Source organism: Tachypleus tridentatus, chromosome 13, assembly GCF_004210375.1.
Source record: "Tachypleus tridentatus isolate NWPU-2018 chromosome 13, ASM421037v1, whole genome shotgun sequence".
Lineage (NCBI taxonomy): Eukaryota > Metazoa > Arthropoda > Merostomata > Xiphosura > Limulidae > Tachypleus > Tachypleus tridentatus.
In genome coordinates this window covers 189,784,229-190,360,944 of record NC_134837.1, presented here as the reverse complement: position 1 = coordinate 190,360,944, position 576,716 = coordinate 189,784,229, and the positions used below count along the sequence as shown (strand labels likewise).

At 33.8% G+C, this 576,716-nt stretch overlaps 3 protein-coding genes across 10 annotated transcripts; 2 read left to right on the top strand and 1 right to left on the bottom strand.

Moving 5' to 3' along the window:
- Positions 1–150,851: 150,851 nt before the first annotated feature.
- Positions 150,852–208,250, top strand: AcCoAS (acetyl coenzyme A synthase). Of its 2 annotated transcripts, none has more exons than XM_076480530.1 (16): positions 150,852–151,193; positions 169,750–169,841; positions 170,254–170,357; positions 171,801–171,873; positions 172,757–172,832; positions 174,106–174,220; positions 178,800–178,915; positions 180,018–180,210; positions 185,834–185,967; positions 189,189–189,321; positions 190,165–190,221; positions 191,296–191,376; positions 192,797–192,905; positions 194,810–195,009; positions 197,790–197,835; positions 205,339–208,250. In XM_076480530.1, the coding sequence occupies exons 1-16, from the start codon at positions 150,868–150,870 to the stop codon at positions 205,536–205,538; spliced, it is 2,055 nt and encodes a 684-aa protein (XP_076336645.1). In that variant the 5' UTR covers positions 150,852–150,867; the 3' UTR covers positions 205,539–208,250. The 2 variants fall into 2 exon arrangements, with proteins under 2 accessions (XP_076336645.1, XP_076336646.1); XM_076480531.1 differs by lacking the exon at positions 150,852–151,193 and adding an exon at positions 159,078–159,268.
- A 10,351-nt stretch (positions 208,251–218,601) lies between these two features.
- On the bottom strand, positions 218,602–342,410 carry LOC143239450 (uncharacterized). 3 transcript variants are annotated; one of them, XM_076480522.1, is made up of 42 exons: positions 341,474–342,410; positions 339,699–340,467; positions 301,589–301,665; positions 291,602–291,667; positions 289,788–289,926; positions 287,084–287,300; positions 273,316–273,489; positions 271,667–271,738; positions 271,138–271,227; positions 270,184–270,291; positions 269,715–269,768; positions 268,887–268,940; positions 267,860–267,913; positions 266,376–266,435; positions 264,874–264,924; positions 263,141–263,194; positions 260,282–260,335; positions 258,415–258,468; positions 257,172–257,231; positions 255,578–255,631; positions 253,839–253,892; positions 253,372–253,425; positions 250,494–250,547; positions 245,836–245,889; positions 243,257–243,310; positions 241,678–241,731; positions 241,315–241,377; positions 239,263–239,316; positions 238,263–238,307; positions 236,956–237,009; positions 236,079–236,132; positions 234,443–234,505; positions 231,768–231,839; positions 230,642–230,677; positions 229,501–229,560; positions 227,773–227,805; positions 227,242–227,388; positions 224,962–225,016; positions 223,845–223,946; positions 222,933–223,022; positions 221,103–221,180; positions 218,602–219,935 (listed from the first exon to the last, which is right to left on the bottom strand). In XM_076480522.1, exons 2-42 carry the CDS (start codon positions 339,716–339,718, stop codon positions 219,727–219,729), a joined length of 3,051 nt encoding a protein of 1,016 aa, XP_076336637.1. In that variant the 5' UTR covers positions 339,719–340,467; positions 341,474–342,410; the 3' UTR covers positions 218,602–219,726. The 3 variants fall into 3 exon arrangements, with proteins under 3 accessions (XP_076336637.1, XP_076336638.1, XP_076336639.1); XM_076480523.1 differs by lacking the exon at positions 341,474–342,410 and having other exon boundaries at positions 339,699–340,480; XM_076480524.1 differs by lacking the exons at positions 289,788–289,926; positions 291,602–291,667; positions 341,474–342,410 and having other exon boundaries at positions 339,699–340,386.
- Positions 310,119–526,054, top strand: LOC143239451 (uronyl 2-sulfotransferase-like). Of its 5 annotated transcripts, none has more exons than XM_076480526.1 (9): positions 310,119–310,247; positions 502,992–503,190; positions 504,239–504,333; positions 509,460–509,695; positions 510,894–510,973; positions 513,802–513,940; positions 518,991–519,100; positions 520,112–520,272; positions 525,130–525,543. In XM_076480526.1, the coding sequence occupies exons 2-9, from the start codon at positions 503,111–503,113 to the stop codon at positions 525,312–525,314; spliced, it is 1,086 nt and encodes a 361-aa protein (XP_076336641.1). In that variant the 5' UTR covers positions 310,119–310,247; positions 502,992–503,110; the 3' UTR covers positions 525,315–525,543. The 5 variants fall into 5 exon arrangements, with proteins under 5 accessions (XP_076336641.1, XP_076336642.1, XP_076336644.1 ...); XM_076480527.1 differs by lacking the exon at positions 310,119–310,247 and adding an exon at positions 497,775–497,898; XM_076480529.1 differs by lacking the exon at positions 310,119–310,247 and adding an exon at positions 497,853–497,998 and having other exon boundaries at positions 520,112–520,276; positions 525,130–526,054.
- The last annotated feature ends 50,662 nt before the right edge of the window (positions 526,055–576,716 follow it).

Sequence of the window (576,716 nt, the reverse complement as noted above, 5' to 3'; positions counted from 1 at the left end):
ATAGTTTTGTAAGTTATTTCTTGTGAAAGATAAAATGCTGAATTAAACATATATATATATATAAATGGCTCGTTTGGGTTGAGAAAATATTTTACGCAAAGGAGCGAACAACGTTTCGACCTTCTTCGGTCATCGTCAGGTTCACAACATCAGGTTCTCGACATCACTGAATTAAACATAGTTCTAAAGATGTCTGCTCTAATAATAAATCGTTCATCATATCCATGTGTATTGTGTCTCAATATAAAAATTACATATTTAGATGTTTAATATAATGCACATTTCTCAGTTTTACAGTTTTGTTACAAATTATGGATACATTTTGATAAAGACTGTACTTATTGGTTGGTTACCACTAAACGTAAGTAAGGTATGATTGGCAGACAAATGGAAGACTTAAGTAATTGTGATTGGTAAATAACTGCTATTGTTATTTTTAATTTCGCGCAAAGCTACTCGAGGGCTATCTGCGCTAGCTGTCCCTAATTTAGCAGTGTAAGACTAGAGGGAAGGCAGCTAGTCATCACCACCCACCGCCAACTCTTGGGCTACTCTTTTACCAACGAATAGGGGGATTAACAGTCACATTATAACGCCCCTACGGCTGAAAGGGCGAGCATGTTTGGCGCGACGGGGATGCGAACCTGCGACTCTCAGATTACGAGTCGCACGCCTTAACACGCTTGGCCATGCCGGGCCGGTAAACAACTGCAAAACTTAAAATGTGTTGGTAAGAAATTACCATATTAAATGTGCTGCAATTGGTAGGTAATTAGAAAATTTAAGCGTGACGTAATTTGTGAGGAATCATGAAAATAAATTTGGTTGTAATTAGCAACTAATCCTCATCAACATTACTATTTGTAAGGAAGGTTTAGTAGGTTAACACAAATTTACATTAATTAATATTTAATTATCAAACAACTGCGGAACAGAATCACTGGTATATTCGTTAATAGTTTTAATGACTATTGAAAATATATTTTTCAATAAAACTTTGTTCACTGTGCAATTTTGCTTTGAATTTTCGGTACACCCTGCTTCAGATAAATGAAAAATACTGTACCTTACGAAGATTACGCTTAACGTTTATGGGGTCAACTGTTTGTTAATAACGTTTTTTATTAATCATTTTTACTCACTTTGTTGAAGGAGTTAATTCTGCAGTATGTTTACGTTAATACTGTTTCTCTCTGAAATATAGTAAAAGCTCAAGTGATAAAGTATGCTTGTTAGAAACTCTACGATGAAGGGAACCTATGCCAAAATAATAAAAATTTGTTTTATAAAATTCGTCAGAAACTCTGAAATTTCCGCAAAACAATTCGTTGTTCTTATAAGTACTTTAACGACATTAATGTTATAAATCCCAAATATGCAAATTAAATGAAGCTACTTTGACGCAAATAGGTGACCTAAATTCCAAAACTAGCCTCAGTATTATTATTCTATATTCCATGTGCTTGTAACCTGTAGATGACCAATAACAAGAAGCGAATGATAAAAAACGTTCATTTAAATTCAGTCTTATTTAATATGGTAGAAATGAAAGTATGGAAAGACACTGAGTTTGTTAGTTTATAATATTTTCATATTATGGATGTGGTGTTTCTGATGTTAAACGTAATGTCTGTGGCTTTAGTTCGATTTCTAGAATGTTTTAATCTTTTCTAAAGGGTTGAGTGCCCCCAGTGAATTGTTTTAAGTTCACAGATGTGCATTTTTAAAATCTCGTAATTTAGGGCAATTCTCTAAATAAACGATGAAGTAACTTTTTCACGAAGAGACTTCGTTAAGAATTACGTCCAAAAAAAATTAGCCTGGCACGGCCTCGTGGTTAGGGCTCATGATTTGCAACTTGAGAATGGCGGTTTCGAAACTTCGTCACACCAAATATATTCGACCTTTCAGCCGTGGAGGCGTTTATAATGTTACAATCAATCCCACTATTTCTTGGTAAAAAAGCAGTCTAAGAGTTGACGGTGAGTGGTGATGACTAGCTGTTTTTCTTATATTCTTTCACTTCTATATTAGGGACAGCTAATGTAGATAGAAACGTATAGTCTTGCGGGAAATTGAAAACAAACCAAAATAGATTGCTCTAAAACAGATATTTAAGAAAAGTAATCTTCAATTTTAATTTTCAAATCTAGTAATTCAGAAACAAAAATAGAAATATATTTTCCAAGATAAAAGGTCTATTTGTTATGGTGTAGGAAAATACGTAAAGGAACGTGTCACACAAAGTATGTTCAGACTCAGGAAAAATAAATTTGACTTGTGAAAATGTTTGGAAACTATAGTGTTGGAAATAACGAACTAACCAACAGAATGACGTTTAGAAAATGATAATTTTGTCAGATAATTTTCGTTATCTAGCAGTCAATGATAATTTTAATAACCAGCTTTCGTTTATTTATCACAACAAAATCAATTTTATTATTACTCAGTATTATTTTTTTAATTAATTAATAGAGATGTCGTCATGTTACGATTCATAACTAGTTTTGGAAAAAAAAAACTTTCTATCGACGTTACTGTGATGAGGAACCAAAAATCCCACACACCACCAAACATGCACAGCTGTCTGTTTTACTAATTTTATTCCAATTACAGAATTTTGAGTTTTAATAGGGCGTGGCCTAGTGTTTAGTATAAATGTAACTAAATCCGATAAAACAAGAGTATCTTAAGAGTGATGATGGCTGTCATCTGGCTGCTATCCCTGTAATTTTCCAGTTCAAAATTAGGGACGGCTATGCATAGGTAAACCATTTGTAGCTTTGCACACAAAAAGTGTTTATCTTGTGCATAAGTTTTGGTGTTTATGTTCAATATGAAAATAATTTGGAGTTTTCCGTATAACATACAGTGTTAGCAACGCTGTTTGTAGCTTGGTGGTTCGTTATTTCGGGTTGCGGAAAGATAGTTCAATGTTCACTTTACGATAAAAAAAGCCATCTACGCTCTGCATTTTCAGCCGTGACAAGTCACAACTGTAAGTTATTCTTTCAGTTATTAATAGCCATTAAGATGGTGAACCTTGATTAGTGGTTATTTTTCCTGCTCTAAAATGCGAGATGGTCATACATAAATATTGGAGGTATCTCCCCTGGCTAGTTAGCCTGTGACATTTGTCTTATAAAGGGTCATTAAGGTTAATGATATCAAATATCAGATGAAGTTGAATCGTTACGGATAGCATAATTCATTGTTTTACATTTTCAACACATTACAAGATTATAAAAATTGGTACACTTAGAGTGCATGTACGTAACACAGAGACTTCTGTATTTCCATTTTTCATGAAACTCCACAGCTTTAAGTTCATGCTTTTATTGATGCAAGATATGTTCTTTAAAGATAATTCTTAGTCTTTAAAAGGTTTTTGCAAGTATTCATCATTTAATAAATAATTTTAGAATTTTTTTTTCTAAAAACACAGACACTTTCATAAAAAATGATTAAAATATATTATTTATATATCTCTAATTCGAAGCTGTTCTAGAAAAGCTTTTAATTTGTCTCAAAAAATATTCGCGGCTTTGTCAATGTTTTCCAAGATTTATACGAGACTTTTATTTACTTTTTCTGAAACTAGTTTTGTGCTTGATCAAATGCAAAACTTAGGACAGACGACGATAGAATTATTGCGTAATGTGCGCAATTTTAATCTCACCTCATAAATGATTCTACTAGCTAAACTAACATCGTGGTGGTTGTAGTAGAGAGAAATCAACACCATCATTAGCAGTAGTTTGATTATTGTAAGCTGAAATTTGAAACAAAATGTCATTTCTGATTAACCGACTTGCGATGCATCCAATTTGACAGCTGAATTATTCAAATAAGAGAAACACACACATATATATATATATACTTCACATAAGGCGAGAGACACAAGGGAAAATAATACAGTGACTTGAAAAGAGAGAGAGAGATCTGGTAATCTAGAAAAAAATAGAGATATGACGACTCAACCGGCACCGAAGTAAAGGTAATCTCTAAATCATAGGAAAGAAACATAAATAACTTTCTCTCTTCTATTTTTTTTCCAGCATTAAACAAACACCTTTCTAAAATCGCTATAAATGTTTCACACAGAAACGGTTTAACGCTCGGCTTAAATTAGGAAGAAAAAGGTCGACTATCAATGGGATAACTAAATCTTGCTCAGTAAAACATTTATGAATTATAGGAGTAATTGTGCATACATACATTAGAAATAACATTACTTATTGCCACCTACTGGAATATAATTGTATTTGAGCTTTAATCTAAGAATGTAAAAGTATAGAAAATGCACAGCCGTAAAAGCAACATATACAATAACCTCTGGAAACGCCGTCATACAGGGGGATCTTCAATCAGGAGTTTTGTGAACCGAACGGTGTGTTTCGCTTTCGTGAAATTACTCCTGGTTTCTTCTAACTGCATCTTGGCGACAAATTTCAGATGCTTATGTATTGCCGGTTTGTTCCTGGCTTCTTCCCACTGGATCTTGTTTCATAAGTAGGTGACTGAACCTATCTCATTCTTCCCACTGGATCTTGCTTCATAAGTTGGTAACTGAACCTTTCTCATTCTTCCCACTGGATCTTGTTTCATAAGTTGGTAACTGAACCTATCTCATTCTTCCCACTGGATCTTGTTTCATAAGTTGGTGACTGAACCTATCTCATTCTTCCCACTGGATCTTGTTTCATAAGTTGGTGACTGAACCTATCTCATTCTTCCCACTGGATATTGCTTCATAAGTTGGTGACTGAACCTATCTCATTCTTCCCACTGGATATTGCTTCATAAGTTGGTAACTGAATCTATCTCATTATTCCCACTGGATCTTGTTTCATAAGTTGGTGACTGAACCTATCTCATTCTTTCCACTGGATCTTGCTTCATAAGTTGGTGACTGAACCTATCTCGTTCTTTCCACTGGATCTTGCTTCATAAGTTGGTAACTGAACCTATCTCATTCTTTCCACTGGATCTTGTTTCATAAGTTGGTGACTGAACCTATCTCATTCTTTCCACTGGATCTTGCTTCATAAGTTGGTGACTGAACCTATCTCGTTCTTTCCACTGGATCTTGCTTCATAAGTTGGTGACTGAACCTATCTCATTCTTTCCACTGGATCTTGTTTCATAAGTTGGTGACTGAACCTATCTCATTCTTCCCACTGGATATTGCTTCATAACTTGGTAACTGAATCTATCTCATTCTTCCCACTGGATCTTGTTTCATAAGTTGGTGACTGAACCTATCTCATTCTTCCCACTGGATATTGCTTCATAAGTTGGTAACTGAATCTATCTCATTCTTTCCACTGGATCTTGTTTCATAAGTTGGTGACTGAACCTATCTCATTCTTTCCACTGGATCTTGCTTCATAAGTTGGTGACTGAACCTATCTCGTTCTTTCCACTGGATCTTGCTTCATAAGTTGGTGACTGAACCTATCTCGTTCTTTCCACTGGATCTTGTTTCATAAGTTGGTGACTGAACCTATCTCATTCTTTTCACTACATCTTGTTTCATAAGTTGGTGACTGAACCTATCTCGTTCTTTCTGTAACTTACATTATTACGTTTCATTCTCTTGCTCAAAGTTCCAGACTTTCTCTGTGATGAGTCACTTTTCCATTTGTCAATTTTGGGCATGGCAGTTTTCAATGTGTTTGATTACATTTTACACATACTGAAGTAACTTGCGAAGAACGAGTTACTAAGAAATTCCTACGAACTCCTAGAAAGGAATTGCGATTCCTTCTGTCACAAAACAATTTATTTCATATGCTGCGCTTGGATTATACAGGAAATAAAGTCATTTTGTATCTAAAATATCACAATGATTCTCCAGTAGGAAGATTCACTTTGAAATTCCGAATTAAATATACGTTTACTACAATTTTATGTCTCATTTGAACAAAACAACTTCGTTCGTAATAACAATCGTACGAAATGAATGTGCATTAATAAAGAAGAAAGAAATATTATTTGTACATTAATAAAGGGAAAATAAATGTTATTTGTACATTAATAAAGCGATTTATGGAAAAAATGTATTAAATAAGTGCCTATTTTTATTTTTTAAAATATAAAAGATAGTCTTTGTTATAATATTTTCCCTTTTGGTACGATATATAGCTGTTATTGACTTATTGCTATCAAAAAAAAGGTAAACACATGCACTAAATAAACTTTTTTTTACAAGAGACCCAATTGTAATGAACTTTCTTGGAAACTTCTCTTTATGAAGTTGAAAAATTACGCGAACTTTCATCCAAATTGGACTAAAGCCATGGGAGAAGTTTTGCGAGCAGACATCATTAACCTCATATCTATCTACCTATACGGCCAGGCATGGCCAGGTGGTTAAAGCAGTTCACTCCTATTCCGAGGGTCGGGGGTTCAAATCCCCGTCCCACTAAACATGCTCGCCCTTTCAGCCATGGGAGCATTATAATGTGACGGTCAATCTCACTATTCATTGGTAAAAGAGTAGCCCAATAGTTGGCAGTGGACGGCGATGACTAGCTGCCTTCCCTTTAGCTTTACACTGCTAAATTAGGAAGTGCTAGCGCAGATAGCCATCGTGTAGCCTTGCACAAAATTCAAAAAATCAAACAATCTACCTGTATAGAAACAGATATAGTAAGAATATGAAAATATTACTTACAAAACACTAAATTCCAAATTATTCGGATTATTCAACTACTTGTTTGTTTGATTTGAATTTAACACAGTGTAAGACTAGATACAAGGCAGCTAGTCATCACCACCCACCGCCAACTCTTGGGCTACTCTTTTACCAAGGAATAGTGGGATTGACCGTAACATTATAACACCCCCACGACTAAAAGGGCGAGCATGTTTAGTGCGACCGAGATTCGAACCCGCGATCCTCGGATTACGAGTCAAACGCCTTAACACACTTGGCCATGCCGAACCCGTTTGACGTCTTACTTTGTAAGTTTACTTCGCAATGCTGTGTGATTGTTTGGATGTAACAAGCTACAGTATTACTTCATCATTACAGATGATAAGGTTTTTAATATGAAAAAAAAAAACATATCAGTTGAAGCTGTTGTTACATTTATGAGTTATTTTTGGAACTAATGGTAGCGAGGATGAAATTATAATTAGTTGAACGTGCTTGTCAAATCATTAATTTAAAACTGCGGTCAACTATCGAAAGTGTTTTTCTTTAATGACGAAAAAAATATGAAGAACCGAAATATTCAGACGTTGATTCTTAAAATTATTTTCAATTCATTTGATAACAGATAGTGTTAGTTGCTCTGCCGTAAACAAATACACATTTGTCAGTGTGTTCGCATCTTGGTTTTGAGTCTACTAAGAAATTCAGAGTTTTAAGGCAGACGACATTTCAAATTTTGTTCTAAGAGCTGGAAGATATGTTGTTGAATTGCTAAGAACAAAGTTTCTTCTTTTGAATTTTCTCGCAAAGCTACACGAGGGCTATCTGCGTTAACCGTCCCTAATTTAGTAATGTAAGACTAGACGGAAGGCAGCTAGTTATCGCCACCCATCGCCAACTCTTGAGCTACTCGTTTACCAAGAAATAGTGGGATTGAGAGTCACATTATAACGTCTCTACGGCTGAAAGAGCGAGCATGTTTGATACAATCGGAATTCGAACCCGCCACCCTTAGGTTGCTAGTCAAGCGCCCTATCCACCTGGCCATGCCAAGCCCAGGTTTAATGCTCAAACAACATTTCGAAGTTCAAATCAAAGAAAGGCAGAAGAAATACGAAGCACCGTACGTCTTAACCTGAAAATACGGTGAGAAGTCCATAAGATACAGTAGAAAACATCTTAACCTCAGACCTCAACGTTGTAAACCCAAACAACACAGGAGAAGGTCAGAAAAAACAGTTTGGAAGAATATAACAACAATAAACAAAATAGGACATATCAAGAAAATTCATGTCATAAGCTCCTCAGCATCGAAGCAAAAGAAAAGTCCTGAAAGCACAGTGCACAAAGTTTTTCATACGAAAACCAAACAGGATAAGTACAGAAAATATGTTTTACGTCACACATTGCATCAAAACTTACTTTAAAAGTCGATATGCCGTCTTTACAAATTATTCTGGATTCATATCGTTTGTTGAGAATTTCTCAAAGTTATTCGACGATTAACTGAACTATTCATTCCTAATTTAGCAGTGATAAATTAGAATGAAGGCAGCTAGTCAACGTCACCTACCGACAACTCTTTTACCAATAAATAGTGGGATTGGACGTAACCTTATAATGTCTCCACGGCTGAAAAGGAGAGCGTGTTCGGTGACGGGGATTAGAGGTCGCGGCCCTCAGGTTGCGAATCGAGGGCTCTGACTACCAGGCCGTGGCAGACTAATTATTCTGGACGAAGCTGTGAACGAAACCTCTTCGTGAAAATTTTATTTCCTCGTTTATTTAGGGAATTACTATAGTGCCACTTTGGAATACACGTACGAGTACTGACCGAAATAAGCTACCACATCGTGAGTCATAAGATTTACAATTGATTAGCAATCAAATTATCAAAGAATCCTTTGTAAACCTAGATAGGAAGGTATCAGAGATCCCTGATGCTGCTCCCTGTACGGCCCGACAACAATCGCGGATCTTTCCAGACCGGTTAATGATTGTTCATTCGTGTCAGCGGTTGCTGGTTGTAGTGAGGATAAAATGTAACTGAGTAATATTGCTGAGAAAAGCTTTTCGGTAAAAGGAACTGAAAAGAGACAGGAAGATACTAATAGTTTTGAAAACGGTTTAAACTCCAGAATAAAACAGTTTATTACCGACGTTTCGGTTGACGCCTTTTTCTAGAAAACATAAAGCATTATACTTACAAAACAGGCGTAATACAAAACATTAATATTAAACAGTGTTTTTATTCTGAAATTTAAACCGTTTTATAAAATATTATGACTGTTGTCCCTCAGTCTTTACTACTGCATACAAAACTGATACTACAAGAAAAGTATCTTTCATTTAAATAGATAATCCGATTCTCTATAACTTATGAAATATTCATTCGAATGTTCTGCCAAGCATTTTATTGCGTTTTGAAGTGTTAAGTTTGTTCTTACAATAAATATTCTAATTCTTTTTAATACTACTTAACGCTCTACTATCCATGTTGTACTTTTGATGTTGTGTGTTTTATATTGTTTATCTTTGTGTCAGATATATTGATTTCTTATTGAATATTGTTCTGATAAAAACCTTTTTTCGCGCTGTTTTCATAATTATGTTTAAGGTCCTAGTTAGCGTTATCTTAATAATTTTTGTGCCATAATAAATACTTTTCAACGTTTCAATCTCACTGTACTGCTTGGTTTTTCTATTACATAACATTTAAACACTGCAGAATGCGTAATTTATTTGTTCAGGATTTCTATAATGAGAACATAGATTTTTGTAAACTAAACGACTTTTATTGTCACAAACTTCTGAGACCGGTATATATTTTGAACTACTCTAGATTATAATGTAACAGCAACGGATATTTCTATATCATGGGCACAATGTTCTGTTTTCATAAAACTAATCATTTTGATCGAACTACATAAAATAAATCATTCATACTCTGTCAGAGAGAGTGTACCAAACAATATAACCTTATTTAATGTATACACATTGTTTTTGCCACAGGATCTACTGTTTGTATATATTATTAACCACTATTAACCGCAATAAAATCGATGGAAATTTATCTGAAATAGAAACGTTTTTACAAACTCGACATTATATGAATTGTTTGTCTGTTTTAAATCAGCGATATAATCTGCTATGTCCATTGCGGAGAATGAGTCTTGGATTTTAATGTTGTCAGTCTCAGTTACCGCTATCCCCCAGGTGTACAAAGTATTATATATATATTTCACATATACTGTAATCTAAGTATAATGTTACCTGTATTACTAGTTAAGTTAGTCTTGGTTTTCGGTTAGAATAAGCTTGAAGATGTACTTTGTTTGTTTTTACAGCAGAGCCACATTGGTCTACCTACTACGTCCACCGTGGCTAATCAAACCCTAGATTACTCTTTGGAAGTCAGGGGACTATATTTACTAAAAAACAGCTTAAATAACGTACTAGCTTTGAGGAAAGAAAACTTATAGCGACTAAAGTACTTTAAATTTTTCAACTGATTTGAGATGCAGTAATTTTCCGAAATAATATATTAATAAATTATGTTGGTAAAAAGTGCTTTAGAGCTTAGAGTAGTATAAATTTACTAAAAATATTTTAGTTCAATACAACCTTCTGAAACAAAGTACACGTAAGAAAGTGTGTTACATTACTTACGACGCTTCACATGAGATGCTCATTTCACAGGTATATTCTTAAAGAGGGAATACGGTGAACATACACGTCACCACAGCCATGGCGCTTTGTCAGAAAATGTAATCAGCACAAAACTACTCTTAGAAATCAAAGAGAATCAATAACTTGTCATAAACGTTTTGCGCACCTTGTTTTAAATAATCATTCATATGTTTTTGCCAATTTTCAAATAAATCTACGTAACTGATCCTGGAAGTCTCTTCAAAATCCCTTATTTCTAAATAAACATCTCCATTTTTAATATCACATATTCCAAACTCACTTGTTTTAACATGTCACTTCCATGATGATGCAAATTTTCATCTAAATCTGCGAATCCAGTTCTAATAACTTCCCAAGCTCCTTTGATCTCATAAGGAGGTTCACATTTGAAAGCTTTGTTTGTTTGTAACTATCTGTGGCCCTCCCACCACGGGTATCAAAACTCGGTTTATAGAGAAGTAAGTCTGCAGACATAACTTTGTCCCACTGGAGAGCATTTGAAAACTTAAAAAATCTGATTTACATGGATAGAAAGGCTCTTTATATATTAATACCAGTTTTCAAGAAAATTATTTTAATCAGACTCGAGACGCGGAAAGTCCCTTATACTTCATTTTGGGGTCTATCTTCTTAATTTTTTCAAAAAATTATTTATTAATTTATGGAACAGCTGGAGCTGTGTGTGTGTTTCTTTCTTATAGCAAAACCATATCAGACTATCTGCTCAGTCCACCGTGGGGTTTCGAACCTCCTGAGTTTAGCTTTGTAGAGGGGAACATAGAAGAACTTAAAAGTTGCGTTGAAGTAATTGCTTTGGTAGGTACAATTAAGAATTAACCAATGGATTGACAGCAGTAAATACAACTCTAATTGAAATATTTATAATTATACTATCCAGTGAAAAACGTAGCCTTTAAGAACGGTAAGATACTCATGTTAAATTTTAAATTTACATTTGAGGGAAACTAAATGTTTCTTTTCTGCACACATCTGCAGATAAACGTACTTAAAATGACGCATATGTGCACGTGGACGATGATATACTTGTAGAATATATTTATCTGATGAAGATTTTGTACAACTTGAAACTTCTTTATTAACTGAGGATAAATATATTTGTTAAGAAATATTAGCATTGAATTTATAGTTGCTTATCTGGGACAGTGCCTTACGCAGCTTGATAATTTAAAAATCCTCAGGCATCTTTGATTTTACATATCGCGTATAAAGTACCTGTATTGTGTTTTGAAAAATACATAAACATTACACATAAGTAAGGTATAGATATTAATAACTACACTGCTTCCTTGTTCCAGTTGTATCTACAACGAACTGGTGTTTGATACATCTTTGAATTTACGATTCCAAACCCAAATGTTAAGAAATACAAAAGAACCCTCAAAACAACAACAACTACGGTCATACCGTTAAGCCATCGTAATCATACGCGAAGCACCGCCGGAAGGTAGCTTTTTATCAGTACACCATAGCTTAACAATGAAAACATTTCTACAGGCGCGCATGCCACTTGACAAATAAAGAACTGTGATGTTAGTTACTACAAATTATGTTACAATATATTGATCTGTTAGTCTCTCTATTCTTCTTTCTATGTATCTATGTTTTCAGTTAGTTATTCACTGAAATATTTTGTGAGGAAAGAACTTTACGCGGTTAATGCACTCTAAAAATACTGTTTATCGTTTCTTTCTTATAAACTATAAGACTATATATAAAATACTATTTAGCAAAATATAAGATGGTTTGGTTTTTCGAATTTCTAGTAAAGCTACGCCAGGGCTATCTGCGCTAACCGTCCCTAATTTAGCAGAGTAAGAGTAGAGGAAAGTCAGCTAGTCATCACCACCCACCGCCAAATCTTGGATTACTCTTTTGCTAACGAATAGTGGTATTGAGCATGTTTGGTGTGATGGGGATTCGAACCCGCAACCCTCAGATTACGAGTCGAGCGCCCTAACCATTTAGCATACTGGGCCACAAAATGTTAAGATATCTATAAACTACCTTATCCCAGTGATTCTCGAACACGTCTAAGGTTAGTTACGAAAGGTATTCATTACAGATAATGAGAAATTGACTAGCATGTTATATAAACACTGAGTAGATAAATCATCTCTCTAGCAATGTGATCAATAGAGCATGTAAGGCAGTTGTTCCCAACCTTTTTTATGCCCCGCACCCCTAAAAAATTTAATATGTTCTCGCACCCCTCACAGCAATTATTTATTTAAGAATAAAGGTGAAGGTGGCTAAAACAAATGTTGTGTCGCACCCTTTGGAACGCTCTCTCGCACCCATGGTTGGGAACCACTGATGTAAGGCTTAACTCTACACAACAGGAGAGGAATGGTAATTGATTGTAATTAAAATTACCAAAAGAAAACAGGTCACTAGGACAGAGAATCACGACTCACCATGTGACCTATTCTCCTGCAATAGACAGCACGTTGAAATACCGTATAACAAAATTTGTTTTCATGAATATCTCAGCCTCAAAAATCAAGATCCAGTGAACAGTAAAGAAGTTCATGAACAGTCAATAGGTACTAAAATACCTATAAATGACTTTCCACTTATGAGTTCGTATTTATACTTGTTTTGAAAATATGCTCATGCAGCAATTTTTAAAAAGAATAATTTAAACAGAGCTATAAAAGATAAGTCATGTTAGTGAGAATAGATTTATGTTAAAGTGTCACCAAAATGTTGCACTTTTTGTTCTTATTATGACGTGGTTCACTTTAAGTGTTTTCTTTCACGACTTCCAAGACTAGTTGCTGTTACAAGAATAATAGTGATTTTTAATTTTGAGTGAAACCTATTGAATGTTTAGCATCAGGAATTTCCTCTGAACGATGTGATGGTTGGTTATCAGGACAGATGTTATGGTTAAACGTAATTATTTAAAGTAGTGATTATTTAGAAAATAATACCAATATGTACTTACGTATGGTAGTACCTTCTAAAGAAAACGATACTAAAACAGTTTAGCGGCCGTGGTTCACGTTCGTTTACACAGATAGAGTATGAAGGCTGAAGGAAATGAAGTACCAAACTGCGCCTGCTTCTTAGATGTATACTGTCTATATACTGCACCTGGTTGACAAGGCCGGACCTCTGGTAGGCAACTGGATACTCAACAAACCTCGCGCTATGGCGTGAGTTCGCGTGGAACACGTGCTTATTCTTCCTTACATTCGGTCGGGTCTTCTACTTCAGATCAATAATCGACCAAACAGAACCACAGATACTAAGGCCTAAAGTAAGTATAACGAGAGGAAGCATTGTCATACATTCAAGTCACACGAAATAGGCCTGCACAGAGACTCTGGTGTCTTGCTACATGTTACAAAGCTCAGACAAAGTAAGTGGAAGACGAAGAATGTTTTCTATTTCGTGGATAAGTTTTGGAGGTTAAGAAAACTTTTTGTAAGTAGCGTTTCTTTATGCGTCGTTTTTACTGTGAAAGACAATTCAATATATGACGCTTTCAGGACTTCACAAACAAGATCTTCACAACAGTTATTCTTCAAAGCATGCTATGTGCTTAGGTTACGATAAAATGTGATCACACGAATTACTGGTCTTGAGTGATTTAAGCTGCAAATTGAATGTGCAAGTAATCAGAAAAAAATATAATAAAAAACAGCCTAAAATAGCTTAAGGAAGAGTGTAAAAAGTTAATCCATTTTCCTGAACACGTAAAGATGAATAACCCAGAGATGGATTATTCAAATGATTTTTCTTGACGGATGCTGTTTATAAAGTTGTTTGTTTATCTACAGGTTTCAAAGTCGTAAGTAATCGGAATGCTATAAGTTCAAGCTTGTTTTACTCGGATTGTTTTTTTTATGTTCTTTTTACCGAATACACCTGTCAGTAAGGTTTGTGTAGAAATATTAAGCACTTTTCTTGAAGCCATCGCTTGATTTTCACTTCTTATTTTAAACTGTTTATTTCGCCGAAGGATTACTTGCGATTTAAAAAACACATCTTTAAACCAGTTCAATGGAGTAAATCAAATGAAAGGAAAACTTGTATGCTAAACTAAACAAAAAGTTATAAAAGAAATGTTCGTTGTCTCTGATAACAAAACATGGCTAATGATGTTAACGCTTGGACAACAATCACTTTGTCGTGTATTTCTAATCCCATTGAACTGTAACTGTCTTTATCGTGGCTTAGGATAATTACACCCAGAATGGATTGAAGAAGAAACATGGAGAAGATCATTAAATCTAATAGTGAGCTATAATCAGACGTAACTAATGCTACTTACAGTGTTTGCCCTGAAACAGGATAAGTCCAAAAGAGCCTTAGAAGAAGAAAACAGTACCATGTTCTAGAATCAGTTGTCATTACCCCTTTAACAGGTATTACAAAAGGATGTATAAAAGTAGTATAGTGAAAACAAATTTTTCCATGTTATAAAAAGTTTTCTGTAGTACTTATCATTGTTAGTCTAAACCTGGAAACAAAGATACCATGTTCAGTAATCACTTGTATTACTTAATATATTTGTTTCAGAGAAGAAGGTAAGAAAGAAAACTACAGTATCAGCTGTCAGTATTATATAACTAGTTTATTTTAAAACAGATTATGCCAGAGATGTGTGGAAGAAACAAAACCTACAATCTTTTCGTATCAGTTGTTAGTATTACTTAACATGTTTCTTTCAAAACAGGTTATGTCGTGGGTGTATGAGGGAAAGAAATGTAATACGCTCTATAATCATTTATAAGGAATATTCGAAGCATTTCTTCCAAAACAGTGGAAAGAAATCCAATGTACTTCATCCTGTAACCAATTGTCACTAGTACTCTACCTGTTTGTTCCAAAGCAGGATATATCCAGTGGAAACAAAACAGATGCGCCTTGTCTTGTAATCGTTAGGTGGTCAGTATTCTAATCTTAAACATACATAAAGAGAATAATTTAAAGGGAATTCCAAGGACGCAAAGTATTATGTAAGACCGTTGCAAAGATATTAAAAGTAAGAAATGAAAACAATTTGAGCAAAATAATCTGTGACGAACACAGGAAATAAATGAGCAACGTTATTGTCCAATAAAAATTTATTTTGAAATGGAAAATAATTAACTCGTGAATAAAAATATATTGTAGTATTTAATAATAGTTGAGGTATAATATAGCATTAAGTTATAAAACAGGCATGTGTGACACGTGTGTGTTTTCCTACAACATGATGTACCGTGATTTAGGAATGTTTCTTGATTTTGAAACGTGGTAAGGAACAATGTTTCATAGACTAAACACTAGAGTTTGTCAATAATTTTGTTTTTAAATGTTGATATAGTAATAACAACGGTTTAACTGTAGAAGCTTTTAATTACAGTTTCTTCGTTTATAGTTTGTTCGCAGTGGGTTATCTGTGTTTTGCCTACTACGAGAAACCTGAAACCTGTCTCCTATTGCTGTAAACTCGCAGATATACCTCTGTGTCACTGAGGGACTTATTTATAGTTAAAAGAGAGTCAAATAAGCAATAGAATGACTTTTGAAGATATTATAAATGTTAATTGAGACCTAATTTTAAATTTGGAGCAATATTTTGACCAATGATTACAGGACACTACCGTTGTATATACCTATAATTGGAAAACCATCTCATCAAGAAAATATCAGTGAATATTTTGTTTTTGTTTACCACTAGTAAAACAAACTCACCTAGGCACATGCTAACTGATTGAACTGTCTTTATTAGAATATTTCCCAAGGTAAAACTCAAAATATGAAAGATTGTAATTCACGTCAAATCAAATCAACTAATGCTTATTTACTGTGGCATACAACAGAAATCTGCCTTGACTTTTTCACCATAACTACGATACAGAAGAGACGATCCTTGACATATTAATATTAATTCTTTATCTCTCTACCTTGCTTTTCACGGCTCTCAAGCATGTGAAGTAGTGGTTATCGTTTTACAATAATACATGCAAAATTCGCTCATGACTACGAAATCGAAACACCTGACTGTTAGAAGATGAAGCCTACGCTTCCTGCGTGAAACCTAACATGGCGACTATCTAAGTCTGGTCTTCAAGAAGTTTAATTATTTAAGACTAAGACAAAATTTATTTAATTTTATTTTCCTTTCTTGTTTGAAAGAAAATAATTTATTTCATTCTTAGTGTACAATTAAATGAATTATTAATTTTAGAGTTACACAGCATATGATGGTACGAGGATAAATGTAAAATATCACAACGTATAAATTCTGGGTTCGATCCCTGTGTTAGGCACAACATTTGCATCCAATGAATTTGCTTTATGTTTAACAACATAGTAAGCACGACTGCACAGCTAAGCATTGAAAAGCGAGATGTTGTTTTTAAATTAAGCACAAATCTACACAATGGGCTATCTGTGCTTTGTCCACCACGGGTATCGAAACCTAATTTTTAGCGTTGTAAGTCTGCATACATACCTCTGAGCTACTGGGGGGCAAAGCGAGATGAAATAGCGTGTTTGAAAAGTTCTCATAAAAATCAGTCACTTTAATACAGTGCTTTTAAAAGCTCTTGAAAAAAGTCTTAATGACACAACGTTTCCATGTCTACACTTTGATAATTCAATTATACAACGTTTAGGAAGCAATTTCATAATAAAGAGGTTATTTTTAAATTGCATCCTTAATATAATGCATACAGAAAACGTTTCTAGAGTAACTATTTCACTCGTTTTATGTAATAACAATATAAGTTTTTTTCATAACTGCCATTTAACTGCAATGAAGAATGCATCTAGATGGGTTAATAAGTTCCATCCAGCTATGTGCCATGTGTAGCTGGACAACTTTAATACGTTATATACAGCAGAATAAAATCTAGGAGTTACATGTAGGTGCAGAGAATTAGCATATTACATCCAGGTAAAGTGAGCTAATGCGAATTAGCTTTTTATTAACACATTACACCTACTCATTACTCATTTGGGGATTACACTCAAATGAAATGGATTAAATATAGCTAAAAAGACTTTAACTGAAATAACCTGGTGTATGCTGTTTAAAACTGAAATAACTAACGAAATACATGTAACATGTGAGGATCAAACACTTATATTTGGTTGAAGAACATTTATAAATCTATCTAATAGAAAATAGATTGCAATGTAACAGGTAGTATGAAAGAATTGAATACTTCCTTATACCTGAAACTTCGTTGTGCATTTCATGCAGCTAAATTAGTGGACCACATAGAGCTGTAGAATTCTGTAGGATAACCCGTAGGTATCTAATTATATACAACATAAAAGGATTAATGGATTATATGGAGCTGTAGGACACTAGAGGATTACATGTAGGTATATGATTATATGCAAAATAAAAGGATTAGTGGATTACTAGAATACTAGAGGATTAGATGTAGGTATCTGACTATATGTAACATAAAAGGATTAATGGACTACATGGAGCTGTAGAACACTAGAGGATTACATGTAGGTATATGATTATATGCAAAATAAAAGGATTAGTGGATTATTAGAATACTAGAGGATTACATGTAGGTATCTGATTATATGCAACATAACAGGATTAGTGGATTACATGTAGCTGTAGAAGACTAGTGACAGAAGAAATGAAACAGATTAGTTCACGGATATAACAAAAGTTATGAAAATGTTATATTCAGCAATATAATTCAAACTACATCTTTCTAGGATCGAAACCATGTCCCTCAGATCCGCATATAACAACCTGCTTCAGATATAAGAGAAGCATCTTCAGTATTTTTACAGTCATGTTCTTTGAATGAAATCTAGCAGGTGCATCGCATGAGTCACCCCACAAAGTTTATGTGTTAAAGCAACGAACCATTAACACAAATAGACTGTTTCGAAAACGCGATGCTCACGGCACATGCAATGATATAATATTAAGCAGTACTTACAGTTAGTAGTGTGTGGTATATTTGCCAGAAGCTCTTCTTACAGACTAAGTTACGTGAGCTCACAAATGAAATCATTATTAGGATACATTACAAGCTAAAATTATCACGTTCCATTTTAGTTTCCTTCATGTTAAACATTCCGCTAGAAAACGTACATATTTGATCCCTTTGATTTGTTTTTATTTCTAAAAGATACTGCGTTATAGAATAAAATGATACTATCTATCGAGAGTCACGGGTTCGAATCTTCGTCCCACCAAACATGCTTGCCCCTTCAGCCGTAAGAGCGTTATAATGTGTACTTGAACGGACACACACTATCAAAGCACCATAGGGGGCACCAAAGTCTTGAAAACACAGCTAACTTGCGAACCATGTTCAGGGGAAGGCTCAGATTAAAGCTTTTTAAGGAAAATGGAATGTGATTTTTTAAAGAATTTTCTTCCTTCAAGTCTGGTTTCAAGAACAGAAAATTAGTGGTGACACTTAAACACGAAATATTTCGTCAATTTCACCTGTAACTGTATTATGTAAACCGAATATATACAGTATTAAACATCGATTTGTATAAAAAAAATGACTAATTTACGTGGCATAAGTCTTTTCTTTATAATACCATAATTATAAATAAACAAATATGGTACGAAAACTAGAATTACTTCCTATCTCGTAATGAGACAATGACAGAGTTGGAGGTCACAGAGGGGCTAGGAGTTCTTTCATAGCTATAACGGTGACTAGCTTTAACTTTGGAGTCCATCAACCTATTGCAACTGTAATTACTTCACAGCTTCCATGATTCTTCATTAACCTGAAATGTCATATTGGAATACATATCTGTGTTAACCAAAGTGACGTGAAGATGGTGAAAAATAAAGATTTTTAACAAGAGTGTACAAAAAATATTGAGCGCATTCGTTATTTTGTAATCACGAAACAGTTACTATTTATATTTCTGGCTTATAATAATGGTATTGATAATGGAAATATAAATAACAGCAAGCTTATTGATAGACGATGTATACAATTTTATATACAATTATTTTCAATCTGCAGACTCCTCTATCAGCAACTGATAAAAGAAATCATTCGGTTTTTGAGATATCTAACAAAAGTATATCACATAAGATGACAGAAGACGTTCATGAAACCATCATTCAAGTGCCAGGGAATCCATTTTCAGGGAACTTTCTTGCACCATTAATGTTTGAATAATTTGTGGTTAAATATCATTCAGAATCAGCTATCTTAAGTCATTACGTTCTGAACTGAGAAAGCAAAAAGCTGATGATTGTCAAAGGAAGAGAAATGCCACTGATGACCAGTACCTTCTACTAATGTGAAACGGTATAAGGTATAGTTCGTGAATGTATCCAGTACACTTGCTGGGCAATTGTACAACTAAATAGCCGTAACTTGGGAACCAGGTTATAATATCTAAGTCGTAGATCATGATATTCAATGTAACATCAATTAAATCTTCACCATCGGCAAGATTTTAGATCAAATGTCAGAATGAGTTGAAAATGTTAGCCAGTGCTTCTGTTACATTTCTCCAATACAAGATTTGTCCAGTACCTTAGTCTCACATTTTCATACTTTTAGAAGATTATACAATAATTATTGGATCAAAAGAGAAGAGAATCAGAAAAGGAACAAAACTATACAGAGCAGGTTTTATGGAGGACATCATTACTCTCATATTTGTTTGAGTATTGTATGAATTGAATGACTTTTAAGTCTCTGTGTCCAAGAAGTATCGCACAGTCCAAACTATTGATATGATGTGATGGAACATTCCCGCATCAACAGTATTAGAATAGGAAGTGGCTACGCTCAAAACCACTGTTAACCAGTCTGTGATTCAGGTCAAAAGATAAATGCTGATAAATGGACATTTGTGGCCAATGTACTACCAACGTCTCAGCAGACTCTTGTTAAATAAATTTCAAGGAATCGATCTCTCATCTACCAAAGGAAAATAGATAAGGTTACTTGAAAATGTATGTCGAAATTACGCAAGTGTAATTAAGAATAGATCGTTGAAGAATGAAGAATACTACTACCTCAGCAACATATTAGTGGACATAAAAAGGTTTTCTTAATTTTCAACCACTTTTCAATCCGCCTATTTCGTGGTTAGACGATTTCGATATCACCTAGCTGCAAAATATCAAGGTGACGGTCCGATATCCTATTAAAATTCAGCCTATGAATCTAAGTTACTACTAAGAATTTAAGAAATTCTTTCTGCATGTTGTGAAAAGCAAGTCTAAAAATTATCTTTACAAGACACATTTATCTTAAAATTTAATATTCCATTTCAAGACAACAGTCAAAGCTCAGAACTGCTTGAAGCCAAACATTTTTAAAAAGATTATCACACCAGTTTCATCTGAGGAACTACGAGGTGTTGTCCATACTTTTTCCCCAAAAGCGTAGAAGCAGAGATTGTGCACAATTACAGAATATTTCACAATGGGAGAGAACTGGATATTCAAGAAGTCTGCAAGGACAGTTTGATACACTGGAACTGATCATCTATGGTCAAAGTTGACAGATTGACTGCGAACGTTCTGTCCGGAAGATTTGTAGGTGGAAGAAGCACGTAGTTTCTCACCCGGTATAGTAAGTCACGGCCTTTCTGTGTATCTAGACTGAAAAAAGACTCTTCAAGGGTTAACTGCTTTTAACATTGGTTAAATTTTCCGTGTAGTTGTTTGAAGTTTGTATAATGAATAATAACCTTCATCAAAACTTGCAAAATTTCTGGATATAACCGAGAAGTAAATCTAAGTAAACAAAATACATCTAATGTGACTTTTAAGAAAAGTTTTCATTCTTTCATCTTCAGTGCTCGATCTTCTTAAACGAATGTGAAATATTTTCGGATAGACAAAACAAATGTTTCTAATAAGTACACCTAAAACAACGTTTTCCGAATATTCCACAACACGTTTTATTTCCAGATAATATTTCAATGACGTTTTTAATACTCTCCAAATAGTACTTCAAATGATATTCGTTACTATTCTCTGAGTGATACTCTTAAAACAAACCCAAAGAGTTCTCCAGATGACTCTTTCAATCTGTCCATATAGTTTTCCAGATGATATTCATCACCGTACTTTAGTGTCTAGAACACAGTGTTAATTACACCAAGCACTGGCCTAGCTGATATTGTTCGGTATATTTCCAAAAATTACTTTTAGTGTAACTTTTCAATACATCTAAATGACATTTGTTATTACGCCCAATGAGACTGACAAAATTTCTAATGATAGCATGTAGTATACCTCAAGTACTAAAAAAAATAAATCATTGAAATACGTTATTCTCGAAAAGTATAATAATTGAAAGAGTTGCTAAACCTCTAATATCAATATAGAAACATAATGATATCAAGTAGAACTTGGTGATTAAAGGTCTCGATTTTAATTTTACTTATTTATTACTTAAAACGTTTTCAATATTACGATATCAAACTCTATCTGATTTTTTTCTTATTCGTTTTTTTTGTTTTTGAATTTCACGCGAAGCTACACAAGGGCTATCTGCGCCAGCCCTCTCTAATTTAGCAGTGTAAGACTAAAAGGAAAGCAGCTAGTCATCACTACCCACCGACAACTCTTTTACCAACGAATAGTGGAATTTATTATAACGTCCCCACGGCTGAAAGGGCGAGCATGTTTGGTGCGATAGGGCTTCGAACCCTCGATTCTCAGATTACGAGTCGAACGCCTTAATTCACCTGGCTATGCTGGGCCGGTTTCTTATTTGTTTAAATCTTTCATGTCCAGGATTTTACTCGATCGGTATCCCCAATTTGAAAGAAATGTTTAAACAATTACATATATTTCTATTCTCTGATTATCATGAAAGTAATAGTCGTAAGACGAAAGCATAATGCGTGTGTTCAAAATTAAAAATAAATCTGATTATATTATCATATCAGAAATTTACGTACATAACGATTATGAAGGATTACTTATTCGATCGCTCATGCGCAATTCCCGCATGTTTTTGCAGTTTAAGTTAATCAGAGATTATGGCTGTTGTATTTACTCTTATGTATAACATCGGATCTACTGAGACTCCAATATATAAAAAAGACCAAAATTCATTTCTGTAAAGCTCAGTAGCTTTAATTACGTATGGCCCAATTGGGGTCCAAAGGCTGTATGTCTGTCGAATGATTTAATCATATCATATTCAGTATACTTTCAAAATATGCTTTGAAGGTCTAGAGAGTTGATTTAATAAAAACTGATCTCGGTTTTAATTTTAACTATACCCTTTATTATACATTGTGGTTCATCTAAATCCACTGACATCTTTGTAAATTGTATTTTAGTGGCATTTTTTCCATGACCTTTAAAACAGAGTTTGGATGTTGCCACAAATAACAAGCTAGTTCTCGTCATAAATTATCAGAACGTTTTAGATAAAATAAAAAAAATATATTTCTCTTTGGCATAATATATGAGAGGTGCGTTATATGAAGTTCGGTTTGACTTTTAGTTTCAAATCTAAATTTCTTGAAGCAAAGCAATTACCACATCAAAAGAAAACTAATCTAAGTGTGATGAATGTATTTTTCCGAATATTGGAAAACTCAAAATAAAACATTTATTTTCAAAGCTATTTATGGAAACTAATTTCATTGATGAGAGTCAAAAGGTAAGAATACCTTCCTAACACGCCGTTAGAGCTCGACTGTACCAAGCTGATGTTCTTTTGAAATTTCAAATGAAGTCGAAAAATTATATTTTACATATATTCAATAACTTATGTTTGGTGTGTTAAATCAGTTCTCTGCTAAAGTTATGTATTAATAAAACAATAAGTCTTAAAGTGTGTTTCGAGTTCCTAAAATATCACCCGAAAATTATTCAGTATTAGATAAATATATTAAAAACACAATTATAAATAGAAAAACCATGACTGATAGTTTTGAGTTGTTTTCGATGCTAATCATGCCTTTGAAGAAACGCAAAAAAAAACGTCAATATAAACTGCAAAGTATAAGATACGAAAATGCAAATTTGTTAGTACCTCACCCTGTAATCCTCATGTCAAATTTGGTGAAGTTTTATTTACAGGAGATACATATATTTTATATATACTTATATACATCTTTCTATAGCCCGACTAATCAAATTTGGCGAAAATCCACCAACAGGAGGCGAAGTAGTGGTAAACATATCGCAAAATGCAAAACTGAAAATTCCTTTGCACCTCTGCATAGGCCTAACAAATCTCGATACAAATTTTGACGAAAATCCCGTAAATTTGTTTCACCTAAAGTACTGGCCCGGCATGGCCACGTGCTTAAGGTACTCGACTCGTAATCCGAGGGTCGCAGGTTCTAATCTCCGTCACACCAAACGTGCTCGCTCTTTTAGACGTGGGGGCGTTATAATGTGACGGTCAATCCTACTATTCGTCGGTAAAAGAGTAGTTTAAGAGTTGAGGTGGGTGGTGATGACTAGTTGCCTTCCCTCTAGTCTTACACTGCTAAATTAGGAATGGCTAGCGCAGATAGGTCTCGTGTAGCTTTGCGCGAAATTCAAAACAAAGAAATAAAATCTAAAGTGCTACTACCATTTTTATATAGATTTAGGATTAAGCTGACACTAATTTAAGTATGTTTTTTTGTTATAGCAAAGCTATATCGAGCTATCTGCTGAGTCTGTCGAAGGGAATCGAACCCCTTATTTTAGCCTTTTAAATCCGTAGACCAGCGAGTGACCACTAAGTTACGATGTAACTAATCACTGAAGTCGTGTTAGTAGCTTCGCTTGATAAACTGACGTTGGTTTAAGAAATATTTGTAGATATAAAGTTAATAATTATTTTTACATGAACAACTTCTAATTAACCGTGATAAAATAACAAAAATAAGGGATTCAATAACTGTTATGTGTACATTATATCCAACATATACAAATAACTTATTATTGTTAAATTATTCTCTCAAAAATTGATATAAACAAAACACTCAACTAATACTGCAAACAGGTCGAATTCTACGAATACCAGCCACTTTAATAAACCAATTACTTGGATGCTTCATTTCTTTTTAAAGAGAGAGAGACAAGTTTCATTACGAACTCAACGAAAATTTGTCAAAGAAAACAGTATTCTATTTTATGTCACTATTGTTTTACTTTTCCACCAGTAATGTACATATTACAAATTATTTTTTAAATTTATAATCATCAATGCAGATTGTTTTGTTCTTAACAGATTTTATCTTGCATTCTCTGCAGATTTTTAAGAGCTCCCAGCGTTTCATCAAACTCCTTCAAGTTGGTGCGTGTGTGTTTCTCTGTGCATTTCTCCACGGGATGCCTCGTGGTTGTGTCCCCACTTGTAGTTGTTTAATTGTATAGATGATTTCAATACAGAATACTGTCAGTAGCATGTATGTAGTGTAGTGCTCATGATGTTGATTTACTCGGTTTATAGGCCAGATAATCAATTTCTTGCTCGCAGACATAAAACTGTGTCTGTGGGAGAGCCTGAAGGTTGAATTCTTTGTTGACAGGAAGTCTTGTCTGTAGACTATATATAGATGTATCCGTGACATTTTTCAATTAAAATTTCATTGCTCAGTGGAGATTTCGTCTTTGAAGTGACATGTGTCTAAGACTAACTGCAAGGCTTGCGGCCCTAAAGTTTAGGGACTTCCATATGTTCTTAGAGTATAAATGCAGTCTGCCTAAAGCCAAGACGGAGATAGAAACGTTAGTCTATGCCGTGCTGTGAAAGCTGTTTTTTTTCATGTTTTATCTCGTACATATCACATGGACATAATGTTTTACAGCACGTTTTAGTGTCTGTATATGCGAGTAATTTAAATAGAGATAGAGAAATCAGCATGGTTTCTATTTTTGTCAATATCATTATGATTTGCTCAAATACACTAGAAATCGGCAACACGAGCTATTGGACGCCTATTAAGATTTTGAAAAACTATCTTTAGAATCACCTTATTAAACAACGTTTCATATTACCATACAAATGTATTTTGCCTTGAGTAAAAACAAAGCATTTTCCAAAGTTCAAACGTCAATATTTTAGCCTGCAGTAATTCTCCAGGTACAGAGTAAATAATGAGAATATACTTCATAAAATTGACGATTTTAATCGTCCTTTGCTGGTACCGATTTACAAGGCTAGAACCAGAGGTTCGATTCCCCTCATTGAACTCAGCAGACAGCCCGATGTGGCTTTATTATAAGGAAAACACACACACGATTTTAATTACAAAGACGTAGTGTGTCCAAAATACACATTTGATAAAAATTATAATAATTATATTATTTTCTAAAATTAGTTGAAGTTCTACCAACTAGATAACTTTTTATCTAGTTCTGTAAGGAGCAAAAATATTATTACTCCTATCAAAAAAGAGTGTCCTAAGACCATAAGTTAAATATTTGCCTCATCACATCCATACACCCCCAGTGAAAGAATGTTTGATGCCACTTTCTCCTCTATGAAAACCACGTTTCTTTTCGAGTAAAGCATGACATCATTTACAAACATATAAAAATATAGTCTTCAGATTTATAAAGTCGAGAGTGGAAAAGCATAAGATTATTACGACATAAAGTACAGTAAAGCATCATATAAAACTGCTTATAATTTTATCATCTCTAATTTAACTCACCTAATAAGGGTATAATGCAAACATTGAATTCATAGCATTTCAATTTCTTTATATTTCTGGTTAGGCCTAAAGTCCACTTCTGAAAAGCTTTTTGGAAACATAACTAATTATTTTAACCTTGAATTTTCTCTCTGGAAATCAATAACACTATATAACAAAAGTTTTACTTTTTCTTGTTCCTAGGTAGAAAGTGTTATTTCCCAATTGCTTATGCTTAAAGTAAATGGAAAAGACATATTTTTCTCTTCAAACTTTGCTTTTGTGACTTGGGTAATGAAATTTTCAAATTTATCCATTTTCCAGGACATTTCAGGTAGATTCAAGTGCTGAGTATCTGATAGAGAATTTTCAAGAACTTTCTAGAATGTTGCAGAACTTACGAAAATTTTCTAGAACTTTCCATAATAATATATATGCAGGAGCTCACCACTCACCACTTCAGTTTAGTTCTAGCTCCCTAAGTGAACACATAGACCTATCTGATTTTATCAGAAATGGCATCAAGAAGCTGCAAGCATTCTCTAGACGCATTCTACTATGTATGTGACCAATTTATCAAGACAAGAGCGGAAAAGTACTCTGTCACAGCATTTGCTAAAATGTATAAAGCCTACAAGGCATATTTTGGCATGCTTGTCGGGGATCAAGACAAACCCTGAACACCTCATTTTACCTGCAAGCATTGCAAAAAAAAAAAAAACTCTAGAAGGTAAGATGGACAATTTTTGCTTGCTTGAATAGTAAGATTTTATATTATACAAATTCTAGACTTTTTAAAATTTAAATACCTTTCGGTGCACTTCAAAGAGGAATACAACAGCGTCAAGACCTTGCTAGAAGCCTTGAAGTATGATGAGTATGGTTGGAAGGTTATCAGACACTTCAAAATGGTGGCATTCCTGATAAATCTCCGAGGAGGCTTTACCAAGTTTCCCTGTTATCTTTGCCTTTAGAACAGCAGGGACGCCGCAGCTCACTACAAGAGTAACCACTGGCCACAACGGACCGAGTTCTCTGTAGAGAGGCACAATGTCAAGTGTGAGCCACTAGCAGACCTCCAGAAGGTGTTGTTCCCACCATTGCACAAAAAATGGGTCTTATGAAACAATTTGTCACAGCTCTTGATAAGGAGTCTGCAGCCTTCAAGTACCTTCGAGACTTCTTCTCTAAGTTGTCTGAGGCAAAGGTCAAAGCTGGTGTCCTCGTTGGACCACAAATAAAGAAAATTCTGGAGTGCACAGAATTCTCCAAGAAGCTCAGTAGGAAGGAAAAAAGCTTGAAGCAGCTTTGTTGCAGTGGTTCGGGGCTTCTTGGGCAATCACAAGGCCGAATATTATGTGAAACTGGTTGAGACTCTGATGAAGAACTACGGCAAAATGGGCTGCAGGATCTCCCTGAAAGTCCATATCCTTAACGCTCATCTTGATACATTCAAGGAGAACATGGGAGCATACTCAGAGGAGCAAGGCGAGCGCTTCCACCAAGATATACTGGACTTTGAACGCCTCTACAAAGAAGCGTTTAACGAAAACATGACGGGAGACTATATTTGGGGCTGATACGTGAAAGTGATTTACATTACAGTCGCAAATCTCGAAAAACTACTCACTTCTAAACATTTTTGTGTAACTTTAGTATAAATACATGTAAATCTTAATTCATATGTTGTTTTATTCAGACCTTATGTAAATGAAAATGTGCAAATTTACCTGTTTTCACATAGAAAATAGGTTAATTTCTAAATTTCATTATCCAGGTTACAAATGCAAAGTTTAAAGGGAATAATGGCCATTTTCTGTACTTTTACAACATAAGCAATTAAGAAATAACACATACTATCCAGGAACAAAATTTGTGTTACATAGAATTACTTTCCATCACCTTATTCCATCGAAGAGGCTAAGAAACTGTACACATGACACGTATAGGGTAAAACGTCATCTTCGGTTTATGGTATTTATAACCATGGTATTAATAAAAGCAGGAGTAACGTGGTACTTTGATATAATCTTACTTCTGAAACGTCTGTTTTTTAATGCAACAATTTTCAAGGTTTATATATTGAATTAAACTGAAATGAATAAGGTGTTATAAGATTCATATATTTAGTTTCTTTAATCATTAAAAATATTATTGTTTGCAGTCCTTCGTGTATTCCATGTACGTTGTCGAAAATCAAAATTTTAAAAACACAGCAATGGTGGCACAATCGAGCTACTGACAGAATACTTCTACATTTTCTTGGAAACAAAACTGCTTAATGATTGTAGACCAATATGAGACCAGAAACTCTTATCGTACACTACAATACCATTGCCATACCACCTGCTTGTTCCCATACAACATCAAGTGAATATGCATTTACGTGGCACGCGGTGGGCGAGACGCTGCGTGTTATACATGCGCAGAAACGAAAATGAACTTTATATATATAGATTTCGACTGTGGATCAATGGTATTCTGTGCAAAGAATTACGTACATATATAAAACAAAAAAAACTATCCCATTAAAGTTGATTCGTTTTCACGGAATAAATAATTTCTTCAAACTACATACAATATTTATTTGATATAGTAAGGACAACCGTCTCTGTTATATTCATTGAGAATGTCAAACGTACATATACCATACGCTATGCGAGCACATTGAACTGTAAAATAGTACGAATGCCAAAAATATATTTTGTTTTTCTGTACATAATAACATACTAATAAAGATATTACAGCGATTTGTTTTATCTTTCTGACATTTTGAAATTATTAATGACTACACATTACACAGAACGTAGAGATAGACACTTTCAATGGGTACACTCTTATTTTATATGTTTTTCTGTCCATTGAAATTTGAGCTGTAAAAAAGAAACGTTCTCACTGATCTTGTACAAACTTACAAAATATACATCAAGGTTTCGTTACACCAAACGTAACTACATGAAGTTGTAGTTGATCTACGGATTTACAACACTACAATCAGGGGTTCGCTTCACCTCGGTGACTCGGTGGACAAACCGATGTGGCTGTGTTATAGAAAAACAAACACACGTAATAAGTGATAGGTCCTTCAAAGTGTTTTTATCACACATTATTTTTCAGAAGAACTTCATTCAGATAAAGTTATCAAATCTATGCATAACTACCAGACACAATCAGTCATCTGGAGGCACTTTCATGACGTAAACCTTCTAAAGTACTGAAGATATGTATATAAAAACCATTCTTAAAGCAAAGAATATCAAAAATAAATGTCATATTATAAAACTATTCTATGTACCTTAGTTTCTTATTTATTTTAACATCAACAACTTAGCATTTGGTTTTATTCTATCGTTTAATAATTATTGCAGCTCGTGTTAATACATTCTTCAATATTTCTAACCCGAATTTCACCATCATATATATGACCACAAAAACTTATATAATGGGACGAAAGTGCCTTTTATAAATAAAATTAATAGTTAATCTTATTACGATTAACAAAAGCTGTTCAGGTTCTAATAAAAAAACTTCAACAGAAACACCGATTGTATATCTTGAGCTGCTTAAGTTACACCTTTAAAGTTTATTCAAATTTATACCACCAGGGTTTCTCAAATTAATATCGTAACCAGTTCCAGAGGGACGTTTGTTTTTGAATTTCGCGCAAAGCTAAACGAGGGCTATCTGCGCTAGCCGTCCCTAATTTAGCAGTGTAAGACTAAAAGGAAGGCAGCTAATCATCACCACCCACCGCCAACTTTTGGACTATTGTTTTACCAACGAATATTGGGATTGACCATAACATTATGTTGTGACAGGGATTCGAACCCGTAACTATCAGGTTACGAATAGAGCGCCTTAGCCGTCTGGCCATGTCGGACCTAGAAGGACGTAAGTAATAACAATGGAGGTTTGTTCAATAACAGGTTTTGTACTTTACAGAAATCAAAAAAACATTCAACCAATATTAAGTATATATACATTGGTATATTTGAAATAATATGATATAAAAAATTGGTAAGAAAAGAAACTCTACAGGAAAATTTTCATAAAACGTGGATATTAAAGAATGGATCTTGATTTTGGATATTTGCGAAAAGCTAAATCATGAGTATATGCGCTATAAAAAGTAGTTTCTAATTTTAAGCTTATAAAATAGAGGAAATGGAGGTAATCAGCAATATTCGCAGCCAATTTAATTAATATTCTTAATTAATACAATAACTATGGGGATTTGATAATTATCTTTCTAATTCGCCCATGGACCCTAATTGCGGAGCGCGATCTTGCGGCAACAGGACGTAAATCATGACCATCTTATTCAGTGTGTTGTACGATTACAACTAGGCCACACTTGACCTAGGAGAAATCTAATTAATTTATTACAAATATCAAAGCTATATTTTCCGAGTATGAATGAAAACAGAGAAAAAATATCTGGGTCTTAGCATCACTGTAGGTTTATGAAAGTACAAAACATTTGAAAATTGTCGAAAAAACAACAATATCTTTAAGCCTTTTTTTTCTTCAATGACGTCCTTTACTAGAATACGGATGTATGAGGATCGAATATGATTTACATTATTTGATTTCTGACTATAATGTGTGTATTATATTTTTCATCAGCTCTGTAATGTGATAAAAGTCATGGTTTATTGCTAAAAAGCAACAAAGTTAATTTAATTATGAGAAACTACCTCAACTATGCTTACTTTTTAAGTATTTTACTCAGAAGATTTCGAAGTTCCTGATAAAACTTTCCTTTTGGTTAAATATTTAATATGAATATAGAATGTATATATTCCATTATCTTGTCATTTATTTAAGGTAGCCAAACGCTCCTTATAAGGTATTATTTGGAATACATCTAAAAATGTTACTAATATTAAAGAAGTTCCACACTGATGAATCAGTGCAATTTATTCACAATAACCCCAAGTGTAAAAAGAATCTGAAATGCACGTATTTATTGCAAGTCGCTTTTTCAAAGCTATATATATATATTATTTTTTACCTCATCTCGTTGTCTGTATATGACATCTTCAAACAACTTAGTTATAAATCTGAAAGCCAGAGTTATATAAATGTGTTATCATTTACTTTATATTGTTGTTTGTATGTGATACCTTCGTACCAGTCAGGTAAAACTATTGAATTGCAAGTCGTTGACACATATCAAATCTTACGGACCATCTTCGTTAAAATGAAAAAAATATTTGCTTCATAAACAAGTATATGAAAATGGGTAGTTCTATCTATTTTTTTTTCATTTATACAATAATAAGTATGAAGCATGTTCGTGAACAGGTACAGTTTATTCGAATCCTATAAAATTTCTGATTTTACGTCCCCTGAGTACAACAGCCTTGTTTAACTGTGCGAAACTGTAATTAAAAAAATTGCTGTCAAAATAAAATATAGCGTAATATTAACAATACATTTTATAATTTTCAAGCGCACAAATATAGATAAATCTTTGTGATTTACCGAGGCCCCCTTATAGTTCAGCATAGAATGTTTTAGTTATAAAAATTGCGTTGTCACGTTCGTGCTAGACAAAGAGTACTACATAAATATAAGAGTTGACAGTCAGCTATCGCTACAAAGTTCACGAATATTAAACATGTTGTTTCAAAAGAGGATCCATGAATAATTTCTCTTTCAACTTTGAGCTTACACTTGCCGGAAATATAAAACGAACTGTAATAATGACGAGCTTGTTTCTGTTTCGGTTTTTTTTTTTTTTTAATTTCGCGCAAAACTACACGAGGGTTATGTGCACTAGCCGTCCCTAATTTAGCAGTATAAGACTTGAGGAAGGCAGCTAGTCATCACCACCCACCGCCAACTCTTGGCTTACTCTTTTACCAAAGAATAGTGGGATTGGCCGTCACATTATAACGTCCCCACGGCTAAAAGGGCGATCATGTTTGGTGCGATGGGAATTCGAACCCGCGACCCTCAGGTTACGAATCGAGTGCTCTAACCACCTGTCCATGCCTGGCCTTCTTGTTTGTGTGATAGTTAGGATACAGCTGAAGGCATATTATTCTCTTGGAATATAGTAAGTGGGACACTTATTTATTTTAGTATATATTTGAAATTTATTTTACTCTGAACACGTCATTACTGGTAAGTTTATTCAATGTGTAGTGCATGCTCTGAAAACAGCATCGTGGTCAATACAAAGCTCTTATCAAAATAATAAAATGTATTTCTATAGAGGAAGTTATCAGTTTTATTTTCTTATCATAAGATCTGTTTTTCTACTGCCTTCAATTGTTTCTTCAGGCTGTTTTTTCTCTCTCATCAGTATCTTACCATCTAGTTCTGTTTTTTAACACACGAGCTTCAACATGTTTATCAGTTCTTGAGATTTTAGTAAGATAACACCCAGGAAGATCAAATTACGTGAGGTTTTTTGTGGTGATGACAGTCGATTATCACGTATGTACCAAAGAGGTATCGCTACGAGAAGAAGAAATGTACTCAAGTATTTTGTAGTCCTTAGGATTTTCTAGACGGAAAGTTGGTGTTATTGCATAGCTTGTAGAAGGATTACATGCTAAAGCTTTATCACATAAAACGTGATGTTGGTGTTTTATAGCGAATTTAAAACTGCACTTGAGTACATTTAATGGTTTCTATCACTTGCTATCCATCAAGATGGCATTGTATGTATTCTTCTAACCAGCATATTACAATATCTGGTTATTGTTTTCCATTGTTTGAGCAAGTGAGAATCGAAGATCAATAAAAATATAGCAACATCAATATATTTTTAAAGAAACACTCTCTGAGAGAAATTGACTATTTCCTTTGAACGTGCCAAAGACGGATCATTCTTCAAAGATTCTTGATTTCTTGAGTTGCTTTACCAACGGTTTTTAGACATTTTGTACCATTTCTAAATTTCTGTCTTACAAAAAGAAAAAAATATAATAAAATGATTTTACTAAACTGAGATTGTGATTTAATATTTTATTTGCTTTTTTCAGACATAAAAGTTTATTATAGTTTAAGATGTTGTAGTAGTATTACTAACTGGTGTTTGGTTTTGGTTTCATTTTCTGAATCAAAGACGCTTGGTTTTCATTAGCGTCCATTCATTTTTCTCTGTGTTTGCTATTTTGAAGTGTTCAATGTTTGGCTTTTTGCTACAGTTTTTGTTTAGATGTTTGTACATTCTAGAAATGTTGGAAGGGCTGTTTGACGTATACCTCTTAATTTTGTTAACCATTGAAGATTCTTACTTCAAAATAATATATTAAATCAAAGCTAAGCGAATAGTTAGCAACATCACTGCATCCCAAGTTATAAAACTTCTTCGGTTTGTTTATTAAATCGTATCTTGTATCCGTACTTTTTAACATTTCCATTCAAACATCATATTTAATGTTAGCAATATTTTTCTTTATTACTCGTTTTCCTTCTTATTGTTGTAAAACAATTTCATTGAAGTAAGTTATTGATATGAAGCTCAAAGCTACACAAATGCCTATTTGCCTCGAAGTACCACGAGTATTGAAACCCGGATTTTAGAGTCGTAAATCCGTAGGTAAACTGTTTTGCTACTGGAGGTGGAGGGGGTCAAGTTTACGTGTGTTTTATACACGCTATATGTTGCGTCCATCAATGGGAATCGAACCTCAGATTCTTGTGTTGTCAAACCAAAAGATTGCTGCTGTCCATCAGGAATCAAACAGGTTAATAAATGAACATTTGCTTTATTCTTACAATTCAGTGGTGAAATATATTGTTTATATCATACCAGTTTTGTGAGTTTCTTCATTTTACTTGTAGAATGACCTCAGATATTAATATCTTACCACAAAATTTGCTACAACCAATTATTAATTATCTCTGGTCATAATCTTGACATTTTATGTCTTAATGTTGAAAATCTATAGTAAGGAAATAACATATAAAAATATATAGCTGTATTATTCCAATATTTATGGTTGTATTTTCTTTTATACTGCCGAAGTTACGTCTTTTTACATTTATAAAATGTTTTTATTACTTGATTTGTGAAGTTTTTCCCTGCCTAAAAATTTGTGTATTTTATAAATTTGTGTCGTAGAGTTCAATATTATGTGTATTTGTCTTTTCAATCTTTCACTAGATGTATAATATAACGGTTGATTCCTTAAAGACACCAATTGCATTGAGTATTTTACATGTTACAGTCATCTAATGTTCAGCCATTATTGGCTGGTAATTGCTATTTCAATAACAACAACCACCATGGCAGGTATTTAGTTTTTGAGGAAAGGTTTTTCACTTTCCCAAACTGAGTTGTTCAGGGACAGGATTATCCCCCTACGCCCTTCACCCTGTATTTAAGCGTTTTAAAAGAAACACTAAATGTTTATGGGAAAGCTAAGTTAGAGGGGTAATGATAAAGTTGTTTACACGAATATGATAATAATTATTTCTTTCAGCTTTGACCCAACATGGCAAGATGGTTAGGGTGCTCGACCCATAATGTGAGGTTCACGGGTTCGAGTTCCTGTCCCACCAAATATGCTCGTCCTTTCAGTCGTGGGGTATGTAATGTGATAACAGTCAATCTCATTATTCGTTGGTAAAAAGAGTTGGCGGTGAGTGGTGATAACTAGTTTGCCTTCTATCTAGTCAGTCACCGCTCAATTATGGAGGGCTAGTGCAGATTACCTTCTTGTAGCTTTGCACAAAATTGAGAAGAAACCAACCAATCTTTAGCTTATTTCAAGCACTACCGAATTACCCTTAAAATACCTTTCAGCTAAACTCCATACATTTTGTTTTGCCTTGTGAGGGAAAATGAAAGATGAACACTTTGTCTTCTTAGCTAGTTTCCAGTTTCCCACTTTAGCAACACTTTTCAATGGTATTGGTAGTCGCACAAATTGTAAAACACGCTATAATGGAAATTAATTTTTTCAAATAAAGATATAACTCAGCTTTAGTAGATATTTGAGGCAGCCATTGTTTCTCGGTTCTTTAATACATGCTGCTCTCAGTGGCTCAGCGGTATGTCTGCGGACTTACAACGATAAAAACCTGGTTTCGATACCCGTGGTGGGCAGAGCACAGACAGCCCATTGTGCAGCTTTGTGTTTAATTCAAAACAACAACAACCCTACATGCTAAGTACAACCGTGCTTTGTAATGTGCGATTTATATTGTCAGTTGGACTTTTTTTAGCGCAAAGACGCACAAAGTACTTTGTTCACCGCAAAAGATCGAACCCTGGATTATAGCTCTACACGTCTATAAACTTCCCCCTGAACCAATTGAGGACGTTGACAAGGAAAGCCTGTCATATGAATGATTTCGAATTTCGCGCAAAGCTACACGAGATATATCTGCGCTAGCCGTCCCTAATTTAACAGTGTAAGACTAGAGGGAAGGCAGCTAGTCATCATCACCCATAGCCAACTCTTGGGCTACTCTTTACAAAGAATAGTGGGATTAGCCGTTACATTATAACGTCTCCGCGACTGAAAGGGCGAGCATGTTTGGTGTGATGGGGATTCGAATCCGCGATCCCCGGATTACGAGTTGAGTGTCTTAACCACCTGGCCATGCTAGGACCACATGAATGACGTGTATTTTTCTAGAACGAAACCCTTTCTACCGTAAATGTTACATACGATAATAGGAACAAACTATCAGAACAGATATGCGTTAACTTCAAATGCGTGTTTTAAAATATTTGTATATTTTATATAAATATTAATTCCTTAACTGGTATTAACCCTAAAATAAATGTGCACACACGTACTTTTTATATTTTCTTTGCTTTATAAGTTCAGCAACGTTATCTATGATGACAGTTTCTAATATCGGCTTTCATGGTATTCTGTCTTCCACTAGCTATCACTAATCATTAATACCGACTGTGTAAAGTATCCACAATTCATTGATGACGTTATAAATCTTCCAAACCATGGATATAATCTGTAATTAATGTTTTGAAGTCCTCAGTAATTATCCTAAGTAGCACGTAGCTACTTAGTACTGATTAGCAGAAAATCCATGAAAAGTTTCTGATTTAAATCCGTATTTATTGAGGTTATTCTCAGAAAACCAGTGTGAAGTTTAGTTTTGTACAATGGAGAAGTTTATGATTTTAATGTCACGATTCTTGTTCTCATGCATACCAATTATTTACCAACAATTATCTTATTATGAATAGTGTAGTGGAGAGTGGTAAAGACAGTGGTTCATTTATACCCACATTTCTACATTACTGATTCAATTACACATGATCCGGGATGGCCAGGTGGTTAAGGCACGCAACTCGTAATCCGAAGATCGAAACTTCATAAAAGTCGTTTCGGTATTATAAAAGAATTTTTCACAATATAGTTGCGAATATATAAAAAATAACATTCTTTTTTTTCTATGACTTTTAACAAATCTGAAAAAAGAAAAAACTATTACTTATATCACATTATTATTTTCTTCACCATAATGAACATTTTTATATTATTATGTTTCGAGTTCTAGAATGGTCGATAAAACGCTCAAGTCGCGATTGATCTAGAGAAATCTCTAGCTAGTGGTTGTTAATATTTTAAGAATAATCAAATATGACCCAATTTCAAAGAAAATTATTCACTAATGTAAAAGTGGTTGAGTAAAGTGGATATCGTTTTCAGATTCAGCGTACAGGAATTAGTGTAAAACACGTAAAAATATAAAAACAATAAAATCATCGCTGGTATGGGTAATACGTCCTTTTTATATGTTACCGTTTGTCTCAAACATTTTTTAAAACAACAACAACAATAACTAATTTAACTAATTCTTTATTCTGAGTAGACTTCTGTATATAACCTTTCTAAAAATACTAAAAGTTTTCTGGAATTACTTATCACTTATTTGTTAAGACACCTGGTGCTATAGCGCTGAAAAGGACGCGTCACATAACTTTAAAGTAGTTGACAATGTATTTTTTAAAAAATAAGTTAAAGAAATGGGAAATATTTTAGGAAATGAAGTAAACTTAATAATTATAGGTGGTCCAATTCATCCTGTTGCTAGGATCCGTGGAGCTTTAAGAAAGAAGATTTGATAGCAGTTTACAGCAGTGTATCTTAGATATACTTGTAAAGTCTCTAATTCTAAAGTTTTGTTTTTGGTTTTAATTTTGCGCAAAGCTACACGAGAGCTATCTGCTTCCAAAGTTATAGACTACAGGAAAAGCTCTTAGTAAAAAGGCTACTATTGTCCGACTGAATAACAAAATTACACTTTGATTTAGTCTTGCAGTTCATCCAAGACTTCCAGAGTGCAGAGCACGACTTTCGCAGTAATGGGACGCGAACTTGGATTGATAGGCCCAAGTTCACAATGGTCAAGTGTTTGGGAGTTGAAATAACATTAGTGCACTCATTTTACTGGATATTTTGTTAAGTTTACTCCCAGGGAAGGCTTAGACTCCTCACGTTGGTGAAGAGATAATAGTTCATCTTTGACCGCCAGAGGGACATCCTTCCTTGAACACCTGTCGTTGACAAACGAGCGACATCCCTAAATAAACTGTCATTTACACAGCATTATTCTCACCAACTCAGAAATATTAAACATTATATGTGACAGGATTACTACCCAAACAAAAGCCGATGTTTGTTTCATAGAAAGGTTGACTGTCGTTTTATAACGTTTCAGCTTGTTTTTTTAACAAAAATTAGGTTTCATTAACAACCATTACAGTAATTAAAACTGGTAACGAAGTATTAAAAGTTAGGATTCTGTGGTTATGTTATGTTACTTATATTTTATGTTTTGGTAACAATTAATAACGACATCATGAGCGCACTAGGCTTATTGATATGTTTTATACATATAGGGTCCGTAGATACGTAAATTGTCTACACTTGTGTTTCCACAACAGGCAGTTGCCGTCCGTTCTACAACGTTTCATATACTTGAATACAAACGTTTGTCTATCAGTTCCATTTTAGAACTCACTAAGCGTTATGCTTTTGCGAACGATTTTAACTATTCTAAAAACTTTACATAATGACAAAAACATTTTTTAAGGTCTATATTGTCGTGTTGTGATAACTGGAGGAATAAATTATGTGCACGTGAACTTCGAACACAGCCTGTACTAAACTCTCAGTACAACCAGTTTATCTAGATAATTCAAAACGATGTGTTACTGCCATCTTTTTGCAATATGAATTACTAATTATGTGTTAAGAAGAGCCTAAATAACTGTTCATCACAGTTAGTGCCTACATAATAATTAATTCACCTATAATCCCGCGAAAGGGTTACGTTGTTAAACTTCAGCTAGCTCGAATCGAGCTACGTTTTTCTACGTTTCAAAAGCTTCGTTTAGCTTAATATCAAAACCATTTTCACGTATCGAGAGGAAATACCAAAAGACCGAAACTATTCTCGTGCGGAAAAGCAGAACGAAGATTGGATAGTGCTCCAGTCACGTAGAGTCTCGTCAGCAGTTCACCCCCTCCACTTCCACCCCTCTCTTCTTTCTTCCAGCACCCCTCGGTCTCGGTCCGCATCATTAGTAGGCTTTTGTTCTGTTTCGACTCCAGGCTTATCGGGGAACGTGCTTGGTTAAGCCTCTCCCACATGACGAGTATCCTTCTGTCATGTTGCACGTGCTTCTAATCTGCTATACGGAAAAGTAGACTTGTTTGAATGGTCCGTCAAAACAAAGTTATCAGTGTTTAAATATCAAGCTATGATATCACGGTAATAACAGTACCCGTATCAAAGTACGGAAAAATTAGTAGGTATTTAGCACTAACTCTTAAAACATGGAAGTTCCTTAATCACTTAGTTTATTAATCCTACCAAATTAGTTCGACAAATTCAACTTCTCGGAGGTCGCTGTTTGATCATTATTTATGTAACAATTGTAAAGATATATTACTTGCTGCATTCTATTGTAAGGATATATTACTTGCTGCATTCTTTCGGGTACCATGCTGGTTATGTTTATAAGGAGAATATTTATGGCTATCCAATGACGCTAAATTATAACGTTACACTTACTAACAATGGGCTCAGCATGGCTAAGTGTTCAGGGCACTCGACTCGTAATCCGAGGGTCGCAAGTTCGCATACCCCTCACACCAAACACGCTCGCCCTATCGGCCGTGGGGGCATTATAATGTTACGATCAATCCCTTTATTTGTCGGTAAAAGAGTAGTCCAAGAGTTGGCGGTTGGTGGCCTGCCTTCCCTCTAGTCTTACACTGCTAAATTAGGGACGGCTAGCGCAGATAGCTCTCGTGTAGCTTAGCACGAAATTAAAACAAACAAACAAACAAACAAACAAACAAAAAAGGTATTGATATATATGTGTAAGAGGCAAAAATCTTCCTACGGTTTAACTCCGTTTGGATGAAACTTTACAGGAAGTTTTAACGTCATAAGAAAAAATACCAAACAACTTTTCAGTACATTTGAGCCTCTTATAAAAAAAAAACGTTTATTTGAAGTTTATGTCCACTTTTTATAAATAAATGAAGTAATAACACCTATATATCAAATCGTTATAAACAGATCTTTACTAAAATTTAGAAAGTAATAAGATTTTGTTTTATAACGTTTTTCCTACGTCACTTCCTTAATGTACAAATGATTCTGCTTCCCTTTTTAATAATGTACGTTGGTTTTGTATATATCTAATTATCATTGAAATTAGTTTTTAAATAAAATTTCCAAAAACGTGGTAAAGTTAGTTTTATGTGGATTTCAAAATGAATTTTCCAACAGAAGGATCAATGTGATATTTCTGAGAAAAGTGATTTTATTTCCTGTAGAATCCAAGTGTATGACATGAATCGAATATTTTTCGTTGCCCAAGGAATTGCAAGTCCTTCGTAGGAGTTCGTAGGAATTTTTAGTAACTTGATCTTCGTGAGTTATCTCCAGAATTATTATTTTAAAATCGTGAAAATCATGATGCCAGAAACTGTCAAACGAGAAAGTGACTTATTTCAAGATAAAGAAAGAAACGTAAGTTAGAGAAAGAAATAGCGCGAGAGAGAAATGTTTACTCACCAACTTATGAAGTAAGATACAACGGGAAGAGACCAGCAATAAAACCGAAATACGAATACAGTTTAAATTGCTCACAAAAATGCAATTAGAAGAAACCAAGAGTAATTTCACGAAAGCGAAGCACACCGTTCAGTTCAGTGAGAACCTTACCGAACAGCCGCCCGTATGACGGTTTCTTTGGTAGTTTTAGTTTCTGTGACAGTTTTACAATATACATTTATTGTATATTTTAAAGATGCATGCGTGCATGGTTACAAAAACGAAAACAAACCTAAGACTTCCTTTTCGCGATCTAAAATCTCAAATGTTTCAAGTTTTTACTGCACTTAGAAAAGTGCTTACATTATTTTGTTTTTAATGTACGTTTAAAATAAATATATGTTTAAAACGTCTGTTTAAAAAACAAATGAAATGTTATAAACATTAGACACTTTTCAAAACCCTAACATATTTCTACAAAATATTTTGAATGAAAAAATTCTAATTCTGTATTAATGTTTATGAAAGTTTCTCTGTTTGTAGAAAGGTCGTATCACATTTGTAAGAATATATGAATTTCAAAATAAAATTTGTAAAGATATGTTTCCCTTAACGGTTTTTGATTGTTAATTAGTGCCTGTACCATATTGGGGTCAAGAGTGCTAACTTCAAGAGGTAAGTTTAATCTTACTTCCCCTCAAATGGTAGCTCCCTACTTCCTTATGTTTTTTATTTTTATCTTTTTACGTTTATGTTTTTCTTATTCTTACTTTAACCTGGAAGACCAGTCACCTTCACACAGGCAGTGAAGGGTGATACAGATGTGGAACGTTGTGGGCTTCAGCACCCACACCTCGCTCTCTTAATTTCTAGTCTTATTCTGTCTATTTCATATGTGAGACTAGCGAATTGGAGGCTAAGACTGGTAGATGGTGTATCTCAACCGCAATGTGGGCCCCACTTCCGCAATCACCTCCAAAACCTAGGATACATTTTATAATCCCACGTTGTAGCATGTACCCTAGGATCTTTTTTAAAAAATCAGCGTATTTTGTTCAATTTTAGTGTGTTTTGTTTTTGTTTGACTTTTAATGTGTTTTGTTTTGGTTTAAAAATTATGGTCGTAATATAATTAATCAGAGGTTGGGATTGGCTGTTTCAAACACAGTCCTTCCTCACGATTTTGTTTACTTATTTAACTTCATTTAAATGTATTTATTTAATCTCACTAATATATATATATATTGTTACGGATTTACTGTTATATAATAAGTTTAATTTCTGCATTTGTTTCAGTTTAAACACTAGCAATTGTGTAAATATTATTGAACTTTCAAGAATGTCACCTCAGAGTTTATAAATCGACACGCCGAGAGCTAGTAATAGAACATTATTAGGTCGCTACAGTCAGTATACTATAAGCCTCAGAAGCTATAGTTGTGATTAACGCTTATTAATTGGAAAATTACAGATAATGACCAGGAAGTTTCATAGATTTCGATGGTTTCAAACTTCAACAAATTAATTTTGGACGTTAGTATTTCCACGAGGACGTTAGATATTGTGGTCAGAAAAAATTCACTTGTGAAGAATAGAGCTAGCTGGTATTGCTTTCAAGTGAGGTGTGTCGGTGTATCAACATAAAATTAATTTGCTCGTCGTGGACCTGGACCGTCGATAAAATATTCAGTTCCAAACCAGATGGAAAACTGAATATTGTTTGTTAGTTTGTAATCTTTTTGTATATAAATAATTATTTGTAATAACCAATATTACAAATGTTAATGTTTTCTTTTGTACATTAAAATATATTTGTGTTAAAAAGAAAATTGTTTGTATCACTCTTATTGGCAAATATCATACACTTTATACACAATAACATTTAATTAATTATTAAATTCAAAATTAAAATTTACGGATATTTAAAATCGTATTACATTAACATACGTAACAAAACAATTCGAGGCTTGCTCGAGATTGTTATAATACATAACATAATATTATAAATTGGGGACTCGTGTCCAAGATCTGAATCAGAGACAAAATTCGTTCAAAATTAAATTTCAAATCACTACCAATAACACTGGATTATGTCTGGTTATAAAGGTTTTCTTGAATCACCCTCCCTCAAACAACTAGAAAGTTATAACAAAAGTGAATAGCTTGAACCTGCCAAAATTTTAAAAATAGAAATCAAGAAATCAATGAGAAAAATGAACTAAAATGCGTATTCTTGAGATATTAGTCGGTGATGATTTGTTGTCTGAAGAAGCATTAAGGGAATACTATAGCATCTCCACTAGCACACGAGAATTGAATGATAAATATAACTTAGAAATTCATTTAAAACTCAAACAAATCGAGCTTGAGCAAACCCCCATCGAAGCCTAAAAAGAACAAGCCCGTATCGAAGCGAAAAGAGAAATTTATGATCATGAGAAACATACTTAAAGTAAAAATGTATTCTCAAGACGGCTGGTGTGAATATTAAAACATTAATTAAAATAAAGTACAGAACAACGTTTTGGCCTTCTTAGGTTATCTTCAGGTTAACGAATAAAGTTTTTCAGTAAAATTCTGTATCTGTTCAATCCACTAAAGATTAGGATTCTTCTAAAATCCCAGCTCCTCTTGTTCAAAATTTTCAGACAGTCAGGATGAAACTTCATCAAAATCATCAAGGTCTGCCTGCTATTTGTATGAGAAACCTAATCATGTTATAACTGATTGTTAGAGTTTGAAAAAAAGCCACACAATTTGGTATCTGTGGTCCGTCCAGCACGGATATCGAAATCCAGTTTCTACCGGTGTGAATCCGCCGACATTCCGCTGTACCTCTGGGGGAAAAGAAAAGGAAAAGGAAGAAATATCCAGTGTGTTCGTGTCCACATATGGACGTAGTTTCGCCAGGTCACCCTATGTTGTCAATTTGGCCACTGATAAAAAGGCCATTAAAGTTAGGGAGGAATTTAAACCTTTTGTGCCTGTTGGTTCTGTGTCTGATAAATGACATTGCTAATCCCATACTTATACGTAATCTACACGATACTGGGGCGACTCAGTCATTGTTGTTAGAAGGTATACTGCCTTTAGGTTCGAGTTCTGTCACTGGTGAGTCTGTTATTGACACGGTATTGAGCGTGGTTTTGTTAATGTTCCTCTTCATAACATTTATATAACATCAGACCTAGTTACGGGACTGGAAGTAGTTGGAGTAAGACCTACTGTGCCAGTTAAGGATGCATCATTATTTTTGGTAAGCAATATGGCTAAAGGACAAGTTGTTTTCAAACGTAAGGTGGCTAGCAAGTCGATAACTGTTTCATTTAAGGATGATATTGTTGTTGAGGAGAATTCAGAAGTGTTTTCCTTGTGTGCTGTGACTTGAGCTCAGGTGAAGAAATAAAGCCAAAACAAAATGATAGACATTTCTTCCGAGGACGATATTATATATTTGTCTCAGACCTTTCTTTTTGCATCCGACAGGGATCTTGGGAATAATTATCCTACTGACAATTCATCGGTGAGTGACAATGATGAACGTGAGATTCTGATTCAGCTGATGAAGTTTCGTTTGCTAGAAATAAACCTATCGCTGAACAATAAAAGGATCCACAGATTTCTTCACTATTTAAATATGCACTCCCAAATAATGAACTGAAGAAATTTCGAAATGGTTACTTTTTAAAAAATAGTGTACTCATTAAAAACGGAGACCATCAGATGTGAGAGCTTCAGAGTACTGAGATTTAGTGTATTATCAACTTGTTGTTCCAACAACATATCTCTTGAAAGTTGTCCGTGAACTTCCAATGGGAAGTCACCCACGTGTCAACAAGACATGTGCTAAAATTATGAGACATTTACTTTGGCTCCAAATCGGCAAGATGTTCCCACGTTTTAAAACTGTAATATCCGTCAATTGGTCGGAAAACCTAACCAGAAAATTATCGTTGCTTCTTTGAAACCTATCCCAGCTTTCAAAGAACTCTTCAGTCCCGTGATTATTAACTTTGTTAGGCATTTACCAAAAACTCAATCAGGCAACCAGTATTTGTCGACTATCATGTGTTCATACACTCAATTCCCTGAAGCTATCCCTTTAAGAAGCATTTCAGCCAAAAATTTATAAGGCTTTGATTCGTTTCTTTAAGGCCCGGCATGGCCAGGTGGATTAAAGCGTTCGGCTCGTAACCTGAGGATCGCGGGTTCGAATCCCCGTCGCACCAAATATGCTCGTCCTTTCAGCCGTGGGGGCGTTATAATGTTACGGTCAATCTCACTATTTGTTGGTAAAAGAGTAGCCTAAGAGTTGGCGGTAGGTAGTGATGACTAGTTTTACACTGCTAAATTAGGGACGACTAGTGTAGATAGCTTTCGTGTAGCTTTGCGCGAAATTCAAAAACAAACCATTGTTTCTTTACTTTTGTTGGCTTGACATAGAAATTCAGTCTCATCAGGAATCACGTTTAATGTTTGGATTCTTTCAACAGGTTGTTTACCACCTCGGTTCTAAACAGATTAAACATAGTGTGTACCATCCCGATTCACAAGGTGCTCTTGAGAGTTTCCATTCTACTTTGATAAATATTATTCGAATAACAAGAAGGATTGAACTGAATTATTTAATTTATTATTACATATTGTTCGTGAGTCGTTAGGGTTTACACCGTTCGGGTTTGTTTTTGGTCATTCAGTGTGCGGTTCTTTGAAGTTGCTGAAGAATCAATGGTTGGAAGGTGGCCCGAAAGAAATGTGCTTACTGGATTAGGTTTCCAAGTTTCGATCTAGACTGTTAGGTGATTGCGAATTGTCTCGAGAAAATTTGAAGTCATCCCAAGCTGGAATGAACAACATTGTCTGAAGAGTGTAAAGTCCATCCTGGTGACATGGTGTTAGTGTTGTTACCCACCATGACTTATCCACTCACATCCTGGTCGCATGGTCTTAATGTTGTTACCCATCATGACATATCCACTCAAGGCTAGGTACCATGATCCCCATGAGGTTGTTCGGAAGGTCAACGAGACAAACCATGTTGTAAAAACACGTGATTGTCGAAAGGCTACCCAACTATGTCATACAAATATATTGAAGTCTTTCACATTTGAGATCCATCTGAAAACATTTTAGCCGTTGACTATTCTTCTGATAGTGGTGACAATTTCTTTGACTCAAGCACTCGTAGATTTGAAAATACTGATAACTGACGCAACATCAAATAGTAATTTTGACATTCTGACCAATAGTAATGCAAAACTAGATCATTTGCCTTCTGAAAAGAAAAATCAACTTCCTAGTTTGTTGATTGAAAATGAGTGTATTTTTCTGGATTTTCCTGACCATGCTGTTCATGATGTTGAAGTAGGTGATACTTTTCTTATGAAACAAGATCTCTATCTTGTGAATCTAATCAAGGCTGATAAAATGTGTAAAGAAATATCTTATATGCTGGAAAATGGCATTACATAACTCAGTAGAAGTGATTGGTGTTCATTTTGTAAACTGGTTCCTAAATCTGATGGTTTGATTAGGCTCTGTACAGACTTTCGCAGTGTGAACGCTTTGAGAAAGATGAATCCTTATCCCATCCGAAGAAAGAACGATTGTGTTAATAAAATTGGAAAAGCCAGATATATCACAAAATGTGAATTACTGTAGAGATACTGCGTGTTCCTCTAATTGACAGGTATAAAGAATCCTGATGGATTATACCAGTACAATATAATGCCGTTTTGGATGAAAAATCCTCAGTTAACCTTTTAGAGAATGATGAATCAGTATCTCAACTACCTGTCAGATGTTGGAATTTATGTTGATGATATTGTGATTTACAGTAACACCAGGGAAGAACACTTATGTGTATTATGTGGAGGTTTTGAGAGGCTTAAGAAAGCCAATCTCACTGTAAATTTGGCAAAAAGTAACTTTTGTAAAGCCAAAGTTGTTCACTTAGGTCTTGTTGTAACTTACGGTCAAGATTATCAAATTCAAACCACAGTAGATTTTATTGTAAATTAACCAACCCCTACAAACAAGATAAGTTTAATGAGATTTTTGGGAGTGGCTGGTTATTACAGAAAGTTTTGTAAATATTTTGATACATTACTGTATCAATGACAAAGTTATTGAAGAAAAATCAAAAGTTCAAGTGGTCTGTAATATGCCAATCTGCTTTTGAAAAGGTCAAATCTTTATCGTACACTTACCCTGTATTAATGGCGCTTGAATTTGATAAACCTTTCACATTAGCTGTTAATGCCAGCGATTGTGGTGCTGGTGCAACTAGATTACAGTCAGACTATAGAGGTATTTAACACCATGTTTGCTGTTTTTCTAAATAGTTTAACTGTCGCCAAAAGAACTATTCAACAGTGGAAAAAGAAATATCGGTTTTAGTGTTAGATTCAGAACATTTCAATATTTATGTACCTGTATTATAAGAACCTATTGTCTTATATACTGATCACAACCCACTGCCTTTTTAAACCAAATAAAGGACAAAAACAAAAAAGCTGTGAAATTGGAGTTCAGCATTACAAGAGTATGATTTAAAAATAATCCATGTCAAAGGGTTGATAACATCTGTGGTTATGCGCTTTCACGTGATGTGTAATTTTTGTGGGCATAATGTTAGTTGTTTCGATTGTGTTACATACTATCGTGATTTTTGAAATTGTATAATTATTTGACAATGTACTTTATTTAATATATTGTTAACAATGTATATACTGTCTCAGTTAAAAAATTGCCAAATGCTAGTTTTTAATTCTCTAACGAAGGTGGTGTAACGGATTTACTGTTATACATTATTTTAATATCTACGTTTGTTTCAGTTCAATGCATGTAACGTATATCGTCAAATGTGTATCGTGCAAGTCTCGCCTGTCCTCTAAATTTATAGAAGATTCTCGAGAGTAAGAATCAACAGTATATGTTTTACGCAAGCATTAGCATATCTTCGAATATTGTTGCATTTTTGAGAATGTCACCTTAAAGTTTATAAATTGAAGCGCTGAGAGACAGTAATATGATATTGTTTGGCCGCTACAATCAGTATACTACAAGCCTAGGTGATAAATGTATTCATAAGACGGCTGTTGTAGGTATTAAAACTTTAAATAAAATAAAATATAGAACAACATTTCGGCCCCTTGTTTTGTTTCTTTGAATTTCGCGCAAAGCTATACAAGGGCTATCTGCGCTAGCCGTCCTTAATTTAGCAGTGCAAGACCAGAGGGAAGACTAGTCATCATCACCTATCGCCAACTCTTGGGCTACTTTTTATCAACGAATAGTGGGATTGATCGTCACATTATAACGCCACCACTGCTGAGAGGGCGAGCATGTATGGTGCGACCGAGATTTAAACCAGCAATCCTCAGATTACGAGTCGAGAGCCTTAACCACCTGGCCTTGCTGGTCCGTATCAAACTTCTTAGGTCATCTTCAAGTGGGTTTTTCGTAAGCATGAATGGTGACAAATGCTTATTAATTGGAAAACTACAGCTTTTTTACCAGATTTCGAACATCACAAACTTCAGTGAAATAAATCTGAACTTTCAGTATTTCTACGAGGACATCAGATACTGTCGTCGAAAAAAAAACTCAGGTGTGAAAAACAGAACTAACTAGCATTTCTATCATTTAAAGTGTATCGATGTACGAACGCCAAATTAATTTGCTCGTCGAGGACCTGGACCGTCGATAAAACAATTAATTCCAAAGCAGGTAAAAGATTGAATATTATTTATCAGTTAGTAAATTTTTTTATGTAAATAATTATTTGTAATAAACGTTATTACTAAATTTTAAATTTTATTCTTTCTTTTGTATATTAAAATATATTTCTGTAAAGAAAGAAAACTGTGTGTATCAATTTTATTAGCAAAAATCATTAATTTTATACATATTGATATTCAATTAACTTCTAAATTAAAATTAAAATTTCAAATGCCATCGGTAAAACATGATCTATCACCAAACTGCATAAGACAAGTAGCTTGAGTCAACCAAAACTTTCACAATAAGATATACTCTTTCTGTTCTCTCCTCTTCCATCCAACAATAATATAATTGAAATGTTATTATATGTTGTACTTAATAATATTTATGTATTTCCCCTTTAAATCACTCAGCTCAACAACAAACCTCTGTGCTTAAGTTGTTAAAATTCGGGTTTCTATATCTGTAATGGACACAGCATAAAAGGCCATTGTGTAATTTTTTATTCAACGACAGACAAATATCCCTTGAATTCAGTGCCTACATATGGATAGGCTGTATATATTTTCTCTCATATTATTTCTTAAAAGAAAACAAAACAATCGCAAAATTAAAGCCAGGTGTCATTCGTACGCCTCTGAATAGTTTGACTGATTTAATGAACTCAAAAGCTTTGCGAAAGCTCTGGTAACAGAAATGATTTCTTACAGTTAGGGACCACCATTGTAACGTTTGGTTAAAGCAGGACAAGAAAACACATTATGATCTGTGCTCAAACGTCTGACAGGTTTTAAAATTTAATAAATCATAGTTAAGAACACAATGCTTCATCTGTCGACTAACTTATGTAACATGATAATAAAACAACCAAATAGTGATCTTTGTACATTAAAGTTTAAGCTGTTTACATATTTGTACACAAAGGAAATAGGCTACCAATTTTATTTTCCAATTAGGTATTTTTTTTCTTTTTGTTCAGAAATAACAAAACCTTTTTATATAATACTCGACAAATAAATCCATAACATATGGTAAGAAAATATTATATACTTTTCAAAAAAAGAAACGCAAAAGGCAAAATATGAGACAAATTGTTAACAAGTTTATTCCGGATAGTTCTGAATGACACGTGTGAAACTTTGCACATTCACTGCTGAACGTCCAAAGTCTGCAAAGGCGAAGTCCACGCTCACTAGGTGAAGTTTAACGTCACTCAACGTCAATAACAAGTATGCAATAACAAGTATCAATAACTGCTTGGTATCTCCTGCCCATGGAAGCGATGAGATGACGAATCACATCCTGTGGAATGGCTGTCCACTCAGCCTGCAAAGCTGCTGCAAGCTGAGGTAGAGTTTGCGGTTGAGGTTGTCGCCGTCGCAGACGTCGGTCCAACTCGTCCCAAAGATGTTCGATGGGGTTTAAATCTGGTGATCTAGAGGGCCAGGGAAAAACGTTGATGTTGTGGTGTCTCAAGAAGACAGTGGTGAGTCGGGCTGTGTGAGGACGGGCGTTGTCATGTTGAAAAACGTCGTTGACGTCCACCATGATGGGTTGCACATGGGGCTTAAGAATCTCGTAGACGGTTGCGTACGGTCTGATCGGAAATCCTACGCAGCCCTGGTATGGTTGAGGCAATAGACGTCGCAGTGGTTGTTCTATCCCGAAGGTGACGTAACCGGATGTTGCGATCTTGTACGGGCGTGGTCACACGAGGTCTGCCAGATCGTGTACGGTCACGAGTTGATCCATGTTGTTGGTGACGATTCCATAGCCTTGTGATGGTGCTTGGGTGGACATTCACAGCTCTGGCAACATCTGATCGAGATTCGCCTGCTTCCAAGCGACCAATGGCGTTGTTGCGTTGTGCTTCTTTCAGTCTTGGCGTAACTGTATTGCATGTCGGTGGCTTAACACTGAGCTATAGAAACCGAGAACCCGTCACTTTTACAGGGATTTTGCACATGTTGCACTTGCAGAACATGCAGATCCCCAAACAAATTTATTTGACACGCATGCGTTTTGGCGAAAAATCCGATGTTTTCCTCCGTTTTCAAAGTGCACAACTTTTATTGTCATTTTGATTGTCAGACCATCAAACATCACATACTCTGAGCTTGTAACGTTATTACGTATATTTTTCTTTAAAATAAAAAAAATATCCCTTTTGCGTTTCTTGTTTTGAAGAGTATATTATTTTTTTCAAAGTGAGTTTAGATGCTGTATTAAACCATGCTGTAAGTTTGAAGACTTTTCTTGTTTGCTTTTAGCCTTAGACAATATTTAGGGCTCCATGGAGAATCGCTGCAAATTCAGCATAAAACCCGAAACGTTGTCTCAAGATCAAAGACAGTCCAACACAGAACCCAAAATTTTGTGTAAAGATTAAAGTCCAACACAGAATCCGAAAGATTGTATCAAGTCTAAACAAAAATAACAGTCCTTAAAACGTAGTTCTAGAGATAGTTTCAAATTTATGTATCGGATTATTAGTTCAAAGTTCATCATACACAACTGTATGTATAAGTTAAAGTCAAGCATATGTATTGGTGAATAAATACACCTAACATGTAGAGAACAATTCTAACCGAACATGCCATCATTATCGGTGTCCTCTCATGGTTGGAAATTAATAGCATTGATACTCGCAATGTGAGGGTCGAGAGTTCGAATCCCTGTCACGCAAGTCTGGGCATTATAATGTCACTATTCCTTGCTAAAAGAATAGCCCTAGATATTCGATGGGTGATGATGACTAGTTGCCTTGTATCTAGTCTTACGCTGCTAAATTAGGGACGGCTAGCGTAGATAGCCCTCGAGTAGATTTGCGCGAAATTCCAAAACAAACAAGCTTCTCAAACAAAAGTAATTAAGATGCTGCTTGGCTTTAAACAAAACGATAAACAGTAAAATTTCACGCACACACACAAAAAAGATAACCGTATTAAAACTTTAACTTTGAGATCTCTCCTCATGTTAAGTACAACAATAACAACAAAATCTTAAATTAATATTTGCAGTTTTGTTTTTGTTTCGTTATTTTACCTTTTTCAGTCTAAATACTGACTTGAGTTGCTAAACCAGAATAAATAAAAGCATTGTCGTTCTCTTTCTGTTAAAAACATTACTGGTCTGCGAACTTAGCATATTTTCCATACTCTCCCTTCTTCCATTGGATTTTCTGCCTACGTATTTTCCGTGTTTGTTGTAAGCATTTGAATGAAATTTTAGATTTTATGATGAATGCAGATCTTTTAAAGGCCAATAATTACTAATTTGCTTAGTAATTTTGCTCGAGCGCACGTAGCATTTATTGAATTTTATAGGCGTACAGTACATTCTGCGATTAAAAGTCGTAAGAGTTCTTTCTCAACGAAAACTTTGATTCAGATGTAACGTGTACGTATTTCTATATAGGATTCTGAAAACTGGTCGAATTGTATTAATTAAGCAACATAAATATAAGCAGCGCCATACAAATTAATTAGATGTTATAGCTAATGAAGGTAATTTTGTTTTGTATGCTTCAATGGAAAGATAATTAAATTGACCCACCATCATGCGCTAACCCACTTCGCTTTATTCAAACAGTTCCGAACACATTTAATTAGATTTGTTTAGTTGGTACTTTCTAGCTAATCGTGTGCCCTCTGTCAGTTTAAAAGGACAACAACCGGAGCTTAAGGTAAGCAAAATTAATATTATTATGTAAGAACATGCATGAAAAAAATCAATTATTTAACAACAAACACAAATTCGCAATTTATGGTAAATTATTTTAACAGCTGTGTAAATTTGAAACGAAAGACAAAATTGTTACTATTGCATGGAGTTCTCGCCTCGTCCATCTTTATACGTCTGAAGGAATTAGGCTAAAACGCATTCTTATTACCTGAAGTTAGCGCTGTATAAAATTAGGGGGTTGTAGCATAGAATATTAGACAAAATCCAGCGTAAATGGCTTAGCATCACGTACATTATCACACAGAAACTTTTAAACACTATTTTTTTACAGATAATATTACATTAAAAAATTGGGTTTCTTCGCAGCGTTTGTAAGTTTGAAGAGAGTTAAGATGGCTAGCTTATGTGGTTGGGGATCGCGACTCTTAATCCGAGGATCGAGAGTTCGAATCCCCATCACACCAAACATGCTCGTCCTTTCAGCCGTGGAGCGTTATAATGTGAATGTCAATCCTACTACTCGTTGGTAAAAGAGTAGCCCAAGAGTTTGCGGTGGGTGATTATGACTAGCTGTCTTCCCTCTTGTCTCACACTGCTAAATAAGGAACGGCTAGCGCAGATAGCCCTCGAGTAGCTTTTTCGCAAAAATTCAAAACAAACGAAATAAATTCAGACCTGAGAAGTAAATTAGTAAAGAGGGACTTTACGAGTTACTTTAAGGCTGAAGGCTCGTAGAATTAGTGAACTTGGTATATACTAAATTTAATAATAGTAAATATTAATTTAATTAGTTAGGTTTCTAATTATGGAGTTTGCAAAAAAGGCCTTGGCTACTTAAAATAAAATATGCAGATTAGATAAATATGAATTTTATTAAGTTCACAATTACTGATTTAATACTTACTTTTATAAGTATCCAGTTGGAGTAAAATACTGTCAGTGTGTTGTTCTTACAGCTTGTCAACTTACAAGATAGCACTAAGAGAAGGGTTAACAACTCCATCCTAAAAAACTTTCGACCGATACACCTATATCATTTTGCTTGTTTGTTTTTTAAATTTCGCGCAACGCTACACAAGGACTATCTGCGCTAGCCGTCCCTGATTTAGCAGTGTAAAACTAAAGGGAAAGTAGCTAGTTATCACCACCCACTGCCAACTATTGAGATACTCTTTTACCAACGGATAGTGGGATTGATTGTAACATTATAACGCCCCAACAGCTGAAAGGGCGACAATGTTTGGCGCGACGGGGATTCGAACCCGCGACCTTCAGATTACGAGTCGAACACCTTAACCCACCTGGCCATATGGGGTTCTATATCATATTAAGCAATCTGAAGCAGATACAAAAGTATAATTGTAATTTTACGTCGTCCACGTAATGTTTGTGTGCGTGTGTTTCTTATAATATTTGCCTCTAGTAATCCACTCTGAGAGTTTAGATTCTACATGAATACAGTAATATAAGAAAAAAAGGCCAATAAACAAAACTTCCAACATAGATGCTACGAAGCGTTCTGTACAGCAGATTTCTATTTTCTATGTATGTATCGTGGACTGTTTTCAATGGCCAGAAAACATTTAATAACGAAAGGTAAGCACACATCTGCCTTACATACATATATACGTTGACGAGGTATGTACAAGCTGACCAATGAAAGGAAGTTTCGATGTGTGTTCGTGAGTCTCCTGCAGCGCCTCATAACTTGTTGGAAAAAATCAGAGAAATAATAAGTTTAAAATTGTTTCTCTTTTTTGTTATTTTATAAAAACGAAATTTTAATTACATAGTTCAATTTTTTTATACTGAAACGTAGAGCTTTAAGTAAATGAAAAAAAAAAGGCTTGTGAAGTCTTATTTCACAAAAGTGATGATACAATTATATCATGAACTACGGTAGTGGTTCATAATAGGAATCGCTCATTTGTTTTTCTTTATTAATATTTTTTGCCAGCTCACAAAAAATGGCTGTGAATATTGTAACAAAACCTGGGCATTATTCCTAAATGCGTCATTGCGCGTTGTTTGGGTAATTTTTGAGCTTCTTTGACGACCTAGCAAACAAGAGCGGTTGCACAACCGTTGACACAAGTATTTAATGCAGTCTATCGTTTATGTGGAGCCTCATAATGTACAACATGCATACGTATAGAGCTACGTGCAGGCCATGGATCTAATTTGATGATTATATGACTGATATGACACATGTACCTTAACGATTATTAATTTATTGTTGCACCTTAATTGATGTCACGCATCATTTATTTATATATAAGGTTCTCGTCCTTTTGCACACGGTGCTGCTGACCGAATTACAGCTTTACTTTGTTTGTTTTTTTTACCACCGCATGATTGAATTTGGTCTAAAACGTTATAGAAACGTCTAGACTGTCTTCCACAACAGAAATCTTTAAGTCGTCATGTAAAAGACAGGCTGAAGCTCAGTTTCGAGCATCGGATCGGCTATTACGATAATAACTAATGATAAGAGTCGAATTAGAGTAAACATTGCATTTTTAAAAATTATAGATGCTGTTGTCAGAGCAGCCATCTTGACGCTGACTATATGGAGTGGCAAAAAAGCAGAAGTTGGCGATTCAAGCGAAAGTGACCAGTAATTCTGTAGCTATGTTTCATTTAGATGACATTTAGTTTCAGATAAAGCATGCAAGGCTTAGGAGGAGGATCGTAGAAGTGTTACGACCCAAACTCCATCAGAAGTGGTGGATGAAAAGTATCTTAATACAATAGATTGGTAATTTTTAATTAAAATGTTTTTCACTTTGTAGAACGTGCACAAAGGTAACCTAAGTGGACTTTTTATGGTCAGGGAAAGGAAGAGAAAGTAGTTATACAACAACCTTGAGAAATATTTGTTTGTTTGTTTTGAATTTCGCGAGGGTTATCTGCGCTAGCCGTCCCTAATTTAGCAGTGTAAGACTAGAGGAAAGGCAGCTAGTCATCACCACCCACTCTTGGACTACTCTTTTACCAACGAATAGTGGAATTGATCGTGACATTATAATGCCCCCCACGGCTGAAAGGGCAAGCATGTTTGGTGTGACGGAGATTCGAACCCACGACCTTTGCATTACCAGTCGAGTGCCTTAACCACCTGGCATGCCGGGCCTTAAGAAATATTTAGAAGGTTCATTTCTACACATATCCTATTATATTATGACACATTATAATATATTTGCAGTAGATATATATGCGTGCATCTATACAACTTAAAAAATGTATACATCAGCCACGTATTTATTAAAACTAAACTGTTTCAAACAGGGCACTGTTGATATTGTACAAAGGAACGACAGAAAACTAAAAAACCAAGAATATTAAAAATTACTACTTCAGTAAACTACAGAAGTGAGATAGGTAGTTTAAAGTAAAAATCATTTGCAAAAATATAAATAAAACAAGCTTAAAACTTGATATGTGTTGTTTCTACATTATTTTCTTCAGCTACAAATTATTATTTTCATCCCCAGAAACTGAAATATTTAAGAGATAAAATACGGATCTGTAGCTTGAAGTATTAAAGTAAAAACTGTCTCAAACATCAGATTGGTTTACTGTTTTTACTTTTCTTTCTGTAATTTATTTGCAGATATTTTTCCGCTCTCAATTAAATTTTCATACTCTTATAACACTGAAGTTTGTAGAGTTTCGTCGGTTTTGCTGAACTTGTGTAAACTGGTTTAAAGCCCCCCTCTTCCCTCATCTTTTCCTCATTCTCTCAATGGACGAAGAGGTTGGTGAAACATTTTTAGTACCTTAAGATTTGTAGTACCTGAAGCAGGATGTATTGGAAAAAAACAACAACTATGTTTACGGTCAAATGTTTAAGTGTTAATCTCTTTCAATATATAATTTAAGCCAGTATGAAGGAGCAAGATAAGAAGGAATAGAAGTGTTGGGTTGCCCTATGGAAAATAATCAAACGGAACGGACTTGAGCCCTTTTAATGTGTAATTGAATCAATATGAAAGGAACAAGATAGGGAGGAATGGAAGCGTTGGGTTGTCCAGTGCAAAAATGATCACGCGGAAAGGACTTGAGCCCTGTTAATGTGAATTTGGGTCAATGGGAGGGCAACAAATAGAGAGGAATTGAAGTGCTGAACTGCAAAATGTGTCAATAAATATACGGAGCAGACCTGAGCTCGACTCCTTTTGTAATGTGACTTTAAAAAGGAAAATTTGTTTTACTCACTTATAAACATTTTACAAACTTTCACATTCACGTGCTTTTTACATTGTTCGCAAAGTGTGATCGTTTACTTCTAATTGGCCTTGTTAGAAATTCTTTGACAACTTCTTCTTTCCGGTAACATTACTTTATATAAATAGTGTGACCAACCACGTGAAAAGCTCGTGCGAAAAATAAAATATGAATTGTTTTTTAATTTCGCGCAAAACTACACTAAGACTATCTGCTCTAGCCGTCCGTCAATTAAGGGTGTAAAACTAGAGGTAAAGCAGCTGGTGATCACCCCTACCGTCAACTACTGGGATACTCTTTTACCAAGGAATAATGGGATTCACCATAACATCATAATGTTCCCATGGCTGAAAGGGCAGGCATGTTTGGTGTGCTGGGGATTCGAACCGGAGATCTTCAAATTGTGGCCACCTGGCCATGATATGAAATAAGATTTGATTAATTTGAACTCTCATGAAAAATTGTATTTCAAATAGTTAATTCCTAGGCGCACTTACGATCAAATATTGAGAAGTTGCTTCGTTGATTATAAACATATGAACAAGTTCGTTCATTGAAAAGTCAAACTTTGTCATTAATATTATTTGATCTTATTTGGAGATTTAACCCATCGACAGTTTTGAGAAAATATTAGTTTTTTTTTTCTGTAAAGTATTTAAGAGCTATTGTACAATTATTCACGAAAACTAGTTTTATTGTGATGTTATTGAGGTTTTTAGAATTGTTTGTTTGTTAAAAATAAGCCCAAAGTTACATAATAGGCTATCTATGCTCTGCTCACAACAGGTATCGAAACCCGTTTTTTTAGCTGGGAGAGTAGGTAGGCATTCCGCTGTGCCACTGGTGGATGTTTTTTAAGAAAAAACTTCCGTCGACACAATAGAAATCAAATTCATTAAGTGTACAGTGTTAATTCTGGTTTTTATTCGCAGCTAATTTGTTTTAGTGTTTCATTCATCTTGCAACTAACTATTAATTTAAATAATTAATAATTTATTTTTTACTTATTAGTTGATTTAATGTTTGGCTTATTCCTTGTCTTCATGTTATTCGTCGATTTCAGTGTTTCACTTATTAATTATGTTTTTGATTTATTTGTCCTTTGAATTACTTGTTGTCGATTGTTTGGCTTACACTCTATTTCTAATAGTTCTTTCACTACGAAAACCTCCCCCCATAACATTAATGTATGCCTGCGGACTTACAGTGTTAGAATCTGGATTTCGATGCTTTTGATGTGTAGAACACAGACGCCCATTGTGTTGCTTTGTACCTAACTTCAAGCAAACTAACATGTGAATGCCCTCTGTCGAGATGGTTCTTGAAAGTGCTGTCATTTACTAAAGAATTAAAACATGGCTAGTGTTAAGCGTGTCTGGAGTGCGAATCCGATGATTCATGGTTAGATATCTTTATTCCACCCAAAACAATATAATAAAACGCGCGCTACACTTTGGAGCCGTGAGTGCGCTATGACAGAGGTTAAATCATACTATTTGTAAAGACAAAACCAGTTGTTTTCGCTCTAGTTTATCAATTGAAAATGGCGGGTCCTCAAGAGGCATTGTAGTACGTCTGGCGGCTTATAACGCTTAAACCCAGGTTTCGATACCCTTGGTGAGCACAGCACATATAGCTTATTGTGTAAATTTGAGCTTACTTGTAACGCAAATCAGAAAGAGAAATGACTATGTGCATATAGCCCTTTATGTGGCTTTCCACAAAGATTCTGAAACAAATAAACATTGTACTTACAAGCAGTAGGAAATTAGTTACATGAGTGCTGAACACATCGCTAGTGACGTCTCGATTTGCTTCTTCTATGACATTCCAATGCATTAACATACAGAAATTGTTTTTTATAACGTCTAACCACCTCGCTGTGCTTAATGAACAGTAAAACCTTGTGCTTCACTCCGTATTGTTTAAATCAGGTGTGATCTAACTTACGTTTATTTCTTTAAACATCAACAAGCACCCTGCTAGTACAGCGGTAAGTCTTCGGATTTACAACGCTAAAATTAGGGGTTCGATTCCCTTCGATGGGCTCAGCAGAGGGCCTCATGTGGCTTTGCTATAAGAAAAAAAAACACATTAAACATCTAAAATATGTAGCGATGTAGCTTATTTTTCCCATTTAAACATGAAAAACTTGCGTTATCTTTTAACGTTTAGATAGTAACTCTTGTTGTGCTTTGTTGTCTGCTTTAATTATTTTATCTTTAGAAACATAAAGCCTGGTATAGTTTAGGTTATTGTTGCTACTATCCCAAGTTAATGTTAAGCTAACATAATACTTTAATTTTTGTGTTTGCTTCAATAATGAAACATTTTTAAGAGTTATGTACATACTTGTCTAAGTGTATGAGCAGCACAAGATATAATATGTGCATGAGTCTATTCGTTGTTCTTTAAAGAGTGAATTAATTTGATCTCGAAGCATGTTGAGTTTGATAACAAGTACGTTTCCAAGTCCAAAGCTAAATCCCTGTCAAGCACAACAAATGGGAATGGCTTTAAAAGCTCCCCAGGGGATCTTGGAAGGGTTCCTAGGGGCAGGAGAACACGAAGGCCCCAACGCTGTTACAATCTCTACTGCTGATGAACAAGGTGTGATCTGATTACGACGGAATGACTCTGAAGGCCACGAACCGCCCATAAAAGTAAATTGGAAAATTTTATTTTACCAAATACTTTAGCAGTTAAAAAAGAATAGAAAACGTACAAGTCAAACAGTCTGCTCTTATTACGGTATCTTCGAGTGAAATCAATGTAATTTGTTAAAGAGTATACGTAATAACGTCTTCACAATCACTCATGAACCCTGGAAAATCTCTTTTGTTATAAAAATTAGTCATACTAGAAACTTAAGACTTTGGAGATGAGTAAAATACGAGGGTATAATTGTACAGGCTTAGGCCTAATATTACTGAAGTATAATATGTTTAAACCAACTTTTAACATCTTTCTGATTCACAATGATTAATTGTAGTGTACTAACAAGGTGGCACTATTGGTCAGTTAATACCAGCTTCAGTGGTCACGTATACACACAAACGTAAACAATGAAGGTGTGTATATATATGATGTCCGTGAACAAACCATTATTACTCAACATTTGACAATTTTTGATACTGTTGTATCGCTAAACTGGCGCGAGCTGTTAGTTCCAGTAATACGACTGTTTCCCAGATTAACGCAGTCCTGGAAATTTCACATAATTTCCTATATTTAGAAAGTTAGTGAGAGTAAAACAGAAATACACTCCTGTAGAGATAATTTCTAATAATGATTAAGGGAAGAAAAAAAAACAGAGTGGTAAGAGGGAAAGTTTCAGCATTGCTTCTTCGATAAATTATCAATGGCATAATGCAAATGGAATGGAAATGATTATTCCAGAAACATGAAATCATAGATGCCTCTGGCTGAACAGTAGATTGTCCTGACAAGTTGGTGGGAATAATCGTACCCTGGAGGGTTCTCTGATCACAATCGATTTGTCTTTGTGGACGTAGTTACCCAGAGGTGGGCGGAAAACCTGCTTACAGCACCTGCTGACTATTTCCATCAGCTGCTGCCTGCGTCACGAACAATGTTGTGTATACGTCATCGGGTCCTATCTCATAACTATAGTCAATTTGCTGACTCATTTAACCTCCAGTATGAACGTTACCCTTTGGGAGATACACCAGTATGCAACTATCGCGGTGTTAAGTAGTACCTAACAAGCATAGATAGAGAGATAAGTATATGTGATCATAGGGAAATGCAAGCGGATAGACAAATTTAAAGATATAAAGAATCTGATAGATAGAAAGAGAGGATGCTGTTGTTGGCTTTTGTTGTTTTTGAACTAAGCACAAAGCTACACAATGGGCTGTCGGTGCTCTGCTCACCGTGGGTATCGAAACTATGTTTATAGCAATGTGAGTCTGCAGACATACTACTGTGCCACTGGGGGGTAGAAAGAGAGGATAAAATAAACGTATACCGGTAGAGAAAAAGCGACAGATAGAGGGACAGATAAGCAGTAAAGCCTAGTTGAATAGACAAATAAAACGATAAGCAAAAAACAGATAGATATGGATTGTAAATTATGATCTCAGAGTTAAAATTACAAACCAAAAATAAGTCGTCTTTCACGAGACTACTTAACGTACAAAACAAGAAGATGCTTACGTCAGAGTTGTTTATATAATTGGTACCTTCAAAGTACCATTTCTTTTCTTCTTCAATGTATCGGGAACTATTGGAGTAAATGTGAAATTCCTCGTTCAATTAAGATCTGATAGTTCGCTTGTATTTTTAATTAGACTGTATAAAAATCATACCAACATTTTTCTGCTCGTCCTCGCTTTGATATTACTAGCTGAGAGCACCCAATAAGGGAGCGAAAATTGTATATAATACAGCTTTAGATAATCCCTCCATATCGTATTTCTTTTAATATTCAATCGCTAATGGTCTCATTAGATGCTAATTGCATACCCTGCTTTATGGAAAGTAATAATTTACTCGTATAACTGATTAACGTCTCGTGTCTTTAAAAAGGGTGTTTTTATCTCCTTTCTCTGGAGAATAAAAATTCTAAAACAAGATAGACTATGTAAACTTTCAGACAGTTTACCTTTACCATACAAAGAATTATGGTCATTGAGGTAGCCATCTCTAGGTGATGGATGCTAAAACACACAGATATTGAATCATCTTCATAGTAAAAACGCCATCATTAGAGACTTGAAATTTACTTGCATGCTATTGCATAATTTAGTTCTAGCAAGATGAAGTACATTATCAGTCAGATTTTCAATAAAAAAAGTTTTCTATTCATCGGAGAGTGCGTTTGTACTCTCTTTGTAGTGATGGCATGGTAGCCAGTATAAACCAAAACAAAAACAATTCTGTATTTTTTCCCTACAGATAATCAGAAGATATATATCAAGATATTCCTGGTATGGTTGCTCTAACTCCGATGTATCTGCCACTTTTCAGCTATCCAGAGCGTCTCAAATTCGAAAACCGTTAAATAACCAAAACCTAGATTTGTTATTTTTGTTCATTATCATCTTTCTTCAACAGGCCCAGCACCTACCTACTTCTAGTAGCACCTACTTACCTCTAGTATAATTTTATCATCATTCGATAGAGAAGAGTGCATTTCACGATCTCTGGCTATCTATTTTATCATTTTCATATGCAAAATTTATAAATTGTTAGAATACACTTTATAGCTTCATGACCTACGTAAGCAGCTGATGAAAAAAATCAACAAAGAAGCATAATAAGAAAACTTATCTTTAAATGAAAAAGCCTGTGTAAAGCTGGCTACTAAACTTCAAAAAGGAACCAAACAAGACAGGGATGGAAGTTTAAATATCACTTGATTGGTCAATGATCACATAGCAGACTAAGCCTATCGACTTCAATATATATAACTAATTTTTCTTTCTTAGGGTTTTCAATAACGCTAACTTATTTGTATAGTTTTATTGTTCTCCGTCCGCAAAGCATGATATTTCTAACATGACTCGGTAGTTGAAAGAAAATATTCTATACCAGTCAAAATATAAAATGGTTTAAATGTTATAAACAATGTTTTATTCTTTTTATTATAATTAGTGTAAAATGTTTTTGGTCCATTATGAGGTCCAAATGGCTCCTTCTTGATTCACAGAGGCCCCATTGTGCTGCCCCATGGTCCTCCATTGCTCCGGTTACTTTTATATGGATCTTGTCCCCAAAATAAATACTGCTTGTGATATCCATGCAGTGTCCTCAGGTAAACCGATTTCCTTAAAAGTGTTACATAGATAAACCCTCAAACAACGGCAGATTCATGCAGGAATTAGCAGGATGATTGGGTTTCTATGTTAAATAACAAGATCGGGTTACCTTTACGTTTAGAATAAAAAATATGGACAACTTTGAAAAAAGTGAAGAATATCTGTATTATGCAAATAAAATAGGAAACGAATCGTGTAAAACTGGACCTTTCTATGCCAGTGTTTATCCCAGAGGCCTTTTTTATCTCGAGATTGATTTTAAGAAACCAAATTCGCCTTCATGTTTAGCATACAAAAATGGCTTTATTTTTCCAGTGATAGGCGTCACCGTGACCTTCGTTCTGTGGTATCACTGGTCGGTTGTCACATTTAGTTTACTAAACAGTCAGCAGTAAACAACATCCCACCGTCAGTTTCTCTGACCTGGATGTTTCATAAATACTAATGTTTACGTGGGAAGTCAGTATACTGAAAAGAACAAAGAAACGAAGTAAAACAAGGTAATGCTAATAACATTCTTGATCACGTGTTACTACCATATTAGTTCAGAAACTAAGTGATAAAAAAAGAAGTTTGAAAAACTACTGTTTCACCATAAAAAGTACAAAACCCATAATATGCCAACATTGTACACTGGATACTTTCGTAACATTTGTTCCAATAGGTTTTGCTCCTGGATATGAACAAAAGTTTAAACATGATACCCTAGGGATTCATATGGTGACAAGAAACAGAAAATACTATGCTGCATTCGAGTTTGACACAACTGAAAACTCACTCGTGTATTCCATTGTGACTGGGTGACTTTCCGGGCTGTTCCTATACCACTCATATTAATTGTGTAGTAAATGTCTCTACAAATATTCTACAAGAAGGTTCGTACTCGAAAAAAATTACTCAGTACATCAGCTCGTGGTACCTGAGCACCTGAGAGAGAGAATATATAAATAGCTTAACATTGCACTCTTACAAAACGTTTTGACTGGAACCAGGAACAGTATCTGATACCAGATTCAAATTCAACACTCGTTCATAACCTGACCCCATTATGTCTTGGTAGCTTTCTGGGCTTGTTTTAACCCTTCTTAATACATGTGTCAAGTTTGGTCCAGTTAACTCCAAAACCTTTGAAAAATAGTGGAAAAAAATTCACCTCTGGAACCTATGGAAAAAATAGTGGAAAAAATTCACCTCTGGAACCTATGGAAAAAATAGTGGAAAAAATTCACCTCTGGAACCTATGGAAAAAATAGCGGAAAACATTCACCTCTGGAACCTATGTAAAAAATAGTGGAAAAAAATTTACAAACACATAACGGTAGTTAATCTAAAATTCATGCTGTAATTAGCTTCAACTTAACTTCGATGTAACAAAAACATTCTATGTTCAAACAAAACATTGAAGAACGATAAAACTTCGCATTTATAAATTATAAAGGGCAATTTGATTTGTGTGGTCAAGAGGTTATCATGCGGGACCGAGAGACCTCGAGGTGATGGATTGTTTGCACCTCTAACTATCGTACTATGGATGTGTTATAAGAGTTATAGTCAAATCCCACTATTAAAATACAATGTTTAAAGACTTGGTGGTAGATGTTGTTCACTAGCTGCCACGTCCCCTTTAAACTATCACTTCTAAATTAGAATGGCTACTGGAGATTGCTTTTATGTAGCTTTACGTATATAGAAGTTTTTAAATTCTAATCGTAGCTGTAAAGTAAATATTTTTTTATAAGCAATACTTACATAGAGTAAGTTTTGATTTTCGATTTAAAATAACTAATTACTACTTTTTCTCTCTTAGAAAACAAGATCATTGAAAGATGTAACGGTGGCAGAAAGAAATCTTTAATTATTTTCTATTGTAACATAACATAATATTTAGGGACAACAAGGGACATGATAGCCCATTTCGGCTGTTCCATCCTCTAAGCCAAAATAAAACTACTAAAAAAAGAAATTTTAAAGCTAGCACTTATTATTCATATATTTATAAAGCTTTTTTTTAAAAAAAAACTCATTTAAATTTACTGCTTCCACAACATTCAAAGACAACCCGTTCTATAAACCAACTACTCTATTTGAAAAATAAAATCGTCTAAGCTGAAGATAGCTTCTACCTTGTCTAAATCTACATTTACGTCTCCTAGTTGTATAATTCTCGCTATTAAGTATCATTTCATTTTACAATCTTAAACTCTTCAATCAGATCCCCTCTAATTCTAATTATTATATTAAAAACAAAATTTTCAAACGTTTCACATTTAGTATAAACTTCAGTACAATAAAAATAAAAATTTAAAGTATGTTCTTCTTGGCGCATTTCTCATTATAATCAATCTATCTATATAGATAAGTACATAATAAACAACTTCCATTTTTATATTCCCTGAAACCAATTACGTTTAACATCTGAAGTTATTTAGAAAAAGCATTTACTTTACCGTAAAAGAAAATTGAGGCAATACGTTTCTTATCTAAAATTCAACAAAAAGCGTTATTAAACACTTGAATGTAAACAAAACAAAAACTTTAGCTTTATAGTTCAGTATAATTAATGCATAATAAACTTATTTCGAAATTCTGTAGCAAACCATTTACTTTATAGTTGGGTCTATATATTTTAACATTCCATTTAAAACTAGCCTGAAAAGTTTATATGTAAAATGAATCAAAATAAAATTTGTTTTAAGGTTATGTAGAACTAATTTTGCTTTTTGTTTGAATATTAGTAACACAAAACATACTTTAAAATTCCTTAGAAAAAATATTAAAAGGAACATAAGCAACACAAAATCTTAACTAAAATTATTCATAAAAATATTTACTTTATGTATAAACATAACATAATTCACCTTGTGGATGAATTTGTTTGTTTGTCCAAACTTCGCAATTTAATACAGGGTGACTCAGGAGTGCCCTTATTTATATGATGTAATCCTCTATTCAGGGAAGACCAAGAGGGTTAAAACTGCACAGAAAGATTTATTAGATATGATGAGGTCTAGGAATAAATGTTTGAGCAGTTGAACACAAATGTGATATCCAATATCATATGTCTGTCACTCTTTCGAATATTGAGAGCACCATGTCTGAAACTGTGTTAATATTCTCACTAACAAGCTAGCAGAATTAAACTTGGCACAGGAGATCAGGTACCACTCTATGGATATGGACCCTCTTGCCTCCTGGAAGTAGCTATAGTAGCAATTGGGGATAATGGAGTGGTTCAAACGGTACATTGAGTCCTCAATCGATCATAAGAAAGTCTTTGAACCTTGCAGCAGAAAAAAAAAAATATTTATTCAACGTATGTGTTTGTGAATTTTTGGTTGCGAAATCATAGAACCAGAAGAGCCAAATTTGACTGGCCGATTCGGGGTGACAAAGTAAGGTCATTTAGAGTCGATGAAGTGGAGTCTGGTATCAAACGTGCGCTTCTGATGCCATTCCAGCGGCGCCATTAAAAAAAAACGTGTTCATAGCATCTCTCAGAAACTAGTCAGACAAAACGTGGTATGTTTGGTTAGGTATGTCTAAACGGGATTTGTTTTTCAGGTACCTCCCGCCCCCTTGATGTGGCTATGAGCATCTGAGCCTTCATGAAACGTAAGATGGCTTCTGAACCCTGTTATGGGCAGAGGGTGTTTTATGCTAGTAAATACAAAACTATAAATATGTGTTTACATAGTAGAGAAGGACTTTTGTCTAAAGGCTAGTATATTTGAACTGTAAATTTGTAGATAGATTTAAGAATTATAGACCTCTACCAAGTTCCGATCATGTAGCCACGGATTTATTGGTAGATGCTAATGACTAATTACTTTTTTACTACTCTATCAGCTTAAAATTATGGACGGACATGCGCAAATAGCTCTTCATGCAGCTTTATGCGAAAAGTATGTAAAAAATAAAACGTTCTACAGTTGAAGATAAAGAATACGAAAAGTTCTTTAATTATTGTTTCCTTAGAATCGAAAATAATCAATAAAAATTTCCACTAAAGTTCTATAAAAAACGTTTGTTTTAAAGAGGAATACAATTATTATAAAATTTCCTCTAAAACTGTACAAAAAAGTATTTCTTCGTAGCTGAATATAAGTAATATGAAACTTTCTTTATAGTTTTCTAGAAAAGTGTTTACTTCATAGTTGAAAGTAATTAATACAAATCTGTCTCTTAAAAATATCTAGACTAGTTAAACATATTTGATATAAAACATCTACCAAATTCCTTTCAAAAGGATTTATTTTCCAGTTGACATAATTAATACAAAACTTTCAGACAAACTGGTTTCTTAATCGTGACTGATAATTTGGTTTATCATCTTCTTTTTCAGAATTTCATTATAACTACCAAACATGCTCGTCCTTTCAACCGTGGGGTCGTTATAATGTCTCGGTACCCACTATTCGTTGGTAAAGGAGTAGCACAAGAGTTGTCGGTCGGTGTCGATGACTAGCTGCCTTGCCTATAGTATTACATTGCTAAATTAGGAACGGCTAGCGCAGACAGCCCTCGGGTAGCTTTGCGCGAAATTAAAAAGAGAAAAACAAACAAACATTATAGCTATGCATTATATAAACACGGCTGTTTCAGTTTAAGTTCAATGTGAGTGATAAGTTTAGTTATTTTTAGAAGCGATACGTTTTAGAACCACACGTTGTGTAGTTCAATAGTTATGAACTGGTTATTGTTATATTATTATGACATGTTAGTAAAACCTTCTGAGTTATTATCATTGTATAAAGTAAGTGTTATTGCATCATAACGTCTAGTAGTGTTTAGAACATTCTAAGTTTCTCTTAAGGTATAAATACATGTTAAAAATTTAGCTCGATATAGTTAGATCTAGACTGAGTTTAGCCATAAAATGTGTACTGTAGCGATTTTTAAAGTTAAATTATCACAGCTTGTATTGTTATCATAGAGTAAAGAAGAAGAATCCATCTTGTCAGTTTTATAACTTCTATATTCTGGTTTTGAACTTGTTAAGCCCGGCTGACGTCTCGTGGCACTTTCCATAACACGTTTGGTCAAAACGTTATCTTCTGTTCCATGGGATAGATATAGGAAATTTTGTGTTCTTTAATTGCTTGTTGTGTATCTTTCCATTGATCGCTATTCTTTTTAAAAAACAATAACAAACAATTATTCAATTCATTTATTCTTGATTATAATTTTATGTAAAGTGTTTTATTTTATTCATACTTCAGTTTTGTAACTCGTTTCGTTCAATCCACTAACAAGAAATTACTGCATCCATCCTTCCATATAATGAAATCTCGAACCTTTAGTTTTCGCGGACATCAAATGATTGATGGTGCTGGCCATAACTATGAGGATGTATGTATTTTCTTATAGAAAAGCCACATCGGGCTATCTGCTGAAACCGCCGAGGGGAATCGAATCCCTGATTTTAGTGTTGTAAGTCCGTAGACATACCGCTGTACTAGCGGGGGGCAACTATGTGATAAATAGATAAACAAACTGAATAACATCATTATTACCAGAGATTAAACTGTATTTTTGATCAAATCAAATACTGTTAAAATATATTTATTTTTCTAGCTATTAATTCAAAACTAATTAAAGGATAATAACTGGATTATTAATTTTTAAGTTTCATAACTTATTACAAGCGACATTTTTAAATGTCCCCATTGTATCACATTCAAAATGATCACCTTTTCAATTCCAAGCAAAACCCAAAATTACGTTTCTCAAAGTAAAACGTTTTTCTACAATGTTTATATTGAACTGGTAAATAAAAATGTAATCGTTTATTTATTTCGAATGTTAAGTAACCAATAATAGTTTGCATATTTAAAGTACTTATCACTTGTAGTACGTAACTTACACGAGTAGCAGAGTTTATTTGTTTTTCAGAAAATAAACAATGTTTTCAATTTTAGGATCGCAGATTAAAAAAAAAAACACATAAGGTTTCATTACGTTTTCTAACAGAGATAGATTAGGGAAAGTGAAACAGTTATATCAATGACAATTCTTGAAATGCAATGGTTGTTGTGTGCTGTTCTCAGCTTGAGTTGAAACCTGTTCTTTTTCTAAGCACGTGCACAATGAGACTTGTTTCTTGTTTGAAGTCCTATTACATCAGCACGAAGTCTGTGATATCGAAACCTACTCAGTAAACAACCTATTTGTTCATTCCAGCTCAATACAACAAGAAGCAGAACACTAACAAGGTCTATAATTGACTCTATATCCTTGGGCCCTTGTGGTTCCTACTAATTGGGTGCGTGGTCCTAACCTACGTGTATAACCACCTGCCTCATCCCACCCCTGTCTTGTAAAATACAAATATATGAAATGCTTAAAGATCAGACGATCAAATATATAGACACACAAATAAATTCAATAATGCCTCATTATTCACTAGCCGTTCGGCAACGAGATTGCATTAACCAAATTTTACAGTCATATTTATTTTCACATAATCTGGTTTCATTACATGCCTTAAATGTTTTATATTTTATGTCTTTAAAGTAATTAATGTTCAATATGGTTTTTTATTGATACACTAAAATTCTAAATAAACTAATAATGCCATTTTGTGAAGTAATTAAAGCTTTAGTTTAAAATATTGAGAATTCTCCTAAAACACGTTTCACAACGTTATTATTTGAAACTATTATTATATTAACTAAAGAATGTAAACACTAGAATTCCGTTTTACAGTTAATTTATCATTTTCTTGAAAATGTTTGAATGAATTCATTTTCAACAAATCTTTCATAACCTATTGAATTATAATCATTTTTCTACACAGGCTCAAAATTGTCAAATGGCGATATTTATTCTTTGCAACTTTGTTTGTTGTTAATCATATGGCTATATAAAGGTACTGTGGCCCCATGGGTATTGAAACCCAAGCTTTAGCTTTATAAGTAACAGACTTGCAATTTGGAGACTCACTTTCAGAAAGATTTTTAAAGGCGAAAAAGTTCTGTAAATTTATTTCTTATTTAATGTAGAACAAAGGATTAAGTATTTTATTATAAATTAATACTTGACAATCGATTTACTGCTCCAAGTCATTACTAAAATTTATTTGCATGTTGTTTTTGTAATTTCTATACTGTAATTAAGAATTAAAGATTATACAATGTTTTCTATTTCATGACAAAAATGAAGCAATTATTAAAGCAAGTTATTTTATGTGCCGAAAAGTTAGTTCGACGCAGTTAGGTCTAAATTGCGTGATTGTGAGTTTAGCCATAAAAAAACGTACAGTAACGATTTTTAAAGTAAAATTATCACAAATTGTATTGTTATAACAGAATAAAAACAGAATAATCAATTTTAAAATAGAAAAGTTATGATCTTCAGACTTTCCAGGGCTAGTCGATTTTCTTTTACCCAGATGTAGCTGAAATGTCCGAACAAAACAATTCCTGCTTGGAATCTGACCAATGTAACTCCTTCATGTGAAACAATTAGATTAAACCACAAAAATTTAGACTAACGAAAATCATAGTTAATTGTAATTCTCTAGAAGGTATGACAACAAAATAAATGATCCCCTTTCAAAATATTTTACACAAACTATCAAAGTTGAATTTGATAAGCCGGATCTTATCTTCAGTTTTAAAGCTTCAGAGCTTCTTGTTTCAATTTTATTGGAATTTACAAAAGTTTAACAGCAAAAGAAAAGTCCAAAAAATAAGAATCTGCACGATTCGTTATTTGTAGAATACAACCCTAAAACTTCGCGCACAAAATCGTTAGAGTACATCGTGTCTAACCAAATAATTCTTAGGAATTCTGCTTCGGGCATTTGGAACAAAAACTACCTAAGTTAACGAAGCAACGCTTCTCTCTGCTAGGTCATCAAAACTTTGAAATTGTTTTCATTCGAAAGCTATATATCGTAAGCTGAAAGGCTCGTTAATTTAACAAAAGACAAAGTAGGAGAAAAGCTAGAACAACTAAATTAGGGAAAAAACTGAATTGCTTGACGGTCACGTCGAAGTTCTTTAACACTGGGTACACAAATGTAGCTCGAAGAGTCAAGATGTTAAGCTTTTCGTCAGCTCAATAGTGGCACCGTCAGACATATGAATATGTCATTCCTAATTAAGAAGACATGTAAGCAAGCGATTTACTCACAGTCTAAAAAGTGGCTACCAATGAATTCATGAGTATAAGTTATGAACGTGTTAATACTATGGTTTTATTTTTTTTCCAAATGGTTACCAGATAAATACAATACGGGTCCTTAAAGCGCAACCCTGAAAAGTGCCCCTGAGATAATTTTCTCAACAGATCAGTAATCTATCAGAATTAGCAAAGATATGATCCGCCTGGATAGAATAACTGCATGCACTACTTAGTTCATTGATTTAGAATTTAAAAACTTGGCTCTTACAGAATGTGTGAAACAAATTCTCTTCTACATACATAATAGTTATTATGTACGCTCGGTTTAAATTTCGCTCAAAACTACACGAGGGCTATCTGTGCTAGCCGTCCCTAATTTAGCAGTGTAAAACGAGATGAAGGCAGCTAGTCATCACCAGCCACCGCCAACTCTTGGGCTACTCTTTTACCAACGAATAGTTGGATTGACCGTTCCATTATAACGCCACTACGTCTGAAAGGGCGAGCATGTTTGGTGTAACGGAGATTCGAACCCGCAACCTTAAATTACGAGTTGCGTGTCTTAATCACTTGACCATACCGGGCTATTGTGTAAGCAACCTCTTCTTAGTACTTTTTAAAAACTATATATGCCACTATTATCTCACATATTTATTGATAACGGGAAATCTTTGTTACTGTTTCTGTCAATTTAACACTTTATCATATATACAATTGTATCATAGTGTTGTTTCAAGCTTGTACTCCAAGTTCTGGATAACGCACACATTACCTTTCATAAATTCAAACATAAAGAATGTCTTTACGACTTATGATACTCCATTATCTCGAACTGCTATGAAATAGTTTGTTAGTTGTATTTAGAAACATCAATATAAGAACTCAATTTTTCTCTTCATAGTAAAAAGCCAAATACATCCTGGTGTCAGGATGGAAATAATTACGAAGAAAAGGAATTATTTGAAATAATTTATTCAGACATATTTTAAGATATTAATTTAAAACTACTTACGTAGTTTAATGGAAACTGATTTTATAAAACTTACTGTTTGTAAACAAAACCTAATAGCAACAAGAAGATTTATGAACAAAACTTATTTAATAAAAACCATTGAAAATATTTCGTGTAATATTTTTAACGCTTAACTTGATTGGTTAAGGTTTGTCATGCTTAACTTTAAGAGTTAAGTTGTGATAGCTTTCATCTGTAGGTTCTCTTCACAGTAATATCTTATTTTCTCGACAATGACACAATAATGTTTGAACTTTCTCCATAGAATTATACACTATCCGTCTTTCTTGTCACCCGCTGTTACAACGGTAAGTCTACGGATTTACAACTCTAAAATCAGCGGTTCGATACTTCTCGGTGAACTCAACTGATAGCCCAATGTGGCTTTGCAAAAAAAACACACACTCTGTACTTTCTATCTGCGGTTACTCAATATTTGTTTTTCATTTCGATATGATATATTATCTATATTTTTTCTTGCAATGATACAATAAACTCTGCGCTTTCTGTCGACAAAGACACCATGTAATGTCTGTAATTTATCTGTAATAAAACATTGCTTTTTTACACAAAACGGTCTCTACCTTCTTTCCAGCAACACGTAACACGTCAACTTTCTCTCGATAAAGGCCCGGCATGGCAAGGTGGGTTAAGGCGTTCGACTGGTAATCTGAGGTCGCGGGTTCGAATCCCCAAAGCACCAAACATGCTTGCCCTTTCAACCGTAGGGGCGTTATAACGTGACGGACGATCCCACTATTCGTTGGTAAAAGAGTAGCCCAAGAGTTAGCGGTAGATGGTGATGACTAGTTGCCTCCCATTCTAGTCTTACACTTGAGTAGCTTTGTGCGAAAAAACAAGAACATATCTTTCTCTGGATAAGGACATAACAATATCTGTACTTGTTTTCTCTACAATTATATCTCTTCTGTTAATAGACATCGACACATTAAGTACCAATTCTATTTTAAAGTCCAAAACTTTAAAAGAATGAAATATATTGATGAATAACATATAAAAATTATATTAACCTAAACTAATTTGATATTAGAAATGTACTGTAATTCGCCAATCCATTCTTTACACAAAATAAACAGCAATGAATTTTCTAATATGAATTTTATTTTCCTTCTTAATGGAAAATGTATATATTTTGTAGGTGTCGATATTCGTGAAGCCATATATATATTTAAGCCTTAATTTTGAGGTTCTTTGTGTGTGTTTTTAGACGGTAGATCTAACTAGCGTTCGTTACCAACACCAAAGGAAAAGAGGATTATATGCTCAACCTATCGACCCTTCTGGACCTGGGAAACATAAAACGTTCGAACGACGAGAAGAGTACAATAAGCAGGATCACTAGTATACAAGTTTCTGGAGCCTCCCCTAAAAGCTAGTGATTAGCAGGGGTCTGTTTGTGTGGTGCAGACACAGAAAGGAAAAGAGAACCGTATAGAGATAAAGCACATCGAATTAGCTTCAGAGAAAAAAAAAACTATGTGGGTGAGATCAAAGACCAAAGCTACTTTTGTGGCCGTGTCTTACAGCGTCTGAACCTAAGCCCTCCTCCGGCTATTTGATAATTTGGAATGACCACTCCTCATCTTTTGACGGAGAGGATACTCTAACCATATCTTGTAGCTAGTCAAGTTTCTTATACTTTCAGCAATTGGGTTTGTATGTCTGTTCACGAGTGCTTGAGTACATGTCGAGAAATAAGATTCCAGAAAATTCGACAAAGTCATAAAATGTCTACTCAATTATCCTACCTTGAAGATAAAAAGACATCAGACAGTAATCCGACGTCGTGGCCCTAGAGGTTATAGATACTAATTTTGTGAACATAGAATGTAAAGATAAAACGATTAATAGCAACAAAATATTGATACAAATAATAGTTTATTTTATAGATACTCAATTTATAAGGAATAGTAATAAAACGCTTGTTGTGTTTGTGGGAAAATTATTATGTTATAACATGCATGTTTCATCAACATATTTTTTTTATTTTCTACCTTCAATTCTCAGTGAGCTTACTTAGTATTAAGAGTATATTTATCAATACTTTTTCAAACAACTATATCTTATCGTTTATGTAATGCAACAAAAAGTTGGTTTGGTACTAGTTTCCTTTTGAATGTTGCCTTTAATAATATAATACTTAAATAAATACTTAAATATAATATATTAAATATTTAGATACTTGTAGTTTTGTCCATTTACTTTCGTTCCTAAGGGAATGTTTTTAGTTTGTTTCATAAATCACCTAAAATATTATTAATAATTCTACAATATAAACACCAGTTTGGTGACATTACTACTCCGAACTTATTGTATTTTTGTTGAAACAGCCCTTAAAGTCTTTAAGAGTTGAATTTTCGTCCATATGAAGAATAAAAAATGGAGTTGTAGATTCATGTTCAATACGTAAAAAAATATGTATTAACGAATTTAGTTTTGAAAAGCATCATTATTTTTTCCTCAACTGTATTAAGTTTGAACTTTTTGTTAATTCTTCAGACATAACTTGATTTATTTTTAGAAAACTATTTATTTTCTTCATATTTTTATAATAGAAAGAGTAAACGCTGAAAACTTAGACGCTATTTCTTTCTACAAATATTCTGTTGTCAAACTCAATTCATGGAATTTGTCGTCGTTTAAGGATTTTTTTTTCCAATTAGTCCTTTCTTGGAGTGAAATAACGAAATGAGTGCTCAAAGTCTTACAGAACTCCAATTCCCTGTTCCTATAGCAAAATGAGAAATGTGAAGACTGATCCATTCTTTGAAGATTAGAATTTCATGAATAAATTATGCTTATTCTCAGAAAAAAAAAGTATTTTGTTCTCAAAACCAGATAGAAAAGTGAAAGCTTCTCTTCTTAACGTTTCAGGACGTAACTATCAAATTTCTCATTCTTCCAACAAAATACCTTTTGTTCTCAAAACCAGATAGAAAAGTGAAAGCTTCTCTTTTAACGTTTGAGGACGTAATTAATAAATTCCTCATTCTTCCACCAGAAGACCTTGTTCTCAAAGCAAAACTGGAAAGTGGCATCTGTCTTTTATGGAACAATTTAAGACCTCGTGAATGAACTCTTTAACCATTCTTCTGTCATAATCATCTGTAATATTTCTTATAAAATCCAGAAAATTTGAACAAGAAAAAAAATTAAATGCATCCATAGTTTCTGAAACGAAACAAAAACCAACTTTTACTTGATTCCTGGACAAATAGATAACACTAGAGAAGCGATTTCCTTTCAATATAAAGACAGTCTAATGATTTCAAGAGATGGCATTAGGTCTTAATAAGCGTTGGCTTAGATTTACTTATTAAACTTATACCCTATTTTCAGCTGAAAATAAGTGTAAACATTGCAACTACTTCTAAAAGAGCTGTTAATGAGATATGTATATTTATTTACTTAAAATATGTGGAATTTCAGAAAAAAAAAAAAACTGCACGATTGTAGTGATGAAGAGACTTTGTCAATAAGCGGCTAAACACACCAGAAGGCTTTACATTCTATAAATCTTAACACTGTAACATTGTGAATTACTTCGATATTTAGGTATTAACAACAATTAAAATCAGGCACAGGAAATATATTATCCTCTAAACGAAGTTTTAGTAACATAAGCGAAAAATGTAAAATATTAGTACTACTGTTACATAGGGTGAGTTGGGTGAGTTACAACTTAAGCATACCGGACAAGTTTAAAAATATTTTCCCCGAACAGGAGAAAATCAACTACTGCTGTGAAGTTAATTGGACTGAACTCTGTAATCCCTGAGCGCGCCACCGTAGGGTACATGGTTCCTGTCTTTCTGCCAATCAAATTACCATTGATTTCAAAGTACCCGGCTTTGCAGTCAATGCTACGAGGCTTGCGAGATTCTTTCCCGTTACCTCTTGATAAATCAAAACATTCCAAATACAGTTGGTATTTCTACATATACGGTAGTAATGCAATTTTCTGATAATCTGAAATATTTTATTTATATATATATTTTTGTTAGCAAATATATGTGCATACTAACTGGTGTAGAAATATTCTGTATGGTTTTTTTTTATCCCAAGAATTGTCATTGTAATCTCCCTAGTTACTGAATATTTGATTGCAACACAATCTTGAGACACTGAAATCCTAGTGGGTTATCAAATATTAAGCAAAAATATATAAAATCACAAAAAATATGAATGAATAGTGGTTGAGAACTAAGATTTTTACAGAAGGTACAAAAAAACCAAAAAAAGTCAGAAAAGTGGTGTCAGGCGCATGCGTGAACAAAGATACAAAAGTTATACACAAAAAAATAAAATTTAAATTTTCTAGCTACATAATTAAAACTGTAAATAGTTTTGTTTTATATTCCAAACAACTTTAATAACAGAACACAAACGTGCTATGAGAAAAGGAAACAGTAAATGTGATAAATATCCATTTATTTATAGTTTAGGTGCTAATAATGTAGCCTGCTAAAACAACTATCAATTCATCATATGCCTTTATGTTATGAAACGTCTGAGTTAAAGTTTCAAATATATATTTGTTTATGTAAGAAAACGTATCGTGCAGAGGAAAATTCAATGTTGGCGAAGTGGGTTTACAGGAGATTTGGCGATCACACTGAAACTTTTCATTAAAGCCAAAAAGGGAAATATAAAATATATAAACGCTCGCATAAGTATAGTAACATTTTTATATCTATCGTATTATATCTTCTACACTAAACAAAATCTAAAAAAATAAAGTTTATAGGAAGTTGCTTTGACGTCACAACTGTTTTAGCAGCAATGCAGTGAAAACGTTTATATCTGTGTTGACACGCTCGTGGATTTTTAACACCTGATATTTATTGAATTCCATAAAATATTCAAGTATGGATGGCGATTGTAGTTTCATAGAACATTTTGATACGTCAAAAGTTATCGATAATGAATGCATTGATTATGGTCTTCATAAAGGATATTCATCCACGTTATAATCTCTCTTACAACAAGGAACTGTAAATAATAACTTACATATATTTTTGCATTACTTTGAAAATTGCTTCACTACCCATGTCATGTCAAATATCCTGTGCTAGTGCATAAACAGAAAGTTAACTTAGAAACTGCCTCGCTATTCAATCAAAGCTTATCTGTTAATTCAATAATTTGTTTATTTTGGGTTCTGAGAATACCTTTCTAAAACGTCTTATTTTGCACTTTAAAAAAAAAGAAAATATCTAACTCAGATGCAGAATTTAGGCTTAGAAAATCACTGAACAAAGTACATTGTTTCCCAGTAATAGACCTTGAATAGTTGGAACAAAATATAATTAAAAGGTTTTATAAACGACAAAGTATCATATATATATATATATATATATATATATATACGCATATATGTGAAATGAAATGAATCTTTTGAAATAACACGAGTAAGATATTGAATACTATAGAATGTACAAAATGTTCACATATACTTATCCAACATTCTAACATCTCTAAAATGTTTAGAAACATCAAATAAATGAAAGAAACAAACACTATATGGCTAAAAGTAAGTGGACACTCGACCATCACACCCATATGTGCTTGTTGAAAATTTCATTCCAAAACCATGGACATTTATATGGAGTTGGTCACCTCTTTGCTGCTATAATAGCCTCCACTCTTCTGGGAAGGCTGTTCACTAGATTTTGGAACATGGCTGCAGGGATTCGTTCCTGTTCAGCCACAAGAGCATTAGTGAGGTCGGGCGAGAAGGTCTGCACAGAACCCTGACCTCAAACCCATCGAACACCTTTGAGATGAATTGGAACGCCGACTGTGTGCCAGACCAAGCAGGTTCTACCACACCAACCTCGGCAAATCATGTCTTTATGAACCTCGTTCTGTGCATGGGCACATTGTCATGCTGAAACAAAAAAGGACCTTCTCCAAACTGTTGTCACATAGTTGGAAACACACAATTCTAGAGAATTGTGTGCTGTAGCATTAAGATTTCCTTTCACTGGAACTAAAAAGCCTAGTCCAAATCATAAAAAACAGTCCCAGACCATTATTTCTCCTCCACAAAATTCTACAGTTGGCACTATGCATTCAGGCAGGTAGCGTTCTTCTGGCATCCGCCAAACCCAGATTCATCCGTCAGACTGCCAGATAGTGAAGCGTAATTCATTACTCTAAAGAACGGATTTCCAATGCACCAGAGTACAATAGTGGTGTGCTTTACACCACTCCAGCTGACGCTTGGCATTGCGCATGGTAATTTTAGGCTTGTGTGCGTCTGCTCGACCATGGAAACCCATTTCATGAAGCTCCCACCAAACAATTATTGTGTTTATTGCTTCCAGAGGCAGTTTGGAACTCGGTAGTGAGTGTTGCAACTGTTGACAGGCACTTTTTACGCGCTACGCACTTCAGCACTCGGCGGTCCCGTTCTGTGAGCTTGTGTGGCCTCCCGCTTCGTGACTGAGCTGTTGCTGCTCCGAGACGTTTCCACTTCACAATAACAGTACTTACTGTTGACCGGAGCTATATGCTTGATTTTATGCATCTGTTAGCTATGGATGTGGCTGAAATACCTGAACCTATTAATTAAGAGGAGTGTACACACACTTTTGGTCATGAATGTAGTTTCAAAGTGTTTAAACGTAGTGGCAAATAGTAGAAAGATTGGTTTGAATTTTGTACAAAGTTACACAAGGGCTATCTGCGCTAACAGTCCCTAATTTTGCAGTGTAATACCAGAGGAAAACAGTTAGTCATCATCACCCACCGCCAACTCTTGGGCTACTCTTTTACCAACGAATAGTGGGATTGACCGTAACATTATAACGCCCCCACGGCTGAAAGGAAGAGCAAGTTTGGTGCGACGGAGATTCGAACTCGCGACCCTCAGATTACGAGTCGACTGCCTTAACCAACTGGCTATGCCGAGCCTAGAAAGTTTGTAGTAAATGATTAGAGTGAATAGCAAAGTGTTGAAGTACGCTAACAAATTGTTGAAAATATAAACAGTATTGAGAAGTGGTGATGAAGTATTAGAAAATAATGAAATAACGTCGAAAATTAGTGTTGAGAGGTTATAATAGCATTGATGACAACAAAGTATCAATTATAGTGACTAAGAATTAGGGAATACGTTGAAGGGTAGTACCAATGTTTTGAATGATAGTGTCGAAGTGTTGAAAGGTAGAACCAATGTTTTGAATGATAGTGTCAAAGTGTTGAAGGGTAGTACCGATGTTTTGAATGATAGTGTCAAAGTGTTGAAGAATAGTACCAATGTTTTGAATGATAGTGTCAAAGTGTTGAAGAATAGTACCAATGTTTTGAATGATAGTGTCCAAGTGTTGAAGGGTAGTATCAATGTTTTGAATGATAGTGTCGAAGTGTTGAAGGGTAGTACCGATGTTTTGAATGATAGTGTCGAAGTGTTGAAGGGTAGTATCAATGTTTTGAATGATAGTGTCGAAGTGTTGAAGGGTAGTACCGATGTTTTGAATGATAGTGTCGAAGTGTTGAAGGGTAGTACCGATGTTTTGAATGATAGTGTCGATGTGTTGAAGGGTAGTATCAATGTTTTGAATGATAGTGTCGAAGTGTTGAAGGGTAGTATCAATGTTTTGAATGATAGTGTCGAAGTGTTGAAGGGTAGTACCGATGTTTTGAATGATAGTGTCAAAGTGTTGAAAGGTAGTACCGATGTTTTAAATGATAGTGTCGAAGTGTTGAAGAATAGTACCAATGTTTTGAATGATAGTGTCAAAGTGTTGAAAGGTAGTACCGATGTTTTAAATGATAGTATCGAAGTGTTGAAGAGTAGTATCAATGTTTTGAATGATAGTATCGAAGTGTTGAAGGGTAGTACCGATGTTTTGAATGATAGTGTCGAAGTGTTGAAGGGTAGTATCAATGTTTTGAATGATAGTGTCGAAGTGTTGAAGGGTAGTACCGATGTTTTGAATGATAGTGTCGGTGTGTTGAAGGGTAGTATAAATGTTTTGAATGATAGTGTCGAAGTGTTGAAGGGTAGTACCGATGTTTTGAATGATAGTGTCAAAGTGTTGAAGGGTAGTACCAATGTTTTGAATGATAGTGTCAAAGTGTTGAAAGGTAGTACCGATGTTTTGAATGATAGTGTCAAACTGTTGAAAGATATTTGCAAACGACACGAGTTAACATTAGAATACTGAGTAATGAAATAAAGTGGGAGAATGTTAAATAATAGTAACACTGTTAATAAATACCGATAAAGTGTTGAATGAATGATTGTACCAAGGTAGTAAATCTGGAGATAGTATTGACGGCCACGTAATTTTGGAAGGAAGTGGCAACATGTTGAAATATGGTAACAATGTAAAAGGTAATGTGGAGATACAGCGTTGAAAAGTAGTTTGTTTGGTGTGGTTTGAATTTCACACAAAGCTACTACACGAGGGCTATCTGCTCTAGCCGTCCCTAATTTAGCAGTGTAAGATTAGAGGGAAGACAGCTAGTCATCATTACACACCGCCAACTCTTATGCTACTCGTTTAGCAATGCATAGTGGGATTGACCATCATATTATAACGTTTCCACGGCTAAAAGAGAGAGCATGTTTAGTGTGACGGGGATTCGAACCCGCGGATTACGAGTCGAGTGCCTTAACCACCTGGTCATGTTTTGAATGAGAGACTGTTGAAAGTATTTGGAAAATTGAAAGACAGTCATCATGTTTTCAAGAAAAAATATATTGTTAGTAAATCGTTGTGACTGGTCTACAAATCAAACAATTATTTTTAGTAATAAAATAACTTAACCTTTTTGTTTATAAATAATTCATTGAATCCACTTTCAATGTTTAAAATTAAAATTTAACTGTTAAAAGATATGTTAACAAATTCGTTTATAGATAAATAAACCACAACAATGTATTTTAAAAGTTAATATTTAAAGACATTATCAAACACAACATTTGTTTCAATGCAAAAGACTAGTGAAAAAATAACATATATAAGAAATAAAGATTTAGCTTTCAGAAATTATCTGAGAAAAAATAATTATAAAAAAAAGGTTGTATTTAAAATATTCTCAAGATTAAAACTCAACCCTGATATGAGCAACGAAACAAGACAACAAAACTGTAAGCGTGGAATACGAATGAATAATTTTTGTTACAGGGCTGGATTATTTGTTACAGTGGCTGGATTATTTGTAAAGCACAATAGGCACGATTATTAGGGCCAACGAAAATTTAAAAGCTTACGAACACTTTGGGTCCAGGAAAATCTTACTTCAAAGTTAAACCACAGATTAACACTTATTTCTAAGATGTGTTCTATCAATATTAATCTGTAACATTTAATTCAGATCAGCCAAAGCTACTCTGCCCAACGCAGGTCTCGAAACCTGATTTCTAGCGGTGTGAGTTAGCCTGACTTACCGCTGTACCACCGGTTTTTTATTGATACCAACTACAGAAAGTTCAAACTTGGTGATTATAACGTTCTATTATTGTTATTTCAACGAAAGAAGGCTTGAAACTGCCCGGAGAGGTCACCTATTTTGATCAATCGTACCACCACACAGTAGTGTGCTGCTTGTAAATCAGCCAGACGACACTAAAATAATGTCACATAGAGGACGCTTAAAGTAACAATTTGTAATGTCGTGACGTCAGCAAAACGTGCGCAGATCATGAATCACGAGAAGAATTGTGCACTCTCTAGCCTACGATACAGCATAACATACGAACTTCAGAATCAAAATTAAAAGTATTGACTACTCTTAATTTTGGTTTTATTTACTCTCAAAACTAAACACCTTCGGACACCCTGGAAAGTACAAGTATAATTTAACTTTATGTTAGTTACTCTTACAATCTCTTGTCCCCACTAGTACAGCGGTAAGTCTACGAAATTGCATCGCTAAAATCAGGGGTTCGATTCCCCTCAATAGGCTCAGCAGATAGCCCAATGTGGCTTTGCTGCAAGAAAAACACACAGTCTCTTCATTACTGTTTCTCTTATATACAAAAAGTATGAGGGCTCATAACATTAAAAGTCGGGATTCGATGCCTTCTGAGAGCACAGTACATCTAACGCACTGAGTTCCTTTTAGCTTAGCAACACACACAGCAAAAGAATTTTTTTTTACCGAATACAAACGGAAAGGATGAGAAAGAATAAAATTTCTCAGTTGCCAGTAAGGATCGCGTGTGCAACACAACAACATATACTTTGTGAAACTCTCAAGTAAATTCTACTCATGGGAAATAATAAGATGATTTAGTTAAACTTTAGTTCAGAAAATTAAGTGTATGATTACTTAGAGAAAACTTTAGTATCAACTACTATTTCAGCATTATTTTTAACTTTAATTGTTGTGTAAAACACGATAGCTGCTGTAATAGTCACTAGGGTTAATTACCAAGTTATTGTTATTTTATTAGTATAATGTTTCTCCTTACTCAAGTTGTTTATAAAATCATATGAGAGAAAACTATTTTTGTGTTAATAGTGGCCAGAGCACGATCCTGGATATTTTAATGGAAGTCTTAGGGTGCTATTTACTCGATTAATTACTAATTAGTCTTAGCTGATCGTAAAAGGCTACTAGTCATGTGAACGATCAAGATCCGACTGCCACAGAACTCAGACGGTCGTCCTGTGTTCCGTACATGTACAATCTCTCGAAATTATGCTTGAGAAACTAGTTAATTACAAAACTAATTATGCAAAACAGTCAACAGTAATCACTGTCATTGTTAGTAGCTTATACGATTACCTAAGTTTAGGTAAAAGTATCGCTCGACATATTTGATCATTTGTTGTTTCTTGAAAGAAAACAACAAGTGAAAAACAATACCGATATTGTTCATATATTAATACTTAAGATAGTTAGTGTAAGTAGTTATTTATAAACCCTGAAGAGCATTACGAATAGATGCAACTCTGAACGTATAGGCAACTTCCTGTTTAACAGACCAACTATCATTTAATATTTTTTGAAAAACAAAACAAATATTCAGTTAAAATAAACTCTTAAAAAAAACGCAAAAGGCAAAATTTGACATATATTGTTAACAAGTTTATTCCGGTTAGTTCTGTATGACATGTGTGAAACTTTGCACATTCATTGCTGAACATCCACAGTCTACAAAGGCGAAGTCCACGCTCACTAGTTGAAGTTTAACGTCACTCATCGTCAATAACGAGTATGCCCCCCCGTGAGCATCAATATCTGCTTGGTATCTCCTGCCCATGGAAGCGATGAGATGACAAATCACATCCTGTGGAATGGCTGTCCACTCAGCATGTAAAGCTGCTGCAAGCTGAGGTAGAGTCTGCGGTTGAGGTTGTCGCCGTCGCAAACGTCGGTCCAACTCGTCCCAAAGATGCTCGATAGGGTTTCAATCTGGTGATCTAGAGGGCCAGCGAAGAACGTTGATGTTGTGGTGTCTCAAGAAGACAGTGGTGAGTCGGGCTGTGTGAGGACGGGCATTGTCATGTTGAAAAACGTCGTTGACGTTCACCATGATGGGCTGCACATGGGGCCTAAGAATCTCGTAGACAGTTGCGTACGGTCTGATCGGAAATCCTACGCAGCCCTGGTATGGTTGAGGCAGTAGACGTCGCAGTGGTGGTTCTATCCCGAAGGTGACGTAACCGGATGTAGCGATCTTGTGCGGGCGTGGTCACACGAGGTCTGCCAGATCGTGGACGGTCACGAGTTGATCCATGTTGTTGGTGACGATTCCATAGCCTTGTGATGGTGCTTGGGTAAACATACACAGCTCTGGATACATTTGATCGAGATTTGCCTGCTTCCAAGCGATCAATGGCGTTGTTGCGTTGTGCTTCTTTCAGTCTTGGCGTAACTGTATTGCATGTCGGTGGCTTAACACTCAGCTATGGAAACCGAGAACCCGTCACTTTAATAGGGATTTTGCACATGTTGCACGTGCAGAACATGCAGATATCTCAAACAAATTTATTGGATACAAATGCGTTTTGGCGAAAAATCCGTTGTTTTCCTCCGTTTTCAAAGTGCACAACTATTATTGTCATTTTGGTCTGACAATCAGTGCCTTAACACGTGTAACATCACATACTCTGAGTTTGTAACGTTATTACATATATTTTTCTTTAAAATAAAAAAATATCCCTTTTGCGTTTCTTGTTTTGAAGAGTATATATAAAATAAAGTTCAAGCCCATTCTTGTGTTTGAATTTAGAATTTTGAGTAATGTTTGAGAGTCTAAGATGACTCTAATGTGAGTCTCTGAGTGTGAGTCAGCGAGATGCATTACAACCTTTCCTTTACTTTAGTTATAAAATTAATAATTAATTAATTAACGTGAATAGTACGATCACAAACGCTACTGACTGGTCACAGATTAAAAGTAGGAACGGCAGAAGGTGGTCTTTTTAGCTTTGCGATAGATACAAAAACTAAACGTTTGAACTAATTCTACATGTATTAGGAAGCAAAAGATAGATTGTAAGGTAAATTGCTCGGGGAAAGAGGCAGCTGAGATAATAGAAGTAGAATTAATACGTAACTTCTTTCAGTTTAACATAACATGCAAATACTCTTATGTGCTACGAAGAGCTAATTTGAAAAACCGTTGTTAGTTTGAAAATGTCAGGGGACCATTTTTCACTGACAAACTATTATTAAACATGGAGATTTTCAATTATACTGAAAGAAAAGTTTTAATTATGTTTCTTTTTCTGCCCCTATATGTAATGGAAGGATAATATATGTTGTTATGTTTCCATAGTAATCGAGCTAATCCTCTGAGTAGTTTCCAAACATAATAAGCTATATAGCTTTACATTAATTTCCACGTGAACTATGTCATGCACACCTTACACATGATATTACATCGATGGCCATTGAATTTATAAACATGCAACTAGAGCGACCGCGGTTAAACAGTTAGGGCACTAGACTGTAGAGCTTCGGTTCCGTGGTTCGCATCCCGTTACCTCTTAAACAAGTCATCTTTCGTTCTTTGATGCCGTGAATGCGTTATTAGACTTACAGTCAAATATGATTTTTCGGTCTGACCAGAATATGTTCTAAGAATTGACTGTGAATGGTGTTGACTATCTGCCTTTCTTCCTGACTATCTCTTGAAAATTAGGAACGGCTAGCGAAAAACAAACAACGTAACTAACAAACCGTTTCCATAAATACCAACCCTTGCAACTTTATGTTATATTGACGGAAAAATAAAATTACTTTTTTTTTTAATATAAAGATCGTTGAAAAACTTGTCTTAACCTCTCAGTTCCATGTGAAATGTGCACGTATCACTTCCTAGGTTTGCAGATTGAGGTTAAGAGAAGCTATGCAAAGAGAATAGTACGAACGCTCTCGAAGACCTACAATATCACACGTGCATATTAGAACTCGAAACAAATATCTTCAAAAGAAAGATGGTAGAAACGCTGTTTCTTTCGCACATATACTTAATTAGTAATCATTCAAGTTTATTAATTCTCCTTGTCTTACAGTTAAATACACAAAATAATGATGTAAATTGTGAATTATTATTTTCCGTTTGTAGTTGAGCACAAAGTCTATGCAACGGACTATCTGTATTGTGATAACTACGTGTATCGAAACCAAATTTTTAGCATCATATACCTTCAAACTTACCACTGTACCACCCTGAGTGGGTTGTGAATTAACAAATACGCAACAATATTAAAAAATTGTTTGGGAACTGGTAAGCTAATTATGCAACTAAAATGTATAAAAGAAAATCGTAACTACAAAGAAATAGTTAATATATATAATATTTGAGTTCTAATAATTATATTATGCAAATAACACAACTGTTTCGATGGTTGATTCAGTTAATTCTTTAACCCTTAAATAATTATAATTTACAATATCGTTTTGACTTAAACTTAAATTCTTGAATTTATTTGTGATAAAAATTCCCCAAATTATTCAGTGATAAGTCTGGATTTATGGTATTAAGAATCGTGATTCAATACCTGTTATGGGCACAGCATAATTAGCACATTGTGTAGCTTTGTGCTTAATAACAAAATAAATTAAAAAAACAATGATTAAAAAATAAATTAGGGTTAGCACATTGTACAATTGTATATCAATTAATATAACCTGCAAAATAAATCTGTATCATTCACATGCTAGTGAATTAACAGTAGTGTTTTTTTTTAATTGTGATTGGTAACTTTACCTACGGGTTCAGCTCATAAAATATGTACAGAACTTAGAGATGAACATGGATGCAGCTAACTATGAGTTCTGTATCATTCGCCATGGAAACAAAAGTTGGGTTCGTCATAGTTACACTTGAGGCTGAAATACACGAATGATAAAGATATTTGTAGTTTAGGACTTTTATAATAGACTTTATTTGGTTTCCTAAACTATGAAGTAGTTTTATTGAACCTGCCTGGATGATAAACTAACTAATGGAACAGTCAAACAGACCGTTTCGCTCGGAATGTTATCAGCCAGTCCGGACAATTGGATTAGTATCGATTAAAAAGTCCTGGAACGAGTTGAATGACTCGAATCTTCTTCTGGTTTTGGACAGAATGCAGATTGCTCTGTCAGATTTTGTAAAGGTAAGGTAAACAGAACATAAATGCCAAAAAGAATTGTGTATATATCTACAGTTAGGGTACGTGTAGTTCAGCATTAGAAAGATTGCTTCCTCAGTAACCAAGGTGAATGTTTTAGAGAAAATTATAGCTGGAGTCACAAGTTCTAGTTGTTAAAATAGAAAACACAACAAAAAGCATAACATAACAGATTTATCTTGGGTTTTGTCTTATTATTTTTATGCTTCAAATCTCTAAAATAATATATTATTAAACCGAACTATGGAAAGTCCCATCACGTTCGAATAGTTTTTCTTTAGATAACTCAGCTAATATTCATAAAAAACTCTGTTAATTAAAGATTCTATAAGAATAGATTATTTTTACCTCTTTGTTTTTCTTTATTTGTTGTATTTTAGCTTGTTCTGATATTTTTTATTAAGCTTTCCTTGTTTTGTGTGTTTTAATGTAATGATTATGGTTTAAAAGCAACTTGTATTTCCAAAATATACCATTTTAGTGTTTATTTTACATCAAATGGTGACTATCAAACTTGTGAAATAAGCGTTCTTAATCAAATATAATTATTTTATGCACCTGCAAATGGGAGATCTGGTTTTGGTATAACTTATTATACCTGTGACTTATGTAGAGTTACAGTTTCTAACCATTCTTTACTCCTTTAACATTATTAAATAATGAATTGTATTTATTGAACCAATATCTGAGTGTTACTTACATGTTAATTTAGTTAGAACATAAATAACTTACAAATATATACACATACATATTTAGAGTACACTGTGTAGATATAGTGAAACTAAAAATAAAACTGGCAATCAGTACAGCTAATTATTAAATACACCCTTCTTACTTTACAGTTTACACTTATAAAGATCTGACTGCACTGTTTCGTAAATTAGATAACCTCGCTGTTATCGACGTCTTTGGTCGTAATCCAAATAGCATCTTATCAATTACTAACAGCTTAAAAGATGTGAGCCAGTCCTAAATACATGCATTAAACAAACAATACAAAACAGTTTTTATAATAAAAACAAATATAATAAAAATGGTATTCCATGTACTAAAATATTATGATCAATACTACTAATGAAAGTAAATAAACAAACAAATAATATTACATACGTTACCACAGAAACACTGGCTACTAGCGAGAGTTACTGTCGTAATAGTAACTTTTGTTGAGAAACGTAACCTTTTCTTCCACTTATTCTTCTGAACACGTCTTTTGACCAAAAAAAAAAAAACAACGCTAGTTCACTCCTTCTGTCCAACGTAACAAGGAAATGGAATCTGTTACAATTTATAAGACAGGTTAGTAACAATATATTTTTCTATAGCACAATAAAAGTCTAATGCTTATAAACGTACAAAACAATGAATGAGGAAAAATCTAATACACAAACTGTCCATGCAAATATAACAATGTTGTATGTAAAAAAAAAAACGTTAATTTTAAAGTCTAAATGGATACACAATTATTCTAGAAAAATAAGATTTAGAAAGAAAATCTTATTAATATGTTGAAAAATTAACGTAACTGGAGTAATATTAACAATGTTATACTAAATACGGTACAGTTGTGTAAATAATGTTAACAATGTTATACTAAATACGGTACAGTTATGTAACTAATATTAACAATGTTATCTAAATACGGTACAGTTACGTAACTAATATTAACAATGTTATACTAAATACGGTACAGTTACGTAACCAATATTAACAATGTTATACTAAATACGGTACAGTTACGTAACTAATATTAACAATGTTTTACTAAATACGGTAAAGTTACGTAACCAATATTAACAATGTTATACTAAATACGGTACAGTTACGTAACTAATATTAACAATGTTATACTAAAACCGGTACAGTTATGTAACATATATAAACAATGTTATACTAAATACGGTACAGTTATGTAACTAATATTAACAATGTTATACTAAATACGGTACAGTTACGTAACTAATATTAACAATGTTATACTAAATACGGTACAGTTATGTTACTAATATTAAAAATGTTATACTAAATACGGTACAGTTATGTAACTAATATTAACAATGCTATACTAAATACGGTACAGTTATCTAACTAATATTAACAATGTTATACTAAATACGGTACAGTTACGTAACTAATATTAACAATGTTATACTAAATACGGTACAGTTACGTAACTAATATTAAAAATGTTATGCTAAATACGATACAGTTACGTAACCAACATTAACAATGTTATCTAAATACGGTACAGTTACGTAACTAATATTAACAATGTTATATTAAATACGGTACAGTTATGTAACTAATATTAACAATGTTATACTAAATACGGTACAGTTATCTAACTAATATTAAAAATGTTATACTAAATACGGTACAGTTACGTAACTAATATTAACAATGTTTTACTAAATACGGTACAGTTACGTAACTAATATTAACAATGTTTTACTAAATACGGTACAGTTACGTAACTATTAATAACAATGTTATACTAAATTCGGTACAGTTATGTAACTAATATTAACAATGTTATACTAAATTCGGTACAGTTATGTAACTAATATTAACAATGTTATACTAAATACGGTACGGTTATGTAACTAATATTAACAATGTTATACTAAATACGGGACAGTTATATAACTAATATTAACAATGTTATACTAAATACGGTACAGTTATGTAACATATATAAACAATGTTATACTAAATACGGTACAGTTATGTAACTAATATTAACAATGTTATACTAAATACGGTACAGTTATGTAACTAATATTAACAATGTTATCTAAATACGGTACAGTTACGTAACTAATATTAACAATGTTATATTAAATACAGTACAGTTAAGTAACTAATATTAACAATGTTATACTAAATACGGTACAGTTATGTAACTAATATTAACAATGTTATACTAAATACGGTAAAGTTATGTAACTAATATTAACAATGTTATACTAAATACGGAACAGTTACGTAACTAATATTAACAATGTTATATTAAATACGGTACAGTTAAGTAACTAATATTAACAATGTTATACTAAATACGGTACAGTTATGTAGCTAATATTAACAATGTTATACTAAATACGAAACAGTTATGTAACTAATATTAACAATGTTATACTAAATACGGAACAGTTACGTAACTAATATTAACAATACTATACTAAATACGAAACAGTTACGTAACTAATGTTAATTATATATACGATTTAAAGTGATAAGAAGTAAACTCAACGTGATCAATACACTTAAGCAATCCACTGTTATCCTAAATAATATTCTAAGAAATTATAACATAAAAGAATATAAGTAATATACAAACTTAATATATATTTAAGGGTGGAACCAGAAGGTCAACAACGTTAAAGAATGTTTAAAAAGGTTAAAAATTCCTAAATAAATAAAATAAAATTTATTGAAAATTAAATCCAGTATATATGTATAAATGTTTGTTTGAATTTCGGGCAAAGCTACTGAAGGGCTATCTGTGCTAGCTGTCCCTCATTTAGCAGTGTAAGACTAGAGGGAAGGCAGCTAGTCATCACCATCCACCGCCATATTTTGGGCTACTCTTTTACCAACGAAGAGTGGGATTTACCGTCACTTATAACCCCCCACGGCTGAAAGGGCGGATATGTTTGGTGCGACAGGGATTCGAACCCGCCACCTTCGGATTACGAGTAGAATTCCTTAATACGCTTGGCCATGCCGAGTTACGTATAAAAGTGCTTTGGTAGTTTGCCTGTTATAAACTTTCACCAGTCTAAACTAATTTTATTCTTATATATATATGTCCCACGCTAGTACAGCGGTAAGTCTATGGATTTACAACGCTAAAACCAGTGGGCTATAACAAAACACACACACACACATACACACACATATATATATATATCTGTATGTGTTTCTCTAATAGCAAAGCCACATCGGGTTATCTGCTGATTTCACCGAGGGGAGTCGAACCTCTGATTCATGCATATGAAATTTGATGTTAAACATATCAAAGATACTTAAGCTTCTTGTTGTGATTTTGTTCTATTTGTGGATAAAATAAACTCCATATGTTTTATTTATGTACAAAACAATATTTGTTATTGATATACAGTAAATTATATAAAATCAAAAATAGATGTGTCATTTTATTGTTTTTCTTTTTATTCTTCGTGTCTTGTGAATATTATTGTAACAAGTGTAGTAACTGTTTCAAAATACGCATGAAGTTTTGAACAGTAAGCTTTATACTACGAAATAAATGTGTTTCTTCCCAATCTGTAACTATTTTGTAATATAAATTGTTCAGAAAGTAAAGTTACGAGCTTTATTGTCTTCCTATGGTGATAAGAGGTAACTTGAATGGTTTTGTTATGTGTTATCTCTTGAAGTGGGACTTAACACGACAAGTTAAAATAAAAGGGAACAAACACTTCACGATCCTGAATTATTATAGAACAGAACAGTGGGGGTTTAAGCCCCATAACACCAGTACTTTATTAGTAGCAAATTGTTCGAACTGTTTTAAAGACCCAAGTGAGGGCAATGAATTTAAAATTTTCAACATTGCACGAAATCGCCTTGCACTCTGGATTACTAAATCGATTGTACAGATTCATACACGAAATAAAATAACCATTGACCACATATTTAGTAAATCAGTGAAAATCGAAACTCAGCAAAGGTGAACTATAATTAGTATAAGAGACTTGAAAACCGGAAAAAAAGGTGTTTATTCATTATATATTTTGTTTTTACAAGAACTGATTTCGATCATATGGTGTCTCTAGAAAGGAAACTACTTAACAAACCGGTAAGTCAATAAATGTGAATTTCTCTGACAAACAAGTGATCGTTTCTAGATTATCGTTGTCCTATATTTGGAGAAATGGAGTGTCAAAGCATACGTGAACATTTTTGGTGATAGCTCAGTAGCTTGTGGACTTAAATAATTTGGTTTGGAAATGTTTAGCTAATGAACATTAAAATTACTAGAAATTATAACTGAGAGAGTTTATTAATTTTTGAAGGAGATGTTTAGGGCTATGAGGTTTCTTCTATCAACCAAAATATTTATGCATTGTGGAGCTTATATATATTTATAAAGAACAAGAGCTATCACTTAACTTGAAATTTATAAACTTAAAAGATTTACAGAATTAAAGCAAATAGTTTAATTTGCTATTAAGTCACAGTGATGATGTTCTTGTTGTTGTTTTGAATTGAGCACAAAGCTACACAATGGGCTATCTGTGCTCTGCCCACTACAGGTATCGAACCCCGGTTTTTAGCGTTGTAAACCCGCATACATACCGCTGAGCCACTGGGGGGCCACATTGATGAAAAAATATCTCACGCGTTTTTTACTAGAGATAAATTATAATATAATGAACCTTAGTTTTTTCGGACTTGCTGGTTTTCTTGCTCAAGGTAAAAATAAATTAAAGTTATTTCACACAAAACAATCAATTTTCGAACGAGCTAATGCATTAGAAACTAAATTTATTAAGCAATCTTTAAATTAATACCCAATTTTCCTTCTTCGAAGTCATCTGCACGCTATGTAAATTAGTATATCAAACCATGTATTTGATCCGTTTGAAGAATCATCTTGGCTGTAAAAGAAATAAAAATAAATGCTTCGCCTCGCGTGCTTCTAAATCCGAGTGGCTAATTATAAATCCAGGCACGGAAAAAATCTTCCCACTACTATGTCAGGAGTTACTTTTCTTGTATAGATTATCTCTTTCGCTGTATAAAAAAATAATATTGGAAGTAAACAGAAAATATTACGAAGCACGTATTTTCTTCCCCACGTGTCTCCTGATACGCCATGATCGGCCTTAAACACACATCTCATCCCAAAATAAAAAATGTTTCTCAGTAATACTTTACGAGCATGTTCGAATCTTCCTGCATACTAAGCAACACAAATACTCTTCTGCTCAAATTTGGAAGTGAACGTGCCAAACCGCTCGAAGCAGGAATTGGATACGTATATTGCGAATCATGCGACCGAAATCTCGAGAGACAGTGCAAGGAATAGGACTATCCATTGAATAGTCTAAGCCAGTTTATTGGTTTACTACGTCTGGGAATGATATTTATAGCCTTAATGGAAGATTTGTCGTGAAGCCAAAACAATGATCTGTGTAGGTCGGTTGGAAAACTTTGAAGATAACTACAATTTACCATTAAACACAACATAGCGTTTCCACTCACAAAGAACATTTTTCATTGGAATGTTAAACGTTTTTGTGTGAATTCACTCAGAATTTCGTGTGAAACGTGTTCCGTATAATACAAGTGTTTATTTATAATCCAACCAATAAGATTTTGTTTTGTTTGTAGGCTAGACATTTCTAGCGATTCCATGAGAATAATATTGGAATCTCACACAAATCTTCCAGAATTCGATTTTATAAAAAAATGTTATTAAAGTCTACCTGTGTGTTGTTGTGTTTCGCCTTGATATAAAAAAAAAAAACACTGAAATATTACAATGGAGAATATTTAATTAACCAAGAATTACCGTATAAAAATTTAAAAAAATAAAATAAAATTCAAACAAAGTTTTCGTACTTTAACCAACCAACATTCAAATTTAAATAATTGGTTTGAATTTCGGGCAAAGCTATACTAGGGCTACCTGAATGCTAACTTATCCTTAAAAATATAGCCTTTGATATAGATTGAAGATATATATTTAAATAAACCTTTCGTTTAAAATATCAACCTAAATGATATATTTTATTGTAAAAAATTTCTTCATTCAATTTTATGAAAACGCCAACTTTTTGTTTTACTCTTTTAGTTTTTGTAAGATATCAACCTAAATAGTGTCTCCTGAGAAAACAAATTTTCATTGTCACTTTCTTAAGATATCAACCTAAATAGTGTCTACTGAGAAAACAACTTTTCTTTGTCACTCTCTCAAGATATCAACCTAAATAGTGTCTACTGAGGAAACAAATTTTCTTTGTCACTCTCAAGATATCAACAGATTTGCACATGCAGTCTGATTCATAGATAATGCACCCAGATGATTTAATGGTAATCTTGAAGGCTTATAATGCTAAAGTATGGTGTCAAATCCCTGAGTTGGGCAAAACATAAATAGTTATCACACAGCTTTGTATTTATGAACAACGAAACACTTCGTATGTAATTACTTTTTACATATTCTATTTAAATGATAGAAAGAAGAATAAACTGATCCAAAAAATTCATGTTTTTTCATGGTCTATTCTGACTGATGTTTAAATAGTAAAGTAAAAATAATACATTAACATCAAGAGAAACAAAAGTAAGTAACTACATTTCTCATGTGATTAGAAACTCCACGTGTTAATTTGAATTATACGTTTTACTTCTTATTTTCCTTTACAGATTTTATCATACAGACAAAATTATTACGGAAATTGTTTGTTTTGAATTTCGCGTAAAGCTTTTCGAGGGCTATCTGAGCTAGCCGTCCCTAATTTAGCAGTGTAAGACTAAAGAGAAGGCACCTACTTTTCTACCAACGAATAGTGGGATTGACTGTCACGTTAGAACGCCCCCACGGCTGAATGGACGAGCATGTTTGGTGCAACGGGGATTCAAACCCACGACCCTCAGATTACGAATCGAACGCCTGAACTCACCTGGCCTAATCGTTTACAGATCTCGATCAGGCATATATTTTGGGTTAATCTAATCGGATAATTACTCATGTAAAGTACTTACGGGTGATCTTTTTAAAGTTCATTTAGGCATTTGTACTTAAAATTGTCGCTTGTTATACGAAGACTGAAAAACATGTTACTGAACTTTGTGTCTAAGTTTGATGGTTAGAGCACAGCCGTTATTATGAAACAGCACGCATGAGAGTCACACCAAATTACAGTAAATATTACTGACGCACATAAGAATTACACTACAAAACAGCAGATTTACCGATACTTATGATAGTCACTCCAAACTATAGTAAATATATACACATAACATTCATACCAAAGTACAACAAATGTATTAACATACAGAACAATCACAACTAACTGCAGTGATGTTTTTTTTAATTTCGCACAAAGCTACTAGAGGGCTATCTGCGCTAGCCGTCCCTAATTTAGCAGTGTAAGACTAGAGGGAAGGCAGCTAGTCATCACCACCCACCGCCAACTTTTGGGCTACTCATTTACCAACGAATAGTGGGATTGACTGTCACATTATAACGCCACCACGGCTGAAAGGGCGAGCATGTTTGGCGCGATGGGGATGCGAACCCGCGACCCTCAGATTATGAGTCGAATGCCTTAACACGCTTGGCCATGCCGGGCCCTGCAGTAAATAAAGTGGCACACAAAACAATCACACCGAAGGACAGTAAATGTATCGACACATAAAATAGTAATACCAAACTACAATAAATGTATTAATAAAATACTTTAACACTGTAATTATGTTACAAAACAAAACAGCTACGAACTGTAGTACACTCTAAGGAGAAAGCATGATATTAACATGTTAGATTGTTCAAATCTCTTCATTTACGTGAGTTTAGAAGTTGGAGGGAAAACAATCAGTGCTTGTTAAAGATGCACTAAACCTCTGTCATCCATATTTACTCCTCAGCTAGCAAATGTCAGTTACTAATTAAGAAAAAAAAAACATTTCAAACAAAAATCCTGGTACATCATTTGCTACAGAAGTATATATATTCACCTAGCAGTCAAAATATAATTGCTTATAAATCTCTTCACAGACAAATAATGAGCTCGACCCATGTACTTCAACTCTGTGTCAAGTGTTTCAACGCGTAATCCTCCTAGGCTAGTGACATTCAAAATAAAGGTAGTTAAAGTTGTATTAAAACATCTCCAGTTTTCGTGACTCTAATAAACCTTTGTGAGTGTTTTCTGACTTTAAAGGCTCCAAAGTCAAGAGTTTAAAACGTGATCTACTTAAAAGTCAAAATCAAACGTCATGTTAAAGAAAGAAAAAGTTTCAATAGTAACTCTTTTAAGATCATATCATTTATTAAAATATCGAAATAAAAAAACTAAGCCTCAAAGTTATACTCTACCATTACGACTAGCTATTTTGTCTCATTACGCGTCTTTGTTTTTAAGAAAAAAAGATCCATTTCAGTAGTGTAATCCGATGCTATCCTAAAATATGTTTCTAAATCAGTTAATAAACGGCCTGGCATGGCCAAGCGTGTTAAGGCGTGCGATTCGTAATCCGAGGGTCGCGGGTTCGCGTCGCGCCAAATATGCTCGCCCTCCCAGCCGTGGGGGCGTTATAATGTATCGTTCAATCCCACTATTCGTTGGTGAAAGAGTAGCCCAAGAGTTGGCGGTGGGTGATGATGACTAGACTAGCTGCCTTCCCTTTAGTCTTACACTGCTAAATTAGGGACGGCTAGCACAGATAGCCCTCGAGTAGCTTTGTGCGAAATTCCAAAACAAACAAACAGTTAATAAACACACTTGTGATTTGAAAACTTCAATGTAAAATTAGTGTTTAAAATTTACGTTTTACAGCCCCATCTGTTGGTCTGCATTTTATATATTAAGAATAGTTAAAAATTGATTTCTCTTCTATTGAGTTTCCCTCTTTAAATGCCTGGCATGGTCAGGTGGTTAAGGCACTTGACACGTAATCTAAGGGTCGCGGGTTCGAATCCCCGTCGCACCAAACATGCTCGCCCTTTTAAGGGCGGGGGCATTATAATGTGACGGTCAATCCCACTATTCGTTGGTGGAAGAGTAGCCTAAGAGTTGGCGGTGGGTGGTGATGACTAACTGCCTTACCTTCAGTCTCACACTGTAAAATTAGGGACGGCTAGCGCAGATAGCTTCGTGGAGCTTTGCACGAAATTAATAAAACAAAACAACCGTCTTTAAATAAATAATTGCTTTATTTCCTGCACTGTATTTTAGATGTACTTGTGGTGTCCAAGTGAAAAGACTGAGCGAAGGATCTATATTGGATGGAATATGAGAAACTTAAAAATGTGGTGGCTCATTTTAATGAATAGGCAATACTACCTGATCTTTTGTATACATTACTCAAATAATTTAATTTGTTTTTCTTGTTGAATACAAGTCAATCATATACAGTGTGACTATTACTATTTGTTACTTACTTCACTATAATAATGGTAGAAAATGCAGTTTAGAATACGTAAGTTATCGAATACAATAGTATTATGATAATTAAGATGAATTACCAATATTCCAATTGATTTTAAAATTCCCTCATCAGGTGCGTTTTCGAAAGAATGGATAAATACTCATTTTACAGGAACATTGTCCTCAAAAGTTAAGTTGTCAGCCAGAAATCGTTTACCACGGCGTTTTCTGTTTTTAGGGTTATGGTTTTGTTTTATTTTCTAATTCATAAATATTAAGGCGTGCCCCTATAAGCATACAAAATAATTTATACATCAATAATTTTGATTTCTTTCATTTTAAAAACGACGTTTATGCCCCCTCTATGTATCCTCTCAATGAAAATGAAACGGAACGGAAAACATGAGCGAAAAGCTGGTTCTTGTGTTTTGCAAACAATGACCAATCATCGTTGTTATTAAATTTGGGCTCCAATGATGTTAACAGTTAAATTATTTTGTCAAGTTTATGAGATTGTTTAGCATTGTTATCTTAAACACAGCTGATGCCAGTTTAATGAAACTTAATGAAAATTCTTCCGCCTTTCGTATTCAGAAAACTTTCGAAACGTCGTCGTCTACACTTGTGTCTCCACAACAGGCAGTTTCCGTCCATCCTACAACGTTTCATCACGAATACTCTACCTAAACAATATACCAAAGAATGATCTCAGCTTGTTCAATGTGCACATTTCTTGACAAAACCAAACCTTTTATATGCATTACTATGAAAAGTGCTGACATTATTAAGTTACTTAATTAACAAAAAAGTTATTCTTAGAAAAAACAGTATAGACCATCCTTCCTTTTGTAATAATTATTTGTACAATTATATCATCCACACGAGGTAATATCGGTATATACAATGGTCGAAACTTTCTGATTTATTATCAGGATTCAATATCAGTCAAGATTTCCTAGGATGGCTGAATCTCATGAGATATTGTTAACATCCAATTAAGAATCCAACGGATTCTGATCAGTTTAATTTTTGATTGATTTTTTAATGCATTGATTTATGCAACTAGTATTTCTAGTCAGTTTGTTATATATATTTCGTTTAACCTGTTTATAAGTAGTATTTCATTTTTATCAACGTTTCTAGTTCGTTTTTAGTCAGAAGTTATTGGTAATATATTACACAGATTAACTGAGATTTTCTTCTTGAAATGTCTTAATAAACTAGTTAATCTATTTATTTTTCAGATAATCGTTGGCAATGTACAAACTAGATATAACAAATTTGAAAATTGAAAATTTTGAGCTATGTTTTTGTTGCTGAACTGTGGAAAGAAATACAGCAACACGTATAACTATGTGTTGTATCATGGGACAAAAGCTGTTATCAGAACAATGTGTGTCTCATAAAATCGGGTGTTTATTGGAACATGTAGCAGCGTGTAAACAACCTTACAGAGCTTGACTTACGGACCATTCTTGGAAACACCAGTAAAGAAATAAATAACTACTCGTACACCATGGGTTCAGAAATGGAAGAAGTCCACGGAAAGTAGTAAGTAAATTAAGAAATGTTCGTGACTTCTGATGACTTGAAATATAGAGATGTGCTTCAATGACTACTAAAAGACGTTCAATAAGATAAAGCACAAATAATTGATACAATGCCTAGAAATATGCCCAAATGGAAAAGAACTCAGACATTTAAAAGACCGCAGTAAGAATAGAGGGGTAACTAATGGAGCTAGCCAGTGGCACAACAGTATGTCTACGGACTCATACCTCTAGAAACGGGATGTCGATACTCATGGTGGGCGGAGCACAGACAGTCCATTCTGTAATCTTACGTTTAAGTCAAAACAAACAAAACACAAAGTGGAGAGTCAAAATTAGGATGTTTTCTGTCACCAGGAATGTTTGGGTTATTTTAATAATTCATCTTTGGGGCACCATATAAAGAAAATAACTTAAAGATTGAAAGAAGAATGGTGAATGGAGTATGATGTCATGCAACCAGCAATAAGAACTGAAAGCCTAAGGGTATCAGTGGATAGGGCCAGAAAAGAAGGGTAAGTTGTAGGGGCACGGTGAATCTGCAGAACAAGATGGTAAAGAATTTGTCAAAATTCCCAAAAGCAAGAAGAATAGGGAAGGAAAACATATTAGAAAAGAAGGATCAGTTTCTTTATCTTGGATATATACTTACAGATGGATGGTGTCAGAGGGATATTTCAGAAGAATTGCGATAACAACAATTACTTTCTTTGGTACGTAAAGAGTATTAATATCCGATAAGCTTCACAGAGAAAAAATAAGAATTTTGAAGTTTTTAAGACCCAGATAATTTGTCTGCTTCTGAAACAAAAATTATATTTTGGGATGTCATCTGGTTATATAATGTGCTGGGAAGATGATGCAATAAGCAAAAATGTAAACAGAAGTTGAAGACACCATCAAAGAAATAGAAAGAAAGCTCGGTAAGTTTTGACACATATTAAGATACGAACATATATAAAACATCTTCAGTGGGAAAAGTGACAGAGGGCATAGATTACGAATAGATGTCACCAACGGATAGACACAGTTGAGCCCCGAAATGCTTAAGCATAGCAAATGAAAGGAAACAGCGAAAAATTATAATCTCCAAATAACTGACTCATTAAAACAATATAAAAATATCATTTTTTAAATGAAATGATTACCTAACACAGTTAAGTCGTTATGATGATTTTTTTGAATAAAAAATAAAATATTATTATGTATTGTATATTTATCTTATTGTCAAAATAATCCATTAAAGGCCAGGTGATAAGGGCGCTCGACTCGTACAGTAGCCCAAGAGTTGGCGGTGAGTGGTGATGACTAGCTGCCTTCCCTCTAGTCTTACACTGCTGACTTGAGAACGGCTGGTGCAGAAAGCCCTCGTGTAGATTTGTGCGAAATTAAAAAAACACAAAATAAGCCATTAAGACATAAACTCATCACAAGCAGCTGGTAATTATTATACATATTAAAAAAAAGCTCGATATGGTACAGTGGTCCATGGTTAGTGATCAGAAAGTTATTTTCACTTACAATATTCAACTATCTCTTTATTAAAATAAATTATCTTTCTGTTGTTTAATAATGGCCAGGTGGTTAGGGCGCTCGGCTCGTAATGTGAGGGTCATGGGTTCGAATCCCTATCACACTAAACATGCTCGCCCTTTCAGCTGTAGGGACGTTATAATGTGCGGTCAATCCCATCATTTGTTGGTAAAAGTAGCCCAAGAGTGGGCTTTGGGTGGTGATAACTAGTTGCCTTCAACTCTAGTTTTATACTGCTAAATTAGGGACGGTTAGCGCAGACAACTCTCGTGTAGCTTTACGCGAAATTAAAAAAAAAACCAACAGTTGTTTAATATTCTATTTCCATTGTTGATTTTTCGTACAACTGGATAAAATACAGTTTTATTTTTACCAGAACGACTTGGAAATGAACTATTTTCCTATTTAACAAACTAGTATAAAAGACAAGTAATTAGCACCACAATGAAAGTTCTCTTTAAAACCATTGATGAAATTTTATATTGTTCGAAACACGTGTATATCCATCTGTTTCTATATTGTATGAATGGATATATGAGCCACATTTCAAGTAGTTTAAAGATAGTTTGATGAAAGAACTGTTTTGATAAATTCTGTTTCTAGAAGATAGTATATAACCACTTGATCATCAAAGTCCACCAGGGAATAATTTCATTTAACTCAAGTTTCTTAGGTGATGTCATGATGTCATTCAAACCTGGACCATTTTGTTTTATATTGGCACTAGTTTTACCGTTAGGATTAGCTTAGAGAACGTACAAAAATAAACTACATAACATCAAGAGTGGGTGGGCGGTGTAGGAATAAACATTAAACGTTATATCAGTGTTTTGTATCTGTAGAATCTATATGATAGATTTATAAAATAATCTATTACAGACTCCTGATGAACTGGATTTACCACAAAATGTATAATTTCTTCATTTTTTTCGCATGTTTGCAATAACGTAATTAGTAATGTAGTATTTTTTAAAATATTCACTTATTTAATGTTCTTACTTGTAATCAAGTAGATTTTAAAAAGTAGATATAATCGTTAGAAAGTAGTTAACTGTATTTCATCCTTAATGCGGTTTTTAGTTATACACATTAGTACTGGAAGCATAACTATCTAATACGACTTAAGAAGATCTTTTTCACACTTGTTTATTAAGCACAAAATTACAAAATCGATTATCTGTGCTTTGCCCACTGCAAGTATCGAAACTCAATTTTTTTAGTGTTATAAACTATTGGCTTACCTTTAACTTACCGGTGGTATCTTTTCTTGTCTGTTTTAAATTTTAAAAGATAAACCTTATTGAATTGCTGATGTTTTAACATCACGGTTTACGTATAAAATAATTAAGAGTAAAGTTGTGTGTAAACAGCAAATCTGTGGACCATAAGTGTGGTGTTTGAACAGCACATCTGTGTACCATATATGTGGTGTTTGAACAGAACATCTGTGGACAATAAGTGTGGTGTTTGAACAGCACATTTGTGTACCATAAGTGTGGTGTTTGAACAGCACATCTGTGTACCATAAGTGTGGTTTCTGAACAGCACATTTGTGGACCACAAGTGTGGTTTCTGAACAGCACGTCTGTGTACACAAGTGTGGTGTCTGAACGGCTGCAACACAAGTTCAACTGAAAAACAACACGATCATTGTGTGCTAACGAAACAGTACCCGAACTTGCTGTCAATTGCATAAAGATTGGGTTAAATACCATACAATATACAATGATATAATAAAAATATAACTTCATAGCAAAACAAGATAATTAAATAAAGACAACTTTGAGCTAAAAACCGTTGGTCGTGTGTGTTGTAAGAAAACGTGTAAAACATTTGTGTTTATATTGCCACAACTATCAACGACGCTACAGTTCACACAAACCCGTGCTATTATGAAATAACACAATAATTGTGTTAATGTACAACACAGCGTTTTCACAGTAGTGTAACACACGAACTTGTAGAAATTTAACGATATACTATTTCTTATTATTGACATTGAGTGAGAACTAATGGTGAGGGAAATGTGTGAAAACAAATATATCTCATCTGGATTTCAGTTAAAAATAAGAGAATTTGAGCTACATATATACTTCTTAATACAAATCACAACCATTTGTTGAACATGTTACCTTTAACCTTCTCGATTATTTAAACACGTAACTATAATTTGTAATATGTTTAGTCTTACAATTATAGGTTGAGTGCTCACAAATATAACCCATTTCAAAGCCTTAATGATGAATTGTATTATCATAACCTTCAACCCAGACGTTTGTCAACACTGAAAGCTTCCACTTTGAGATTAATACTTTTCAAAAATACATGGATACAATTAGTTTGGTGGGTTATCTCACATTTAAGCATCACATTAGAAACAGCATATAAGCTGAATAAAAGTGTTTTGACGCTTATGTAAATAACGTATAAACACATTGCTTTTCCAAATGATAACAGATTAATCTATTAAATATTTTAGACATATGGTGATATTTAATTAATAAAGATAACACACCATTTCAACTCACACTTGTTTATCATTGTAAAAACAAAGTCATTTTGCAATAATAAATAACTGTGGTTGAAATAGTCTATTACGTCTATCAGATAAATTGACTAAAAACTTTGAATTGGCCAAGCATGGCCAGGTTGTTAGGGCACTCGACTCGTAATCTAAGTTCATGGGTTCGAATCCCCATCACACAAAACATTCTCGCTCTTTCAGCCATGAGAGCGTTATAACATTACAATCAATCACACTATTCTTCGGTAAAAGAGTGGGCGGTGGGTGGTGTTAACTAGCTGCTTTCCCTCATATCTTACATTGCTAAATTAGGTAGGGCTAGCGCAAATAGCCCTCGTGTAGCATTGCGCGAAATTCAAAAAACAACAAACTAATTTACAATTTTAATCAGTTGTTTCTCTTAAAAAGGATTGTAACTTCAAAACAAACAAGCAACAAGGTTTATTAATTTACTATTTTAAGTAAATCAATACATATTTTATTTTTGAGGACATTTTGAGCAATATTTTCTTAGTGTTTGATTCGTTATTGTCTTTTCTTCTATCATTAACACTTCAGGCGTAAGATACATGTTAATATAATTATCGAAAGATATAACTTTGTAACTGTTCTTAATACACTTCAGTTATACTGTCACGTGGTAGATACACAAAACATCATTCCAGATCATTAACCTTTATTTTACTATGTCTTTCTATAACTAAACTCTCTGCATATAAATGGACTTCTTATCAAGATAGTATCCAAAACAGCATGTTAATACTGGAGTGGATAGAAGATAATAATTAATACAGCATGTTAATACTTTAGTGGATAGAAGATAATAACTAATACGATATGATAATACTGGAATGAATAGAAGTTAATAACCAATACAGCATTTTAATACTGGAGTGGATAGAAGATAATAACCAATACAGCATGTTAATACTGGAGTGGAAGAAGATAATAATTAACACAGCATCTTAATACTGAAGTGGAGAGAAAATAATAACCAATACAGCATGTTAATACTGGAGTGGAAGAAGATAATAACCAATACAGCATGTTAAAACTGGAGTGGATAAAAGGTAATAACCAACACAGCATGTTAATACTTTAGTGGATAGAAGATAATAACCAATACGACATGATAATACAGGAATGAATAGAAGTTAATAACCAATATATATATTAATAATGGAGCGGGTAGAAGATAATAACTAATACAGCATGTTAATACTGAAGTGGATAGAAAATAATAACCAATACAGCATGTTAATACTGGAGTGGATAGAAGATAATAACCAATACAGCATGTTAATACTGGAGTGGAATAAGATAATAACCAATACAGCATGTTAATACTGGAGTGGATAGAAGATAATAACCAATACAGCATGTTAATACTGGAGTGGAGAGAAGATAATAACCAATACAGCATGTTAATACTGGAGTGTATAGAAGATAATAACCAATACAGCATGTTAATACTGGAGTGGATAGAAGATAATAACCAATACAGAATGTTAATAGTGAAGTTGGTAGAAAATAATATCCAATACAGGGTGTTAATACTGAAGTGAATAGAAGATAATAACCAATACAGCATGTTAATACAGGAGAGGAGAGAAGATAATAATCAATATAGCATGTTTATACTGGAGTGGAAGAACATAATAACCGATACAACATTGTTAATACTGGAGTGGATAGAAGATAATAACCAATACAGAATGTTAATACTGGAGTGGATAGAAGATAATAACCAATACAATATTTTAATACTGAATTGGATAGAAGGTAATAGCCAATACAGCATGGTAATACTGGATTGGAGAGAAGATAATAACCAATACAGCATGATAATACTGGATTGGAGAGAAGATAATAACCAATACAGCATGTTAATACTGGAGTGGATAGAAGATAATAACCAATAAAGAATGTTAATAGTGAAGTTGGTAGAAAATAATATCCAATACAGGGTGTTAATACTGGAGTGGATAGAAGATAATAACCAATACAGAATGTTCATGCTGGAGTGGGTAGAAAATCATAACTAATACAACATGTTAATACTGGAGTTCATAGAAGATAATAACCAATAAAATTTGTAATACTAAATTGGATAGTAGGTAATAACCAATACAACATGTTAATACTTGAGTGGATAGAAGATAATAATCAGTACAGCAATGTAATACTGGAGTGGATAGAAGATAATAACCAGCACAGAATGTTAATACTTTAGTGGAAACAAGATAATAACCAATACAAGATGTTAATACTGAAGTGGATAGAAGATAATAACCAATACAGCATGTTAATACTGGAGTGGAGAGAAGATAATAACCAATACAGCATGTTAATACTGGAGTGGATAGAAGATAATAACCAATACAATATTTTAATACTGAAGTGGATAGAAGGTAATAACCAATACAGCATGGTAATACTGGAGTGGATAGAAGATAATAACCAATGCAATATGTTAACACTGAAGTAAAAAGAAGAAAATCACTAATACAGCATGTTAATACTGGATTGGAGAGAAGATAATAACCAATACAGCATGATAATACTGGAGTGGATAGAAGATAATAACCAATAAAGAATGTTAATAGTGAAGTTGGTAAAAAATAATAACCAATACAGCATGTTAATACTGAAGTGGATAGAAGATTATAATTAATACAGCATGTTAATACTAGAAAGGAGAGAAGATAATAACCAATACAGCATGTTTATACTGAAAGGAATAGAAGATAATAATCAATACAGCATGTTAATACTGGAGTGAAAAGAAGGTAATAACTAATTCAGAATGTTAATACTGGAGTGAAAAGAAGGTAATAACTAATTCAGAATGTTAATACTGGAGTGGATAGAATATAATAACTATTAAAGCGTGTTAGTACTGTAGTGGAAGAAGATAATAACCAATACAGCATGTTAATACTTGAGTGGATAGAAGATAATAATCAATACAGCATGTTAATACAAGAGAGGAGAGAAGATAATAATCAATATAGCATGTTTATACTGGAGTGGAAGAAGATAATAACCAATACAGCATGTTAATACTGGAGTGTATAGAAGGTAATAACCAATACAGCATGTTAATACTGAAGTGGATAGAAGATAATAACCAATACAGAATGTTAATACTGAACTGGATAGAAGATAATAACCAATACAGAATGTTAATACTGAAGTGGATAGAAGATAATAACCAATACAGAATGTTAATACTGAACTGGATAAAAGATAATAACCAATACAGAATGTTAATACTGAAGTTGATAGAAGATAATAACCATTACAGCATGGTAATACTGGATTGGAGAGAAGATAATAACCAATACAGCATGTTAATACTGGAGTGGATAGAAGATAATAACCAATAAAGAATGTTAATAGTGAAGTTGGTAGAAAATAATATCCAATACAGGGTGTTAATACTGGAGTGGATAGAAGATAATAACCAATACAGAATGTTAATGCTGGAGTGGGTAGAAAATCATAACTAATACAACATGTTAATACTGGAGTTCATAGAAGATAATAACCAATAAAATTTGTAATACTAAATTGGATAGTAGGTAATAACCAATACAACATGTTAATACTTGAGTGGATAGAAGATAATAATCAGTACAGCAATGTAATACTGGAGTGGATAGAAGATAATAACTAGCACAGAATGTTAATACTTTAGTGGATACAAGATAATAACCAATACAAGATGTATATACTGAAGTGGATAGAAGATAATAACCAATACAGCATGTTAATACTGGAGTGGAGAGAAGATAATAATTAATACAGCATGTTAATACTGGAGTGGATAGAAGATAATAACCAATACAATATTTTAATACTGAATTGGATAGAAGGTAATAGCCAATACAGCATGGTAATATTGGAGTGGATAGAAGATAATAACCAATGCAATATGTTAACACTGAACTCAAAAGAAGAAAATCACTAATATAGCATGTTAATACTGGATTGGAGAGAAGATAATAACCAATACAGCATGATAATACTGGATTGGAGAGAAGATAATAACCAATACAGCATGTTAATACTGGAGTGGATAGAAGATAATAACCAATAAAGAATGTTAATAGTGAAGTTGGTAGAAAATAATAATCAATACAGCATGTTAATACTGGAGTGGATAGAAGATAATAACCAATAAAGCATGTTAATACTTGAGTGGAAAAAGATAATAACCAACAAAGCATCGTAATACTGGAGTGGTTAGAAGATAATAACCAATACAGAATGTTAATACTGAAGTTAATAGAAGATAATAACCAGTACAGAATATTAATACTGAATTGGATAGAAGGTAATAACCAATACATCATGTTAATACTGGGGTGGAGAGAAAATAATAACCAATACAGCATGTTAATACTGAAGTGGATAGAAGATTATAATTAATACAGCATGTTAATACTAGAAAGGAGAGAAGATAATAACCAATACAGCATGTTTACACTGAAAGGAATAGAAGATAATAATCAATACAGCATGTTAATACTGGAGTGAAAAGAAGGTAATAACTAATTCAGAATGTTAATACTGGAGTGAAAAGAAGGTAATAACTAATTCAGAATGTTAATACTGGAGTGGATAGAATATAATAACTATTAAAGCGTGTTAGTACTGTAGTGGAAGAAGATAATAACCAATACAGCATGTTAATACTTGAGTGGATAGAAGATAATTATCAATACAGCATGTTAATACAAGAAAGGAGAGAAGATAATAACCAATATAGCATGTTTATACTGGAGTGGAAGAAGATAATAACCAATACAGCATGTTAATACTGGAGTGTATAGAAGGTAATAACCAATACAGCATGTTAATACTGAAGTGGATAGAAGATAATAACCAATACAGAATGTTAATACTGAACTGGATAGAAGATAATAACCAATACAGAATGTTAATACTGAAGTTGATAGAAGATAATAACCATTACAGAATGTTAATACTGAATTGCATAGAAGGTAATAACCAATACAGCATGTTAATACTGGGGTGGAGAGAAGATTATAACCAATACAGCATGTTAATACTGGAGTGGAGAGAAGATAATAACCAATACAGCATGTTTATACTGAAAGGAATAGAAGATAATAATCAATACAGCATGTTAATACTGGAGTGGATAGAAGGTAATAACCAATACAGAATGTTAATACTGGAGTGGATAGAAGATAATAACCAATAAAGCATGTTAATACTGGAGTGGATAGAAGATAATAATCAATACAGCATGTTAATACTGGAGAGGAGAGAAGATAATAACCAATACAGCATGTTTATACTGGAGTTGAAGAAGATAATAACCAATAAAGCATCGTAATGTGGAGTGGTTAGAAGATAATAACCAATACAGCATGTTTATACTGGAGTGGAAGAAGATAATAACCAATACAGAATGTTAATACTGAATTGGATAGAAGGTAATAACCAATACAGCATGTTAATACTGGAGTGGATAGAAGATAATAACCGGTACAGTATGTTAATGCTGAAGTTGATAGAAGATAATAACCAATACAGAATGTTAATACTGAAGTTGATAGAAGATAATAACCAATACAGAATGTTAATACTGAATTGGATAGAAGGTAATAACCAATACAGCATGTTAATACTGGGGTGGATAGAAGATTATAACCAACACAGCATATTAATACTGGAGTGTATTGAATATAATAACCAATACAGAATGTTAATACTGGAGTGTATAGAAGATAATGACCTATACAGCATGTTAATACTGGAGTGGATAGAAGATAATAACCAATACAGAATGTTAATACTGAAATGCATAGAAGATAATAACCAATACAACATGTTAATACTGGAGTGGATAGAAGATAATAACCAGTACAGTATGATAATACTGGCGTGGATAGAAGATAATAATCAATAAAGAATGTTAATACTGAAGTTGGTAGAAGATAATATCCAATACAGAATGTTAATACTTCAGTGAATAGAAGATAATATTTAATACAGAATGTTAATACTGGAGTGCATAGAAGATAATAACCAATACAGCATGTTTATACTTTAGTGCATAGAAGATAATAGCCAATACAGCATGTTAATATTGTGGTGGATAGAAGATAATAACCAATACAGCATGTTAATACTGGAGTGAATAGAAGATAATAACCAATACAGAATGTTAATACTGAATTGCATAGAAGGTAATAACCAATACAGCATGTTAATACTGGGGTGGAGAGAAGATAATAACCAATACAGCATGTTAATACTGGAGTGAATAGAAGATAATAACCAATACAGCATGTTAACACTGGAGTGGCTAGTTTATAATCGCATCAGCCAATAGAACATGTAATGTTGAAGTGGACGGTTGATAACCGTATCTAATAATATATCACGTTAGTGTTGAAGTGGATATTTCATAACCACATCAAGCATCACAATAGGTTTATTTTGAACTGGAAAACCACATCAAGCATCACAATAGGTTCATTTTGAACTGGAAAACCACATCAACCAATACAGATACAAATGTTGTACTTGATGGTTGGTTAAGGTACTAACTCACACAACATATAAATACTGTATTTGATGGTTGATAATGTACCATCCCACATAACATGTGAGTTTTATAGTTGATAGTTTATCAAGGTTTCTCAGAACAGCTGGTACGGGTTTTAACACTTTTACTAATGAAGCAAAGAACAACGTTTTGACCTTCCTAGGTCATCTTCGAGTTAACAAAGGTTATTCTTAGATACATTTTATTTTAGATGGGTTTCTTGTCATCAAGAGCTTATCAAGGCGTCAGTTGACAAACATTTGGATGTTAATATATTGTGTGGTCAATGTACCAACCACACAATATTTTAGTATGGTAGCTGATGGTTGATTAACGCACCAACCAAAATAACATGAGTGTACTATTTGTTTCTTCACTTTAACGGCATCGTATGGAAACATTGGTTATGTGAGCAGATCAGAGACCGAAATGATTCATAAATAATTATCCCTAATTTTAAATTACGAATTAGAAAACAGACAGCAGATGGCACCAATTAACGAGAAAATTAATTGACGGAATTAACTGTCGTTCATATAATGCAAATATGTTTCATATTATCACGTCTCGAACCCGAGATTCTGGGGTTCCCATAACCATTACACTAGCCATTCTCTATGTCATACTCAGACCAGTGTGAATTTTATAATGGTTGTTGGCTAATGCATCGGCTAATACAACATATGGTTTTATAGGTGACGATTGATTAATGCAAAATACAACCCAGCGGTAAATGTTGTAATTGATGAGTGATCAAGACATCATTCAACTACAACATGTATCAATAAGCATATCATTCAAATTTCACTGTAGGTTTAACTGACTTATACAACAACCGTATCTATAACCTTGGACATATGACATATGTCAAGAGCGCGTACAACATTGGCACATTCTTGATTTAGCACATAATAAACAGACTGTAAAGGTAAATGAAACAGATGAGATACTAATGAACATTTCCAGCACAGTATCACTATCTGAGAGAAGCTTCTAAACAAAGATAAGAAATCAAGAGTTAATGGATCAAGGTATTATGAGGTAATCTTGTAAGAGACGCAGAGCCAGTAAAAATAATGGAAAATCAATTATTAAAGGACTTCATGTTTTACTACACAGAGAGTAAGTGTTATCATTGTGAGCTAAAAAATTTTAAGGTGAAGGGAACGTTAATCTCAGACAGAGAACGAAACTGGTTAGGTTTATTCCCATTTAATAATTCTGGTGTACTTCAGATTTAAACACGGTATTAATTGCGAAATAATTTAAAAAATAATCTACATTTCTTTGTTTAAAATCTTATATCAAACTATTCTGTACACTTCACCACCAAGAGACCCTTCTGATTAACAGTGGTTAGCATGCTTAGACTGTCAATACAAAGATACATTGTTCTCAACACGTTGTTGCAAAAACCTACATGTTTCTGCGGTGATATGAGTGCGTTATAAGTGTGACGGTCAAATACTTTTATTCAGTTAGACAGGAATAGGCCAAGAACTGGCGGTGGATGCTGCTGACTAGCTGCATTTTCCCTAATCTATCAATTGAAACTATGTGCAGATAGTCCTTTTGTTGTTGTACACGAAATTACAAAACCTGTTTGCAGGTTATACTGGGGAGAATTAAAGTCAGTTAAAAAAGACTTGTCTTTCTAACCGTGGCGATAAACTATCTTTACAGTTGTTTTGTATGTCTTGTATTTATGAATATTTAAAATCTAATAATTTGTTGTTTTTTCTAAAATCGTAAACTACCACTGATAATATAAATATCCTAGGCTTTTATTTTATTATTAAACATATTCTCTTATTTGACCTTTACATCTATTATATACACATATTTATGACATTCTAACACAAATTCGTAAAAATAATCAGTGTTTTTTTATTGGTTTGTTATAACTATGTTCTCGCTTTTAAATAAAACGTTTATAGAAAACGTTGGAAAAATACAAAACACACGTGTGTTTTTTTCGAACCTCTTATATTAACATTATAAATCTGAACACTCACTGCTTTCTCAAAGAAGACAAATGGAAAACAGTAAAATGTATTAACTTTAAAAGATTCTACATAAAAGTTTACTAAAGATAAAAACGTTATTTGACTACACATTCAATATTGTAATGTCATTCAAATATTGCGCTTTGCATGTTGTGGTGATTTACTATTATATATTTAATTTTTATTTATTTATTATGTCAATGTTTGTTTTAGTTAAATATTTATTTAGTAATGCATGTAACTTATATTATTTAATGTTTATTGCGAAATCTTCAGTTATTCACTAAAATTGTAGAAAATTCTCTGGAGTAAGAATCAACAATATACTATGTGTGTTTGTAAATGTTAATGATTTACAGTACTGTTGCCAACTGAAATTTCGAGAATCTCGTTTGGCGATTATAAAAGATAGCCAAAGATCGAGAGATTATCTTTTGTTTTATTACGGTTGCTAATACTATAAACCTCGGAAGTTAAAACTGTGATAACATTTATTAATCGAGAAACTAGTTCAACACGAAAGTTGATAGATTTTGAACATTATAAATCGTTTAACTTCAGCAGATTAGCATGAGACTTTAGCGTTTTTACAATGAAATTGTATAATTTCAGCAGTGAAAAACTCGCGTATGATCAGCGAAGAGCTAGCTAGCTCCCCATTAAGTGCCTATATAAATTCAAAATTAATTCGTTCGTCGTGAATCCTCGATAAGATGTCATGGTAGTTCCGGATCAAATAGAAAACTTAATATAGTATGTCAATTTGTAAAAGTTTTGTATGTATATAACATGAAAGTATGGAACAAGTTCTGTTTTTATTATTTGCTACCATGAAAAATCAGATATTTACTGGTAGTGCAATGCAAACAATTATATTACAAAAGTAAAAACTTTAAACTGACAGATTTTTTTATTATATATACCAAGGTATTATGAGATAATTTTCGATTTGAAATGATTACACTTCCAAATATTAAAATAATGAAGAAATATATGTATGTGCAAACAAAGGTTTTTTTTGTTCCAATAACAATTGATTTTATGTATATAAGTTAAGAAATAGTCTTGGTAGGTTTTTTTTTGTTTTTTTTTATACACAAAACTACACAAAGTTAATCTGCTATCTCTGCTATCACGGGTATAGAAATCGGACTCTGGTAGCGCAAGTTCGCAGAAATACCACTGTGCCACTAGGGGTATTTTGGTAAGAAAGCATTGGGCACTTTGCCTCTTTCTTGAATTTTCATGATCTTATACAGACTTACAAGTCTTCTAAAGCACTTGTATTGGAATAGCCCAATTTTCTGACACAGAATTATTTATAAATCTTTGTCATACTATATCAAAAAGGTTAATATTAGAAAAATTCTAAAGTTTAAAAATGTTTTTTGTATTTCGTGCAAAGCTACGCGAGGGGTATCTCCGATAACCTTCCTTAATTTAGCAGTGTAAGATTAGAGGGAAAACAGCTAGTCATCCCGTCACATTATACCCCCACACGGCTGAAAGGGCGAGCATGTTTGAGTGACGGGGATTACGAGTGGAGTGCCTTAACCACCTGGCCATGCAGGGCCAGTTTTTTTTTAAGTTTTCCTCGAAATAAAAATAAGGTACTCAAGTTTTATTGCGCGAATAAAAAAGCTTTACGTGTGTGTTTACATTGCGGTATTTAGAATTCAAAATAAAATAATAAAAGAAATTATTAATATTTTATCTTTGCGTAGTCCCAAACAAGGTAAAATATATCACTGTTAGTGTTTGTTAAAAAATGTATATTTTTTCTATAGATAGGTAAAATAATAATTACAAAAAGACTTTTCAAAGAGAAGCAGCCAATGACTGTATATGATGCTATGAAGCTTAAGTCTGAAAACAAATAATTACCATTTAAATTGATTTCAGTGAACAGAGAATTCTCAATGGTACACTTTATTTTGTACGTCACTTCTAAACGACAAAGTTAGTTTGTTTTTTAAAAAATTAACATAAAAAGTAGTTTTCAATCTTAACTTGCAAAAGCATTTGTATTAACAATTACTTTCTGGTTTTATTTCTGGAATACGTTTTATGTTACTTAAAAAAACAACACTCCAAGCTAATGTAAGTACTTCAAAAACTAAATTATTTTTATTGGGATTTTTTATCATGCGTTACATTTATCCATCGGTAAACTTATCAGCAGTAAGTTCATCTACTTACATTGGTGAAAATCAGGATTCGATTTCTCAGAGTAGACAGAACACGAATAGTCAACTGGTAGTTTTGCGCCAAACAAAAATAACGTTAACAAACATCAACATTATATTTTTAACGCTTTTGCTTGCAGTTTAAGTCTAGGAACTGGTTCTTAGTAATTAATATTACTTGAACCAGAAAAATGTTAGTGTTAATTTTTTTATGCACAAGTGAACTTTAGAACACTAATGATTCACGAGAAGCTCGTAAAAAAACTTAAAAACCTCAAAATAATTCTCTTAAATGAATGTTTAAAATAATAAGAAATGTATAATAGTAAAACTGTTAGATTAAACTTGTGATTATGGCACAACAAAATATACAGCTGGTGACCTGGGGATTTCTTCTGGGTTTAGATATAAATTAGCATATAAGTTTAATTTAAAATGTTAGTTGTTAAAATATTCATTTTCTTAATTTTTAGTGTAGGTACGATTTGTTAATAAGTCTTCTTCATCAAAGAAGCCATCCATGCATTCAAATTTAAAAGTGAAAGAGTTTGAACATGAGTGTTTGTTTGTTTTTGGATTTTATGAATAGCTGTGCTAGCCATCCTTAATTTAGTAATGTAAGAGTAGAGAGAAGGTAGCTAGTCACCACCCACCGCCAGTTTTTGTGCTATTCTTTTTATCAATGAATAGTGGGATTGACCGTGACTTTATAATGTCTCCCCGGCTGAAAGGAAAAACATGTTTGATGTGACAAGGATTTGAACCCGTGATCTTTAGATTGCGATTCGAGTGTTCTAACCACCTGGCCATGCCAGGGCCCTAAACGTGAATGATTTTTCCTGATACAGTGCAATCGCCTGTAAATACAGATTTTCTCAATCATTACGGCGCAGACTGGCTCTGTGGTAAAGTTCTGGGTTTCGGAAAAGGTAATCTGTGTTCGAATCTTTACAATACCACAAGAAATATTCGTTGCCATTTTTACCAAAGATAAGTTATAGATGTAACAGTTACTTCCTTATGCTGCTGACCACCCGAGTTTCCTTCTAAGGAGTAAGTAGTAATTAGGCCTGGCATGGCCAAGTGTGTTAAGGCGTTCGACTCGTAATCCGATGGTCGTGGGTTCGAATCCCGGTCGCACCAAAAATGCTCGCCCTTTCAGCAGTGGGGGTGTTATAATGTGACGGTCAGTCCCACTATTCGTTGGTAAAAGAGTAGCCCAAGAGTTGGCGGTGGGTGGTGATGACTAGCTGCTTCCCTTTAGTCCTACACTGCTAAATTAGGAACGGCTAGCACAGATAGCCCTGGAGTAGCTTTGTGCGAAATTCAAAACAAACAAGTAGTAACTAGGAATGACGGTAGATATCTATACTGTATTTACTATAAATACAAATAAGACAAGATAATGAGTGTTGTGTTATTCTTGATGCCCAGTATATCCTATTCTGTAATTTTTTGTGAGTGTTTGTCTTAGATGACCAAATACACGTTTAGAATAATTCTTTTTAACAAATTTGAAAAAAAATATTCGCCAGAAATATAATTATGCGTAGGTTATTCGATAATTTTTATAATTATTCTTTTAAATACAATTGTGAAAAATATTTTTCGTATCACAAATCTTGCTAATATTGCACGTACTATTTCAATACTTTTTAAATATTGTTAATTTACTTGAGATCCATAAGTTCTGAAAACAAATATTTATTTTGATCCAGTTTTGATGCTCAACAGATTTTAAAACTGTAAAGTGTAAACAGATTTTTGTACCAAATATTTTTAATAAATAAAATCACATAACGGATTATTCTTTTAGCATAATATATATATATTGTTTGTTTTGAATTTTGCGCAAAACTACACGAGGGCTATCTGCGCTGGCCGTCCCTAATTTTGCAATATGAGACTGGAGGGAAGGTAGCTGGTCATCACTATCCACCGCCAACCCTTGGATTACTCTTTTACCAACGAATAGTGGGATTGACCGTCGCATTATAACACACCCATGACTGAAAGAACGAGCATGTTTGGTGCGAGGGGATTAGAACCCGCAATCCACGAATGACGAGTCGAGCACCTTAACCACCTGGCCGAAAATATATTTAAATATAACATTAATATCTGTGGTCCGTCATATGTACAAGTAACTAATTCGCAGGGTGTGTTTAGATCTTCACCAAAATTAATATGGATGTTAATTAGGTACATGGGAAGAAATGTGCAATTTTTTAGGTTTGCATTTTTCGGCTTGCTATTTTTATAGCTACTTCGTCCCCTGTTGATCGATCTTCACCAAATTTGGCATGAATGTTTGTTGGACGCATGTGGAAATATATGCAAGTTTGTGATTCGTATTTCGTGGCATGCAATTTCTGTGGGCGCATTTGGGGTTTTTACAGTTACATATAATGGAAGACAATTTTCGTTCCTGAGATAACTTTTCATTAATCGTGAATTTACATAACTTTTGTCCAGGAGACGCGGTACTTTAGCTAGTTACTAATACATTAATAAAAAGTACTGGTATTAGAAGATGAAATTTGATATATGAAGTTTACCATACAAAGTCATTGTTAGCAATCGACTGAGAAGCGTTCGGTGAAAAATAATACTAAAACATGTTCGGCAGAGAAAACATAATTAGAAAAAAAATAACTATAAATGCCAGTGTTATAACAAAACTATACTGCTTTGCGGAATTATTTTGCAAAATAAATTACTCAGGGTATGTTTGTATTAATTTCGTGCAAAGCTACTCAAGGGCTATCTGCGCTAGCCGTCTCTAAAAAACAAAACAAACAAGCGTAAAGGTATCGTAAGAAAATATTTCCCATGTATACGTCTGAGAAGTATTGTAAACAAAAACATCTTAAAACAGAAGACGTTTGACGATTCAGCACACTGAATAATGTGAAATTAATTAAAAGAGTTAATCTCAACAGTGAACCAGTCGCTATGGAAATGTAACAAAGTGGAAATAATGTGTTGTGTTATCTTACGTTTACTATTACTTAACGCAGTTTGTTGAAACCTGAGAGCATTTCTAACTTACCTTCCTTTTAGGATAGTTCTTAAGAGTTAAACTTCACCTACTCTATAGCTATTGCTCAGTGAGAAACTGCCAGATGTGACCATGGTGAATTCTAAATAAATGGAAAACTTAGCTGTCCTTAATAATCATTTTTCCTTCCTCTGAAACCATTTTTGCTAAGACTGAAAATGAAAATAAATATACTAAGGAAGAAATATTCTTAAAAAACGTGTACAGAAAAACTGGTGTAGAGGACGGTTGTGAAGAAGGAAGAGAGAAAATGAATTGAAAAGATAATTAATCTTTAGTTTTTATTTACTGGGTGATCTTTTTTGTATGATAACTACTCTATCTACATCGTTAAACTATTGATGAATAGCGTCTTTTTGATGTAGCCTACATTGTTGTAGTGACCCACGACACCTGGGCTTATTAGCCAGAATTCCCACATTTTTCTTGCTAGTGTGACAGCTCCACTTCAGGCGGGAATACTCATCATTTGTATAGTATCCGAGTGAATAAAACTAAAGAAAGATAGGGAAAAAAATACGATTCATTAGGAGGTCATTTTAATTGATTTATTTCTTGCTGGTTCGTCACAAATAGACAGAAAAACATCACGATAGACAGAATTTAAATTATACGCCTTTTAAGTTATCTTTGACATTAAGCTCATTCGCATCATGTGTTGATTTTGGTGTCATACCTTTCGTTTGGAAATGAATTACATTTATATTATATTTAATATATTTTCTGAAGCACGGTTTGTTTGTATGTTTTTGAATTTCGCGCAAAGCTACACGAGGGCTATCTGCGCTAGCCGTCCCTAATTTAGCAGCGTAAGCCTAGAGGGGTGGCAACTAGTCATCACCACCCACCGCCAACTCTTGGGCTACTCTTTTATCAACGAATAGTGGGATTAACCGTCACGTTATAATGCCGTCACGTCTGAAAGGGCGAGAATGTTTGGTGCGACCGGGGTTCGAACCCGCAACCCTTAGATTACCAGTCGAACGCCTTAACCCATTTGGCCATGCCGAGCCTCTGGAGCACTGTTTTAAGTTATATGAACAAAGCATCTATTTTCAAAAACTTAGAAGCTATTTCGTAACATTATGAATACTGTTCTCATCCCTTTAAGACACTCATACAACCGATTATTATATATCAATGCTACAATTTTAATAATCTCTTAATTACACAGAAAGTTTGTATATGAGAATATTAAGACAACGTTATGTTATATATCCATGTAAACATAATATAGCAAAGTTTAATCAGTTTACTGTTTTTGAAGCAATAGTATCGTTATTCGTAACAGTACATAACAATAAACAATATACTTTAGATAAATTAAAAACATGATTAAATAATAATAATTATTTACATAATTTAAGCAGAAATTGTTCATTAATTTTTCTCTTTCTATGTAACAATAATTACATTAAGTAAGTAATTACGTTAAGTAGCAAACATTAATTCATTTAGATAGTTGAATATAAAAAATATTTAAAATATTAATCAAGTATACATTAGAGTTTTTATTTGCAAATTAAACATAAGTTTTACAAAATTAAAAAATAGTAATTACATTTTTGTCGTTTGTGCTTCGATGAACGAATTAATATATAGTTAGAAATAATTTCATTTAATTACATCTGAGCAGAAATAGCAAGAGCTGGAGAAAAAGAGAAATTGTGTAAGATAAATAATGCGAACTAATAACTGTCTTACCTTTCACTTTCATGAAATTTGAGAACAAAAATTATATTTTAGAAGTCTAAAGAAAAGAGGCGTACAGTAAGATTAGCTTTGGAGCAAAAGCACTCTTTCGAATTACCCGGGAAATATATACGTGTGTGTGAGTTTTTGTATGATAGTACATTAATAAGAAATCTTTACCATGTATTGTTTGATTCATAAGAGGAATTATAATTTTTTTTCATAGTGAACTGTAACTCTTTTCGTCTTTCTCAAATTTTGAACTGTAACAAATATACTTTCATACCTTTATTTTAATAGCTACGTTTGTTTCAGTTTAATGAATGTAATTTATGTTCTTAAATGTATATTGCGCAATTTCCGCCTGTTCTCTAAATTTGTGGAAGATTCTCGAGCTTAAGAATCAACAATGTACAATGTATGTAAAATACTAGTGATTGCCATTACAGTTGCCAATTAAACTTTCTAGAATCTTTCCTGAAAGTTTATAAATTGACGCGCCAAGAGACATAGATTATTGTTGATCAGTAACAGTTTGTACACTATAACTCTCAAAAGCTATTATTATGATTAACGCTCATCAATCTGAAGACTACAGAGCTTAACCAGGATCGTTTATCGATTTCGAACATTACAAACCTTTCAACTTTAGCGACTTAAGTTTGAGCGTTAGTGTTTCTACGAGAACATTAAATATTTTCGTCAGTAAAAAGCTTGTAAGTAGTGTGAGGCCAGCCAAGAAAAGATAGTTAAATAGCTTAAGCGAGGTATAACAGTATCAACTCAGAATTAATTTATCGTCGTGGAACTGGACCGTGGATAAAATATTTAGTTCTAGATCAGAGAGAAGACTCAGCATAGTGCGTAAGTTAGTAAAACTCGTATATAAACCGATATTTGTAATAGTTATTTGTAATAAACGTTATTATAAACTGTATTATTCTTTCTATATTAAAATATATTTATGTCAATGAAAAAATTTTTTGTATCAATCTTATTTGAAAATATCATAAATTTGATACATATTGACATTAAAAAAATTACTTCCAGCTATTTGAAATCGTAGTACGTAACATCGGAGATTCGTCTAAGATAAATTATGATACGTAACATACTTAATCATATACTGATTTTGCACTCTATGAAAACACATAATGGAAAGATACCAATTTATTTTTTGCTTCTCACGTTTCAGATGAATGTAATTTCTGCAATTTAGTTCATATATAGACCAGTAACTATTAACTGCTACCAAGAGTACATGATTGGTTTGTTTTGAATTTCGCGCAAAGCTACTCGAGTGCTATCTGCGCTAGCCGTCCCTAATTTAGCAGTGTAATACCAGAGGGAAGGCAGCTAGTTTTCACCATCCACCTCCAACTCTTGTGCTACTCTTTTACCAACGAATACTGGGACTGACCGTCACATTACAACGCCCCCACTGCTGAATAGGCCAGCATGTTTGGTGCGACTGGGTTCGAACCCTCGACCCTCAGATTACGAGTCAAGCGCCCTGACCATGCCGGGCCAAGAATACATGAAAACTTTTAATTGTTCATATTAGTGAAAGAAAGAACACAGATAACGTATTTGATAAAATCAATAAAAATCAAATAAAAATATTTATTATTTTAATTATTTATTATTGTCAGTAGTTTGTTATTAATGTTGACCCACAAGAGCTTTACCTATATTTCCACGACATACAATGTATCAGTGAATACGCACATCAAGGACAAAAAAGTAAGGTAAACTTAGTGTGTCCAAATAATGATTCTTATTCTATTGTGTTTCATGCGAATTTTTTCACATGGATCTATTTACGCGATCATGTTTAGTTTATTTGAACATTGAAGTATTAGACTCATTAAAAGTTAACTCTCTGTGGGAGTCATTGTTTGTTTGTTTATTTTTTAATTTTGCGCAAAGTCTCGAGGGCTATCTGCGCTAGCCATCCCTAATTTAGCAGTGTAAGACTAGAGGGAAGGCAGCTAGTCATCACCACCCACCGCCAACTCTTGGGCTACTCTTTTACCAACGAATAGTGGGATTGACCGTCACATTATAACGCCACCACGGCTGAAAGGGCGAGCATGTTTAGCGCGACCGGGATGCGAACCCGCGACTCTCAGATTACGAGTCGCACGCCTTAACACGATTGGCCATGCCGGGCCTCTGTGGGGGGGGTCAATCAGTATGGTATTATGTATTTAGGGTTGCTCCCCAGTGGCTCAGCGATATGTCTGCGGACTTACAACGCTAAAAATCGGGTTTCGATACCCGTGGTGGGCAGAGCACAGATAGTCCATTGTGTAGCTTTGTGCTTAATTCAAAACAACAACAACATCTCAGGATTATCAAGTATTAACCTTTCATGCTGAATGTTCGTGACAAAGAAACAAACAAGACAAAGGGATACTGAAAAAACTGATTTCGGAAATTTGGGGTTATTCATATACAATATGCAAAGTGTACGGTGGGTAAAAGTACCTTCATTTTTAACGTAAGTACTACCTTTCACTCCGACTTATCGGAGCGAATCATTTTTATAACACAATTTATTTTATTTGTGTACAACGGACGTGCTCACGTTCCTCACAGTTTGCCACATTTCGTGTAAACACACACTTAGTCAGTTCGAAATTATTGTTAGTATGTTGTTGGACTAATAAATAGTTAGCATACATATTTGGATAGTCATAACGAAAGGTTTATAATATTATTTGTAGTTTCTTTTTTCTTTAATGATCCCATTATGCTAGAACCCATTTGAGATGGGGTTTGTGTTGTACTAGACACTATATTTAGCATAACAACACCAATAAATTTGATGTTTGTTTATTTTGAATTTCGCGCAAAGCCACACGAGGGGTATCTGCGCTAGCCGTCCCTATTGTAGAAGCGTAAGATTAGAAAGAGGCACCTAGTCATCACCACTCACCGCCAATTGTTGGGCCATTATTTTAATATAATACCCCTACAGCTGAAGGGGTTAGCATGTTTAGTGTCACAGGGATTCAAACCCAAGACCTTAGAATTATGAGTCAAGCACCCATAACCACCTGGTTATATCGGGCCAGATAAATGTTCATTTGGTATTTACAGTTCTAAGGCTAGACACTCAATTAATTTTAAAATGTGTGATTAAAATAATGTTATTTATTAAGTGTCTCACACTGGTACAGCGGTAAGTCTACAGATTTCGAACGCTAAAATCAGGGGCTCGATTACCCTCCGTGGACTCAACAAATAGCCCGATGAGGTTTTGCTTTGAGAAAAAAAACACACACACACTTTATTAAGTGAATCTGCATATTTAAAATCATTAATTTAGTTAAATTCAGTGCACAATTGTTTCATACTGAATCTATAAATATCTTCTTGTAATTACTTAGTTTCAATTAATAGTAGAAATTCATATCGACAATAAACTATTTTCTATGTAGCATGGAGATAATTTCCTATATATATATAATGCTCAAAAATCAAACATTTTTATTGAAATTGAGTACTTAGGTTTATGACCACGTATTACTTTACTGTCTTAACCTTAACTTGTTTGTTTATAAGTAAGCACAAAGCTACACAATGGGTTATTTGTGCTCTGTCCACCGCGGATATCGAAATCCGGATTTTAGCGTTGTAAGTCTGCAGACATGCCGCTGTGCCACTGGGAGGCGTCTTAACCTTATGAAGATCAGGGCTCACAAAAGTTTCGTCTTCAAGTTTTCGCGGTTTTTTGTTTTGGTTGACTCTAATATAAATAACATTTTCAACACAGATTTTACAACTCAAAGGAATCGTTAAATGTATATAAAAAAAACGTTTCAAAATAACTGTATAATTTTGAAATGAAGCTCCAATATTGACATACAAGAAGCATTTATAAAGTTCCAGGAAATTATTCTATGTTAAAAAATATATACTGTTAAAGATAATGTTTGTTCAGTTATTTTTCTTTTAATAAATGACATGACAAGGTTTCAAAATGACCAAGTACTTGTTTACCTAAATGTTAGACCTAAACACATACTTCACTCTACTGACCCTACAGTACAATTCTAAGAAAACAAATGAAACGTTTCTCAGTAAATGACAAGAACATTAGAAGGAACCAAGAGTTATACCAGTTCCTACACTTATAATCTATCGTAAAATTGTAGAAACTCACTATAAAACCCCTACTACTTCAAAGGACAATCACATGGAAGAAAATATCCTTTGATGAGAAAGAAGTTATAAGAAATAAACACGTTTAACATTTTTACATACAACTGAAACATTAGTTTAATTTTCCCGTTGTAGTAAATTAACTAGCAAAGAAAAATAGATGTCCCAAGGTATTCAATATAGAAGATAAAATGTTAAGCTGACATTTATATAACGTCTTTATGATTGTAGTAGAAGTATTAATAAGGAAGTAGTAAAGAAACTACATTTACTTTCACAATGTGTTTTGTTGTATTTCTCAATCATCATGTTGGTACGTTTTAATTAAAAGTTTATGTACGGCGTTGTTGCATGAGATAGTATACTGTGAATTGAGCTATTGAATTATCTGTCACATATTTATACTATTAAAAACTTTAAATGCGATTTTCTTTTGAAAAAAATGGATGGAATTAGAATGATCTAGAACTGGGGCAATACAATATATTAAAAATCCATATCACCATAACATTAAACAGAACACATCTGCGTTTGTCCAAAACAACATTACTTGTTACCATAGCGATAAAAGACGTATTCATGTGTGTTAAGTAAGACAAAAAAAAAACGTCTTTTCCATTAGAAATGTTGATAAGTACGTAAGCAAGCTACAAATAATCTCTTTAAACGGAGAAAGGGCCGACAATAAAATCGGTTCAACTATAATCTCGGACGCAGGTGGCCTCGTAATGGAGATACCAATCTCAAAACCTTATTCCTGATTGTGCACCTGCCACTACACGTGTTAATGCATACATGTGTATACAATCGATTGGTGAAATCAATGCCCACTGCTTTAGCTGCTACAGTATACGAGGCCTCGCCATATTCACCAAGTTTCAATACACTTTAAAATTCTCAGCATGTGAAGATCAGAGGAAACTTTAAACTAATGTGTTGAAGAGGAAAACGAACTTGAATGATATTCATTATTAAATTATTCGTTATAATCTTGGATCTTGTTATAAACATTAGGATATGTTGTTTAAATGTTCAAATTAATATTTCCTGATTGTTAACTTTGGTTTTTAGTTGAGAAAATGTTTATATAATACTGTCATATTTCTCCACCCAGTTTTTTATATTACTGTAATATCAGTTAATATGTAATAGCTCTGATTACTCCAATGCAGAAAATAGATTAATAGTGAACAGTGATTTAGTTACAGATGAACATTTAATGATCCGACTAGCCTTTGGAAAACGAATAGTGAATACATTATTCACTATTATCTGAACATACGAAAAATAACGCTGAACATTGTAAAGTGGTTCAAATTAAAATGTTTAGGTTGCAATTTCAATAAAAACGTTGGTTAATTTACCTTGATGTTAAATCTTTGAGTTGAATGCTATAAACGTTGAAGCATCTTTGGCAGCTTATATCTTATTAAGTTTGTATTATTAAGCACAAAGCTGCACAGTGTGCTCCATCCACAACAGGTATCAGAACCCGATTTTTAGTGTTGAAAGTACGCAGACATCCGCTGAACCACCTTGTTATGAAACGGAAACGAGACTTTTTCGAAAACTTAGCATTCGACTATTCTAAAATCTGTGATACATTCTTTTTATGACAGTGTAAGTGACAAGTTTTAACTTGCGATGGTAGAATGAAGACGCTCTGTTTATCAAATCTGAGTCGAATATCAGTTGCGGTTGTTGTTGGCATAGCAACTTAGTAATTAATAGATTTAACTATAACGGCACCTAATGTAACACATGAGCGAAACGCCTACGTCAGAGATGTCAGGGTTGAGGCGTAGCCGTATTTAATGCTAACTGAAAGGAGGACAGGACGGAGCAGCATCTATCGTCTACAATGCTAGTCTTAATCAAATGATATAGTCGACTATCATATTTATAACGCGACCTCAGCTTAATATAAGTATCACACTAAGCAGAACATAAAAGACTTGGTATTTATACCTCGACAAACTAACTACAAGGTCACGAAATGTTTTCTATAAATATTTATTAAATCTTGTAGTCGTATATTTTTTCTTAGCTATAGCAGCGACACGGGTGGTGATGCGATGTATTATGTCTTGTACATTACTTTAAGGAGAGTTCATAACCATTTCCTTTTCTTTTCTTTTTTTTTGTAAATTAAGGTATAAGGACTATTATAACCTATCCTTATGTAGCATGAGTTATATTTTTCAGGCAATTACATGTTTTCTAAAACAAAGTTCAACGAAATACAATAATCAGTAAAAGCTTGTTTGTTTTGAATTTCTTGCAAAGCTACACGAGGGCTATCTGCGCCACAGTAAAAGCTACTGATGAATACGTTGTCTTTAATACAACGACCAAGATTATGTTCGGACATTGTTTGTTTGTTTTTTTACACTAACGGTAAAGCATGCTTTCGAATTGTGAAGTAACAATTAATATTTCCAAAATAATTTCAAGTATAAGCAATAAACATATTAAAAGGGGGGGTTTGCAAGAGACACAGAAACTGGTTTCTGAGTTTAAACTGCACCAAGGCGATATTTAAGAGTAATGAACTTTGGGCCAACGTATGTGATTTAATATACTAAAGTGTACAACCGTATTTGTTTCCTTTCAATGCATTTAGTGCTAGTATCACTCAGAAATTAGAGTAATACTTCACTGTTGAAAAGTGTGAACCAAACCTTCGATTATTTACAGATAAATGTAAAATACGGCAAAAACAAACAAAAAACATCGCATCTTCAGCGATGACAAATTTTCTAACTTTCACGATTTCGTCTAGCAAAAGCACTAAACACATTGTGATAAATGTCCTTTAGAGAACCCTATCTATAAGAGTTTCGTCAGGCTAAAACACGACTCATTACTGATATTATTAAAAAATGTTCTTTAATAAAGTGTATCTGTAAGAGTTTCGTCAGGCTAAAACACAACTCATTATTGATATTATTAAAAATGTTCTTTAGTAAACTGTATTTATAAGAGTTTCGTCAGGCTAAAACACAACTCATTATTGATATTATTAAAAACGTCTTCTAGAGAACCGTATCTGTAAGGGTTTCGTAAAACTAAAACACAACTCATTAATGATATTATTAAAAATCTCCTTCTGTAAACCGTATGTGTAAAAGTTTCGTCAGGCTAAAACAACTTATTATTGATATTATTAAAAATGTTCTTTAATGAACTGTATCTGTAAGAGTTTCGTAAAACTAAAACACAACTCATTATTGATATTATTAAAAATTTCCTTCTGTAAATCGTATCTGTAAAAGTTTCGTCAGGCTAAAACAACTCATTATTGATATTATTAAAAACGTCTTTTAGAGAACCGTATCTGTAAGGGTTTCGTAAAACTAAAACACAACTCATTAATGATATTATTAAAAATCTCCTTCTGTAAACCGTATGTGTAAAAGTTTCGTCAGGCTAAAACAACTTATTATTGATATTATTAAAAATGTTCTTTAATGAACTGTATCTGTAAGAGTTTCGTCAGGCTAAAACACAACTCATTATTGATATTAACGTCTTATTATTGATATTATTAAAAATGTTTCTAGTCAACTGTATTTATAAGAGTTTCGTCAAAATAAAGCTTAACTCACTAATTATATTATTACAAATGTGAACTATAATTGTTTGATGTTTGTGAGACCGATGGTTAAACTCAGACGCAATATTGATTTCACATAAATAGTGTAAAAGTCGCATGGATTGAAGTTGTTATATCTGATGAAAGGAAATGGTTGATTGGATACACCAAAAAAAAGTTACTTATATTTCTATAACCGAAGTAAAACTTCTACCAGCATATTGCAGGGCTAAGCCTCGGTATAATCATGACCTTCAGTCTTAGTTCATAATCAACTCTTATCTAGTGTTATTCGTTACCTGAATTCTCGATCCATTCTTTCGTATCAATAACCTTTGTTTTTTACTGTTAAGAACTAGACAATTAGATTATTAAGTGTTTAGCTGGAGTTTCTATAGGGTTAACCACTTAATTCAGTTTGTTAACGAAGACATTCGATCTGTTTAATTGTTTATATGATCTTCAGTTATATAAACCTTGAAGCGTTTATTCGTTAATATCTGTCTTCGTTTCAAATAATTATTTTATGTATTAATTATATCAGTAACTAATAGTTAAAACACAATTTATAGAAGAATATAGAATAATAACACTATGAAACAAAATGTTTACTTTTTCTTGTTCCTGTGCAGAAAGTGTTATTTCCGAATTGCTTATGCCTAAAGTAAATGAAAAAGACCTATTTTTTTCTTCAAACTTTGTGTTTGTGACCTGGGAGCGTATAACGAAAACATGATGGGAGACTATATTTAGGGGCTGATAAGTGAAAGTGATTTACATTACAGACACAAATCTCGAAACACTACTCATTTCTAAACATTTTTTTGTATAACTTTAGTATAAATACATGTAAATCTTGATTCATATGTTGTTTTATTCAGTCCTTATGTAAATAAAAATCTGCAAATTTGTTCGTTTTTACATATAAAATAGATTAATTTATAAATTTCATTATCCAGGTCACAAAAGCAAAGTTTGAAGGGAATAATGGCCATTTTCTGTACTTTTACAACATAAGCAATTAAGAAATAACACATATTATCAACGAACAAAATTTGTGTTACATAGTGTAATAAAAACACTTAAATTTCTAATGATAAAATAGCTTTAATATTCAATATTTTACAAAAGATATTACTGTGAGTTGTTTGAGTGGCATGTTTTTATTATTTTGTATTTTTAGGCTAGTATATGATTAACCAAAATCTCCTGAAATGGTTGAACTTGCTTGAAATATTAATAGCGAAATTGTGTTACTAATGAATCAGTTCTAATCATTATAATATTTTACAGTTATTGGTGACGATACGTACCACTGATTACACTGTCATATAAAATTAGCTTCATTATTTGCTAAGTTAATTTTACTATCTGATCTGTGTGGGTAGTTAGATTTAGTCAGATGATATCGATAATAGTAACACATCATTTGGGATGAGACAGGAAATTAGTTCATATATACATCACTAGGGACTAACGTTTCCACATTAAGGAAAACTATCAAAAGTAATTGAAGCACGTGATCAGTTACTATTGTCTAAAAAGAGTAAAGGTGTTTCAAACATTAACACCACAGAACAGCATCTGCTTATTTTCTCGTATTTGTTTCTGAGTGTGTGACCAGATAGATAGATATAGATGAAAATTAACTAGGTTAAGCAATGATATACAAAAAATAAAACTGAAAAGTGTATTTTTTCTGCCTATATAAGGAAATAGAGCACGTTCTTTATATGTTTTAAGCACGTTCTTTATATGTTCTAAGGATGAAAGACAATCAGACACCTTTTCTTGGCAACATAAACTTACAGGATTTTTTTTTTCTCGTTTTTAAGATGAAACGATAATAAAACCTTGGAGTTTCGAGAAGTCTCACAAAATGAGTTTCTGCCTCTCGAAATGATTATGGTTTTTAGGTATGGAACGTCTTCAGTTCTCATGATTTCCCAGAGAACAGGAAATATTATCAGATGGCCTGAGCTGCAAAAGAAGTTGAAGGTGAACACTAAACATCAGATAGAAGGGTCTGACCAGACATTTCTATTACGGAGCGTAAGTTCGAAGTAACTATTAAACGTGAATCTCTGGAGGCAGACAGATACATGACCGACTTCTATTTATCTTCTTTTTTCGGTTTCTCTTTTAGACTTCTAAATTGTATATTTCTTCTGCTTGCTTCAAAAATCGCAACGGCCAGAGAAATAAAACTATAAAGTAATTCAAAGTTGGTGAGAGAGCGAACATGTTTCACGTCCGGATTTCAAGACGTAATTCAGAAAATCAAAAGTTGTTACTTACGTGACGACACCAAAAAAAAAAAAAAAAACCTAACGACTACAAGATACTTCATAATTACCTACTTAGATCAACAAATAAAATGATGTTTTACAGCATTTGATTGTTTTGAGGAATTGGTCTGATCATGTGTTTAATAAAAAATTAAATCGCTGATTTGTTCAGAGTTTTAATGAATCCTTGACCTATTGACGTGTTTAATGAATTGAGCGTCGTGCTTGCTAAGCGACTGAAAGATTTTCTTCGTTCCATAAAGGCTTACCGAAAATAAGGTTTGTTTGTTTGTTTTGAATTTCGTGCAAAGCTACTCAAGAGCTATCTGCGCTAGTCGTATCTAATTTAGCAGTGTAAGACTAGAGGAAAGTCAGCTAGTCATCACCACCTATAACCAGCTCTTGGGCTACTCTTTTACCAACGAATAGTGAGATTGAGCGTAACATTATAACACCCTCACGGCTGAAAGGGCGAACATGTTTGGTGCGACGGGGATTTAAACCCGCGACCCTCGGATTACAAGTCGAACGCCTTAACCCATCTGGCTATGATGGGCCCCGAGAATAAGGAACAATAAGTTTGTACTCATGGTGAAATATCCTTCTGTTGTATTATTCATTTCGAGTACTAGAAAATTGTTGGTATTGCTTTATTATAAAAAAAAAAAAGGTTTGTTTTATTGTTCAACTTTGATTTGATTTTATATCACATTAAAAAAACTAGCAACTTTTAAGAAGCAAAATAAGGATATTGATATTTACATGTAAATATGAATGATATTTCATCAGTACTTTTTTATAAGTATTATACAAAATATATTTAACTATATATATATATGTATACAACTATATATAGTCAAGAAGAATAGATTGTATAGAGTTCAGTAAAGCTTGTATTTGAACAAAGAGTATAATATAAAGAAAATTTTTAACAATAATTTACTGGCAAACATTCCCTTATTTTCAGATAAAATTTTGAGGAAACAAGGCTATATTCGAATACAGAAGAACCCATACAAATTAAATCATACGTTTAGAAAGGTTTAAGTCAATAAATGTTTTACTTCTGCGTGATTGAAGTGAACTTTTGATAAGAAAAATATTCAAATACACAAATAACATGGAATATTTAACCTTTTTGTAATAAACCTTGCTGTGTAGAACACTCACCAAAAGTGTCGTTTGTTTGTATCCTTTATATTCTAAACATTGAAGTGTGTTTACAACTACAAAACGTATCAAACATTGAAGTGTGTTTACAACTACAAAACGTATCTCCATTCGTACATTAGCATTTTATTTCTTGTTCAATGTTTCATAGTTTCAAAGTACTGCGTGCAATTCATTTTCACAAAATGTTGCTTTATTTTATCTCTGCCTGTTCACAACGGAAAACTATGTGAATTAAAAAGTACTGAAGGAAATATGTCCATACGTTTTTAATCAGAACCCATAAGAAACCAGAATAACATTAACATCCCAGACTTAGAGTTCTTACACAGCTAAAAATGGTGGCTCTAACATCAATATGTTATTTTTGTGTTTGTCCGTAATATTTCACTCTAACGTAATTTACTTCATGACAAACAATACAAAAAAAACATGAGCTTTGTATTTTATTACAGTTATGCCTAATTTGAAGGAACTTGCAAAATAGTATAAGCTTAATAAAACCCAATTATTTTCACATCCTTTATGCTATCGGTCACAACTTCTACGTCTTAATAGAAAACCTCCCTTATTGGATAATAGAATGATTCTGATAATGGGAAGCCTTTTTACAAGATAAAATAATATTACACTCCGATAACTAAGTTCTTAAAGTGGAAAAGAATGTTTTTTGAAGTCTTGCTTTCGTGTAATTGAAAGTAATGTTCGTCATTTAGGATGAGATGTTAATAATTACATTTATTGACGTTATTACGATTTGTTCACACCATCCTTGTGACAATATCTTCAAACAAATTTATATTTACAGTTCAACACAGGACTCATCTCCGCAATAACATCTGGAAGTATTCCATCAATCGAAATGAAAGCCTGTCTGGAAGACTTAACTAAATCTTCAAATGTGCTATTTCTATTATTGAATGCAGTGCTAATTTTAATTCTTCATGTTTAGAATGCCACAATTTTAGTGAGTCTTATTACTGTATTATATTTCTAGGTTATGTTTGCTTCAGGAACAGGTTTAACAGTATGAAACCACACCAGAAGACCAGCCTAGGACTAAACGAGCCCATTGAACAAAGTGTCTCACGAGAAGTTTGGCAGGATGAAATGAACCCAGAATGGCTCAATGAATTTATAGAACAGAAGTTATCTAGGAAAAGATAAAAACTAGTTCAGCTAAAGAACAATAATATGCCTTAGCATATAAAATATAAAACAACAATCGCTATAAGAAAATAACGTTATATACATGTAGAAAACACACACACATACTAAAGTTCGTGCTTTTATCAAATTTTATTGCTAACGGCACATTAACTGAACACATTTCAGAAGTCTATCTATTTTAAGTCCTACCTTGTTCAAGAAGCACGTAACACTTGTTAATTACCGATATATGCTCAGCCCCTGGAGAGTGCTCTTTCCTTCAGGCGTGAAATTACATTTGAGAGAGACCACATCCCACAGCTACTCTAGCACGAGGGAACGACTACTGTAAATAGAAGCTTATTCTGCCGATTTGAATTTCGCGAGCTTTTATTCGTGGCGGTGAATATTAATGAAGTGAAGCGAAACGTCTTTTGTTATGTTGTTATTCCTCTTATTATAGTGATTAATAAAGACCCCTAGTGTTCAGCGCTAGCATAAAAAAAGAGACGTCATGATTAAGTTGTTTGTAGATAGGATGAGGTATTTTTAAGTACACACTTCGTTTTATGGTGTCTTTACGTTTTTGTAGTTTGGTATTTAGATTTTCTGTTAAACAATATACCACACAAATCATTTGAACTATTAATTTCGATTTGTTTTATACATTTTTAACACCAGAAGTGTTCAGAAGTGTTGGTTAATGTATTTTATTAGGAAGACATCATTACATAAGCCACACATTCCAGTGCTAGTTTTCTCATATTTAGGTCTATGATGAACTAGAAACCCACTTAAGTAAAAATGTATTCTAAAGACGGCTGGTATGGACATTAAACTTCAATTAAACTATAGTTCACAACAACATTTTGACCTTCTTATGTCATCTTCAGGTTGACAAATATTTTTTTTTTTATTTTTGCGCAAAGCTACATGAGGGCTAATTGCGCTTGCCATCCTCAATTTAGAAGTATGAGACTAGAGGAAAGGCAGCTAGTCATCACCACCCACTACCAACTCTTGGGTTACTCTTTTACCAACAAATAGTGGAATTGACCGTCACATTATAACGTTCCTACGGCTAAAAGGACGAGCATCTTTGGTTTGACGGGGATTCGAACCCGCGACTCTCAGATTTCGAGTCGAACGCCTTAACCCACCTTGTCATGCAGGTCCATTTGACAAAGAAAGTCGAAACGTTGTTCTGAACTTTATTTTAACTAACATTGTAATAGCCATATCATCCAACTTTAGAACATATTAATATTTACATGGCTAATAAAATTCTGATTTAGATATCAAAATACTAAAACTTCTATTTTTCGTATTCTTTTGGTCTTTGACTACATTTTGAGAATTTTTATTTTGCATAAACCCATTACAAAGCAGCCTAGAATCCTCAAGTATTAAAAAGGTTGCCTTAAATAAATTCACTACATTATATAAAACGATTTTGAACCTTCACTCTAGCCATGTTTGGTCATGGTTTATATAATGACCGTACATTTTGACAATAGTCTTGCAGTGTAGTTTCAATTGCAAAAGGCTCGGAACTAAAACTGCCAAGTACTAAGCACACAATCCCTACCTGCATCCTTTTCATAATACGTCTAGATTATCAGGACGACGGTTTTCTAGTATCTGTTTCAGCAGTCCAATCTAAAAAAAACACCACAAGGGCTGTATCCGGTGACTTGGTGCGCATATACTCGTATAGAATAGCATGGATATTCATTTCCTTCTCCAGCTGCTTGTACATATACGACGGTTGAAAGGATACATCGTGGAAACAGCTTGTGTCCACGTATTTTGTGTCACTTTTCCGGATGGAGATCCTTCTTGATTGCAAATATGTGTTAACTTGAGGGTTTTGGCTAATGTGTCGCATATGGTGCATTAAGTTAAAAAATTTCAGATACTAACTTTAAAACACGTGTGGTATCTCACTGAAGACATACATGATGTACATTTCTCAGCTATTCCATTGCAGAATACAATGGGTTCACCCTTTTAAGTCGATTCATTTTACGTTTGCTTGCTTTATAAAACTTAATATGAGAACGTCTAAAGGAGCTAAACGAACAAGACTTGTTGCTCTTTTGTTTTTATAATAGCACAACGCTATCTGAGCATAGCCGTCTCTAATTTTAAACTGAGAGTCTTAAAGAACGGCACTTAAACAGTATCTTCCACCACAAGAATAAATTGTTCTTGTCTGACCAAATATTGATATTTGACCTCACGTTTTTAGCATATCTACCATAAAACAAAATGCAAAGAGCCTTTTTTTTAGCAACGGGTTGTGTATCATGAATTACTGTATCCACATTCTGGAAACGTTAACCAGTTAGGAAGGTTACCTTTAAACAATCCGTGTACAATAACCATCGCACAGAACTTCACTCAGTCTAACTCCTTATAGTTGGTTGACTATTATAGATCAAAACCACATTTGGCTATTTGTCGTGTCCACCATGTGGAATCGAACCCCGGATTTTAGCGTTGTGAGTTTGTAAACTGACAACTGCCCCATGAGGGGACTACTTTTTACAGGTATGCGTATTTGCGTGTTTTGAGTGTATTTTGATAATTCTAATTAACGATTTTAGTTTAGTGCAGAACTATAGAATGGGCTATCTCTGCTGTGTCCACCATAGGTATCAAAACCTGGATCTTAGCATTCTAATCCTACCTAATAACCGACGAGTAACTTATGACGTGAAGCATTAAAACACGAAAATTATTTTTTAAAAAATCATTATATCAAAATCTGATAGGCAAGTGCAGGTTCAGTACTGATTTACTTGAGACAAAAATATGTTTATAAAGTATCGAAAAAAAAAAAAAACTTGTTCTCCTTGGAATTATTTCGGAGCAGCAAAAAATTCAAAAGCCAGAACTTACAAACATAATTTACTCAGCATATTTCCAATTAGCCTTCCTTCTCCTGGGCACTTCACTACCAGAAGTAAACCTTTATTCCAGTGAGATCTGGAATATTAAATCATAAAAGAACGACTATCCCTTGGAGATTAATTAGTCTTTTGCTTAGCAGACGAATCAGAAACAAGAAAGCTGATTGTTTGGTTACCCCAGAATATTCTTGTCTCTCTGTTAATATAAATGTTGCCAGCTTGTTTAGTTGCTTTCAGTTGCTTAACTTACTAGAGCTTTCTCCCAAGAACTTAGTAAAACATTAGTAAAAGTGTACCAGTGGCGATTTGAAAAGGAGATTTTACGACTAGGTTTGATTGGTTTGTTTTTAATTTCGCGCAAATCAACACAAGGGCTATCTGAGTTAGCCGTCCCTAATTTAGCAGTGTAAGGCTAGAGGGAAGGCAGCTAGTCATCACTACCCACCGCCAACTCTTGGGTTACTCTTTTATAAACGAATAGTGAGATTGCCCGTCACATTATAACGTCCCCACGGCTGAAAGGGAGAACATAATTGGTGCAACGGGGATTCGAACCCGCGACCTTTAGATTACGAGTCGAACGCTTTAGCCTACCTGGCCATGCCGGGCCGTTTTACGACTAACACACGATAATTAGTTTTCTGCAAAGTAATATTTTTTTATCGTATATTAACATTTGCTTCTGTGAAAGTGTTTGATATGAGATAAAAAACAATCAGGTCCTACATAGCCTCAAGGATACAACTTTATACTCAAATTATACAGAGGTAATAACACCATTAAACAGAAATACTGAGCAATATGGAACTTTCCTGTATTTATCTAAATCCTGGAACATACGTATGTAACTGATTGTATGGAATTGTGTGGAATGGTACAGTGATAACTAGATGTAGTTTTTCGCACGTATAACAATGTACTAAACTGAGCACTTATCATTAATTCATTCGAAATTATCCGTCATGGCAGATGGTTAAGCCACTCGACTCATACGTAATATTAGGGTTGAGGATTCGAATCCTCGTCACACTAAAATGCTCACCCTCTCAGCCGTGGGAGAGTTATAATGGGACGGTCAATCCAACTATTCGTTGGCAAAAGAGTAGCCCAAGAATTGGCGGTGGGTGATGATAACTAGTTGTCTTCTCTCTAGTCTTACATTGTAAAATTAGTGACGGCTAGCGCAGATAGCCCTCATGCAGCTTTGCGCGAAATTCAAATCAAATAAAACAAATCATTCGAAATTGGCATAAGATAGTTATTTTACAAATGGTGCAGGATAGGTATCTTAAACTTCCAACGTTATCAGAAAAGGCAAGCAGTCATGGTCACAAAATGTATTATTTATAGTTTTAGTTACATTTTGTGTTGTATAGGCCTACTTACACATATAACAAGCCTCTTTCAGAAAATTATTTCCTATCTACAGATCTTTTTCATTTAGTATATTAACACAAAATGTATTTCAATCTAAAGTTTTTAAATTATTCTTTTTCGCCACTAGAGAAACAATATATGTTACCTTTAGCAGACTCATATGGCTGCTTTAGAAAATGTATTATGTCTTTGACCATTAGAAACCTGAACAAACCATTAGAGTAGCCTTGTACAACATTCAAATATCGTATGAATCTCGTGCCATCTAATCAACTAGTCGTAAATATTATTTTTTTTTCGCGAGAGAGAGAAACACTAATGTTTAGTTACTTATTATCAACAGTCTTGTCCTATATGCTATTTTTGTTGTTTTAAACCAAAGCTAAGCAATAGGATATCAGCGCCGTCTGTCGGAGAGAATCGAACTAAATATTATAATACTGAAAGTCTGCAAAATTCGCAATTCTTGTTGGTAGCTAAGTTAATAATTTTCGGCTTTTTAACTAACATTTCCCGACTGCGCTTTCTAAACGTTTTATTTCTTATTTATTTGAACTTCAAGCGTGTTAAAAAACGTTAAGCGTGTTCCAAACTTATACCTAAGTAAGAAACAAAAACCATTTAAAGTTGTGAGTAAGTTTATATTTGGAATTAGAAACAACTACTGAGTGTCGAAAACATATTTTGATGTTAAGCGGTATTAATATGTTTTTAAAAACACACTGTACACGTTTATAGTTTTACTTAACTGAGGAGTTAAGGGGCAGATAAATTAATGTGGTTATTATAAGGTTGCATTTAACATACAAGGTACATGACCTCGGTTACTGACCTATGAGTAGACAATGCTGTAGTTCTTTCTTTAGTTTTTCACTGTCCCTTTATCCTCAGATACATACCCACGGTACTTAGACATCAGACAAATGGTCATTCATGCAGAAGCTGGTTATCCATTCTCCAGTTCTATTTTTCCAACAAAGCACCTAGGAGTTATGAAACCCCAAAGGCGTAAGAAGGATAAATTGGGTGAATTAGTGATACATATAAATCTTTGTGGTTTTTCGAGTTTGAAAATGAGTGAAGAGAAACGAATGAACGTGAGGTTGCAGTCCTGGGAATTTGTTTAGATCGATATTCCCTTCTATGATCACACATCAAGAGAGGGTTAATGCAGGCGTATCTCTTAATCTATGTGAAACATCTCCAATCCAATTAGGACTACAACTATTTGCTTTACGCGGTCTAATTACGTAAATTCACAACTGATAACAGGAGTCTGGTAGTTCCCTGCACAGCTACTGGCGAATATTTTCAAGCTGCTCGTGTAGGAACGGCAAATATTTCATGATGGCGGTAACCCATGAAATAAATAAAGGGTGAAACTACTAATGAGGCTTAATTTAAACGTACAAACCATATTTGCATGTGAGAAATAATCTTAAAAGGTTATTATATATATATGCACTTGTTATAAGTAAGGAATTTACAGATAAACTTGAGTCATGCCTTACTTGTCATATCTCAAAAGGCAGTAAGTGTACCAGACCTTTCCTCCATTCGACTGCTAATCAGGTGTCAGCTGCTACAAAGAACTTAAAACTTACACCATCGAGAACGATATTGTTGCTTAAATTTCAAGGTATTGGATATTGTTGCTTATATTCCAATGTATCAGATATTGTTGGTTAAATACCAACGTACAGGATATTGTTGCTTATATTCCAAGGTATTAGATATTGTTGGTTAAACACCAACGTACAGGATATTGTTGCTTATAATCCAAGGTATCAGATATTGTTGGTTAAATTCCATGGTATCGCAGCAATTTGATGTCCAAAAACCTTAGTAAGTGCTGTGTTTTTACTGATTTGTCTGTATAATATTTTTCATGTTTGTTTACAATGCAAAGCTACACATTGTGTTACATCCACTGTGCCCACGTCGGTATCAAATTCCAATGTTTAGCGTTGTACACCCTCAAAGTCATGAGAGCATTGTTTTATGAACTATTAAGATCTTTTGATTGTTAAACGGGCATATTATGGTCAATGTTGATTATTTCAATTAAAACATGATAATATGTTTAAGCATGTAAAATAAATATATTTATGCGAGTATAATAACAAAAAATGGAGTTTGATAAAAGCAAGTAGGTATCAATTTATATACTTATATACGTAACCTAGCTAACTAACTACAATATTATAGAAAGTTTAATGCTACAAAAATACTGAAACAAAAAAGCCAAAACCACAAAAAACTGAGTTACTTTAACGAATCGCTATAACCATGTTAGCTTTGTTCAGCCAATACTGTGAAACCGGAAACCAAAGAAAAAAGAAAAGACTAATAACAAAAAAAATGGCTAATACGAAATAGATATTTTAATATTCACAATGTTTCAGGCTGGGAAGCTCTTCCATCGGTAATTTTAAATCTTTAAAACAATACTACGAAATAGTCATTGTCAATATTTAGTCAATGACGGTCATAAAAATCATTCATTTAAAACCATCTTTAAATGCACAAGTTTTATGACCGCCATTTTGTTTCATCGCGATCCGTATTATTAAATACTATTGTACTTAATAATTCGGGTCAAAGCTTTATTATTATTTTTTTTTTGTTTCATTATGATAAGAGTAATCTCACCTGTAACTATACGTTCTCGAAGAAAGGTAATACATAGAGCATATAGTAGTTAATTCTGTTTTATAGTTATATGTGACTCAAGAATGTAATATCCCCTTAAAAGTACCATAATATTTTAATAACACAATAAAATAAAAACTAGGTTAAACCCTCAGCATCCACAGTTACTGATAAGTTATAGTGACTGAGAAGAGACTGACTCTTCATATAAAATTTATGGATCGTTATTGTTTATTTGTTTATACGCATCACCTTTATAAAAGGCTTAACTGTCTTACTTGGGCTTCCTAAAGTGAAAACGATTTAACTGTATTTCTTTGATTTGCTGACCTAAGTTGTGCTGATGATTTCTGAATAGGTAAAACTGCAGTCCAGAGCAGAAGGTAGGCCCAATCAAAAGAAAGCATTACGCCTCTACTTCGCAGGATCTTTTTTTCTTACCTTTGGTAAAAAGTAAAAACCTACTATATTAAGACGAAAATCCGTCTATCTGTCACGCCAATAATTCGGCCGTTGCGATACCGGTGAACACGCAGTATGTGTGAAAAACGATTGCGTTTTCTGCCGCGACAAACAGGTTTGTCCTTTTAAAATTCTTCAAGTCATGTATTTATAAAACGGACAATGTGCTACTTTGGGCATATAATCAGATTTAAGGGTAGGATTGTAGATATCTTAAGAAGTAATAACATCGAAGTGGATTTACGCACCATCCGTACTTGGAATTGCTGGTGCACAAAAATCATAATCGTTGGCTGAAATTACCGTTATGTTTTCTTGGTTGTCAAGGCGATACAGTGGTGCAACATCACCAGTTGTTTTTGTCCAACAGGAATCTTCGGTTACAACTATATAATAAACGACATGTTCTAATCGCAGCACATTTCAATTTCGAAAATGTCCAGATTAAAGTGCACTTCAGTAAATTAACAAAGCCAAAAGCAGGAAGACAGTGCAAAAGAGAAAAACCACAAAATTCATAATACAACTCACTGCCTTTACCATCACAACTATTAATTTGCAGGGTGATACAGTTGACCAAACAGGAATACGTCTTTGAGAATCAGTTTCTGGCATGTTTCAATCTATTAGGATTTATCAAGAACATTTGAACATAGCCTAAAAATATAAAAAGTGTAAATTCTAATAAAGTAATATTTTGTTTTAGTATGGTCATTTTTCGCAGATATTGTTATCAGATTATAATTAACTGTTAAAAATATGTTCATAAAACATTTATTTTAATATAATTTTGAGAAAAAATGAATCGTTATTTCACATCATGTGATGGACATTCAGCTTGTTCAAACTGAAACTCTCAAACAAATAAATCATAAACTTTTGTTCTAATGCTGTTAAAACTCTAAGTGTTTAGATAGAGGAAAAGATTTTGATGGAATGTTTTTTTGCGCATCCTATTTCTAAAACAAAACAAATATGAAAAACTGGTTATTCATACCAATAATCTTAGATGGCTTTTTGTTTTTTTGGTTGTTTTTTTATAACGAGAAGCAGGAAAATGTCATAACACTATCTAATGTGATGATATTGGGAGACATTTTTGAATTTGAGCCAAAATAGTGAGTTTTCTCACTGAGCATAAAATTACACAATGAGGTATCTGTTGAGTGTTCACTGAGGTAATCGAACCTCGAACTTCAGTGTTATAAATCCTCAAGCTTATTGGGGAGTCACTGGCGTACAACTAAGTAACAATATCATAATTTGAATTAAATACAGTGAATTTAGTGGACGGTTATAGCTTCACCTCCAAATAAATTACAAATAATAATTTCATCAATGTTCGGATTTGGTTAGCGAGGTCTAGTACTTAGCGTACCCGGACTGTGAATTCGAGGATTAACTGTTCGCAACCCATTGCCGCTAAACGAGCTCTTTACTTGGTGTCTTGGGTACGCTAAGAGATCAATGGTAAAATCCCATTATTCGATCAGATTAAAACAACCAAAGAGTCGGTTACGGGTACTGTTAATTAGCTTACCAATCGACTGGTCTATGAGTTCAAACTAAGAGGAAGCTCTTCCACGGTCTTTAAGCAGATTTACTCGAAAATCCTGAATACAATACCAAATTTTAGGATTATAGATTGTTAAGTGGTTATAAAGAAACCTGTTTTGATAAAAATTGTAGTATTTTTAATGTAATTTAAGAACGTGAAAAGTTATTTTTCTCTCACCTGCCAGTGTTAGTGGTATGATTGTTGTGATTGTAATCAGGAAGTTATTTATACTTGACATGAACTTTAGTGGTATGATTGTTGTGATTGTAATCAGGAAGTTATTTATACTTGACATGAACTTTAGTGGTATGATTGTTGTTATTGTAATCAGGAAGTTATCTATATTTTACATGAATTTTAGTGGTGTGGTTGTTGTTATTGTAAAAAGATGTTATTAATACTTCGCATGAATTTAGTGGTATGGTTGTTGTTACTGTAAACAGGAAGTTATTTATACCTCACAAGAACTTTAGTTATATGGTTGTTGTTATTGTGATCAGGAAGTTACTTATACTTTACAGGAACTTTAGTGGTATAGATGTTGTTATTGTAATCAGGAAGTTATCTATATTTTACATGAATTTTAGTGGTGTGGTTGTTGTTATTGTAAAAAAGATGTTATTAATACTTCGCATGAATTTAGTGGTATGGTTGTTGTTACTGTAAACAGGAAGTTATTTATACCTCACAAGAACTTTAGTTATATGGTTGTTGTTATTGTGATCAGGAAGTTACTTATACTTTACAGGAACTTTAGTGGTATAGATGTTGTTATTATGATCAGAAAATTATTTATACTTCACATGAACTTTAGTGGTACAGATGTTGCTATTGTGATCAGGAAGTTATTTAAACTTCACATGAAATTTCGTATTTCCATATCAAACTTCTTATAAAAGAATTGTCAAATTTAACATTCCGGGATCTCTGTACAAGAGGAAACACACAAAACACTAATGTGTCTATTAATATCATTTGTGTTGAGGCAGTCTGCGCTATTGTCAAACATCAACAATAACACATTGGCTTTAATCTGAAGTGCTTTTGTTTTTGCTATTACGTACATAAAAGTAAAACACCAAATATTGTATTAAAATGAACAATGATCTGCATTTTCAACACATTTCATATTTATATATGACATGCCTTATGATAATATCTTTGTTGTGTTTTGTTCACAGAGGTCGAGAAAGTGACTTTATAAAAATGAAGCCTCAACTATGACTTTGTCTATTGACTGTGGATTTTGACAATAGGCATGCAGCATATTGTCCAAGCAAAGAAGCTCTGTGGTAAGGTTGTCACGTCCGAAACACAATATTTCTCCCTGCATGCTTTCCTTAATCCATGTAGTTTACAAGTACAACGGTTTTCTAGCGCCTGTTTCAACAATAAAGTGTATTGTATCGAACCCTGAATCTAGCGATATAAATTCGAAGACTTATCGCTGTCCTATCGGCGGAATTTTGCTGGCAGCACTATACCTACAAAGCACAAAAAATGCGAAAATATAGTTTTGACCACCGATACTTTCAATCTACTATGTTTTTCATGTGACATACTGACTTTTAATTTTAAAATTGTTTCACTATTACGTACTCAACCTTCGTAGAATCTCCCTAGTTCATAAATTAGTCCTACAACAGTAACTGTCCCTGGTTGTTTCTAAAGGAACTAAATTTTTTCTTTATTCAACCTTTTCACGTTAACCCTTAAATATGACTAAAAGTTTAATATTTGCCTATCGCTAGGAAAATTCACATAAGTGAAAGTATTAATTCAGGGTAAATACAAACCTCAAAATTAATCGCTTATTAAATATACAAAGTCATGACGCTTGATATTTAAGTTACTATAAACTTAAAATAAATAATTCATTTTGTATTTGTTCAGAAGTAAAATTAAATATGTTCATTAAATAACTTATTTTTTGATGTTGAAAATCTTTCTTTATTATTAAATACAACCATTTTTATTATGTCATTATTAATAGGGTTTCATTTATGTGATATTAGAAAGTTTTGATTTTCGGCCGGGGAATTCGTGATACTGAAAACATTGGTTCGAAAAAGCCACGAACATCAAAACTAACCGTTTATATTCCAAAGCCATAAACTATAACGACCCGGCATGGCCAGGTGGTTAAGGCGTTTGACTGGTAATCTGAGGGTTGCGGGTTCGAACCCCGGTCGCACCAAACATTCTCGCCCTTTCAGAGGTGACGGCATTATAACGTGACGGTTAATCCCACTATTCGTTGGTAAAAGAGTAGCCCAAGAGTTGGCGGTGGGTGGTGATGACAAGCTACCTTCCCTCTAGTCTTACACTGCTAAATTAGGGATAGCTAGCACAGATAGTCTCGTGTAGCTTTGCGCGAAATTCAAAAACCAAAACTATAACGTTATTAAATCTCGACACTCTCACTTCCAAATCAGGACGTGGCAAGGAGTTATTTAAAACAATTAAAAATATAAGTTTATATTTTTATATATAAAAATATATGTGTTTATCATATTATTATCTTATAGCAATATATATATTTACTTATCCTCTATACACAAAATATTAAAACCACTATCAATCCTCGAACAGACATTTTTTAAGCTACAAAGTTTGCATCACAGATAACACCATTATTGTACAAACACGTTGATAAAGATGGAATTTATTCTTTGAAATAAACATCGTTTATTATTAATTTACTATTTATCAAAAGTATTATCGCAGCAACAATCACACCAGAAATAAAGCTATGCATGTACGTCCTATTAAAAGGGTATTTTAATACGGCTATTACTGTTTAATAAAGACGTGGGATTACTTGAAATAAACAGTTTTATCAGTTGAGTTATCGTTATTTACTAAGCTTTGTGTTGATAGGACTATCAACAACCAACGAAAAATGTTTACCATATTACGCCCAAACCGAATGACTCAAAGAGGCGTATTATTATTTGTGTGGAACAAAGTCGAGACCCGACATGGCTAGGTGGTTAAAACACTCGACTCGTTATCAGAGAGTCGCGGGTTCGAATCCTCGTCACATGAAACATGCCTGCCCTCTCAATCGTGGGGGCGTTATAACGCGGGTTCATTGGTAAAGGAGTAGCCTAACAAAGGGCAATGACTAGCTGCCTTCCCTCTAGTCTTTGCTAATTTAGGGACGGCTGGCGCAGATAGCCCTCGTGTAGCTTTGCGCGAAATTCAAACCGAACCAAACAAAGTCGATCTACTGTATGAAACATGGGAAATAACAAACACTTTTTTACATTTAACACTTTGTTGCGCGAACAATCTTTGTGATCCTTGGTTTCATGAGTTGATTACCATTCACGGGACATAAAACAAGTCTATCCCTGTTTAACCTTAATGTTACCTCTGTTTGTTTGTTTTGAATTTCGCGTAAAGCTACTCGAGGGCTATCTGCGCTAGCCATCTCTAATTTAGCAGTGTAAGACTAGAGAGAAGGCAGCTAGTCATCACCACCCACCGCCAACTCATGGGGTACTTTTTTACCAACAAATAGTGGAACTGACCGTCACATTATAACACCTCCACTGCTGAAAGGGCGAGCATTTTTTATGCGACCGGGATTCGAACCCGCGACTCTCGGATTACGAGTCGAACGCTTAAACACGCTTGGCCATGCCGGGCCGTGTTACCTCTAAAATCTGTAGTGTTTACCGTTTAGTCTACAAACACGATGATTAGTGAATTATCTTCAATAATGGCGGATTATGCAACAAATTCAAAGCAGCACGTATAATACATTGTATCCGAAAACTTTTTTTAGTCAGAAGTTCTACAAATAAAATAAACTTGAATATAAAGTAATATTTTCCTAGCTCACTGGTATACACGATAAAATATTTTTATTATTGGATTGAAACTACACAATGGAATATTACTGTTGTTCTATATGCCTGATATATGTTTATTGCTTTTATACGTACGCCAAAAATTGATTATTGTTCTACCTGGTTCTAATTTGCTTATCGTTATTATTAATATGCAATAATATACATGTATAACCATTGTTTCACATGGCAAAATCATGGTCATTGTTGTTCATAAAATACCGTGAGGTATCATTATTTTTGTATTCGGCTCAAATATGTTAATAGTTATTGTCCACACATATCAAACTACTTTTTGTACGCGGTTGAAATATCTTTAATATTATTGTTCATACGTATCGAGACGTACTTTTGTTCTACCTAGCTGAAACATGTTATTGTTATTGTTAATATACAACGAAATATTAATATTGTTCAACCTGGCAGGAATGTGTTGACTTTTAGTTTCAGTACGTAATGATGTAGCATGCGCCTTTTCCAATTAAAGTAATATTTATTGACTCGTAACGTACCATGTAACACCCACGTTACCAATGTGTAAAATTCAGCCATTTGTGTGTAACTTCAAGCAAGAAGTGTTGAATTGGTTTTTAATCACCAACATATATTGTGGCAAATTGTTTCTCGTCATTGACCGACCATAATATTCCTGAAGGCTGTTATACAACAATGTTATTAAAAAGATTTACTTTTTATTCAGTTAAAGTTAAACATTGTGTTTCGTTTATGTTCCTACATCATTGCTATATCTACACTATTGTTATACTAATTAGGAGTGGTTGGTTTTGAATTTTGCGCATAGCTACACGAGAGCTATCTGCACTAGCCATTCCCTAATTTAGCAGTATCACCTACCGCCAACTTTTGGGCTACACTTTAACCAACGAATAGTGGAACTGACCGTCACTCTATGACGTTCCCACAGCTGAAAATGGCGAACATGTTTGGTGCTACGGAGATTCAAACCCGCGGATTACGAGTCGAGTGCCTTAACCCACGTGACCATGCCGGGCTACTAATTAGGAAAACAAGTAAAATGTAATGTTGAATGTTGCTTATATCGTCAAAAGAAATGAATGTATTTTGTGTTGTTTACCGAACCGCATTTTTTTTAACAATAACCTTCTGTGGATAACAGTTAATATTTGTTGTTTGCTTGTTTTAACACAAAGATCCGTGAGAGGATATATGCTATCTTTCCAACACGAGGAATTTAACCTCGTACGTTGTAGGTCCGAAAAATTATCCCTAACCTGTCAGGGGATTTTTTTATAGATAAGTTTATTATAAAAGTTATTATATGATCTAAAAAATGCAAGTTAGGGAAAAGCGTGGGTCTTTCTATATATAAACGTGTATGTGCCAAGGAAATAAAACTCGAAAATCAATATTTTTCAAACATCACATTACGGATCAAGTCAATGATAAATTTTCTGGAAAAACGGAACGTCATAGACAAAGAACTAAGAATACTTGCTCCATCAACTCCAATCTACACTGTTATTCTCAGAAATAACTTCACAACGAGTGTATTTGTTAGGAAGTTCAAGTACTCGGAGTGCCATTGAATATGTTACTTTTGCTTACGTTTATGTCGTTTTAATTTTTTGCTGTTGTTGTTTTGAATACCGCGCAAAGCTACATGAGGACTGTCTGTGCTACCCGTCCCTAATTTAGCAGTGTAAGACTAAAAGGAAAGCAGCTTGTCATTAGCACCCACCGAACCCCTGAATTTAGCGTTGTAAATCCGGAGACTTACAGCTGTACCAGCTGGGAAGAAGTAAAAAAAAAATCCAAATTATTTTAAAACATTTTTTTGGTGAAATACCAGTGCAATTTGGAATATATTGTGGAATTTTCTACAGAAATATATTGTGGAATTTTTTGGAGATGTAATAATTTCATTTAAAAGATCACATTATGGAAAGTTTCGATGGAATACCAGTACCATTTGGAAAACCTTACAGAAGATTGTAATGAAATATCAGACTTTTGGTAAAATACTAGTATCTTTCTTTTTGAATAACCACATGGAATGTTGTAGTAAGACATTAACGTAATTATTTTTGAAGTATTTTATAGCGTACTTTGATGAGGCACTAATCTATTTCAAAATATCTAATATAATTCATTTGGTGAGAAACTAGTGTTTTTTAGAATATTTCAATGTACATTTTGATGAGAAACCGATTTTTTTCAGCGAATTAAAGAATGCTTTGACGATGAGGTAGTGTCTTTTGTTCTATCTTATGGTATGTCGTGCTAAGACTACAATGTCTTACATTTTTCTAACCACTTTTCTCGTATATCAATATTATATCTTTGTAGCTTGAAAATGAAAATGGCAGTTCTTATAGGAATCATTGGTCTTTTATCTTTTTTTGGTTATAAGTGATATGAGCAGAACTTGGCGCAAAACAGAATATTAAAAACAAGTTCACAAAAAGAAATGCCGAGTTAAATAATAGTAGTATATAATTACCTATCCTTGTAAACTATTAAGTAGATGTTAATATATTCCTTGTAAACTATCTTTCACACTATTAAGTAGATGTTAATATCTTCCTTGTAAACTATCTTTCACCTTATTAAGTAGATGTTAATATCTTCCAAATAATTGTGTGTTTTCTTTCTAAATCTTACATTGCACATGTATGCATCTGTATTCAAAGATGTTTAATATATATATATATATATATACTACACAGCCAAAAGTATGTGGACACCTCTTTTAATTAGTGGGTTCGTCTATTTCAGCCACACCCATTGCTAACAGGTACATTAAGTCAAGCATACAGTCATGCAATCTCCACAGACAAACAATGGCAGTAGAATGGGTCATACTGAAGAACTCAGTGACTTTCAACGTGGCACTGTCATAGGATGCCACCTTTTCAACAAGTCAGTTCGTCAAATTTCTAGCCTCCTAGAACTGCTCCAGTAAAATGTAAGTGCTGTTATTGTGAAGTGGAAACGTCTAGGAGCAGCAACAGCTCAGCCACGAAGCGGTAGGCCACACAAGCTCACAGAACGGGACCGCCGAGTGCTGAAGCGCGTATCGCGTAAAAATCGTCTGTTCAATTCCGAGTTCCAAGCTGCCTCTGGAAGCAAAGTCAGCATAAGAGCTGTTTGTCGGGAGTTTCATGAAATGAGTTTCCATGGCCGAGCAGTCGCACACAAGCCTAAGATCATCATGAGCAATACCAAGCATGGGTTTGAGTGGTGTAAAGCACACCACCATTGGACTCTGGAGCAGTGGGAACGCGTTCTCTAGAGTAATGAATTACGCTTCACTATCTGGCAGTCTGATGGACGATTTGGGTTTAGCGGATGCCAGAAGAACGCTACCTGCCTGAATGCATAGTGCCAACTGTAAAATTTTGTGGAGGAGAAATAATGGTCTGGGATTGTTTTTCATGATTTGGACTAGGCTTTTTAGTTCCAGTGAAGGGAAATCTTAATGCTACAGCATACAATTCAAAATAATTCTGTGCTTTCAACTATGTGGCAACAGTTTGTAGAAGGTCATTTTTTGTTTCAGCATGACAATGTCCCCATGCACAAAGCGAGATTCATGAAGACATGGTTTGCCGAGGTTGGTGTGAAATAATTTGACTGGTCTGCACAGAACCCTGACCTCAACCCCATCGAACACCTTTGGGATGAATTGGAACGCCGACTGCGAGCCAGGCCTTCTCGCTCGACGTCAGTGCCAGACCTTACTAATGCTCTTTTGGCTGAATAGGAGCGAATCCCCGCAGCCATGCTCTAAAATTGTGAAAAACCTTCACAGCTAAGGGGGAAGAAACCAAGTCCGTATTTATGCCCATGGTTTTGGAATGAAATGTTCAACAAGCACATATTGGTGTGATAGTTGGGTGTCCACATACCTTTGGCCATGTAGTGAATATACAGGCTGTGTGTATTTTGTGTTATACTTTAACTGAAATCCAACAGCACAGGATCGTGTTCACATAAGAAACCTGTTTCATTGCTGTTTTCAATATGCCACGATAGACAAAACGCAACAAAAAATATGCACATAATATTGTGTTATATTTATTATCTTAATTGCTGACAAAACATACCATCAAATATTTATGATGTTCATGACTGCAGTAAGGTTGCGAGTTGCATAAAGGTTAGCTTACTGGACTGTGGTTGGGAAGGTCCACGAATTTTGCCACAATATAAACATTTAACACGTCATGCACTTTTAGTTCTGGAAGTCAATCCCACAATGCTGTTCGTACTAGCTATGAAGGTGATGGAGTGGTTAATTGCTTCCGGGTCTTCATGTCAGAAGTTCTAAATATTGATGACTAGATTTGAAAAATGGCGTTTCTGATCCCATATGTCACGTAAGGTGCTGTTTAGGTTGTAAATACCTATTAGCAGACTGACAGAAGCACAACAAAAACTTTTCATGATATTCACGATTCACAAAATTTAATAATAAATGTTATGATGTTTATTTGTTCGTATCGGATATTATAGCAAAGATACACAAGAGTTATCTGCCATAGCCATCCCAACTTTTAAACTGATACACTAGAGTAAAAGCAACTAATCAACACAACTTACGGTCAGCTCTTGTCGTAGCAATTAAATAGTGAAATTTGGCCACCCAGCTCATATTACAAAGCATACACAGCTTCTTAGAATACACTACGTTTTTCAGCAACGGAAGGCGAACCAGAGACCCTCAGATCCACAGTCCTGCACAGTAAACAACAGGCCACGCCCTGCTTTACTTACGGTATCAATGATTGACAACTTGGATTGATTGTCGTCAAGCGCAGAGATAAATAATGAACTGTTTGTGCTCCATCCATCACGGGTATCAAAACCAGATATTTAGCATTGTATGCTTACATACTTACAAAGGCGAGTCAATGGATGGGTGGGTGGCGGGACGAGGGAAGAGCAACATATATTTATGATGTTCATAACTGAAAAAATATAACAACAAATATTTATATTGTTCTAATCCTCTAATAGATGGAAATGTTCTCGTTAAAGAAAAAGTCTTCTAACATCTAAAACTGTTACCTTGAAAACGTTAATGAAGTCACAAAACAGAAGTGGTAAAGATAAGAAAGAAAAGTTTATTGTTGACTCTAAAGAGATTCTATATACTGATAACTTCTAAATCCCACATTTCTAATGAAAACGTATGCCATATTAATTTGATTTTTAGCCATCCTGGCTTAGCCTGAAATTCCTCGTTAATAAGCTCTCCCGTATGGCCATGACGACTGTCACGAGAGCCACGTTGGGTCAACAACATATTCCTGAACGTTCTATCAGATAAGCCAAGTTCTTAGCGAATTAGACAAGAAAACATGCATACACTACATGTAATTTACCGTGGTTTAATGCGTTTTTCGTTCTGTAAACCTGCTTGTTAGCATCCAAATGCTGTAAAATCCTCTAGCTTAACTAGATGAAACGCTTGTAAATTACCTTCTCAAGTATTTGGCCCTGCCTTCTTCTGATTCATCGTTGACATTCATTGGTTGCAATTCTAAGACAAACCCGCCCACTTTTCCGAGTACAACACTCCTTAAATTCAGACCTTATCGATCTCCAAAGTAGAATTTTCCAACTAACCTCGATTCCGTATCACGCCATAAGCAACGTCACAACCAACAAGGCAATTGAGGTAATATTGCTATGACGCTTTGTCTCAAAAAAAAATTACATTTTGATCTTTACAATGATTTCTCTTTTCCCATTTTATTGGGCTCAGAACCTTAAAATCGAAAGTTTTATTTTAAATTATTTGCAATCAATCAATTAATACTTTTAATGTGTTTGTGAATGAAACAATGAAAGGTAATTAATTCGATAAACGTACATGAAACATTGGGCACAGGAAGAGTCAAAGAACTTTACTTGTTTTGTAGTGAGGACATTTGACATTTTGGCAATGTTCATGCCATTAAAAAAGACATGGTTGTTTCCCAATACAAAGTCATCCAATAACCCAACAACAAGCATGTGGCTTATAATGTTAAGATTCGGGGTTCGACTTCCCGCAATGACATCAAGTCTTTATCACTTCAATAATGTATTCAGTACATGTATTCAGAGGAGCAATGTTCTAAGATTTGTTGACTTAATGGGCCTTACGATTCGACTCGCAATCTGCGAGTCACGGGATCGAAGTCTGTCACTAACAATGCTCGCCACTTCAGCCTCGGAAACGTTATAATGTGACCGTAACTTCCATAATTTTAATGTTACATATAGTTTGTGTTATACATATAAACTTGAAACACGTTTTATTAACATCTCTATTCTAGATCCGTAGACAAATTCGGGTTCCATTTCTATTTAAAAGATTGTGTTGTTCTATTAACTATATGCAACGTTCTTCGAAAACAGAACTAGCGTTCAGGTTAAGCACAAGGACGTTTGTAATCGGGTCCTTATCGAGCGACTGTATAATTATTCGAAAATGTATTCACATCAAAATGCAAAAGAACCAACTTTATACGTGTGTAGTTCATACACGAAAATCTGAAATATGTTATATAAAATAGGTGTAATTTACACGAGAGGACTTATTATATCATTGATGTGTGGGTGTGTTTAATAACAAAAGCTTCTCGAAATGTTGAAATTGTAATAAAGTGCCTCTCACCAACAGCTCAAGCTGTCTCCAAACCTTATGATATGTTAAGTTTGTTTAAGTAAATAAATAACTTAAGTAAGTTATTAAAGTATTTACTAAATCTAAAATAATGTCATTCATTGTTTAAAATACTTTATTTGACAGCATCATACTGCGCTTTGATTTCAGTCGTTTGTCCGTCACCACCACCTTAATATGTACGGTAGATTTTTGCTGCATTTTTTACGCTTATAAGATAAACTTAATTATTGAATGACGATCATTATGCCATCAAAAGACTGTTTAGAAATGTCTAAAAGCATACAAAAATTAAAACTGGCTTAATATTTCAAATCAAAAAGAAACTATTCAACCATTTTAATTTTTAAAAAACGCAGTTTCATTTATCCAAATTCAATCGCAAAATGAAAAATTATAGAAAGACCAGGCTGTGAATATGGATTTGTGACTCAACTATGTAAGAGAGCACACACAAACAACTGTTAATAATTATATAAATAGTTTAGCTTGCTGACTTATTTTTTAAAAGAAGAGAAGACCAGCTATTAATTTCAAACGTTTAAAATAAAATATTTTGACAAGTAAAACAAGCAATATCTTCTAAATATTTAATAATAACATAACTTAGCAATAACAAACTAGTTCTCTCTGTCAATAACCCTAATTTTATTACATTCCTTACTATAAAAAAAAAGAAAGAAGCAAAGTAACTAAATTAACAACTACAGGGTTTCCAAAAGGTCTGGTACCATTCGTGATTTGCAGATTTTCTTAATTTCAAATACGTGACTGATTGTGATGCTGTACATCATTACGCTGACAATCCTAGCCTGTTTCCAATTGCAAGGAAAGCATTAGGAACACATTCTGTAAAATTTGTTGAAGTTTCTATGGTTATGCACTTCTCGGACATCCTGTACAACACTTACAATTATAATATATATTTTGGGTCATTCCATTATTTAGTTTTCGCAATTCGCAAGTGTATGCCAGCTTCACACATCAAGTAATTTATCATTGTTGGAGCACAACAACTGGTTACATTTATGTCTCTTCACACAACCAAAGATAAGTTGAATTCTTTGTTCTACACTAATTATTCCCTCGTTCAAGCCTTAATAAGTATTATGTCGAGCATTTACCCCCAAAGTTTGCACTTGTATTATTCACATTTTTATGTTTCAAATTAAACAAAAATTAAAAAATATAAATAGTTACTGCTTATTCAAACTACTTCCACATCTTTAAAATCTTCTCTACTTAAGTCATTTTAATAAAAAATCATTAGTGTGGAGACTGTTTATACATACCTCTTTGATTTTGTCTATATGTTTGTTCTAAAACAAGAACCAAATTTTCACAAAACTCACTATAGTATACATTCCCATAATACACAATATTCAATACATGTTTTGATGCCGAATGTGCTTGATAGTAATAGGGTTTAATAATGAATAAGATGGCAACAGGTAATACAACCCATTCATATCATTCTTTAACTATATAGAGGAAAAACCTACTTAATTTCAGTACAACTTCAGAATAAGCTTAAAAAGAAAACATGCTATGAATAAGTTATTATATTCAAGCTCTTTTATATTCCATATGGTTAGGTGGTTATATCGCGGGTGTGAATCCCCATCACACCAAACAAGCTCGCCTTTTCAGCCGTGACGACGTTATAACATGGTGGTCAATCTCATTATTCGTTATTAAAGAGTAGCCCAAGAATTGGCTGTGGGTGATGATGACTGGCTGTCTTCCCTCTTGTTTTACACTGCTAAATTAGGGACGGCTAGCGTGGATAGCTACCGTGTAGTTTTGCGCGAAATTCAAAACAAGCAAACACAATTCTCCTTAACGTCTTGATTTTAAACTTCACCGTTTAATGTTAAGTTTCAACATTTTTTATGTCAAAATTGTCATAACTGTCGTCTAAAATGAGTTGCTGCTTGTGACGCTACTGTTTAGTTAGATAATTGCTGTTCTGTATTTTTCGCCGATATAATAATGAAATAACACAAATTCTAATTAATATATCTAAAGATATAAATAAATAACAAATAGCAAAATAAAAATCGAAATGCTCCGGCTTACATAATGTTACTTAAATCTTAAGTTTGTAGTTAACCACAAAGCTACGCAGTGGATTATCTGTGCTTTGTCCACCACGTTATCTAAAACTGATTCCTAGCGTCGTATGTCCGCAGGCATAAAGTGGGATTTAAATTAAGAAAATCATAATGATTGGAACTGAGTAAATCCTCCCAGCGGCATATCTGCGGACTCACACCGCTAGAAACCGGGGTCGATACCTTTGGTGGGCAGACCATAGCTAGCCTATTGTGTAGCTTTGTTTAATTTCAATCAATCAATCAAACTGAGTAAATAAAAGAATAATTTAGTTAATTATATAATTTACCAATAACTATAAATGAACGTACCTTATTTTCATAGGACGTTTTCATAATTTATTAACATTTCTTTCATATAGTGAAAATACTTAGAACGATCGGGAAGAATATGACATTATTCAGGAAGAAGATTTACACTTTTACAATAAAAAATAAAAAAAGTAAGGGAACATTTTTATCTGTTAGCCACTAGGGGACAGCACTTGTAAAAGCGCGAATGATTTGTTAAAATGGCGTCTGAACGAGGGAACGTAACGAAAGAGCTCTACTTGCCGAACAAAATCATTCAAGAAAATGCATTTGTCAAAAGTATGGACGAGTACAGAAAATTATATAAAAGGTCCATTGAAAGTCCCGAACAATTTTGGAAGGAAATTGCTGATGAATTCTACTGGAAATCAGAAAAGAAAGGAAAATTCTTCAGTTACAATTTTGATATCTCGAAAGGTTCAGTGTACGTCGAGTGGATGAAAGGATCTTCTACGAACATGTGTTACAACGTACTTGACCGTAACGTTATTGAAAAAGGATTTGGTGATAAGGTGGCCTATTACTGGTGAGTTTTTGAAGTTTTAAATTTACTACAGATAATTGTTTATTAAATAAGTGATTAAGGAAAAAAATGAAAGTTAAATTATACCTACTTAAACAATTTTGAAAATAAAAACTCATGTGAGGCACAAATTTATTTCGTGTAGTTATATCTTGAACCTAAATTGAATAGACGTACTTTTCAAAACGTCTTACGTTTTACAAATCTTGTAATATGGTAGCTTAGAATAAAACACTTTCTCAGTTTTCGTAGCTGTAAATTTATATTTTCACTTTTCAGCTGATTATTATTATTATTTCTTTAAAAATTACATACTGAAGTATCATAAACACAAGTAAAAAAAAATTCTAGGTTGACCAATAAAAGATATAGGTTGTTTTCGCTTAAATATCATCTGAACGTAACACATATAAATTCTAATCCTTAGTGTTTACTAAAGCGAGTGATATTTCCCATTTTCCCCAGAATTACCGATAAATTTGTGTTGTGTATTTACAACATGCCTGTCATTCCAACTTAAATCACATGTTTGAACAATATAAATGTATATGTTAATGTACATATTGGATTGATACGTAGTAATACATGTGTTATAACTGTGAAATTAGCCTATGCGAAATATAGACTATATAGTTCCAAAGTACTGTAAATTAAACTGTGTATTATCTTTGTAAAGATAAACCCAAATAGTGAGCTTTCGAGATCCATTTGATCAATAAACAGTCTTCATAAATCAGTATAAATTCAAATAAATCACTTTGTTTAAGAAACTTCATATTTAAAATAAACATTAACATTAAAAATATAACATAAATATCATTTTGAAACATGCTTTTAAAATTTTAAATCAACTTTTAATCAAGTAAATAAAAAATAAAGTTTGAAATGGAGGATAAACTTACTGAAAAAGCTTTCGTTTTATTCGTAGAGTATACATATGTTTAAGTTGAACTTTACTTTTAAGTACAAGTTTTATAAAATTATGCTATGTATATTTTGTAAGTAAGAACAAGGGGAGTTACATTTCGGGTTTTTATATTTTGGTATGTAGGACGATGAATTTTATAATAAGTGGGCTGTCTAATTTTCATTACGTTTGTTTTCTTTAATGACTAAAATTTATAATAGTGTAGGGGTTAATATTTATATTGTTGGCAGTAGAAAAAATTCAGTATTACAATATGAAATAATTTTTCCTCTTAGTTCTAAATTTTTTTTTTAAATAGGCTTCACCCAAACATTGTTCTCATCATCTTCACAACTGAATCTCAATTTAGCTCATAAACAGTAAAAAAAAAAAAACAACATACTTTCTTAGGTGCTGTATTTGTATGACCCGAATCCAAATAAGGATTGAAAACAACCTTACAACTGAAAGAGATAAAACAACATGTTTGCAAATCTCGGTCATGAGTAATAGAGTTCAGAGTTATTCCTTACATCTACCACAAGTGACATTAAAATCTTTGTTTACTTGACTCGTGGTGTTTGTGGAAGGTAAACTAACTTAGAAATAAGGTGTTTATTCTTATGTAACACCTGCAGAGTTGGGGTAACCCTCATTTGTCTGTTATGTTAACCATGTTTTGGTTGGTACATACACGAAGATTTATTTCATATATAGGCAAAACATTGTTTACATAATTAATTATAAAGTGTAAATTATAGTGTTATAGACATAATTATTAAAGATGTTGCACGAGAAGGTATGTTTTTAAGATCGTATGAGTCAGCTTGCTCAGGCGGCAATGGTTTGCTGCATGCCGTTTGTATAAACCGTAAACCAACCATGGATGTGATGGATACGTGCGGTTTTCCAAACATATGGTGTGTCGTAAGCTCGTCCGCTTCTGTAGGTGGCTTCGTAATTGAGTATTTATTCCTTTGAAATTACTTTGAAACTGTTAAGTCCTACAAATGAATCAAAAGTCCCGGTTAATATTTTAATTATCACTTACTCAGTTGTCAAAATAAAACAATAAAGATATATTCAACCAAAATAGTGCAGTAGAAAGTTTTGTTGGTAAGCTATAATTCGAACATATTTTAAAAGTAATCATATATTTTTTTTTTTTTTTTCCCAAAATGATGGCAAATGCTTATATCTTGGAGAGAAGTAATAAAAGAAATCTTCGAAACTTGAGTGACTAACTTTGCAACACTGTGGACTTCGTTCGTAAGAGTTTTAGACGTTCGGAAACTCGCTAAACTAACACATTGAAAATAAAATAAGGATTAGACCAAGTACTAACCATTTGTTTGTTACAGAGTTCAAGTTATTAGTTACTGTATTGTTGTCTGTGGTTAAATTATGATTTTAAAAGAAGTGGAAACTCGTTTCGTGATCCACTTTGACATTCCAATCACTGAACCAGTAACGCTAACAGCTTGAATCCTCAAAATGCGAAACGCCGTTCCAGACAGTTCCATGTAAAACGTATACATTCCAACAGAATATGGTCATATTTTCAGCTCTAAACATGACACCGATGACGGTAACTTAATCATAAAGCCTTAATGGCAAGTTTCGATGTTATATCCCTCTTTACAGAAGTTCCAACCACTGAAGCCTGCAAGATGGCCTTATAACTCTATATCCGAGACCCTAATCCAACTATAGAAATTCCCAGTAACCAGTTAGCAACCCTCATAGAATTCACCACGATAAAGACAAACTTCATGTTCAACAACCAAAACTATATACAAACAAATGGCCTAAGCATGGGCAACCCAGTATCACCAGTTCTAGCCAATATTTTTATGACACAAGTTGAAACACAAGCAATTAACACAGCATTACATCCACCACTATACTGGTACAGATATGTAGATGATACGGTTGCGGGATTCAAATCTACAGAACACATACTTAATTTTTTCAATCACATTAACTCTATACATACCAACATTAACTTCACATGTGAACAGGAAGAAAGCAATCAAATATCATTTCTTAACCTCAAAATTACAAGAACTGACACACAATTCAAAACAGAAATCCACCGAAAAATCACCCATACTGGACTATACATTCCTTAGGACTCAGCACATGAAACAAAACAAAAACTCAACTTACTAAGAAACCAAATAAACACAGCCATAAAACTATGCTCACCAGATAAAATTAACGATGAATTAGACAAAATAAAACAATACTTCATCAACATCAATAAGTTTCCTCCACAAACCGTAGAAAACATTATACACACACCTAGACAGAAAGCAAAATCAATCAACAAAAGTAAATATATCTCACGAATTAAAAAATCACGAAACCATATACTGCTGCATACCATATATTCCCGACATCAGCAGAAAAATAACCAACATTTGGCAAAAACTGGTAACAAAATATGACATTCCAGTTAATACCAAATTTATTCAAAAACCCGGCACAAAACTGAGGTCTATACTATGTAAAAACTACATTGACAAACACCACACCAACATTATTTATAAAATACAATGTGATAACTGCCACGACTTCTATATTGGAGAAAAAAGTAGAAAAATGGAAACCAGATTCAAAGAACATAAAAAGTCACCTTCACACGTTTTCGAACACTTCAAGTCAAATAATTACAACATAACCATAGAAAACACACAAATACTAAATAAAGAAACAAACATAAACAAACGCAAAATCAAAGAAGCCTTACTTATACAACAACTTAAACCCAAAATAAACCAATATAAAGGAACGCCTTTATACCTATATTAATATAATAAATAAATAAAATTATATATTCAAACATCTAATACCGCCCTCTACATTTCGACACACAGTTACACAACCCCTTTCAAACATGTGGTCAGCTTCCGGTCAGTTACCTCTTTCTTTGTGAACCTGACGATGACCGAAGAAGGTCGAAACGTTGTTCGCTCTTCTATGTAAAGTGTTTTCTCAGCCCAAACGAGCCGTTTTTGCATATAACTACTCTAACCGTCCAGAGTTATTTCGATTTGATAGATTATAGGGTAGACAACTAGTTAATAACCCCTCATCGCTAATTCTTGAGATAATCCTTACCAGCGAATAATGGGATTGAGGGTACATATAAGACCACATAGCAAAAGTGGTGAATATGTTGCGTAATGAGTTTTGTACCCCTAGACTGCGAGCTGAATGCCCCAACTACAAAGCGTGGTATGTAAATAGAGCTCTCTATCTCAGGATTTGGGTAATCATATGTACCCTGGAGGGTCAGGAGCGCTTTGACCTCTTCCTTCTTCGTTTACTTACTTGATCATGCAGCGTTAGTTGGAATGGCTACTCCTTTAGGGTCAGAGTGGTCAGGGCAATGTCCATGTACTAGTTTTGTACATTTATAGCTATTATTTGCCCTATCAGTAGGAAGTCTAGTTTCATGGTGTCTTTTTTGTTTGTCTCCCTTTTATATATATTTTAATTTATTTATTTTTGTGTTTAAAATATTTATTGATCGGGGAAAGGAATTATTATGTGAACTACACAGGTATTGCATGCATGACGAAGGTCGCAGGAAATGGTTATAAGTTTTCCTATGCTATGCCTATATACTCAAGAGCTTGCAAAAACACGTCTATCTGTTAGCTCACTCTTGCCAAAAGTCCACTGAAGATGTGAATGGCGTCGGTTTGGTTTGTTTTGAATTTCGCGCAAAACTACTCGAGGGCTATCTGCGCTAGCTGTTCCTAATTTAGCAGTGTAAGACTAGAAGGAAGGCAGCTGGTCATTATTACCCACCGCTAACTCTTGGGTTACTCTTTTATCAACGAATAGTGGGATTCACCGTCACATTATAACGCCCAAACGGCTGAATGGGCATGTTTGGTGCGACGGGGATTCGAACCCGCGACCCTCAGATTACGAGTCGAGTGCCTTAACTACCTGGTCATGCTGGGACGTATAGCGTCAGAACATGAAAGGAATTAATTTTTTTGTTTCTTTTAAGACAATCTCCAAAGCAATTAAACCATATAATAAGTTGTATATTCTGTGTGAATAAGCTTATTCATAATTTGAAATTGTTAATATTAACGAAAGCATTCAGATTTAAAATGTTATATTCTCTAGCATGTACACGTGTTGTCTAGATCGAAAATTATCAACGTTACCCAACAACAGCTTGTGCTATTGGAACTATAGAGCTGTGATTAATACAACACATATATGTTTTTGTAACTCTCAAGATTTTGACTAAAAGCAGTTGTTTTACTGGGGTTTTGTTTGTATAACACACGTGTTATTGTAACTATAGTGATGTGGTTATAACTTATTTTTATTTTTGAAGCTATAGTTATGACTGTACAACACATGTTATTGTAACACTGGAGCCATGGTTCTAACAAAGTGTGTTGTTGGAATGAGGCTTCTGGATATGTAATACATCGTTGGGTTATGACTGGAAAATACTCAAATGTTGCCTCCCAGTGGCATAGCAATATGTCTACGGACACACAATGCTAAAAATCGGGTTTCGATACCCATGGGGCAAAGCACAGATAGCTTATTGTGTATTTTTGTGCTTAATTCTTAATAAACAAACAAACATACTCAAATGTTATTAAATATGACATTAGGGCTGTGGTTCTGTAATCCAAGCGTGTTGTTGGAGCTAGTTTTCGGGTAGATAATATATCTGTGCTATTGGATTAGACTATAAAAAACTGAAATGTTATTGGAATACAAGGGCTATGGTTCTGCCCAAGCGTGTTGTTGGAGCTAGTTTCCGGGTAGATAATATATCTGTGCTATTGGATTAGACTATAAAAAACTGAAATGTTATTGGAATACAAGGGCTATGGTTCTGCCCAAGCGTGTTGTTGGAGCTAGTTTCCGGGTAGATAATATATCTGTGCTATTGGATTAGACTATAAAAAACTGAAATGTTATTGGAATACTAGGGCTATGGTTCTGCCCAAGCGTGTTATTGGAGCTAGTTTCTGGGTAGGTAATATATCTGTGCTATTGGATTAGACTATAAAAAACCGAAATGTTATTGGAATACTAGTGCAATGGTTCTGTAACCAAAGTGTGTTATTGGAGCTAGTTTTTGGGTAGGTAATATATCTGTGCTCTTGGATTAAACTATAAAAAAACCGAAATGTTATTGGAACACTAGGGCTATGGTTATGTAACCAAAGTATGTTGTTGGAGATAGATTTCTGTATACATAATGTTTTGTTACTATTGGGTTATGACTGAGTAAAACAAATGTTATTGGAACACTAGAGTTGTAGTTCTGTGACAGAAGTGTGTTTGTTATTGAAGCTATGTTTCTGGGTACGTAATGAATTTGTACTATCGGTTAGACTATAAAAAGCCAGTATTATTAGAACACTAAGACTATAGTTCTATAGTACAAATGTGTTGTTGTAGCTAGGTTTCTGGGTACTTAATGAATTTGTGCTATTGGGTTGGGATGATACGACACACAGGAAGTTACTGACAAATTTCAATGAACAATCCTAGACGGTTAGTTTCAACTATATTAATAGGAATTTTAAAGAGTTAGCTACGCTTGGGGCTAACGTGTACAGAAACATAATTCGAACTTAGACCTTAAACTAATCTGTTATGTCAAAATGATAAAGTACATAAATTCGTTAACATGCAATTACTAAAAAATCATAGATGACTGAAACCTCCAATAAAAGCGTATTTTGCATGTAAAATAATTCTGGGTTTAGATGTTGTGTAAAAAAGGGGACGATATGACAGTATAATTAATATCATTTTATATGAAAGTGACCCTAAATTTGTTGGACCTAAACTTCTGAAGATATTTTGCACTTACTAAACTTAGTTTTTTTTACGTTTATTTTTATGTTACGTTTCAAGGTTCTGTGATTATGATGTTATCATTCCCACATACTTAATACTACGTAACTTAGTATTTTAAGCTTTAGCACACTGTTAGACCAATATAGTAATTTATAATAATACGCCAAGTAATACCTCTTACTCATTTTATTTTTCTTTACTATTTCCTAATGTTTAGGCCCAGAATGGCCAAGTGTTTGAGGCATTTGAATCGTAATTTGAGGATCACGGGTTCATATCCCCGTTGCACCAAACATGCTTGCCCTTTCAGCTGTTGGGGTGTTATAATGTGATTGTGAATCACACTATTCGTTGATAAAAGAGTGGCCCAAGAGTTGGCGGTGGGTGATGATGACTAGCTGCCTTCTCTCTAGTCTTATACTGCTAAATTAAGGAAGCTAACGCAGATAGACCACGAGTAGCTTTGCGCGAAATTCAAACCAAAGCAAATCCCCATTGCACCAAACATGCTCGCCTTTTCAGGTGTCGGGGCGTTATAATGTGACTGTGAATCCCACTATTCGTTGATAAAAGAGTAGCCCAAGAGTTGGCGGTGGGTGGTGATGACTAGCTGCCTTCCCTTTAGTCTTACACTGCTAAATTAGGGACAACTAACGCAGATAGACCACGAGTAGCTTTGCGCGAAATTCAAACCAAAGCAAATCCTAATGTTAAACCACATGACACTGGCCAAATGTGCAATAGAATGCATTTGCTTGCGCTTTGCTCATAAACCAGGCCTCGATGAATGAAGTGCACGTAACCCGTTGTGTAGCTTTGCACTAAAAGAAACCAGCCAAACCTCATACATTATAGAAACAAAAATTGAAGACAAGAATTTTAGATAAATATACAAACACGTATAAAATGAAAATTGTGTAAAGCTGTGTTATCTGTTTGTGTAAATACACACCTGACAAGTGACATTATTTATTTATTTGGAACTCAAAAGATTTCTTAGAGATAATAGAAGTGTGTCAAGTTAATGTTTCAGTGGAACTCTAGTAGAGGATAGAAACTTATATAACGGACAGTTTTTTTGGTTTCTTAGAGCACACAGCCTTTTGGGATTGTTTATTGCTATCGAAATGGGACAAACCAAATAAACTTCTAGGCCTGTAGTATTAAATTTCATCTTGGAATAATTTGTAAACTAACGTACATAGTTGTAATAACGTTTAAAATATTCAGTATTCACTTGTTGATGAACTATAGATTTCTTTAGTAACGTGAATGGAGCCAAAATCCTGATAGACTTTGGAATGTCTTTCGGGTAAGCTAAGTGCACTTTTATAACCTAATGAGGGACAAAGTCAGTTTTTAATCACCCTAAATTAGATAATCCTTTTGTTTTTTTGACTGTCTGCGTTAATTATACATTTTGGGCTTTCTTGCTGTATTTTAAAATTCCATTGTTATGTGTCACATGTGACCGACTGATTTGATTGACAGTCCGGGTTGAGAATAAATTTTGAACTTTTTATCTCTATTTTATAAAACCCCTCCCCCCGTTAGTACAGCGGTAAATCCACGGATTTACAATGCTAAAATCAGGGGTTCGATTCCCTTCGGTGGGCTCAGCAGATAGTCCGATGTGGCTTTGGAATAAGAAAACACATATTTTATAAATCCACTGTAATGTACCATTTGCATTTTACCTTCAATCCACGTTCACTTTATTGTTTAGATTTTCTAACTACACACGTGTGTTGTGTTCATAAAAACACGAGCCCGTGAATTTAAATTTCGTTGAAGTTGTTTTGATTTTATTAACACATTTTCATAATTCAGATCGTAGGTTTCGAAATTAATGTTTTCTTTGTCTATCACGTAAGGATTTATTACAAATCTTGAAAGAAAAACTTATTTAAAACAATTTATTATGTCATTTACAACAATGAATATTTTTTATTATTATGTTTATTTAGTTTGGGTTCTATGAAGATCGACAGAACTCTCATGACGCGATTGGTCTAGAGATATTTATGGTCAGTGGTTGTCAACATTTTAAGGGTAATAAAACGCGGCCCGATTTGAATGAAAGTGATTCACTTATGTGAAAGTACATATGATGTTTCGTGATGGAAAAAAAATTGATATTTTCGGGTTCAGCGCACAGAAATTACTATAGCAAATGTAAAGACAGTAAAACCATCACAGGCTTGTATAACCATACAAAAAAAAAAAAAACGCATTTCTGAACCCAAATGACTTAGGTCAAATTTCAGGTTAAGTTCCATTTATTCATAAATGCCTCCCCTGACAGGTGAATCATAACCTTTCCTTGCGTTCTTTCAATTGTGTCAGTGATAAGAACAGTTAACTTTGAACATTCAGGGCAAGCCCTAACATTCGCACTGTTTTCATGTGATCTGTTAATATTTTTTTTTGCGCACTCGTTCAAAGTTCATCGATAACTTCCGAACAGCGTTCTGAATGTCACAACTTACGTTTCTAAAATATTCATTCACGTGCTTCACAATAGATGTCAGACTGTCTGTGAGCTTCAACGACAAAACATTCACATATACGGGTAAAAAAATATCTTCAGTTCTGCTAGCCTTCTGATCTAAAATTTATTTTTTCATGTTCATTGCTCGTACATTCAGTTACTATGTAGATTTTCATGAATTGTGTAAACCATTTTACCAACAGTTTTACTATTTAAACGAAATATGTGTATAGCTATGTGCTTATATCACTATGCAGTTGTTAATTTCTCTATACGAAGCTATCAAAACAAAATTTCATATTATGGTATCTGTGTGTAAGTGTGTAACGAATGTATTTGTTAGTAGATGGTTTACGTGTATTTTGAAGAGGAAAATAAACCTAATTTGTCTAATTTGCGACTTGTGTTCGTCCAAGCACATTCTCTTATCGTCATCATAATAAATAATTTTCAAAACCTATGATTGATAATGCTATAGTATTAGTTTTTATTTAAGCGTTAATTGTGTCTAAGGTACTAGTCCTGAAATAGTCAGTTGGTTATGGCACTTAACTCGTAATCTTAGAGTCGCCCTTTCAGCCGGGGGGGCGTTATAATATGCAGTTAACTCCATTCTTTGTTGGTAAAAGAGTAGCCCAAAAGTTAGTGGTGGGTGGTCTTTCAGTGCTGAATTATGAACGGCTAGGATAGATAACTCGTGTAGCTTCATGCGAAATTCAAATCAAATCAAATATATTATCAGTTATCTTTTACCATCCAAAGTAAATTGGCATCGTGTGTTTGTTTCTTTGTCCGTGAACTCTCACATCTTCGGAGTTAGTACAACAAAACTTGACATGAGGACCTACCAGTACAACATAATCTCCTTTGTCAACGCAGGGCTAAAGCATTTCCGAAAAGTTGCCCACACATGAAGGAAGACTAGGAATAGGTTTATAGTCACTTAACCCGTATCTAGCATCGAAAAGGAGATGACTTGTTTGAAATTCTCTGTACTCCTATTCACGAGGTAGCAGACCAAACTTAGCACTCGTGCTTAGCTACAACGTTTCTGTTTACAGGTATGGACGACCCAAGGGGTAGCTATAGAATTAATTCTGAATGGTAGTGAAGCTTAGTCGCTATAGTGGTTTGTTTGATCGTAGTCAAGCACAAAGCTACACAATAGACTGTATGTACTCTGCCTACCAGGAGTATCGAAACCCTGTTTGTAGCGTTGCAAGCCCGAAGCCATACTGCTGTGCCACTGGGGAACCTCTGTATTGGAATCTGTATAAATAATGAGAGGACCCTTGAATCCAGCAGTGTAACATGGGTATTTTATGTTAATTTCAACGAAAATCATTCCTAGACGGTGGAAGCTGAACGCATTTAATGAAATAATAATAATTTGTTGTTTGTTTGTTGTTTTTTGTGGTTAAGCACAAAACTACACAGTTTTGCCAATCACGAGTATCGAAACCTAATTTCTAGCGGTGTAAGTCCGCAGACATTTCGCTGTGCCAAATTATAGGCATATTGTTATGGTATAATGTTATTTTAGTTAACTCATAAGTTCTTACAACTAAACACGCGTAATTTTGGCCTTTTCCAACTGGATTACACACTTGTGTAATATTTCATTTTGTGAACCAGGAGTAACTTAGAAGTTAGCGTGCCGAGCTGCGGATCAGGTTCGAGACTACAACATGAAACTAAACGTGTTCCACACTTTTAGCTATGGGTACGTCATAAAAGGGACAGTCAATACCTCTATTCGGTTACAAGAAGCCACATAAATGGCTGGCGAGTAGTTTCTCTACTTCTTGACAACTATCATAAATTAGGAACAGCTAAGTCTAGACTTAAGAGTTTGACCTGGTCATTTCGACCATGTGCTGCCTAATGTGTGTGTAGATTTGTTCTACAAGTAATCTGTATTATATATTTCTAGGTTTCTCAGACGGAAGAACAAAAGTGGCAAAGAACCCAGATAAAATACGATCAATGTAATCACGCCATCATACGGCAAATAACTGGCATCCAGCCATATCTCGAACAGTCTTGAATTATTTAAAATAACACTAATCGATCAAATCAATATTATACCATTTGTAGACATGTATATGTTATCACACTGTGTAAGAAACAGGTGTTAACATTGAATAACCCTGTAGCCATGCTACACCTGCGGTATGGAGCGTTCTGAGGCGAAACTACAAGTGTTGTTAGGCTTAACCTAACCAAATGAGATTGGAAAGAACGTGAATTTGGTTTTTGGTGTGTTGAATTATTACATTAAGTATTTCCTGTCAGTTTATTGTACGGGACTGTGTTCATTAACTAAAAATACAAAAAAAACACACCATAAAAACATCTCTCTACATATAGTTACCTTACATTTAATAATATCTTGGTTTTTATTTTGAAGGGTCAGACTTAAACAAGCTGCTCTGAAAGTAACGTTTTAGGTAGTTAATAAAGGTCAGAGTTGAATCTAAACAAATTCAAAACCATGAGAATTTCCGACGGAAAAAAAGAAAATGTATTACATATTACTTTGGCAGTGAATTGTTTTAAGGGTAAGTATCTTGTAAAATTGATTTAGTTGTTAGTAGTTTAATACTTGTGTACTACTACAGGTAAAAACTTTGTTATTGAACCTGTACTCATAATCTTCGAAGCATAAAGATGATATTTGCATACTTAGATATTTCGTTTATATGCATATATAGAAAGCGATCATGTCTAAAAATTTAGAGGCACATTGAAAATCAAACGCTGTCACATAAAGTATTCAGGGTACATTCTGAAATTACACGTATAACCTTTTGTTGATAGTGTTGACTGGTCCTTATAATGTCCTACACACTAGTACAGGTCTTATTCAAATCACATATTTCGCACTGTTTACTAAAGGAAAATAAGAGAGGTGATGGTTTGTAAGAGAAGCGATTTATGTATACAGTAAAATCAAGTTTTTAAATACCCTGTACTAGTCCAAGTTTCATTTGCTGAATAAAACTCTTCTGAAATGTGTCCCATAACATAAAGAATTTCTTCGTAATCTGATAGTCGTGGGCTCGAATCTCCGTCACACTAAACATGCCCGTCTTTTTAGCAATGGGGGCGTCATAAATGTGTTTATGAGCTTTTTGCGTTTATGTGTCAAATAAGCTATGTTTTTGATAGCATCATGTTAAAGGAAAAATTTGTACAAGTATTTCTTGAGTTTTGTACATGTTTATACATGTTTGATACAACAAACTACCCGGAAATTTTTATTTTAATAGTATTCTTTTAACATTACAAATTCAACCTTTCAGATATTAAAATCTTTCAGGATTATTCCTCAGATATTTCTGGAATGATATAGCGAGGCTCGAGATAGAGGAAACGTGAATAAGTATTACATTAATGAGATTCTTGTCATAGAAACAGATATATTTTAATTTTTATATTCGATTTTTTTGTATACTTTATTTAAACTCCAGTCACCGTACTGGGTATGAATTTGTTAACGCTACGGCCACTCACGATTTTTGACCTTTTAGTTTGTTTGTTTCTTTTATTTATATATGTATATCCAGCTAATTCCGTTCACAGTTCTAGAGCTTGTTGCTTTTCTTCAATTTCGTGCAAAATTGCACGAGGGCTAACTGCGCTAGCCGCCCCTAATTAGTATTGTAAGAGTAGATGGAAGGCTGCTAGTTATCACGACCCACTATCATCTTTTCAGCTACTCTTTTACCAACGAATAGTAGGATTGGCCGTATTATTATAATGACCCCCCCGGTTGAAAAGGCGAGCTTGTTTGGTGTGACGAGGATTCGAATCCGTGATCCTCAGATTACGAGTTGAGCGCTCAAAACAAGTTTTGGAGTCAGCAGGATGAAACTGGGCTGGCGTACTTGAACTGATATGTTGGTGTCCTTATATATGTATGTCAAAGCCTTTATATCAAGATGAGGGGGGGTATAGCTTGTTTGGTAGGTCACCCAAGCATGCTGTCTGAAAGTAGTTTTTCAAGGTCGCTGAACTCGAATTGGGCAGCACATTTTGTGTCATACAACTCCCTTCCCCGTAAGGATTCCTGAGGACGCCATGTCTGAAACTATATTCATACTCCTACTAGGATCATGCAGAACTAAATTGGTCACATACTCAAGCACCAAGGACGGATATCCATTTTTTTTTTTTTTTCGGGTAGGGATCTTCGTTGGAGGAGCGTGACCGGTACATTGGACCTCTTTGAATCATGATGGGATTTTTGACTCCGCAGCGTAGCACGAATATTTCATGCTAGTGAGTTATAAAAAAAAAAAAAAAGCGATGTTTGGAAATACCTGAACGGCTAGAACAACTTTGTTTTTTCATATTTCAAGCTCATATTTGAATTAACAAGTACACTTCTATATAGTGTTCTGTATTATGATATATATTTTGAAGCTTAAATCAGAAATAACAAGCACACTTCCATATAATATTGTACATTGTGATAATGTTCATTGTTTTGGAAACAGAAACGTTTTATCTTCTTTTCCGAAACACGTGAAAGTTTCAAAGATTAAATAAATAATTAAAACTATGTAAGATGTACCTATAAAAAGAGAAGAAGCCCTTCATCCCTTAGGGCGCTCTTTTCTCTTTTGCGTTTAATGACAAGTAAACTGCAGTAGATGTGCTGGTAGTGTTCATACCGTGAAGAGTCAAGTTAGTTGAAGATTGCGTGTTGAATAATTTTCAAAGTAAGCACTGCATAACTTCAGAAAGATAAAGCTCGTAATTGGGTATACCATCATACTAAAATTGTGTACCAAAGATAAAATATTCATACTGACTACACAAGAAACTCTTCGTGTAGAGACGTACAAAGAGAGCTGTTTTTATTGTTATCCTCGCCCATTCTCCAGATCTGATGAACTGGGGTGGCCATAGGGGTTTGAACGTGTTCGTTCGTTGCTAGGCAACGTCAGTACCGTGAAAATCTGGGTAAAGTTGCTGGATTAGCCTTGAGCCTGTTTCGTGGATTAGCCAATATTCGACGTCTGCTGTTATAATAACTTTGAAATGAACTGGTATTACTGCGTTACTCGATATACTGTGGATCTTGGTTTTGTTTTTATTTGCAACATTCTCAACAGAAAAGAAAAGTGTTGAGGGAAAAAACACACAAAAAATCGAGTTCAGTGTTGTCTTGTTTGTCAGTTAAAGGAAAAGGAAACGTGATGTAGTAGGAGTAACCGATCAATAGTTAATTTGCGAAGCACAACCACGTGGTTTGTCCGTGTTTCAAGTACCTTGTTCCTGTCTCACCGCCATACTTTATCGGAAGCTATCTGTCTCCTTGCTTGCTTTTCCTGGCCAGCTTTGTGGCCTATTACCGGGTTCAGCCGGACTAATGAATCGAGCAAATCGGATCTAGCGTTACGTGCCGAATAAATTGGTCAGAAAATTGGAGGGTTCTTTGTTTGATGTAACAATGAATAATATTGATGGAACTTCTCAGGGATGCCAATCTCTTATGGAGGAAAATTTACAGAAAAGCAAGGAAACTGTTTATCGTAACAACAATTTAATTTACCTTTTAAGAAACTTTTATACACAAAATTTTCAGACCAGTTTGTCGAAAATAATTTTAACACTATATTAACGATATAATTCTATCTCGGTGTACTTAAAGTGAAAATATGTTAGTAGATTATATCAAAATATTGTACGGGTTGGAGTGTTCTAGACAGCTAATAAATCGAAAACAAATAACATGCAGTAATAATAATAATATTATCTGAACAATATGGAATGACATATGTGCATATATCCAACCGTATTTCAAAATTATATTGATAAAGCCAAAGAATGTACAGCAGCAACCAGTACTATTCCAGATAAACAACAATTTATTTCTATTAATAAATACACTGAAATGACATTTATGTATTTATTGAAACCTCATAACCCGAGCGCTTTCGAAAGATGGAACTTTCTTCTTTTGGAGCAAATTGGAAATAAAAATGTGTATATATCAACAAGAAAAACAAACTAAAGTTCTCGTACTAACGTACTTCACATACAAACTAAAACTATAGTGAACAGTGGCATAGTGTGGTGATAAGATTGCTTGACTTGCAGTGTGTGGGTGGAGAATCGAAACATGTCGCCGAAAATGTTTGATCTTTCAGATGTGAGAGTGTTATTCCGAACAATACTGCTATTCGTTGATAAAGAGTAGCCCAAGAGATGTCAGTGGATGGTGTTCACTGGCTGCCTTCCGTCTGTTCTATCACTTCAAAAGTACGCATGGCTTGTACAGATAATCCTCGAATTAATTTGTGCTGAATACAACAAAACTAATAGCAGTGACTCAAAATCACCGATCTGTATACTGGACTGGTCATTGACTCCTTTCACGTTAAGTCACCAGAAATTATAAAATACCCATCGTATTGTTTCATTTTACAGCTTGCTGACCGATCCAAATAATTTTAATAACATCTTGGAAGAGTTGTCTTTCGTTTTATCTTTTCCATGGCACGTATTTTATCTTTATCGGATTTCATAGAATAATACTTATTTTAATTTTCATTGTTAACCTTTATGCAATTTCCAACTCACAATAAAGTATTTAATGACATAAAATATGTTATGTCATCAGTTGCCTCCATGTTCGTGGACGTTACCAAGGGCACCTAGAGGAAGACAATAGCAACACACATAACACTCGGCCTTGACAACGTAGAAGACACGACGTAAAAGTTAGAGTGGTTGGTACTATAAGTAGATGAGCAAGTTGAAGAAGCTTGAAAGATAAAATTATATATACATGTATATGCTTGATTGATTGCATGATCTAAGAAATTGGAAGTGTTATCTAGAATAACAAAGTAACTCAAGTGGGTGGGTTTGATTAGTATCTGAAACTCTTCCTTATCAAATTAATACCGTAACTTTTTTTTTCCTCATCAGTAACCATGGCAACGATCCTTTTACTTTATTCTCGATATAGAGCTAATATAAGTTTCGAACTCGACTTGTGATATTTCATTTTCAGAAATAATAAACTGCCCAAAGATTACGTAATTTGGTAGTGACGTTATATATTTTCCATTAAACTTTGCTTTTACGATCTTTACTTTTACCTGATACATTTATTTGTTTGAATAATTGCAGTGGTAGGCAATTTTACTTGCAGTAATTCCGTTCGTACTTTCGGTTAAACAATTGTCGAAATGTATGGGCCTATCTATAACTTCACTTTAAAATATAAATTTTAGCTGTTACGCTTGACAGAGGGCGCGGAACTCTCACGAATAAGAATTGAATTAGGAAATCTTTAGGATGGGTGAAGTTGTGAACCGAATATCGTCTAACGTTCTGATGTTTGAGAAGATATAAATGTTCAGCTGAAGGTCCCCTCTTTTTACATCATTTAATTTTGGCGTACAATGTAGTTTCCAAATGTTAGGGCGAGTAGTAATGCACGAAAAGTTAAAATTTTATCACGAGATTTATTTCTTACAAATTGCAAGACACACACGTGGAACATTTCTCACAAATTGCAAGGCACACACGTAGAACATTTCTTTTGTGACTGTATGATTTCAATGCTAGTTGTTTTAACATTATTTATAAATTCTGACACAATGAATATTCTTATAAATCACTCTGTGAGATAACCTATAACGTTATACGTGTGCGTATGATATATTTAATGTTTTCGCATATGACGTATATTTTACAGCATATATTTTGTTTCGTCCCCGTATGTTTTTGTTTTAAATAATTTTTGACGAAAAAAAGATATTACAGATTTTCATATGCATTTGGAATATCATTAAAAAATACAACCCTTCAAAGCCTTCAAAGCGTTGTAAGTGTGTAAACTTATCGCTGTTCCATTTGCTAAGGAAAACATTGTGATATTTTTATTGTTTAAGCTACCAGTTTTGATCGTCGAAAGTAAAAAGTTAGTTTGAAGCACAAAGTTGTACTATTAGCTATCTTACCTATGACGAATGCAGTCATAGAACCTAGAATTTTAGGATATTAACTATTTAGTTTACCGCGCCGCCACCGAAGAAGAGACATAAAAATTTCGCACTAAAATAAAATGTAGAAAATGTTTGTTCATGAGCAGTTTATTATAAAAATAAAAAGTTTAAAGAACCAATAAAGTGTTATGTTTTTATACTGCTACGTGTTCAGTAGTTTTCTTTGTGTGTACGTTGTAAAAACCCTCGATAAAATGTTTTATTTCCCCAAAGGGGTTCGCTTGTAGTTTGATAATATTATGAAATATATTAAGTTGCAGAAGACAAAAATATATCACGTTACCCTCATGCTAAAATTGTGTTGGTCCTAATGCCTGGTGAGACGTGTCTTGCTTGTGATTGGGAATAAAAATATCTTTTTAAAAACTGTTTCCCTGGTACTGAATTTTTTTAATTTCTATCTGTAGTAAAGTAGGAGCTCGTAACTGACGATTTAAACTTCTGACGTTCCAACCGTGAATCACCAATCAGCTCCAAACCTAATATCACCAGGTAAACTGGTCATGAAATATAGAAACAAGGTAACTACAACTTAGTACTGATAATGTGTTTTGACTGACAAGATCTCGTTGAAGCGAAGGTATTGTTATAGTTTTGAGACTACCAGGACCTGTCTAGCCGAAAAGCCACTGTGAGAAACAGCTGTCATTTGGTTTGAATTTCACACAAAGCTACTCGAGGTCTGTCAGCGCTAGCCGTCCCTAATTTCGCAGTGTGAGCCTAAATGAAATGCAGCTAGTCATCACCACCCACCGCCAACTGTTGGGTTACTCTTTTACCAACGAAAAGTGGGATTGGCCGTCGCATTATAACGTCCCCACAGCTGAAATGGCGAGCATGTTTGGTATTACGGGAATTCGAACCCGCGACTCTCAGATTACGAGTCGAGTGCCTTAACCACCTGACCAGGCCGAGCCGACAGCTGTTGTCTAACTGACATTAGAGATGTGAAGTAATGATAAGACTGTTTTACACTTCAATAAACTGTCTCTGAAACATAAAGAGTAACGGTGATAATAGTGTAATTTTCATGTCCTGATTTCGGAGGAACTGATAATGATATATTAAACGTCAAACTTTATCAAATTACTCCATTCTTACTTTCAAATGTAAATTTATTTAAAATATAACTTATCGTCTTTAATACTGTACAAACAATTGTGATAAGAAACTGTTACATTAAACCTGATACTAAACATGATTATTTATTTATCCTATATCCTTATTGTTTTTTTTTAACTAAATATTACACACCCCATTCTTAATATTTAGGGAAGGCAACGACCCCGATGATCACGCCACTATAACCTACAAGGAACTTCTCAGAAATGTTTGCAAATTTTCAAACGTTTTAAAACGTAAAGGTAAGCTTTTGTTTATGTTACACTCTTCATGAAATTAGGAATCACCCTGTGTTGTAGCTTCAAATAATACCTAGGAAGATAATGTATTGTTGTTGCAAATTTTTGGAGTGCCAGGTGAAGCCTCTGACAACTACGAGTTTTTTTTCTTTTTTAAAGTATGACCTACATCACAACTTAGAGACAGATGAAAGTCCCAGATTGAAAACTGAAACTTCGAGGTAGTAGTAGATAGTAAATCTACTACAAATTTATTGATTTTTGTAACAATAAAAATAATTTTAAAAACACAATTGTTTTCCAGAAGGCATAGTTGAAACACTATCAGTTTTATTAAAGACAGTTTTTTTAAATTCGTAGTTATTCGCTTCGAAAACCTATCTGTTATTCTGTCTTTCCGTGTACTTTTATGCAGGTGTCAAGAAGGAAGACTGTGTCGCCATCTATTTGCCAATGATAATGGAAGTAGTTGTGGCCATGCTTGCTTGTTCCCGAATTGGAGCCATTCATTCTGTTATTGTAGGCACCTGTATTTTTACTACAAATATTTATTAATAAAAAATGCATTTTTAGTAATTTAAAAATAAATAAAAACATTGTAGTAGCATCATATACTGTTGTGTATAACAATAGTAGTCTTGATATGAAAATATAAAAAATAAAAGAAATAGAAAATTATTTAACAAGCGTCACCTTGTGAGAGACTGTTAATTTACCTTTTGTGCTTTACTGCTTTTACATTTATATAATCTTATGCCAAATGTTTTGATTCCTTATCTTTTTTACGTATTATTCTTTACTTAAATGTTTGTTTGGTGTTAAATTATTCTAACGCAAAGCTACTCAATGAGCTGTTTGTGTTTTACTGTGATTCTAGTGATTATAAGCTCACAGACTTACCAGTGAGTCACTAGGTGCTACTAAAAATATATTCAAGTCATTCTAATATTGTAAAACGTAGTGTAGATAATACATTGGTGTGTTATTTCAACTTGGGTAATAAGACATACTGTGATGCTTACCACAAAAACAATGTTTTTTAAACACAATAAAATATCTGTTAATAAAAATCACCAGTCAATCAGTTTTGACAAGTGCTGCCATCATCAGGACTCTTATTACATTAGAAATTCAACTATTTTATAATCCAAAGGAAAGAAAAGAACACAATGATTACTATTAAAATATTAGAGGGGAAATAATTATTTTCAGCTTGTTGTTTCAGCCCTTATTTCTGTTTATAGAAATAACTTTATTTTACATAAGTACATGTCTTGTCTAGATTCTTTTGAGTTTTTTAATAGTTGTTAGATTCTTCCAATCTTATCCCCTATTAAACTTATACAAATATTTAACCAATACAAGATATGTATTTATATCACTTTTTTTATATGCATAAGATAGTAACAACTTTTACTACATTTAATTTACTTTTACCTTTTTACCAGACGTTTGTTAAGTTATTATTACAATTGTGCTACATGTCTTTTAAAACTTTTATTACTTTATCCTTTGATAATGGCCTTAATGACACCTAACTCGGAACCAGGACTGGAAAGACCGACTTAAGGTGACTGACGGTGGTTCTTGTACTTACCTGTTAGTCTTCCTGGCGGGTTATGATAATTACCATTATGCTACAGACAGTCTTTTACAACTCTAATCTGGTTTCTCTCTTAACATTGTAGACTAGATGTCTACATTGATTTTATGCTATTTATGTTTTTCAATGATGTTTTGTTTTACCTTCATTTCCTTTTATGAATTTTACTACATTTACTTTATTTTTACCTTTTTACCAGACGTTTGGCTTAGATAGCCTAGCTGGTTTGTGCCATAAAACACTAAATCTACCAACCAACCAACTAGTAACAACTATTGGAAAACGTGGTTAGTTGTGGCTTAAAGTGATTTTATTTTGAAGTTTGAATATATTTTTAATTATGATTTTTCAATTTCCAGTTTGGTGGTTTTTCATCACAATCCTTAGCTCAGCGAATTCTTGATGCAAAGTGTTCTGTGCTTATTACTGCAGGTACGTAAGAATGTGTAAACTTTGTCTTGTTCATTGTTTACTGGTATTGCTACATACTGATGTATGAAACTGATTGTTATAACAAGTTGTAAAGAAAGAATTAAATACTCCACCTAGTCTCTTTAATCATTAAGTTTAAATTGAATTGTTGAATCCATGCTTAGTTATACAGTATTAATTATTCACATTGAGCAGACATTTGACATGAACTTAGGCCAGTGGCTTGGATTATAAATCATCTCAAGATGTTGTTTTCTGTTCAGCTGTATTATCTACCAACATATTTAGTTTTTTATTATGATAACACTACATTATGAGTAAGTAAAATTATTTTTTAAGTTGTTAGGTTTAAATCTTGTTGAAGTAAAATTAATTGGTTTCTTTCATAAAGAGCTGCTGTCTGGTTTGTCTATGACATTCAGACACAAGTTATCAGAAGAAGCAACTATTTCATTCTCATTTATTTGCTTAGGAATATCCAATAAGCAGCTTGTTTAATTCAGTGTTTTGATAGACATACATAAAATAAAGACATTCTTTAAAATATCAGATATTTGGTTAACAGTAAGCACTCAAATCAAACATGATACTTAGCTTTACACTTTATGTAGGTATATATGTGGCAATGTAAATAACTTGTAAATACCAAGTTCCTTGTTTTTGGTAAGTTATTACATGAATGAGTAAATGAACTGTTTTTCTTTTTTCATACTTTTAATTTCAGGAAAGATTAATATAATGCCTTTGCTAATCTCTAAGAATAAGGCTTTTTTTTATCTAACACTGTTCACTTGACTTTACTGTAATTTTGTGTATATATTTGTGAATAATGTTAGCATTATAATTTTTATGGCCACACGTTAAATCATTCTTTTATTGGCAGATGGAGTGTGGAGAGGAACAAAGTTACTGAACTTAAAGGAAACAGTGGATGAAGCCTACAAGATTTGCAAAGAAAAGTATATATTTATTTCTTTTCAAACATTAGAATGACAAATGGCAAAACATTATTTTGACAGACTTGAAGAAAATTTTCAATGAAATACAGTGAACAACATTATAGAGAAGTTAATGTTGATACAGGGAAGTATTTAAAGATAACTTCCAATATAACAATAAATCCAAGGATAGATAAATCTCCATATTTTAATCAATTATAATTAGAACTGTCAACTAAGAACTGTATAATAACATTAAACAAGTAATTCAACAGAAATTGTTTATTTGCGGTTAAGTACAAAGCAACACAATAGGCTATCTGTGTTCTGCCCAGAACAGCTATTGAAACCCAGATTCTAGCATTGTACGTATGCAGACATACTGTTCTCTTACTGGGAGGTTCAACATTAATATCCATAAAAACTTACTTATATTTTGATTCTATATCATTAGTTACATTTTAGAGTCACATCTGAGGCATTTTACCTGTGGCTCCTGATTCAGAAGAAAGCCAAACAGCTATTCTTAAAACTAGAAGAAAAAGTAATTTATCATAAACATATTGATGAGAAACAGAGAATATGAATTATATTTAAGATAGTGCCCCTAAAATGTAAAATATTTTAAAACTATCATGTCAGTTAGCTTTAACTGAATTGCCAGCTCAGGTCAGAGATATTTTTACAATTGACTTTTATAAACTTATCTTTGTTTCCATGTGAAAAAAGCACCATAATAAAATGTTTATCATTCTTGAGTGTATGATAATTAATTGTCTTCCAAAACAATTTCATTCAATATATGTATGTAACCCATATTTTGTGTTTACCCTGCACTTCCTCTAACACCTGAAAGTATGTTTCTTTAGTAGTCATAATAATGCAAGATGAACATCACCTTTCAGTTACTATTAAGTCACCATATTTGTGCTCTTGATGTCAAATTAAATACAATGTTCTAGTGTATTCTGACAACATTATTGTCACATTGCATGGTATCTATAGGTAAGATTTAACCATTCAAAAATCCTACTCGAGCAGTTTTGAATAAGTCACTGCAATATCTTTCATAAGTCCAAATTGGCCTATACATCAAGTATGACAACATTGTGTTCATTGATTTCCTACTGAAGTTGTCTGAACAATTAAAATTATTTTTGAAAAAATCTGGCATGTTCGTACCAACTACATAATAAGTAACTGAGCTGTCAGGAGAATTTTGAGGAAGAATTATTATCTTAATATCTAAACATATAACGTATAATGTTTATTTTTCATGTTGCTTTTTTTTCAGTGGACATCACATGAAAGCCAGTATTGTTGTGAAACATTTGGGGCCACCAGAAAGCAAGGAGGATCACCTCAAAAAAGTTACAAAAGAAGCTAAACGACCTGTTTATGACCTCAAGGTTCGGTCTAATAGGAACTTGTTATCTGAGTTACTTCAACGTTTTTTTTTATTTGAGCTGCTATCCTGAAAGTTTAGCTTCTGCATGTGTTCTTTGTGATAGCTTAAATTATCATGATTATATAAAAATTGTTCTCAGCAACGACTTGAAATGTTTTTGTTTATCATTTAGTACGGTAGTACTTAATAATAAGGATCATGATGAAACAAAATGGTAGCCATAAAAATTGTCTGTTTAAAACCACATGTAAGATGTCTGAAGAGGAACAATAACTATTTCACAGTATTAGCTGAGCAAAAATATAGCTTATTGTACTTATAAAGCTACTTTACAAATACATATATAGCAAATCAAAATTTCACTGTTTCAATGAATTTTATCTTAGTAAGAAAGTGACTTTTGCAGACAAGCATACAGTATAAATAAAGAAACCTTATCACCCACTGATTCTTTCCCTGTACCGAAAAGGATATATATACACACACCAACCTTTTTATGTATGTGTGTGATACTTTAGGGAAAAAAAAATTATATTTGACAGTAGTTTGATAGAGGTCCTGATGAGTAATAAAATCGAATTGAGTATATGGCACAGATTATATATAATCTAATAAAAGGGAAACCTTCAAGTGTAATAAGATATTTTTAAATTTTATAAAGACAAGAAGCCCCTCACTGAGGAGACTTCCTAGAGAAGGTTCTGTCTTTCAGTTTACTTTTCTGGGATCTGAAAGTCAACCCACATGTTTGCTATGGGTAGATACCCATGAAGAGGAGGAGAGGATCCTGGTGGTTGAGGGTTCGAACCCAGCATGCCAATTTGGCCTTGAATTCCTGTATATAAGTGGCCTCTCATGGTCAGTCGGCTGGTTCTCTTGGGCTGAGGTTAACTGAGAATTAGTGTTAGACATTTTCAATGAGTGTTGTGGACATTGAGTCTGATGCTTTTGTTTGGGTATTGTGGTCACAAAACCTTGGCTTTGCTACCTAGCCATTTGCTTTCAGCTCTGTACAGTGTCCTCTCTTAGGACTCTATGATGGGTTGGGCCAAAGGATACTGAATTTTTCTTTCTCATGGCTTATAACACCTCTTACCCACTCACTTCTAAAGTTAAGTAACCCTTAATTGGTAATTGACCAGGCTTGAAGGACTCTCATACTTGGTCCCAAGCTACCACTGATAATGTACTTCAATTCCTCATTTTACACTTGCAATTTGAAAAGTCTCTTTAGTAGATGTTGCAAATTTTTATTTAGAAGGGATTGTAAATGTTCAATGGCTCTCCTAAATCTGTCTGAAAATTAAGATCTAGAGATATTCTGGCTGAAACATCAGAATCAGAACACACAAACCCCTCTTGAAGTCCAAGACTTTTGGGAATTTGTCTATTCATGTATCTGTTTATATCTTTCTACCCTGAATGCTTCTTGAGGAGCTATTGATGAGAGGAAATGTTCAACATCTCCAAGTCATAGATTCTCTCCAGTCAAAGAGTTTTGGTTGTGTGATGTATCTATACTTACAAAAATGAGGTATTTCAATCTATCAGCTTTCTCATTTGACATTCACTTCTCTACATCCCCCCTTCATCTGTGAAGGTACATTATTACATTGTAAGGTTCAATCCTATATCCCTAACCTGCTGGTGTTTCTAATGCCAGCAGTTTGGTCTCTTTATGACCCCTTGCTATGGCCATTTATGCTGCACCTGTTGTAGTGGCAAAGACCTCAAAACAGATCTATGAGACCAGGGGCCTTACTGCATCAACTGTGATGGCTCCCCCCATTTCTGTTTTCATACTTGTCCTGATGGATTGAGGAAAAAGAGGTGTAGTGCTTGAGGACTGTTAATAACATGTCCTATCCTGTTTTCCATGTTGACAAAGACATATGTTGCAGTCCTCCACTATACCACATCAGTGGGTGTGCAGACCAACCTTTCTGTGCCTCCTGAAGAGTATTTTTCCTTTTATCTTCAGAGTTTGTTACACTGTGAAAAAATGAGTTGTCAAATCCACATCAACTCCTGTCTCTGTCCTTACCTTTGTTTCTGGTGGCTGCTTGAGTTCCTTTCCATCAGCCCCTAGGTGCAAAACTATTATACAGTCGTGCCCACAATCACTAGACTCACCATCTTCTGACAGAAATCTGCCAAACCAACTTTAGGCAGAATCCATGGAGGTTGACAGAAACTCTTTCTTTAAGCAATAAGTGGTGGAATTGCAAACCAAAGGACTGTCTGATCTCATCCCATACCAAATAACAATGCCACATTGATACGGCTTCACTGAGTTACTAAAAACTTAAAAAAAATTATCCTTGCTTTGGCATTCATGGTAATTATGTTAATCTGAGCCAAAATAAGGATAATTTTTTTAATGTTAAGGTGGTCAGTTTTTGTAACATTCACTTTCTTGTTTGAATACTTGTAGCATTAAAACTTTCTGTAACATGAAAGCTAATTGGGTTATGTATACATTAACCTTTTCTTGTATATATAAAATTTTAATTTTTTTAAATTTTACCTTTACACTAAGGTTTACTTAATTTAGATAAATTGATGTATGAATATGTAAGAAAATTGCCAGCAACTATTTTAATTTTTTTTCATACATTAAGGTTTTTCTTGATGTACATTAATTGCTGTATGAAACTTTGGATCACATTTAATCAAGTCTGTAAATTATCACCTAAGAACTGTAATTTTAAAGCAGTAAAGAGTTTGATCTACTCAGTTATTTGATGATAGAAAATTCTACCCAGTAGAACTTTGTGACCAATTATAAAAGTGGAATTTTCAAAGGTTTTATTTATACTAATAGCAATACAAGAATATGAATTAGGTAATCAAAATGTGAAAAACAAAGTGTGTTAAATTTTTCAGATATGTTTTTGCAATGAAAGAGGATAAAGTTAGATTTGTCATACAACTGTAAACCAAACCACTTTCTGACTGATGGCATCTGATAAAAACAGCAGTTTAGTTATTAATTTGTTTGTGTAAGTGAGAAAAATGCTCTTCATATTTGAATATGCACACAAGTCAGAAAGTGAAGAAAACAAGGGAGCTAGATATGGCTAGAAATTTATATCAGCTAACAATCATCTACATACTAAGAGAGAAACTAAAAAATAAACCTAGTGACAAGTATAATGTATAACTAATTAAGTATATGTTTTTCTTTATTACTTATAAAAATCAGAATGCAATGTTTCTTTAGATGGATACTCTTTCTAGTGGCAGTATTGCAATGTATTTTATTGTAAGCCTAATAATATCTCATAAGGTTTTCACACTGCTAGAAACTAGATTTTGATACCTGTGGTGGGCAGAGCACAGATCAAAATAAACAAATTTGTAAGGTTCAGCCAGTTTAGGAGATGAAATTAAAGTTAGTCTGAAATATATTTACTGAGCTGACAATGTAGATTAATCTTTAATAAAATATAATAATGAAAATTTAAATAAAAATATCAAGTTAGAAATGTTAAACATTGAAACCAATACTGTTGATGAAAGTAACAATGGAAAAATAATAGAGTATTCTTCATTTATATAACACATAAATACTAGTTGTTGGCTTCAAATACTGTTACAGATTTACTGTTAGATGAACAAAAAGGTACAACCACATATAAGTAGAACTTTCCAGACTTTTCTTTAAAATATCTTGTGACCAATGAAAACCCAATAAACAGCTCCAGTGATAAATTATCACGATACTATTTTAGTATGGAGCCAAGTAGCAGGACATTAGAAAACTAATGTTTAAGAAGATAAAAAACAATCAGTTAGAGATTAAATTAATATTTGAATAATAATAAATAATTAGAATGATGGTTGTGTATTTAAAATATAACAATGTTAATGTACTACAAAGAAAGCAGTATGTTAAACATAATATGAGGTGTGGCTAACAGAGTTAATCTGACTTTGACCTCTGTTAATAAAGAAAAGACATGATGCAGGAATAAGGAAGTAATAGATAAAGTTAAACCTTTCGTAAGTACATATGATAAGCCTCAAGAAAGTTAAATAATAATAATACTCAGAAAGGAAAGTTACATTTGTTGTAAATATGGCAAATAAAGTAATAAAAAATACATCTTAAGTAATGGCATAATGTTATATTATATATAGAACTGTTATAGATGTATTATACCTCCCATTAGGTTAGGATTTGATCAAACTACAATGCAGTTCTAGTGGAAACACTTGAAAACTTCTTATGCTGAAGTAAACAGGATGAAACAGAAGTGAAGCGTTTAGTGACTAACTAAGTTTTTTTTCTCCTAATTGGAGTGATAGTGTAGTTGTTCATACAAGTTATTTGGGATCTCATTTTGTGTTGAATGTGTTTTGTTATGAAGTTATTTCATATATCTTACATCAATGATTGCAAATGCTGTTCCTCATAAGGAATTGTACTGTTGTAATTTGTAGTGTAATTCACATACAATAAAAGTTGTTGATTGTGATTGCATTGATCATGTCTATGGCTTGTGACAAATTACTTGCAATATGTTTTAGCACTATGTTTTACGAGAGGATACAGCTAATCCAATTGTTTCACCTAGACACCATGGAACCCTGACATTGACTGCTGGTGGCATGAAGAGATGAACAGTGTAAATGATAATTGTGAACCTGAGTGGGTAGATGCTGAAAATCCACTGTTTGTGTTATACACCAGGTATGTTGTCCCTACTGTTTGTGTTATACAGTAGGTATGTTGTCCCTACTGTTTATGCTGTTCATCAAGTGTCTTTATTTAATACCACAAGCTCATTGAACATTTGAGTACTATGTTTAATCCTAGATGTCTTCATCATTGTGGATGACCTCTCATCAGTAGGTCCAGTTTCTAAAACATTGTAAGGCATTGTTTATCTCAACTGTCTTAACATTTGACTTTGTCCAGTACAAGAACAAACCTATGAAAACTGTTTTCTAAGCTTTTCAGATTTGAAGTTAAATACTTAAGTTTCTTAAGTAATTTTTGTTCACCTTATGCTATGGATATATGTACAGAAATTGACATTCAACATTTAATTTGTAAAATATTTTTATTATAATAAAAGTACAAAAGTAATTCAATTTTTTTTTAGACATTGTGGCTCATTTACTTAATTGTTTGACTGTCTTAACTACCTCTGACTATTATGTAGTGAATGTGGTTTGATAAATCTCTGCATTATTAGAATAGAAAGTATCAACATATTTAGGATTTGAGGGAGCAAATTATTATTATTATATTTTACTAAAATGTCCTTAAACAACATTTATAAACTATTTTAATATGAGAATAATTTTCATTTGTAACCAAGAGAACAGTAGAATTTATAGTCTATCAAACATTGCTATAACACAATACACAAAAGTACTGTATATTTTTATGTTTATACCACTGTGCATGAATATTTGTTTGTCAACCTAATATTTTCATTTTTATATTAACTGTTTTTTGCCATCAGTGGTAATGATCATTATATTTTCTATGTTGTAGATCTAACAGCTTGCATGTGTTAAACTTTGTTCATTCATATAGTTATTATTCTTAAACTACCAGTGTTGTTACAGTGAACATCACTAAGTCCTCAGAGAACAGTAAACATTGTACTGAGCAATCTGTCACTAAGGGTTAGCAGACTTAGTGAAGTGCCTGCCTAAATTGTTTACTATGAAGGAATGAATGGTCATTGGCTTTTACATGGTCATATAGTTCAAGATATATAACGGTATATTTGGCTTTGCACCTGCTTTCCATTTGTATTGCTTTGTCACATTCACTTTAGTGGGTCGACTGGCAAGCCCAAAGGCGTGATTCATACCACTGGTGGGTATCTACTGTATGCTGCTACCACTTTCAAGTATGTTTTTGATTATCATTCAGAAGATATATATTTTTGCACTGCTGATGTTGGGTGGATTACTGGTCACACTTACGTGGTGTATGGACCTCTTGCACAAGGAGCCACTAGTGTAATGGTGAGTATAAACTGTTTATCAGAATATAAGAAGGCTTCATCATCATGAAGAAGAAAGCATTTTCCAATAGTTTTTTTAACATTTTAATTTCTCTGATATTAGATAAGTAACTAGACGTGTTTTTACAATATCTTTATCTTTTTATCTATTTTATTTAATAAGAGGAAAGATTTCACATAACATTAGTTTAGTGGTACAGTGCAGAGAATCTTTTCCTTAAAAGCATTTTTTATCAATATGTCAGAAGCTATCAATTAAAAGATTAACGTGCAATTAACACCACTGTATGTAAAATCCGTTATAATATAAAAATTATTGGTTAGGATTTTCTTTAGCAAGATTTTCCTGAGACAGCTGATTAGTTCAAAGGTCATCAAATTGATCATATGAAAGTCCTCTTGAATAATATTTATATCCACCATGTTTGTTCCTAAACTACATTATTCAAAAATAAAAATAAAACAAGCTTAGAATTTAAGAAGAAGAAGAAAATGAAACTCTTCTGGTTCAGATTTACAATCTTTGTTCATATAATTATTGTTTGCTGCTTATTTTGAATTCCACTAACTGTAATGAAGTTACCTTAATGGTTGCATTACATTTTAAGATATACTAAACAAAATCATATGTATTTCAAAGTTATTTAGGGTATGTTATTTAATACTAGTATACAAACACCTGGTGCTGAAACCTATATGTTCCTTTCTAATATAATTGCATTTATCATTCAGTCTAACTGATGGAAGATGTTTTTAAGGATGTTATTTAATTGCTTTTCTATATTTTGAAGTTTACACAAAAACATTGTATTCTTGTTATGGTATCTTACAAACTATATTACATTTTCTTTAGTTTACTATTTTTCTCCTGAAAGAAAAATAGTCAGCTATTAGAAAGTGCTCAAGTTTTGGGTCTCATTTTTAAAATATTACAACTTTTGTAGGTGATTCTATGTGCCAACTCTTTAATCCGAATTTACATTTTCTTTAATATTAATAGTATGCTGGTTAATTATTTGTATACGTAGGTCTTTTACAGGGATTTTTTTGTGGATTTAGGACTAACGTAAATATCATAACTAGTCAGTCAGTATTGAGATATTATTGGTGTACCCATGGAGGTAAGAAGAAAAGAGGTGGTTTCAACTTACTTTTACATTATGGGCTAGAGAAACATAAAGGTGGAATCAGCCATATACCAGCACCTTTCTTAACTCCAGAGACAAAACATTTTATTGTAATTGATCACGAGCTCAATGAAATACATTACTCAGAAGCAAGGTTGTTTATAAACATGATTCACAAGACAGTTTTCAAAATAATTTTATTGTCACATACACACAAATATTATCTCACAAATGGATATTTCAAAACTTCATGTAGCTCATAAATATAATCTTGTTCAAAAGGAATAACTTTTAAACTATAGATATTTGTGCAGAAACTAATGTACTGGATGTTAAACAAGTTTTGAATAAAAATACTAAAATTACATGTTTCAATTTTAAAAACACACAGCAATACACTTTAATTAGATAGCAATAAAAAACTCAGAATTTTGGTAATAATATTAAACAATCTGAACATCACAACAGCAGAACAAAAATTTACATTTGTGTATTAACTTCTCTCTTACAAATAACAAATTGAAACATCCACATACAATATATTTTTGATAATAAATGAAAAATTAGTTATAAAGAAAAAATACAAAACAATTAATCACTAATGTTAATTGTGATTTTGAAACTATAAATTAATAGAAATAAACAAACATTTATTACAACTAAATATTGACATACAGTGTGCTTCAAATTGCTTGCATATTTTTCTAATAAATATTATATATATGTGCATAATTTATAATATGTTCTGCATACTGTTATGAAATGCCACTTAGATATTATCTCTATCTCTTATAAGCTACTTGTGAGAATGAGACAACTGAAGCTTAAGTTAACTATAGCTCTTTAGAAAGAGCAAGTTTGTTATAAACATATCTGATCTTGTTTTCATGCAGGCCTTCTGTAAATACTTGTCAGCGTGACAAGCTAATATTAAGGTGTATTTGAGAGACAGCTCAAATCAACTTCACAACGTTATTATTTTGAGTTGTTTGATCAAACGTATGTTTGTTTTATGTAATGACATATCTTTCAGAACTACTTATGTTAAAACCTGTACGTTATATTGACTTTAATGGCAACAGCAACATGATAATCATTCTCACTTTTTTCACAAACTGATATGACATCTTGAAACTGAAAAGTTAATCAATTGTTATTTGAACAAAGTTCATAAATTTATTGCATGCTTGTTCCCCTCATGTAATAATATATGTTAAACTCTTTAGTACAATTTTCAACTTGAGCACCACAAAATCAACAATATGTATATGGAACAATATTAGGAAGTCTCAACATGAGTGTTGTATCTGATAAATATTCACGATTAGAAATTGATGAAGAGCCATTAAGACTAAGAGCTAACATTCAGTTCTTGTACTTTGATAAATTAATGGTTTAAAGAGGAGCATGGCTTGAACTAGATATCTGTAAACTGTTATCTCTTCAGTGAGAGAAGTGCTATGCAAGTAAATATGAACAAGTAAACACATGGAAAGTGCCTAACAGTTAGATTACTGTTCCACCCACCATGTGAGCTTATGCAACCAAAAACAGTTCAATTATAATCTTGACTTACTTTGTACATTGGTAAGTACCTCAAAAGTGGAACTGATGGAAAAGCTGTAAGCAGTTAATGAAAACCTAAAACTTTGAATACAAATTTTGAATCCAAGAAAATCAGGTTTTCTGTTTGTAATCATAACAAAATCTCATTCTATGGAAATGTTCTTTGGGGAGGAAAAGATTGATTTATTTGCACATAATAAGTGTTTTAGAACTTCTTTAAAGTCAAGAGGGTGCAGTTTTTTTTCAAAACCATTAATAGATGTTTCAAGAGTTCAAAATTTCTAACATTTTGTTTCAAATGATATTTAACCTGAAATTTCTCAGATTGCCTAATTCCTAGATTACAACACTTCTGAACTGCATCAGCAACATTAATTGTGTTGAAAGACAAACTTTCATTTTATGATTATACCAAGTCACGTGAAATAAACATGGTTTATTGCCACAATTAATAGTTTCTTCTATTTGCAGCTTGTAAAAATATTCTACATGTATTCAAGAAATTAATAAATTTTTACCATCTATTAAATACTTCTTGTATCCCCAAAGTACTATGGATAATTTTCAAATGTGACAAAATAAACAACAACAAATAAAAACAAACTAGAACTGATTTACTAATGATAGGATTTTGACGTGATGTATTAAGTAATCTTAATACATTCAGTGAGCAACCAGGATGCTTAGCCATAATTTGTTTCATTCCGTATCATCAGTTGTCAAGGAAACAATATAGGCACCAGTTTTAGTATTAAGGAAAAACAGCATATTCACAAGGTTAATTTACTGAATGTCACAAGTACAATCAACTATAAAACATCCAGTGATAAGTTTTCAAATTTTATTAACAAATATTCCTTGGCATGGATGTCAGCACTTCCTTGTCTATGTATTCATGATACCTGGTACCGTCCCATTCACTGTGTTTTTTTTTTACTGCAATTTCATCTCTGAGCAAACTGAAACAGCTGGCTGGATGACCAAAAACTTTAGATTTGATGGCCTTAAAAGATTTTTAAAGTCTGGTGTCCCATCAACACTTCTATACTTTTATGAATCAATGTTGCAAACACGAATTATATTTTTTTATACTGTTAAATGCTTTTGATGAATAAAAATGAAGAGTTAGAGCAGATAATCTAATAATGATCCAATTAAATTTATAATTTTACCTCTTTCAGAAATTCTTTATTAGTCTAACCTTATGTGGATGTCCGTACCTAGTGAGGAAATTTTGGATGTAGTTGACTTGCCATACAGTCTGATGTGCCATAGCCACTCTACACCTCAATTCCTGCCCTTAGGTTCTATGAATTATACACACAAGTAAAGAGTATACCTGGATATATTTCTTTTGTTGTCAGGGGTATCTTTCAGACACTTTTTGGGGGTGCTTCTGTTGTTTCCTCAAACCACTCCCTCCTCCTTCTCAGTGTGTAGATTCTAGCTAATCTTGTGGGTGGTGGTACATACCTCCTCTTACACTTCCCATCCTTTCTTCCCACCTCCTGTCAAACTTTGAGTTGTAAGTTTGGTGCAGGAGTGTAGAGGGAGTCACATGCATCACACAAGCATGATATGCTACTATTGGTTAGTAGATGGCATATGATTAATTGCATAAGAGACATATTGGAATATATTAATTTCAACAAGGGAGAGTGCAAGGCTTGTGGCATGCATGAATGAGAATAGCTAATCTTGTGAGAGGAGTTAGGTATCTGTCGGAAATAGATTTTAAGTGTAGGAAAATTATAACATTATTTAAATTGCAGACAAATCGTAAAAGTTACATTGATAAGTAAGTTTATAGAGTATTTTATCTTTAGCAATTATGATGGTAAGGCTGGAAGTATTGTGGGCACATCCTTGTCTTTAATTATATATATAAGTGAAAGAGTTGAATAACAGAATTTGAGTTGCCTTCAATCTACAAGTTGTGGACACACATACGATAGTATTTAAGAAGCAAATCGTTATTACCAGTTGGCACTTAAATATTTGTCACACATCATTAAATTAAAATACAAACAAAAAACTATTGAACTTTTCAACTGGTGCAAGAAGCTACAAGAAGGTTCAGACACGTTTTGGAGTAGTGGCAGCTCCAGCGAGCTTCTTACTGTCTACCCTGGTACACATGATAAAGAAGTTCTACCTGTATAATCATCAATAAAATTTTATAGGCATCAAAAACAATTAACAGTTAGTTCTCAGTTGTTTCCTCTGATGGCTGTAATCTATGCCTATCTTAACATTTCTTCCTTTTAAGACAAGCTTGGGTAGTTATAAAATTCAATATCACCCTACACTTACAGTTTTACAAAATTGAGAAGCTAAACTTGTTTATTTTAAGCCCTTGATTTGATCATAAGTAAAGGTAATAGTAACTTGAAACAAATCTAGCCCTTAAAATAGTCATTTCTTCATTAGGTTATTGATATAAATGCAATGTACAACAATTTTTACCTCCAGGGTTCTTCTTGCTTCTAATTGTGCAACCAATGCTGTATCAGTTGTATTGTTATCAAAAACTTTAGTTTTCAAAACTCTGTTTTATAATTTTAGCAAACAACACAAATGCTGCTTTTTGAGCTGACAGATATGACAGCAACTATGGCTAGATTGAGCTGCTACGTCTTTATTTTGTGATGTCATGCTAGCTTTGTAGATCTGTTACCTTTGTGGAGGTACCCAAATAACTGGTAAAACAAACTAATCAGTATTGGTTTATGTTTTGTAATATTACACACACTCAATTAGACAGGTATATTAAATTAGCTAAATTATTTACTGGTTTAGTTTTTATATTTGATCTGTTTAGCTTGCTTTGATCGGAAATTGTTGATAATGAAAGCAAAAAATATAATTCAGTTTCTGTTGTTGGAATACAGATTAAACAGCTAATGATTGAATAATTAAAACATTTATTAGTTTGAAGGGTTACCATTTCATCCTCATCCTGGCCGTTACTGGGAGATCATTGACAAATACAAAGTCACCAAGTTTTACACTGCACCTACTGCAATACGTGCCTTGATGAAATATGGAGACAGCCACGTAACAAAGTATGTTAGTACTTGTATGAGTATTTAGCTTTTATGAATAGTTAGTTTTGTTCTATATTTTTGAATAACACCTTTAAAATGTAATCAAGGGTTAATTCTATCTTAGCCTTAAGCCAATAACATTAGAAATTTAGATTTTTTTTATCACACTGTACCTAATCAGTATTGAAAAATTAGCATATGAAATATACCTCCTAGTTTGTTCTGCTTGCAGTAATATTTTAGACAATACAGTAAGTAGTGTGATTTTAGAAAGGTATATGTAACAATGTTATGAACACCTGCTGCACAAGCCAGCCTATTATCTTAATGCATATATATAAAAAATGAGTTATCCTGGAAAGGTTTGGATTGTTTTGATTAGACAAAAAATGATATTTTATACTGTTTGAGGTCTAGGTCTCTGGTCCAGATCTGTGACCTTACCCAAGACCATAAGAGCCAACATAGAGAAGTTATAAGTTATAAATATAAAGTAAAATGATGTAGCTGTGAAACATGCTTGAAAAGTTAAAGATGTGAATGTATTGGTTTAAGTGTAGCAGTTAAGCTAAACCATGGATTCAGGTTTGATGAGAAAAGAACTTATTCAAAAATATCCCAACCAATTTGTCATTGCAGCTGAATCAAAGATTTATCAACTGATAGCAGCTGAATCGAAGATTCATCAACTGGTAACAGCTTTTACAGCAAAACATAACACAACATGCACAATAATATCATGAGTTTAAAAAAGGAGATTGCAATTATATTTAGAAATCATTAGTTTCAGTATTGTGTGAAACTAATTGCACAGTAAAGCTCTGAGATGCAGTGTTGAAATTAAAACAGATGCATGACATGCTACAAGACGTCTTCTTTTTCTTAGCAACTCTCAAATTAATTATTCCATTTGTGCAATGAAGAGAAAATATAGGAAGGATGGTTTAATGCCCAGTATGGTATCCAACATAGTATAATCCATGTATATTTTATCATGTTATATTTTCTTTAATATTTAGTGTGTTTGCTTGGTTTTCTTTCATTTTAAAAGTTGTGCTTAGGTTCGTTCATTAAAATATATTAAAATAACCTGAAATCACTGGTTTACAAAATGATAAATTTGTTGATAATCTCAGCTCAGTACTAAATGATTTTTGACTGGTTTTTGTGGCAGGTGTTAAAAGCACTAGCATTTTTATCATGAAACTGTCACCATTGATGTCAGACAATCATCAAGTAGCAAGCTCTTTATAAAGAGATAGCACTTTATAGTTGTATGTGTACTTTTGGATAAATTATGAGTAAGATAAAATGTCAGTTTAAGTTCCAATTATCTTCATGGCAAAAATACAAAGAATATCATAAATGGAGAAGAAATGAATAACTTGTTTGTTGTGATCCATAAATTTATGGCTGTTTTTAAATTCTAAAGTGTAATTGTAATTAGTTGGCTGCTTTTGTTCTGTTTACAGTTTTTTATTCTCCTTTATGAAGTTGTAATCTGGAAATTGACTAGTATAGCCCTTTTCATTTTCCCTTCTGTGCAGTGGAAGTGGATTTTGAAACTTTTGTACTTTATTGGGTTTTAGTTGTTTTTCTTTTCACACAATTGAGGTAATATTAATCTTCCTCTAAGATTCTCTTTACATGGAGCTCTGCCAGAATTTTACTGCTGTATTTCGGTATTTTCTCTTCTCATTCTTCCACGTCTGAAGATAAAGCCTTTTTAACACTTCTTTAAATAAACTTGTTTCCTGGTTTTATTATCAGTTGCTTTGTGTCTTTGTCTAATGCTCTAATAATCACCTTTCAGAGAGAAACTTAAATTTTTCTTTGTCTTAGAACAATTGACATGATAATATAAGATAAAAATTTTATATATTTAATCTTTTCAACCAAGATAGAAATCTTTAGAAATTTTGTTTTCACTTTACTTCTAGCATGTCCTCACGTTCCAGGCCTAACATGGCCCAGTCATTAGAGTTGCAGAACCAGTAAAGATAATTCTTGGCTATTTTTGCTTATCTTATGAAATGTGTGCTTATTCTTGAAGTACAAATTGATTGAGTGGAAATAAAGAAGTAGAAAAATAAAAACTGAACATATATATATATATGTACATCAAAGGTTAAAATCTGGTGTAATTTAAAGTGCAAATTTTGAACATGATTTTACATCTACAATATTGCTAGCTTATTAATTAATATGCAGAATGTCCCAGAAAAAGGGACATAATAATAATTGAGGTTTACCTCCAAAGGCATTAAATGGGAGTTGAACTCCTCTAAACTGAAAGGTTTATGAATCATTGATGCATATAAGCTCCAGTGATAGTAAATATATTCTCAAGACAGCCAGTATGGGTATTAAAACTTTAATTAAAATAATGTACGGAACAACATTTTAACCTTCTTAGGTCGTCTTCAGGTTAACGAAGATAGTTGATATAAGTTCACTGAATACATTAAATATATTTTCACTTAAGTTTTTTTTAGACTATCTTATACATTGTAAGAATTAAAAAGTTAGAAATAACAAAGTAATTCTTAGTATAGAATTTAAAGTAATGTTTTCATTTTCTTTATATCATCAACCTAGCTGAGGTGATAAGTTTTGTTTGTTTTGGGAAATTTTGTGCAAATTGCCTGAAGACTTTCTGTGTTATTTATACCTAATTTAGAAGTGATATTTTAGGAGGAAAAGAACTGGTCAATGCCATCTACAGTCAACTCTTGGGCAATTCTTTACCAAGAAATAATGGATTGACTGTAACATTATAACACTTCCATTGCTGAAAATTTTGTAATTGGTTTCATTCCTGCCACCCACAAATTTCAGGTCAAGATTCTTAACCATCAAGCCAGAACTGATAAAACCTAGTACTGCTCAAAACTGCAGTTCTCATGATATAGATTTGTATGTGTGGTTAAAGAGGGGTACCTTGAAATACCAGCAAACAAAAACATGTCATACTACCAACATCACTCTTGTGTCTTGGATTATATACACACACACACACATACTGGTAAGTTTTTATAACAACTCAGTGTAAGCATTTCATTCTGAGATTAGTTAGTGGTTATGTATATTTTATTACTAGTTACAGCTTTTACAGTAAGATTTGTACCTGTTCTAAATACAAATCTTACCTACTGTAAAAGATGTAACTTGTAATAAGATACTCTGTAAACATTTTTTTTGTATGTCTTCATTTTACCAATCTTTTTATATTAAAACAGGTATGATCGTTCATCTTTAAAAATTATGGGAAGTGTTGGAGAGCCTATAAATCCAGAAGCTTGGCTTTGGTACCACAAAATTGTAGGAAAAGAACAATGCTCCATTGTAGATACTTTTTGGCAGACTGAGACTGTGAGTTCGTTTTTCTAATCTTAGCTTATTAGTTGGTTATCTAAGTACTTTTAAGAATTATTCATGACTATCACATAAAAGTCAGTTGAAAGAAATATGTTATTTAACATTTTAGTTTATTTTAATGCTAAGAAACAGAATGAACTTTGTATTTTGTCCTGCAAATGTGGGGTTGCAGTACCTTGTCTTTGCCATTATGTTTACCATACGTTACCTTAACTCTTGGGGCAAATTCACTATACATTTGATTTATAGAACATAAGGACATTTCTGTGGACAAGTTTGAGAGTGAAGTTCATAAGATATTGAAATTGTATATATATTATTTTATCAGTTTTAGTTCTTCATAAGTTTTCTTCAAACGTTTTTGATTTTTTTACATCAGTAGAGTGTAAATAAACAAAATAATTCTCCTAATGATGTGTGTTTTCATGATTTTATCCAACATTTTTCTTAAGGAAACTTGCCCAAATTCATGATACTAATCTAGGCTACACTAATCTTTACCATTAACATATTGTGTCACCTATTTGTATGTTACTACATAGTTTCATCAAATTTGGCACCAATTTTACAAAATAAAATTTGAATTGCTGTAATATATAGTTTAGATTGTTCACTCTTTCTTGAAACTTTGAAGTCAGCACTATAGAAAATAAAACAGGTTTCTCCACAAAATAAAATGTTCACATACATAGCCTCAATGATTTACTAGCCACTGATGGCCATTATAATCATATTTAGTCATAGTTGTTTTTTGATTATTTTCAATATTGATTTATATAACAAATGATGTACATAAATAATTAAATCAACTGACATACGATAACTTCACTTTTTCAGGGAGGACATGTAATTACTCCATTGCCAGGTTGCACCCCAACAAAGCCAGGATCTGCTGTGAGTACATTTGTATAATAAACTTTTGTTGTACAATATGAAACTTATTTAAAAATCTATGCTGTTTAACTCTGAAGCAAACAATACATGCTGTAGATGCCATCTGGAATTCATAGTACAGTAGTCTAAACTTTCTTACTCATCTGAAGCTGTCTCCTAACTCCATATTCCAGCTCTGATTTTTTTTGTTAAACTGGGGTCAGGAACAGTGAAACATATAATGGATACAAGTCTGAAATAACTTGAAAATGGACAAACAAGCAGCATTAGCTTGGGAGGTGGGAGGTAGGGGATAGTGATAATCTACTTCCAATTATTCCTAAAAATTATCTACCAAAGTCCATACAAATATGGTGTAAAAACATTAAGCTTTATGTTTGTAAGTATTTATTACCCATAAGGAATTCAGTGGTGAGATTCAGATGGTGAAAAATCTAAAATCATTATCAACAAAAGCACATTTAAAATAATTTTGTTTTTTTTTGTGTTCCTAATGAATTTTGCAATGTGTTTGTAATTGAATGGGGACCTACGGTGATATTAAACATTTTATCATATTATGTTCACGTTTTTTCATAGTCTGTCCAAAGAACAAACTTCCCAGCTAGTCTAAATTTTAGAAAGTTTAATTACTTAAGTGTGTGACTACAGCAGTATTAAACATGTTCTCTTATTATGCCATAACTGTCTCCATAGAATATTTTTATCTCTAAGGAACTATTTTCACTTCGTAATTACATACTCAGTTTTTTCTCATGCCCTTTTAACTGTAGCTCAAAGAAGTCAAGAACAAGTTGGAAGAAATTACATATTTTAGTCTGACATTATTTTATTTTTCAAAAATTATTTGCTATTTTTTTATGTGTGCTGGTTACCAAACTTGTATATTTCTAAACATACTCTACCTTGACTGATAAATAACTTGATTAACTACCTTTTGAGTTAAATTTTGTCTTAAGCTTCAAACTTCTTTCTTACAGAAATTTTTTGTCATACATATAATTAATGGCAGTTTAATGCTCAATATAATTTTAAAATCAAGTAATTACTTAAGAGAAAACTTTTTTTTTTCAGACACTTCCATTTTTTGGTGTTGTTCCAGCCCTTCTAAATGATGAAGGAAAGGAAATTCATGGATCAGGAGAGGGTTATCTAGTTAGTTGGTTATGTGAATATAAGACTATTAGTTTTATTATTATTGTTTGTAATTAAGAAAACAGTCAATTATGTAAGCCTAGGAAATCTTGTAGCTAATGAGAAGAGTGTTAAACTGTACTCTGATATAGTACTTACACTTCCTGAAATTAACTTTAAGCAGGCCTTTGCTCAAGAGAGTTTGCTTACAACTTGACATTTTTTACTGTCTTATAAAAGGACTAAAATCTGCTTTTAAATAATTAATGTAAACATAACTAATGTGAGGATACTTGTTAGAGATGTGTGAAAAATTCTGATTTTATGTAAGAATAAAAGCAAAGCAGACACATTTCAGGTGTTATTTGATGGGAGTCACTTTGCTCCTAATGAAAAAATAGCCTGTCATAACCAGGTGGTAAGAGTGCTTGACTCATAGTCTGAGGGTTGTAGGTCTGAATCCCTGTTCCACCAAATATGCTCATCCTTTCAGCTATGGGGGCATTATAATGTGTGGTGGTCAATCCCATTATCTACTGGTAAAAAATAGCTCACAAGCTGGCAGTTGGTGGTGATGGCTAGCTGTATTTTGTATAGTCTTTAACTACTAAATTAGGAATGACAATTGCAGATATCCATGTGTAATTTTGCACAAAACTGAAAACAAAACTAGAAACTTAATGTAAAAAATAAGTGAAAACTATTAATAATTTAATTGTCATTGAAACCTGATCTCTGGATTGTTTGGATTTAATACTACATTGTATTGTTGCTTAGTTTAGTTTAACCTGGTATCTTATCACTTTTCAATTTTAAACACTATCTGATTCATTAGTTCTTACTGTGTTTTAAATAGTTTTCATAGTGTATTTCCACAATATTTGTGTTTATTATCATCTATGTATGGTCACTGTGTTTGAGTTCTTGTCATTGAGTTTAACATCATTTGGTTGACTATTTTAGTTAAACATCGTATGGAATTTTGTTACTGTATCAATTTAACACCATTGAAAATTTTATTACATATATGTTGTATTTGATGTAATACTATTTGAAGCTAACACAACTTGCTGTGCTATTACTTTATTTTGATATAAGAACAACATTGTGATTTTTCTTCAAGTATTTCCAAGATTGTTGTTTTTGACACTGCTTGATTGATGTGTAACTAAATGAATTAATAACCAACAATGCATATCCTTTGATTTGCAATGCCAATCTTGCTGTCAGGTAACATCAGATAAAACTGATCATTAATCAAGGTTTTGTGTAGATGGTACTTCAGTCAAACACCTCAAACATCATAAGAAAATTGGAAATAAAAGGTAAAACCAAAGTCAGAGTAAAGGATAACTTCCATATATGAAACAAGCTATTTTTGTTTCATTTCCTTCTGACATACATAGTGTTGTATTTAAATATGGTGTATTTTGGTTTGCAGGTTTTCAAAAAGCCTTGGCCGGGAATGATGAGAACAGTTTACAAAAGTCATGAACGTTTTGAAACGACATACTTTGAGAAGTTTATTGGTTATTACTGCACTGGTGATGGTAAGTCACACCTACTCTAAATGTGATACTGACACACACTTGGGAGAGTGTAGTTAAATATGACTTATGATCAATTTTTATGTATTTTCAAGTAATCATCATTTTCATGTTCAAAGTAGAGATATTAAGTACTAATTACCATGATAGCAATTTATTATATGATACAGTTAATATTTAAACATGTCTGTTCTTATTTACCAGAATTATGATTTTATTTGTCTGAAGTAATTTCATAGCTGACAGATGTACTCTAACCAAGAAATAATTTATTTTGCACATATTCACCTTTTTTATTATCTGTGTTTGTTTTGAATTAAATTTTTGAATTTGGAGGAAAAGGTTGTATTTTATCAAATTTCCCTGCTCCTTTTATTAAACTAATGAAAATAAGTTTCTTCTACATCACCGTGGTACAACACTTAAAAAAAAGTGCATATGAACATTGTTTGTTTTTTTAATTCCAAGCAAAGCTACATGAGGGCTATCTGCACTAGCCATCCCTAACTTAGCAGTGTAAGACTAGAGGGAAGGCACTTAGTCATCACCACCCAACGCTAACTCTTGGGCTACTTTTTTGTCAATGAATAATGGGATTGACTGTCACATTATAATGCCCCCATAGCTGAAAAGGCGAGCATGTTTGATGCTACCCTCAGACTACGAGTCGAACACCTTAACCCACCTGGCCATGCCAGGCCACATGTGAACAGTAAATAATAACTTTATGTGAACATATTTTTCAAGAACAATATCTAAAAACTTGCATAGAAATTAATTCCATGATACATATTTGTCTACACAACAATGTATATTTTAGTATGAAGTAACACATTTATTAAATGTTACAGTGAAAAAAATCTGTATTTCAGTCATGAATATTTTGAAATTAACCTATATATATATACTTTTAAATTCATTTTTGGTTGCATAGAAAATTATAGAAACTTTGTAAAACATAATTATTAGTGGAAATTTCATGTTACAAACAGATTGAGATAGTTGTATTAAAAACATAACTTGAAAATAACTCAGTTGTAGAGACTTGCAGATTATTTATATTGAAAATGTTCTTTTGATCAACTGATGTTCATCAGTTGAAAGAAGAGATGAAAATATTTAACTAGATACTAATAATAATTAATAATTGTGTTCTAAGTTATGGTATCGATTTTTTTTTGTTTTTTGGAATGGTTACAGACTAACGACTATGAATGAAAATATAATTTATATTTGTAATGTTGTATTAATCAATATGATTAGTCATATGGTGTAACATCTATTGAAGTATCAACATTGTTCTCTTTTAATCTGTTTGGTCACATGGTGTAAATCATGTATTGAAGTATCGACAGTGTACTTTTCTAATCTGTCCATATGTGGTGTAATACAGGTACTAAAACATCAAGTATTCTTTTCTAATGTATTTGCATATGGTTAATATGTATATTGAAGTATATTATGGCATAACTCATAGATGAAAAGTATCAATAGCTCAGAACTTGAATATTAAGCCAACTTCAGGTGACTGACGGTGGTTTTTGTACTTACCTGTTAGTTTTCCTGGTTAGTTATGACGATTATTATTATGCTACAGAAAGTCCTTTACAGCTTGTATTACTTTAGTTTTTCTCTTAATGGTTTAGGCTAGATGTAAACATTGGTTTTATGCTGTTTATGTGTTTTTTTAAAACTTTGTTTTGTTTCACTTTAATTTCCTTTTATGAATTTTACTAAATTTACTTTAATTTTAACTTTTCACCAGATGTTTGGTGCTGATAGCCTAACTGCTTTGTGCCATAAAACACTAAATCAACCAACCAACTATACCAAACATGCTTCTTAGAATAGAAGCTTTAATTGTTTTTCGTTAACAAATAGCGTATGTTTGGTTTTAATTTTTCTAGGAGCAAGACGAGATGAAGATGGATATTACTGGGTAACTGGACGAGTGGATGACATGTTGAATGTTTCTGGCCACCTTCTGTCTACAGCTCAAGTTGAATCTGCTCTAATTGAACATAAAGCTGTGTCTGAGACTGCTGTTGTATCTCATCCCCACCCTGTTAAAGGAGAATGTTTGTATGCTTTCATTGTGTTGAAGGAGGTGAGCACATTGCTTTTGGTAAATTTCTACCCAAAGTTTAAATTTTGTTAGCTGGTATAAAAATAACCTTAGATCTACATATCTGTATATGTTCTTAATCACCCTTTACTTAGTGTTTACTGAAACATGAAAAGAAATTATAATGACAACTCTGCCTTCTTATTTATCATTAGTACAAAATGTAAGCATTTTTTATTTTAGGAATATCATAAAAAATTGTTACAACAGTGTTTTCAACTAACTGGTAGCTTTACTGGTATATCTTTGCCAGTATAATCATTAACAGTTACTAAACTAAAAATGGAAATATTATTTTTAATGATTAGTAAATTTTGGATGAGATATTACTAAAATTATTATTTTTAATAGAAAATGGAGTAATATAAAAAAGCACAGTTGTGGTTATATTGTGAGCTGAGAAACCAACATTTTGTAACCAGTCACAGTACTCCTTAAAAGATGAATGAAATAGGTCTTTAACATTTTCTAAAAGTATGTTGTCTTTGTTTATCTTGAAGATAAAACAGCCATTGGCATCTAACTAATTTATCTATAAGTACTAAAAGTATAAAAGTATATTCATAATGTTAGAAAAACATGTAGGTTTGAGAAGTCTTGATAGAAATGAAATAGGTTTTTAATTCATATTCTGTCAAATATAAAAGTATACTTAGTTTTATTGAGAATAGAGTTTAAGTGTTACTATCAAACTGTCATCCATGATATTTTATCAAAGTTGGTTTACAGCTACTGGAAGACATAATTTTCTTTAGAAACTTGCTGGTAGCTAAATAAGTTACTTTTTATTGTTCATAGTATTACTGTTTGAATTCAAGTAGTATTATATTCCTGGTAAATCTTTTTACTACTAGTTTAAATATAGAATGGTGGCTCTCACATGTTATTCCATATACATTGTTTTTATATTTCAAGAGATAGTAAATCAAAAAGGCTGCACGACATTTCATGTTGGCTTTATTCATAGAATGAATAGTGGTACTGATATTAACTGGTTTGTTGAAAATGTTTTCTACATTTATTCTTTAAATAAAATCTAATTCCTATAGCAAAAATTGTTAAAGAATAAAAAATACAGGAAAAAAATAGTATTTGCATATATCTCTATCACAAAGTTCATTAAACTATAAAGTTACTGAAAAGAATAACCTGACTGTAGATGATTGGGTAGTAGTATTGGGTATTCACTTGAGTTTTAAGAAGAGAGTTTATTATAAAATTGAAGGGCTTGAAAATTAGTTCTACAAACAAATGTGTTCTTACACTGTACAACTTAATAATAATTAGCATCAGGGCTGATGAGAGGGGGGTCAGAGTCTGTTGAGAGACCTGACAGTGGGATATTCCAAAGCTCAGTAGAAATGCATATTACTTAATGAGTTAAAATAGCTACTGCTTTTTTCATAGATTCATAAAAAAAAGTCACCTAAATTTTTTTTTAGAAAAATTAACAAAAGCTAATAAATAGAATGAAATGGAAGCCTGATGAAATTACTGACCCTGGGGCTTGAGGTGGCTTTCAACACCCCTGACTAATCTCTATTTCTGTGAAATAAGATTCACAACAGAGCAGGTACAACAAAGAAGAATGCTCAACATAAGACATTAATTTGTGACAGGTTGAAATTTCTAGAATATTAAATATGATGTAGTTTTATAAAAACTACTGTAATAATGTTATTTTCTTTAATAATTTTGTTTAAAAGATGTTTTGTAATAAGATTTATATACATACAATGATACAACAGTCATTTCTCTGAGATTTAAAATCAGGAAAAAAGGTTACTTACAGTATTGCTTCACCAGTGAAGCTTGACCATTTGTTCTACCAGAATTATATGTTAAAGCCACTGTTTTTTTTTTTTTTCTGTGAGCTTTGCAGTCTTCATGTAGAATGATACATATCTAATAAATACCAACAGTAGATCTAGACCAAGATCAAATAATCTTGGGCATTATTTATAATGCATTAATATAATTTGCAAAATGTACTGAAAAGCTGGTAGTGGTGGTGGTTGAATACCAGTAACTTACTCCTTGCAAAGCTTTCACTTCTCAGATCATTTTGGGATTTCATGTGATAACTTGGAAAACTTAAAGGTACAAAGATACATTACCCACCAATATTTTACTGTACATATGTTAGTGAAACATTTCTATGTTAATGTTGCTTTTTGCTCTGAATTCTTAAGTTATTTGTCTTGAGAACCATAGTAATTTATACTGCTGTTGAAGTATCATTTCAGTTCATCATTGGAGACTTCAAAGACTTAAAGAATACCGAACACTTCAGTAGATTTGTTGGAGATATTAATAAAGCATGTTTAGCCATTGTCATTTCCACATATCTTATTGTATATACACAGTATTTCTTAACTATTAGTGGACCCAGATGATTAGGTCTCTTGATTCATAATTGGAGGGTCACAGGTTTGAATCCCTGTCCCACCAAACATGCTCACCCTTTCTGTTGTGGGGGTATTACATTGTTATGGTCAAACCCAATATTCATTGATAGAAGAGTTGCCCAAAAGTTGGTGGTGGTTGATGATGACTAGCTACCTTCTCTCTAGTTTTATACTGCTAAGTTAGGGATGTGTAGTGCAGACAGCTCTTGTGTAGCTTTGCACAAAATTCAAAACAAACAAACAATAACGATTATTTATGAAAAAAAACGATTTTAGTAGAAAAGACAAATTCTTTATTACTCTAATTTATGTGTGCCATGTTTCATTCACATGTGTTTCTTTTCTTTTATGTAGGGTTACCAGTTTAATAGTGAAGTGGAAATAGAACTGAGAGCTAAAGGTAATCAACTTGCTATTATATTTTATAATCAAGATATTTATTTTGTTGGTAAAGTTTTTACTCTTAGTATTTCAGGCACTCAGATATAGACAAAGTTATATATTAAAATAAGTTGTGAATTGTACAAAGGTTGTGAATGGCCAAAATTGCAAATATAGGTCTATACTAATTATTTATTTGCATAAAATATGTTATACTGAACAGGATGAATGCAACGGCTTAGTAACTGATAAATGAAAGTGTTGAAATTGAAATAACTGGTAATTTCACTCTTGCATGACTACTTTAGAATACATCTGTAGCAATAAATATTCAGGTAATTTTTCTAAATTTTGTTAACTATAACATCTTTCAACCAGATGTGGAAAAATCACAGATTTGGTAATCCTTTTGCTTCTCTAAAGGTTATATATGACAATAACTATTCCATAGAGGCTATTACAGTTTTCACCATGTATCAGTGTTTACTCACTGAAGCAAAATATAGTGAATTGTGGTAGTACATTTGGATAACGATGAACCGAGTACCACATGTACGTGTCAAAAATTTGCACAAAATTGGCTTTTCAGTGGTTACTGATGCAGCCAAAAGCTGACTTGACTGTATCATGCATCATAATCTCTATGAAAAGCTACTATTTCATACACTAGGCACAAATTCTATTCTATAAAATAGCAACAAGTTAAACATGAGTGTATGTGCACATTCCAACTTTATCTTGGTAACATCTCATGCTGAATGAAAGTCAACATTTTCTTATGTGGTTTCCTGCTTAGTATCTTATGGTTGGGCATATTACAGGAATTTTCAACAGATTTGCTTGTGATAGAAAAATCATCAAGGGATGGCTAGATTTGGTCTGATACCAATAGTAATTTCCACAGATTCACAAGTGGCATTCTGTTGTATAATTCTGACACAATCTGTACTGTTATCATCTGCTGTAGTGATAGATATGTTTTGTGAATCATGCTATTATTGTTTTCTGTCTGAAAAATCAAGTTGCACTTTCTTGAACAGTTGTCTGTCTGAGTGATAGGAGTTTTAGTTAGTAACTGTGGACATTTGACTATTCAGCTTCCAGTTGGAATAATGATTAGTATGATAACAAGGCCAGAAGCAATAAACCTAGAAAAGTAGCTTGTGTCACAACTATTGTTTTGTGTCTAATAATGGATGCGTAACTTTTAAAGCATCTGAAGACCCTAGTTGAGGACAATACAAACAATATGAAATTAACACAGAAATAAGAACTAAGTGAAATGCTCAGAGAATTTGCAGATATATTTGTGGGACAAGTGACTTATTAGGTTGGACAACAATTTCCCTTCATCACAATGTTAAAAGTAATGCATATCTAATTAAACAACTATCTTAAAATCTTCCTTAGAGCACCACAATTATTTCCAGCCCTAAAATCAAGTGGAGGTTGAAAGATGGGATTACCAAATTTTCAGAGAGTATATAGTCTTCTCCAATTGTAATTGTTAAAAAGAAGGAAAGATTTTGTGTACTTTAAAGAGGTTAGTGTGGTTACACAAGTCAACACTTGACCTTTACCATGCACATATATGTGTATTGGAAGGTGTTCAATGGCTTTGGAAAATTGAGACGGATGATTAAAAGTAGATCTAAAACTGCTTTTGGTATTTGAGAAGGACAGTATGAATGCCACATCATGTTATTTTCACCCATAACTTTTGATGTACTTATGAAATGTACATTTAGCAGACTACAGTTAGAGAGATGCCTCATCTACATGGAGGGTATGCTTTTTTTGTGTACACATTATAAGCTGAAGATAAGAACCTGAAAACATTATTCCAAAATACCAAAAACGCAGGCCTGGAATTGAAACCAGAAAAGCATGCATTTATGCACATGAAAGTGTTGTTTCTTGGCCACATTATCACTAAAGATTGAGTGCCCATTGATTCTAGAAAGAATTAAATTTTTAAGAACTAAGTTCTACCTTCTAATAATTGAAACATCTGCAGCTTTCTGAATTGTGTCTTTGTTATCAATAGGTTATGACTGATTTCTACAAGATAATTTCACCACTGTCTGTTTAATTGAGGTAGACACACCCACACTTTGTTTATACATTAAAATGTGATGATACATCCAATTTTTGAAGCATGTTTTAGTGCTGGCTTATCCTTGTCAAGGCTGTTCATTACTCCTGGATTTAAACAGCATTGATAACAGAAATTATTCCTTTCTTAGGAATAAATAGAAATTTGTAGCACAGAATGGTATGGAGTAAGTAATGATGGATGCAAAACATACATTAAACTACTTCCAAGGGCTGATGCTGCTTAATGAAGAAAGGACTGTTTTCATTTGACTTGCTTGTAAAATATTACTAATTGTACTTGTATGATAGCAAGTTCATCATTTCAATAGACCACGTGTCACTGAAATGATCAATGAACTTCAAAAATCTAGAAGATATTATAATATATGATTAGTGCAATGGTGTTACAAGAATGCATTTTTGTAGTACAACACTGATCAGGTCAAAAGCATGGAAACAGTGATAGGTTATCTCACCTTTATTGAGGTTGTGTTTTCTTGTTTAATAATCAGGTCCAGGAAATTATGTAGTGGCTAAAGCCATTGTACAAATACTGACAATGAACCATATGAGCAATGGCAGTTCTGAATTTGATAGACACAGTGAATGACCGATCAGGAACTTTGGAAGGAGCAACTGAAGGACACAGATTAAGCTTTGGTGTTAATTTCTGTGTACCAAGATAGTGTACATCCATTCTGAGCTGATGTAGTAAAGTGTTTCACAACATCTGACATTTGTATAGTTATTTACAAGTGCAGGATAAGATGTACCAAGATGTGGTACTCAACTACTGATACAAAACTTAGGCTAAATGTTTCTAAGGCAGGAAATAGTTTAGACTTTGTATAAGACAAAGAGTGTAGGGCAACGTGGAGTATCATGCAAAAACAGATCTTTAGATGACATTCACATCAAAACATTGAGGGATAGAATGGATGATGTATAATATTCACTTCCAATAGCCAAATATTCAGCTATGCCAAGGAAAATTTTAACAGTGATTGGTATGTTCTCAGAAGTGAATTACCTTCAGTATAGCTGTGTGTGCTGTATCTCATAATGGCATTCTGCTTAACTGAGCAACAATCAGTTCAGTGTTTACCAGATTCAAAGTATAAATCCCCATGGATCCCTTGTATGACTTTCAATCAGTACAGAAGTATTGCACTAGTCACAAAAATATATAGAACAACTGCATTCTCAAATAGTTAATATACATAAATTTGTACAACAGCAAATGCATAAAGCACCTGTACATCAAAAGAGATTTTATGAGAAAATAACAGAAAAGTTTTAGCCTGTGACAGGATAAGGTTGTGGTTTGTGCCTTCAGCACAGAATTAGCTTATTTCTGGCTGGATTTCTCCTAATTTCAACAACTCAACCAAGTGGGTTATTAGTTACAATGGTCATGTGGCACACACAAAACTCATTAACAACTTTAAAATCTACATCACTGACAAATTTGTAGATAACTGGTTACTCCAGTAATCAGAGATGGATGAGTAGGTTTTTTTCTGATGATGAGAGTATTGTATTATGTGAGTTCATCTCAACTAATATGGAAGAAGAAATTTCTAGGTTTTATCTCACTTTTAGATGAGAGCCTGCTGATGAAAGATCGTTAGTCTGCTCTGAAGTGCAGTTATCATTATTATGGCTGGAAATATCATCTTGGTGAGCAGTTAAACCTGTTAATTGACTGAAGAAACAATGATTGAAAGGATATAGTGTTCACTGTGTTTCAAGCTGTTGAGTGGTAATTCACTGTAAGATATCATCAAAATGCCCTTTTATAATCACTCAATCATTTTAATGACACTTTGCTATTTGAAAAAACTGATAAGTGAAAGTGTTTTGACTGTTACTTTTAGAGTTATTGAGTGGTAGAGAAGCACTAGTCTGATTTTAGAGATAATTCATCTGTCTACCTGAGGATGCTATGTAAACTTATAAAGAAATTGGGTGTAACTTTTAAACATGACTGGGAATTATGATAAACTAACATGCCAAAAGAAGTGTACATCCTTGATTTCCAAGCATTAAGTCTTGTTGGAAATGTTAGTGAACATTTGATGGCATAAACTTTCTGAGAACTTGTAATGCTGTGTGTTAGTCAGAGTGACTTCTGGTGGTGTGTTACTACAGTGCTGCAGCTGGCTCTTTCTTTAGTTTATAACTATTCCTGAGGCTCAGTAAGGGAGTTGTGTTGTTATACAACTGAAGAATTAGAATAACTTTATCAATCGAGCAAACTGTGTAACATTTTGTTAGACTTATGTCTTAGATAATTTTTTGTGGTTTTCTAATGTTGTGAGTTTTGCACAAACCCTAAATGATGGAATGAGTAGAATTCATATGGCAGTTTAGGTTGGCTGCTAGATTATGATGGCTAAAGTGGTTTTTACAGTTGTCTTTTGCATACATTTTACATTGGACTTTGTATATATCTTTGTGTATGTGCAATTGATACAAAATGTTATCTGGATAGTTGTTTATAGCAACATAAATCATTTCTTCTTACTTCCATGGATTAATACTTTTATTTATGTAAGATCACTTGAGTTGAACTAAGTATAACCCTTCATGTGCACTTGGGAACAAACTAAACAACAATGATGTTGATTGACATGGAAACCATAAGTACACAGTTGTTAACATATGACTGTGGATACATATAAGTAACAGTGCAGGCATGCTTACTGTTATGTATTTGAAATAGATTAATAACGAACTTGGCTTGAAATACTGTGTGTTTGGAAAAGACTACAGTAATTAACTTTGGCCACACTACAAGAAAACCACAGTAAGTTCAATGTTTTCTTAAACAAATAAACAAAGTAAAGAATAAATACAGTTTGATCCCAAACTGGAATATTCATGAACATCTAATTTATCACTTACAGAAAGACTCAAAGCTGCTAGAGAACTCACATCATAGAGTGAAAAATGTGGTGAATAATTATTTTTGCTTTTATTGCTAAAGCAATATCTTGCACATGAGGCAGCTGAACTATTCATTTATTGCATGACTTTATACTTTTAAAAGTAAAATCCTAAGTACTTGTTACAGGAAATAAAAGAAATATTATTATGCTTATTGGTTTTAATAAATATGTTTAGTTGATACATATTAAACCATTTTGGAATATTGTAGGTATTAATAAATGTTATATTTGAGTATCAGTTTTAGAATAAAACATATGGTACCTGTAGACTATCAGTGCATCTGAGTTCTCTAAAAGCACATATGGTAGAATTAGAAGATAGTTTTTCATTTTTGTAATGAAAATATTTCATGTGCTTTTTAACATTTAAAGATTCTTCTTTAAACTATTTAAATTAATTAATTTTTAATATACTTTTCTTGATGTTAACTGTTAGTCCACTAAATGTTTTACCAGATTAATATCATGTAGTAACCATCAAGTTACGGTAATAATATACATCAATGATTTAACCTTCCTTTTTGATTATTTAACTATCATTTTCAATTATGTATTTGAAGAATGTATTAAAGACTAAAAAAAACCTGACTGTTGTAATCATCTGAGTAAAATCTTATATTTTTCAAAAATTATTTCAGTATTCTCTAGATTTTCTAAGATTTGTGAGATACTTCCTGTGCTTGGAAATTAGATGCCGTGGAGAGTATTTTGGCTGAGTAGCTGAAATACTTGCTTAAACAAACAGTTTCATTAGAGTTGCAAAACAGTGGAAACTACTGCATATAAAAATAAATATGAAACTTTTGACAAAGTTAAATAAAATAATTATATTCTAAAGATGGCTGGTGTAAGTATTAAAATGAAGTACAGAACAAAGTTTCGACCTTAAGTCATTTTCAGGTGAACAAGAGTTTGCAACTGACTGTCAGTTGTCCATTTTAAAGTTTGAATTAATTGCTAAAAATGTATTTAGAAGAAAATGTTCTAATACTAGGAGAGAGCAATATGACTGTATGCAACTAACAAACTCACCAACCTTAGGAATAGCAAACAGCTCCCATTAGAGACATGTTTAAAGTTGCTGCAGAACATATCCTAGATGTGAATACTCTTTATCATTGTCTGTCAAAATATAACACAAACCATTTTGAACTTAGAATAATGAAGGCTTAAAATTCGATTTCCTTGGGTACAAAATAGTCCACATTTCATTGTAGTTACTTTGTTAGATCCTCACTTTAAAGTAATATTAGAACCCTCTATTTCAACTGATAAATAGATATTTATGTGTGATGGAAGATAGACATAGTAGAAATGACAACACTAGCACTATCTATTGAAAATTAATTGCAGCCTGACAAGACCCATTCTGAGATTACTGCAGTGAAACTGATTCTGGCATTAATGATGTATCATGGCAAAACATCTTTGCTATTATATTACTAATAATAAAATTATTTTAATTCACTTAGGTTTAATAATATTTACAAACATAAAATAAAACAGGAACATACTTTTTGAACAATATCAAAACTAAACTTATTTATGCATGCAAAATATATATTACTAATAATTGAGTTTTTAAAGTAATTTGTGCAATATTTACTAAACAAACCTTACTAATGTTAAAATATTATATTGATATTGCTGTTGAGTACATTAAAAATTATTAATTAATTGAACTTTTTATAACTACCTACTTCCTAGTATCTGTAATAGATCTTAAGTTATAACCTTTCAGGAAAATTACATGAAAATTTCAACTATTTTGTTGCCTAATAGGTCAGATGTCAACTACTAACTTAATAAACAACCCTACTGTTACCAAGTTCCTTATTAATAAGACAGTTGTAAATCTTTCTGTGCATTAAATAATAAATCCCTAATAGTAAACAGTAACATAATAGCAAACTTCACATGCTTATAACTCAATGAGTTATAAGCATAATGTGTTTCCATACACAAGTCCACTTTTTTGTTGATAAAATTTAATTCAAAACCATTAAAGATAGCTTAATGTGATGATTAAAATAAAGTGGACAGGACTTTTACAATAGACAAAATTTTAAGATCTGTGTGATTTTATTAAAGTAATTATTTCAGCTATCTGAAGGTGATATAAATAAACTTTCATGATAATATATTGTATGTTTGTAATTCTTTAAGGGTGTTTGTGCCATTTTTATTTCTATCAGATGTCATTTCAAATAATACAAAAAATTATATTTTTATACATTGTCTGTAAAATCAAACTGATTTGAAGTTTCATACCAAGTAACAAAGTAACTTGCTTAATTTATTACTCTATTTAATGTTATGCACATTAATATATCTTATTTTATAATCATATTTAGATATTTTGTAAATAAATGCTTTCCATTATCTTTTTGTGTTGTCACTTTATTTTATTTAGAATCTTTGGAAACTTTTAATTGACTTTGACATCATCAGTTTTGTTTGTTTGCTGATATTAGTCAGAAACAAGATTGGTCCATTTGCCTCACCTGAGTTTCTGCATCACGCATCAGGGTTACCAAAGACAAGATCTGGAAAAATTATGCGTAGAATTCTTAGAAAGATCGCAAGAAATGATCATGACCTTGGTGACCTCAGCACCCTTGCAGACCCTCAGGTTGTTGATGAGCTTTACAAGACTCGTCCTAAGAACATCTGACTTCTTAATCAAGATACCTGTTACCCAGATATGATAAAGCAATAAGGTCGTTTTCAAACTTATTATATGGTTGTGTTAATAAGTAGCTTTTACTGTTTGAAAGTGATTCTAAAAATTCCATAAAGGTATTATGCTCCTCAGTCGATGTTGAAATCTGTTATTCTGTTATAGTAAATTATTGTCCAAAGTTATTTATTATAGAATAATGGATGTAATTTAAAAAAATATGTAGTTACTGTAAATGTGTTCATTCACTAATACTGTGGTGCTCATATTGATATGTGTTCTGATTGTTAGTTATCATAATAAAATCTGTGTGGGGCTAGGTATATAAATATAATATATATATGTAGATGTATTTACAGTTATTGTTTTCTATTAAGAATATTCTGATGATTTATTTTTTTTCTGTACTAATGTTCACTCAGAAAATGCAGATGGTTGCATAAGTAAGGTTCATAAAACTGCCATCAGCACCAACTAGACTTGATAGTAAAGCTTGTTTACTCATTTTAGTCGTATTAGTCAAGATAAAATCACTGAGAAAAACAAAACCTTAAATTTTGAAAAATAATTCGTTAATAATTCAGCTTCACTTTTAGAATTTTTATTAATTAATTACAATATATACAAAAGCTGAATGTAATGGTAGAAGAAAAAACATTCCAGACCTTGTACTAAATGTGCCCTCTCATTTCCTTTATCATTTCAGTTTTTAAGAAAATAAACTTGTATTTCATTCTTTTTGGGAGAGGTGGCTTGGTTGTGAATCTGTGGGTCCATGATTTTTTTTCTACTGCTACCGAAAGGGGCATCACAGTTTGGGGTCATAGTTGCATTATACGATTGACAGTCAACGTTCACTATTTTATTAGAGTAGCCTAAGAGTTAGCAGAGGGTACTGTTGAATAGCAGCTTACCCTCTAGTCTGTCAAATCAAAATTGAGGATGCTAGTGCAAATGGCCATTTTGTAGTTTTGTGCTAATTTTAAATTTTAATTGCAACATTATAATTATGCTTCAGTTTTTATCACTGGAAAGCTAATACAGTACTTAAACAGTTGAATTCTCTCTCCATGTTTCTATCAGATCTCGTTTCTTTGTTTGTTGAGACATTCATGTGTGGCTAGTTATTAGAATTTTTCAATTTCCTTTATAATGTACCCACAGTTCAAAAGTGCAGTGTGATTTTTTTATTTTTTATTTATCCTGAAGGGATGTGAACATTAACCCACAGCTCTACTGTTTAGTAGACTAAAGATTGGGCAACACTTGACCCTTAGTAGAGTTTATAATTGAAAATGTTATTTGTATTTGAGTGTTTTCTTCCTGTTATATATAACTTTCAGCATGGGATAGTACAGATTTACCTTTGGATTGTGAAACACAATATTTTAATTAAATTTTATGTACATGAATAAGGTAATATCTAGTAAGTTTCATTAATCATGATGTGGTACTTACAACTCAGATTATTTCTTGATGTAAAAGGAACTATCACGTTTATACTGAAATGCCAGCAAATTTTAGAATTAAAATATTGAATTTTAGAGATAGTAGACAAGTAATTATTAGTAAAATATTTTAGTAAATATAAAACGAACAAAGTGTATAAGCAAGCCTATTAAAATACCTCTGAAGAACAATTAATTCCTGAGACAAAAAAAGAGCTAAAACCTACAAGTAAAGAAATCTTACATAAAAATGCTTCAAATCTATTGCATTTTTATGCTATAATTATCTGTATATAGTTTTTACTTTACCTGTGATGAACATACAGAGTGGTCCAAATTAGCTTCATCAACTAAAGTTTTAGAACTGAAATTATTCTATTTCTGCTGAAGAAAACAAAACAGAAACCTAAACAAATATCTTTTAAAATTTGTAGATACATTTTCCAGTTACAAATAAAATGGAACACCAAAACTGAAAACTGACATATGCTTATCAGATCAGTCCCAATTTCTACAGGACAATGACAATTACATCTTTTTTTTTTTCTTTATTGTCAATTATATACCATTTATTGGTGTTTGTGTAAAAGAACGTGTGAATAATTAAAACTACACACAGTGTGAATATATGTATACATACACACATTGTAAAGAAAGTAAAATTTACAATTATTTACATGTAATGTTTAAATGTGTATAGTTTGATAGTTCTTCAGCTTATTTTAGAAAGGTCATTTATTTCGTTTTAATTTTTATAATTACCATTTTTATAATTTACGTAAATTATTGTTGTTAATATCAAGAATGAAATGTACAAGTTCTTTAAAGTATTTTTACTTTTTAACATTAACTGGAGTTTATTAATAGACATAATTATTATCATATGATGATGACTTTAACTTAACTGTTTCAACATGAGTAGTGAACTTCTAGGTTATAAATTCTCTGTGAAGAAGCCATAAAACGAAATATTGACTAGTCAAAGATATATGGTGGAGGTAGAGATTGTTATTCAATTTATTTTATGATAAGACATCGTAGATAAACCAACATGCCCGTTGTTCTCCTTGTTGATTTTTGGAAGAAAAATATTATGCATACTTTTAAACATTCAGAAAAGTAGTGAGTAACATATCAAAGATAAGGTACTTTTTAAGAATTTCAAAGTCTGTGATGTAAAACAAACGATAATTTTATCATATATGATGTGGTGATGGACAATTGTGTAATAGAATAAAATTAAACTTATTGCTTATCCTCGTTTTTGACTCAGTTGAATGATAAAACTGCTGTTGTTAGCCTGACGTGTATTACATTACTAAGAAAAAAACATTATCCCCTTGTGATACAATACATTCCAGACCTTAATTTTACCCATTTACAAGACTTAAATTTGTAACAATGAAAATAGGGCACAGGTTGACTCTGTAGTTGAGTTGTAGACTCTGGAACTGGAAAACCGAGTTTGACTTCATCCAATACTACAAAATGTCTTCCTCACCCAATCAGGACTGACCCTTAGGGAGAGAGCAGCCAGTTCAAGGCACCCGAGCTCCCAACTGAATAAGGCCCCATTTAATTTATTTCGGTTGTCATTAACACTCAACAAGGTCTTGAACAATTTGACTGACTGTGTCACCTTTTTGTGCTCATTTAAAGTCTTGACAGTTTTGATACTACTATCTTTTAATATGGCAGGCTTTCATATATAGAATAAAAAACATATTTTATACAGTAATTTTAATAAACTAAAAAAGATTTGTCGTAAATATAAAGTATTTTTCATAGTCTGTGTGCAAACTGATTTTCATGTGAAGATTTAAAATACTACAAAAAGCAAAAGCAACTACTGAAGAAGTTGATGACAACCATAATTTTCCATCTGAGAGACTGCACAGAAGAAAAAGACAATATGATACAATTTCTGACGATGAAACAATCTGTGACCCAAAACCGAGTTATGATCTTCAGTACACTAGTTCATAATGTAAAATTGATGCAAGTTCAAAAGAGATTCAGTAAGATCCTCAAAATAATGGATCACTTCAAATTAAGTCAGTATTCAATAAGCAAAACAGCTTCAATGAAAAGTTAGAGCAAGCAGCAAAAATTTTTAATTTTCATTCAAAAACTTTGGTTCTGAAATCATAAACCAGTTAAAAATTCTAAAAAAAAATTTGGAAAGGAAAGAACTACAGTGAAGCACAAATCATAGAGTTATTAAGATTTTTGGTTAATGGTGGTAATGATGCTGTTTTTCTTAATGTTGTAGCTCTTCCAGTTTACTTAACTTTGACTGTTACAATGACTAGAGGTGAAAGCTGTTTCAATAAACTGAAATTAATAAAATCATACTTGAGATGAAGAATGAGTCAAGAACACCTCAATTTCTTGGTTGTCTTATCAACTGAGAAAGGTGAAGGAAGACAATATAATCTTGAAAACCTCATGGAAGTGTGAGCTGGTAATAGCGCAAGAAAATCTAATTTCACTTGAACTGGTTATCTAAGCCACATTTTTTGTTCAACTTCAAATTCACAGCCTATCTTTTTTTTGGCTGCACCTGTTTTTCACATCTCAGATGTTCTTGATTAGATACCAAGATTTTTTTGTTAATATACACCAATAAACAACAACAAGGAAGAAGGTGACACTCGATAATAGTCAACATTAGCTTTAGGATCACAACCCTATTATTCAAAATAGATCTTTACTTTACAGAATCAAGGAATTTTTTTTAAAAATATATATTGTAGTTTTCCTCTCTGAAGTAGTGTTAATAACTTCCTTTTGGCCCAGCATAGTTGGTTGGTTAAGGCACTCTACTCGTAATCGAGGATGACGGGTTCGAGACCTCGTCACACCAAACATGCTTGCCCTTTTAGCTGTGGAGGCGTTATAAAATGACAGTCGATCCCACTATTTGTTGGTAAAAGAGTAGCCCAAGAGTTGACGATTAGAGTCGATTAGCTTAGTGCGAAATTCAAAACAAACAAACAACTTAATTCTCTCACATACGTTTATTAGAGAGCAAGAAATATAAAAATGTTTAAATTGTAAAAAATAAAATTAATGGGGTTTATCAAACTATAGATGTAACTTAGGCTTAAAATCGCTATTAAATGTATTTAAAAATATACTCAATAGTCAACCTAAAATATTGCACCATACGTTATTGCGTTACATACAAATCTAATAATAAGAACCAAGTGTCATTATGCACACTAATATTACCTAACGTTAAACTTTAATTAGGACAAGTTCATAAAATTTCGAAATTTGTGCTTAAAAGTTGGTAATAAATAGTAAATAATAACCGTCTATTTACATGATTGGTTAGAAAAGTTGAGACAGAAACTGTTACTATACTTGGCTTGGCCTAACCAATACTTATGTATCTGAACGTGCTTTCACTCTCTAGTTTTGCTGATCCAAGTTAGCCATCTTTAATTCGAATGATAATAAGCTAAATAAAAGGTCTAATTTTGCTCTTAGTTAAATCTGTAGTAAAAATTTTAGACCGATAGCTCACGTGACTTTGTACATAGGCGTGAGCAACAATTTTCGTCAAAGTTGATTGGTTTTTATTGAATAACTTTGTACGTTTGATCATATTTAGACCACATTTGACACCTAATTGTAGTTTGTAAATATCCGAGCTACAGAAAGTTGCATGTCTGAATCCCCGTCACCGAACATTTTCGACCTTTTAGCCACGGGGAGAAGATTATAATGCGATGGTCAGTTCCACTATTGATTGGTAATCCAATATGGCTTTACCTTAAAAACAAGCATTATGTAGCAAAAATGATCTTATCCCTACTGTTTCTAGTTACTACGGAAAGTAGGAAATTATGTTCAGTATTTTTCAATCCAGACACCTAATATAGTTCAAACATAATTGTTTGTGTTCTTTATAAATAAGTAAATTATTTAGATATTAAGCGTTTCAACATATGCCGAACACTAAGAAAAGTTATTTTGAACTTTCAACATGCATTGTATGGTTACCTAGGTAAGCACACCAAACATACAGAGACTGCTATATATATGTATAGGATATATATATGCACAATCTTTTCGATGGATAAAATTTTTATGCACCTGGCAATTGTTTACACCATGTGTATTCACGCCAATACATAAGCTGAAATACGCGTCAACTGGCGGGAAATGTTTAAACTTAATGGAAAGGATGTAAATTTAAGAACAATAATTTATTTATAAGTAATAACTTGAACATAAATTTCATCTCAGTTTTTTTAAAATTATAACAAAACTTCTTCATAAAGAACATTTGGAGTTTGCTTTCCATTTACCAACAAATAAAGATGTTGAGGTTATCCCACCCTTGAACACCTACGTTTTACTAACCATGAGAAAAGCACGGTTGTTTGAGAAACAATTTAGCCGCTTTTATACTTTGACCTCGAATTCCTTTATAACATTCAACATTATTTAAATCGTCAACCTGTCAAGATGGTATGAGACATTAATGGAATACTGAGAAAACATCGATGATTCAACACGAATCAAAGAAAATTTGTACATTTTATGTTGTCACGAGCTGGAGCTAGACTTAAACCACTGTGATCTTTGCAGGTTCATTTGAAACACTTTCTTTACTTATGATACAACCAAGAGATTATTTGTGTGCCAATTAAGATATTCTTCTCTTCGTACAAGTTTTTTTTTTGTTTACGAATACACATCCTGGTGTTCACCTGTGGAAAAAAAAGACAGAATTTACTCATGTCACCACTGTAGATGATCCTTTACTCTCAGAAGCTATAGTCTGGTTTTTTAACAAAAACTATATGTGTTTTTATCTATAATGCTCTAAAAAGCCCTCATAATGATGGTTCAGTTGGTCTTATGTTGTCTGATTCTATGTAGTAGCAGTAGTAACTGTTGTTCTACCAAATCATTCAGTCCCAAAACAGCCATCATGGTCTTTGTGATTTTGCCACTTTTTGTAAGATTAGATTGCAACCATAATTCTCAGCTAATGGTCTGAGTGTTTTCTTCTGGATTTAGTAGGACTGCATCTAGTATCAGTACCGTCACTTCACTTCTCGCATAACCACTCTAGTGGGAAATTGATTGTCAGTAGTTTAAACTTGCAGACTAACACTGTGACTTGATCTCCTGTTGCCATTAATTTACTTACTTTCTGCCATTTGTCTGAGGTGACCACTGTAAGCTTCATCATCACGGATACTTCATTGGTTATTAATGTATTATATTTTAAGTAACATCTCTTGGTCTCATTCAGCTTTCCTTCAATGAGCTTGTTATCAGAATCGTTCTCACAATTTACCAATACCATTGCAGGGTAGGCTTTCTCGTACAAATAGTACAAGTCATCTGTGAATACACAAAGTTCTCAAAAAGACCACTTCTTCGAATGTTGAAGAATTTGACCCATTGATTGGATTAGACATCCAGGTAGTTGAACTATTAACACAGTTCATCTACAACTATATCCATGTCTTCAAGCTATGTTTCTGTCAGGTACTTAACAGCATCTAGGGTGGGGGTATCTAAAATGGAGATAAGATATTGCATTACCTGTTCTTGAGGACATCAGTTCCAGACGACGACTTGTCTGAAAATGCCTCAAGAGATAACACAGTTTCTCCTTGGCTGCTCATAAAATCATCTGCTCATAGGATCAGTCAATTTAACCAAACCCTTATATATAATCATGGTTGATACAGTTCTGAATCTACTATATCTTTTCAAATTTGTCAAGCTTTTAACAAACTTTAAAAGTATGTTGTACACAAAAAATCAGATGTTTTAATAAAATATTTTTATTAAAGACTAGTATGTGAATTTCAAAAGCTTTTGCTGAATCAGCCATTGTAAAAGGTAATTTTTATGCTAAGAATAAGAATACTTTTCGTCTTACAATTTCCATATACCATTTGAATAACCTCTAAAACTTTGCAAATGGATATAGTTTTGTTATTATTAAGCTTTATATCTTATCTCTTATTTTCCCTGCTCTAATACTAATGAAGCAAAATCATTAATGTACGGTGAAATTAAAAGTTAAAACGTAAGAAATAAAACATATAATACCATTTTTTTTTCTTTTCGCTAAATGTAGCATTGGTAAGAAATTTCCAGATTACTAGCCTTAACAGTTTTAGCTTTTCATACTTGTTTTCTTTTAAGTTTATGGGTTTTATTGCTGACTTTGTGCCAAATGAAGCAGAAATGCTGATATAAAAACAATAAATCATAGTAGGGCCTCATTAATTTAATATCTGGCTTATAAACTACGTTTTCATACTTAGTTCATTGACATCCATTAAAGTTGTTTAGTAATACTTTGAATGTAACACCATTAATGGTCGTGGCATGCAGAAACAAGCTTATTCCAGATATAAAGGATCTGCTTTGTTTCTAATAGATGCAAGCATGGTCTTCGTGTGAATTTTTCTCAAACAGACTCATCATTAGCCACAATCTGGACAAACTAATATGTTGGAAATACCATTAAGTAAATTAGCACTGGGAGCTTCACACTCTTCCAAGCATCAGTTCCTAGCGCTGGAGTTACATAATGATGAATTATTAGTTGCATCTTGTTAATGGGTTGTGGGATACCCCAGTTAGTCTTACAGCTTATTTTTACCCTTAAAACTCTTTTTGAGAAAAGCCTCTACTGTTCCACAGCTCATTAAACTCATCTACTAGTGCTTGCTGCATTACTTGCTCGTGATACACTTTACATTAGTGATGTTTGTTCACCAACAGGACCTTGCCGTTCAATGTCTCTTCTGCTCTTGTTGGTGTCTGTCATCCACAAATATCATCTAACTCCTGCCTGTACTCGATGTCTTTTCACTATCCTTCATAGTACCTCATACCTCATCGTCTTCCCCATTATTATGGGTGAGTGCTTGTCATCTTGCCTGCTGTAACACTCCTGCAGTTAATGGGTTTAACACATTAATTGCATCTTGCTTGTGACTCTCAATGAGACAGGATGTATCCCTTCAAGGAGAAGCTCCCTACTCTGACTGATTTATCTATTTCTTATACAAGCACATAGCGCGTGAAAAATAACTCCTGATGGTGAATCTTATCTACTTATGGTACTGTTGTCTAACAATTAATTCAGTAGGGGTCTACAAGCGTGGAGGGAGGTTCTCCACTACCGATTGCCAATTTATTCATCAAGACATAGTTATCTTGACCTGCCAATGAAGCAACGCATGTTGCTGGAGCTCTTTCTTTGTTGTTGATGGTATTAGCGAGACAGTAAAATCGCATATAAATTCTTTTATGGAGAGAAAAAATGTGCACGTGTCGTTTGTTTGGGATTGGTCTCACATATCAAGTCAGATTTTCATAAAAAACTTAGAAAAGGTACAGATTTTGTGCTATTGTACGACAACTCCTTAAATAGTAAAACCAAAAAAGTACCTTTTGTTTTTTGACTCGGAAAAAATCTTAAGCCATTTCTTACAGCTGACAAAAGAGTTTAATTTTAGTCATCTTAAACAAGATATGAAGGAAGATTCAAATCTTAACTGATCATTATATGAGAACTTAGAATCAGAGTTAAAACTATAAATTCGGACCTATTTTTAATCAACATTGAATCTCGTGGTTTCCATACAGTCCATGGGGCTCTCCTTACTGCTTCAATTCCTCTTACTGGAATTTAGAAACAATAACTAAGTGAATCTACCACCTTTTCAAGGATTATCTAGCCATACTGGGTCTCATACATATGTACCGATATTTTGTTCTACACAAAAAGAAAATAATGCATCTGCTACACAAAGCATTTGAAATCATTCCAAATTCCCAAACACGCATCAAAACAGTTGAAGCCAAATTCAACTCTTACGCAGTACTATATAGTATTTAATACTGTAAAGTCAGCAACAAACGATATACTTTTTACAGCATATGAAAAACTGCCCACTTTTGATGAAGTATCAGACTGGCCAACTTGTACTGCCTTTTGTCAACCACAGATCACAAGTTCTTATGGGATATTGTTAAACTCATTTTGATACTTTCTCACGACCAAGCAACTCTTAAAAGGGGCTTTTCTGTGAAGAGTTAATGATTTTAAATATGTAAGATGTCTCCCTTCTTGGTCAATGGCTAACTTGTGATTATGTGCAGTCAGTTAGATGTATTCTGGAAGTTCTTTTTTTCCTTAGTAGCAGACAGAAATATGACCAATATCTAGGTCAACAGGGAAAAACAACTGAACTGAAATAATGGCATGTATAAGGAAACATATTACTGAGGATATTGCAAAACTTAAGGCTAAACACCAAATATTTGAAAAAGATATAAAAATCCTTAATTGAAACTGTTGGTGATCTTTCTAACAAGGTTGGACAACAGGACAATATGACTTATTTGATAAAATCAAATATTTTCAGGAAAATGGCAAAAGAAAAATTTTTAGAATTAAAAATTTTGCATGAAAATAATTCAACGATGTTAGAAAAGTCAAAGAATTGTTAATTTATGTCTTATCATTGTGTTTCACATTTGTGTATATGCTGTTGCGTGATATATACAGAATAAAGATTAACTTAATTACATGATATATTTGTTGTTATACTTGGTCTGTCAAATCAGTTTTGAGGACTATGGGAAGTTTTGGAAAATTCATGGAAATCTAAATTACAGAAAGTGTACGAGCCCTGGAATATTATATTTGCAATACCACATTCAGTATCAAGTTCATAAGAAGTTTTCAAGAATTAGAATAATGTATAATGTTAGTATTCTAACCACACTATATTCATTGCCGATAAATAATTTTGCTATCATCAGAACTCTTCAGATCGGTTGAAATATAACAAGCACAATAGTGTTTGGAATATTATTTACATAAGCCATTTGTTACAATACCAACTGTCATATTGTGAACATCTTTTAAAAGTTGGTGAAGTATTATTATAATTAATTATTATTTAATACACGTGTCATAAGATATTAAAATCAGGTCTATTACTTATTGTGTTTGTTGTACCTCTATCGGCCCAAAGACATCTGAATTGAGCAAATGAAATCGTTGGCAGTAGATGTGCTAATTATAGTGTGATTGGCATTTTATTGTCATGCATTTTTCTTACTCTGATTTTCTATCGTTTCTTTTTTTTCAAGACACTTTCCAACCGAACCGCCAATACTTCACTTCACTAATTTGAAACTTGTTGGTATTGTAGCTCTGTCCATTACGTCCAGAATTTTTTTTTTTATTTAGGCTTTTTGAGGGATTTTATGGAGTAAAAGTTAAAACAACCCAAGAAATGTATATTTGGGACTCCTGTCTGGTTATATTTGGAGCATTTAACATAAAAACTGGCAAAAATAAAAAAGTTCATAAACCCAACACACTGACACTCAATAAAAAGCAAGATTTGCCAATTTTGAGTCTTTTTAGGAGGGTTAAACCTCACAGAAAAGTATAATTTTTGGAGTTTTTGATCAATTACCAGTTCGTATTTTGACCAACGTACACGAGATTTTGTAGAAAAAATACTTTTTAAGGGTTCCACATATCAACAAACAGAAAGGATTGTCTTACCCATTTTTAGTGATCATAGGGTATGAAGATACCAAAAACCGTAACTTTAGGGTTTTTGACAATTTTTCCGCCATATTCCACCCAATTTATATGAGATTCGGTACAAAGGTATTTATTTTACAAGTTTGAAATAAAGATATAAACAATTTTGGAATTATTGCTTAACTTATTCAGTGAATGAAGCACACTTTTGGGTTTTTATGAACTATTCATTTGCGCTTTATTTGCTGAACATTTGTGTGTTAACCAACTTAAATGAGATTTAGTGCAAAGATACCTTCTTACAGGTCCCAAGCGTTGGTGTAGATAGGTTTCGAGTTTTCGTGTGTTTTTTTACAGTTTTTTTGGTGCTAGATTTGGTTATGTTGGGATTGCATGGTAGATAAATATTGCATCAGCCCGCGAATATTGGCAACTTTAATTGTATTCAAGTTGCTTTCACATAAACTTCATCTTGATTTCTCTAATAAGACTATAAGAATAAGTAATATTGTAATAAACAGTGTGTACAACTTTAGTTATAATTAAAAGCCATTTACCAACTTGTTCGGGCCCAGCATGGCTAGGTGGGTTAAGGCGTTCGACTCGTAATTTGAGATTCGCGGGTTCGAATCTCCGTCACATCAAACATGCTTGCCCTTTCAGCCAAGGAGGCGTTATAATGTGACGGTAAATCCCACTATTCGCTGGTAAAAGTGTAGCCCAAGAGTTGGTGGTGGGTGGTGATGACCAGCTGCCTTCCCTCTAGTCTTATACTGCTAAATTAGGGACGGGTAGCACAGCTAGCCCTCGACTAGCTTTGCACGAAATTCAAAAACAAACAAATCAACTTATTCAGCCCCAGCTCACTGACTTCAGATTTAGAACTAAGATTACGAACAAAGTTAGAGCAATTAGATAAATGTTTATAACAATGGTGAGGTATTAGGAAATATTTATTTTTGCTTTTGTAATCACTAGTAAAAATATTACAAATTACTTTATGACATATTAAAAGTGATATATTTATTAGGTTTAATTCTTATTCATTACTGGCTTGGCATGACCAGGTGGGTTAAGCCGTTCGACTCGTAATCTGAGGGTCGCGGGTCCGAATCCCCGTCGCACCAAACATGCTCGCCCTTTCAGTCGTGGGGACGTTATATATCACGGTCAATCCCACTATTTGTTTGGTAAAAGAGTGGGTGGTGATGACTAGCTGCCTTCCCTCTAGTCTTACACTGCTAAATTAGGGACGGTTAGCGCAGATAGTCCTCGAGTAGCTTTGCGCAAAAAACAAAAACAAAATTATTCATTATTAACAACAGGTGAGGCATTTTGTAGCTTCATTTTAAACACTTTCAAAAGAAAAGTATTAATAATGTTAAATTATGCGTCACCTCTACTTTAAAGATTATGTGACAAAAGATGTGTGTTTTCAAAGCCACATCAGGCTGTCTCTGTTGAGTCAACCGAGAGGAAAACAATCGAATTTGTATTCTTTTGAATGATTCTTAAGTTCGTAACAAGGACAATATTCCAAAATAGAATTATTCGCGCTGCCAAAATTCATAATGGCCTTGTTGATTTCTAAGATATACAATGTATTGTAGCTCTCTGACTGATACAGTCTACTTCCCAGTATGAGCTATAAAATTGTAATTGTCTGATAGATGCAGTCTTCTTTCCGGTTTAAGTTATAGAATCTATCGTAACTGTCTAACAGATATAGCCTTCTTCTTAGTCTAAGCTGTAAAATCTATTGTAATTGTCTGACAAATACAGTCTACTTCCCAGTCTAAGCTATAGAATCTATTGTAACTGTCTAACAGATATAGTCTACTTGCCAGTCAATGGTCTAGAGTGTATTTTAACTGTCTAACAGATATAGCCTTCTTCCTGTTGTTTACTAGTGTTAAATCTGGCAATCATATTTAGGCGGAACTTTTAGAAGTACTCATTGTAATGCTGTATTGTTTCAATTTTTAAATATTTTATTGTAAGAAATGTTCTTTAGTTTAACAGTGATAAAGAAATTGAAGCGTAAAGCATGTAACTGCAACATTTTCCGAAAAGGGTTTAATACACAAGTACATCATTATTTGGTGTATGTACAACAAACGTTACAGGTAATACAATATTCAAGGATATGTTTAGGCAGTTTTGTAGTTTTATAGCACATATATATCTCAAGTCTAGTGACTGATGGTAACGCTTCAGCGAATTTATTAGTCTTTCTGAGGTCCTGGAGAGATACAAAACAAATTCGTTAAAACGTTCTCAAAAAATATTAGACAAGAGAGAGAACCTTAAGGATAGGCCATCAAAATAAAATAACATTTTAGAAATAAAAAATAACATACATTTTTAAATTTGTTGAGATGAAAAGACAAAACAAAAGTAGTGTCAGAGGTAAATAGCGACACCTAACGGCCAGCTGTGCATGAGCCAAAAGGTATTTCTCCTTCGCCTTATATGTCAGGTATAATATAATATTGTTTCTAGCATCTTGAAGACTAGAACATAGTGTATCCGACAAAGAGCAAGTACACGAACTAAACGTCATCCACTACACACCATTCTGAGTTAATGTGAAACCACCAAACAGTTTTGAACAAGAAATAACAGCATATATTGTGATTAAAGCAATCTCTATACATAGTGTTTTAAATACCACTAAAGTATAAGTAAAATAAGTAAAAATCCTGAACGACTTGCAGCCATTTCTCGAACAGCAACGTTTAAGAATTATTAAATAAATCATGGCAGTGTCTGCACTTGAGCAGAGTCACAACAATGAGTGTGACACGTCTGGACAGAAAAAAGTAAAAATCATTCCTATACGAAACTAATATCATATTGTAAACCTGCTTTATCGTATTTTTAAAATATGGAAGAGGGTGTGATATATTAATTCTAGTTATAGTTTCTTTTCTTTAAGCATTAACGTATTTCACATACCCACATTCGATGCCGACAGACATCAAGGCACACGGAAATGTCACACTAAAGCAGAACTGGAAACCATAACAAACAGCACTGTGACCTGGCGGTCATTCCACGTTCTTATCCTGTGTGGACAATTTATCTTTACTAAAGATTCATTGATAACAACTTTATATTTTTGATCATGGTAAATAGCTTGGGTGTATCTGGTTTAAATTCTTTTCTGGCACTACTATTTAGAAGGTCCCTTATCATCATCAATAGAGCTAAACCGTTGAAATGCATTTGCCAAATCAGCACCTGGATAACTACAGAGTTCGCAATAGCCTGGCGGTCCCTGAGGACCTATAGGTCCACGAATTCCTGGCATTCCTTGTCTTCCCGGTGGTCCTCGTTCTCCTGGACGACCAGGGAGCCCTGTGCCTGTTGCTCCAGGTGGTCCTGTAAAAATATAACATTTATCAACACATGCGTAAAATAACACTATAAAAGTCAAATAACTATATGCCATTACATCGTACTTTGACCTGCCATCAATGTAAGTGGTTTCGTTGTTTTAACGTGTTTATAAATACCATTCGTTAACGGGTAGACATTTACATAAGAACACACTGTTTAACAAGCATTCAGTTGTAGTGAATTGTTTTTTCCACTTAACATTTCGCGATTTAAGCGTAAATGTTATTAGACATTTGTTATGGAAAATGCCGCAATTCAATATATATATATATTTCTATCAGGTAAAGTAATTTAAATGAAATCTATCTAGACGTCTTTCGCACGAAAAAATAATATTTTTCCTTGTTGACGGACTCTTTAAAAGTTTCAAAAACAACTATTGTAAATATAAACTAAAGAAAATTAAGAGAGTTCTTAGAACTTTGTTCGAGCACATTTGTAACTGTTTTATGGGAACTACGGAGATCGTACAATCTGATAAACATCTACAAGTAACGAAAAACTTTTCAACAAAGGTAGTAAATATATTGATGGCTAATATCTCTTAATAACAGTGCAAACGAAATAGTAAGAATGGAATTTCAATATCCCTATATAATAATACAGACTCATAGTTTTCTTTACTTGTTTTTTAAAGCAGCGTTTTAATAGACATAGGAAGATTTATTCGTAACCAAGTTATAAATACAGTGACGTTACAATTGTAATATTTAGTGTTTATCTATTCGTATCTGGTAATTCTTGTTCGAGTGCGATTTCTCCACCCAATTAGAGTAGCTATAGAAGAAAATGGAGGTAATGGATGAGCCAGATAGATACATTGGAGCCTCTGTAAATCGCACAGTATTTAATATAGTTGCTTTATATGAAACACTTCAAAGTGTTCCATGGATGGTCATTTCACTATACTTATCAATTAACTTTATAGTCAGATTAATTCGTCTTCATTAATGGTATCTAGATGTTCGAAAATATTTTATAGCACATGAAAATTCCACATTCTATTCGCTTTAGTTTTCATTTGAATATCATCAACATATGTGCCAAAAAAAACAGATTACTCAAATTATAATAAGCTCTTTTATGTCTTTGAGATATTCAAAAAAGTTAATACTTATAGCAAAGAATAATCGATGACTATAAGCCTACCTGGAAGTCCTCGAAGACCCATAGGCCCTTCAATGCCAACTCCTTCTGGACCTCGCTCACCCTTATCACCTTTGTCTCCTAACAGAATTTCATTAATTTTACACTTGTTAAATACAAACGTAGGAATTTCTTTTCGAAACCATACATTTAAAAAAAACGGATGTTACAAGCAAGTAAACAAGAAAACATCAATACAAAGAACATTAAGATGAACCATTACGGTAAAACAAACATTGACTTTAACCTTTAACTCTGGGTTTATTCGATATAATTGTCTAACACTAGGAGTAACTGAACAATATTTGCATTAGAGTTTGTGGTAAATTTTTAACAAAACTTTTAACTTTATACCAATAGCGACCTAGTCCAGGAGTTCTTAAACTTTCGTAACACAAGGTCCCCAGAAAACTCCATATCTTAACTGAGTAGTCCCTCTCACCCGATGAATTTATATATAATGAGCATTTTACTAGTGCTTTGTGAATTGTGTATGTCTTCCTGGCACGTTTCTGAGGTTCCCAGTTTGAGACTCCCCTGACTTATGCATCTGGGATTTCAAATATCAAGTTGTTTTTTTTGTTGTTGTTGAAACACTTTATAAAGTTATCGAAAGATCTCCTGATAGTAAATGTTAAAACAACTTCAAAATTAATAAACCTAAATATAATTAAATAATTTATTTGTTAAAACCTTTTTTATCGCTTCCACTTAAAAACAAATCTATTGTAAAAAACAAAAAACCTCTTTGTTCTTGATACAGAACTTGCACAATCTGGTTTAATCTCTGCTATATGTTATCAAACGTTTGTATGAAAAAAATATGATTATAAAAGATATTATAAAGCACCCCTACCACACAGTGCTATAGGCCATAAACTATAAAATGTAGGATGGCGCCATCGTACTTGGTGAACCAACTGTAACATTTGCCAAACTTTGCCACAGGGGTTTCTTCATTACATAACTTGCAAAGCGTTATACATCTGTGCATATAACTGGTTCGAAAAATTGATCAAATGTGATGAAATCCGTTGTGGAAGATCCAAAATCTACATGAAAACTATTGTAAAATTATAAATGGTTGGAAGAGGATTCCAGCACAAATATCCATGGAATTTTCAATGTCTTTTTTAATATTCCACTCTCTTGATATACCTTTATACAGTTTGTTCGACATTGCATATGTTCTCCCTATAAGCTTACTCATACGTGTAATCTTGAAAGAATCGTTCCTAAGTCCACATCGACTTTGGAGTATAATTCATTACGGTGTCTAATGGACGGTGGACAATCAATGGTACAATGACCTTCTTGATGGCAAATACTTGCTATTACGGTGATTGTGCAAAATGGTATCCCTTTCCATTTCGGCCACCAGATCAGAGAATTATTACACATTGGTAAAGGTACTAATCTCCTTCTACCATCACGGGATATACAGCAGCAGATTCCTTGTTATGGGTTATTTTAACTCACCTTGTTACAAACCATACCTGACCATTCTTTATACCAAAGAAATGGGCTAGAAGCAGTAAGATCCTTGGTCACAAGTATGCAATGAACTATTTATATCACAAGGGTGCATATTGAACGTGTAGCACAAAATCAATGAATTTTAATATATTTGTGCCCTCTAGCAAGATTTGGTCAGTTTTGCCATTAATTTACTCTCTGTGTGTGCCATTTCTGTAATGGCATTACCCCATGCCTTGTAATTTAGATATTATAGCACTCTGAAGTGACTATAAGAGATTCAGAACTATTGTTAACAATTTATTCAACTATACGATAGCAATGGAAATTATTACACAATATCTATTTTATTTTTACCTTTAAGTCCAGGTAGTCCACGAGGACCTGGCATTCCTTGCATTCCCATAAATCCCCTCTCTCCAGGCAATCCTGGATTTCCCGGGTCGCCTTGAAAAATTCAAATAAATATCTAATTATTAATTTTTATGATAACTTAAGTATATACATATAATCTGAATCTGGATTCATATAGTTGTATGAAACAAAAATGTAAAAAAAATTAAAAATAGCATCTCAGGTAAAGGATGAATAAAACGACAGAATGGAAATGGTATATCATATTCAATAGGAGAGATATCTTTATAATTGGGATCTACGTAACTGGAATACATAATCTATTATTTTAAACTTTCATTTCAAATATCTCTCGAAATGTAATTATAAGACAAAATTTAAAACAACAACCGTGTCTGCTTAAACAAAACAATCATGCATACAAAGTAGATATTGATAAACAACTAATAAATTTCTCAACTTGATCGATATATTTTCAAGTTACCATCAAGAACTCGGTTGGATCTATAGTAACAAAAGTATGTCTGAATGTCTATTTGAATACAATACAAGGGGTGCAATATTGGGATTTAGAACTTATGTGTTGGTACAGCAATTAACCAATGCAGGCCTAGTGAAAGTGATAAAAATTATCTTAGAGCTCAAATAATTTTACGATTTTTCTCTTAATTATATTATTACAAATTTCATATAAAAAGTCTGTAAAAATAACGTATTAACATTGTAACTCCTAGAGATTAGGTAGCTAAATTAATTTTAGTACATCAAAACTAGAATACAGACAATTACTTGTGTTAATGAATAGCATCCAGGTAGAAAGTAATTTTGAAGTCATTTGTCGTAATGCCCCCTAGTGGATCAGCGGTATGTCTGCGTAAAAATATAATTTTAAAGTTATATGTCATTATTTATCACCTGGCGGTCCTTGCGAACCTGGTGGTCCAGAACGCCCCCGTTTTCCCCTTCCAGGGATACCTGGTGGACCCCTTAGTTTCGCCGTCAATTCCGTCAGCTGCTCTGTTTTCCAAAAATAAAGTTTTGAAGATTTTGTGAATAAAAACAGGTAACAATAATTCATACTGATTATACGGGCTTAATAAATAACAGAGATTTAGCATGTAGGTGGTACGGAAATAACACTGGTTTAACGATACGTTGTTTGCACTCATCATGTTCATTTCTGGATTTGGTAAAAGAAATAGCGAAATGATTTGATCATCTGTTTAACTAACACGTTTGGCAATTGAATTCAAATCAATTACGCGCTCCTGAAAAGCACCATGATTTAAAGAATAAACGTTTTTTAATAAACAAATAACTAGAATAACATATTGAGATACATAACGATTACATATTAATATTAGAAGTTCTAACGAATCGTATTAAAATTCATTCTTAAGGTTTTACATAAACTAGAAGTTTGGATGAATCTAAGCATTACATAGTAATAAATAAATATGTAGCGTACGTAATCCCAGGTTTTAATGGATACAAAAACACGTGAATAGTTAAATTAGCTAAATATTTTGAAGCGAATAACATACGAATTATATTTTGTACTATATTCAATTAGCTGAGAAACAAATATTTTAATTGCACTAATTGTTTTTATTCATTCATGGAGAACTGTTTAATTTACGCATATAACTGAAATAGAATATTTTAATACTTAATGGAACGGTAAATTGTAATCTTAGTTTCGTTTACGAGATTATATTTTCTCATGGTTTTTAGTGAATAAACGTAGGTCATATAATATTTAATTTTAAAATAATCAAAATAAATATAACAATAATAACGAGATTTCCACATCTGTTCTTTTTTGTTTCGTTCGTTTTTTTAAAGAAACATTTTTAATGATTCTTTTAATCCAACTAAATAATAATCATATAAGAGTTACAATATTTTATAACGATAGACAAAATTTTATGATCTTATATTTTGTATGCTCATTCAGTTGAAAGTTTTATCTAAAAATAATTTGATCTTAAAATTTTATTTTCACCGAATATCTTGAAAAGAAAAATCGCACCTCGAAGAACAGCAGCGCATATTTCTCTCATTTCTTCTTCGCTGAAACTTCTACCCTACAAAAATATATAAAAAATTCAGATGTAGTGAGCCCAAGAAATTTTACTCTTGAAATCGGCAAACATTCTTGCATAAATAATGAAAACTGATAAGTTCGTTTGTTTTGAATTTCGCGCAAGGATACAAGAGGGCTATCTGCGCTAGTCATCCCTAATTTAGCAGTGTAAGACTAGAGGAAGGCAGCTAGTCATCACCACCCACCGCCAACTCTTGGACTACTCTTTGGACAGTGGAATTGACTGTCACATAATAGCGCCCTAACGGCTGAAATGGAGAGCATGTTTGGTGTGACGGGGATTCGAACCTGCGCCCCTCAGATTACGAATGGGTGCCTTATTCATCTAGCCATGCTGGGCCAGTTCATATAAGTGTTCTATATTCATATACTGTCCATCAGGTGATCTTCTTTTCACATACTTTAAATTTTGTACCTTAATCTCAGTATTAACCAATTCTGTTTGTGCAAAATCTCTGATATTATCTTTTTCAATTTATTGAACATATAAAAAAGAAACTAAAAGACAATATAATATTAGGCTCGGCTGGCCAGGTGGTTAAGACGCTCGACTCCTTATCCCAGGGACGCGGGTTCGAATCCCCGTCACACCAAACATGCTCATCCTTTCAGCCGTTCGGATGTTACACTGTTATGGTCAATCCCACTATTCTCTTCATAAGAGAGTAGCCTAAGAGTTGGCGGTGGGTGGTGATGACTAGCCGTCTTCCCTCTAATCTTAGACTGCTAAATTAGAAATGAGTAGTGCAGATAACCCTCGTGTTACTTTGCTCGAAATTCAAAAAAAATAACGTTGAACAAAGATCTCTTGACCACCGTAGAATTTTTTTAAAAGTTATATGGTATTAGTTTTTCCAATACAAATGATTAACTTTTTATACATTGCCCCACATGTTCAGTAAAAGCTAAATCAAAGGTTTTCATAGTTTATATACGTATTATAAAGTTTCTTTAAAATTATAACTATTATTCTTAAAATATAACTTGAAACTAATAAATATTATTTAAAAAAACGTTTTTGAAAGTCATGAACATTACACTTTTATATCTGATATATTATATCAGTGAACTATTATATCTGAATAAATGCTTTTTGGTTTTTATGATTCAGTTTCGAGATATTAAGCGTGACGTGACGTGACGTGACATACGCTGGCGCTTATACAGGTTATATATATGTATTTTATTCAACTGTTAAGTATCTTGTATGTTTCTAGATTGAAAAGTTAGTTTTTCTATTCTGGTACACCTTGTGTCCACAACTGTTAATGAGGTTTAATAAAGGGATTTAAAAGGGCTCTTCAAAAACAAAGATTAAAGATATTATTCTGAGAAAAAAAACATATTTAGAGAAGAGTTATAAACTCAATAACAGTCCTACACAGAAACATACACAAACATCAGTAATGTTAAAAATACAATAAAACGAATGTTTCAAAATATGCAAAACATTGTGCACATAGAGTAGTATAAAAGAAATCCAAACAAAGTAGAGCTACTCTGAAGATTCATTCAAAAGAAAAACTACTGTTGGAGATTCAATAAAAGGAGAACTACTTGGTAGGTTCAGCAAATTAGAATACTGTAGAAGATTCAATCAAAGGAAAACTACTGTTGGAGATTCAATAAAAGGAGAACTACTTAGTAGGTTCAGCAAATCAGAATACTGTAGAAGATTAAATCAAAGGAAAACTACTGTTGGAGATTCAATAAAAGGAGAACTACTTAGTAGGTTCAGCAAATCAAAATACTGTAGAAGATTCAATCAAAGGAAAACTACTGTTGGAGATTCAATAAAAGGAGAACTTCTTAGTAGGTTCAGCAAATCAGAATACTGTAGAAGATTCAATCAAAGGAAAACTACCGTAGAAGATCTAAACTAAGGAAAACTACTCTAGAAGATCCAAACAAAGAATGACTACTATAAAAGATCCAGTCAAAGGAAAATTACTGTAGAAAATTCAAACAAATCGAAACAAGTGCAGAGATTTCTTTCCAAATAGAAGAACTACACAAAATCCAGCTGAAGCAGAAATGCTGTAGAATATAATAACTGACTGACATAATTAAGGAAACAAAAATAGTGTTCATTGATAAGAGTTCAGTTGAAACGTATTATAAATAGTATAGGTTATTCTGATAAAAATGTTTCCAAGCTAATTAATTTGTGTTTGAAATCTTTGTAAATAAATAAATAAAACTTACCGGAGGTCCTGGTAGTCCAGGCATTCCTGGAGAACCTCTGTTTCCGGGATTTCCTGGAATTCCTGGGGAACCTGGAGCTCCTGGAATTCCTATAGGACCAGGAATCCCAGGAAGACCCCGCTCACCTGGTGCTCCTCGCTCACCTGGCTATACAAATATTGGAAACATTATGTATACACTTTTTTTCTGTAGAGTGTATTACAGAAATAAAAGTTTCAATCATTTTATAAACGTTAACTGAAAGCTTTGGTAATACGTTATTAAAGGTGAGCAGTGTAACAAGATAATAAAAATTAATGGTAAATACAGTACAATAGTACAATTTTAGGGTTTTATATAATAACTTCATAGTACAAATAAATAAAGTTTTGTGAGATTATAACAACATTGACAATGTAACAGTAGCATTTTACATGGCTATTTCTTATTTTCGAATATCCAAGACAATTTTGTAGCATTGGAAAATGTTTAGAATATATTTTTCGGAATAGTTTTATTAATAACAATTTATTTCAGAACATTAAAACTCACCATTCCAACACGACCCATGGAGCCATGAGCGCCCTGAAATAAAATAATAAATGATTGCTTAATTGTTACATAAGCCTGTTGATCACTTATGGATAAAAGATAGGCAAGTAATAATCTTATTATACATTTTTTTCAAATGGTAAGTTCAATTAAATCATTTTTATCTTTGCTTAAAGATAGTAAGCTATTATTAGAGTCTTGAAGAAACTTAAATCTAACATGAAATTTTCCACAGTTTTAAGCTGTTTTTTTGTTCTAATTTCATTAATTTTAATTTACTTGGGAAGGTTGAAGTCTGTCCAAGTAAAATAAATTATTATACCTGAGGTTGCCACGATTGTTATTAACTGCAATACTTACAATATTGTAATTCTTATTGCATTAGTTTTAAAATACTATGAACTATTTCTGATAAATAATATAACTGAAAGTATTAGTTTTAAAATACTATGAACTATTTCTGATAAATAATATAACTAAAAGTATTAGTTTTAAAATACTATGAACTATTTCTGATAAATAATATAACTGAAAGTATTAGTTTTAAAATACTATGAACTATTTCTGATAAATAATATAACTGTAATATTAAAAAAGAGCACATGTTGAAATTCGATAAGAAACACGTTGAAGCATTGTAAAATAATATATATATTTAATACATTTGTTTTGGGAAACCGTGGTAACAACGTTTAAAAAGGATAATAAATTGGTTGTTTTCCTGCAAAATATTGATTTATACTGTTAATAGCTTACAATTACACGTCAAATTTTAAAGTTTTTGTCATTTATTTGCTGGCTATTAATGCTCAACATGATTTAAAATGTTTGAGTTATACAAGATGATTTTATCTTCAAACTAGCTGGGACTTATTTAATGGACTTAACAATTTGTACCTCTATCTAATCTACTTTCTATCGATAATCGCAATGTCTAAGAATGGTGTAGATAAATTTAACTATTGTATAAATAATATCTAAATTTCAGTAATCGTAATAAAGTGGCACAGCGATATGTTTACAGGCTTACAATACTGGAAACCGGTGTTTCTACCTTTAAAACATGTTATTTTGTGAACATTTCAATATAAGTTGATAATTCTCGCATTCAAACTAGTTATTTAAAACTTAAAATATTTGGAGCCAGTTGGATTGGATTCACGAGTTGAAAAATTCATTATATTTGAATATCAGTTGAAATATAAAGAAATAATGGTAATTTTTTTAGATTTGTTCTTTGTTTTTTACTCTATTCATAGGTGTTGAGAGCACCATTCTTTTAGTAGGAGCTTTGAGCAATGGAAAGCCCACCAATTGGTAAAACTGTCACTTTTTGTAAAACTGTACGTGTCAGTACACGTACCTCTATATATATAAGAGTAGTGTTATCTGTTACGAACTTAGTGAGCATCTATTTAGTATAACAGGAATATGATGGGTTTTAAAGCTAAAACAAAGAAAATTTAAAACCACGTGCCAAATACTTACTCAAGCATGCAAAAACAACCGCAATTTAAAAGTTAAAAAAAACGTTGTTAATGAATTCGGTAACTGAATTAAAGAAATAGATTATTTTTATATCCAGATGTGTAAAATCCTTGATTTATTCTACTGTCTTGGTAAAACGGATCTGTTTCTTTTATTATTTCTGCATTTAATGACACTTTCAAGACCTGTATTTATTCATCCGTTCATACTTGTCACATATATAACTGACAACGTGATTACCTTCGGTCCACGGACGCCTGCATACCCTTTTAGTTCAATAGCCGCTCCTGTGCTATCTCCCTAAACAAAATTATAGACATTAGTTAGATTAATGATAATAACAACAGTAAAAAAAAAAATTACGAGCGTCAAAGACATCCGTTAAGATAATGGTATTATATTACTTCCAATTGTCACTAATCCACGTGCAACAAAAAAGACATTCACCAAGACGATGCTGGTAGGTTAATATTACCTTGGCTAGTATTAAAGCAAAACACATCGCTCGAACTTTTTAGATAAAAATACTGATTAACAACGCTAATCTTAACAGACTGGATTCTTAGTTTTTTTATCGCAAAAAGGCGTTCTGCACTTTAAAGTTGTTGGTGCACTGTAAAAATGACAGTCGGACTCCACTATTCAGTCATTCAACAATAGCGTTGTTTAGTACCTGCATTCCAATCAAGTTGTTATTTAAAATTTAGAAAAAAGGATATAAGTAAACAAGGTTGTGTAGCTTTTTGTAGAAATTCTGAAACGAACACCCAGGAGTATGTCTGTGTGATGTCTAGAAGGCAGACAAACAAAGAGAATATTTCATTTTTCATGTTTTATAAGATTAGGCCCGGCATGGCCAAATGTATTAAGGCGTTCGACTCATAATCTGAAGGTCGCGGATTCGAATCCTGGTCGCACCAAACATGCTCGCCCTTTCAGCCGTGGGTGCGTTATAATGTGACGGTCAATCCGACTATTCGTTGGTAAAAGAGTAGTTCAAGGGTTGGCGGTGGGTGGTGATGACTAGCTGCCTTCCCTCTAGTCTTACACTTCTAAATTAGGGGCAGCTAGCGCAGATAGCCCTCGAGTAGCTTTACGCGAAATTCAAAAAACAAACAAATTAGATTATAAATCTTTACAGTTAAAAGATTCCATGAGCACTTTATTTTCAGTTAGATAAATAGACGTATCAGTGATAATCTAGATTAATGGCTTTGGATTACGTTTAAAACATTAGTCAAGTTTGAAAAATAAAACTGTTACAAGATATTAGCTTCAAATATCTCTTTTTTCTTGATAACATATTTAAAAATTAGAAAATTCGCACGGTTTTAAAATTTACTATCCCAAACCAGTTCTGTAGTCTAAAAAGTAATTTTACCTTTGGTCCTGGAGGTCCTGGTGGTCCTGGTGGACCCTACATAAAAGAACGAACTATCACTTGTTTGTTTATCAAAAATAAGCTATTTGCTTAAAGCAAATCTTTTAGTAAAATAATTAAACTTCACATGAAAAAATTGATTATTATGTTACATTAAAACTATGTAGTATTTTACACATAAATATAATGGAGTGAATAATGCCAAGTATTTTGAGAACTGCATTCCAAGCCTATTTTTTTTTACTGTAGTTTTTCCTAGAAATCTGACGAAGTCTTTCTGTTAAATGAAATGAATGAATTTTTGTTTCTCTTAAACATTGTATGGTGAGATTCCTTCCATTCCTAACACTGTAAGTTGTAAAATTTGCACCTGCTGCTTTAAAGGGATTAATGTTTTTACTTGAATTATTTTTAGACATTTTTCAGAATCTTTTAAATGTTTAATAGATATTTAAATATCAATTGATGTCTGTGCAAACTGTTAATTGTATGAACTCTAAGAAGGAAAGAAAAACTTTGTTAAAGTTGATTTTTTTAAGTGTTTAAAGAAATTTGAATTAGTCGATCCAAGTTAAGAAACAAGCCTTCAAAAGTGTGTCTACGTTTTGAAGGAAAGATGCTATCTACTAGAAATAAAAAAAGTTGGGATTTATGTCGATGTACATGTTAACGTTAAGTCAGAACGACTCTTACGTATCTGATGTTTGATAACATTAAGAACAGCTGTGATTTCAAGAATTTATTCTAAGTATGTGAACTTGTGTACAAAACTGCTACGTTGTGTATAATGTCCAAGAACCTCACACGTTAGAGGTGTAGGGGACAAAGTGTAATTGAAAGAAACTCTTCAGGTCATGCGTTCCTACATATCTGTCTACAGTCCCTCGCTAGTGCAGCGTTAAGTCTACGGATTTACAACGCTAGAATCAGGGGTTCTATTCCCTTCAGTGAACTTAGCAGGTAGCCCTCTGTGATAATCTTTCGCCATTGTTATCACATACTCACCTAGCTTCTACGCTTTCCATCAAGTGAGTATATTTAGCACAAAACAGTCCCAATAATACAGTACTCTAATTACATTTCTAGACATTATTTCAAAATCCTCCCATGAAGCAATACATCTTACCCGTTCACCAGGTTGACCGTTTATTCCAGGCAGACCAGGCGGTCCTTGGGGTCCAATCGGCCCTGTAGGACCCTAGATGAAGAAAATATTTCAGATCATGAAAACTGTTTTCACATAGAAAAATATTATTTCCATATAAAACAAAAATATGAATTTGGTTAATACAATTATACAGGTCTGGCGAAGACGTACGTATAAATAATTCGAAGTTTTCATACCTTCCGTTAGTATAAGAATTGATCAAAATATAGTGAACATTATTTTCATACAAATTCCTACTTAACGAAATTAAAGTTGTAACTTTCTAAAGGAAATGGAAACCAAAGTACTTTTACTGTCACAGATGTCAAAACATCAAGTTGAAAACTGGCAAAAGAACATTTACAACATGAGGTAGAAAATAACATCAGTTCTTCCTTACTTACGCAAACTGTGTTGTACGTTTTGCACCGAAGTCAAGAGATGACGTTAAAGCTTGCAATGATTAATACAAATAAAACTCACTATAAACATATCAAATTCTGAAGTTTTATGTGTTTTCTTCGTGTCTTTTAGCAGTTTGCTGATAAAGATGATTTATAATTTTTTGGCACATTTAAAAATTCATGTTTTATTACCTTCGTCAATTCAACAAAACCTAGTTATGAGTTTCTGTTTCTTTTTAATGTTTAGGCTTGAATACACATATACATTTCCTTTCATCTTTGTGTCTTAGTTGTTACTAGACGAAACTTCCTTATTTTGTTCGTTTCATGACACTTAACGAACCATAGACATAGTTTCACCGACGTTCTTAGTTTGTACTGATCTAAAAGTTGTCAAAGTGCTTTCAGAGCAGTAAATTCAATAGTAAGATGTATTTAGAAACATTTTAAACTTTTTGTTATTGGTTGAGCCAGCCATGGCCAGGTAAGTAAGGTGCTTGACTATCAGTCTTAGTGTTCGAATCCCAGTCCTACCAAACATGCTCGCCCTTTCAGCAGTGAGGGTATTATAATGTGACGATCAACCTCACTATTTGTTGATAAAAGAGTTAGTAGTGAGTGGTGACGTTTAGCTGCCTCCTCACTTGTCTTTCACTGCTAAATTAGGGACGACAAACACAGATAGTCCTCGTGTAGCTGTGCGCGAAATTCAAAAAGCCAAACTAAACTGTTATTGGTTAGCCCGAAAAGGAATTTACAATAAATAAATGCATTTTGAATAACTTTTTTTTTTTTTCCTTTTCCATCGCAAACTACTGTGGGTGAGGCTTTCATTCAAACTTCGTGGAATGAGATCTAGTAACGAGAAAAGGTCTTGAAAACATGACCCATTAGCAGACAAACTATAGTTGTAATGCTATTATATACAGTTTTCATAGAGATCCCGTATGAAGTGATGTTTTTAATTGACTCTAAATCCAGTAATAATCGTGGAGATTCGAAATCAAGTAAATGTTTTATAATGTGGGCGTAACTTAGTGATACAGCTGGCGAACAAGGTTTCAGGGGTACGATGAGGATGCGCGATAAGAGAGACATTCAATTCCCAAGGTGCTATTGTCTAGTCAGTTCAAAATTATGGAGGATCAAAATCAGGTAAACATTTTATAATGTGGGCGTAAGTTAGTGATAGAGCTGGGTTCGATTAGTAAGATGAGGATGCGTGATAAGAGAGAAAGTCAGTTCCCAAGGTGTATTGCCTCGTCAGTTCAAAATTATGGAGGATCAAAATCAGGTAAACATTTTATAATGTGGGCGTAAGTTAGTGATAGAGCTGGGTTTGATTAGTAAGATGAGGATGCGTGATAAGAGAGAAAGTCAGTTCCCAAGGTGTATTGCCTCGTCAGTTCAAAATTATGGAGGATCAAAATCAGGTAAACATTTTATAATGTGGGCGTAAGTTAGTGATAGAGCTGGGTTCGATTAGTAAGATGAGGATGCGTGATAAGAGAGAAAGTCAGTTCCCAAGGTGTATTGCCTAGTCAGTTCAAAATTATGGAGGATCAAAATCAGGTAAACATTTTATAATGTGGGCGTAAGTTAGTGATAGAGCTGGGTTCGATTAGTAAGATGAGGATGCGTGATAAGAGAGAAAGTCAGTTCCCAAGGTGTATTGCCTCGTCAGTTCAAAATTATGGAGGATCAAAATCAGGTAAACATTTTATAATGTGGGCGTAAGTTAGTGATAGAGCTGGGTTCGATTAGTAAGATGAGGATGCGTGATAAGAGAGAAAGTCAGTTCCCAAGGTGTATTGCCTCGTCAGTTCAAAATTATGGAGGATCAAAATCAGGTAAACATTTTATAATGTGGGCGTAAGTTAGTGATAGAGCTGGGTTCGATTAGTAAGATGAGGATGCGTGATAAGAGAGAAAGTCAGTTCCCAAGGTGTATTGCCTAGTCAGTTCAAAATTATGGAGGATCAAAATCAGGTAAACATTTTATAATGTGGGCGTAAGTTAGTGATAGAGCTGGGTTCGATTAGTAAGATGAGGATGCGTGATAAGAGAGAAAGTCAGTTCCCAAGGTGTATTGCCTAGTCAGTTCAAAATTATGGATGGCATTAGAGAGTCTCATTAGCTTTGGCATAACTACAAAAACACAAATAGAAAATAATTTTTTGTGGTAAAATGTAAAACCCTAAATATTGCGTAGTATATAAAAGAAGCATTTCACTTCCGTCTACAACTTACTACTGTTCCTATTAAGCCTCTTGGCCCTCTCTGTCCAGCTGTTCCAGGATTACCCTGATCACCCTGAGAAAATATTAAATAAAATGTCATATGGATTACGAGTACAGTTTGTTTATTTCTCGTTTTTCTGGCAGTTTTTTTTACAAGTCAGTTACTTAGTTCAGTATGTGAACAACTATTTTTCTCTGTATGTTCAGATACTACATGGGTCATCATGTATAAAGTTGTTTAATCATCTAAACATGAGTTGTGGAAAATGATTTTCAGTTATTCATTTGGACGTCAAAAATGAAACATATTAACACAATTTTTACACGATCTGGATTGGATGCCAAGTTTTACTTAAAGAACTACTAACAGCAGTTACAAATTAGATGTTAAAAGAAGCTGATTTGTGAATCTGTAATGTAATTATAAATATATTGTGATCATAAACACTACTAAACTAAATATATTAAAAACACTAGCTTATAGTAAATACAACTGAAGTATTTCGGAAAGGAGAAAAAATTCGATCGATTTAAAAGGCCCGGCATGGCCAAGCGTGTTAAGGCGTGCGACTCGTAATCTGAGAGTCGCGGGTTCCCATCTCCGTCACGCCAGACATGCTCGCCCTTTCAGCCGTTGGGGCGTTACAATGTTACGATCAATCCCACTATTCGTTGGTAAAAGAGTAGCCCAAGAGTTGGCGGTGGTTGGTGATGACTAGCTGACTTCCCCTAGTCTTACACTGCTAAATTAGGGACGGCTAGCACAGATAGCCCTCGAGTAGCTTTGTGCGAAATTCAAAAACAAACAAACAAATCGATTTAAAAATTATTTTCACACCCAATGTTGTTAATTCATTTACAAGTTATTGTAAGACTCTAATTGTTCAAGATGTTGTCTGGCTAAGTGAAGTTTAATGGTTAATGCGCCAGGTCTGTGAATCTATTACAGAAGAACGTCGTTTTAGGTCGGTGGGCTGCAAAAATAACACTCGAATTATCCGGGCAAGTGAAAGAAACCAAAGAGCCGCCTGTGGGTGCTGTTAACCGGCTGCCTTCCAATTAGTCTGATTTCAAAATTATGCCTAGCTTTGCCCAAAAATAAACAAAAGATATTGCCTATAGGTTAATATTAATTGATAGTAAAATGTAGATAGATAAATTTTATCTGAAAACCTAGTTCGTAGCACGAAGGGTAATTATACTGATATTTTGAGTCTGGAAAAAATCACGGAGGTGAAAAAGAAAATATCCTTCTTTGTTTGCTCTATAGTTCCGCCTCCGTGGGGACGTTATAAAGTTCGATCAATCCCACTATTCGTTGGTAAAGAAATAGCTCAAGAGATGGCGGTGGATGGTAATGACTACCCGCCTTCCCTCAAGTCTTTCAATGCTGAATTAGGGACGGATAGCGCAAATAACTCTCGTGTCTTTGGGCAAAATTCAAATAAACAATCTATGGTTTCGTGAAGGGTAATATAGACAAGTTATGAGAGTCGATTGACAACATTAGGATGAGACGGTTTACAACAATCAGAAGGCCATTATTCAATGGTTTTACACTAAATGCATGCATTACATCTATATCTGTAGTTCTCTAATGTCATCTGTATGGCTAATAAGCTTGGCTTAACTTATTCATTGCTTACCTTTGGTCCTGGTTTACCTATTGGTCCTATTTTTCCAGGATATCCAGACTCACCCTGTTTTAATAATAAACATAAAGGAAAATACCAGTAGTTTCTATATACCAGCACGCGCACAGGAGGTTGTTTACAATAAGTAATATATTAGTACACTGTTGACATTTTATCAGAAATATTACATAAAATTGAACGTACAACGCCTACTTTTTAAAATATAAATATGCATTTTAGGTAACAGGAATGTTTAGATTTATTTGACGATTTTTTCTAAATTAATAAATATTTAAGTATTATTAATTGATGAAACTACACAAGAAACTCGAGTATAAACTCTTAGAAAAAAGTTTCAAATCGTTACGTCAACCACAAGCTTACAGAACTAACTTATTAAATAATAGTTCTTGAAAATACTTTTCCGGTGTATTTGCATAAAACTGAAAAACAACGAACATTGGATAACTTCATAACTATACATCACCACCGAGTGAACAGAACACGAAGCCATTAAAATACAAATTTTTGTCTTTTTTTCATACTTATTTTAGTGTGCATAATTACCGTATTATTCGAGTAACTTATTACGAACTTGGCTTAGAGTTCACATTAATAAATTCATAGTTAATTACAATCTATAAGACCAGTAAGATCTAATACCTCTGTGTATATGAAAAAGTTTCTTTATTTCATAGATAGGTCTTCTAGAGTTTCTTGGAATGTTATTGACTGTTTATGTAGCTTTTAAGTAGTAGAATATTTATTAAGTAGCTTAAAACTGGTAATCAAAAAGAAATCTATAAATCCAGACTAACCATATATTTCAATCAAGATAAAAGATTTTGTATGAAAAACAGAAAAGAAAAAACCAAGAAATGCTTATTACCCGAGGTCCATCTGCACCCCTAGGTCCAGAATCACCTTTAGAACCTTTTGGGCCCTATAGTATTCAGAAAATTGGAAAATATTTGTAAATAAGCTGACAAATATCTTATTTATTCTGTAATCACATCAATATTTAGTTCTGTTATGTTTTTTTTTTCTTTTAGACAATGTGAGAAAAATATAACTGAAAAGTTACGTAAAATAGGGTAGATTAATATCTAAGTTAAATAATACTGTTGCCAGTGCAAAGAAAACAAGTGAGAGGAAACGTTTGTGAAAAATATGTATTAATAATGGAGCTGTAAAACATTTATTACCATTAGATATAATTCTGGCGCTAAGTAATTGTTGAAAAGTACATTGCATATTTTAATTAATAATAATGAATGTTAACATAGAGAAGAAAATTTTGAGAAATATTCCACAAGAGACAGAATAAATGAGTTCAATTAGGCTTAAGTTATGTTAGGCCTACATTATGCTTTGTAACGTAACTTCCAATGCCGTGGCTTATTTATTTCAAATTATTTTCAATAAGACTGTTACTGTTGCGAGTTTTATTTAGGATCGAGGTTGAGCAATATCTGTCGTAGCATTTCAAATATTCTACGCTAGAGACTGAAGATTAAAAAAGATTGAAAATGCTAAAACTTGTTGAAATAAAATAGCCTTTTAAAATAGTTTAAACGTTTTATGTAAAATATGTCCAGTTTAAGAATTTTAACAACATAAAAGTTAACGTTTTAATTTTGATAACTACACATTGATTTGGAATACATTTCTTTTTCTGCATAATGTCTAAAATTAACGAATTGTAATTTCTAAGAAATAACAGAAACTTTTAGCGCACTATATTTTCGCTTGTACCAATATATATATATATATAACTGTGCTACTTTTTCATCAAGTTAGGGCATTTTCTTCTTTTGTAATGCACTAGATGATGACTTTGTTTCTTAATGAATAAATGAATAATTTTGATTTATGTGAAACTGTAAATCATAACTCTGATTTTTTCAATCTGGTGATGTAATAAAGTTTCAGCAGTAGCGTAAAAATGTAAATATTTTGGTATTGGTTTGATGCTACTAATTAATTATCAATGTTGTTTCGGGGTGAAAAGAGCCAGTGTTCTTTCGTTTAGGATGTCTAATTGAATGAAAGCTGCAGTTTTCTTTCACCTCACGTCATAATTACGATAATCGCTGAAAGAACGTTAAAAATAATATCTTCAAATCATGGCTTTCACTTTGTTTTTCCTAAGTATAGCTAAATGTAAAGTTGAAACACTGTTGACTAAGACTATACCTTTTCGCCCTCTTCTCCAGGCAATCCTGGGGGCCCTGGAAACCCCTGTGATAAAAAAAAGATACCAGTAAATTCCAGTTAATAGTGGTTAAGCCTTAATATTTTGATCAACATAGAAAACGTTGGGTTAAAATGTAAACTAATTTAGAATACTTTTATATGCATCTTACTGTTGTCTTTAATTAGAAAGACGAAAAATAAATTGTGAAAAATATCAGGCACGATATTGTGACTATACTTTGGCTTTCATAAAACAAAGTTTTAAATCTTATTCTAATTTTTTATTAATTACTTATTAACCTTACGTAAAACAATATTTTTATTTTCTAATAAAATACATATTTCAATATCAGTTTTATGCTCTGTTTTAAAAGGATTTACAAACGACCATAAACAGCCTTAACTATTAATCTGGTCACTATATACTAACATTTCACATTTAACTCTATTAATAATCTATCGAAACTGTAATTGTCTAAGTAGGTTACACTTTATTTTGTACACAAATATTATTAGTCGACTGTCCCCACCTAGAAGTATATAATTTGAATATATTTCAGATATAATTATGACGTGCAATTTGTTTCTATAAAAAAAAAAAAAAACGTAGTTTCATTTTCAATTTTCACATCTCCAGTAGCTTGAAATATTTTACAGAAAATGTGTGTTTCAGTTATTTATTCGCATATGCTTGTTCTTATCTACATAAATTATATATATATTTTAAACTGAAGGCATAATACAGTTAATAAGTCCTTTTAACGCTACAGAGGACTGGTAGCAGGGATTACTCTTCATGTTAAAAAACACTCGATTTATTTTCAATAAAAGCTATATTTTAAAATAATTTACTCAATAAAACACATATTAAAGCCCAAACTTCATATATTATCGCGGCTATCAACAAAGTTCATTGTTGGCTGGTTTATAAAAAATGATTATGTATTTAACTGTCGCTTCAATCTGTACACATAAGTGAAAGGAAAATAAGAATACAGACCTGTTGTCCTGAAGGTCCAGGTGGCCCTGGAGGCCCTGCAACGCCAGGTTCTCCCTAGTTGAAAATATATTTCATTATTTATAACGTATCCAATATATATAAAGTTTATACAGCTAAAATATTTACAAGTACTGGCTCTTTATGAAAGTGCATCATGTTAAAAGTTCGATGGATTTTTGTATATTTTACTGACGTCGATGACCGTGGGTATTCGTGCGTCAGTAAATACACTTCTATGGTACTGAGTATGTCGTCATAAGAAGCGTGGAGATAAAAATGAATGTATTAATATCGAAGAGGAAAGATCACCACTTATATATTGTTTGAAGGTATGAACAAAGCTACAAAATGGGCTTCTGCACTTTGCCTATCACGGGCATCGAAACCCGGATTCTAACGTCCCAAGTCCGCAGACGTACAGCTGTGTCACTGATGGCCTTGCATGGCCAGGTGGGTTAAGGCGTTCGACTCGTAAGCTGAGAGTCACGGGTTCGAATCCAGGTTGCACCAAATATGCTCGCCTTTTCAGCCGTGGGGGCGTCATAATGTGATTATCAATCCCACTATTCGTTGGTAAAAGAGTAGCCCAAGAGTTGGCAGTGGTCGGTGATGACTTTCCTCTTGTCTGACACTACTAATTTAGGGACGGCTAACGCGGATAGCCCTCGTGTAGCTTTACGCGAAATTCAAAAACAAAACACAAAACAACTGTGCCACTGGAGGGACTCATGTAGTTATAAAACAGATCTAAACTACGTAAAAACATTGATACTTTAATTGATAAATATCGGCCAATTGCTTAACACAACTTATAACTTTTTTAATGATATTAAATGAAGCATTTTTGTTTAAAATAAGGAAAAAAATCCCCTAGCGGGATCAGCTGAAGACTGCATTAGCTCAGGTAGGTTTACGATTGGTATGATACCAGTTCCCCAATGGTACAGCAGTAAGTTTATGGACTTGTAACACTAAAATCTGGGTTCGATTCCTCGCTACAGACGCAGCATATTGCCCAATATGACTCTGATATAAAACAAACAACTTATCAAACCTTATTACTGCTTAGTCAGGAAACCTTTATGATAACGAGCCTTCAAACAGTGTGTGTTTCAAAAGTGTTGCTTGTACCTCATGAAACGCGAGCATTGATACTTAAATTATATAAGTTCATATTCGAATAATATATTGTATATTATGCTGTAACGTATACTAAAGCACGTGGAATTTTGTTACAGTTTCTAACGGTTTACGGTTGTTAAATGATTATTTGAAAATTAAATATGAAGTCCATTTCTCATATATATCGTAAAAATGACCCTTGAGTTGGGATAGATTAACTTTCATTTATTTTAACGGTAAACACAATTTTAGTATCGTAATAATTAGTATTTTATTTTCAAATTGTTGTTGTTTTAGCGAAATGATTTTTCTGCGCTTTATCCACTGCAGAGAATCGAACCATGGATTATAGTGTAACTCCATTTTCAAACCGTGGAATCTTTTTCAAATTATCCGTAGATATATAATATTCGTAGTCACCTGACGTATGTCTGGAAAGTTCGTAATTAAAAGGCAATATACGACCCATTACGTAGCGTATTGATTTCAAGTTCCATATTGCGAGTCCGGGTGACTCAAGAGAAAAAAGAAAACGCGCTCCATACTTTGGATCCGTGGATGCATTATAAGTGGGACGCTCGAATTCCATTATTTCAAGAACTGGTCTTTTTAAAATTAAGGACTGACTGCTAGTTCAGACAGTCACGTGCAGCTTTGCGTGAAACTAAACGAGAAAATCAAAATTTGTTATTGAGCCGTGTATGGTATGTCGTAATAAAGTCTGAAAAATGTTTTGAAATTTACATTATTAACCCTCATGTGTAGTGTGTCTTAGAATTGTTTATTAAGGTTTAGTATTGGATGCCATGTCCTGAGAATGCTTTTGACTGTCATGTATAATAATAATTCATTTTTAGCAATATGTAATATAAGCAATGACATGTGATAGGACGTTTAACAGTTTCTATATTGATGTATTACATAACATACCTGAGACCCAGGAATGCCTGGTTCACCCGGCTCCCCTGGTGGCCCTGAGCGAACAACACTTCCCTGAAAGTGGTTTTAAAATATGGGATCAGCAATCTGCGCAATACTCTAAGTATATTTAATTATTATTGGATAATTCTGATACTTAAAACTTTAAATAAGAAATATAAAAATAGTTTATACAATAACAATGAACTGTAATGATGATCAAACGTAGCAAAACAATCAAAAGTAATACATTCAAAATAAATACAAAGTTGTGTACCTCAAGAACTATCAGGTTTATAAGAAAAGCTAAATAGTGGAGATAAAAATTTGATGCATGTACGTATGGGTTCGTACAACCTTTTATCTTTCACTTACATTTTCACCACTTGTAATAATCGTCCCGGGTTTCCCTGGTTCACCTCTGTCGCCCTTGATGGGGAAAAAAAGTTAAATGATCAGACAAGAACACTAGTTTAAGACTGATATAAACATAAGAGAGAAAGTAGTAAAAGATTAAGCTAAATCAACTCCTGAGATAAAACATTTCAGGACTTTTGAGCACTGCTAAAGATTGTAAAACTAAAAATCAGTCTATTGAGAATATTTTTTTCCTATTTTCTGTTTAAACGCATCGTCATAGATTTATCGTTAAAATATTTTGGACAGACATACTTTAGTGACGAAATTGTAAACCAGTTTCACTGTTTAAAGTCATATATGTAGTTTAATGTCATCAAACTTTGGTAAACTACTCCAGTCACCTACAGAATGCTTACCTTTGGTAAACTACTCCATTTACCTACAGAATGATTACCTTCGGTAAACTACTCCAGTCATTTACAGAATGATTACCTTTGGCAAACTGCTCCAGTCACCTACAGAATGATTACCTTTGACAAACTGCTCCAGTCACCTACAGAATGATTACCTTCGGTAAACTACTCCAGTCACCTACAGAATGATTACCTTTGGTAAACTACTCCAGTCACCTACAGAATGATTACCTTTGGCAAACTGCTCCAGTCACCTACAGAATGATTACCTTCGGTAAACTACTCCAGTCACCTACAGAATGATTACCTTTGGTAAACTACTCCAGTCACCTACAGAATCATTACCTTTGGCAAACTACTCCAGTCACCTACAGAATGATTACCTTTGGCAAACTACTCCAGTCACCTACAGAATGTTTACCTTTGGCAAACTTCTCCAGTCACCTACAGAATGATTACCTTCGGTAAACTACTCCAGTCACCTACAGAATGATTACCTTCGGTAAACTACTCCAGTCACCTACAGAATGATTACCTTTGGTAAACTACTCCAGTCACCTACAGAATGATTACCTTTGGCAAACTACTCCAGTCACCTACAGAATGTTTACCTTTGGCAAACTTCTCCAGTCACCTACAGAATGATTACCTTCGGTAAACTACTCCAGTCACCTACAGAATGATTACCTTTGGTAAACTACTCCAGTCACTTACAGAATGATTACCTTTGGTAAACTACTCCAGTCACCTACAGAATGATTACCTTTGGCAAACTACTCCAGTCACCTACAGAATGTTTACCTTTGGCAAACTACTCCATTTACCTACAGAATGATTACCTTCGGTAAACTACTCCAGTCATTTACAGAATGATTACCTTTGGCAAACTACTCCAGTCACCTACAGAATGTTTACCTTTGGTAAACTACTCCAGTCACCTACAGAATGATTACCTTTGGTAAACTACTCCAGTCACCTACAGAATGATTACCTTCGGTAAACTACTCCAGTCACCTACAGAATGATTACCTTCGGTAAACTACTCCAGTCACCTACAGAATGTTTACCTTTGGTAAACTACTCCAGTCACCTACAGAATGTTTACCTTTGGTAAACTACTCCAGTCACCTACAGAATGTTTACCTTTGGTAAACTACTCCAGTCACCTACAGAATGTTTACCTTTTCTCCTTTTTCTCCCTGTGATCCAGTAATTCCGTCATTTCCTGGTATACCCTGTTATAATATTTAAAATGTATTTAGCCAGAGCTAATATTTTGTACTTAAATGCATCTTATAAACACAGAAAAGCTGTAAGCATTCCAATATGCAACAATACTGAAATTATTTGTCTATGATCAACTGAATAACTTGTTTCAAGTATACTCACCAAAGAGTGCGTGCTCGAAACGTTACGAAATGACTTTTGGTTTTGTTGTATATATATATATATATTCTACTTTAAAGCAATGTTCCTATTAAAATATTTCTCCTTTGATTTCTGAAATAAATAAAATTCTAATTTTTTTCAGAACGAAAAATGATGAAATAATTCACCTTGCCTTGAATTGGCGCCATCTACCCGTTGTATAACTGAATAAATACTACATTTCCAAATAAATACTAAAAGTGCCAAAATTTGTTGAAAACTTTTCCAATGAAAAACATAATCCTAATTAAACCTTCTGCGGGTAACGTATGCTAATTATTACAGTAAAAACAAAATGTAATATCCTAGTCACTTTTGATTTGCTAAATCTATTTAAAATTACAACAGTTAAAGTCTAACGTTTTGAGGAGGACAATACATTAAATATCTTCTTATGTGCATTTTATTTCATACCAAATTTCGCATTCTATGGGACAAAGATTTAAATTCCCGTCCCACCAAATATGCTCGCCCTTTCAGCCGTGGGGGCGTTATAATATGATGGCCAATCCCACTATTTGTTGATAAAATAGTAGCCCAAGAGTTGGTGGTGATGACTACCTACCTTTCCTCTAATCTTTTACTGCTAAATTCGATATGTCTATCGCAGATAGCTCTAGTGTAGCTTTGTGCAAAATTCCGAACAAACTAAAACTCGGGTTGTAAAATCCTTACCATTTCTGTTTCGCTTTAGACATTAAATGAAAGTTATTCTTGTAAGATATACTTATATGTTAAGTAACTTTTGCGTAGAAAACTGGGTGTCAGCGACTGACATCTTTTAAATCTTGGGGATGAATGTATTGCGTTTTTTTTAACCCATGGGGACTACCTACGAGGTAAAACAAATCTGTTGTGTCTTTTTCAAAAATTATTACTTCGTTCGCTACAAAATAAGTATGTTTATATTTCAATTTATATGAGATTTTACTGAAAATAATTTGTAAAATTCAGAACAATGTTTTTTTTTTCTATTCAAGATAAAAATTACGCCATTTTTCTTCCTTTATATCAAACCCTTTGGACCAACTGTGTCCATCGCAGGGAATGTACCACTAACCTACTGGAGGACTAAAGAAATTCAAACATTTGTCAATAACTTCAACTCTAGACGTAGTTTTTAATAGTTATTAGATATATGCATATGAGTCCTACAAGTTCTCTTTTAATTAATCCTTCAGTCTTGACGACAAGTATTCGTGATTTTTGAGTCAGTTTCCATCTGTATTGGAATCTTATTCTGATTTCCTAATTACTTCGAAAAATATTTAAATTACATTAATTTGTTTCTGAATTTCGCGCAAAGCTATACGAGGGCTATCTGCGCTAGCCTTCCTTAATTTAATAGTGTAAGACTAGAGAGAAGGCAGCTAGTCATCAACACCCACCGCCAACTCTTGGGATACTCTTTTACCAACGAATAATGGGATTGACCGTACATTATAACGCCCCCATGGCTGAAAGGGCGAGCATGTTTGGTGTGACAGGGATTCGAATCCGTGACCTGCATAAATAGTTCCTTGATTAGCTTTGTTTTTCATAGCTAAACAAACATATTTTGATCTTAAACTTGAGTCATGTGGGTGTAGAGTACCTATATTTGAAAGATATATTATCATTAATTTGTTAATTCATGCAAAGCGTTTGTAAAGAACGACTCAGTGTAGTTTACAGGCTCTAAGAGTGAATCCTATTTCACTGAAAAACATGCAGTTAATTCTGAAATACTTTAAATAGCAAATAAAAGAAAACATGGATAAAACTACCATTGAGTGACTTTTCAGGGACAGAATAAGTTAAGATGACCTTAAAGTTACGCATAAAAAATTATCGTACATCATTGACATGCAAGATTTATCTACTTGTCCAATGTTAGTTGAAGTATACTCAACTACTAAAAGAACAAATAATTTAGTGAAATTATCAATTATATTGAAACTGGCAGAGAAACATGTAGTTTAGATCTATCTTTTGTCTCTCACAAGTCACTGCCCTTCAGAGTAGGACTATCTTTCAAAACTAGATTTTATCAGCTGAGCTGAACAATTAAAGACAAAATATTCTTTGAAATGCTAGTTAAGTATACAATTTAGCACTTTAAAAGTTATTGTTTCTAAACGTTCAAAGCTATAGAAAACTATAATTTAAAAGGCCTTAAATCGGCGGCGAAAGAGGAATATGAAAAAAAAATGCAATTAACGTGAATTTATGGATTTGTCCGCATTATGTTTGATTATTCTGGACTTTGTGAGAGAACTAGTAAACTTCTAAACATATAATATTCATACTCTTCAAAATATGTTATTTTATTTTAATATTAACACAAACTTACCGGTTTTCCCTGAGGACCTTCCAGTCCAGGAGGTCCTGGAAGGCCTGTAGGTCCCTGATATTGAAATAAAGAAGTTACGTTACGATAAACAACACTTTCATAACAGAAGTCACTATCCTAACAGGTATTAAAATACAAATAATACTATAAGAAGGTGTGTACTTTAATACACGTATACACGGTGAAGTATTCAGTGAACTATTACGTAAATTAATATATCTTTACAGTTTCTTTGTGTACATTATTTTAAATGTTATTTTGCTTTTAATCAGAAATTCAAGAAAAGACATCACTAATCATTTCCAAATGTTCATGTTTACCCTTTTATCAAATACACGATACAAAAGTAACCTAAAACTGTGGTAAAAGCTCAGTGACTTATCCGAAACAATAAAGATGCGAAGTTCTCAAAATTATTTTGTTTAAATAAAAAAATACAGAAAGGGTGTAGTAGTGTAATAAAACTAATCTGAAAACATTAGAAAAGTCACACAGCAAGCTAATACATTTAACTAAAGCTAACCAGTGGCACAGTGGCATGTCTGCGGACTTACAACGCTAGATTTGGGGTTTTGATACCCGTGGCGGGCAGAGCACAGCCCATAGTGTAGTTTTGTGCTTAATTACAAACAAATAAAACATTTCACTAACTAGGTCTAGTAAATTAGTTTTACACGTGTTATTTGTAAAAACTCGACAGTCTTTCTATATCTATCTATTTTAAGTAAATTTAGTCAGTAAGGTTTTACTATCATTGTTAATTATTTTTATTATTCATAATGTTAGTGTTCTCACAGTGGTTTTAAGAATTTGCATGCCTTGATTATATGTAAAGATAAGGTTTGGTTAATTTTGAATTTTGCGCAAAACTACACGAGAGCTATCTGCGCTAGCTGTCCCTAATTTAACAGTGTAAGACTAGAGGGAAGGCGGCTAGTCATCACCACTCACTGTCAACTGTTAGACTGCCAATGAATAATGGGATTGGCCGTAACGTTATAACGCCCCCACATCTGAAAGGGCGAGCATGTTTGGTGTGACGGGGATTCGAACCCGCGACCCTCGGATTACGACTCGAGTGCCTAAACCACCTGGCCATGCCTGGCCGTAAAGATAAAAAAATTATGAATAAAGGTAGCTTTGGTCTTATTCCACACGACGTTCTCCGATAAAAGATAGAAATGATTTTGTTCAAGTAATGATTGTTTTGTTTGTTTGTTTTTTTGAATTTCGCACAAAGCTACTCGAGGGCTATCTGTGCTAGCCGTCCCTAATTTTGCAGTGTAAGACTAGAGGGAAGGCAGCTAGTCATCACCACCCACCACAAACTCTTGGGCTACTCTTTTACCAACGAATAGTGGGATTGATCGTAACATTGTAACGCCCCCACGGCTGAAAGGGCGAGCATGTTTGGCGTGACGGAGATGCAAACCCGCGACCCGCGGATTACGAGTCGCACGCCTTAACGCGCTTGGCCATGCCGGGCCATTCAATTAATGAAATGGCAAAACATTATTAATTAACATGTGTAGAGCCGGACGTGGACTGATGGTTAGCGTGAAGATCGGGAGGCCCAAGATTACACGTTTGATTCGTGATTTGCAGTTGAACACGTTGGAACGAAAGCGTTATATGGGTGAAGTCAATTCCGTTATAAACCGAGATAATCTGTGATGACAAACAGGTCTTACTGATTAGTTCTCTTCTCTTGAAAATACGGATAGCTATACCTGAAAGTTTGACTCGTTGTTTAGCCCATTTGTCGCACAAGGCTCTGTTCGTGACAAAAATAATGATAGCTATGCGTGAACTCAAGGGGTATCTGGTCTGGGGCTGGTTAGGAAGAAAAATACGGATAACAATGTGTGAACTTTAAGGTTATTTGTATCTCAGAATGGCTGGTATGGGTATCAACATTTTTACTAATAAAGCAGAGAAAAATGTTTCGACCTTCCTCGGTCATTTTCAGGTTAACAAAGAGGTTAATTAACCTGGGAGTTTAGCAGGATGCGACGTTGAGGATAAAATTTCAGATTCCCATGATATGTAGCTATTTTAACAGTTTTCAATAAATAAAAGTTTGTATTCTAACAGTCAGTGCTACTTGTTTTACGTTCTGGTCTTCTGTGTGAAATAGAATGCAAACACTAATTTTAATGTTTTAAGAGAGGAAAACTACCACCCTATATTTTAAAGACTCTGATTGGCTCTGTAAAGTAAAGGTCTGTTCCGAACAATAGAGTTGTGATCCTAGAGATAATGCTGATTACTATCGAGTGTCACTTCCTTACTAGCTGTGGCTTGTTTGTGTGTATTAAAAAAAATTTATGCCATTTAATCAAAAACACCTTGGGTGTGGAAGAAGGTGTGGCCAAGAAAACGATTGAGAGTGTGACTTATAGGAATTAAATCAAAATTGGCGACCAATCTGTTAGCTACACTTATAACACTGATAAAGTTTTTACAGCACATATCCATTCATATGTTTACTAGACCCCGTATTTTGTTTACTCATCACGATGTCCCATGTTGAACAAAAAGCACGGCCTGACTAACCAGTCAATTAATATTTGTTACAAAATTCTTATAAACACCATAAATGTAGCTACTAGTTTGGCCACCTTCTTATAAACACTATAAATGTAGCTACTAGCTTGGCCACCTTCTTATAAACACTACAAATGTAGCTACTAGTTTGGCCACCTTCTTATAAACACCATAAACGTAGCTACAAGTTTGGGCACCTTCTTATAAACACCATAAACGTAGCTACAAGTTTGGGCACCTTCTTATAAACACCATAAGTGTAGCTAATAGTTTGGCCATCTTCTCATAAACACTATAAATGTAGCTACTAGTTTGGCCGCTTTTTTATAAATACCATAAATGTAGCTACTAGTTTGGCCACCTTCTTATAAACACTACAAATGTAGCTACTAGTTTCGCCGCCTTCTTATAAACACTATAAATGTAGCTACTAGTTTGGCCATCTTCTTATAAACACTACAAATGTAGCTACTAGTTTGGCCGCCCTCTTATAAACACCATAAATGTAGCTACTAGTTTGGCCACCTTCTTATAAACACTACAAATGTAGCTACTAGTCTGGCCACCTTCTTATAAACACTATAAATGTAGCTACTAGTTTGGCCGCCTTCTTATAAACACTACAAATGTAGCTACTAGTTTGGCCGCCTTCTTATAAACACTATAAATGTAGCTACTAGTTTGGCCGCCTTCTTATAAACACTACAAATGTAGCTACTAGTTTGGCCACCTTCTTATAAACACTACAAATGTAGCTACTAGTTTGACCACCTTCTTATAAACACTACAAAAACAGCTACTAGTTTGGCCGCCTTCTTATAAACACCATAAATGTAGCTACTAGCTTGGCCACCTTCTTATAAACACTACAAATGTAGCTACTAGTTTGGCCACCTTCTTATAAACACTACAAATGTAGCTACTAGTTTGGCCACCTTCTTATAAACACTATAAATGTAGCTACTTGTTTGGCCGCCTTCTTATAAACACCCACAATTTTTTTTGGCAACATCTTTTTTTCACACCTAAGGTGTTTTTGATTAGATATATACTATGAGAAATGTGTAAAAAGTGGTCTTGCGTTATTTTTACCATGAATATTAAACTTACTGGTACCCAGTACGTCGCTTATTGCCGGTCTTTTAAAACTATAAATTTCGAATATCGATGGCATTACAATTGATTTCCATCACATTTGTTAGGCCTATAAAATTGTAGAAACTCTAAAATAAAGTGACTGACTATCCTTACGTTATAGTTAACTGAGGTGCACCTACATTAAGCTTCAATATTAAGATACAATATTGAAAAGTGTTCTACAGCTGGAAGTAAAATGAGGTTCTTATAGGCCTAAGAATAATGATCAATAACTGTTTATCTTTTTTTACTCTCCCAGCGTTCATAACAATGTTTGGCATTGAAGAAAATCCTTCATGAGCAATAAATTGTGACAAGCAAAAGGAAGATATGAAAGGTTGGTTTCAATCACTTTTGATTCTCCCCTGATAAAAAATCAACCATGGTTTAGTATTATTTAAAGACATTGTTATAACATTTACTTAAAATCAACCATGGTTTAGTATTATTTTAATGACATTGTTATAACATTTACTTAAAATCAACCATGGTTTAGTATTATTTTAATTACATTGTTATAACATAACTTAAAATAAAAAAATGCGCGAATATGTTTTAGAAAACAAACTTCCAAATGTAAACTAATGTTTGTTTGTTGTTAAGCACAAAGCCACACAATGGGCTATCTGTGCAATGCCAACCACGAAATCCGGTTTCTAATGTTGTAAGTCCGAAAACATACCATTGTGCCACTGGGTGACATTTATAAAATGTTCTTTCATTTCACAATTCTTACAAATTGGCTGTAAATGTTCAAGAAATTTGCACAAAAAAAGGTAAAATTGCACTTATCTGATATGAACACTATCTACGTTTTGTAAATCAGTACTTTAATCTGATATGAACACTATCTACGTTTTGTAAAGTAGTACTTTAATCTGATATGAACACTATCTAAGTTTTGTAAATTAGTACTTTAAAACTTTTCCGTTTATTACTTCTCATTAAATATTTGATATCGAAAAGCATCCTACCGCTTCTCCTGGAAGTCCTGCCTTTCCTGGTTGACCACGCTTACCTCTGCGTCCCTATAATAATTTAAAACGTGTTTAGGTAAGTTGATAGCTGACAATATCTAGAATAACTGATTAAGACACTTCTGTTTAACCAACATTCATCTACAAGCCCAACTTTACAACCAGTTTAACCAGCCTTCATTTAAAGGCCTTCACAATCAGTTTAACCAATATTCATCTACAGGCCTAACCACACAATTAGTTTTATCAGTCTTCATCTATAGGCCTAATTTCACAATTAGTAAAACCAGCATTCATCTACAGACCTAATTTCATAACTGTTTCTCGTCGACCTGCAGATTCAAAGGTCACAACTTTGACATTCTGACTACCAGTAAAGAACAAACAAGCTAAACCAATCCCAGATTAATCATTAGCTGACTAATAGATTCACTAACTGAATAATTTACTCTTCTATTAACTAACCGTATTCTAACTCGTATTTTTACATATAGCTCATACGTTCCCAAAATTTGGAGAAAAAAAACTTGTAGATATTAATTTATAACTTGTGTTGGTGTGAATCATCAATACAATTAGTACTGTCCATAATACCAGTACTTTAATCACAGTACTTTTGTACTTTATTTGGATTCGCACTAGTGAGTTTGTTACTTGTGTTTGGTATCATCTTTTTATTATAAAGTATAAATGGTAAAAAAACGAAAAAATAAACAAGTGAGATACAGTAAATTAATGCTTCCCCGAAAGCAAAAGTTTCTGACATACAATGAGCACATAATTATTTATTGTTGAAAAAGTGAATCAAATAGAAATATAGAAAATATGAAACAATTGTAAATTTAAAAGGAATATACCTTGATAGTGTATATAAAATATTTTATAATCCACACAAAACAGATTACTAGATACAAATAGTAAAATACTGATTTTTCTCAAAAGTGAAGTTATTTATTTTGTCAGTGCAAATACACTGGTGGCCAAAATCTTAAACCAATGAACATAAAGAAAAAATATACATTTTGCGTTGTTAGACTCAACCACTTATTTGAGTAGAGCTTTGAAAGATGACAATAAGAAAAGGGAAAATAAAAATAAAAAACTTTTAGCATATAATAGGGAAAATGTGAACACTATGAAATTAGGCTAAATACTTGCTGATCAAAAGTTTAAGACTATACCAAAAAAAAAGTCCTGAACAGGGTAGGAAATCCCCAACAAGAGGTCTCAGTAGTGAGTTGTACGGCCGTCATTGCGAATAACTGCAAACATTCGCTTTGGCATGATCGATATAAGCGTTTGCAGAAGGCTGGCTGGAATGTTATTCCAAGTGGTAAAGATGGCTTCACAAAGATCATGCACTGTTTAGAATTGACGTCCATTTCTATAGAGTTCCCTTGCCATCCACCCCCAAACATTTTCAGTGAGGTTCAGTTCGGGCGAACACGCTGGGTGATCCAAAAGAATCACGTTATTTGCCATGAAAAAGTCCTTTATTTTGTGGGCATTGTGGATTGCAGCGTTGTTCTGCTTAAAGATCCAGTCATTTTCACACAAGCGAGGGCCTTCAGTCAATAAGGATGCTCTTTCCAACATGCCAATGTAATCAGCTGCTGTTTGGCACCTCTGTATAACCTGAAGCTTCATTGTTCCATCGAAGAAGAAAGCACCCCAGATCACGATGGAACCTCCTCCACTGTGTCGTGTAGAAAATATCTCCAGTGAGATATCCTTATCGTACCAGTAACGTTGGAAGCCATCTGGACCATCCAGGTTAATTTTTTTTCTCATTGGAGAACAAAACCTTCTTCCACTTTTCTACATCACATGTTTGGTGCTTCTCAGCAAAGTTTAACCGAGCTGTTTCGTGGTGTGGAAGGAGGCGTGGCCTTTGAAGACGTTTACGGTTTTTAAAGCATTTCTCTCGTAAATGCCGTCTTATTGTTCTTGAGCTGCATTTTGCGTCCGTAAGGGCCTTAATCTGGTTCGACGATCGGCGAAATTTTCTTGAGCCGACCACTTGAAATTCTCATTTCGTATCCCACCAAATCTTTTAAAAATGTGCAACAGCAGTTTTACTACGCCCAATCTCACCAGTGATGGCACGTTGAGAGAGACCTTGCTTTTGCAGCTCGACAGTTCTGCCACGTTCGAACTCTGTCAACTTTTTAGCCTTTGCCATGTTTTACTCAACGTAACACAGGAGATGTCAGTGGGAGATGTTGACAACGCTAATGCTTGAACACAGATGACTAAATTTTGTTACGTGCTTACCGATTAATGCTTCGTTTCTGTAATAATTGGTTGAGACTAACAACGCAAAATGCATATTTTTTCTTTATGTTTATTGGCCTTAAGATTTTGGTTAGCAGTGTATATTCCAGATAATTCTGAAATAAGCTTTATTCGCTTTTATGAATAGCTTAACGAGTTATTTTTTAATCCAGAATGAGATATTTGTTTTCAATATCACGATATTAAGCCATTGTCACAAGTTTATAAGAAGTGTTTTTGGAATAACTTCGGGCAGCCTTTTCATGATTGAAACCATTGGGATAAGTTCATTGTTTTCCTGCCATGGGACGCCACTATCGCACCAGTTCTCTCACAGATGTGAATTATTTTCTTCGTCGCCATATTCTAGCTCGACATTTTAGGTGTTTACGTTTTTTTGGAGCCCCAAAATGACAATGTGCAGGACCTAAAAGTATCAGGAATTAAAGAAAGAACTCTTGAAATGTGTAGGGTGCCAAAATTTATGTAGTGGTGACTGAGGCTTAAAAATACATTTCGGTTACAATAGAAAATGTTTCTTGTATGAATGTTTCAGAAATGGTAACTCAAACTGTATATTAACACAGAATACTTCACCTACCAATTTTCCCTTATCTCCTTGGGAACCTTTATCTCCTTTGTCTCCTTTGCTTCCCTACAAAATTGGAAATCATAAAGTTAGGTAAAGTTCATCCAAATGTTATTCAGGTAATAAAAAACAACACTGTTTATACCAAGTTATTCAGAAAAAAAATTCTGGTGGTGAAAAGTAGAAAAACATCGCAGCTATAAAGAGAAAACAACATATTAGAAGGTCTAAAAAATAACACAGAGCATCTTTGAGATTTCTTACTGATATTATATCTCAGAGTATAATATGTTTAATAGGAAGTCTGGCACTTGGTCTAGAATATTACATCACACTGTATTTTATTCGTAATAAGAATAAAAATTTGACCTATAATATAAAATAAATAAATATTCATTGATTTTAAATAATTTCTTAAGAAGCTTATAATATTAAACCTAACAAGAAAAGATTGTAAGACGGTATGATAACAAACAAACCTTTGCACCGTTTTGTCCTGGAAATCCAATTTCTCCTGGACTTCCTTTTTCACCCTTTTGAAACAGAAGCAGAAATGAAAAACATGTAGGAACAGAACATCACAATTTCAAAATAAACTTTAGCACCGAAACCGTACAGAAAACAAGTTCATTTTATTTTAGCTTTTGTGAACCATCTTTCATACTAACTTCCTCAGAAAGTGATAAATGTTTCGGTTTTAAAAGAACAGATTTTCGTTACTGTTGTTTGTTTACTTACATTCATGGAAGAATAAGTTCAGTGGAAGTCGTTCTTGAGGCTTTAATGATTGGAAAGAGACCAATAACTTATGATTATTTAAACGGGTATGTGCCTAAAGTATAAAACATTCAGGTCTTGTAATCCTTCACACGGATATTGGTAGACCTATACGATATTAAACCCTGTAATATCCCTCATTATTTTGCTCTTTTGTGACTGTTAAAGGACTATTGTTATATCTGTCAATTAATTATCTCTTTTCTATCCTTCAGAGAGGTTGTGGTGAACCTGAGTGTTGTTTTTCTCTTGCGTTATTAGTAAAACGGTAACTAATAAGCCTTTAAACTGAGCAACTCTTGTAGTTCATTGCACAATTTATGTTAAGCCTAGACATTGCATTTTTTGGTGGTACTTTAAAATAGTTAAACCTATGTATTATCCAGTTCTTTTGAATATTTACGAGGTTTGTGGTAACCTCAGATATCGTTTAGTTCATCATTAAAATGGTTACTTAATCAAACATATTACTCAGCTATTGCATTATTCAGCCCTTTTGTGCATTAAATACCTTATAGCACATGCACACATTTCGTGTTTACCTTTTAAAGTCAAAAGGCACTATAGTTTTTGTTAGTATTTACACTATACTGTGATCTTCAGAGCTTATAAACATCTATGTCTTGAACTTTGAAGTACTCGTATTGGTCAACACTACCATGAAAGAACTAAGATAACTACGCGACAGTTTCTCTGTACCTTCTTAGAGTCTTAATTTTTGGGAATTTGGCAAAAAAACTATAAAGAAATTATCAAAATGATTTCTTTAAAGTTGTCCTAAGAAAGAGCTGACCGTTGGATAATTTCCAGAATGGCTTCTTCAACTAAAATATCTCATTTATTATAGACCCTGAACTGTTTCCAGCTTTTGAAACTTAAGGAGCTAAAAATGAGGAAAAAAAGGTGAAAACAAAATGTATAAACAGATGTTTACTGTTTATCATTACTTTTCTCAATCACAAGTTTATAAAAAGACATCTAAACTTAAAGGGTTGATATGAGGGAAAGGGTGAAAGAAACATATCAGTATATAATATATTCTTCGTTGCTTATCATTGTTTTATCATATCAAAAGTTTCAAGATATTTCGGAAACTTATCCCTTTAAAGCAATATTAACATTTCTTTATATTAACATATCGTCTTGTCCAACTATACAGTGTAATTTATCTTCTTTATTCAATTAATTATGATCAAAATTATCCAAACTTATAAATACATAAGTGAAAACGGAAACAGAAACTAAAATATTATTTTAATTATATTTTTAACTGTAAATTAATTGAAATCAAATTTAAGAGCAAGTTGTAAGTAATGTCATTGGCACTTAAAGCATTTGTATATATAAGTTTCTTTAATACTAAGCGTCTAACGTATTTAAATATATATTATTTACAACACTATGTTTCTATGAAAATAGAAAATACTTAATCTGAGCTTACTTGAAGACCTGGTAGGCCTGGTTGTCCAGGATCTCCTTTTGGACCCGGAGGTCCCTGAAAATATTTTTAAGTCATTTATGAAGACACTTTATTAAAATGGCATTAAATATTAAGAAATGGCACAGCATGGTAATTAAGCCACTTGTAATCCATGGGACGTGGATTTGAATCCGATTAATAAATATGCTCGATCTTCAGCGGTGGAGTGTTGTAAGGTGATAATAAATTCCATTAATAAATAATAGTACTTTCTGAGTTGTCGGTGGGTGGTACTGAATAGCTGCCTTCACCTTTACTAAACACTTATAAATTTAAAACGTCTATTGCAGACACCGTTCTAATTTTCTTTGTTTTATTTTTAATTTCGCTCAAAGTTACATAAAAGCTATCTTCGCTAGTCGTCCCTAGTTTTGCAGTTTAAGACCAGAGGAAAGACAGCTAGCCATTACCACCCACCGCCAACTCTTACCACCGTCACATCATAACGCCCACACGACTGAAAGGGCGAGCATGTTTGGTGTGACTGGGATTCGAACCCGCGACATCGGTTATTTATCATGTAGGATAAATCTTGTAGGAACACAGGATAATAAACAAGATCTCGAAATATTGCACTTTAAAACAAAACACAAAAAAACAAACAGTAATTTGTATTCCTAAATACCATATTAGGGTAAATTTTAATAAAGATATATGCTCAGTAAATAGAACAATTAACAATTTGAAAATCTAAAGATTATTATCTCTTGTAGTAATGTCCTGAGAAAACATTTAAAACAACAAAGTTCTTTAATTGTTTTTGTGTTTTTGTCTTCCACTGGAAAGTGTACAAACAAAGAAGCACTTTTTGATTTCAAAATCTCTTCCAGGTAAGATTTTTCTCAAAAGAAAGAAAGCGAAACGCTTCTCAAAATTTTATTGGACATTACATCTAATGAAACGCCTCTACAAAATATTCTTGTAATTTTTATAAAAATTTAAAACTTCCCAAGAGTCTTCTATTCAATCTTTTTTTTTTTTTGACAAAATAAAAATGTTTTTCTGGTGAATTATTTTATAAAATAGTTTTCAGATGCAACTAGCTCTTGGGGTAGTATCATTTTAACTGTATAAATCTGCTTATATTTGTCTTTAAATGCAGCTATTTCTTGTGATAGGACCACTTGAACTGTATAGATCTGCTAATATTTGTCTTCAAATGCGACTAGCTTTTCGGGTAGTATCATTTTAACTATATAGATCTGCTAATATTTGTCTTCAGATCAACTAGCTCTTGGAGTAGTATCATTTTAACTGTATAGATCTGCTAATATTTGTCTTCAAATAAAACTAGCTCTTGCGGAAGAATTATTTTGATTGTATAGACCTACTTATCTTCAGATGCAACTATTTATTATGATAGAATCATTTTAGTTGTATGGAGCTGCTTATGTTTGTCTTGAGTTGCAACTAGCTTTTCGGATAGGATCATTCTAACTGTATAAATCTGTTTATATTTGTTTTAAAATGCAACTAGCTATTGGGATAGGACCATTTAAGTTCAACAGCGCCGCTAATATTTTCATAATGTAATGCATTAACTAAAATAACTTACTGGAATTAACAGGGTGTCCTCTGTGCCAGTTACAGCTACTCCATCTTTTCCTGGTGGACCCTTACAAAGAAAAGCACCAACATTACATAAATATATTTACCATTTTAATACGAAAATTATGATGCTATAAATAACTCTTAAATTGGTTACAGTCTTTGTTTCTGTAGATTATGTTCACCGCAAGCTCAATATTTGAATCTAGAAAACCAAGCTTTCAGCTTTGAAAATAAGCTTTGACCATTGATCTGCAAATTTTACTTTGAAAACCTAAAAAAATCATGTAGAAATTGTTAAAACAAATTTTTCATTTTTTTACGAAATACAGCTCTCTTTTATTGATCATAGATCATTGTAGTGTGCAAGCATAATAAAATCAGGTTAAAATATTGTATTACAATTTAAATTAGGACAATAATTGGTAAACTCATCTGTTTTTTTGTAATAAACACACAATTAATTCCTGAATTGCTAAGCTGTCCTCCCAGTTAGATACTTAACCTGGAAAAAAATTAGAAAAGGTCATTAATGGCTGTTTAGGGTTAATTAATTTTGTAGATCCGTTAGTTTGATCTCGATCGATGATTTGAAAAACTGTGGAGACGGTTTCAGCTACCCTAATCCATCTTCAGGCTGATTAGCTAGAGGAAGAAAGAATGCATTTAATTACTTCCTACGACTCCAGTCTACTTCATGTATTGCATTACTTACACCTGTTTACTTTTTTAAGGAGGGCTATGATTTTGATCACTTTGGCAATTCACACAGAACACTGGAGGCCGTATAGTCAACATGGCAATGAATCTTGTCGAGTGAATGTCATTATAAGATATTTTAATATCATTTAATTGGGGAACATTAACACGACTTTACAATTATAAAAACAATGAACATTTATATTTTTGTCGAATAAATCTTATATTTCAGGCTATTAAACCTTTTTCCTCACCTCAATGGCTGAGTAATAAATCTGTGTATTTATATGTTTATAGCGTTAAAAATTGGGTTTCGATATCCGTGGCGTGTAGATGGTCCATTGAGTAGCTTTACGGTTAACAAAACATCTAATCAACATCTCTTTTTTTCTTAACTGATCTCCTCTCCTGGAGTTTAACAAAGCAAAGCAAACCATTCATGTTTCTCTGATATATATTACATAACTATATATTCTAACTCATGTTAAACGCTATACAAACGCTTCATCTTAGTTGTTTCCTTAATTGTTAAAGAAACGTTTACAACTTACTGGAGGTCCTGGTGGTCCGGGAGGACCAGTGAATCCATTTTCACCCGGTTCTCCCTAAATGTAAAGATACGAATATATCACACTACTATTTAGACTTAAGAAACAAATAAGTTTCACATGATTAACTAAAATTGTACGAGTCATTTGTTATGTATGTTATGTGGCTACTGTTAATTCTTTCATGGCTCTAAGTTAATTCGTTTCTTATTGATTGTAGGTCACAAGATTGTTGTGAGCATTTTAGTAGACCAACTTTAACTATAATGTAATTTAATGGATGTCATATGGTCTAATGAACAGTGTATTAGACAGAATGAACTAATGTTCGATGAGTATTATATATTCCACTGACCTTATTTGAAGTGTGGGTAGAGTGTAGTGTGATGCACATGTCAAGTAGTCATTATTAGAAATCCTAAAAGGCTACTTTTAACTTGTGTATATTTCTTGGCATATATACGTCACATGAGAACTACAACTTTCTGTTTCAGTTTTATTATGTTGTCAAGAAACAAATGTCGTTTTTGAACTGCGAAGTTTGGAAAAGTATAAACCAGTGTTGTAAAACATGCTTTAATCAAAGTAAGCACCATTTGTTTCAATACACTTTCGTCAAAGTGTAACAATGCTGTTTATGCTTCTGCTATAGAAATCAGAGCTTCTATGGTCATTAAACTCCCTGAAAGCTTCTTCTGTCAAAGTTCTTAAAAAATGAAAATCTGTAGGGAGAAAGGTTTGGAAAATAAGGTGGATGAGGCAGAACCTCGATTCCCAATTCACTGAATTTTTGAAGCGTCATCCTTGATAGGTCTCATAACACTGATTTTGTTGATCTTCAGTCAACTCACGCAGAATCCATTTATCCAACTTTTTCATCATTCCAAATACACTCAAGTGGTTGGCAATGCTTGATTTGCTTGTGCCTAGCTTTTATGCAAGCTCACGTACTGTTTTGCGAGGGTTTGTCTCAACTGCTTCTCTTAATGTATTTTCATCTAAAGATGGCTTCCTTCCACGACCCTTTGTGGTCTTCAAGACTTTCGTCTCCATGTCCAAATCTTTGAAATCAATGCTGAACTATACGTTCAGTAACAGATAAATGGCAGAACGTCTGGTTGATGTTCCGTGTAGTTTTGGTCGCTATTCGTCCAAGTTTGAAGTCGTAGAAAAAACTCAGATGAAAGCCCTCGTCCATGTTGCAATGGGGGTTGCAAAACTTACTCTGAGTAGAGTTGGAACAGCAGACAATTAAGACACCTTGTAAGTAACAAACGTTGTATTAAACCAATCAACCATTGAGAAGTTACTGGATATTCAGTATATATTACTGGATATTATCGTGATAATTCCGACATTTATTTCTGGACAACCAAATAACTTCTGTATACCTAATGTATGTGTACAGTAATATATGAAGGTCTTGAGATCATTTGGAACAATAATGGTATTTCAAACCAAATCTTTCTGTTTATAACAACAAGAAATCTAACATCCTCACCAGTCACATAAACAGAATTGATTAGTCGATTTTTATTAGAACAAGTCGATTATATTTATTATTTTGCTTTGGTTTTTCAAATTTTATGTTGGCTGATATAAGTATTTCTGACTTCAGTATGTATTAGTCCTAAGCCATAATACAGGGTATACGAGGAATACCTCAAAGGTATTTTGATATGTATCTATTTATCATTTTGTCATTAGTCGTTAAGGGATGTTCGAATTTCTAGACAGAAAAAAAATGTTTACAAGGATATTGGCGAGAGTACAGAATTTAAACGGCCTCATTATTATTTTTGACGTAAGTACTTCTTACAAAAATTCCATTTATGACAAAATAAAATTGCGTTAAATGCTTATATGATACCTTGAATCCTTGAAGGCCTAGAGGTCCTGGCTCTCCAATACCACCTGGCTCCCCCTATAACAGGCATTTGTAGATTAGAAAGAATCTCCAACAGAATTAAATTATACACTATAATTTCCACGACAATAAACTATAAAGCTTTCCATGTTGCATAATAATACCTAATGTATTAGTCCTCCTGTAACTAGGTAACATCATGTAGAATGATGGTCTTACTGTTGCTAAGTTTTATAAAGCGTAACGTTCTTCCTGTTGCTAAGCGATATTATATATTGTATAAATATCCCCTGTATCCATGTAACACGATACAGCATGGTAGCTTTTCTTTTGCTGAGTGGTATAACATAAGCATGTCCTTGTTGTTAAGTATTATACATTCTATACATTCTCTAAGTATCCACTGTATCTAGGCGAAACAACTTGTGTAATGTTCCTACGCTTTTTATGTAATAACAGTATAACGTTGCAGTTTTATTACACAATATGGTTATTCAATATTTCTTCCGGGTTAAAATAATTGCAAGTCCTGACTGCACTAATTAACGAAAAAGAGGACTAGATAGATGATCAATGCCTACTTGGTTTTGTAAATGGAAAATTATGTTAAATCACGTTCCGTCATACGTCCTTTTAAACATATCAGATAAAGTATGAAAATCACGGCTCTGACACTAGGTCTAAGCTGTACATCCAAGTTCAAGTTTTTAGACGACCTCATTAGACTTTCTGGCTTTCGAAAATTCATGCTTATTTCTTTTAAGTATTTTTGTATTCAGAATACATTATTAAGAAACAATCAATCACGATTAGAATCAAGCAAGTGCCAGAAATATTCCACTATATGAAACTATCTGCTAACAAATCTTGTCAAGTCTTAGCATAAAAAAAATATTCAGAGAGGTGAACGTCTTTCACTCTGTAAACGCCGATGTTTATCAAAGCACGTTTCTTTTATTTTGGCGTTGATCCTTCACTGTCAACGGTGGTAAAAGCAATTATTTTTGGTTTTTGTTCGAGTTTGTTACCCTATAAACGCAACTTTTTCATTACGTTCCATAAATGTCGGAGAGATGGCGCGCTATACTTTTTTTACAGATGAAAAAAGGGGGGGGAATATGAAAGTACGAGACATTGCTTAGATTATAAACAGTGAACGTTAATTGAAAGCTTGCCAAACATAGCCTACATATTTCGTTATCCTATATAATAATGTTTATTAAATGTTAATATTTAGGAGTGGCAATGTTCTGGGGGTGTATGATTTATTAGGTTTATTAAAATTATTGAAATTTATGTCCATTACAGTATCTAATCTTTATGATCACTTTCAATGTTATTCTTAATTTTATTCATGTATATATAAATCAGTTTAATATTTTGTTTTACAGCTAGGTTTTTTGAAAGTCCATAAGGACGTCGGTTCTATTAATAACACACATAATATTTTATAAACACCACTTAAAAATAAAACGTAATGTTCTGTGAAATAAAATGAGGCCTACTTATCCCTTCTTGAATACTTTAATTATCTAACGTAATGTTTAAACGTGCACTAAACAAAATCTAAATGCATCTGTTTAGCTAATCTATTCTAAAAGATAATCACTTTAAGAACTATTATACATTCGATTGTCTTTGTGTGGGACAGCGGTAAATTGACGGACTAACAACGCTAAAATATGAGGTTCGAATCCAACAGTGATCCCACCAGATAGCCCATTGTTGCTTTGCTCTAAAAGAAACTCTTCCAATTTAAAGTTAATCATTACCTTCCCCTCCAGTACTTTTACAGTTTTCATCATAAATTTGTTTTTTACGTACCTGATTGACAACACCACATCATATATCTCCTTTATCTAAGCCTTGTTAATCGTTCTAATCAGTTAGTCACCATCTACTGTTTAATGACAGATTTTTGTGTATGAGTAACAGTGTTAATTAAACCTCATCCGCTCCTTTTTTTTCAAATTATCGACTTGTTTTTATATCAAGCATTCATTAAATATATTAACTGGAAATAATGAAATGTTTCTTTATATTTTCGTGTGTGTGATTTGCATGTAAGTAGGGACCCTGCTGAACGAAAGTCATAAATCATAAAAAGTGGAATGCATATATAACCTAGAAAAATGTGTTTGGGAAACCTATGAAGGCCATACGGACCTGTGAATAATTCTGTGTTAAAATTTACTTCCACATTGCCGGTGTTATGCTTAAACCATCCAAACTATATATAACTTAAATATAACTTCTTTGCCGTATTATAATATTTATTTTATGTTTTCAGTTACAGGTATATTATGTTTATATGATCAAAGTTGCAAACTAACAGAAGTTAATTTTCTATTTTACATTGCAATGTACAGGTATCAAATAATACTCAAGAAAAGAAGCACATTATATTAATATAATAATAGGTAGGTATACAAGAATTCATAAACAAGCCTGAAAAAGACCAACCAATGTGCTGTCGAAACATGTAGTTTGTTACATCATCAATAAAACTCTTCTTTAGGCACATAGATCGTTATTCGCCTTCCTATCATAAAATACATCTTTGTTGTTTATAAAAACATACATACTTCCGGATAACAGTCTAAATAAACCATGGAATTATTGTGTTCATTTGAACAGTATTAATTATAATTAATGTACCCATTTATAACTTACCAAGATATATTTCACGAAAACGTGTTTTGTGCAATATAAAATCTGTTTAAGTAAGAAATGCAAATAAAACATTTCTTCCCGTCGTATTTTCATAATATGTGCAATAGAAGGTAAAAATTATCGCACCAGAACTAAATTAGTTTATTATTTAAAGAATTGTTTAATGCTAACTGGTTATACTGATATTACCTTTTCACCTAGAAGGCCAGGAGGACCTCTCGGTCCCGGAGGACCTGGTTCTCCCTGAAAAACAGAAATGGTTGTTTTCAATACAGTCTTCCTTTATTTATTACTGTGTAGTTTAGATAATTAGAATTAATAATAATAATAATAATAAATTTATTAAGCAATAAAGTCTTTTTACTGAAAGAGTTAAATTTGTTGTTTTTTTCAAGTTAACATTACATCTCATTCTTAGGAATGTTATGGCACATAAAAATTACAAAATACTGTGTTTGCACTTTAAAAGTCACAGACTTTTCATAGTTTCTATGAAATGCACACACACACACTCACATATATGTATTATGCGTAGAATATTACAACATTATAGTTATTGTATCTAAATATGTATAACAACGTGTCTGAATCGAAAGAGTTATTTCAGTTCTATCATAATTGTTTTTGATGAGGTTAAAATAATTTATAAGGTTTAGGCTAAGATTACCAGAAAAATAAGTTACTTTTGAGTCAGACTTGATAAATAGTTTCTATTCACCAAAAGATACAGTATTTTGGCCTAATAATGAGTTTTTTCTTTTTCTTTCGTGTCAAAATTAATGATAATTTTAGATATTAAGAAAGGATTATTTCGAGTCGTTATTTCATTCTCTGAATCGAAGTAATATATCAACCAACACATCTCATAAACCATATTTTACACTTCAATTTGAGTTAGAGATTTTATGTCACATCTATAATCACTTCCATAGATTTTCACACAAAGTTTTAACTCCACGATTTTGTAATTATGGTTATTTTACGTCTAACTCTGAATGTGATGCATATACAATAATAAAGATGATTTTAGAAGACAACTCAAAACTTCAGACAAACATTCATCTTTAGGTACATGATCAGCCATCATCATATGAATCTAAAATAAAAACTTGTCTTATTACGTTTTATTATATCTTATACTGGTTTGAAATTCCCGTTAATAATTTTAATATATCTTCTATGGGTGTTTTTTGCTTTTTCGTGATTCTTATAGAACAACGTTCAATGCTTTGACTCTGCAAATAGCCTGGAATGTCGCTCACAACAAAACAACAAGCCAAAACAACTGATAAGATATTCAAGCTTATTTATCTGGTAACACTTCCAAGAAAACAGTGTGATGCAGTTTTCTGGCAACCATACAAAAACCAGGATGATTCGATGTTGAAGATACGTTAATGAGATCCTTACATTATCGAAATCATATACGTAGACTGCGACAAACATGGTAAAACCCTGAATTTGTAAAACAATACGACATTTTCGCTACAGTGATTAAGTTTCAAACAGCTAACGATAACTATTTAATAATCCAAGTATTATAAATCATCATCATGTTTGTTACCAACGAACCTTAATTTCCGAGCAATATTGCAAACCCAATAAACCACCTTACAGTTTTTTTAACTGATATACAAAATGATAGAAAAATAAATTTATCATTTACTAAGTTTTGTTAATAGGTAAATCAAGAATGCAAGTTGTGTAACTTACGCAACAACTGAACATTATTTAAACACTAAACAGCACTTAGACAAGAAATAAAATTACCTTAGATAATGTTTAGACCTACCCTAACACTTATTATTCTTCCTTGTGTTATGGGTTTTCTTATAAACCCTTTAAGGTAATACATAAGTTTATCAGTGGTGTTAGTATTCTGAGTTTCTCCATTAGTCCACTTTAATCGTACTTTTACTTACTCTTGGACCTGCCGTTCCGGGTTCTCCCCTTGGTCCAGGTAATCCTTCTACCTGAAGTTGATGGAAAAACAACATATGGTCATCTTAATATTTAAAAAAAAAATGCAGAATAAAATTTTAATAACTTGAAAAACGCTGTTCATAAACTGTATATTTTTGTAAGTCTCATGTTTCCTTTTTGAGACTTTCTTAGAAGCATGGTTAAGTGGTTAGGGCGCTTGACTAGTAACCCGAGGGTTTCAGGTTCAAAGACCCATTTCACAAAATGTGCTTGCTCTTTCAGCCGTGGGAGCATTATAGTGTTACGGTCAATCTCACTACGTGTTTATTAAAAAAGCAGCCCAAGGGTTGACGGTTAATGGTGATGACCAGCTGTCTTCTCTCTAGCTTTTCAATGCTATATTAGGGAGGGCTAGCGCAGACAGCCCTCATGTACTTTGCGTGAAATTCAAAACAAACCAAATTATCGTACATCTTCAGATTTTTAAAGCAGCTTGTAAACGTATGTGTCGTCAAGTAAATGCAGTTTATTTAATCTGACATTGATTTGACGTAAGCTTAATTTTCGTCACTGCTGGCTCTTGATGTCAGCTTCGAGTTATTTATTTTATTACTTCTACATAAAATAACAATAATTAATATACTTTACAAAGATTATTGTTTTTTTTTTAATTTAGGTAAATGAATTTTCCTGTTATCACATGTCAATAGATTTCAAGATAGGTTGAATAACAATTACGATGATTTCTGGGTGAGGTTTAATTCGCTATTGATTTACTATTTATATTTAAGTTTATAAGGTAGAAGCATAGTTTTTTTATGGTTGAGGCGCTCGACTCTTGAACTTCAATTGGCGGGATCAGAACCCATCGCCGAACAAGCTCAAACTTTTAGCCGTATGGGCGTTATAACATGGTAATTACATCCACTATGCGTTGTTAAAGAGCCGCCCAACAGTTTCTAGTTGGTGGTGTTGATTAACTTTCCCCCCTCGTTTATCGCTTCAAAATTAGGGACAGCTAGCGCAGATAGCCCTATAATAGCTTTGTGCAAATTTCAACAAAGAAGCTTTTAAGCTGGAATTTTCCTTTTTTGTATCTCTTTACAAGAGTCCTTACATAACATAATTCCTGGAGACACAACAAGGGTAAAGTAACAGTAAAGAAAAAGGTAAATCGATTTATGATCATTAATAGCTTTTTGAAATCTAATTCAACTTCAGGCTAACTCTAATTAGCTGAGTTAGTGTTTTTGATAATATTTTACAAGCTTTTGTCTTACTAGCGTAGGATGTATAATAATATCTCTTGGAAATGGTAAGCCAAGATTTTGGTCTTACGTTAGAAATGTGGTGTTTACCTTCACCCAATATACAAGAAAAAAGTGTAGACGTAAGTATATGTGATACAACAGGGTTTTGTCTAATATCATATAAGATGATCTATGTGTTTCACACACTAAATCACTGATAAAGGTATTTTTAACAACATAACAGTTCTAACCAGTGTAGCATTTCCAATACTTCCTGGGAGTCCTGGAGGCCCTTGATTTCCTGGGATACCCTGAAAAACAATAATTAAAAGAATTTTCAACGATAGTGTCGTAAAGCAACATAGAAGGGTCTATAATAATTTTAATTCTGACTAGAATATAAGAATCGTTATCACACAAATACTCTGTATTCAGTGAAGTTAATGTTTTTACCATCCTGACTCACCCACGAGATCGAATTTTGTATTCTTATCATTATAAATAAGAATAAAAAAAGAATGTGTTTAATAAGCTATATTTATCATCACGGATTTATTTTTAGTTCTTACCTACATGTGTAGATTGTTTTTATTCGAAATTAATTTACAAGTACAATACAGTGCCTTTCGAACATTGGCCAAATTCGAGTTCTTATTTGCACAAACAGGTTGTTAAAAAGGCCCAAATCAGAAATAAAATATCAAAACTTTTTCTGTTGTATTACTGAGATAGAAACATCGATTGTATGAAGATATTCAGACAAATATTTGCTGCTGAGTATAAAGCTATGAACATTTATCTCCTAGTAATGTAACTAAAGAGGATGAATTATACAATGCAGTAAAACATGATACAATAACTTATTTATTGGCTAACAGTACACAGACCTGAAGATGGCTAAAGTTTTGTTGTTGTTGTTTTTTTGTTTTACTAGTGGTGTAATATATAGAAAAATATCGTGAATGGTTTATTTATTAGGTACGTCATACAGAAATAAAATGGTGAATGACTTATGTTGCAGCTACGTAATACCGACTTAAAGATGGAAAATGGTTTGTTTACTAGCTAAGTAATACAGACCTGAAGAGGGTAATTGACTTGTTAACTAGTTAAAAAAGAATTCATGATGATAACAAATGTGGTGCAAGTTGCACCTCTTGGAACTGATGTTTAAGATGATAAATCATTATAACTAAATTTTTCGTAACGTTGACACTAATAAATTGTTATCATTGAGATTTTCATAACACTGACAATTTTCAATTTATTGAACACGTGATTAGTATTAGGTCAATATATAATTACGACAAATCCTATGTATAATAATGCAACATTAGTTGCTAAAACAAATATATTGGTCAATGAAAATAATTGAACAAGAAGATATTTCCTGTTAGGTAAAACACTATCTACGAGATTGTTATACTGATAATACTGAAAACAACAATTAATAAGTAAAATAAGATCTTGAAATTCGTTGTTGTGGAATGGATATCTCGATACCTCTTAACACAATACCACGTGATTTTATTGACACAATGTTGAAAAGGTGCGCCTATTAATTTTACCAAAGCTGTTGGACAAATTATCGTCAGAAAGTAATACATAAAAATAATAGTTAAGTAATATACACAACGTTATTTAATTAGTACAGATATACAAAATACCAGAAGCTATAAGGTGGGTTTTTTTCTCCTGTGTTAACAATGTTCAACAAATAATTGTGGTTACTTACTGGGTCACCAGGTTGTCCAGTTGTTCCTCTGTCACCTTTATCACCTTTACTTCCCTGCGACAAAAAAAAATAAATTTAATATTTTCAGTGATGTTTTAGTTAAAACAAAAATGTTTCAGATGCATATAATAACACACGATATTTTGTGTTACGAAACCTAACTTTCGCAATGATTGGGTTGTCGTTTTAGGAAAAATACATTGAATTGTATATACAGTATATAACATATACAGAAGGTTCACAGAATGGTTTTATGTGATATCTGAGCTTCAAATATTTTAACCTTTGTAAACACCATTGCTATCTGTCTAGTTGAAATACATTGACAGAAGCCATGTTCCTTGTTTAATTAGCTCAGGACAGAGCGGAATGTTTGTGGACTTACAATGCTAGTAACCAGGTTTGGACACCCGTGATGGGCAGAACATAAATAACCCATTGTGTAGCTTTGTGCTTAACTTCAAGCAAGCACACTTGTTTCATTTCCTTAAATGTAATTAGGAATTACTCAGCTTTCAGTATCAGAACGCATCTTATTATATATTGATAAGATCTATAAGCATTAATACTTTGATTTTCAGATAAACATGAAAATAATGATTTCGAATATTCAAAGCTTTTCCTTTAAAATTTATTCCAGTGCCTTGGTTAACTATTTTACGTATGAAGTACTTCAAACGCTGTATAGTAGGTTGGTTAAATGTATTACTTTGGAAATGTTTCAGAATCTTGGTTGTACCAGGTTGTTTGGACATGTTACCGTGGAAAATACACCAGAAACATGATATGAGGTTAATAAAATGTTTTAATGGTTAAATTCTTGGTTGTATTAACGGAAATTGGTTTCATTTGAACTACCTTACAGTCAGATTATCGAATATTTCATACCTTATTACTAAGTTCATGTCCTGCTTTTGTTAATTTATCAGATTATGTTGGCAATGAAAAAATGCATATTTTAATTACAGTGTTTTAAACAATACATCCATTGAAACGATATAAAAATAATCACAAAAAACATACTTACAGGTAGGCCTGGTTCTCCAGGAAGACCTATCTCCCCTTTCGGTCCAGGTTGTCCCTAAATAATCACATATGTAAATGATACTTAAATGACATGCAGAAATGAAGATATGACTTCACTATAAAATAAACAACTGAAGGAAAATTGATAAAGTTGGAAAATGTATAGATAATTATTTTAACGGATCGGTTAACATACACATTTAGGCACAAATAAGTTGTTGAAAATCAAAATAGGAATAAACATATATTAACAATTGAATTAATTTAGTGGAATAATGAATATAAAGATACAACCAATGAATATAAAGATACAACCAATAATATAAAGATGCAACCAATGATAAGTTTAACATTATACGAGAAATGCTTCCCAGTGGCACCGCGATATGTCTGCAGGCTTACAACACCAAAAGCCGAATTTTGATACCAGTGATAGCCCATTGTGTAACTTTGTGCTTAATTATAAACAATAAATAGACGAGCAAACTTTACTAACACGTACTAAAATTCAGATGCTTGTGATACAATGTTTTACCACAATATATTAGAATATTTGGTAGCTGGCATAGGAAGAGTTAGAACAGATTTGTTATTATATTCACTATATTGTATTATCGTTTCGAATCGCCTTTAAGTGACCTATATAAAAAATCTAAGTATTGCAGGTTTTCCTATGATTTTTTGAGCGGTATAATATATAACAAAACCTACAACCTAACTTTTTGGAATATTATTAAAAGTTCTAAAAAAATATTTTTCGTTGTAAGAATGGTTTATGCTTGTGTAGTGAGAATTTTAAAAAAAGGCAAAACAAAATCACAAAACTTACTTGTCTTCCCTCCAATCCTACAGGACCAGGTGGTCCAGTTATACCTGGTAGACCCTAAATAAACAAATAAAAATTAAATTAGTACTTGTCATTTCACGATTTCTTATTTTGCTACAATGACCCAACTCAAACGTTTAAAATAAGTATGACATCTCGTATAAACAAATTCCAAAAAATCCAGATGAAATGGGAAAAAAAATTACAGTACTGTGATTCAAAATGTAGGTTAACAGTTAAAAACAATGTGATTTGCCTGTATACTTTCGCAAACAAAATGATTCCTAGCATACTTTTAAATGGTGTCACAGTTTTATATAGCTTTGGCACAACTCCATCTTGAATCTGCATGTGCAATGATTACTCTAAACAGTCATTAGATTTTCCAGTGACTAGTAAACATGCTAATAAAAACCTTAACTGTGACGACTCAAACAAATATTCCCCAATATTTAAAGAGCTTGTGACTCACTGCAATCCCTGGAAATCCTGGTTCTCCCTTAGGTCCTCGAAGACCAGGCAAGGCGTTCAAACCAGGTGGCCCTGGCCTACCTGGCGGACCTGGAGGTCCTGGTGGTCCCTGAAAATGTTTGTACGGTTGTGATTATTTAATTTTAAGTTTGGAAATAGTTATTAAAGAATGTAAGTAATCAAGAATGAAATCAAAGTAAATGTCAACAATTTAATAAATGTTTTTATTTGTCAATCAATATCGTTAAATCTTCAATCATAATGACAGGAAAACCTGTAGAACATAAGGGGCAAATTGCCTATTAATCTATATTAATTTGCCTTTTTGTTAGTTTCATTCATAACAGAACCCTCGTAAAATCGTTCTTGCTTTACGTGGACATGGATAAAAATACATTATATTACAATTATAGATGATCCTTATAAAACATTACAGTTTATCATTATATAAACTTGTGAGTGAAAGTAAAGAAAAATATGTAACAACATGTCAACCAGGTTACGTTGAAAACAAAATAAAAAAGAAAACTAACATACTTAGAAACATTAACATTCTGTAATATTCATCACAAAATATTGAGTTTGTAACTTAGTTTAGAAAATAAGAGACATCCTATACTCGTTTCGATATGATTTACTTTACTAACGTATGAAAGGACAAATTTTCAAAACAACCATAAGCGATAGAAATCTATCATCATTTGCTCCTGCAACAGTATATTAATTTTATCGAAAGGCAGATAGTGGAAAATACTGTGAATGAATAGTAGATAGGTGGCGCTACTAGTGATATAGCGCCAAGGAGACAACGAAATCATCAGCAAGATATACGAAATACTGTGTATATATTTTATTATAATTTTAACATAATTTAACTTATAAAATTTTTATGTATGTGGTTGAGAACAATTGATGGGTAAACTGGTTTAGTTTTTCATTTTAAGATAATACTCACTTGCGTGCCATTTGACCCTGAGGGTCCGGGTGGACAAGTTATGCAAGCCTCAACATCCGTTGGTTCAGGTTTTCTCTGTTCTTTAGGAATCTAAAAACAAAAAGTAAAACCACGAATTAATCCATTAATTTTGTACAGTTTATTTTCTTGATATTTTGTTACATGTTTTCACCTGTTGTTGCCTTTAAATGTGTTTCAAAACTCTTCGTTGTTTCCTTATCAAAATAAAATATGATTATTATATAAATTTGAAAATAACATAATTTTATTCTTGTAAGCAAAAAACCGAAATCTCTTTATAAACTGTAGTCCAAGAGTAATAGCATACAATTTCACGCTCTTACATAAAATCCTTTTAAAAAATGAGTTGGACTCCATAATGAAAATCGATATATTGACAAATATATCGTCATAATAGTACTTAATATATTTGATATTCACGTGATATTCAGTTCAAAATTAAAATAGAAAGAAAATATCTCATAACCAATCAAATAAAAACAAGCAAACATAAGAAAACTGTTCTTACAATAAGTTCGTCACAGGTTTCTCTCTCTGGCCGCGAGGGGTCGCAGCTGATAACCATCCACTGTAGGTCTATCTAAAATAACATTAAACAAATATACTTGCTGTGAGCGACTGCTGCTTTAAAATACACAATATTTACTATTTTATGATGAACACAGAAAAATAAAAGAGCGTTTGATATAAAATAATGAATAAACGTTTTACGAACCGACTTAAAGAAGTGAAACAAAGATTCGAACTCGCACTAAGAACAAACGTTGTGACTAAGCTATCAGGCTCACTTAATACAAGCATCTATTTTTATGTAACCCTAATATTACCAACTTGCTTTTATACAGTTATATAGCACTGTGGTTCACGTATTACACCTTTTTGAGTTATTACGATGTTGTCTTACAACATTCAGTGTCACAAACTCAAACAAATAAGGTGAAACCAAACATTTTCTAGGTAACATTCTTAGGTGGACCTCAGTAACAATTAACGGAATTAGTTTCAATACTGATGACTTTATTAGTTCTTCTTGTTGCTCGTACACTACTAATGATCTTATAAACAGCAAAGTCATAAATATTCAATCAGTGTGGTGCATAAATGGTGTAGAAAAATGTGTTAAAACACGGTTGGGTCCAAGACGCTTGGGTAAGTTTAGGGTTAACCAGTTTAATAAGAGGACTATTGACGGATCACCGAGCTGTTTTATTAGAAGTTTAAAGCCAAGAATTTATATTATCCTAGTTTATAATTAAGTGGACAATTTCAGTTACAAAATCTGGCGAGTCATTAGTACCGGTGAAATAACAAAAACTATATCAAGAAACATGTTAGTACCTGCATAAAATGGATAGTTCATACTTCATAAGTACATAATTTGAAAACTTTAAGTTACCAGTGTTTTGGTCCAATTGACAGTTTCCATTTGTTTTTTTGAATTACAATATACCCGATTAGAAATTCGGTTACTTTATTGTTAAATAAAAAAGAGCAATTGCACGCTTTTAGTGGCCAAATTAGTAACGATAATACAATAAAAATACCAACAATATAGTAAATATAAGTGTAAGATTAATAACAACAATAATACAATTACTAATAACAATATAACAAATATAAGCCCCCAATGTCACAGCGGTATGTCTACGGTCTCATAAAGCTAAAAATTGGACTTCGATACCCGTGGTAAGCAGAGCACATAGAGGCTACTGTGCTTATTTACAATCAATTAAATAGAAATGATACTTAATAGCTATAATATAATTAATAACAATAATACGCCTGATGATTAGTAATGATTATACAATAATAATATAATTGAGACAGAAATTATATGTTCATACGTAAAAACCGAATCATCACTATAGATAATGATATGACAATCACCAAACTTCAATTTCTGATTTCAAACCACGTGGTTTAATGTGTTATATTGAATCTTTACAAGGAAAGTTACAGAACTAGAAATGAATGCATTCAGTGCAGTAAATCACTGAAACAAAATGAGATGTCTCGACCTAACTCATACTTATTTGAAGAATATTCAAAACGTATTTGTATTAAAATTGTTTTATTAAGGTAATAATACAGTTTCAGTTTTATGACAACAGACCGTTATTTTAATCTTAACACATTAGTTTTCTAGACCAAACTTACTGGTACAGTTTTTTCTTTCTTGGTGTCGAACTGTGCAACAATAATTTCCCCATTCACGTCAATTGGTCCAGGTTGATCAATTGGTAATGTTGACATTTTTTTACAGTCAACGTATAAAGTAACCCGATCTCTGAACACACTGAATTGTATCTTATGCCACAGTTTGTCATCCACCTATTGGAAATATCCAAAATAAATTGTGTTATAAATTAGAACGGCAAAAAACACACACTAAACAGTAAATTCAGTGAAATAGTAATTAATCGATACATGCAGGATCAAAAAATAAAAATCTTCTTTATATCTCTGTGTGTGGGAATATACAGGGTGTTCGGAAAGTCACTGTGCACTTATACATTTATTAACAGACAAAACTTTGCAGTGACTTTCCGAACACCCTGTATTTACATTTGATATTAAGCATGAATAAAACTGCTTTTTTTTTTACTTGGTTAACTCTTACAATGAACCTATTTTTTTTAAGGTTAAGATTAGCACTTTATTTTAACATTACACGTATAAGACTTGAGTAAAAAATGTAGCTTCCTTTTCTCAAACGGGTCCGGCATAGCCAAGTGGTTAAGACACTCGACTCGTAATCCGAGGGTCGCAAGTTCGGATCTCCATCACACCAAACATGCTCACACTTTAAGCCGTGGGTCGTTATAATGTAACGCTCAATCCCACTATTCGTTGGTAAAAGAGTAGCCTAAGAATTGGCGATAGGTGGTAGTGACTAGCTGCCGTTTCTCTAGTTTTGCACTGCTAAATTAGGGACAGCAAGCGCAGATTATTAGTTGAGCACCTTAACCACCTGGCCATGCTGGGCCTTCTTGTGTTGGTACTTCAACTCGACATAGCAACACTTTATGCTATACATAGGTTAAACCAATGGTCCTCAAACGTTTCTGTTAGCTTAACGTGTTATGTTTGGTATGACTTCGAATGTTACGTTGCACATCACTAATTTGCATTTTGGACCAGCACGCGCACCAAATTAAGGACTACAACGTACAACTGGTGACTATTTTAATTACATCCAAAATTCAGGTATAACCATTCGTAATTTAGAACTGTTGACCAAAGGGAAAACAACCAATCACTGACATTCGCTGCCCATACGACTATTTTCAACTAAATAGAGGGAATACGTTTCACAAGAAAAACATCCCTACAGCTGAAAGTATGAAAAGTGTACAACAGCAGCTCGAATCACGGACTTCCTGCTCCGAAGCTCAAAACAATAACCAATAGACCTCGTTCAACCGACAATCATTGTATTCAAGAAGTTTCGTATTAAATTCAGTGATACAATAATAAATGCGATGTTAATCCAATTATCTTGAAAAATAACACTGCACAACAATTTTTTGAAAAGTTTTGCTTCCTGAAAAGGTTTTGCTGATTGTGACAAGTACCTGATGGGTATGCACAAATATAGTTTTGGTTTTGCTTCATCATGTAGGAACTCTGAGAAATATACAGTTAACTGTTTACCGTCAATAACGTATTTAACTGTATTTATGTTTCTAATACGCTATTAAGTTCAACATAATTAAAAGTGTTTTGCTCCTGATTTTCGTTTGTATTCAATGTCCAGTGCATCACGTTGCAGTGTTCAACAGTAGTCAGCAAACATTGACGGATTCCATTTGCCCTGATATCGTTTTTCCATTGTAGCAATGTCTTGGTGAAACCTTTCACCGTGTTCGTCACTGGCAACAACGAGATTTGCGGGGAAGAAGTCCAAGTGTGAGTGGAGGAAATAAATCTTGAGTGACATGTTGCACTTCATTGTTTTGTATGCTTTAAGAAGTTTGTCTACCAGCTGAATGTAATGTGGGGCTCTGTAATTACCAAGGAAATTGTCAACAATGTTTTTGAAGGCTTTCCAGGCAATCTTTTCCGGCCCAACTAACAGATCTTCGAACCGCTTATCACTCATAACATGTCTAATCTGAGGGCCAACAAAAATGCCCTCTTTGATCTTGGCCTCAGTTATTCTTGGGAACATCTGTCTTAAATAACGAAAACCTTCGCCTTCGTTGTCCATTGCTTTCACGAAATTCTTCATAAGTCCCAATTTTATATAAAGAGGAGGCAAAAAAATCTTTGCCAGGTCAACAAGCGGTTCATGCGCCACATTTTTCTGTCCTGGAATTAACTTTTTACAGAGCGGTCAGCTCTGTCTAGAATAATGTGACTCTTTGGCACGACTGTTCCATTCACAGAAAAAACAACAGTACTTTGTATAGCCGAGCTTCAGTCCCAGTAACAGAGCAACGACTTTCAGATCTTTACAAATATTCCAATTGTACTTGTTGTACTGGATGTGCTTCAGCAACATTTCCATGTTCTCGTAGGTTTCTTTCATGTGTGCTGCATAGCCAACAGGTATTCAAGGGTGAACGTTGTCATTGTGTAACAGAACAGCTTTGAGGCTTAACATTGATAAATAGACGCCACTCTTGCGGGTCATAGTCACAACTCAAAGCAGAGAACAATCCTTCGATATCAACACAGAAACAGAGACTGTCAACTTATGCAAAGAATTTGGTTATATCGTTTTGGCGGCTTTGAAAAACAGAAAGTTTCGTACCTGGTGACAGCAAACACCATTCCTGAAGTCTCAAACCCAGCAATTCGGCTTTTGCTTCTGACAGACCCAAATCTCTGGCCACGTCGTTTAATTTTAACTGTGTCATAAAATGTGGATCGCCTGAGGAACACGGTTTAAAATCCGGATCAATGCCTCCGCCAGTTCCCTGCATTGTAGTTTCTTCATCTGGTTCGTCTGAGGTCCATTCCTCTGGTGGTTTCGAATTTGGAAGACTGTCGTCATGTGGCACGGGTCTCATTGCTGAAGACAGATTAGGGTATTAAATTGACTTTTTGGTTTTGGTAGAGAAACCAGACACATTAGTCAAATAGAAGTGACAGTCCGTCACATGTTTTTTTTGTTCTCACTATATCATCGGGACAACAAACGTCTTTCGTTCGTAGTCTTTCGAGTGCCTCTGAGGCAAGCTCTGAGAAAAACAGCACATACCGCACAACAAATGTGAGGCGCCCATTCCTGGTTTTGATCACCAATTTTACAGCCGAAGTGCAGATGATATGCTTTCTTCACAAGAGTAGTCATTGAGCGTCTGTGATAAACAAGCGCATACTTGCCACAAATCTAGCAGAATGTATCGCGGCTGTTACGACATTGACGAGACAAATTGACTGACATCAATCGTCCTGTAAAACGTCTATAACATTTAACTTACTTGTTACAGTGCTACTGAGGTAATGCTATATTCTGCAACAATATGTACACACTGTAAGGTCTATATTAATCCAATGAGCAGCATCTGTGTATGGAAGCCACTTTTATAGCCTTTTGAGACAGTGTCAAGCTGGCTCCGGCCTATCCAGGCATGCCGGGCTGTTTTCTTCCACAGAACAGCTTCCACACTAGTCTGATTTCATGCCTGGACATGCCAAGACTGCACAAAACATTGTTCATAGGTCTCTTACAGAAACGAAAATTTTTGGACACAAGTATAAGAAAAAACATGACAAAACGGAAGATGGGCAAATTTGGATGTGATTTTCGTGATCAGCAGCCAAAAATCTATAAGGAACACCCAACAGTGTTCAAAAAGCAAAACCTTTGTTATGCAGTGTTATTATTGCAAAGAACAAAGTACTTGTGACATAATCATAAATAACACGTTGTTGTTTACCCAAAACATCAGAAGTTCGTTTGTGGAAGAAGAAAACCCAAAACTCACAAATTATTTAAACAAATTTAAAAAACATCTATGAAACATGGGAATAAACAGGAATCCACTCCTTTAAAATGAATTGTACTTTGGTGAAAGTGTAATCCAATATAAAACTTCATAAATTACTTAGGAGTGCTTTATCATTACATGTAACATTTCATAAAGAATTTATTAGTTATGTGGTGTAATTTGAATCCACTTTATTAGCAGAATGGCTTCCAAGGTCACTTTTCATGGCGTGATTTGTTAAGTGCACTCGACTCACGTTCTGCTGATCGCGGGTTCGGTTCGAATTCCATAACCGAATATATTCACTCTTTTAGCCGTGAAGGCGCTAAAAGGTAACGGTTAGTTCCATTATTCGTTGTCAAAAGAGTAGTCCAAGAAGTGTCGTTCTTCTAGTCTAACGTTGTTAAATTAGAAACAGTTAGGGCAAATAACCCTCGAATAGCTTCGTGCGAAATTTCTTTATTTTTATATCTCTTTACAAGAGTTTGTACACATGATAAATTCTAGAGGATTAGTATCAAAAGTTAATTGTTAATAAGATTTTATTTCGTATAAAATGTTCAATTTATGAGATTGAAAAGTTAAAACATAGGCCCAGCATGGCCAAGTAGGTTAAGGCGTTCGACTCGTAATCAGATGGTCGTGGGTTCGAATCCCGGTAGTACCAAACATGCTCGCCCTTTCAGCCGTGGGGGCGTTATAATGTGACGATCATTCCGACTATTCGTTGGTAAAAGAGTTGCCCAAGAGTTGGCGGTGGATGGTGATGACTAGCTGCCTTCCCTCTAGTCTTACACTACTAAATTAGAGACGGCTAACGCAGATAGTCCTTCAGTAGCTTTATGCGAAATTTAAAAAAGAAAACAAGGTTAAAACAATCCCATTGTCTATCTTTAAGAAATACTGCGAAGTTGTGGTAAATCAATTATTGTGATTTTTAATCACGAATTAAATATTTGATCAATGACTTCAAGATATTTGTTTTTGATTCTGATTTCTGTTTATATATTAAAGTATACTACATTGGAGTTTATGAAAATCTAGATCATGATGGAAAATATATTTATCCTTAAATTTATTCCAACATACCGGTTTTCCACATCCCAGATGTTATAAATAGCATAAACCCATTAACTGACTAACAAGTAAAAAACCAGCTCTTAATTTTGTAATGATAGCCATACGTGACCTGGATACCAGAAAACCATCTTCACTACTATAGAAATTGGATTACTATGCGCGCTTTTTCGATGACAAGTCGCAAGTTTGGCCTTATTCATGACGACAGCTGCCAAATTTCCACGCGCACAAGCTAAAACCCAAACACTGCGTTAACTATAAAGCATTCTTCGCTTCATAACCACTTTTTTTATAGCTATCTTGAACCAGGTTAAAGAAAACTTAATAAAAAACACATGATTTAGTTGAGTATTGTATCAATCATTTCACACACTATCGTTGGAAGAGTTTCTTGCCTAATTAAAACATCTTAACATCTTGCAACTGCTCTCAAATCAACAAGAAGAATCCCTAAGCGCAGTTAAAGTAAATTGTGTAAAACATTACCATACATAACCACTTCAGAAAACGGTCAAAACAGCCAAGAAAAACACACGAGAGCCATGTTATAAACAAGCTGAGGGTTTCCTTTAGTTTTTCTTTCTCGATAACATCAGCGTTTCCGTATGGAACTATTTGTAAAAGTGGTTTGTGTATACAACTCGTTGAAAAACTAAAACGCTAAATGATTCCCCAATAAACCAGTCTGAAACACTAGGTTTATTTTTATGTTGCTGAGTTTTCCACAGTAAAATCAGAGGATCTAAAGGAATTCAAAATTCTTTTTGTTTTTAATTTGTAAAATGGGCTGTTTACTCTTTTATTCGTTCTAATAAATGATTACGTTCAGTTACCTGGACGTTTTTACCAGCAAAAAGAGATTAGGCTTAAAAACATGGAGACAAATATGAGACTGACACTTGAACTCATCATGAAATTGACACTACGGCTAAAACTTTCATATAAAACTGAAACTGAAAAACGTTTGAGTAGATCACAAGTAGAAATGACATATATATATATAATTCAATTTTATAAACATATATAATATTAAATGTTTTCTTTTTGTTAATCCCATACGCAATATACTAAACTTGAATAAATTATAGATGCATAATGCGTATTTACCTAACCATCTCTAAAACATTATGCCCAAAACTAACCTTTGGTCCAAGTGTCTCGTAAACGAAATTGTAAAGACAGTAATTAGATAAAGTAATTGCGCTAGATTCATTCACAGAACTAAATCTTATAAGACAATAAATCCATATATAGAGAGAACTGAATTATATTAACAAAATAGATTGAATTTTTAAAAAAAACGCGCCAGATTTCTAAACCAGTTTCCTTTTTTTGTTCCAAAAATCCCGACATGGCCAGGTGGTTAGAGCACTCGACTCGTAGTCAGAGGTACGCGGATTCGAATCCCCGTTACACCAAACATGCTCGCCCTTTCAGTCGTGGGGGCGTTACAATGTGACGGTCAATCTCACTATTCGTTGGTAAAAAAGTAGCCCAAGAATTGGCGGAGGGTGGTGATGATTAGCTGCCTTTACTCTTGTCTTACACTGCTAAATCACGGACGGCTAGCGCAGATAGCCTTTATGTAGCTTTGACAAAATAATACGAATAGAAAACCCGTTAGCACCTCGTAGTTTGTACCGGACAAACAATTTACAATATTTTATGCATTTCGTATCAGACTCGTAATAAAAACTCTTGTTTAAATCACATCCAGAATAAATACTGTCTTTACATCTCTTTCTTATATTGTTCAGACAGAAGAATAACTTACAACTATTTCAGGGTAGCTCAACTAGAAAAATGCTCAATGTCTTAGTGTGAAGGGGAATCAGTTGTATTCTATCATTCTATATTTCATATTTATATCGATGCATAATGTTCCTTGTACATTTTATTAGCAGAACTTGTAGAATACGTACTGAATCTTGTTACAAAGCTCTTGTAGTGTACCCTATCCTCATATTCATTCACTGTATGTATTTGCTTGTCTGCCACCTCCTCTCACAGTTTTAAAATTATCAGGACCGAACTTCGCAGGAGAATTCGGAGTGAATGGCTCGGGGCGTCTTTCTTTGTGTGGTGTAGCTTGCTTACAAAATCGCGCCCACGAGGCCACCCAGAAATGATGGGGGTAGATCTAAGAATAAGTTTCAAGTCTTGAAAAATCACGAAAACTTTCAAAGATGGACATTATGTCTTCTTTGGAATACGAAACTGGTTATCTTGGTTCGAATCCATTGTGGTACCACAAAATAATCCCGCATTTTAAGTAGATGCGTTATAAGAGTGACAGTGAATTCCTTAGCGTGGTAGGGTGCTGATGATTGGCTGTCTTTTCTCTTTCTCTCTCGCTAGTATTTAAATACTGGAAACTGGGACAGACAGTCTCAATAGGTTTGTCAAAAATACGTAATACAATACAGTACTTTATTAGCAAAAAATAATATTGCAAATAAGTTCCCATGAGCACGCGTTTTAAAACTTAAAATCATATTGTTTACATAGTGTTTCAAACATTTTAATTTTTTCTTTCTTTGTAATCTGCGTGGAGTAAATCTATAAATTACCTTACCACATATAAGTTAGGTACGTGTTAACAGTGTTTGGCTTTTTATTGTACAATATTCGAGGATTATTTATTATTTAATAATTGGTGTATTTGTATAATCACTTCATTAAGAGCTCATTTTAACAGAGACATTAAAATAATACTTCTTGCTACTTGTAAGCAGCTTAAATGAAAAACAAGCTTAAGAATTTCCCATAAAAATGCTTTAGCAAAACAGGTGTCGTTCTTCATTCTTCACGAAATCGTGTATTCTTGGCAACTGTTCACCGTGCTAGAGTTGTGCTCATGTTTATCATGTGCCCGAGAACTGCAAAACTTAACGGTTCAGCTGAAAGCTTGTTTGTAGTTTTTAGATAGAGAGAGAAAAACACCGTCAACGCCCTAGTTTAAGCTGAACCATGGCACATACTATTTCGCTATCATGTTATAAAACAAACATATAATTGGATACTTATTAAAACATACTCGTGAGACCAGGATTTTGATTGGTCATTATCCAGCAAATGTTTGCGTTTCTACGTAACACATGAATATTCATGTTTTGCTTGCATATTTAAACCACTTTTATTACTACTTAACACCCACCACCACCACATGAGTGGCTCATCGGTAAAATTATCACTCGAGCTTATAATCCCAAATTTTCGTTTCAATCCCTGGTGTGAGTGAGCAAAGTGCATATGGCTCAATAGGAAACGTAAAAAGAACACGAACCTTCTCCCCATCCATAGTGTGACTGAAATAAAGAACCAAGTTGTACCTCTAAATGTTTCATAACTTATGGTTTAGCTTATAAAGACATTTTTGAATAATGGTTTAATCCTAAAAGATTGTATAGTGAAAAGCTGATCAAAGAAAATCGTATACGTTATAATATGACTTCTCTTTGATAAACAATGTTTTAAAATTTGAATAAAAAAATTAAACGCTTGCTAACGTCTCAATTATCACCGTGTTCATTATCAACGACTTTTCACCTCTAAAGGTCTTCATAAGGTTCGCCATATTTAACATAGTTGAGAGATATCGCGTCAGCTATTGGCTTATCCTTAATAGACAAATAAATAGGGTGTCTGCACGTATACCTGCTAGCCTGAGGTGAATCCGAAGTTATGGTATGTCACCTTTCCGAGAAAACCGACGAACAAAAGCTAGTTCAATAATATTTCTTGTCATTGTAATTGTCAATTAATAATGCACTAGCTGAAGTTGATTTTACCACGAAATTATTTTTCCTTTTTATGAACATCATAATGTATTCTCAAGACAACTGGTATGGGTATTAAAACTTTAATTAAAATAAAGTACGGAACAACGTTTCGACCTTTTTAGGTCATCTTCAGAGAGTGGGTTTTTGTCATCGCAAACATCATAACATTTACATTTTCACTAACGTTTTTATGTACCAAAGTTTAACTTTCATATGTTCTATAATTTAGGTTTTGACCAGCATAGTTATGCCTACAATATATTGTAAATCGTGGTTTAGTTTAAGTATATTCTTTGAGACAAAATCTGATTAATGCCCTAGTAGTTAACGTGCCAACAGTGTATCAGATGGTCCAAGGTTATAACCTCAGCATGGTACTGAATATCCTCCGCATTTTCGGTATCGCAACTTTAAGAGAGCCACAGTTCAATGTCACAATTCGACTACGAGCAGCCTCATAGCAAACAAGTCTTACTGACTTGTTTATCTCAATCTGGTCAATTGTTTTCAGTTTCAAGAGTTGACTGCTTCAGTTTGAAAACCCAAATATTTGTAGTGCTTTCAATTTTTTTATAAGAGTGTTTTGGCAAGAGTTACCAAATTTATTGTTCCATTACCTCACAAGAATAAGTTATTTAAGCAAAGATAAAAACTAGGGAGTTTTACTAGCAACAAATGTTAACGATGAAGGAGCCAATTGAGCCTTATATTTGTTATTTCAGATTATGAGAGATGAATACGACCAAACCACAGAACTCTGATTTTTATATTAAAAAGTTTGGTATTCTATAGGCACATATATATATGTTCATATATCTACCAAATATTTTTAATAGATATTGCGAGTTAACAATGAATTCCAGAAGAAAAGGTTAGCAATAAGCTTGAAAGCTTAAAACGCTAAAATGTAGGATTTGGTCCTCGCACTGGACCCATCTTTTTTGCATAACGCAAGCAAACCAAATGAATACTTTTTTATTGTGGTAGTATAAAAAACAGTTCACTGCATTAACAGTAATTAAAATTATTGGAAATGTAAAGAGACAGTACTACAACGAAATGTTATCACGACTTGTTGCAGGTCTAATTCTGGTTGGTCCTGCTTATCCATCTTGATCCAAGTTTCTTGGTTTTCCAAAGCTATTAGCTCATCTTAAAAAATTTAAATGCCTAATCTGAATATATTTTTTGTCTTAAAAGGTTGTTATATACTTTTCCTAAAATCAATGAAATTTCAGTGGAATCACACAACTACGAAACTTCAAACAATGTCAAAATGTAGTTCTGATACACGCCGCTCAATTTAGACTTCGCATAGGTTGTGATTTTGTCACGAGACTTGTTGACATAATAAAACGAATATCCAAACCAAACTTTAAGATATTTGAGAATGATGTTCTTCTTTCGTAATGCACACCTTTTAATATTTGATATTGACATTCACACGTAATTCTTTTTTTCAAGTTACATATTCCTATATTCCTAACATAATATACATAAACCTGAATAGAAACATGTATACGTGTATTTGAATGAAGGTTTACATGCTTTACGAACAAAACAGATACGTAAGAGGAAAACAGAGTCCTCATCGCAGTGACTAAATTAAGATAACTGAAAGATGAATCTTAATAGGAATTCTTAAGATAGTGTAAGAAATGGGTGAGAGGAGAGAAGATTGGTTGTTTTTGAATTTCGGTGAAATACTACACAAGGGTTATCTGTGCTAGCCGTCCCTAATTTAGCAGTGTAAGACAAAAGGGAAGGCAGCTAGTCACCACCACCCACAGATAACTCTTAGACTACGTTTTTACTAACAAATAATGGGACTGACCATCACATTATAAAAGTTCCACGACTGTAAGGGCGAACATTTTTGGTGTAACGTGGATTCGAACCCTCAACCCTCAGATTACGAGTCCAGCTCCCTACACACCTGGCCATGCTGGGTCCAGGGAGAGATTAAGATTGTATGGTCTGGAGCAGTGTTTCCCAAAGTAGGAGCCGAAAAGCTTTTTTCTGGAGGGTTGCCAAAAATAGATAAAAAAACAGAGATGCTGAATTCACTTTAATTCTAAATAAGCAGTAAGCTGACATGAAACATGTTGAATTACTCGAATGATACAGCATGTCATTGTTTTTACTACAGCACTGTTTATCAATAACTATGCTAAAGTAAAGGGAAGGACATTTTAAACTTACATTTTAGGATATTTATAACCTGGGGAGCCTCAAACATTTTTATTTACAGCAATGGACCCTCAGACTAAAAGGTTTTGAGAACCACTGGTCTCAGTGTTAGTAGAAGAGGATCTTTGTATATAGTGTTAAATACTGTACAGTTCTAGAAAGTGTCAGTTATTCAATTCTAGTAAGTGTTCTTATTTTGTACTGGAGAACTGGAACACTGTTTAGCTGTTTTATAATTCAAGTGTTTTAAAAGTCTGTACTAAAGCTCATGTCCTTTTTTTGTTTACAGTAACAAAAATACTTATTGTATGAGGTAAAGTACAACGGTTTATTCTATTACTGATGATATTACTTGGTATGCAAGAATGGTATAACCTGGTATGATTTAATGTTCTGGGCACTCGACTCGTATTCGACGAGTTTCAAGTTCAAATACTCCCTCTTGGGGCGTTACAATTGCAAGTTTCATCTGTAAAAGGGTTTTGGTTTATTTGTTTGTTTGTAATTAAGCATATGGCTAAACAATGAGTTAGCTGTGCTTTCTTTGCCTTCCAGTGTTATTGAAACCCGGTTTCTAGAGTTGTAAGTCCGCAGACATACTGTTGTAGTACTGGTGTTTGTAAATGAGTATTATAAGGGTTGGAGATAGATGAGATTGACCGTTTACCTTCCTTCTGGCCTATCACCTTCAGTTGACCCTTTATTGTGCTCTGTATAGCTTTCTATCATTTGGTTCCATTGTGAGCATCTACGTAAACAATACAGTACGAAGAAATAATATTTGTTTCTTTTATTAAACAGATGAAAAATATAAGCTTGGAAGGGTCTTTCAAATATTTGATACAGAGAAGTATTGATTTATTGAAAAAGTACAACCCTTTAAATGAAACACATCATATTTTTATTTATCTTATCTGATTTTAAAATATTTCAAATTTTTTTTTTTCAATTTTTATTGTCTTTAATTCTAAATCAGTTCTGTTATTTCTATTTGGGTTACAAATAAATTCACTAAATTACGGGCCCGGCATGGCCTAGCGCGTTAAGGCGTGCGCTTCGTAATTTGAGGGTCGCGGGTTCGCACCCGAGTCGCGCCAAACATGCTCGTCCTCCCAGCCGTGGGGGCGTATAATGTGACGGTCAATCCCACTATTCGTTGGCAAAAGAGTAGCCCAAGAGTTGGCGGTGGGTGGTGATGACTAGCTGCCTTCCCTCTAGCCTTACACTGCTAAATTAGGGACGGCTAGCACAGATAGCTCTCGAGTAGCTTTGTGCGAAATTAAAAAACAACAACAACAAACAAACACTAAATTACGTTCCTCGATGAAACATCTCTAAGCCTTTCGATTTGTTGCTTTCAAAACTTAGTATTTTTATTAAAAAAAATACTTATGTGCTCAAGGGACTTTATCCAGTAAATAAAGATGCGTTTCTATAGACGTTAATCTGTAAGTTATTTTGTTGACTTAGGAATTAAAGCTTTATTATAGAATTCAATGATTTAAAAGAAGGAATATAAGTTTCATGTGTTGTTATTTTCTTATCCTATAATCTTTCAAATTCAGATTTAACCGCCAGTTACGAAATCCTTTTATTAAGCAGCTTCATGTTCAGAATAAACATTTGAAAGGTTTAAACAAATGAATGAATGTATCAATGGAAACACATTTAGTAACAGATAATTTTACTTCTGTGGTACTAGTATTAGAAAAAACTCAGTATTATTTGGATTACAATATAGAAGACGATTACACTGTGCATAAAGAAACGAGGCAAATTACATCACTTGGAAAAAGAGTTTACCACTGATTTTGAAGAAAGTGAAAGAAAGAAGTAGTGGTTTATTGGACTATTTAAGTTTTCTTGGTTTAGTCTGATGATTTGGTGGATATTGTAAGAGCATCTGGTAAAAATAAAAGTTTTGTTGCAAAGTGATGAATCATAAGTGAAAAAAATCTGGAACACAATTGTAGTTAAGCGAATTGTAAAGAACACACTAAGTTTATGAAGGATGTACTAAGTCTGTTTGTTAACAAACCAGAAAATATTCCGATGCCAAAGAAAACGTTTAACGTATAGCAAGTTTAAACGTGGTACTGAATCTCACTGGAACGGGTTCGTGCTCCAGAGACGCCACCTACTTCCAAAAGACAAAACTTAAGGAAAATTGAAAATAAAATTAAGTTTAGAAAGTAAGAGTGTGAAAAGGCCTAATGAGCGAAGCCAATGAAAGCTATATGTGTTTATTTTTATTTTTTCAGTTATATTGTCTCTGTGAACGTTAAATAAAAAATGTCGTAAGAAAAGAAACAAACACTGGTATTTACACTGTTCGAAAATCACAGGCTCTGGTGTTACTAATCTACATGTGCCTCAAATTGTGTATTTTTAAAAGATGTTTTAGCACTAGCCGCAAAGGAACTACAAGGACTGGGTGGTAAACACTTAAAACTAGTGTGAATTTTTTTTTTTTAACAAATGAACAGAAGAACTGATTGTGTAAGACGAATTTACAACCGTTCAACATAACCCTATTTTAAAGAAGTAAGTCTTGTTTATATCCATCTAACTTTAATTATTGCTTCCGACACTTTCGTTGAACTTCATTATAACGCTTACTAAAATAAAAAAAAACATGAAATACCAGTTTCAGAATATCAGCCTTTTATACATTAAACAAATAAAAAAAAAACATCTTTCTTTGGGAAAGTTTCAAATAATCAGAAACAGATGAAGTGTACAAGAAGAAAAGGATCACCGTGTGCTTAGATATAAAAATATCAGTTGAGTTAAAAGAAGGATATGTCTGATAAGAGGAAGAAAAGGAGCACTGAGTAACCTAAATCTAAGAGAAAGTGTTAAATATCATATACATAAGTGTCTGAAAACACTGCGTTATATTCAGCCTGTGATCATTCATATAAGATGACCTACATTTATATCTTGAAATCTCCTTGTCTGCAGCTCCCCCTGGGTATCCACTATGTAGAAATTAAGTTGATTGGTCTTAGGGTCGACTGTAATTCCAAACTGAGGGTTGCCTCTCTGTCCATTCATACGAAGCAAATGCCAAGGTTTCTTATAAAAATTCCGCTTTCGAAAAGTAGCAACAAAAGAAAACTCTTCTGGCAAGCCGAGGGGAAACATTGAGCTTAAGGAAAAATACGAAAGAAATCAATCAATATTTAAACACTGGCATAAGGGTTCTAAGTTAACATACATAACACAATTATAAGACAATATTAAACAATCATATTAAGATTATTATTAAGCCTTTTGTAAACATTCGCATACACTCATTGAATATTACAATTCATGATTTAATAATACCATCTTACTATAAAGATTATCCAATGTGTACGTTAGTATGTATCACACAGAGCTGACTGACTTAATTACAATAATATTAGGTATGTAACTGTCTTACGGTATACTAACAACTATTATGTTTTAGGATTTTTGGATATTACCGCTTCGTATGAATTTTTGGTTTAAAATTTAAGATTAAATGAGCCAATTATTGCTTTCCATAGAGAAGGATGTGGAACTTGAACTTAATGAAGTCGTTAAGAATTTAATTACAAAAGCGAAAAGGAATAGAAACATTATAAATTATTGTTTTCATACAGCCCTTGTTTCTTTAGTGGGTATCATTACACAGTCAATGATAATATACAATATATATTGATATTACCAAACAAATATCATTTTCTTTAATAGAGTGAATGTACTAACAGGCGATGGTTCAAAGATATGACAATGATATGAACTAACTCTCAATTAGTTCATTATTCATATCGCTTTGTTCTTCAGGGTCCGAAAAATTTTAAATGTAATGGTTTTAATTACAAATAAAAAATATACAGTATGAAAATACTTATGGAAACCGGGAATAAAAATGCACATGAAGTGCACAAATTACAGAATTTTCCATTTTTATTAATTAAAAAGGAACTGTACCATAGTAAAGCCACGTGCTATAGTTTATATTGTAATGGCTGTCATTCAACCAATAATACATTGCCACTGCAGCATAATACCTCTAAAAGTACGCGATGTAGCGTGATATATGCACTTACAGCTCCCAAGAGAGAAATATCATATGAAAAACGTTTACAAATTAAATATATGACTGACGACGCTGCAGATTGAGACGAAACTTTGTTTCAATAGCAGCTGTACAGAAATTGAAGAAGATATGTTAAAGAAGTGCTGTTGATAACAGAAGTGGTTGAGACAGCAAATACAATTCCTTCAAAAGTGACGTTAAGTAATCCAGTGATAGTCTACAATCCAGTAAAGAACATGTCAGTGACCTAACTGCAACTACAGGCGTTAAATGTTATCTCCTGAAAGTAAGATAGCGTGTACACATTAGCGCTAAGTGAGCTCATTGGACGCGTTTCTGTACAAAATCCACTGCTTCTGAAATAGACAGCAAACTTTGAATAAGGAGTAAACAGAAATGGATAAATGTTCTTTTTACAGATTAAATGAAAGTCAAAACGGTACCATGGCCAGTCTAGACATGTTACACTAAAGCACTCCTTGGAGCCCAGTACAGGTGTGGGCTTCATCTCAGCCAGTTCTAGAGCAGATCTGAGTAAAATTGATGAAACACTAACTGTTGACAAATACAAGCATTTTTTTCATGATATTATTCCATCAAGAACAATGGTCGTTGAAAATGGATTTTTCTTCCAGTAAGACAGAGATCCAAAGCTTGCAACAAATGTAATAAAATGATAACTGGAGAGGTGAAGAGGTTGACGGAACACTCGTGACTATTGCAGGACTTCTTGATGACGAGAAACCCACTTGAAATAAAAAAATGTATCTCAGAACGGGTGGTATGGGTATTAACACTTTTACTATTAAAGCAGAGAAAAACGTTAACAAAGTTAACCTGAAGATGGCCTGGAAAGGTTGAAACGTTATTCTCTGCTTTAGTAGTAAAAGTTGGAATACCCATACCAGCCGTTCTGAGATACATTGCACAACTTGCACAAAGGTCAATGCGACTATTATTAAGGTTAAATGAGTTTGTATGAAAACTCAGAATGTTAAACAACAAACAAACAACTTAGCTTAATTATGAGGTGTAATACATGATATTTGGAATAATATTTCTCAATTATTCACTGTATGATAGCATAAAAATAAGGCGCATTGTACTGTTGAAATAGAATAATAAAATGCTAGAGTATGGAACAGATTATCCACATTTTGTTTTTGTAATAACGTGTTGTTTAAAATGACTGATTGGTTATAATCTGTTTATATGTTCTGTGTGTACATCACCTCCGAGTTTTCAGCTTTTGCTGAAGTTTTTTACTTATCGTAAAATACTTTTATATTAAGTTGTTTTCAGCGTGAAATAAACAATGAAACTAGAACGTTTTAGCAAAAATAATAAACTTTCAGATAAGTGGATATTATAGTTGTAAGATCTGGTTTATGAATCAATATAACTGTAGTAACCTCACTTATAGTAACATGCTCAGTACATAAATAATGCTAGTGTACCTAAAGTTAGTGTACACAGTAACTATCTGCATGTTATCCAGTCCTAAATAATAATAATAAAATATTAACTCGAAAGTTTCCCAAACAAATTTTTCAAAAGTTTATTAATCACCTGATAGGTAATTTCAATCTAGCTTTCCGCGGACCTATACGATAAGCTTTCTGTACTTTATTGGAGCCTTTTACCCTCCGAATTCCTGGAAATCCTCTTGTGACGTCATCTAGCCTAAACGTTCGTATCAAGTCAAAGCCTACAACAAAGTAAGGTGTGTTAATAAGAGAAACGAACATTAAACAGCATAACCTAAATACGTACACATCTATATGTTAGTATATTAGAGGTGTAACCAATTAAACTAAATTTAAATTCACACTGGGTGGTTTATTAACATGTCCTTCAGATTGGCAGTAGTGTTTATTAACATATCCTTCAGATTGGCAGTAGTATTTATTAACATATCCTTCAGATTGGCAGTAGTGTTTATTAACATATCCTTCAGATTGGCAGTAGTGTTTATTAACATATCCTTCACTTTGGCAGTAGTGTTTATTAACATATCCTTCAGATTGGCAGTAGTGTTTATTAACATATCCTTCAGATTGGCAGTAGTGTTTATTAACATATCCTTCACTTTGGCAGTAGTGTTTATTAACATATCCTTCAGATTGGCAGTAGTGTTTATTAACATATCCTTTAGGTTGGCAGTAGTGTAGTTTGACCATAATATTTTACTCCACAACGTATCTAACATTGTGACGTTACCCGTTTCCTGGTACTTGGAAAATATATTAGTTTTCAGTTTTTGAAATATTTTTAGAAACAAGCTCAGGATATTTTAGAAGTCCTTGTAGATATCTCAGTGGAGTTACCAAAAACTGAAGTTTATATCATGGTAAAGGATTAATAGTGATGATAAATAATTAATAATTTCAGTTAAGGATTTGCTAAATCTATTACATCATATCATCCTTACGTCTTCTGATGCTATTTTCAGGGTTGTTCACGGGAGGGGGAGAAACAGGGAATATGGAACATTTTGCCAAATGGAAATTATTATTTAATAAAAACTTTCAAAATAAGTAAACCAGATGAAACGATTAAAAACAAAGATGAATTATATGAGATAGGGTATGTGAAATACAAAATACTTTTTTAAGCTTTATTTAAAATTGTCATTCTATAAGGTGCTATCTCAGAGTTACTTCACTTTTGTAGTTTATATATTTATTTTTGTTTTCATACGTAAAGCACCAGAAGAATTTGGTTAGCATCACTGAATCACTGAACATGCTAAATAATTAATTTTAAAGCATTTTAATATACAATATAAAAGGGTTTATGTATATAGCGTTTGTAAATGTTGACTCCATATTTTAAATTTGCCTAGGTGACCCGAACGGTTTGTAACAGCGTAATTCGAGTTTGTTAACATAATAGTAATACGTAATTTCTAAGCCTATTTATATCAACCCCGCAAATCACAGTATCTGTAGATTCTTCTTCCGTTTCTCTCTCTTCTGTAACAATAATCGTAATCCAACGTCTGTTCTATTTCTATCTTAACCCTATTTTTGCATGATTGTTACTGATACTGTTTCGGTTAGTTCTGTTGTATAGTGTAACCAGCGGCGTATTTAGGTAGGGGCTAGAAAGGACTCAGCCCCAGGGTCCATGGCTTTAATGGGGGCTCATTGATAATCGTATTACATGTAAAATTACATGGGAGATAGGGCCCACAAAAATTATTAGCCTCCGGACCCACACAACCTTAAATCCACCACTGAGTGTAACAATAACCTTACATTACTGTACGTAATTAAGCCTAGTTATGAGCATAAGTTACTTGAACCTTTATTACTTATTAATGTAACGTTATTTTTCTCTCTACTATAATCTTAAACTGAATGTCATAGTAAAAATCATACCTGGAAGATCGTCTTCACCTGGTCTGATTTCAGGACAAATATTATTTACATCGTTGTATCTCTCTTCTGCAAGACACCAGAATCAAATCAGGTTAAAAATACTGGTTTATCTTTAAATAATAAATAATGTTTCTTTCAAACCTCCATTACATAAACAGACATGGTCAACTTTCTGTTGGACAACAATTTAGATGTTGCTTGTTTCACAATGTTTAGTAGAACGTTGGTAAATCTCTATGTGCGTCAGTTACTCTTTTGATCGATTTAGGCCTCTTCCATTTAACCTCTCTTTGTATATTTACTCACTATTATAAATAAAAAAATACAAGTTGTTATGGAGTAGATGCAACAGACGGTTGCTATAAGAAGTCATTAGAAGTTACCACATGGGTGTATCCTAGCATTCCCTTCACTTATCAGGTTTGTTAACATGGCAGTTTATTATAAGCATTAAGTAACTAAACAATCTACGCTTGATTGTTTTATATTTAAGCAAGTTCCAGATAATTACTGACTTATGGAAAAAAATCAAGGCATTTTAATCTTTATCTTAGCTCTGCTGAAATGGTCTGCACTTCACTGAGCAAACATAACACTATGTAACACAAATTTTGTTCCTGAATAGTATGTGTTATTTCTTAATTGCTTATGTTGTAAAAGTATAGAAAATGGCTATTATTCTCTTCAAACTTTGCTTTTGTGACCTGGATAATGAAATTTAGAAGTTAACCTATTTTCTATGTAAAAACGAACAAATCTGTACATTTTCATTTAAATAAAGCCTGAATAAAACAACATATGAATAAAGATGCACATGTATTTATGCTAAAGTTATACAAAAATGAACAAAACTGTTTAGAAGTGAGTAGTTTTTCGAGATTTGCGACTGTAATGTAAATCACTTTCACGTATCAGCCACCAAATATAGTCTCCAATCATGTTTTCGTTATACACTCCCAGGTCACAAAAGCAAAGTTTGAAGAGAAAACTGGATCTTTTCCATTTACTTTAGGCATAAGCAATTGGGAAATAATACTTTCTGCCCAGGAACAAGAAAAAGTAAAATTTTTGTTACATAGTTTAATACTTGAATACTCAATGTTTTGTTCGAAAAATTATTAAGTATTCTACTTTTTATATATTCCAAAATACGTCTATCAAACAACACATAAAGCAGTTAACAGTCGCGTATCTATAAGTGATTTCAAAAGTCCTTTAATTTTCTAATTTCTTTCAATAAGAGTAACAACCAATAACCTTTTATGGAGGAAAAATTATATATTGGCATTCCTCCAGTGGCTCAGCCGTATGTTTGCGAACTTACAATGCTAAAAACCGGGTTTCGATATCCGGGGTGGGCAGAGCACAGATAGCCCATTGTGTGGCTTTGTGCTTAATTCAAAACAACAAAATCCAACATATATTAAACAACTACTTTTCAAGGATTCTGCTAAATTTATAAATTGGTTATACGAATAAGTAAGTCGTTTTGTGGATCAGTAATGATCTCTTTTAAACAAATTTTCATTTTTACACTTTTGTTCATGGATAAAATTGGTAGTTGAATATACTACATTTTATAAATCTGTTTATGTATTACATCTATGTTAATTTCAGAAACGTTGACGCTTTCTTGAATCACGAATTTATGTATAATGTCAAACTGGGCCAAGTATAGCGCACGTATACTATGTCTGTGAAAACAAGATAAATTAATTGAAAGGCATCAATCTCTGTAAAAACCACGTGGCATAAGCATGTTTAGCTATTGAGCTGTCAGGTTGATAATATACGACAGGAAGTCGATAGTAGTAACTTTAGAGCCAAACTGCTTTAAACAGTACGAAAAAAGGCCGATTTAGGAATGAAAAACAGTTGGCCACATATGGCTGTACCAACTGATGGACTCGACCTCCATTAACATTTAGTCTGTAGATGGCGCTGAAATAGTAAGAGTTTGATCATAGACTTTTATCTCAAAAGAAAATTTAATTCAGATCTATAAGATCTGTTTTGTCTCCCTGTTTAATGATGCGTCACTTAATATTTCATAGAACGTACAAAAAAAGTGAATTATATTTTTTATGACATACGAGGTCGAGTAAAAGCTGTTATACGGTTGTTTTTATACCGATTGGTAAAATTGGTATTAAATGGCCTGGCATGGCCAAGCGTGTTAAGGCGTGCGACTCGTAATCTGAGGGTCGCGGGTTGGCGCCCGCGTCGCGCCAAACACGCTCGCCTTCCCAGCCGTGGGGGCGTTATAATGTGAAGATCAATACCACTATTCGTTGGTAAAAAAGTAGCCCAAGAGTTGGCGGTGGGTGGTGATAACTAGCTCCCTTCCCTCTAGTCTTACACTGCTAAATTAGAGACGGCTAGCACAGATAGCCCTCGAGTAGCTTTGTGCGAAATTCAAAACAAAAAAAAAACAAATTGGTATTAAATGCTCGGTACTAAAGAAAATGTTAGAGACACAGTTGTAACCAACTTAATTTTTTTAAGTACAACGTTAGAACTTAAACTGTGTACTAAAAAATAGCTGTATAATCACCTTTGCCTCGTATTAAGTATTCAGTTCTACTTTTGACCTAAAAAGTAATATGTTGTTTGCATTTCTGTACTTCAGAAAGGTTTTTGTAAATGTTCAAAGGAATAAGCGAATTTTGTTCAAGCTATTATTTTGATAGTTATTTTGGAACTTTTTTGTTTTAGAACTGGATATTAAAGAATCAGACACAAGACTGAAACAAGTATGGTTAATTTGAGGCAACATGGAAAATATTTTGAAATGCTTCTCTGTAACCACATGTGTTCCTTGAAGTAATTGGCCATATACTCAGTTAAACTCAAGTGCTGACTGGTGGGGGAAGGGCTGACAAATCTTAATTTGCTCAATCGCTTCAGCTGACTTAAATAATATTTTGTTGTGAAACTTGAGTAACATTTACGTACAGTAACGTATAAATTATACGACCCCACATTAAAATTATTTGGTGTGGGCGTGCGTTGGATGTGAATAAACCGAATACATTTCTGAAGATAGAGTAACATTTAAAATGATAAGAAATAGATTTGGTATTTTAAGATGAGTTGTACATGAACAATCAAAAACTTACAAACATAAAGCAAAAATATTTAAATTGATATTAGGTAAGAATATAAACATGTCAGTTTCAGTTATTGCTTGTACTAATTATATGACACATTCTGATGGTTAACACACCAGGCTGCGTATGAGAAGGTACAAGGTTCGAGCCACAATATACCTCTGAACACTTTCAGCTGTCAGAGCGTTATAACTGAAAACGATTCTTCTTGTTAACTTAAGAAAAGCTTGCATAGGTAGCGATTGCTACTGATTTGCTGTCCTGTCTCTGGTCAGCAGTTCTAAATCAGAAATACAATATCCGAAGTGTACGGGTCTCTGATCTAGTCATTCAACTGATGTAGTCCATTAAAAACACCCGAAATACCGGAGGAATTTTAAAAAATCAGTATTAAACAACTATTATCTTTATATGTAACTTACTATCCCAGTCTCTTGTACCACCTAATCCATAGGGTACATTTTCTGCATATATGTATTTTATTTTATTATGTTTTCACAAAGATATCTGAAACTAAATATTTGTTACAAGTTGAAAAAATAGCTTATGATATAATTATTGACCCCGGACCTTTAACACTTGCATTTCCTTCTCAAAACCTCGTCATTAAAAAAAAAAAAAAGATTAATATAAGACGCTACTTAGGCTATGTATAAAGTTTGTTATTTCACTGTTATGGTAACTTATAAAGGCTTAGTCACAGGTTTTAAGTAAAATCAATATTCTATCAACGCTTGTACTTGTCATGTGATAAGAAATGCTAATACGTAAAAGAACATATTTCAATCCCTATCAGAGACAGCTACCATTACATTTGCCGTTTATTGTCTACACACATTTTTTGTGATGCTAGGCACGACACTGACTAGATTGGAGAATCTGGGTATATTCACCATTAGAAAAAAAAAAACAGTCAAATTCATAACAATGCGGTTTAATGAAGATTTATGGCTTTCACGAGGCTGTTATTAAAAAAGAAAGGAAAAAAATCATAGAAAAAAATACCGCCTGCTTTACACTATGAAATACAGCTAAGTAGTGGTTCCACATGCGAATAATCTAGAGTACATTTCCTCATCACCTTAATTCTAAAACAAGGTCTATTTAAGATGTTCTTGCTAAAGCGACACCTACGTAAAATTGACAGTTCTCTGAGATCCCTTTCTTTTTATTTCTTTTTTTTGTATCTGTTTTTTTTTCAGTTATAAAGATTGTGTTTTTCTTTTATGATTGCATAATTGAATAATCATTATTTCCAGGTCCTTGAACTATAATTTAATTTAATTATAATGACAAATGATGGTACGCAACCAGTAGTGACGTTAAACAGACGCCCTTCACGTCACAATACTTGTAAATATGTCCACGCCTACCCAGTTCAGTTGACTCTTTGCTGTGAGGAATGAAAATATGTGTACTTAAATGGACAACTATTACGTAAGGCAGTTTGGCGAAGTATATTAGCAATAACTATATAATTTCAATTGTGTTGTTGATTTTATAATGTTAGCGTGTATTTAAATATCTAAAACATTAACACTATGAATAGTAATACCTGGAATTTATAATTAATTTATTTGGTTCGTTTCTACTGTTTTTTATTCTTAATTACATCTGCTAATTAATTAATATCTTCGGATTTCAATACATTCCATTGGGGCATTTTAGATTTCTTGATGTTAAACAATATCCAATTTATTTTTTATGCATTTGGACTATAATAAATTATACTGATTATTTCAGTGTTTGTTTTTGCTCCTACCCCCTCGGTGACCTAGTTTTAAGTTTCAGGGTTCATAATGTTAAAATTCGTGATTTTGCCCCTTTGTTGGGACAGCAAAGATAGTTCATTCTGTATATTTGCGCTTAAAGCAGAACACTTTTTAATTATGTTAAAAATTGTTTTTAATTAAATTATACTTAATTTCTCTTATTCTTTTCGTTTTTGACTTCTATTTATCTGAGTTTATTTTTTTTACTCTTAATAAACTGTTTTAGTTCTTACTGTGTTTAAACAATAAGTTTAATTCACCCTTTGATGCTCTTATTTGTTTTCAATGTCGTCAATTTTTAATGTGTTTAATTATCAATCAGTTCCGATATTTCATTATATTTGGATGGCAATTGTATTCGTTCCCCGCTGGCACAGCGGTAAGTCTACGGGTTTACAACGTTAAAATCAGCGGTTCGATTCCCATCGGTAGACTCAGCAGGTATCCTGATGTGGGTATGCAATAAGAAAGTACACATGCTAATTCATTAGGCCTGACGTTGTAACTAGTGTGCTTAGCTTGCAATTTGCGGATTACGAGGTTGAAAAACATCGCCAATCAAACTTGACTTTTCATTTCAGGGATTGGGGGATTATAATATTGCAGTCAATCCTACTAATCGTTTCTAAAGAGTAGCTTTTCCACTTGAAAATTATGGAAGGTTAGAATATATATCCCTCGCGTAGGTTTGGAATAAATTAAGTTTTTTAAACTTTTGATTTGTAAATCACTAGTTTTTATTTTAATTAGGTGTACTAATTACGTTTATTATTAAATCTTTTTTACTGTCTTTCATTCACAACTCAATTAATTTATTTTCAGTTTTATAGCCCTTTGGAAGATATATTTTTAAACATCTATATATATTTCTTAACTTCTTTACTAATTAAATGATCACTTGCTTCATATTTGATGTTGTTTATGAACTCAAAACTAACATTTGTTAACTCCATTCCTGGACATTAACGATGTTTACATACTGGAGGGAAGTAAAATATCTGTGGGAGGACTACTGACCAGGAGTCACGTCCCCGACTCAGTCTGTGGTCTGGAGGGAAGTAATATATCTGTGGGAGGACTACTGACAAGGAGTCACGTCCCTGACTCAATCTGTGGTGGATCTTTTTATCTTCAGGATTCAAAACCTCATTTTTAGTATTCTGTGGAGTGTGACCTTTTATTGATTAAAATATCGTTAACGTTTCAGGCGGCATCCATTCAGTTCGTGCACTTTAATAAATGTGGTAAATGTTCACGCTTGTCTTGTGTATCAATATCCCGAGTTAGTTTTGAAATGAACAGGAGTTCGATTTTATAGTTCATTCTCATGTTTTATCAGTACTCATCGATATCTTTCAGAATGCTTACACGAAAGATTTTTTCAAACGAAATAAACTTTTATTATTATTTTTTTCCAACAATTTGTTTGTTTTGGTTTGTTTTGAATTTCGCGCAAAGCTACACGAGGGCTATCTGCGCTAGCCGTTTCTAATTTAGCAGTGTAAGACTTGAGGGAAGGCAGCTGGTCATCATAACCCACCGCTAACTCTTGGGTTATCTTTTACCAACGAATAGTGGGATTGACAAAACATTATAACACCCCTACGGTTGAATGGGCGAGCATGTTTGGTGCGACGGGGATTTGAACCCGCGACCCTTAGGTTACGAGTCGAGTGCCTTAACCACTTGGCCATTTACTAAACGAACCGAAATCATCTCCTTGTAAGCTCTCAGTTCGGTTAGTTTGCTACTTGAACCGTATTATTCACACTGTTGCAAACGAACCGAACTGTACTGAATACAAAAAACAACAAAACGGTGTGAACAGGCAATTAGTTAGTGTTCTCCAGTTTTATGATTTGAAGTATCTTTTAAGTATCTCATGTTTCCACGATGTTTCCAGTTACTCGTTCAGTGGACTCAGCAGATAGCCCAATGTTTGCTTTGCTATAAGAAAACACACACACAGTTACTTGTAGAAAGTGAGATCACGCCAATAATGACAAACTAGTTCCTAGAAATATGTTGTACGTGCATGAATAATTATTCAAACGTTTCTCTATGATAAAGCAAAATATATAAAATATGCTAAGTTTCAGTCAGATCTGATCAACTTGTAACGGGCACTTATTGAAGCAATGAAACAGTTTTAGAATTAATATAATAGACCGTATTGTACATTTTTGTTAATATTTTTTACTGCTGTTTCAGTTACCGCTTTCTAACAGTGTTTATTCAACAGTAGAAAATATACTCACTGGGCTAACATTGTCGTGTATGTACAGTCATGTGAAAAAGGTAGAACACCCTATGAAAGCCTTTATACTTGTGTAACATTTTTGGATATATAGATATCTAACCTCAATTTCAACAATACTGAGAGATTATAGGAATATAACTAAACAATTAAAACTGAAGAAAAGACTTTTCAAGATCTGTAAATGTAATTCTACAAAAATGCATATTCTAACTGAGGAAAAAGGAAGGACACCCTACCCTCTAATAGCTAGTGTTACCCCCTTTGGCTGAAATAACTGCAGTGAGATGCTTCTTGTAGCCATCTACCAGTCTCTGACATCGGTCTGAAGAAAGTTTGCCCCACTTCTCAATGCAGAATTCTTTCAGCTGTAAGATGTTTGAGGGGTTTCTTGCATGTACAGCCCGTTTCAAGTCACCTCACAGCATCTCAATGGGATTAAGATCTGGGCTATGACTCGGCCATTCCAGGACTCTCCATTTCTTAGTTTTTAGCCAGTCCTTGGCGGATTTACTGGTATGCTTTGGATCATTGGCGTGTTGCAGAGTCCAGTTCCGCTTCAGCTTTAATTTTCTTACAGATGGACTCACATATTCCTCAAGCACCCTCTGATACACAGTAGAAGTCATGATGGATTGTGAGCTGTCCAGGTCCTGCTGCAGCAAAGCAGCCCCAACCCATGACACTTCCACCTCCATGCTTCACAGTTGGTATGAGGTTCTCTTTCTGAAATGCTGCATTTGGTTTACACCAAATATATCATCTGTTCTGGTGTCCAAATAATTCAATTTTGGACTCATCTGTCCAAAGAACATTATTCCAGAAGTCCTGGTCTTTGTCTACATTCTCTCTGGCAAACTTCAGTCTGGCCTTGATGTTTTTCTTAGAGAGCAAAGGTTTCCTCCTTGCACACCTCCCATGCAAGCTAAACTTGTGCAGTCTCTTTCTGATTGTAGAGACATGCACTTTCACAGCAAGAGTAGCCAGAGCCTGCTGTAGGTCCCGTGATGACATGTTAGGGTGTTTGGAGACCTCTTTTAGCATCTTGCGGTCTGCTCTTGGGGTGAACTTGCTTGGACGACCAGACCTGGGCACGTTGTCAGTTGTTTGGAAAGTCCTCCACTTGTTGATTATTTTCCGGACAGTGGAATGGCTGATTTTAAAATCTTTTGGGATCTTTTTAAATCTCTTACTAGACTCATAAGCTGCTACAATTTTCTTTCTGAAGACCTCAGACAGCTCTTTTGCTCTCACCATGGTGTTCACTCTCACTTCAACAGTCAGGAGCACGCCAAACTAAATGTCTGAGGTTTAAATAGAGCAAGTCTCATTCAAAATGCTGAGTAACGATCTTATAATCATGTGCACCTGGTGTGATACACCCGTGTGTGAGTTGAGCCATTTTAAGTGGGAATAAGTGTGGGGGTGTCCTAACTTTTCCTCAGTTAGAATATGCATTTTTGTAGAATTACATTTACAGAAGATCTTGAAAAGTCTCTTCTTCAGTTTTAATTGTTTAGTTATATTCCTATAATCTCTCAGTATTGTTTAAATTGAGATTAAATATCTATATATTCAAAAATGTTACAAAAATACACAGGCTTTCATAGGGTGTCCTAACTTTTTCACATGACTGTATCCTGATGCACATAAAACAAAGCTCTCTCAATACAACTTATTCATCAGTGAAGGTGACATTGAAGGGTTTGGTTTGTTTTGAACTTCGCACAAAGGTACAAGAAGGCTATCTGCATTCGCCGTCCCTAATTTAGCAGTGTAAGGCTAGATAGAAAGTAGCTAGTCATCACCACCCACCGCCAACCCTTGGGCTACTCTTTTACCCACGAATAATGGGATTAACTGTCACATAATAACGCCTCCACGGCTGAAAGGACTGGCATGTTTGGTGAGACGGGGATTCGAACCCGTGACCTTCAGATTACGAGTCAAACGCCTTAACTCACCTGGTCATGCCAGACCACGTCGATTTATAAACTTTTAAAGAAAGGTTCTCGAAAGTTCGGGTTGGCAACAATATTCGAAAATACGCTGGAGCTTTCGTAAAACATATAATGTTGATTCTTACACTCGAGAATTTCTACAAATTTAGAGAACAGGGAGGATTTGCGCAATAAATATTTAACGACATAAATTTCATTTTTTAATATATATTAAACTGAAACGATCATAGATAATAAAATAATCTTAAATTCGTAACAACTCAAGATTATATGTTACGAGGACAAACAAAACCAACTTAATTTTCATTTATTTCAGATGTTTGTTTGTAATATATTACAAACTGAACAACTATATTTCAAATGAAACAAGTATAAAGTCTCTTTTGTCCTACCCTGTATACAGAATTCAGTAATCTTTGGACGAAACATAAACTGTAAGTAAAGGTACTAAAAATGGTAATTACAAATACCTTGTTCTGGTATATATAGCAATGTGATCTTTATCTTGTAAGTCTACCCGTTTAGTAATTAATACACGTTCATTTGTTAGAAGATTCTGTGGATCAAAGGAACACGTGCTACAAATCTTTTATAATTATCTTGCGTTTGTTCAAACAGAAAATATGTGATTCCGAGTACATCAGACCCAAACTAGTGTTTAGAATATAAAAGTCTATATCAAAGGTTTTTAGTTATAAGAAGTAAAAATTTACAGTTGCTATAAATTTCTTTCATCCGTTACAACATACACAAAATAAACGTTAGACTAAAATCTCCAGTCATGCTTTACTCTCATTATAAATCGGTACAGAAAGAATCAGCCATATATACACTCAAGTCTTGCCATAACTCGGTGTATGCAACAAACAAAATAAAACTTCACTCACGTGTATATGACAGCTGTACCAACTGGAAGATGACTGCCAAAGAGGCTGCCTTTATCTGCCATCTGACTGACCAAAATCTGAAAGAAAAGTCAATTCAGATTCATAAAAGGATATATCATACATTAACCCAAACAAACAGACACATAATATTAACCTTACGTGTAACCTTACATTTACCCTGCGTTATGCGTAGTGTTTGACTGATAATGGTAAGATGTACGTATTTATCCTAGAAATATGTGTAGTGTCCTAATGATAATGTTAAGATCAATAGATTTACTCTCACTCATGAGTAATGTCCTAATGTTCATAGAGTTCACATTTTACCTATTAAATGCTAAAAAAGTTTTTTTTTATTTTTCCCTTTTCTTATTTTTATCTTTCAAAGCTCTACTCAAATAATTGGTTGAGTCTGACAACGCAAAATGCATATTTTTTCTTTATGTTCATTGGCCTTAAGATTTTGGCCAGCAGTGTATATAACCTTTATCGTTTTCGCTAAGTGCGAATAAAGAGCAGGTAAAAGTTTCAGCTATATGTACTCTAGAATGATCTGTTTTAGACTTGTTGTTTCCAGGTGTCACTAATAGACAAAGCATTTTTTTTTCTGATTACTTTTGGGCAACAGGTGTTGTAAGTGAGGAGGTGGATAACTGTGTGTGTTTTTAAATAGTAAAATCACATCGGGCTATTGAATCCACCAAAGAGGTGGATACATGAAATGTGCCTTTAAAGTACGACGAACAAATAAACGGACCACTATGGTAAAACGCCAGGGTATTAAGACAAACATTTTACAGGTGATAACATAAGAGCCACATTCGTCAAATAACTGTATTTGTTTTATACATCCGAAGCTTGTTTCGTTCCAGTGTATTACACCATTTTGAGTTCAGAAATCCAAACGTTTCTAAATACATAAGAAAGATAGTGCTTCCTGTTTCATTATTAATGTCTTATGTTATCCTGTCTTGACACATTTACCCTTAGTCACAGTTTCTTTCTTTGTGTGTGTACAATATTTAGTAGTCTTTAAAAATATTTAAATCTTATATATTAACATGCACTACGTATCACATATTTTACTATCCTGAGAAGAAAGTGCATATTAATGAGCATTGCATGAGAGAAGGAACTTTAACAATTTCCCATGTGGTAGCTTTTAACTTTTTCGTTAGAGGCCACTAAGATATTATTTCTAATAAAGGATTGCTTACACGTCGCTTTGAAGAAACAGGCTGGTGAATTCAGCCGAAACATTACTGAACGAGAAACTCAAACATCGTTTCTACCTTTTGTACCACTTGAGTTTCGAATATTTTAAACTGACAGAACGAAAATATAAAATAGAATGTTTTGTTTTGGTATTAGTTTTCAGCTAAGCCTGACGTTGGGGATAGGTAAGGCAGTTGCCTAGGAAGCCATTCGTATTTATAAATATCAGATTTATACTGCTGTTCATGAATTCACCAACAGTTGTCGTCAGCAAATCCTTTGTAGAGTCAAAAGTTACGGGGATCACATGACTATCCTCCGTACTTCTAGCTTACTCCTAGTTAGAGGGATCACATGACTATCCTCCGTAATCCTAGCTTACTCCTAGTGTACCCTTTTACAGAACGAAGGCCTACTTATCGCTAACCCTTATATTATCAGGTGGTTTTAATTGCAATTTAACAACTGCTTAATTCGTCGTGTTTCTCACATATAAAGACTCACTGCTGTTTTGTTTAGCTAATACAAACTAACAGTTCTATGGGCAGACGGAGAGTTGAAAAGTAAAATAAATAACAAACAGTTTTAAATAACTTTTCCAAAAATTAACATTTTTATTGCTTCAATTAGTTGCATCTGTATAGAAGTTTATTACGTATCAACATTTAATATTATAAAAATTGAATATTTGAAACTTATTCAATTATTTAATTTTTTTTCTAATTTCGCACAAAACTACACGAAGGCTATCTGCGCTAACTGTCCTTAATTTAACAGAGTAAGACTAAATGGAAGGCAGCTAGTCATCACTTCTCACCACCAACTCTTGAGCTACTCTTTTACCAACGAATAGTGATATTGACTCTCACATAATAACGCCCCCACGGCTGAAAGGGCGAGCATGTTTGGTGTGACAGGGATTCGAACTCTGGACCCTTGGATTACGAATCCAGCGCCCTAACCACCTGACAATGCCAGGTCATAAATAATTTATTCTCATCTATCATTAGAAACTATTACTCTCTTAAAGAATCCCTGATACAATCCTATAATAGGACCTTGTTTCCTTTTGCATGCTGCTTGAAATATGCCATGGCAGTTGAACGGATATGTCGTGAAGGCATTTTGTGTGTGTGTGTGTGTATATATATATATATGTAGCGTACTCTTATCTGGGGCATGGGTAGCATTTGCTACTGACTTTTGTATTTGTGAATATTTATCTGTTATAAAGCTTCTTTCTTAGCTTACCCACGACTGAGGTACGTCTTTTTGCAGGTCTCTCTACTGAAGGTGTTGGTACACCAAGTTGATTCATATTCCTTTTTTTTTGCTCTAATATCATTAAGTAGAAGGGATATTGTTGTCTTGCAAATTTTAAGTCACAGGTCTGTACATACTTTTATTAAGTGTATGAATATCTTGCATCGGAAAGTACTGTTAAATACTCTCCAAAACTGATTAGTTTTCAGGGACATCACATTACCTACAGAACGCCAAATAATGCCAAAATGTAGTTGTTATACATCTCCTTCCAAGTTCCACGGTAGTCACCTGACTTGTTGATTTGTATACTGAAAATCGTTTCAGTATTTCGTATTCAACATTGTGGTTAAACTATAATCAGAAATGTGTTTGTATTTTAAAGGTATAAGTTATTACATGTCAAACAAGCAAACACTGATGGTGTTTCTCAAAGTAATTTGTTAAAATACCATGTTTTAGTAGATTACCCATAAATTATTCTTTCGCTACGATAACGCTAGTATGGAATAGAAAGCATAAGTAAACATTGCAACTCGTATAGTAATGCATCTAATTATAACTGAAGTAAACATGAGGATTTATGTTGCTCTATATAACATATAGCAAAACCATTAAACGTGGCACGTGTGTTACGAAAACAAACACATTTAAGGTCTTGTACTAATCACTATGATTGGATTCATGATAGGGTCGTTGTCCTCACCATGGAAAACGGTCTTTAACTGAGAAAGCAATTATCTTGTACCATCTCTGACGCACGTGCCATCTTACGATCGTCATATAAATGAGACGTCACGGTGAGTTAACAATTTGAAAGTCTGCAAGATTTCTCTAAATAAGCGTAAGTCTTGCTCGTGCCGTAGCTTCAGAGCACGAGTTTGTGTTTATACTACGATTTTTAATGTAATTATCATAACAAATTTATTGGTAAGTTGTTTTGTTTTTGTTTTAATTAAAATGAAAAACCCAGTAACGTAGGAGCCAGAATGTATTAATATTCACCTCGAAATGTCGTATAACATAAACTCTGTTGTGGATGACGTCACATTAATTACTCGATTTATCAATACAGCTTACACTACCATATAAAGTATGATGACTAAAAATACAGTCGAGGTTATTCGGACATTTTGTAATGAATTCAGTTATGTTTCTTTAGCAGTATCTCTGGACTTTTACCGTCATCATTATTACATGCTGCTTAAAACTACAGACTAAAATATAGACAGGTGATCGTCCACTAAATTTATATCAGTATGTATTTTGAACTTAAAACAAAACAAAAACATGGGAGAAGACAGTAGTAGTAGTGTGCATCTGATTTATAATAAATTCATTGGATACTACACTAATAGTAGTGTACATCTGTTTTATAATAAATTCATTATATACTGCACTAATAATAGTATCCATCTGTTTTATAATAAATTCATTATATACTGCACTAATAGTAGTGTCCATCTATTTTATAACAAATTCATTGGATACTGCACTAATAGTAGTGTGCATCTGTTTTATAATAAATTCATTGTATACTGCACTAATAGTAGTGTGCATCTGTTTTATAATAAATTCATTATATACTGCACTAATAGTAGTGTCCATCTGTTTTATAATAAATTCAGTATATACTACACTAATAGTGGTGTCCATCTGTTTTATAACAAATTCATTGTATACTGCACTAATAATAATGTGCATCTGTTTTATAATAAATTCAGTATATACTGCACTAATAGTAGTGTCCATCTGTTTTATAACAAATTCATTGTATACTGCACTAATAATAATGTGCATCTGTTTTATAATAAATTCAGTATATACTGCACTAATAGTAGTGTCCATCTGTTTTATAACAAATTCATTGTATACTGCACTAATAATAATGTGCATCTGTTTTATAATAAATTCAGTATATACTGCACTAATAGTAGTGTCCATCTGTTTTATAATAAATTCAATATATACTACACTAATAGTAGTGTCCATCTGTTTTATAACAAATTCATTGTATACTGCACTAATAATAATGTGCATCTGTTTTATAATAAATTCAGTATATACTACACTAATAGTAGTGTCCATCTGTTTTATAACAAATTCATTGTATACTGCACTAATAATAATGTGCATCTGTTTTATAATAAATTCATTATATACTGCACTTATAGTAGTGTCATCTGTTTTATAATAAATTCATTATATACTACACTAATAGTAGTGTCCATCTGTTTTATAACAAGTTCATTGTATACTGCACTAATAGTAATGTGCATCTGTTTTATAATAAATTCATTATATACTGCACTAATAGTAATGTGCATCTGTTTTATAATAAATTCAGTATATACTGCACTAATAGTAGTGTCCATCTGTTTTATAATAAATTCATTATATACTACACTAATAGTAGTGTCCATCTGTTTTATAACAAATTCATTGTATACTGCACTAATAATAATGTGCATCTGTTTTATAATAAATTCAGTATATACTACACTAATAGTAGTGTCCATCTGTTTTATAATAAATTCATTATATACTACACTAATAGTAGTGTCCATCTGTTTTATAACAAATTCATTGTATACTGCACTAATAACAATGTGCATCTGTTTTATAATAAATTCAGTATATACTGCACTAATAGTAGTGTCCATCTGTTTTATAATAAATTCATTGTATACTGCACTAATAATAATGTGCATCTGTTTTATAATAAATTCATTATATACTGCACTAATAGTAGTGTCCATCTGTTTTATAATAAATTCATTATATACTACACTAATAGTAGTGTCCATCTGTTTTATAATAAATTCATTATATACTACACTAATAGTAGTGTCCATCTGTTTTATAACAAATTCATTGTATACTGCACTAATAATAATGTGCATCTGTTTTATAATAAATTCATTATATACTGCACTAATAGTAATGTGCATCTGTTTTATAATAAATTCATTATATACTGCACTAATAGTAGTGTCCATCTGTTTTATAACAAATTCATTGTATACTGCACTAATAATAATGTGCATCTGTTTTATAATAAATTCAGTATATACTGCACTAATAGTAGTGTCCATCTGTTTTATAATAAATTCATTATATACTACACTAATAGTAGTGTCCATCTGTTTTATAATAAATTCATTGTATACTGCACTAATAATAATGTGCATCTGTTTTATAATAAATTCATTATATACTGCACTAATAGTAGTGTCCATCTGTTTTATAACAAATTCATTGTATACTGCTCTAATAATAATGTGCATCTGTTTTATAATAAATTCAGTATATACTACACTAATAGTAGTGTCCATCTGTTTTATAACAAATTCATTGTATACTGCACTAATAATAATGTGCATCTGTTTTATAATAAATTCATTATATACTGCACTAATAGTAGTGTCCATCTGTTTTATAATAAATTCATTATATACTACACTAATAGTAGTGTCCATCTGTTTTATAATAAATTCATTATATACTACACTAATAGTAGTGTCCATCTGTTTTATAACAAATTCATTGTATACTGCACTAATAATAATGTGCATCTGTTTTATAATAAATTCATTATATACTGCACTAATAGTAATGTGCATCTGTTTTATAATAAATTCAGTGAAATCCAGGTTTCATCTTCCAATGTTCTATAACACATAAGCATTGTCTTGCCATCTAGCGGCTGAATTTCTAAAATATGATTTTGTTAATGATACCATGTTTCTTTGCTGTTGTACAGTCGGTTCTTGATCCAATAATAAAGTGTAAGCTCGAAAGTTTTTGTCCTAGAGATGAGACAGAAATATGATACTTACTGCATGACAGCTAATATACGTAACTCATTGAGACTTTCTAAGAACGTCTCTGTTCTATATATTTAGCAGTTTTGACTTGCAGTAAAACTGGTTTCGTCCAGTCACTAAAAACAACTAAAATATTCTAATTTTAACATATTTTATCTTTTGTATTATCAAATGATTTTAAACAACAATGAATGAATCGTCTATTCACCATGAAACCATCAGTATGTGTTTTACTTACAATAAGTCATCAAATATTTCATGGTCAATATAACATTTTAGAACCGTTTTCGTATTTAACATAAATGTATGCCTCAAACATAACACATATCGTGCTAGCAATGTATATATATATATATATATACAAGACTAAAGTTTCAGAAATTCGTTGCTCTCTAAATAGTTAAGTTTCAGTGGACATAAATTCGAAACGCTCTAAACATTTTCATTTTATTATTGTTATAGTTATATTTACTTAGTTTCTATTGTTCTCGTCTTGATATTCTGTTTCCAACGTCACCTTCGGTAGACGTTTTTCTCTGTATTTATCACAGCTATTGACCTCACAGTAGGCACATTTCTGGATAATTTCTGACCTGCTACTGCCCGTGTTGATAAGACCACCAGCCTTGAAAGGTCGAATAGTTATGTAATATAAACTTCATGAACTGAGGTAGAAATTTAAGACTTTAAATCAACTTATTGGGTGATATTACTACATACAGCAGTTTGTTTTTTGTTTCGCCAGAGGAAGAAAACCAAAAAATCGTGTTATATAACTGTTGTTGTTTTCAATTAAGCACAAAGCTACACAATAGGCTATCTGTGCTCTGCCTGCCACGGATATCGAAACCCGATTTTTAGCGTTGTAAGTCCGCAGACATATCGCCGAGCCACTGGGGGGCGTTATATAACTGATGCTTATTGTGGGTAAGTGCAACCACAAACGCTGTGAAAGCCCCAAAATAAAACACATTTCGGTATCATCCCATCTCGTGAACACATTACCTGTGCACTTCCCCCCACACACACAGACACAAAACAAAAAACTTTAGGCCTGTGTTGCTGTACATCGTACATTATAATCTTTGATACCTGGAATTTGTCCTTTCGTTATCGATTTTGGAGACGTCAAAACAATAAAAAAGTTGTTATGACATGAAGTACGTATAGGCTTACGTTAAGTAGCAAAACTCTTATCATGACCTGATATAACTGTACTTTCGACCATTTTATTTCCTTTATTCAGCCGCTATCCAAAGCACAGAGTATAAACAAGACACGCACAGGATCAAATTACTACAAATAAAGGTCGAGTCAATAAACGTCAACAGGCAAAATAATGAATACAACAAGGTTATAATATTAATGTTCTGAGCAAATAAATTTATATCGTCCAGCAACTGAAGAAACACGTTTCATTCCTTTAACTGTAAAAAAAAAAAAAAAAAAGACTTTGACACGTTTGATATAATACTATACGTTTTTTAATCAAAATTAATTCTTTATTTCAATTTGGTTTTTCACTAAATATATTTTAACGTCTTTAGACGAACAAAATTTGTAAGCATCAGTAACCATAGAAATTTCCATTCAACGTCAAATCTCAATGCTAATCTAGGCAATATACAGTCTGAAAGCCACGTTTTATCCTAGCCTTAAGCACCCCAGTGGCTCAGCGGTATTCACTTACAACTCTAAAACCGGGTTTCGATACCCGTAGTGGGCAGAGCACAGATAGCTCATTGTGTAGCTTTGTGCTTAATTCATAACAACGTTTATCCTAGCCTCAGACCCCTCAGTGGCTCAGCGTATGTCTGTGGACTTACAACGCAAAACAACGCCAAAAACATCATAGACCTACTTAGACTAATGCCACCAACATCATAGACCTACTTAGACTAATGCCACCAACATCGTAGGCCTACTTAAAGTAATTTCCCCAACATCATAGGCGTACGTAGAGTATTACCACCAGCATCATAAGCCTACTTAGAGTAATGTCATCAACATCATAGACCTACATAGATTTTTCCACCAGCACAAATTCTTATATGCCTTAAACGATCCCAGAGCTTAATATGATCTGGAAGATTATAACTGTTTCCTGACCCCTTCAGTGGATGGACAGTTAGTCTTTATATGCAAGCCTCACTTTTGTTATTTCAGTTCATCTACAAGTATCGGGACAAGTTATTCAGCTTAGGGACTACTACGTCACGTTATAAGGCATTTGTCCTACTTTTCAAGCACACACAAGTTCCCCTGTTACTACGTTCAGTGGAATCATTGAAGGTGAACATAACAAACATTTGCTGAGATTACTACCGTGCTGATAAGGGGCAGCAGCGCTTGATGTAAGTTAACGAATTTTATTTGTTTTGTTTGTTGTTGTTTTTTCCCCTTCATTAAAATTCCTTCCAAAAACAGGCGCCAGAAATATTAATTTTTTTAAGGAGTGGCACAACGTCACGTTTATCGTAGCTACTCAAACAAGATTCACTCTTGTTCTTACTTGAAAGAAACAAGTGAAGGTACACGAGATGTAAAAAAGATCGACACGTAAACCAACTCACGTTACTGAATCTACCTATTGTGAATTGTTACAAGGGGAAGATCGTACCACGTGTACAATCACACTAATAATTTTGTATATTAATTTTAGTCGTGTAAATTCCTTGAAGAATGGTTAGTAACACAAATTGCAAATTAAATCAGTTTATCTTTGAAACACTAAGATAATCATTTAATTGAAAAAAAAGACTGAAACATTCAGCCCACTAATAAATTCTACTCTTTTCTTTTGTTTCGAAATATCAAAACTACGTGCCCGAACATTACAGCATACATGAACAGCCCCACACGTGATCATTTTTTTTTTTGCTTATCAATTTCCACTCCACGTGTTTTTACATAAATTACTGATTATGTCTGAAAAGTCAGCAAGTGAATGTTGGAATAACAGTGCAAGCAATACACGTATATGTACACATACATAAATACTATGTATACACTAAAAACGATAATTTATTAAATTTGTCATTACGAGGAAGAAAAACGTATAGACAAGACTTTCAAATTTATTTTAGATTAAATTATGTGAACTATACAAATCAAGCTGCATTATTTTTGGCATGCTTTTTAGATATTATGGATATAAATATGTATGTGTGTGCGTACAAGAGTTACATTCTTTCTTCAAAGTAAAAGAAAAACTTCCATTCGTTATTATTTAATATGAAATTTAGCCTTCTGCTCGCTAGTATTAGGGTTAACAACGTTTTGTTTCTGTGTTTTATAATGTAATTTACTGTCTCATATCGAAAATATATTACATCAGAGAACTTTCTTTACACATTTACTTACGAAGAAAGATATCGTGTGTGTGCAGTACTCAACGGTTATTACCCAAATTAAAAGACTACCAGTTAAAGCCTGATACTTAGTCTATAACTGGAAAATTCTGTATTTGGGTTATCTTTATATTATCACAAGAGTGTTGCTTTGATTAAATAGTTTACTAACAAATTTACCATAACAGCTGTTACAGAAAAAACGTAACAACTTTGCAACAGTACACTAGACGTCATGAAACACAAAATCGAATATTCCATTCTTCAAATGTTTTGGTTTGTCTTGAATGCTACAAGAGGGGTAGCTGTTCCTAATTTAACAGTGAAAGACTAGAGGGAAGGCAACTAGTCATCACCACCCACAGCAACTCTTTGGCTACCCACTAACTTTTACCAACGAATAGTGGGATCGATCATCACATCTCCATCTGGTAAAGTGCTAAGTCTGTGGATTTACAACGCTAAAGTCAGGGGTTCGATTACCCTCGGTGGACTCAGCAGATAGCCCGATGGTTTTGCTGTAAGAAAACACACACAGAGACACACACTCGACCGTCGCACATAACACGCCCACGACTGGAAGGATGAGCATGTTTGATGGAACGAGAATTCGAACCCACGACCCAGAATTGCGTGTCGAACGCCTTCACCACCTGCCTATCTTCAAATCAAGAACGTTTCTTCTCCGCAGTAAACGGTATAGTTGAACGAAAATAATGAAATTTACAGAAAGCGTTTAACCATAATTCATTAGACACAATATAATCCGGTGATTTCAGAGTAAATTAGACAAAACACTCTTTTTTATTTCATTAATTTTTCTAACGCCTTGTTGGCGCGGTAGTCGTTTTACTGTCAATTTGTGCCGCATAAAAATAGTTCTTCGGTGTGCACATACAACCTACAGATATTTTGAATTCTCATTTTGCTTTATTACTGTTGACAATTTTACCAGGTCCCCAAGTGTGTATTGTTTGTTTGTTTGTTTGGAATTTCACGCAAATCTACTAGGAGGCTATCTGCGCTAGTCATCCCTAATATAACAGTGTAATACTAAAGGAAAGGCAGCTAGTCATCATCACCCACCACTAACTCTTGGGATACTCTTTTACCAACGAATAGTGGAATTGACCGTCACCTTATAACGCCTCTACGGCTGAAAGGGCGAGCATGTTTGGTGTGACGGGGATTCGAACCCGCGACCCTCGGATTACGAGTCGAGTGCCTTAACCACCTGGCCATGCTGGGCCTTACTTTGAGAAAACAGCCGGAGATATCCTTACGATGGTCCCCCGCTGAGATAACGGTAATTCTGCGGATTTACAACGCTAAAATCAGGGATTCGATTCCCTCCGTAAACACACCAGATAAGCCCGATGTAGCTTCATTATAAGAAAACACACACAAACATCACGATTATTAAAAAAAGGAGAAACAATCGCTCCGGTGTGTGATATGTTTTGTGATATGTTTTTCACAGTAGTTCGTTTGAGCTCCTGTTTTACTTTCTCACTATTACATGGGTGTTTCCACTGTTTGCAAGAGTGAAAAAGTCTACACCTTATAGTATTCTTTAATTATTTGTTTTAAAAGCATTCATTTTATATGCTATTGTTGCTCTAGCTAGGAAAGCTCGTGCTTATATATGTATATATACATTCAATTTGTCTGGAATGTCAAAGTCATGAGTGTGCCTTAGGGCGCGCTGATTTTTTTCAGTTTGATAATTTATTACATTCTAAGCGTGCTTACCGAATATATTTCAACACTTCATTTACAGTGTGTACAGTCGGGACATGGAAAAGCGATACCCTAAGCTACGCATCTAACTAAATTTCAATATTTTAGTTTTTCTTGCGCAATTGACTGAAAACAAAGTTGTTTTTATCAAATTAATACTTGGTTATTATTACTCTGCGTACGTTGGTACTTTCATGCAAGGTCTAAATCACATGAAAGCAACACAAACGAACATATTAACTCGAGCCTTTACAACGCTTTTCATGAAGTTGGATAAGTGGGCACAAATTTCAGACATTCGCCTTGGACAACAAAGGAAAGGATGAGCGTCTTCGGTAAGGGTTGAATTTTGTGACCTAGTTTGTCCAACTATGTGCATAGTTTCAAGTGAGTCCATTGATTAAACACGATAAAATAACTGTACCCAAGGCCGTTCCTATAAAACTACGGATGCGTTTGCCTCGTTCATTTAATAACCAAGTGCCTCACTGATGGTATCCTATAAGCAGATAATAACTGATTTCAAAACGATAGAGAGATTATAGTGCTTGTAGTAACACCCACACAACAGTGGGATTTTCTCACGCTAGAAGTCTGTTTTATCTTAACGACTGTCACACTTCCGCTTCTTTTGTTTTTATTTTCTATTATTTCTGCTTGTTTTTCACTCTATCTTTATTGTATTTTAAAATTCTCGTATCCGGATGTAAAGAACACATAAAGACTAGAATTATAAATTCAACCTTAACACGTGTGGTTGAACGAAATTACTCATTTGGAAACACTTGGCAAAATCAAACTTCTGGTTGAGTTTTTGTTACTAACGAGAGTAAAAGACTGTGCACGAGGTATCCAGGAACGCTTCTTAATCAGATTGTTACGCCATAAAGTGTAACGTGTAACAGTAATTATTAGAATAATCTATTTTCTGGAAGGAAATATATTAGAAGTCTGTCAAGTGTAAGTATGTTCTATCAAAATTAATATTTTGATTACGCTTATCCGGGACAAGAAGATCTATATAATTATTAAAAGAGTAATGTGTGTGCGTGCGAGCACATGCGTAGGAAGCTTTTTAAACTTCACAAAACTATACAAGAATGAAATTAGTAATACGGAAGAAGGGACGGCTTGGCCATAATGTGTGTGGGAAGCTTTTTAAACTTTTTTTAAAATTACTCAGAAATGAAATTAGGAGTAAGGAAGTACGGACAGCATCACTATATACGTAGGGGAGGGGAGGTTGGAGGATGCGTGTAAATAATAGTATGCACTGCAAAGGGAAAGGTATTTAGGGATTATACCTGTCATCCCCCAAGGTCTCTCTCGAACAGCAGTGTTTATGTGTGTTAAGGTTTTATGTGTGAATCTTTTCATTTGTTCATATGTATTTAGAATGCCGATACCGGTAACTGAGAGCAAAATCACCGAGTGTTAGTACTTGCCCCGACACTTATGTTTCGACAGCGTCACTAGATGTGGTATCTCTTTCCAGATAATTCCATCAGTTTGTTACTTTTGATTAAGCCATACGGCTCAAAGTATTTCTTGCACTAGAGGTATTTGGTGGGTAGTATGTGTTGTGGAATAGGTTTAACCCACTTAGGTTTAACCTCATAGTCATTCCGACATTTCTCACGTCCATCAGATTCATTCAGAACTCCCTGTACCTAACATCATAAGCAAACAGTTTAAGCATTTCACTTAATTACTTTAAATGCAAGGTACTGCCTTTGTAATTGTATAAACTCTGTGCATTCAAAAACAAAATGCAACATAACCAAAACCGTTTCTTACGCAAAGTAGGAGTTTTCCTTTTGTTATCGATTAAACATAATACAAAAACGAAGATAGCTTGACTATATTGAGGGACGAAACATTTAAATGATACGAGAAAATTAATAGAACATTACGACTACGCAAATTGTAAACACATTTGAAACAAGAAATGATGTTTAGGAAAACACAACCGAATACCAATAAGAATGCTTCAGTTTAACAACAATGACAAAAAGACTACGTGAGAAAATGATGGTGAAACGTAATTTCTGGAGAGCATCTCATGCTTTAAAGTATACGTAAATATTAAATCCCTGATCTGAATCTTTAAATCATTCTATAACGAGTTTTGTTAATTAATAATGTCAGGTTTCATTTTCCGATCTTAGATTAATACAGTAGAGGAAAACAAAACAAATTAATTATAGTTTGTCTCTTCAAAAATCTCGAACGGATATGCGCAGATAACTCTTTTTATATATTTGCACACAATTTCTGAAACAAACAAACAAAAATTACACCTCCCCTATAGCTCAGCAGTAAGCCTAAAAGCCTATAACATTAGAAGGTCGATCCCTTTAGGAAAGTCAGTCCAGGTAGATTAGCGCTGAAACGTAATAGACAAACGTTACTTACGCAAATTACTTTCGTTGCGTGGCTCTGTAACGAGCTTACAACTCCAATTCAAAGTAATATAAGCAGGCCTTAAAATAGTGCGTTGGTAGGAAGGAACGTTGTCTCACCAGTTATCTCAGTAGTAGCTCTGGTTTGTAAGGTATTTATAGACAGGTTTGGTTTGGTTTTGAATTTCGCGTGAAGCTACACGAGGGCTATCTGCGCTAACCGTTCTTAATTTAGCAGTGTAAGACTAGAGGGAAGGCAGCTAGTCATCATCACCCACCGCCAACTCATGGACTAATATTTTACCAAAGAATAGTGGGATTGATTGTAACATTATAACACCCTGACGGCTAAAAGAGCGAACATGTTTGGTGGGACGGGGATTCGAACCCGCGACTCTTGAGTCGAACGCTCTAACAACCTAGCCATGCCAGGCCTATTTATAGTCTGATGAAGTCATTTAAACACAATGCTCAATATTGAACATATTTTGGCATAGTACTGCATCATGTAATCCCATATGAAATTTGTCTCACAACTAAAGTGATTAAGGAAGTTTAAACATAACCATTAGAATAATGTTCGTCGAACTTGGCATTTATTTATGTTATTATTTTGGTTGAAAGAAATAAGTTTAGCCCCAAGACAGAGGAGTAATTTTCTTTTATTTATTTATTATTTCTGAATACAATTTTCGTATAGAACGCCTACATTCTATAATAGTGTTAAGCGTAACAAATGTACATACTCGACTGGGGCCGTAAATAGAGTTGCTCGTGCGTAGATGCTCAATTAGCTACGATCATGGTAAATTCTGTATAGTATATTTGTAAAGGGTTAGAGCGTGGGCTGCTGAACTGGATAATCGTTCTATTACCTCAGCAGCCCCAGTGATTTAGCAAAACAGACTGAACTTGAGGTCGTTACCCTTCAATGACTTTATGCGAAAAAAAAAAATATGTACACATACATATATATGAAGTTCAATTAGTTTGTTCCTCTTACTTATCAGCAAATTAAATGTTTAACGATTAACTGCTAATTTATAACGTACGGAATATGTTATAATGTATGATGTGGCACATAAGACCTCTTAATAATTCGAAATCTAAACGTAGTTTAATTCTTAAATCATCTTCATTATTTCTACGTCCAGTCGTAAAGAAATGTTTCTGACGTCAATGTTTTAATTTTTGTGATTAATTTAAAATTATAAATATAAACCATAGAATAAATATAAATTGCTTTTATTATTTTTATTTTCCTTTATCATTTGTTGTTTTTTTCCAGAGTGCAAATGTCATATTACTTCCTAACTTATTCAGTAGATGTCACTGTGAACGAAAAACTTAGTTATTATGGTTAGGACAAGGGTCAGAGGTAACTCATAAGTTCTATTACTTCCTGCTGACGTCACTGTTTAAGGCACATTACAGAATACTAATAATTCGTCTAGGGTATAAAATACCTAGTTTTATTTTTTAATAAATTCATTCAGACTAGTAGATATATACAAATAATAAGAAAATAATGTGGAAAATAAACTGGTATTTTATTTAAGACTTTTGAATTAGCTAATCTTCATTTCTTGCTCATAAACCGTAACCATGGCGTAGAAGTAGGTAAATAAGTCATGTTTCTAATTTTTTAACATGCTTTAACAACGTTTGAAGAGAGCTTAGACGTATTCAATATAAGTGAATGCTGTCTGTAATTATTAGCGTATTTGAATTTGTATTTATTAAAACAGCCGTAGCTTTTCCTTACGAACCTAACACGCGAATAAAATGTCATATTAAAGCTCTTGGCTTTTGAATTTCTATTCTGAAAGTGAATATACATTGTGTTTCATGAGCTATTGTAGCGACTCCTATCATATCTTCCTAGAACTAAACCCTTATTTGCGTCTACAGTTTAAGAATTATTTAATTATCTTAAACAATTGTTTTCTACAATCCTTCTTCCCTTTTAACTTAAAAACTTATTTGAATGTAGTAGCTTCTATCATAAATTTGTTACTTTAAAGAATGTTTACCCTAGAAATTTCCAGAAAAGTCTAATGCCCTCCCAAGTATTATTTAAATACCCTATTTTAACTTTTTTCTTGGTCGTACGTCTGTAACTTTCTGGTTTAGACATTTTTTTAAATGCACGTCCTGAGATGTAGTCACTAAAAAATATTTCATGAAGTTTCCCGGGTCTTACAAATGCTCCACTGAAAAGGAATCGCTGACAAAACAATATATTTATAATATAAAAAAAGTAAGCTTATAACAATAAAATCTGAAGTTCTAGTCCCGCGACTGAAGCAGAATAGGTGGCCCATTATGTAGCTTTGTGACAACATAATTAATAATAGTCCAATAAAATAAACGTTCAATTAATTTTGACTTCAATTTCAAAACAAAAGTCTAAGAAGAAAATTCTGCAGTATTTCGAATATTTTGAAAGACTTTTGAAGGTTTTAGTGTTTTATTTGTTTTTGTTCTTAAGTACAAAGCTACACAATGAGTTATCTGTTCTCTTCACACGAAGAGTATCGAAACCAGGTTTTAAGCGTTGTAAATTTTTAGTAAAACCATATACTGCTTATATAATTGGTATGTTTTGAGGTGGTGTTAATCAGCAGAGGATGCAATATTATTGACGTACGTGAATTATTTAATTATTTGTCGTCGATGCACAAATGTACCCAACTTTTGAGTTGGGCCTGGCATGCTCTGATGGTTAGGGCACTTAGCTCGTAATCTGAGGGCCGCATGTAGTGGATAATGCTGACTATCTGTCTATGTAATTAGAAACGACTAATGTAAGTAGCTCCCGGGTAGCTTTGTATGAAATTCAAAAACAAACACACGAAATGAAAGACCATTATGTTTTCTGTCACTGATAAGACTGGAATTAAACAGTTGCAGCTTCATGCAGTATGCAATTAAAACGACTGCTACTGTCAAAAAACACTTCAAATTTTGCAAAATACAAAACAGAAACGTATTACCCATTGCTATGGTAATCAACGTTTGAAGTCTGCATTTTAGGGAATATAGTTTTTCAATAAATAAGTGCGTTTGGATGACACTAGAACACGCGCGAGAATAAATTAAAGTCTTTCAAAGAATGATTATGTCTATAATGTGTATACGATGCCAGTGAAATAAAAAACTTCAGAAAATAAAGGAAAATAAAGACGACGTCTCATACCTATTTCTTTAACCTGTTGACTGCCAAGTATTTCAGCTGCTACTGCAACTCCGAACCAAGTTCAAAATACAACTCTAATGCTTCTTCATTTTTGTAACTTTTTTCGTGACGCCATTTTGGATCGCAAGTGAAACAATATGTAAGTAGGTCAAATGCATGTATGGTGCTGACATTTAGCGTTGAAGTTAGGTATTATTGAGAATGAATTAACTCGTCCGTGACACTGTGTTACCGATCGGCTTGGACGAGTTATCTCGTGTACGGCACTGAACAGGTTAAGTTTCAGGCTAGCTACACAGAAGTCATGTACGAACCTAATTCTATATAATTTTTATTGATTCCGACTTTGGTTAACTCAGTCGATCCGATTACTTTTGAACTAGTGTTTTATAACATGGTTATAATATGTTTACTGATGCGTCTTATGTTTTTTAACTAGCGAGTTCAAAGTGCGGTGTCAAAGTAGAACAAATCGCCACCAGCGGCGGTTATCAAGTCGAAATCGATAAGAAAAATGAATTTATCATGTGATTGGTTCAGAGAAGAAAAAAAACCTTGTAATTTGTAGATAATTTAAAAACAAATTCATAAAAACAAAATGTGCTTTCGAAAAACAGGCTTAGAATGGGATCAGTAATGAATAAGTAAATACAAGGTGTTGAGATCTTATCAGTTTTATCTACAGAAGCCACTCTTCTACACGAAACCAATGCAAGAGGGATACTATGTAGCTCGTAGTTGTTTGCTTGCTTTTTAATTTTGCGCAAAGCTATCTGCGTTAGCTGTCTCTAATTCAGCCGTGTAAGACTAGAGGGAAAGCAGTTAGTCATCACAACCCACTGCCAAATCTTGGGCTACTGTTTACCAACGAATGGTAGGATTGATCGTCATATTATAACGCCCTCACAGCTGAAAGAGCAAACATATCTGGTGGGATGGGGATTCGAACCCGCGATCCTCGGATTACGAGTAGAGTGCCTTAACCACCGGGCCATGCCTGGGTCCGTTGTTTGCTTCAAGTATTTAAGATCAAGTAAACATCGTTCAGTTGGATTTTCTTAGCTACCATATTGCAAAATACGTTTTCCTCCTTCTGCACATCTCGTTGATGTTCGAAACTTCCTGATTTTAAAATTACGTGTAACTTTAAATATAAAATATAAGTTTGTATCAAGAACTCTTAAGTGTTCTTTCCTGAGTTCCAGTTTACTTAGTGTTTTTTTTTTAATCAGTTAAATAATACAGTGTTTAAAACTGTGTTTAATGTTTGGTGTTTCTAGTTCCATCCTGTTTAGCGTGGTTGGGGAAATAACTGCTTCCTCCAGTTTGTTTGGTGTCTCGCTCTTGGCAAACCACTGCTACTTTATAACAACTTTAAGCAGTTAAAACGTGTTTAGCCTTGATGGTTGCGCGTCGTACCAGCTACAATGCCAAGCAGCGAATAAAAAACAAGCAAGAGATGAACAACAACAACAAAAAAAACAATTAATTTCCATTTTTCACACAAAAATATGAGACACAGAAGCAAACTACTTTGTTTTCACTTGTGAGTTCAGGGAAATAAATTAATTATTGCCAGTGTACATGCTGTTAAAACACAAATGGAGTGTTATTTGGACAGTGTACTAATTAAATAACTGATTTACACGAGGTCAGATCACGATTCGATTAATATTTTAGTTATTTCAAAATCCAATTTACCTTGGCCAGAGTGTTTCTCTATAAATAGATGCATAAACATGAGTAAAGGGTTTTGTTGAAATGCCCATTTTGAAGCGCGTGTTCAGTAGTATCCATTTTATGCGTAGTCATTTGGCGATTATTAGGTTATCGTTCAAAGGACAAAGAAACGTTAGACTGAATAGAAAACGTGAAATTATTTAAACTTGTACACAGAGGAATTTGAAGTTGTTCTGTAATAGTGAATGTAAACTTTATTTTAGACTACGCTTACCAAAAGTTATCTACTTTCTCAAGTCTACATCTTTTTTAAAAAATGCATATACATATAAACGGTTTGTTTGTTTTGAATTTCGCGCAAAGCTGCACGAGAACTATCTGCGCTAGCCGGCCATAATATAGCAGTGTAAGACTAGAGGGAATTAAATGCATCTACGTTTTCTTCCAAAAATCTACTAAAGTGTCAAACACTGGGTTGTGAAACACGTTTTAATCAGCTTACATTAGGTTTGTACGAGTTAGTGACTCAAATAACGAGCATTATGAAACGTATTCAGTTCACGTTAGCGGTCCTAAACTAAACTTCATATTTCACATGTTTCTGTATTTGATTACTATAAAATAAACTAAATTAATCCTTGATAGTGTAGCAAGTGCATAATAAAGTAGACAAGTTAACCTTTGATAGTGTATCAAGTGCATAATAAAGTAGGTAAGATAACTCTCGATAGTGTATCAAATATAGCATAAACCCTTATTAATGTATCGTGTGCATAATAAAAAAGCAGTTTAACCCTCGTTAATTTATCAAACACATCGTAAAATACGTAAGTTAACCCTTGATAATGTATAAGTACACAATAAAGTATGCACGGTTACATTTAATAGTGTATCAAGTACAACATGAAGTACGTTAACTCGTGATGGTTTATCATGTGCATAAGCTAAGATAATCCGTATTAAAATATTTAAACTTAAAACTCACACATAGTACTATTACAGTGGCATCTAGCGGTCGATCCGATTTTTAAAAACTTATTTTATTTCATGCTAGGTTTTCGAAAACATAGTTTGCACCCCCTATTTTGCACCAAGCTATTTCGTGATAGCAGTTGAAATGTTGACATGTCATGTTATGCTTTTAGTGCCTCAACGGAAAGTCTATGAGCTTATAACGCTAGACATTGGGTTTAGATACCTTCATTGGACGAAGCTTTGAAGCTTTACGCTTAACAAGAAATAAATATTTAAATATTACACATGCTTGTACATTACAATTATACAGGATATATTAAACAGCACAGACAGAATAAGGTTTAGTTTATTTCAGATAAAATTTTTCTATGAAGATACAGTATGATATTGAAAAGTTCATTTACAGGTCCACGAACTTATATGATAGCTTGATGAATTTATGTTTAATGTATAGTCAAGTGAGCATACATTAGACGAACCTTAGTGAAATTTCGCTTTCAACACCTGGTTATAAGACACTTTTACTTCCAAACAAGTAATAATAATATAATATAATCGTAAAACGTGAATTCCAAAATGAGCTTCGAAACTTAAGCTTTTACTGCAATAATCCTAATAGGGTATGTCTTACAGAAGAATTACCAAAAATTTGTAAATATAATTTTTATGACAAAACTCCTTATGCCGCGAACCTTAGTCTATATTTTATTTTTTCAACGTAAATGGTACTTCGATTGGTTAACGGTACCTTTACTGATTTATGACGATAAAATTCAGGGTTCGATTCTTTGTGATGAAAAGATTGCACGTGTCCCATTCTATGGGTTTTCGCTAAAATAACAACTACCATATTTATGTAGATTAATTAGTTTTACTGATTAGTTCGGTCATGTTAGAAGCTCTCAATAACAAATATTATTTCTTATAACCTAAAGCTGTCCACCACATCGACCCTCCAGATAGCTTTCAATAATATAACTTATTAATTAAAGTAATTTACTGTAGGTTATGTTGATGTGCCTGAAATAATGCTTGCCAATTATTGCCAAGCGTGTTAAGACGCGCGACTCGTAATCTGAGGGTCGCGAGTTCGCATCTCCGTCGCGCCAAACATGCTCGCCCTTTCAGCCGTGGGGGCGTTATAATGTTACGGTCAATCTTTTACGGTTGGTAAAAGTGTAGCCTAAGAGTTGGCGGTGGGTGGTGATGACTAGCTGCCTTCCCTCTAGTCTTACACTCCTAAATTAGGGACGGCTAGCGCAGATAGTCCTCGAGTAGCTTTGTGCGAAATTCAAAAGCAAAAATATTGAGAGCAAAAATCTTTGTCAAGAAACGTTTTACTTATTCCTGCAAGCAAGCTGCTATCCATTTTATTTTTCACTAAAGCATCCCAGGCGTTATGGAGTTTATGCGAGTAATTAAAGAAAATTTTGTCTTACAACACTGTATGTATAAAATTTATTATAAATAACAACATTAGAAGGCCAAACATCTTGTAGAAACGAGAATTTCAATAAAAGTAAGCAAATATTCTCGTGTTTGTCAAATGTGGATAAAGTCCGTAAAACATCAAAGGGATTTGAGTGCTTTTGGAAACACACACACACACGCAAAGAAACATTATATGAAATCGGTATCACAAACAGAAAAATTACAAAGTGCCATGTGATAAAAAGGAACACTTAATGCCAGCAGATCCACACATTGATGGACTTAGTGTATTAGTTTATATAATTACAAACTCATCTATTAATGGAGAACATTGTGTTACACGAGCGAAAGCTCTGTGGCGGATGATCTTTGAATCTTCTTTGTTTGTGTTTTTGCCACTGACAGCTGTATGAATACAAGATAAACCACCTTCGGCTTCATTTGAAAAACAGTTGAAGCAACTCATTAAATTCAAGTAAACGATCTAAATCGTACAGTGAAACAACCTTTGTCGCAATGTGTGTATAGAACACAACGTGTGTTGACATTAGAAAATATTTCATTCAATATGGGTGGGCAACGAAAACCAAGCCACAAACCAGGCTTAACTCTAATAGAACACTAGTATTCACTGTGACAATGTACAAGATACCTGGTGGCTCAGTGGCAAGTCTGTGGGCTTCTCACAATAAAAGTCAGGTTTCGATACCTTTTATGGGCACAGGAAAGGTTATTCATTGTTATTGCGTTATATTTAACAAACAAAGAGGACGTGTGGAGCACATTATCTTAATCCGTTATACCGTAGTCCGTTAAATATCCTTTGAAATAATTTCGATTTATATTACTTGACTTCTCTTAAAACGTCAAAACATCAATAAAATATATTTGTGTAGCTCTCCATTAAAAATATTTTCCTTCTTAGGCCTATATTTCTCTCGATTATTTGCTTATTTACGTATATGTAAGTTACACATCTTATCATTGTATCGATAAAAGTAAGGTCCGTCACTTCACGTAAATAACTTAATCTGTATTATTGTTTATTGACCGTACAAACTTTTGTCTTTACTTCGAATTAAGTTAATTTGATACTTTAATAGTTAAAGTTGTTTAGTGATATTACATCTATATAAAAACACGAAGATATAATATTTCAACTAGCCTATAGAACTGATGTAATAACATTATTGTTCTAGATAGTCAGTAACAAAGATATCATTTTCATGTCGAGTATTTAAATATGTTACATTGTGTTTGCACATCGCCTCTTAAAATATACCAGATTGGAAACGTGGAAAGTTTCAAATAATTTGGTGGAAAATAACCAAAAACTGTGTTGGCTTGACATTAAACTACATTTGTCGTAGACCTCGGTATTTATTTACAAATTGCAACTTAGAGTTGTGCGTTAAACACGCTAGTGAGAGTTTGTTTTTTTGAATTTCGCGCAAAGCTACTCGAGGGCTATCTGCGCTAGCCGTCCCTAATTTAGCAGTGTAAGACTAGAGGGAAGGCAGCTAGTCATCACCACCCACCGCCAACTCTTGGGCTACTCTTTTACAAACGAATAGTAGAATTAACCGTCACATTATAACGCCACTAAGGTTGAAAAGGCGAGCATGTTTAGTGCAACAGGGATGCGAACCCGCGACCCTCAGATTACGAGTCACACGCCTTAACCCACCTGGCCATGCCAGGCCTGCTAGGGGGTGAAATATTAACATATACATTAATAGAAATTGTCAACATTAGAATATATTGTTTAATAGAGAAAAAATGCTCATACTAAGCTTACTTTATCAGCTATAGCTGTGAACTAAAGGCTAGCATAGCAGACTCTGAGCCCAAAGGTTTATTTTTCGAGTCCCGTTACAGACAAAGAAAATGTGCGCCTCGCACTTTGGACAGTTGGTGTGATATTCCAAGACTTGACTATCTGCCATCCCTTTAATCTATCTGTTCTAAACTAAGGACGGCTAGAGTATATAATCCTTGAGCAGATTTGCGTGATTATACGTGATAATTAACAGCATTACCAACAGGAGGCATATGTATAGTTAGTATCAAGTCATTACCAGAGACGTACCAAAATTTTTGCTTTACTTTCAGTTGCACCTGAAATTTTTCTTCAACTTCAAGACAAGATCGTAATGCTTTGAAAGACACAGGCAGATACTTGAAATCGTGTGAAACACACATTGTTAACTAAATGGTTATCGCGGATTTAGGAATTTTTATTACGTCTCAAATTTAAATATCGAGCTGTGATAAATATTGTTATTTGAGTTCCTTATCTCCAATGTTGCTTTGGATTCCGAGATCGAATTGCTTGAAATCTCGAACGATCTGGTCTTTTTCATACATATATATATCTTTTGTTGTTGTTTTTTTTCTCGTCCGTTAACCCTAACACCACCAGGGAAGTTCAGTGCACGAAAACATCACTCACACGGCAGTAATCATATTACTTATACAATACAACAGACACATGTGTCATGCTAGCGTAACACGTATATCCCAGGATACTCATTCCGTCCAATCAAAAAAGAATTACAACCTTGTAACAGATATAAAATTTGAAGCCGTCATTCGTCCGGCCAGTATTTGCACGTGCAACGCCATCATAATCCTCACCCCCATCCTCACGTGATACATCCTTCGTTCTGCATAAAAGACCTGTTAGATAACCACTGTAATTTTTTTTTTCAGGAGACTTCAATGATATATCATATTCATATGTAAAAGTAAAATGCTTGTTATATATATATTTATTCCTCTATTACAAACTATGAATATTTACTGTTTTAACGTTAAACAGCCTTCTATTTTCATTTTTTTCTTGTGACTGTTATGTTCGTCAAACAGAATACGATGAGTGAACCAGTCTGGCTCGAAATAGAAGACTGGCCTTTTGAAATGATTTTTAAAAATCCGTTTACAATATTGTACTAGCTTTTCTGGCTGTTGATAAGCACAAAGCTACACAATGGGCTATCTGTGCTCTGCCCTCTGAAGATATCTGAATCCGAATTTTTAGTGTCGTAAGTCTGTCGACTGAACGTTGAGCCACCCTGAGGTGGCTTTAAGATAAACAAAAATCCTCAAATCTTCAACATATCCTCGGATAATTCAAATCTGTAAGATCTTGCAAAGTTTCATGAGGTTTCGATTTCTTAACTTTGGGCCAAAATATCAATGAGATTCACCTACGGATACCCATAAAACGTCCAAACCGCGGTAAAACAACATATCTTACAATAAAATTAGATGCATCTATCTGTAACTTCAAATAACTCGACCAAAAAGGATTAACATTATAAATATAGTAAAGACAAATTATGAAAACTGAGGTTGAAACTACAGAAAGATAATGCTAGTAAAATATATCCCATTAAGAGGAGTGTCTGAAGACAGAACATCACAGCGGCGAATGTGAACCGTCTACCAGTTTACCATACTATTATCGCATGTGAAATTAGGGTTAAAGATTAAACAACAATTACGAATGCTTGATCCTGTAACAACGTACATCAAAACATAATATTTAATTTCTGAAACTAACATAAAAAGATAACCCCTCCCAATGATCCTAAAACTGACTAAGAAAAGACAGTAAAACGTTTATATCATCTCTTTATATGTATATAAGGAATGTTTCAGCTATTAGATCTATACCGCGCAATTGGATCTAGAATGTATTCGAGAATTACCACTGGTATGTGCTAAGACATTTGTTATTTTCAATCGTATACCTGACGCAGGAATAGTTCGAGTTAACCTCTTTCTACACAGAATAATTTGCATAAGTTTATTGAATGTTAGTTCACTCAAGTTGTCGTTTTCCAATACTATAAAATGTCTCTAGTGGCGAAAACATTTTGTTTGACACTTATTCTTCATACGACTGAAGTGCTCAAGCAAAGTGTTGTATTTGTTCATTATTTATTTCTGAGGACCGAGCGTAGATTAGTAGATAGTGTGAAAGGGCTGTGAATCTAAGAGTCCATGGCTCGCGTTCCTTTGCTGTAAAAAAAACGTGCTTCTCACTTTAGGACTTGTGGTAGTCAAGTTCCACTATTTGATTAGAGTAGCTCAAGAGTTAGCGGTGGGTATTGTTTTCTCACTGCCTTTCTTCATAGTCTATCAGCTCAAAATTAGGGAGGCCTAACATAGATGACTCTTGCATATCTTTGCGTAAGTTTCTGAAACAAACTTACTTTTGTTTTAGTATAATCACTTTGAGATAAACAATAAGAGTCAGTAAGTTTTACTACTTTCTTAAACAAGCGTTTTTTTGTTTCTGAGATTTGAAATCGGTTCAGTTTTAAAACTCATCCATAGATCTGCACTAAGTGAAATACGATATGCCTTCAACAGCTCGCTGGTCATGATCTCTATGCCGCCATATCCCTCGTCCAAATTATGATCTACTTGGCACACTGTCTTTTAAAAGTATTTCCTACCATTAAAGACAAGAAGACGAAGATGAACAAGCCTATCAACTTGGCCGATCTACCCGGAAAGTTAATAAAAATAAAATTCTGTAACTGAATTGTAATAAGCTACTATTTTCGATCGCTAAATTTCAAATCTCGTTTACGTCATGCATATTACAGTTAGAGGGATTGGATTTGGATTGCCACAACCAATCAGCTTCAACCATTAATGTTTACAAAATATCATCCAATCATTAATTTTAGCGTAAGGTTTTCAAAACTCAACCTAAGCCAACATAGGTTTTGTTTTAGGCAGTGTGGATGAGACGCTATAAAACTGTTTTGTTTCGGCTTTAGAAACAATAATCTAATATCATATCTTGCGTCGGCAATAAGAATTGTAAAACCTTATATTTGCGGCCATCAAGACAAACTTCGTTACAATCACGATGCAATGAATATAAAAACTAGAAATGCTAAGCCAGTTCTAAGCCCGTTTCTTAGTAAAGGCTACCAAAATGATAGAAAAACTCCGGAATCAGGTTGGTTGATTTTTTTAAAAGCTAAAGTGACGTCATAGTTTCTTATAACACATCAGAAACGTTTAATAATTGTTTGTGTTACTTTCTGCGCAGTCTAGATTATACTTCTAACTGAATTTCCTCCCTGTGTTTTTGTATTTACTTCCTTTTTACTAACACGTTCAAAAGTTCTGATTTTAGAATGTGTTTGTAAATACGCTGTCACTTGGCAGTTTTATTGATATAAAGTGTTTTTAACGATTGAACAAAAATCGTCTTCGATTTTTATGGCTACAGAATAGCACAACAACTAATCGTAGGCTCAATCAAGTTCCTACCGAGGATGTTTGTACACACAAGGTTGGTCACACAGCACGTGTTTGTACAAGTAGACAGGACACTGTGATAAGGAAAGATAATGATGGACGGTGATGTATAAACCTATAAGACACGGTATTTAAAAAATATATAATAATAATAAAAGGTGTACATGTTGTCTAGCACAAAACAACACGACGATTTATCTGCGCTAGTCCACCACGGGTATTGAAACCCAACTTTTATTTATACAAGCGCTCAGACTTATCGCTGAACCATTAAGACACAAAACAAAAAGAATAAAGAATATAAAAATCATGTGTTCATTTGTTTTCACAACAAAAGAGAAACAGTGCTTGATAATTACCTTTCAGGTGAATGTTGATTGTTGGGTAGGTATAAAAGTGTGGCTTCGTGGGGGCGTTATAATGTGACGGTCAACCCCACTATTTAAAAGAGTAGCCCAAGGTTTGGCGGTAAATGGTGATGATTAGGTGCCTTCCCTCTAGTCTTACTCTGCTAAATTAGGGACGGTTAGCGCAGATAGTCCTCGTGTAGCTTTGTGCGAAATTCAAAACAAACAAACAAGGTATAAAAACTATAGTTTATAAGGTATCTTCATTAAATACACATACACATATATATATATATATATATATATATATATGTATGTTTTCGCTAAAATGTGGATGTTATATTTGTTCAAATGATTTGTTAAATAAATAAGAAGTATTCTTCACAATTAAACTGTTCAACTGTCAAGGTTTGTTAAGAAATTCAATAATAACCCTAAAGATGTCCTGAGCATAAATAATTCGCAAGCACAGTTTACGAGTTTTAGAAGGTTCCAGTAGTGAACATCCACATTAGTGCATCATATTTATTCTGACAACCCTAATGAACAGCACTTCAGAAAGGTGCTTAGAAATTTAATATAAGCAAACCACTTAACCGGGACTAAGTCGTGGGCTCCTTGAAGACAGATTTATCTAGCTAACCCTATGTATGTGGGTGTTTCTAGTGAATGCCCTAAATTTTGGCTACTATATATTCTTATTGAAATGTGTCCAAGCACGATGCACTTATATAAGTGCTCAGAACAAGCGTATTAATTTAGCCACTTCAAGCAAGCTGCTGTAGGAAACTGATGTAGTACATTTTTGTTTATTCGTGTGTACGTGTGTGTTAGTGCACATCAAAGGCCTTGTTTAGTTGTTGTTCAAAGATTTTAGAATATTGTTAAATAGTTTAAAGCAAAACGCAAGAATTACGTTATAGCAGTATTTTTCAGTAAGCGTCTTGCATCGCCAAATTAACTTGTAGTCCATTATTTAGTTTGCGCTCAAAATTGAAGAAAATACCCTCTCTCTAGTGATAATTGAAAATGGCATTCTTTTGACCTTAATTTGGCAACTGAGTAAGACCCGCAAACAACAACAGAGCCAATCGTTAGATAAAATTTAGAACTTCAAACAATTATATTTGAAGGGACTTATTGTCTCAAAGTTACTAGATAGTAGGCATGCTCTCAGTTTTGTACGTTTAACTCCATATGTAAACAAGTTATGTATCTTATATCTTAACCTCCATCACTAAGGAAGTTCTGAACCTTGGCCTTCATGACTACAATTCTCCATTTTGCACTTCATAATTTCCACAAATAAGCACATCCTCAAATTTGTGCCTTAATGTCAGCGAAGAGATATGTCGTCAAACTTGTACATTAACTTACACGGTCAAATATGTTCACGACTTTGTATTTTACCCTCCATGAGAAAATACGTCTTTAACTTTGCATCTTAACGTCATGAATAAACATCCTCAATTTTACATCTTAGCTTCCATGAGAAAACATGCATTAACCTCGCACTTTAACATCCGCGTATAAACGGGGCTCAATCAGTTTTCTTGAATAAATTAAAACGTGTTCGAATAGCTTGGTCGTAAAAGCAACAAAAATTAGCTTAGCTTGAACAAATTTTGTAGTAAATGTAGTTCAAACACGTGAGTTACAACTACCACTTTGAAATGAGACAAGACACCAGACTTCAATGAAATAAAATTTCAATGTCATCGAACCTAAAAGGTAAATTAAGACACAGCTTAACTTCTGATAATGTGTTACACAAAAACTGATAAAAAAAACTGTTAAAGTTCGTGACAGTCAGTACCTGGACAATTTTAGTTATGAAGAACCGCAGAGAACTATTGGTCCTTCTACAGTAGAAAGATTAGTTGCACCTTAGAGTATCGATGTTTCAGGCCTCGCTATCCTTAGAACTGTATTACCCATCATCGGTCGCAGTCAGTATTATGTCTACGCTTTTATGGTTTTGCTAGTCACAGCAGCTTCGTCCCGCAATGGCTCAGCGGTATGTTTGCGGACTTACAACGCTAAAAAACCGGGTTTCGATACCTGTGGTGGGCAGAGCACAGATAGCCCATTGTGTAGCTTTGTGCTTAATTCAAAACAACAACACAGCAGCTTCAATTGTGACAATCATCTTCGAAGGCTAGTGATGGCATTCTTCGACCATACATCTTGACATATTTTCTACAAGCTCTCCGGCCCGGCATGGCCAAGTGTGTTAAGGCGTTCGACTCGCAATCCGAGGAACGCGGATTCGAATCCCGGTCGCACCAAACATGTTCGCCCTTTCAGCCGTGGGGGCGTTATAATGTGCGGTCAATCCCACTATTCGTTGGTAAAAGAGTAGCCCAAGAGTTGGCGGTGGGTGGTGATGACTAGCTGCCTTCCCTCTAGTCTTACACTGCTAAATTAGGGACGGCTAGCATAGATAGCCCTTGAGTAGCTTTGTGCGAATTTCAAAACAAACAAACAAATACAAGCTCTCCACTGCAAGTGGGTTACATTTAATCAAACTATAAGCAAACAAAATGATCCATTTAAGATATCGTAAAAGCGGAAATTGATTTCGAGACATGGCTGGAAGCTTGTAAGCTTTCATCAGTTTTAAGTGTACCTTTGTTATAATAGCTTTGTATGTCAGAGAATTATTTATCGTAACCCTCCCCTTCACTGTTATGAAAAGAGCTTTGCACTGGATTGGCTTGGGATGTGGTTTAGGAGACTGTTACTCTTCCAAACGCTCTGTTATGCGAATACTGAAGGCTCTATATGAATATCCTTCCTTCAAAGAGAGGTCTGAGATAAGTCTCCAGACCTAAATGTATCCTTGGCTATATTTTATTGTCTAATGGTTCATAATTCTCACTGAACCAAATATATGGGTGTTAAACACATCGTCTCTGGTCTCATGGCTTGCATCTATATCATGCAGAATACTGTAGGTTCTATATAAATATTCTTCTTTCATAAAGTGTCATAACCACTAAGCCATGCTAGGCCTATAAAACTGTTGGCGTTTGTTTGTTCATTACAACCTGAGATAATTTGCTTACACAAATTGTAACTTTGTTCCTGAATAGTACTGGCATGGCCTAGAGGTTAAGTCGAGATCTTTAGGTTCCCGGGATCAAAACTCAGCTACGAAGATGCTTTCGCTTTCAGTCGTAGGGCATTGTAATGTGACGGTCAAAACCACTATTTGTTCATTGGTGATATAGTAATCCAAGAGTTGATGGTGGGTGCTATTGACTGTTGCCTTCCCTCTATTCAGTAGCTTAAAATTATGGAAGGCGGCTTGCATCCTCAATGACTTTACCATGGACAAAACCAAAACTTTTCTGGATATATCTTTTACATAAATTTTTAATTAGATTGCACTTATAATAATATTTTAAACTGTAGGAAAAAACAAAAAATAATGGCATACTGTGTTAGAAATAAATGTGGACATTAAAAACAAAGTTTTGAAATGATTAGAAGTTTTGTTAAAGTATTGAGATAGCCTGTTCTAGATGAACACAATATTTTTGAAATCGTTCCGAAGGAAATTATTCGATAATAGCATCTGATAATATTTAAAGAAGCTCAATTATAACTAGTGAATTGTACATTCTTCAAGTTATTTGCATACTTTGTCCTCGTAATTAATTAGTAAAATGAATTATGGTTAGGAAGTGTCTCATACTTGAAAGTAATTATATCTTGTCTTCTGCTTTCGCACAGTCATAATACAACATTGAGGAAGTTCTAGATAATTTATGACGTTAACAGTGTCATTATCACTAGAATCTAAATACGACATCTCAAACATTCACACAGTGTAATGACGAATAAACGATACATCATTGTTGAAAAATAGCGGATGAAATGAAGCCAAGTTATATGTTACCGTGGAAACATATGACACTTAAGATATCGAGAGAATCAATTTAAACAACTTTCAACTCAAACTAGACGCCATGTTTATCCATTGATGCTTACATTGAGGATTCATTTCATCTTAGTTTTTAGATAGTTTTTTTTTTTCTTTAAGGTGGTAATATAATATTTGGTCATGTTGCTTTGCAAGCATCACTTGGTACTTATCTCTAATAAAAGTGAGGCAATGCATGACACGTAGGGCGCCTAGATGGCGCTTTTAAAACATGCAACGTAACGATCAGGCTTCACTAATTTTCTCTGCCGAGGTTTCATACCTTTGTTGTTTAACACTGTAGACAACATATGCTGATGCTACTAGGGTAATACTGTATATTTTATCCTGTACGTAAAGAAAAAAGATGACTAAATAACACTAATCACTTGTACGTTTTGTTTCCTTTTTATGAAGATTAAGTGAGATAAAATCATACCGACAATTTCGTGTAATAAATGTAAATTTTCACTAGGACGCTACGGAATAAATAAAAACAAAGAAACGCGTTTCTTTTATGTATATATAATAAAACCACACATCAGTCGTGACACTGACTTGTATGAATGCAATGAGACCCAGTTTAATATTCAAGAAAGCTGCTTAATATCATAATGGTAAAGGCGATTTTACCACAGATTCTAAAACAGATTTCTACCAGGGTACCTTGATATCACGCGAAAGCTGAAAGTCAGTCACGTTAATTTATTTCAAGTATTTCCAGGGGGGTATTTTAAACGTGAGAAAACTACGGTGAAAATATACATAAAACGGGTTTTACAACAAGGTAAAATTGCGTTGTTGTTTTTGTTGTTTTTTTATAGTGAGTCCTTATACCTGTTTCAAGGACGTTCACCTAACTAAGTAAATATTCCATAATACAAATACATACTTAAAGTACAAGAAAACAACGGCGTAAGTATTGAAAACTCCCTGTAATTCACGTAGAAATGAGAGCTTATTAAAATGAAATATTTACATTTCGTTTTAGGAAAGAGCTTTGGTATATACATGGACGAGAACGACTCAGCAGCTGTGGATCTATCGCTTGCTTCTAAAGAAAAAGCCCCCCGCTAGTACAGCGGTATGTCTACGGATTTACAACGCTAAAACCAGGGGTTCGATTCCACTCGGTGGGTTCAGTAGACGGCTCGGTATGGCTTTGCTATAAGAAAACACGCACGCACGCAGTCTAAAGAAAAATTCCACTTGTGTGTTGTTATAAGTGTGCCAGTCAAAATCCAATTATCGATTAGAGTAGCACACGAGTTGGCGGTGGGTGGTGTTGACTACTGCTTTACCCCTAGTCTATCATTTCGAAATTAGGAATGGCTAACACAGATATCTCTCAAGTAGCCTTACGAGAAATTCAACAATGTGTCTATTTCAGTTCGAAAACCAAATATAGTAGCATATTTTATAATTAATTAGTAAATAATAATTTGTTTGTCAGTTTATATTGGTGATGAAACTGTAAAGATGGTTTCGATGGATTGTTGATTCGCTAGCACCGAAATGTGGATGGCGAATCGTTATTAAGCAAAATAGTGGTATTAGAAACCACATGGTTGTGACATATAAATAAGACCAAATATCTCAGTGACCCTGGTGGTCTTGTATCTGATAACGAACAAGGAGGTATCAAAAGTAATTTATGGTCACAGTTGGTTTACCTTTTTTATTATGTATATTTTATGCGTTGGATAATAGGAAGAGAAAAAAATCTGTATATTATCCTTTCCTTGCATGTTCATTTTGTTAAGGGCCCGGCATGGTCAGGTGGGTTAAGGCGTTCGACTCGTAATCTGAGGGTCGCGCGTTCGAATCCCTGTCACACCAAGCATGCCCTTTCAGCCGTGGGGGCATTATAATGTGACGGTCAATCCCATTATTCGTTGGCAAAAGAATATCCCAAGAGTTGGCGATGGGTGGTGATGATTAGCTGCCTTTCCTATAGTATTTCACTGCTAAGTTAGGGACGGCTAGCGCAGTAGCCCTCAAGTAGCTTTGCGCGAAATTAAAAAAAACAAACTTAAAAGTAACAGTGATTAGGATTACTAGCTATTGAATTCAACTTTTGACTGAGGATCATACAGTAAAATATCTACTGCAATGATATGCCTGTTCTATAATCCTCTGAGGACACGCTTTTAATAAACAAACAACGTTTCAAAATAATCTGAGACTTTGAACTTCCAACGGCCTAAGTTCTGTTCAGAAGAACTTGCACGTTGAGAATTCGCCCCTCTTCATCTTTCCCACGTCTAAACAAACTTAATCAATCATAGCAGAAACGTTTTAACCTTTGAAGAAAGTTTTCAGTTTGAAAATTCTGTTGCAGTTTTGAATATTGAAATATTTCAGCGGCTCTTGGTAAAATATTAATCGGGTTACCCGAGTAATGTGTAGTTTATCTATTTTAGCAAACAATTTGATTTTTTTCAATGCTAACGCTTATAAATATTACTATATATTGCTATATATCTCCTGGAAATTAAATTTCAGCTTAGTTCCCATCAGGAGCCATAACAGGTTAAATTTAATGTAATATGCTGTGCAACTGGTTAATAAATTTATAAACTTTTGTACAAACTTAGTTCGGATTGCACTATTTATTAATCAAAGATCTACCGAGGTTTTGTAACGTAAAATTATGAAATTATTTTATTTTATATTAGTTTCTCGAATATTCCTAGAAAATATCTTTACGGCCCAGCATGGCCAGGTGCTTAAGGTGCTCGACTCGTAATCTGAGGATCACGGGTTCGAATCCCCGTCGCACCAAACATGCTCCCCATTTAACAGTGGAGGCATTATAATGTGACGGTCAATCCCACTATTCGTTGGTAAAAGAGTAGCCCAAGAGTTGGCGATGGGTGATGATGACTAACTACCTTCCCTCTTGTCTTACACTGCAAAATAAGGGACGACTAAGCACAGATAGCCCTTGTAGCTTTACGCGAAATGAAAAAAACAAACAAACATCTTTACTGATATATCACGTGAAAGATGCTAATATCAGGTGCATAAAACTGAAACATTGTTGTAAATATTTATTTTCATCTAAGTCGATTTTCAAAAACGTTTAGACATTTATTAACAAAATGATTGTTTTGGTTTTTGAATTTCGCGAAAAGCTACTCAAGAGCTATCTGCGCTAGCCGTCCCTAATTTACCAGTGTAAGACTACATGGAAGGCAGCTAGTCATCACCACCCACCGTCAACTCTTAGGTTAGTCTTTTATCAACGAATAGTGGGATTCACCGTCACATTATAACGCCCAAACGGCTAAAAGAGCATGTTTAGTGCGACGGGGATTCGAACCCGCGACCATCAGATTACGAGTCGAGTGCCTTAACCCACCTGGCCATTCCGAGCCATTTTATTAAGTTTAGTTCATTAAGCCATGTATTTCTTTTTTTAATTCTAATAGCTGATGATAAAACATGGCGATTAAATCTCACAGGTTTTCAGCTGTCTTATTGTTGTCATGATGCCATGTAATTTGCTTACGTATACATCTTGTAATTCTTTCATTTTAAATATTATTTCTGCTGTAAAGTAAATTCAAATTGAACGTCTGATATTCTTTAATGGTGGCCTATATTTAGTTTTAAGAAGTTACCCCATAATAAATACATAACCGTTTGCCGGAAGTAACACCTAGAATTGAGAATATCTGGAAGTGGCTCAATTTCCACGTATGTTTACAAAAGGTTTCAGCTAAGTTACTGTTTTATAATCATAAATGCTTAATGTTAAGTTGCTGTTTGATGTCAGGTATCGAGTTAATGCAGGGGTCATCAAATTAATGTTCCTTATCTTTATAATTTAAAACTCAGTGTATAATGCCATATACGTTTTGCTTTCAATTTTAACAACATAAATTTTCTCTTGTAAAACACTCAGAAAAAATCTATATGTAATTTACAGTGACATCTGGCGGACACTTTGTTTATTATGTTTTTATGTGCAAAGTCAGAAAAACTTCACTCAAAGAATTAATCTTGATAGCCATCACGATGATCCAGAACACTAAGAATGGTGTACTAGTCAAGTAATGTCCACATCACAGTTTTAGTCCTTATCTTCAGGTTCTCCGCCTGTACAGCGGTAAGTCTAAGGATTTATAACACTAAAATCAAGGGCTCGATTCCACTCGGTCGCATCAGCAAATAGTCCGATGGTGTTTTGCTATAAGAAAACACACACACACCGTATCTTTAGATACTTCTTTTCTTTATTAGAGAACTGAAAGCTCCCAAATCACCAAAAGCATTCTCAGTTCTCTGTCTAAGAGATACATATCACCCATAAATTATAGTCAGAGAGCACACAGAGAATAAGGCCGCTTTTCTAGGAAGTATTTTTTTCTAAACACCTGAAAAAAAGTAGGTGATGAAACTCCAGTTGATGAACAAACTGATTTTGTTATACGAATACATATGCATGTATGTACACACATACATGTTACCTTTTAAATATAAAAGAACATCAGTTGAAGTCGATGTAAAAAAGCAAAAAATACATTGTCAAAGTTTCAGTAAATCGACCTTCATCAAAATATCTTTTAAAAATATTTTTGGAATTTTTTTAACGTGCAGAAACTTTTATTTGCTGTCATAATTTTATTGTTTTTATTATTGAAGAAATAATTCAGAGTATCTTGTACAGATAAGAGAAAGCAGTGTATGTCAGTGGAAATAGCCTCTGAAATTGTAAAATGATTGAATTCAAGGCTTGCGATATTTCCGAGATGCAATGTGTTTATATATATTCGTTCTCCCAGTCAAGAAACTCTGGCTGGCCAGCAGGCCTAGTGGCGCCTGGGTAATATTACAAATGGAACCAAGAAATGACGAATAAATGTTATCCTCAAATTATCATAAAATCAAACCCGCTTAGTGTATCTAATTGATTCACCTAGTCATTTATCCTAAAGTAATTTCAAATGTACGATGCTGAGTCATCACAGACAGTTTCTTTGAAGTTGAATCTTCTTTTACCAAATCACATGCTTGTAAAATGCATGTTAATACTTATGTAGTGAGTCATTCAAATATGTGGTCAAATACTTAACTCTGATTTTGAATGTTAAAAAAAAAGTTCGTAAAACTCAAAGGCCAACGACCTTAAGTAAGAACATCAAAGTGACCTTTGCGGTATTTAATTGTACAAAACGTTAATCTTCGTCACACCAAACATGCTCGCCCTTTCAGCCAAGAGGACGTTATATAGTAACGGTAAATCCTACTATTTGTTGGTAAAAGAGTAGCCCAAGAGTTGGCAGTGGGTGGTGATGACTAGCTATCTTCTCCCTAGCTTTACACTGCTAACTTAAGAACAGCTACCGCAGATAGCCCTCGTGAAGCTTTACGTTAAATTCAAAACAAACAAACAAACACGAAAACGTTACATGAATTATTTTGTAATCTCAGATTGAGCTATCAGACTAAATCTCAACATTATGGATCTCTCGGCCAAGTCATAAAAAAACTATAATATAATTCTGGATTATTGCAAAGATGAATCAAAGAGTTGTCATTATATGAACTACTCACAAAACTATTATACAATCTACGTCATCAAAATAGTACGTTTTGATCATAATTAATGTATTATTCAATACCTTTCAATGAATCAAACTGTAGATTTTTGTTTTTTACATAGTACAGGGCCAAAACAAAGATACAATTTGTAATTACTCCTGCCACCTGCTTGTAAATACGTAGCTAATATACTTTTAAGTATTGGTATTATGCTGAAAACATAGAGCCAAAACACTGACAGGACAAAACCTTTTAAAATCACAGTAAATCAGTGTATATTCGTACTAACAACCCTGAGATAATTCATGTGTTCTTAGCGCGTTTCGAGTGAGCAAACTATTCCCTAAGGCATACCGTGTCCTAATTGATATGAATCTATAATCTCATAAACAGTATTTGGTTGTTTCATAAGTAAAGCTACACTGGGTTATCTGCTGTGTTCACAGTGGAGAATCAAACCCCGAATTTGAGCGTTTCAATTTTGTAACTTACCGATTTTTCAATGGGAGACACTTCACGGACAATACTAAGTTAATACACGCGTTCCTAAAGCTTTTGACTGAACAAACAACTCCATGTGGCAAATCAAATCAATATATGTATATATACGGACATTATGGATGCGGATTAGCACAGTTACTTCTAAAACACGTGGAGAAAAAAATAGTTGAACAATTAATACATGTATTTAATGTACAGTTCATTGCCATACAACAAGTCAATATCGTTCACTGTAAAACAGTATATAAATACATATGGACAGTTCTTCACTTTACATGATTTAACATGGAACACTATTATACCTCATATGAATGCCAAACATAGCTAAATATGCCACAGTAATTTAAACTTCAGTTCACTGCAACACACTGATTTGATTTATTGACCACTACTGCCAGAGACATTAAATCAACATTCTACTCACTTTCGCAAAATGCCTCAAAATACATAGGACACTGCAACACAGTATGGGTCCGTAAACAAGTGGTTTAATGTATTTTCCACTATAGAATGGCTAGGTTCAGCATTAATTGCGCATGGTTCCCACAGATTATTCACAATGACACATATAGTTTATTGACACACAATTAATTAATAGTAGAACTGACTGCACAAACCATCATCATCAACAGCCTTTGGTTTAAGCCTAAAAATTAATATTTGAGCTTTAACTTAAACAGTTTCGAAAACAAAATCTTGTAAAAGTTTAAAGCTTTGTAGCGACCGTATTGATTCTATTTATAGGGGAAGAAGTAGGAGGAAATAAGTCTATACCATTCTAGTCAATAATATGAAGTAATAGAACCTCATGAATTAGCACAGAAAATAGTCGTATTTAGGAGCTATTTCATATTTAACAATTAATCAGAACTAAGGAGACCTATCTAAAAAACAGCTCATCAAAATGGTTCATTGTCAAAGTGTTCCAGTAATTCCGTCAGATCTAAAAGCATTTAACCTACAACACTACTCAGCTTGGAGGGTTATGACTTTCCCGAAAACAAAACGATGATTTTGTTTTGTTTTGTTTGTTAAACAAGCATTAAAATCCGGAAAGAGATTTAGAGCATCTAGACCTTTCCAGTGGTGGTTATTTCTATTTTTAGAAATAAGTCGAATGATGTGTATCTTAAGATACACTTAAGAGCGACGATAATCTGAAGACGCATAATTATAGACGCGAATATTAATAAAAGAAGATACGACATCAATGTTTTGAACGAAAATGTTCACTACCACAAAACTGTGGTTTAAGTGTCACGACAGCATTCCAAATCTAATGCGCCCGTCATTGTCAAGAGTTGTAAATGTTATTCGAGGAAATGCTTAGATCTTCAACATAAACACCACCAGTTGTGTCGCATATGCTGCAAGCGTTCTTTTTTATAGTATTAAAGTTATAGATAAATTTGTTACCTTTTTCCTTGTGTTTCCATTATTTTCTTTTAATCGAGTCACTCTCTATCTTACACCTTTCACTACGGGTGCTCTTTAACGGCGTGTACCACATACGTCAAGACGCTGGCCCATTTTTCACCATTCTGCACTTCAGAGTACGTTCCAACTGGTTCAGTACTTTAAAAGTTTACAAACTAGTGACGTCAAGATAAACAAACTAATACTTGCTAACGACGAAAAATTTTACTAATACAGGGTCAGAAATCGTTCGACAATTTTGTTCAATTTGGAAACGGTGTCGTAAAGATTTGCTATTTCCACCCTCCCTATTTTATCATGACGAGGTAGCACCTGTTACACTGAGCGGCTCAGACATCGAACAAATGATGAGTAGTATACGACAATCCACATTCCCCATCGTTTTCTCTCAATGCAAGAAATAAAAACACTTCACGATTCCTCCAACCCGCGGCCACTTCAACTCTTAACACAGAGTGGTCTAGAGTTGTTTCTGATTACCTCGCGGACTGGCTCACTGCTACGTGTGTCCCGCCCATGCAAGGTTGTTACAGACGACTCCGATCTCTGCAGTGAACCGTCTAGGAGCAACCCTTCCCGTCTAGAGCGGCACGTGTCGTCGTTTAGGTGCTCCACTGCGCCGTTCCTCAAGTTTGTATGGCTTCGATACACCGACTGTTCAACGTCTGTTAGAAGATGCAAACCGCTCACACACACACATAGGCCTAGACCATTCGACTACTACAATAGGTTGAAACTGCTTCACAGCCTAAAGAAATAGTGATAAGCGAAGCTTGCAGACCACGAGTATATCGTCTTTAAAGCTGTTACACTTTTAACCAGATTCTCAAGTCAAAAAGTGACAATGGTTTTAAACTGTTTTTTTTTTCATATATATGTAATTATTAGTTTCCTATCTGAGATAATTCTTGCTCCTATAATTATCAATTTGGTTAATTTAGCTATCAGACGTATAGCAATATCCTTAGACTGTGAAAATGATAATTTATCTGTACTAGCAAAATATATTTACATGTACATGTTGATCAAAATTAAATTGTATTAAAATGTGACCCGTGAAATCAGAAACTGGTTATTGTTAGTCCAATTACCAAATTAATTTTCTACTGCTCATTCATCAGAAGCTGGGTATAGTTAGTCCAATTATCAAATTAATTTTGTACTGCTCATTCATCAGAAGCTGGTGATTGTTAGTCCAATTATCAAATTAATTTTGTATTGCTCATTCATCAGAAGCTGGTTATTGTTAGTCCAATTATCAAATTAATTTTGTACTGCTCATTCATCAGAAGCTGGTTATTGTTAGTCCAATTATCAAATTAATTTTGTACTGCTCATTCATCAGAAGCTGGTTATTGTTAGTCCAAGTATCAAATTAATTTTGTATTGCTCATTCATCAGAAGCTGGTTATTGTTAGTCCAAGTATCAAATTAATTTTGTACTGCTCATTCATCAGAAGCTGGTTATTGTTAGTCCAATTATCAAATTAATTTTGTACTGCTCATTCATCAGAAGCTGGTTATTGTTAGTCCAATTATCAAATTAATTTTGTACTGCTCATTCATCAGAAGCTGGTTATTGTTAGTCCAATTATCAAATTAATTTTGTACTGCTCATTCATCAGAAGCTGGTTATTGTTAGTCCAATTATCAAATTAATTTTGTACTGCTCATTCTAAAGTGAGTGTATCTATTTGTCCATTATCTTGTCTGTTTTCTCGTCTTTCAGCACTTCTGTCTATGTATATATTTACCTGTCTACTTTCTTGATTGTCCACACTTCTGTCCGTGTATATGTCTGCCTGTCCACTTTCTTTTTCTATCCGTTCTTCTGCTGTCTCTATACATCTCACTGCCTAATTTCTTTCCTATCCTTTCTTCTGTATGTGTATATATCTACATGTATGTTTTGTCTCTTTTCACCTTTCTAGCCCGGCATGGTCAGGTGGGTTAAGGCGTTCGACTCGTAATCTGAGGGTCGCGGGTTCTAATCCCCGTCGCACCACACATGCTCGCCCTTTTAGTTGTGGGAGCGTTATAATGTGACGATCAATCCCACTATTTGTTGGAAAAGAGTAGCCCAAGAGTTGGCAGTGGGTGGTGATGACTAGCTGCCTTCCCTCTAGTCTTACACTGCTAAATTAGAGACGGCTAGCGCAAATAGTCCTCGTGTAGCTTTGCGCGAAATTCAAACAAACAAACAAACCACTCTTCTGTCTATGTTTACATCTGTGTGTTGCTTTCTTGTGTGTCCACATTTCCTTCTTTATACATATATATATAAATCTACCTGTGTGTACGTTTTGTATGATTACTTAGCAACTTATTTGTAGATAAGACGGACTTTCCTTTAGTTGTCAAGATGATATTTGCGATTAGTAAGTGAAACATATTACAACGCTTCTAGTCCATCGTTTTCACAGTAAATATTTTTACTTTTTGCATCTCAACAAATTCCTACTAATTGCAGGCCTCATACAAATTACTGTGATATAAATACGATAGTAAATTTCTTCAACCAGCGTAGTTCATCTTCTTGAAGACCAATACGCAAGCGTAATGATTACAGTGACAGTGTAGTAGCTGAAGGTTGATATAATGCAGTTAGAAAGATTGATAAAAACTGTGACCTACATTTTCGCAATGAGCTGTTGTTAACCTTCTTGAGTTGACAATCTAATTTTACCATCTACTTTGGGTGAATGCCTGATACGCAGCTCAACGTTTCGAAACACGGGTTGTGTTTTAATATTTAACATCCGAAGGATAAGAAACAATTAACCTTCCGTACTTGTCATTTTTTGTGTAAGTGAAAGTGACAAACGAAAAAAAACGTACATAACGCCATCAGTGAACGATTTTAACAGTGCGTTAATAGAAGGAAAGATCAGTTGATGTGTTTTCGGTCGTTTTCTTCCTTATTTTCTTCCTTACTTTCGCGTGATAGATAATTAATAAATCATAATTATGTAAAGCTCAAGCAGTTTCGTATAAGAACCATTTTACGTTACAGTGTACTCGTTGTTTAGAGTTGTTCATTAATCTAGGATTTACACTGCTCTACGTAGCAGCCAAAAGTATGTGTTTATTTTTTTTCTAGGGTAAACCCACATTGGGCTATCTGTTGTATTCATCGCAGGTGGTAGAACCCTGGATTTTAGTGTTACAAGTCTCTTGTAAGGTAGAGCAAAAAATTAATGCAATAAACTAACTGACAGTAAACCTTCTTTTATGCTTCCAAAGAGATGCCTGGTCCCGGCATGGCCAGGTGGTTAAGGCACTTAACTCATAATCTGAGGGTCGCGGGTTTGAGTCCCCGTCACAACAACTATGCTCGCCCTTTCAGCCGTGGACGCGTGATAATGTGACGGTCAATCCCACTATTCGTTGATTAAAAAGTAGCCCAAGATTTGGCGATGGGTGATTTGGTGATGACCAGCTGCTTTCCTTCTAGTCTTACACTACTAAATTAGGGACGGCTAACGCATATTGCCTTCGTGTAGCTTTGCGCAAAATTCAAAAAACAATCGCTGTACTCCTACACAATATCATATCTTGGGATTTACGTTAGATTATTTTTGTTGGAAAAAGTTGCTGGTTCAGAATTTTGCTGTTGTTAACCACGACTATCTGTGCTATCGATTTTTAGCGTCAAAAGTCTTTAGTCTTACGCTAAGCCACTGAGAAGAACGATTAGTTCAGAATCTCATAAAATTCACGGTATATTCAGAATTTCTCGACTTCAACAATAAAAATAATGATACCTGCTTTTACAATCAATCAATCTTTTGAAATGTAAAACACAAATGTTCCGAACTGATTTATTCAGAGAAAACTTCAAAGATTCTTTGAAAGTACACTGTCTTGGAATCTACTATAACTTATTCTAAAATAACCTAAACTGTCTGCGAAGCCTTGAGCTTGTTAACCAGAATCTAGTTGAGATAAGGTTTATAAAGTAAATCATAACTGTTATTCCTACGTGACTTCCAGTGGCTGAGTGGTAACTCCGAGTGCTTATAATGGTAACAACGGACTTCGATGCTCGCGGTGAGCAGAGAACAGATAGCTAGCTAGTCCATTGTGTATCTTTGCGCTTTACCACAAATAAACAAATATAGGTAAAAAGTAGTTGATACCTAATTCAATACACTACAATCTACCTAATTTATTCGAGTAAGAACAAGAATTTGTCTAGTTATACGCTTAGGCTAGAAATAAACTGATTCGTACTGGGGCAATGTACTTGCCAGACACGCCGACTGATTGAAACTAAATACTCCTACGGAAGTCTACTCTGACTTTAGCAACATTGATTCCATTGGCGTCCATATAATTATGTGTGACTATAGAGTATACGATATCATAGATTTTTGTTCTTGTTTTCTGTTCTGATTTTTGCGTCAGCCCGAATAAAGGAGAGACATCTATACAACCACCGTACAATCATTCTAAAGACACCATTAGTAAACACAGCAGGGAAGAGCACGTTGTGATCAACTTATCTTGTAACTTCGTTACATGTGCATTTGTATCAGTTCTGGGAAGAGATAAAAAAACACACATAGACTCATACATACCAATAGCTTCAACATAGAAGCTTTCAATCTGAGTTACATTTATACTGAACTCGAGACCCTGACAGCTTTCACAGTGTCAATCGTGTATTTTTTATTCAACAATTTCATGACTTTGTACGAACAACAGAACAAAGAAATTCTTCCAAGAAACCATTAGAACAAATACTCACTCAAGTCGACGTTCAAAAATCTAGTGTTAAGTTTAATTGTAACGAAATGATTCTTAACAACCTGAGATGAGCCTCACTTCATTGTGAAATAACTAAATATCAGTTCCTTCTGATGGTTTGGCGCAAAAAATTGTTGGATAGTTCTTCCTCCCCTGTTATTTTAAAGTCTGTTATCTTCCTATTAAATATTTCTTTATTAAGTGGATAAAGAAGCTGCTTAAAATCTATACAATTATAAGCAGGAAATACAACTATGTGATTCCAGAAAAACTAGTACAGCGCACTAACCTTTAGTACAAACATATATAAATCATATATGTTCAAATATATATTCATTGATTCCTGTTAATAAATTTATCTTTGGTTATTATCTTCTTTATGTTTTATTTTATCTTAACATTAACCAAAAATACAGAAGGTTCAATTCGTTATATTACAGTGAATGTTCAAATTAGGAAATGGAACGACAACCACAAATGATATAAATTGACAAAGGAATGGAATATATCAGTATATCATAGCTACACTTTGGGATTATTTAGAGTATATAGGTAGTGCGATGCCACCGAAAATTGATCGCTTTTGGGATTTGTTATGTAATATCTCGTTCCAACGAAAAGAATTTATATAATCAGATCATAAAGATGTTTTGAAATATGGGCCTTAGAATATCCAAGACCGAAACACCTTTGTAGGTAATAACATTAAAAACAAAACAAAAACAGATAGATATAGATCAACCTGGGACATAAAAACCATTCAGAAAAAGACCTGCAAGAAGTCTTGCCCTAGTTGTGGTAAAAAAACTGAAGCATCTTTTAACAGGTGAGAGTCCACAAATATAAAGGTCAGTGCTAAGAGTCGTTTTCATGTCACAAGCAAGATTAGGAAACATAATCAGAGTTCTCATTCTGGAAACGACATCAAGATAAAGCGTCCTGTAATATCCCTCATTCAGTTAAGTAGGTACAGAATGAAAAGATTGTTTATGGCGTTCTATACGAAGAAAAGCCAAGTCTCCGGAAGGCACGCTAAAAATGTATATGTGATCAAACTGTTGAAACGGGCGTTGGAAAACCATCACTTTTGTATACTAGTGGGATATTTGAAAGTTGCAAGGAAAAGTGGCACGCTTTGGAAATGACTGAACTTATTTAAATGTAAATTACGCTGCAGAATTGTCAAGATGCACGGTCTTCTGATGAAGTATGAGCGGACGTTGTAACATGGCTGTAACGATGTGGTGAGGCACAAAAACTGTTTGAACATAACGTGTTCGATCTCTGTATATAAGCTGTTTAGATCATGATGAATTCGTATGGAAATCAGCAGCATATTTGACTATAAAAGAAATATTGAATTCAGGCCGCAGCTAATTTTAGTGAGAAACAGTTGGTACGTTTTGGATGGATATTAACCTGCCAATAAAAATATGACGATTTACTTGAGTTATGGTTAAAGGCTGAGTCTGTAGCAGTTGAAAAGAAACAAAAATAAGTTTTCTTAAAATTTTACTATAAAATATTGCTTAGCAAACTGTACAATAATATCGAGATTTTATCTCCGTGAGCACGTGCAAGCGACAGGCATTGTAAAATTAGAATATTGACTTAAATCTTTATATTTTCGATAGCTACAAAAATCATACAATTTTCTAGCTTGGTCTTTGTGTTAAAACAGCAATTAACGAGTTCATTTTCATTTTAGTTCATGTAATAGGTTATTATGTAGTCAGAGGTCAGTGCCACGATAATCTTTATTTATTGTGTTATATTTCAGGTAACTATCTAAGTAATAGATTATTGTGGGGTTAAACGTTAATGTAAATATTTGTAATTACTGTTTATGGTATGCTTTAGCCGTAAGGCGATAATTACTCCTTTGTCCGTCTTATCTGTTGACAGTGATAAGTTGTCCATCAGGACTCTACATCAGTTTGTCTTATACATAAAAAAATTCACATTCAGATAATTTATTCCTGATTAATTCCTACAAAATATGTCCCCCGCTGGTACAGAGGTTAGTCTGTTGAGTTACAACACTAAAATGAGAGGTTTGATTCCCCTCAGTGGACTCAGCAGAGAGCCCGATATGGCTTCGCTATAAGAAAACACCCACAAACACGCATCCTACAAAATATATTTCGTTTGTCAAACAATTTCAAGAATCTTCTGGATTTAGTGCTAAAATCCGGAGTTCAAGTCTTCACGTGGACCGAGCGCGCGTGTTTTTAAAAATAACCATTTAAATGTAAAATCATTTTAATCAACGAATTTTAGAGCATAATATGGTCTTTTCAAAAAGATTGGTGTGGATTCAAACAATGATGGAACTCTTGCTTATATTGGTAACACCTTTCTATTATGCGATGCGCAACCCCAAACTTCGAGAAATGTTTATCTGCAAAAAACTGTCATTTGTGCCCAAAAATTGAGAAAAAACATGAAAAATGTTCTCGAAGTTGTGCTATTTGTTTACAAACACTCAGGTTATGGATACGTCATACGCGGATCTTATTGTTGGTCACGAATAACAGAGTTAGAAAACAATGAATAGTGTTATTACCATTAATAAGCACGTTGCTCACTAATAACTAAGTAAATGTCTTTTATATTAGAAATGTTTTGTTTTTGGACAAGAAAGAAGGAAAGAAATCAACAGAGATTACTATACAAATCACTCATGGTCACCAAGCGCTGTCATCCATACCAATTGCTAGCACCCCAAATGGACACTAACGTCATGGGTATTCGGCTAGTTTGTTTTACGTCATACGCGGATCTTATTGTTGGTCACGAATAACAGAGTTAGAAAACAATGAATAGTGTTATTACCATTAATAAGCACGTTGCTCACTAATAACTAAGTAAATGTCTTTTATATTAGAAATGTTTTGTTTTTGGACAAGAAAGAAGGAAAGAAATCAACAGAGATTACTATACAAATCACTCATGGTCACCAAGCGCTGTCATCCATACCAATTGCTAGCACCCCAAATGGACACTAACGTCATGGGTAATCGGCTAGTTTGTTTTACGTCATACGCGGATCTTATTGTTGGTCACGAATAACAGAGTTAGAAAACAATGAATAGTGTTATTACCATTAATAAGCACGTTGCTCACTAATAACTAAGTAAATGTCTTTTATATTAGAAATGTTTTGTTTTTGGACAAGAAAGAAGGAAAGAAATCAACAGAGATTACTATACAAATCACTCATGGTCACCAAGCGCTGTCATCCATACCAATTGCTAGCACCCCAAATGGACACTAACGTCATGGGTATTCGGCTAGTTTGTTTTACGTCATACGCGGATCTTATTGTTGGTCACGAATAACAGAGTTAGAAAACAATGAATAGTGTTATTACCATTAATAAGCACGTTGCTCACTAATAACTAAGTAAATGTCTTTTATATTAGAAATGTTTTGTTTTTGGACAAGAAAGAAGGAAAGAAATCAACAGAGATTACTATACAAATCACCCATGGTCACCAAGCGCTGTCATCCATACCAATTGCTAGCACCCCAAATGGACACTAACGTTATTGGAAATCGACTAGTTTGTTTTAATCTATTTAAGGCTTTCTGATAAGCAAAAGTTCCCAAATGCTGGTTATTTTCCCATTAGATGTGAAAATCTCTTATTCCAACCATGCATAAATACTTTTAGGCCACAAGTGATTGGTGGCTTGTAATGTTTAGGGACTACAAGCCTCTAAGTTGAACGAACTGACTATCAACCACTGAGTTCAAAGTTTTGGTATCCTAAGATAATCGTTGATATAATTTGTCACCAACCTCTTTCGTTTTTTTTTTCACTTCTAAAACTGTTAAATTAAAAAAGTTAGCCTACATAATTTAGTTCCTTCACTTGCGAGTTGACGTTTCAAAGATTGTATCAGGTCGTTGCAAGACATAGCTATCGACTTAAGGTGATTTCCTGGAGAAAAGACGTTAACCTGCCTTAACGAAGGTTACTTTTGATTTACGCATAAACAATCGCAAACACTGGTATCAGTTGAAGTTTGTTCTAGGATTAGAAAACGTTGTTTAGATGAGTCACGCGGAAGAAGTCATGTCAAATACGTTGATGGTCCAGAGTTCAGCTTGAGATTTCCCCTATTTTTAGACATCTGTGGATCTAATGATTCAGAACGGGACTGTTGCCATGGTTTGTATCCAAACTATAAATATTCCTCTCATTTCTTCTTCGTTGAAACTTCTACCCTACAAAAACATATAAAAATTTCAGACATAGTGATTACAAAAAAAATTGATTCTTGAAACTGGCAAACATTAGTGCATAAATAATGAAAACTGATAAGTTCGTTTGTTTTGAATTTCGCGCAAAGATACACGAGGGCTATCTGCACTATCCGTCTCTAATTTAGCAGTGTAAGACTAGAGGAAAGGCAGCTAGTCGTCATCACCCACCGCCAACTCTTGGACTACTCTTTTACCAACGAATAGTGGGATTGACAGTCACATTATAACGCCCACACGGCTGAAAGGACGAGCATGTTTGGTGCGATGGGGATTCGAACCCGCGATCCTCAAATTATGAGTCAAACGCCTTAACCCAATCAGCCATGCCGGGACCCTTCATTTCTTCTACATACTATGATGCTTACTTGAAGACTGAAAGAGATCACTTACATATGAGGAAGGTCAAGATACTTATTTACGCATATGTTACACCGAAGTATTTGCTCACAAAAAATTAGAATATTTCTACAGCCTTGCAGACAAATATCGGGACTCTAATTTTTTTGTTCTTTAAGTTTTTCTTCTTCTACCGATTGAAGAAGATTGTTGAAATAAACATATTGCTAAAGATTTATACATCGATATATGGTAGTAATTTAAAAATGTTATATATTGTGCACACTTGTAGTATGTTTCTACAGCACCTTGGTGTAGTCCACAATACTTTTTTTTTCTACAATATGTATAATTGTGCTTACAAATCGATGTTTCTTAATTTACTACTGTATTAGAGTGATGGGGCTACTCAGATATATGATTTGTAGTGTAATCCACATAAAGCTTTCTTCATCTTTTTGTATGCCAGGTGGTCAGAACGCTCGATTCGTAATCTGAGGGTTGAGGGTTCGAATGTCCGTCATACCAACAGTTATTGCTTACCTTTACAGCCATGGGGGCGTTTTAATATGACATTCAATCCCATTATTCGTTGGTAAAAGAGTAGCACGAGAGCTGGCGGTGGGTGGTGACGACTAGCTACCTTCCCTCTAGTCTTAAACTGTTAAATTAAGGACAACTAGCGCAGATAGTCCTCGTGTAGTTTTGCGCGGCATTAAAAAAACAAACAAACAAACATCTTTTTGCACATGTAACTTCTATAGAGTGGGCCCGGCATGGCCAAGCGTGTTGAGGCGTGCGACTCGTACTCTGAGGGTCGCGGGTTCGCATCCCGGTCGCGCCAAACATGCTCGTCCTTTCAGCCGTGGGGGCGTTATAATGTACCGGTCAATCCAACTATTCGTTGGTAAAAGAGTAGCCCAAGAGTTGGCGGTGGGTGGTGGTGACTAGCTACCTTCCCTCTAGTCTTACACTGCCAAATTAGGGACGATTAGCACAGATAGCCCTCGAGTAGCTTTGTGCGAAATTCCAAAACAAACAAACAATCAATAGAGTGATTTATGGATGGTTAAAATTTTATATTTTTGAAAGTAAATACAATTTTTGAGACCAGACTGCCTCCCATAAAAAACATATGATTTTAGATTAAGATTTCTAGTTGAATGGTGAGAGGTTTTCAAGGAATAATGTCAACAAACACTGGACTCATATCAGCTGTTTAAGGGCGAAAGTTACTGCTGATAAAAATATTCACTCATTACTGGCTCTCATGAGGGTGATAAAGTCAGAGTAAAAAAACAGTATTGACTTAAATACATTCTCTTGATATTATAATTTGACAGTATGCTGATATTATTATATGAACTGGAAGTCTGTTTACGTCACAGAAGATTAAACGTTGTGCTAAACAGTCGAGTTCTGGTTACGGAATTTTCCTGTCGGATTATGGTATTTAAATTTAAAAAGAAAATGAATAATCATTTACAAAAATGACTTACAGATATGCAGAACTGCATACTAAAATGACATCGTAATGCACAGGCACGTACCACACAGGCGAACGTCATTGAATGTTCCAAATTGCTCTGTTTATAACTATCGTCGTATCATCAGTGAAAATAGAAGACATGTTGAACGAAATGTAGAGTTGTTGATCATACCTTTCTGTACAGTCAAACCTGCCTTTTGTACAAAATAAAATAACTTTTATAGAAACATTTAAACATAATGTGTATAGTTTGTAATGCATTCGAATTTTCTGAGTGTAATGTGTGTTTTCTTATAGCAAAGCCACCACTGGCTATCTGCTGTGTCCACGGAGGGAAGTTGAACCCCTGATTTTAGCGTTGTAAATCTGTAGACTTACTGCTGTCTCAGTGGAGACGTGTGTGTGACAAAACTTCAAGTGTGCAGAGCTAAAGAGGTAGAATTGTATAGTAATGTGTATCGTAACAGGTACCTAAGAACGAAACAAATCAGTGAACACACTGACCTAGTCAATGGACATTAAATTACCCAAACAGTCACAGTAATAACTTTCCTTTTTCTTTAAACTATATTTTTCGACGTAAATATATTTACTTATTTCCTGTATGACTTGTATATTGCCTCCCAGTGGCTCAGCTGTATGTCTGCGGACTTCCAATGCTAAAAACCAGGTTTCGATACCCGTGATGGGCTAAGCACAGATAGCCCATTGTGTAGCTTTGTGATTAATTTAAAAAAAACACTTGTGTATTTAAATAAATTTATTTACTCTATTCTATCATCCGTTGCCTAGTTACGTAACGTTAAAACTTTTAAGTAAGAGAATGTTCTCTTGTATCCTGCGGAAAAAATATCTAATATTTTTACTTAACATTTTCATGAAATTGTCTGTGACATAATTCGATATTTCAGTATGTCTTTCTCTTAGCATTATCTATCAGTACCGTTAAATTGTAAATTTAATAAGTGACATTTACACACAATAACAGACTACAACGAATGATTGTGTTTTTGAAAAACAAGTGTGACGCAAAAATAAGGTAACTTCGTAAATATTGACTGTTTATTTATGCAATTCTTGAAAGGCAACAAGCAAGAGTTTGTTAAATTATTTCGTTACGTACACATTGAGAGTAACAAACAGAAAACTTGGAGATGTTATTATGTTGAACGCTGAGCCAATGCGGGGCAAACAGTTTGTTTCGCTATGATAGATTTATGTGACATATGAACAGCTGAAACATCTTTAATTATTAATTTTCTGAGATAGTTAATGAGGAAGGAAAGATTTGTGATGAAATAGCAAAGAATATCTAATTTTATGTTCTCAGAAATACTAAAAAACTTTGGTATTTAGAATTCCACAGAGCTGTGCGTAACCATGAAACTGAAAGAAACAATATATGTATATTTTCTCTCTGTTTCTATAAATGATTTATGTATCTGCATATTAGCTGATTTTTCATATTTTAAAATGAGAGCTATATCATATATGAACTATACGTATAACCACGGAATATTCCTTATTGGTAGGACGCTTGGAATGGGTTTATAACGTTCAAAATAGGGTTCAGATACCAGGAGTGGGCAAAACACAAATAAACCATTGTGTAACTTTGCGCTTAGAAACAAACAAGCAATAAATTAAGTAATTACACATTACACGAAAATACTTTCTTTACATCACACCTGAAACAATATTATAACACCTGGAATCTGTTTTATGTAATTACACATTACACGAAAATACTTTCTTTACATCACACCTGAAACAATATTATAACACCTGGAATCTGTTTTATGTAATTACACATTACACGAACATACTTTCTTTACATCACACCTGAAACAATATTATAACACCTGGAATCTGTTTTACCTGGAATCTGTTTTATGTAATTACACATTACACGAACATACTTTCTTTACATCACACCTGAAACAATATTATAACACCTGGAATCTGTTTTATGTAATTACACATTACACGAACATACTTTCTTTACATCACACCTGAAACAATATTATAACACCTGGAATCTGTTTTATGTAATTACACATTACACGAACATCGAAAATACTTTCTTTACATCACACCTGAAACAATATTATAACACCTGGAATCTGTTTTATGAGCTTTGAAATATCATTATGTTTACGTTACATAAATATTGATGTCAGTGTTTTTTATCACTGTAAAGTAAAATCAAGTAGGTGTTTCTTATCATTGTAAAGTAAGAAGAAGTAAGTATTTCATATCACTATAAAGTAAGATGAAATAGGTTTTTCTCATTATTGTAAATTAAGATGAAGTAAATGTTTCTTATCACTGTAAAATAAGGTGAAGTAGGTGCTTCTTGTCACTCTAAGGTAAGATGAAGTAGGTGCTTCTTGTCACTCTAAGGTAAGATGAAGTAGGTGCTTCTTGTCACTCTAAGGTGAGATGAAGTAGGTGCTTCTTGTCACTCTAAGGTAAGATGAAGTAGGTGCTTCTTGTCACTCTAAGGTAAGATGAAGTAGGTGCTTCTAATCACTGTAAAGGAAGATGAAGTAGGTGCTTCTTGTCACTCTAAGGTAAGATGAAGTAGGTGTTTCTTATCATTGTGAAGTAAGAAGTTAAATGAGGCATGGGGATGGCAGAAATAATGGCAGACAATTTTGAGGCATGTAGTGGACTGGAGAAGATGAGGAGTTGCTATATCAACAAACGTAGTGCGAATGGACGTATTTTGACGTAGTTCGCATGGCAGGTAAAGGTTCATATAGTTGAGATAAAAAACTTGAACAAGTGTTGTTCCTTTATGAAACCAACAATTAAACGCAAAAACATTTTAATCCTGTTTATCTTTGTGTCAAAGGTAGAACGAATTAGTAGACTTAATTAGTTTCGTGGGTTTGTAGAACTATTTCTAACGTTGGGCAGGCATAGCCTGTTGGTTTAAAAATTCGACAAGTAATCTGCGGATCAAGTAATCTAAACCCGTTAGCAAACATGTTCGCCCTTCCAACCGCGAGCAGGTTATGATGTGACAGTCAATCACAATATCCTTGGGAAAAGAGCAGCTGAAGAACTGTTGGTGAATTGTGCTGACTAACTGTCTTCCCTCTATGCTATCGTTTCAAAATTAGAAACGGCTATCGCAGTCATTCCTCCAAAACCTTTGCGTGAAATTCAGCAAACCAACTAACCTAATCAATTTTTTCAAGTTGAAGGTTATGCCTTTCCAAATAAAGGTTAAAGAAATACATGGAAAATATTATTTATATGGCTTTTCATATTACGTGACAAAGTTAATGTTTGTCAATGTTATGATTTAAGTGTTTATGCTTTGAAAACTGAAGAATTATACCACTTCTGAATGTATAGTGTAATTGAGAGAGAATCTACTTTAAGGAGCCGATAAAGAGACGACGCCACGAGCTCCTGAAGGAGCTAAATACCAAATAGGCAGTTTGGTAATTGGTTTGGCTGTAGAAATAGGCTTGAAAAAAGCCAGATGGGACTGAAGAAATATATCAAATCGAATCGCCATCAAGTTTTGTTTTTTAATCGCAAGCAACGGGAGGACACTGGATTGTTAATCAGTCCATAAATCACACCATCCGTGAGTTGATCAAATGAAGTTTTGATTTTACAGCCATTAATTACCGCCTGTTTTCCGTCCTCTCTCCTCTGTGTTGTTGATGTAAATTCTTAATTAATCAGTACCAAGTTTCACAACGTGTGTATCTAAAAAGACTAATATTTGTACCACAACGTGTTAATATATTTCCACAGAAATTAACGTGTTCGAAAGAACCAACGTTATTTATTCTCGAAATTACATCTTCAAACTTCTTTAATATTCCAAAGCTCTTCGACTATAAAAGGACAATAAAGTAAATTTCAATGATTGTTTACATTAATCATTGTATTTCTTCCTATTGCAATATATTATTTTATAAAGATAAGAAAAAAAAACAATTGTGTGTAATCACCTGTCATACGAATACTCAATTTTAGAAACATAAAGTAAAAAGTAGCCAGATAACAACCCTAATGCCAGATGGTTTTAAATCATATATTTAATGCATTGTATCGATGTAAAATGGTTTTGCAGCAACAAATACGATAAAGAAGGCCATCAGATCACAAGGTCAAATTATTTTATATTGAGACAGATAAATACAAAAATAATTTGTATGACTGAGATGCTTTTAATGCATCAGTTACGTGTTTGATTATTTTTAAGTCAGTTGCCACACTGTTTTATTCCTTGTCCAATGGCGTCATTAATGAATTACAGTTGGTTGTTAACCCTCATTAAATTTTCTCCTTCTTTACATTTTGCTTTCCATTCGTAGAGATGACACCAGATGCTACTTAATTGTATTATTAAACTGTAAAGAAAAAAACTTTCTGTAAACGTACACGTACGTTACTAACGTTACTATGTCCTAATAGATCTTTGACTGTAAAGTCAATGACTTTCACTGCACTCGTAAGATGGACTTAAAGTTGCAATTTTTTCACGGTTGTGGTAAAGGAACCAATAAAAACTAAAACAAAAAAGACTATATCCGAACATATATTTGTTCAGTGTTAACCAGCTACAACTTTTTAACACTGTTTCTGATAAGCACATTAGATTTAACTTATGTTTGTTTTCACTCTTCTTGAAATTTGAAAAAAAACAACACTAAAACAAATTGTATTTCGTTAATTATAAATTATGATAGAAATTTATTTTTACCTGTCTACTATTTGTTTTGTATAAACGATGTTATATATACAAACATAGATATTAGTCCAAATGTTACGTCGAAGGTGAAAAATAATAAGAGATTTGTACTTTCAAATTTCTCCAGCCATACTTACATTGTCTGAATATAAGTAAATGTAATCAAAGTATTTCGAGTGTCAGTAAGTTTGCAAGATTTACAAACATAGTAAACAATAAAATTGCAAACCAACTCATATATAAACACAGATAAAATGAAGTGATTGCATTACTTCATTGGCCGAACATTCTCGTTTTTTATTGGTGTTTTTGGCCGTAATCCCAATGACAGCTCGCATGAACTGACAAGCTTAAACAAATTTCTTTACGCGTAAAAGTAGCCAGTAGATGCCAATAGAAAACAAAAATCTGGAAATTGGTATTCATAAATTATCAAATGATCCAATATTTCAACATATATTATTTTTAATTTTTAACATAATTATGTAACACGAAAAAAGAGTTAGAGATGTGTCAATAATTACACTGATATTCTTAATACATATGTTTTTATTTCGAAGTTTGTGTAAATGTGTATTAAAAAGTTGGATAAGTAAAATAACAGGAACATTAATTATATTGTTATTTCAATTAATGTTAATATAACATTGAAAGCAGTTTTACGTTTTTATCGTTGAGTTTTTTTTATCATTTTAGGAAGAGTGCAAAATAAGGTTTGATGGTTTAATTTTGTAAGACCAGGTTGAAAGGTAATTCTGTTACCACAAATTCATCAAACTTTATTTATATTTATAACATACTGAAACAAATTTTAATCCAGTAGAGGGCTGAAGTATCTCTTGATTTTAATATAGACAAGTAGATACAAATGAAGTAATACTGAACTGGAATTCTAACTATTACGGAACTAATAAGGTTTAAAGTAAAAATCAAATATTTAAATTTCAAGAGTATTTGTTTTTGAATTTCGCACAAAGCTACTTGAGGGCTATCTGTGCTAGCCGTCCCTAATTTAACAGTGTAAGACTAGAGGGAAGGCAACTAGTCATCACCACCCACCGCCAACTCTTGGGCTACACTTTTACCAACGAATAGTGGAATTGACCGTAAGATTATAACACCACACGGCTGAAAGAGCGAACATGTTTGGTGCGACTGGGATTTGAACCCGCAACCCTCAGATTACGAGTCGAACGCCTTAACCCATCTGGCCATGCTGGGCCTTGCTTCAAGATATATATCTTGTAATGTTACTCTGTTCTCTAATGTGATAAGCTTTTTACGCTAAATAAAAAAATAGTATATTTTTACATGAAAAAACAGAATCGACGTTTAGAAAAGAGGAAGGCTATTTCAAGTGAGTTTGTGGATTTGGTTCTCAACTCGCTATCATAAAGACTCAACCAGTGCTTTGACGCCAGGCTTGCGCTTTTAAAAGTTAATGTCAAATTATGTTATTTTGTCAGTAATGACCGCTGTTGTTCAGTTGCTTTCCATTTAGCTCAGAAACTAGGTATAGAAATATTCAGATAGTTCCTGTGTAGGTTTACGAGAAATTCTGAAATAAAAATAATTAGTTGTATTCTATGTAGACTGGTATAACAAAACAAATAATTAGTTTTACAACATGTAGACTAGTATAACAAAAAACTAGTTTTATAATATGTAGACTGGTATACCAAAAATAAACAATTAGTTTTACAATATGTAGACTGGTATAACAAAACAAACAATTAGTTTTACAACATGTAGACTAGTATAACAAAAAACTAGTTTTATAATATGTAGACTGGTATAACAAAAATAAACAATTAGTTTTACAATATGTAGACTGGTATAACAAAACAAACAATTAGTTTTACAACATGTAGATTGGTATAACAAAACAAACAATTAGTTTTTCAACATGTAGACTAGTATAACAAAACAAACAATTACTTTTACAACATGTAGACTGGTATAACAAAACAAACAATTACTTTTACAACATGTAGACTGGTATAACAACTTTCAACACACACTAGTAAAGTACCGCAAAGTTGTCTTTTGTGTTGATGTAAATATTCTTCTCAAATCATCTGAACACATTTATAATAAGTTATAAAGTATCTATTCTAATAATACTCAGCTTTCGTTTTTTTTTCCTTGAAATGCGCGCACCATGGTGTCTAAATGCGCATGCGCGCACACTTATTTTAACAGATATAAACAAAAAGCGGATGTAAATATACTTCATGAAATAGACATTTTGTACAACGACATAGTGAAATATCATCAAAGTTTAAAAAGGTCTAACGTTTGGTCGTAGAATAATACTATAACTACATTTCTTGATAGTGTTAAATACTGTAAAGTTTAGTCCTAACTAAGCTAAAGGAAAAACTTACACAGGTTATAGTACTACTTCATCTATTTATCGAATGCAGGTCATAAAGGCTTAACTAATATTAGGCCTATGACAAGTGGACGTAGATACTTCGGTGTCAGCGATTATAATTCTTTGTATTAATCTAGAAGTCCTGTAATTAACGAAGTGTTGTTGCTGAAAAGTTACTACTTTGGCCACAAATGATTTCTCTGAACTGACTGGAAAAAATAGAATTGATAACACGATAGGAACTATGTTAATATTTACGTTGCATGACAGTCTTGTATACATGTGGCTATTTTGTATCTTTCAAAGAAAGTTCAATTGAAAATTTAAACCCTTTATTTGTTGTAGTATCATTGATATTATGTTATATCATGAAATCCAGCGGCTAGACAAATAGATATAAAAGTATTTTTAAAAACAAATAACTATATGTATAATTTTTAGTGTTTACTCAGTAATTTATTCCCCAAGCTACTGAGCTTTCGTTTCGAAAACGTCTTACACTCAGAAAGGAAGACACGTATTTGAGTAACATATTTTATGGCTGCTAACGAATACGTGATTGAATTCAGTGTTGATGCCTTTAAATCATGAAGACGTAAATGTGTTTACATTTTACAAAATATCGACTCAAACTTCATGTGCTGCTGTACAATTACTGTTGTTTTGGTTACGTTATCGGTCATTTTGAGTAAGGCGTACAGATAAAGTCACTTATCATCTACTTACAGACTTACAGAACTGCATATGAACTTCAACTTCAAGGTGTGTCTTCATTACACAGCATAAGCAGCTGATATTTTTCGTTGTGAAACATTTTAAATTACAGCAATTTTGGTCTTGTCGGACAAAAACAAGCCTTGTGGATATATATACTACAAACTTAGCATTTTATATCGATGAAGTAGAAAATATTAACTGCGATGTATTTTGGCCCGGTATGGTCAGGTGGTTAGGGTACTAGGCTCGTGATTTGAGGGTCGAGGGTTCGAATCCCTCTCACATCAAACATGTTCATCCTATCAGGCATGGGGCGTTATAATGTTGCGGTCAATACCACTTTTCATTAGTAAGAGAGTGACTCAAGAGCTGGCGGTGGATAATGATGACTAGCTGCTTTCCCTCTAGTCTTACACTGCTAAATTAGGGATGGCTAGCGCATATAACCCTCGAGATTCAAAAACAAGTCTTACATACAATTTTATAGAAACTTGAAGTATTTTCACAAGTTTCGCAATGATTGTCGTTGACCGACAAAAACTTTGATTTTCGCATGCTTTCCATGCGGTATTCAGTCTTGCGTATTATTACTGGATACACTTCTACTACTGGGAATAGTGTGATTGTTTTTACTTTTATGGGTTTTATATTGGTGTGGAACTTTCGTTGTACGAAAACCAATTGCAGCGTATACTATCAATACACTGGTTCAACTCATTTTCACCTTATTTTCACACGGAATTTCTGTGGAAGTTACTTTTTCTCACTCTTTTCATAATTGTTTCAAATACTGTTTGTACCTATTTGTGTGTGTACATATACTTGTTGAGTTTTAAAATGATGTTGTGCGTACAAGCATAAGTTTGTATCACGTTGTTTAATTTTATTTGTCTTCAATGACTAAAACCATCACAACCAATTTGTGGTTAATGCGCTTAAAAGATAATATATTAGTTGGGATTACTAAGTTAACTTTATGTAAAGCCTTTTTCGTTTACTTTGCTTCAGTAACACTCGGCCAGGTGGTTAATGCACTTGACTCGTAATCTAAAGGTCGTGAGTTCGAATCCCGATCGCACCAAACATGCTCGCTCTCCCAACCGTGGGGGCGTTATAATGTGACGGTCAATCCCACTATTCGTTGGTAAAAGCGTAGCCCAAGAGTTGACGGTGGGTGGTGATGACTAGCTGTCTTCTCTCTAGTCTTACACCGCTAAATTAGAGACGGCTAGCGCAGATAGTCCTCGTGTAGCTTTGTGCGAAATTCAAACCAAACCAGTCACCCTTACTCTATATAGGTCTCTAAAATTCTTGTGTAACAAAAGGACAGTGTCTCGCTCTTCCTATCATGGGACGTTACAACGTGATGTTTAATCCATTATTGAATAGTCCAATAATTGGTGGTGAGAGTTATCGAGTAGCTGTTTTCCTTCTAGATTATCAAAAATAAATTAGATACATCTAGCGCAAGTAACCCTTGTGAAGTGCAAAACAAACCAAGTCATCATTGTACAAGTAAGTGTCTCTACCAGTTGGGGTCGTGTGACAAAACTAGTATATGTGTATAAATTCCATATACTAGAACCCCGAGACTAGTTTTTTTACCTCGCTAATTTTAAAAACATGACTGTTGTGACTATTCAGTCACTAAACTGAATAACAATAAAATCATACTGATGTTCGAAATAATTTTCAGAGGAAAAAAAAAACTCCAACTGCACAATGTATACATTTGTTATTTGAATAAAGAAACCAAGCGTTGTAAGAATGCTGCCAGAAACCAATAAACAGTTTAATTCATTTTTAAAAAGTAACAGTCCCTAACAAAAAAAAATTACACTAAGTGCACAAATCAGATAAAAACACAAATTCCATTACTAATAAGATTATCAAATCTTTGTAATTTTACTGATGCAAGCATGGATTTTAGTTACTCTGTGTTACACGCACGTTATATAAATCAGCACAAAGAGGTAATGGGTGTGTGTTTTCCCCATATCAAACCCACCGAAGGGAATCGAATCCTTAATTTTAACGTTGTAAATCCATAGACTTACTGCTGTATCAGCGGGGGACAAGGTAATGAGAAAAAACCCTTATCATCTGTGCATAGCTGTGGAGTCAACACTTCCTTTTCAAATAACACCATGTGTATTTTCTTTATAAGTGTTATAATTATTTAATGTTTTATTCCTGTGCCATAGTTGTTGGCATGGTTACATTTTTCATACCAATTTTGTTTTACCTTTTGTGTTTATATTTTTACTTAACATTGAAAGAAAATTAGATGCCCGTTCATGATGGAAACTCTGTGTCGGTTATAATTGGATGAAATAACCTTTCCATTTGTTGAAGCAACTCAACTCTGTACTATGAAAAGAAATGTTTTTTGAGTTCAGTTTTGATATTACATTTAAGTTGTTGTTTTTTTCCCAACATTTTAGTCCTAAACGTTTTTTTTACGAACATTAGTATCATTTTTCTATTTATTTTTGCTTTCTTTTACGGGATCTTTGAAGTTGCGAAATCGCCATCTTTGATCTACATTTGAATTTAGTATAGTGAGTAAAGTGGGTGCTTAAAGATTGTTGACAAGAACATTTCGACCTCTTGTCGGCAAAAGTAAATTGTTAAGGAAATAATATCTTTTAGAAAAAAACGTTAGCAGTCTACAAAAACCGGCATGGTCCCTCACAGTCAATTTAAGCTCGTCTCATCACCCATCTTCACCTTTTGACAATTAAATGATTGGATAACTGTCATACATCTATTGCTGTTGACATATGACAAAAAGCAAAACGAAGTCCTTAAGTAAAGATATATGTAATTTTCGAACACTCGTAAAAAGGGGAATCTAATTGAATTACGTATTTAGCACTTTCTTAATAATAAGAAAAAAAAATGCCTGTTCACATCAATTAAACTTCCATTTTAGGCAAGTTCTTTAAAATATATATTTCATTATTTATATAAAAAATAAACACAGAGAAATTGTTTCTCCATATATAGATACATCTATCCCTCAGCGAATAAAAATCTCTATTGTCCCGCAAAGCCCATTAACTAAAATGACAGAGTTATTTCATAGGCTCCCCAGAGACTTAGTGGTAAGTATGCAGGCTAACAGCGCTAAAAATTAGGTTTTGATACCCGTGGTGGATAGACCACAGGCAGCCAACTGTGTTTTGTTGTGTTTTTTGTCACCAGGCTGTGGAATCGCCTGTTTGCAGAAATTCATTTTACACAACTTTATAAAGCCAAGCTTATTCAATTAAAAATACTTAAACCATTCCCAGAAGCAAACATTTTATTAGTTTAATTATATTAAACACAAACTTATACAATGTTTTTTCACTCGTTAGTATTTTTTTCAATCTGTCGAAATTTTACTTGAGTTTTTCATCTATGTCTTGAAAGACTAAGATGTAAATTTAACGTTGCATAGTGAATAATAGTTGACAATGTCCTTGCGTCACAATACACGTCATGAGCTCGAGCAGTCTGAAAACTTAATGAAAATTTAAATTTGTTAAGATAAATAAACCATAGTAAAAACCTTTTGATAGGAGTTGTTACTTGTGAATAGAGTTTCGAAATAACGAACAACATGTTTGGCCATAATTTCAATAAGAATTAGGTTTGGCAGGTTGAAGTGATTTAAATTAGGCCAAACGCGCATAGTTTTGGAAGTACTGACATCGTTTTCAAAATCAAGTAGTATAATATTAATAAGCAGTAATAATTACTTCTTTAATTAATATGCTCGACCATTTGACTGTTTCTATAGGTACCTAAACTTAGTATTGTAAGAAAATTTAAGCAGCTAAGTTTTGCCAATTAACATTTTTCACATTTTTGTAAAAAAAAAAGTTGTGTTTTCTGTTTATCGAAGGTACAGACAGGTAAAGAGCTGAAGTTAATATCTTAATCCACAAAAAGAAATTAAAATTTAACACCTAATAAATGCATTAATTAAGATAAGAGTGGGTATTCCAATTAGTGTAAGTGGTCGCACCATATTAGAGACATTGTAATTATTACACCTTGTATAACGCTGTGCTTCAAATTGGTATTTCAAATGTAAATTTTACGTTTCATTGAACCGTGTCATACAGGATGTAAGAAATAATTCACAAGGTCGCGAATCCAGAGGATCGAGCCACAATACTTTGCTGAATAAGCCCCCGTTTTCACCCGTGAGGGCGTTACACGTGTAATACTTAATTCTGCTACTCTACTTACAATCGCCGCCCAGACGGTGGGTGTAACTGACTGGCTGTTTTTCATTTTCATCTGGTTAAAAATTTTAAATATAATAAGGGGTGGTTAGGCCTTACCTTTATCTGTGTACTTATTTCACATGTATCTCTTTAGATTGACAATACAACACCGCTTCTCCTTAAAATACTGTGTGTTAGTGTTACGTGTTAGTTTCGTTACTACTTCCTGAAACTGCGATACAAGAAACCAAAGGAAGTTCTTGAGGGCAGAGTACAGAAAATAAATTTTACATAACATTAAAAAATGGGTCAACATTTCATTAAAATAATTAACTCATTTACAGCTAGCGTCTGTTGAACAACATAATTGTGTTTTATAACGAAATGTAATGTCTAATTTAGAGGGATTCAGACTGCTCTTAATTTGAGTGGTTTATACCCAGTATTGACCTAAAGGGTCAAGGATATTTATAGAAGTCTGTAAAATTAGCCACTGAATATTTAAAGTCATCTAGAATGAAAAGTAAAAGTGCGATATAAATTTCTTAAACATTTTAAAATATTTTTCGGGAAATATGACTTCTACACTTTCAAATACATCGGATTAAAATTAAAGCATTGAAAAGGATTCAAAACACGAGCACAGTTTGTCACTCCAGACGTAATTTTACTCTCTTTTTAATAATCTAGGAAAATTCGAATAATCGTTAACAAATATTGTAATAGCTGTAAAATAATTTTTCATGACAAATTTTTCCTTCCTAAAAAAAATATTTTGGCCCCTCTAACATTTTAGACAAGAGCGTAATTTGTGCATAGGTTCTTTTCTCCTTGTTTTAACTTAAGAGTTGCTTTTCGCGTAGGCCCGACATGGCCAGGTGGTTAAGGCACTCGATTCATAATCTGATGGTCGCGGGTTCGAATCCCAGTCGCACCAAACATGCTCCCCGTTTTAGCCGTGGGGGCGTTATAATTTGACGGTCGTTGGTAAAAGAGTAGCCAAAGAGTTGACGGTGGGTGGTGATGACTAGCTACCTTCCCTCTAGTCTTACACTGCTAAATTAGGGACGGCTAGTACAGATAGCCCTTGAATAGCTTTGTGCGAAATTCAAAAAACAAACAAACAAGCTTTACGCGTCGTGTTTGGTTTTTTTATGTCTGGTGTATTATTTTACTTCCAATAATTAAAATACCACAAGGAAACCAGTTTTAAGAACTTTATTAATTACTTTTCGTTTTGCTACTCAGAATTTGACCGCTAGGCGAATGAAATTGTCTGATGACTAACTATTAAGCACTTTTTACCAAGATCTTAAGCCAATAATCGGCTTAGAAACTTGCACAAACAAAACAAAAACAAAGCTGAACCATTAGCTTGTGAGCTGATGACACCATTTCATCAGAAGCACAAAATGAACATTTTAACGGCTTTAATGTTACATAATTTACGCAAGCCTTGGCGTTACTATATAAAAACATGATACGAAAGTTTCAAATTGTTGCTCATGTAACAGTACAAAAATTAAAAAATTACAATAATAATAAAATAAAAGAGTTAAACGAGACACATACATCTGTAACTAAAGTGCAATTAGTTAATTAAATCAGTATTAATTAATAGTTGACTTTTAACGTACATAAAATTAAAAATTATTATGTGTGAACTGGCTTAATTTTAGCTGTATTTACAAATATTGACTGGCTAAATTGATACTAATAGTATTATTAAGAGAAAGTTAAGACTAATGTTAGCCAATACTTCATGATGGTTAGGGGTAGAGATAGTGCAATGGATATTATATTGGATTATCTTTGAGTGTTGTGAGTTTGAATGCGATTTTCAGAAAGTCCAGAAAGATACACAACGCTTGCAGAGCTTGCTCGAGGATAAGTTAAAAAAATCTTGGTGAAGATTGTGTTAAGAGAGCCAGAAAATACAGATCAGAAGCAGAAATCGAGGAAGCAAAAGAGAAAATGGAGACACTGAGAGTGGTGTTACTTCGGAAGAGGGTGACGAAGAGGTTGGTGGGTTCACCACGTTGCAGATTCCGAGAGCATTTAAGTATCAGTCTTTGAAAGACTTGAACCTTTGGCTGCTTGATTGTTTGTTCGCACAAAGCTACTCGAGGGCTATCTGTACTAGCCGTCCCTAATTTAGCAGTGTAAGACTAGAGGGAAGACAGCTTGTCATCACCACCCACCGCCAATTCTTGGGCTGCTCCTTTACCAACGAATAGTATGATTGACCGTAACTTTATAACGCCCCCACGGCTGAAAGTGCAAGCATGTTTTATGTGACTGGAATTCGAACCCGCGACCTTCAGATTACTAACCGAGCGCCCTAAGTACTTGGCCATGCCGGATCACTGGCTGCTTGAAATAAAGAATGAAACGATCTTACTAGGTGAAAAGGGGTGTTTCTTATGAATTATGCTGAAAAGTTGTTTTTAGTGGATGAGCTAGAAGGACTAGGGCTTGCAGTTGCTTCTCAGATGCTAAAACGCAGGACGTTACTGAGCGTGTTGACACTTTGAAGCGTTTTACTGCTTCAAGAACAAATATACGAAACGTTGGAATCAAAAGACCTGGTTATTTGAGGGTTTATTGACAAAAATCAGATGGTCATACTTATGTCTGAACGGTACTTACTAAGGTGAACATTGGGTGTTTGATGTCTTTCACCAACATGTTGTTTATTGTACTTACAGGAGTTTACGATGGCAGATACCAAATATTGGCATTAAAGTAGACCTGTATCGAAACCAACAACCATAGTTTTCAAAAATAAATGCGTAGGTTATTTGATTTATTCTAAATTAAGAGGTAGTAAAGTTGTTTCTTGGCTCATCAGTTTCTTCAAAATATTTCAAAATACTTAATTGATTTATGTGTGCTTTGTTTGATTTAATGTAATTCGTTAAAGTAAATTTCTAAAGAAACAGGAACTGACATGGCCAGGTGGTCAGGATACTTGACTCATAAGCTGAAGGTTGCAGGTTCGAATCTCATCACCTAATATGCTTGGGCCTACAATCAGAGGAATATTATAATATGACGGTCAGTGCCACTGTTCGTTGACAAAGAGTAACCCAAAAATTTGCGCTAGATAATACTGACTAGCTGCCTTTCTTTTAGTCTATCATGTCAAAATAAGGTACGATTATTGCAAGTAGTCCACGAGAAGCTCTGCGCAAAACTAAACAAGCAATTGAATAGGCAAATGTAATATGTCTACCCCAGGATATTCCAATATGGCAAATTTGTACACCAGAAAAATCGTGAAAACAACAGGAAACCAAAAACTGTATATATAACTGCTTGGAACATCTCAGAAGCCTTCTTTATACTAAACTGGCCGAAATATGGCTAAGAAATTGTATATATAACTGCTTGGAACATCTCAGAAGCCTTCTTTATACTAAACTGGCCGAAATATGGCTAAGAAATTGACAAAAACCCCTTAAAATGATTAACAATAGCCATATTCCACATTCTTTGTATGCGTATGTACAGGACCTGTAAGTTGTATGTTTGTAAATTCCATGTAAATTAAACGAGGAAACTTTGAAAGAAACTTAAAATTGTGCTATCTTTAATTTTCCATAACTACTAAAAAAAAGGACAAATTCAACGTTTTTTCATGTTTATGTGGCCGTACAAAAGCTCAAACACATATTTTTGGGATGTTTGTCCTTTAACCCTATAAAATCCTTAAAAAAAGCCGTAAATCAAAAAAATCAAAAGGGTGTATGGGCATATTGTACCACTGTCTGATTATTAAATTTCAAGTCAACCCGTTTTGAAATGAAGGAGGCTGTCGAATGAAAAGTGTTTAGAAAAAGAAACAGTAAAAAAAAAAACATTAAGTTTCTCTGAGAAAACATAACAATGTATAGTCCGATCGTGCCTTTTGTCGAATCAGTGTTGTATAAGGCTTAGTGTAATGTAAATATCCATTATTTCAAGGTAATGATACTCATTCCTAATACTTTCGCTCGTAATCATGAAATAGTTTGGTGACATTTCATTATTTATCTATACTCCAGCTAGTTTAGTTTTAGTCAGTTAGCAATATTGGACTTAGAACTGCTTTGAGTCAATGTTGATTTTACTGGCTCAACAGAGAAGTAAATCTTTGTCGGTATGGTTTTGAATCTCCAATGTTTATTTCTAGTTGTATCAACTGGGGCGGTTTTCCGTTTGAAGTGTACAGTTGTTACTTAATTGCGTGTTAACTAAACATGGCGGCAAAAGGAGTTAGAAATAAATTTGCTGTATGTAATAAAGATGTCGTCGAAAGAAATGGTTTGGTAATGTGTAATGTCAGATTCTATAAGAACAAGGTTTACGTAAGTTTTTACAAGTAAGTATATCAAAAATGGAGGTGTGATAAATGTCCCTGTGAAGACTCAACAATCAATAATTAGTGACGGTAATATAGAATCAGGTAAGCCTAATCTAATGTAATTTGTGTTAAGGATGTAGAAAATTTAAAACGATAACACATTGATTTCAACGTTATTTGAAAGTATAGCTGTATTGACTGAATTATCTAAGACATATGATTATGTAAATCATAGATTATATTTTACGGAAGTAAGAGGTCAACTGTATAATTGGCAGTCATTTTACAAACATAATTTGAAGAGTTCATATCGTTAAGAAATATTCTCATAAATTCATAAATATCAGAGATGTTTCTCGTAGTTCCATTATGAGATAACTAACGCTTTTGTTATACATCAATGATATATCAAGTTTATTATTTGATATAACGTATATGTTATAAGAATTTTCAGTTAACACTTGTTCGTTTATGGAAGACATTCTAAGTCTCTTTGTCACATCCATAATTTGAAACTGCTGTGCTTAGATAAGGCAAACAGCCAGAAGCACTCACCGTCAACTTTTAGGCCACTCTTTAATCAATAAAGGATGGGATCGACTCTCATGTTATTATGGTTGAAAGAGGGAGTATGAAGCAAGCATGAAGGTTTATGGTTCAAATCCTGTTGCTACAATAAATTCGCTCCATACATTGGTGTTGTGAGTAACTCTCTTTCATACGAGATTAATGACGTAGAGTGCTGTTTTTTGTCACATAAAATTCTGCTAGGAAATATTAATTGCAAATATAAACAAATCATTGTTTACCTTCTCATGAATAGGAACAATGAAAAATTTTAAGCGCCTAGTTTTTCACGGTTTGCTAAACTTGTGACCATTTTGATATGTATCTAGAAATCTCAGTAGTAGGAAGTTCGCAACTTAAGTCTCACTGGATACTGTATACGAAAAAGAAATCTACATAAAAATATTACACACCTCGCACGTGATTAAATTCATGCCGTTGGCAGATCAATTTAAATAAACGGCAAGCTAACTGGACCCCGCTGTGCTATTCGTACTCCGATTGTTTATAATATACTCTATCAAGGGTTGGGTTTTTCAACTTATATTAATACTGTTAGACGATTACGCACACTTCATGCTGGACGTTTTATTATTTCAATATGTTTGCATGTATAACTAAGTAACAGGAGTAAAGAAAAAAACTTATTCCATTTTGACAGACCCCAGATAAATAAACCTTTCTTTGATAACGCTGTAAGTGTGGAATCTCAAATACTAGATGTGGCCCAAAAAAACAATTACAAGCGATGAAATATGAAGAGCACAATAAAACGAAAATAAAAATGCTTATTACACTCTTCTACAAAATATATAAGGTAACACTGTAGTTAAATAATTTTTTGTCTTCTACTGCATGGGTTCGAATCCCCATCGCACCAAACATGCTCGTCCTTTCAGCCGTGGCGGCGTTATAATGTGACGGTCAACCCCACTATTCGTTGGTAAAAGTGTATCCCAAGAGTTGTCAGTGGGAGGTGATGACAAGCTCCCTTTCCTCTAGTCTTATACTGTTAAATTAGGGAAGACTAGCGCAGATAGCCCTTGTTCAGCTTTGTGCGAAATCCAAAACAAACAAAATCTGTGGAAAAACAGAGATAAAAGAACTACAAAATTTGATCCACATTACAATATTTGCAAATAACTTTGGGTAAGTCCAGTTGTACCCTCCCATCAGTGTATGTCTGCGGAATTACAACGCGAGAAACCGGGATTCGATACCCGTAATAGGCAGATGACAGATGGCCCATTGTACAGCTTTGTGCTTAATTACAAGAGAATAAAACCCATTTTCCTATGAACTACAAAATTTCATTGCATTCTTTCGTTACGCTTTCATTTTTTTTTTACAACTGTGATATAATATTGTGCAACATTAATTCATTAACTTAACAATTAAATCCATGTTTTATGTATAGAATTTTAATTATTTTCACTTATTTTACGTGGCTAGTAATGTTTAAAGTATCTCATGGTCTGTGCCACTTAGAACAACCAATGTTTGCTTTTTTTTTTGTCAACTTCTATAAACTGTAAACATCTTAAAATACTTGAAATGCCTGTAATGCCTTTTACAGGAACTTGATTATAAGAGACCGCCTTTTTTCTTCGCATTACATCAAACTGATTAATTTTAATTGGTGATCGGCACTTTTATGAACATAGAATAAATAAAATTCATACGAGATGCAGATACACACTAAGTTTTACTTGCTATAAGTATGCGGTGTAAAGTGTTTTTCCCTCTGGCTCTGGAAATTTTCACATATTGCAGCTGTGGGTTTAAGTAAACCTTTAGTGTGTCAGTGGGACGACAGTGTCACTATATACCGTTCATAACCTAATCTTTACATAGAACCGTCTGTCTAATTTGCATGTAACTGTAGTTATTCATATACCAGCCACATGTGTGCTGTGCTAGATATAAATGAGCCCCTCCCCAACTTTAGAAGATATTTACTTATAATTCATGGCTGATGCTATTGTTAGAACAGAGTAAACAGAGTAAAACCTGGTGAATATCCTACCTGAAATACTGAGTCGAATATTTACTAGCGCTATGAATACCATGAGTAAAGATATACTTGTGTGACGGGTTGAATGTATGATGTCCGGTTATGTTATTGTAACCAGATGTTCTTGGAGTTGTTCCTTTTCGTTTCTTATCTGGTTACCGGAAGTAAGCGGCCAGACAGCTTTCTGAATGATTTAAGTGTGCTAACATGATTGCAAGTCATAACTATAGTCGCATTTTCCCATACACTTTTTCTAAGCTATGCCAAAGGTCACAGCAACTGTATACTCTAGTTACTATGAGTAATGAAAAAGACTGCCTAGATCTTCCAACCAATAATTTTTTTTTACACAAGAAAAACTCATTTAAATATGTAACATTCATCTAAAGATACGTTGAACGTTAAGTATTTACGTAGAGTAATGGTTATGGAATTTAAAACAAGCAAACGAGCGAATGAAGTTAAAGTTTGAAAACCTACTTTGTGAATATTTTTCCTATAATGAATCTGTTTCATCGTCGAATTTCTAGTTAAACAGTGTCATTATAGAGGTATTTCCAATGAAAGGAAAAAAAAAAAAACAAGAACGGAAAAAACCAATAACCAATTGAACAGTTAAATTGTTTATTTACAACAGTGACATCACGTATTTTTGTTATTAGATGTACAAGCTACTTAAATTTATAGCACTGCTGTTATCCTGTAACAAATATACGCTTTATATTTAAAAGGCATTCGTTGCAGTGAGATAAATGGCTACATAGTACGAAAAGGTAAATAGTTCCAGTTGGTTTGTCGTGTTTTTGTTTGCACACTTAATCAGGATTAGAGATGATTGTAGGGTTTATTAGGGTTAGTGGTGGATGTAGGATTTATTAAGGTTGATGATAGTTGTAAGTTTAACGGGAGTTAAAAACACCTAAACTTCAATCATCTGCTGCAACATAAAAAACAGTATATTAAACTAACTGTAACATCAGATAGAGTTTAACAAAAAACAGTATATTTAATTCACTGTAACATCAGATAGAGTTTAACAATAAACTAGTATATTAAATTCACTATAGCATCAGATAGAGTTTAACAATAAAACAGTATATTAAATTCACTGTAACATCAGTTAGAGTTTAACAATAAACCAGCATATTAAATTCACTGTAACATCAGATACAGTTTAACAATAAACTAGTATATTAAATTCACTGTAACATCAGATAAAGTTTAACAATAAAACAGTATATTAAATTCACTGTAACATCAGTTAGAGTTTAACAATAAACCAGTATATTAAATTCACTGTAACATCAGATGGAGTTTAACAGAAAAACAGTATATTAAATTCACTGTAACATCAGTTAGAGTTTAACAAAAAACAGTATATTAAATTTACTGTGGCATCAGATGGAGTTTAACAAATCACACTTTACCCTTAATAAAATTTAATAGTAATTCAACAAACCATAAGTTACCCTTAACAGTTCAGTATTAGCTTCATTAAACCACATGGGCCAGGCATGGCCAAGCGTGCTAAGGGGTCGACTCGTAATGCGAGGGTCGCGGGTTCTCATCCCCGTCGAACCAAACATGCTCATCTTTTCAGCCGTGGGGGCGTTATAATGTGACGGTCAATCCCACTATTCGTTGGTAAAAGAGTAGCCCAAGAGTTGGTGGTGGGTTGTGATAACTAGCTGCTTTCCCTCTAGTCTTACACTGCTAAATTAGGGACGGCTATCGCAGATAGCCCTCGAGTATCTTTGCGCGAAATTTAAAATAAATCATTAAACCACAGGTTATCTTTAACCGTCGAGGAGTAGTTTTAAAAAATTAAAGGTACTTTTCTGATTACTTTTGTTTTTGAAGTGCTATCTGTATTACCTTTGGTCATTTCAAAGTATGGCTTAGGAATTTTCCTATAAAACCATTATGTTACTTATTGCGCACCGTACTACTTAAAAGTGGGGTGCTTTAGAGAGCACAACAAATCAGACATTCACATATCGTGTAGGTAATGTGAGAAGTGAACGTTCTATACAAAAATCCATTGTTTTATAAAGCTCACCAAGATCATCAATATGGAATGTTTAATGTGCATTTTTTACTATTAACAATGTTCATTTTTGTTATTGTGTTATGTAAATCACTTCAAAAAGACAATACAGTTATCTGAGAAATATATTTTTCAATCAGTTTATTATCTTAAGTGAAATGTTATCGTTATTTCTGATCCATAATTCCAGTTTGAAACACAACCAGCATAGTTTCTGAACGTTAAGATATAGACCAATCACTTTGAAGGAAACCTATAACTCACAAGAACAATTTTTCTGAGGAGCTCAGGTAATATATTATAGGTTTAGTAAACTGAAGAAGAGTGATTCTTTCCGCCAAGGTTCAAAGGCAACCTTTCCATTGTTTTGCTACTGTATCATGTTATTGAGATGTTACGTGTTTTAAAACACCTTTGCAATCACTCATGTGTTCAAAGGCATACAGTTTGCATGCTACAATATTTAAATAATGTGTCTAGAAGGTGAAACTAAAGAACTCATATCATATTCTTTTTATAAATATAAGAGTGGTAAGCTTAAAGTTCTGACTTTCCGTTTTTCACGTTTTAGGTCAGGAAAATAACAGAATAAATGAGAGAAATTCTGTATTAAATACAGTCAACATGACTTTCCAGAAAGCTGATTAAAATACGTTCCTTCATCCCAGATTCGTGGCTAGTAGGTCTCAAAGATGTTTAAAACTGTGAGACATAAAGATTTAAAGACTTCTAACCTAATCAAGTTACCTCTTTTTATGTTTAGATTTACCGTAAGTGGGCATATGAAGGCTTTCAAGTACCAAGCATTATTTTGTGCAACCCATGAGGATTGGTTTTTCATGAATTAATTTTCTTAGTTACAAGGTAAACTCCGAAATTCGGTGAAATCATTGTGCCTAACATTCGTAATGTTACGAATCACGTAGCTTACGTGATTTTTATCATAAATATTAGGCGTGTTTTTATTTACTTCCTTTCTGTAAACAGTGTTGTAATACTCCTTTACAAAGGGTGGGAACACCTGTTTCATTTTGTTGGTTATGAGGGTGTAGAATATCCTTAATGACGTTTAGTACAGTTCTCTTTATCCTTGGTTCTGATGTGTAGGAACGTTCTGGCATCTTTTCAACAGTATCTTTAGTCCTTTCGTAATACCAAATGATTAACGGACTTTTAGAAGTTTTGTCACTTTCACTTGAAAAGAAAGCTCCACCGAAATGCCTGAAAGCTATACAGTTGTGAATACATTAATCAGAACCACAACCCAGGAAGTGAGAGCACTTAGTAGTGTTGTAAACGTAATGACTACACCCATTTATGAACATCGCCCTTTAGAAAATGGAAAGTATATCTGTAAGACCATCTCCATATCATCTCGTGGTGTTGTAAAATACGAATCATATTATTAGCACCTGTCTAGATAAACTAGGTGGTTGTGTTTTGTTAGATCCAGAAAATTTGCACTCGAGTCACATGGGTATCACATAATAATCTTACATTGAAAACCAAGTCTTGTCACCATGATATGAAATTGTTTGTTTTTTGTTTGTTCTCAGGATGACCATTGAAAATTAGTCAAACTAAAGGACTAGTTTAAGCAAGTTATAATGACATATCTATAATAGTTCTTTCACTAATTGTATCTAGTCCAGTATACATAAAATATCTTTATAAAAATATATAATTTTTTTAAGAAATGGATTTCTTTGATTAACGTTTTCGATGTTGGCACGGCTTGATCATTTCTAATTATCAACCAATCCACTTTATCCACAACCTTAAAACCGAAATACTTATACATTCAAGTTTGAAAAATGAAAAAAAAAAAAAACAGATTTACCCATAAGTCTTAGTTAACTGACAAAATAATCATAGAGTAATTCTACGTAATTTGATTGCAATCAAAACTGTATTTTTCAGGAATTGAAGCAGAAATAATAAATAAATAACGCAATAAATAAAAATATTATAGCGGTACGTATGTAATACTGTAATCCCAGTGAACACAGTTTAAATGAATCACGAGCTACATCTTGTATTTATTAAAGCTGGAATGAATAGGAATTATTTAAATAGCACTGAAAATGAAATAAGAATGAATAATATTAACAGAAGTTCCTTTATCATAGTTAATTACAAAATAATATAATTATCCTTATTATGAAAATTAAAGTAAAACACGAACTGCAACTTATACTTATAAATGTTATAATTACCGTTTTACTGATAAAAAGTACAATAGCTCTTTGGAGAAACTGTATCACTTTACAATTCTTTATTTTGGGATGTTATATTAAGTGCATGATGCACTGTGATTAAATTATCAAAATGTTTCTAAACACTTTCCGTCTTTTCAACCTTTATCCATTCGACTAAAACTGTGAACTTGGATTCAAAAATGAAGAAAGGTCTATACGGTAATATAAAGCCAATGTTTATACACTAGAGTCCTAGAAACAGTTAATATAATAAATTTAACTGATATATATGTTTAAAGATCACAAATAAGCTTGGTAATTTGAAAGCCGTAAGAAAAATGAGATAAAATTTATTAAAAACAATTTAAATCTGAACAAACAAAATGGTCAATTTACGAAAGACACTTTAAATCTGAACCAAACAAAATGGTAATATAGAAGCTATAAGATAAATATGGTACAATTTACGAAAGACACTTTAAATCTAAACCAAACAAAATGGTAAATTAGAAACCATAAAAAATAAAGATAATTTAAGAAAGACGATTTAAATTTGAACCAAACAAAATAGTAATAAACAAGCCATAAAAAATATGGCATAATTTATGAAAGACTTTAAATCTAAACTAAAAACAAAAACTTGAGCAGTCGTTCCCCATGTATATCTAGAACTGCATAAAATTATGTATTTTTTTGGTATAAAAACTGACAAACGAACTGCGATAGCTTTTCCTAATAAACAGTTGTAATCTGAAAAACAAACAAACAGTGGCAATTACAGTAATGTTTATCTACTCAACTTATCTCTATCGTTAGGCCTAGCATTTAATAGTGGCTCGAGCTCGTGACTTTAAATCTACTGCGGATCTGAGATTTGAACCCCGTTACCAAACATGGTTGCCCCTTTTAGTCGTGGAGACGTTATAATGTGATGGTCAATCCTACTATTCGTTGGTGAAAGAGTATCCTGAAACGTGGTTGTGGTTGGTGTCGACTGAGCTCTGTCTTCCCTCCTGTCTATCACCACTAAATTGGGGAGAGTAGTTTTGCACGAAATTTAAAGCAAACCAAACCGTTTATCGTTTAATCGATATCAGTAGAACAAAATGCGTGACTGTATATTGCAGGATTCATCACCAAAGTTAAGAGAGCTTATAAGCTATATTCTCTACTGATTTCCAGTATGGTTACTGAATGTCTGTAACTCAAAAACATTCTCTAATATGTCATTGGAGGTTTGAAGTAAAATAATTATTATATAACTGTACATTTTTAAGTAAACGTTTTACAACTATTACTAATAATACGGAAGTGTTTCCATTCTCAGTTGTTCAGGTTTAATTGAGGTGAACGGAGGTTACGTTTTCACTCCCTTTGTGTGTTTCTTCTGTGTTAGTCAGCAAAAATTCTCAAAATTGACTGAATGAATTTGGACAAAAGTTGGAGTATATTTGGACTATAAGCCAATGGGTCAGTTGTAAGTTTATGAACTTACAACGCTAAAAATCAAGATTTGAGCCTTCGCGCTGAACAAAGTGCAGACAGTCCATTGTGTAGTTTTGCACTAAGAAAACAACAAACACAATTTGAACGTTAAAATAGAATTTAAAAGCTCGTATTTAGTATCTAAATGTTTGCATCTATTTTCTTATAACAAAGCCACATCAGGATAACCGTGTGTCCACAGAGTGGAATCGAACCCCTAACTTTAGGATTGTAAATCCATATACCTATCGCTATCCTAGCAGGGGACACTAGTATTTAACATTTCAAAGTACTTGTGGTATCGATTGTTTTCAAATAACCTCTCGATTCATAAATTTAAATAGACTATGGATATTAACATGAAGAAATAATATACATATGAGAACAGTGGATTGCGTTTAAAGAAACAAATGAGTATGTTTTTTTTTCCAAACACCAGTTTTCATGGTTGGAAGAGGATTAATGATATATTTCTCTTAGTTTCTTAAATAAAGCTATTTTCATTTTGAAAATCGACTTGAGAAAGAACTTGGTGATCATTAAATTACTGTCTAATATTTATGCGTTTGGGATAAAAATGGCTGCGAAAACATTCAAAAGTTGTGAATTTTTTTATCAATTCTGCGCTTCACAGGTAACGCTAGAGTTTGTATTTTGACTTTGTTCGAACCAAATGTAGTGCAAATGGTCCTTGAGAATAAACGTAAAATGATTACTAAAAATGCTGGAACTTTATAAACTTATAAACGTAATAAACGGAAAAAATGTAGCAAGTTCATGAGTGAAATAAAACGATCACAAAATCTCGGTCTGTACATAAAATGATAAAAAAATCAATTGCCATGAATCTATACAGAAACGTTTAGAGCCTAGTCTTACATTTGCAATAATAATAGTATTCAAAAAGAAACACTTAGGTTAAAGTGACTGTTTATAGACGAGCTGTATGGATTTAAATGATACAAAAACATTGACAAAACAAATAACTCGAAGCTTTATCATTAAAGGAAAAACCTTGGTCACACTCTGAATAAAATAATTTCTCAAATCTTCAAATATATAATCTTTGTACATGGCTTTATTAATTAGTATAACGTTTTTAATCTATTAACCTGAAACGACAGCATTTCAGTACCTCAGCAATTACTCTGCTGGCTTATAACACTAAACATCGGGTTTCGATACCCGTGATAGTAGAGCACAGATCGATTTATGCTTAAAGAAAGTCGAATCAGCTAATGATAATAGGGTTATATAGATGTAATCGTTTCTTAGGATGTATTTCACTTAACAATCGCTAGCCAAGAAGATTTAGTTGTTGATGTAAAAACAGCGAAGGTTGCGGTATTTTCTCAGCCTTCGCCTAATCGCAAAATTCTATTTAATAGGTGTAGGAGAGTTCGTGAGCTCATTTTAGTCTTCCAGTATTTGTATCGCTTACAGTAACTATTGCTTGATATGTTACTTTCTTCCTTGCAAAATGGCCCGGCATGGCCAGGTGGGTTGAGGCGTTCGACTCCTAATCTGAGGGTCGCGGGTTCGAATACCCGTCACACCAAACATGCTCACCCTTTCAGCCGTGGGGGCGTTATAATGTTACGGTCAATCCCACTATTCGTTGGTAAAAGAGTAACCCAAGAGTTGGCGGTGGGTGATGATGACTAGCTGCCTTCCCTCTAGTCTTACACTGCTAAATTAGAGATGGCTAGCGCAGATAGCCCTTGTGTAGCTTTGCGCGAAATTAAAAAAAACAAACAATCCTTGCAAAACACAAGGAAACCCACAAAGAAAGGTGGATTATAATCCTGAGACTTTAAATCTTAAATCTACGGATTCAGAGTGAGTCTTGAAACTAGCCATGCAATGAAAAGAAATATACCAGAAGACTGCAGCTATAATCCAACTATCTGTTGTTAATGATAATGTCTGTCTAAATACGGATGTTCAAAGTTAACTCAACCTGATCACGGCTCGTTCATATTTATGTCTAAATGTGTACTAATTATAATAAACCGTGACTTAGTTTGTTCTAATGAAATAATATGGGCATGTACAACAATTAAATGTTGTTCAGCTCATTCGATAAACAAAAATTATTATTCCTGAACAATGTTTGATTCTTTCTTCACTATTGTTGGCGTATACATTTAAAAATTACTAAATCAAAATTTTACGTTTCCAGTATTGTTTTCAAATACAAAGCAGCCTTTTGGTAAGGTTTTGGAATAACAGTGGGCTGGCGAGGTTTGAATCCGTGCGAAATGACGAATATTTTCTCACTTTAAGCCTTTGGTTTGTTATAAGAGTGACAGTTCTTTTCTTGATGTGAGTGGTGGGTTTTAAGACGCTCCTGCTGGCTGTCTTGTCGGTGGTCAGTAGTTTAAAATTAGAAACGACAGAATATAACCTCAGTGATAGATTTGCCGTAAGCGTTGTCCCTCAAATGGCTGATGGTAAATTTACGGACTTACAACGTTAAAATTGAAGGTTTGTTCTCCCACGATAGACATGCGTGGATAGCGCGTTGTGTGGCTTTGCGCTTAGGGGGTAAAAAACAACCCCCAAAACCAAAAATCAATAACTACAAATATTATTTCTTACATTTATTTTGCACAATAAACCAAAAATATTTTGAATAACTTAAAAAAGTCATTGAAACAAATAAACTTAATGAACAGTGGTTTGTGTGTATTTACACAATAACACATAAAGCACTGGTTTGGCTTGTTTTGAATTTCTCGCAAAGCCACAGAAAGTAGTAACTGGGTCTCATACCTTCACGTACCTATTAGTGGACTACTTCTAAAGCAGTTATTAATCAGTTTGTAATTAAACCACATCTAAGATATAAAAAAAAATGAATAGAGGAATTCAAGGAACTCAGAGTTCAGTTTACATGTAAAAAAGAAACAAACAATATTTTACTGGGTTCTACAGCGACAATAGCGTCCTCTGGTTTGACACCTAAAGTATTTAACTGTTGACACTTTAAACTCATGGCGTGTTATATAACCAATAGCTGATAGAATTTTAAATTGCTCCACAAAACCTATAGCGCTAGTTGTTAAGACTGTAAGCTACAGATATGATAAGATCTCATCTTTGTTAGGGAAGACCAAACACTTGTCACGAGGTGTTTTTTTTTACCGTATCTTAGGTTTATCTCTTTCCTTCTTTTGAAACTGAGTCACTCAAATGGCATTCCTGATAAGTGCTGACTTTTGGTTTTGTCATACGTGCTCAACACTCATAATTACACCTCTTATTTTTTTTCTTTCTGCTTTGGTAGTTTAATTGGGAATTTTGTGTATTAGTGGTGACTGTAGAGGACAATCCTTCCACGTGTTTAAACCCAATGCTGAACTTACAATATGAAACGCGTTTAGCTTCAAAAAAAAAGTATGTAATAATTTATATTGTTTAATTGCTTGTAGCCTTTTTTGTCCCCTTCAAATTATTTACAGCTTCTTTAAATGTTAATTAAACTCGTGTAGAATTTGGTACAAACTATGTGCACTGTTGTTAGATCTCTTAGCCTCGTGGGTTAAGTTTAAGTGCTTGCTTGTAAGCGCGTATTATTATTACTTTGAACCCCACGTGTAAATGAATATTTAGGAAATTTTAACCGTATTTTGTTTACATTTGGATCTCTAAAGCGTTATTTATTGTAACGTCAGGATTACAAAGTTGAACCCCGAATGACATCTTGAAACACACAAGAGCTGTTATTATTTGAACTCACTAAAATAAAACTAGAACTCTCTTAAGAGGAATCGCTGTATATAAAAAAGAAACGATAAGAGATAAAGTGATCAAACTTGAGTATGAGTCGTGTTTGCATTTTCTATATGTAACACAGATGGGTTGTACGAGCGCTCACAAAGTCTAGTGACTTTTTTATTTCTAATTAAATCTCATTATTTGTACACTAACTTCATTAAAGAGACAAACTGGTACTTCATTTTCTGTACAATCAAACAAGTACAAACTGGTACTCCATTTTCTGTACAATCAAACAAGTACAAACTGGTACTCCATTTTCTGTACAATCAAACAAGTACAAACTGGTACTCCATTTTCTGTACAATCAAACAAGTACAAACTGGTACTCCATTTTCTGTACAATCAAACAAGTACAAACTGGTACTCCATTTTCTGTACAATCAAACAAGTACAAACTGGTACTCCATTTTCTGTACAATCAAACAAGTACAAACTGGTACTTCATTTTCTGTACAATCAAACAAGTACAAACTGGTACTCCATTTTCTGTACAATTAAACAAGTACAAACTGGTACTCCATTTTCTGTACAATCAAACAAGTGAAATGACATTGTTGTTCTTCCCAGATGACCTCAATTGCAGATTTAGTTTCTGAGTTTGAAAACGACACAGAAATGTGACTGTAAGTCAGTCTCTTTCCTGACATTTTCAGATCAAGACCTTACGATAAGCGTACTTGTTAACCCTTCACAGACACGTATAAATCATTCACCAACAACTGGTACTAAAAAATATGGCAAATAAATAATCGCTTATACGTATAAGTTCACGTGAAATGTGCACCTGTTTTGTACACCATTCGAAATATATGTATAAGAAACTTACTTGGAGCTGAACATAAGTCGTCAGAATAATTAAAGCGTTATCCTATTTCTCTCCATGTTGAAAGCAACAAACAAGAATGATACGTGAAAGTGACAGTACCAGTGTGTTTAGTATTTTCTCTCTTGTTCTTCCTTCTCGTATACAGTCTATCTGTAGAGAGCTAGTTTTAGAGGTAATATATGTATGTGTGTGTTTTTCTTAGAGTAAACGCTATCTGGTGTGTTTACTGAGGGTAATTAAACCCTTAATTTTAGCGTTGTAAATCCGAAGACTTATCGCTGTCCCATGGATGATAATACATGTATGAGAAAGTATGTAGTTCGATATCATATTGTCCCAAGGGGGGAAATACAAGTATGAGAGCATATGTAGTTCTATATAATATTGTCCCACGGGGAAATACGTGTACGAGAACGTATGCAGTTCGATATCATATTGTCCCACGGGGGAAAATACATGTATGAGAAAGTATGTAGTTCAATATCATATTGTCTTACGGGGGAGAAATACATGTATGAGAAAGTACATAGTTCGATATCATATTTATTCTTTAATTCCAGCAAAATAAAGACAACGATTTCATCACAGGATTTTTTTTTTACTTTTGGAGAAGTTGTGGGGGCGAGTGGGGCCCATTAATGATACTTTAGAGCTGAGGTTCCGTGGTTCAAGACAAAATAAATATTACAAAATTACTTTTCTCACTTTGAGGCTGTGGTGCATTATAGGTGTGGCAGTCAACTCATACAAGGATAGCCGAATAGTTGATGATGAACGTTTGGCTTCAGTCTAGTCTATCACTTCAACATTATCGAGAGCTGGTGAAGATGTCTCTCGTGTATCCTCTTTGATATTTGAATTTCTTTTATTTTACAATGTTTTATCATATACGATATTTAAAGAGGTTACAAAAATGTTCTATTTTTTGTTACGATGTTGATAAGCAAACGAGGAATGTTTTGATATTTATACGTGTAAATACAAGACGTGTAAATTCAGATATTGCCAGACCACCTGTGAGGAGCGCAAAGACCACGTAAAACCACGTGCGAGCACGAGAAACAAAACATTATCAGATAAGCCCTTTTCCATAGAATTTCATTCAGACAGTTTCGTCTTGTTCTTTTTGTGTGTGTGGGGAAGGAAGTGATGTTGACTCCAGCAGGTGGTGAGAGAATCCGTGGAATACGTGCCGCCACGAAGACAGAGGCGTCGACCACTGTAATACTTAACGTTCTTACAGAGTAACTTTATCGCCTGTATGGCGGCATCAAAACAATTACAATCCCACGCCCGAAAAGTAGCGATGGGATACAAACATCAAAAATATCTTCATCTAGAGAAATAATGAATTAAACTCGCCCACTCACACTCGCTTTTCACAGACGCCTTTAAGATAAGGCAATATACCCAGAAAAACACACATGTGGATGATAGGAGAAGCAAGTCCAAAACAAAATTTCGAGAGATGAAGTGAGATACTGTAATTGCTTTGAATTATTCAGGAAAAAGAGATAAAGATAAAAACGGGTAACCGATTTTTTCCCTTTCCATGCTATTCAGGGTTCGATTTACCTCGGTGGACTCAGCAGATAGCCTGATGTGGCTTTGCTATAAGAAAACACACATGCAATCAATGCAACTGTGTTTGTTTGTTTTTTTAATTCCACACAAAGCTACTCGAGGGCTATCTGCGCTAGCCGTCCCTAATTTAGCAGTGTAAGACTAGAGGGAGGACAGCTAGTCATCACCATCCATCGCCAACTCTTGGGCTACTCTTTTACCAACGAATAGTGAGATTGACCGTCACATTATAACGTTCCCACGGCTGAAAGGGCGAGCATGTTTGGTGGGACTCTGTGACTCACAAAAAATAACTTGGTCGCGGGGTAGATACCCGCCCCTCATTTTTTCAGACATAAATTTGAGGGCTTCTAAAGCTAAAAGCTCTGGGCTCGATCCCCGCAATGTACACCACACTAGTAACCCATTGTATAGCTCAGCGATGCTTAATAGAGACAAGCACAGGGTAAATTTTACAGCTCAAAAAATATCAAACTCGGGTTATATTTGATTCATGGATAATGTGAGCATATCTCAATAGGTCATAAAGTAATTATTATCTTGTATACGCATGAAATGGTACTTAGCATGACAAATATCAGCTCCCTAATAGCAGCTATGTCTTGTAAAGTCATACTTCCCTGATAACGTTTGTTTAAAGCAAGCCGAAAACATAAAAAAAATCGCATAATTATGAACCTACTTGAATATACTATTTACGTCCCACGCTACAAGCCTACATGTATGACTGCTCTATTACGTAGTTATTTCAGATCATTAAGAACCATGGGTGTCACATACAGAAAGTTATTGTTTTCAACATGTGTTTTACACGTTCGCTAAGTACAACTATCTTGTTTTCGCATTGATAAATTAACTGTACACAAACCTCGTAGCATGTGTTCCTAGTATGGACTATTCAGTAACTTGTATCTGAAGGACCTAATGAAGATTCAGCACGACTTGCTTATGCTGAAGTCCTCATCAAACTTCAGAAGCTTACGTTGCTATTCATGTGTTCATCAGTCTTCAACAACTTGAGTTTCTTTTCACACTTATCAAATGTCGGTAGCTAGTGTTTATGTTGATGTGCCCTCTGATTTCCAGTAGCTTATGTTTCCTTTGATGTGCTAATCAAACTTTAACAGCCGTATTCTTATTTGTATTCATAATACTTTATATATATATATATACAGTTTGCCTGCTTTTTAAGTTCCAATAGGTTATACTTCTGTTAAAATATCACTTTAGCTCTAATAATATGCTTCTGCTAATGGGACTCTACTTTTCTTTCATCTGGATTCAGTCCATATTTTGGGTCAGAGAGGGTAAGGTTCAGAGCTGATCTCTTCTTCCCTGTAAGGAATTGTTATCTCATTTGCGATGACGAGAAACCCACTTGAAGTAAAAATTGTTCTCAGAACGGCTGGTATGGGTATTGACACTTTTACTAATAAAGCAGAGAACAACCTTTCGGCTTTCTTAGGTCATCTTCAGGTTAACAAAGAGAGAGAAAGTCAAAACGTTGTTCTATGCTTTATTAGTAAAAGTGTTAATACCCATACCAGCCGTTCTGAGATAGAATTGTTATTTCACTTGCATTGTTACTGAATTGTAAGTAATAACACTTCTTACTTTATTCTTGCATTGCTTACAATATGTTACATTTTGTCCACTGTCTGTAATTTTAAATAACATACCCATTTTCGAAACACTGTCCAGTTCATGGGGTAATATTAACTCACATGGTTTCACTAGCTTTACTTTTGCATGATCGCACGACTAGTCCGTGTTCACAATACAATTCCTCTTAGCAACCACACACACATAAACTTATTTTGTACATAAAAATACTTAAAATAGAGCTATGTTTGTGATTAGGATAAGTTAGCCTAGCATTGTTTGGCCTGCAAGTTTCTTTTTTTTTTTTCTTATGTTTAGAAGTGAGAGGTACTTAGGGTTGGTTTTCCGCTGGTACAGCAGTAAGTCTATGGATTTACAATACTGAAGTCGAAGCTCAATTCCCAGTTGGTGAACTCGTCAGACAGCCCAATGTGGCTTTGCTATACGAAAATCACACACACTTAGAGCTAGGTTCATCAAGTATTGTGTAACTATCTAGTTTGATCAACATTTTATTTTTTTTATAATACTGAAGCGAATACCAGGAGTCTGCCTAATAGAGTTGGCAGTTTGAATAGTTGTGTAGAGTTTGTTGATTGTAGTACTGTATATACTGTTGTTAAAATATAGTTGTGTATTTGGTGTAGTTTGTTGATGTGTGTTTTTGATGCATTTATCCGTATTATATATGCGTATTATGCTATTGGTCTTATGTATATTATCCGTATTATACAGGCGTATTATACGATTGGTCTTATGTATATTCTGCATTTTTAATATGCTTATAATGCTTTGAAACATCATAAAAATAGCAGTTAATCCTGTTACAAAGAGCAGAACAAGGCCACTTTCGTGGCAAGTTCTGCAAATAGGATGTTAGTAGTTCGAAGTTACGGGTAGTTGTATCTAAATCCTAGGTGTTGTCCACCTTGCTGTTCTAATTGACGTACAATTCTATACAACACGAGAGTGAGTTCTGCTCTGTGAACTTGTGATTGACCTTGTTGCAATATGGGCATCAATTTCTCTATAAAATTATAGACTGTTCCATTGAAATTTTGCTATTACAGTGTCTTGATTCTAACTTTTATTCAGAAAGAAAAATTTTAGTCCACGAGACGTAAATTCCACTTAGAATGAGTAAGTTGTTGTTGCTGTTTATTGAATTTCGAACAAAGCCACTTGAAGGCTATCTGTACAAAATGAATAAATAATAGCGCACAATTTAAATACAGTACAGTACGCCCTCCAGTTACACAGTGGAATGTCTGCGGACTGACACTGCTAGAAACCGGATTTCGATACCTGTGATGGGCAAAGCACAGATAGCCCACTCTGTTGCTTTGTGATTAATTCCAAATAAACAAGTAGTAAACTCTACAAACCTAAAATAAACCATTAATACCACAAGGTCTCCTAAACCAATAATATAACGAGTTCAACTTTGATATAGCAAACCCACTTATACCAGTGATATAACGAGTCATCTATAATAGTAATATACCGAGCTGTCCTAAACGAGTAATATGACAATTTGTTCTAGATTAGTAATGTTACAATATCTTCTAGGTCAGTAATATAAAAAGCCCGCCTTTGCTAATAATATAACAAGCTCTCGTAGACCAGTAATTTAACTTTCTCTTATATTAGTAATGCAAATTATTCTTAACCAGTATTTTCTTTTAGACCAATAATATTAAACGTTCTCCTAGACGATTAACAGAACTCACAACATTAGTGTTATAAAATCTACGTGTTTTTTTTTTAGTATGCTGATGTATAGCGTTATAAGTTTTTCTCTGTCCTAATAATGTAAATAGTTTCTTCTGTTCTCAAAAGTTCCTGTTTTTAATGTATATCACTTCTAGAAATCTAAATAGAATCAATTTGATCCTCAAAGTGTTAATTAACACTTGCAGGAAACTTGGGAGTAGCTTTCTTCGAAGGGCTTTAAGTGACCTTACACTCGTGTTTATATTATAAACTATGGGACTGAATTCTTAAGCCATTAGTCACGTGGCGGTATTTCTATTGGATTGCTGTCTTTAATCGTCATACAATTTTATTCTCCTAATAAGGAAAGAATTAAAGCAACTTCCCATTAACTATGTTGTCACTGGCTGGATTTCATATTAATGTTCTCGTTAGATAAGTTAACTGGTTCACAGAAACTTCTCTGAAATAACATGAACGTCGTATTTCTCTCTATTTCATGCTGTATAGTAAGTTTCAAAGAATATTAGTTATTTGAATAAGAGTTTAATACAGTCGGAACAAAATTCAAATTTAGGATCATTAAAATAGTACAGCACTGCTTTCAAAAAAGTAGTTCGGGAATAAGTCTGAGGGCTGTCATTTTAAAACTTGAATTTCGAAAACCCTTGTAAATACAGTACAGTGTCACTTTGAGCTTATCAACAATTAAATAAGACTATATGATTTTGTATAATTTGTATTCTGTGGTAGGCTAAAGTTATTTTGAAACATTCGGCTCGGCATAGCCAGGATGTTAAGGCTCTCGACTCATAATCTAAGGGTCGGGAGTTCGATTCCCCGTTGTACCAAACGTGAAACATGCTCGCCCGTTTAGCTGTGGGCGCTTTAAAATGTAACGGTCAATCTCACTATTCTTTGGTAAAAGAGTAGCCCAAGAGTGGGTGGTGATGACTTGCTGCCTTCCCTCTAGCCTTACGCTGTTAAATTAGGAACGGCTCGCGCAGTTAGCTTTCATGTAGCTTTGCGCGAAATTCAAAACAAACCAAGCCAAATTTTGGAAGCTCCACTCTTTCTTTAAGAGTTTTGTTGGCTTATACCTTCACTTCGTTTTTACATTAAATTGTACATCATATAAGTGAGTCGACTAACTCTCATTGGCCTGACAAAGCTGACTTGGTGTAGGTATTTGGACGAAATAAGTGACTAATTACATGACATCCAATCTCCACTACTGATTGAATTTAAGCTGTTAAAATAAGAAAATATTTGATAGCAATTTTACAAGCTAAGTTTTCATATGTTAAAAACTATTTTTGTTATCATCGTTTCGAGTTTTTATAATTCTTTTTTATTTGTTAAGCCTTTTCAGAGCGACTTTGAGAAGTGTTACCACTTACTTTACATGAGGTTTTGGTTTCCTAAGTAAGGCTTCCATTAACAAATAATACAGCAATGTTTGAAAGAAAGTATGCTTGTTGCTGATAGACGCAAATCAGCAGTATGAAGCAGTTTAAATATACACCATGTCAGTCATGCAGTTTTTGTGTTATTTTCAGCCTAATCATAATATTTCACATTTTATTATTTGCACGAGCGTCTGTCGAACGATTTGAAATGCCTTTTGTTTGTTTCTTTTCTAGAGTTGAAAAATAAATTTTGATAACGTTTTGCTCCTAACACGTGCTTCGTTTAGGCATATACTACAAAGTTTATTCGTACGTTACTTTGAGAGTAACAACGAGATTTGTAAACGCATCCAAGCTGTAACCTTAAAGGTTAAATAATATGTGAACATCAACAAAATAGTATTGAATCACACAAACTTCGGTGAAACTACATACAAAAACACAAATTTCAGTCAAATTGTATACAACCACAAAATATTCAGTAAACTGGAAAGAAACTGTTGGGTCTTTTGGGGTGGCAAAGTAGTGTGAAATTGTAAGATGAATAAAAAATAATATATATATATAATGCTGCACCATTGATGTGGACTGGGCAAGTGTGAAAATTATACATATTTTCCAGGGGGCAGTGCCTTCTTGTATCCCTGTGGACGCCCATGTTTTTCTTATGCTTACTTGGGTCACTTTTAGTGTGTGTATGTGTTTTCATATAGCAAAGTCACATTGAGCTATCTGCTGAATCCACCGAGGGAAATCGAGCCCCTGATTTTAGCGTTGTAATTTCGTAGACTTACCGTTGTACCACTTTTAGATGTGAGTTTGACCAATTTTGACATCTCTGTTACAATTATTTTATTCATCCAAAGATAAAGATTCGTCCATTTGTTATTTACATTATATTTTTATATCGACTAAATATTATTATGACTTATTCAATTTATTTCGTTATATTTATGTGGAAATATGTATGAAATGAAATTTTACGTAAAACGATCAGTTAGGTTTGGCCATACTTCTGAGGCGATCGGAGCTAACCAGATTTCCAAGCTGTGCTCCTAGGCCTGAACGGAGCTAGGACCAGGCTTATCAAAGTGTCTGGAGCTTCTTTGCCATATCCTACTCTCCTGTGAACGTTATGATAACTATAATATAATAAGCACAAAACGCCCTAAATGAGATCTCAGATTTAATCTTTTACTAGTGGTACAAGTACGATATATTATATATAATATAATTAAAAATAGTTCAATGTTGAGCTGTTTATTTATATTAATTGATTAATAAAAACAAACATACCTTCCTAAGGTCACAGTTCTGTTGTACTAAACCTAGTATACTAAACTGGATACATTTTTCATTTCGCGTACATGTCATATTAATTTACTTACTAACCCTGAAATCTATTGTTATACAATAGCTATACTGCTTTCCCTGGCAATTATTACAATACTAAATCGCAATAAACATAGATTCAGTCTTTAGACGAGTTATGAATTTCGTGATTCGTGATGACGAGTTATGAATTTGTTCTCAAGAGAAAGTAAAATATTTAAATATGCAATTTTGTTATGTTTGATTTGACGACTAAAGTTTCATATTTAAATCTTTAGGTTTATCTGCGCCCTCTCGTAGTTATAAATATGTTATTACTAATGATGTATTTTGAAGGATTTTAAATTCCCCCGTTATCTCATGTTTAAAAACAAGATTGTGTCAATAACTTTTTCTCCTCTACCCATTAATGACGTAAGAATGCATGTTGTTTATTAGAAGACAGCACAGCATTGAAGCTTGCTTTATTCAGGACTTCTTTTTCATGACTTATAACTAAACGCCCACCATTGTTGTGGACTGGGCGAGTGTGAAAACCAGAAACGACAGAATTCCTATTCAGTATTCAATATTTCAAGATCATCTTGCAAAACAACGCATCGTTTTTGTTGTTATTCCTTGAAGCCAAAGGCTTAGATGTAGTGCGTTGATGATTCATACAGTTCGAACGTTCGTACCTTAAAATATCCATTTATTTCTCAAGAGACGTGTGAAGAACTGGAACAAAGAAGAATGAATACAGTTTGGTCCAATAAGCCCTCTTGTCTTCCAGACAGGTTTCTAATTTTCTGGTTAGAATTTGACTCACAACAACTCGAATTTGTGGCCACAAAATGTTGTAGAGGTTTTTATTTTCGCAGTTTAGTTTGTCCAGGGGAACAGAATGAAGAAACAAGCTACGCAGTTGACAGGCGCTCCCTGTACACCTCTGTATAAACAAGTTTGTTGAAACATCAGAGACACCTTAGGTTAATCAACTGTCGAGGCAGTTCATACAACATCCAGATCTCCCTAGGACTTAATTAGAATAGAACAGGATTTGAGACATAAATAAATAATGAAATGAAAGAAACAAAAGAAGTAGACAAAGAATTTTCATCTTATTTTTAGACGCAATTTAACTATCGAATTTTGGCGGTAACAACATCATGTAATACTAGATTGTATTTATAAAGTTCTGTGTTGTTAGGCCTACTAATCTGCTAATACGATATAATTTAAGGTGGATTATTTACTATTTAGCCAAGTGGTTAGGGCTCTAGACTCGCAATAAGAGGAGAGGGTCTCTGGTTCGAATCCCTGTCCCATCAAACATGCTCGCACTTTCAGTCGTGGGGATGTTATAATGTGACGACCAATCTCATTATTCGTTGGTGAAAGAGTAGTCCAAGAGTCAGCGTTTAGTGGTCAAGACTAGCTGTTTTCCATGTTGTATTTCGCTGCTAAACTAGGGATGACTAGTGCAAATAGCCCTCAACTAACTTTGTTCGAAATTGAAAAGAAAAGAAATATTTTAGCTTGTACTTTTCATACTAAAGTCATTACAGAAACTTCACACTTTTTTGGGGGGTGAGGGGTAGTGGGAGACTCCTGACTGGTAGAGCCCATTAATAATCAACCAGTTACTAAGGAACAATATATTATGTACATATAATACTACATGATTAGACCAGAAGTAAGGAACGAATACCTCCATGCATGTGTGATACTCAGCTTGAGATTACCACGACCATCACCAGGCGTGTTTGTGAGCTCAAATAGTTATTATTAATACTAGAGACTTAACCTGCTACCTTACAACTCTATCAATATTTTCCTTTCCTGGTTTGGAAATAACTCTTAATTTAAATATTAAAATGTGTGAGACGTTTTTTTGTGTGTCAGTTCATTTTTATCCTACCCTTACTTTCGTATTTATGTTTGTGCAGATATTATAGGTTGAATCTGCTTTGGTTGGAAAAAAAAAATCTTAGAAATCAAGAAATTTTTTGTAATATTTCACTATAATATGTTCCAGAAACGTTAAGGAACAGCATCTTTATAAAACACTTAGATGCTTTATAAATTAGCATATTTGAAATGTGATAAGAACTATAAGCAATACATATGTGAAACAGTTTAAGGCAGAAACATAAGTTGGAAAACTGTATGTGGGTAATTAACGAGTAAAATTGACGTGATGACAAGAAAATATGAAAATATTTGTTAAAAGGTCCACTAATCAATAAAGTTGCTAAATATGCTTTACAATGATTATCCTTGTTTCCAAAGACAGTTGGTCAAGTTTTGGAGGTTAAGGACCACTCTTCACGTACAGCTGGAGAAGATAAAAGGGGCTACCTTCGGTCTGCTAATCATCTCTCAAAACGTTTCAAACGTGAGAGATCGAATTAAAGTCATGGTAAGGCACTGGTCACTCTAATCTTTCGATGTCGTTCACAGTCTTGGCTATAGGTGGTCTGGCACTATCGTCCTTTCGGACAAAGGAGTTGCCAATAGCGCTAGCCTATAGACACACATAATGGATTTTATTTCTATATTTAAATGTATTCATAAAGCTCCTCTGCAAAATATAGATGTCTTGGCGATCGTTAATGGAGACGCCAGCCCGTATCAATATTCCACGATTTCCAAAGGCTCTCTTCTACCTACTACACCAATGACTCTTCATCTATATTCTTGACCTATTGGATAAGCAGAATATCAACCTACCTATCACTGTCTAAACTAACGTGTTTGAGAACACTACATTTTTATTTATGCACAGTTATACTCGCTTAACACAAACTATAGGTCTTCAAGAACAGTATCTGATCCTGTGGAATCGATTCCTAATAATTAGGCAAATATTATAATAATAGAGGCCAAATTCAGCTGGCTAGAAAAATCCAGTGCTATTACCTTCTCATTGTAACATTGTCTCGTTGTAAGTGTAGCAGAAACAGCTCCAGTGCTTAGAAACTGTCTCTACATCCGACTCACCAAGGTTACACTCGAAATCATGACTCGTTTTATCTTTTTCTCTGTTCTGTTTATCAACTGCTAACAATATGAGACTGTTCTCTAAGTATGATCTACTGTCCACGTGTATTGTGGAAACATTATTCAGCTGGTACAAGCGGAATAAAAATTTAGATTAAGACCTCATACGGTCGAATGACACGAACTGAAGGTTTCTCATACCTCTACAAAGAATCTTTTTCCGTTGAATATGAAAGTGTCATTTCAAACAAAATTCCTATTTTTACGCTTCAGAAAATGAGTGGTGTTTCTCAACCCTTTTTATACATACATTTGCTTGTCGTGTAAGAACATCTTTGTAGGATCAATTAACTTATTATAAGTCGAGGAAACTCGTGCTTTGCGTACGAAACTTTTTTTACACTTTGATTGTTTGTTTCGGAATTTCGCGCAAAGCTACACGAGGGCTATCTGCGCTAGCCGTCCCTAATTTAGCAGTGTAAGATTAGAGGGAAGACAGCTAGTCACCACCACCCACCGCCAACTCCTGGGCTACTCTTTTACCAACGAATAGCAGGATTGACCGTCACATTATAACGCCCCCACGACTGAAAGGGTATGTTTGGTGTAACGGAGATTTGAACCCGTAACCCTCAGATTACGAGTCAAACGTTTTAACCCCACCGGCCATGCCGGGTTATTTAAATTTTGTATTTAAATACACAAATATTACAAAACATACAGACAGTACTGTGTATTTAAAGTAATTAAAACTACTCAGGTTTGAGGTTACGTATGTACAGCTCTGAACGAATCTGATAGCCAAGTGGGACGTTTCAATGTCTGCAAGGTTAAACCTATTCCACAACACACGATACCCGCCAAACACTTCTGTACCAAAGACATTTTGAACCGAATGACATGCCGATTGACTAATCTAAAAAAAATATCAGATCTAAAGACGCTTTCAAAATCTGGTTATCTAGGGGAAGGGGGTTAAATTCAAGAGAGCGACAGTACCAGTACTCTAGATGTCAAAAACAAAACAATGAAAAATACTATCTTACCCCTCTTTCGTGCGCACCTGGTGACGTCATCCGCTCTTCCCTATTCCTAATTTCATTTCTTGCATAGTTTGAAGAAGTTTATTATTTTGCCATGCACGCACACACATTATTCTTTTAATCGTATAGACACAGATTAATGTTTTGTTAGTTTGGATATCATTAGTTCTTAGTAATACGTTATTCTGTACATCATTATTTCTTAGTATTACTTTAATTAACTCGCTCATCATTAGTTTGTTTTTTATACTACGGATTGTTATTGCGCTAGCTTGTAGAGGGCTACTAGGGTGACACCTGAAATAGAAAAGTTGCATCTTTGAAATCATTCTATTTAAAAAAGAATAAAAGTTGGTTGAGACGTTTTGTTGATAGTTTTAATGCTGTGTTCTTTATCGTATTCATTAGCGACAACGATAAAACTATGTAACAGAAACATACATTTTGGGAGTTTTATATTCTTTTACAGAGTGATTGGCCTTTGGAGCAACTTTCCTTCATATGTAGCGGATGTAGTAAATTTCAGGAAAACTTGATAAATATTTGAATTACAAAGGCTTATTAATTGTGAGTCAGTAGTTTCATAATGTTGCGGAAGTTTACGAGTAATTAGTTTCTTTGTCATATAATTAAATGGAGATCATCAATTTCTCAGCTAAAGTTCTTGTTGACTGCTTTCATACTTCATTAGGGACATTCTTCAACCTTCATGCTTCATTAGGGACATTCTTCAACCTTCATACTTTATTAGGGACATTCTTCAACCTTCATGCTTCATTAGGGACATTCTTCAACCTTCATACTTCATTAGGGACATTCTTTAACCTTCATACTTCATTAGGGACATTCTTCAGCCTTCATGCTTAATTAGAAATACTTTGCTATTTTCAAAAAATTGAAAATTTATGTTGAATAAACCTTTGATCGACTGATTCCTTCTTTAGTCATCTGTGTCAACAAGAATTTGTAAAATCGTGCCCTTCCAGCAGCGCAGCGGTATATCTACGGACTTAAAACGCTAAAATACTGATTTCGATACCCGTGATGGGCAGAACACAGATCGCCCATTGTGTAGTTTTGTGCTTACTTCAAAACAACCACAACAGTTAAATCGTAATAAAAGTTTCCGCACGTTAGGAAGAAACTTCATTAATATTTTAGCTGTTCGGAAAAGCTTTACATCTGATTAAAAAACTCATTATGGTTGTTATACCCATAATATATTTTAAGAATAATTCCGTGCCTGACAGCAAGAACATTGGATCTGAAGCAGTTTGGTTCCAGTTAACAATTTAATAATTATTAGAAGTATTATATGCATACATAAAAATAGCTGCTGTTATTTTTTCATGTTGTTGTTTTCTTTACGTAAATTTTACGTTTATAAATAGGGTGAAAAAAATGTACTCCTGATAGACACAGATTTGTTAAAACATAAATCACTTCATATCAGTCTTACAAAGCACAAATTCATGCAGCTTGGGTATCAGCCAAAATTCATGTTCATTAACAATATCTCTTTTGAATGAATAGAATAAATTGTTTTCTATAATATCAGAACCAATTATACTTGCTTCTGATATCAGAGAAAGTAATTTATTTTCACATTAGACCCTGTGTGACTCAGAGAAAAGTCGCTTATAGCGCTAATAATCGGGTTTCGATAACGTGGATGTACAGTGTCTTCCCCTTGTGCTTAACAACAAACAAATAAATTTCTTTAATATTTATTAAAATATATTCTTCCTCCCCTTACTATCTGTCCCCCGCTGGTACAGCGATAAGTCTACTGATTTACAACGCAAAAATCAGTGCGTGCGATTCCCCTCAGTGGATTCAGGAAATAGCCTGATCTGACTTTGCTATAAGAAAAACGCACGCACGCACACACACAAACACCTTGCTGTCTTGTCTCACCTATTTAGGTGGGCCTAAGTTAACTTTCTGTGAACGTACAAAATAAAACAGCTTTTCTTGACACATGTTTTGCTAATTTTAATTTTTTTTTTCAAACCATGTGAAAACTTTCAAAACTGTTAACTCTTCACGAACTTGCAAAAACAACAGGCCTGTCGACGTCCTTGGGAGTTTAAGAACAACTGAGCATTGGAATATTGAGTAGCCACTAATTGTGTTTACGTCCGACCACATATTGGTACTGTCAACGCCATACGGCACTACGCACCAGACAATTACATACTGGTCCTGTCAATGCTACACGGCTCTGTATATTATACAACCACATATAATTATGTCAACGTTACATGACTCTCTACATCATACAACCACATATTGGTCTGTGAACTCTACACCGTTATCTACATCAGGTAACCAAATATGATCCGACAGGACAACACGGCTTTCTACACCATACAACCACATATGGTCCTGTGAGCTCGACACGATTCTCTCCATCAGACAATCAAGTATGACCCTATCAACACAACACTGATTTCTACACCATACAACTACATATGGTCCTGTGAGCTCGACACGATTCTCTCCATCAGACAATCAAGTTTGACCCTATCAACACAACACTGATTTCTACACCATACAACCACATATGGTCCTGTGAGCTCGACACGATTCTCTCCATCAGACAATCAAGTATGACCCTATTAACACAACACTGATTTCTACACCATACAACCACATATGGTCCTGTGAGCTCGACACGATTCTCTCCATCAGACAATCAAGTATAACCCTATCAACACAACACTGATTTCTACACCATACAACCACATATGGTTCTGTGAGCTCGACACGATTCTCTCCATCAGACAATCAAGTATGACCCTATCAACACAACACTGATTTCTACACCATACAACGACATATGGTTCTGTCAACGTTACACAGCTCTCAAGCCCGACATGGCCAGGTGGGTTAAGACGTGTGGCTCATAATCTGAGGGTCGTGAGTTTGCATCCTCGTCGCACCATACATGCTCGCCTCTTCAGCCGTGTGGGTGTTCTAATGTCACGGTCAATTCCACTATTCGTTGGTAAGAGTAGGCCAAGAGTTGGCGATGTGTGGTGATGACTAGCTGCCTTCCCTCTAGTCTTAATAAAAATTAGATTTCCACACACGCTGTGGATAAAGCACATATAGCTCCCTGTTTAGCTTTACGCTTAAAAACATTTACTGTCCTTTCTGTAGTTCCTAATAATAGTTATAGTCATTGCACAATTCAAATTAAAACTACTCAACTAATTTCACTTTTATCTCAACCGATTTATATGATATTTTTGGGCAAAAAAAAAGAGTTTGAAACTACATTTCCACAAAAGGAACACAGGAAAATGCCAGCTCATAATAATTTTAACTTGTTTATACCCCACTGGTTAAAATACTTGCTGACGTACGATGGGATATTTTCTTGAAAATCTAGCATGAAAATTGTGTAAATTCATCCTAAGTCTGAAATTATTTATTTCACTGAAAGTTCACCACACTCCACATTCTAAAGTATATTATATTTCTTTAGTTATAATTCAAAAAATGTTAATAAAAAAACTACTCGGCTTAGCAGTTAGTTAAAAGGCTTCTGGCTCTAAATCTTAGAATTCAACATTTCTTTCAGACAGGATAAGCTTTGGATTTAACCACACAGAAACAAAGGTGAAGAAAACTTTTTGTATTTTATTTTTTCACAGTTTTTAAAGCTTATAATATAACCTATATTACATAAATTCCAATTCGTTTTCTCTGTTTTCAAAACAAAATAAACCCTCGTCAAATTCGTAACTATGTGAAGAGCATAATGAAAATTAACATGTATTTATCACCAACTACATATCACGTAGCAACTGTTGTATTCCTTATTAAAATCGTAAAGCAATAACCCTTATGAATCGTAACAAAGCAAAATATAAATTATAACCCATAAATAAAAACGATTATCACTTTTGTGAGTTCCCTCTGTACAAAGATGATCCAAATGAACTTATAGAGTTATTAATAACTTGAATAAAACATTTATATAGGTTTTCTAAATACGTCCTGAAAACAGTTTGACATTTGGCTTCTTTCTAATTGAAATACAAGTTCAATACTGTCTAGAAGTACTAATTCAAAAACAGAATAGAATACTATTATAAATTTTTATAGCCTGTTTTTTATCCCTTTTCATGCAAGCACACAGTTTCTCAAATTTTAACCGCATGTTGTATTTCACAAAACTTGAAACTGTGTGGCCCTCTAAATGTTATTACAAAAGAAAAGGTCAAAAGTCGAGATTTATATTAACGTCCTGTAGTCGCTGTCTTTATCTTTGGCCTCGTTTTAATGTCCTTCAATTTTAGAACGTAAATCATCACAATAATTACATTGACACACTGTTGACAGTTTTATCATTGTACCTCGTGTTTTTCTACTCAATTTTTATCTTTACACGTTCCTATAAATTATCAAATCTCACAAGTTTCTTGATATTGAAGATCTCTGATCACAAACTTCAATACGTTGATAACTTTACATTAACAACACAAGTTGTACAAATATAATCCCACTCGACCTCTACACAATAGAAAGTACAAGTACTGGAGCTTTGCCTGTACTTGCTTAAAGAAACGTGTAATTGTTATTGGTTTATCTCTTGAATAATTTTGAATGCTGTTGTCGAAATGGAAACCCTGTTTTCCGATCCATTTCTGTTTACTCTTCTTTTTAATAAAGAATGTACTTTTTTTGGACAAATTGATCATGGAGAAAAAAATTTTAAAATCCCTTCCTCTTTCAATGTTTTTCTGAATCGAATGTACTAAACTGTTGAAGTAAGATAAGTTATTGGATAATAGTTATGTTATGTTACATTAACAGCTGTTAATAACATTATGTAACAAAATTTTGTTCCTGGATAGTATGTGTTATTTCTTAATTGCTTATGTTGTAAAAGTACAGAAAATGGCCATTATTCCCTTTGTGACCTGGATAATAAAATTTAGAAATTAACCTATTTTCTATGTAAAAACAGGCAAAGTTACACATTTTCATTTACATAAGGTCTAAATAAAACAACATATGAATCAAGATTTACATGTATTTATACTAAAGTTATACAAAAATGTTTAGAAGTGGGTAGTTTTTCGAAATTTGCGACTGTAATGTAAATCACCTTTACCTATCAGCCCCAAATATAGTCTCCCATCATGTTTTCGTTATACGCTCCTTGATAGCGGCGTTCAAAGTCTAGTATATCTTAATGGAAGTGCTTGCCTTGTTCCCCTGAGTATGCTCCCATGTTCTCCTTGAATTTATCAAGATGAGCGTCAAGGATATGGACTTTCAGGGACATCCTACAGCCCATTTTGCCCTAGTTCTTCACCAGAGTCTCAACCAGTTCCATATAATTTTCGGCCTTGTGATTGTCCAAGAAGCCCCAAACCACTGCGACAAAGCCGCTCCAAGCTTTTTTCCCTTCCTACTGAGTTTCTTGGGGAATTCTGTGCACTCCAGGATATTTTTTATTTGTGGTCCAACGAAGACAACAGCTTTTACCTTTGCCTCAGACAGCTTAGGGAAGAAGTCTCGAAGGTACTTGAAGGCTGCAGACTCCTTATCAAGAGCTGTGATAAACTGTTTCATAAGACCAAATTTTAAGTGCAATGGTGAAAACAACACCTTCTGGAGGTCTACTAGTGGCTCACACTTGACACTGTGCCTCCCCACAGAGAACTCGGTCCGTTGTGGCCAGTGCTTCCTGTTGTAGTGCGCGTTGCGGTGTCCCTGCTGTCCTAAAGGCAAAGATAACAGAGCAACTTGGTAAAGCTTCTTTGGAGACCCATCAGGAATGCCACCATTCTGAAGTCTCTGATAACTTTCCAGCCATATTCATCATACTTCAAGGCTTCTAGTAAGGTCTTAACACTGTTGTATTCCTCTTTGAGGTGCACCGAAAGATATTTAAAAAGGTCTAAAATTTGTATAATATAAAATCTTACTATTGAAGCAAGCAGTTTTTGTTGTTTTTTTTGCAGTGCTAGCAGGTAAAATAAGGCACCCAGGGTCTGTCTTGATCACCGATCAGCATGCCGAAATATGCCTTGTAGGCTTCGTACATTTTAGCAAATACTGTCATAGAGTTCTTTTCCGCTCCTTGGCCACATACATATTAGAATGCGTCTGGAAAATGCTTGCAGCTTCTTGATGCCATCTCTGATAAAATCAGATAGATCTGTATTCACTTAGTCAGCTAGAAGTAAATTGAAGTGGTAAGCGGTGAGCCCCTGTATATATATATTACTACGGAAAGTTCTAGAAAATTCTAAATGGTTCTTGAAAATTCTCTGTCAGCTACTCAGCACTGAATCTACCTGGAATGTTCTGGAAAATGGGTAAATTTGAAAATTTTATTACCCAAGTCACAAAAGCAAAGTTTGAAGAGATAAATAGGTCTTTTCCATTTACTTTAGGCATAAGCAAATGGGAAATAACACTTTCTGCCCAGGAACAAGAAAAAGTAAAAATTTTGTTACATAGCGTAATTTATCATCTCCGTCTTTATTGGCTCTACTTGGGTTTTCAGTAGGAAGCGTGTATAGCAGCAATTTCAACTGTACTTCATATATATATATCACTTTTTCTTTGATGTCTCATAATCGAATAGCATAAAGTTGTTTTCTAATAATTTAGGAAGGTTTAAAATATATTAAAATATATTTTATATGTTAATCTTATGACTTATTGTAGTAGATGTGGGCGTAGCTTCAAGGGCGACATGTTTAGCACCTATATATACACATAATGCCCTCCAGTAGCTCAACGGCAAGTCTAATAGCTTTTAGCGATATTGGTGGTGGGCACATAACACATAACACATTGTATAGGTTTGTACTTAACAACCAAGAACGTATTTCATTGATAGTAAATTTGATAATGTAAAACCACCATGTGTAAAGTAACGGTTGGAAGACCCTTCCGATGAGGAATACTTATACAGTGAGAGGTTTAGGCTGTATAGAACTAAATAATAACATTTCCAAAAAGGAAGTTTTTAGTTTTATCCAAGGAAGCTGAAACACTCGCACGGCGAAGTTTAAATCAGCGATAGTTCCAAAACAACACCAACCTAGCCAATCAGAGCAAAGCTCTCTTCCGCAGTGTAAAGGTTGTGGTTACTAAAGGTAACTCTTTAACATTAAAATTTGTTAGGATAAAGCTAGAGGTATCTTTGGTTACTGTTAACGAGATATTGAATAGACACTTGAAGCTGGTCAAAGTTCACAAACGAAAACGAAAAGCTCCTAAGATTTTATCCACATCTCGAAATATTTTATGAAAATAGGTGAGGAAAAAACTGAAATTACACCAATTTCATTCAACCATCACATACCTGATAATTTCATCAATGCAATACCAATGGACTTGGAAGATGATGCATATTGTCCACGTACAGTGGAGAATATGTGAAAAGATTAACCAGATGTGAGGTCTAAGTTTGACCCTCCCATCCATCTCAGAACCTTGTTACTGTGAAATAGAGGTGTAGACCAATAGTGCGTAACTATAACCATCAGATTTCATCTTGATCAGGGATAAAAGAAATAGTTGAAGGGCATTACTTGACCTGCAATCTCTCTTTAACAAATTATGTAATTTCTTTTAGGTTTTAGAACCCATTCGCTCTGATATAGAGAAAAAAAACTTCAATTCGGCGGCAACAGACAACAGAAGAAGTATTCATTTCTACTGTGAAAATGTGTATTGAGCGAAAATATAAGATGTAGTTAAGTATTACTCGCCTTATTTCAATGTAATGTCGCACCTTTCACAATCTCTTTGGGCAAAACTTTGTAGGTTAGAATAAGACATCATAATTTTTTGCTTCACATTCTTTGTAATATCTATTTAAATATGAACTCTTACTTGACACTTTTACATTGTAAAATTTTGTTACCACTCAAAACCAATTGATCCATTCTTAAGCCCAGACCAAAAGTAAGCGTTTTGTTTCGGAGTAAATAGTCACAAACTATAAAAGTAAAATAAATATAGTGTCTGAATTTTCAAACTATTGTATACCCATTGTGGTATTGCGTTTGTTTGGTTTGCTTTCAAATTGTATACCACACTCTATATTTATCTTCTCTATTAAAAATGGACTGAACTTGGTGTTCTCATGCCTGTCTGAAAATCTGGGAGTCCATGCTTAAAGTTACCATATAAACACGCTCCAAACTTTGGAGCCGTGGATGTTTATAAGAATAACGATCAAATTATATTTGTTGATTAGAGTAGCCCAACAGTTGGCGGTGACTGCTACTGACTAACTGTGTTCCTTCAAGTTTACCAATTCAAAATTATGAGCGGCTAGCACAGATAGTACCTGTATGGCTTTACGCGAACTTCAAAAATAAATAAACTTATTAGAAATCTTTCAACTTACAGCAAAATTTTCTTGACCTAACTTCTACTTGACTTGATATTTTACCTTCCATAATATATTCCTGTAGTTCGTTAAAGCTTCCTCAACTTGACTTGGAATTCGTATATTCTATCTTACATTCGTATAATTTATTTTAAAATGTTTTTAGAAAATACAATGTTACAAGGTACAGCAACATTTTTGAAAGTCCGTTAAACGTCATAAATTTAACATGTTTCAAATTGCATCAATAATTTATCACAATAATTAAAACTATGTTTTCTTCAATGCTAAATGTACTAACTTACATTTTTACTTTTTATAATTTATTAATATTCCCTTTTCTCAAAAATTACGTCATGTTTTTTGGATATGTGTTAGTTATCGCGGTTATTAAGATACACTGTACATGTAAAATAATTTTATGTTAGATGTAATGTTGTGAAAGCGTTTTTAAAGTCACTTGTAAAAGTAGGCTGACAACAATTTACGACAGCGTATTACCGCTTCCCGTAGACGTCATAGGTTTTCTTCTCCGGTTTAATGATTCTTTTAATTGCTTATAAAAACAATTTTGAAGATTGCGGTCAGAAAAGGCGTTGAAAACATTGTCTTACATGAATTATTGTCATACATGCGTATACAACTATTTTCAAATACCTACTATTATGTTTAAAACACAGAGCGTTATTGTAATGTTTGTTTGTTTTTGAAATTTCGCGCAAAGCTACACGAGAGCTATCTGCGATAGCCGCCCCTAATTTAGCAGTGTAAGATTAGAGGGAAGGCAGCTTGTCATCACCACCACCTCCAACTCTTGGGCTACTCTTTTACTAACGAATAGTGGGATTGACCGTCACATTTTAACGCTTCCACAGCTGCAAGATCGAGCATGTTTGGTGTGACAGGGATTCGAACCCGCAACCCTCGGATTACGAGTCGAGTGTCTTAACCACTTGGCCATGCCGGGCCTATACAGTGTGTCTCAAAAAGCTCTAAGATAAACCTTAAAACGATCTTTAACCATCATAAACCACATATTTGATGTATATTAAAATGTATAAGATTTTCTTACTGATATACAAAATGTCGAAAGGTTGTTATCGTTAAACACAAAGCTACATAAAGAGCTATCTGTAGTCTTTTTACTGCGAGAATCGAAACCCAATTTTTTGCGTTATAAGCATCTAGTGTTATCACTGGCCCACTGAATAACACAAATAAACCCATTGTGGTTTGTGTTTGTTTGGTTTGTTTTCAATTTCCCGCAAAGTTACACAAGGGCTATCTGCGCTAGCCGTCCCTAATTTAACAGTTGTAAACTGGGTGGTAGCTAGATAATACCACCCACAGCCAACTCTTGGGCTGCTATTGGTACTGGCACACTCTGATCTCTAAATATTTATCTTGCTATATTTTATTATTTTACACAAATTACAGATATTTTTGTCTTCTTTAACAAAACATAAAATATATTTAGCGCAAAATTTAAAAAAAACATAATGAGGCAGGGAGTGTTTGTTTGTTTTTTGGATTCGTAGTCGAAAGGTTGCGGGTGTGAGATTTGCTTATGCCATGTTATCGTATGTTTATCCAAATTTCTTTAATCTACTAAATCATATAATGAGCATCAGAAACCGGACTTAAACATCTTTCAGGCACGAAAGGATTACTTTACCAGGAACGTTCATTTGTAAATCACAATGGCGCTGATTCTAATTAAACTTACAGACTTCTCGTCTTTTATAAATAATTACACGTTTGCTTCACTATCTCTATCTAATCATATTTCATAAGCACTTATTTTTAAGCGATACCTAGAAACATGCATAAAAACTACAGTGAATTTATTAAAATTATACAGGGTTTCTTATATTATTATTGATAACAGTTATGGGTAAAAACAAAGCTTCGTTCAAAGGTCATCTTATTCACATACAAATACGTGCCCCTTATATTCAACGGAAACGCCAACGTTGATATTTGTAGCTGAATATTATTCTTATTTTAGAACGTTAATAATAAGGCGAGTGCGAAACCTAGAACTTAACGACAGGGTGAAACACTCCGTGTGAAAAAAGAGTCCTTGTAAAGAGAAAGAAAAAAAAAACAACTACCACATGATGATTTATTCTTTTATGGATGATTTAGGCAAAGTAAGCGACTTCTGTAGATTAACCCTCCACGGTCTGTTTGTTTTTTTTTCAAGCGTCACTCTGAACTGGGCAGTGGCTGTCTATTTTAACCGTTTGTTCATCATGAAGACTCGTCCGAAGATAACTTGAATGTTTGTAAGTGGAAAGTGAATGAATGTTTGATCGTGCTCACACGAAAATGGGAAATAAACACACATAAAAACTGAGTATATAAACACAGTTGGATTTGTTCCTCCTTAGGTTGGACAGTCGTCTTCAGTATTTCCTCTCTTATTCTCAAGAGGAAGAAATAGGGCGTATCTGTATGTAAACTTTAAACTTAAATAAAGAAAAAAACTCAGTTTATCTGATGGGCTTGCTCCAAAACAGGAAATATTCTGTTACAGGGGAAGGTAACACTGTAAAAATCTGACCTTGTGCTACATAACATTCTGTAAAATCAAAAATATTAGCTCGTAGATAATCACTATTCTACAACAATACTTCAAGTAAAAAAAATGCGATTTCATTCAGAAGTTACAATAGGAAATGGTTTAACTAAACTCATGCCTAAGCTGAAAAATGTTTATGTTCTTGAACGTTTGTGGGAAGTTAAATTACTCGTTTTATGATATGTTATTTGGTAAACGTTAATTTTCACGATACACCAGCGCAAAAAAAAAGTAACGGTAACTTACTTTATTAAAATAGAAATATTTATATAGCAAAGCCATGTTTTAACACTTATACCTAAATTAAACAAGCTCCACTATAGATATATAATCTATGTATAATATAATCTATTGCTTGTCCCGACGATATTTTCACATGAATTTCGAATATGTATATTTTGCACAGATATTTTAGCGAAATAAAGTGAACAGCGAAACATCTATACCAATCAGCATTGGCGTCTCCATATTTTAGTTAAGCGCTCATTAGGCTAAAAAAAGGGAAGCATGTTAAATATATAACATTTATGTTTCAATCTAACTTTAATGCGAGCGTTACGATTTAGATGGTTTAAATATACCGCGAATGATAATTTAGTTATTTTTAGAAGTGATAGTTTATCGTAAGCTTGTTTAGTTATCATACGTTATGTAGTTCAATTGTAGTGTATTATTTATTGTTATATTATTACTAGAACCTTCTGAGTTTTTCTCGTTTTAATTGAGTATTATTGTATCAAAATATCTCATTGTGTGAGTGAAACGTTCTAGGCCTTTGTTGAGGTATAAATATGCATTGGAAATTTATTTCAAGAAACATTTAGATTAAACGATGTGATTGTAAGTTTAGCCATAAATAGCGTATAGTAATGATTTTCATAATGAAATGAGCACAGATTGTATTGTTATAACAAAATAGTGAATAATAATTCGTTCTCTCAGTTGTGTTCTGAACTAATTGAATCAGTGTACTTTGAACTACAACAACATATAGGTCAAGTTCATCAAATAATATTATGTGACTGTAAACATTCATCCATAATGAATTGAATTCCACCTTTTAATGTAAATTTACCAAATGTATTTTTCCTTCAATATTTTTTATGAATTTTTAAATATCTTTGAAGTTACTAAGCTATAGAGCAAAAATCCTATCAGTCCATTATCATGTGATAAGCAACAGTTGATCAGTTCATTAAATTCTATGATTTTCGTATATCATGTGATAAGCAACAGTTGATCAGTCCATTAAATTCTATGATTTTTGTATATCATGTGATAAGCAACAGTTGATCAGTCCATTAAATTCTATGGTTTTCGTGTATCATGTGATAAGCAACAGTTGATCAGTCCATTAAATTCTATGATTTTCGTATATCATGTGATAAGCAACAGTTGATCAGTCCATTAAATTCTATGATTTTCGTATATCATGTGATAAGCAACAGTTGAGTTGTTAATTTCCTCCCTTTTATGTGATCAATTTTGTACATCCTGTCTCCTTCACATAGAACTTACCACAACTATAAGATATTGTATAAATCACCCTTTTTCCAAATTCCGTGTTCTCTCTTTATCTTGATAAAATATATTGTTTTGCAAGTTATACTTTTAATGTTGAGATTTTTATGCTAACTAGAGCGAATTGCATGTCATAAATAATGACGTAAAGATAGGTCTAGAAAGTTCTAGGCTTTGTCGTATTGTTTTCTAGTACATTAAGTTATAAACAGGGGTTCGAAAATATAGATACGAGCGATAGAGTTGTGTTTCAAAAAAACGAGTTGAATCAGTCATGATGTTTTCGTAAATTATTTGGACCTATGTATCACGTTTACTGAGATACCTTGTACATCTAAGTTAATTTTGTGTTTTCATTTTTTGTTTTGAATTTCATGCATTGTCACACGAGGGCTTTTTGCGTTATCCGTCCCTAATTTAAGAGTGCGAGACTAGAGGGAAGGCAGATAGTCATCACCACCCACGGACAACTCTTGGGCAATTCTTGTACCAACGAAGAACGGGACTAAACATGATATTACAATACCTCCATGGCTAAAAGAACGAGCATGTTTGGTGTGACGGAGATTCGAACCCGCGACCCTCAGATTAGGGGTCTAATTTTATTTAAGTTGTAATATTCTTAAAGAGGTATGAATATTATTTTTAACATAGGCCTACAACAATTTACGATTGTATACAAGTGTTCAAGCTTGTAAAGACTTAAAGTAAAAATAAACTAATTTATGATATTTACATCAACGGGGCATTGAACTATTTTCACTAAATAATCAAGAAGTGCATGCCAACGAGAAACAACATCACAACTTATGTGCAGTTTATTTCTTTATTTTAATGTTACTTCAACCTGTACTTTTTAAATTAAATTACAAATCTTATTATACACTTTGGAATGAAGAATTAAACACAGATATATTTTGTTGTTGTTGTTTTTTAGTTTGTGGTTAAATGTTTTACTAGAAATATGATATGTTTAATTATATCGAGCGATTTTAACGCCTTTTTTAATGAAGCTTTAGAGTATTACTGTAGTTTCCTCAGCGTTAACATATTGTATTGTTTTGTGCTGAGTAGTGTTAACACCAATGTTCCCTCTATTATTTCATTTTATGTGTGAAATGAGGTTTTACAAGTGAGGCAGTATCATGGCAATGTGTCATTGTGCACTAACATATTTTTTGTTGTTTTCTTTTAGAGGGGAGCGAATCATTAGGCCCGCTCTTCAATGATACCAGTTGGTTATTCGGGCTTTAAGCTTGTAAACTGTCAGTCAACATTAAGACCGTAAATGTGTTCAGATTCCACAACATTCCTGAGGATGTGCGCAGCACTTAACTGATTGCTGTGCAGCGCACAGCTTAGAGGGAACACTGGTTAACACCTCATAATAATTTTATTGCATTAATGTGTGTTAAGCAGTTAGCATATGAAAAAAAATATAGTATTGTTATGTGTTGATCAGCCCGAATTAAACTTTACTGTATTGTAGTATTTATATGTGAGCTGAGCTATCCCCGGAATGAATCCTCACTATATTTCTATGTGTTGATGATGGTGTAAATCAGTAAGCCTTAATAAATTTCAATCAGTAATGTCTTAAATGTTTAATGCGAGACACTGAGTTTCTTTGATGATGTCACATGACTGTAACCTATTATGTTACAAAGAATCTGTTACGCAATTTCCTATTTTCTTTTGATGCTGAACTTCATAACAGGTAACAGATAATTTTACACAGGGGTTAAAAAAGTTGGGTTCTTTGACATTAAAACAGTCAGTATTATTTAGTGAATCAAGTATAAGGTTATAATAAAAACACAACAGCGCTAAGATATAACTGCAAGAACACCCACAGTGGAGTCGCATAAGTGTGGTCTACCGCAACATAAAAGAGTCCCGTCATAAGCAGTCGGCTTGATTGCGTGGGATTTAGCGAGCTCGTATTATCCTGTATTGAGATAAGAAAAACAGCTATAAATCATACGTCGTAAAACCTCTAACTACACTGAAGTCTTCTTTATTACGTATCTTTCATGCCAGTTCTACTAATCCCATTTAACTTGAGTCTTGAATAGCAATATTTAATCCAATTAGTAATTCGGTCACATGTATCAGACTCATCAAGCTCCATGGTGTTGTCTTCCACATTAGGCTTGAACCAACTACTTCGAAGTTCATTATTGTATTTCAAAACTGGTTGCTCTCTTTCACATCTCCTCGTATAGCTTTGCAGATATTTGTATGACAATAATGACAATTGCGAAGCGTACGAATAAAAAGAAACGTATGTGAACTGGAGCTTCTTAACCTTTTCCAGTAATTTCCAACATTATCATGTAGTACCACAGTGGTGCCATCAGTGTTTTTATGCGTTCACGTATAACTACTATGGCAATTCACCATCCTGTAACCCCTTGAAGTAAGTTTGTACCCTCAGGGGTATATGCACCCCCGGTATAGAACCATTTGCCTAAAGGAAACGCGCCCTGAATTTGTAGCCGACTATCTACGGATTACTTCAAACATCGGCTTTACACCTTCTGTTATTAGTCTAAATCCATTACTCAATCAGACGAAAGTTGACATTTCATCTAGACTATCATTTCCAAATCAAAGATTGCTACGTTCGGGTAATCCTTGTATCGCTTTCTAAAAAAATCATAAAGTGAACAAAAACATTCTAGGATAAGCTTACCAAATTTTCAAAATGAATGTCCATGAAAACTGTAGAAAATACAAATATGTTTTGCAACAAAATTTACTACGTACGCACAGGAACTCAATCTATTCTATTATTGGGTTCGTTAAAGTTCCATATTCAGTGATGTAACAAGTTGTATTTGAATAAATAGTAATGAAAAGTGCGCTTCTTATAAATTCGTATAAGCTCAGGAAACCATTTTAAACATTTACAGAAACTCAAGCCAAAAGGCTTAACAACACAAGTACTGTAATGTTCCCAAGACGCTGTTATTTGTATTTATATCAAAGTCATAAGCTACTGACCAGAGGAAAGACAAGAAGTCAGCCACCCACCATACATGCTGAGAGATTGAATGTTAGTTACTATTAGAACACAACAGTTTAAAGAGCAGGGTCTTGAACCTGGCCAAGCTCCAAAATCCAGGGATCAACAACAGGGTCAACGATAACGGTTTTTTTTACTGTTATATAAATGTTTGATTATTTGAACCTCAATATTTCTTGTGCGAAACAGTGGTATGTGATATGTCACCATGGGTTAAACGTTACTGGACTTAATGTTCGCTAATATACCAAGAATGTATTGCTTTCCAGCGATGAAAAGTTTGTTTGTTTTTGGATTTTGCGTAAAGCTACTCGGGGGCTATCTGCGCTAGCCGTCCCTAATTTAGCAGTGTAAGATTAGAGGGAAGGCAACTAGTCATCACCACCCACCGCCAACTTGTGGGCTACTCTTTTACCAAAGAATAGTGGGATTGACCGTACATTATAACGCCCCCACGGCTGAAATGGCGAGCATGTTTGGTACGAGCGGGATTCGAACCGGTGACCCTAGGATTGCGAGTCAAACGCCTTAACACGCTTGACCATGCCGGGCCCTAGTGATGAAAAGCGTTTACTGAATGAATACATATAAGCCTTTTTTTTCATGCTGTAAATAGTTCATGTTGTCTAGATGTAACTATTATACTTATTCTGTTTAAGAGTCCTCGGATACAGTAATAAAAAGGTAAATAATAAAATTAATGAGTCTATCTTTTGCTAAACTAAGTTATTCAGCCTTCGTTTATTTTTAAATAGTTATTTCCCTTATGAGCTACTTGTTTTAATTTTTTCTTAAAATAAATGTTTTAAAAATATTGTAGAAAATTTTGTCTTTACGCTTTTAACAAATTTATTTTAAATTATGTTCTTCAAAACACATACCGGTACCAGCGTGGTTATCGTGCTCGACTTACAATCTGCAGATCGCGGGTTCGAATTCTCCTCCCACTAAATGTGCTCACCATTTCATTCGTGAGAGCCTAGTAATGTTACGGTCAATCCTACTATTCGTTGGTAAAAGAGTAGCCCAAGAGTTGGCGATGGGTGGTGATGACTAGCTGCCTTTCCTATAGTATTTCACTGCTAAATTAGGGACGGCTAGCGCAGATAGCCCTCGTGTAGCTTTGCGCGAAATTCATAACAAACAAACAATTCTTCAAATAACCATCTAAATTGAGATGAACCCTTCAAAAAGACATCCTATAATGCGGTTAATTATTCAAGGCGCTAAGAACTCTCCAAAACGTCATCTTGTAAGATGATAAATGATATGAGCCGTCAACTGTTATCGTGATAAGCTCTTGTAGACACCATCTTTTAAAACAATAAACTCAGAATGTCATCTTGCAATTGGAGAAATACATCAATATGTCATATTGTGAAGAAATAAACTCTTTAAAATGCCACCTTCAACTCAATTCTGTAATCCTGTAATGTAACAGTCCAGTACTGACAATTTTAACATGTGACTTTGAACATTAGTTTTTAGGTGTTTTGGTATAAACATTTATCCTCAAAATCCATGTCAGTGAGCCTACCAAGAATGGCAGTAATACATTTGTCGAAACACATCATATTGAACGTGTTGCTAAAATTTATATTTTAACAAAAACAATTTCTTATGTGGCATTAGGTTCGGTTAAAAACTGTTACCAGTTAATGCATTAGTATCTGTCTCCAATCAACAGTAGACGACAAGTGGAAGTGTACGGTTCTGCAAACTTTTTGTTTATCGTTTACTATACTGTTTGTGTTTTTAGACACCAAGCAACACAATGAACTATCTCCACTCAGGTCTCCTTACACGTACCATTGATAAGCAAACCAGTCTGATACATGAATACTTAACCTACTAATAACTTAACTAATACTTACGCTTTGTCATCAGTTTGAAACTTTGTGGAATTATAAAGCAGCCCGAACAAACATATGAGTTTATTTTTTATGTCTTAATTATATATTTTTCATTTGTTTGTTTTTAGTTTGTTTGAAGCACAAAACTACAAAATGGGCTATCTGTACTCTGCCCCAGTGCGGGAATGAAAACTAGGTTTCTTGCGTTGTAAGTTCGCAGATATACCGCTGTGCCACAATGGGGCGTTTCTTTGCAACTAACAAAAAATATAAAACTTTTTTAAATACAGTTCTGAAGTAGCTTTAAAAAAGAAGAAAAAGACATCGACTGTGAACATAATCTAAATTAATGTGAACATAATCTAAATTAATGTGAACATTTTGAAAAACGTTTTGGTTGAGCTCCTTACTACAATGTCATTAGGTGCCTAAAAATGGATATAAGATATCTGAGATCTGAAACTTTAGTACTAACATGTTTCAATTAAAACACCATTGTGAACAATAATCGCACCACAATACGTTAGTTTATGAAGTGAATTTTGTATTTGTATTTTGTAATTTCGCACAAAGCTACTCGAGGGCTATCTGTGCTAGCCGTCCCTAATTTAGCAGTGTAAGACTAGAGGGAAGGCAGCTAGTCATCACCACCCACCGCCAACTCTTGGGCTACTCTTTTACCAACGAAAAGTGGGATTGACCGTCACATTATACGCCCCCACGGCTGGGAGGGCGAGCATGTTTAGCGCGACTCGGGCGCGAACCCGCGACCCTCGGATTACGAATCGCGCTCCTTACGCGCTAAGTTGCTTTGATTTTCTGTAAAACTAAAGCTGACATCCTTTAAACAACGTGTACAGCTTCACGTGATTATTAAATTTTAAACGAACCTAAGGATAGTCCTATAGTAGAACCGAATTCGAATCCCAGTTATAACACCGAATATTCTCTTCACTTTAAGGTACTTTTGCGTTATAGAAGTGACAGTCGATTACATAGCATGGGTTGTAGATTCCTGCTTGTTGATTGCTTTCCTTCCTGTCAATAGTTAAAAATTATCGACAGAGGCAGAGAGCCTTCGTAGCCCACCCATAAATACATATACAAAATGGACGTTGTTTACTGCTGTAACTATTACTAACTATGTAGTATTTCTCTTCTTTACTGTCTCTTCACATTTTTTTCATTAATTTACAAACGAGTTATAGTCACATGGTGGGCGTTGTAAGCAAAACCATAAGGCTGAAGTACATTCATTTACATAAAGATACAATTTTGCTTCTTTTTGTTTTGGTCTTGACAGTCATTTTGTTCGAGCAGTTTGAGTGGGAAAAACCTGCATGGCGGATATGACGTAACATTATAGCATAATAATAATAATTATCGTCACCAAGTGTCACAGTTGCCATTAAACGTTACTCGTTCATCCAAACGATTAAACGACGAAGTAAAAAATTCTTTCGTTCTACTGAACATGGCGGAGATGAATTAGTTTCATTTTGACTATGAGTGATATCTTTGTGTAAAATAAAACTTTCGGATCGTTGTTCATATAAATTTAATACAAACACGGTGTTATAAAGTTACAACGTAGTCTAATCTGAGCTGACACCTTTTAGTGGTACAGCGGTATGCCTGCAAACTTACAACGTTAGAATCCCGGTTTTGATACCCGTGGTGGTCAGTGCACAGACAGCTCATGATGCAGCTTTGTGCTTTACTTAACGCACCAACATAAACAAATGCAGTACTGAAATTATAGTCTACGAAGAACATTACGTACGTGATGGTTTTGAGTTCAGTTGTTGCGATATTTAAATTAAATCACTGACTGTGTAAACCACAGTTAGAAGTGCTTTCTCAAAACTTTACAATGGTGCTCACAATAATATGGCAGTATTAATTAACATGAGCAGTATGTAGTGTGTGCATAATAACGTTACAAATGTGTATTTAATGGCATGAAAAATTCTGTTTCAATCTTTCCAGCAATATTTCAAATTCTGCCAGAGTTTTTAAAATACACGAACAGTAGAAATGAAACGTATATTCTGCATCTTTAAAGTGTTATTTTGCTTATTATGATATACTCATACGAATGAAACTGGTAAATATTTTTTAAATGTTTCCTCCTCTCCAACCCTGGAGCTACCTACTGGCTCAACGCTAAATTTCAAGGCTTATTAACATAAAAACGAGTTTTGATTTGTTTTGAATTTTGCGCAAAGCTACACGAGGGCTATCTGCCCTAATCATCCCTAATTTAGCAGTGTAGGACTAGAGGGAAGGCAGCTAGTCATCACCACACATCGTCAACTCTTTGGCTACTCTTTTACCAACGAATAGTGGGATTGACAGTCACATTAAAAAGTCCCCACGGCTAAAAGGGCGAGCATGATTGGTGGAAAAGGAGTTTAGATACCCGTTATGGGTAAGGCACAGATAACTCATTGTATAGCTCAGTGCTTATCAACAAACAAATCTCTCCAGGCTGGGTCTTCACGCATCTCTGGTGCAAACATTGTCACAAATGTTGTGTTCTTTAAGAGAATAAAATTAAAACTTTTAATCCTTGAATAATGTAACAAATTTCTCTCTGATAACGTTACGAATTATCCGTAAATAATTTATATTCTTATATTGTTATAACACCACTTGTTAAACATCTCATCGCTTCATCACATTAACAGGAAAAGATGTGGTCTCAAAACCATGCCAAAATGAGAGAAATGGCCATATTAAGAATTACTGGAAGCGTCCAAGATTTGCGCAGTTTCTAAAATAACTACACTTTAGAAAAATAAGTCTTTATCTGAGTGTTTGTTTGTTTTGAATTTCGCACAAAGCTACTCGAGGGCTATTTGTGTTAGCCGTCCCTAATTTAGCAGTGTAAGACTAGAGGGAAGGCAGCTAGTCAACACCACCCACCGCCAACACTTGAGCTACTCTTTTACCAACGAATAGTGGGATTGACCGTCACATTATAACTCCCCCACGGCTGGAAGGGCGATCATGTTTAGCGAGACAGGGATGCGAACCTGCGACCCTCAGATTACGAGTCGTACGCCTTAACACGCTTGGCCATGCCGGGCCCTTGTCTGAGTAAAATGTTGATTACTTAACAGCTAGGCAGCTAACATTATACGTATTTTGTATTCTTTTGAATGTCACGAGGTGAAATGTTGAGTTGAGTTCTTTTTAGATATATCATTTTTTTAAATAAAACCTTTCATTAGAAAATCTTAACAAAAAGTCTTCGGTTTTCTGGCGAAAGCGAACGCTTAGTTCAACTGAGAGAATAAGACAGAAATATTTACGCAGATGTTAAGGTATTTTAAGCTTCAGAACACTGGTTTGGGTAGAATTAAGAAATCTGTACTTACGAATTCGTAGATCTAATTAAGTTCAATGTTTTCAAGTAATGACATTCTCAGAGTTGATGTTATTGCGCGCGCAGTCACGACTCCAGCTTTTCTTAACTGGGTTGAGGAGAGATATATAATTGGATCGAAACTCAAATTAGACTAATGGACAACATTAATTTTGGGAGCAAATATATCTTAACAGCGATGGTATTCTCAGAGACAACACGAGTATGATAATATTTGGTCAGACTTGAGTGTGAAGAATGTGCAAATGGTCACTGAGGAAGTGCAACTGAAATAGCATGAATACCTGTGGCAAACTGAGGTAAATAAAATGCCTCTGAAATGGCTTCTGTGGAAGCCAAACGGCAAAAATCCACCAAGATTCTCATCTAATCTGCTTGTACCTTACTTTCATTTTAACATTTAAAGTTCAAATCCAATTCTCATACAGCAGTGTAGATCAGTGTATTACAATATATGAGGTAACCCTCACCTTCTGTAACACGTATTCATCCAGCAACGAACAAATCATACCTCCGTTTCTACTAAACTAGCTCCACACTCATTATCTGTACATTGTTAAAGGAACTTCTAGGTATTTAAAGCTGTTTCTTTGTCATTAATGTTGAGCCATTTGCCACAACAAGTGTTTGCCTTGTTCACGTGACAATACCATTATTTCTGATTTTAGACATTTAGTTTCAAGCAAAATTCTTCCAACACTTTTGAACCATAATCTGTGGCACCTGTAATAACTGTCCCAAAGTAGATGTTACAGTACTAATATTATAGATATATTCAAGTGTTTCAGAATCCAGAATGCACACTTCTACTTCATTTGGTACTTAAACTATCAGCAAGATCAACAAGAGTGAGGACTGAACACTACTCTACTGTACATAAGTTGGTATTTCAAAGCAATGTTCTTTTCCTGTCTGGGTTTTTTTCTGAATTTAAACTATACTTAGTAAAGCTTGGCATGTATAATATACAGCTCTTTTATATTGCTTGTCATAAACTTCTTCTAGAAATCTGTCAAATTGTTTTTTCCAAACCTAATAAAGTCAAATAAGTGTTCTCATAATGCAAACATGATTTTTAAAACACTTTTTACAGAAGATTGAGTGGTGGTACTTTTTTCTTGGTCTAAAACTATGTTGCGGCTCTCCTAATTTCTTCTCAATACAAGCTATTATTATTCTTTTTTCGTATTCTTTCACAGATGTTGTCAGTATAAAATACAAGGGATATCGTTCTGTGATTAGCATTTTCTCTTTGAACATCTTTTTGCTTGTACATGTGGAAAATCATTGTCTTGCTCCAATCTGCTGATAAATCTCCTTGTTTCTATACCGCATTGACGATTCTCTCAATCACGTAAACAAGCTTTCACTATCATACGTAAAGATCTATACACGCAGGTCATCGTGTCCCAGGGACTTGTTGTTTCTAGGTTGTTGCAGTGTCCAATTGACTTCATTCAAAGAGATAGGATTTTTCTTATACATACTTTCGTAATGGCCTTTGAATGCATGTATTATCCTTTTCAATGTTCGAGAAATCCTCCCAGTGCTTTTTCCATCTCCGGTCAATTTCAATAGTCAGCCAAACTTCTCACAAGATTCTATCTATGCTCAGCATTATACCTTGTTGGCTGGTTCTCGCTATTCAATATATTCATTATGTTTCTAGTCCAACCTACACTTTATCTATCTTCTGAAAGGTTCAGCTTTCTTCCAACTGCAGCTTCCACCTCATCATTCCAATGTGCACATATTCTTGTTAGTTCTTCTTATCCACTTAATGATTAAAGGATCTTCAGTTATCTCTGTCAGTTTTTCAAAAAATATGCTATTCTTATTTTGTACTCATCACTATTGCATTTTCCAATTTTTTATAACTGTGTAGTGAGGAGGTGTGAAATGAGATATATAAACAAATCAAATCTGAAATCAATTTAAAATAAGATTAATGAATGAAATTAGCTTGTATGGCTAATTTGGCAATGCTCCGTCAATTACAGCTTTGGGCAAAGCATGTATATCTTGTATCATCATCATCTACCAGGTAGGACAAAAGCCTATCTGTGTAGGAAGATCTCCAACTGCTCTTCTTTTCATAGATGGTGCACTTACTTACCTATCTCATCAAGTGTGGTTTTCCTTCACACCACTGTCTCTGCTATGTTCTCTGTTCTTATGAATTCCTGAATCATACTAATAAATTCTTTTTTTTTCTCTGCATTTAACAGTTGTGACCACAACACAACTCATGGCACATTCAGATATATGTTTCCGACAACTACTCCGAATTTTTTGTGTGCATGGACAGTAATGGAGTAGCTTTTACATCGATGATGAAGTTTTTTGTGTTATTTTTCCTGCTGGCTAAATTAGATTTATGCCTGATTTGTCAGTGTACGTATCCAACTCCGATTTCAATGATGACATATCCAGTTTGTTTCAGACACAGAAATTAAGTACTCTTTTTCTATTTTTGTTTTTATTCCCATTATTAAAGACTCCCAAACTACACTTACATCCTGCCCTATATTATCTAACGTGGCTATTGAAATCATCCATTACAATTAAATTTTTCAGATAAGACATGTTGTCAACAACACTCTGATAAACTTCATTAAATTTCCCTACTTCTTCTTCTGGCTTACCTTCCTAGGAGCATAAACATGTCTCAAACCTAAATCCTTGGTTATTCTTTCTTCAATCTATGATGTTCATAGGAAGGCCACACCATGAAGAGGTTTCTCTGTCCCTATGTACCCCAAGACAAAATCTTCACGTACTCTATTACCTCCCTTCATTCTTGAGTTTTACTTTGGGGATGCCTACAATGTCCAACTGTCTGTCTTTCTTCAGGTCCTCCAGTTCTTCGGTCTTGCCTCATGTTATTTCTTCATTTATACTCTCAATCATTAGTCGTTTTCCGATTCTGGTCCTGGTCTGTCTCCTTAGGATCTGTCTTGTTCGAGAATTTATACAAGTATTTTTTTATAAATAAGCACATTATTCACCGGATTGCTAGGCCTGTCATGGCACTGCCATAACCCTGTTAGTCACTTTGTTTTCAGGGCTCTTGATGAGTCTTTAAGGTTACTGTAACTGTTGCTGTAGTAGTCTCCACCATAGTTCGCCTTATCAGGCTAAATCCAGACACGAGCGAAGAGTTTTCGAACATTTTTTTGTGGTAGAATCATGAAGTCTGTGCTTACGAGTTCGTAACCCAATTCAATTAAATGTTTTAAAGTTCTAACATGCAGATATGACGTCACTAGGTACACGTTTCAAGCTTCAGTTATTTTTACATTGGAGATGTAAATATATAACGAGGCTAAATCTAACATGTTAGATTAATGGATTGGATTAGCTCGGGGAGAATAACATCTATAGGGAAGTCATAATCTCGTGCTAACGCCCGCACTCCACGCAAGTACCTTTTATGAAATAATGTTTTGAAAGTAAAAAAATAGTTCGCATATTGTAATAAATTCGCTGTTTGAATAAGTGTGAATGTGTAATTTTGAGGTTAAGAAACCTAAAAATAATCAGATGACTAAAGAAAGCAAAATCTGGAAATATTCTGATTGTAACAGACATATAAATCTAACACTCCATGAAACTCTTTCTATTCTCTCAAAGATTAAAAGCTGGTCTTTTCAAATCTTCAGAATGGCGAATAGTTATGAGATTTCTTTTTTGCTTATTATTACTTGACATCCACAACTTTAGTGGTCGTAACTTTCGTGGAATGCAAACCAACCACTACCTTGGAGTTGTTTCTTTTTTCCTTATTATGGAGGAACCTGAGACATGTTGAGTAAGCACAAACACATCTAACACCAAAATAAAACCACAGAACTGTTTGTACAAGTACCACATTTGTGAGAATTCTAATAGACGATACTCGTGGCATTTCTTATAACTTCTGGGCTTTACTTTTTTCTCCTTATGTATTAGGTCCACATTAAGGCAAAATAATATTATATGTATACCAGATGTAGAAAAATACTCAACAAAAAAGTGTTGAAAACGTTACACTAATTTATATTCTGTTGATGTAACGAAGCGTATGGCGTAACTTGCAAATGGCTTTCGTGGAAATTTACATCCATCTTGGTTTATTTTTATCGCAATTGGAACGCGCTTCTCTTGGAGACATCATTTCTTTATCATACATTTTTCAATAAATTCAGAACACAACATGTATATACAAAGAAGGGTTAAGAGAACACGTTGTCCTTAAATTATCAAACAAATACTTCAGAGATATCACGACTGTTTATTTTCTTAGTAATAAAGGACACTGAGTCCATAAATTTGTTTTTCTTTATTCTTTTTTCGAGAACATCAAGGTGGGCTGGAAACTATGCAATTATATTAAAGAAAAAATATAAACACCCAGAAGGAAACAACAAACACTTTATAATTCTGAAGTATCAATAATATTTTATTATAGTGGAAAGTTAACGTATTTGTTGTTGAATCTGAAACGACTACAATGTAAATTTTAAATAATGCAGTTGATAAAAATACAATATTTACAGAGGGCGCTATCTCCAGGCTCAAAATACAATTTAATATTTACTGTATAGAGATGAAATCTTGAGATTGGATACAATTTCATACATTCTGTATGCTTCGATGTTCTATTGATGATAAAGAAGTAATATGTTGAAACATGTAGAAAATAAAGGTTTTTATCTTTACATATAATGTTATTGAGTAAATGGTTTCTTTCGAATTTCGCGCAATGCTACAGGAGGGCTGTCTACGCTAGCCGTCCCTAATTTAGCAGTGTAAGACCAGAGGAAAGGCAGCTAGTCATCACCACCCACTGCCAACTCGTAGGCTACTCTTTTACCAACGACTAATGGGATTGACCGTCACATTATAAAGCACTCACGGCTGAAAGAGCGAGCATGTTTGATGTGACAGGGATTCGAACCTTGGACCCTTGGATTACGAATCCAGCGCCCTAACCACCTGACCATGCCAGGTCATAAAGAATTTATTCTAATCTATCATTATAAACTATTACTCTCTTAAAGAATCCCTGATACAATCCTATAATAGGACCTTGTTTCCTTTTGCATGCTGCTTGAAATATGCCATGGCAGTTGAACGGATATGTCGTGAAGGCATTTTGTGTGTGTGTGTGTATATATAGATATGTAACGTACTGTTATCTACTGTTAATGGGATTGACCGTCACATTATAAAGCCCTCACGGCTGAAAGAGCGAGCATATTGCGGTCATGAAGCCCGACCCTCGGATTACGAGTCGAGTGTCTTAACCATCTGGCCATGTCAGGCCTTTGAGTAAACGTTATATTATATTTTGAGATTGAGAACCGTATCATCTGTAAATATTTATTGTGCACTATTAAGTCTTGATTCTTTTAACAACTGTGACTTTTGTTGTTGTATGATAAATGTAGTATAGCAACTCCTTCCATCCAGGCATTGTTCTGACGTGTAATATTTCATTCCGTTTATTTAAATATCGACTAAATATGATATTTGTATGAGGTGGAAAGTCTTAGACAATGTATATAAATATTTACTGCTTATTACATGCATATGGTACATCATTCGATTAACTTAACTCTGACATTAAAACAGGAGTACAAACCATAATTTAAGTATGAAAAGTTCCTCGTAAGCTTACGGACTTACAACATTATAACCGGGGTTCGATTCTCTGTTGTGAACGCTGCAGATAACCCAATGTAGTTCTGCTATAAACCAAACACACACACACAAGTGTGAGATATGTCTAAAATTGTGATTTTGTTTTAGTTTGAAGTTAAACGTTACTTCAGTAGCTAACACAAAAAGACTTAATAGTGTAAGCTAAGGTTCGAGCCGCAATGCAGTAGACTGAACACTTTCCACTAAGGATACACTACTACCCTTTCCGCAACCAGATATTTTGCATTTCCAGGAACAAGGATCAACTGGAAAATCTGACAAAATTGCAGTGAAAAATATATTTTATTTGTTGTATGTTTTATGGAAGAAAGATCTCATATATCACTGAATTCATTTGGAAACACCCTCACCAAAGTAAGTCCATATGAACCCTGGAAATAGAACAAGTTAGCTCACGTAAAAGTCCGTCTCCATGGTAAGCAAGGGGAATGTTGAACAGTTAATCCTGTTGATAGGTTGAAGGAATCCAACAAAGCCCTTATGACAACTGGTATTACTTACTTTCTGTCATTTCTATTGTTAATAGTTCGAAATTAATGTGGTTGTACAGTAGAGGTTTCTGACCTCGCTGTTTATCCCACGTGTAAATCAGACACCATTCAAGCTAAAAGTACCACTGTTATACTTACCACAATCCCTTTTTATCTTTCAAAACCTAAAAAGATCACCGGTACTTTGACTTTATAGCTAGTTTCAGCTAAGCAACTAAGAGATTTACATGGTGAACGAATTTAAGACTCGCAGAAATCTGTTTAAAACAACAAAATATATGTAATAGCTAATATTAAGTTAATATTGTGCCTTATAAATGCAAAGAACAGCTCTGAAAATGACTTTTTTATCTCCAAAACACAGTTTATATCTAGATGCAAATGCTTGACAAAAGTTTCATTTTTTCTTCTCGTTCACTGACGTAAAACAACTGTTGTACTGGCACTATGAAAAGTGAAACGAAACAGTATTTGTTTTATATTCGATTACTTCGTATTATGAGTATGACCATGTAAAAATCAAGTTTACGCTACACTCGCTAAATTCCCACCAGTTCCAACGAGTTTACATTAAATTCAACAAAACTTTTCTTGAAATGCCATTGTTAAAACCATCATATTTACATTAGTTGGTCTTCGTTAAAATTGTGTTACATTTCAACGTTCATTAAGTGTGACTACTGTTGAAGTTGATATTTCAGAGAATTGAAATAACAAAAAGGGCAGAAAGCTGTCCAGTGGCTACAGACTGTGAAGCTGCGATTTTGTGGTTCGCGTCCCGTTACCACCACAAAATAAATCGTACTCTGAACTTTGGAACCAATGGTGTATTAAAAGAATGATAGTCAACTCTCACTATTCGACGAGATAAAGAATAGACCAAAAATTGGCAGGGAGTTTGTTTAACTATAAAGCTGCCTTCCTTTTAGTCCATCACTTCAAAACCAAAGACGGGCAGTGCAGATAGCTGTTGTTATTGTTTCGCGAAATTAAGCAACATTTGCTTTTTTGTTTTTGAATTTCGCGCAAAGCTGCACGAGGACTATCTGTGCTAACAGTCCCTAATTTAGCAGTGAAAGACTAGATGAAATGCAGCTAGTCATCATCACCCACCGCCAAATCTTGGGCTACTCTTTTATCAACGAACGGTGTGATTGACCGTATATTATAACGCCCCCACAGCTAAAAGGAAGAACATATTTGGTGGGAGAGGGATTCGAACCCACAACCCTCAGTTTCCATCCTAATCACCTAGCTATTTCGAGCCTCCATCAAAGAAACGAAGTTTTTCTCTTATCTTAGCCTTAAAATTCTTTGACTTAGCACGAGTTTATATTGAAACTTTAACGTTGTTTTTTTTCTCTTCAGCAGTTTGTAAGTGAATATGTTTATTCAGCATTTGTCGGAACATCAATAAACAACGCCTGTTTTTGGTTGCTTTTTGCTTTATTTTGTATTAGACTAAGATAAATTTCCAATAAACATTCATAATGAGTAAAACGACAAACCTAATAAAATAAGACAGGTTCTGCTTTAGCGAAATGTGGCTAAATCATAAAAACGCTTTACGTATGTACTGAAGCATGTTTTCACATGTTTCGAGGGTCATTAAACACATATTACGAAGCATTTCCCATGTGTGCTGTCTGTAAATTTGAGCTGTTGTCATTTCAGCATGCATGTGATCGTTTCGAGGAATAACTAATAATATACGCAGCGCATCTCAGGTTAGCTGTAGCTCGGTAGAAAGTCATGAAAGCTAGCTGTCATCGTTTCATCACGTAACATGTATGAACATAAAAACTATCAATGCTGGGTCATGTGTTGCAATCACCAGCAGACGGACCCTACTATAGCTCGTGCATCTCACTATCATAGAGCAGTGCACTTTAAGCTAGTTTCGATTTCAAATGTAAACCACCTGATAGAGATAGATTACAAATACATAAATACGTATACAACAGTCATCCATCATACCTCGGATACCAATCCACTGTACTACAAACTTTAATATATTTAATGTGTACTTGAGAATCCTTACAATGACACAATTTACAAACCATGCATCATAGTCAAGTAGTGGATGGTTGTCCAGAACTGTGGACACATATTTTACCTCCCACATGGTAAACATAAACTAAAACCAACCTTCCAGCATTGGTAATGACTGGTAAGGTTAAGAAGGTGTTAGTAAAAAAGTATATAAAAACATTGTCTATAAATATTCACACATTATAGATACGAGACTTATTCCTATGAAGGCTATTTTTTGATTAATTTTTTTCACAGCTGGAATTCAACTCCGATGCTTAAATTTGCTGTTGGGTTTTTTGTTGTTTTTTTCACTCTCATCGACTTCTCGTGAGATAGGTCAGACCTGTCTTTTCCTTTACCTCATTAAAGATATTATCAATATAACTAAAAATTATATTTTTTTGAAGTAGAGGATTTCTAGTGACATCTGTAAAGAACAACTAAACCTCAAATTCGATCATGGTCTTAGATATTTTTTGACACTCATGAGACGTGCAAAATATGGTTATTTTGTCTGGATTCCTCTAAAGTTAAGGAGTAAAAAACAAACTAAAATTTACACGTATTTATATATATATATATATCATACAAGTTTAATTAAAGGAAGGGAAATTTATGTATTTACTATAATGGAGAAATCATGGATATGAAATTAGTAATCGCATCAGGTGACTTTGGATGTCATCTTCGAATGTGTTTTTGTTCGTTGTTGAGCAAACAACATATTTGAAAAGCATCATAATATCTAAGCAACAAGTAATAGTCAAAATTAACTTCTAATGCCTGATATTGTGTTTATAATTCGATATTTTATTTACAATCAATGAGCTAAAGAAGTTTTTCAACAAGCCGAATCACCCATTGTGTTAGCTCATGAATCACGATAATGGTTCATAACAGGGATCACATAAGAATTTGTTCGAAACTATAATAGAAGAGTCAGGCAAAAAATAAAAATACCTTAAAAACCGGGCTTATTTTAGACATATATTTGCCCAGTGCTGTGCATTAATAAGCCAACATGCAAGTTTGTCTTCTTGACTTCAAATAGCTGCTAAGGAGATTTTAGGGTTAGGTTCACGTTTGCATTTCAACTACCAAAAGAAAATGATTTGTGGAAATACATTTCAGGTGAAATAATGATCAAATGAACTGGTGAAAATGATTTATAACCTACCCTGGCGCCAGTGTCTTACGTCATAAGAGAACTGCCTGGGTGTAGAAGGACACAGATAGAATGATAAAGAATTCTGTGCACCCGAACAATGAAAAGTAGAAATCTACATATAGAGATCGCAAAAAACAGTTCAAGCTACAAATCCTTATTATGACTCCACTATATAATAACTGCAGATGGTAACTACTGTAATGTGGGATTACAGAAAAATTTTACAAAAAAAAATGAGAAAGTACTTTTAAGCCTAATTCGATTTCCTTAGTTTTGTCGTGTTGCGAAATTTTACAATCCTTTCAATTTCGGCCCGGCATGGCCAAGAGTGTTAAAGCGTGCGACTCGTAATCTGAGGGTCGCGGGTTTGCATCCCCGCCGCGCCAAACATGCTAGCCCTTTCAGCCGTGGGGGCGTTATAATGTAACAGTCAATCCCACTATTCGTTGGTAAAAGAGTAGCCCAAGAGCTGGCGGTGGTTGGTGATGACTAGCTGCCTTCCCTCCAGTCTTACACTGCTAAATTATGGACGGCTAGCACAGATAGCCCTCGAGTAGCTTTGTGCGAAATTCAAAAAACAAACAAACAAAACAACCTTTCAGTTTCCGTCATCACAAAATCCGGTGTTTTCTGAGCGTGCGCATTGGTTGGAGATTACAACTCGTGCGTTTTCTATCTATTTATTAGAAATAGCCACGTGAAAGGTTCCAGATTTCACTGTTGTTTGTCGTTTCTCAGTCACTATTGTTCATCGCTACTCAAATTTGATGTCTCTACTTGAATTTCTGAAACTATATTTCAGCGAGTTTTTAACACTGGACGATTACAACAGTAGGTTTCCCTACTCAGACGACTACGGTAATTCTTTCTTCTGTTTCTCATATACATCTGAAACCGTGAGTGTATATTCAGAATTCATTACTGCTGCATATAGCACCGTTTCATATAGCTATTGCTATTTTTAAACAGTTGGTATCGAGGTAGCACTTGTAAATGTTGTCTATAATTACAACTTATGTTAAGTGTATCACTTTTGTCACTCTATTTTGCACGTATTATTTGTATTGCCATATTCTAATACACACTTGAATAGCAGCAGGCTTTTACAGAGCATACCTATGTAGACCTAACAAGTTAAACATGTTAGTGAATCTGTTTACGTTGCATTAATATGTGTTATATTATTTTAGAAAAAAAACACTGTCATTGTTCCGTTCAAATAAGATTGCTTTGTTGCTGCTCGTCTTTTGTTACATTACACTGTGATATTGATGGAAATTATTCATTCAATCTGTGCTGATACAATATTCAAGATGGTCCTTTGAAAACAGTTTAACATTTTGTTTCTTGTAGTTACACACCAGTGCATGTGTTTATTCTTTGGTGTACATTTGTTATTTATTTTGAATATGTTCAGTGTGATGGTTGGTGACAAAAAAAAAAGCCAGTGCAACAGTAAACTGTTTAAAATAATGTGACATTCAATTGAGCAAGTACACACGTATGTAGTTTAAATTTTACTTTTCACGAATCTACATAACCTACTTAAGAAACAATATTATTAAAACTTTTAATTTATAAAGAGGGAATAATGCAAATATTATATTATATTATATTATATTTTCAAGTCTACGACTAAATTAAAAGAAGTAAGCAAATTAGTCTGGAAGCAGTGTGTACACTATTTTCTCGAACAACAAAACCCTATTTTACTCCATGTTCACACTATTTGTCAATTTTATTGGAATCAAAATAGGGTTAGTAGCTTAAACTAACGTAGGGCCTGTTTCCAAACTTATTTGTTTACGTTTTCTAGTTTCTAGTTGGCTTCAAAATATAATCCTTGCATTTTGATTCGGCTTGTTTCTGTAGTAAGTTTTTGACGATCACTGTTTCTCTTTTGTAAATAAATAATATTTGCTCATCTTATATTGTATTTTACTTTACCATAATAAAACCCCTGATCTTTAACAAATTTCTCAAGTTCAACAAACGAAGACCTTAAGGTTTTTATAAACGTTTGTTGAATATGCTCTTTCAGCCGTGGGGGCGTTATAAAGTCACGGTCAATCCCACTATTCGTTGGTAAAAGAGTAGCCTAAGAGTTGGCAGTGGGTAGTGATGACTAGCTGCCTTCCCTCTGATCGTACACTACTAAATTAAGAACGGCTAACGCAGATGGCCCTCGTGTTGCTTTGCGCGAAATTAAAAAACAAACAAACAATTGTTGAATATATATGTTTACATTTAAAGCTTACAAGCACTGATCTATATACCAGGGCTTGCAGCTCAAGTTCTCCACCAATATATATTTGTGTTTGCAAAATATATATTTATAGAGAATATGGTGTTTAAATATTACAAGTCGCTTTCTAAAAGTTCATAAAATCAAATGAAAGCGTTAGTGTTCTACGTACCTTTGCTCGTGAACAAATACCATGTTCAAGTGCAAGGCTGCGCCATATTTTTAGCTCGTTCTTTTTCCCGGAAGTCCTAAGAAAGAAATCTATTAAGAATTGTACAATCTAAATGCTTTCATAAAAACATGAATTTTTTTACGTTCATTACACGATTAAAGTAAAGACATTATTACATACTTTTCTTTAACCACGGCCACGCGCCATTTCCACGTGCCTGAGAGGGAGATCGCACGTGCATATTATTTCCACACATCTAATTACGTAGCGTGACTTTTTGCATCCTTAGTTAATATTTTAAGAAATCTTACAGACTGTAAAAGTTATTTTACTTAGCATTCAAAAAGAGGGAAGGTTTATCTTTTACTCTTGACAAATCGTTAACGTGATAAGTGTGTGGTAATTATTATCATTCCAAGTTAAAACATACGGGCACCTACAATGGGCAATTTAAATCTACTCGCTTCTCATTTTGAAACGTGTTTTTATTTTGTCAAGAAAAAATAAATAGTGTTAAAGGCAAGGTATCTCACGGAGAAATATTTAAGTAGTTTTTTTGATAACTAATGAGCAAGAATACGTTTGGTAATTTCCACAATTTTTTTTGAGTTGTGAAAATCTGTTGTAAATCGGTATTCCGAAATCTGTGAAGCAAAATGTCTTTTAATTCAAATGTGTATTTATATTCACGAGTAACTTGTTTGTTTGTTTTTTGGAATATCGCACAAAGCTACTCGAGGGCTATCTGTGCTAGCCGTCCCTAATTTAGCAGTGTAAGACTAGAGGGAAGGCAGCTAGTCATCACCACCCACCGCCAACTCTTGGGCTACTCTTTTACCAACGAATAGTGGGATTGACCGTAACATTATACGCTACCACGGCTGGGAGGGCGAGCATGTTTAGCGCGACGCGGGCGCGAACCCGCGACCCTCGGATTACGAGTCGCATTGCCTTACGCGCTTGGCCATGCCAGGCCACATAAGTAACATTGGTACAAAAGACAACACTGATATCACAGTTACACATAGGTAGGATTGAAAATGCTGTTTTCTTCCAAATTCGCTGATGACTACAATAATACGTTTGTGTTCAATGGATAAGCTTGCTTTCTGAAGTTTGACCTGACGAGTAAAATAAGTCTTCAGCATTAGGAGCACTAACTCTGAAACAGATTGGTTTAAGCAAGTTGCTTAAAACAATTAAAGGGCAAAAAATTCACAGATTTAGGGAAATATCGAAGACAAAAGATAGATAAAAAATTACGAGATTTTAAAGAAATATTAGCCAATAGGATTGTACAAAACATTACCATATATAGGGGAATATTAGTGATATGGAATGTGCAGAGACTTCCTGGGGCTGGGAATGTATTATTAATAACAGAGGGACAAAGAAATGCTGAGTTTGAAAAAACATATTATAATAAGTGGATAAAGAATAACTGGCTTTGAGAGACGTTAATAATAAGAGATGAGTAAAATATAACAAGACTTGGGAGAGGCATTAATAATAAGGGTTGAGTAAAATATAACAAGACTTGGAGGAGATATTAACGATAAAGGAGAGACATTAATAATAAGGGATGAGTAAACTATAACAAGACCTGGAGGAGACATTAATGTTTAGGGATGAGTAAAATATAACAAGACTTGGGAGAGACATTAATAATAATGGATGAGTAAAATATAAAAATACATGGAGGAGACATTAATAATAAGAGATGAGTAAAATATAAAAATACATGGAGGAGACATTAATAATAAGAGATGAGTAAAATATAACAAGACTTGGGAGAGACATTAATAATAATGGACGAGTAAAATATAACAAGACTTGGGAGAGACATTAATAATAAGGGATGAGTAAAATATAACAAGACTTGGAGGAGACATTAATAATAAGGGATGAGTAAAATATAATAAGACTTGAGAGAGACATTAATAATAAGGAATGAGTAAAATATAAAAATACCTGGAGGAGACATTAACGATAAAGGTTGAGTAAAATATAAAAAGACTTGGGAGAGACATTAATAATAAGAGATGAGTAAAATATAACAAGACTTGGGAGAGACATTAATAATAAGGGATGAGTAAAATATAACAAGACTTGGGAGAGACATTAATAATAAGGGATGAGTAAAATATAACAAGACTTGGAGGAGACATTAATAATAAGGGATGAGTAAAATATAACAAGTCTTGGGAGAGACATTAATAATAAGGGATGAGTAAAATATAACAAGACTTGGAGGAGGCATTAATAATAAGGGATGAGTAAAATATGACAAGACTTGGAGGAGACATTAATAATAAGGGATGAGTAAAATATAACAAGACTTGGAGGAGACATTAATAATAAGGGATGAGTTAAAATATAACAAAACTTGGAGGAGACATTGATAATAAGGGATGAGTAAAATATAACAAGATTTGGGAGAGACATAAATAATAAGAGATGAGTAAAATATAACAAGACTTGGGAGAGACATTAATAATAATGGATGAGTAAAATATAACAAGACTTGGGAGAGACATTAATAATAAGGGATGAGTAAAATATAACAAGATTTGGAGGAGACATTAATAATAAGGGATGAGTAAAATATAACAAGACTTGGAGGAGACTTTAATGACAAAGGATGAGTAAGATATAACAAGACTTTTGGAGACATTAATGACAAGGGAGGAGTAAAATATATCGAGACTTGGAGGAGACATTAATGATAAGGGATGAGTAAAATATAACAAGACTTGGAAGAGACATTAATAATAAGAGGTAAGTAAAACATAACAAGACTTGGAGGAGACATTAATGATAAAGGATGAGTAAAATATGACAAGACTTGAGTATACACTAATGATAAGATGTTAGGTTTAGAGAGATATGATGAAAATATCTAAAAGTATATGCATGTCATTTTTCACTCATATTTATTATGTACTTCCATTCATGGAGACATTAAGTGTTAACCCTGTTTGCACATAACATATCTATTTTTGTTTGTTTAATAAATACCAAACTGTTTCATTTCTCTTGTTTAATAGTCTTACTTTCAGACCCAGCATGGCCAGGTGATTAGAAGGCGCTTGACTCACAATATCAAGGTTACGGGTTCGAATTCCTATCCCACCAATCATCCTCTTCCTTTCAGACGTACTGGCGTTATAGTGTTACGGTTAATCCCACTATTCGTTGGTAAAAAAATAGCCCAAGAGTTGGCGGTGGGTGATGATGACTACGTGCCTTCCATCTAGTCTTTCACTTCTACATTAGTGACGGCTAGCGCAGATAGACCTCGTGTAGCTTTGCGCGAAATTCAAAATAAATAAATAAATAAAATACATTTGGCAGCACGATATTGAGAAAGCATTCGACACTGTATGGCACATTGGTCTTCGGTTCCGTGTGTATGAAATGGGACTACCGCGAGGAATTATTCGCTGGTTATCAAACTTTTTGTAAAATAGAAAATGTAGAGTAAACGTAGAGGGAATTTTCTCGGAGTTCTTCACTCCAGAAGCTTGAGTCCCTCAAGGAGTGGTGGTTAGCCCTATTCTCTTCATCATGTATGTAAGTAATATGCCACTAAAAGACCCAAACCATGGATACGCGTCTCAGTTCGCTGATGATGTAGCAATTTGGAAAAGTGCCCCTACACCAGAAATGGCAGCCACTAACTTACAACCACAACTAAATAGATTATGTGAATATTGTGAAAAATATAGAATCAAAATAAATACAACGAAGACGCAACTGGTAGTATTTTCAAAATCTACGAAATATCAAAAAGTTCAACCCCAAATTTATATGAATGGGGAACGCCTCCAGACTGCTACATCTGCCAAATATTTATGATTAACATATGATTCGAAGTTTCTTGGATAAAACATGTAAATAACATAAAAACTAATATTTGGCGAAGAATAAACTACTCTAGGAGTCTAACTGGTAAAAACTACGGAACAACACCAGAAAACATCATTAAAATATACAAGTCACACATTAGACCTGTAATAGACTATGCAGCTCCTGCATGGATCAATGTAAGTGTAAAACAAATACAAACCAAACTTCAAACATTACAGAATACACTAATTACATCAGCATACAGAGTACCTAAAACCACTTCATCAAAGTTCATGCATAATTACTCAAACACACAAACAATACCAGATAGACTTCTACAGAGTACAATAAAATATTTTGATAAAAATTTGCGAAAAAATGAGTTGTTATGCGAACTAGACATTTATTGCATATATATATGATGAAGAGACATCTAAACACCTCTCCCCGTTAAATCTATACATTAGAACATTAAGACAAAATCATTTGAAATAATAATAGTAATAGTGGTATTAGAATATAGATAAAATAAAACAGGCCACCTACGTTCTAGACTTATTAAATAATAATAATAGTAATAAAAAAATCAAGAACAATATAAATGGACATTGTCCTGAAAAGGACCAGACTAAATTTATGATATCACTCCAGCCATTCTGTATTTAAATCGAAATATATATTAATCTGGCCACTCCAACAAAGTTATGGAAAGAGGAAGAGGTCGAGTGTATCTGACCCTCCCGGGTATACACATAAATATACCCAAACATCAGAGAGACTTCGAAGACTTCGAACATTGGGCAGCATTTCTTGTTTTACTACGATTGGTGCATTTGAGTCTATTGCACTATAATGATCAAATGTAAGTATTGGATAATGTTTTACCACACATTACAAACGAACAAGAAATACATATGCCCATATAAATCAGTTTCATGTATTGGCAGGGTCTTTACCAGGAGAGTAGGGGCTGGTAAATGACCAGTAGAATGGGTCCATATTTTGGACAAAAACAAAGGAAAACATCGTAACATAATATATTCTGGAATTAATATCCAGGATATAAATTACCTGGCAAATGAGTGTGCATATATCTGGTTTTAATTAACCATTTTAAACCATTTAAACTTTTTTACGATTCAGTTATTACAGTTGATATGAAATACGCGTGTATAGTTGTTTGTCACACGGTTGTTAAAACATCAAAAAATACGTTACACAAGAATACTCAAATCTTTAGCAATGGGCTGATAACAGGAGAATTAATATAGTTGATTTATTAATCCAAATGATTACTTTGTCACGATGAAAAACGTTTTGTTAATATCATGTGTATGTTAAAGTAGAACGTCGAATAAACTGATTCGATTTACTGACTTTCTAGCTATGCTCAAACAAACTTTTAGCAAGAATCAGGGTTGACAACTAAATTAAGTTGGTAACTACATATTAAACAGATTTATCAGATATTCTGTTTTATTGTTATATTGGGTGAAAAAAGCTTGGTTTGAAGTTCGCACAAAGCTGCACGAGGTTATTTGCGCTAGCCGTCTCTAATTTAGTAGTGTAAAGCATGAGGTAAGGCACCTAATCATCACCATCCGCTGCCAACTCTTAGGCTACTCTTTTACCAACGAATAGTGGGATTGGCCGTTACACTATAACGCCCCTACAGCTGAAAGGTCGAGCATATTTGATGCGTGTTCCTTTAGAACAAGTAGTGTTTAATATACAATCATTTTTAAAGAAAATACTTTACCTATAATTACATATAAAACAATACCTAGATGCGTATATATAAATACATTTCCAAGCTCCAACATGTAACAATTAATTTCAAATACATTGAAAAATATTCTATTCTAATTTAAAGATGTTTAGTATGAAGTCTCTATTATACTTATTTTACCATAACATCATGAATACATTGTCACGTTGCGGTGTTCTTCAACGTTCATCCACTGTTCGAATGAAAAAAACAACAACCTAAAAACATATATATAAATAATATTTGTCTGCCCAAAACTTTTCTCACAAACGTGAAGTCTGTCGACAAAGAAAAGCTACAGGAGGGCTATCTGTGTTAGCCGTCCCAAATATAGCAGTGAAAGACTAAAGGGAAGGCAGCTAGTCATCACCACCCACCACCAACTTTGGGACTACTATTTTATCAACTAAGAGTGGTGTTGACCGTCACTTTATGACGCTTCTAATGATAAAATAAAGAGCGTGTTTGGTGAGACAGGTATTGAAACCCGCTACTCTTAGGGTGCAAGTCAATCTTTATCACCTCCTGGTCTTGGAGGGTTAGGGCGAAGACAAATACGTAACTTTCCAATGATCTATTTCTTGTCATACCCTTTCCCTTGGTGGACTCAGCAGATAGACCGATGTGGCTTTGCTATACGAAAATAACACCCACGCTGCAATACCTTTAAAAAAATATACCAGACAAAGAAATATAAAATATTATTTATAAGGTATTCCAGAATGTTCTTGGGATCCAATATAAAGCACGATCAAACTACTTGGATTTTAATAATATTACTACTGATACCAGAGAACGAAGATAGCCGTAAAATGATTGACGTTTCTATTTCGTGAGCCTCTAACAGAAAATCTTTTATAATATGTTTACTTTGAAAAGATACAATAAGTAACCACATAACATGTTTCACCCATATGCTATTTTCGAAACACAAAATTCAGAATTATTTGCTGTACTTTTAAAGTGCTTGACGTTAAAGTGTGTCACCTGGAACTTATTTTTTTTAACAAATTGCTTAGAGTTAAAAGCAGTAAGATAAACAACTAGAAGTGCGTAAACCAGAAAATGTAAACTAACTAGAAAAACAGTTATATTTTGAAAAAAAAGTCATAACTGTCTGCTGGTTCTTAGCTGTTCTTCACGACATATTCAGTTGGTCTCAAATACTTTTAGTGTCCCCTGTTTCTTTCTAGACTAGACCCCTTAACTAGACCATCAACACGTTTGTTCTGCCCTTTTGATTAGTTTTCGAAAATGACCCAGATGATTAATACAAATATGACAAAATAAAAAAAAAGGTCGAACGACCTTGCGCTTATGTCGAGGGTCTTTCTTCTTATACTCTTCATTGCACGTCAAAAATTTAACTAACGTGATCTCTGACCCGCGAGCGTTGTGTGCATGGTACCTTAGCACTAGAAAAAAAAAAAAACGCTTTGAAAACGTTCCTTCAGTTGCCTCAACTACAACCAATAAACGGATATAGAAAATCAAATGAACCTATAGTAGTACAATCTGTTAAAATATATATAAAAAAAATGAAGTAAGTATTCTGAGTACAAGTTAGTGAAGTCTACTTTAGGTAATTACCAACGAGTACTATATTCTAACGATTATTTAAACACATTTCTTAAAGTATTTCTGTATCACATTGGCTGTGAATCTGTCTTTATTGGTGAAAGTACTGAGTTGTCTCATATATGTTTATTATTTATCATATTTTTGTTTTCATCGGTTCTTTACACTTGAGTGTTGTAACACGAAGTAGTATAATATTACTCAGTTTGGTTTGGTTTATTTTGAATTTCGCGCAAAGCTACACGACGGCTATCTGCGCTAGCCATCCCTAATTTAGCTGTGTAAAACAAGAGAGAAGGTAGCTTGTCATCACCACCCACCGCCAACTCTTGGGGGTTACTCTTTTACGAACGAATAGTGGGATTGACCGACACATTATAACACCCCCACGGCTGAAAGGGCGAGCATGTTTGGTATGACGGGGATTCTAACCTGCGACCCTCAGATTTCGAGTCGAGTGCCTTAACCACCTGGCCATGCTGGGTTTACCTTGTGAATGGCACAAGAGTAAATTGGGAAGTGTAGATTAACTCATTACCTCAGGATGGTCCAGCCTTTAACCTATGGAATATCGGGCTGTACATGATGGAAACATGCGTTATTACTTTATATGACTTACTAGAGTGGTATTTTTATTAAGATTTACTTCGAAGTAAAATATTTAACGCATGAACTTGAATTTTAACAAGATTCATACTGAAGGCGCTGGTTGGAGTACGCTGCATTACTTAAGTAAATATTTTGGTGACTTACGAAACGTTTCGGAAAATTACAACATAATATGTCTATCATTACGTTTTATTTTCATTTATAATTAAATATCTTCACACAAAGAACCAGAACGTGAAACAACAGTTTTATGTGAAGTTCATATACTGTCCGGTTTATATTTCTTGAAGATATATTCCAGAGACTGCGACTAACCACACAGTGAAAATTCAGTTTAAAAACGATCGCTACTAAAGAAAACTGTCCCTATTAAATTAACATATTTACCAAAAAAAAAATGAAACATTGTAACGTTAACATTCATCATAATCAAACACGAATATACACCACTGTATACGCTCATATAATTTCAGGCTGTTTTAAAGGATTTCATGGTGTATTCTGAAGGAACATCATATTTACCTTTCTATTGTTTATCATATCAGAAAATTTTATTTGTTTACAAAACCACTCGAAGACTATCTTTGTTAATCCTCCCTAATTCTAAGGGAGTCCCTAATTCTTAGTCCCTAAGTTATGGACTAGAGGGAAGGCAATTAGTCAACACTTCCCTCTACCAACAATTTTAACACCCAAAAGTGGAATTGATCACAACGTTGTAATTCCTCCACAGCTGAAAGTGTGAGCGTGTTCGGAGAGGGGCTTATACTATAAGATGTATATGGACATGAATTTCTGTCAGCATCTTTGATTTAACAAGACAACCGAATCATAATTGTTTCTTAAAACTTTTGCTGTTATTGTGACACAAAATCAATACTGGTGTTTCAGTTTACAAACCAATTGAAATCAGCGTTTTATAAAACCATTACTGGTGTTTTAGTTCACAAGCCAATTGAAATAATCGCTTCACAAAACCATAATTGGTGCTTTAGATCACAAGCCAATTGAAATCATCGTTTCACCAAACCCTTACTAACGTTTTAACTTACGAAGACATCATTGTTTCACAAAATCACTGTTGATCTTTTAGTCCACCGAATCAACTGAAACCATTCATTCACCAAACCACATTCAGTATTCATTACATTCTAGTCCCGCCCCGTCAGTAGCTGTAAGTTTACTAATTTACATCTCTAAAACCAGAAGTTCGATTCCCTATGATAAACAGAGCTCAGATGCCCTACAGTGCACTTTGACCCTAAAACAAACCATGAATTCTAGTATGGTGCTACTTTAGTTAGCATAAACTATGTATACACAAGTAATGGCTGTCAAATAAGGGTAAGGAGACTAACCCAGAAAATCTAAGTCCGTGCAGTTCATGTGAATGGTTAGAACTTATTGTGTTATAATAAATCCTGTCTTGGGCAACGGCCCAGCATGGCCAAGCGTGTTAAGGCGTGCGACTCGTAATCTGAGGGTCGCGGGTTCGCACCACCGTTGTGCCAAACATGCTCGCCCTTTCAGCCGTGGGTGCGTTATAACATGACTGTCAATCCCACTATTCGTTGGTAAAAGAGTAGCCCAAGAGTTGGCGGTGGGTGGTGATGACTAGCTACCTTCCCTCTAGTCTTACACTGCTAAATTAGGGACGGCTAGCACAGATAGCCCCCGAGTAGCTTTGTGCGAAATTCTAAAACAAACAAACAAAGTCTTGGGCAACTTTCACGTGGAAAGAATTAAAGTCCAGATATATTTGAATGTATAATTTGGTCTCTGACACACCTTTTTTCAAGAGGGTTAAGATTATTCTAAGGTTGATGACTGAAAGATACTATCATATGTTTCTAATGCTCTCTGGTGACTCTACGGTAAATATGAGGGCTTTTATTGCTAAAAATCGGATTTCGATACTTACTGTGTAGCTTTTCGCTTGACTACAAGAGATATAAACATTTGTAATGGTGCTATCATCTATTGTTGTTTATGGTTGTTATTGTTATTTGTAATTAAGCACAAATCTTCACAATGCATAAATGCTCTGCCCACCACAGATATCGAAACCCGGATTCTAGCATTGTAAGTTCGCAGATATGCCTCTGGGCCACTGGGGGGTACTGTCATCTATTATTTCGTAGAATGTAAGGCGTCAGCCTTTGCGACGCTAACAAATAAAGCTAACCCTAGTTCCATAATATGTTGAAAGTGAGACAGTTCTAAAACTACACGTTTGGCGTCTATGGTAAAGATTTTGGGCTGATAATACAAATTAGTGTTTTAAATGTCCAAAACTGTCGTAAAGTATCATATTACTTTGATTGTATTTATATTAAAAATAAGTCAAGGGTACTGGAGAGCCATCAGTTTCCCGTTTCGGTATCAAGACTTCACCATCAGTACGAGTTTTCTTCATCAACCTTCACCCGTCTATCACATGTTTGATTGTAGACATCTTAAATATTTTAGAACAAACACAGTAAAAAATTTGTGAATATTTCTTAACCTCGCTAAAAGAATGTACTAGTGTTTAATGTTGACTGACAAGTTCATGTACGGTTTAGAGCTCTCTGTCTATAGTGTGGAGCGACTTCAGTGGCTACATGTCGAGGGTTAAAGATAACATTGAAAATTAACTAAAAAATGTTGCTTATTCTCGAAAATCTCACATATAGAATGCCGTTCATATGTTTATAACTTGTTTCATAACGGGTAAGAAAAGTTAATGGAAAGATTAGTCTAGGACAATATATTTAAAATCAAGAGCATTCAAAGCAATATATTGATATGTGAATGTCCTTATACAATTCCTTGGCTTATTTAAAAGTTAATGGAAAGATTAATCTAGGACAATAGATTTAAAATCAAGAGCATTCAAAGCAATATATTGACATGTGAATGTCCTTATAAAATTCCTTGGCTTATTTAAATGTCATTATAATTAATAGTATCCATTTTAAAGCAACATATTTTGGTGTATATGCCAATAAGGCCATGATGAAAATGGATCTGAAGTCATCCCAAATTGTCGCCAAAGAGACACCATTCATGTCACTATTAGCCTACAGCCTTAGCATGAAACAACAGACAATTTTACCAAGCTGTCAAATATTCAGAATGGCTACGTATTATTGAATGGCATTTGCCAAATCCGCCAACGTGCCAGGCCTTCGATGATATACGACGGACTTTACGCATTCCTGTAGCCAGTAGCACGGGATAGGATAGTGGTTAGTGCATTTGGCTCAGCCTGCATGTAACGGAACCAAAATCTCCTACCAAGCATGCTCGTCTTTTCAGCCGTTCGAGAGTTATAATTTGACGGCAAATTCCACAAGTTGTTCGTAAGGTAGCCCAAGAGTTAGTGGTAAGTAATGTTGTGTATTTGCCTTGTCTCTAGTCTTTAGAATTAGGTACAACTAGCACGAGTACTCCTCGAGCAAGTTTGCACGAAATTCAACAAACCAACCAGTCCTATTCTAAATAAACTAAAAATGGCCATCAAACAAAATGTAGCCATATTGAAGAACTTCATCGTTGAGACGTATGTCACGTTTTCCAATGATTCAGACCATCGTTGACTTGAATGTTTACCATATTGAACAAACAGTTCCAGCTAGTCACCATTTTAGGTAACAGCAAATTCGTGTTCCCAAAATCTCAGTGGTACATCCATCAAGAATTATTGTCCTGTAACGGATAATATTAATTGGACATACTTAGAACCATTATAAATGTCATCGTTTATATATAAAAGTAATTATCAATTGATACGTGAGCATGATTATGTGTATCAATGCTCACCAAAAAAGATTGGGTAAGGCCAGTGATCATTTCCAAAGCATAAAGTTTATAATTAATGAAGCCTAACTCCCTGGAATCCTTACTGTAATGATATATTTCTGATGTTCACGTTATCAAATTCGTAGATCTTTTATCAAAGTTTTTTAGAAGTGCTAATAAAAACTCAAAGACAACAATCAACATCCTGAAAAATAACAAAAGACACATTTAGAACAATCCCTATCTCGATGACTCAGGTCATGGCAAAATAACGGAGTTGATGGCAGGGTGACACTATATTATTTCATATCTCATTTTATTCTTAGAAACGAAAGGTATTGGCGGATAACAATAATTTTATTTAGCTTAAAAAATTACTTGACTGTTTAATCAGAAAAGATGGTTTGTGTTTCCGTTTAAAAATGGCTTGAATTTCAACTGTCTGTCTAGTTACTACTAGAAAACAAAAATAAAACATCAAACGACCCGTGTGCTTAAGAACAACTGAGACAAAGTCAGCGAACTTTTTTTGCCCCGTGAAGCGTAGAAATCACATAGTTATCACCAGGAAGGAAACGAATCGCCACGCAAAAGTATTCATAAATCAAGTGAACAATAGGTGTTGTTAATGACCATATATTGTTGCGGTAAAAGGTAATAGGAATATTAAAAATAGGTGCGTGTGCAGGTTGTGAAGTATAGAACCAACATATCAAATAAGAATGTAACGCAACCTGCTATCTTGTTTTACTCGTACGTGCCCTGAAAAAACAGACACATAAAATGCCGGTTGGTAATTGGACCCCGTTATACCTTGTCACACAGACTTACATATAGAGAACTGTGATGATGTAATGCGGTAAAACTGCTTTTGAAACATTATTTGCACTCTACCATTTGAAATGTATATCGCAAAATTAGAATTTAATTTATACTGGCTTCTCCTAAACACATACTTTAAATAACATTTAAATAGGGGGGAATACAAATAGACTGACCGTGAAGAGGAAGATGTGAATGGTTAACAAGAATCGGTTGAGTATGTATGTTGCACCACACCACAAGAATCGGTTGAGTATGTATGTTGCACAACACCCAACTAACAACAACGGCTATTTATATAGTAATTAAGCAATGAGCACTTAGTGACGATGCTGGGATTGCGGTTATAGTATCAAGTTTGGGTCAGGTGACTTTCAAAGAAATGGATCTTATTTTCCTGAATCCAGTTTTTATCGCGTAGCATAACCAGTCCAGCAAACTTAAACACAATTTGAAGGAAAATCGAATAACTTTTTGTTTTTTCTTCTTAGTTGCATAAAGATAATATTTAGCATATAAAAAAAAATATACTAGGCAAACTACTAGCTCAGCATGACAGCTTCTTGTAGAGACCAACAGTGTTTACCACCCACTTAAAACACGTTTGTGTCGTTTTACACATAAATATAACATGTTCGGTTGTTGTCAGTGCCATAAAACTTACCCGTATCTTTGTGTGTTTCTACGCATTTAAATAAAAACTACAGCATGATACTTCTGTTTCTTGTCAATAAGCGTCAACGTGTACCGTTCGCAGTCGTTATACACTGAAAACAGAGTTGTAAAAGAACAACAAATAGAAATGTATTTCAAAAGTAAATTTTAGTGAAAATTCTGTTTTAAGAATTGTTCGAACCAAGTATAACTGCGTATCTTACATGATCAACATGAAACAATAGTTTATAATCAACATAGAACACGAGCGTATAATCAACTTGCAACAATAGCCTACAATCAACTTAAAACAATACTGTATTATCAAGTTGAAACAATAACGTATGATCAAAATGGAATATTTGTGTATAACTAACCTGGAACAGTAGTGTACGGTGTACTAGGAGCAGCGATGAAGGATCGACCTATAAATGTAGTGTAACAATAATCAATCTGATCAACTTGGGATAATTATATAAAAATGATCAATGTGAACAAGAAGTGTGTTACCAAGTTCACACAGGTTATGATTAATCTGAAACAGGGGCGTGTGATCCATAATAAACAGTAGAGTATGGTCAACAAAACAACAGGAGCAGAAACTAATTTGTAATAGAAGCGTATAATAAAGATCGAACAGTGGTGTACGTATAAATAGCCTGGGAAAGTATAGTGTTTATGAACAAAGAACTATGGTGAACTGTTAAACAGAAACGGTCGTGTGTAATCAACCTGTTACAACACATGAACCAGTACTGTATCAGCATCCAGTTACAGTAGTGTACAATTGAAATAGAATAATAATTAACTAAAATGTGTAGTTAATCACAAAGCAATACAATGAACTTTCTGCGTTCTGCCCATCACGGGTATCGAAACCAGGATTATTGCGTTCCAAGTCTGCAGACATGCCGCTGTGCCACTTGGGGGCAATTAGCTAAAGAAGCACTAATTAAAACGTCATAATTTCTCAAAACATTGATTTTATTGTAATGTAGGTTTAGTTTGTGTGCTTTCGTAATTATTTCATGTTTTATCCCTATTGGGATCTTAAAATTTTTAAAGTTTGTTTGTGTGGATGTAAACTAGTAAATTCTTGTAGAGATCCACCTAGTAGTAATAAGACTAGTAACAAAAACATTACAATTCACATATCTCATGTAGCATTTGACGAAATAATCGGTATGATATTGTTATTAATTTTAAATTTATCTATTCCTGACTTTGTGAACAGTTGTGTATGTGTGTTTATCGTAAAAAGTATTTCCCAGCCGTATTATAAAACTATGTTAATCTAAGAAAAGGTTTGAATTAGAAGGTTGCATGTTAAAATTCAAAACCATCCAGTCTGCTTTTCTCAAAAGGCGAATATGTAATTTGACTACAAAATCTTAACAATACGCGAAAAAAAAGAAGTAAACTCTGATTTACAACTGAAGTGATATTGGATTCCACTCCTACAGAGGTCGCCTTGTGTTATTTTGACTAGTAAGTATAGCTCTGTGGGTGGTTATACAAGTGGCTAGTTTAAAAGTTCATAACTGTCAGTCTATGTCTTTCTGATTGTTCAAGAATCAAGACAAATTACTTGAGTTTAAACTGTAGGTCAAGTTGAGGAACCACACGTATTGCGTGTCTCTCATTATATTGTTTTTACTATGAAAAAAGAACAAAAACACTGAAAAAAGTATTAATTAATCAGATCGCCCATCATGTTCTAAACAATTTAGAGACAGACAAACAAAACTAAAAACTCCTCGTGAGTTAGGTGAGTTAGTTTAAATTTGAACTTCTCGTGGGAAAAAACACTTGAAATATTTAAAATAAGAAGATATCGATAACAAATGTTTGTTATTCACGTTCTTAGAGTTTGCTTACCTTAAAAATGTGAAGATGGGGTTTGTTTCAGGTGAAAGGTCACTCCAGGTATATTTGTTGCGAAGAAACAACAGTTTGGTTCCAGTTACCTCTTCTTTTCCGTTGAATGGGTCCATAAGTACTAACTAAATACTCTTATTTCTTCAACTCATATTCGGGATTCCTTTCATAGGTGTAAATATAATTGTCAGAGGAGTTTCTTAGCCAACGTGACGGGTATTATCACACAACAAAGATAGGATAAATTTTTTAAAGTTCATTGTGTTCTTCTTCTTGCGCTGATAGACATTTTGGAAATAAAATCCCTTTAAATAAACTCCTTTATCAACTCTATAAAAAAATGTGCCATCTCATTTAGGCTTTTCTTCCTGTAAAATATATTTTAAACCTATAGCCGAAACTAGTTATATCTATCAGGTATTTTTATTTTGGAGTAATATTAAACTAACTTCTGTATAGTGCAATATTTAGTTCTTTAATTTCGCATTGTTTTTGAGTAAGAAACTAATCTGACATGGAAAAGTTAAAACATTCGACAGACAGTGATACATTCTCTTCGCGAAGTTTCACAATGAGTGAGGAAAAACTATGTAGGTATTAGAAACGATTGATTGATTGGTTATTTGAAATTAAGCACAAAACAATAGAATGAGCTATCTGTGCTCTGCCGACCACTGGTATTGAAACTCGGTTTTGAGCGATCTGCAGACATACCGCTGTGCCACTGGAGGGCAGGTACTAAAAATAAAAACTAATTAAAGACACAATAGTTTCGAGTTTTTAATCAACATTCAAACGACTTAGATGCTTGTAGCTTTCATAAACCTTAATGAAAAGGACCTCACAGTCGCTTCTAGATTTCATAGATCATAATAAGAAATATATAGTTTCTTGAAAGTTTCATAAATCTCAACAAGAAAAACCCAGTAACTGGTATGTTTCATAAGCTTTAATTGGAAGGGCCTCACAGTCTCTTATAAGTTCATAGACCAATATTAAGGAAGACCCAGTCTCTTGTAAGTTTCATCATCCTTAACAAGAAGAACACAGTCGCTTGTAACTTTCATAGACCTTAAAAAGAAAGACCAATTGCTTGTGAGTTCATAGACCAATATTAAGAAAGACCCAGTCTCTTGTAAGTTTCATCATCCTTAACAAGAAGAACACAGTCGCTTGTAACTTTCATAGACCTTAAAAAGAAAGACCAATTGCTTGTGAGTTTCATAGACCTTAAAAAGAAAGACCAGTTGCTTGTGAGTTTTATAGAGCTTAACAAGAAAGGCCCAGTCTCTTGCAAGTTTTATAGACTTTAAAAAAAGGCCAGTTGCTTGTGAGTTTCATAGACTTTAACGAGAAAGACCTCACAGTCGCTTGTAAGTTCATAGACCCTAATAAGAAAGACTCAGTCACTCTTAAATTTCGTAGGCTTTTTAAAAGAATAAACCCTCTTGTAAGTTTGATATTTCTTAGCAAGCGGACACTTGCAAATTTAATAAACCCTTTGGTCATAGATACAGTAATGTGCAAAACTGTTAGTAAAAGATTGTATTTTGTCATTCTTTCCATTTTATGGACTAATACTTCCTTGTTATTACAGAATGTAAATTTCAACACTGTGGTAATGTTTCACTGATTCATGTTGACAACTGAACGAACCAGGGTGATAATATTTATCATTCTTCATAATTACCATATACTTGTACCAAGGACATGTTATAAGGGTTCTGCTTGAATGAACATGTTGACGAAATGTAGGGTATGAAATAAGTGTCATCATAGCTCCTGCAGTGTCTTAACTATGTAGGAAGAAGTCAACAAGAAGCTAGCATATGGTGCCGGTATATGCTTGAAGAAATCAATTTAATAGCACTCTACCGATAAATCTTGATAAAAACAGTGTTTAACACTGTATATTAAGTTTTGTTGTCATGACACAGCTCAAAAAGCTTAGTGAATTATCAGTAGAGCTGCGAGTTCGCATAAAAACTTTACCTGATGGTGGTTGGACTCTTCGAAAAATTCCTGCAGACTTGAGACCCAGACAGATAAATTTGCCAAGAGACTGCCACTAATCTCAAGCATGAGATAAAAGACCACGTACCAAATGATAGAAAAGTATCTACAGTGTCAAAAGACTCGACGAGAGTGGGATATTTGATCATGTAGCAATTAAAAAAGCTTTACTTTGATTTTCAAATATTATCAAAGACTGCAATTTGCTGAAACGTACAAAACTGTACTGTTGATGATTGGAAGAGTCCAAGTTTGAAATATATGTTCCAAAGAGTAGGTTGTACGTCCAGCAGAAGAAGGTGAAAGATACTGACCTCTTTGCCTAGCACCTACCATGAAGTATGAGGGAGGCAGTGTGATGGTTTGGGGGTTTGTCTTCTGAGGCAACTGAAAAATGGGCCAACGCAAGTACCATCAGATACTGATCCTTTACGTTATGCCCGATGGTTTGCTGCTATTGGTAAAGATTCTACTACCAACAAGATAATGACCCCAAACACTCACCTAACGTATGCAGAAATTATTTAGCTAAGAAAGAAGCTACAGTGATCCACACAAAGCCCTGATCTCAACGCAATTATGCAAATCTAGGATTTGACAGATTGAAAACTCAGCAAATCAGAAGTTACTTTGAAAGAACTTGATAAGTGTATATTAGGGTAAAATTCCAAAGGACATTTTGATTAAACATGTTACAACAGTGCCTGAAAGACTACCTACAGTTATTACAGTAAAAGGGACACACACAAAATTGTAACTGTTTACTAAACTCAAGCACTTCCACTAAGTTTCTGTTATATTAAATATAAAAATTAATAAAAGTTTATTGTTTCATCTGTGATTTTTCTTCCATTGTTCTTTGAAAGTAGTCTGAAATATACTTTTTGTCTTTATTTTAACGCCTTCGCGCAGTACTGTACATCAAATAAATAGCTGAAGTTAATTGTAGAGGTGCGTATATAATCATTATTCGGAAATTCATACATATTTCCGAAAATAGCTTGGAACCGGATCCTTGCGGTAATCACGTATTTCTCCCAAAGCTGCATAAATTAACTTCATCGTACTCATGAATTCTGAAAAACAAAATATATTGTGATCGGGTGATTGTATTAGTAATATAATTTTTAGCCGCTGCATAGTGACTTAAAGAATAACTTTGAATTTTTTTTTTGTACAACCTTTTAGTTCATTTATTGAGAAATTTGAGATCTAATTACAGCTGCGCCTATTGATGACTCCCCTGTCGTTTAACTAGTGATAAACACCACAATATTAAAAAAGTAAAACGTTTAGATTTCGAAGTTTTGGATACCTTTTAATCAACAACACGAAACATCCAACGTTTAAATCTGTGAAAAGCTCACTGCTGTGTTAAGATGGAGTCCGGAAATAATGTATTTTAGTTTATTCGAATATTTACAAATTTGGTATCAATTTTACGAGATCTAATGTACAGCATAAATAAAAAAAAATGTGAATGATATAACCTCTTCAGGTCTGACATTGTTAACTACAAGCTTCGACACTATAATTATACGCTTGTTTACATGATTTTATGAGCTCGGCATGGCCAGGTGGTTAAGGCACTCGACTCGAAATCTGAAGGTCGCGGGTTCGACTCTCCGTCACACCAAACATGCTCGCTCTTTCAGCCGTGGGGGTGTTATTAGTGACGGTCAACCCCCCTATTCGTTAGTAAAAGGACAGCCTCAGAGTTGGCGGTGAGTGACGATGACAAGGCACCTTCCCTTTAGGCTTACTCTGCTAAATTAGGGACGGCTAGCGCAGATAGCTCTCGTGTAGCTTTGCGCGAAGTTCAAAAATAAACCAAACAAACATGATTTTACCAAAGCTGTAATATCTATTGTGATATTCAGCTTACACGTAACTTCAATGGAGAAGATTAGTTTCTGTATAGACCGACTAGGTAATGATTAGAATAGCTAACCAGAAGGACACATATCTGTTTTCGTACACATATTTTTTTTTAAATCGTGTTCCAACATTTCTATTATAACAAATCTTTATTTTTAGAAGGTCCCAAGAGTAACTCAATCTTGGGTAAATTAAATAATAATTATGGAAATGCTTCAGTCTTTGAGTCGTTTTCAATACTTACCTTTTGAGTGAAGTACTGTGCTTCAAAATTTTAACAGTCATTTTGTTATAAGACACTATCGAAATGTGAACTTATTAGATAATGAACCAGTCACGCAAATCGTATTTTCGATGCAAGATTGCTCGAATTATTATTTGGTTAGGTTGATCGTATCACTCACAATACTTTCTTTATGTTTTTTCCTTATATGCAACTGTAAAAAACAACAACATAAAGGTCATAAAAACTGAAAAACACAAAATGTGAAACTGAATATATGAATGTTTCTTCTCACGAACCCAAAAATATCTGAATCAAATTTGGTAGAAATCTATTTACAGGGGGCGAAGTAGTAATAAAAAAAGTTTTTATGTATCTCCTCATAAACCTAACGAACCTCTTACATTAAATTTTGTAGATAACAGACAGTACTAGTATATATATATATTCTATACCAGTTGTTAGCCCCTTCAGAGTATTAAATAACAAAACGACTGTTAGCTCATTAAAAACTACGTTTAGATTGCTTGGGACATGGCATTCTTTTGAAGTCGATTGTTATCTACTGTAATAATAGAATTTCAAGTAGGAAGAATAAACTTGAAGATCTTGGCTCCAGATACAATTACAGAACTGAACAGTTGACATTAGTTGTGTGTGGTTGTCGTTAGTACATGAAAACAAGTTTGCTACAATGAAAACTGTACTTAAAGCTATATTCTAAACATCAACAATTTTACGTAATAAAGCATGTTCTGAGTTTTATAAACCGGTTGATATAACCTTATAACCTTCCTAAAGTTAGGCTACATATGGCCAGGTGATCGTGGCGTTCGACTCGCAATCTGAGGGTCGCGGGTTTGAGTCTCTGTCACAACAAACGTGTTCGCCCTTTCAGTCGTGGAGGCATTATAATGTGACGGTCAATCTCACATTCGTTGATAAAAAGTAGCTCAAAAGTTGGCGGTGGGTATGACGTCTAGCTGTCTTCCCTTATACTGCTAAATAAGGAACGGTTAGAGCAGATAGCCCTGTGTAGCTTTGCGCAAAATTCAAAAAACAAACCTGCTAAATTTCGTTTTTGATAACCACTGAACTGTGAGTTTTGAGATTTAAGATATCCTTATTCGTTAGTTGAATGCAAAACGAAAACTCATGTTATCAAAATGGCAAAGTAACATAAGTAATCCACAAATGTAAACGTTAACGTAACATTTATTTAAATCATACAGAGGATATATTCCTTTTGATAGTATACAACATTAATTGTTACTATTTCTGATATATCTGTGATGATATTCAGCGGAATTAATTTGCGATAAGAGGGAAAATTGACTTTCTTATATGAATTTTTCCAGTTACTTCCTACTTCCTACTATGTAAGACCCGGCATGACCAAGTCGTTAAGGTGCTCGACTCGTAATCCGAGGGTCGCGGGTTCGAATCCCCGTCACACCAATCATATCGCCCTTTCAGCCGTGGTGACGTTATAAATGATGGTCAATCTCACTATTCGTTGGTAAAAGAGTAGCCCAAAAGTTGGCAGTGGGTGATTATGACTAGGTGCCTTCCCTCAAATCTTACACTACTAAATCAGGGACGGCTAGCGCAGATTGCCCTTGTGAAGCTTTGCGCAAAATTCAAAAACAAACCAAACAAACATTGTAATGATATTGAATTTGGTCTAAGTTTTACTGTCGCTGTTTTGTTTCCACTTAAAGAACTTCTTTTGTATTTGATTTATGAGGGAATAATATTACAATCTCCAAAATTATGAAGTTTTAGATCAAACACTGAAGAAAGAATTTTAGTATTTTGTCATGTGAACTGCTTGCAATTTCTGTTTACGTCAATAAACTATAGATTACCTATTGATTTAACATGTTTTTGGTATCCAAGAAACTCCGTATTTTAACCTAGTTGGGAGTTATAAATGCAGCGTTCAAGTCCATTACTAAGTTCAAAGAGCCAAAGGTTATCGACCCTCACGTTTTGAAATATTCTAAATCATTATAATCGCTATAACGCTTCCTTAGTGCAAAGGTTTCCCCTTTTGTCATTACATGATATTAATATTAGCCAATTGAAGTCTAGGAACGAGAAAGTTTTGTCAGTTTTGATGTGTTACTAAGGCTCTTGTATAACTGAATGATCGAATAAACTATTTATGTTGCACTGTTTTTGTTAATTACATATTTCTAATTATTATTAATGAGAAAACTGCACGTAATTCATTTTCATTAACTGTTTATTCTTGTATGTTTCTATATTTATCATGATTAAAATATTGTTACATAATTTTATGACAAGGTATTTTGGAACAATAATGTATTGTTAGAAACAAAGATAGAATCAACGAAGACAGCGTATAATGAATAATAATAATAATAAATAATACATTCACGCCCTTTGAATATATAGCAGTCTGTGCTATCTCAATTGACCCTTTCGCCTTGTGCGCGAGAAAAAGGTTGGTGGACAACACAAACCTCATAATGGTATTGTTTCAGATATATTTCTTAGCTTTACGCAAGCATGCCGTTGTTGTCTATATAAGCACATTGCCCAGTTTATGGCAGTTAAGATCATTAAAGTGGATTTCTATTCTCTCGTTAAGAAAAATAATATAATCCACACACATTTTTCAGCCTAATTAGTACATATAAAAACCTGCAGTTTTTGTTTTTAATTACTATTTAATTTTGTTTGATTGTATCACTGCATCTTTGTTGTTTTATTCTTTTTTTGTGTCTCCTTAAGAAGTTTTTTTTTTTTTCACAAGACCACACCCCAGAATTTTGTAGAAACATTTCACGTTTATTCGTGCAATTCTGGCGGGAAACCATTGTCACGACCAGATCTGGAAAAAAACAACAAAAACAGCCTCTTATTTTTAAATAGGTTCGCAGTAGTGCCACGCCCAACACTGTTTTTGATTCTCAAAACTGATGAAAGTGAAATGATGAAAATTTATGGCATTCAAGATTATTTTTGTTCACGCGTTGTGTTCATTATATTAATGGTAGGTATGAAGCTTAAACAGATGTTCGTATTATTAAACATACACGAGCATAAGTAATTTGTACAAGTATTGGAGCATCATTGTCCTTCAGTTTGATTTTAACGTTCAAATTGTTTTGTGGGTGTATTAAGGTAAAGTTCAGATGAATACAAGACAGTGTCCTATAGACGTTCGGGTAATTTTTTAGTCGTTCTTTCGTTTGTCTATAAGTGCACACTAAGCCTAGTTGTTTGACGTTTTATTTTTTGCAAATAAAAAAATGTTAACATCGAATTCTTTATTAACTCAAGTACATGTGTCGAAAGAAAAGAAAAAAGAAACATGAAAACAAAATTGTAAGTAGTGGCAAGTTTCTAATTTCTCGCATCTCTATGTTTTTAATTTGTTACATAAGAAAATAAATCGAATTTACAGCATACGATCAAGTTGTCATTAACCTGCAAGCCCCCTAGTGGCACAACTGTATTTTTGCGGACTAGTTCCGATACCAGTAGTGGGCTCACTGGGTTGTTTTGCGTTTAATTCCAAACAAACAAACAATTACCTGCCAATACAAGTACATAGCCATTATCTGTAACTTAAGGAAATTCTTAACTGGTTTGTTTGTTTTGAATTTCACGCAAAGCTACTCGAGAGCTATCTGCGCTATTCTTAACTGCAAGTATAAACTGTACCTATATTTAAAATGCACTTATATATAAATTTGGAAATATTTATATGCAAATTTATATTCAGTTTTTTTTTTGTTAATTTAGGAAGTTTTCATCAGCAAGTGTATTTAGCTCTTACGCATACACAAGTGTATTTAGCTCTTACGCATACACAAGTGTATTTAGTTCCTATCTGCAGGCTCAGAAAATTATTATTTGCAAGGTGACTTAGCACTTATTTTCCGACTTAGAAAGTAATTATTCGCAAGTTTATTATGGACTTATAAGTTCATTTAATAATTATTTGAAAGTTTAGCTTGTATTTATATTCAAGTTGAGAGTGTAATTATTTTCAACTCTTCTTAATGGTTATTTGCTGGCTTAGTAATTTGTCTTAAGTTTACACAAGACTGATTTACAAGTTTAGTTAGTACTTAGCTACATATTTAGAACGTTATATATGTATATAAGTTAATTTAGGGCTTATCTGTGAAGTTACTAGTGAATATAAGTGGATAGTACTTCTGTGAAAAAATTGTTTAATGTTGTTGTTCTGTATGATAATGTGTGTGTGTCTTCCATAAGTGACAATTAAGTGAGATAGAGATAAGTGCATTGGATTTGATATTATTATTAAAGTAATGAATTAATTCAATGTTCTGTATTTTAAATATAATTAAAACTTCTTATTGAATTGCGTAAAATTTAATAAAACCAAAGCAGAACGTGAAATTAACCATTATTGTTTTAGGACTGAAATCTCAGTAAATATGCTTTACTGTTATATTTAAACATATAACAGTGAAATGTTTATTTTCCACCACATAAATTACACCGGTCGGTAACTACAAAAGATATAAAAAGTCAGATTGTTTGTGTCTTAAAGCATTTTACATCAATAAAAACCTTCTTAGTGTACTTTAGCCGCACAAAGACATCTTTTTAGGTGACTTTCACCATTCAGAGAGCATCATAGTCAGTTTTTAAATATGCAAGAATAATAAAAGTTTATCTTAACCAGATAGTGAAGTGTTTCTTTTTATCACAAGTAAGCAAGCTAACTTATCTTAAGCTCTCTTTTCTCGTCTATCACTTTGTTTTCGTGATGGAACTGTTGGATATGATAAACAGCTCTCCGCACGTAGTCGAGAGCATTTGAAACCAAATGTTGCAAATCGAGCTTACATTTATCAACATCTGAATAACACGTGTGAAGGAGAACCGACTCGTGATTTTACGATTCAATGTGATGCCTCTGATATAAAAAACAAAAACAAAATCAAAAACTGAGAGTAAAAACTTTCTGGTGATTCACGAGTTGAACAGTTAATTCTTAGAAACCGTGAGCGAAAGCAAAGTAGAGTAAGTTATAATATGACAGCCACACTACATCTGGCATACTCAGTGCCAAGAGGTCTTTCGCCCATTAGTATGGATCAATAAGGCGGATGTAATAGAACAAGCAGAATGATGGTATCGGCGGTAAATGTACCAGTCATTTTTATGAAACAGAACAAACAAGTAAACTGCAATTATTACTGATCTTTCTTAGGTCATATTAAAAAATCAGGCTTATACATAAAAACTAACACAACATTATTTATTTTTTTTTATTTTAAGACGGATTTTTGGTCATAGTAGATTGGCAAAGGAAGTTAGACGAAAAATATGCCTACTTGAATAAATCTAAACAAAGGCATCAGAATCAGACGTTTCATTCCATTAGTGAACGTATTCTATGAGAAGAACAAGAACTTGAGGTGTGTCAAGTTCCTTATCTAGATTTTGTATGTTTGTCTCAGGCAACAATTACGGAAAATATATTCTGGAACTAGACCGCGGAAAGTTGTCTATATTTTATATTTAATGCGTGTAGTAATACGAGACCTCGGTGAACCTACCATATCGAGTACCAAATACCACAACATAGGAAGAGCCATGAGCTATTAATTCTCCAGGCTTATGACATTAACCGTGAGGATCCATCCCATAATTAATTTCTCATTAACCAAGTCGACTGTCTAAAATACTGATTTATGGGTTGAGGATCCTTGTCACCCTCACGCGTACCCTTCCCACCCACTTACTCTCCTTGTAACTTCCTGTCATTAACCCACTGAGATTGGTGTTTATATAATGGAACACAATACAGGTTCTCACTTGCCGGCAGAAACCATAAATGCAAGGATTGGTCGAACTCTTGCATTAGAATTATTAGCTTGTGTACACAAAATTGTTGAGGTACGAGTAAACGGGGCATTAGTCTTATACACTGCTGGCCAAAATCATAAGGTCAATCAATATAAAGAAAAAAATATGCATTTTGCATTGTTAGACTCAACCACTTATTTGAGAAGAGCTTTGAAAGATGAAAATAAGAAAAGGGAAAATAAAAAAAACCTATTTAGCATTTAATAGGGAAAATGTGAACACTATGATATTAGCTTAAATACTAGCTGGTCAAAAGTTTAAGACCATACGAGAAAGAAGTCCTAAACAGGGTAGGAAATGTCCAACAAAGGTCTCAGTAGTGAGTTGCACGGCCGTCATTGCGAATAACTTCAAACATTCGCTTTGGCATGGTCGATATAAGCATTTGCAGAAGGCTGGCTGGAATGTTATTCCAAGTGATGAAGATGGCTTTACGAAGATCATGCACTGTTTGTAATTGACGTTTATTTCTATAGACTTCCCTTGCCATCCACCCCTAAACATTTTCAATGGGGTTCAATTCGGGCGATCACGCTGGATGGTCTAAATGAATCACGTTATTCGCCATGAAAAAGCCCTTTGTCCTGCGGGTATTGTGCATCATAGCGTTGTCCTGCTGAAAGATCCAGTCATTTCCACACAAACTAGGACCTTCAGTCAATAAGGATGCTCTCTCCAACATGCCAATGTAGCCAGCTGCTGTTTGACGCCCCTGTATAACGTGCAGCTCTATTGCCTCATGGAATGAGAAAGCACTCCAGATCATGATGGAACCTCCTCCACTGTGTCTTATAGAAAATGTCTCCGGTGGGATATCCTTATCGTGCTAGTAACGTTGGAAGCAATCTGGACTATCCAGGTTAAATATTTTCTCATTAGAGAACAAAACCTTCTTCCACTTTTCTACGTCCCATGTATGGTGCTTCTCAGCAAAGTTTAACCGAACTGTTTCGTGGTGTGGAAGGAGACGTGGCCTTTAAAGACGCTTACGGTTTTTAAAGCCTTTCTCTCGTAGATGCCGTCTTATTGTTCTTGAGCTGCATTCTGCGTCCGTAAGGGCCTTAATATGGTTCAACGATTGGCTGGTGTCTTGCCGGACAACCCGTCAAATCCTCCTGCTCAAGACCAGCAAAATTTTCTTGGGTCGACCACTTAAAATTCTCGTTTCGTATCCCTCAGGGTGTTTTAAGAAATTTGCAACAACAGTTTTACTACGCTCAATCTCACCAGCGATAGCATGTTGAGAGAGATCTTGCTTTTGCGGCTTGATAATTTTGCCACGTTCAAACTCTGCCTTTGCCATGTTTTTACCCAATGTAACACAGGAGATGTCAGTGGGAGATGTTGACAACGCTATTGCTTGAATACAAATGACTACATTTCGTTACGTGTTTACCGATTAACGCTTCGTTTCAGTATGGTTTTAAACTTTTGACCAGCTAGTATTTAGGCTAATTTCATAGTGTTCACATTTTTCCTATTAAATGCTGAAAAAGTTTTATTTTAATTCCCTTTTCTTATTTTCATTTTTCGAAGCTCTACTCAAATAAGTGGTTGAGTCTAACAAAGCAAAATGGATATTGTTTCTTTATGTTCATTGGTTTAAGATTTTGGCCACCAGTGTATTTAAATCACATTTTGATTATATAGACTCGGTATTAAAATAAGGATATTAATGAGGAGCAAGATGGATATTACCTAATGTATTCCTACTTATGAAGCTTTAATGGAACCGAATAATGCATGAAATTTCAATGTAATACATATTAAGACACTTCTCTAAACATATTATCAAAACTGACACTTTCGAGTAACATAGCGCCATAGGTCAGAACAAAGTAGTTACAAAAACTAAAACAAAACACGAAAACACAGAAGTAAGGACGTGTATTGATAGAGGAGCAGGGTGTTCTATGGAACCGAAACAAACTAATATTTTAAAATAATTATGTGTATATACATATCTTATGTATTATAAGTTAATTTTGAATTAATCATGTTAGAAAAACACGCAGATTTAAGAAATCCTAATATAAATAAATAAAAACCTTTTAACTCGAGCTTTAACGAAAGGTAAAAAAGTGGACCTTTGCGTGGCTTTGTGCTTAACTACAGATAAACACTTTTATTTTTATGACAAGAAAGGAAATCACCATTGTGATTTTGAAGCAATGAAATGTTGCTGGTCGAGCGATAAGTTGGTATTTTGAAATAATGAAATGTTGCTGGTCGAGCGATAAGTCGCTGTTGCGACATTCTGCTGTTGTTGCATCTCTGGCTCTTATACTTTATATAAATATTGCGTATTTCAGATTTTAGGACTTTGTTATTATTTAATGGTATGTTCATTAATTCGTTTGAATGGTAAATTATAGCTGTCCGTTTATAAATTAAAGTAAAGGATGAAGTTGTAAGTTTCTTTGTAATTGCGTTTAATCTGTGATGGTTACTACAATGTCAACTTCCATCTGGCGGTTGTTATGCTCTGTTGGCTGCATAGACCGAGTAATAGAATGTGCGGTAGTTAGTGTGTTAACTATTTATTTCATTTAATAAAATCACTCTTTATTTAGTTAGTTGTTAGACTCGATATTAATTTCCAGATATTCGATTTTTAATATACTACATAAATACTGACACGCAACAACAAGAAATAAACACGTAACGCTAATTTGAGTGTATTTCACTCGGTCACAAATCTTATTCATGAGAAGACAGAAGTGTAGTTGCTGACTGGTAGCAGTTTCTTGCATTAGTTATTGTTTTACCCCTTTCAGCTACTTATGTTGCTAATAAAAATGATTAGTGTGTTACTCCTATAGTTCAGTTAGTATTTAAATTGCTATAAATACTAACTTAACTTATTTTGTACTTAAAGTGCTCCACCAAAAGTAGTTAGCAAGATAACCCTTTAGTTCAATTGGTACGTAAAGTATCATACCAGAAGTAGTTTACTGTGGTAATAATTTAAGTCACTTGATATTTAGTTAAACTTTTACAACAAAAGTAGTTAGTGTGGCAATCCTTTAACTCACTTCGAATTTAATTAAAGTTGCAAACCGGAAGTGGTTTACTTTGGTAGTCCTTTAACTCAGTGAAAAGTCAGTTTTAAGCTCGCTTTTTTGAAATAGAGCGAGTCCTAGTGATTAGCGCGCCACACTATGGATCCGAGGGTCATAAATTCTACTCCAGTCGGCGCTAAAAACACGCTCTCCACTTTGGAGTCGTAAGTAGGTTGTAAAAGTAAAAGTCAAATACCAATATTTGTTTAGAGTATTCTCCCGCTGCAATAGCGGTAAGTTTTGGATTTTTAGAGATAAAATTAGGGGTTTGATTCCCCTCGGTGGAAACAACAGACAGTTCGATGTGACTTTGCTATAAGAAAAAACACACCCACACTGATTAGAGTAGCCCAAAATATGGGGTGATTGCTTTTCACTGTCTACTATATTCCCTTTAGTCTATGAGATTAAACTTAGAGTCGGCTATTTCATATAACTCTTATGTAGTTTTGAGCAAAATGTTCATCAACAAGTTAAGAACACAATTTAAAAATAAGCAACAGATTAACAACTTAACTGGTATTAAGAATAACGGATTAGTCGGTATGAAGATAAACTCGTCAGCAACTTGGACGTTAAATGGGATTCCATTCTTTGAGAAAAAGCGGGAATATTTGTTGCATATAATTTTTAGCGATTAAATCGTCTGCTGTATATGACATAACTGCAGCATTTTCGTATGTCTTTCTGAAAATAAAATATGAAATTTTAGTTTACACATAACAATGTGTACGAAATATCCAGCAGAGAAGTAAGATCGTTTCTTTCACCACCAGAATGAAGTTAGACGAGTTATAGCTAATATTTATGAGGTATATTTGACTATAACTACCCATATTTCACTTCTCTTAACCAACGTATAAACCTCCTTATTTTTAATGTTCGCACATGATGTTCCATAATATAAAATGCCTGTTATTTATCCAATATTTTTCCTAGAAAATCTAATTCATTCAGCCTTTCGTACTTCGTTATTTTTATGTTCCTTTCAATAAATGTGACACTTTTGAGTTTTCGTTGGTTAAAAATAAAGTATGGAATATTGTTTATATATGAAAAAATAATTTCTTACAAAATTTGACCTACTTATAAAAACTTCCAATATTTTGTTTGGTAAGCTTCCTACATTTTTTCTTACGTTAATAGGTGGCAGGTCTAATGCAGCGGTATGTTTATTTATATTGATGTTCGAGCATAGATTCTACGAGGCCACTACCTATGTATAGAGGGTTCTGTGTGCTAGGAATTTCATCTACCATGTGTTCTGATTTAATAAGTACGTTACAAAATATCCAAGAAACATGTGTCAATAGTGCGTACACAGATATTCATGGATAAAAAGCTGATTAGATTCACTACTACACAATGCTTGCTTTTATTCACTTTCGCGCGGCTGGTGACCTCTCGTGCATGCATAAGTTAGTGTTCATCTGATCCCTTCCAACTGTTATAGTTAAAACACATCGTATCTTAGCGTGAAGAAAATACACAAACTTAAGCGAAAGCACGCACATTGCAAGATTTAAATACCACTCTCAACCAGAATTTCTTACATTCGAACACGTATTCGTGAATAATACTCTAATTAACCTTACAAGAAATGGGCATATGTCCATCTTTTATTCCCCCAGGTCATGTTATTTCACGTTTTTAAGTTTTGAGTTACTTTACTAGGACATAAAGTGAAGTCACACCAATGTGTATAATTAAAACTTTTAAAGTTATGAATAATAAACTTGCAAATCACGAACGTTTTAGCAACTTAGCATTCCGTATTTTCGTGGCCCGTTATTTAAAACGGAAAGTATGTGCCACCGTATATCATTCATGTTTCATTATAACCTTGTTCGTGTGGCAGACATCTTAAAAATACTTGTTAAGTGTCGTGCCAGACAACTTCCAGTCTCAAGGTGAACACAGCGGTTATGCAGAAACAACATGCCTTCACAGTACTGAGGACAAAAAAAAACAACTAAACATGTTGAAATGTCCTTCTGGTCGATATATGAGTGGATGTAATTAAAACATTACTTCATTACTCCCTCCCTCCCCACTTGTTGATTGAAAAAGGAGACCCCCAGGTCTTCCACAAGGGCGCAAAAATACTGGTTCCACACTAAAATTTCTAATGATGACGAAATATATTCTTGAGCATCACGTGCGGATCGCTTTCTGATGTAGAGAGCTGTGCAACATTGATATGGCCATATGTGATTGTCTGGTGTAGAGGGCTGTGTATAGTTTGTTTTAAATTTCGCGCAAAGCTACTCCAGGGCTATCTGCGCTAGCTGTCCCTAATTTAGCAGTGTAAGCAAACTCTTGGGCTACTCTTTTACCAACGAATAGTAGGATTGACCGTAACATTATAACGCCCACATGGCTGAAAATGCGAGCATGTTTAGTGCGACGGGGATGCGAAACCGCGACCCTCAGATTACGAGTCGCACGCCTTAACCCACCTGGCCATGCCGGGGCCGAGAGCTGTGTGACGTTGACAGAACCATATGTCGTTGTGTGGTGTAGAAATCAGTGTTGTGTTGGTAGGGTCATACTTGATTGTCTGATGGAGAGAACAGTATAGAGTTCACAGAACCATGTGTGGTTGTACGGTGTAGAGAGCCATGTTGTGTTGATAGGATCATATTTGGTTGTCTGATATAGAGAACAGCGTAGAGTTTGCAGAACCGTATATGGTTGTATGGTGTAGAAAGCCGTGTTGACCTGTCGGATCATATTTGGTTACCTGATGTAGAGAACAGTGTAGAGTTCACAGACCAATATGTGGTTGTATGATGTAGAGAGTCATGTAACGTAGACAAAACCATATGTGGTTGTATAATATACAGAGCCGTGTAGCATTGACAGGACCAGTATGTAATTGTCTGGTGCGTAGAGCCGTATGGCGTTGACAGGACCAATACTATAAAAAAAACAATATTCATTACTTCAAGTGGCCACAAGGAGTCCGTTTTTTGTTTTGTTTTTTTCCATCAAACTTCATTATGTATTATTTACTTTTGTACGGAAATACTGAAGAAGACAGACCAACTTTCTATTACAACGTGTAGTGTGTTCTTTATATGAACTATATTTATATTTATGCTTAATATAAATCGTTCTATGTAAATTTACCATTATACAATGTTTAACAATTTTATTTTTGTCGTGATATCAATCAAAGTCTTAGGAAAAGAAAAAAAACTTAATCAAACTTCAGAAATAAAAATATTGGGACATCTTTCAACAACAATTTTTCCAAGGGTAAAACTGTATTATAAACTACCACAAAAAGTTCGGTATTTAAGACTGAATTGTTACGAAGCACAAAGCTTCAAAATGGGCATGACATATCCCGCATGATTGCTTTTTTTTAATTTCGCGTAAAACTTCACGAAGACTATTTGCGCTAGCCGTCCATAATTTAGCAGCGTAGAACTAGAGGGAAGGTAGCTAGTCGTCACCACCCACCGCTAACTCTTGGGCTACTCTTTTACCAACGAATAGTGGGATTGACCGTCACATTATAACACCCAACGGCTGATTGGGCAAACATGTTTAGTGTGACGGGGATTCGAACCTGCAACCCTCAGATTACGAGTCAAGCGCCTTAATCTCCTGGTCATGCTCCCATGGGTGCAAATTGAAAGATTCAAGACTAGATCCGCTACATGTTTTTGAACACGTTTTATACTTTTATATATAAGTGAGTTATAATTGTAACAGTGAGTCCAGCTCTTCAGCTCAGAATAACTACATAAGTAGCTGGTGCTGCTGACGTAAGATATAAATTATGAAAGACTGTGGTCGAATTTTATGGTTCTTTGACCTGGCCATTGGGCTGACGTGTAAAATATGGAGCCGTTCGGTACCAAATAATTTAAAGCACAAAACATATGATTACATTTCTTTTGAAATATTTTTAAATGGCTAAATATTAGGTAAGAAGAGAATGAGTAATGACACTATCACTCGTGTACGAAAGGTTTATTTAGGGGGGATCACGCATTTCTCACCTATATTTCCCCAGGTTACAAAGCATTGTGTTCTATGTAAATATAACGTTTAGTAAATAGGTGATGAAACCAGTGTTCGGAGCACGCTGTGGGGGGGAATAAGAACCACCTTTCAGACGTATAACAATAACCATTAAAAAAACCTAGCCCAAGACTACGGTATTTCGAAAATTCAAGCCCCACCCGTGTTCTTTGACCTCTTCTCCCCCGCATTCACACAGTGAGGCAGTCGTGTATACAAGCAACGTGAGGTAAATGTTGAATACAATCTAAAAGTGCACGACTTGTTCTGGTAGGTAGCAGAAAATTCCACCGTTTTTTGAAGTAATTTGCATACGAGATACACTATCGTTGTTAGGTGATGCCAACCAGCGGAAAAGTGGAACACTTTTAGTAGAAGAAAGTTACAATTTCTAATACTATGGCTGAAGTAATGAAATTAAAAAGACAAAACAGTAATTGCATTAGTACATTCAATTTTAGATCATTCCAGAAAACATCTATTCGATAATAGTTCTGCAGTCCATGCGCGATTTAAAAAACAAACAAACTTGAATGTACATATATAAATTATAAGTAGTTATTACACTATTGTCAAAAAGTAATAATTTTCACCTGTTCTTAATTACAATTGTTAAGGGTAAAGCTGCACAATAGGCTACCTCTGCTCTGTCCACAACGAGTATTGAAATCCAATTATAAGCTCTCGGGCTTTCTGCTGAATTACTGGGAGTCTTTTCTTAATGGATTCACGTCGAATGAACAATAGACAAAATTGTAAATGCGTTGTCATAAAATCGTGATTTCACGAATCTGATTTGTAATAATCATAAACATGTTGCATGCTCTAAATAAATCAGATTTGAGTAAACCAGTGACATTAGAAACTGCAGGATGTTTGATAAAACCCTCTTTGGAGAAACCTTTGGGTTTAATGTTTTGGAATAAATTATTAAAATAAATATGTTTATTTCGATTTATTGAAAAATAAATTTAGAATAATTTAATTATTTCGTTATGATTTGGTTTATAGTTAGTGTATAACGTTTTATTGGTGTTTTATATATAAATTTTTAAAATGCAAGAAAAATCGGACTGAATTTGGTACGGTTTTATAATCGTATTATCGAAATTGTTTACCTATTTTGAACCGCTTAACGATGAACCGAATTTGGTAAAGTTTTGACGACATTTCAATATACTCGTACATTATTATGTTTGTTCTTTGGTTGTTAAAACTTTACCAAATTCGGTCCATCGTTAAGAGGTTCAAAATAGGCAAACAATTCAGGTAAACGTGTAACATAGACGTTATATTGTGCTAATTATATATCAGTTTGAATGCAGAAAACATAGGTGTTACTTACAAAAATATTTCACATGACAACAGTGGTGCAGAAAGACACGAAGACCAAGAGATAAAGAACTGATGTAATAGTAAACTGCATGTCTACCACTTGCTATTTCTTGATGGCGTTGTTTTACATGAAACCTTTGTCAACTGAAGAATCTTATAAGTCCGGTTTTTGGTGCACAGGGTAATTAATTTCTTGGAAACTCAAAATATCTTTGACTTAAGCAAAACAAAAGGGTGAGACGACCTTAATGATTAACTGAAAAACAAAGCAAAAACACGTAAAACTGTAAACTAAATAAATGTGCGTCTTATTAACGGGACTAAATTGGTGTGCATTTGTATTTTTACTCTGTGCAACTTTTTTAAGTAAAACACTTTCTATTTCAGATCTATTACAATTGGTTCAAAGCCTTTCGTTCATATAATATTTGGTAGAATATCAATCTTGTATGTGAACTTGATAAGACGTATGCCCCTTGCCAAGTAAAAATAAACATAAGCACCAGACGTTATGTTATTTATGTCTGTTTCTTTGTTGCTGTTTTTAATTTTGCGCAAAGCTACACGAGGCTATCTGCGCTCGCCTTCCAAAATTTAGCAGTGTAAGACTAGAAAAAAGGCAGCTAGTCATCATCACTCACCGCCAACTCTTAGGCTTCTCTTTTACCAACGAATAGTATGATTAGTCGTTATTTTATAACGCTCCCACGGCTGAAAGGGCGAGCATTTTTCGTATGACGGGGATTCAAACCTGCAACCCTTAGATTACGACTCGAGTGCCTTAATCACTGGCCATGCCGGGCCAAAGGTCATCAGAGACTAGCGGGAAATTTTGACAACTTACTTTAAAGGACGGGATACCCAAGATATTTTTATTTGTTTGCAGTTAAGCATAAGGTTATCTGAGCTCGGTCCACCATGGGTATCGAAACCCAATTTATAATGTTATAAGTCTGCAGATATACCGCTGGGGAGCAAGGAGATTTATTATTAGCAGTTTTAAGGGGAGATCGTCCTTTGTCTTACACCTCACAAGAAAAAATAAAAAGATTGTTCAATGCTGAATAAAGTATTCTATTCTTCTACAAGTATTTTAAGCAGCGTTAAAATTTTATGTTAAGCAATAAAAACTAAATGAACAGAATTCTACAAAACCTTAAAATATATTGTTTATTGTACGATTTATAGTACCATTGATTTTTTTGCGGCACATTTTCTTTTTTAAGAAAGTTTCGGTTTTTGCAACAGAACACAAGCAGGATGACGATCAACCATAACATCAAAACATATCTTTCTGCTAATCCTTAAATATGACATTTGTTTACAGAACACCCGCAACTGTAATGTCATATTATAGAAATACAGTTTGTGTAAAGTTTCCTGATATGTCACTAATGGCCTTGTATGTATTCAGTTTGTTGAAACAGGCTATAAATAACACAGGTTGTTATCTTCATAACGACCTCTGATTTTTGAACTGGTGTTTCGCATCAGCTTAATGAGATGATGTGCAGTTTATTCAGTCAAGGGCGTTTGTATTTTCTTGTTTTCTTTTCATCACATTAAAAAAAGAAACGGCTTTGAACTGAGTACAGTAAGTGATTTCAGTTCATTTTCTTCTATATAAAATTTTGTAATGTGCAATGATAAGATTTCATAGGTTTGTTTTTTAATCAGTGTCAGTGTATCTACTCGAGCTGTCAAATATATGTCACCTAAACGGTATTAAAAAACTAATTAACCAGAACAAATAAATCGGTTTTATACTGTTTTCTTGTCGTTCATTGTATTTTGTTCTGTGTTTTTATGGTTTGTTGTTCTTTTCGTGCTGAGCAACGAATTTCTGAAACGTTCCGTATCAGGAATAAAAATACATTGTTTCACTCTTCGTCTGTGATAATTCCACACAAACAATAAACCGGTTATATTCTTCAGTTTAACAACTGATAGCCTTTTCCATTGTCTGACATTTTCTTAGTAAATCAAGTGAAAGAGGCTGTCCTGCACAGTTTAGCAAAGTTAGTAATCTAATCGTTCCTAATGGGTTCTGACAACTCACTGTAACCATCAAATTTGCGAGTTATTTCACCATTAATACTTAAAGATCTTTAGATAAAAAGAAAAAAAAACAGAAAGATCGGCGGAAATGGGTGACACGAAGTGACATTTTCTTTAGTGTTTAAGTTGTAATGTGAGTGTTTTAACAGAAAGTTTCACAGAATGGTGAGAAGTGGTGCTGTAGGGTATATGATAAGAATTTACCCTTGTTTATACTAAGTATATCATTTTTCAAGCGCACACGTTGACAGAAGAAACAGAGATGATTGGCTTGCTCAGGGACCCCTCCTTATCCGCGACTGTCTTTATCTAATTAGTTGGTCTGTGAATAACGTTTACTACAAGATGGTGATTAGCTTTGTCGAAGATACGAAACGTTTTTCTTCGCCCACATTTCGGAATTCTGACTACACAACAAACTACCAGCGTGTGAGGTTACCGTGAGATTACAACGTGCCTGAAGATGGAAACAGAGTTAGTTAGTACAATATAATATTCACGGTGCTTATCAGCACCTTTACTCCTAATAACGTACACATGTTAAACAGCAGCACGTGTTTTCTCTTGAGTTAATTAAAATTCCACTTTTATAGATTTTCAGTTATAGTAGGCATAATGTGTCCTACGAAACTAGAGCTGAAAGTAAAAGTTGGAAGAAACTTTACGAAAGTTATTCATCTAAAAATAAAACAGTGTCATCACAACAATACAGATAATTTGCATATTTTTAACTAACGATATCGAGTTATCGTACACACAGTTAAACCATATATACCATTATGAGTACTACAAAGGTCCGAGTTATATATAGCATAGGCACGAAACTTGGTTTTAAAATCAGAGGATCGTTCAGTAATTTTATTTAAACGCCATGATGTGTGCTGCGAATAGCCAGCCACCTGGAAAATATAAATTTTCTTAGCCTTTTTATTTTATAGTATTTTACAATTTCATTATTATTTGTGAATATACAATATATATTTCTACTATTGTAAATAATTAAAGAAGAAAGAGGGACAACTATTTCATAGTATCTGGAAAATTTTGTTGAATTAAATGTCGTAATAAAAAGTCGTTAATAATATGCACAGTATGAGAATTCGCGACTGCTTAAGCACGTTTCATTTGTACTGCTCCCCTTCAGCTTCAGATTCGGTAAACTTCTAATATTAAGTTTAACAATAACTTCAACTTTCGTTATAGTTTTCTTGTAACTATACAAAAATATTACGTATTTATTGCAAGTGAAGTTTCCTGGCGAAAGTATATATTACCATAACTGTTCAGACAGTTGCTCGTTACTTTGAGTTTCAATGACTTCTTCATCAGTTGAGTATAACTAGCGATACGTTATAAATGAAACAAATTAATTAAATGTGTTTCAGAAATAAATTGTCCTATAAAACGCACTTTTAATTTTAACTTTATTGTAGATTTGAACGAAGAATGCCTTGAATAATTTATTGTTTTAATAATTTTGGTGTATTTTTATACACGACATAATCGATAGGTGAGAAATGAACCGAATTTGTGCAAGATACGGTGGATGCACTAGCCTTGTTGAAAAGTATTATCAGATATAATAAATTCATTTTGTTGTTATGGGTGATAAAGTACGTTGTCTTATGGTCATTTTTAAGCTTGCAGGGTAGGATGCATTATTTTTTAAACATATCAATACATAACACATTGTAAATTTTTGAATAATACAAGATATAATGCGTTGTTCAGAGGACATACTGCTATATTAATAGTTTCCCAATGGCGTAATAGTAATAGTGTGTGCAGAATATTTCATTATTTGTAGATTAACACTGGTATAATATTTTGTATGAATTTTTTTAACTTTTGTCGATTCACAATAATATAATATTTCGTAAGGGGCATTTCGATATTACTGTTTGTTTGTTTTGAATTTCGCGCAAAGCTACTCAAGGGCTATCTGCGCTAGCTGTCCCCGATCTAGTAGTGTAAGACCAGAGAGAAAGCAGCTAGTCATCACTACCCACCGCCAACTCTTGGGCTACTCTTTTACCAACGAATCGTTATTACTAGTATAATAAAATGTACAGAATATTTTGGTATTTGTAGATTCACACTAGTGAAGAATAATATTTCAACAACTTATATTCACATCAGCAAGAGCTGAGAATGGTTTAGAGACTTGCGTGCTCAGATTGTAAAATCTAGGATATTAGCTTCGCGGTCTGTTGCTGCAAAAACGTGTTTTGTATTTTAGGACGTGGTTGCACTGTATGAGGGCGACAGTTAAATAATCCCACTATTATTTCAGGCAACAGTTGCCCAAAAGTTGGGCCCGGCATGACCACGTGATTCAGGCACTCGACTCGTAATATGAGGGTCGCGAATTTGAATCCCTGTCACACCAAACATATTCGCCCTTTCAACCGTGGGGACGTTATAATGTTACGGTGAATCACATATTAGTTGGTAAAAGAGTGTTCCAAGAGTTGGCAGTGATTGGTGATGACTAGCTGCCTTCCCTCTAGTATTACGCTGAAAAATTAGAGACGGCTAGCGCAGATAGCCTCGCGAATTTCAAAACAAACCAAACTAAAAAGTTGATGTTGGATGCTCTTAACTAAGTGCTTTCTTTCTACTCGAATAGTTCAATTTGTTGATGAAAATTAAATCGTTTTAACATTGTCTTAGATAATTTCTTATTCCAGGTAAGCCTAGCTGTATGTTTACAGAACACACTGTTGATAAGCTTCGTTCTATTGTTTTAAATATAGTGTAAGTACGAAGAATGCCTCATATTTAAAATGATAGTACCTTAAGACCTACATGTTAAAATTAGATTAATTTTTGCTAAAAGGCTATTGATAATCATACGTTTTATTCGAGTAAATCTAGGCATGGTACAATGTGGTTAAAAACTGTCGCAGACAAAGTATAAATCACTCTTTGTAATTCTCAATTTGCTATTCAAGTCTCAAAAATGTTCCGGAAATTCATCATTCACCTACTCCATATCCTAGATACCAACACGAAATTTATTTAAATCTCCAGTTTCTTGTCGTTGAAAGAGAGAAGGAAAGGTTTCCGAGAAAAATATGCTGTACCTTATCCAGATTTTTCCGAGAAATATTAAGTTTCTGGACACGTACTTGATGAAATTAGTTCTCTTAGATTCCAAATTGGTTTGTTTTGACTTTCGCGCAAAGTTACACGAGAGGCTAGAGGTAAGGCAGCTGGTCATCACCACCGACTGCCAATCCTTGGGATACTCTTTTATCAACGAATAGTGGGATGGACCATCACTTGGTAAAGTCCTAATGGCTGAAAGGACGAGCATATTTAATGGGTGTTCTTTTGGAACAAGTAATTTTTAGTGAACAATCACTTTTAAAGAAAATATTTTATTTATAATTACCATGTAAAGGCCTGGCGTGGCCAGGTGGGTAGGACGCTTGACTCGTAATTTGAGGGTTGCGGGTTCGAATCACCGTCACACCAAACATGATCTCCCTTTCAATCTTTTGGATTTTATAATGTTACGGTCAGTCCCACTCGTTGGTAAAAGGGTTGCCCAAGAGTTGGCGGTGGGTGGTGATGACAAGCTGTCTTTCCTCTAATCTTACACTTCTAAATTAGAAATAGCTAGCGCAGATAGCTCTCCTGTAGCTTTGCGCGAAATTCAAAAAACAAACCAAACAAACATACTATACAAAACAATTTTCATCTCCGGCTAGCACAGCGGTATGTCTATGCAATTACAACCATAAAATTAGGGGTTCGATTCCCCTCAGTTGGCTGAGCAGATAGCCCGATGTGGCTTTGTTATAAGAAACCACACACACATAAAACACTTTTCACGATTTCTACTACAGGTTAATGTAGGGCTGTGTGTATTCTTATGTATAATTAATATGTGTTTCTCACAAATATTTTAATATTAGTTATTTTTAACATTCACATTATTTGTTTTCAGGCTAAGCCTGTAATTAAAATATACTGCCTTACATTTATTTTTATATATAGCTCCACTGTAATAAAAAAAAATTGAAGTAATAACAGCCTGTGCAGAAGATATTTGACTCAGTGAAAAGGGACATCAGGACTGTGCAAAGTGTTTTTTTATACGATCCAAAGATTTCCAGATGTTATGACACAAAGATTTCATAATTTTATCTCTTGTTTACTTCGTCAACTTGTATTACACGAAGGGAAGAATGAGCTGGTTGAGGACAACCGCACTCATTTCTTGAAAACTATCATAAGAAAATAATTAAAATACACAGAACTAGAAAAGAAATAGAAGTTATGGAAGGAAAAAATAAGAATCGTACAAGAAATACCAACATGAACGTTTGGAGATTAGAAGCTGATAACAACTTGATAAATAAGGCAGTTTGCAAGGACTGAATGATATATTCTGTTACATCAAACATGCCTGTCTTTTCAGCAGTGAGAGTGTTATAATGTGTTGGTCAATCCCAGTATTCGTTGAGGAAAGAATAGCTCAAGAGTTGGCGGTGGGTGGCAATGACTAGCTGCCTTTCCTCTAGTCTTACACTGCTAAATTAGGGACGACTAGCGCAGATAACTCTCGTGTAGTTTTGCGCGAAATTAAAAAATAAACAAACTTACTTTTCTGCCTTATCGACAATTTTAGAGGTGGCTGTATAGCGTAATGTTAACGTCATTACGTCTGAAGGTTTATAATTCTAAAAAACAAGATTTCTATATCCGTAGTTGCCAAAACACAGGTAGTCCATCACGTGGATTTTGTATTCAACAACAACCAAACAAAAGTATGGTGTATTTATTTTGTTTGTTGGCTTATTAATATTGCTCAAATTAAATGTGACTTAGTGTGTGTGTGTGTTTTTTTTTCTTAGGAAGGCTACCTTTTAAGTAACTTTAAGGGGGTATATGTTGAAATATTGTAGTTTTGGGGGTGTCTGCCTTTTTAATTAATATCAGGTCATCCCAAGGTAATGTCTGGAAATTTAATACAGAAAGTGCATCATCATTTTTGTCTTTATAGAATGCTTTAATGACTAAAATATGTAGTAGGACGTGTATAAAAATGTTCAGACAAATAAAAAACTAACCCAACTCTACTTTTTCAAATCATTAATCAAATAAACCCTTATGAAGATGGATGTGTCCGAGGAGCACATTAGGTATATAATAAAGGCATATAAAAAAGGCAATAGTGCAGCAGAAACAACACGAAACATTCAAGGTGTTTATGGTACGAAGTCTCTCAGTAAAAGAAAATATCGAAGGTGGTTTCAGAAGTTCAGATCAGGTGGTTACAGCTTAAGTGGTGCGCCACATTCAGGTCGTCCTGTTGAATTTAATGATGACTTGCTGCTGGCTGCACTTGATGAAGATTTTGTTGTAACAGTTAAAGAACTAGCACAGAAGCTTAATTCAACCCATTCAACAGTTCACCGTCATCTGAAACAGCTTGGAAAGGTGTCAAAACTTGGAAAATGGGTCCCCCACGTTTTTACAGAAGCCAACCTTGGAGCAAGAGTGGACATTTGCACTTCTCTGCTCTTTCGTAAAAGTAATTCACCTTTTTTGGACGGGTTAGTGACTGGAGAAAAAAAATGGATATTTAATAATTAAGTTAAGTGCTGAAGGCAATGGGTCAGTGCAGGTAAACTGGCTAAAGCACAGTCCAAAATGGGCCTATATCCTAAGAAAGTCTTGTTAAGCGTTTGGTGGGATATTGTTGGTGTGATCCACTTTGAGTTGTAAGGATTACATCAGACTTGTATTGTCAACAGTTAGAACGCTTGAATGTTGGACTGAAAGAAAAGAGGCCTGTTTTGATCAATCGTAAAGGTGTTGTGTTACACCAGGATAATGCACGGCTTTGTACATCAAGGATCACATCTGCAAGGATTGAAGAGCAAGACTGGGAAAAACTTCCACATCCTCCTTATTCTCCAGACCTTGTACCATTTGATTATCATCTATTTCGAAGTTAGCAGAACTATATTGATGGAAAAGAACTTGGAACACATGAAGATGTCAAAACTACCCTCTCCACATTATTTTCCTCCAAATCCCAAGAATTTTATAGAAGTGACATTCAGAAGCTTGTGAATCGTTGGCAGGAAGTAATTAATAATAATGGAACATACATTATTGATTAAATAACATTAAAAGCGTTCGAAATCCTTTCTCTTTTACTAAACCTAAAAATCGGACTTTACTTAAGGGATGACCTGATAACAGTTGCGATCTGTCAATAGCATTCCAATAAAGATAAATACTAATTATAATTTATCCTACAATAGACATTCGACTTGGACTTCGCTGAGTTACATAGTTTCTTTTAATCTTACCGTTTCTTTACACGGTTACATCTACTAATGATATACTTGTTTACAGCCCAAAATTCCTGTTATCCTTGCTAATAACTAGAAATAAAAAAAAGAAAATTAAAAGAGGTAAAACAAGATATTTAATCTCAGAATTGCGATTACGTTGGAATGTTTTTACATAATCACGGGCGTCATCAACTCCTGAACTTGAGATCTTCAGCGGTTGCTTGGTATATTGAGTACTCGATTACTGTGTATATCAAATAGGTCGTGATCCTAAAATCTTAGTCGCTTGAATAAATAATCAGTTATAAGAACTATTCACGGTACATGAGAACAGGCACATCGGAGTCGTTAAAAGCCATAGAATCAACAGAGGTTATAGTTAATATGTTGCCATTTCCTTAGACAGGTGTCTAATCAGTTCAATCACGAGATTGTTTTATTATTATTCAGTACTGCCTTGTATATTACGATTAGATGACAGACAGTGGGAAACATATTTGTGTTTTTTATCTAATTCCAATTATATTTCTATGCAACCATCAGTCACAATATAAAAAACGAGATCTGTATAACAACCACTGACTTTTGAACTGGTGTTTCGCATCAGTTTAGCGAGATGACTTGCAATTAATTCATTCCAGGACGTTCGTGTTTTTCTTATTTCCTTTTTGATTTTGGGATTTCCCAAGTATTAAGTGCGGTCCAAGATGAACACATTATGTAGATGGAAGATTAAGTTAAACTTAAGTTGCATTTCTTCATGTGATATCCTTCAATTCAGGAAGTTATCCTCAACGTTTATAGAAATATATTTGTGCTTTGGATTCATGCGTGTAAATAAATATTATATCTTCATTTAAGTAGGCTTGGCATGAACGTAGGCTTCGGCATTGTCGATTAAACATTAATTTAAAATGAATAATCATAAAACATTTCTGTTTAAGACAATAGCTTTTCAGAGCTTTTTTTTTATTAATAACCTATAACAGTTATGTATAAAATGGTATAAACTCTTTCGTCGAATTTCACGCAAAAGTATTTCAGGGCTATCTGTGTTATAGGTACCTAATTTTGAAATGACAGAGTTTACATGGAAGGCAATTAGTCAACACCCACTGCAACTCATGCTCTAATCGAGTAGTGAGCTTTGACCGTCTCGTATAGCTCTAACAAGCGTAGAGCGTGAGTTTTTTTACCATTCGTCAGCAAATGGAAGGAAAACTATCACGATTTTATGATAACTTCTTTGTAGGATAATAAGAGACATTGATATCTATCTCAGTAAGAACGAATAACAACAAAAGGCTTCACAGTTTAAATGTAAAGAAATACAAATAAAATTGTGATATAACCGTGAGTCCAGATTTTTATCTGAAAAATTTGTGAAATTCTGAATATTTCATGTCAAGATGAATTTAGTTTTTTCTAAAATTTCTATAAGAACATAAAACGAGGAAAGTATTTTTCTGAATTATGATTGTTTGTTTGTTTCTTAATTTTGCTCAAAGATACGCGAGGGCTATCTGCTCTAGCTTTCTCTAATTTAGCAGCGTAAGTCTAGAGGGAAGGCAGCTAGTCAGCCTTCCAGCCCACTGCCAGCTCTTAGGCTACGCTTTTCCCAACGAATAGTGGGATTGATCGTCACATTATAACGTCCCCACGGTTTAAAGGGCAAGCATATTTGATGTAAATGGGAACCAGCTGCCCTCAGATTACGAGTCGAGTGCCTTAACCATCTGACCAGTCTCCCGACGGGATAGCGGTATCTCTTCAGATTTATAACACTAAAATCATGGCTTCGATTTCCCCTCGGTAGACACAGCAGATAGCCTAATGTGACTTTGGTATAAGAAAACACACACATACACTACCTAACCACGCTGGCTCGCTGTATTATAAATGGCATATAGTAATTGCATAGTCAAACATCTAATACCGCCCTCTACAATTCGACACACAGTTACACAACCCCTTTCAAACATGTGGTCAGCTTCCGGTCAGTTACCTCTTTCTTTGTGAACCTGACGATGACCGAAGAAGGTCGAAACGTTGTTCGCTCTTCTATGTAAAATATTTTCTCAACCCGAACGAGCCGTTTTTGCATATAAATTGCATAGTTTGACAGCTGAGACTATGATAAAATAAATTTAATGGTGTTTTAAATCGTAATAATTAGGGTTAACACCATTTTTTTTAGTTTACTAACCACAATCTTGTAAACATCAATATAAGAGAAATAAATGACTAGTTTCATATGCTCCTATCTGGCGGCAAAATAAGCTCTTGAACTATTCGCGTATATTTAATATTTAAATATAACACTTTAAAAGTGGTGAAATAAATTCAAATTCTTTTCAATCTTTATTTATCTTTCAATATTTAACTATATTTGGTTTAAAAAGTATAACTTGCTTTTATAGAGGGCCATTACCCCACATTGTTTTGATATTTGTACACCTCAGTTTCACCAGTTTATAGCTTATTCAATTTTAAACATTAGTTAGTTTGAATTTTTCTTTAAAAAACAGGGCATAAAAAGTTTGACTATTTTCCCAAGCTATGATTCTAAAACTTCAAGTGTTTGGAGGAATGCCAAGGTACTGTATATTGAATAATTACAATATTAACATGCGTAGTTTGTTTGTTGTTGAACACAAAATAAACTGTATGTGCTATGCGTACTACACTACAAGTTTTAATTAAAATACGACATTTAACGTCATAAGCCTTCAAACTTAACATTCAACCACTAGGGAGCAATTACAAGCATTAATTTTGATCAAAATGTCTTTATCGTGTCGTCAGTGCTCCTGAAGATTGTTTTGATTCATAACAGATTATCTACGTTATGACCACTACAGAGCATCAATATCCGGATTTTAGCTTTGCAACCTAACTGAAGATAAACTGAATTGATGCTATACGTACGACTTTTTCAATAGAAAATTTCATATTAGAGAAATGTTAATATTATTGTCCTTTCCACTTGGTTACAAACAGCAGCTCAGATGTATTTTCAAATTTGCACACACTTTCTTCGATACAGTTATTCTATTGTTCAGCTACAATTGGAACTTAATATTTTTTAAACCAGATATGATTTATTTTTGTTTGAATTTTTTTCTGCGTTGGCTTTGTTGTAAAAGCTTCATCTTCTAGAGTGCACCCTCCCACCAGTAGCACAGCAGACTTATAGTAACAGAAATCGTGTTTCGATACCCGTGATGGCATAGATAGCCCTTTGTGTAGATTTGAGTTAATAAGAAACTTCTGGAGTATTTTTTGTAAAACATTTTGCAAATAATTTACAAACTCCAGGATGTGAATAATGTTTGCTTACTTTGTATTAATAATAGGTAAACTAATTTCAAAAGAAAGTTAAATTAAATCTTTCCTTGTTGTCCTCGAACAACACAACAACACTTAGGGTAATAAGGAAAGACAAAAAGACTATCAGGATCTTATGTTGTAATTCCTTCCTAGCAGTCTTCACGAAGACTAAGCATTTAAGTTGCTATTTTTTGTGGTATCGTTAACGTCATTAATATTAGTACAACGTTTTTCTTTCTTTTTTCCACATTGTAGGCTAATTGTATTAAAGTAATTTACAAAAAACTACGACAAATTTTAGTTCCCTGCTGGCGTAAAACAATGTTTGGTTTCATTACGGAACTTGGAGATAATTTACTGTTTGAGTAGATAAATAACAGTATCATTAACACTGGCGTCATATAAAAATGAAATGGAATTATTAACACGTCAAGTGTCGTGCTGACTTACGTAGAGACAAGTATCTGCACATGGTAAACTACAACGATTCATCCTACGCTATAACCTATAGTCGGCCTACACGCTGTAGTCCAAAAGGGATATGGTTATATTAACCAGCTTGTAACGACTGTCTACGTTATGGTAGCCCTCTATAGGCAGTCAAAATTTTAAATGCCTTCTGTAATTTCCAAGAAAAAATGTATTTAGTAAAAGAAAACTCATAACACCAAAAGCTTTAAAAATCAGAAAGCGGTTTTATTTAATTTATTTTTTTATTTTTGCAAATGTCTGTAATATAATATTGTTAATCTTAACAGTTATATTTTAAAACCACTCTCAAACATCAGGCTAAGTTTAATTTCAATTATAGATTCATTAAGTAGCTATCTAACTCTCTGACCTCACTGCAAGACATTGAACATTGATGATAAAGGCCGTGTTTAATGCACCATCTATTAGCTGACAGCTTAGATTTTGACCTTTCGCCTATAATAAAGATAAACTGCATTAATTCTTATATGACACTCCTTGAATATTAGCGTGAGTCACCATAAGTTTTTGTTTTATTTGTATGGAACTAAGCACAAAGCTGCACAATGCTATCTGTGCTCTGCTCACCAGGGATATTGAAACCAGGTGTGCAGCGGTGTGAATGCGCAGACATTATCGCTGTGTCACTGGAGTGGAGTGAGAGGCAGACGTTTTTGAGGAACAGTTTACATATACAGAGTGCAGGTAGTTAATATCTGACCCTTGACAGACGTGTATGTAGAACAAAACTTACCAACAACTAGGTCACACTTTTTATAGGTCACATTTTTCATCATTTCTCACTCTATAACTGAATCATTTTATACTATGACTTTTTCATTAGATGTAACGTAAGTTGTTTTTCATAACGAACCTAAAACATGAAGAAGTAAGACAGATCTCCACCTATTTTTGTCCTTAGTTAAAACGTTAACAATACTTAACCCAGCAAACTGGCGATGACAATCAACGTTTCAACCAGATCTAACCTATAAATAATAACTAGATTGTAATTATATTTTTGTTTGGAAGATATTTTTTATTTCATTTGTTTCTCACTACATGACTGGAGGAAAACGTTTAGAACTATCTTTTTTCAGAATGACTCGGGTTTATAGAGTAACGGAAACCCAAATGTAAGTTTCCACACATGACTGAATTGCCTGTTGTTGAATATTCTTACTGACAAATACAACCACCGTTAAATCTTTTTTTAACTATCAAAAAATTTAAATGTACGACTTGAAACTGTGACAATATTTTTCGTTTGTACAATAAAAGTTAAGTGCTATTTAGACACACACAAATTGGATTATAAAACTCGTATAGGTCCTTGAAATAATTATACATAATTATTTTAAGTCATTTCTATCTTAGAACAACCTGAAATCGTCGTTAAGCTACCTATAACATTAATGGCTTACTAGACTGGAAGGTTTAAGGTCAGAATTCGCTGTGCTACTGACCACATATTGTACTTTCAACTGGGGAGTTATTGTAAATGTGACAGTCAGAGTCTGTACATTCGGTTAATTATAACTAGCGGCGAGTACTTCTGATTCGTTGCCCTTTCCGTGATAAGTAGTTATAAATTAGGGATGGCTAGTCTCGACCTTGTAGTTTTTTCTACATGTCATATAAGGAGCTATTATAAAACCAAACACCACAAAGTATTTCAACCCAGCCTATTTTTCCTTTAATCACTGTTGAGCAACCGTGTCGTTAGCTTTCGAGAGATTCTACAATTATAGTAATGAAGAGAATTTGAAGTATTTGTAGCCAGTTGGAAATAGTCTGTTCACGTGAATTAAACATTCAAATGTCTTCTCTGAACAATGCTAAGCACTGACTTCTGTAATTAATTAATAATTACAAATGAAACAAGATTATGTGAGATCACTCAATATCTGTCTCTCACTGACTCTCGGGTATTTACATGATGTACATATATATGTGTTAATGAACATATAATACACACACACACACATTTATATATGTGGGTAAAATACCTAAAATACATTGAAATAGACAAATATATACCTGATTAAATATATATAAAGACTGCTTTTCTTAGCGTAATAATCAATCAAAAATATCAAAAGAGCCACCAGGCTGGAAATACTATATTTTTTATTATCTTTAGTTAGTTGGAAGTGTTTTCCTAGCTTGCATTACTTTCAAACCAACGACTATAGATATACAAGAAATTGCTTCCAAGCGGCTAAAATACATTAAAAAACATAGTATTCTGAACCTGGTGGCATTTCTAATTCTTATGATATGTGTAAGATATATACGTGTGTACATAGATCGAATTACCATTATTTTCTCTAATGTAATTCTTTTGAGCTTGTAAGTACCGAGGTTGGTTCGCATCGTTCCGTGTAACTGTGTCTTCCATCGTCCATCAAGCTCAGTCATGGCTATACAAGTTTCAATAAGGACAGCGAACTTGATCGTAACTTTATTTAAGTACATACTATGAGATGATATTTAACAATAAAAAGAAAGTTCCATTTGACCTACTGGTTAATACTGACAGTTTTATACTGTTCTTAAGGTTAATTTATAGTTAGAATCACGTCATTCTCATTAAGTAAACTAACTGTTTAATCTTGGACAATACGTCACTGTATTAATTTCACGTACATCACTTCAGATGCACTCCGTATTCTTCTGGCCAGGCATGACCAGGTGGTTAAGGCGCTCGAATCGTAATCTGAGGGTCGCAAGTTCGAAATCCCGTCGCACCAAACATGCTCGCCTCTTCAGCCGTGGGGGCGCTATAATGTTATGATCAATCCCACTATTCGTTGGTTAAAAAGTAGCCCAAGAGTTGGCGGTGGGTGGTGATGACTAGCTGCCTTCCCTCTAGTCTTACATTGCTAAATTATGGACGGCTAGCACAGATAATCCTCGTGTAGCTTTGTGCGAAATTCAAAATATACCAATCTTTTCATCTAGAAATGACTTCTGTACTAATACGAAGTCCTGTATTGACGTTACATGTTTTACTTTCGTAAAAAAAAGAAAAAAAACAAATAGCTAGAACTAAAAAATAAATTATTTTTTGTTTGCACATCTAAATGATAGTATAGACATTTTTAGAGCTAATCAAAATTGTTGTGAATACTCTACAAATCTAAGTGTTCATTGTTAAGCACAAATCTACACAGTAGACTATCTGTGTTCTTCCAACCACGCATATTAAAACTCGGTTTTAATATCATAAGCCTCCAGAGTTACCACTGAGAGGGGTGCGTGTATTTTGTAAGAAGACATAAGAAAGAATACAAAAGTACTTAGAATAATATTCTCTAAACAAGTATAACCCTTTAAAGTTTTGTATACAGTATGGACTGTGGATAATGAGGGGGAGTCAACTAGCTACGTAATGTTCTTGTTTGAAAGAAGATCAACTAGTTAGGAATACAGTATGGACTGTTGATAATGGGGGAGTCAACTAGCTACTTAACGTTCTTATTTGAAGGAAGATCAACTAGTTATGTATACAGTATGGACTGTGGATAATGAGGGGGAGTCAATTAGCTACGTAACGTTCTTGTTTGAAGGAAGATCAACTAGTTATGTATACAGTATGGACTGTGGATAATGAGGGGAAGTCAACTAGCTACGTAATGTTCTTGTTTGAAGGAAGATCAACTAGTTATGTATACAGTATGGACTGTTGATAATGAGGGGGAGTCAACTAGCTACGTAATGTTCTTGTTTGAAGGAAGATCAACTAGTTATGTATACAGTATGGACTGTTGATAATGAGGAGGAGTCAACTAGCTACGTAATGTTCTTGTTTGAAGGAAGATCAACTAGTTATGTATACAGTATGGACTGTTGATAATGAGGGGAGTCAACTAGCTACGTAATGTTCTTGTTTGAAGGAAGATCAACTAGTTATGTATACAGTATGGACTTTTGATAATGAAGGGGAGTCAACTAGCTACGTAACGTTCTTGTTTGAAGGAAGATCAACTAGTTATGTATACAATATGGACTGTTGATGATGGGGGAATCAACTAGTTGCATATGCAGTATGGACTGTTGATAAGGATGGGGAGTTAACTAGTTGCAGAGTAATGATTGTGGAAAGGAAATCAACCAGCTGTAGAATTCTGATTAGTTGAATGAACTGATGTAACTAATTACATAATAATGACTACTGATCAAAAAATTAATTAGCTGTGTGGTAGTGATTATTGAATAGAGAGAGAAACCAACTGTTTACTGAATGGGAATTGTTGAAGGAATGATGAAACCAACTATCTATATGTTGAGATTGCAAGTAAGAAGAAAAAGTTGGAGGTTATCATAACTAAAGTTAAAGAAATACATGAAGACATAATCAACTCTGGGAAATGACAGCAGGACTTCAAGGGTAGTTTAAGCTTTTACATTCAAGAGAAACATCAGCTAAGATTGACAATGATATTCAGGAAGTTATAAAGGGTAGTATTAGGGTTAGAAGTAGTGAACTTAGCTTTAAAGATCCTATTCTATTGAGCAAAAGATTTCAGCCCTTGTCTTATGTAGAGGAGGAATGAATAGAGGGAAGGAATAGAGAAAGATATGGATTATGAACTAAAACAGGTTATAGTTATTGGTGATTCTTTGACACAGCATGTGGCTAGAATAGTCTGTGTAGTAAATAGGGAGAAATATGTTAGATTGTGCTACCCTGGAGCACAGGTGGAAAACATAACTAACAGAACAAGAGATACAATGAAGGGGAGTGACAACTATGCAGTCTTTGTTGTGCCCGTAGGGCCAACTATATAAAGAAGAGTAAGCCAGAGAAGCTAATTAATAAGTACAATGGGGTGATAAAAACATTTAAAGATAAATGCCATAAATTAATTGTGTCAGAGATACTGCTCAACATTAAATTTGGGGATGAAATTTTGAATAGGTTTCTAGGACTAAAGGTTAGGCTGAAATTAATATGTAAGGATCAGCAGATTAACTGATTGGACTTGTGAGATCAGTTCAGTGGGAGGAAAAATTTTTTTTTTTAATGGATGCTTTACAAGTAAGGAGGAAAGGGTTTGACTTGTTTACAAGGGCTATTAACTCAGCTGTGAGGGAAATTTTAAACTAGGACTTGATAGTTGTTAGAGCAAAGATAAACTAAGTGAAACAAAACTGAGATGAAGAGGAAAACATGAGGAAACTATAAGTCAGTATAAAGTAGTTATAAGAGTAGGCTTAATTGTTACTATTGTAATGCTAGAAGTGTAGAAAATAAAATAGATGACTTTAGGAAACTACTATAAATAAAATATTTCTTATATAATGGTTAAGTGTAAATAATTTGTGTTTCTGTTAGTGGATATAAAAGTCTTAATAGGAATTTGATACAGACCACTAAATGAAACTGATAAAAGTAGTAAAAAATTTTACAGTGAGATTAAAATTTCAGTTTTTTAATAAAATCATAAATGTCGGTGTTTTTAATTTCAGACATATTGAGTTTTAAATGCTGGAGTAAAATCATGAAGGAGAAAGGTTTCTGGAAACTGTTCATGATGGATTTCTTTACTGATTGGTCAAAGAACCAACTAGGAATAATACTATTCTTCACTTATTATTTACCCCTAATACAGAAATGGTTGAAAGTGTAAAAATGTAGGAGCACCTAGGTACAAGTGATCATTGCTGGATCAGGTCTAATGTTTTGTTCCTTATGGAAATCAGGAATAATGATATTTTCATTTCAACTTTCAGAAACAAAATGAAGGGATGTGACAAGAATTATCTGTTTTGAATCGGGCAGCTGAGTTATTTAGAGACACTGACAAAATGTGGAACATTTTTAAGAATTGTTTTTAACTATTCTAAACAAAAATAGTAGCTGCAAGTAAAAACCAGGGTGATTCAAAAAGGGTATAAGAGATAAAATTAAAGAAAAGCATCGATAATTTAAGAAATTTCATTTGACTGATGTTGTAGAACAAGAAAGTTGGTCAATCAGGAAATTAGGACATCCAAAATGAAGAACGAAACAAATATGGCTGAAAACGTTTGTTGTTTTTTTTACAGTACATTAGAGATAAACAAAATGGTAGGATGGGGGTAGAACTCCTGAAAGATGATAAAGGAAGACTTATATCTGATTATCATAAAATGGCTAGATTATCACATTTTGCTTTTACATCAGTTTTTACAAATGAAGATTTAAACAGTATTCCGAACCTTAAACAGTTGATAAACTGAAAGAAAGTTGAGGAAGGTATTTGCATGATAAACTGAAAAAAAGTCGAGGAAGGTAGCTGCATTATTTCTGACCATGTTCGAAATGATTATGCAGTTTAAAGAACAATAAGCTTCTAAGTCAAATAATATTTCGTCAAATATTTTGAAGTAAGTTAAAGACTGGATTTTTAAGACACTTGTTACTTTTTATTTTGTAAGTTATTAAATAGTGAACAAGTACAAAACATATTAGAAATTAGCTAATGTCACTCCTATTTTCATAGGAGGTAATAAATAGAAGTTGTCCCAGTCACTATACACGTATTCGTCTTAAATCAGTTCTAGAAAAAATTCATTATAAAGTCATTTAACAAAAAAAGTTCTGTAAAGTTTGAAAAAAATTCATTATAAAGTCATTTAACAAAATTTAGAAGTTTATTGGGTATAAATTAATTAACTGGATAGAAGAGTGACTTAATATACGAAAGAATTAATGTTGCAAGTGTTGTGCTTCATGTTAGGACTCTTGCTGGGTTTTTTTATTTACATTAACAACATAAATGATATTAAAATCCTGGATGTTGCTGGCTGCAAAGAGGATGCTTCTACTTTACAAAAGGATTTACATCATTTAGTCAGTTGGGCAGATAAATGATAGATGGGTTTTAATTACAGTAAATTAACAGTGTTATAAAGGAAAGAAATCTGGGTGTAATGGTTTATCAGTTTCTAAAGCCATCCATACAGTTTGCTGTTGGTAGTGGGAAGGCGAATAGGATTTTCGGTTGCATCTACAGAAATACTGGATACAAGTCTAAATAGGTTATAATTTCATTGTAGAAAACACTAGTTAGTCCACATTTCGAGTATTATGTTTTGTCTTGGGCTTTTTACCTTAGGAAAGATATTGAATTGTTGGAAATGGTTCTGAGGAAGGCACCTTGGATGGAAGGGTTATCATATTAGATGAAATTGAGATCCTTGAAATTGTTTTCCCTTGGAAGAAGAAGACACAAAGAAGATCTTGATTGAGTGTTCAGAACTGTAAAAGAAATTAATAATGTTAATGCATCAACATTTTGCATACTTAACAGCGAGAATTATAGAACTAGGAGACATAAATATAGATTTAGGAAAGGTAGAAGCAGTCTTCAGCTAAAACAGTTTTATTTTTCAAATAGGGTGGTTGGCCTGTGGAATGAGTTGTGTTTAGATATTGTGGAAACAATAAATGTGAATGAGTTTAAAAGAAAGCTTGATAAATATATGCATGATAATGGTTGGATTTAAGTTTTTATTTAATAGTTTTGTTTTGTCTTAGAGAATGGGACAGCCGAGATGGACCAGCAGGTCTACTGTTGTCCCTAAACATTATGTTATATTAATGACTACTGAGGGCGTAGTCAACTGACTGTACGATGCTGATCGCTGATGATAAAGAGAGGAAGTTACATTATTGACGGAGAGGGGAGTCAACTAGCGGCGAAGCAGAGATTTGGGAGGGTGAGTTAGCGAGCTGTAAATCTGATTGGCTGATTGTTTGGAACTAAACACAAAGCTACACAATAGGCTGTCTGTGCTTTGCCTATCACAGGTATCGAAACCCGGTTTCTAGCGGTGTGAGTCCGCAGACATACTGCTATGCTACACGGAGAGAGGCAGCCGTGAAGCACTAGTTACAAAACGCTAATGTTTAATCAAGTAAATAGTCTCTGTTTGTATGCTAAGTTGTTGTATGTTAAATTGGAGTCATTGCCCGTCTTTCTTAAAACTTAACAGCATTCTGTCGATTTTATAGTTATTTTTATTTAACACGGTTGTTATTTTTACTACATGCTGACCACTATACATACCGAAGAAACTTTCGTGCCTCTGCCTTTTGCTTCTTGACGTTCATCCCAGCTGCAATCTCACGTGGTACTTGATATCCCACATGAAAGTAAATACATGACTAGTAGGTGTCTTGTAGGCTGAATAATGTAGTCATATAGCAGTTATTCGAATAAATTCAAAGAAGAAAAATACACCACCGAATCTTATTTCCCAGAACGCTGTTCTCAATCATCCAGAGTTGAAGCACATTTTAACACTCTAATGTTTATTTACATCTATTATCTTCACTCCTTAAAAGATTGTACAAAAAAGAGTAATTAACAAAGTAGAACATTTCTTATTTTATTACCTCATTGAGGATAAGTATTCAAATGATGTTCATAAAGTGTCGTGAATCAACAACAAGTAATGCTAACACACTGGATTCCATGAAGACTTCATCTTGTTCCTATATGTAAGTGTCGCCCCCAGCGGCAAAGCGGCCTGTCTGTGCACTTCGATACCTGTGGTGGGCAGAGCACAGATAGCCCTTTGAGTAGATTTGTGCTTAATTACAAAAAACTGTCACGAATAAACAGAAGCGACTTAGTACGACACAAGTGCGGAATGTTAGAATTAGAAAGATAAACCAAAAGTAAAACTAAAAGTAGTTTCCTATTTCTAGGGCCCGGCATGGCCGAGCGCGTTAAGGCATGCGCTCGCAATCTAAGGGTCGCGGGTTCGCATCCGAGTCGCGCTAAAGATGCTCGCCCTCCCAGCCGTGGGGGCGTTATAATGTGACGGTCAATCCCACTATTTGCTGGTAAAAGAGTAGGCCAAGAGTTAGCGGTGGGTATTGATGACTAGCTGCCTTTCCTCTAGTCTTACACTGCTAAATTAAGGACGGCTAGCGCAGATAGCCCTAGAGTAGCTTTGCGCGAAATTCAACAACAAAAAAGCTTTATTTATTGTTTATTAGATTTGTTCATCCTATCTTTCTTTTCGTTTTAATCAATATTTTATTGTTTTTTCATAACACATATTCGCTTATTTTATATTAATCATTTGTTAATTTGTTCAATCCAAATTTTACATTCTGTCAGTGAAAAAACAAATATGTAAAAGTTCATAAGTAGGCGCACTCAATGCCATGTTGTTTTAAATAGTTTCGCTTTCAAATTTGAGCTGTGTAATTAAAGAAGTTTTGTTATTTAGGTTAATAATGTGATGCTAAGAGTACCAAGACCCATTTCGCAAGGCAACTATAAACAAACTTGTGAGACAAAATTCAAACCTTGAGTAACTAAACCAAAAAAAGTTAATGAGTCATGTTTGATTTCATAATTACTCTTGAAATTAAGTTGATTATTGTTAGGGAACTTAAAACTGCAATTTTATTTTCAGATGAGTGAAAAACAAGATAGAATGTGAGAAAAATATGTAGGTATTCCTTTACTTAAAAGTAAATTACAATTTATAAACTATCTTGAATTTATTGAAATCTCAAAGAAACAAATACTACAAACATTTATTAAAGGAACTGTTAAGCCTAATCTTATAGTCCTAAACAATTAATCTATGGTAAGGACATCTGTTGAGTGAATTATATACTTATTAATTAATTACCACATAAACAAAAACTCGTAAATAGTTGTTTATATCGGCAAAAGGAATACACAAAGTTTCGCACTGTTCTTCCAGTCAGTGGTTGATTGTCAAGAATTCACGTTTAGTTCGCGTTTTTTAAAGTGTTATTAAATTCAGTGTCTTGCTATGCATGTTACTTGTATTTTAAAATCGATAAAATAGTAAAATACGTGAAAATTCCTTTTTAATTTATCTTTGTTTTCTAACACGTTTTACAATTAAAAATATTCTGATTCTTCATGCCATTTCCAAAGTTTATTATACAATGAAAAATTTAATAAGCTGCAGAAATATTATTACAAAATTAATTATTTTTCGTCGATTTAAAAAGCTTACTTAACAAACTTTATGGTAATTTAGTAGTTCCGCGTCAAATTTCATCATTTTTTGATAAATTATTACCATTGGTAGGAGCCGTACAATCACCTAAGTTATAATCACCAACATATATTGTGATATCATTGTTAAATTCTAATCACTAATCATTTTATATCCTATATTTTGACTTCCAATTATGACACTGATTAATTATTCGATCACGAGGGCTCAGTTGGTAAGTAGACGATGGTTGTTTTTTTGTTATTAAACACAAAGCTAGACAAAAAACTATTTGTTGTCTGCCCACCATGAGTATCGAAACCCAATCTTAAGCGTTATAAGACTTAATTAAGACTTACCACTTCAACCACTAGGAGGCCTTAGCAGTAAGCAAAACGCTTAAACAAACAAATAAATAAAATAATTACCACAACCTTGACATGAGTACTTTAATAAAATAAATATTTTTTTGTTGTTATAAGTTTTATATTGTTTGTGTAGTGTTGATTTTTAACACCATTTAATTTTGTTGTGTATTATATATATACGTGGTTAAATATTCACATAACTTTAAACTTCATAGTTTTCTAAACAGAACGTTTCGCTATTTATGTAGCTGTATTTGATCACATTGATTCAACGCAGGTAAACTTTCGAATCTTTTCTTGTTAAAACTATTCGTTTCTGGTGAGATTTTTTACTCTTTGTTTCGTGAAGCTCATACCACATGACGTAATATTATTATAATCACATACAAGGACATAGAAATTCGGGAAGCTGATGGAAGCTTGACATGATTTCTATCTCAAAAAGATTTTTCGATTTTGTTCAATGACTTTAAGCACCCCAGAGATTGATCGCAGTATTAATGAAGTATACACATCTTAATAAGAAGACATTCCGAAGTTTTCATATTTATACCACTAAGAACTGTTACTAAAGAAGGTACTAAAACGTGAATTAAAGAACTGTTTACAACATAGAACACTTGCGTTATTGAGAGCTCTTGTAAAGTTTCAACAGAGGTTTTCCAACAGGAGGCGCTATTGTAACAGACACTGAAATTAAAAATTATTATAGCTCTTTATTTAGAAAGGGTATCATGCATATGAATCGATACAATCGAATGAAGCCAGTTCATTAAGAAATTATTTCTAGCGCTAATCATAAAATCATTTGAAGAACATATCACTATACCCAACTACAACTTGTATATATAATTACTTTATTACTAGCATAAAGTATCTAGGGTTTCAGATTTTGTAAGTTTTCATAGACGTTTCAGTGTTCCTTTTCTTTTTATATACTGGACTCAATAAGGAAGGACGGTTTACCGAAATGGACAAGAAGGTGGTGTTTATTGAACAAGACGAGGAAGACACTACTACTGATATAGAAAAGGCGGTTATATTGCTAGATATATGGTTCTGAGTATTAAACTAGAAAGGATTGTTATATTTACTGAACTAAGCATGGAGGACACTGCTACTGAAACAAACAAGGTGGTTATATCGCTAGACTTAACAAGATAGTCCTGTCTACCAAACTATACAAGAAGGCAATGTTTACTAAACTAGGCACGGAGGACACTGCTACTGAAACAGGCAAGGTGGTTATATCGCTAGACTTAACAAGATAGTCCTGTCTACTAAACTAGACAAGAAGGCTATGTTTACTAAACTATGCACGGAGGACACTGCTACTGAAATAGGCAAGGTGGTTATATCGCTAGACTTAACGAGATAGTCCTGTCTACTAAACTAGACAAGAAGGCTATGTTTACTAAACTATGCACGGAGGACACTGCTACTGAAATAGGCAAGGTGGTTATGTCGCTAGACTTAACAAGATAGTCCTGTCTACTAAACTAGACAATAAGGCTATGCTTACTAAACTATGCACGGAGGACACTGCTACTGAAATAGGCAAGGTGGTTATGTCGCTAGACTTAACAAGATAGTCCTGTCTACTAAACTAGACAATAAGGCTATGTTTACTAAACTATGCACGGAGGACACTGCTACTGAAATAGGCAAGGTGGTTATATCGCTAGACTTAACAAAATAGTCCTGTCTACTAAACTAGACAAGAAGGCTATGTTTACTAAACTAGGCACGGAGGACACTGTTACTGAAATAGGCAAGGTGATTATATCGCTAGACTTAACAAAATAGTCCTGTCTACTAAACTAGACAAGAAGGCTATGTTTACTAAACTAGGCACGGAGGACACTGTTACTGAAATAGGCAAGGTGATTATATCGCTAGACTTAACAAAATAGTCCTGTCTACTAAACTAGACAATAAGGCTATGTTTACTAAACTAGGCACGGAGGACACTGCTACTGAAATAGGCAAGGTGATCATATCGCTAGACTTAACAAGATAGTCCTGTCTACTAAACTAGACAATAAGGCTATGTTTACTAAACTAGGCACGGAGGACACTGCTGCTGAAATAGGCAAGGTGGTTATGTCGCTAGACTTAACAAGATAGTCCTGTCTACTAAACTAGACAATAAGGCTATGTTTACTAAACTAGGCACAGAGGGCACTGCTACTGAAATAGGCAAGGTGGTTATATCGCTAGACTTAACAAAATAGTCCTGTCTACTAAACTAGACAAGAAGGCTATGTTTACTAAACTAGGCACAGAGGGCACTGCTACAGAAACAGGCAAGGTGGTTATATCGCTAGATTTAACTTATAAAATGATAACATCCTACTTTACGTAAACTACATGAGTAAATTCTCTTCACTTAGCAAGACAGGTAAGTTTCCTTATACAAGTTAACAAAAAGATGTTGTTCCTGAGCTATAGACAATAATTCTGTGTTTACTGAACTAAAGTAAATTATGTTTATTTATCTTAGCAAGAAGGATTAATTTACTGAACAAGAAATATAAGTTTTCTTATTGAATTTAAAAGAATGACCAATTAATAAACAAGAAAGGAACTTTGATTTGAACAACACAAGGATTTTTTTTTTTGTTGCTTTGTTAAATTTCGCGCAAAGCCACTGGAAAGCTAATTAAACTAGTTTTTTCCAGTTTTTTAAGTGACCGATTATAAGGAAGGCAATTATCCAATGTCCACACAGTACTTGCTATTGGCTATTCTTGTCAAACCGAAAAGTGGAATTTAACTTTCACTCTTATAACGCACTCACGGCCCTAAATTTCAGCACGCCATTCTCGACCCCAAATCCCACTGATTTAAGCAATTAAGAAAGTAGTTGTTTTCTTACTAATAAAATCTTAATAATCGTTAAAATGGTGCTTTAAGAAGTTCAGAAAACCGGTTTAATCGCGAAAGACTAATACTTTGACAAAGTCTGTTAGTTTAGTAACGAACGAAAGTGTAGGCCTTGTGAAAATAATTGCATAGCATGTAGAAAATTGTTGGTGTTAGAATTAATGTTGGCCATAATTAAGCAAACACTGCTACAGAGCTAAAATTTGTGAAAATTTTCATGAATTGTTATTTTATAAAGAGCAAAAAAAATGAACAAAGAACATTGAGCAACTATATGAAAATGATGATACGTAATGAATAAAAACAGCCAAGATCTGAAGTAAAAATAACTGAATGAAATGAAAGAGAAACGGGAATGGTGTAGATGAAACTTTGATAATATACATGTCTTCAAGATTTGGAGCAGTAAAATATTCGATTAGAAGCTAACAAATATAACAGATCTCTTTCTATTTTTACGTGACTAGGCTACAAAACTAAGTAAATAAACACGCTAATTCTTGTGGATGTAGTGAATGAGCTTGTTTTCCTTTGTCTCTGTCTCATAGTTTTGGTTATAACGAAACTGTTTTGAGTTGTTTTTGTTATTGAACTGGACAATTATGGTCTTGTGGTCAGTTTGTCGAGATGCAGGTCATATGAACAATGGTTCGAAACCTGGAGTTTCTGAACACGCTCTGCTCTTTCGCCTCTGCATTCATCATAAAAATGGCAATCAATCCCGTTGTTCGGTTGAAAGAGTCGGACAAGGTCCTTGTGATGACCAATGCTACTGGTAGGCCCTCTTCCCTCTGGTCAGTAGTTCAAAATTATAAGCGACAATACCCCAATTCTAGTCGTTTAATCTAAATTTTCGAATACCTTTTTCGATTAGAGAATTACTGTTTTGAATGTTTTTGTTTCGGTGATTATTTAATCCTGTGGTTTCTTATCAAATTAGTTTATGCATACGTTTTCGACGTTTATAAACAACTTTCTTCCTCTGGGTGGGTTGGCCCGGCATGGTCAGGTGGGATAAGGCGTTCGACTCATAATCTGAGTGTCGCGGAGTTGAATCCCTGTCATGCCAAACATGCTCACCCTTTCAGCCGTGAGGGAGTTATAATGTGACGGTCAATCCAACTATTCGTTGGTGAAAGAGTAGCCCAAGAGTTGGCGATGGGTGGTGATGACTAGCTGCCTTTCCTCTAGTCGTACACTACTAAATTAGGGACGGCTATGCGCAGATAGCCTTCGTGTAGCTTTGCGCAATTTTCAAAAACAAACCTCTTGGTGGACACAGTGCATAACCCAATATGGTTCTGCTAAAAACCAAAAAAACGGTAACTAACATTCTAGATATGGGGATTATAGTGTGGTTTAACAATGATATATATACTTCATCACTCCCACATTCGACAACTCTTTATTTTTGACAAAATTTATGAAGCACTTAAGATAAAATTTAGAAATAAATACCCGTGACGTTATGAATTGCGCTATTCAACATTCAAGTGCCATGAAAGTTAATGAATAACTCATAAATAGACAAGAAACAAAACTAATCGTCTGCAGTTTCTAGGAACGCTACGTCTGGAAATGGTGGAGAGGTTTTCAGGTGTTTTTATAAAATATACATGTCAAGAAGCGGGTCAGGCGTTTTTATGAACAAAGGGACACGAGGACCTACCCATAAGCAGCAGGAGACGTCATTTGTTACAGCTTGTCGCAAAAAAAATAAATAATAAATATGGATGACACAAACGTAATTAATTATTGTAGTTGCTGGTTTCAACATATAGTTCTCTGTCTTCAAAAACAAAAAAGCAGTTTAACAGCTAATTGTCCGATTCTTGTCGTATTCATCACACGCACTAAAAATAAAAAATAGAAACTTGTTTTTTTATGGGTAACTTCATAGTGTCGCCATCATTTTTAACGCCTTATTTAAAACGTTTTCATCGCTGGAACAAAGAAATTGAATTTAATGTGTTATTTAGTGAGTGTACAGCAACATATGTTAAAAAATAATATTTTGTAATACAAAATACAAAGTGCTCGAGCTATCTTATTATCTATAGCCTAGTAACAATGGTTGTCAACAGTGATGCAAATATTTTAAATGCGATGAACATATCTCAACATTTTGTGTTAATTCTGAGAAATTATCATAAGCCTAGGAGAATAACTAAAAGGGAATGTGCTGAACACACCGTTAATCTGCACATTTTGATGTCAAAATCCCCTCAATATACTGTCTGGCCCATCTTAGTTCACACACATACGCGTGTAAAAAAAGCTGGTGCAGGACCTTCGTAAGTGTAAGCAAAGTATGAACATTTTAATTCGAAAATAAAACAACAGTTCCCAACGCTCTCGTTTTGTGTGATGATACACACACGTAGATAGGGCCGCTAGATCCTCATCAGATACATTTACCATAACTATACAGTTACACATTATTTAAAAGATCGAGACGAATACGGCCCGGCATGGCCAAGTGTGTGAAGGCGTTCGACTCGTAATCCGAGGGTGGCTGGTTCGAATCCCGGTCGCACCAAACATGCTCGCCATTTCAGCCGTGGGGTTTTTATAATGTAACGATCAATCCCACTATTCGTTTGTAAAAGAGTAGCCCAAGAGTTAGCAGTGGTTGGTGATGACTAGCTGCCTTCCCTCTAGTCTAACACTGCTAAATTAGGGACGGCTAGCGCAGATAGCCCTCGAGTAGCTTTGCGCGAAATTCAAAACAAACAAACAAACAAAGTCGACACGAAAATTGTACTTTATTTCACTGCATTGCTAACCTCAAAACTAACCTTTTTATACCCCTCGTAACATTGGTAACCTCACAACCAGCCTCTGTTGTGTTTGTTATACCACTTGTAACCTTAGTAACCTCAAAGCTTGTCACTGTTGTGTGAAAAAGGTTTAAAAATATTTTATCATTATTTTAATTTATATTATTTCAGATAAATATTATAAAAACCTCCTTGTAGCTCAGCGGTAAGTCTTAGGGCTCACAACGCTTAAATTCGAGTTTCGATACCAGCAGTGGATACACATAGGTAGCCAGTTGTTTGATTTCATGTTTTACAACTGATAAGCCAAGAAATCAAGTGTTTTTTTTTAAAGCGTATTTGAATACATCACATATATAAATGGTAGAAAATACATTTTATAAAAATTTCCTAAACTAGGTTACTTAATATTTTATATAATTTCTAGCCAGAGTATTTTTTTAAGATTACAATTTGATGCTATAAAAATTGTACAAGTTTAGCTCAGTACATTATTTTCTCACTCATAATCCTTTTATACAAAAGAACATTAAGTTTGACGCAGGCAAAACAGTTGTGTACACTATTGGAAGAACATTTTACTAGCATTGTTAAACAACTTTGATAATTTAAGTATGTTTATTTTGCTATTTGCATGTTTACTATTCCTGATAAGGTTTTATGTGTTAACAAACGAGTGATACTAAAATGGCCTTGAAAACTGAGTTTTGTTATTTTTTTATATGCAAGGTTATGAAAACAATTTCGAACGAGATCTCTGTACAATGGTCTATCTGTTTTTGACATTTATACTGAAACGTATTAAGATCACTTTAATCTCTTTCTGACATTTATACTAAAAGAATTAAGTTAACTATAATCTGTTTCTGAGATTACTAAAACGGATTAAGTTCACTATAATCTGTTTCTGACATTTATGCTAAAACGGATTAAGTTCATTTTAATCTCTTTCTGACATTTATACTAAAAGGATTAAGTTCACTAGAATCTGTTTCTGAAATGTATTAAGTTCGCCGTAATCAATTTGTGACATTTATACTAAAAGGATTAAGTTCACTAGAATCTGTTTCTGAAATGTATACCTTTCACTTACTATAACACCTCTAACTCAAGCAAGGCCGTTTCCGGCGGTAAGTTTAGGTACTTACAGTGCTAAAGTCCAAGGTTCGTTTCTCCACTGTTTAGATATGTTGAAACCTTGCGACACGTTACATTTCTGTTTATTATAATTTTATTATCTTTAAAACTTAATGAGTACGGTGAAATAAAATATTAATCATTGCATAACATACAATTTTACTATATAAGATGTTTAAATCTTGGGTCAGGTGACCTTGCTTCTCAAACTAAAACGGTTAAAGTTCACCTTAATTTGTTTCTTCAAAACTACAATATCAGCACTTTTCATGCACGAATTAATTAACCATTTATTTACTTTCGTACCTTTACTTTAGGCCACTTTCAGCGGTAAATTTACGCACTTAAAACGCTAAACTTCGAGGTTCGATTCCTTAAGGTGGACACAATTCAGTTTGACTTTTTTCTGAAACAAACAAAATAATTATTAGACCATTTACTACCCTATAGGATTTTACCAAACATTATAAATTAAAGTTTTTACAGATAAATATTCTTTTAAACTTTCAAAGCTGTTAAGTTTAAAAAATCCTTATATTTGATTTATTTTCTGTTAGATGGATTTTTTTGAGATAAAACTTATCGATGTAAAGAAAGATTACTCATTGGAATTTTCTTTAAAAAAACTTAATTAGTTGTCTTTTAACACACGTTCTATGAAATTAGCTCTGCGACCGTTGAATGTTTCTTATTAGTTCAACTGCGCCAGTTTTTCGATGGATAATTAAAACTTAAACATTTTGGTTGATAGTTTTCATATGGTTTTGTCAGGCGCTACAGAAATTATCCCGGGAAAAACTTCCAATGTTCAAATATTTTTAGATTATAAATGTGATTTGTTTTAAAAAACATATATTTATTTTAAATCAACTGGTTTTCATAGAGATGTTCAACACTAGAAAGTAACGGAAGAAAGGCTTAGATGTCTCGTATCATTTATTGTTCTTTGATTGAATTGGATGTAAATTTACGTTTCCTCAAAATACAATAATTTTAATCTGTTCTTAAATAAGTTTTTCAGCACCAGACAAGGTTCTCCAAACTGTGAGGCTCACCACCATGAGAGGGCTCTCAGGATTTTGAGGGAAATGATAAAAAATAAAAGAGAAAAAACGTTGGAAAGAGCTATAACCCCCCCCTCACTAGTAGAGAGGTATGTTTACGGATTTACAACGCTAAAATCAGTGGTTCGATTCCTCTCGGTGGGCCCCGCAGATAGCCCGATGTGGCTTTGCTATAAGAAAACACACACACACTTTAACCTAACAAAACTTTCATTTTGTTCTTGGAACGTTCTTGCTTCTGCTTTTACTCACTTCTTACAAGTATTTTTTTTAACAATCATTAAAAACAGGTAAAGAAAGCGTTGAATCTGCTGTTATCACTGGTCAAAAATTACTTCATCGTGAACGGAAACTTTGCTGAGAATCAATCACCAAGCTAATGGAAGGAATTTAGGTTTGAAAATATTTCAAGCCTCAAAAAAAGAAAAACAAAAATTTAGGGGCTGAGATACAACCAGGGGTGATCAAAAACTCTTTTTTTCTCCTCGACCACTGAGTTAGGGAAACGCCTCTATTTAAAGTTTGGAAAACGCTGGTATAAGCAGTCTCTGGCAATATTTAGAAACTGTTTGTTTGTTTGAAGTTAAGTACAACGATACACAATGGGCTGTCTGTGCTCTACTAACCACAGGTGTCGAAACCCGGATTGAAGTGTTATAAGTCCGCAGACATGATGCTGTGCCTCCGGGGGGCGTTTATTTAGGCATCTAATTATCTGATTTTCCAACATTGTGTGAATTTTAAAGAAACGTCATAATACTTTAAAACGAAACATTGCTCGTAACGAGTCGTTATTGATACCAGTTTTGATTGGCACCGTTTCAACCATCTTTATCCCGAGATAACATTAACGTGTAGTTTTGTTACTTTTCAAAAGGTCGTGAACACGTTTTGCACTTAAGAAATGACACATAAGCACGCTTGTTAAAATAAACATCATCAGAAAGATTTACACACAAGACGTACAGATGAGTTTTTGGAGACTGCATCCTTGGAGACTAGTAAACTGTGCTTTGTTTTATGATTGTTATCAGATGATATGTTTTCAATAATAGTTCCTTTTATCCGATACACTTATGAATGTCATATTTTAAACAAATATAAAACAGTGATCACTTTATAAAGTATAGTATAGTATATTCAATTGTGGTTCATAATGTAACATAAGCCTATTTACTTAATTTTAAAGAGTACTTCATACACCCGGATTGATATAATTTAATGTGCACTTCATTAAATTTCGTTATTAATTTTGCTTGCTTCAAAAATTTAGAGCGAAACTTTCTTATTGTTGTTTGCTATCGAGTACAAAGCTGAACAAAGTGTTATCTGTGCTTTACCTACTACGGGTATCGAAACCCGATTTCTTGCAGCATAACTCCGAAAACATTCCACTGTGGAGCACATGTAAAGAACTGTCGTATAGTTTTCCGTGATTTTGAATTGACAGATAAGAGAGAGAACAAAAAACCTAGTCAACATTACATATCGTCAAATCTTGGAATTTGACAGTCACTTGTAGAACGCCTACTTTTCCAAAGAGGAGGCCACATTTTTATGAAAACGGACCACAAACCATGACCCTTTAGATTCCATATTCAAGCACATCACCCATTACGGTCCTTGCCCGACCCAGTTGCTTGTTATATCAGTATTTTTACATTCCTTTTAAGGATATCTGTACCGCTAGGGGGCTATAGTTTTTTTTTGTTTGTTTTAGAATTTCACGCAAAGCTACTCGAGGACTATCTGTGCTAGCCGTCCCTAATTTAGCAGTGTAAGACTAGAGGGAAGGCAGCTAGTCATCACCACCCACCGCCAACTCTTGGGCTACTCTTTTACCAACGAATAGTGGGATTGACCGTAACATATTAACGGCCACACGGCTGAAAGAGCGAGCATGTTTGATGCAACCAGGAGTCGAACCCCTTGACCCTCAGATTACGAGTCGAACGCCTTAACCCACCCGGCCATGCTGAGCCTGGGGCTATAGTAGAAGAACCAATAGACTTTCCATTTTAAATAAAATTTCCTGGTTTTATTAACACATTAAATAAAAAAGATGTAACTGATTACACTCGTGAAAGCAATTCGCGTTACCCATTGTTTTTGTTTTTTTGCTAAAATACTTATTGAATAACAACTGATACTTGCAGTTGTTTATCAATATTTTATCCATCTTCCTATTTCGTGTGAAAATAAGTGATTTTGCTCCGCAAAACGTTTCGACTTATAATCATTTATCTAAGTAAGAGTGTGATTCAGTGACGACTCTTATTCATTGTAGTATATCGCCTTCAAATTTATAACCAGAATTTTCTTTAAAGTGTGACGGTTTAGTCGGTTTTGTAGTGTACGTTGGTTACGTTAAAGATTATGAATATATCAGAATATAACATAATTAAGCCCCCTACTGACAGAAATAATAACAAGAGAAGTGATCCAATAATAAATTTAAGATATTTTGTGAAATTTTTATTGCTAAAATTTTAAATCTTCGGCTATATCATTTAGACTTCTGGCCAACAAGAGAGGGCGCTAGAAACAGATCATTCTAACGTTAAGTGATGGGTAGTTGCCTTGACTAATGCGCTGGAATTTTCTGTAAGACGATAGTTACTAAAAACGACATAATGTAAACATAATCAAGGTTATTATCCTTCTATACAGGCTATTAAGAGTTCTCCGTCTTAATTAAATACCAGTAAAAGCATCTGAAAAACAGTTAAACCTTTATCAACAGGAGAAGTAAGTGCGGTAAAATTGTTTAACTTATCACATAGTTTCAAGCCTGACAAATTTAAAAATGCGAGTTTACACATGCCATGCCGAAACAAAAAGTATTTCAAACGGCCTGTGTAAGAAACGTTTTTTTCATAGTGAAATACTTGGTTTGCTTGTTTGAAGTTAAACACAAAGCTATATAAGGACTATCTATGCTGTACCCACCACGGGTATCGAAACCCGTATCTGCAGATTTACCGCTATACCGCCATGGGGATGTAGTAGAAAACCAACGAACTAGCACATTTTAAAGAAAAAAGTCCTAGTTTTATTAACACATTAAATAAAATGTATGACTTAGTACAATTGTGGAAGTTGGAAACAATAGTAATTAAAGCTGGGTTATAATTACATGACTTATTTTAAAGACTGAAAGGCACTGCTTTACAACTAAAACTTTGTAAAGTAGGAACCCAAATGGTATCATGAAATTTATTATTGTGTGAAATACGTAATGGGGTGATACACAGAGTCAGAAAATATTGTTACTGGAGATCTATTATATCACTTTTTACTGACAACATAATACGCCAACAAAGACTGTTGTTAAAATTATTATTTCTCTTACAGTGGTGTAGCCCCCCAGTGTGCTGGCCCGGCATGGCCAAGCGTGTTAAGGCGTGCGACTCGTAATCTGAGGGTTGCGGGTTCGCATCCCCGTCGCACCAAACATGCTCGCCTTTTCAGCCATGGGGGCGTTATAATGTAACGGCCAATCCCACTATTCGTTGGTGAAAAAGTAGCTTAAGAGTTGGCGGTGAGTGGTGATGACTAGCTGCCTTCCCTCTAGTCTTACACTGCTAAATTAGGGACGGCTAGCACAGATGGCTATCTCGAGTTGCTTTGTGCAAAATTCAAAAACAAACAAGCCCCCCAGTATGTCTGTGGTATGTCTGCTGACTTACAGCGCTAAAATCCGGGTTTCGATACCCGTTGTGGGCAGAGCACAGATAGCCCATTGTGTAGCTTTGTGCTTAATTCAAAACAACAACACCAAGAAGTTACAGTGGCGTAATAATACATCGATTGCCTATTAACACCTTTAATATAATTATCTGAAATGCTGTCAGACACATAAATAATTAAACAACGATGAAATATGCAGAAAAAGGCATAGAAGAAATACTACACCAGCCAATAATTCAAAACAAAACCAACAATAAAAAATTCTAAATAAAGACAATGAAACAGTAAAAGAATCTGACAACAATAAAAACTCTAGTTAAAGGCAGAGAAACAGTAGAAAAACCAGACAATAGCATAAAATCCTGAAAAAAGAGAGGAAGACAACATAAACACAAACAATAGAAATATCCAAATAAAGACAGGAAAGCAGCAGGAACACGAGACAATAATAAAAATTCCAGATACAGATAGGGAAGAAGATGAACACCAGACAGCAGTAAAATCTCCAGGTAAAAACAGAGCAGCAAAAACACGGAACAGTAATAAAAACCCCAGGAAAGACAAGGGAGAAGAGAAATATCAGACAGTAATAAAAACTTCATATAAAGAGAAGAGTAGGAGAAAGACGAGAGAGAAATGAATAATTTCAGATAAAGACAAAGATGTAGTTGGTAAATACAGGGGAGCATGTAAATATAGATGTAGTATGTAGAGTTTTGGGTACCGATATAAACAACAGGTAAATACAGGGGAGCATGTAAATAAAAATGTAGTATATAGAGTTTTGGGCACCGATATAAACAACAGGTAAATACAGGGGAGCATGTAAATAAAAATGTATTATATAGAGTTTTGGATACTGATATAAACAACAGGTAAATACAGGGGATTATGTAAATAAAAATGTAGTATGTAGGGTTTTGAGTACCGATATAAACAACAGGTAAATACAGGGGAGCATGTAAATAAAGATGTACAGCATCATTAATTTCAGTTATAGACAAAGTAGCAATAAAGATATGACTTGCGAAGCAAAAGTTATATCTCGCACAGAGCGACACCACTGCTCGGTGCAGCCCCGAATACGAATATTGGACAGTGAAAGGAACACCATATAAAGACATAGCAGCATAAACACCTGACAAAGATAATAATTCAAGATAAAAACTTATGGACCTGATCTAATAACGACCAGTTAACAGGTGTTGCACTAAACTTCTAGATATAAGCAATAATATTGCTTTCCAAATTAGTTATTTTAAGAATCCCTGAAGAGGGCTATTTATTTTATTTTTCTGAGGCTTGTATATTTGATAATGAACTATGAAGAAAATAACACTTTCACCTGTTCCTAACACACGCACAAATTATCACAAAAAATGAATATATTCCCAGAGTTTCTTATTTAACACCTTTTGTTTTTCTACTAGATGTTTCTGTGAATTAGCAGTTGGGACTCACTACTTTATAGAAAACTGCAACATATTATTGGATAAAACAATGTTTTGGAAAATAGGTAGAATATTTTTTTTATATTGTTTCGCGATGAAAAATATTCTGAAACAAAATACGTAGCCAGTTTATTTTGATTTTATTTTTTGATATTAAGTTTTTCCTTCTAGAATAAACCTCCAGTAAATAAACATATATTTTTCTTACTCGGCGTTACCCCGTCGATTCTTGTTGCTGAAAGTATTGGTAGAATGATCGTGTTGTCTGATATTGGGAGAATAAAGTTAACAAATCAATAGTCAATACGTTGAAAGTCTGGCCATTATAAAGATAAAAAAATAACTACAAATCTGTTTCTTAATAAGAAATAATAACGGAAATAGACATATAAAATTACGCATTTTATGAGCTGGAAACTTAAAGGAGACCAGAAGACCTCTGCAGTTCATCTTTTAATTCGAAAGATGCTTTGCGGTTTGGGTGTGGCTCAACTGTTATCGTACCAGGACTTTAAACACAAAGACTCACATTTTATGATCCATTACCAAAAGAATGTGCTCTGTACTTTGGGGTAATGGATGTGTTATAAGAATGATAGTCAAATCTCACTATTTAGTCAGTCATTAGGGACGTTTGTGAGTTGCTTGATACTAAGTAGCTTCATGTAATAGTCTGTAAAAAATAACAGAACGTTATGCTTCAGTACATGAATTACTCAAAGTTTTACAGTGTTTTAATTCATCAGATATGATTGTAGGTGCCCAAGCTTTAATCTATCCAATAAAATTACAAGGTAATCAAACACACGTGTATATATATACTAATGATTAATAACACTTTATAAGATGTTACATCTCCTGCTTTGCCATTGAAACTACTTCTTTCGTCGTCTAATCTAACATTAATGAGCTCCTGTTTCATTTTACTCTATTCACCCCAGAATATTACGTAAACAAAATTAACATTTTTAACTTCAAAATTGCGGTAACTTAGTTTCAGCCGTCTCTCTTTACTCATTTTTTAAAAAACTGTTTCAGTTTGTTGAAATATTCTAGAAAATTTGTTTTCTAGCTGCAGAGAAAAGTGTTGAATAATATAAATGCTTCGTTTAAAACTATTTGAAGCTTCTGGGATTATCTTATTCACTTCCTTACGCTATTAAATACAACATGTGCATTCTGGGACGGTCCCTGATTAAATGCATTTCTGAAACAATCTTGTGATGAAATACTACAATGTGAGAATTTTGACCTTTAATTCCTTTTCAGCGTAAAGTAGCTATCTTCGGTCATTAACCAATATAGATCTTAAAGAATGAGTTGGGAAACTTAATCTTATTTGCTCAACAATGCGTTTATCAATAATGAACTCAGATCTCTCATCTCAACTGTAAAGCAATACTTTTATCAGTAATGAATCCAATTGCCTTATCTCAACTGCTGAACAATAAGTTTATCGATAATGAATGGTCCAAGTGATTCATTTCAACTGTTGAATAGTATGTTTATTAACAATGAGACAAGGTACCTCGTCTCAACTGTTGGTCAATACGCTTATCAACAATAAGCCCACGTGCCTCATCTGAACTGTTAAACAATTAGTTTATCAACAAAGGGCTCAGATACCTCATCTCAACTGTTGAACAATACGTTTATCAGTAATGAGTTCAGGTGTCTCGTCCCAGTTGTCGAAAATGGGCTTAGTTTCTTTTCTTAGCTGTTGAACACCATGCCCCACGAATTATGAAAACATTATGGTAAGTTGATAGTTAACAAAAACATGGAATATTGATAAATTTACAACAAAAATGTGCAGTCTTTTTACTCGCACATAATTTTATTTCAAAGTATCCACCTTCGTTATCTTAAAACTTTGAATTGTTTACATACTATTGACCAACTGGTGGGGTGTACATATTGCCACATGGTAAGTATTTTTATGTTTTCTTATAGCAAACCCACATCAGACTATCTGTTGAGTTCTCCGAGGGGAATCAAACCCCTAAGTTTAGCGTTGCAAATCCGTAGACTTACCGCTGTCCCAGCGGGGAACAACAGTCAGTGTTTGTTTGTTTGTTTTTAATTTCGCACAAAGCTACTCGAGGGCTATCTGTGCTAGCAATCACTAATTTAGTAGTGTAAGACTAGAGGGAAGGCAGCTAGTCATCACCACCCACCCCCAACTCTTGGGCTACTCTTTTACCAATGAATAGTGGGATTGACCGTCACATTATAACGCCCCCACGGCTGAAAGGGCGAGCATGTTTGGCGCGACGGGGATGCGAACCCGCGACCCTCAGATTACGAATCGCACGCCTTAACACGCTTGGTCATACTGGGCCTAACAGTCAGTGTAAAGAACTAACGAGAAAATTTGGTGAAATCATTCAGTTTATAAATAAAATATATTTGAAACACCTGCAAAAAGTAGTTGAATCAATTTGATATTTTTGTTTGGTGTATTGATAGCTTTAAAAAATGTGTTTAAAAAACCAGTGTCCCTAGGGTTAAAGAAATGCGAATTCAAAGTCAGTATGCTCTGCCTATTTCAATACTTTTAACAAGTTATTGCTCTTTACTGCTTAGAAGGATAACAGTTTATATTGGCAAATCAATTAATAATTAAAATTATCTTTCATCAGATTAATTAGTCCATTATTTATTTTGTATTAATAGTATTTAATGTCCAGTTACTGTTTCTTCTTGTTATTTATGGCTCAGACAACTGAACAGTTTTTATAACATATTTATTTGCTTCTCCTGAGTTCTTCTTTTAAACGTTCTCAACTTGTCTTTATTTCCTCGTGTTTTCATTTATTAACATGAAATTATTTTTTCAACTAGCTGGTTAGGGTGCTCGACTCGCAATCTGAGGGACGCGAGTTCGAATCCCCGTCACACCAAACATGCAGATAGCTGTCGTGTAGCTTTGCGCGAAATTCTGAACAAACAATCTCCTTTCTATTGTTATTTTATACCCGTATCTTTCTGATAATTATGAAGTTTTGTTTTACTACCCTACTGATTTTGCTTCTTATTACGTGTTTTTTCATGTAGACTAACTCACTCCTTCTGGTGTTGTTACGTAGAAATCTCAAGTCTCTAGCAGCTGTCAAAGGTCTCGTTAAAACAAAACAAAACTGTGGAATAATAATCAGTGATGTCGAGAAAACCCACTTGTAGAGAAATATATATGCAAAAACGGCTCGTTTGGGTTGAGAAAATATTTTACGTAGAAGACCGAACAACGTTTCGACCTTCTTCGGTCATCGTCAGGTTCACAAAGAAAGAGGTAACTGACCGAAAGCTGACCACATGTTTGAAAGGTGTTGCATAACTCAGTGTCGGAATGTAGAGGGCAGTGTTAGATGTTTGAATATATATAATTTTATTTTATTATATTTAATATAGGTATAAAGGCGTTCCTTTATATTGGTTTATTTTGGGTTTAAGTTGTTGTATAAGTAAGGCTTTTTAATTTTTTGTTTGTTTATGTTTGTTTCTGTATTTAGTATTTGAGTGTTTTCTATGGTTATATTGTGTTTATTTGACTTGTAGTGTTCGAAAACGTGTGAAGGTGACTTTTTATGTTCTTTGAATCTGGTTTCCATTTTTCTACTTGTTTCTTCAATATAGAAGTCGTGGCAGTTATCACATTGTATTTTGTAAGTAATGTTGGTGTGGTGTTTGTCAGTGTAGTTTTTACATAGTATAAACCTCAGTTTTGTGCCTGGTTTTTGAATAAATTTTGTATTAACTGGAATGTCATATTTTGTTTCTAGTTTTTGCCAAATGTTGGTTATTTGTCTGCTGATGTTGGGAATATATGGTATGCAGGAGTATATGGTTTCGTGATTTTTTGATTCGTGAGATATATTTACTTTTGTTGGTTTTTGCATTTATAAAACTGTGAAATGGTCGTATCGATGAAAAATTCCATATTATTTAAACAAAAATGTTACCTGTTAACAAGAAGTTTGCGTACCTTCAATGTATAACGTATTATTACAGAAAACCGAAACCTGTTTTTCACTTAAACCTCCTGAACTGCAGTTGAGAATCACGCAACACAAACTTGTTCGTAAGCATAAACTGAAGGACAGAATATCTAAGATGTAATTGGAATCATACACCTATCTTGTTTAGTTTGCTTGTTCGTTCAGTGGCCACGCAAATATGTTTCTACGCCATGTGTTGAATTTGTTATTAGTTTTTTAAGTTTTGTTTTGTTTTCAGCGGAAATGAGTAAAAAATGTAACCAACTACCAACAAGAAATATAATAAACTGTAAAACAAACATGTTAGTGCATATGGAACAATAACAATTTTGTGCTACTAATTATAGACCTTAAATTCATTTGTCACAAAACTCCAACAAATGAAGTGAAACTGTTTGTAAATGTTTGCAAAATTTCAGCCGTGAGAATTACGTTTTTTACTTTTAATACAGAAGTAAATTGGAGAATTACGAGTGTGAACATTCTAAAAAATAATAGTTTGTGCAGTTTTGAAATTACACAACTTGGATATAAAACATCGGAATGTAGAATGATATGATTAATTATTTATCAATGTACATGAATAATAAGTTATTATTAAAATGTGATTATTTATGTAAATCGTGTGATTAGTTAGCTGATTACGTCACGTATATGATGAATTTGTCATGCTAAGTATAGGATTTGTTAAGACAGTGTAGGTAATGTACATGATTTATTGAATTACACGTTGAGTTACGACATAGAATAATTATGAAAAACATTTTAGGCTGACATTATGTACACAATGTATTCGTGCTCGTCCAGTCGTCTGCCGCCACGTGCAGACTACAGGCCAAGAAAGCTTCTGCTGAGTGTAAGATCGTGATTCTGTGAGCACGTTCACTTTGTCTGGCCAGTAAGTACGTAAGGATTACAGCTATTCAGTCATATATACATCATTTGTGAAATGCATCTGTTGATAGTATTACTGAACTGATACACAGGTGTTTGAAGCGGTAAGAAGTTTTAGAATTAATACCGTGACAGTATTCTAAACTATCTTTTCACTCAGTTCTTAACTTCAAATAAGTTAATTCGTAAAAACTAAAATGCATATATATCTATATATAAACAATGACTAACAAACTTAATATTAGATATTTGTTTACTTCACTGTTGTTCTATTATGTATTGATTATTCAGTGTACAGGTAGAGTCATATAGTTTTATGATAATATATATATATATATATATATGAATATAAATCCCTTCTAATTTAAACCTATGTAATTATGATAGTATAAAATATATTAAATGGATTTTATTTTTACCAGCCATGTCCATGTTCAATTGGCGTGTAAAACTACTGCAAAACATCTTGGTTCTGATACATGTGTGATGAAGTCGGCATTGAGTAGGCAGCCAGACGGATAAATAGTTTGAGTAGACAGGCAGACGGATAGATATATAGATACTTCAGACACCTAAGTGCAAGGCAAACTACATCTAACTATGATAAAATCTACTATAAAACAATATTTGAAACAACCAAAAAGCTATCATTATGTCTCAGAAGCAACTTGTTAGCAAAATTCTCCAACTACGTGAGATCTAAATAAAAAAAAAAATCAAATATCTTCAAATGAAACTCAGTTACAAGTTTGTAAATATTCTAGTATAAGTGAATTTGTGAAATGTATTTGTGATCTTTTACTGGTATACATCGCTAGAAGAAATTTTCTTAAACTGTTTCATATTTTCATTGTATTTTAAAGTAATTGTACGTTTTCAGTAATCATATTCATTTACTCAAACGTGCCTGCAGTTACTAATTGAAAGTCAGATTTTAAAAACATCTATACGACAATAAGACCAGGTGTTAAGTGGGATAAAAGCTGGTAACTTGGTTTTATGAATATTTGCTTTCATTTGTTTTTGTCTTCTGCTAACATTGAACTATAATTTTAGCCTAATGTAGTTTTTTCTTCCGAAGACGACATTTTTTTTCGATTAAAGAGCCTTCAAAACGCTCTTTCTTTGCATTAAAAACCTTTTAGTTTGATTTACTTCAAACCTGTTTATTTCTTCTTTTATACTAAAATTGCCAAAATTATAAATTCATTAATAATAGTTTCTTAAATAAGACGTATATAAACCATTTATGGCTTAAAACTTTTTATTCGTCCATAAACTGAATATTGATATTTACGATTATTACATTTTTAATGTCTGCGCTTATGTGAATGTGTATATTGCAAACATACGTGAGAAAATATGTCGAGTCTTAGAAACAAAAGATGTTGACGGAGTAAGAAAAGGTAGAATACAACGTTTGAATTTCTGGAAATACTTTTTTTTTGAAAATGCACCAATTTTTTACATTGGTCATTGTAATTAGCTCAATAAATTACAGTTTAAATCAGTCAAATGTTTATGAATGAAAAATATCATAGAAAAGTGACACCATATTAGTTAGGCCTAACTTGAGTTAAGCCTATTTTGGTATCTTGTCTTTTGATTCATCCTCTCGGAAGTTTTGATGTAAACAGTAAGAAACAACAGATAGCAACATCTGTAGCATTATTGTTATAGTGTATCACTTTATATGTGTCATTCCTTTAAAGTGTTTTTTTAACAAAATCTGGAAATGTGGCAAATTTCAAATAATCGGAATTAAATTCTGTTGCTGCCATGTTATATTTGTGAAATGTTTATCATCTTTACACATTATACTTTTGAAAAAAAATAAACGGGGTCGATTTCACTAATGTTCGAAACAAATAAGTTCCTTTATTTATAGAATTAAGTGAAATAAGCTTACTGAAAGTCGATGTAACTCTCTTTTGTGGTAAAGAGTATCGAATAAGAACACAGTAGAAAAAGGAACAACTTATACCAGTCCACTTATAATAATTTTAATTATTGATAGGGTTGTTTATGTCCAGATAAGTATTTTAGATTAAGATAAATACAACAAATTCAGCAAAATACGACTAGAACATTTCGCCAATTGATTTTGAACTTGACTAAAGATTCAAAAATACTACTTAAGACGTATGAATACATAGATACATACTTGTTAATTGATAATTAAAGGTTATGATCCTACGGTTGGTAAATGTTAAATATTTATTACGCTCGCCGTTTGTGATAACGAGCATTACTGGTGAGAAAATAACTCTCTAAGCTTTCAGTGAAGCACAACATTAGTTACAAAGATAAGAGAGTTTAGTTTTGTCATGTGTGATATATTTTATATGTTTATATATGTTTAAATCTGATTCAAATCCTCTAATGTCTGACAAGTATTTTTCAGTTTAGTATTGTTAAATATTTTAAATGTTTCGTGCCCTTTTGTAAATCTTCATGACTTTTAAACGTACTTTGATTGTTCTTTTAAAAACCAGTATTGGAAAAAAGGAGACTATGGGTAATTTTAATTTGTGTCTCTGATCAGCTGGGGTGATTATTAGTACACTAAATTTTAAAAAAGACATCTTGAACTATATGAAGTTCCTATGAGATTAAATTTAGCCAAAATATCGATCTACCATTGTGTTTTGTCTTCAAAATATTATAGCTTGAGAACTGAAGGCCATGGATATGTTTCCATTTAAAAAAATCTGCCCCTAATCACACCGTCTAATGGTACTGTTTTAGTTTACAGGATTTGACGAGATATAATGCATTTTATAATCACGAGAAAGTTTCAAACAAAGAAAATCATCAGTAGGACCTTACATTTTGTTTCTTCTTATTTGTCCATCATATGAACGTAAACACAACAACTTGTTGTTTATTACTATAATCAATAACCAAAGATTTAAAACCAAGTTTTGTTTCTTACTGACAGCATATTACTTTCTTCCTTCGCCTCTTTCGGTTTATTCATTCTCTCTCACATCTCTCTGCTTTCTTTCTTTCGTTCGTTGAGCTTCTGTTTTTATATTTCTATATCAACTCTTGCTAAACTGGTCTCTTTATTTTCTTACCTATCACATCTGTTTTTTTAACGAAGTATAATCACAAAGAGTCTTGTAACTTCCGTAACAGCTGAAAGAGAAAGGTATCCGCTAATTCCAATTGTTTTCTAATGGATTACAATACTGTAATATTCTAATACCTTTGAGAATGACCAAAGGTTAGCCGCTTTTTCACGTTTCTCAATTTCAATCCAATATTTCTTACACCTAACTTCATAATATAGATAAAATTGTTAATAATTAAAATATTTCGTTGTAATATGTATAAATATTATTAATAATTTTTACTAATGTACACAAAATACAAGGTGATTATAAAGAAAGTCCTATATTTAAAACTGTTATATCTTTCAAGCTGTTTGTTCTAATGAAAACTAATTTTCTTCAGAGGCACATCGAAAATCTTAACTTTGTTGTTTTTCTTTTGTGGTTAAGCACAAAGCTACATAAAGGGATATATGAGCTATGCCCACCACGGGTATCGAAACCAGGTTTTCAGCATTATAAGTTATAATTTTCACTTAAAAATCTTGGGCACGATCAAGGGAGTTCTGAAACTATCCAGAAATATTCAAAATTTTTTCCGTCACTGTCAATCAATACTTACACTAGTCCGTAGAAAGACAGCGATACATTTAACAACACTTACAACAATAAAATCCAGAGTTCGATTTCCCGTGTTAAACAGAGTGTATAATCTTTGTGTTAAAATATATGAACAAACTTTTGTAGTTACTGAATTTCCTGCTTGCATTATACAGTGTTAATTAATGTTCACAATATCCTGAACGTTAATATGTATTTTATTCAAACCACCAATCTAGTTTTGTTCAAGGTTTTTTCTTTATGACCACCTGATTGTAGGCTATATCTGTAGCAAATCTATGTTATTTTTCTTAGAGCAAAATTATATAAAAAAGGCATACTTTACGTTGAGAGAGAAAATCTAATAACAGATTAAATAAACTTATTGTTTCAGTATAAATTGGCCCGGCATAGCCAAGCGTGTTAAGGCGTGCGACTCGTTATCTGAGGGTCGCGGGTTCGCATCTTCGTCGCGCCAAACATGCTCACCCTTTCAGACGTGGGGGCGTTATAATGTGACTATCCCACTATTCGTTGGTAAAAAAGTAGCCCAAGAGTTGGCGATGGGTGGTGATTTACACTGCTAAATTAGGGACGGCTAGCACCGATAGCCCTTAAGTAGCTTTGTGCGAAATTCAGAAAACACACACAAAAAAAACAGTATAAATTAGGTTGGTTGAACTTGCAAATCACATTTGCGGTTGACAATTAAAAATACATATTAAAGCTTAATGACAAGAAATGTTTCTATAAAAAAATAATAACATCAAAAATAAAACATTTAATTAAAGCCTACTCAGAAACGTTCCGTTTTGTTTACTGGATATTAATCAATATTACCTTACCACTGGTCCATCACAACCATCTTGTTGGTCTAGGGGAGTTTACAAAAACAACCAACCAAATATTGACAGAATATTCATCGAGAATCGTAATGGTGTTTTGTTGTAATTGTATTTTAGTAGCCCTCGACATTTAGGGAAGCAACGAGCATATCCCTGGTATCAAAGAAGTTGAGAATCGTTGGCATAAATCTTTCTAACCAGTACAAAACAAGTGCAATAGAATGACATTTTCTTGACTTTGTTCTATTTTGTTCACCGAATACGAATCTGAAACTTATAAGTTATTACATTAAAAAAAAAATCTTTTCTTTGGTCTATTTTGTTAACTTGATACAGATCACGTGAATAATATAAAACTAGTCATATTAGCAACGGGTTATTAGTTTTGTTGTGATAGACAGTTAGTTACTATGTAGCAGTTTGGAAATTCTTCTTTCGTCAGGAACGCTTTAACCACAATATTGACCAAGCTGTATGAATTATAATAATTTTTAGTCATTAACTATAAATGTCGTGTGAGGGCGCTTTTTATCTAACACGCGTTTTGAAAACGTATCAAACTATGTTGTCTGTAACATTCAAAATATTTTCAACAGGTAATGAAAAGACAGAAACTACCAGGGTGAGATAAAATCTTATTCACCACCCACGGGCAGATCTTATCACAAGGAGTTAAAGGTGTTTGTCCCGTAATTCTCACGCGCTGAGGAATGGAATGTACGTGAGACTGTATATGGGCCCCCAAGTTGAGGAAATGGTTCACGTGCCAGTATCTTTACACCGTCTTTGGTTAACGTAAGTAATTGCACGTGGTCTTAAACCGTTTAATCTTAACGAAGGATCCGTTAAAAAAATACAAAAATAGCAAAGCGTTATTAGAATGACGCCAGTCTTGTGATTATAGCCTGTACGTAGTAAAAATAATAATAATAAATACATTTAGACCACAGCACTCAATATATCATAAGATCTTTAACAAATAACTGGTACAGCAAGCATTAAGCTTTGTAAGTGTACAACCATATTCTTGACCTCCTGAACTTTTATTTCCAGTACTAATTTAGAAAAAGAAACAGCAAAAAACTACAGATTAAGGAAGCATTGTTTATAGTAAAAATTCGGTTAAACATAACTAGTAAGATAAGTTGTTGTTTAATTATATCAATCTTTCCTTCTCATTCTCATGGGAATGTTTTCTGCTGAAATTAAACCAAAAAGATAGAATCCCGTAACCATGTCTCAGAGTCTACTAAAGAAGGATTCGGTCAATAAAAGAATTGAAGCAATTATACCTCGGATTCTGCCAAATGAGCCTTATGGTAAGGGCGCTAGACTCGCAATCTAGGGGTCGCGGGTTCGAGTGCCACCATCGACTGTGCTTACAATTTCAGCCGTGGGCGTTATATGTGATGATCAATTCCACTATTCGTTAGTGAAGAGTAATGGCTGAAGAGGTGATGATGAGTTGCGGTGATTGGCTGTTTTCCCTCTAGTCTATCATTTCTAACTTAGTAAGGGCTAGTGTAAATATACTTCGGATAGTTTTCCATGAAACTAAAAACAAAAATAACCAATAAACTACGATTTGGTCGACAGAAGGGTTGAATTAACTGTGTCTAATATTCTGTCAAAGAAGAAATTGCTTTTTGAAATTTGAGTTCTATAAAGTACAACGAACAACGATAAAGTCAGTAGCACAGTTTGTGATTCTCAGAAAACTCTCTCCAGCTGCAAAATGTTCTGGAGAAAATGTAACGCAAAAAAATCAAATATACTGATATATATACACATATATGTTATGTAACATCAGGACTAACCTGTATGTTTTTGCAACATTTTTCAGATGTTTCCTGGTACTTGTGACAACTGTCTTTCTTATCTACGCAGTTTTTAACTTGATGAAGAATCCTAGTGACGTTTCTTTTAATCTCAGAACAGGTGGGTGAGACAGCAAGCTTACATATCACTTTACAAAGATTAAGGAACTGGCTTATTTCTAAAACAAAATATTATTAGTAGAAGTTCGTTTTTGGTCTGATATAGAGTAAATATAACGTGAAAAAGAAATGCTCAAAAGATGAAACTAATATACCTTCTGACATAACGGGCTCCACCTTCTGACATAATGGCCTCCAAATCTCTGCCACAAACATCTCTGATTGATCCTTTTGTATAATGGACCTGAATCCTTGATAGAATGTCAGAAGTCATGATGCAATGACCCTTAAATCAATATACCCCGATCTTCTGACATAACGGCCTCCGAATCTTTGCCACAAACATCTCTGATTGATCCTTTCGTATAATGGACCTGAATCCTTGATAGAATGTCAGAAGTCATGATGCAATGACCCTTAAATCAATATACCCCGATCTTCTGACATAACGGCCTCCAAATCTTTGCCACAAACATCTCTGATTGATCCTTTCGTATAATGGACCTGAATCCTTGATAGAATGTCAGAAGTCATGATGCAATGACCCTTAAATCAATATACCCCGATCTTCTGACATAACGGCCTCCAAATCTTTGCCACAAACATCTCTGATTGATCCTTTCGTATAATGGACCTGAATCCTTGATAGAATGTCAGAAGTCATGATGTAATGACCCTTAAATCAATATACCCCGATCTTCTGACATAACGGCCTCCAAATCTTTGCCACAAACATCTCTGATTGATCCTTTCGTATAATGGACCTGAATCCTTGATAGAATGTCAGAAGTCATGATGCAATGACCCTTAAATCAATATACCCCGATCTTCTGACATAACGGCCTCCAAATCTTTGCCACAAACATCTCTGATTGATCCTTTCGTATAATGGACCTGAATCCTTGATAGAATGTCAGAAGTCATGATGCAATGACCCTTAAATCAATGGCATAATAAAAACTTGCATCGAAACAGGAACTAAATCCCTGACAAATAAAGAAACCTAAATTTGTAACAAGTAGGGATCTGGTATAGCCTGGTGGTTAGGGAGTTCGACTTACAACTTCAGTGTCGTGGAATTGAAATTTTTCACCAAAAAAATGCTCACCATTTTAGTCGTAGGAGCGCCATAATGTTATAATCAATCCCACCTTTTGTTGATAAAAAGTAGCCCAAGAATTAGAGACAGCTATAGCAAATAATCCTCGAATAATTTGTTTAAACTCAACAAAACCAAACCTTAGTAATTAAGTCAGACTTTTTGACAAAATATTCCGTACAGTTGATGGTGAAGTAGATTCTGTATTAGTAATTAAACAGCTTTGTATAGTACATGGTGTATAGTCCTGGTAATAAAATAGTTATATGTATGTGTGTTTATGTACTGGTGTGTGATAACTCCCATAAAAGGTTGTATGCAACGTTTCGAGCTTGTCATCTGTGCTAGTTGTAATTATCAATAATAAAAACATTCAGTATTGGAACCAGAAGTCATATTCAGTTTCTGTGTCGTCTGCTACCGGGTGCAGGGAAACGCTAGACGTGTATGTGAACCATGTAAGTTGTTACGAATGTTATTAGACACGACGTTCCTTTCAACTAATCTGATCAGGAAGTACTGATGTACTTGTCCTAATAAAACATTCTTTTAATTAATCCATACCATATCTATATGTAATTGAATGAATCCATATCAGTGTCAGTTACATTTTTGGGATCTCACTCAGCCTTGAATTGGTTAAGGAATCCAAAACTACAGGAACGGTTTAAAAAAAAAAAAAACTGTTCCGTTCAAGACTAAAGCGTACAGTGTGCTACTTAGTTTGCAAATGTTGCAAAATATAAGTTATACAAGTTATAAGTTATCAACTGAAAGTTTGTTTTCATATTTTATATGAACGACTCGTATGTTTAAAAAAGTAGTGAGGCACTACAAGTTACATCTGTTATCCACCTAGGTCTTTAAAAAAAACTGGCTTTATGAGTGTATATTTTTATTACTTAACTTTGAATGCACGAGAAAACAGTTGGGTCCAACGATCTTTCTCAGTTGATATAAAATGTCTAGAATTAACAAACATGAAGGGCTAAAAACACCAACGACGTCTCGATGTTTTATATAGTGCCCTCTTAAAACCTGTAAGTAACAAATGTAAAATGATGATCGTATAGAATTCTGGTCGAATATACCTTATTCAGGCAAAGTTAATTAATCACCTTCGCATTGCTTTTCCTGGTGTTACGTTATCATTTCATATACCAAGTAGTCGCAAACAAGTTTGTTGTCACTGGTCAACATACAATATATTTATAATTAAATGGAATAGTTGATAATTCCACTAGGTTTCTTTTTTGTCATCATCCAGAAAATCATCTTGTCAGTTTATTAATGATTCGCTCACTTTTATTAGTGTTTTACTCATAAACTATATTTTTATAAAAAGAGTATTTTTGATATTAAAAACTTCATATTCCTATCACTGTAGGTCTGAGGATCGCGAGTTCGAATCCTCGTCACACCAAACATTCTCGCCCTTTCAGCCGTGATAACATTATAAGAGACTGCTAATCCCACTGTTCGTTGGTAAAAGAGTACTCCAAGAGTTGACGTAGATGGAGATGACTAGCCGCCTTCCCTCTGGTCTTGCACTGCTAAATTAGGGATGACTAGAGCAGATAGCCTTCGTGTAGCTCTGTGCAAAATTCAAAAACAAACAAAAACAAAGAATCTATTACAGTAAAATGAGTTATTTCAAGATCGATGGTAAAATATTCAGGGTTTTAACTTTGATCTTTGACACTAAAACTTATCTGCAAGTAAAATAAAATTTCTCAGTTTAGTTTAGCAAGAGATTAAGATACCTAAGCAACTTCAAGTACGTTAAAGCACTTTAAAATTATTGAAAAACGAAATATGACCGCTGTCTTCGACTTTGAAAAATTACAGCTAAACATTTGAATGCCTGGACTGTATAATAATTGTTTGAATGGTTAATAGTATTTCAAGAACAAACAGCGCAATATCTGGTATGAAAGCCCTCTCCCCAATGGCACAGCTGGATGGTTGAGAACTCACACTGCTAGAAACCGGGTTATGATATCCCTGGTGGGCAGAGTACAGATAGCCCATTGAGTAACTCTGTGCTTAACTCTAAATAGTCAATCAATCAATTAACTATTATTAAAATACTCAGTTTTATCTGTCTTGAAAATGTGCGCGTAACTTACTATCCGAATGCGCATGCGCGCGCGCTTTATTTCAATGGGCGTAAACAAAAGGCGGACATAACTGTACTTTAGTAGAAATTTTAATAAATATTAAAAGTTTATTATAGTCCTTTAAAAAGGACTAACGTTAGTTCGCAGAATAGCATTATAAGTTCATTTATTGATAGTATTAACTACGACAAAGTTTAGCCTAATTAAGTTAAAGATAAAAACGTGCACAACTTTCCGTGTTAATTTATGATCTCATAGGTCGTACTCAATAAAGGCTTAAATAATGTGTCTGCGATTATAATTGTTTTGAATTATTCTCGAAATCCTGTACTTAAAGTAGTACTATCACTGGAGAGATACTAATTTGAAATGGTATGTTTTGCGAGTTTCTGCTGGTTGAAAATAAACTACAAGAACGTTATCACAAAAGTTTGGAGTGTGTTATAAAAAATGCTATTGCTCAAATCAATGTTATAGCATTTAAACGTGCTCGCGAGAACCCTGAATATACGTCTATTCACAGACTTGATGTGGTTTTCGTAATTACAGAATTCATGGCTTACAGAAAGTCGGTGGCCATCGTCTTATTGTCAAAGACATTGCTTTCCTTCCAAAAGAAAGTTAAGTTTGTTTGTTTGTTTTGGAATTTCGCACAAAGCTACTCGAGGGCTATCTGTGCTAGCCGTCCCTAATTTAGCAGTGTAAGACTAGAGGGAAGGCAGCTAGTCATCACCACCCACCGCCAACTCTTGGGCTACTCTTGTACCAACAAATAGTGGGATTGACCGTCACATTATACGCCCCCACGGCTGGGAGGGCGAGCATGTTTAGCGCGACGCGGGCGCGAACCCGCGACCCTCGGATTACGAGTCGCACGCGTTACGTGCTTGGCCATGACAGGCCAGAAAGATAAGTGCTTGTAACTTCCGTCCTTTGACCTCGAATTTGTCAGATATTGATGAAAGAAGTTCCACGTGGAAATCACACAAGTGGCTAAGTTCCACATAACTTTGTGAAACTTATGCGTCTGCCAGATGTCGAAAGTTTTGTCAGGATTTTTTTTTCGTTTCAGAAGAGGGAACTGCTTGAAAGGTTAACATAAAACACGAAATAAAAAAAACATTGGAGAAAATAACAATTGGGGGTTTTAGGTTTAAGAGAGGTTGTGGTTGAAAGTATTACACTTTACATATTACAGATATACGTAGTGTGGTATTTAGGACAAGCATAAGGCACATTCTGGGGTAACTTCAGTCCCAGCAACCCCATCTCTCCTCCAAACATACAATTACCGCTGCCCCTGATCTTATCCAAACATTATTTTTAAAATGATGTTGTATTTACAGAGCTATCTTGATAACAAATAAAATATTATAATAAAACACTAAAAATAAACCTTTTTGTTTCATGGTATAGCACAATGTTTCTCAAACGGTGTATCACGACCTCCAAGGGGGTCGTTCGCGATAAGACTTTCAGGGGTTGAAGGTCACGAAGTGTTTGAGAGGTACACATATCACCCTTATTATGAACTATGACGAACTGCGTCAACAAGCATCAATAATTTTCTCATCTCTATAAAAATAATGGGAGAGGGTCGTGACGACCATAGTCTGGATCTGGAGGTCGTCTAGCAAATCCGGCTGAGAAACACTGGTCTAGCATTATATGGCAATATAACAATTCAGAATTGTACTACGTTCGTACTTGATTTTTTTAAAAGAGCAGTTGGCATGAGGAGCAATTTTTACGAGCTCTCGCTAAACATCGTTTTGTTGTTATTAACTTATATTAATATAACGCAGTTCTGAATGAATATTGTAAGCCTATTGGACACTGGTTCCGGCATAAACTTTGTTCTAAGATTATATAAGTGTATTAAATAGCGCGTTGTTTTCTTATCCTAAGGGCGCAACTGTTTGACAACAGAGTGTTTGGCTGTTGACGATTCAGTGGTCACTAGTGGTAATAGCTTCAGTTTTGATTTTCGTGGGCTTGATGTTGACAAGTTGATGTACAACAGAGCACCAAAATGCGGAAGTACCACTATTTACAACATAATGCGAAAGCTTTCAGTGGACTTGGGCTATCAGCACTATAATTCAAAAATTTATGACAAGAAGATCTTAGATGAATCTCAACAGGTAAGCATGAATATCGTGTTATATTGTTGGAAGCTGCATTTTCAGTGTTAGTTAGTGAACTCAGGAGCTTAAGATTTACTAAATTAGATTAATATCAAAATACGGGAATTAATTATAAATAAGAAGTCTGTAGAGGCCCGGAGATGGCCGGATGGGTTAAGACGTTCGACTTGTAATCTGAAGGTCGTGGGTTCGAATCCCGGTCGCACCAAACATGCTCATCCTTTCAGCCGTTGTGGCGTTATAATGTGACAGTCAATCCCACTATTCGTTGGTAAAAGAGTGGCCCAAGAGTTGGCGGTGGGTGGTGAGGACTAGCTGCCTTCCCTCTATTCTTACACTGCTAAATTAGGGACGGCTAGCGCAGATAGCCCTCGAGTAGTTTTGCGCGAAATTCAAAAATAAAAAGAAGTCTATAAAGTTAGAGTACTAATCTGTCAGTGAAGTATTAATTTGTGTAGTTAATAGGGATTTAGAGGGATATATTCTGTGTTTGTTGTCAGTTAAGTTAATCAGTCATTTAGTAAACAAACTCTGTTGAACGTGAAAACGTTATTTGTGAACTTAGGCCTACAACTATGTAAAACGTAAAGTTACCCGTGGCAAATTCCATCATTGCTAAAGTGGGCGTGGCCTTACGTTCATCAAATAATAATTTTAAATAAACGACCAATGATATTTTAAGTAAACTTAAAATAGACTTCGAAGTTTCGGAGAGCACTACAAACAGAGACACCTAGTGACTTATTTCTCAAATTTAATTGGCGGTGGAATTAAAGAAGTATATCTGTTATTTTTGCTTGGTATTTTAAAAATTAAAATTCTATGGTAGTTGGTGTTATTTTGAATTTGGTATTGCAGAAACAGGTTTCAGATATGTATGTGTTATAACTGATATCTTAAAAATATTACTCCTTCAGCATTTTATTATTCAATAATTTCTTGTATCAAGCTTTACTTTCGTTCTGTAGTAATGTTCTGTTGGAAGTATAATAAAGTTCGAATAGCTTATCCATATTCTCCATATATTTTATTTATATTTAAACTTAATATGCCTTGTTTGTATTGTGTTTTAGATCAATGTATTCAAGATTCATACGTGGAATATATTTGAAGTAGTCAAATCAATAATCAATATATTTCATATTAAAATACTGATATTTTAATCTGATACGTTTCGTTGTCTTTCCCTTGCCAGCGTAGGTTCGTAAAGAGAGTCAGAAAAATGCCTTCACCCTGCAGTTTTGATAGACACGTGTTTTTTGTCAACTTCTCAAAGTAAGTGTAAACATCCTGACTTAGTTTATAGCTTGTTTCTCAAGCTTACAACAGCTTGTTGCTGCTGTTACATTATGGAGAAACTAAAAATTAACCTGACCTTCAGTATAGGTACTTTAAGTGTAGTCTTCTTACAAATATACTTGTAAAGATTGGAATGCTACATTTCTTCAGTGAGGTACTCTAGCTGTTAGCAACATTTTCGTCCATAAACCGAATAATATCTTATAAGATTCGGTTAAATTAGAAGACTTACGTTAGTCCTAAATTCAAATTCTAAGCTAACGATGCAAAACAGTCTTTATAATATATATCTGATAATTAAGACAAATCTTTAAAAAAAATTAATTTGATTATATTCGAAATCGTAAGTGGTATGTTAGTTTCATTAATGAAATGATATTGATTCATTATTACCAATTTAGAAGCAGTATGAAGATCGCCTCTTCCTACAACGTTCGTGATCAAGTTTCCAATGTATTGCTTTTGTTTGTTTCTTTCGTTTTAATTTCGTGCAAAGCAACACGAGGGCTATCTTCGAGGGCTAATTTTGCAGTGTAAGACCAGAGGGAAGGCAGATAGTCATAATCACCACCCACTGCCAATTCTTGGACTATTCTTTTACCAACGAACAGCGAGACTGGCCGTAACATTATAACGCCCTTTTCTTTCTTTTTTTTAATTCATGAAAGAAAAGGAAAATCCCTTCACACAAATAGAGTTCATTACAATTTCCCAAACTGTATATCGGTATGAATTTTAAATAAATACGTTTCCCAAGTATTACATGGAGAGTTTTATCATTTTCAGGTTACACGCCTTAAATAAACGTAAATTTCATTGGGTTATTAATAGAACAGTCAGATAAGGCGTTCCAGGTAACTTCTTCCTGCTAGGATGTTCTTTCGTTGTAGCTACTGGATCCTTGTTCTTCAACACACGAAATGTTGTTAAAGATACATCTTCATCTTATTCAGTTAAAGTTCGAGATCGGTACTTGCGGTAGACACATCACAGATAACCCAAAGTGAAGTTTGTGCATAAAAAAATAAACAAATTGATGCATCAAGGTTACTTTATCGGTTTGTTAAAATACAGAAGATATAATCCTCGTAAAACACGTTATGATACAATATAACAACAATATAACACGTTATGATACAATAAAACACGTTATGATACAATATAAACACGTTATGATACAATAAAACAAGTTATGATACAATAAAACACGTTATGATACAATAAAACACGTTATGATACAATATAAACACGTTATGATACAATAAAACACGTTATGATACAATAAAACACGTTATGATACAATATAACACGTTATGATACAATATAACACGTTATGATACAAAAAACACGTTATGATACAATATAAACACGTTATGATACAATATAACACGTTATGATAAATAAAACACGTTATGATACAATATAAACACGTTATGATACAATATAACACGTTATGATACAATAAAACACGTTTCAAAAACTTTGGGTTTGGCATTAGTTCCAGTTGAGCGGGAAGTGCACTGTTCTTTTATAATTGAGATATTTCATGTTTACCAGTAAGGGTATGGAAAATTTTCCCGCCGTTTCAAGTTCTGTTTGGTTGTAATTTTAAGCAAAGTAATACATCAGAAGCTTGAAGATTATTATGATATATCAATTTCATGCCGAATTTTAAATCATTTTTAGAAACTGAATACATTGTACTGTCTCAATGACTTCACCAGAATAAGTTGACTTCTTTTAAATATCTACGGATTTACAACGCTAAAATCAGGGCCTCAGCAAATAGCCCAATGTGGCTTTGCTGTAAGAAAAGACACGCACACGCACTCTTACAAACGTATCAAATTCTGTCTGATTTGAAGTATGCGTTACTTTACCGACTGTTGTGTTCAAAGAAATCTGATTGTGCAAAATATACACAAAGATCAGAAAAAAACAACACGAGTGTCATAAAGAAAACACGAATACATCTTGTTCTTTGAAAATAGCTCTTTGTACTGAACCTTCTATACAATGTAGTTTTTGGGTAATCCTTTTTCCATAAGCTAGATAAGAGCAGCCGTACATAAACATTTACAACTAAATAAGTAAAATCAACATAAAATAGACAACTTTTGATTTCTCATGCTTTTGTAACTTAATATGTGAGTACGTGTTGAGAGAGGGTTACTTTCAAGCAAATTGTTTTCTTTTTATCTGTATTTTCCTTCATGATGTGAAATCAGGTGTAAAGAAAAAACGTTGCTCTTGTAACTCCACCCCCTGTTACAAAGACCCCACTAGTGTTGTATTAATGTCATTGGCTTCTATAACAGCTTGTTTGTTTGTTTTTGAATTTCGCGCAAAGCTACACAAGGGTTATCTGCGCTAGTCGTCCCTAATTTAACAGTGTAAGACTAGAAGAAAGGTAATTAGTCATCACCACCCATGGCCAATTCTTGGGCTACTCTTTTATCAGCGAATAGTGGGATTGACCGTTACATTACAACGTCCCCACGGTTGAAAAGGCGAGTATGTTTGGTGTGACGAGGATTCGAACCCGTGATCTTCAGATTACGAGTTGAGTGCCTTAACTACCTGCTACTTAAAGTATTAGAGTCAACTGGAAAATGTGTTTTTGAGAGTCAATTCAATATTTGTAATATTTACGTAATTTTTATTTTAACTTGTACTTAAATAAGAAAAGTGCTTCCGACGAGCTATTACTCATTCGAATGTATATAAAATGAAAAGATGATTTTTCCTTATATTAAATAAACGTCAAAATGTTTATATAAAATGTTATGAAACATACATAACAGGTTTGGTGAAAAATCGCCCTTGTACATCAATGTTGTAAGAGATCCTGTGGAAAGAATCATCTCTTCTTACTTTTATCGTCGGGTTACTGCCAGACGACGAGCCAACAAAGAAAGGCTTAACGAATACTGGATGAATAAGGTTCGTAACAACCTTGTACTGATTTGTTGTGTTTATTTACAAAATCATGTCTCAACTGTACTCATTTATTGTGTTTCGTAACAAACCAATGTCTCATCTGTATTGATTTATTATGTTTCTCTACAAAATCATGTCCCAGCTGTACTGATTTATTATGTTTCTCTACAAAATCATGTCTAGCTGTACTGATTTATTATGTTTCTCTACAAAATCATGTCTCTGTATTGATTTCTTATGTTTCAAAGCTGTAGCTGTATTGATTTATTATGTTTCTCTACAAAATCATGTCCCAGCTGTACTGATTTATTATGTTTCTCTACAAAATCATGTCTCGGCTGTATTGATTTCTTATACTTCTGTACAAAATCATGTCTCGGCTGTATTGATTTATTATATTTCTGTAAAATATCATGTCTCGGCTGTATTGATTTATTATATTTCTGTAAAAAATTATGTCCCAGCTGTACTGATTTATTATGTTTCTCTACAAAATCATGTCCCAGCTGTACTGATTTATTATGTTTCTCTACAAAATCATGTCTCGGCTGTATTGATTTATTATACTTCTGTACAAAATCATGTCCCAGCTGTATTGATTTATTATATTTCTGTACAAAATCATGTCCCAGCTGTACTGATTTATTATGTTTCTCTACAAAATCAATGTCCCAGCTGTATTGATTTATTATATTTCTGTACAAAATCATGTCTCAGCTTACTGATTTATTATGTTTCCCTACAAAATCATGTCTCAACTGTACTGATTTAATGTATCTTATACTTTGTTTTCTAGTCTTATACATTCTTTTTCACGTAATTATTATTTTCTGGTGCAGGATAATAAATGAAATGGTTTCAAATAACTTATTACATTTAATTTTAAGAAACGAGAAAACAATATTCTGGATACTAATTAAATATCAATTATATATTTCTCAGTTATAGTCATAGAACATTTTTATATTTGTATGCTTTAGAGATGGATGATAATTATAAACAGAATAATTTATTTTTAAATACCTCTTTCCAATAATCACGACGAATATTAAGAGATCAATCGATTGAAATTTTTGTTTGTTGTTAAACACAAAGCTATACAGTAGGCTATTGTTTTCTATCCCCCGATCTTTTAGCGTTATAAGTTCTCAGATCAAAATAATCTCTATATTAAATGTAGCTAAACCTAAGTTAGCTAGGAGTGTATATTCATATATATTAAATAATAATAAAAAAGTTCTTTCGTTGTAGCAGACAGATCAAATTGGTTTGAATATGTTTAAAATTTCAAGATTTCCTTTCTTTTCTTCTTTCTATCATGAAGAGTAAAATATTTAATTTTAAACGTGTCAAATAAAACATTTAAAGGATAGCTTATTCACATTTTCGTACTTCAGAAAATAACACGAAAATATAAGGCCACTTATGAGCGTATTGGTTTTGCTATATCTTTTCGAAACGCATATTAATTCTTAGAATAAAACACGATAAATAAATACTCTTGACGCCATCTATGAAAGATAAAAAACTCAAATATACTTTCTAGACAAAAAAAAATGTTTAAGGACTGCAAACGTGACGAAATGTATTACAAAGAGAATTATGTTCAACCGTCAAAAGTTCAAGCTTTAGTCTAAAGTGAAAAGGAAACTTCAATAAATGTCAGTTGTGATTTTTAGATGGCGCCACTAATGTTTCTTTAGCTTTCGGTGTGGGTGTTTTCTCAATTTTCATACACCTGTTTCCTCTTACTTGTAGAGGCATTAAGTGCCCTAAGCAGAATTCTTATTTTCTTTCCAGAAATAATAATTCAACCAAAGATATTCTTAATAATCTGATAATACTAATATCACAGAAAGATATATGTTTGTATTTAAACGCAAAGCTACACAACTTATTATCTGTGTTTTGCCAACCACGGGTATCGAAACCCGTATTCTAGTGTTGCAAGTTTCACGCATACCGCTGTGGCACTGAGGAGGCCGGAGATGAATGAGTCATGATGATGTTATATCTATCTATACCCCTCCGGGTCTCCATTCATGTCACATCTTTATAATTTGTAAATAAATGTTGTGTATTCAGCTCTATAGGATACTTAGCCCTTTTGTAAATTTTCAATAACATTTATTAACAATATTCCTAACCATAGTAGTTTGTTAGCAAGCGCAAAGCTACACAATGGGTTGTCTGTGCTCTGTCTACCATGGGTATCGAAACCAGATTTTAGACTTATAAGCTCTCAAACTTACTGATAAGTTGCTGGGAGGGTGGACCATGGTGGACTGTGTATACATAATCTAGATTTGAAAATGTACTTTAAATATTATCTTAGTTTCAATAACTGAATTACTTCTAGTTTATCAGTTTTGTGCAAGTGCTTTCGGAATGAAGCAACGAATAACTTTACTTATAGTTAAACGAAATAAATATCAGATAAATCCAAAGGTTAGTAAAAACGTATTGTGGCTATTACTTTGGTGGTGACCATAATTTAGGCCTAAGATCAGTAATAACATGAAAAAATATACATAAATAAGTTTATACTGTAAATCAAAGAAAAAAAGGCATTTTATTTAATTAAAACATGCGCTTTTAAGGTATTTACCTGCGTTAGCTTGGAGTAATTTTATATCAAATTATTAATCAATAATATTTGCTTTTTAAACAACTGTGTCTTCAAACTACTTCAGCTACACGAAAATTTTGTTCCAATATGAGTCATAATCCATGACCTATAACCTCTTTCATACCGTTGTTGACTTTTAAAGCTTTGAAAGTTTATTGCTTCATGATTCCCTAGCAAAGTCTAATTGGTTTATAATTTACATATTTAGTACATTAATGTATAAGAATAAACTCTGTTTCTGAGTTTTGTTAAATTGCTGTTTTAGACTACATTTTATATGAAAACCTTTTAGTTCTAGAATATTTAAGATATTATTTCAGGGGTATTTTAGGAAGTGCAAACCTAGTGAAAAAATTTAAGTGAACTTGAAAGAAGTCGAAACGTCGTTCTTTGTTTTGTAACAAGCAGTAAAAGTGTATTAAACTATTTAACACATATATATTTTTATTCTACTTATGATTCTGCCATCTATACGTAAAGAATAAAACTACTATTTTCAGTAACACAACATTATTAAACGAAATAAAACATTATTTAAAAAATAGTGTATGACAACTTAATTACTTATCTTTCTCTCTGAAATAATGTTTCTCAAACATCTGAGACTTTTCAAATTCCATGATTTTGGATTAAGTTTACTGGTGCTTTGAAATATTATAAAATATAAATATTATGTGTAAACATTGAAAATTGCCAAAGGACTGACTGAAAAACAATAAGCCAAGATTTTACGATAAAAATCTAGTAAACTGCCAATTATGTTTCAGATTCTTCTTGAGTTTTCCATTTTGGATTTCATATCAGATTTATCTTATGTTTCTCAAGGTAACTTTTCAGCACTAGAGGCCGCCACTTTAGTTGGACGATGACGGGCAAAAGGGTTTTAAAAACATCAAACGTTAATTAAGTTATTAAAACATTGGAAATCTATTAGTCTACAAATATATATTATCATAAAACACGAATGCTCAAACGGTTAAGGGTGAGAAATGTTGTTACAGTTTTATTTGTATAGACTTAGTTACGTTTGAACACCCAATGTTAACATCGTTTTCAGCCTATTTGACCAATTTCGCAATATATGTTCCACTAGGACGCTTTTTTTTTATTTCTGCCAAACTCTACTGTTAGGATGGAAATCTGTTCTCGAAAAGAGTAAAATAAATGCTGGCTGAGGGTAGAAGTTAATAAGGTACAATAACATTAGCAGGGCTGAACGGAATCAACGAGTTGTTGTCAAAGGGCAGGCCTGAGCACCTTCTGTACACAAGCAGCCATGCCAATATTAATTATTTTCTTTTGAGCAGGCACTCGATTTTCATTGTTATAACAGTAACTGTTACGATTGGTGTTAAAATGCAAACATGTTTAATTATTTGTTAAAATAATTACAGAGTTATTTTACATTAATAGCAGTTATAAATTTTGTCTGTATGGACTCCATCTTCTGATTTAAAAAAAAAAAGACCAACAAAGCAGAAAACAGACTTCTGTTGGTGGGAGGAGACTGAGAAATAAGTCATTAGGTTGATACAGTGATGGGAAGAGAATACTCCACATATAGTTTGTTTGTTTGTTTTGTTTGTTTGGGAATTTCGCACAAAGCTACTCGAGGGCTATCTGTGCTAGCCGTCCCTAATTTAGCAGTGTAAGACTAGAGGGAAGGCAGCTAGTCATCACCACCCACCGCCAACTCTTGGGCTACTCTTTTACCAACGAATAGTGGGATTATACACCCCCACGGCTGGGAGGGCGAGCATGTTTAGCGCGACGCGGGCGCGAACCCGCGACCTTCGGATTACGAGTCGCACGCCTTACGCGCTAGGCCATGCCGGGCCCAACATATATGAAGGGACAGTTTGTGACAATACATTGTAATGACAGTTTGTGACAATACGTTGTAATGACAGTTTAACTATATTTTAACGTATTTTAAGATGTATCATTAATTTTAATTATTAACTTTAATTAAATAGTTTATTTTTAGTTATTATTTATATACTTTTACTCTAAAAGCGAGGGCTCGGCATAGCCAAGTAGTAAAGGCGCGCTCATCTCGTAATCTAAGAGTCGCAGATTCGAATCCCAAGTATGCTTGCCCTTTCAGCCACAGAAGCGTTATATAGTTACGGTCGATCCCGCTATTCGTTGGTAAAAGAGTAGCCCAAGAGTTGACAGTTGGTAGTGATGACTAGCTGTCTTACACTGCTAAATTAGGGACGGCTAGTGCAGATAGCCCTCGAGTAGCTTTGGGCAAAATTCAAAACAAACAAACAAATCTAAAACTGAGTTAAGTCTGCTACATATAATGCTAGATTTTACTCAGGTAATCTCCCGTTCGAACAGTATCGTGAGATGCGTGTGCATTCTCAGGATAATTTGTACATTACGTATAAAAAGAGTAATATTTAGCTTTTTTTTCAGAAGTTCGAGCAGTGTGTGCTTTCAAGTGACCCAGAATGCACTTTCATTGATGGACGAACCTACAGCGTATTACTTCTTCCATACTTCTGCGGCCAGGACAAAAAATGTCTGTAAGATTTTAATGAACGTTTCTAGGCCTAAATGTCGATCTGTTACGAATTTTAGACTATATGCTACATCCTCATGTGGAAGTTAGGCCTATTAACTTTCACTAGCGTGAGACAATAATTAGTGTCTTACAATTTTAAAAAAAAATATTAATTAAAAGCACTACGAACTGCATCATAAACGTTAAAAGCTACATTGTTTACGTAACCCATCAGTGATTTTGTCACGTGTATATATGTACTAGGTGTTGTACCCGTTTCCTGAAGAGAAGTTATCTTAGGACATGAAGAATTGCTTCCCATTATATGCAATTCTAAAAAAAAAAAAAAAACAAGTCCATAAAAATTGTAAAATACAAAATATCAAACCGCAAATTTCTGTGATCCAAATGAACCTCCGTATCAAATTTGGTGAAGCTCCACCTATAGGAGGTAAAGTAGTGGTAAAATATCCCATAAAAACCGCATAACTAAAAATTTGTATTTTCCCTGAACTGACCTAATGAACTCCCTTACTAATTTTGATAAAGATATATTCATACCCTGGTTACATGAATATACAACATACATTACTATTATACTTATATATGCGTGTGTAGAAGCTTCGTATTTATGAATAGGCCTAAAAATTATGAAGAGCGTTCTGGCAAAAAATGTTATTGGATTTTCATACTTGTTTGATTTTCGTTATTTTCAAGTATAAAACAGGTACGCTGATTAAGTTAATATCTTGAGACAACCAATTATCATTGTATAAGTTACAGGGTTTGTATTAATTTATTGCTTATAGAAATGTTTAGTCGTAAAATCTGACTAGCAATACTTATATTATGATAACTTCAAAATATTATACATTGAGGTCATGTTATGTTGTGCTAAAAATATAATATTGTGTTCAAGTCAGTTAACACGAAAAACACGAACACTAAAAAAGATTGTTATTTAAGACACAGCTTGAGGAATAGTAATATGTCTCAACTCTGTTTTAACAAATATTTGCTTTGTTTATCATAGGGTCCACAATCATCCCTGGGCTCTCTGGCAAGCCAAGCAGAACATTGAAAAATTTTATCCTGTGGTAGGCGTATTAGAAGATATGAATACCACACTAATTGTTCTAGAGCGTCGGTTACCTCGTTTCTTCCGTGGAGCCTTAAAACTGTACCACAATACTGGTAGGTATGTCTCAGTATCAACCATGTTCAGATTGTAACTGTACCCTTGTTTTTGTTTCCATTTCTTTCGAAAGATAGGAACAGTTTGTTTGTTTGTTTGTTTTTGAATTACGCACAAAGCTACTTCAGGGCTATCTGTGCTAGCCGTCCCTAATAGTAGTGTAAGACTAGAGGGAAGGCAGCTAGTCATCACCACCCACCGCCAACTCTTGGGCTACTCTTTTACCAACGAATAGTGGGATTGACCGTTACATTATAACGCCCCCACGGGTGAAAGGGCGAGCATGTTTGGCGCGACGGGAATGCGAACCCGCGACTCTCAGATTACGAGTCGCACGCCTTAACACGCTTGGCCATGTCGGGCCTGATAGGAACAGAATCAAATATAAGAAAGTTATTACACCTTAAAAATGCAGAAATTTTGTTTCTGAGTTTGTGCTGGTTACACCATATCGTTTCAATGTGTTCTTCCTGTGACACATCTCTCATTTTATGACTGTCAAATGCTAGTCAATGTCAAATGACTCAAATATTAAATATAATGATACTAGCACTGCTTCTTGAAACAATTCAACGATGATTTTCCTAAGAACTGTGATGAATAAATATAAAATGTGCAGTGAACCAAATCCATTGAATCAGAAAGTATATAGAACATGATTTTCTAGTTGACAGTTTACAACTGTCTCTTGTTATTCCGTGTGCTATTTAAATAATAAAAACTTATTTGCGTTTGTTCTTAAGGAAATGAGATTGACAGTTATGTACTGTTGCCAAAAATGTTTGGTTTTTCGATGCAATGGGAGCATCGAACACACCAGAGCGCTCAGGTTTATTACGTAGTCATTTGGATTTTTTCTTCTGGATGGCACCGTTCATTGTCATTTTACAGAGTGCAAGAAAATACAGGTACCGAAAGAATTTCTATAAGAAGTGTCAGAGGGCAGCTATTCAAATCAATTCATTCGGCGTGGTACAATAAAATAATGGTTTTATGTGATACTGACATGAATTAATATATGTAAACCGACAAACAAATATATATTCAAACATATTTCTCTTTTCATGCGTTTTTCGCTCATGCACCTGTTTCAAAATATTCTTTTTCAATTATTCAATGGAGGAAGTCCAATTTTTATCGTAAAACTCACTCACAAAAAGAATCACCTTTGTTCTTATCAGTTTTTTTTTATTCAGCACATGAGAAGACTAATGGATCGATATTGACATCAATATGATATCAAATTTTTGAAACTGCAAAAAAATCAATAATTTTTTATAATGTATGCTTGAAGACAAGCATTTTGATAAATCATTTTTTCTAAGGTTAACCGTTCAGAAGATTTGAAGCGTGGCATACAGATATTTGGTTATAATATCATAGTATAGTTAGAAACGTGATGCTAAAGACAGTAATTCTGTGGCTCAACACGTTCATTATCAACATTGTCAGTGACCAACAATCCAAATAATTAACTTATTTGAGGTTTGATATGTGATATATGATGTTATTTAAAATTTGTTTTGGATGGTTTGTTAGTTGTTATATGGACTTTACAGTTTGTAAAATATAATAGATTAAAATAATGTTTATTGTTACGGTGACCTTTAGAATCAACAGGTGTGGTCCTTTGACTATTAAAGATTTTGACCTAATGATATATTGATGGAGACTGTTACGTATTATAATTTATCTCAAACGAACTTCCAATTTATTATGTTATATATTTCGATTTCAAATAGCTAGAAACTGCGTTAAATTCGAATTTGAATTCAGAAGTTAACTAAAAGTAGAGCTGTATCAAATTTATGATGTTTGCCAACAAGATTGATCAACACCGTTTTCTATTTTAATACCAATATATTTGAATATATGAACATTAATACAACTTATAATAACGGTTATCACGAATAATGGTTTATATACAAAGGTGTTTACAAACTTACAACCAATATTAAGTTTTCTGTTTGATCTGTAACTGAATATTTTATCAACGGTTCACGATGAGCGAATTAATTTCGAGTTGATGTCGATGCAGTTAACTTAACGTATAGCTAGATAACTCTTCACACGTGAGATTTTTACCGCTGAAGTTATCTGATGCTGTCATAGAAATACTAAAGACCAATGGTAATCCACTGAAGTTAACCGATTTGTAATGTTCGACATATAAAACGTTCCTGTTCAATTATATAAAGTTTCCTGATTAATAAGCGTTTACCACAATTACAGGTTTCGAGATTTATATTATACCACTGGCAGCAAACCAACAATATAAACTATCTTTCTGTTTATTGTGATGGCTACCTTTTAAGATCGGTTTGGTTTGTTTTGAATTTCGTTAAAAGATACACAAGGGCTATCTGTGGTAGCCGTCCCTAATTTAGCGGTGTAAGACTAGAGGGAAGGCAGCTAGTCATCACCATCCCCAACAACTGTTGGGATACTATTTTACTAACGAATAGTGGGGTTGACCGTCACATTATAACGCCCCCATGGCTGGAAGGGCGAGCATGTTTGGTGTAATGGGGACTCGAACCTGCGACCCTTAGGTTACGAGTCGAGTAACTTAACCACCTGGCCATGCCGGGCCTACGTTTTAAGAAAAGATTTTCTAGACATTTCAGCTAAGCCATCAATACTGATAGTCACTAATATTTACATACACTTATTACATTGTTCTTGTTTTAGAGAATCTTCTTCAACTTTAGTGAATAGGAGGGAATTTCACAATACAGATTTAAAAATATAAGTTACATGCATTTATAAATATATATTTAACTGAAATAATCATTGATAATAAAACAAATATATAACAGTCCGTCACAAGACACATTCAGCAAAGTCTGTCAATAGCATTAAACGTTTGGGTACTTCAAGATGAATTGAGGATGTTATTACGAAATGCTTTGTATCAACTGATAAGTTGGACAAATATTTGCCAAATAGTCTTTAATTATAGATGCATAACTATAATTTTTCTTATTCAGTGATTTTTCTTATTATGTAAATAAAACGATACTAGAAAATGCCCATTGTAACAATTCAACGGTAATTTTCCTAAAAATAGGGAAGAATAATGAGTCCAATACCATGAATCAGAGCATATTTATAATACGATTGTTTCGTAGGCAGTTTACAGCCATCTTTTGTCATTCCGTGTGTTACTTCAATAAGGAAAAACTGTATTGCGTTTGTTTTTATGCAAATGAAGCTAATTGTATTGCATTATTAATAAAAATATTTTGATTTCAATGCAATGGGTTCACCAAGCATAAAAAATCATGTTTTTAATGTATATGGAAACGTATCCAATAGCATGACTGAAGAAATGCATCTTGGTAGAGAAGTGGGTAATTTACTCAAATTAGTGCTCTGTGTCAATAGCAAAGTTAATAAAATTTGTGGAGTATTTATACAGATTGATCACAGGCCAAAAAAATTATCTTTCTACAAATCACTAGCTAGACCTCATTTGGAATACTGGGCAGAGGTTTGGTCTTTATCTAAAATAGGATATTGACATATTTTAAAATATCCTGAGGAGAGCTACTTGGATGCCTCTTAGAAAAGAAAAGTTATTTTTCAGAAATAGTTAGAATACATCTGTTAAGTTATTTTCTCTTGAGACAAAAAGGGTAAGAGATGATTTTAATTAAGTTTATAAGATCGTGTTTGAGATTAGTAGAATAAAAGAATCTGATTGGTAAATATAATAGCGCAAGAAGACACAAGTTATTAGGTTATGCTTCAGTTATACAATTGTTAATTTCTAATATGGTGATTGGTTTATAATATGTATTGCTAAAACACAGTTATGGTGGCCAGTATTTTACAGAAAGTTAGAAAGGACGCTGATAAAAAATAATGTGTGGGTTTAAATTTTTACATTTCTCAAGAGTTGATGTGTAAGGTTAGCATTGAATGACCAATCGGCTCCCTGTTGTCTGTATGTTAACTGCAATTTTTTTACATCTTTGAAACGCAAGTAAGGCTATCAGATGTATTGGTTTTACACATGTTGAGACCACTCTGCACTTTATGTGTTGAACAACATGCACCCTTTGTTTTAATCTAAACTTGGTGCGTCTATTTCTTCAATATCTCTTTTAACATGTGTCTGTTTCTTATAGCAAAGGAGCCAAAATGGGTGGTGATTCTAAATTTGGAGCATGGGCTCTAAGTATATAAAACAATATATGCATACAAAAAAAAAGAGTTTTAAGTTCATGTTTTACATGAAAATTCATTTGCAGTATTTTTTTATTTACATAAAATTATGATAAATTTGTTTCTTAATTTTTGAGAATTTTCAAACAGTAAAACAAGTGAAAACTATCTTCATATCGTTGTACGTACCATCCCATAAAGGTTTGATATTTTATATAACTTGATATAGATAAAGATTCTTATACCATCACTTGTACTCCAGTAAACTAATATAGAGTTTGATTTCTTTATTTTTCAACTTCGAAATTTTTGGTTTGAGGCAGCACAGAACAGTGTGTTGTGATGTATTAAACTGGGAGTTGTTAAGTAATATCATTATAATTTCATTAGCTAAAATGTGATAGTTATTTGTAAATAGAAAAAAACAAAATTTTATTGTTTCAGTTGAATTGTACTATTTTATTTCTTGTGTTCATCATAGGAATTAGAAATTCTTAAGTCAAAATAACGAAAAAATAAAATAGTTAACTTTGGATTGTGTAGGGCTTAACTCATCATGAACTTTTAACAATAAGGATTTATTTTGAACAGTAAATTAATTCAAACAAACTAAGTATACAAGCAGGTGGAAGTTATAAGTTGTTTGTTACATTTACTTCAAATCAATAATGCATATTAATTTACAGGGATTCGCCGTAATCAAAACACTCATAAGGAAGAAGTGTCTGAAGAAATTAAAGATTTGTTACGTGCCAATTTAACAGCAGAGTACGAGTTGTATTTCTTTATCAAACGTCGACTACGTCAACAATTACGTGATATCCAGATGGAAGTGAAGAGAAAAAAACACGTCAGAAGTAAAATCATATAGTGACATTCAGTTCAGTTTCATTTTCTATATTAGAAAATAACATTACACTGAAATCTTTGTGCAGTTTAGGCAAATGACTTGTATACTCCAGTTGGAGTGCTTTGTTAAATATCTGTTTAGACAAATGACTTGTATACTCCAGTTGGAGTGCTTTGTTAAATATCTGTTTGCTAACATGACCTTAAATATTACCATAGCAGTATTCAAAAGTAAAGTTAACTTTACATAATTTTGTTTTATTTTGTGAGATTCAAGCTTCAACTGAAATATTGAAGCCAATTTACAGAATACTGAGATTACATTCTATTGAATTGTGAGATGACATTCAAGATATTTATTTGTGTCTCATCATGTAACCTAAAACAATTTTCAGAAAACCAATTTTACAGATAATTTTAAAACATTGTAACAACTACATTTTCTAAGTTTATTATATGTACAAATTACAAATCTCTCCAATTATTATTTAATCAGAACATAACATCTATTAACTATCAGTTTTTACTTCACTTGGTTTTATTTTCGTCTTTACACAGTATTTCTAAACAACTGTTTTTAATTCTTGATGAGAAATGTTAATCCATAATCACTATTGTTTTAACAAATAACAGATAAACAGAATTACAAATACCAGCATCTCTGAAGCAGAAACGACAAGATACGTTACCTATCTGGATCTTTTACAGAGTCTCAACTGAACTATTATAGGGTATAATAGTTTTAATATTTCATTAGTAAAATAATGACATGTATTCGGTTTACAATAAAATTTTGAATACAAAAACTGCATATTTGAAGCATTTTGACAAATCCAACTAATAATTGAGTAAGAATATCAAAGGTTAAGCTTCATGTTTGTGACAAATTGGGACCAACTTTTTTGGCAGGCTATTTTCGTAAACATATGATTACAGAACATTTGCATATGATAAAAAATACTAGTTTACGAAAAATCATAGTGAAAATGCTAAATACAGAATAGCACAAAAAGTAGACAGTTTAATATTTATCTATAAAGAAAAACATAGATAATTATATCATGAAACTTATTAACTGGATCAGTTATTTGTCAAAGTAAAATAAAATACAAAGAATAAACATTATTTCAGAATAATTAAAAAGAATGAATTTGTCTTAAAAACTCTAGATATTCCTAATGCAAGACAATCTGAACATAAGATTTCGTTACATAATTTACATCTATATTATTTAATGATCTGGTAACGCTAATAAATTCGTTGATAGATCAGTTTATATATCTACCCATAAAAATCGAAAAAATAAACTTTTACTACTAATAATATAAAAACCATATCACGTTTTTGTGCATGTAATAATTACATTCATTTTGATAAATACACTTATAAACAACCAGTAGATACACTGATGGGTTTTCATTATTCAAACTGTGTTGCAAATTTATATATTTATTATTACAAAAATAAATTTACAAGTAATTTTCCAGATTTTGGATTATTTTCCTCAACATATAGATCCGGAGTCTAGATAAGGAACAGATAGGGCTGAGACGATACCAGAACCTTAACTATTTCATTTTTACCAAATATGCTCGCCCTTTCAGCCGGGGAGACGTTACAATGTGACGGTCAATCCCACTATTCGTTAGTAAAAGAGTAGCACAAGAGTTGGCGGTGGGTGGTGATAACTAGCTGCCTTCCCTCTAGTCTTACACTGCTAAATTAGGGACGGCTAGCGCAGATAGCCCTCGAGTAGCTTTGCGCGAAATTCAAAACAAACCAAACCAAATTTTATTAGTATTAATAATGCAAAAAATAATTATATTTGTAACATATATCCTGCAATTCTAAAGGCAAAGAACAACTCTATATCAAGTACTAAAGCACATTATTTTGGTTTAGATAATAAAATAATTATATTAATATTATTGAAAACAGTTTCTATGTCCCTGAATTTCACATTTCTCTTCGGCCATCGAATATAAAGTTTATTAAATGACAGCTTCAGACTCGTCTCACTCGTTTATTAGGGTAAACTAGAGCAAACGATTTCACCATGGTTCGTATAAAACCATTTGCATGTATTTGTGTCACCAGCAGGACTTACATTCTGATCAACAGCTCCATCTTGGTGGTGATGTTCTTCCCGTGGTGGCTAAGACAAAATTATTGGAACTCATCTTTGACCATAAACTAACGTTTATTCCTCAATTTAAACAGCTTTGTGTCATAGACATCAAACATCCTCTGTGAACCTGACGATGACCGAAGAAGGTCGAAACGTTGTTCGCTCTTCTATATAAAATATTTTCTCAACCCAAACGAGCCGTTCTTGCATATAAATTTCTCAACAAGTGGGTTTCACGACATCACTGAATGTTACTGAGTCTTGTGACCTTTCTTTGAACCCCCTGAAGAAGACAGATACTTCCGATAACAAGTACCATCTTCTCTTTGCTGAATGTCTTTCGAGCCATTTTTTGTTCCCGTTTTTATGGATGGTTCAAAATCAGGTAATTCTCTGTGCTTTGCTATGGTTTGTTGTAACTCGTTGGTTGCCCATAGGATGCTCTCTGCAGATTATGTGTTTACTGCTGAGTTACATGTATTTCCACTTGCCTTGAATCACATAGAAGTTAAGCGATACACTAACTGTACTGTATACATTTATTCACTTAGCTCTCTGCTGGCCATGTAATCACTTAATGTGAGATCTTACTTGATGATCTAACATATTCAGAAACGACTGGCTCATTTCTCTTTGTATATTATCGCTATTCCTTTTTCTGTATTCTTGACCATGTCAGTATTTGTGAGAATGATTTTGCTGACACCACTGCAAAGTTCATCAGCTTTGGCATCGTCTCAGCCTTATCTGTTCCTCATATAGACTCCGGATCTGGATTACGTTACGGCTTCATGACAATTAGCAATCAATTTAGAGTGAGCAACTTCGTAACAAGCTTTTACAGATTAAGCCTGATACTGTTGTTTGGACACCTATTTTTCGCAAGGATCAGAAGAAGAAAGTTGCCTTGTCAAGGCCCTGCACTGACCACAGTTCCTTTACTCATAATTTTCTTTTAAGTGTAACCTTTGTGACACTCGGATCACACTTACCAACGTTTTACTTTCGTGCTGTCGTTACTAATATAAGCAGTGACGCAATTTTCCAACATATTTTTATAGGAATTTACCTCTTCCGTTAGGACGCGGTAATTCTAAGGATTTACGACACTAAAATCAGGGGTCCGATTCCTCTCGCTGGACACAGCAGACAGCCCGATGTAGTTTTACAATAAGAAAAACACACACTCTGGGAAGTTACCTCTAACATTATACAGCACCATTGGCGATAGTGACATTGTCCAGACTGGTAGTACTGTTCGCTTTTTTATGAGATATTGGCCATTTTCATTATATACAATTCTGATATTTGATTTATGGACATGTTTTACTCTTAGCTTATTTCCTCTATGTTTTTTATCGTCCTTTACTTCTTTCTTACTTTTTAACGGTTGTTTGGCGCAGGTAATCACGTTGCTTTGTGCCAATAAACCCCATTCAACCATCCAACCAACCAAACAAGTTACATTCCTTCTCATCTTGCACCTGTTTCCTGTATATCGGATTATAACCACATAAAATCTGCATAACCGCTTATTCTACTACTGCAGTCATTCTATAACAACATGGAAAACTGCAATCCTCTAAGCAATTGGAATATAGCTAAAGATCAGCCACTTCTAGTCCTATCTCAATTTTACTTAATGTTTCTTACATCTATTTTATATTACCAATAACACTTGTTGTCTACAACAACTTTCACTTTCTGATAATGCAGCATTTGTCATATGTCCTTTATCGTCAAATTTGTAGATAGGATTAAGTGCAGCCATTGTGCATCATGAAATTTGACTAACACCTCTATCTTAATGAAAGGCACCTAAAACTATCTTGATTACATTAGTGAATATAGAATAGGTTCGCATGCTCCTCTACAGGCAAACTAACACATCTGGTAAATATGTAAGCTAACACACAATAGTCCTAACCTAAGAGATAACACCAATAAGCATAAGTGGCTCCTTCAAAGGCCAAAATGTGTTATTTCGGAAATGATTTGCTCAACTTCCTCTGAGTAATTTCTATAACATATGCGAGAGTTGTGAAAAACAGAATACACCTTGTATCTGAATAGTCAAACTATATATAACGTAATGTTATTAGACTATGCAACTGTTATGGTGTTGATTTACAAAATTTGTGTAATCGTATAGAAGGTATTTTAGTAAACTACCGAAGCCCAAACTAGTGTGATTTCTGGTGAAAAGCCTGCCTTAACGAAATCGTTTAAATTCAGTTTCATAACTATCTGAAAGTAAAGTTGCATACCGTTATGTAGCTGTTATAGCGACTTTGTCTCCAATTTAGTCAATATATTTCTGGAATACAATTGTTCTTTTTAAACCTTCGTGCAAAACTGCTCAAGAGATCCATGCTTTAGCCGTTATTAATTTAAAACTGGTTAACTACAGGGAAGACAACTAGTTTACAACACCTATCGTTAACTCTTGGACGATTCTGACTGAATAATGGGTTGTTATAGGTATGATTAGGCGCCAGAAGAATTTAGGTTTTAGCACTGACCAAAAAATAAACTTTCCTTCTTCCAACTAAGAAATTCAGTGTCATCTTATTTGTCAGTGCTAAGTCAGTAGCTTGATGTCACGTGTCATTCCTATCGACCGGCCTGCAGCTGCGTACTATTATTTTGTAACATGTACTTCCAGTTTTTAATTGATTTGTTTACAGAAGGATTTGACCGTCACTCTTATAATGCACTCACGATCCCAAAATATGGACTGAGTTGTTTTTTTGCACAAGGACTTAACCATAGGTATTCGATTTCAGAGTTCAACAGGCTTATTACTAGGTTTCGTAGTTCGACAGGGTAATTTTAGCTGCACATAATCCTACTAGAAATATATCGCTTGTTAACTACAAACATTTCTTTCGATACCTTGTCAAATAAAGGTAATAAGTGGACTTCTTCCATAATAATGAAACAGTTGTAACAAATGGTGATAATGTTTTCCGTTAATAAAATTGGTAAAACAAAAATCCATATTAGTTTACTACTTATAATTTGTACCTGGATATTTCATGGAATATTGTTAGTGGTAAATATTTTATCTATGCATTATTGTCATCTATGGGGGGAAAAAGAAATCCAAACTTTGTTAACCAATATAATAAATGATGAAACTATGTGTATGTTTTTAATTGCTATGAACACTTCCTCAGAATGATTTGATAAACCTTTGAAATAACTGTATATATTGCCTCTCATATATATGTATACACACGCACATTTCTATATAAGGTATAATTCTGATTTATATGTAACTTATTTCCTTCATTATCCCAAGCGTGTTAAGGCGTGCGACTCGTAATCTGAGGGTCGCGGGTTCGCATCCCCGTCGCGCTAAACATACTCGCCCTTTCAGCCGTGGGGGCATTATAATGTGACGGTAAATCCCACTATTCGTTGGTAAAAGAGTAGCCCAAAAGTTGGCGGTGGGTGGTGATGACTAGCTGCCTTCCCTCTAGTCTTACACTGCTAAATTAGGGACGGCTAGCACAGATAGCCCTCGAGTAGCTTTGTGCGAAATTCAAAAACAAACAAACAATTCCTTCATTATTATCAGACTTAACTAAAATAAAAACTTAATCATACCCTTGTACAGTCTTGCAGCGGTCCAGCTGTAAGTCTGCAGGCTTACTACACAAAAACCAGGTTTTGATACTGTGGTGTGTAGCTTTGAACATTTCTTTAAGTTTAGACGAGTCATGGCTTGATGTATTAATGTTAACATGTACGCATGTGTTGGATTTTGTTTTGATGTAACTAGCTGTTTAGCCCTCTTACGTTAATTATAGTTAATTCATGTCCTGTCATTTTATTAGGCCTCAGTAAAGTCTTGTTAGTTGACGCATGTATTGTTGTGTTATTAGTCTATACAACCGTTGCGGTGTTGAGCTGTTGTATTGATGTATCAATATTAAATCATATAACATGTGCGTCAGAATGTTATCTTCATGAAAGTTGATTTGGTTCTAACAACAGGTTTTCTGTGATTTAGCTACGCAGATTTCGAAAATAATATTCCTTTTTTTATTATTATGTTGTTACGCTTGGGTTCTAGAATTATTGGTAAGACTATCACATCTATTGTCAATGACTGTCAACATTTTAAGAATAACAAAACGTGATCCGATTTCAATGCAAAATCATTGACTTATATAAAAGTACGTATGGTTTTTAGTGAAAACTTAGTACGTGATGGAAAGATTTGATATCATTTTTCAGATTTGGCGTACAGGAATAACTACAGAACATTTCAATACATTAAAACCATCGCATATCTAATCAACTTGAAATAAAGCATATGACAGTGCTTTCCTTGAGAATGATGCATTACTCCTTCGTTCGATTCTTTGGATTTAACTATATCTTAATTATAGGTTCTTTGTCGAAGTTTATATGAATTAGCTTTGCTGTAGTTATTTGGAGTGGTACTGTCCCTTGGAGAATCTATTTTAGATAAATTGTTCCATTAATACAGGTTCCCCAGTGGTTCAGCGGTATGTCTGCGAACTTACAACGCTAAAAACCGGGTTTCGATACCCGTGGTAGGCAGAGCACAGATGACCCATTGTGTAGCTTTGAGCTTAATTCAAAGCAACAACAACCATTAATACAGCCTTGAACAAGTACGATAGCTCTTCTTTCACACAATTCATACCTTTATATACTAATTTTTAATGTTAGGAATTACAGATATATATATTTATTAACAATTAACTGAGCTGCAGTTTAGTGCCTGTTTTCCACTACAGTTATAACATTGTGCTTTCATTATATTTGAGCCATATCTTTGTGAGTGTTTAGCCTGGTGGTTAGGGCGCTCGACTAGTAATATTATGGTCGCAGGTTCTAATCCCCGTCACACCAAACATGCTAGTCCTTTCACCCGTGGGGGCGTTATAAGTGATGGTCAATCCCACTATTCGTTGGTTAAAAGAGTAACCCAAGAGTTGGCGGTGGATGATAGTGACTAGCTGCCTTCCCTCTAGTCTTACACTGCTAAATTAGGGATGGCTAGCACAGATAGCCCTTGTGTAGCCTTGCGCAAACTACAAAACAAAACAATCTTTGTGCATCTAATTCAGTTAAATCTAACATACTTATTAAAGTCTATGAATATCTATACATGTTTTTTAGTTTCTTTGAGTAATAAATGGTATATCTCTTTGAGCTTAGTTTAATTTTGACTTGGTAAATTCGCTTACATCTTGGCGCTTGGTTGTGTTATATGGCATATATATTAGTTTAAGGGAAGGCTTGATAAAAATTTGAATGAAAATGGTTTAGTTTTGAATTTCATGTTCATTTTAAAGATTAGTTTGGTTGTCGTCAAATTATATGTAATGCATGAGTACAAGAAGGAGTCGTAAAGGGGGCGCGCTTCGTTAGAAAGAGTTTTAAAGGGGCGCGCTTCGTTAGACATGCACATTTTACAATGCGGTTTAAAGTATAAGGATACGCCAAAAGTTCAATCTTGGGTCTAGGGCTTTGCCCCTGAAAATTAATATAATAATATATTATACGTCGTATATCTAAAAGAGGGTGTGCATCGGCACTCCTATTCAAACGACTCTGGTAATGTATGTAATGCATCTAACAGTACCATATTTGGCACTGAGCACATAGTAGTAGTAATTAGCTAGTAATAATAAGGTCAGAAAACCACTTTGAGAATGTTTAGTTAATTACTTTAAGTATCTAAAGCAAACAAATGTTTGATACTGTTTTAAAATAAAGTAAAAATCACAGGAAATAAATTATTCATTGATAATTAATTTTGAGTTTAATAAGTCTGTCTATTTGTTTTTTGAATTTCGCGCAAAACTACACGAAGGCTATCTGCGCTAGCCGTCCCTAATTTAGCAGTGTAAAACTGGAGGGAAGGTAGCTAGTCATCACCAACCACCACCAACTCTTGGGCTACTCCATTCTTCTACGAATAGTGGGATTGACCGTCACATTATGACGCCCTCACAGCTAAAAGGGCGAGCATGTTTGCTGTGATGGGGACTCGAACTCGCGACATTCAGATTACGAGTCGAGTGCCTTAACCACGTGGCCATGCCGGGCCATTTAATAAGTTACTTTAAATCCGTTAAGTTTTATCTTTAAATTTAAAGTTAGCTTAATATAATTGAAATAAATTAATGGTTTAGTCGCTTTAATGAAATCCACATTTAGAATAATAAATCTTTAAGTTATTAATCGCAAAACTACGCAACAGGCTATCACCACGGTCTCTATCAATGGTATCGAACCTCGATTTTTAGCGTAATATGTCCTCATACTTATCACTGAGCCAACGGTCGACCGCAAACTAAAATGTATAGGAAATAGTAAAAAAGGTTCATCAGTCGAACGTGTTTATGATTAAATTTTGATATTTCTTTTAAACTGATAGATTTAATAAGATATCACACAATGCGGGTAGCGAAGTCGTTATCCTAACAAAGGTGATTATTTGTTGATTTCCGAGCAAAGCTATTCGATGGTCAACTGCGCTAGCTGTCGTTAACTAAGAATTGCCAGATTAGAGGGAAGGCTGTTAATCAACATTGTCCAAAGTTAACTGTTGGGTTACTCTAATCGAATAGAGTGTTTAAGCGTCACATTCTACCCCCCCCCCACTCCCTTCCCCAATTGAATGTGCGGTTACATTCGGAGATATAATTCGAACCTGCCAACCACAAATTGTAAATCAAACCCTAACCATTTGGCGATGGCAGGCACTCGTAACAAATAAAACAAGGGGCTAAGGACAGAGACCTATTTCCTAGAAATAATTAGATGTATCGATTTTTCCAAACATCCGCTAATGAATCTAAATCATTTGAAAATACTAAACTTCTGAATTGTTCTGTTGGTTATATTCATTCAAATGTAAGTGAAACATTGCTTCTGACTGAAATTTGAACTTTTTCAGTCCAGTTCCGGATAAAGCATTTCATTACTTGAAATTGTTTGGATCAAAAGATAACTTAAATTGTTACCGCAAAATCATAGAATTCGCAAAATGAACTGAAAATTCACGTTTTGATTGTGGGTAAAAAATTTTAAAAACTAAATCGAGTTACTTTGATTTTTCTATTTTCCAAATGGTTCAAAGTGTTAAACAGTTGTCATTGAGAAATGTTTTTTTGTGTAATATTAAAAACATTCGTCCATATATCGATTTTGAACAACAAACGAATTCCTTCCATTTTGTTAACGCCCTTAGCAAAATATTGTTAGTTCTCCAGAGAAAAGGAACGCCATAAACCATTCGGCAAAAGTTTGTTGTTTGTTTGAAGTTAAGCACAAAGCTACACAATAGACTACTTATGGTCTGCCCACCACGGTTATCGAAAGCCGGTTTATAACCTTTTAAGTCCACAGACATATCGCTGTGCTAGTGGAGGGCTTGGGTGAAAGATTAAATAGTTTAGATTTCAGAGATATGTTTTCGAAATTCCGACTATTTTCTCCCTGTTTTATCGTGACTTAGCAAATGAGTTAAATATTTTACAAAACAAATTAATTGAATCACAGCATGGAATAAAAATCAAAACATTTGATCTTCAAAGTTAGTTAAAACGTAGAGATAAACACAGACATATCACTTTCAAAAGTAAAATGAATCCCAAGATCTCTTAACAGACTGAATTTACTTCAACATGGACAAAGGTTAAACTATTTAGTATTCACATTTATCTTGGTTAAAATATTTGCTTTTCACTATTTCTATCCTCACTTCTACACCGGTAAGTCTGTGGACTTACAACGCTAAAATCAGGAGTTCAATTCCCCTCGGTGTGGCTTTGCTATAACAAAAATACACACACGCGCACAGTTACTATTTTTAGGACTGAGAATGTCCCAGCAATTATTGTGTTGTGTGGAGTCTTAAGAATATCACTTATGGTAAACATACTTCGAAGGACGAGCTTGATGTTGACCTAAGATAAAATTTAAGCTTCGACGGTGAGCTTTGTAATGTTGGCGTAACGTATCTTTACCTTAACATTACTGTACGAAAAAACATGTATGTGAGCGTTAATAACAAGACAACTGATTGAAATAACGTCCTATGAACCTGAGATTCAATAGTTCACATTACTTAGCAGAAAAAAACAATATCATAATGGAAGCCGTAGGAGTGTTACAAGAGTGACAGTCAAATATTTTATTCGGTCTATCAAGAGTCGGCAGTGGGTGGTTTTGAGTAATTGCCTTCTCTCTATCACATCAAATTCAGCTCGTGGAGCTTTAAAAATAATTCAAAACACAAAACCTCGCACAAACTTTGTATCTCGAGCATTTTCTTACCTCCGTGTATACGTTTTTAAAGTTAAAAAAATGTTCATAAACATGATGTCCTTGAAGTATGCCTTTAAACACAGCTATCGCTTATGTAAAATGCAGTTAACGCGTAAATGGTACCTGACCTGGCCTAATGGTTAGTGTGCCGAGATATAGCTGGAGAGGTTCAGGGTTCGAGCCCTTGCAATGCTGCTTAATACGCTCCTCACTTTTAGTGTAGGTGCAGTAGGGAAGAGAAAGCTACAGACAATTGCAATAGTCAGTTAAGAGCAGCTGTATGGGGGAAGGATAATGTGTAAATGAGATTGTGTTTGTACATATACTAAGGTCATAGGTCACTGAGATTTAATCTGCATACTTAATATACACAGACTTCAGGTATATGATTGGCAAGCCAAGTCAGGTGTCTCGGTGTCATTGCTTTTAAAATGTCAAGTTTCTCTGGTATTACCTTACATACGGCCCGGCATGGCCAGATGGGTTAAGGCGTTCGACTCGTAATCTGAGGATCTCGGGTTCGAATCCCGGTCGCACCAAACATGCTCGCCCTTTCAGCCGTGGAGGCGTTATAAAGTGACGTTCAATCCCACTATTCGTTAGTAATAGAGTAGCCCAAGAGTTAGCGGTAGGCGGTGATGACTAGCTGCCTTCCCTCTAGTCTTACACCACTTCAAAATTAGGGACGGCTAGCACAGATAGCCCTCGTTTAGCTTTGTGCGAAGTTAAAAACATTACCTTCCATCAAGTAACTTACTTTAAAGGTGCATTATTGACAGAACCTGGCCATGACAAAAAAGTCAACACGCTTAAAATTGATAACCCTTATGGATAACCTTCGCTTGTATCGTTTTTGGTTTTAACCTTTTCAGTCAATGACTTATATATTAAAAAAAAAGGTTAATAAATTATTGTTTCTGACAGACTCTGAAAGAAACGTAAATGGTTTATCTCCGGAACAATTTCTTTCGAATTAAGTACAGTTCAGTGATTTATCGAAAATGCAAAGAGGATCGAAACTAACTCCAGGGAACTTTCAAAAAATCCTCTTTTTTTTATTCTTCAGGAGTTACATCGACCAAGTTTTTAAATCTGATGCGTTTGAAAAAAAAAAACTTCAATATTTAATCTCTGGTTTTTGAGTAACATCAATAACATATATTTCAGAGAGGGAAGTCAGAGTCCTTGATACCATTTGGTTTGATTTTTATTGTTGTCTCTCTTATTGTTCTGTCCACCAAATAACTTGTAGTAAAATGTTTTTATAAATGATATTTTAATGAATTTCTTCTACAGGTCAGAGGTCTTATTTTAAATCACATTTAGAGCTATTTTTATTTGTTCTTTTTCCAGTAAACGATTTGTCGTGAGTTACTTAAATTACGAAAGATTCATACAATGTCATTTCGTGATCATTTCTCGAAGATAAATGTTTCTCAAACTTTCTCAGTAAATTATTGAACTATAAGATAATTTTTGTGTTCAATTATTATGCATGCCGAAATTATAACTCATATTATAATTTTAGTCATATACTTATGTCAAGATTTGTTGAGAATTAAACACAAAAACACGCAATGGGCTATCTGTCTTCTCCTCACCACGGGTATTGAAACCCAGTTTTTAGCGGTGTGAGTTCTCAGACATGCCGCTGAGCAAATGGGGAGCTTGCATGAAGCCACAAAATAGATCTTGAGAAGTTGAAACATTGTGTAATGTATATTATGTATTGATAGTTGTTGTTGTTCTGTATTAAGCACAAAGCTACACGGTTTCTAGCACAGATAACTCTTTGTGTAGCTTTGTGCATAATAACAAACAACAACAACACACGTTGTCATCATCAACATTCATAAGTTGTGTAGTTTTATCAATATTATGATTTATGTTCTCCTGTCTTATTTGAGATGTTTCTCTTTTCTGACAGATAATAAAGATTACAATGTAACTGTCCTTGAGTTGACGTAACACACAAAAACACGTGAAATTAACCCAACAACGCTTTAGAAAAACCAAAAAGGAAAGTCGAAATTCTACTTTAGCTGAAACAGTAAAGGATATTTCAGAAATCTAGTAACACAAAACAGCTTAGCATTACTCACGTCGCATAAACAAAATAACACAAAACAGCTCGGCATTAGAGTCATGTTGCATAAACAAAGTAGCACAAAACAGCTTGGCATTACTCACATTGCATAATTTTATTCGTGTGTCACAAGACTATCTACATCCACTTTGCTCCTTACACAAAATGAGATGTGTTGCAGTCATGTAAATATTTTAATAGTGTCGCTTAAGTTGCATATTTTTAAAATTAAAACAGTGTATTTCGTGAATGTATTAAGATATATTTCTGTTTGTTTGTTTGTTTAAGCTATCTGTTATCAACATCAATAAAAATTGTTTATCTTATCACTGCAACAATTATAAAAAAATTATTTCACGTATTTTTTAAATTTATTTTCATATCATCAGTTTATGCAACATTTATTTCATATTTATGAATGGATTATTAAAAATGAAATAAGTGCTACATTAAATTATCTGTGTTCCTATTTTTTTACGGTATTTTGGAATGAATCTCTTTCCGAAATCATTTTGTTTGCAAAATTTATCTAATTGTTCACAGCAAATATTTTTCATAACTCAGATTGGAAATTAATTCCTTTGCGTTTTATAACATTTCTGTCTATTTAACTGTAGAAACTGAAAGGTATTTTTTAAAATAAAGCTAGTTTTATCCAAATGCTATATTTTAAATTTCAGATAAAAATGTACTTCCAGGCATTTACATTAGATTTCCACTAACAAGAACACAACAGAGACATTGAAAGTTATTCTGTTGATAAACTGATTTATTTTGAATTTTGCGCAAGGCCACACGAGGACTATCTGCACTAGCAGTCCCTAACTTAGTAGTGTAAAAAGCTAGTTATCACCACACGTTCCTGGGCTACTCTTTTACCAACAAATATGGGATTGACCGTCACGTTATAACGTCACTACGCGTGTTTGTTGTGACGAGGATTCAAATCCCCAGCCCTCGGATTACGAGTCGAGTGCCTTAACCATTTGGCCATACCGTGCACCCCCTGGTGATAAATAGTGGCATAAAAATACATTGTTTCTATCGTATTTTCATCTAAAGATACCTCATTTTTAGATTAATTTAGAAGTAACAATTTATTTGTAAAAAAACTCATTGTGTTTAGTTATTCTAAGAAGCTTTGAATAAAAATACAAAAAAGTTAAAAAATTAACCTTCGAATATTTGTTCTCGAAACTGAACCTAGATGGCAACACCATCCTGGAGAACATTGGATATGAGGTCTAGAACAAAATATTCATGCTAATATTCATATTGTAATTTGATAAATCATTTTAATATCTGTAATGGTGTACAACCATGATATTGGAGGTATATCAGTCGAGGTAGTATTTACACAGTAAACAAACTTAAACAGTTGAAAAATTATTGAGTAATGTATTTATTAATAATTATATTTGTAATTAACAGACAGCTTTGTACCAGTAGTCTAATAAAGTGTTCTTTTATTCTTTAAACTGCTTGCGTCATCATATCAAACGTAAGTGTCAAGAGTTTATACAGTTATGTGCATACACTACTTTAAGGATGGGAGAATACCAGATTCTGCAAGGACTTAGAGCATATCCAGTTTAACGAAACAAATTCAAAACATTTGATTGCTTACGCCATCTGTTGGATAACGTTTAAAATACTTACCCTGTTCGAGCCATAATTTACAGTAATTTATTGAACGTGGCAAGGTATTATAGAAAGGAATCTCAGAATCAGACGATTTACTTTGATATTCAAATCAGTGTGAAAAGGAACTTTCTAATTGGTTCATTTTTATCACCCACTATTATATAACACATGTAAAAAACGAGATGCACAATAAATTTATCAAAATAAAGAGAAACAGACACCCTCAGGTGTACTCTCTACCTTCTATGGTAAATAATAATGATTTACCAACAGGTAACTTTGTTCTCTTGTTTTCCACTTACGTAGGAAAATATTATTAATTTAGCCATAACAACAATGACGAAAGTATATACCAAACTATTTCTCTTTTATCACAGTTAGATACCATATTATTACCTCTGAAGTACAAAGAATTAACTAGAAATGCTAAAAGAACATTGAAAACGCAGTCGTTGTTTGTTTTTTTAATTTTACGCAAAGCTACACAAAGACTATCTTCGCTAGTAGTCACTAAATTAGCAGTGAAATACTAGAGGGAAGGCAGCTAGTCATCACCACCCATCGCCAACTCTTGGACCACTCTTTTACCAACGAATAGTGGGATTGACCGTTACATTATAACGAGCCCACGACCCTCAAATTATGAGTCGAGTACCTTAACCATCTGGCTATACCGAACCACAAATAGTGGGAGTGACAGTCACATTATAAAGCTCTCGCGACAGAAAAGGTGAACAGGTTTAGCGTGACCAGGATTCGAACGTGCGACCCTCAGAAAAAAAAGCAGTCATCATCTATTGACCATCGTATTACAAGCTATGGATTTAAAATCTGAGTTTTGATTAATTTTAATTGAGAAACAAATTCTATTAAAAACCTAATGATTGGTATATCACACTGAAACAAGTGACCGAAAATCACTATAATATATACAATATTCCGAACTATCACTCTGTTAAGCCTTTTCTTATACAAAGTGCAATTTCTATTCTCATTTCAATATTTACGGCAAGAACATTAAATATTCGATGAGAGCTAGAAATCTAATAATAATTTATAAAAGTTATTCATTTATACCTATGGGTTGAATCGTTTCTGATTTGTAAAATTAAATATAATCCCCTCATTCTAACTTGTCAAGCTGGTTATATATCAGTTTCTTCACCTGTGAAGTACACAGTTTTATTACGATAGTTTAAAGTTTTTAGTGCAAACTGGAGTATTGTACCCACCTTTAAAAAATAAATAAAACACGACCAATTGCCCCAGAAAACATTATTTATTTTATTTAAGTCTAAATTTTGCCATTACGACTTCATGGCGCTAAAAGACACTTCTAATTTGATTTAGGCTTAGAAAAAGATTATTTGCTTTATCATTACACCCAAAATAAACCAGATTTGTTGTAAGTAGGTTGGTGCCAATTTTTTACTGCTTAAACTTAAATCAAACCGATATACACGCCATCCCTGGAGATTACATAATCTGTTTTCACAGGTAGTGGATTAAATACTGTGTTCACAGCTTCTCTGGCAATACTATATGTGCATTAAAATAAAAAATATATTTATTTTTCTACATGAAGTCCACAAGTCCACCTTTTTTGCATTTGCTTGATCTATCCACAGAGATACACAGCTTGTGCTACAATAATTATATAGGATAATTTATTTAACAAATTCACCCTGACCAGAGAATTGTTACTGATGTCCCTCGACGTTTTACTTCTTCCAATAGAAATGCTGACACAAATTGCATGAGTCTTAAAGCTAACTTACTAGATGATGTCTTGTTCTCGCTTTAAGGGCTTTTATCATTTAGTTAGTTTGTTTTATAATTTTATTGTTTTAAAATTTCCAAAATGATGTTTTGAGAAACTGTTTCAAAAAATCAACAAAACTGAATTGTAAAAAGAAAGAAATTATTTTAGGTTAATCATAAAATTCCATTTTATATATTGTAACGGCTTTACTGTTATTCATAAATATTAATATATACGTTTGTTTCTGTTTATTTCATGTTACGTGTATTGTTAAATGTGTATTATGCAAGTCCCGACTGTTCTCTGGGTTTGTAGAAGATTCTCCATTGTGAGAATCAAAAATATATGTGTTAAGAAAGCACTAAATTTTGAATATTGTTGCCAAGTGAATTTTCAAGAATCTCGTCTATTGAATATAAAAGCTACTTATTGCAAGATGCGGAGAGACAATGACGGAATATTATTGTTCATCTACAATCAGTATGCTATAAGCTTCTGAAGCCAAAACTGTAATTAACGCTTATTAGTCAAAAACTACAGATATTTGATCAGAAACGTTTATAAATTTCGAACATTACGTATCATTCAACCTCAGAGAATTAACTTTGGACATTAGTGTTTCTACGAAGACATTTGTTATGTTCCTGGATAAAAAGTCAGCTTACAAGCGGTGTTAGGCCATTTGAGAGTAGACAGCTAGCTAGCTTAAGCGAATTGTAACAATATCAACTCAGAATCAATTCGCTTGTCGTGGACCTGAACCGTCAATAAAATATTCAGTTCTAGACCAGATAGACGACTCAGCATAGTTTGTAAGTTTGTAAAACTCTTGTACATAACCCATTATTTATAATAACCACTATTATAAACTGTTTTTTTTTTAATGTTAAAATATGTTTGGGTTAAGAAAGAAAATTATGTGTACCAGTCTTGTTTGTCAATACCATATCGACATTGAGGTAACTTCTAAATTCAAATTCGAATTTCCTATTCTTTGAAATCGTAATACATAACATAATAAATCCGAGATAAATTATAATACGTAACAATATCCGATCAATGTCATTTTGATTGATGTTTATTCATTTATATTTGTACTTTAAGTTTTCTATACATCCGGATATAATTGGATAAAAACACTGCTGAAATTGAAAAGATTCATCATTGGCTTAGAATCTAGCCTTTCAAAATGCAGTCAGGTCACACTGGCTAGTAATATTTTTTGGTCGAAATCAATTTATAACTAATAAAACACTTAATTTTTAACGTGATATAAAATGTTTTATTTAGTTGCATTATTTAAATGCGATAAAAGTAACAATACCTTTGAGTTTGTAAATATTTCAGGCGCATTTAATGTTTTACAATATACTGTTGGTATCCACAGTCCTCTAAACCTTTCTATACATACCTGATGTTTTGTCATCTAAGAGATTTCCTGTAGCTTTCAAAGAAACAGAATTCAACATGAAAACATTCTTAGGAATGAAAGTAACATCTAAAGAAACAATAAAATTGCCTCAGACCAGTAATTTTTCCAACCTCTTCTAAACTTTTCTATAGTTATTCTCTCAAATAGCTATGTTTTGCTACTTTTCCATGAAACCACAAATTACTTCTCACATCAATTTTTTAACTTCACTTTGCCCTAAATACTTTCGGTACAGTTTCCAGGTATTTTCAAACGTTAGTAGTTGTTCGTATCTATTGTTGTGAAGTAAAACGTGAATATTGGACACTAAAATCAAGGAAAGAATGTAAATCACGTTTGTTTGTAGTTAAGCGCAAAGCTACACAATACCATGGATATCGAAGCCCAGCTTTTAGCACAATAAGCCTTCAGACTTACCGCTGTGCCAATGGAGAGCAGAAGCTCAAGCGATAATTTATCAATAAATACAAAACCTATGCAAGAAAGATAAACCTGTTGTTTACAGGCATGTAAATTTGAATGTTTTTTTTCATTATTGTTTGCAAAATACATCCAATAATTTTCAAGCGATAAAATTTTATTACTTAAATCTAGATATGCACGTGTACACTTGACGTCTGGAAGGTGCTCATGTGTCTCGCAAGTTAAAACTGTATCAAAGTCAATCAGCCAGATTGCATCAGTGGTGAAGGAAATTCAAGATGGTCCACTCATTTTACTAAATGTCCGTTAGCAAGAACGAAACTAATCTTAACTTGCTTTAATTGTATCTTGTTTAACAGTACATCTGAGGTAAATTAAGGTTCTAATAGTTCCTGTATCCACTAAAAACTCCAAATCACTTTTTCACTATAAGAAACATTGCAAACTTCACTCTAGCAAGTATATGCTTAGTTGACCATCATCCTTATAATGTATTGCATCTATTAATTTATTTCAACTGGGGTGAGTTAGTATGTATTAGCTCATTAAGAGTCCTTATGTCTGGACTACAGTCTTCTTGCTAACATCAGACACCTGAGAAAAACGATTGGAAACTGCTCATATTAAAAAGCGGGCGAAATAGGAACACTTTTTCCTCCTGGTTCTAATGTATCTATAACAATAAAAGTCTCAGTATAGTGTTCAGTAAGTCACAGTGAGCAACTCAGTACGCTAGAGGTCCAGTAGATGATTATGTATAATGATATTCTGTACCTGAGATTTCACCTATTTCGACTAAATACGTTTTGGTGTTTGCAATTGAGTTGCTTTGAGAGTTCCCTGTATATGGTGCGACAAATTCGAGGAGCTGTACTGCTAGCTAAGTTAATGGTGCAGACTTTATCCACTCTGGTAATCTTAACTGAGTTTCCTACATAAAATCTTAAAGCTGAGAATCTGCTTCTGTTGGAGTATAGAATATCTTTGACCCGTTGGTGATAGCCCAGAGAATTACTCACCCTGCAATCTACTACAACCAGCTTTGTTGTGACATCTATCTATCTCGTCAATATAAGTATTTATATTACAAATGGCCCATCACTGTTTTATCTGAAGTCATCTTCATCATGAGTTAAATTCTATTCTGGTCTGAATCAGTAACAGAGAGATGCTCTAAAGACCGAGGGCTTGACTATCCGAAGTTAAGAAGAAATGTTGCATACCTTGGTCCTGCAACAAACATTCCAGGTATTAACTTCCTGGAAACCTCATGTGAATATAGATCCCCTTTACCGCACAGTTTAATGTCATTAGATTGATGTTGTTATATTGAAAGCCTAAGACATGTGAAATTTATTTATTTACAGTAATCCTAAAGTCATAATTGTCTTGACAAGCTTGTTTAGAGTTCATAGACTCACTGCTCTACAATCTCTTACGATCATGAGATCTGTCTCCATATCTCTATGTACTGTGAATTGTTAACGCAATTACGCGATCAACCACATAATGTTGGATTTCAACATCATAATTCTGCATTTAGCTGTAAATCCCTGTAGACTGTAGATAGTGATAACTTAGGTTCATTAAATAGGTCCCCTCACGTGGTCTCAATACTCTCCAATTACGTCGTGCCTGAATGAGGCCCCATACCTGGAAACATCACCCTTTGATTGTATTTTCTAGCATGGTTGAAGGTGTAAGCAACCCAAGTAACATTTTAAATAAAGATTCAGCATTAGTTATTAAAGGATAAAAGGAACACCTGTAGTATTGTAGAGCATTCACTGAGCTGAAATGGGTCTGATCAACTGTGTGACCTTCCGGAAATATACTCGAATAAAACAAAAGACAAATATGAGTTAAGGAAATATGAGAATGTAATGTCAGCCGTACCTAATTCACAGCTCACAAATAACATTCCTGTTACACTACAAAAGTGAGGTGTTTTCCCACAGTTTTGGCCATTGCACTACTAAGTTTTAAATGTAATGTATTATTTAAATGTCACAAAACTATATGCTCAGAGAATTCTGTTGGAATACGAGTTAAAACCGATACATTTTGTTTGTTTTGTGATGATAGATAATAAAACCAATACAGTTACAATCATCTTATACGTCATAAAGACAGTATAAAGTATAAACAGTAAACTGACCTGACAGTATTGCAAATGAAAATATGTATTGTGAATATAATTACTGAACGTAGTAAAAAGAATGTGTCACCTTTAAAACACATGATTTACTAATTCACTTCTCTTATTCACATCTTTTGATTCAAATATATAAATTTAATATTTTGCTAAAAAACAAAGAACGTCTCAGTTATAACAAAATATCAAAAGTTTAACTGTTCATAGAATGTCCAACATGCTACTAGACTCAAATTACGCGATAAACTGCTTCCAGTCAAGAACAAAACAAAAGTGCTCACTCCCAAGCAACTGAGGATGCAACTCACAAGACAATCTACAATTATCAGCTGTAATAAGCTATGTTTGTAGATGTCATATGTTATGTACAGTGTGTATATGTGTGGATCACAATACAAATACACTTAACACTTTATATCTTTAAGCATATAGCATTTTTATGATGTCATTCCTTAATAATGATTAAAATCCGTGATGAAACAAAGTTGTATCATCACATACAGCAACCTGGCATCAACCAGATGGTTAGTGCGTTCGACTCGTAATCTGAGGGTCGTGGGTTCGAATCCCCGTCACATCAAACATGCTCACTCTTTCAGCCGTGGGGCAATATAATGTGTCGGTCAATCACTAGAGTAGCCCATGGTTAGTGCGTTCGACTCGTAATCTGAGGGTCATGGGTTCGAATCCCCGTCACATCAAACATGCTCACTCTTTCAGCCGTGGGGCAATATAATGTGTCGGTCAATCACTAGAGTAGCCCAAGCGTTAGCGGTGGATGGTGATGACTAGCTGCCTTACACTGCGAAATTAGGGACAGCTAGCGAAGATAGCCCTTGTGTAGCTTTGCGCGAAATTCGAAAAATAAACAATGATATACAGTATTCTCTTTACTTTACTGTTTTTTATTACTTTACGAAGAAAGCTTCGACCTCTTAAATGTGACTATATCATATCCTCAAAAGTCAGGGTGGAAGCTATAAGTGTGATAAACGCTTGTTAATCTGAAAAATATAGATAGTTGACCAGAAACGTTTTATATTTCAAACATTAAAAACCATTTAACTTCACTGGATTAACGTCGAACATTAGCATTTTTATGAAAAAATTGCATAGCTTCAACTGTGAAAAACTCGCATGTGAAGAGTTACCTTGCTTCCTATCAAGTGAATTGTACCTATATCAACTCAAAATTTATTCGCTCGTCGTGAACCTTCGATAAGATATCTAAGAAATTCCGAATCGATATTGTTCGCAACTTGTAAACATTTTTGTATATAAATCATTATCTGTAATAAACGTTATTATAAATTGGATACATATTGACATTTATTTAACTACTAAATTTAAAATATTACTTAACTCAGCTCCAGATTGTTTCAAATTATAATATGTAACGTAATAAATTGGAGACTCGTCCGAGAAAACTATAATACGTAATACAACAAACGAAACACGCCACAAGAGTTGTATGGTATTTAAAAAATAAAATGTCAAGTCACTCGAAATATAAAAATCAAGTGTCTATCGGTCACGTCCGAATTTTGCGAATTTCCAGAGTTAAACGAATCGAGATCCATTTTCTTCTCCTTTATTTAGTTGCCTGTTCTGATTTTAGTTCAATTTTATCCTAACATGATCATAAACAGCTTCTAAATTTCTGCAGTGTTTTATGCTGTATAAAAACCTGTCAAGGAGGGAATTCTCAGGACCAGATCAGAAACGGAATTATGTATATGACACCACATCATCTACATCATTATGACGTCAAGCTAAGTAAGACCCGAACAGGAAAAACCGGGAGACTCCCGCGAGTGAAGACACGGAAGTGCATTCGCACCCTATGAACGCTTCTGAAAAATAAGTCAAAAGTTAGTACAAATCTATGTCTGAGAATTATTTAAAAAGTCTTTGTTAAAACAGACTAAAGATATAAATTACCCTTTGAGTAAAAGACGACTTTTCCTCAGAAGAAAAACAAGTATATGTAATCATATGATCTTTTAACCAAAGGGAACCAGTATGTAAGATGTTTTCTCAGTTTTATGTAGTGGATTCAGGAGCAAAATGTAGGAAGTTTCTGAGAAATAAAATTTGATACTTCTTTAATGTATAGCTAGTTTGATAGGTATAGTTTTGATTTCCTGTGGTTTCCAGTCATTTTCGATGGGTTTTTTTACGCTATTTAATTATGCTTGTGAAGCAGCGTTACCCAAAGGCTCGCACTTTAGATTAAAAAAGATGTATTTCTTATACTTAAAGTTAAGTAACTGAGAGGAACGTATCAGGTGCTATTAAAATTATAGTAACATCAAAATGTGTAATTTTAACATCAAGCATGTGTCGGACTAAATGAGGTTTGTTATGAAACAGGCAACTTCATGAAATGGGAAGAACTTGATTGCTCAATCTGTTTTTATCCTAGTTATTTTAAACAGTGTGTAATTATTGTTATTTTTAACTACTGAGCTGCTGTAATGATATAGTTACTGGCATGTTCTCTGACAATAACATGTCAAACAGCAGAAACTAGGAGTACATCACTGTTTTCGTACGTTCAGCATCCGGCATGACGCTCTAGAATATGAGTTATTAAAGAAAAAAATTATTATTTCATGGAAAATATTATACAGATGTACGTGTACGTTTGTTTGTTTTTTGTTTTTGAATTTCGCGCAAAGCTACTTGAGGGCAATCTGCTCTGGCCGTCCCTAATCTAGTAGTGTAAGACTAGAGGGACGGCAGCTAATCATCACCACCCACCGCCAACGCTTGGGCTACTCTTTTACCAACGAATAGTGGGATTGACCGTCACATTATAACGCCCCCACGGCTAAAAAGGCGAGCATGTTTGGTACAACGGGGATGCGAACCCGCGACCCTCAGATTACGAGTCGCACACCTTAACCCACCTGGCCATGCCGGGCCACATGTGCGTATTTTATAAACATATGAATTCTCATATAATATTATTTAGAACTCAGTTAATGACCAACATGTCTGATTGGCTGTAACCATTGTTTGTTTTCAGAGTGTAATATAATCACAATGGTGCTTGGTATGTTTTATTTTTAGTTTGTGTAAAACATTTACGTTTTAAAATATTATTAATATAAAGGTAGTCATTGAGATAGTTGCGTGGTTAAAGATAGTCATGGAGATATTTACCTGGTGTTTTCCACTGTTTCTGACACTGACGCTATGAAAGTAGACCCAGCACTTATTCAGCTTCTTAGTACTCAAGAAGCACTTAATCAATAAATTCTCCCTTTTACAAGAGTTGTGAAATGGAAAGTTGGGCACAGCTGTAGAGTTTACTGTATAGTCAAATAACTAGTTCAATAAATCACTGACTATATTGTAGCTGGTGTCATTTTATGTATCTAATAGTGTTAAACTAGTTGACCAGATGTTGTGTTTCACGGAATCAACTTCCCAATACATGTATCTTTATACGTATTCTAAACTGCGCTATTTCAGCCCATTCATGTAACAAAGCGGTTGTAGTAAACACAACTAATTTATAGTTTTCTATTTTCCGAAGGAGACACTAGCCGTTTATAGACGTGGCTTCATAATAAAAAAAATTAACCTAGGGTGAAAAGATATATATATACACAGCACCTTCTTGCTGAGCGCGATATGGCAGAAAGGGGCGCGAGCGGCTAGGAACGAAAAGTTATGACGTCAGGAACAGTACCATTGGCCATTATCATAACTATTATACAACGCTCTGAATGGTGTGAACACGTGTTTAGCTGTTCTTAATGTATGCTAACTGTCAGTCGTTCCTTCGCTTTTGATAAGTTACTTTCACTCTATGATTCGTTCTTTAATGCCTTATATTATAATAAATGGACTATTAATCAGCCCTTGAAGTTACGCCTGTCGTTCTTCATTACTACGTTCGTAGGTTTGAAGTGAATAAAGCTTTTTGAAATCTAACTACAAATAGACGACATGTTGTTATCCTTGTGTCCCTCCTCGACAAAACGTCAATTACTCAGGATCCCAGTGTACAGAGTTCCAGGACCTCTTGAACTAGGTGCTTTCAGTATCTTCAGTAAAACGCCATCTGTCGAAAGTAACAGATGAGCTTAAAGACTCAATCAGAAACTCGGAAACATGGAAGTACTCTTGAATATTGTGTTGTCGACACGAGAGGACATAGTGGATTAGGAGCACCCTTGCTGAAAATAGCGTTCTATCAGGTTATCACATTGCTGATTGCTAGGCCTTAGTATAGAGGTTAGACATGCTCATCAGAAATAATATTACTGCATAGCACATCTGTATCTGCGATTCAATATTTTCACTGTAGATTTTGTTTTTAAGACGACTTTTTTTCTGGATTCACGTTTCCACATATTAAGAGTAATAACAAAAACTGTGTGTGTGCTGAGTTCACCGAGGGGAATGGAGCCCCTGATTTTAGCGTTGAAAATCCGTAGACTTACAGCTTCACTAACGGGGGACATAACAAGAACTGAAACTTACCTAAATAACTATCTATATGTCAATTAACATTTTACGTCTGGTTAAATTAAATTAATACCATATATTGGTTTGTTTTTAATTCTGCGCAAAGCTACACAAGGACTAGCTGTCCCTAATTTAGTAGTGTAAGACTAGAGGGAAGACAGCTAGTTATCACCACTCACCGCCAACTCTTGAGGTGCTCTTTCGTCAACGAATTGAAGATTTACCGTCATATTATAACACCCCCACGGCTGAAAGGGCGAGAATGTTTGGTGTCACGGGGATTCAAACCCACGACCCTCAGATTACGAGTCGAACGCCTTAACCCACCTGGCCATGCCGGACCTAATACCATGTATACTAAAATCCACTCTACAATAGTGAAAAAGCACGTAAAAACAAAGGACCACATTTATCATATTGGTGAAACTAATAAATGGGTAACATAAACTTGAAAAACAGTTGGTTAAGAAAGTCAGTGAATGGCACATTTTGGCGGTTGACCTTACACTACCAAAACTTCAAGCATGTGAACAGTGAGCCTAGAATAAACAAAATCCATCATGTTAGCAACATCAGAAGTTTTCTAGTTAACAACTAAAGCCTACAAGGCTTTAAATAGTTTTAAATGAGCAAAAATATAATATTTTCAATGTGCGTTTGACTTTCGTTGTATGTAAATAACTAGATGTAATTCGTATTATTAGTGGAAAATAATTAAACAGTTTTTCCCTCAGACAATGACTGCAGGTGTAATAACAACCCTAAGTATGATTGGTTTGGTTTGTTCATTTATAAGCTGTCAAACAGAAAGCTGCACAATGGGCTATCTGTAATCATCTTCCCGTATGTGTACAATTTTAGGATATTAATTCCGTCTAGTTACTAGGAGGCTCAAATACGAAGAGCTCGAACAAAACTACAGATCTGTTAACATTTGTAGCATGCTATTATTTTATTTCTTAAGCGAACAATCAAATTTTATTAAGTATGTTTCAGTTACTGTACTAATTTGACATTCTCTGCCTAAATGTTTGCTTTATAACTTTGTAGCATAAAAACAAGTCATTATATATCATAATTATTTTATATGTTGGAGACTTGGTTATTTGCTTTTACTTTCTGTTAGTAAACTTGATATAAATATACATCTGTAGCAATAAAAACATGTAAAAGAAAACTATGATTTCTATTAAACAGTTTCAGTGGAACGTTTAGAGCTTACAGACTGAGACTATATACTTCTAACGCCAAAAGTTCTAAACATATTGGAGATTACTTAGTACGCACAATTTTAATAGTTTTAAAAACCACAAAGTGATTTTCATCAGAGAATAATGCGCAGTTGTCATTATTGTTTAGGCTACTGGTTGGATCAGAGATGTAGAGAATGGATGGATGCGTTCATACATTTATATTTATCAGCGTTATGTACGAGTTTCTTATAATAGAAGAAAAGGTCCAATACAGTGTATCAACGTGTAGTTTCTCTTAACGTTTTCTAAAGTAAAGTCCTTCAATTTTCTATTGTAGAATATTCTAGTTTTTAAATCCTTCAGTTTTTTATTGTAGAATCCTTTAATTTTCTAACATCCTTTAGTTTCTAGTGTAGAATCCTTTAGTTTTGTATTGCAAATTCCATTGTTGTGGTTGTTGTCTTTACTGTAGAATCTTTTAGCTTGCTATTGTAAAATCCTTTAGTTTTCTATTTTAGAATCTTTTAGCTGTCCACTCTGACCTCCTTTAGTTTTCAACCTAGAATCATTTAGTTTTCTTCTCTGAAATACTTTAGATTTATGTTCTAGAATCACTTAGCTGTCTACTCTGAAATCCTTTAGTTTTCTGAATACCATATTCTGATATTTATTTGTGTGTAACATAACAAATTGTGATTTTGTAGCAGTTGTGTTTAAAACACAAAATAAAATTGGTTATGATAAAACATAGCGGCAGTAATTTTTTGTTAAGCATCAGTTCTGAGAAAACTAAGAACACTAGTTTTACTGTTTTCGGTTGATAATCTTTTTTTACATTTTAATTTATTTTTAATGGAAATATTTTATCGTTTATCCAATTTTAACAAATGTTGATTACGCTTTATTAAGACAAAGTAAAAGTTTCTTTGGAAGCAAGTTATGTTTGAAATTCAGCAAATAATAGCATATCTTGTCAGCAAACAATAACCCAAGTGTAATTGTTTTCGTTTGTTTGTTTACAGCTAAGCACAAAGCTACACAGTAGAGTATCTTTGATATGTCCGTCATGGATATCGAAATCCGGTTTCTTACATTATCAGCTCCACTGAGTCACTAAAATGGGGAAGTGTAATTAGAATAAAAATATAACTCTGATATAAAACAATCGATGTCTGTGATAGGTTACCTCCAACTATTTATAAATTGAGATGCAAGCAATTGGTTGACAAATGTTTTCAAGCTTACCACGTGTGTATTTTTTATCATTCATGACGACTTATTAAGAATATTCAAAACTATTATGAATTAAAGGTTTCTTTCATAAGTGAAAAATTAATTTTGTGCATATTTTAGAAGCCTGGAAGGACTTGGGTTAATCATGTGAGCTATAGCATTAAAAAGGCAAGAAGTGATATCTGTATGAACAATGCAAACCTCTTTGAAGCAAGCCTTTTGTTCATAGAAAAGCATTTTTTGTTAAAAACTGTACAGATACATGCTTTTCTCTTCACTATCACTTCGATCCATTGACCACAGTAATGTCTGATCCCAAACAACAAACGTTGTAGAATTTCTCTTGCTGCAAACGTTAGGCCGTGCTTGTGTCTCGTGATTTTTGCGAACGGAACGCGAGTTGACAAGCGTGCAATTCACTGGGAGCTTATTTGGGCCAGCAAGACCTCGTACGGATCGCTTTAATTCGCCGCCTTCACAAGAATATTTCCGCTCTGTGCACCGAGTGTGAAGAGCATGATAAGAGACCAGAATGTGCCATTGAAGATGCCCCCTAAGGAAACCTCAGCACGCGCTAGCGAACTATGAGATATTTTGTTTCACGATCTCGACTCCGTCATGAGCACACACACACACACACACACATGTGGATACAACTGAGCGGCTTTCGTCGGCCCACTATCTGTGGCGAACGTTCGATCTTAAGGTCGGCACCGAAACCAACAGTTTTTGATCTAAATGCAAATCAAATAGATTTGGATAATCTCCATGGCTGATGATAGCAAACCGTATTTCCCAAATACATGGTCACGTAGCTCTATCCTCGCATACAAGGAAGAGAATTTCTGTCAAAATATACAAGAAAAAAACATATTGAACATTCTCTAAGGAAAATTATTTGATCCTTCAGAAGCAAAACAAAATAAATTTATTTATTTTTTAAATACGTATGGTAATTTATTAAACCCTGTAATATTGACCTACACTGTTTTATTTCATTCACTCAATTGAGAGGTCAGGTGAGACGATACATAAACAGACAGGAATGTAGTTTTGTATCTTCATAAACATTAAACTAATTTATGTCATTCCCAGAATATAAGTGATTATTGAAGTGATCTTACTATTTGTTTGTTTTTTAATTTCGCGCAAAGGAGTGATCTTATATAATCTTTATTATAAATTGCAACATACTAACCCTAACTTTACAAAAATCAACTTTCATATTGGATTCAAAATAAGATGAATCTTATAAAATCACATTCAAAATGAACTCCAAGCACTGATAGAATCTGTCTTATCTTACCATAATTTAGTCAGGTTGTAAACTATTAACTACATAAAATGATTTTAAACAAAGGCTTAAAACCACTGATGATTCTATTGTTTTAGTAAAATTATCCTTTCGGTAACTCAAAGACAAGTCTGCAGGCTTATAACACTAAAGATTAAATACTGATATTCGTTGTGGGCACAGCAAATGTAACCCATTGTGTAGCTTTGCTCTTAGCAATAAACAAGTAATGAAATATAGATATCGGTGTCGGACCGATTAAAGTGATACAAGGTAAATCAAAAGGCAAATATCAATATGAAGCTTTGATTATATGTACTTCAGGCTAACCACGAAACTTTAGAATCTCAAATGTAATGAATATTATTTCGCCAGACTTAAAATGCATTACATAAATTATGGTAATATTACACTAGTTTTAGACTACTGAATGATATCAGATACGTCTGTATGTTTATTATTATATACATACCGAGCCAGTGAAATTAACTCAGCCTTAGATTTATAAAGAAAATTAACATGTACTTTAAAATGATTACACGATATAAACCTCTAACTTCAATGTGTGTAGTGCATGGCCAAGCACGTAAGGCGTGCGACTCGTAATCCGAGGGTCGCGGGTTCGTGCCCGCGTCGCGCCAAACATGCTCGCCCTCCCAGCCGTGGGGGCGTTATAATGTGACGGTCAATCCCACTATTCGTTGGTAAAAGAGTAGCCCAAGAGTTGGCGGTGGGTGGTGATGACTAGCTGCCTTCCCTCTAGCCTTACACTGCTAAATTAGGGACGGCTAGCACAGATAGCCCTCGAGTAGCTTTGTGCAAAATTCCAAAACAAACAAACAAACTTTCTCGATTAACGTTTGTCGTTGAAACTCAACGTTTGTATGTACTTATAGACACAGAGAGTTTATTTCTTTGAGATTTTCGCGCAAAGCTACACAAAAGGATATCCTCTCTGATAGACCAGAGGGACAACAGATAGTCTTCAGCTCCCTTCTTTAATTCTTAGGATACTCTTACACTATCGAAGAGTGTGATAAGCCTGTCACTCTTATAATGCTTCCAATCCCCAAAGCGCAGAGTGCACGTTTGCGGCAACGGGTCGAGAGCCAAGAATTATTAAATTCACGGTCCTGGCACGTTAACCAAAGAAAGAAACAAGAGCAGAAATACCAAATTATTTCTACTTCACACGGTCTTGGAAACGAGATTGCAAATAATAAGAGAAATAAATAAAAATGGGAAAAAAATCAATTATAGTCCTGACGTATCCAACAATATAACGGTCTCCTTTTTTCTTTCGGAAGTTCTCTTGGGTTGGAATTGCTTCTCGTGCAGAGAAAGGTGTTAAAAAAGTAGGATGCTCGGGAAAGCCTAACTAGTGTTGCATTTCAATAATCTACTAAACGATTTCCTATGCATCGGATGCCTCTAAATCCCAGCGCTGAAAGAACCTTTCCACCTTTATAACACGTATTTCGTATTTTAACATGAAAAAATGCCCTTTTGATTCAACCGAAAAGGAACTTGTTATGTATATAAATATCTTCATTTGGTGGAACAGATAATGTGAGGTATGGACACAGATTCACACATTGATTAAATACCTTCAAAATCCGAGGTTCGATATCCTATAATGGACACAGTAGATAATCGAACCTCGGATTCTAGCATTGTAGCTTCGTAAATATATCAATGCCTTACCGGAGGACTCTACAAAAGAGAGGGAAAAGCTAAAACAGGTATCTTTGATTATATCTACCAAGGATATCGAATCCCGTTTCTTTGCACTATCAGCCCCACTGAACCACTACGATGGGGAGTGTGGTTAGAATGAAAAAAACACTATTAAACTATTTTTAATCTTCCAGTGAGGGAAAAGTTAAAATAGGTATTCAACTGTGAGAAATCCACAAATCACTCTATTGATTGTTTGTTTGTTTTGAATTTCGTGCAAAGGTACACGAGGGCTATCTGCGCTAACCGTCACTAATTTAGCAGTGTAAGACTAGAATGAAGGCAGCTAGTTATCACCACCCACCGCCAACCCTTGGGCTACTCTTTTACCAACGAATAGTGGAATTGACCCTAACGTTATAACGCTCCCACGAACATATAAATAATACAATACTTTTTTTATAACTGGATAAACTTGAGATTCTGTTGGAAATATTTTCCCCTTTTTGCGTTTCCACGTATTTCGCTTCTTAGTTACTCATCCATAAGTATGAAGGTTTATAACGCTAAATATTTGATGTTGATACCTGTGGTAGGCAGAGCACGGATAGCCAATATCACTAAACAAAATTCCTCATCTTTTAAATGCAGAAAACGTATCTAGTGACTACAAATGCGAGTTTATGAGTGATTATAGTTAAACTGCTTGGAACGTATATTGTAAATATAGGTTCACAAACATGCAAGCACTTTTAGAAAGTTTACATTTAATTAATCTCTACTTTCTTAAAATGTAGGCCCAGCAGGTCCAGTTGCTTAGGAGCGCTTGTCTTGTAATCTTAGGGTCGCGGGTTCGAATGTCAGTCACCCCAAACATTCTCGCCCTTTCAGCCGTGAGAGCATTATAATGTGATTCCCACTATTTGTGGGTAAAAAAAGTAGCCCAAGAGTTGGCGGTGGGTGGTGATGACTAGTTGTCTTCCATCTAGTCTTACACGACTAAATTATGGACGGCTAACATAGATAGTCCTCGTGTAGGTTTGTGCGAAATTCAAATAAACTAAAAAACAATGGCAATAGAGCTCATTGTATACATTAAAGTTATCAATAATTGGTTCAACCGTTATATCAAACTCACAATATTCATTTTTCTTTAGTCCAGTGGCTCAGCAGAACGTTTAATGGTTCACACTCTTAAAATTCGGGTTTCGATACTCATATCTTTGTGCTTAATACCAAAAGAAACAAACCTTGTATTATTATTATTAATAGAAAATTGAATGTCCTTTACAGAAGTAAGTGGTAAGTAAAAGGAAGCTCAGTCCTTAGACAATAGTGATTAATAATCTAAAAAAGTACTTGCCATGCATCTTTTACACTTCCTGACACCCTCACTATTACTCCATCTCATGTTTTATCACATAAACCTTTTTTTTCACACATTAAATGTTAATATATTGTTCGTAATTCAAGTTTTAAATTAATGTCCAATATGTTATGTATTTCTCTTACATTGTATAAGTATATAAACTCTATATTTTACATACATCAAACACTATTCTATTTACAGTCTAAATAATAACGTAAAACGTTTCGATAACCGAAATTCGATAAATGTAATTCTACTTATCAGAACATTTACCTATAAAAGAACAGTTATAATTATTTTTCATAACTACAGCTACTTTCTCAGTTTTACTTCTTTATTTCTAGATCTGCATTGGTTTATTTCAAAACAAATTTATTTGTTTATTGGAATTATACTTGAAACGGTTAAAATGTATTACAAACCACAATAGTGGTTCATAATACAGATCGCCTAAAATATTCAAAGTGGAACATACCCCACCACATGGAGTCAAAACAGGGATTTGGAACTTGAGAAAATAATGTATAGCCTATTTCAAGCCTAGCTGGTTTACTCTTTTTACAGTTCCTAGTTGTACACTTGAAAATGTAAATTTTACCTTTTCATTCAACTTGTTTCTGTACTTGTTTTACAATTCCTATTTTCCTTTTGAATTTTTAAGCATGTTTCTGTAATGACTTACTCTTCCAATGGGACAACGATAAACACGAGAACTTATAATGTAAAAATTATTTGTTTGATTTCTGTGGCAGACATAGCGTACATATTTACCTCATACAACATTTTGTGCTAATCAAAAAGAGGCAAATATTGTCTGATAAATAGTAGCCAATCAGTTTATATTTCTCAGTTCATAAAACAACTGAACAAAAAATAATAATCCACTTCATTTCCAAAATTAAACAAAACTTCATCCCTCATATACTGTATGAAAATGTAATAATTACACAACATGGGTACCTGATAAGGTATGAGCTTTGTTCTCTCTTCATTTTTTTGTTTTTTATTTGTTTGTTTATTGTTAACCACAAAGGGCTATCTGTACTTTGCCCGACTCGGGTATAGAAACCCGGTTTGTAGCTTTGTAGGTGGCTTTGTTGTTGTTGTTCTATTTTATTGAAACTAACGAAACATTTCGAAATAGAATATATGGGTACAATATGTAGTTACAATGAAAGTAGATTTAACACATTTGTCTCGCCCTTTCAGCCGTAGGGACGTTATAATTTTACGGTCAATTCTACTATTCGTTGGTAAAATAGTAGCCCAAGAGTTGGCAGGCGGATGATGATGACTAGAGCCAAAGGCCTAAAGATAAAATACGCATGTGTAGTTTATTATATCTTAGTATAGTAAGTTTTAAAAGAGTTTATTGAACTCCGTAGCTATTAATTGTTAAAAAATATATTGTGATTACTAAAATTATTTGTAGTTCACAAAAATGTCTTCCAAAAAGGAAGTGTAAAACATCTAATAAAAAACTTGCTTTTCTAGCATTATAATTTCCTTTGATTATTATATGGTGTTTCATACCAATAAAACAACGTTCACCGTGACTGGTTATTCTGTACTTAGTTTTGAAGAAACGGGTTTTAAAACAATTTGTGAACTTCTTTAACCCTAGAGTTGTATTGAAAGAGATAGAAGAAAGACGTAACTAAGACGAAAGTAGACTTTATCACGTACGTCAGTTGAATAATATGGAAGAGCTCTTAAAATGTGTACAATACAGATTTCTTGTCGTCACTTTATGTACCAACTATTGTGTATTATACAAATTACTCAGCGTTTTCTAATATGAAATAGTATTTAAGTTATTATTTGTAGTATTATTAAACAGTATTTTAAGTTATTTCAACCATGTTTATTAATGTTACTTTCATATGCTTTCAAACGTGATGTTTTCAAAACATTGGTAATCTCATCTAATAAGCACTCGGAAATATAATGCCGCATGAGCACGTTCATTTAATAGCTCCTCGTGACTCTCAAGTTTAGATCGCACAGAAACTTTCCACTCGTGTTACACGTTTTCCATTCACTGAGTGTTATCCTTCAGAATTCTAAACAATCCTCTTTGAACTCTTTAAACAGTTTAAGACATTTGTAATTTTCAACAGCATTTTGTGTCACTTGAAAGTTTAAGAGATAATTTTATAATGTCATGAGCTACGGTTTCCTTTCAAATAGTCCGTGTTTGCTCACGTACAGTACGATCATCGATGGCGTTTTGAAAAGGTAGATTCACTACCTTCTGTTAGAGTGGAAACTTTATTTCCTTCAACAGTTGCAATCACCTTTATGGTGAAGGTTTTCCTTATCTTGTTTACCTTCATTTGGTGCTTTTAATCTTGCTAAAACAACACATGTTGCTGTTTAACGCTTAACTGCCCTTCAAACGATAGGGTAACGCATACAAAATCGAGTTTGTGTGGTCAAGTGAGCAAGTATGACACTGTACCACGCGCTGTTCGTCGTTACTTGTTTCACGTGCAAGATGCGAGCGTGCACCGACTCGTAAAAATGGCGCCAAAAAGTTCAGTGAGCGAGAACGCACCGATTTTACAGCTCGCCTGTTTCCTGGGTGCTCGAGCGTTTTCCTGCGCTTTTAACAGATACAGCATACCAAGAAATAAAACTGAAACACTTATATTAACACAGTGCTGTACGTACCATGATAAAATGTTAATGTTGAAACCAGCCATCATGGCCGCAATACCACTCATCTTCACGAATGGCCAGCAATTGTAACCGTCAAAAGAGAGCTTTTAACCTTATCTATGAAATGGAGAAGGTTTGGCTGGTCAGAAGCTATTCTAAAAAAAACATACATTGTATGTAACACAATAGCAATGCACTGAATTATTGAAACAGTCATTTACCCGTCTCAAGGCTTAATTAAATTATCCATAATACGTGTCCACCTTTTGTTAAGATGAGGAGTTTTTCATTATTTATTCGGGAATAAATAGAGTAAAGAAATCTCAGTATTTCTGTCTTGTGAAAAATTTCATTGGTTCGTTACAGAGCACGTTCAACGAATCAGAATATTTCAAACCTTCACTTAAACATGAATATGTTTTACAATGAAAATCTACAAGAAGTCTTGTTTCTTTCTACTGTATTGAAACGAAGCTTATAAAGCAGTGCGATAACCTTTGTTTCTTTCATTGTTATTCTGCAAACAAGTCTTGTAACTGTAACATATAGCAATGTAGCAAACAGATTCTTTGTCGAAGTACAGAATATTCGTCTATTAATAACTGAAGACATTGTAAACACCTTCCATATCAAATACTTACCGATTTTGTTCTTCCGTTAAAGATTTCACCTCAGCCTGCGTCACGTGCGTTTGATGGGTGAGAAACACGTAACACGCCAGTAGAAACGTGTAGTCCTGCTAGTGGTTGCTACAGTTATTACCTAATTTTTCATCTCGTTTTCGACTCCGTCAGTTTTGTAATCAATGTTCACAGTTTCTAGCTTCAAAAGGCAGGAGAAGAATTAGCTACTGGACCGCAAAGAAACCTCCATGCGGCAAGAAAAGGCGTAGCAATATTAACAACGACACAAGATATCGTTCGCAAGGGCACGTGACCACGAGGCGTCAAGGTAAACAAATCATGAAATATTTCAAAGTTAGAGAAAGCAGTCTTACATTACCAAGTTCCCTCTCTAACATTCAAACTGTTATTCATTGTACTATAGTCATATTCAGTTCTTAATATCTTCCTATTAACAACTCTACTAGATTCGTATTTGCTAGGTTATTGCCCCTAAGTGATTATATACGTAACAATGATTTTAAAATATTTCAAACAATATTTATCTAAACAAAAAAACAGGTTATACCCGAACATCTCCCGATACATTAATATTTCAAGATTGTTAATTATATCATTTTGAATATTCATGAATGAGTTGATTATTCCTAATGTACGTTTAAAGGTCACTACGAGGAATTCTTAAATTTTTAAATCTTTCATTCTCGAACTCTTAACTTGTACTGGGTCAGATTTATCAAACGTGTAATAAAGTAATTAGTTATTTGACCCAGGTAGTTTGCTGGTTGTTATCATAATTTTAGTCTTAAAAATTTTGGCACAGGAACAAAATTTGTCATTCTTCAAAGTGGCAAATATTCAAATAACCAAATTTTGTTAAACGACGTAACATTAAATTTAGCGATACCTTTTAAAATGGCGTCTATGTTGTTCCATTTTACTATAATAAACTTGGAATCACGTTCATCTATATTTTAAAGTTTGATATATTCTGCTTTGACTTGTATGTGTTGATTACAAATAACAGCGCGAATTTTCTTTCGAGGTTACTTTTCTTTATAAGTGACAATTTATTTCTTTATCCGATGGTCGCGGGTTCCAATCCCCGTCACATCAAACATGGTCGCCATTTCAGCCGTGCGGGCGTTATAACGTCCGGTCTATCCCACTATTCGTTGGTAAAAGAGTGACTCAAGGTTTGACGGTGGGTGGTGATGACTAGCTGTCTTTCCTCTAACCTTAAACTGCTAAATTAGGGACGCATAGCGCAGATAGTTCTCGTGTAGCTTTGCGTGAAATTCAAAACAAACAAACAATCAGTTTAAATACAAATATTACACAGTACTCACTCTAAACGCTTGTTTCTATTGATGTTCATATAAAATGGTTGGATATTTAATAATAATTTCATAAGTTCCCTAATCATGTTCACTAAACGTTACTGTTGTTATCACTTTTGTATCAGAATTTAAAAACCCAATTTATTCTTGTGAGCTAATAACCTTTTCAGATGTGAAACAATGTAACGCATATTATAAAACAGCCCCTGTAAATACGTTTGTTCTGCAGCACTCCGTATCAAGGCAAAAGAGCTTACATTTTACGAACTGAAAATTTTATGGTTGATTAGAGGAAAATAAATAAATAAAATTAAAATAACCCACTTGTTTAACTTTATTTTGTGTTTAAATGAGCCCTATTAAAATAGATTATCAACATTAGTTGATTTAAAACAAAATACCACATTAGAAACAAATGCCAAACCCTCTATTTTCTACTTTTGTTTTCTAATATATTTTATTCCATATATTTATGCTTGTTGTCTTTTCCTCTTTGTTCTTTACATACGCATAGTACATACAGTGGAACATGAATTAGAAAATATTGTTCAATTAAGGCACTCGTGTTGCTTAATATGCTGAAAGCTAAAAATTGTTCATGCCCACTGACTTTAAAAATAACAATTAAGATGAACATTTCGTGGATTTACGATTATACATATATGTAGTTCAAAGTTACCATTAGCTCATATAGACTGCTACTTTTAGTTTCAAAAATCCAAAAACTAACCTATTGTGGAGAAACGTTAAGTGAAAGTGTTTATACCGCTCTGATTTATTACCGTTATGTATCGAAAACATGAACCATAACATCGAATGTGAAGGTAAAAAAAAATAATATATATATATATATCGACAAAATGCCTTTAGCTCTTTTCAGCAATCTGAAACCGTTTAATCTGAATTGATAAATTAACCCTAAATTTAAAATTCCAATTAATTCGACTTTTCTCTCCCAGAAGTATTGGATGCCTTTGATCATTAGATGAAAAGCGTAACTTAATCAATTTAAATTTCAAATGTTGAACCAACGCTTATTTAATATACAGTCTATGTTCGACGTATTAAAACTTGACAAGGTAATGGACAGTGATGGGACCCGATGAGTGACAGTTATAAATGATTAGAGTGAACAGTTTTATTAACAAACTGATACGGACTTAGCAATTATGTAAATTACTTTAAAAAGGTCCATTAAGACATTACAGGAACTTGTGCCTTCTTGCTTTTATATTAATGTAAAAGCGATTCGTTGACCCAAGAAATGTTCAAGTGTGTATGTGAGAATAAGAAACTACGACAGAGAACATTAAAAATGTCATTACTTCAGTCCTCACTCCCTTGTCTGGTATAGATAATGGCTGAAGTCTTGCAAATATGAGCTGACGAGAGAACATATTTAATAAACCATTATGGCTTTGAAGTTTTACATAAATTACTATGTTTGTTGTCTTTCGTTAATCACTTGAGTCTCAAGTTTTCTTTCCTTGAAAACATTTATTCAACAACCAGCAACGTAACAGTGACAGTTAATGTGTTGAAGAATGGAAACAAACATTTTGCAATAGTTCTGGGTTAACTACAACTATCCAAGGGAGATTTCAAGCTGTCTTTAGGATGGTTTAAATAATAATGACCCACCCCTCCAGTGGCACAGTGGTATGTCTACGGACTTCGCTACCGGGCTTCAATATCCATGATGGGCAGAGCACACTTGGCCCTTTGTGTAGCTTTGTGCTTATTAACAAAAAGCAGCTTAAAGAATATTTTTTTCTGTCAAGTTTTCAAGTTACCTTATTTAATAATTAATATGACTGCGTTTTTTATACCGAACATTTACATAATTTGTAGCTAATATAATAATAATATTATAATTGTTATTTTTAACTAACCTCAATTTATATTAAGTTGATTTGAAATTGCACAGCTTTAGTTATTTTTATTACACTTCTATCTTTTCGATTTTTATAGACACGGAAACCACCGTCATCACAAAATAAAGAGTTAGTTTCACACATTTTGATAACCAGTACTGTTCTTACAGTGCTAGCTAGAATTCATAACCAAAGCATATGTTAATATAAAGTTTAAAAAAAGCGACTACTGCATACTGTTTGGAATTATTGGACAGAATTATTCTTCTTACACAAACAACTTAGAGATAAGATAAATTCCTTAAAAGACAGGCAGACAAATCCTAAGAAATGAGATTTTTAATTAACTTCGTTTAGCTTAAAGGGGCATGATATATCCTACAGTTAATTCGCAGGTTCCTTGTTTATACTCCAAAGAATCTAATATTTTGATAGCCCATAGCTTCGGGAGTATATTCGAGCCCATTTGAATATTACTCTTGGTTTCTGTAACCCAACCATGTATGGATGCTATTTAACACCTGAGTTGTCTTAAGCCTAACACAAAAGATGTTTTGTTGAACATTCCTATTTCGTGAAACACGTTGTAAGGTACCAAAGTTTGTGAAATATATTTATCTAACTTGTTGTTTTAAGACTTTCTTCATTGGTTTGTTTTAGAATTCTCGCGCATAACTACAAAAAATGGGCCGTATTCGCATGACTCTTCTTGTTTTTTGAATTTATAAGCTCTACAGTTTTTCTAATTGATTATTTTATTGCAAATATAAAAAGATTGTCTGTGCTACTGTCCATAAGTCTCGAGCTGAAGACAAGGGGAAATGCAACTAACCAGAGATCAACAGCAGTCAACTCTTGGGCAACTCTTTCGCAAACGAAGAGTTGTATTGACTGACACTCAATAATAACCCCACGGTCGAAAGGGGAAGTACGTTTGGCACATGGTCTCGATCCAAGACTGGAGAGAGAATATAAACAGTTAACAGTCTAAATTTTGGATCTAATTTTGGCAGCAACTGGATACCGTCCATCAATATTCAGGCTCACTATTAGGGCATGCTGACCACTAGGCCACGTCCTGTCCTGCACATTTTTTTTAATACTTATGTTTCTTCTAACTGAAGAAAATTGAGTGTCTTTTGGTTAATTAGAATAATCGTGTTTGTTTGTTTTTGAATTTCGCGCAAAGCTACACGAGGGCTATGTTTGGACTTTATAAAGGTTTCTGACATAGCCGTTTGTCCCATGTTCACATGAGGTGTTTTCATGTTGAAAATAACACTTTTTTGTTGTTGTTTCTTTGTGTTAGTAACACCAGCTCAATGTACCAGGAAATCGATTAAGATGTACAAATCCGTTTTTCATGTTAAGGGAGATAGCTAATTTATTACTAAACTAATAACCTGAGGAAAATATCCTTGAACTGTTTCTAGTTTTACTAGTATAAGCAAGTTGAAAAAAATAATCAATTCTCTGTATTTATACAACGTTGTTGAAATAGTTATTCTCAGTAGTAATGTTTTTGTCATCGGTTGCTTCCTTATACAGCTTGGCAAAACAATTTTTACGTGCTTTAAACTTGTTCAAACATGACACAATAATGCTTTTAACGTGCTTTAAACTTGGTAAAACATGAGACAATAGTGCTTTTACGTGCTTTAAACTTGGTAAAACATGAGACAATAATGCTTTTACGTGCTTTAAACTTGTTAAAACATGACACAATAGTGCTTTTAACGTACTTTAAACGTGTTAAAACATGACACAATAGTGCTTTTACGTGCTTTAAACTTGTTAAAACATGAGACAATAGTGCTTTTTACGTGCTTTAAACTTGGTAAAACATGAGACAATAGTGCTCTTACGTGCTTCAAACTTGTTAAAACATGACACAATAGTACTTTTTACGTGCTTTAAACTTGTTAAAACATGGCACAATAGTGCTTTTCACGTGCTTTAAACTTGTTAAAACATGACACAATAGTACTGTTTACGTGCTTTAAACTTGTTAAAACATGGCACAATAGTGCTTTTACGTGCTTTAAACTTGTTAAAACATGACACAATAGTGCTTTTTACGTGCTTTAAACTTGTTAAAACATGACACAATAGTGCTTTTAACGTGCTTTAAACTTGTTAAAACATGACACAATAATGCTTTTAACGTGCTTTAAACTTGTTAAAACATGAGACAATAGTGCTTTTAACGTGCTTTAAACTTGGTAAAACATGACACAATAATGCTTTTAACGGGCTTTAAACTTGGTAAAACATGAGACAATAGTGCTTTTACGTGCTTTAAACTTGTTAAACATGACACAATAATGCTTTTAACGTGCTTTAAACTTGGTAAAACATGAGACAATAGTGCTTTTAACGTGCTTTAAACTTGGTAAAACATGAAACAATAGTGCTTTTACGTGCTTTAAACTTGTTAAAACATGAGACAATAGTGGTTTTACGTGCTTTAAACTTGGTAAAACATGAGACAATAGTGCTTTTACGTGCTTTAAACTTGTTAAAACATGACACAATAGTGCTATTAACGTGCTTTAAACTTGGTAAAACATGACACAATAGTGCTTTTGACGTGCTTTAAACTTGTTAAAACATGAGACAATAGTGCTTTTAACGTGCTTTAAACTTGTTAAAACATGAGACAATAGTGCTTTTAACGTGCTTTTACGTGCTTTAAACTTGTTAAAACATGACACAATAGTGCTTTTTACGTGATTTAAACTTGGTGAAACATGAGACAATAGTGCTTTTACGTGCTTTAAACTTGTTAAAACATGACACAATAGTACTTTTTACGTACTTTAAACTTGTTAAAAAACACAATAGTGCTTTTACGTGCTTTTAAAACATGACACAATAGTACTTTTTACGTGCTTTAAACTTGGTAAAACATGACACAATAGTGCTTTTTACGTGCTTTAAACTTGTTAAAACATGACACAATAGTGCTTTTAATGTGCTTTAAACTTGTTAAAACATGAGACAATAGTGCTTTTTACGTGCTTTAAACTTGGTAAAACATGAGACAATAGTGCTTTTTACGTGCTTTAAACTTGGTAAAACATGAGACAATTGTGCTTTTAACGTGCTTTAAACTTGTTAAAACATGACACAATGGTGCTTTTTACGTGCTTTTAACTTGTTAAAACATGAGACAATAGTGCTATTAACGTGCTTTAAACTTGGTAAAACATGACACAATAGTGCTTTTACGTGCTTTAAACTTGTTAAAACATGACACAATAGTGCTTTTTACGTCCTTTAAACTTGTTAAAACTAACATGCTTTTAACTTGTTAAAACATGGGACAATAGTGCTTTTAACGTGCTTTTACGTGCTTTAAACTTGTTAAAACATGACACAATAGTGCTTTTAACGTGCTTTAAACTTGTTAAAACATGAGACAATAGTGCTTTTAACGTGCTTGAAGCTTGTTAAAACATGAGACAATAGTGCTTTTACGTGCTTTAAACTTGTTAGAACATGAGACAGTGCTTTTAACGTGCTTTAAACGTGGTAAAACATGAAACAATAGTGCTTTTACGTGCTTTAAACTTGGTAAAACATCAGACAATAGTGCTTTTAACGTGCTTTAAACTTGGTAAAACATTAGACAATAGTGCTTTTTACGTGCTTTAAACTTGGTAAACATTAGACAATAGTGCTTTGTACGTGCTTTATTTTCCAAATTGCAAACCATAACATAGTAAAAGCAATAATAATGCATACTTGGATTCGTCCTTGCAAATTTGAATATGGAATTGTCCCTCCTTTTTACTATTATTTGGCATACTTACACATATACACACACGCGTGTAAAGTTATACCCTTGATTTTGTGAACGGATAGCGAAACTTGTTAAACGAATATTTCCGATTGTTCTGTTGAATCTCCTGCAAAGTTTCTCAAAGTTATCTGCGCTCGCCGTCCTTAATTTTAGTGAAAGATTAGATGGAAGACATTTAGTCAAAAATACATACCACAATTTCGTTGGCCACACTAATCATATAGTAGGGTTTGGCCGTCACCCTTACGACACATTCACAACCACAATGTGCAGAGTACAATATACTATTTCAGGGTTATCTGGTATGAACCACGGAATCTTGGATCAACTGTTCAACCCGCTAACGTTGAGGCGACACTCGATTCTGTTCATTGTAATATACCTGCCTTATGAAAAAACATATTATTTAAATGTTGTTTATTTATTATATGTCGTTTTATATATAGTTAGGCCCCAGAAAGAGAAGAAATGCATTTATGTATATATTATAGGAAAGGAACACAGAATTATATTTTCTTATCTGAAAACGTTTATATCTTTCAACCCATGATATTTAAAGGCACAAAGATTTTGTTTGTTTTTGAATTTCGCGCAAAGCTACACGAGGACTATCTGCGCTAGCTGTCCATAACATAGTAATGTAAGGCTAGAGGGAAGACAGCTAGTCATCACCACCCACCGCCAACGCTTGGGCTACTCTTTTGCCAACGAATAGTGTGATTGACCGAACGTTATAACGTTCCGCGGCTGAAAAGGCGAGCATGTTTGATGCGATGCGGATGCGAACCCGCGACCTTCAAATTACGAGTCGCACGCCTCAACCCATTTGGCAATGCCCGCCTGGTATAAAGAGAATACATTTAAAGTCCTCAAAATAGTTTATATCACTGCAAATGAATACACAAAATAATATTTAACTATTATTACTAATTTCATGAGGCTGATGACTGGATCATTAATAAGTCAATGGGCTTACAGCGTTAAGAAATATAGATATGATTCCCGCAGTGGGAAGAACACAAGATAGCCCATTGTGTAGCTTTGTGTTTTACGACAAATAGAATCGTATTGACTGTTTTAACATGCGTTTTTAATAAACGATTTATATCAGTTGTTCAAATGTTCCACATATCCCAAAATCAAAAGCATTAAAAACCTTTGTATTTTCTACGCTAAAGCGTTTACCTGGTTACAAGTAATTCCCCACACTACCACCTCCCGCGGTTCGGGTGAAATACTACACCTCTTCTCTTTTTAAACAATAGGCCTAGCGATGAATAGTGTTTTTTTAATTTTTTCATTGGCTTCTCAAGTTTTGCACCTAAAGGCAAATTACACGCCACGTTGAAGAGTTAACAAGGCGGATGCAAACGTCTTTTCAGGCGCAAAACGGTCCTTGCTAAAACTGACAGTTCTGTCATCTTCTTGCACGTGCACACCTTGTTTTCTTCCGCCTCAGTGCTGTCATTTGCGCCGCCTTGCGGACAAACGCGCAGGTGCGTTCCCAACGCTATCGCATCATACTTATTGCGAATTGTGCTCCCATAACTTTGTTGACTGAATTTTTTTCTCTCATTTATATCCCTCCTCATCAACATCTGGCGCGTGACTGTCAGCACTTATCTCGGCTACTAAAATAAAGTTGTCAAAGTCGAATTTTACACGGTACAGAAAATTGTCGTTGAACACTACTGACGTAGCAGTGCTCGGGTCTAAACGCGACGCCAAACGCGCTTGCCCCGCGTTTGAAATTATATCTGCGTTATGATATTGTATAGTGTTACTGTTCGACGTGATGCCCTGGCGCAAGTCGGTAATCTCAAGAGTACCTGGACTGACTTTTGAGTTAAAATAGGTTTAAAACCCATTACTATGAAGATTAAACCCAGTACATATCGTGAATCGTTATTATTATGATACATTTTCATTCTCATTCAATTTGTAAATGTCTTTTATCGTAAAGATCGAAATTTATTCAAAGACTATGGATATAGTGAGTAATCAGCTCACAGATAGTTTTATTCAGTATTCTTTGTAATTATAATTAAAATAATGTCAATAAAACTGAAGTATTTAGGATCCTGAGCTTTGAAAGACATATATATTAATATGCACGTGTTAAAATGTTACTGTTTATGAAAATGTAAAAACAGATTTGCAGATATGTTTAATTTTTACTGAAAGAAATATACCAGTAGGATACTTTGTTAGAGCCCATAGAGACACAAATCATAAAAGTATCATTTGATATCGTTATGAATTATTGCTTCTTCCCTTACTATATATATGTGGTATATTTGCGTGTTTTAGTGATATGATTTTATTTTAATTTTATATATGAAGGCGTGTTTCCTCCTCGTTCTGTTTCTCTCTATATATAAGAATATACCAACTATATACTTACATAATGGACTATCTACGATATATTTACCGCGAGGATTCGGACCCTGGATCGTAACTCTGGAAGTTTTAATCATTATTTCAATTTTAACCAGTTAGGTTTCGGAACTTTTAAGAGAAGCATTGTTAATGTTAGTTAGCACTCTAAAATAGTTGGATAGTTTGTTTGTTTTTTTACTAACAAACTGGTCCTAGCAAAATATCGTATTTAGTTTTGTAGATAGTTGAGTAGTTTTTAAACTAAAGAGCTGGTCCCGCATTCCCTAGTAAAACATCGCAGTAAGTTTTGTTTAACTACATAAGAAGAAACATCAGATATCCAAAAACCGCAAAATCTGCGTACAACGTATTCTTTCTAGAGTTAGCGGTGCGTAATATCGCATGCATCCAGCACGTGCCTGACTGAACATTGCAGCTTGTGATCGAACGCCTCTTTTCATTGGTTTATCGCTCCATACCCTAAAGCTTTCATAAAGTTGGAAGAAGGAAGCATGAGATATAAATAATTAGAATACGCGTATTGCTTCTATTGTTAACATTATTTTAAAGAAAAATTCTTAAACCTCGATCACAAGGTCCATATTTGTTTAAAAAATAGCATTATTTTCGTGAAACAAACGCGATTTTATAAATATTCAATATATTGGGTATTTGTTTAACATTAGTAGTGCTTTTATTTATTTGTTTCACAATTTTATCACCAAGCTACGCAAAAGCATTATCTATGCATATCCGACTCCAATTGTTTAATTCAAAGACTAAAAGACAGCGGCTATTAACTAGTAACCATCACTAACCTTTGGGTTTCTTTTGTCTTCTAAGTGTGACTTAATAGCTACTCGTATAAGTTTGCGTTGGTTTATATTTCGCGCAAAGCTACACGAGGATATCTGCGCTATCCGTCCCTAATTTAGCAGTGTAAGACAAGAGGGAAGACAGCTAGTCATCACCACCGACCGTCAACTCTTGGGCTACACTTTTGCCAAAGAATAGTGGGATTGACTGTAACATAATAACGCCCCCATGGCTGAAAGGGCGAACAGGTTTTGTTTGACAGGGATTCGAATCCGTGACCCTTGGATTACAAGTCGAGTGCCTTAACCGCCTTGTCATGCCTGGACCTACTCGAATAGTGGACCCACTGCCCCGATGTGCGAAGCGCATTTTACAGCAGCAAGCGATTAATCCTGAACCTTCATTTTTATTGTCGGAACAATTTAACGACTAGTTTATGCCCGACCCCATATTTTTTGAAAAATATCACACTTATAAGTTAACTAAATTCTGATAAATAAAGGCTTTCTATATGGAGATATTTGTAGGTTAACACTTAGGTTAATTTAGGTTTAAATAAAATAATATTTACAATCGTAGAAAATAAATAAAAAATGTTGCTAAACATATGTGGCTAGGCATGTACAAAGTGAAGTTGTATGTATGCACGTCTAGCATGCACCAATTTGTAAGACAAAGAAATGCAGAGGAATTCATTATTATAACTTAGAAGTTGCCAAATACGTTCCGCCAACAGCATTTTTTTTCAAATTCTATGTTATTGTTTCTTCATTTAATCAGAACATACAGATATATATATGTGTGTGTGTTTTATTTACGCACAAAGACGCATGCCATATTATCTCTCCTGTGGTAGATGCGTAAATTGAACTCTGAATTTTAGCGTTATAAGTCCTCGTGTTTATCACTGAGTCTCCGAGGGGCACAAGAGTTCCAATTTAACCTTTTTCGATTTTTATTTCTCGGAATGAAGACTGAAGTTTTATAATACACTCAAAGTTATCTCTTCCTTGTCATGACTTACACGAATACGTCGCGAATATTTCTGTAACGGGTATTTACGTGAAATAAAAGTGGGCCTTATCAACAGTAACCATCAGGGTATGTATTGTAACATTGTCAGAATCAAAGCAGTGGTGATAGAGAACAAAGGTACTAACCCAGGGGGATTCGACCGTCTATGGTCTATACATCAGTTGCCGACAAGCCCGAGTTAGAGGGTTAGATGAAAATCGGGACAGATGTAACAGTCCAGTTAGTATTGATGTCGATAATTGCTTTGAAGAAAGTACTCGCAAAATAATGTTATTTCATAGGCATTAAAGCATAACAGATCCTACATCAACTATTTAATTTCCTCAAATGTTTTCAGGATGGTAAATTTAGACCGAATTAAAATGGTTTAAATTATTCTTACCCCAAATACTAAAAGAATTGGTTTTCAATTTTTGCGAGTTTTCCGATTTTAAACCGTACTTTTAAATATAAGAACTACCAGCTAAAAAAATTGAGCATTTCTCTTAACACTAATAGTATTGATAGATGTCTTGTTTGTTTCTGTTTTTGAATTTCGTGCAAAGCTGCACGAGGGCTATCTGCGCTAGCCGTCCCTAATTTAGCAGTGTAAGACCAGAGATAAGGCAGCTAGTCATCACCATCCACCGCCAACTTTTGGGCTACGCTTTTATCAACGAATACTGGAATTGACCGTCACATTATAACGCCCCCACAACTGAACAGGCGAACATATTTGATGTTAGAGGGATTTGAAACCACGATCCTCGGATTACGAGTCGAGCGCCCTAACCACCTGGCCATAAACAGATGTCAAAATTTAAACCTGAGGACAATAGTTACCAAATTACAACAATGGGTTTGAATATCGTATATTTGAAGCTACTTAACTTCTTACACTGTTTACTAAGCCTAGTTTATTTTTTGTTGAATAAATTTTAGTGTGTTATTTTAAATAGATCACATATAATGTAATGGAAGAGTCAGCAATTTATGGAAGACGATATATTAAGTATGTTTTCAGTTCTATAAGCTAAGAAACGTTAAGAGATAAAGAGATTCACGAATTTTAAACTACTGATGAGAATGCTATTTATATAAAGTTTATATTTGGAATTATATTATAAGACGTCTCAATGATCATGTTTTTGCTGTACAAACGTGTTTCTGTTTGTTGTTCAAACATAAAACTACGCAATCTTTGCTCTACCCCTCCCCCTTGGGTCCCCCACTGGTACAGCTATAAGTCTACGGATTTACTACGCTAAAATCAGGGGTTCAATTTCCCTCGGTGGACACAGAAGATAGCCCGACGTGACTTTGCTAAAAAAAACAACTCAAACATGCTCCTTCTAGGTATCTAATCGCGATTTTTAACTTTGTAAGTTCACAGAGTTCCTATTTAACAATCGAGGACCGAATTACCTTTTGAAAGTGAAACATGACAAACTTACACTGTGGTTAAAAGCTGCGAAACACATTTCAAACATAAGTAACCAATTATTACTCTTCAGCTTCAATGTTTTCCAACCGAAGAATTAGTGAGAACGTCTCGTATGTTTACCAACATTTCTGTGCGGTGTAACATCGCATAATTTCAAAATATAAATTTGTTTATTACGTCAATGCTTACGTTTTTTTAATATTCTTATTAACCTAACCTATAAAATCTTTACTTGTCATTCACTAACTGAAGTTTGCATCTTATCGTGAGTTAACTTACTTTTCATTCAGTAACTAAAGTTTGAAGCTAATCGTGAGATAACTTACTGGTCATTTAATAACTGAAATTTCAAGCTTATCGTGAGTTAAATTACTTGTCATTTAATAGCTGAAGCTTGAAGCTTATCTTGAGTTAAATTACTTGTATTTTAATAATTGAAGTTTGAAGCTTATCTTAAGTTAAATTACTTGTCACTTAATAACTAAAGTTTGAAACTGATCTTGAGCTAAATTACTTGTAATTTAATAACTGAAGTGTGAAGCCTATCTTAAGTTCAATTAATTATCATTCATTAGCACATAAAACTGAAAGTTTTTGTCTTTTGGATATTAATACAAATACTTTCGATTTCGCTAGAAAGTGATTTTTTTTCGTAATGTTTAAGATGGTAAGAACAACATTCAGTTTTAGATTTATGTATTTAAAAACGTTATGGCTATTTAGGGAGTTTGAAAAATCCGCGTGACTTTCATGTTCTCCTGACGACATACTACTGCAGCCAGAGTCGAAGAACAACGTCTCTTATTGTATTTGCTTAACGTTATTTCACTCCAGAGACAAGCGTGGGTTTTTTTAACGATTTATTTTGTGTCTTGACACTAGTTAAGGTCCAATTTGATTGGATTTGGTTTGATTCGGTCCAGAAAGTACATTTTCTGCTTTTTTAATGATGGCCCTGGTGAAAGCTCTGAATCGATGCCTTCGACAGTGCTATTCAGAATAGGAAAGCTGTGTATAATCGCATCCGAAATAACGAACCTGAAACACACCGGGTGCCTTTCTGCAAACATGGTTAAAACATGGTTAAATTCGTCGGAAATGTCCAGGTTTAGTTCATGCAAACAGTTCAATAGCTCGCTTCTGTGTGTCATGCCGAGTCTGTTGTATTCACATCAAATGACCCTGGCGGTGCCAAAGAATTGTGACCATGAAGCCAAGTTCAAGTTCGACGACACAGTTGTGGTAAAAATGTCTTCCTCCGGCCGCCATTTTACTTCCGCTTTATGGAAGAGAACAGAGCATATTCTTGAACGGAGAAAGACGCCCCATGTGTGCTCGAGACCTCCTCATGACACGCGCGTCCACTATCTCAAAAGGCTCAACGGTGCGCGAGGGAAAAGGCGGCAGGCCTGGTAATAATGCAGATTTATTGTGGGTTGGCCATCAATAGATCTCAATGAGAGGTTTTTATGCAGCAGGGGTCAAAGAGATCCAGCCCGTATTCACCTTCCTAAGTGTTCTGTGCAGGTTTAACGAAGATAATTATACGGTTGAAGGCAAGGGCGGAAGGCACCCTCCCAGCTACTGTGTGATAAAGAGCTGACTGTTGAATGTGCTTTAAAAAAAATGGCGGCTAGAAAAATGTAAGCGGTCCTTAACTTGTTTGTCCAAGGACTATTAACGTATTGTGCCAAACGTTTCAACTGAACCTGTAAACATATTTATGTTTCTGTTTGGTAAATAATGACACACAATTCCGGTATATACTTAGCACCTGCACAGTAATCTAACAGTATGTTCACGAGTTTCAAACTAATGTTTCTCTCTTTGCAGAGATAGCGTTACTAAGCCTATTTTAAATGCGTTATCTTCGCCAAAATCATGAACCCTTATTGCAACACGTTCCGACAAAATCTCTGTATTTGAACGTAACTCTCTTTACCAAACTCTTGAAACCTCGATGCAAGTTTTTTTAGCATAAGTCACGAAATGTTAAGGCATTATTATAAGAAAACTCATATCAGTGTAACATTCTATGGGAAACGCCCGGAGCGTAAACACAACACTGTTCACCGTTCTTATAAAAATCTGAGCGCGATTACACTTATACGCATTAATATGTTATGTAATAACATCCCATGGATTTGCAAAAACATTTACGTATCTCGGATTTCAGCATTAACCGAACTGCAATGTTTGTTCTTTCAATTTTGATTTTAGTCTATTAATGAATATACTTTCCTTTATTCGCGCCTCTTATTCAGTATTGACCTTAAACAGGTTTTTAAATCGTCCCTCATTTACAGGTTCATTACAATCATTCTGCGCATGTCTCTTAATATTTTAACGTAACGTGGGTATTCTTTAACGCGAACTCTTTACCAGCCAGTGATAATAAAATGGGCATTTATATTTATACACCAGAATGAATGTTTTTGGAAGACATGTGTACTGTCCTTATACCTGAAAACATTAAAATCTGAATACAGGCTTAAAAAGACATTTCAGTTTTACTTGAATGGTAGTTCATTTACATAATTTGAGTAATTGGTTTATTGATTAACTGATGAGCCACTCTTTTAAGGAGATTATTTCTTAAAACACAATGGTATATAACTATCAAAATAAAAATATAATCTTCTGAAAATTGTATGGAAAATTTAATATTAAATTACTTTTTTTATAAGTAAAGAGGCCTAATAATAGAAATAATAAAAATGTTAACGTTTAGCATGTCTACTGTTAAGATAGATTAAAAACATCAACATTTTCAGTTTCTCTGAAGATAATAAATAAATCATTCGTACATCTTCTACAGTATGATGCTTATATGGTGTAGGATGTTTGTTTGGTCAAGATTTTTCAAGATGATGTAGAGAAGCTGGCGAGTGATGAAGCTAACCAACAACGACACCATCAGGTTGATCATAAACATCACACGTAAAAAAAATGTGAATCATTGGTGACAAAAATAATAAGTTTATAAAACGCATACTGAAGAAATTGCATTTAATTATTTTTTCGCGCGTACATTTGTGGTTTTATTTGAAGGTATATTGGTGTAAATAAACTCTATATCGAACCTATCAAAATTTATTAAAATACATCTTTTTAATTTATGAAGAGAACCTAAAACTGTTTTAATAATGTGTCCATTTCTAATTAACGGTTCTAACAGCTAAACTAGAAATCCTGCTAGTCATGGTTGTAGGTTAAACTACCAGAAACTGCCAGGTCATGGTTGTAGGTTAAACTACCAGACACTGCTAGTCATGGTTGTAGGTTAAACTACCAGACACTGCTAGTCATGGTTGTAGGTTAAACTACCAGACACTGCTAGTCATGGTTGTAGGTTAAACTACCAGACACTGCCAGGTCATGGTTGTAGGTTAAACTACCAGACACTGCTAGTCATGGTTGTATGTTAAACTACCAGACACTGCTAGTCATGGTTGTAAGTTAAACTACCAAACACTGCTAGTCATGGTTGTAGGTTAAACTACCAGACACTGCTAGTCATGGTTGTAGGTTAAACTACCAGACACTGCTAGTCATGGTTGTAGGTTAAACTACCAGACACTGCTAGTCATGGTTGTAAGTTAAACTACCAAACACTGCTAGTCATGGTTGTAGGTTAAACTACCAGACTCTGCCAGGTCATGGTTGTAGGTTAAACTACCAGACACTGCCAGGTCATGGTTGTAGGTTAAACTACCAGGCATTGCTAGTCATGGTTGTAGATTAAACTACCAGACACTGCTAGTCATGGTTGTAAGTTAAACTACCAGACACTGCTAGTCATGGTTGTAAGTTAAACTACCAGACACTATAGGTTTAACTAGACATCCATCTTTATTGATGTTAACAACTCCATACTTAATACAAGGATGAGAAAAACTGGTTTTATTTCAACATATTCTTCTCTAGACAATAAAGTACTTTTTTTTTCAATTTTCATAAACATTTTGTAGCTTTTTCTTTTATCGTTTTAGTTGGATTTGTACATAGTTGTATGAATTTCTTACTGTCCTTTATTAAGATAACTCATTTAACCTGAAATGAAAAAAACTATTTTCTTTTAACAGCTTTCATAACGACTAATATTCATTTTTATTTAAGCTATGAATAGCCTTAAATCTCTTCTTACTTATATTAATAAGTTTTTACCGGATTTATAAACGCTAAAAGATGTTAAATGATTTTTTTTACTTCTATTCTTATTTTATTAGAAGATTCACTGCTTTCTCACTAAATAGTTTACCAAGATAGCT

Coding starts and splice junctions, on each gene's coding strand:
- AcCoAS (XM_076480530.1), top strand. CDS start 150,868: ATGGCGTCTGAACGAGGGAACGTAACGAAAGAGCTCTACTTGCCGAAC. Junction 170,358..171,800: donor GAGCCATTCATTCTGTTATT/GTAGGCACCTGT, acceptor TTCAATTTCCAG/TTTGGTGGTTTTTCATCACA. Junction 171,874..172,756: donor TTCTGTGCTTATTACTGCAG/GTACGTAAGAAT, acceptor TTTTATTGGCAG/ATGGAGTGTGGAGAGGAACA.
- LOC143239450 (XM_076480522.1), bottom strand. CDS start 339,718: ATGGAAACACAAGGAAAAAG. Junction 250,548..253,371: donor AAGGAGATAAGGGAAAATTG/GTAGGTGAAGTA, acceptor AAATTATTATAG/GGACGCAGAGGTAAGCGTGG. Junction 223,947..224,961: donor ATGCGCTGCTGTTCTTCGAG/GTGCGATTTTTC, acceptor TTTGGAAAACAG/AGCAGCTGACGGAATTGACG.
- LOC143239451 (XM_076480526.1), top strand. CDS start 503,111: ATGTACGTGAGACTGTATATGGGCCCCCAAGTTGAGGAAATGGTTCAC. Junction 519,101..520,111: donor GGCCAGGACAAAAAATGTCT/GTAAGATTTTAA, acceptor TGTTTATCATAG/GGTCCACAATCATCCCTGGG. Junction 520,273..525,129: donor AAAACTGTACCACAATACTG/GTAGGTATGTCT, acceptor ATTAATTTACAG/GGATTCGCCGTAATCAAAAC.